Source organism: Cotesia typhae, unplaced genomic scaffold (genome assembly GCF_013202065.1).
Source record: "Cotesia typhae breed Kobodo isofemale line unplaced genomic scaffold, CoteBio_Ctyphae contig_123, whole genome shotgun sequence".
Classification (NCBI taxonomy): Eukaryota; Metazoa; Arthropoda; class Insecta; order Hymenoptera; family Braconidae; genus Cotesia; species Cotesia typhae.
In genome coordinates, this window is record NW_027423715.1 from 2,215,049 (window position 1) to 2,758,687 (window position 543,639).

General features: G+C 28.7%; 44 protein-coding genes and 2 long non-coding RNA genes across 96 annotated transcripts; 22 read left to right on the forward strand and 24 right to left on the reverse strand.

Annotated features, from left to right (window-relative positions):
• Positions 1-1,889: 1,889 nt before the first annotated feature.
• Pnut (septin 7-like protein pnut) lies at positions 1,890-16,579 on the reverse strand. 6 transcript variants are annotated; one of them, XM_074255757.1, is made up of 11 exons: positions 14,659-14,795; positions 14,089-14,516; positions 12,715-13,196; positions 10,721-11,165; positions 10,199-10,406; positions 9,740-9,992; positions 9,461-9,650; positions 9,141-9,306; positions 7,667-7,802; positions 7,423-7,586; positions 5,740-6,032 (listed from the first exon to the last, which is right to left on the reverse strand). In XM_074255757.1, the coding sequence occupies exons 3-11, from the start codon at positions 13,102-13,104 to the stop codon at positions 5,873-5,875; spliced, it is 2,112 nt and encodes a 703-aa protein (XP_074111858.1). In that variant the 5' UTR covers positions 13,105-13,196; positions 14,089-14,516; positions 14,659-14,795; the 3' UTR covers positions 5,740-5,872. The 6 variants fall into 6 exon arrangements, with proteins under 6 accessions (XP_074111874.1, XP_074111858.1, XP_074111866.1 ...); XM_074255773.1 differs by lacking the exons at positions 5,740-6,032; positions 14,659-14,795 and adding an exon at positions 1,890-4,001 and having other exon boundaries at positions 14,089-14,238; XM_074255765.1 differs by lacking the exon at positions 14,659-14,795 and having other exon boundaries at positions 14,042-14,175.
• A 1,221-nt stretch (positions 16,580-17,800) lies between these two features.
• On the forward strand, positions 17,801-22,193 carry Hira (histone cell cycle regulator-like protein). The gene is made up of 9 exons (XM_074255743.1): positions 17,801-18,052; positions 18,128-18,190; positions 18,275-18,385; positions 18,667-19,262; positions 19,346-19,627; positions 19,887-20,152; positions 20,230-21,005; positions 21,180-21,464; positions 21,527-22,193. Exons 1-9 carry the CDS (start codon positions 18,016-18,018, stop codon positions 21,733-21,735), a joined length of 2,625 nt encoding a protein of 874 aa, XP_074111844.1. The 5' UTR covers positions 17,801-18,015; the 3' UTR covers positions 21,736-22,193.
• A 428-nt stretch (positions 22,194-22,621) lies between these two features.
• Msp300 (Muscle-specific protein 300 kDa) lies at positions 22,622-102,405 on the reverse strand. 18 transcript variants are annotated; one of them, XM_074255600.1, is made up of 38 exons: positions 102,052-102,405; positions 101,723-101,966; positions 88,690-88,751; positions 88,010-88,105; positions 87,544-87,627; positions 87,371-87,463; positions 86,847-87,025; positions 83,720-86,494; positions 83,540-83,648; positions 83,445-83,459; positions 75,524-83,352; positions 75,241-75,436; positions 75,024-75,098; positions 74,555-74,707; positions 67,999-74,478; positions 67,726-67,821; positions 64,117-67,434; positions 63,232-63,383; positions 59,275-60,085; positions 58,571-58,729; positions 58,120-58,482; positions 57,921-58,031; positions 47,435-55,768; positions 46,610-46,720; positions 46,235-46,537; positions 46,032-46,166; positions 39,298-44,504; positions 38,201-39,197; positions 36,609-37,565; positions 33,467-33,769; positions 30,747-31,004; positions 26,716-29,439; positions 25,287-25,471; positions 25,047-25,085; positions 24,326-24,832; positions 23,997-24,240; positions 23,586-23,641; positions 22,622-23,105 (listed from the first exon to the last, which is right to left on the reverse strand). In XM_074255600.1, the coding sequence occupies exons 1-38, from the start codon at positions 102,388-102,390 to the stop codon at positions 22,886-22,888; spliced, it is 44,319 nt and encodes a 14,772-aa protein (XP_074111701.1). In that variant the 5' UTR covers positions 102,391-102,405; the 3' UTR covers positions 22,622-22,885. The 18 variants fall into 18 exon arrangements, with proteins under 18 accessions (XP_074111701.1, XP_074111719.1, XP_074111783.1 ...); XM_074255618.1 differs by lacking the exons at positions 101,723-101,966; positions 102,052-102,405 and adding an exon at positions 95,677-96,331 and having other exon boundaries at positions 39,298-43,058; positions 43,128-44,504; XM_074255682.1 differs by lacking the exons at positions 101,723-101,966; positions 102,052-102,405 and adding an exon at positions 95,677-96,331 and having other exon boundaries at positions 47,924-55,768.
• Positions 86,769-114,025, forward strand: LOC141535714 (acetylcholine receptor subunit alpha-like 1). Of its 2 annotated transcripts, none has more exons than XM_074255817.1 (8): positions 86,769-86,822; positions 110,718-110,857; positions 110,931-110,975; positions 111,879-111,988; positions 112,090-112,481; positions 112,557-112,709; positions 113,264-113,433; positions 113,550-114,024. In XM_074255817.1, exons 2-8 carry the CDS (start codon positions 110,834-110,836, stop codon positions 113,793-113,795), a joined length of 1,140 nt encoding a protein of 379 aa, XP_074111918.1. In that variant the 5' UTR covers positions 86,769-86,822; positions 110,718-110,833; the 3' UTR covers positions 113,796-114,024. The 2 variants fall into 2 exon arrangements, with proteins under 2 accessions (XP_074111918.1, XP_074111909.1); XM_074255808.1 differs by lacking the exon at positions 86,769-86,822 and adding an exon at positions 109,099-110,240 and having other exon boundaries at positions 113,550-114,025.
• LOC141536040 (uncharacterized) lies at positions 105,785-109,213 on the reverse strand. Its single transcript, XM_074256261.1, has 8 exons — positions 109,189-109,213; positions 108,839-109,107; positions 108,584-108,764; positions 108,404-108,510; positions 107,190-107,330; positions 106,732-106,812; positions 106,095-106,325; positions 105,785-105,937 (listed from the first exon to the last, which is right to left on the reverse strand). Exons 1-8 carry the CDS (start codon positions 109,211-109,213, stop codon positions 105,827-105,829), a joined length of 1,146 nt encoding a protein of 381 aa, XP_074112362.1. The 3' UTR covers positions 105,785-105,826.
• Positions 114,026-114,259: 234 nt separating the features above from the next.
• Positions 114,260-117,233, reverse strand: LOC141534078 (galectin-6). The gene is made up of 7 exons (XM_074253221.1): positions 116,977-117,233; positions 116,527-116,612; positions 116,074-116,284; positions 115,553-115,747; positions 115,408-115,493; positions 115,131-115,325; positions 114,260-114,810 (listed from the first exon to the last, which is right to left on the reverse strand). Exons 1-7 carry the CDS (start codon positions 117,037-117,039, stop codon positions 114,648-114,650), a joined length of 999 nt encoding a protein of 332 aa, XP_074109322.1. The 5' UTR covers positions 117,040-117,233; the 3' UTR covers positions 114,260-114,647.
• On the forward strand, positions 115,348-116,643 carry LOC141534086 (uncharacterized). The gene is made up of 3 exons (XR_012480370.1): positions 115,348-115,486; positions 115,555-115,708; positions 116,503-116,643. It is a non-coding gene; the product is annotated as an uncharacterized LOC141534086 (long non-coding RNA).
• Positions 117,234-117,995: 762 nt separating the features above from the next.
• Glyp (glycogen phosphorylase) lies at positions 117,996-124,342 on the reverse strand. The gene is made up of 4 exons (XM_074254247.1): positions 123,988-124,342; positions 122,239-122,340; positions 119,932-121,635; positions 117,996-119,441 (listed from the first exon to the last, which is right to left on the reverse strand). Exons 1-4 carry the CDS (start codon positions 124,228-124,230, stop codon positions 118,956-118,958), a joined length of 2,535 nt encoding a protein of 844 aa, XP_074110348.1. The 5' UTR covers positions 124,231-124,342; the 3' UTR covers positions 117,996-118,955.
• A 1,195-nt stretch (positions 124,343-125,537) lies between these two features.
• Rtnl1 (reticulon) lies at positions 125,538-145,494 on the reverse strand. 5 transcript variants are annotated; one of them, XM_074255216.1, is made up of 7 exons: positions 145,274-145,494; positions 143,746-145,195; positions 134,492-134,527; positions 128,781-128,988; positions 127,923-128,131; positions 127,740-127,845; positions 125,538-127,115 (listed from the first exon to the last, which is right to left on the reverse strand). In XM_074255216.1, the coding sequence occupies exons 2-7, from the start codon at positions 145,100-145,102 to the stop codon at positions 127,061-127,063; spliced, it is 1,971 nt and encodes a 656-aa protein (XP_074111317.1). In that variant the 5' UTR covers positions 145,103-145,195; positions 145,274-145,494; the 3' UTR covers positions 125,538-127,060. The 5 variants fall into 5 exon arrangements, with proteins under 5 accessions (XP_074111317.1, XP_074111333.1, XP_074111326.1 ...); XM_074255232.1 differs by lacking the exons at positions 143,746-145,195; positions 145,274-145,494 and adding exons at positions 136,231-136,373; positions 136,449-136,916; XM_074255225.1 differs by lacking the exons at positions 143,746-145,195; positions 145,274-145,494 and adding an exon at positions 136,231-136,915.
• Positions 145,495-146,751: 1,257 nt separating this feature from the next.
• Lace (serine palmitoyltransferase long chain base subunit) lies at positions 146,752-151,094 on the forward strand. 2 transcript variants are annotated; one of them, XM_074255281.1, is made up of 8 exons: positions 146,752-146,860; positions 147,059-147,222; positions 148,216-148,395; positions 148,523-148,677; positions 148,815-148,960; positions 149,036-149,254; positions 149,362-149,687; positions 149,793-151,094. In XM_074255281.1, exons 2-8 carry the CDS (start codon positions 147,115-147,117, stop codon positions 150,291-150,293), a joined length of 1,635 nt encoding a protein of 544 aa, XP_074111382.1. In that variant the 5' UTR covers positions 146,752-146,860; positions 147,059-147,114; the 3' UTR covers positions 150,294-151,094. The 2 variants fall into 2 exon arrangements, with proteins under 2 accessions (XP_074111382.1, XP_074111372.1); XM_074255271.1 differs by having other exon boundaries at positions 146,797-147,222.
• Positions 150,964-153,158, reverse strand: LOC141535402 (gem-associated protein 6). Its single transcript, XM_074255320.1, has 2 exons — positions 152,923-153,158; positions 150,964-152,469 (listed from the first exon to the last, which is right to left on the reverse strand). Exons 1-2 carry the CDS (start codon positions 153,075-153,077, stop codon positions 152,124-152,126), a joined length of 501 nt encoding a protein of 166 aa, XP_074111421.1. The 5' UTR covers positions 153,078-153,158; the 3' UTR covers positions 150,964-152,123.
• Positions 153,159-153,277: 119 nt separating this feature from the next.
• On the forward strand, positions 153,278-156,483 carry Grip75 (gamma-tubulin complex component 4). The gene is made up of 7 exons (XM_074255262.1): positions 153,278-153,652; positions 153,717-153,858; positions 153,922-154,121; positions 154,509-154,902; positions 154,979-155,446; positions 155,694-155,871; positions 155,956-156,483. Exons 1-7 carry the CDS (start codon positions 153,584-153,586, stop codon positions 156,425-156,427), a joined length of 1,923 nt encoding a protein of 640 aa, XP_074111363.1. The 5' UTR covers positions 153,278-153,583; the 3' UTR covers positions 156,428-156,483.
• Positions 156,462-158,547, reverse strand: LOC141535394 (osteoclast-stimulating factor 1-like). Its single transcript, XM_074255310.1, has 5 exons — positions 158,318-158,547; positions 157,828-157,874; positions 157,610-157,727; positions 156,869-157,080; positions 156,462-156,747 (listed from the first exon to the last, which is right to left on the reverse strand). Exons 1-5 carry the CDS (start codon positions 158,373-158,375, stop codon positions 156,517-156,519), a joined length of 666 nt encoding a protein of 221 aa, XP_074111411.1. The 5' UTR covers positions 158,376-158,547; the 3' UTR covers positions 156,462-156,516.
• A 133-nt stretch (positions 158,548-158,680) lies between these two features.
• On the reverse strand, positions 158,681-160,595 carry Use1 (Vesicle transport protein Use1). Of its 2 annotated transcripts, none has more exons than XM_074255293.1 (6): positions 160,291-160,431; positions 159,829-159,965; positions 159,720-159,769; positions 159,397-159,635; positions 158,936-159,262; positions 158,681-158,853 (listed from the first exon to the last, which is right to left on the reverse strand). In XM_074255293.1, the coding sequence occupies exons 1-6, from the start codon at positions 160,313-160,315 to the stop codon at positions 158,813-158,815; spliced, it is 819 nt and encodes a 272-aa protein (XP_074111394.1). In that variant the 5' UTR covers positions 160,316-160,431; the 3' UTR covers positions 158,681-158,812. The 2 variants fall into 2 exon arrangements, with proteins under 2 accessions (XP_074111394.1, XP_074111401.1); XM_074255300.1 differs by lacking the exon at positions 160,291-160,431 and adding an exon at positions 160,433-160,595 and having other exon boundaries at positions 158,682-158,853.
• A 630-nt stretch (positions 160,596-161,225) lies between these two features.
• Positions 161,226-169,319, forward strand: Emb (exportin-1 emb). Of its 2 annotated transcripts, none has more exons than XM_074255197.1 (8): positions 161,226-161,520; positions 162,439-162,665; positions 162,747-162,941; positions 163,908-165,659; positions 166,076-166,222; positions 166,350-166,851; positions 167,020-167,270; positions 167,359-169,319. In XM_074255197.1, the coding sequence occupies exons 2-8, from the start codon at positions 162,468-162,470 to the stop codon at positions 167,503-167,505; spliced, it is 3,192 nt and encodes a 1,063-aa protein (XP_074111298.1). In that variant the 5' UTR covers positions 161,226-161,520; positions 162,439-162,467; the 3' UTR covers positions 167,506-169,319. The 2 variants fall into 2 exon arrangements, with proteins under 2 accessions (XP_074111298.1, XP_074111305.1); XM_074255204.1 differs by lacking the exon at positions 161,226-161,520 and adding an exon at positions 162,072-162,268.
• A 1,545-nt stretch (positions 169,320-170,864) lies between these two features.
• On the forward strand, positions 170,865-173,411 carry LOC141536418 (NSFL1 cofactor p47). Its single transcript, XM_074256926.1, has 4 exons — positions 170,865-171,157; positions 171,701-172,169; positions 172,542-172,827; positions 172,904-173,411. The coding sequence occupies exons 1-4, from the start codon at positions 171,062-171,064 to the stop codon at positions 173,238-173,240; spliced, it is 1,188 nt and encodes a 395-aa protein (XP_074113027.1). The 5' UTR covers positions 170,865-171,061; the 3' UTR covers positions 173,241-173,411.
• Positions 173,361-176,149, reverse strand: LOC141536411 (uncharacterized). The gene is made up of 3 exons (XM_074256914.1): positions 175,958-176,149; positions 175,619-175,800; positions 173,361-175,354 (listed from the first exon to the last, which is right to left on the reverse strand). The coding sequence occupies exon 3, from the start codon at positions 175,300-175,302 to the stop codon at positions 173,917-173,919; it is 1,386 nt and encodes a 461-aa protein (XP_074113015.1). The 5' UTR covers positions 175,303-175,354; positions 175,619-175,800; positions 175,958-176,149; the 3' UTR covers positions 173,361-173,916.
• Positions 176,150-176,492: 343 nt separating this feature from the next.
• On the forward strand, positions 176,493-196,849 carry Rbcn-3a (rabconnectin-3 alpha). 6 transcript variants are annotated; one of them, XR_012480723.1, is made up of 22 exons: positions 176,493-177,104; positions 178,200-178,397; positions 178,542-178,695; positions 178,805-178,879; positions 179,498-179,710; positions 179,803-179,938; positions 180,224-180,421; positions 180,506-180,687; positions 180,824-180,942; positions 181,028-181,121; positions 181,585-181,777; positions 181,858-189,202; positions 189,401-189,574; positions 189,663-189,761; positions 191,130-191,216; positions 192,615-192,675; positions 192,767-192,975; positions 193,451-193,595; positions 193,662-193,879; positions 193,960-194,043; positions 194,148-194,316; positions 196,637-196,849. XR_012480723.1 is itself a non-coding variant. In XM_074256863.1 (22 exons), the coding sequence occupies exons 1-21, from the start codon at positions 177,018-177,020 to the stop codon at positions 194,262-194,264; spliced, it is 10,188 nt and encodes a 3,395-aa protein (XP_074112964.1). In that variant the 5' UTR covers positions 176,493-177,017; the 3' UTR covers positions 194,265-194,303; positions 196,637-196,849. The 6 variants fall into 6 exon arrangements, 5 of the variants coding, with proteins under 5 accessions (XP_074112964.1, XP_074112954.1, XP_074112971.1 ...); XM_074256863.1 differs by having other exon boundaries at positions 194,148-194,303; XM_074256853.1 differs by lacking the exon at positions 196,637-196,849 and having other exon boundaries at positions 194,148-196,597.
• Positions 196,850-197,693: 844 nt separating this feature from the next.
• On the reverse strand, positions 197,694-200,791 carry Asnrs (asparagine--tRNA ligase). The gene is made up of 9 exons (XM_074255367.1): positions 200,683-200,791; positions 200,502-200,544; positions 199,606-200,016; positions 199,363-199,520; positions 199,140-199,283; positions 198,870-199,018; positions 198,414-198,792; positions 198,078-198,341; positions 197,694-197,960 (listed from the first exon to the last, which is right to left on the reverse strand). The coding sequence occupies exons 2-9, from the start codon at positions 200,533-200,535 to the stop codon at positions 197,829-197,831; spliced, it is 1,671 nt and encodes a 556-aa protein (XP_074111468.1). The 5' UTR covers positions 200,536-200,544; positions 200,683-200,791; the 3' UTR covers positions 197,694-197,828.
• A 5,214-nt stretch (positions 200,792-206,005) lies between these two features.
• Positions 206,006-269,959, reverse strand: LOC141536408 (pikachurin). Its single transcript, XM_074256899.1, has 15 exons — positions 269,793-269,959; positions 266,603-266,909; positions 253,130-253,246; positions 243,265-243,506; positions 242,791-243,019; positions 231,294-231,495; positions 228,605-228,749; positions 220,066-220,252; positions 217,816-217,955; positions 215,104-215,327; positions 213,286-213,535; positions 212,357-212,664; positions 211,099-211,344; positions 209,672-209,775; positions 206,006-208,421 (listed from the first exon to the last, which is right to left on the reverse strand). The coding sequence occupies exons 2-15, from the start codon at positions 266,709-266,711 to the stop codon at positions 208,273-208,275; spliced, it is 2,652 nt and encodes an 883-aa protein (XP_074113000.1). The 5' UTR covers positions 266,712-266,909; positions 269,793-269,959; the 3' UTR covers positions 206,006-208,272.
• A 1,180-nt stretch (positions 269,960-271,139) lies between these two features.
• Positions 271,140-283,465, reverse strand: LOC141536779 (putative ferric-chelate reductase 1 homolog). Its single transcript, XM_074257512.1, has 12 exons — positions 283,148-283,465; positions 282,906-283,042; positions 279,085-279,395; positions 278,670-278,761; positions 278,398-278,557; positions 276,923-277,123; positions 275,952-276,201; positions 275,567-275,793; positions 274,670-274,910; positions 274,234-274,346; positions 273,746-273,859; positions 271,140-273,198 (listed from the first exon to the last, which is right to left on the reverse strand). The coding sequence occupies exons 2-12, from the start codon at positions 282,913-282,915 to the stop codon at positions 273,037-273,039; spliced, it is 1,881 nt and encodes a 626-aa protein (XP_074113613.1). The 5' UTR covers positions 282,916-283,042; positions 283,148-283,465; the 3' UTR covers positions 271,140-273,036.
• Positions 283,436-290,385, forward strand: LOC141536792 (ADP-ribosylarginine hydrolase CG2909). Of its 4 annotated transcripts, none has more exons than XM_074257558.1 (6): positions 283,436-283,533; positions 287,347-287,616; positions 288,215-288,720; positions 288,908-289,191; positions 289,336-289,497; positions 289,950-290,385. In XM_074257558.1, exons 2-6 carry the CDS (start codon positions 287,386-287,388, stop codon positions 290,243-290,245), a joined length of 1,479 nt encoding a protein of 492 aa, XP_074113659.1. In that variant the 5' UTR covers positions 283,436-283,533; positions 287,347-287,385; the 3' UTR covers positions 290,246-290,385. The 4 variants fall into 4 exon arrangements, with proteins under 4 accessions (XP_074113659.1, XP_074113652.1, XP_074113644.1 ...); XM_074257551.1 differs by lacking the exon at positions 283,436-283,533 and adding an exon at positions 283,578-283,706; XM_074257543.1 differs by lacking the exon at positions 283,436-283,533 and adding an exon at positions 285,938-286,504.
• LOC141536824 (uncharacterized) lies at positions 290,252-294,517 on the forward strand (the record flags this gene model as incomplete). The annotated part of the gene is made up of 3 exons (XM_074257579.1): positions 290,252-291,672; positions 293,724-293,900; positions 294,050-294,517. Coding segments are annotated over 2 exons (1,455 nt in total), but the record flags the coding sequence as incomplete, so codon positions are not given.
• A 4,507-nt stretch (positions 294,518-299,024) lies between these two features.
• LOC141536786 (uncharacterized) lies at positions 299,025-302,599 on the reverse strand. The gene is made up of 5 exons (XM_074257524.1): positions 302,405-302,599; positions 301,703-301,920; positions 301,349-301,530; positions 300,576-300,732; positions 299,025-300,421 (listed from the first exon to the last, which is right to left on the reverse strand). Exons 1-5 carry the CDS (start codon positions 302,436-302,438, stop codon positions 299,168-299,170), a joined length of 1,845 nt encoding a protein of 614 aa, XP_074113625.1. The 5' UTR covers positions 302,439-302,599; the 3' UTR covers positions 299,025-299,167.
• Positions 302,600-302,735: 136 nt separating this feature from the next.
• Positions 302,736-305,988, reverse strand: LOC141536816 (spliceosome-associated protein CWC27 homolog). The gene is made up of 7 exons (XM_074257568.1): positions 305,849-305,988; positions 305,547-305,756; positions 305,235-305,435; positions 304,984-305,120; positions 304,637-304,888; positions 304,372-304,533; positions 302,736-304,288 (listed from the first exon to the last, which is right to left on the reverse strand). Exons 1-7 carry the CDS (start codon positions 305,888-305,890, stop codon positions 303,778-303,780), a joined length of 1,515 nt encoding a protein of 504 aa, XP_074113669.1. The 5' UTR covers positions 305,891-305,988; the 3' UTR covers positions 302,736-303,777.
• Positions 305,989-306,405: 417 nt separating this feature from the next.
• LOC141535728 (uncharacterized) lies at positions 306,406-307,660 on the forward strand. The gene is made up of 2 exons (XM_074255829.1): positions 306,406-307,485; positions 307,563-307,660. The coding sequence occupies exons 1-2, from the start codon at positions 306,406-306,408 to the stop codon at positions 307,605-307,607; spliced, it is 1,125 nt and encodes a 374-aa protein (XP_074111930.1). The 3' UTR covers positions 307,608-307,660.
• LOC141535738 (dynein axonemal heavy chain 7) lies at positions 307,600-318,150 on the forward strand. Its single transcript, XM_074255839.1, has 2 exons — positions 307,600-308,710; positions 310,775-318,150. The coding sequence occupies exons 1-2, from the start codon at positions 307,669-307,671 to the stop codon at positions 318,031-318,033; spliced, it is 8,301 nt and encodes a 2,766-aa protein (XP_074111940.1). The 5' UTR covers positions 307,600-307,668; the 3' UTR covers positions 318,034-318,150.
• Positions 318,151-318,465: 315 nt separating this feature from the next.
• On the forward strand, positions 318,466-320,603 carry LOC141534733 (transcription termination factor, mitochondrial-like). The gene is made up of 5 exons (XM_074254276.1): positions 318,466-318,657; positions 318,750-319,367; positions 319,672-319,768; positions 319,841-319,994; positions 320,070-320,603. The coding sequence occupies exons 2-5, from the start codon at positions 318,768-318,770 to the stop codon at positions 320,431-320,433; spliced, it is 1,215 nt and encodes a 404-aa protein (XP_074110377.1). The 5' UTR covers positions 318,466-318,657; positions 318,750-318,767; the 3' UTR covers positions 320,434-320,603.
• A 222-nt stretch (positions 320,604-320,825) lies between these two features.
• Positions 320,826-326,446, forward strand: LOC141534721 (protein zer-1 homolog). Of its 2 annotated transcripts, none has more exons than XM_074254268.1 (10): positions 320,826-321,312; positions 321,450-322,313; positions 322,731-323,019; positions 323,129-323,420; positions 323,502-323,707; positions 323,845-324,016; positions 324,135-324,458; positions 324,645-324,791; positions 324,865-325,117; positions 325,232-326,446. In XM_074254268.1, exons 2-10 carry the CDS (start codon positions 321,848-321,850, stop codon positions 325,423-325,425), a joined length of 2,343 nt encoding a protein of 780 aa, XP_074110369.1. In that variant the 5' UTR covers positions 320,826-321,312; positions 321,450-321,847; the 3' UTR covers positions 325,426-326,446. The 2 variants fall into 2 exon arrangements, with proteins under 2 accessions (XP_074110369.1, XP_074110359.1); XM_074254258.1 differs by having other exon boundaries at positions 320,830-321,312; positions 324,642-324,791.
• An 832-nt stretch (positions 326,447-327,278) lies between these two features.
• On the forward strand, positions 327,279-335,187 carry LOC141534668 (uncharacterized). 2 transcript variants are annotated; one of them, XM_074254158.1, is made up of 12 exons: positions 327,279-327,450; positions 327,846-327,919; positions 328,041-328,243; positions 329,386-329,456; positions 329,741-329,812; positions 331,009-331,481; positions 332,135-332,291; positions 332,399-332,554; positions 332,736-333,227; positions 333,302-333,437; positions 333,549-333,780; positions 334,050-335,187. In XM_074254158.1, the coding sequence occupies exons 2-12, from the start codon at positions 327,894-327,896 to the stop codon at positions 334,582-334,584; spliced, it is 2,553 nt and encodes an 850-aa protein (XP_074110259.1). In that variant the 5' UTR covers positions 327,279-327,450; positions 327,846-327,893; the 3' UTR covers positions 334,585-335,187. The 2 variants fall into 2 exon arrangements, with proteins under 2 accessions (XP_074110259.1, XP_074110269.1); XM_074254168.1 differs by lacking the exon at positions 327,846-327,919.
• Positions 335,188-335,527: 340 nt separating this feature from the next.
• Positions 335,528-341,015, forward strand: Tbc1d23 (TBC1 domain family member 23). The gene is made up of 5 exons (XM_074254415.1): positions 335,528-335,755; positions 336,659-336,879; positions 337,106-337,547; positions 337,836-338,891; positions 339,459-341,015. Exons 1-5 carry the CDS (start codon positions 335,727-335,729, stop codon positions 339,730-339,732), a joined length of 2,022 nt encoding a protein of 673 aa, XP_074110516.1. The 5' UTR covers positions 335,528-335,726; the 3' UTR covers positions 339,733-341,015.
• Senju (UDP-galactose transporter senju) lies at positions 340,800-344,634 on the forward strand. The gene is made up of 6 exons (XM_074254427.1): positions 340,800-340,934; positions 341,747-341,873; positions 342,109-342,223; positions 342,437-342,623; positions 342,984-343,139; positions 343,224-344,634. The coding sequence occupies exons 2-6, from the start codon at positions 341,789-341,791 to the stop codon at positions 343,698-343,700; spliced, it is 1,020 nt and encodes a 339-aa protein (XP_074110528.1). The 5' UTR covers positions 340,800-340,934; positions 341,747-341,788; the 3' UTR covers positions 343,701-344,634.
• A 1,938-nt stretch (positions 344,635-346,572) lies between these two features.
• LOC141533916 (uncharacterized) lies at positions 346,573-380,257 on the forward strand. Of its 2 annotated transcripts, XM_074253026.1 has the most exons (25): positions 346,573-346,669; positions 346,935-347,572; positions 347,638-347,721; positions 348,423-348,710; positions 348,780-350,654; positions 359,303-359,467; positions 359,599-359,784; positions 361,198-361,374; positions 361,632-361,797; positions 361,873-361,990; positions 362,077-362,194; positions 362,509-362,566; positions 363,683-364,178; positions 364,288-364,369; positions 366,916-367,025; positions 370,156-370,265; positions 371,796-371,974; positions 373,194-373,448; positions 373,515-374,165; positions 376,163-376,285; positions 377,104-377,288; positions 377,484-377,679; positions 377,761-377,909; positions 378,015-378,173; positions 378,788-380,257. In XM_074253026.1, exons 2-25 carry the CDS (start codon positions 347,465-347,467, stop codon positions 378,906-378,908), a joined length of 6,159 nt encoding a protein of 2,052 aa, XP_074109127.1. In that variant the 5' UTR covers positions 346,573-346,669; positions 346,935-347,464; the 3' UTR covers positions 378,909-380,257. The 2 variants fall into 2 exon arrangements, with proteins under 2 accessions (XP_074109127.1, XP_074109118.1); XM_074253017.1 differs by lacking the exon at positions 346,573-346,669 and having other exon boundaries at positions 346,928-347,572; positions 361,632-361,990.
• LOC141535965 (carbohydrate sulfotransferase 11) lies at positions 351,809-356,940 on the reverse strand. Its single transcript, XM_074256156.1, is given in 6 exon segments — positions 351,809-352,060; positions 352,124-352,323; positions 353,349-353,508; positions 353,704-353,875; positions 356,483-356,637; positions 356,700-356,940. Coding segments are annotated over 6 exon segments (1,089 nt in total). The 5' UTR covers positions 356,850-356,940.
• LOC141533927 (icarapin-like) lies at positions 379,964-404,214 on the reverse strand. Its single transcript, XM_074253040.1, has 4 exons — positions 403,974-404,214; positions 390,839-391,045; positions 380,977-381,107; positions 379,964-380,424 (listed from the first exon to the last, which is right to left on the reverse strand). Exons 1-4 carry the CDS (start codon positions 404,029-404,031, stop codon positions 380,137-380,139), a joined length of 684 nt encoding a protein of 227 aa, XP_074109141.1. The 5' UTR covers positions 404,032-404,214; the 3' UTR covers positions 379,964-380,136.
• A 9,945-nt stretch (positions 404,215-414,159) lies between these two features.
• Iav (transient receptor potential cation channel subfamily V iav) lies at positions 414,160-437,220 on the forward strand. The gene is made up of 13 exons (XM_074253205.1): positions 414,160-414,981; positions 415,425-415,650; positions 418,510-418,625; positions 418,738-418,974; positions 422,398-422,549; positions 429,215-429,431; positions 431,715-431,876; positions 432,463-432,660; positions 433,048-433,157; positions 433,229-433,524; positions 434,006-434,317; positions 435,591-435,987; positions 436,802-437,220. The coding sequence occupies exons 1-13, from the start codon at positions 414,160-414,162 to the stop codon at positions 436,968-436,970; spliced, it is 3,414 nt and encodes a 1,137-aa protein (XP_074109306.1). The 3' UTR covers positions 436,971-437,220.
• Positions 437,221-452,877: 15,657 nt separating this feature from the next.
• Positions 452,878-456,181, forward strand: LOC141536047 (uncharacterized). The gene is made up of 7 exons (XM_074256274.1): positions 452,878-452,931; positions 453,296-453,418; positions 454,044-454,106; positions 454,322-454,384; positions 454,557-454,598; positions 455,208-455,282; positions 456,125-456,181. Exons 1-7 carry the CDS (start codon positions 452,878-452,880, stop codon positions 456,179-456,181), a joined length of 477 nt encoding a protein of 158 aa, XP_074112375.1.
• Positions 456,182-480,989: 24,808 nt separating this feature from the next.
• Positions 480,990-482,882, reverse strand: LOC141536076 (uncharacterized). The gene has a single exon (XM_074256322.1). The coding sequence runs from the start codon at positions 482,880-482,882 to the stop codon at positions 480,990-480,992; it is 1,893 nt and encodes a 630-aa protein (XP_074112423.1).
• A 4,868-nt stretch (positions 482,883-487,750) lies between these two features.
• Positions 487,751-490,833, reverse strand: LOC141536072 (uncharacterized). Of its 2 annotated transcripts, XR_012480683.1 has the most exons (3): positions 489,238-490,833; positions 488,383-488,506; positions 487,751-487,840 (listed from the first exon to the last, which is right to left on the reverse strand). It is a non-coding gene; the product is annotated as an uncharacterized LOC141536072 (long non-coding RNA). The 2 variants fall into 2 exon arrangements; XR_012480682.1 differs by lacking the exon at positions 487,751-487,840 and having other exon boundaries at positions 488,333-488,506.
• Positions 490,834-497,607: 6,774 nt separating this feature from the next.
• On the reverse strand, positions 497,608-501,868 carry Me31b (ATP-dependent RNA helicase me31b). The gene is made up of 7 exons (XM_074256296.1): positions 501,212-501,868; positions 500,234-500,407; positions 499,962-500,168; positions 499,655-499,826; positions 499,410-499,560; positions 498,927-499,293; positions 497,608-498,616 (listed from the first exon to the last, which is right to left on the reverse strand). The coding sequence occupies exons 2-7, from the start codon at positions 500,372-500,374 to the stop codon at positions 498,320-498,322; spliced, it is 1,335 nt and encodes a 444-aa protein (XP_074112397.1). The 5' UTR covers positions 500,375-500,407; positions 501,212-501,868; the 3' UTR covers positions 497,608-498,319.
• Positions 501,869-502,846: 978 nt separating this feature from the next.
• Positions 502,847-505,428, forward strand: LOC141536053 (cytochrome P450 4V2-like). The gene is made up of 6 exons (XM_074256285.1): positions 502,847-503,178; positions 503,470-503,560; positions 503,881-504,066; positions 504,138-504,207; positions 504,278-504,644; positions 504,741-505,428. Exons 1-6 carry the CDS (start codon positions 502,900-502,902, stop codon positions 505,281-505,283), a joined length of 1,536 nt encoding a protein of 511 aa, XP_074112386.1. The 5' UTR covers positions 502,847-502,899; the 3' UTR covers positions 505,284-505,428.
• LOC141536065 (uncharacterized) lies at positions 505,296-507,355 on the reverse strand. Its single transcript, XM_074256307.1, has 4 exons — positions 507,045-507,355; positions 506,419-506,822; positions 505,970-506,124; positions 505,296-505,585 (listed from the first exon to the last, which is right to left on the reverse strand). The coding sequence occupies exons 1-4, from the start codon at positions 507,100-507,102 to the stop codon at positions 505,429-505,431; spliced, it is 774 nt and encodes a 257-aa protein (XP_074112408.1). The 5' UTR covers positions 507,103-507,355; the 3' UTR covers positions 505,296-505,428.
• A 539-nt stretch (positions 507,356-507,894) lies between these two features.
• On the reverse strand, positions 507,895-510,865 carry LOC141533972 (glutathione synthetase). The gene is made up of 8 exons (XM_074253109.1): positions 510,498-510,865; positions 509,984-510,167; positions 509,782-509,857; positions 509,491-509,661; positions 509,175-509,413; positions 508,862-509,120; positions 508,405-508,679; positions 507,895-508,333 (listed from the first exon to the last, which is right to left on the reverse strand). Exons 1-8 carry the CDS (start codon positions 510,589-510,591, stop codon positions 508,207-508,209), a joined length of 1,425 nt encoding a protein of 474 aa, XP_074109210.1. The 5' UTR covers positions 510,592-510,865; the 3' UTR covers positions 507,895-508,206.
• Positions 510,866-511,590: 725 nt separating this feature from the next.
• Psi (P-element somatic inhibitor) lies at positions 511,591-522,146 on the forward strand. 9 transcript variants are annotated; one of them, XM_074252434.1, is made up of 14 exons: positions 511,608-511,662; positions 511,735-511,988; positions 512,329-512,580; positions 512,887-512,962; positions 513,114-513,308; positions 513,867-513,996; positions 515,011-515,331; positions 515,441-515,828; positions 515,907-516,111; positions 516,200-516,357; positions 516,445-516,583; positions 516,660-517,024; positions 517,099-517,380; positions 518,003-518,978. In XM_074252434.1, exons 3-13 carry the CDS (start codon positions 512,497-512,499, stop codon positions 517,357-517,359), a joined length of 2,322 nt encoding a protein of 773 aa, XP_074108535.1. In that variant the 5' UTR covers positions 511,608-511,662; positions 511,735-511,988; positions 512,329-512,496; the 3' UTR covers positions 517,360-517,380; positions 518,003-518,978. The 9 variants fall into 9 exon arrangements, with proteins under 9 accessions (XP_074108563.1, XP_074108535.1, XP_074108550.1 ...); XM_074252446.1 differs by lacking the exon at positions 511,608-511,662 and adding an exon at positions 511,716-511,734 and having other exon boundaries at positions 511,817-511,988; XM_074252462.1 differs by lacking the exon at positions 511,735-511,988 and having other exon boundaries at positions 511,591-511,662.
• LOC141533546 (GMP reductase 1) lies at positions 521,142-528,789 on the reverse strand. Its single transcript, XM_074252478.1, has 7 exons — positions 528,636-528,789; positions 528,204-528,559; positions 527,760-527,879; positions 526,391-526,648; positions 525,998-526,186; positions 525,636-525,838; positions 521,142-522,697 (listed from the first exon to the last, which is right to left on the reverse strand). The coding sequence occupies exons 2-7, from the start codon at positions 528,288-528,290 to the stop codon at positions 522,502-522,504; spliced, it is 1,053 nt and encodes a 350-aa protein (XP_074108579.1). The 5' UTR covers positions 528,291-528,559; positions 528,636-528,789; the 3' UTR covers positions 521,142-522,501.
• A 1,704-nt stretch (positions 528,790-530,493) lies between these two features.
• Positions 530,494-533,687, reverse strand: LOC141533899 (putative RNA-binding protein EEED8.10). The gene is made up of 5 exons (XM_074252996.1): positions 533,317-533,687; positions 532,828-532,928; positions 532,533-532,660; positions 532,189-532,457; positions 530,494-531,965 (listed from the first exon to the last, which is right to left on the reverse strand). The coding sequence occupies exons 1-5, from the start codon at positions 533,369-533,371 to the stop codon at positions 530,752-530,754; spliced, it is 1,767 nt and encodes a 588-aa protein (XP_074109097.1). The 5' UTR covers positions 533,372-533,687; the 3' UTR covers positions 530,494-530,751.
• Positions 533,688-543,639: the final 9,952 nt, after the last annotated feature.

Below are 543,639 nucleotides of genomic sequence, written 5' to 3' on the forward strand. Positions count from 1 at the left end.
AAAAAATTGTATTTGTAGTTTTTTAAAATTTCTAAATGTCAATTTTTTTTTATAAATTTTTTTTTGATATAATTTATTTATTAAAGAAAATTTTATAAATTGTCAAGTGACAGCTAACTTTAATGTCATTAAAGTCAGCCGATGTTCTAAATTTTTTGAGTTTTTTTTAATAATTAAATTAAAACAAAAAAATATTTTTAAAAAATTGTACTTGTATTTTTTGAAGTTTTTTACAATTGAAAATTTTTTTTTATTTTTTTGTTATAATTTTTCCAATAAAAAAAATTTTTTTTTTATTTTTAAATGTCGGCTAACTTAATTTCTATAAAATCTTCCTAAAATTAAAAATTTCTTTAAAAAAAATCATATAAAAAAATTAACTTGGAAATTTTTAAAAGTTTTTCCTAAATAATCTTTTTATAAACTCATTAAATTTCTACTTATACAAAAAAATCATCTGTCATCTGATTTTACATTAATAAAAAATGAAAATTAAGTTAACCGACATCTGAAAATTTGAAGAATTTTTTTTTACTGAAAAAGTTATTACAAAAAAATAAAAAATAAAAAAAAATTTTATTTGTAAAGTTCTAATTTATTAAATTAAAAATAAAGAAAAAATTAAAAACGTCGGCTAACTTTAATATTATAAGACTTTCACATTAAAACTCTAAATTATAATTATTTAATTTTATTTTACGTTAAAAAAAATCTCAGCTTTTTTTTTAATAATTTAATTTATAATTAAAATGAAAGAAGTTGTAATTTTATCTTTAATTATAGACTAGAAATAAAACTTTATCTTTAACGACTTAATTTCCAAAAAATTTAGTATTTCACCATATTATTTATCTAATCTCTGTCGTTAAATCGCTCAGAGCTATTTTTGTTTAATCTCTGACGTCGAATCATAGATAAATTTTAACAAGAATACATTATTGATTAGCGTACGTGTTTATCAATTTAAATAAATTTTAATAAGATAAATTCAAATTTGATTTTATAATTTAAAAAGCATGATCTATTTCCCGCGAAAATATTTAAAATAAATCAGCTACAATTTTATATAAAATAAAACTCGCGATTGCTGCAATAGGAAACCAGTAATAGTTGTTTAATAATACAGATTACGCACAAAAAAAAAAAAATTGCACCGGTAAAAATTCGCATAGCTTGCGACAAAGTTACAATTACATGCAGAAAAAATTTGCAAAACAAATGCAATATTATACATACATACATATAAAATTAAATATAAACGATTATCATAAATACATAACATATAGGTTTAATTCCGTGAAATACTTAGGTATTTAGGCCATTACTTTCAATAAACAAATTTTAAATTAATATTAAATTCTCAAAAAAATAATAATAATAATAATAATAAATAAATAATTACAGTAATTATTTGAATGAATTTTATTATTTATCTAACTGATTACATACATCATATTCTTAAAATACTACAAATAATTATTTCACTTACAAATGGGTAGCCTTTAATATTAATATTAAAATTAAAATTAAAATTAATTACTGACACAGCAAAATATATAATTTATACTCATAATCTTTCACTCGATAAATATCATGCGTTATAATTTATAATTAAAAGTACTTATTAAATTACAATTACATCGATTACAATTATTTAAGTAATTTATAATTCTTAATACTTTTTATGATTAATAATTAATAATAAATATATTTAATTTACATCGATAATTAAGTTGTGATTATGATTATATTTATACACAAACTACTTTGTATAAAATACTTAAAATAATTATTTTTATCGTAAGAAACTTGGTATTAAAAAATTCAAACATTCAAAGCAGGAATGTCTATTATAGCCCGTCAGTGATGATTATTATTGTTATTATTAGTTTTCTTTTTTTTTTTTTTTTTTTTTTATTATTAATATAATAAACTTTCTGTTGAAAGATAATTTCTTCTCCAAAATTAGACGAATTGATAGCGTGTTAAAATAATTTTATGGCTCTAGCCTACTGACCTACTTCTGGATTTTGTGATGGCAAATACGTATTTTTCTTTTGACTCGATAATTATTACATCAAATATTTATATTTACATTACGTATATTATAAAAAAATTTATTTATTAATTTTAAGTGATTTATAAAAACGTATTTTTACTTTAAATGCATAGAGAAATGATGAAAAATTTTTTTAATTAAGTAACAAAAATTATCTCAAATTTCAAAGTCCAAAATATTTTGATCAAAGTTAATTTCAAATTTGAAAAAAATTTTTTTCTTCATTTTTATGTATTTAAAGTAAAAATACGTTGTTTCCCAAAAAAAATTTGTTTTTGTTTGCTCTTATGGCCCCCACGGGGAAAGAACAAGACGACACTGGATATCATCCCAGATTATACTCAGTGATATCTGTGGGGAAAAAAAAAATTTTAGATAACAGCTAGAAAAATCCAGATTATACTGAGTGATATCTGGATTATACTCATTATAATTTAGATTATACTCATTATAATCTGGATTATACTGGCTACTATCTAAAAAATTTTTTTCCTCAGTATAATTAGAAAACACTGTATCAAAAATGTATTTTTTATAAATCACTTTAAATTAATAAATAAATAAATAAATATTATAAAAAATGAAATTCTTTATACAGCATTTCACCTAATTATAATAGTAATTATAATTAATAATTATTTTTATTTAATAAATCTTATGTTATATGGCTTCATACGATGCTCGTACACATCACAGACCTATTGATATCGATTTAAAAAAAAATCGGTGGTAAATAATAATAATTACAATAATGTGATTGAAAATTTATCGAAATTTTAAATTATAAATAAAATAATATAAATTTTTACAATTGGCACATGATTGAGTAATTTTTTTTTAAATTATTATTAAAAAAATAATAAAAAAAAAAAAAATTCGGTCATACGTTATTTGGCACGATATCAAATTTGATTTATTTTGTGCGGTAACAATTTTTTAAAATCAAATTTATCGGCAGTATTTTACAATTATTTGATTTGAAAATTATTTTTTTTTTTTTTTTTAGGACGCTAATGCTTGAGCATGTTGTACTAAAGGCTTAATAATTTTAAACAATTGTTTTAATTTTTACATAACGTATGAATGCTATTATTACACTTATCAATTAGTAGTAAAAAATAATATAAAATAAATAGCTAAGTTAAATAAAAAAAAATTCTAGATTAATTACAAAATTGTTACATTAATATGTGTACTTTTTTTTTCATTAATTTTTAGTAGTATTTTATAATTATTTTTATTTCAATTTATATATATATATATAAATTAATTATCTATAAAATAGTTTATTGAAAAATAAATATATTGTGCGGAAAAAAAAATATTGTGATTAAATGCGGAAGCATTTTACTGGACAATCCTATTTTATTTGGATGGCTGATTCAATAATTAAATTAATTATTAGCTACAATACACTAATTTATAATTAACTCACACAATCTAACTATAAATAGATTACGAACAAAAAAAAAAATAATAATAGATACAAAAAAAAAATCGTACAAAATTTAGCTTTTAAAATAAAGCTATTACTTTTCTTTGTTTATAAAAAATTTATCCAAGTTATCAATTTTTTTGTTTTTTTTTTTAAATACAATTAATGTCTTCGGGTTGCAGTCAGCTAGTCAAATCGACAGCTGTGGTGAAAAAAAAAATTTTAGATAGTAATTAAAAAAATCCAGATTATACTGCGTGATATCTGTTGTCAGTCTGACTAGTCGACTGCAAACCATGTCTTCTTCGTCAATAATATATTTAATAATCAATAATAAATTTCTTTTAATTTTTACTGGCTATAGAGACCGATTTGTGATTGCTGCTAGTGACTTTATGCGAAAGTCTGTTCAATTTTTTTCAATATAAATGTGTATTATTTTTTTTGGTGATTTTTGTTTAGAAGAGTCCCTTTTTCTTGTTCTTTTTGTCCTTGCCATCGACAGTCCTGAAAGGATAAATTTATTTATTTAAAATTTTAACTTATTTATTATCAATAATTATAATTATAATAATAGTAAATTAATTATTGGGTAGAACTTAAGAAATTTTTTAGATTTTTCAGTCAATTTTTTTTTTACTTTTATATTTTTTCGTAATGTTGTTAGCTTGTATTTTTTATGAAAATTATTTTAGGAGATATTTGATTTTTTTTAGAACTTTTTTTAACAAATAAATTATGGCAAAAAAATTTTTTTTTAAAAATTGACATCTAGAAATTTAAAAAAAATCAAAAATGCAATTTTTTATAATTAATTTAATTGTTAAGTAAAATTTAAAATTAATCTGGTGACAGCTAACTATGAAAATTAAGTTAGCTGACATTTCAAAATTTTTAGAAATTTTTTTTTCAATAAAATTTCAATTAATAAATTAAAAAAAAAAAATTTTCATGTAAAAAACTTGAAAAATTACAAGTGCAATTTTTTTAAAATTATTTTTAGCTGTAATTTAATTAATAAAAAAAAGTAAAAAATTTTTGAACGTCTGCTAATTTAAATATAATCAGCAAACTTTAATGTAATGTATTTTTCTCCAGACATATTATGAAAAATTATAGAAATAAATATATAAAAAAAAAAAAATTATTGTATTAGACTGGATAGCCAATTAACTGAAAAATCTAAAAAAGTATTATAAATTAATCTTTATAAAAAATAAATCTAAACAATAAGTCATTAATAAAATAAAATATTAAAAATATAACTGAAGAATATTAAATCTGATTCACAAACTAGAATAATCATAATAATAATAGATATATAAGCTTGTAAATATTCCACCAATTTTGACAGATTTTACAAACGGCTGATTGACAATTACCATGCTAAACTAAAAATCACAACTTAAACGCGCAATTTATGCCACTACATGCCATTAAGCTATAAAAGCATTCATCTGAATTATTATGCAAGGTAATAGACCTTATGTAACATAATTATTCCATCCTCTCTTCTTTCCTTTCTTCGGATAAACACCGCACTTAAATTTCATTTAAACAAAGTAATTCAACTTAAATCTAAATATTTAAAAATAACACAGCAATTTAACAAGATAAAATTCAATTAAATATAAACATAAAATAAGTTAGTAGATTTTATATTAAAGCATTAATTATTTATTTGCGTATTATTTAATTTAATTAACAATTAAGTATGAGTATTTTTGTTATTAATACTTCTGATCAGCTTTTTATTTTTATTTAATATTATTAATGATAAATAAGTAATAAAATGTTGATCAGAGTTTACAATAAAGACTAATTAATGTGATTAAATGTATGAAAATTTTTACATGTCATTTTTACGGTACAATTTTTGAATTTTTGTATCAACAATATTATTTCATTAAACAAGTACTCTATGAGCTGATATGATTTATTTCTATACATTTAGTGGTAAAAAATGTGCAAAAAATATTATTATTTACTATTATTTGAACAACAGGTTAATCTAGTTAATATCAATGGTTAATACGATTAATTTTTAGCTTTTAAAATAATAAATTAAATTATCCAAGATTATTATTATTATTTAATACTAAAAATAAAAAAAGTCATGGCAAAAAATTAAATATAATTTTGGATAATTTAATTATTAATTATTAATTATGTGTATGTATATGAATATAATTATAAAATTAATTGTAAGTTAATAGTATATAAATATTTGGATTGATGTTGATCGATAGTAGTTTTAATATATTGATTAATTAATTAATAATAATGAATTGGTTTTTTTTTTTGTTTGGCTTAAATTAAGCAAATTAAGCTCTATGATATTTAGATGTTGTAAGTAAGTAAATTATTATAAGTAGTATTTAAGGATGTTCGGGGTGCTGTATTACAAGCTGATGTAACTGTGTAGGGTTGTCTTGAGATTTGAAACTGGTATGCCGACGAAGAAGACTCCCCAATCCTCGAGAACTTCTGAGTGTACCAACTCCACTGGCAGATCCCTCGGACGATACTGAACCCGTCCTAAATAATAATTGACACCGCGGTTTCGTATACACAGCAACACATACGTGACATACATACATTACTTTTTAAGAAAGAGGTTTAGGCGAAAGCGCTGAGTTACAAAAGCCAGTGGTTTTTTTTTTTTTTTAATAAAAAGGGATAAAGTAAATGATTTTAATGACCTTGTTTCAATTTTTGGTTTGTTAAAATAGCTAAATAATATTTTTATTAAAAAATTTTATTTGGTAAAATTAAAAAAAATTTGTATCAACTTTAATTTGTACAAAAATAAAATACTAATATAATTATTCTGATAAATAATTTCTTGGTAATTATTTACAAGTGGGTTTTACCGTATTTTTGGCAATATCTAGATGAAAAATTAATATTTTTTAATTTTTTTTTATTCTGTTTGTTTTTACGGTAAATTTATGATAAAAAAATATCGTGAAAAAAAAAAAAAAAAATAAATAAATAAATAAAAATTTCGATAGTTTTTTTACCTTCAAAAGTTGGAAAAAATTTTGGCTTTCATGTTTTTAAATAAAATTTATATTTTATCTTTTTTTGATATATTTTCTTTTAAAGTAAAAAAAAAAATTTTAAAAAAAAAAAAAAATTGAATTTTATAATTTTATAAAAAATTTATAAATTTGTTAAAATTATGGTCATTAATTTTTTTTTTAATTATTCATTTTTTATGTATTTAAAAAAAAATATACCAATAAAATCAAATAAAAATTTGGTTCCAAAAATGAAAATTAAAATGATTGGCCCCACTTGTAAATACTTACCGAAATATATGCAATATAAATTAATTAGAATTTTTTTTTTTCGATAAAATAAAAGATCAGAGTAAAAATTCTCGAAATTTAATTTAAAAATAAGCTTTGACTTTTTCTAGCATAAATTTTTATTGGCTATTAAATATTAAAAATACTAAAAATTTTGAAACAGAGAATAACTACTAGAGTTTATTCACCGGAGACGAATCAAGACTATTAAGAGTGAGTTTAAGTTAAATAAGTAAATAGTAAAATTGTTCGACTAAACTCAAAGAACAATTGAGTTCTTAATGTCGATACTGCAATATTTATTAAAGTAAAACGCTATCCAGCGCTTTAAAAGGTCAGAAACTACGTCATTTACCTTATATAAATTTATGAAAAGAGTTTTTAAAGAAAGTAGAACAATTTATTAAATGTAAAAAAACAAGTGCATGCTTAAAATTTTTATTTCAAGAAAAAAACACTCAGTGATGTCAAAAAGTAATGGAAAAAATTTTCTGAAGAAAACTTTAATTTTTAATTAATTTATTAAAAACAAGAACTACCTTCTAGAAGAAAATTGAAAGAAGATACTAAAAGTATATTAATTACTTAAAATAAAAAATAAAATATAAACTTACTCTTTAGAGTTATTATCCAAACTACGTCTGCGTAGTTCTTCAATGCTTTGCCCAGTTTGTTGTTCCCAAACCTGTCTCTCAGCTTCGAAGGCGCGTCTTTTATCTTCTAGCTCACGTAATTGTTGTTCAAGGGATCGTCTCATTTGTTCATGTCTTCTTTGTAACTAAAAAAGAGAATAAATAATCAATTTTTGTAACAAAAAAAAAAAAAAAAAATAAATAAATAAATAATTTAAAAACTTACATCAGCTTCAGAGTCTCTCAGCTTCTGTTTTTTCTCCTTAACTTTCATCTCGAATACTTGCTCCATCTCCATTTCCATTTTCTTCATTTTAGCGTCATGCTCTCGCTTCTCTTCCTCTAACTGCGCCAGAGGGTTCCTGACATAAAATTATTCATATTAATAAAAATAATAAAAATTTATGTCGCAGTTTAGACTTAAAAGACGCCTTGCTACGCAGTTTTAAAATAGCAACACTAAAAAAAATTAATTAATTAAATAATAATGGAAAATTTTAATTAACAAACACTAAAAAAAAATAAAAAGCTATGAAAGATAATGAAATGGATTCGAAATGACCTCTTATATTTATTATATACACAACTATATACGTAATATATAATAAACTAATAAGAGAATTATTTTTATTTTCAATAAAATTATCGGAAATTATTTACAAGTGAGGTTAAAATTATTTTTGGTCAAAAAATAGATGAACTGATGGATTGTCATAATTTTTTTTTAACTTCTTTGTTTTTAAGCCGGATTTATGGTGGTGACATCGAAAATTAAAAAAAATTAATATTTTAATTAAAAAATCATTTTTGAAAACTGGAAAAAATTTTTGCTCTCATTTTTTTTAAATAAAATTTTTATTTTATTTTTTTTTATATTTTTTTATAAGTACATAAAAAAATAAATAATTAAAAAAAAAAAAAAAATGAAAATTACAATTTTATAAGAAATTTATAATTTTTTTTTTAAATTTGTGATAATTAATTATTTTTTTAAATTATTAATTTTTTTTTCTATTTAAAAAAAAAAAATCAAATAGAAATTTCATTCAAAAAAATGTCATTGACCCCACTTGTAAATATTTACCAAATTATCAATTAATAAGAGGTGGGTAAGAAAATTGATAAGTCTTGTGCACACAAAACCGCAATAAACAAATCACAGCTCCGGCAAAAAACTTACCACACTGTCATGAAACTGTTCATCACTCCAGGAGGGCACAAACTAGCCAAGAAATTAATACTAATTAACACTATTATTTTATATTTCAATTCTTTTTTAAATAAATAAGCTTCAGATCAAAAAAATTGATCGTAAGCTCCTTAAACTTATAAAAAAATTTTCCTAAAAAATTATTTACAAATCCTATCCTCCTTTTTACACCCCATCTATCTACAATTTGTAATAAAATTTATTTATATTTCCTAATAATAAATTACTTGTTACTTGTTCAGTTTGCATGCACAAGCTTGTCATTAATTCCCATCTATATTATGTAAATTAATTAATATGTAATTAAATAAAAGTCCTACTAGTGACATGAGTCGACTGATTAAATTAATTAATGATTTATGTCAATAAATAATAGGAATTTTTTTTTTTTTTTTTTTTTTTTTTTTAAATATCACTTGTAAGTAAATAGTAAACAGCCGATAATCTTATTAAATTAATAACCATGCAAGTAATAAAAAATAAAACATACTTGTTAGAAATTCTCGTCGGTTTGCCGTCAACCCCGACACCAGCCAATGTACGGCAACGGAAATTTTCGTAATGAACGTTATTTGTTACATCCTTCAAGTCTTGCAAATGCGTTCTGATGACCATGTTACGGAGGGCGATAAAGTCACAGTGCTCTAGATTCTCAACTGCACAATAATAATAATAATAATAATAATAATAATAATAATAATAATAATAATAATAATAATAAAATTAATAAATAATTAATTAAAAATAAAAAGATGAAAAACAAACAACTACTTGTTCAAATAAATAATTAATTAGATAATTGAATTATACCTTCAGCAACACCCCATGGATATTTACGGCCACGAACTTTTTTACCATCAACTTCAATGACCGTATTTGCACCAACAACGGCAAATGGCACTCTGTCCCTCAAAATCTTGTGGAATTTATTTTCCTCTTCTTCTTCAAGCTCAGGGAACTCATAAATTTTAATTTTATGCTGCGCTATTTCATTTAATATCTGAGACAAAAATAATTTCAATAAATTAACAAAATAAATACAATAAAAATAACTTTTAATGATGTCAATTGGTGAAACATTTGACCTACTTGTTTCTTAAATTGTGCACACTCTTCAGGAGTCATTGTATCAGCCTTAGCGATGATAGGAATGATGTTAACTTTGTCATGAAGCCGTTGCATAAATTCAACATCCAACGGTTTCAATCCATGACCCGACGGCGCGACGAAGTAAAGACAACAGTGTACACGGCTGTCGGGTATTTGTTTTCTGACAACACGTGATTCTGCGTTTAAAAATTCTTCGTACTTTGATTCGATATACTCGATTACTGGCACCCAACTAAAATTCAATTACAATAAATCAATTTAATCCAATCAATATTTACTGTATAATTTTTTAAAATATTTTAAATTCTTATCTTTATATTAGCAAATTAAAGATTTAATGCAATATTTTTTAATGAAGATAAATTTTAAATACAAAAGAAGTTATTAATCATATACTTTAACATTTAAAAAAATGATAAAAATAATAATAATAATTACCAATTACTGTTATCAACAGCGTCACCAAATCCCGGAGTATCAACAACAGTAAGTGTTAAATTAACACCATTTTCATTTAACAAGACTTTACTTGTCTCCACAGCGACGGTTTTTTTTACCCGTAGACTAGGACCTGGATGTTCAGCACTATAAACATCCGTAAGAAAAAGTGAGTTTATGAGGGTTGATTTACCCAATCCAGACTCGCCTGAAATATAAAAATATACATGACATCTTCAAGACACTCTTTCTTCTTCTCCATCTTCATCCCAATCTTTAATACTTTGTCTTAAAATAAATTACTCTTAAATTAAAAATACCCGAGCATCTAAACGGGTATACATAGTAGTACTACTACTGTTATTATTATTTATTATCTATATTATTAAGAGAATAAGCAAAATTTTGTTCATCCATATTTCATAAGTCGCGGCAGTCACATGGTGACTGCAAGGTTGCTAAGTGATTATTTATAATAAAAAAAAAAAAAAAAAAAAAAAAAAAAAAAAAGATAAAACATACCGACAACCATCAGAGTAAATTCAAAGCCCTTTTTGACAGCTTTACGGTATACTTGATTAGGCAGATTAGCGAAGCCAACATAACCATCTGGTTCACGTGGCTTTGATGGCAAAGCTGCTGGACGCAGATGAATCTGCAGAGCAGATTCTTTATTACTGTCACGTTTGTTGCTGTCTTCATGGTCGACGCTGATATTAGAGGGCAGCCGCGGTTTAACCGATGCGACCGGTGGCACTGTTGAGGATGGCACTGGCGTTGTTGTCATTGTCGTTGTCGCGGTTATTATTGTTGCTGCTCCGGTTGTTGTAGATGTTGGTATTATTGTTGCTCCGGCTGGTGTGGTTGACATTGCATTCGGTGGCTGTGGAGGCGGAACAGACGGGACAGTAGGAGACGTCGTCAATCCACTCTCGCCTTTAAAAAACAGCTCACGCTTTGTTTGCATCTGTAAATGAAAAATATCTCTTTTTATTATACATGCAAATACATAAACGATCGTCTTTTATGTTTGTTTCACTGTCTCTATCATGCACTTTTTTAAAAACTAAATGCTCCAGATTATTATGGTTTTATGACAATGACAACAATGACTATGATTTTATTAAAACAGTAGTTCTTTTGATGATTTATCTATATATTCTAATTAATTTAATTATTAATATAAATAAATTTTAATAAAAAATTATTATTTCAATTTAGTTCAAGTAAATTTGGTAATTATTTAAAAATGAGATTAAACCATTTTAATTTTCATTTTTTTGAACGAAATTTCTATTTGATTTTATTAATATATTTTTTTTTTTAAATAGTAGCATTAATTTTTTTTAATTTTTATAACAAATTAATTAAATTAAAAAAATTCTTCTACTAATTTTTAAAAAAATTTTTTTCACGATTGACTTGCTATAAAATTATAAAAAAATTTTTAATATGAATTTTTCACTTGTAAATAATTACCGTAAATTCATAATAATTAATTAATTAAGTTTTGTAATTTTATAAATATTTGAATTGAAATAATAATAATATTTTCAATTAAAATCACTTGGCAACCGATCGATACTCCATTTACCCTCTATAAAAGGTAATATATAATACATATACTGCATTACAGACAAAAAATTTAAAAATAAAAATTAAAGAATTAACAAAACATGTGAACATTTATCATCAAAAGAAATACCAAAAAAAAAGTCATGCTTGCTCTGCAAATAAACATTCGCTGAATTTTATAAAGTAAACATATAAACAAAATTTTAACGAAGGAATGTTATTGATTTAAATTAATAAAAAAAAAAAAAAAAAACAATAATAATAAAAATGTAAATCGAGGTAAAATAAAAATAAAAAAATATGACAATTAAAATGGTTAAAAATATGCAATTAAACCGCAACTCCAACATATATGTGCGCTACACGATCTTCAAGGTCCTCAAGTGCAATTTAAGAAGCACTGACAAACGAAACGAGACACTAAAGTGTCACAAAACCACAGCAAGTGCGTTTCATATGTATCTTGTAGTTATACTCTCGACAATAAAAAAGTAATAAATTTATAAAATAAAAATAACGAAATGTAGCATACATCTGAGATCAATAAACCGCATCTTTACCACAAAACCATGTTAGTAAATTAAATAGAAAAAAATGAAATAAATTAAAATAATAATTCCGATTAAAATAAAAAGTAAAATAAAAAAAAAAAAAACAACAACAAATATAGCCATGTGTTCTTCGACAGCGGTGCTCAATTGTTAAAAAAAATACCAGTCGGTATTGAATGACCACTTGCTCTCATTACAACATTGATTGAAGTGCGTCATCAAGTATCACACATTAAACAACAGAGTAGTACTCAGTACTAAGTACTTAGAGTTTACTTGGGAGTATCAGAGTCTATTGTATCATCATTATTACATCATTATGATGGCTATTAAATATCTTACGACGATTAGAGCAGATCAGGTGATAACAACACTCGGTTATAATCTTACCGAATTCGCAATATCCCCGTTGGGTTTCTCTCCGTCGAGGATCCGTTGTCTTACAGCAAGCCGATCTAAGCTGGCAAGCCTATAGCTGCTGCCAGTTTCGCGATCCCGTGTAAGCCGATCAGCAGCAACATTGCCATTAGTACCGGCGTTAAAACTTGATGTGTATTTCGGTAGCGTTGGCGGTGGAGCTTGTCGAGATTTTTCACGATTCAATGTCGAGTTACTGCTGTACAAAAATGAGGTGTTGTTGGTTGTTATTGACGAAGATAGTGTCCTGGGTTGTATCATTGATGCTTGTGACGCTGATACACTTGATAAACTGCTTCCAATAGCTGTTTTAACACTGCCATTTGCGTGGGGTGTGCTGCCGTTATGATTTTCCGTAGACATTGTTTTATTATTTTTTATTAACTTAATACTTTGTTTTAGTTTATTGAGTTGCTCAAACTCTGATCAGTTTCTTCTACTCCCACAGTGTTAAGCTAGACACAAATATTTTTATAATTTCAATTAGTTGCCAATCTTTATCCTTAATCCTTAATTAATTATTTTAGTTTTAAGATTTATACTCTATAAAACTCGATCAGATTAACCTCTTGAGTATTAATAGAACTTTTTTTGCAATAATAAAATGTCTTTGGCTTTTTAAATAATCGTAGACTGAAATAAGTTGTAATAATAATTAAAAAAAAACTCAGGCTCTAAAAAAATAAATCAAGACATAAAAGGATAAAAGACGCTCTTCACCATAAACGTGTAGTCACATAAAAATAATTCCACCGGCTTTAAAAAATTATTTCAACAAAATCGGCTTGAAATTATTTATAAAAAAAAAAACTACCGATGATTTAGTAAATTATCAATTAAATTGATAGAAAATAATTAATAATTGATTTGATAAAAAATTATAAAATTAACTAGCGCGTCGATGGGCTTAATATTTAAGATGTTGATACGATTAGTTTAAAACAAGTAAAAAAATAAATATTTAAAAAAACTCGGACTCTAAAAAAATAAACCAAGACATAAAAGGATAAAAGACGCTCTTCACCATAAACGTGTAGTCACATAAAAATAATTCCACCGGCTTTAAAAAATTATTTCAACAAAACCGGCTTGAAATAATTTATAAAAAAAAAAAAACTACCGATGATTTAATATAAATGATCAATGAAAGTGATAGGAAGTAATTAATAGTTAACTTGATAATAAATTATAAAATAAATAATAAAATGAGCTAGCGCGTCGATGGACTTAATACTTAAGATGTTGATACGATTAGTTTACGATGATAGATATGAGATATGTAATATAAAAAATACAATACACGTAATATATAGGTAATAATAACACATATGATTAACATTCACTGACTGACTAGACGACGACACGGCGAACGGCGACTACGGATGCCGAGGACGCTTAGTGCTGGGTTTTCTTGATATGTTGATGGTTTGCTTGCACAACTCACAATGCTCACAACTCACAATGCTTTCTTGAATCTTCAATGCTGGATTTATGTGTATTAGTACTGTGCTGGGTATGACTCGCCGTTGGCTTGCAGGCTTATAGCACACATTTGTGTCTTTAATATATAATACGTGCGTATAGTTTACTTCTCTTTGGTGTATATGATGGAAACTTGTGTAGGTATGGAGTTGGGTGTCGTGAGTCGTGAATAAGTGACCACGCCTGGCGCAGATGTATCACTGGAGTGTATATATATGTATATATTTAATATATAAGCTGCACTGTGATATATAGTGTGTATAATATGATGTAGGTGCGTGTGTGGTAGGTGCCTGTAAAAAAAAAGAGGATGAGTAGGGAGGTAAGTACAGTACTGAGTTTAGTTGTATGTATACTATAAAGTAGTATAGTGAGTAGTGAGGTTCAGATGAGGTTTGAGGAGGTAGAAAAAAAATAGAGAAGGGAGAAACTTGCTTGTCGAAGCTGATACCCGGTAACGACCTCTTGTCTTCTTGTATTTCTTGACTTTACTTGTTATTCTGAGATGTTTTGTTTAAAATTTAAGACACTGTGGTGTATTATTGTTGTTGTTTTTTTTTTTTTTTTTTTAATATTTTAATTTACTACTGCTGTATTTCTACCACCATTTTTAATTTCAGGTTCAGTTCTTCCTCACTCGCAGCACTTTTATTTGATAATTGTTGGATTTTTAGCTTTTAGCTGGATATATCGAGGCGACGACTAAGCATTAGCAATGACCGTGCTACTGGTTCTGGGTTTTGCCTCACAGCGACGCCACTTTCTGACCGATGACTCACTTTTTAAATCCCCTAATTTTCGGTCGATTGCGGATTTTTAAAATCCACTTACTATGTTCGTTTTCGGCCGAGGAATTCTATTAGGGAATTTTGTTTTCTGGAATAATTGATTATTCCAAGTGTTGAAGACGCACGTTTGAGCTTAAAAATTTAAGACGTTGAAAAATAATTTTTTTTTTTATTTAAAAATATTTTTTTTTTTTTTTAACTAAAGTTAGCCGATGTTTTTAATTTTTTATTTATTGAATTAGAATTAAAAAATTGGACTTATAGTTTTTCAATTACACTGAAGTTGACGGATATAAAAAATTTTTTTTAAATATTTACAGCAATTAAATTATTATTAAAAAAATTTAATTAAAAAGTTTTTTTTTTTGCAAATAAAATTAATCAAATTAACTGAAATTGACTATTTGGATTTTTATTTGAATAATAATTGAATTGTTATAAAAAAAATTCCACATGAAAAAATAAAAATAAAATTACAATTGCAAATTTTTAGAAATATTTTTTTATCATAATTAAAAAAATTTAATTGTCAGATGTCTGCTTATTTCAGTACAATATTTTTATTGCACAATTGTGATTTAATTAAGATAAAAAGTTATTTATAAATTGTGACTTATTTTTAGTCATTTTTTTTTGTAAATTATTAAAATATTTATTTTGCTCCGAAAAATTATTTCTAAAAAATTTGATTTTTTATTTTAAAAATTTTCTAAATATAAAAGAAAGTATTATATATTTTACTTGTTTAAAAAATTCATAATAAGTCACCAAAAGATGTGTTTCTATTGAAATACGATAAGATAAAGATAAAATTATTTTAAATTGTTTACTATAATTTAGACGTCATGAATTTAAAACAGTGATAAAATAAGTCAAAATTATATGATAATTAAATTAACTGACATTTAAAAATTTTTATAATTTATTTTGTTAAAAAAAATATTTAAAAAATTTTCACATGCAGAAAATTTTTAAAATTATCCGTGGAATTTTTTAAAAATAGTTTTTCAGTTCTAATTTTTATTTAATAAAAAAAATTAAAAATTTTGGAGTGTCAGCTAACTTAATTTTCAAAAAATTACAACTAAAATAATTTTACATTGATAAACCCTGTCTTAATTTTTTTTTACTACAAAAATTACGTTTCAAAAGACCCGATGTTTTACTCAAGCATTATAATTGTAAGATTTCTTGGAATTTCAATTGAATAGAGTGCGTACGCGCGTGAATGATATTATCTCAAGAAAATAAAAAAAAAAAAAAAAATCAATTGAGAGTTCTTGAAATAAATGAAAATACTGTTTATTGCTTATAATTGTATACAGTACCTTATTAGATGAATCGTTCGATTGTGTATGGTCATAACGAGCCAATATTGACGGATTTAAACGCTTGCGAACCATCGGACTGGCCATTTCTTTTTTATCGATATAAATTATCCGCAATCAGAATTGATTATCTTTTAATTATTCTTTAAATAAAATAAACTTTCACTAAAATTCAAACAACTGGCTTAAATAAATTAACAATTAAGCAAAATAGAAAAATCCTTGAAGAAAACTATTCAATGAAGGTAATGGCACATTGTTTGAATGGGAACTGGAAGAAATATGACTAGTGAATTGTATACGGAATGTATGATACACTTATAAAGATATGTAGTCTTACATTTAAAATATATATTTTTTTATCTGAAACTTACCGCTAACGTAGATTAGTTAGTGACCGTGGCGCAATAGTTGACGTGGCGAATTTATTATTATTTAAAGTTTATTGCTTGTGAATATTTTATTTATATATATATATATATATATATATATATATATATATATATATATATATATATATATATATATATATATATATTATATACATATAAATACTTATTGTTATTTCGTATGTATCCAACAAGTTATATGCGGTGTCAATGGCGTCCCGGAAAACCGTTTTGATAACCATTTATAGATAAAAATATGCGCATAACTTAATATAACGTACGCCAGGAGTTTATATCTAAAAAAGAGAAAACTTTTATTATTATAATACGACACTAAGTCAATAACATTATAATTTATCAATCAATAGCTTACTGATCATACATATCAAACAATATTTCTTATCTATTACACCCATTTTAATAAAATTACTTACAAGAAATAATAAATTTATTTTGTGAAGATTATTTTAATTTTTTATCAAGCTAATTTACTGTAACCCATTTAATTTATTAATATGTATAATTGTTGGCAATTAAAAGTAATTATCTTCATAGAGTAGTCTTATAAATTTACTTACCTGTCAGTCAATACTTGGTAAATTATAAGTTTTATACTCACAATTATTTTACACTTAAAATTACAGGAAGAAATTTTTTTGGAGTGTTTTTTATTATTTTTTTTTTTTTTTAGTATGTTTAAAACTTGAATAAATATTTTTTTTTAAATAAAATTCTTAAAGCTTAAATTAAATTGAAATTAAATTAATGGTTAGGATCAAAAAAATAATACTGAGGTATAATAGTAAACTTAGCCGACATTTTATTTATTAATTGTCTTTCAAAAAAATGCTTTAAAAAAAATAATTCTTTCAATTATTATTTTATAAAAAAATTTAAGCTTCCGTAAATTATTTTTAATCGATTTTTAAAATATTTATTAACGTACTTAATTTTAAGTTAAATTAATCAATGAAATAATTAGTGTATTTTTTATCATTTGCGCGGAAAAATTAATTTAAAATTTGGTTTATAGAGCGCGCTGTAATCTACTGCCAGAACTGATTAATTTTTCTTCCTTATCTTTACTCCGAAATTTATAACACCACAACCCGGCATAAATCTTCAATTTATACATAAAAAATTTCTTTATTGGTTATGATTGCATTACCGTATGTTTATAATGTGCGAATAATTAAATAAAAATTAATAAATAAATGATGATTGGTGTGAAGTAGTGAATTTAATGAATTTTCAATTATTGCGGGCTTTTCACTTGTAAAATAAACAATGAAGCTGCTGAAACCCAACTGGGTGTCTCATGATGGTATTTGATTTTTTATTTATTTACTGTCTAGCACTTACTAATTACTGAATAATTACTTTAAATTATTATCCACAGATTCTCCGATATTTTCCGTGGATATTCATCCTGATGGCAAGAGATTTGCTACTGGAGGCCAAGGTATTTTTTTTTTCTTTCTAATGAGCTTTCTAATAAATCATACAGTAAATATTACATTAATGACATAATATTTAATTTAATTAGGAGGAGATTCTGGCAGAGTTATCATCTGGAATATGGAGCCAGTTATCAGCGAAGCCGCGGAACTAGATCAAAATGTTCCTAAGATGCTTTGTCAGCTTGACAATCATTTGGGTAATTATTTTTTTTGCTTTTTTATTTTATATTTTATTAACTTCAAAATAAAAAAGAGTGACATTAAGATATATTTGATAATTTTTTTAATAAATTAATTATGACAAAAAATATAACACTGAAGTTGACATAGATTAAAAATTTTTTTTTAATTTTATAACAATTAAATTATTATTAAAAAAATTATTAATTGAAATTTTTAGAAAAATTTTTTTATTTATTTATTTATTTATTTGTTTCAAATAAAATAAACACCGATCATTTTTATCATTGACTTTCAGCTTGTGTAAACTGTGTGCGATGGAGCGCTGGAGGTCTTCTTGCCTCCGGAGGCGACGACAAGGTAATAATAATTTGGCGCTATCACGGGAGTGGAGGAAGCGCGTCATTTGGAGGTAAATCCAGTGTCGAGAGCTGGCGATGCGCTTCGACGCTCAGATGCCACGAAGGAGACGTGCTAGACCTGGCCTGGGCACCCCACAGTCCTTGGCTAGCATCTGCGTCCGTTGACAACAGCATCATCATCTGGGACGCCTCCAACTTCCCAAATATCATCGCGATTCTCAAAGGTCACACGGGTCTCGTCAAAGGAGTCACTTGGGACCCCGTTGGCAAGTATTTAGCTTCCCAGTCAGATGATAAATCTCTGAAGGTTTGGAGAACCACGGATTGGAGCGAGGCGACTTCGATATCAGATCCTTTTGTTGAATGTGGTGGTACGACTCACGTTTTGAGATTATCTTGGAGCCCAGATGGTCAGCACTTGGTATCAGCTCATGCCATGAATGGCGGAGGACCTACGGCTCAGATAATTGAGCGTAATGATTGGACATATGACAAAGATTTTGTTGGTCACCGTAAAGCTGTTACTTGTGTAGTATGTTTTAATTATTTTATTTAATTATTAAAACCTAAATATTTTAATAAATTAATAAAAATGTATTGTTAAATTATTTACAGAGATTTAATAGCAATATATTCCAAAAAAAACAAGGTGGATCTTCAAAAGCGCGTGAATATTGTTGTCTAGCAATTGGTTCCCGTGATCGTGCTCTTTCGGTGTGGCTTACATCATTAAAAAGACCTCTGATGGTCATCAACGAATTGTTCACCCACTCTGTGCTAGATGCAAGCTGGTCGCCATGTGGCTTAAGATTAGCTGCTTGCTCTTGGGACGGTACCGTAGCGTTTATGGAATTCACTCAGCAAGAATTAGGTCGGCCGCTAAGTCCTGAAGAACAGGTTCGTGATTTTTTTTTTTTTTAATTTTTCGTTACGCGTATTAAAAATCCTGACATAAATTTAAGTTAACTAAAGAATATATTGTTTTTTAAAATTTGATTTAATTTTTGAATAATTTTTTTATCCCCTCGAAATTTTCATTATTAAAAAACAAAACTAGTTAAATATTTAGTATGAAATCGAGATTTAAAATTAATTAAAAAACTGTAAGGGAAAATAGATTAATACTTTACTAATTACTCTTGAAATTTTATCATAGAACAATCTTCACGAGCGTTTGTATGGCAAGTCGTTGGTTCACGGAGGGTTCACAGTAATGGAAGCACCAGTTTTGTTGAATATGAAACCACCAGCATCAGCAACTCAACCACAACCCGCTCAACCAGTTTTAAACGGTTTCTCTTCTACAGTTTCATCGTCGCCTTCTCCTATGAAAGCTCCGATTAATAAGCAAATAGAAATGAGAACTTCCGATGGACGGAGACGAATCACGCCAATGTTCATTCCTCCCCCACCAGATACAGTGTAAAATAATTTTTATCAACATACTTCGATGATTATTTAGAATTTGTTAATTAATTAATTAAAAAAAATTATTTCAGGAATTCTAGTGAAAGTAGCGACACTATAGCAGCGATAAAAAATACTCCGGCTTTTTCAAGCACATCTCAGACTAAAAGTTCTATCGTAATTGAAAAACGTGACGACGTCGTTGCGCCTAACGTCTCTACGACGACAAACATGGTGACGCCGTCAACATCGGCACCAGGACTTACGTTAAAGCGTCGCGACCCAACAACCGCTCGACCTAATCACCATCATCACCATCATCATCATCATCATCATGGTCGAAAGCCGCGTTTGGTAAACGATAAACAAGGCAGTATTGTGTTTCCGGCGTTGAAACCCGTCAGTTCTCTGTCACACCAAGCCGCTCACTATGCCGTGACAGTAACAAACAATCAAAATTTAGCTCACTTACAAGTCTTCCGAGGCACCGACTCAGAACCGACGTGGAACCTTCACTTAGGCTACAGTGCTGTCGCTTTGGCTGCTTCTGCGGCTGTCATCGCCGTTGGATTGGAAGACGGAAGTATTCATACGTTTGATCCTACGAAAGGATCACGACCTGCACCGCCTTTGGCTCCTCCAGCTCCTCTTGCTAAACTCCATGCGGTTGGCAATGCAGTCATGGTGATATCTTGCTGCGGTGCTGTTCGTGTTTGGGAAATCGGCAGCACGTCTAAACTTATTGTTTCTACTTCTGCTAGTCATTTAGCAGCTTTTGGAGGGTCTTTACTTTCTTGTACGCTGTACAATGGAATGCCGCATTTAGGATTTACTAATGCTCGAGCATATATTTACAATAAAGATATGGGTAAATTTTTTTTTTGTAAAAATTTATTAAGAAATCTAGATTATTATTAAATATTTTTAAGTTGGGACTTATAGTTTATTTTCTTCATCAAAAAAAATTTTTTTTGATGAAGAAAATATGTATCATAAATTATTATTATTTTATTTTTGCAATTAATTAATTATTGTTTTTTAGGAACATGGTTACTAGTTGGAGACAGTCATGATCCAGTTTGGCGTTGGTCAGCCCAAAGTGCATCGACTTTAGTTGGTAGCAGAACACCACGTGGTCCATTGTCTTCATTGCAAGAAGCATTGAATCGAACCGCTGGCGGTATAATGCCTAGTCCAAGACCACCACACAATGGCTCGAGTGTTGTTTCATATCTAGAACAACAGTTACTAGCTTCAAAAGCTTTGGGCAGTCAGCAGGAATATATCCATTGGTTCATGGCTTTAATTTCATTTCTTTTAACTCAAGGTAAATTTATATTTTATTTATGAATTGTGAATGTAATAATTGATGAAAAATTTCATCTTAAGATGGGCTAGAAAGAAGATTACGAATAATGCTCGATGATCTGATGGGACCAAGTCACAGCACTGCAGCCAAAAGTACGTGGGATCCAATGATTCTTGGTATTAGAAAGCACAAGCTGTTGGCAGATGCTCTTGGAGTTATCGGCGGACACTTACGGTGGCAGAGATTATATCTAGAGTATTCTGAACAATTAGCTTCGCTCAAAAGCTAAATTTAACATCAATTTTATAAAATTAACCAATCAACTAATTAACTTATTAAAAACTAATACTAAAACTATAAGTGAAAAAATCTAAAGTCTACAGTGATATTTCTAAGTAAGTTTACACAAAAGCAATTTATATTTTTATCATTATTCTAAGGAGGTAAAAATAACAGAAAAAGTAAACAAAAAATTTATATAGACTAATTGTCATTGTGCTGTATGGAAAAATTTTTTGATATTGATAATAATAAGTTAAATAATTTATTTTCCAAGGAATTAAAAAATTTTTTTTTTAATCAAATCTTTTTCATCTGATCCAACAAAATTCAGAGTTTAATTAATAAATTTCCAGAATTAAAAATGATATTTTTAGGTAAAAAATTAATATTTAAAAATTTTTTTTCGGCTAGTTTTTACAGCGAATTTATGATAAAAAATATCGCGAAAGGAAAAAATAAAAATTTTGATAGCTTTTTTGCCTTAAAAAGAATTAAAATTAAAATGGTTGACCCCACTTGTAAATAATTACCCTATTTTTAATAACTATAAAAAAAATTCATTCTAGGAGTCTTAAATAAAAATAAAAATTATTTTTAATAAGCTTTGTTTATTTGTTTATATATAAAAATATATAATAAAGCTTGTGCATTTTATTAAATTTATTAATAGCGAATTTTCAAATTAAATTAGCTGACAAGCTATTATAATTACCTTCAATAAATCTTTCGCTTGGTGTACCAGTAGATTATCAGACATAAATAATTGGTTAATTATTTATGAATAAATCTTTCGAAGCACCATTTGATTAATATATATTAAATACATGAAATAGAATTTTTAAGTAAAGTTTTGATTGTTTACTTTTAATAAATCATTGATAATTTAAATGAAATATTGACAACGACAAATATATATTTAAACAATAAATTAAATACATATTTTTGAGTTGGGTCTCCTTGATAATAAGGAGCTTTATAATTAAATTTAATAATAATAATAATGTAGATAATTAAATCTATGTATGTACAAAATATTGATCCGGCACTTTGATTAAATCTTGATTATCTTTTTAGATTTATAGGAATTGTTTAAGGCGTTGATGAGTCTATTATTCGTTACAGTTTTAAGTAATTATAATTTTTAGTTAATTAATTAATTACAAAGGTGGAGGACCATTGGGATATTCGACAACTGGAGTAAATGTCCTGGCAATATTGTTTGAGAGCATACAGCTGTAGTCGTCCTCAGCTGTAGGCACCAGAGAAGCAACACCGAGTAATAATAACATCAATGCTTGAATTGGTAAGGAAGCTCTTAATACACGACCTAAGAAACGGTATCCACGTACTAATACCGTTCGATCTCTTTCGTCACCACTGCAACAGATGTGTAAATAATAAATAATTAATTATCAATACATTAAAAATTAATTTAGTTTAAAAAATAAGGTAATTATTTACAAGTGGGGTCAAACATTTAAAGTTTCATTTTTTAACTTGGAAAATATTTAATTTTTTTCTTCAAAAATTTTACTGTATATTCTTAAAATATTTTTTTTAGGCTGTCACACTAGTTGTACCCCTTAATAATTTTTTTTTTTTTTTTTGAAAAATACATAAAAAAATGAACAATTAAAAAAAACAAGTTTTTAAATTTATAAAACAGGCAGAATAAAAAAATGTTAATTTTTCACCTAGATATAGCTAAAAATAGGTTTGACCCAACTTGTAAATAATTACCAAAAATAAATTTAAATAGCTACTGCAAGTATTTATAATTTAAAAAATACAACTATCATAATTTGTTGTTTTACTTTGTACATAAAGCATAAAAACGTGGATAAAAAAAAAACATACTCATTACTGGATGATTGGCCGTGTAGACTGGTTGTCGAGGAAGCTCCGTCGAGCAGCTATAATTGAGCAAAAAAAAAAAACACAAAACGTAAAGTACAAGTGCAAGTGTTGGTGAGTCTTACATAAAAAAATGATAAATTACAATTACAATATAATATAAAATACAATCTAAAAATATTATCTGTATTATTATTTAATTAAGCTTTAATAAATTCAGACAATATTTTAGTACGATCGTGTAACGACAACGGTGCTCCTACTATGCAGGTATAATTTACGATTTAATTACTATTCAATAATAGTCCTCAAACACGTACGCGTTTGACTATAAATTAGTCTACTCGGTAAAAAATTTTAAATAAATTTTTTTAAGCGTTTAATTTAATTATTTTAATAATTAGAATTCCTTACATCGTTAGAGAGTGAGGCTAGCGACGATGAAGTGGCAGCAAGTCCGACTTCTTTGGGATCTAATCCGAGAGCTGCACCGAGTTTCAGCGCATATATGCCGGTTAATCGTCGTAATGATTGCAACCGAAGCTTTAGTTCGTGCAAACGACCGCGGATTTCCATACTTTCGTCCAATAAATGGTGCGCTGACTCTTCGAGTGATACTACTCGAGGTTCGCAGCGTTCTAAATCACTTCTTAATTCCCTGTAATTAAATAATTTTTACAAAATTTAAATCATTAATTAAAAATTAATAAATCAATTAATTAATGATTGATAAAAAAAATTACCTGAATTTATTGTACTTGGATTTAATAACATCAACATTGTCAGCCAGATCGATGGGCTCGTTAGCTTGGATGGAATTTTCCGTTCTCTCTAGCCAGCTGAGCAGCTCTTCGACAATCCGGTGGAACTGTTGGTTGCCCATCAGAGCGGACTGCAAAGCAGACTGCCAAGTTCGCGCGGTAGAACAGACGCGTTCCCACCTTGAGTTAGCGGTCGCGAGACGATCGCGAAGTTCTTGAGCACGCTCGACATCTTCCGTGTGGTCTGCGAGATGCGAGCCGACTATATTCAGGCTGATCACGATGCTTTTGTGACTGTCCAGGTCCAAGAGGAACTCACGGTGGTCTTGAATAATGTCCTCCAGGTCTTCGATGTTGCTCGGCGGGGAACTTTGCTCGCTTTGAATCCCTTCCGCGTACTCCAACCACTTCTCGAGTCGCCAGAGGTCTATGTCCAGCTGCGCCCAGTTTCGTCGCGAACACAGTGGACATGTTAGTCTACCCTGGTCGCTGTTGAATTAATTTATTATTTATTAGCACAAATGTCAATTAATGTTTTTGATTTATCAATTTAATTATGCAGTTATAAATTTTTTTTTTTATAGGAAAACATTAATTAAGAACTTAGTAATTATTTAATTTTTAATTAATAATTATTAAAGGAATTTTTTGAAAAAAAGAAAAAAGAATGAGTTGGAAAATTGTTAGATAGAGTTAGACTCACTGTTCACATGGAAGAGAGTAAGCGTTGACTAGAGGCGACCTGTCAATAAAGATTACCACAACAATTTATTAGTCAGGTTTGGTTCTTCATGCACTTCAATCAATAAAATGTCAATTTTAATATAAGTTGCAATATAAATTTTAAGGTATCACTGATTGTAAAGACGTTAATAATTAATGAAAAATTCAGTTGACATGAAGATAAATTAGTAAGTCACACAGTAGGAGTAAACAAACTGACCTTATTTCGCGAATTTGTTGCTCACGAGCTCGTGCTCGCACTAATGTACTTTCGTAGCGCATACTTAGATCGTTAACTTCCACGGTTTTGGCTACTTCGTCGTTCAATTTTCCATCTGCTGTCAATAATCCGTGAAGATGTTTCGCCAGTTCAATTGCTGACTGACAACTTCCCATTAATTTTGCCTGGAAAGTAGGTTTATAATTATTTCTTGTTATAGTTATAGTTACGTGAGTATTAAAAATATTTTTTTATTACTAATTTAATTAATAAAAAAAAAAAAATAAAAAATTTTTGCTATCGGCTAATTTTAGTTTAATAAAACCTCAATTTTTTATGATATTAAACATTTGAATAGCGCGCCGCGCGCGCACCTCAATTTTGACTAATAAGAAATCAGTTCCCACTTTTTTGCGAGTTTCGATTATTGACTAACTTCACACTCTCATGTATTTTTATTGGAGGGATGACAGCTCACATTAATTTGAATATTATCCAAAAATATTTGTAAAAAAAGAATTATTTACGATTAAATCAGATTATATTTAACTAGCAATAAAATTTATAATTAATTAATTGTCAAATAACAGCTATAAAAAAATTCAAATTTCTCGTGAAAAAGTGAGACGCCATTTTTTTTTTTTTTTTAAATTGTAGAGTGGGGGAAAACGACCGTTAAAAAACAAAACCGACTCTCAATTCAAATTGGTTTTTCATCTTGTATCTGTGTTTGTTCCAGACGTCGTTCTATTGACTCAAAAGTACTTTGAAGGTAATCGTACCGGTGTTTTACAATTTTTGACATTATTAAACAAAGACAATCGTGATAGTTGGGGAATTTTTGCATAGTTTTAATTTAATATAAGAAATTCTCAGTTTTTTTTAAGTGCAAAGTTGAGTGTAAGATAATACTAAAGTTAGCCAACATTTAAAATTTTTTTTTTTGAACTATTAAATTAGAATTAAAAAATTTTTTTTAAGAAATTGTACATATAGTTTTTCAATTTTTTACAGTTGAAATTTTTTTTTAATAATTTCTTCAATAAAAAAAAATTATAAAAATTTTTAAAGTCGGCTAACTTAATTTTTATGAGTGTAAGTGCTGATACTGTGAAAGTGCCTGAAGATGATGAATTAAAATTCAACTCAATGTTTTCAAAATAATTCGAGTAAGTCATTGTTTATTTTTGATAAGTATTTTATTGTCATCAATCATTTATTTTACTTGAAATGGAATAAATTAAAGATTGATATAAATTTATTAAGATTTAAGGTTAAGAAGAATATTTATATTTTTTATTTTGAAAAAAAAAATTTTTTTCAAGGCCAAAAATTCTACGATAATTATTTTAATTCGAAAAATCGCTGATTAAAAAAAAAAAAAAAAAAAACTGATTTAAAAAAAGGGGTAGTTTTTCAAAAAACTCACAATATTCTTAGCCGTGGAAGCAAGTCCAGGTCCAGGAGTCGGTTCAGGAGTGATCGCATCCTCTAGCTCTTCAAGGGCATTACGACACTCGCTCAAAGCGGATTGAAGCTCAATCAAATAAGCATCACACGAAGTCATCTTCGTGAGCCTGGGTAGTGTGTCAACTTGAACGGCACTATCCTGTTCAAACTTCAAAGTTTCCACTTGAACGGCCTCATCGACCTCCATTTTATCACTGCTTTCCTCAAACTGTGTCTTCAAAGTAGTCACTCGACTCTTAATATCTTGCCATAGCAGCTGGTACTCATCAACAAGCTCTTGAATAGCCGGCACATCATTAGGCGCGCAATCTTGCATCACAATTAGCGCAAGTTCATCAGCTCTCTGCAAAGTCCTGCTTTGAACAGCTAATTCCTTTTCAATTTCCATAATTTGCTGGAGCCTCCTCCTCACGGAGACCTTCTGCTCCAAGTGCTGAACTTGTGTCAGTTTAACGTCAACCTGAGTCAGCCCTACAACCGCGGAACCATGAGCAGTTATAAACTCGCGGTAGGCTTTCTGTTCGCGTCTGAGAGCCGAAATGATTGAATTGGCTCGCGGTTTGAGCGCTTGCCATCGATCTAAAAGTAACCTGACATCCACCGTAAGCGCCTTGAAGTTCTCAGGTTCCAGTCCGCTTTTAGCAAGCCTGCTGTAACTCTGCTCGATAATAACCAGCGCGGGTTTATGCGCGTCAATGTCTTTTAAAACCCGCCGAGTCTTGTTGAGTATCTGTTCGCCTTCTTTGCTCGTTTTATCCAACCCCTCTTCAAGCCCCAGCAATTCTTTCTCAACATCCGCAATCCACTGCTCTTGCTCCTGCTTAACCTTATCCAGCTCTTGTACCAGCTTCCAGGCAATAATTATCTTCCTTTTCCGCTCCGCAGATCTGACACAAGTAGACTTCCACCTTTTCTCCAAACCCTTCATGCCTGACTTAATCGGCTCGGTGTTAAAAGAAGCCTTCCAAGCATCACAATCGTTCAACAAAATTTCACAAAGATTAAGTACCTCCCCAATCTTCCCGCTCTCGTCTTCGATGGTCTTCTGAAGGATCTCATGGTCTTCCAGCTTCTTATCAATCGTCTTTTGGGTCTTGCTTTCAATGACAAAAGCCTCCGTGAGCTGCAATTCAACCTTTCCAAGCCACCCGCGAATTTCTGCGATGCTCTTTTCTAACAAATTCATCGTCTGCATCAAATCCAGGAGTTTGGTAGTCCTGGCCTTTCCAGCATTGAGCAACCTGGCCCAGCGCTCGTTTATATCATCCAATGACCTCTGAATCAGCTCTCCGTCTTCTTTATCAGCAATATCAACCAGCTCCAGGCCGGTAGTTTGCAGCCAGTCGAGCTCACGCTGCTTTAAGGCCATTTCTGCGTGGAGCTCGCCTTCCAGCCGCTTTAGAGCTTCTTCAGGCTCTTCTAGCGAAGAATCGCAACTATTGATCCTCGTCTCTGCATCAGTGACCCAGACAAAGAACCTCGTTAATCTCTTGTCCCACTTTCCTCTCAAACTAAGCCGCTCCCCGAGTTTGTAGACCAGCAAGGCGAGCTGGTGCTCCAAATCACCGTGCTGCTGCCACAGAAGAGAATTATGTTGGTTGAGGCTCTTCATGTCCGAGGGAGAAAGACACTCGCGAAGCTGCTCTGTCGTTACTCCCAGGGCTTCTAAATGACTTGGGGCCTCGTTCAGTTTAGCTCTTAGTTGCTGCAGCGAATCTAATTGCTGCTTCACGTGCTGTAAGTTACTCGAGGAGTTGTGAAACGCGGCGCTTATGGTCTGGCTTATATCCTGGAATCTTTTGGTGATGATAGCTATCTGCTCGACATGTTGTTCATTCAACTTTCGTATCCTGAGCACGAAATCACGCCAAGTTTCTAAGCTAGCGCGTAAATTAGTTATTCTTTGTGTATTAGCAGCGTGCTCCATGCGAATTGAAACTGCGAGCGCTTCTTCGCAGTCATTTAACAAGGAGTCTTGCTGAACTGATAAAGAATTTATCTGAGCTTCTCCAGTAGGTACTTTTTCTAATAAAGATTCTATTTTAGTGATTATTTTATCCAGTCTTCTAACGTGAATGAATCTCAATTGCAGCCGGCTCTTCTCTCGGTCGATTTCTTTCAACCAGGACAGTAATTTACTCTGGTCCAGTTTATACTTGTCCCAGGCGGCGAGTCGGTCGCGAACAGACGCGTGTCTGTCCATGATTTTAGACAAAGTTTCATTGTGAAGGTTCGTCAGGATGTTGAACTGTTCGGCGACTGATAAGTCGCGGCCTTTTTCAGCACGGATTGATAGAATCAGGTGCTGTTGGTCGGTCAACAGGTTCTTGTGGACTTCGCACAGGTTCCTGTGCTCTGATAGTCCGTTGTAGTCGCCCGGCATGTCATTGGATAGGAAGTCTTGCACGTGTGATAAGTACTCTTGCCAGAGACGGAGTGCTGCCGCGACATCCTCGGATCTGACTAGTCTCGCGGATAGTCTGTGGTATTGTTGGAAAGTCTCGCGGAACACTCGCTGCCAGAGCTGCAGGACGTCGACCACGGAAGTTTCTGTGGTAGTTACGTCCAGAGCTCGGTCTTTTATTGACTGCAATTGCGGCTCGGTGCGAGTTAATGCTAGCAAGTGGTTCCGGAGAAGGTTCAGCTGTTCTTTGGATTCACCTTGACCCACTGTGATGAGGCTCTGTAATTCAAATGTGTTAATTATTAGTTGTTTGTTGTTGTTGTAATAATTGGAGAAAAAAATTATCGAGTACTGGGAATATACAAGAATATTTTTTTAGTCATCTTGAAGTTGATAAAAAAAATTTGACTATTTTTATTGAAAATTTTTGAATAAATAAATGAAGTGATTTTGAATTTTGATTCGAAAAAAATTTTACAAGCAAAGTTTGATAAATTCTAGCGTAAAAAAAATAATAAATTATTAACTTCACTACGTTTAATTAAATAAAATTAATTACTTTAATGTTACTAAAATTTAATGACACAGCAATTTTTAGAATTTATCAAAAAATACTTTTTAAAAAGATCAAAAAACTTTATTGATAAAAATTTTTTTTTTAATTAATAAAAATTTATTTGTCATATCAAACTGATAAAAAATGTTTTATCAATTTTTAAAATCTCTAAAATATTCATTTTGTTATTTTTAAACAGAATTATTTTTTATTTTTAATGATAATATAAGTAAAATCCTTCTCGAAAGGAATTTCATTCCAAAAGAAATAAACAAATTAAAAATCATTCACTCCAAAAATTTTTTACAGTGTACATAAAATTAAAAATCATAATTTATCACTTAAAATTTTTATGAGTACTATTGCATTATTCGATCGTTACGAAAGCAAAGCAAGCCAAGTTGTATTGTGAATTAAGGGAAACAAAGTTTAACAATGTAAAGTACGAAAATCCTTTAGGATGGGAAGGCGTTTAATCACTGGGTTTTGCTCTTATGGATTAGTTGGAGAACTCATTCAGTTTTCTTAGAGTTTTCTCACATCAGAGGTTCGAAGGTATCGTGACCAGAGGAAATAGCCACGTGTTTGAAGTGTATAAGTCCTTCGACCTTGACACAACAAATTGTTTCGGAACTACAATTAAAATATATGCCCTCGTGTGCGAGGATGATTGAGTTGTGCCAAGCACCCACTGCGCGTAAAGTGCTAACCCTGAAGAGTGGTATAAGTAATACCTTGCTCAGGTATTTATTTACTTTACTCATTTTTAAAAATAATAAATTCTATATATTCCAATGGATTTGCCCTTGGGGATTTGTTTAATTATTAAATAACCTTGGGTATCAATTTAAAAGGATCATCTGTTTATAATTATTTTTTTAATTTTATACAAGCTCAAAAGCGTGAAAATTTAATTAGAAATTAAAAATAAAATCAACCATTTTTTAACTTGTTAAAAATTTCTTTTCAAAGGATCATTTTTTGATCAATAAAAAAAAAAAACAATAATTTTAAATATTTAGATAAATACCTGCTGAACAGAATCCAAGAAATTTTTAGTTTGACATAAATCTCCACGTGTCAGCTCCTGATTAAGCGCGCGAGCATCCGCGGTATCCGCGAGGGTTGACAGTGTCTCGCGTACATCCTCAAGCCGGCGTCCTAGTGCCTCAACTTCACAGTGCAGAGGTCCATTGCTGTCTAGGCCTACGTCTGATGCAATTTGCGCGACCAGCCCGCGTAATTCCGCCAGCCGTTCTTTGTGTTCCGCTAAAGTTTCTTCGCAGACCTGAAATACGAGTAAAATAACATTAAAACAAAATGAATTAAACAATACAAAGTCCTGTTAAAATTTAAATATACTCTTTTAATTCAAACAACAAATAATTGAGAAAAAAAAAAAATCTAAATACTTTTCGCATCTTTATCCAGAAATTTTAAAACGCCGGGTAGCATTCCATATCATTACACAGCTATATATTTATAGATCGGCATTTTCTGGTGGAGTCTACATGTTGAATGTATAATTCATCGTGAAATGTGTACTGTCTCCCTAATTCCTTTCTAATTCTATGTCGTACGGAAATAATACCGTTTTATTTAACGCAACACACTTGTATGACATTAACCGGCTACTTATAAGACTTCAATAACAATAATAGTAATAAAAAAAATACAAAACAAAGTAAAAACCTATTACATTATTGATTTTCTAGATTGAAAACAGATTTTACAATTATTTTAATTTAAAATAATAATCCGTAAAATTGATTATTGATTTTTATCATTAGCGCAAAAAATTTTCCGCGAAAACCGTAACACGTGACCTACATAATTATCTATCGCATAAAAAATTACTTTGTCACTCACTACATAACACGTATATGCAGGTATTGTCTAAAAAGAAATAAAATAAATATACCTTAAGTTCTTCCGGTGTACACATTATCAATTAGTTCAAACATAATTAATATAACATACACCACACATATTTTTCCCGGAAAAACTTCTATTACTATTTCTATTTTCTTTTCGGAGAAAAATTTAAAAAATTTCCCACAGTACATTTATATACAGTGTAAACTTATGTAAATATACAAATATATAAATATGAATATAAAAAAAAAATATACTAAGCTAAGTCTCTAACTGAGACGTAAAAGTATCTAGTTTTGTTTCGCTCGGTGTAATTTCGCACATGTGCCCGTTAAATGAAAATACCGTGTACTTGTACAAATACGTATACGTATACACATACATATATACATAAAAGTATACATGTGCTTACAAATATATTCAATGAATAGTCTCATCAATCATCCATTTAATTAAATTGAATTAAACTATTACTATTTCAACTTTTAGTTCTATTAGAAACACAATCTGTCACTTGAAAATTCTCAAGAAAATTTTATTTTAAATTAATTATTATTTATACACTTTATTATTATTAATAATAATAATTATTATTGTTAATTATTAAATTACTAGCGATTTTTATCAAAAAATTTTTAAACGTTCAAAAATACAAAAATTATTTAAAAAATAAGAGCAATAGCCGCGTTCGGCGTACGGTCATGGACCAGACTGGCTGCGGGATCGATGCGCGACTCGCGCCACCAGAAAAAAAGAGACAAAAGATGGGATGAACATGCTAAATGAGTAAGACCGATGATGTATTGAAGATAGCAGAGAGGGAGGGAGTATGAAGCTGACGTCTGCCGCACCCCATGCCCTGTTGCTTTTCGAGGGTTGCTCTCTGCTTTACTACTATACATCAGCTACCTTTCATTTTAATAGAAACATATTATATATTGTATATGTATATGTATATTAGGTAAAATCTATAACTAGGGATCGTCGATACATACAGACGGGCAATCCCTTAACATTCGTGCTAGGATGACACATCACACATCGCGCCCAATCTTTCTGAAATTAAAAGGGAACTCGAGATAAGAGACGGGGGTGCGGAGAAAAAGACTTTTGAATTAACCAGATGGTTTATCTTTTTTTTTCCACGCTATCCGGCTGACCTTTGCTGTGTTTTCTGTTCCCTCCATATCCACTTTATCATTATAATTATTACATTTAAAAATATCTTCTGGGCTTATTTGTTTGTCCGATTATTTCGGTGTCAAGAAGGCGGGTTGGTTTCAATTATTTTTTTAAACAAAATCGGGGTCATGGCTGAATTTTATTTTATAGGATTGTGATGCTTTGTTTACTAATTGTTTTAGATGCTTCAGAGGTTGTGTGGAGTATAAATTTATAGACTATTGTTTATTATTCGAAGAATGTTTAATTTACGCATTTAACTTTAGTAGAAGCTTGAAGACTTTGGATTTGATTTTACTTGAATTTTATTTTAATTCATCAGGTGAAATTTAGATTTTTTCTTTTTCATTTAAAAATTTCTTCTAAATAATAATCTTGATTTTTTTTTATTGCAAAATTTATTTCTTCACTAGAAACTAAAAAAAAAAAAAAATTATTGTCTAAACTCTTAATTTATTAATTTAAAAAAATTAAAAAATATATATATTTCTATTTATCAATTAAAAATAAATTTTAAAAATTAAAAAAAATTATTCTAAGCCTAAAAATCTTTTAAATAGTTAATTTTGTCTTTTAAAATGTTTCTATCAAAAACTTGTCAAATTTTCATTCTTTATTTAATTATAATTAATTTTAATTAAGGTGCAATTTTTAAATTGTATTTTAAAAGAATAAAGAAGAAAAAATACTGACCTTGACTTGTTTCAAAGCTTCTTCGGGAGGCAGATTAGTAATGCTTCCCATTTGAGTGTCAACCCAAGCTTTAACAGCAGCACTTGAGTCCCTGTACTGCTCCCACAATCTCACAGCGTGCTGGTACTTTGTACAAAGCTCACCCAGCTCGGATCTGGTGTCTTCCCAAGCTTGGACAGCTTCATTTATCGCGGCGTTAACGCGCTCGCTTACTTCTGAAGTGCAGACTTCCAGTAGAGGCTCCGCTGCGGCGCGCAATTCTTCTACCCAGGATTCGCGAGCTCCTAAGTCGCCATTCAAACCCTGGAAAATTCAAAAGGTCAATTAGAATTCGTATAAAATTTAAAATTTAAAATTAATAATCGAAAGTAATTTTTTTAATGCAATTAATAATGATAATTTATTAATTATTAGATAAATAATTTATATCGACGATAAATATTTTTTATCCATGACACACATTCGTGGTCGTGAATGTATAAATATTTAATAAAATTTTCTTGAGATATAGAACGCTTCAAGTAAAAACGAGTGTGTAAATGGGTGAATTTATTTTCTGATCTTACGTCATTGAAAAGATCACCGCATATAATATAAAACATAAACCTAACTTTACATTTATATTTATATCTTTACTATGTTTCCGTATTTCAATAGCACGCGTCATTGATATTTTATATTTATACGTCGACACGCAATTATAATTATTATGCGTGTTATGCTCGCGCGAATGAATTATTATAATTGCTATCGGCCATTGCGAAATTAAGCTAATCGGTTCAGGTAAAAAACGTTGGTTGTTTATTTTCTGTATGGATGAGCGGGTGATATTTAAAGTTTTAGTTTTAATAGAATTCATTAATCTGATTTTTATTTTTTTTTTATTGAAGTAATTTTTTTTTAAATCTTGGGTAATTTTATAACAATTGCTTTGGTGGACACACTTTGGCATGCAGGTCACGAACGTAGACGCTCTGCATCCGGTATCCATAAATAGTTCATTACACTCGGCGATCTGGGTGATAATATTTATCGGCGATTAATAATTATAAATTTATCCTCAAAGTGATACAATTTTTTTTTATTTGAGTAAATACTCCGTTTAAAAAAATGAAATTTAATTTTATAATTATTAGAAAAATTTTTTTTTAATTTTTTAAGAAAAAATTGTCGAATTAAATAATAATATTTATAATCCACTTATAAAATTAAATTAAAATTTTTTTTTTTTTAATAATTAAAGAAATTTTTCATTTAAAATTCAAGCCACTAAAAAAAATTTTAGTTTAATTTTTTACAAAGTAAAAAAAATAAAAAATGATAAATATTAAAGATAAAAAAAAAATTATTGAACTTAAAAGATAATATTGAAGACTTTATTCGTTAAAAATTTTTAAGAATAAAAAAAATAGAAACAAGTAAATTAAATATCAATATTGATTAAAAAAATTGCATGAACAAATTTTTAATTAAAAATTTTCAAAGAAAATAAAAATAAAAAAAATGAAGTATAAAATTACTTTCAAGTTTTTAAAGAAATTGCAAAAAAAAATTTATATAGAAAACTCTAGATAAAACTTGAGAAAAAATATATAAAGCACGGATTTTACGGAAGTAATGTTTCCGGTAAGCGAGCATAACTCACGAAGGAATTTTCGTACCGCCTAATGACAGCCACCAAGAAACAGCTACTAGAGAATAGAAAGAGAATCCAACTCTTTAAGTACAAAATATATTTAAACATATAGAGATACACATACTTTTTAAATGAATCCTAAGCACCCGGAAGCTTGAGTAAGCTAAATTCCACGTAGAACAATTTGCACCTGCATGTCTGCAATATTTTATTTGAATCCACTGATATATAACTATGACTAGACTCAACTTAATTCCTGTATTCTCGGTATTTTCTGTTCACTTATTACTTATAATTATTATTATATATTATTTATCAGCTATTATCCGCAGTTTAATGTCTACTGTCTCGCTAATAATCCTCACCACAATGTCAATACAAAAATAAATTAAATAAAATATCAATAACAATGACACGTGGAAAAAAAGGTGGGACCAAAAAACGAGCACTATCACTTCCAACGGTTCGATGACTACTCACAGAACAAGACTAGACACAAGACATAAAACACAAGACTCTATCAAATCAACCAGTCTAAGCCTAGACTACAAATAAACTATCACACAGTCGCTCTTAAAACCTTTTTACAATTAGATTTTCTTTTTTATTTAAATTAAACACAAAACACCAAATAATATTTTAATTATATAAATTTTTCCACTCGCTGCTAATAAATAATCAATTTCTGGACGGGAGATTACTTGAATAATTAGCACGGACTTTACCGGTCACTCGATAATCTCAAAAAAATTGATAACGAGGATATCTTCCCAAATATTTAAGTGTTATCAGTAAACTTCTAAATAAAATACTTTTAATTCGAATTTAACTTTAAATTAAGATTAAAAAATATAAAAAAAAAATTTGTAAACTGACCCGTAACGCGCTGAGTGCAAAACTGATAGCAGACGAACAGAATTCAAGTAAATTCAACCGAACAGCAGTGATAAGAGTACTACGCAGGCGCAACTTTCTTGCATTGCATTATTCAGACTCAAAATTATTATCTTTTGAGTAAATAATTGAATATGTATGTTTGCGTAATTAACTTAACTAAAGAGTGGATTTGTTTTTGTTAATAAAACGTAACCATGCATTGTTTTGTTTGTGTTATTTGAGAAGAGATTATATTTAGATGGTTTCTTTATTAAAAATATTTTATTTTGTTTTTATAGAAGGCTTTTTTATTTTTATAGAATTTTTTTTATTAATATTTATTATTTTAGTAACTGAAAAATTTTTAGTACCTTTTTTTGATATTGTAGCATTTTTTAGTACATTAATTAAGCAACTTTTTTTTTTTCAAAGTACCTTACATGCCTAAAATAAATTTTTCATTAATTTAGAACGTAAAATTTTTTCTATATGACAAAATTGAAAAAATTTAAGAGAATTCTAAAGTGAAAAAATTAAAATTTTGTATTAAAAATAATTATTATTCTTCCGAATATTATTAAAATAAAAAGTTTATTTTTATAAACTTAATTAGCAATTTAAAACACTTACTTCAAGGTGTTCAGTAGCTTTGAGAAGTCTATCGTAGTCGACGGAGCCCTGAATAGCGAGAACCTTCATCATATGATCAGCTTCTTGAACAGATTGCTGAACCATTTCCAGTTGCCGCTCGAACCGTCTCCAGAGGCTCAACCTGCTCTTCAAAAGAGCCAAGAGTTTCGCGCATCGCGACTCGAGGTCAGTGTTGATATCCTGAAGGGTGGAGATGTCTCTCTCGATGCTGACAGGCGAAACAGAGACGCGCATTCCTCCGGGTACTGTATGTAACAGTTGCCTGAGACCCATCAGATGTTTCCATAAAACCGCGAGTTCGTCAGCGACCTGAGAGCATCTTTTGACTCCTCCCTCAACGACGTCGCTTCCGTGTTTTTCACAGGCTTCACACTGATCTAAAACCATCGACTGTCTAGTATGAGCTTTCCTAACTCGCGCTAGACCTCGTTGGAGAGCTTGCAGTCGTTCTTGGACCAATTGTGCGGCGTCGAGTTCCTCGCGGATTTGGCTCTCAATGCGACCTGCGAAGGACAATAGAACGCTGACCTGCTCGCTTTCAGCGGCAGGAAGCATCCCCAGTTTCACCAGCTCGTCCTGGATGATACAAACTCGCTCGAAAAGAACTGAGAGCCGTCCCACGTACAGCTCGAGTTCGTCTTCTGTTTTTAGAACTCCGTGGAAACCCTCGACTGTGGTGCGAAGTTCGTTCAATTCGCGTTCAAGCAGCCGCAGTTTTTCGTTTATTGGCGTGTCTTCAGAGGATATTGTGTCCGCGACTGCTCTCTGGATGGTTTTTATCTTGCCGGACACTCTGTGCCATCGGTCTTGGAACTCTCCGTGGAATTGGCGCTGTATCATCTCGTCTGATAAGGGAATCACGTGCAAGCCTTGTTCGAAACATTTTACCGCTTCGTTTCTCAAGTTGTTGTGGATTTCGTACTGCGCTTTTATTTCCTGTGGAAATTAAATTTTTTTTTTATTAATTATGATGTTTAATTGTTTTATCAGTCGCTAAATAATTTTTAATAAATTAAAGAGTCGTTTTTTTTTTATTAACAATAATGTAAAAAAATCGTGAATTTTTGTTGATAATAATTTACAATTAAAATAGTTCCGAAAAAGGAAAAAAATTGTTACACGGAAAAAAATAATTCTTGGCTCTAAAATAAATTTTTTTGACTGAAAAAAAATTTTTTTTTCATCCTCCAAAACAACTTCAGTCTTCCTTAAAATTTTTTTGATTGAAATAATTTTCATAAAATTTATCTTTTCTATAAAAAAAGTAATTTAAAATTTATATCAACAAATTACTATTATGATTTTAAAAAATGATTATAATAATATATAGATATAAACTGACATTATTAATTGTTAAACTTATTTAAAATTAACTCCAAAGGTCACTTAGGACTTTGATAAAAAGTTTCCAAGTACTCGTGTTTAAAAAAAGATTAAGACTTCTATTCGTAATTGGCGCTTTGCCAAGTAAAAACTCTAATAGAATTTGATCTTCAAGCCTGACTCTACATTAATTATAAAAACTTATTTTGAATAAATTAAAGACAAGCAACCGAGATTGAATAACTAACCCAGAATTGACGCATATGGCCGTCCCAATTATCCTTCAGAGCATCTAGTTCTCGCTCCGTGGTCGCCATCCAGTTTTCCAGCCGATTAGTGAGTACTTCATGGGCGCTCCAGCTGTCGCGGAAGGTCAGTAGACTCCTCAGCGAGGAGTCTACGTCTTCTTGGAGCTTGGCAATCACATCCAGAGACTCTCTGTACCTTTCATCAAGGTCCTCCACCTCCAGGAGTTCCTGGAGAATATTTACAGAGTCAAACAGCTGGCGCAGCCTTGCCTGGTGTATTGCGATGTCTGAAGACAGCGATTGGTACAAAGAAATGTACTGGTCGTAATCTGAAGAAGTAACTGTCTGCAAGTCAGGAACTCGCTGATGCACGATTTGGAGCCACCCTCGCTCTTCCTTGAACCCTTGCTCCAGGACTATCCACTTGGAAGCAGCCAAAGACATCTGCTGCGCCCTAGAGGCTGCTCGGTCCAGCAAAGAACCAGCTCGGCTGTGCAGATTCTCATGGAACTCCGCGTGCTTGGTCCGCGTTTCAATGTCCAAATTGTTTTCCAACGACTCTAGAATCGCTCGGCAGTGGTTCAAATTAACAAAGAACTTTCTGTGCTTCTGCATTTCGTCCTGCAGATGCTCGAGACTCATCACTGATATTGGACTAGCGAGCAAATCTTCAGCGACATCTGTTATTTGGGCAAAGTCCTGCAATGTCTGCTCATATTCTTCTGCTACAGACATCAACTGGAGCAAGCGTTCCCGTTCCACGTTTATATTGTGCTCAATTGTCAGTGTTAATTCGTGAGCTTGGTAGGTTTCATCTGGTACCGACCTTCCGGGGTAACTCTTCAGCAAATCTCTTACAGAAGCAATCAGTTTGTTTGTACAGTACATATGAGAACGATTTGTGTTCTCCAATTTGTCCAGTTCTTCCAATTTTTTAGCTGTTGATTCCGTGCTTTCGATTATTATGTTCAATTCATTAAATTGTTCTAGGACCAATCTGAAATAAATGAATATATAAAATTTTTAGTTATTATTTTTAAAATCTAATCACTATTAAATTTGATACTTGATAAAAAAAAACCCAAACAAAATTTTACCTGTAAATATTATCCACGCCATTCAAAAATTCATCCCACTTTGAAAGCTCAGCAGTGACGTATCTCTCCTCATCTCTAGTAGCGTTTTCAATAGCCTTGACTTGATTGATCAACGAATCCATGCACTCATTGACCTTATCGCGTTCATCAGCAGGATAAGCATTCTCCATGAGCTTCCAAGTTCTCCTCAGCTCTTCAATACTATCTTCAACATGATTAATCTCGTCCTTCAGCTCAACATACATCCTGGTGTCTTCATGGGATGGTCCATTGGTCGCTTCTCTGCTCACAAAAACTCGGTATTCAATAGTTTCGAGCCAGGTGGAAATTATTTCTACAATCGTCACCAAAGTTTCCTCGACAATAATCACATTGCGTTCTTCAATCGCGTGCTTTAACTGCGATAAATTCTTCTGAATACCAAGAACACGTTCTTCGGCATTTACCGGTCGAGAAAAGTCTTCAAGACTCGCAATGTGCAAGATATTTGTCAGGTAAGAAGTCTCGTTGACATTTTGCAGATTTTTCAACCGATCGACTACGACTTTCGCTGTCTGTGTTTGCTGTAAAACTTGTGGTCGCTGATCTTGTTTTTCAGCTGCGATAAATTGCTCGGATGTTGATTTATTCGTCAAAGGGCTCGATCTGAATCCAGATTCAGCGACTTCAGCGTAAGTTTTGACTTCTTTCTTCGCCAAAACTGATTCCATTGGAGAAAGTACCTCTTCATCAGTGTCCATCGGCTCTGGAACTTCGATCTTCATACTCGGACGGTCTCTACGTCGTGCAATATTCTTCTGGACCTGCATAGAAACTGCAAATTCACCTCCTTTAGAACTAGTACCCACAATAGTCTCCTTAACTTTGAAAGACTCCCGTGGTTCAGATTCGAAAGTAGCCTTCAGTTTAACTTCCTGGCCATCAGAATCCCTTTTTTGTTGATGTTTCATTTTTCTGAGATCCAAATCCGTGGTAATTCTGCCCACACTAACATTATTTTGCTCGTCAACAATCTCCCGTTCCTTGGAACCCTTTCGTGTAACATCAGAGTAGGTTAGTTTCATTACCATTTCTTTGGAGCCTGATTGGCTAACGACTGATTCGAATCGGTGATTGTCTTTTTCGATGCGAGTAATTTCATCAATCGGCTTAACGGCTTTCTTTTTACTCTTTTTCTTAGAGTGTTTGCGAGCTTTATCGATCGCCAGGTCGGCGACCTCACTCAAGTCTTCTGAAATGGTATCGTGAGTAACATCAGTTGATTCGCTTTCTTGAGCTGATTCGGTAATAGTATTGTCTGACAAATCGATAGTCGCCTGCACGTGAATTTCAAACGATGAGGTATCTGTCAATTCTTTTTCGGGAGTTTCAACTCTTCTCACTGGCATTTCTTCAACTTTCTTTGTCACCAACGAATCTACCTCAGGAATTTTCTGAACGATTCTTTCCTGGACAACCTCAGCCGTTTTCTCCACTTCTCGAAGCTCTTTGATTGGCGAAGACGCTGTTTCTTTAGTGAAAACCCGAGTTTCAGGCATGGTAGCAGTTTTTAATGCAGCTTCCTTATCTCCAGTTTGTTCAGAAGACTCCAAAGTCTGAAGACTTACTTCCGCAGCATCAGGGATACTCTGCACTCCTTCTTCGACAGTCGGAATCAATTCCTGGGTCTGAATCTGTACAAACGAATCCTGAGTTTGAATTTTCTCTGGAGTTGTCTGGGATTCTTCTTCCACAGTATCTCTTTTTTCCAAAATAGCTTCTTCTATCAATTTCTGTTTATTTACTACCTCACATTTTTCACTCGCATGCTCCGGCTCCGGGCTTGTTTGCACAACTGACTCAACAGTAGGCTCGACAGTAGTTTGAACTTCGATTTCTTCAACCTTTGGACTTTCTCGCGGGGTAGTTTGCGTTTCCATAGCAGCGACTGTTACTTCTTCGATCAAGTTCGCCTGCACTTCAAAGTCATCTTTCGTATCATTTGCATTCTCCAAATCCGGACTGCTAGTCTGGACATCAATCTCTACAGTCTTAACAGCTTTAACTTCCAAGTCTCCTAACTCCGACGAAGTTTGAACTCCCGTTTCTTCCAAAATAGAATCTTGGAATTGAACCGGCGAAGTTTGTTGTTCATTATCTTGAGTCTCCTTTACCCTCGGAGTTTCTCTCTCCGCTTCATCTATTGGTTCTTGAACTTCAGTCTGTGTGTCAATTTCCGTCATTGCTACGGCTTTAATAGGCGACGTGTGAGCCTCTGTAGTCTCCGTTTGAACCGTCTGCACATCAATTTCTTCAGTTTTAACTGTTTCTGCCTTTTCACCCACAACTACTAATCCTGCAGGTTCTTCCTGTTCAACAGGACTCGTCTGCACGGCTTCTTCTTCTTTGGCCACTTCCTTAGTTTCGGTTTGCACATCCAATAGTTCTTTCTCCAGTAAACCAATTTCAGTTTGAATCTTTGTATCCAAAACTTCTGTTGGTGACGTCTGAATTTCTGTTGTAATCGTTTGCACTCGTTCAACTACACCCACACTATCATCCATCGGGGGTTGTTGTTGTTTTGCCTCGGGAGAAGTTAGCAGCGGGGTATCTCTGAGCGACTGAAGCTCTGCCGGGCTGGCGGATACATCGCGTGTTTCATAAACCGTTTGAGTATCGATTTCTATGAACTTTTTCTCCCCAAGCTCTTTAACTGGTTCACTAGTTTCAATTTCTCTATTATCTTTCTCTTTCGTTTTACCTTCATCATCTTCATCATTCTCATCACCATTGAATCTTTGCTTTCTCTTCATTTTCTTTTTCTTCTTACCCAAATCCTTCTCCAGAATCAAAGAAGCCTCATCGACAGTAGTCACATCTTCAGGCTCATATCCCATCGAAATTTCTCTCGGGCTCGAAAGCGTCAAAGAAGTCTCGGTAATCTCCAGAACATCTGGCTGCGGTTGCTCGCTCACCTGCTTCGGAGACTCAGAAAACGGAAGATTAAGATCCACTGATTCCGCGATAGTCGTAGCGACAGAACTTCCAGACTCTTCGCTAGGTTTTTCACCAGTATTTTCATCTTTGCGTCTCTTTTTCTTCCTGCTCTTGCGACTGGAACTCGTCTCAGCGTCACTTTTTTCTGGTTCCTTGTACGCCGGCACTTGATCGGGTTCAAAAGATTCTAAAGCGCTGGTCTGAATAATTTTATCCGGAACGACTTCAACGATTTCCACCTGAGTTGGCAATCTGATGTCTACATTCTCTTCCGTAATTCTACAAACATCATCCGGTCGTTCAGCGGTTGTTTTCACAGCAACAAAAGCTCCAGCTTCATCAGTTCCTTCTAGACTCTTGTTGATCATCAGAGAAATTTCCACCTTGTCAATAATAGCCTTAGAATCTCTGGAAGCTCCATCAAGGTTACCCAAATGTATGTGCGAATCAAATGGTTGGGATGGTGATTGTGCCGGCGACGCATGATCGACAGATGATAGCGATGATTCTTGCGACTCTAACACAACAATATTCTGTTTACCAGGTGGTTCTTTGTAGCCAACTACAGTGCTGCTATCGTCTGCGTGCTGTACTACTTCTACCGTGCCTGTATCTAATTTCATATCAAAGCTTTCAGTCATTACTGCTGGTACCTCAACAGGCATACACTTACAGGTATTCTCCGCAACTTCTTCACCAGCTTTCGCATCTGTTATCGGTAACTCAGCTTCCTTTTCTCTAGCCTCACTGGAATCAACTCCCGCACCAGGAATTTCTGAAGCTGACTGTAAAAGTTCAGATTTTTCAACGTCTATAAATTTTTGACTTATGTTTATCGACGTCGTGTCATTTACCTTAATTTCTTCCACTTCTACATCTTTCTTCATCTCTTTTTCGATTTCTTCAGACCTCTCTTCAATTTTCTTCAATTGATCATCATCTTTATCAACAATTTCTTCAATAATCGGCTTATCTTCAACTTCACTGCCATCTGGCGTTAATTCTCGAGCAGTAGGCCCAAAGAACGGTCCCTGAAGGCTGCTATCAACTTCAGTAGCCTTCGAAACCTGTCTGACAGAATCATCCTTAACAAATGTCTTCTGCTCCTCCTGCTTTACAACATTGATACTTATATGCGGAATATCTTGCTCATCAATTTCAACTTCATCCGGTTCTTCGACAACTTCTTCGGACATTGTTTCTTTCCCATCAATAATAGTAACCTTGCGAATAGTCCTTCTGGTCTTTCTGATGACCCTCCTAGTAACCTGCTGGACCATCGCGTGAACCGTCGAAGTTTTCGTTTGATAAGCGCCTTCTTCAATAGTGACATTACCTCCCAGTTCTGGTCCTATGTCTTCTAACTCGCCACGAATTACTCTGTGACTATACTGAGGGGTAGTTTCAAACTGTTCCACACTCACAACCTCTCCCGGGGCGCCACCAGTCGTTATTTTCCCTCCGTAAGTCTCCTTGGCGGCCATTTCGACGCTTCCATCAGGTCGCGTTCTAGTTACAGTAACTTGCTGACTTCTCATCGTCGCTTCCGAGAAAGCTTGGACTCCTTGAGGCATCTGGTCTTCAGATACGCTGACCTGATCCATGGAGGTTATCTGCTGGCTCCTCACCAAAGTTCGTCGCAATTTTCTGACAATTATTCTCTTCGTTCCGTCAGCGTCCACGACTACTTCAGTAGTGACGTCGTCCGGCTCGGTGAGAACTGTTTCGAAAGTCTGAGGCGCTGCATGCTGGATACTCAGTTCCGAGGTGACGCTCTGCTGGGCTTTTGCGTCTTGGTACTTCATATCAACCACTATGTCATCAGCAGAACGCTCTGCTAAGAAAAATTTAGAGCTGGATGAGGCGGGAATGTTTTTGGTTGCGATTTCGATTACTTCGTGGGTATCGTCCGCGGTTTTGTAAATTTTTATCGACTCTTGTGTCGACTTAACCCCTTCGTCTATTGATACCTGGATGGGTATCGACTGCATTTCCAGTGGTTCAGTTTGAACATCGAACTCTGCTATTTGTGAGGTCGATGTTTGCCTTGTTAGTTGGATTGGTTTGTTTTGATGGTCTATTATTAAACTCTGTCCAGTTTGGAGGGATACGTCTGCCCAGGACATTGTGCCCTCATCCCCTGAGTGGATAGAGGGCGCTTGGTCTAAGGTTATATCGTCGTGATCCGCTAGTTCTTCGGAAGCTTGAGCGGACTCGTCTTCCTCGATTTCCTACAAAAAAATTCAAATTTTTTTGATGTCGTTCGTTAATACTTTGTCCGTTGATGATAGTGAAGATGATATTGATAGTTGAGATATTACTATTTAGGTATTATAATTATTCGTACAAAAATTTATATTTTTTCGCGTATCAAATGTTCAAAGAAATTATTGATAATTAATGCAATTTTTTTTAACTTTAATTAAATTATATTGCATTAAAATTGAAATAAATTTTTTTGTCGATTTAAGTCGCAGAATATTCTTTAAACATGAGTTACAATACAGAAAAAAAAATAATACGATATCAAGATGAGAGATGACAGATGATGAATGATAAAATATAGTAAATAATTAAATATTTAATGAATATTTATTGTACAAATAAGACAGTAAATAAAAATTGGGGAGCGATGATAAAAATTTTAATACGAAAAAATACAGTAATTATTAACTGATATTAACAAACATTCTGTATGTAATTACATGCAACGTATTACAACCATCACCTTATAATTAAAAGGGGTAAATAATAACAATTGTACTTTATTTATTAAAGTGCCCAACAGTTAAACAAACAGTATTAATATTGTACAAACAAGATAAGAACGATTGACAGCTATTCTACCAACAAAAATAAAAACAATTAACTGATAGAAAAATTCAGTAATAATTAATAATGTACAGTAATTATTATTATTATTATTAGCAAAATTATAAAGAGAGCCAACGTGAAAGCATAGTCCCGCATCCATGCGCGAGTTCCCAATTTTTAACTTTTATCAACACAGTTTTTTTTTTTTTTTATTGAAATAAAATTTTTATTAGACCATTATAATTGAATTTTTTGACTAAAGAATCACTTTTTATACATTTTGAAGATATTTTAAGTTTTTAAAATTTTTAATTTATTTTTTTTTAATTTAAAAATTGAATAAAAAAAAATTTTGTTTTATTTGAAAATAAAATTTAATTTTGTGTTGAGAAAAATTAAATAAAATTACAACTAACTCACTCGTATGTGGCTTTTTAAACTAAAAAGCCTAGTGAGACTAAATGTAAAGTATTAAGACTAAATAACCGGTGGTAAAATTACCAGAATGTAGTATTCGATGTTAAAATAACCGGTGATAAAGATTAAAATTGATAAACATTAATAATATTATTTTATGTTGTACAAACGTGAGTAATATCTCAAAAAAAAAAAAAACAATAATTATTGGATATTTTACCACTGGTTATTTTTCCACAGATTGAATAGTAAAGTGACCTAAAAATAGATAGCAATTACAGCAGAGAAAGTGCGTGAAGAATATGTGAATCAGCGTAAAAGATAGTCTAAAAGCCCAATTGCTCTAGCGCGGTACCCCAAATTAATAAATAAATAAACAATAAACAATAAACAATAATTAATCATCAATAATTCTTGATTAAGTGACGACTTAGTGACTAAGCGTGTCCCGTCACCGCAGCACGATGATTGTAATTGGTGAACAGCCCAAAAGCCCCAGTACTCCCAGACTTGTGAGTCTCGTATACCTGCTGCTTTTGCTTCAAACGGGTGTAAGTCTCCAGCAGGGCTGCCCTCAATGAACGAGCAAGTTCGCTCACTTCTGGCAGTGTTTCCAGCTCGTTCATTCTTTGGTTCCGGGCTTCCAATTCGCTCACAAGCGTCTGAAAAAATTTTATCATGAAAATTCTTGAAAATGAACATTAAATTACAAAATATGAGCAATAAAAACCTGGTAGGAAAGAACAGACTGCTGTTGGCTGATCATCAAGACCAAGTTCCTCAACCAGGAGTCAGTTTCTTCCAAGAAAGTTTTATAAAGTGCGACTTGTTGTTCCCGTTGATGTTTAATCTCTCTAGCTTTGCCCAAAGCAGCGATCCCTTGCTCCACCTGGTCAATAAGCCCGGCTATCCGCTCGCGAAGTCTCGTAACAGGCGCTATCAATTTTTCGCCTTCAACTGCTTCAACTTTGTCCAATTCTTTTTGGATTTCATTGCTTCTTTGGTCGTGCTTGCGCAACTCACCAAGAATCACCTAAATTTGAAGTAGAGAGACATTAGCATTAAGTAAATGGAGAATTGTAAATTAATTAAGTTGAAAACTTACTGCTAGTGCTGATAGCATGTTCTCTAAACTATCACGCGGTAAACTGCTGAGTGACTCTTCAAGCCGGCTGACAATAACTTCCAAGTTCTCCACAGAACTTTCTAAGCTCTCCTGCAAGCCCACAAATCGATTTAGTATTGGAATACAGCTGTAACTAGGGTTCTATGTGTTTAGACATTATATGTTTAATTAAATCACTCGCGTGCACACTGCGGCGTTAGGGCTCCGTTTAATGTTCAGACGACGGATTTTAATGGAGGATTATCTTATATTGTATTAGCTTTTTATGTTTTTATATAATATAATACATAACACATCAAACGGATTAGATAAACCTGTGAAAAAATTAAGGATTAGCTTTTAAAGTCACGACATATCAGCGTCCAGTGTGTCTTTTGCGTCTTCCGGGTCGATTTTTAATTAAAGTTTTTATAAGTTAATAAATAATGACATATGGACGCGAATAAGTCGAGATGATAACACAATTATTGATGATTAGATTAATAAATTATATATACTCTTTATGAATGGCTGTTAGGTATTCATGCGTTGATTTAGAAAGCAAAAACACTTAGCTGATGAGTAAATTTAATGGAAATTTTAATTTACTAATTTAATACAAATTTATGGTATATCTAAATATCTAATCATTAAATTTTTTGGATCAGATATTCAAACATAAAGTATAAGTAAAAATAAAAATAAAAAAAGTATATCATGAAATGATAAATGGAAAATGATGATGAATGCATGAAATTTTGGAATAAGTAAATAAACTATGAATGCAACAAGACTAAGCAACACTGGCTGGATTGTGTCGCGCACCTTGTACCCGTGAACTGGATCATTATCGACGGCAATAGTTGTGACAGGTAATTCCTGATCATTAGTACTGCTTAGCTGTTTAGTTGAACCGCTTATTTCTGTACCTAAATGCTGTATGGATGGATGGGCTTGCGAGGATGATAAGTGATAGTTTGAACAAGTTGAAATTGAAAAAGAAGAAGAAGAAAGAGGTAAAGAAATGGTTTGATAGAGAGAGGAAGATAAATTAGGAACAACCGAAAATTTTTGAGAGTGAGGATTATGGTCCCGTGGGTCCACTCGCGATGGGTCTTGCCCGAGAGACAAGTATGTACTGTAATCATTCCAACTACCAATTCCGCCGGGCAAATCCGCGACAAGACGCTCCGTTTTAGGAGTCGATGAACCGCTGTGTGCATCAAACGACGGGTCTTTAGGCCCTTTACGACGTTTGTCATTGTTTTTATCATCGTCATCGCGGGGATCGTAAGAATGTTTAATAGTCGAGACCTTTTGTTTGAGCTTAGAAGACTTCTCTGCGAAGAAATCGCGCTCTGCATCGTGGTAAGCTCGTTTGTCGAGCCAGATATTGTCGCAGCTGATGAACTTCAAGACCTCGTATGGAGATGGACGATCTTGTTTAGAAAAAATTTCTGGTGGAGAAGATTCCTCTTCTGTTGCGTGGCTAATCACTACAATATCGTCGTCCTCGTCGATGTAAAACTGCACTTTCGAGGATGGTGTTTCGCAAATTTCTATAGAACAATGTTCCAAAGAAGCGCTGAATGCAGAGTTACGGGACATGAGGTTTGATGTACCTTTGCTTTTAGGCAGTGGAGAACGAGATTGTGGAGGAGGTTCTGTTGGTGGCGCTGATGGTGAATCCATTGGTGGAACTACAACCATGTCACGGAGCAAGGAACTTTCGTGAGTAAACTCGGCTGTTTCTGATTCGCTGGTGATTACGCAGAAGCCAGAGTCTTTGCTGTCTTCTGAAGTTAAGGATTGGTTTTGTGCTGGTGGATCAGACTCTTTAATAGCTGGTTCAGAAGGTAATTCAGGTGAGATTTCTACTGTTTTAGGAATTTCAGGTTCGTCAGACTTCTTTGGAACTTCTACAGGAGTCTTTTCATCTTTTTTGTTCTTTTTCTTATCCTTAGATTTTTCTTTAGGCATTGGACACGATGTTACTTCAGGTTCTTTTTTCTTGTCATCAACTTTTACATCAGTAGTCACAGTTTCTTTTAGTTTTTGTTCGACAGGTTTTTTAGGTGATTCTGGTTTTTTGTTTTCAGATTTTTGAACCTTTTCACCTATCTTTTTTGATGGTTCTGATTTATCTTTCAATTTTTCAACTTGTTCTTCTACTTTCTCAGATTGTTCTAGTTTGTCTAAAGATTTTTTAACCTCCTCGTCTGCTTTTTTCGGTTGTTCTGGTTTATCTTTCAATTTTTCAACATGCTCTTCTACTTTCTTAAGTTGTTCGAGTTTTTCTGCAGACTTTTGAACCTGTTTTTCTGGTTGTTTTTGCTGTTCAGGCTTACCTGTAGATTTTTCAGGTTGTGCAGCAGGTTTTTTAGGTTCTTTCTTTCCGGATTTTTTCGCTTGTACTGCAGGTTTTTTCTCTTCAGGTTTCTGAATTTCTTTAGTTGCTTTCTCTTCAGGTATTTTAGGTTGATCTTTAGGCTCTACTTTTTCCTCAGGTGTAACAACTGGCATCGTAGGTTCTTCAGATTTTTGAGTTCCCGCAGTTTCAGGTTTTACTTCCGGTTTTTTATCTTCTGGCTTTTTAACTTCAGTCATTTTTTTCGCTTGTTCTTTAGATTTCTTCGACTTGTCACCTTTTTTATTTTGAGGCTCAGATTTTTTATCCTCAACTTTCAAAGGCTGTGTCTCAGATTTTGTACTTTCTACTTTCGCAGTTAGTACATCAGGTTTCTCATCAGCTTTATTAGTTTCAACTGTAGCAGGCTGTCCTTCAGGTTTCTCATCAACCTTTTCAACTTTCTCACTTGGGACCTTTCCACCCTCAGCTTTCACTTCTTTATCTTTCTGTTTTTTCTTCTGCTTCGATTTACCTTTCGGAACTTGTTGACTTTCAACAACTTTAATTTCTTCTTTAGTTTCACTTAATTTCTCAACCTTTACATTATCAACCAAAGATTCTTCCTGAGTTCCATCAACAGCTTTTTGATCCACATCAGCGGATCTTACCTCAGGAGCATTTTCACGCCTATTACTTCTCGACCTGGACCTTGATCTAGACCGTCTCGAGCGTAGTTCTTTTCTGTTCACATACTCCATAAACCCTTGCTCATCCACTTGAACCAAATTCTCAATGGGTTCCATGACAACTTCCTCAACAACTATTTGAACCGAAGGTTTTGGATGATCCATCTTTTCTACACTCTTTACAGCTGGCAGTACATTTTCAGGAACTTCAACTTTCTTTGCAGCAATCGCAGCCCAAGAACCTTCCGCTTCATCAGATTCTCCGGTTTTATCCTGCGATTTTTTGGTTTCCAAGACTTCAGACTTAACAACCTCAGGCTTTATCGCTTCAGGTTTGATTATACCTTCAGGCTTTTTAATTTCTTCCACTGTCTGCGGGGATGACGTAGCAGATTTTCCCAATACTTCAGCGAAATATTTTCCCAATGCTTGCAAATTTTCTTTTTCCAAAGCATTATCTTTTCTATCAGATAGTTTTTCACTTTCTTTCTGTTTTTCGACATTGTTTTTCTTCTTTTGCTTCTTAGATTTCTTACTAGAATCTCTGGATGTCGTTGTTGATGACTGAGTTTCCAAATTGTCACCGGATGTAGTTGGTTTTTCTACAATTTGGCTAATTTCCTTCAATTCTTTCGCTTTTTCCGAAACTTTCTCAACAGATTCCACATTTTCATCATCAAAATCGTCATCAATGACCATCGGTTCATCCAAAATATCCATCCAGGAATCATCAGCCACCAAATGAATCTTCGGTTCTTCTTTGACTTCGCTAGCCATGACATTACTTGTTTCTGAATTTTTTTTAGAATCCTTTATAACTTTATTTTTTCCTTCATCTTTCTTATCAGATTTCTGTTTCACCTCAATCACTTTTTCCTTAATGTTTTGAGTTTCCTTGGCTTTTGTTAAGTCGAAATCTCGTAATTTGTTTTCAGCTTCAATTTCCTTAGCGAGGAAAGATTCTTGGACAATTTTTTCCTGAGTGCTTGATATCGGCTTCGATGAGCTCAGTGTCTGGGGTTCAATAACTTTGACGACTTTGAAATTTTGATATAAATTCTTCTCAGCGTCGCGGTAAGTTTCATAATCCGCCCAATAAGGATGCTTGAAATCTTCTGCAACGCATTTTAATTTATCATCACTAGTTTCTATTTTTTGATCACGTACTTCATCTACTTTCATTTCACGTTCCTTTAAATGTTTGGTTGCGTCATATTGATCCGTTTCGTAAGACGAGGTACTTTCCGTCTTAGATCGAGTATTTTTTCTGTCCTGTACACTTCCAAATAGCGGAGCATCATCCTCTTTGAAGCCCATGTTGCTCAAAAGGATTTCGCTTATTGATTTTTCCGTACTCTTAGTGTTAACCTCAGTTGTCAAGATGACTTCATCTTTAGGTACTCTAATAGGATCTTTTGCAACGACGTATGTAGTAGTGAGATTCGCTTCAACACTATCTGGACACAGAGTGATAATCTCCTCTCTCTTCTTTTCTGTGCTAATTGGCAACACAGTCCCCAATATCTCGACAGACTTTTCTGCTCCAATCGTTGACGAAAGTACTTCAGAAATTGTAACAGTTATCACAGTTTTTTCAGTAATCAAAGCCTTGTCTTTTAGACTTTCAGAACTTTGAAGCACTGATTTATCTATCTGTGAGATGGAACTTGCTGTCTTTAACACAGTTTGCTCTTCGGATTTAACTCCAGTGTCGCATTTCACTTCCTTCTTAGCTTCCGTGTGGCCGTTAGAGTGTTTAGTTTCGCCTACGCGTATCCTAGATTCTTTTAATGGCTCAATATTTGTTTTACGATCACTTTTTATTTCTTTAGTCTCTACTACATAAGTCGGAGCTATTTTTTCTACGATAACTTGCTCTTGCGGTTGATTTTTAGGCTTGTTTTTTAGTTTTGTTTCTTTCGGCTTCGTGACTTTCGGAGATTCAAGAGGTTGCTTAGCAGGAGAGTCTTTTATTTTTGGCTTGGTATCTTTAAGTGATTCGGGTATTTGTTGAATAGAAGAATCCTCTTTGATGTCTTTAGTTGGCTCAGATTTTGGAGCAGAAGGAATCGGTTCTATTTTATCAGGTTGCTTGTCTTTGACATCTTTAATTGATTCTGGCGATTGTTTAACAGTATCATCTTTAATTTCTTTAGTCGGTTCAGGTTTGATATCAATAGTTTTTGCTATTATCTTCTCAGTTTGTTTTTGCTTGACATCCTTCAATTTTTCTACTTGCTTTGGTTCATTAGTTGATTTATTTTCGTCGGAAACTTTTGATTTAACTTCATCCATTTGTTCTACTTTCTCTTCTTTAGATGCTTGAATTTCCACAGAAGCTTTAGATTTATCGACAGTATCAACAATTTCCTTTGCCTTCTTTTTCTGCTTAGATTTTTTAAACGATTCAACTTGAATTTTTCCGTCAAAAACTTTTGATTCAGTTTCCATTTTTTGAACTTGAATTTTCTGACTGATATCTTTAAGTTCCAATTCTTTGACGACTACTTCTACTTTTTGCTCCGATTCTTTTGTTTCTAGCTGAGACTTTTCAGTCAGTAATTTAGTGTCTTTGATTTCTGGCTTTATTTCTGTCGGTGACTTTGTTGATTTGTCCTCCAGAGCTTTTGAGTCTGCTTTATCAATTTTACCTTCGCTATTTTTTGGCTTATCTTGTTTCTTCTCTGCAGCCGATGACTTGGATGGTTTTTCTTCAACTTTTGATTCTACTTTATCAATTTTAGTTTGTGATTTATTTTTTACTTCCGTAATTGTCTTATTTGGGATTTTAACCAATTTTTCAGTTTTAATTTCTACTTTTTCATCTTTAACCTTATCCTGTTTCATTTCTGCAGGAAGTGGTTTGTCCGTAGCTTCTGTTGATTTTTGTTTATCATCCTTAGGTTTGTTCTTATCATCCTTAATTTTTTCTTTTCTAGTAGTAACTTCAACTACTACTACTGCTTCATTTTTAGACTCAATAGATTCTGACTTTTCAATTTTCTTTTCTCCTTTATCTTGTTTAGTTTTCGACTTGTCATTTTTTACTTTTTCTTCTTGTATTATTGCTACAGCTACATGCTTATCTGAAGACTCAGTAGACTTCGTTTTCTCAAGCTTAACTTCCGCTTTCTCTGATTTTGTATCTACAGATGCTGGTTTATCTGACGACTCCATAGATTTTTGTTTTTCAACTTTAACTTGAGGTTTTTGATCTTTTGTAATTTCTACAGGCAATGATTTCACATCAGTATCTTTGGAATTGATTTTATCAATTTTAGGTTGCGACTTATCACCTTTTTTCTTCTTCTGCTTAGTCTCAACCACCGAATGAACCGTCGTTTTTTCCAAAACCTTCATTTCTCCTTCATCTTTTTTCTGAACATCTATCTTCACCGCTTCTTCTTGCTTTATTACATCAGACTCTTTTTTAGAACCAATTTCTGGTTTTCCAACCTTGACTTCCCCTTTAACACTCGTCTCTTTTTTAGTTTCTTCTGCCGACTTTTTGTCAGAATCTTTAGAATCTTTTTCGACTTTAGGTTGCGACTTTGGTTTTTCAATCTGTTCTTTCTCTTTTTCTGATTTTGTTTCTACAGCTACTGGCTTATCTGAAGACTCAATAAACTTCGTTTTCTCAAACTTAACTTCCGTTTTCTCTGATTTTGTCTCTACAGATGCTGGTTTATCTGACGACTCTGTAGACTTTTGTTTCTCAGCTTTATTTTGAGGTTTTTGATTCTTTGTCACTTCTACAGGCAATGATTTCACATCGGAATCCTTTACATCAACTTTATCGACCTTAGATTGCGACTTATCACCCTTTTTCTTCTTTTGTTTCGTCGAATGCCCCGAATTATTTGCCTTTTCATCAGTAATTTTATTTATTTCATCTTTCTTAACTTCTTCAATCGGTGACTTATCATCCTTCGATTTGTGCTTTAACTGGTGAACCAATTTATCTCCAGAATCCTTCTCTTCTTCTATAACCTTCTCTTTTATTTCTTCAACCGATTTGATTATCACTTCTTCTTTAACTTTCTCGCTTTCAACCTGCTTATCCTTTTTCTTTTTCTGTTTTTTACTTTTACCCTCCTTCTTTTCTAAAACTTTATCATCTTTCTCTTCAACTTTTACTTCACCTAAATTAAATTCTACTTTTTCTTCGTCCTGTTTAACTTTTTCATCGGCTAAAACCTTTTCCTTATTTTTTTTGCCTTTAACCTTTTTCTCTTCAACTTTTCCATTAATAATTTCTTTGACAATTTTTTCATGTTCAACACCATTTTTCTCTACTTTTTCTTCTTCCTTATCCTTCTTCTCAATCTCTTTAGGCTTTGGTTCTTTCTCCTTCACTTTATCTTTAACTTTCTGCTTATCTAGATTCGCAATTTCTTTAAGAGCTTTATCAATTTCATCCTCCCTAGACTTATCTTTCTTCTTCTTATTCTTTCGTTTCTTGTCTTTTTCATCCTTCTGTACTTTATCATCTTCCTTTGTCAGTTTATCATCATCTACCTGCACTTTGTCTTCTTTAATCGACACTTTGTCATCAATTTTCTCCTTTTTACTCTCAACCACCTGACAAACTTCACCAATTTTCTCTTGCGCCTTTCCAACTTGATCCCCCTTTTTCACTTTCTTATTACCCTCCTTCACCTTTTCAACCTTCTTCTCCTCCACTCCCTTCTTCTTTGATTTTTTAATCGTCCCCCAGTTCCTATCATCTCTCCCCTTCTTATCCTCGCCATCATCTGGCTCACTCTCAATTTTCCTCAAAAATTTAGCTGGCTTAGCAATTTCATGAACCAGCGTCTCTTCAGCCAATTTCACCGGCGAAGGAGTCCGTTCGGGCAAACCTTGAGACAAAATCTTAGCATAAGAAATACCAGAGCCTCTAGCTTCAGTAACCTGTTCCATCTCCCTGTCTTCAACCTTCCCCTCATCTCTAACTTCCACACTCTCATTTCGATCAATTGTCTCATCAACAGTTGGCAAGCTCACTGCACTATCAACGACACTCACATGATCTTGCACTTGGCTCTGGCAAACTTGACCCTCGCCAAAAATTTCCGAATTATAATAAATCATTTCACTTTGTGGGCACTGAATGCGAGTCTGTGAATAAATATCAGGGCTGCCAGCGGTCATGTAATTCTGCTGAGTGACATAATGTTCGGCGTACCCGATATGAGGATCGTAAGGATTCAAAGCCACTTCCATTTGTTGCTGTCCCGCCGGATAAACGTAGGATCCAACTGGATAACCTAGTCCAGGGTTGAAGAAGCTAACTCCGATTCCAATATCAACGACATCAGGCATCGCAGCATTGTACTCGTAAATTTCCGTTTGCATTTGATTCGACGGAATCGAATACTGATTCAAAGTGTTACTCTGCGACCATCGCTCCTGCAAATTTTGATCTTGATTCACATGATCAACAGATTTTTCAACCCTGATGTCTTCCATTGATTTTCCAGCAGAACCAACGCTTACTCTTCTTTCTTTCGTCAGGGTAGTCATTCCATACTCATGTTCCGAGTCTGTAGTATAAGAACCAGGTCCTTGAGCTTTTCTGAGGATATCTGCGTAGGAAGTAGACCCAGGAATCCAAATAGGACTTGGTGATCTTCTCCTTGTGTCTTTCGGAGCAAGATTTGCCGAAATGTATTCCCTGGTTTGAACATGTTCTTGCACAACTTCCTTGTTAGCCACCTTGATCTCGGGAACTTTCTGGTTGCGATTGTTCCTGGTAGGAGATCGTCCTCGACGTTTCTTCTTGCTGTCTCTCTCCACCTTTTCTTCTTCTGGCTCGCTAATCTGAGGTAGACTTACTTGAGGTATTTGAGGTATTTGAGGTATTTGAGGTACTTGAGGACGAATCACCTGTGGCCGATGAATTTGGTGAGTTTGGACACCCACAAACTCCTGCTGTGCGCGATAGGGACTAGAATCTCTTGAACTAGGACTCATTCGTCTTGCTGCAATGTCTGCATAAGAAGCAAGTCCTGTTACTCGAGGAGTAAGCTCACTTGGAAACGAGTAGTACGGGTCGATTTTGTGAATCTCGTCCACCAACAGCCTCGTTCGTTGACGCCAAGACTCCATTTGTGTCTGCAAGGCCTGCGCGACAGCGCAACAGCCAAAGAACATTTTATTTTATTACGGTTCTCTTTCGAATATTTCATTGGATTGTTATTTATTATTTATTATTAATTATTAAGGGGTGGAATGATGATGATTATAGTAATTATTTTTTTATTTTTATCAATAAAACTAGCTAATTATTTTATTTTTAAGGCACTTTATTTTTTCGCTGACCAAAGGTCCATACAATGTAATATAAGAAAAATTCGTTGGAAAATTTTATTATTTATAGTAATGATAATAATTAAATTTTTTTTTTTTTTTATAATTCGCGACTTTGAGATGGAGAAAAAAATTTTTTTTCCGGATTATAAATCCTGAAAAATCACGAGTTTATAGAATATTACAAAAATTATCAAAACTTTGGTAGTTTTCGATAATTTTGACAGTTTTAATTTATAAAAATCGTCAAAATTTATTTATTTATTATTATTATTAATATCTAAACTATCAGGGATCTAAAAGCTCTATATCCGGCGTTCCACGTTGTATCAGCAGCTTAGAGCGCTCGCTACGCGCCTGGATTTTACTTTGGAGAGATTTTATTTTTTCACGGTGTATCTACGGTTTTTTTTTACGATGAGTAGAGAGATTGAGAAGTTGAGAAATAGATGAAGAAATAGAAAGAAAGAAAGAGAAGATAATAGAGTAGGAAGGGCGTAGGGAAGCGATAAAAAAATAAACAAAAAATATTCATAATAAATGACATGACGAATGAGTGATTTTGTTCGAAACACAAATAAACAAAATAATATGTAGTAATTTTAAATTAAAAAAAAAAAAAAATATTGTTTATATGTTAAATTGTGACGGGAAAATTTACTTTGTAAATTACACCCGTCAAATGTACAGAGGTGACTTGATTAAGACGCTTGTATTGTTATTTTATTAAATATTAAAATTATTAATTAATAATTATTCATAACATGAAACAGTCGTTTTCCTACCGGAAGACGAGGACGATGATCGTGATATTATTTAACTTTATATTTTACAATATTAATTCAATATTATTTAAATAATGAAATAAAAATAAGGAATATCCGTTTTATAGAACAATTATTTTAGTGTAAGTCAAGTAAAATGAAAACAAACACAAACAAGCAAAATCAAGTAATCTCTGTGTGATAACATAAATAAACACAGACATTATAAATAATTTTATTAAAATAAAATTATTTTTATTTATTAAGATACCAACCAATACCTCGTAAGCGATGACCACCGATAACCATGTATGTTAATAATTATAATTAATAATTAATGGTTGTTATTAACAAGCTGTTTCAAAAAATTTTTAGCTTCAAATAAATTAATAAATTAAATATTAATTAATTGGTGTGAAAGGATCCAAATTTTGGGTCAAATATTAAAGACAAAAAATTATAAAAACTTTAAACAAAAATTTTTAATTCACAACTAAAAATAATTAATCCGTATCTCCAATTTTTTTGCCCAAAATTTTTTTCCAAAAAAAGCTTCAAAATATTGAATTAAAATCACTGAAAGTTGCACACTAAAATTTTTTTAACATTAAATTAGTACAAGCGTGTTATTAAAACAATGATTGGCAGTGTAATTGGTTGGTGATTGTGTGACAATTGGTGATTTGTCTAGGTGCGTGATTAGCTGGTGACAAAGCGTACTGTGAAACTTTACTATGAGATTGGATTAATAATAAACTAAATAAAATAAAAATTAGTAAAATAGATCCATGGAAACACTTTGTCAAAAAAATCCACTCTCAAATTCTCACTCACTCTACCCATGTCACCAAAATGTTTCCAAAACGGGTACAAATGCATTCGTTATTTTCATTATTAGTTTGGTAGTCACTTCTAACTACATGACATATTTATTTAAAATTTTATTATTATTATTATTATTATTATTATTATTATTATTATTAATATTAAATGAATAAAAACTCTCAATACTGGTCAGTACGTGCCTTAAATATTACACAAAAAAATAATTACTCGGTGGTGGTTTTGAATTGGTATCAATGCGACGCTGCAGTAGCATATTGTCGGTGCGTTTTACGTAATAATTAATTATCAATAAATAAAATCCACGTGTATACAATATACATGTAAAATGTGTAAGTAAAATATAAATAAAAACCTACCTGTTGCTCTTGCATAGCTCTTTCACGATCGTTCGGTAAATAAGTCGGGCTTAAAGCCGAGCGCAATTGCTGTTCTACTTGAATTATTTGATGTCTTAATTGTTGTATTTCCTACAAGATAATTAAATAAAATTAAACCTGTTAGATAGTTACATTATTTATGATTTATTTAAAGCGCGTAAATAAGTGAGTATCGAACCTGTTGATATTGATCTATTTGGGTGAGACAGGCCTCCAGAGACGCCGTTTGCTCTTTTACAGTGTCGTTTAAGACGTTAAGTTCATTAATCATTTCATCGGCGGTTTCCGCGATTTTGTTGTCGCCGCCGATTCCAGTCCTAAAGTGTACCTGAAGTTTTTCCACGGAGAACGATATCTTTGTTTTCTGTATCGCGATATCGCTCACCATTTTCTCCCTAATCGCGTGCTGATCTCGGAGGGGTTTCTTTTTGTTTTGCGCAGACTCTAAACTCTGTTTCGCTTTTTCTAAGAATGTTTTCACGTCTTTGAACTTTTTCTCACACTGTTCCCATTCTTCGCTCGCTTCTTGTAGTAATGCATTCTGAAATTTTTTTTTTTTTTTTTTAATAAAAATCATTCCTCATCCTAACTTATGATAGTAATATATAATTCAAGTGTAAAAAACCCACCCTTTCTAATAATTGACCTTCAACTTCAACCTTGGCCTCTTCGGCCTGTGCAAGTTTTTCCGGCAGGTCACCTACGCTTGTGAATTGACCAATAACTTCCAGTTCTTTGCCCATGTCACTTAAATTCTTGTTTACTTGCTTACAACTTTTAACAGCCGTCTGCAAATAATTTATTTCAATCGCTAGTTTTTTTTTCTTCATATTTTAATTTTTATACCGAAAAAAAATTTTATAAATGGATTTGTTGTGAGATTGATAATTATAATTATAGAAATTATGTCATGTAATCAGTGTAATTAAGTACTATGGATGATTTGATAGAAGTTATAATTACATTTTAATTGATTGATTGTAAATGAGTTAAAAAAAATTGTTACAAGATAATTTTTTTAATAATACTAAAAAAAAAAAAACAAACTAATTATTTAGTTAATTTTTTTGACATTTTTTAAAAAATAGATGTCTACAAATTTTGAAAAATTAAATGTAGAATTTTCAGGTATACTTTTCTTTTTAAAAAAAAATTTTTTTTACGATCCAATTTTTTTTATCGCGATTTTTTTCTTTACAAAAAAAATTCAGACGTCTGCACTGAAAAAAATTTTTTTCTCGTGAGTTACGTTGATTTTTTATTAGTGTATCAATATTGTACGAAAAATCCATTTTCAAAATTTTTTCTCCTCAACAATTAACACAAAACATACCGAGTAATCGTGTAACCTTTGCCGAGTCTGAACAAGCGTGCTAAGTTTAAGAGGTTCTTTCAAGAAAAGTCTCTTTTCCTCAGTCCAGGCTTTAACAGACTCGTAAAGAACAAGGAACCTCTGCCAAGCGTCGAGGGAGTCGCCAACCTGTTGCTTCTTTTCCTCGAGCCAAGACTTGACTTGGGCCAGCTGCTCGGTCAAGTTGGCGATGGTTTTGCCAATCAATTCTTTTTCGTTTTCATCGCGGGTATTTTCGATAATCGTGCGTCCGTTTTTGGTCATTCGCTCGCATTTGTCAATGATCGGAGTGAGCTCCGTCTGAATAAGTCGTAAAAATTCCCGTAATTTGAGCGGCTCGACGGACCTGTCCTGGACCTTGAGTTCGGCTTGACGAATCCAGGCCTGGAGCTCGTCGACGTCTGCCAGATAGTCGGTGCGGATTGTCCTGGCACGCTTCTGCTCTCGTTGCTTCTCTTCCATGGCTTGTACTGCGCCCTCGGCACTCAGCTCCAGAGAAGCCAATTTCTGTGCGAGGTCACTGGGTACCAGCTGCTGGCTCGCCTGGTACCGCGCCTTAGTGTTACCAGATAGTTTTTTTATCTCCTCGATTAATCCCAGCAGCTCCTCTCGCTGCTTTATTAGCGAATCTTCAATTGACTGCTGGTCGATGCCAAATACGTACAAAATTTTAATCTCCTCGTTGATTTTCTCGAGTTTGTCTTGCAGCCGTTTTATTTCTTGCTCGTCTGCTTTCAGCAAATCAAGGTCTTCACGCGCTTTTTTTGATTTTGTGTCAAGTGAACTCACGAGCCTGCAATTTTATTTTATTTTTTTCTTGATAGTTTCTATTTTTAAATAGTTTTATTTTTATTAAAAATGAAAATTAAAAAATCATAATTTTATAAACTTGTACGGAAAATTTTAATTTTAAATAAAAAAAAAATTTTTTACGTCAATAATTAAATTACAAACATAATTTTGGATTTTTTGTTTAATTTTTGACAAAAATAAAAATTTTAAATTAATTTTCAGTTAAAAATTATTTTTTTGGTAGTTTCTATTTTTAGATTTTATTTTTATAAAAAATTTGTCCTAAATTTTTGACTTTTTTATAAAAAAAAATTTTTAGGTCAAAAATTGAATTTTTGAAGTTTTTTTAAAAAAAAAAAAGTTAAAATAAATAAAAAAAAATTTTTTTTCTCAACTTGGTCCAGTATGAAATATTTATCAACATTAAACTAAAATAAATTTTTCTAATTTTCTTCCTAAAAAAAAACTCACAAACTTTCTTTCACAATAATTTTTTCTATTTATAACTCCCAGTTACTTAATAAAAAGTTAAGCCCCAAAAAACTTAAAGCATCGCGCGAAAAGAAATCCATGTGGAGTATCGTGACATCATCGCGGAATCTATTTACAGAGAAACATCACACGATAATAAAAAAAAAAAAAAAAAAAAACCTCGAATAAAATCCACGTGTTCAGAATCAATAATCTCATTCTAAATCATCAATAGCTCATATGACATGAGTCATCTTCTTAAAAAAACATCAGCCCGGTAACAACAAAAACAAAAACAAATTAATAAAATAGATAACTACAAACTCGAACGAGGACTCGAATGTTACAGCCGCGATTTATCTGGCACACGTCCTCATATACATGTTTACCAGTCGGATTTTAAGATTCTATAATTACTCGTGACTCCCTTTTATTTTTTCAACAAAAACAATGATATTGCACCGCGTTAAATACCCATGAAGTCCTGCGCAGTAAAAACGCGGGAAAGTTACGCGCTTATCTCGACTCGAAAAATTCCAACAAACTAACAATAATATAATTACAATCACAAAATAATAATTATAATACCGATTAGCTCACGCTCGAAAATAAATTAACTTCACTAAAATAATTAACCGCGTTAATTAAAAATAATTACAAGCTCTTAAAAATTTAATTTCTTAATACCTATTTTATCAGCTTGGAAGATAAAACTTTGAATCACTTGAGTTATTGAAAATATTTCAGATATAATAATAAATAATAAATAAATATTCAATTAATTTAGAATTAGACCTACTGTACTATTTATTTATCTGATAAATAAATAAACGTACAATACAATAATTAAAAAAAAAATTTAAGAACGGCGCGGTCTAAGAAGCAACAGCGATTACGGTCGAAAACGTTTTGAGGTAGCAGCGCCTCAACTCGCAGTTATAGTTTTTTCGACGGTCTATGACGACGCATGTCCACTAAATTACACAAACACCTATTTTAAATTCACAGTTGTATTTATGTTTTATGTACGTACATATATGTAGAGTATTTACAATTAGACTAGACCGTGTGCGTATGAGTTTGTTAGATAAATAGAATTTATAATACAACTAGCAAGACTCAAAACGCCGCGACGCCGGTACGAAAATGCAGCACCGCGACTAATAATAATTCAGGGGCTGCTGAAGAATCTACAGCAAAGCTAATTCAAACTCTATCTGAATATATTATACGAATACGAAGTAAAGCTCCGTGTTCTTCTCTAGCTGATGCTTCTTAAGGTCGCGGAAACGTGCTAACGACTTTTAGTCAATCAACTCAAACTTTTTTACATTTTAAATAACAATTGCTGTTTCTAGTGTCAAGATATTTATCAAGACATTATTTATTTTAGTCATAAGTTATTGGATGAGAATTTTTGTTACTATTTTGCTTTCATGACAAAAACTCATTTTTGTCTAAAAAAAATTTACTGATAGAAGAATTTTTTTAAATTATTTAAACTACTTGAAATTTTTTCAAACCACAAATATTCCAAAGGTCTTTTAAGATATAAGCTCACCCCGGTATTACACTCATCGAAATCTTTGATTTGAGTACCCACATGCATTTTTAATATATTTTTCATATATATAAATATACAATATATATAAATATATGAAAAATCAATGTGGGTACTCAAATGAAAGCTCTTGATGAATGTAACATCGGGATGAGTTTATATCTTTAAAAACTTCAATATTTAACAAAAGTACAGTGATTTTTTTTTTTAATTAATAAATTTTTTTTTCAAAAATTTTTGACAAAATTTTACCTTTAATACACAATTAACTTTTAGAATTTGAAAAATTAATTTTCTTTTTTAATTTCAGTAAAAAATTAAATCACTATTTTATTAAAAAAATTTTTAACAAAAATTAATTATTAATTAATTAACCTTATTAAATTTGAATAAAGTCGTCTATCAGTGGTTTTGTTCTAATCACTTTAAATTTTTGCTTCACATCATTTGTATAAAAAATAATACTGTATTTATTGTAAATGCAACGAGACACGTTCATTATGGTAGCTCAGTAATTACCGAAGTCATCAACGAGAGAAATAAGTAACCGGTGAATGCCACGGCCACTAGTCTCTTATTAAATAAAAAAAAGGCCTTCTGATAATACAATCACGTCATTACCAGGTTCGGTGATGACGATTTCTACCTGGATTTTTTATTTAATTAATTATGCAGTGAGTTATTGCATAAATATATTAAAACTTATTATCACTTGACAGCACTTAAATACTTGGACAGTTTAGTTTAGTGCTGTCATGCTTTATAATTAACTGTTGTTTAATTATTTGCTCAACTATGAGACTATTTATAAATGATAGACTATTACTTAACAATAACGAAATTTCTTAAAAATAAATCAAGCAAAAGCTCAAAAATTCAAAAAAAAACAACAAACATGCGCGTGCTCTGCTTGTGGGTATAATTTAACGCCCGTGTAATATCTTTATCTTATTGAAAACTAGTTATAAACTTGGACTATACTGTAGTAACACGTAATCTTATCGCCAAAGCTGAAAAACTAAAAGCTATGTAATTGTAATTCTGACTGTAATTGTAAATGTAATTATAAATCTCGATTACGCGACCCACTAGCAGTAATAGTTTTATTGACTCACCTTTCCGCAGTGGTGTGGAGCTTATCAAGCCGGTCTTCAAGACCACGTGCCGAGGCTTCTGTGAATGCTGACAGATATTCAATCACTGGTCCTGCAAGTTCTCTAACTTCCTTGGTCACGGGGATCAATTTTTCCGCCTCCGTAACCAGCTCCTAAGGTAAGAATAAAACAGTTGTTTTCATTTTTATTTTTAAATTTGATCATCCGCATCATACGCGTGATTAAATTCGACTAAGGGATGTAACAGGCTATTGATAGTGATAGAAAACACCTGGCTGTGGTGCCTGGTCGTACAAGCCGGTTCACTAACCGTTCATTAGAACGCGGATTTTAATTTTTGCATATTCAATCTTTGAGTATTTTTATTAATTGAAATTAAAGATTTTAATTTAAAAATTCTATTATCTTTTTGAATATTTTTTTCATGTTTAATCATTTGTATTTGTTTTTCTTTTCATTAGAATAATTAGATAAATTTACATTTTATTTTAAAAATTTTACTACTTTTTTTACAAATTTTTTTTTATTCATAAAAAAAAAATTAATATATTAGAATCTCGATTGACTTAAAAATTACTATAATAACAAAAAATTTTTGTATTATTTTTTCTTCGAAGTTTAAAACCTTAGTTAGATAAACTTCGTTAACTCAAAATTAAAACTTCCATAACTTCAATCTTCGGTAATTAAAAGAACTCAATACATCAAACTTTCAAACATTTTCCTTGAACTTTAGCTCATCAAAGTTTAACTATAATTCAAAATTAATTATATTGTATAAAAGTCCGTCAATCTTACTACAAATTAAAATTGCAAAATTTAAAAAACAATCGATCGAAAGTTAAAGTCTTACGTTCAATATAAAAAGATCAATCATCAACTTACACTGAGTGATTTGATGGTATCCTTGATGTGATGTTTGGACCTGACAATGCAGTCAACAAGTTTGCTCCTCTCCTCAATGGCATTGAGCTTGGTTTCTGTGTGATTGAGCCTGGCCTCAAGATCTTCCCAATGCTTAGAAAGCGCTTCCAAAGCTCCCCTTCGACCTTCTAACCCGGCAACAAGCTCCTTCCACTGCGCACTAGTTTCCTCCAAATGAGCTTTAATACTCTGCTTATTGTTGGCATCTGCGGAGCTCAAAATCTCCTGGCCTCTTTCATTGAGAAGATCCAGTTCAAACTGCTGATTTTGAATATCATTTAACGCGTGAGTCAGCTTCTGGATATTGAACTGCAAGCCCGCGAGGGTGGTAACAGGCTCGTCAGTAAACCGCGAACGAGCAATTACCGCTTTAACTCTCTCTAAAGTCTGTGTGTAGTCACGCCACGTATCTGCGCCTTGTTCCAATCTCGCGCGATAAGACTTAGCGGTATTTAAAGTGTTCTTCAGTAGCTGCAAATGTTGCTGTTGTTCAAGACTAAGTTCCTCCTGTTCTGCGCTATTTAACGACGGCCAAACTTTGTCAGCCGCTTGCTGGATCTGCTGAGACACTAATTCGCGAATAGATGCTTCAGAACTGAAGTAGATTTTGTGTTCTTCCAAATCGCTGAGGATATTCTCAAAATCAAGCCCGTCCTTGTCGCTCTGCAGCCGGATCTCAGCTTCACGAACCCATTTGTGGAATTTATCAGCTAACTGCCCGTAGTTCAGCCTCATTTGCAAGTTGGAGTCCAAATAAGCCTCCCTGTCCTCCATTTCTCTCGGCAAAGACGCCAACAAAGACACCGCTTCACTCAGCATCTCTTTCAGCGATCCAGGCATGCCTTCTTCGTGCTTGACTGACTCCTTCAATTGCCTAATTCTATCCAGATACTCATTAACCGAGCCACAAAGCAATCTATGCTTCTGAATCTCACTTTCTACACTCTCAACAGCGCGATCTAGAAGCGGCCTGGACTTAACTTCCTTCTCTTTGTTCTCCAACCAATCAAGAATCTCCGCCAGCTCTTCTGCCAATCGCTTATGTTCAGCAGCGGCCAGTTCATGCTGTTCTCGCTGCATTTCTACGGCTCGTCTTAGTCCCTGAAGCTGCTGCTTCAACGACTGAAGTTGTTCCGTAACATTATTCTTGTCCGCTGAAGATCCATCCGCTGCGATTTGCTGGCCTTTGTCATTAGCACTTGCCAAAGTAGCCTCACACTCTTGAATTTTCAAGATAACATCATCGTATCGCTTTATCTTCTCCTCCGGAGTCTGGTCTAGCTTCTCAATATCCCTAACAATCTCATTATACTTCGCAATAAACGACATTATCTCCGTAATCAATGCGATGAACTGCTGTCGAAGCAAAAGCAACTGTCTTAACCTTGCAATTTGCGCCTCTAGCGCTCTAATCAAGTCATCTTGCTGACCAATCACTCCATGGAGATCCCCAATATTCGCCGATTGCAGATCAGAAAGCTTAGCCTTGTTCGCCTTCAAATCTCCAAGGATTTTTTCATAAGCCGCTAACATTCCTTCGACGTCTTCGACCTTCGAACCAATTGGTTTGTTCAAGTTATTAAGCTCCTTCTGGATATCAGACATGAATTGAACTGCTTCGGCAACCCTCGCAGCAGCTTCTTCAGCCTCAGCGATGCTTTTGTGAAGTGCAGAAGCCCGTTCATTAATCACTCCAGCGACTCTATTGTGAGCATCCTTCATACTCTTCAATTGATCGCTCAATTCCAGCTTATCTGCGTCGCTCACTGTTGGTAAAATAGATTTCCCTTGTTGCATTATCTTCTCAACATCCTCTCCAAACGCTTTGGCTTCTTGCTTCAGCCTATCATACTTCGCAAGCTGCTCTCTCAGCACATCTACGCTTGAAGTTCTCACATCCGACGAAGTAGCGGTCTCCGCCTCCTTGATCCACCTTTGACACCTATCTATTTCACTTTCAAAGGCTTTACGACCTTGCAACAAGTCCGCCAATGAAGCCTGTTTTTCAGCGGCTTCTTTCTTTAATGCATCGTAGTCCTCGTTCAAATTATCCAACAAAGCTTGGAGCTTTCCACGATCATCTTCGTTGCAATCACGCATCAAAGTGTTAGCCTGCTTCAACACGTCTTTCAGAGTGCTTTCGTTGAAGGAATTAATGTCACCCTCAATCTCGTTATGATGAACAATGTCCTCCTCTACTTTCGTGGATCTTAAAGGCAAATAACCGCTTAGTTTCTTGAGGTCGTTGTGCTTTGACTTTATCCAGAGACGCGCTCGTTCAAAATCTGTCTCCAGTTTGTGTCTGGCATCTGCTGCAGCGGAGGCTCCGGAGATTTCTTCCCTCAAAATGGAGCAAAGTTCAACCTGTTCTGTCCTTAAAGCTCGTGCATTTGATTCTAATTCTTGCTGCTCACTGGCTTCCAGCTCGTTCTGCATGTTTCCAACTCGTTTTTCCAGAGTATCAACGATAACTTGTTTGTTTTCAGCTTCCTTGAGCATCGCTTTCAAAGCTAAAACTCGATCATCAGCGGGCTTACACTCAAAACCGAGAGGTTCTGTGGTTCTAGCTTGCTGTTTTTTTAGACTGATCCACTCGCGGTTGTCTTCAATCTCCTTGCGAGTGGCTTCAATGCATTGAGCCGTCATATCCAGCACCTGGCTCTTTCTCACCAATTTCTTGTTGACATCAGCGTATCTACGGTCCACAGACTTTATCTGCTCTTCAATTTGCTGGGAATCTAAGTTGCTAACACTGTCCATCACTTGATCGCCTAGTTTTTTAACTTCATCAAGCCTGCCGGGTCCTTGAGTCTCAAAGTCTGAGATGATGGTCTTGACTGCTGAAATCTTCTGTCCTATGGTCAACCCGTTGCCCTTTTCAATGACGTCAACTTTCTTGGACAACCCGTCGAACCAACTTTGAATATCCTGAACCTGAGCGCGGTACTTTTGGATCAGCTCTTGAGTCGCTTGTTTGTCAGCGATAGCTTCTGTCAATTCGTTCTCAAGCTTATCAAGGCCTTCCTCGATGTTATCCTCTGGACGAAGCGACAATTCCATCATGGCTCGAGATCTTCTTTCTCCGATGCTTCCTAAGAGTTCGTTCATCGCTTGGAGTTCAGCCTGCGCTGCTTCCGCGCGTAATTTTGCTGGTCGTGATTTCCACTCGGCACACAGAGCGCGCTGCTGGTTGATCCAGGATTTCAAGTCGTTTTTCTGGTGCATTTGTTCCTCTAGTTCGCCAACGGATTTTGTGACGTTCGCCAAGTGTGCTTGCATCTGGTTTGAAAATGAATTTTTTATAAATAAATTAAAGTAGATTGATTTCTCTTGATATTACACCGATAAAAATTTCAAATTCTAACTTTGAAAGTAATTTTTCACAACAAAAATTTTTGTTTGATAAAAAATTTTTTATCTTTATCTCAAAAAATAAGTACAAATCTTAAACTAAATTTTTTACAGTGTATTTGTAATGAAAACATTAAAAATATGAATACATATTAAAATTAAAAAACGATAGAAGCATTTAGTTAACAAAAAAATAAAAAAAAAAACAATAATGCAAACCTTCTCGCACATTTGATTAAGTTTCATTAAGAAGCCTTTTTCTTCAATGACACGAAACAATGCTTTCAGCCTGTCTCCAGTGTCTCGATTATCTTTCTACATAATTCAGCGAAAAAACAAATAATAGTAGTAAAAATAAACAAATAATATAATTGAACATGCATAAGCCTAAAGCGATTTATTAAAAAAACAATTTTTACTTTTAACTTGAAACATTCTTATTAAAAAATTAATTAACAACACAATTTAAATAAGTATTAAAGAAACTCTTACCTTATCAATCAAATCTTCCAATTTGGTTCTTACTTCGACTTCCCTAGAAGGAATCTGAATAGCCGGTGCATCTAAAGGACTTCCAGGCCTAGAAACACAGGTCGCCGCAGCTTCACAAGCTTCAACAGCAACGGCCAATCTCGTTTTTTCCGCCTGCAATTTATTGTGCAACAACCTAGCGCTTTCAAGACTTTTTTCCGCCGACTCCAAAGTGTCTAACGGAGCCTCTAATTCTCTGACAATTTCCGGTTCATATGTGTCCAAATTCTTCATGATGCTTTCTAGAGTTCTCTCATACTCCGCGAACTTAGCTAAGGACTCATCCAACCTATTTTTGATCTGAATTGCAGTATTAAGCAGCGAATTGTAACTTTCCTGGACGTTTTGCAGTTGAGTTTCAATCGTGGTCTTAATATTAGGATTGGCTGATAAGTATCGATCAATTTGATGCTGTCCTTTGTCCTTAAGATCGTCTAAGTCATGCTGGTAATTGCGAATGTCTTCCAATAAAGCGTCATGAGCTTTGATTTGTTCAAGTGTCTGCTCCTTACTGGTAATGTATCTTGAATTGTGCGCCATCAATTGGAATGAAACTTGAAGTAACCATTTTTCCGTTTCCTGCAAAGCTGTGTGATACATCGTGTATTCATCCATCTCGTTTTCTACAAGCCGCTTCTGCTCATCCACCAAAAGACCCAGGGCCTTCCAGCGACTCAGAAGATCGTTAGCTTGATCCTGAGTCTTGTTGTTTTTCGCCCACGTGGACAATTCAGTAGACTCCTCCAACAGTTGGTCCAATTCTGCCTTCTTCGCTTTTACTTCATCTTGAATGTGTCTGTATCTTTCAGACAACGTTTTCATCTCACCAATTTCGCCTTTGGTATCCGGCAAAGTCTCCAAAATCTTTTCAGTATCGCTCAACCACTTCTTCAGCCTTTCGTAAACCTCTGCGTGGTCTTCCCACCGGGTCAAAGTAGCCTTAACTTGGGCCTGTACTGTGTTCAAGTCCATGTTCAGCTGCTCCCAATTATACGTTAACGTAGCCATGTCAGTTCTCAACTGCTCTTGCTGTTCCGGCAATGCGGTATTAATCGCCTTTGCAAACGCATTCTTCAAAGTCGAAAGCAGATGCTGGCCTTCAGTGATCCGCGTAGCAACTAGCCTGGTTGTTTCCAACTTATCTCTCGCCCAAGTCACGTCTCCAACACCAACACAATCTTGGATTGACCCGTGAGCAGTTTGGAGCCACTCCTCCATCTCTTTTCGCGCTTTCAAAAACTCCGTGTGGTCGGATAAGTTCTTCTCGACCTTCGAAACCAAACCTTGGGCTTCAGTGAGCAGTGTAGTATACGCAGATTGAAGCCCAACCGTTTTATCTCTCGCCCAACTGCAAGCACTCAACTCTAGAAGCGTTTCACACTTGTCATTCAACTCTTCTAGTATCGGTTTCTGACGGATTGCCTCATCAACCAATGCCTTGCAGCGTTCTAAATCCTGTGGGGTCTTGTTTTCCTTGGCTTGTTCATCAGTTACCTTCTTCTGGAACAAGTCCAGCCAGTTTTTCATGCTCTCCATCGCGCTGGTGAACTGGGACCACATGGTGATACAATTAGCAAGCGTTTTTTGGGACTCTTGACACTGAGTCTGCAGGGATTTCCAGTCTAGTTGCAGCTGTTTCACTTCCTGGCGAATAGCGTCTTGTCCTTCTGGCCCTGTAGAAGAGATAACCGCTTCACTGATGTCCATAACTTTGGAAATGAGAGCTTCACCTTTCGGCATTGAATCAACAATTTCGCTGATCTTCTTCTCGCGCTCTACAATTTTAGGTCTTTCACCCTGCGTCATGCTGTACTGTTGTACTTCAACTTTAGTTCTTCTAACCCAATCTGCAGCTTCATTCTGGGCTTGTTGGAACCTTTCATGCTCCCTAACTTGATCCTCTAGATTGTTGATCTTTTCAGCTACTAGTCGTCTCAACTCATCGTATTTCGCGATCGTACCTTCATAAGGTTCTCGCGGAATTGTAGAATCTTCATTCAACCGCGACTTCAACCGATCAATAGTGTCACTATGACCTTGAATATCTCTTTGTGCCGTCCGGTACTTCTCCAAAAGTATCCTTTTCTCGCTTAAGTCATTTCTGTAAGTCTCATCTGGCCTGATCTTCACATCAATTTCCTCGATCCAGTCCGTGATCATGCGGTATAACTTGCCCAACTCCTCAAGCGAGCTAGCTCTTGTTGACAGTTTTTGTCTCGCATCTTCGACATCAACCATCAGCTTGTCAAACTCTGCTTTAAGATTCGCCGTATCTTCTTGAATTTTCGCAGCGCCGTTCTGTTCAGTGTTCATGATAACACGTTCTTTCAATTCTAACGCGTACCTTAACTTATTCTGGCCCTGCTCTAGTGTCTGTCTTATCGCTTTACACATGCTTAACTTATTATTGACCTCTGTCAAAGTCGCAGACACATCTTTACACTCTCCCAACTTGTCCTTAGTCCTGTCAATCCAGTCTTGACACTCTTGATACAGAGTATTGTGCTGCTGATGTTCCTGATAATGCAATTCTAACCTCCTCATTATTTCCTTCGCTAAAGACAGCAAAGCATTATACTTGGTAGTCAATTGCGTGACTTGATTTGAAATCCTGGTGTCTGCACACGTTTCCAACAGCATTTGCGCTTTCATATTAAGTCGATCTAGTTCCTTCTGCCAGTCGAAGAGAGTTTGCAGATGTACTTGGAATCTTTCTAGGACATTCTTCTTCTCCTCCAAACTGTCCTGAAGCTTGTTGAACGTTTGAACTAGCTGTTCAGTCTGATTTAGCCACTCTGTCGCCTCAGAATACTGGTCTTCATATTCTGTCCACTTAACAATGCCTACTTCCAACAAACTCTTCGTATTATTCAAAGAATCCACATAATTATCATACTCCTCTTGCAACATAGCGACGTCTTCTTCAATGATCTCCTTATCTTCAGCATCTGCGATCTGACAAGCAGCATTACCTCGCTCTAGAGCCTTCTCCAACTTCTGCTGACCCTCCGGTAGCTCACTTTGCAGCACCTTCAGTTGCGTTATCTTGCTAGCCAACGATTCTTTATCACCGGTAGGCTCTGAACACTTGCCTAATCGTTCCTTAGCAACTCTAATCCACTGAACAAATTCAGAACCACTGTCAATAAAAGCTTGATGCTGCTCAACAGTCTCCTTTTGCTTCGCATAAAGTTCTTGCGCCTGCTTGCTTAACGTTTCATACTTTATAGAAATTTCAGTAGCAGGAGTTGCTTGCTGCAAATCTTCCGCTTTAGTCGTCACCGATTGAATCATCGGTTCAAAAGCAACAATGTCCTGCATAATACTATTAGTTTGTCTCAAATTAGCCTTACGCTCACCAATCGCCAGTGAATTCAATCCCGCAAGTCCTTTTTTGGCCTTGGAGACCTTCTGCTCACATACTTGCTGTAACTTGGTTTCACGGTCATTGATCCACTGCTGCAGTTGCGAGTACGAGGAGCTGTAATCCGCCCATTGGAGCAAACTAGTTTCCAAGTGAACCTTGGTAGTCGAAATCTTCTTAACCAACCTTTCCCAGTCATTCTGAATCTCCTTCAACTGATTATTGATCTCTTCTCTTCCGTCAGATCGGGTGTTTCTAGCAACCTTCTCTCCGCAATTGACTGTCAAATGGACAAGATTCTGGCCTTCTTCCAACTTCTTAAGCAGATCCTGAATCTTGTCCAATCGCTCCTGTAATTCTTCCCGACTACTCGAGGAAGCAGCTTCTGTTCCTTGACGGATTATCTGCTTAGCATTGTCGATCCAGGCCTTAGTCTTACCTAAGTTCGCTTCGTATTCTTGGTGTTGCGACAAATTAGTTTCTACCTTGTTCAACACATCTTTTGCCAAATTCACCTGGACTTGATACCGCGAATTAAGGTGACGTAGTTGGTTGTTTATGTACGTATCTAGATGCGAAGAAAGCAAAACTGAAGCTGATTTGTTGAACTTATCAATCTGTTCCTGGCCTTTCTCCAAATTGTCAAGAATATCTCTCACTTCTTTAACTTGCTTTTCCTTCTCCACAACGTTTGGCAATAACGCGTTCTTCTGTGCCTTTATTAAGATATCAAACTGCTGTAACCAGTCACTCAGCCTCTCATACTCATCCTTGTAATCCCTCCACTGACTGACTGTGCTCTCCAATATTTCTTTTTGCACTTGTACTTCTTTAAACAAAGTATCAAAGCTCTCTTTCAACGCACGAATTTCATTGCGGATCACTTCTCCACCCTGAGGACTAGTACTCGCACAAACAACCTCTCCAGTATGCTGCAAATGTTCCACCAACAGTTCTCCCTGCGCTTTTTTGTTCAGCAAGCTCTCCAAAGGCGCAACAGCATTCTCAACAGCCAGTTTGTCGTTCAGCGTTCGTTGTTTCATCGAAGGAATTTTTTCCCTCGCGCGACTTAACCATGCAATCAAGTCATCATGCGCTTCCTTATACCTCTTGTGGTCCTTATACTGGTCCTCTCTTTCTACCAACAAAGACTTGATCTTCTCGAACAGTTCATCAAACTTGTTCAAAGTATCCTGCGCTTGTGAAGCCGCCAATCCTTGCTGACCACTCGCAACCATCTCTGCAAACTTCGACTTCAAATTATCAACTTCAATGTTCTCACAGCGAACTCGTTCCTCCAAAGCTTTGATCCTTTCCAACTGGTTTCTCTTCTCAGTCATTGTCGATTGGAACGGCTGGATTTCTGCCAGTGAATTCTTCATCAGTTCCACTGTCTTATTGATCGTCTGAATCTGTTCCAACAATCCTGCCCATTTGTTGATAGAATCATCAAGATTGGTCTTAGTCTCCAACATTTGCGAAGTCAAAGCACTCCATTGTTCCTGAAGACGAACTACCGCTTGATTGATCGCTTGATGACCTGCCGGGGCCGTGTTTGCCAGGACAGTTTGGGCCAGTTCAACAATTCCTTGAATTTTTGAAAACCCATCTTCTTTATACAGCAGCAAATCCTGAACCGTCGCCATCTTGCTTTCTAAATCCTTCTGCGACAAAGCACTCAAATCCGAAGAATAAGCGAGCTTTTCACGAATTCCTTCCAGCCAATTGACACAAACTCCAAGATTATTATCGAAATCTTGATGATTCGCTACATACTGATGCCATCGGTTGTTCAAATCCTTAACTTTGCTGGAGATCTGCTGGTACTTGATACCCAACTCCGGAATATTGGACGTCCTAGATGTCATATTCTTGTGTAATTGTTGCGCTCGTTCAGTCACTGCATCGATTTCCAATTCCTTGGCCCGAACTTCACCCTGGAGTACTCTCAAATGTTCCAGCTGTTCTTTCTTCTCCTGCAAAGTAGATTTCAAATCAACCGCGTGCAATTTCGTGTCAGTATCTCTAATCCAATCTAAGCATTTCTCTTTCAAGGCTTCGAATTCGTGCCACTGTTGCAATTTATTTTCAATTACTTCGATCGTCGATTTAATCGTCGATACCAGACCCTCCCACTCTTGCTGTGAGGAGTCAATCTGCGATCTTATGTTAACCTGTCCGGATTCTAAAGTCCCGGGAATAACTTTCTCACCTAGAACTCTTATCTGTTGAATTCGTGGTTGATCTTCGGGTAGCGTGTGAAGAAGATTTTTTAAACGATCGATGTTGGTGTGAAGTGACACACGCTCCAGATCGGTATCACCCCAAAGACTAACCGCGTTGTGAGTCGCGTCCAACCATTCGTGAGTCTCTAACACAGCTTTGCTGTACTGTTGGTGATCGCTAACAATCGCTTCGTACTTCTCAACAAATCCTTGGACGCGTTTCAAAATAGCTGAGTACCGTTTTGTTAAGTCAGTAAGAATCTTGTCAGTCTTATCAGTTTTATCGGGTAAGTTGTCAGATTTGTCTCTTAGAGCCAGAAGATCTTCTTGGTGGCTCTGGATGTCATGCAAAGAATCTCTGTACAGTTGAAGTTGAATTCGTTTTTCATCCAAAGTCGTCTTTAATTCCAATTCTGACTTTATCCGCTTCTCCATCTGCGACAGCCACTTCTCGAAACTTCCACTGGAGTCATCAAATCCTAACCAACGTGATATTTTTACCTGGATGTCGCGTTCTGTGGAAGAAACTCCGTCGACTAGAGACTCGAGAGCTTGTTGGAGGTCTAGAAGCTGTTGGCGGATTATTTCTCTGCCTTCTGAACCAGTTGTTGGGTACAAACGCTCTCCAGCCTCGACTGTATTGTTGACTAAAAGTGTTCCTGCGGTAATTCGCGATAGCAATTCACGCAAACTGTCTCCGTTGGTCATTAACTCTTGCTTTGTAGCGTTGGTGTTGTCTCTTGAAGCTTGGTATTGCGATTGTGAAGCTGTTAACCAGTCCGTACATTGCTTGTAGCGTTCTAAGTATGCACCATGGTCTTGGGTTGCTTGCTCGCATTTTTTAACCAGTTCCTAAGGAAAATAAATAATTTATTCAACTTCTTTTGCACCACAATAATATAGCATAATTAATTGAATAATTAATTACTTTAGCAGTTGCTTGAATGGACTGGAACCGTGATGTCACTTGTTGAACATTGGCAGAAAATCGTGATTCCCCGCTGGTCTCAATCAATTCTGAAGAATCATCGCTCATTTTATCAAACTCCGCTTCGTGGCTTCTTAGATTGATAATCAGCGACTGCAAAATAATAAATTTGCTATAAATTAAAGTTGAGTTTGATGGTTAAGCATTAAAATAAATGATGAATTGCACTCCGCTATGCTATTTAAATCAGCGTTAAGATAAAAGCTGCAGAAGATACTGTTTTATTAATAATAGTAATATAATAAATGTATACTGAAAAGAAAGATATTTTATCAATCAGTACAAAATAAGCAGAAGTATAGGCATTTTTCAGATAAATTCAATCACGCTCTCGATCCAGATCTTGTATTGAGAAAACACGTGATCCAAAAGCTGGTATCGATATTGATTCTTACGATCAAACTCTTACTTGTTCAAGGTGATCACCCAGTGAGACCAGTTCTGCCACATCTCTATTCCGTGAATCCGATATTTTAAGTAGTTCCTATGAAATTTCATACATATATCTTTACTCACAAGCAGTTAAATTGTTTCACCCGAGTTAATTACAGTTATGATCAATGATCTATCATTTTTGACACATATTTTTTTATTTTCTGTTTGAGTTATCAATTTTTTATAATTACCTGATACTTTTCCAGCTGCTCTTGCTTCTCTTCTATAGTGTTTTTCAGAGTGTAATTCTTCAAAATTGTTTCTGCTTCTGACAGCCAGGCCAAAAGACGTTCTAGAGCATTTTCGTATTCGCTCCACTGTTGGATTCTTTCTTCGAGAGTTCGAATTACGTCACTGACTGCAGTTGCAAATTTTTTGCTTTCAAACCTGAATCAGGAAAAAATTACAATTTACAAAATTAAAGCTGACAAAAAAAAATGTATACGAGAATAATGATGTAACTGCTAAAATTACCTCAGATTAGCAAGGTCACGTTCAGTAGCTTCTTGAGCTCTCGGAGGCAAATTACAATTATTTTGTTTGACATGTTCCTCAAGAACATTGAGTTTCAATTCTCCCTCAGTTTGTTCGTCTTGAATCTCAATAACTTTAGCCAGCCTAGCCTGCAAAGCAGCCTTGTTTCCCGTGTAATCATTGTAATTAGCCAATTTGTCCCACTGCTGCTTCTGGTAATCTTGGTAAGCCTTCTGAAGATCATACAACTGTTGGAAGATCTCTGATAATCTCTCTAACCCAGCTATTCCTTTTTGCGAGGCATCAACCAAAGCTTCATATCGCTTGGAAACAGCCAACACAGCATCTTTGACATCAGTAGGTGCTTGGGTCAACGCATTAGCCTTTTCTGAAATCGCTTCAACAATTCTTTTGTGGGCCAAAATTTCCTGATGCAAAGTCTTGCTTTTGAGTAACCTAGAACGAACTTCTTGGTGTGTTGAAGAAGAAGCAGAATCCTGCTTCATCGCGCGTTCCATGTTGTCCAACCAAGCTGAAATATGCTGCAAGGTTTCCTGGTAACTCGACCATTGAAGTGACTGAGCGTCCTGCTTCTTCTGCTGTTCCAGAATTCCTTCAGTCAAGTTATCCCATCGTTCCCTCGCGTGTCTCAATTCATGACGAATAGTTTCACGCCCTTGGGCCGAAGTTGCAGGAAGAATCCGCTCTCCAGCAGCAGTCAGAGCTGTTAATCTACTTGTAGCCTGGTCTCGTTCAGCCAGCAGCATCTTCAACCTCGAACCCTTTGCTTCAAAGTCTCCACCAAGTTCGTCTTTTTTCAATGCTGCCAAGTTTTGTTCCAATGGAGTCAGCCAGACATCAACAGCCTTCAATTTTTCTTCAAACTCTTTGTGTTCGTCAACGATAGCACGACAACGATCAACCACCTCCTTGCTCAATACAACCAAAGATTGGTACCGATTGCTGATCTGAGAAATAGCAGGCTTGATTCTTTCCACTCCACTGGCATTCAAAAGTCCATGAGATTTATCAACAAACTCATCAATTTCTTTTTCCTTCTTCAGAATGATGTCACGTTTGTTCTTGAATAACTGCAATCGTTCTTCCTTGTCCTTCAACGTAGCTTGGAGCTGTTGATCACGGAAGGCAGCTTCTACAGTACGGAACCACTTAGTATGCTTGTCCAATTGGTCTTCAAAGTCCTGCCATTTTTGAAGAGCTGCATTCTGCTTAGCTTCTACGGTTTCAATTTCGGTCAAATGTTGATTCAACGCTGATTCCAAAGCATCTGCTTCCTTTTTAATAGCCTCCTGTCCCTTTTCAGCAGTACTTTTAATCACTACTTCTAACAATTCTTTAAGTTTATTCAAATGTTCTAATCCTTGAGCTTGGCCGTTCTTAAGAACAGCTAGTGTAGCCATTCTTCTTGAAATATCAGCACGTTCTCCAGTTACATCATTGCAATCCAGCAGTTTTTCTCGTTCAATATTGAGCCAATCGTCGAAGTATTTGCACTGCAAGTTGAACTTATTGTGAACATCAGCGCACTCTTCTAGATTCTCTAGTAGATCCTGAGATTTAGCGACAATATTCTGGAAGAGATGCTTTATTGATTGTAAGTACACGTTGAGCGAAGTGTCTTTAGTCTGGTCTACCAACTTCTGAGCTTTGTCGCAGACAGACTCCACCAAAGTTTGATGTGACATGATTTCTTGGTGCATTATTCGATGGTTCTGCAACTGCGCTCGTTTTTCTTCCAGTGTCGACTTTAGTTCAGTGTGTTGATGCATGTCCTTCTCAACGTTTCTCAACCAAGCGGTCAATTGTTCTTGAGAGAGTGAAAATTCAGCGAATTGCATGAGACACTGGTCTAGTTTCTGCGTAGCTAACTGCAGATCTTCAGTAAAACCGTCCCAAAGACTTCTCAAATTCCTCAATTGCTGTCTTACCATTTCACGGCCCTCTGGAGAAGTATGGACGTAAAGTTTCTCGCCCAAGTCGATAACTGACTCAAATCTAGGATTCTCTTTTGTTCTAGTATCTGCTAAGTCACGAATACTCTTCTGTCGAGTCTGTAGCAGTGCCAAATCCCCAACAATTTCTTTGTGTTTGTTCAATTCCTCTTGAACTCCTTTAATCCAGTTCAAAAACTGATTGTATCTCTCATTGAAAGCGCTATGCTCTCTAACAAATTGCTCGTATCGAGCTACTGCCTCGCGAGCTTGGTTTTTAATTGCTTGATACTTAGTGGCTTGCCGAGAAATTCTCGATGCCAATTCTGATTCAGCGTGACTTTGACCTTGCTCTACTGCAGCGTTGAATTCCGGCGCCTTTGCAGCGATTTCCTCTTCCAAACCCTTTAATTTCTGCAAATACGCTTGCTTAGCTTCCTCAGTACTTTTGAGAGTCTGATCTTTGACTCTGGATTCCATTGCCTTTGTCCAGGCTTCCAGATCTTCGACAACGCGCTCGAATTCGGTCCATTGATTAAAAAGCCTGTTAAGTTTGCTTTTCAAGCCTTCGCACTGCGCCAAGAAATCAGCCCAAATTTTTTTCTGTGTCTCAAAGCCCTTCATCAAAGCCGGGTGTCCTGCAATCGACGTTTGTTCCAAAATGATGTTCAATTGTTGATTACAGTCTTCCAAAATTCGGTCTCCGTCGACTTTTTGGTGAAGCACATTTTCGATCTGCGCGATTTTAGACTTTGCGGAATCTCGTTCGATGGCCAAATCTTCTAACAATGGAGCAGCTTCATTGATAATTGCATTCAACCAATCACGAGTTCTATCTAAAGTTTGAACATAAGCTTCATGATTTGCTACGTACTTCTCCGCAATTCCAATTCTATCTTCAACGTCACTAGATAACTTGTCATAGCCTTCAATAATTGAAGCCAACATTTCGCTAGCTTCATCATCAGAAACGCCGCTTAAACGATCTTGAAGCTGCTGCAAAATATTTCTGTGAGCACTTACGTCTTGCGCAATGGTCTTGTAAGAATGTAGCGCTAATTTCTTCTCTTGCAAGGTAGGCAGTAAGTCTAACTTATCTCCTAACTTAGCTTGGGCATCAACCAACCACTGTTTAACCTGGGTGTATTTATCTTCAAAAGAAGAACGGTGCATCATATCATTCTCTATCTTCTTGTAGATAATATTAGACCGATCTACCAAGCCGTCAACTCGGTTTCGAAGATTTCTTAGCTCAGCACGAATAGCTTCTCTCTGATCAGGAGTAGTTCGCGGGAACAAAGCTTCTCCAGCTTCTGCAGTTTTGTTCAAAATGGCTTGACCTTTCTCCCGACTCTCACCAAAGGCACTCAACTCTTTCAAACGCGACTGGTAGAACGCCATTGCTTTGGGACCACTGATTTCATCGAAGCTTTTTAACTTCTTTTCGGCTTCATCGATCCAGTTTTCAAGTTCTCTCACTAGAGCGCGGTAATGGTCTCTTCCGTCTTTGAGCTCTACCAGCCGGTCATGATGCTGGGCCAAGAATTTTTGTATCGCATCATAACGAGACGTCAAATGACTAACGTACTGCGCAGCTCGCGATTCAGGACTCACCTGCAAAATATCTTCGCCTAATTTCGCCAAAGATTTGATTTCTTTGTCGTAATCGTTCACCGTTTTCTGATAATTTTTAACTTCAACTATTTTGTCTTCAACGTTGTCCAATTCAACTAGCATTGAACCTTCTCCTCGGATTTTAGCTTCTGTTTCCTTCAACCAAGACATTATAGCTTCCGAAATAGACTCGTAGCGTTGCCAAAGCGCGATATTCTGCTGCAAAACATTCTTGATCTTTCCATGGCTCTTTTTTAGCGCTACCAAATCTTCCGCTACTTTGTCACGTTCAGCCTTCAACGCAGTTGTCGTTTCTTTGCTCTCTACAGTCTCCAAAAGTGCGAGTGACTTATCCGTATCACTTTTCCTTGTCTCACAATCTTTGATTCCCGTTTCAACATCAATAAGTGAAGCCATTTTCACTTCTAAATTGTAACGATCACTGCTCTGTTCAGGTTCACACCACTGTACCTTCTCCTTCAGCGTCGCTACCATTCTTTGCAAAGCCGTGAACTTCTCGTGGTACAATTTAGTCAAGAAAGCTACCAAAGTAGCAGTAACCTTATCAGCGTGATTTGACACTCCATCGCGACGTAACTGCAGTGATTGCAATTCTTTCGGCAAACTTGATCGCTCAATCGCCGGATAAACTTTAGAAGCCTCAGTGATTTTTTCTCCAATCGAAACCAAATTGTTGTTGCAAGCTTCCAATTCCTTTTGTAGTTCCTGGCATTTCTTGATTCTGCTCAATATTTTAGTATTTTCTCCCGTCAAATCATCGCATTTGATAACATCCTCCCTGATCTTTGAAATTTGGTCGCCTGATTTTTTAAGATTAACTCTGATAGCTTTTTCTTTCTCGTTCAAACCTGATGTAAGCGCCTCTAACTTCTCGGCAGACTCTTTTACAAGCTTGAATTGATCATCCAGGAGCTTATTGAGCGACTGCAAAGTGGGCACTTTAGCATTGTGGTTAATTTTTATCAGCTGTTCCGTTTTAGTCGCGATGCTCTGACGAATGAGTTGATACGACGGAAGTTCTTCGTGATATCGCGCTAATCTAGCCTGACCGTTTTCAGCGTCGGTCAATCTCTCACAAGCTGAAGTAAGAGCTTCATTAGTATCGCTCAACCAACGGGTCAAATCATACTTAGACTCTTCAATCTGCTTCCAAATGATGACTTGAGTCTCATAGGACTGCGTTTTTTCCACAATAGTCGCATAAATATCCTGATACTGGTTCCTGATTCCGGTTAAATCATTTTCGATTACTTCTACCTTGAAATTGGGCATCAGAGAAGCTTCTTTGATCAATTGTTGTGCTTTTTGATCCATTTTTTCCAAGAACTGTTTTCCTTTTTTCAAAACCTCAGAAGCTCTTTTGTGTTTCTCGAGTGCTAAATTCGCTTGGGTAACATCATTAGGCACTTCTTTCGTTGACTGTCTCAAAGTTTGCGAGTCTTCCATAAATTTCACCAATTTTTCACGTGCTTCTTGATAACAACGCCAATCAGCATCCATCTCAGCATATTTTTTCCTCTGTTCCTTTAATAACTCATTGACTTTCTCCCAATTTGCATCTACCGAAGACACAACAACTTGAACATTAGTAGTAGCTTTCGCGTCTTCTTTCATCAAACTATCTCCTTCTCGATGTAGCAGCAATTTATCAGGCTCCCTTCTCTGGTGTTCTTCAATCAAATCATCTATTTGTTCTACCGCGGGAGCCAATTTGTCGCAGGTATCCATCGAAACAGTTATTTGTTGCAATGTAGTCTGCGTACTGACAATTTCTTCTGTTAACTTCTGTTGAATCTTCCGGAAGTTGTCCCATCGTGCTCCTAAATTCTCAAGTCTATCTCGCTTAGTAGAAATCTCCGTTTTCAAAGTTACTGCTTTAGACTCAAGCTCATGAACAAGCCCCGAAGCAGTGAGCGGCTTTTCCTGTTTGTCTCTCATATGAATGCCCATCAGACTATCAACAACCGGAATTTGGCTTTTCCAAGCTTCGATTTTCGAATAAACTGTCTGCAATTCATTAGACAATTTCTCCAGTTCCGCGATATTAGGTTTCCTCGCCTCCAATTCGTACTTTGTGTGTCCTAACTGAGCATTAGTTTCATTGTACCAGTTCAATAATTCTCCCCATCGTTCCAAACCTTTCTTCCGTTGCTGCAAATCGTCTTCCAGTGCCTTGTACTTTTGGGCTAGAGCCGTATAAACTTCATTGAGAGCTCTAGCTTCTTCAGGCGATCCTTGAGCAGCAAGTTGTTTGACTTCTTCATAGATTGCCGAAAAGTTCGGCTGCTTCTCCAAATGTTCTTGAAGCAAACCGTGAACCGCCTGAAGATTGGTATCAACATCTCCAACATTAACTTCACTGATTTCAGCAATGCTAGTCCGTAATCTCGCCATCCAATTTTCAAAGTCCGCAATCTTCATCTGGAATTCTTGTCTTGCTAAAAGAGCGTCTGATACCAAGTTGATGTGATGTCTTACCGTATCAGCTAATCGACCAACGCGAGTTTTCATTTCTGCGACTCGTCCCTTCAACTGTGTAGCTCCTTCAATCGACAAACCATGGCTAATGTGATCAGACACTTGCGTCAACGATATCAACTGCGCTTGTCGATCAGAGATGACTTTATTGAGCTCTTTTAGATGGTTCAAATCCTGCTCCAGCTTGCTAGCTTCAGGAGTCTGGTAATTTGGCTCAGCTTTACAAGTTCGTTCGCTTTGATCCAACCAGCGATTGAACTCCTCAGCTTCACTTTCGAAGGACTTCCACGAGGACACCAGCTTGTCTAATTTGGTGACCGTCTGAATAGACACATCATGAACTGCGTTCCACCTGGTATAAACTGCATCAACTTCATCAGGAGCAGCAGTTCTTCCTGAAATTTGCTGGCTCACATGCGAAAGCTCCTGAACTCTAGGCAAATTTTCTTCACATTGCTTCTCAAATCCTCGCGCTGATTGTAGCATTTCAATTGCTTGCTTCAGAGTTGTAGGTTTGGTACCAATAGTAGCTACTTGAGACTCAGCTTGCTCAACCCAGGGCTTGACTTTCTGAATGCCTACTTCATATTTCTTCCAAGTCGCCAAGTTTTCTGTCGCTGCTTGACGCTGTCCTGCTATATCCTTGTTCAAACCATCAATCGCATTCTTCAAATCACTGATTTGTCCTTTCAATGCTTTAGCTTCATTGGCTTTGTCATCTTTAACCAACTGCTTTGATTCCTTTTCTAAAACCTCCATTACCATGATCTTCTCTGCGATTTGCTTTTGCAGGGATTCCGTTTTCTTCAACCGATCTTCCGGTGATGTAGATAAATCCTGGATGTTGACAATCGCTTGCGGGGCAGTTTGCTGGGCCCAATTTCTCAATTCAGCGACTTCTGATTGAAATTTCGACCATCTGTTGCTGTGATCAGTCAAGTACATCACCCGTTTCTCCACCGTCTCAATTGTTTTCACCAAAGTTTCCTCAATCTTAATCACTTCTTCGCGAATCACCAGTCGCTTTTCATTAGGCATCATTTCCCTCAAGCCATCAGCAGTCTCCTTTAACTTTGTCATCATTTCTTCGGAGGATTTCTTCAAATTATAACTCAATTCCTGTTTTGCGCGCAAATCTGATGATACTTGATTAGCGTCGTAGTAAATTGTAGTCTTAACTTTCTGCATTTCTTCATTAGCGCTACTAACCAATTGAACTATTTCTTTCTTCTGCTCTTGGTAACTCTCCCATAATTTCTGGAACGTCTTCAAAGACTTCAAAGTTTCGATACTCTGGCCATAAGTGTCGTTCCAATTGCTCTCAAGCTGCTGAATTTCCGAGGAAACAAATGGAGGTGCATGTTGGTCCTTCAGCAAATCTTTTCCACGCTGCAGCATGCTTACAATATTGGCTCTCTGCTGTTCCAAGTGATTTAGACGCGTTTCTTGATGTACAACCGCTTCTTTGAGGTTTTCTGGAACCTGACTAACAGACTCAACGTTGTTTTGCTCTTTAACTTTCCTCAAAAGTGTACAAACTTCACGAACTTCTTTCCTGTAGGTGTAACTCTTTGTGTAAATATCAGTTTTGGTCATCGTAATTTCAATAGTCGGTATCAAATTTTTGTAACGCGTGATTAACATTTCTAATTGGTATTGCTCAGTTACTGCCTCGCGATCTGACCGGTTGCTGGTAAGACTGTCCAATGTTTGCACTAACCATTTCATTGCCTCTCTTTTGCCGTCAGCTTCATGGCACACTTTCTGCATTCCAAAAAAATAAATTATTGCTTTAGTAATTAACATAAAACATAAAAAAATTATTAAGTATCACTTTGTTAAATATACTAATTTACCGTAAGAACTTTCATCTGTCCAAGAATGCATGACACAAATGAGAGAAAATAACTATTTGACAAATTTAAGAAGAATTGGAACAATAATTGCTTACCTGAAAGAGAGACTTTTCTTTTTCAAACTCTTCAAGGCTGTTGACTTCCTTCAAGATTGTCCTGAGAGTGCTGTCAACTTGATCCATCCATCGAACCATTTCATCATACCTAGTCGTAAAAAATTAATTGAATTTACAATTTTTCCAACATAAATCAAACTTAGATTCTAAAGGACATACCTTTTTCTATATTCAGCCCATTGTTCAGGCACCTGTCTAAGTTGTTCCCTGATGATCTCAACCCTCTGAGCAGAATCTTCCCAAAGTTGTTCACAATGAGCGACGGCCTCCTGAAAACTAGAATCACTGGGCTTCATCTGGGAGTACGCATGGCTGATCTTCTTCAAAGTCTGCAAGCACCTTTCCACATTAACAACAACCCCTTGATTAACAAAGAACTCCTTGTTCCTTTGAATTATGCTCTCGACATCTTCATTTTTTATCAACGCCTGCTGTTCGCTGTTAACCTCAGCTTCAATCTCCTTAAGATACTGCATAAACGCCGCTTCATCCAACCTGAACTCCAGCCTCATCAAATGCAAAGGCGCAAACGTCATCACATCCTTCCACCTCTGTTGCAGTGCATCAACCGTCTCCGCAATATTCCCTTGCTGTTCCTTCGGCAAGGTATTCCTCAAATCCTGGCCCGCGTTGATCAAATCCTGGATCAGCCTCTCATTAACTTTGCTAAAGAAGCTCTTATGATTTTCTACCGATTGCCGATTATCAATCCTCTTATCACTGATCAAATTCTCCGCAGAAGTCAGCCACTCAATCATCTGTCTCTCGCACTCTTTGAACTTGGTCCAGCATCTTACAGCTTCTTGCAATCTCTGCTCGCACATCTGTGCCGCCTGAACAACCCTATTGAATCTCTCATTCAGCATTCTCAACTCAGTTCCTCCCTCAGCTGTTTCAGGGTTCGCATGTGCGTCTACTGACTTGACAATGCTAGAAAAGACCTTGTTCTTAGATTCTAGCATCGATTTGTAGTACAGAGTCCTGGAAAAGAATGCCTTGTGTCGCTCCAATTGACTCAGAACCGCGTCTCTACCTCCTGAAAAGTTAAAACTCCTCAAGACTGCTTCAGCCTCGTCCAACCAGCCACTGATCTCTCTCTGGCCCGCCTCCAATGACTCTTGCTGGACCAGCAATTGATGGTACAAATGCAACTGCATCGGAATTAACGCCCTAACTTTCACCAAAGCCTCCTTTTCTTTTTTCAAAGTGTTCATCATCTTATCAACTTCATCCCTCGGCAAATCCTGAATCAAAGTCTGGAACTTTTTGCTGATACTCTTGAACAGCTCTTCAATTCCCTCAAACTCCGAATTCAGAACTTGCAGTTGCTCTCCATAAGCCTTGATCTTCTCCGTAGATGTCAATTGTGAGGTCGATAAGACACTTTCAGCATTTCTCAACCATTTCTGGAGCGTTTCAACTCCAGTCCTGTAATCCTTCCGATTCCTGAGCAGATCTCCCGCGTGCATATACTGCTTAGCTTCTGCAAAAGTTCTCTCCCATCTGTTGGTCAATTCTGTGTATCTATCGCGGAGATGTAAAGCGACTGCGTCAGTAGTCGTAGCAATCAGAAAACTGACTGTATCAGACAACTGCTGATGTTTGTCCTTCCACACGCTGATATTCTGGAAGAACTCCATTTTTTCTTCATCAGGAAAGGTGATTGCCACTTCAGCCTGAGTTAACCAATCAGAAAAGTCGTCAGCAATGGTGTTCCAGCGACGCCAATAGGCCATAACTTCTTCAAGCATGCTTTGAACACACCGGAGATCCATCGATACGTTTTTCCACTTATCATTTGTCTCTCTTATGAATTTGTCGATGTTGAAGCTTTCTTCACGCTCGATTCCGCCTTCGCGCTTGTACTCTTCAGCCACTTGTTGCATATCCAGATAAGCTTTCTGGAATTCCTGGAAGATTCTGTTCCTAGACACAAAGTTCCGATACTGTTCAAGCATTGAACTGACCTCTTCCTCGCTCCCGTATTTACCGCCCCAGGTCTTGAGCTTTGTCTCTACAAGAAAGATAAAAGCAATCAGACAGCATTTGTGCTCCAGGAACTTGAGTTTTATCCGGCGCTTTGCAGCTCGGTCGCCCAAGGAATCGAATCGCATTGTCATATTGTCCAACTGTGGTTGCGGAATTTGTTTAGCAAGGGAAGAAACTTTCACACGGTTGAACTTTTCAAGCTGCTCGGGTAAATCTAAGAAAAACTTCTTGTGGTCTTCTAATTTATTTGAAATTATCCCCGCAGTCTGCTCGTTCATTTCTTCTGGGATGTCTTCGTCGGAACTAAGAAGCGCTTCTGCGAGAGCCAACCAACGTCCAGCCTCACCGATTTCTCTAGGAAGAGAAGAGTCCAACAACCAAAGCCACTTCATCAGCAAATACTCCATCTTGTTCCACAGGTCCTGGATCTGTTTCCAGGACTCGCGAGTTATGGTGATCATATTTGATGTATCAACCAGGTTCTGCAGTTTTCGGTAGGTGAAGGATTTTTCATCTGCATCAGACCGGGCTGATAAATAGTCGGAGTAGTTTGAAGAAAAAGTATGAGTACGGTCCATCTGTTCTAACCCGCGAGTTTGAGTCACTAACCACGCGAGCAGCGAGTCGTATTCTTGTTGAATCGCGGAGAAAGAATCGTGCACTGCTGATTTTGGCTCGGGATACTTGTGCAGAAATTGGGCCACGTAGGTCATTATGGACTTCTCATCAGGTTGTGGAACGTCGACGTCTTCAGGATCGAGCAATCTAGCGATTCCTAACTCTACTTCTGCTACTTCGAAAGCTGTTTCTAAACGAGCGCGATTTGAGGCTTCTCTCATCGCGGCTATGTTAACAAGGTTGCGTTTTATTGCATCTATTACCGCCAAAAAGGCGTTGCCGTCTCTCCAACTTTCGCCGAAGTCGCGGACTTGAATTTCTGACTCTCTGAAAATTTTTGATGTTTTTTAGGAAAATTTTAGTTTAAGTTATTTAATTTTTGAACAGTTTTAAGTGTTTATTTTTTTTTTTTCTAAAGTCTTAAAAACATGAAAAAAATTATTTTTTATTTAGTTTCATTAAAATAAATGATCAAAAAAATTTTTAAATAAGTTTCTGTTCAATTTAAGTGATAATTAATTTTTTTTTCAGTTGATTTATAATTATTACCAAATGAAAAATTTTTTAATAAATTTTATCTCTATTTAATTTCAGAATAATCTTATTATTTGGATGGAAAAAGAAGAACCCAAAACTGTCCAAAAATTCGATTAAGGTAAGACTAAAATATTAAAATTACTTTGGCAAAGCGTTTGTAACCCATTGTAGCAGTGTTTTCCTGGCTCCCTGTTTCCATTTTTCGCTGCTGAGCCGTTTCCTTTCACTAGCCGCGGAGCTTTGAGTGCCCAAGCTCTCAAGACTACTCTGACTTCCCCAGGTTTGCCCGAGGTACTCCAAAGCTCTCGTGTTCTCTTCAATCTATTAAAGATTCGAGGGCTTTTAATAACATAAAATAAAGCCTCGACTATTCTATTCCTCTTTGAACTTGAGAACTTGTGTTCAATTAAAGTTTATGTGTAATTAGAAAACAACCAAGCGTGCGATTACTAAAGACGTAACTCACCTTTCTGCGATCCTTAGATCGTAGCTTTGTTAAATACAATTTTATTATTAAATTTAATGAAAATATCTAGCGCTATTAGTGCTAAGATATTTGTGCGCTACTGGAAAGCAGCTACCAGCTACTTTATTACTTTTCCAGTGCGATTTTACACAATAACAGTAAATATTTAGATTTATAATTTTGTCTGATAGTATTTTTACCTGGAAGTACAAAATTATTGTCCAGATGAGGCCTAGGACGACTGGAGGACGACCGTCGACTAAATCTGATGAGTTAATGTTCACTAATTTTATCTGTGGATTTTTTATTTTATAATTAGACACGGGAAATTTTTATGAACAATTTACGAAAAGATAAAAAAAATTAATCTTACTTTTTTGCTTTGTAAAAATTGTAAGGCCGTATTGGCGTTACTTAAAAAATGTGGTCTCTTTAAATTTCTACCTCTTTCTACCGGCTAAAGAAAAAAAAAAAAAAATAGAAATTAGTGGGGTAGCACAAAAAAATCAACTATTTTAATTTTTTTTAATTTTATATCAAAATATTTTACTTTGATATTTTTTAAATGTTTTTAAATTTTTTAAGTTAACATTTTAAAAGATAAAAATAAATAAAAGCCAGAAAAATAATTATTACGATATTATTTTTAAATGGCTTTTAAAAAAAAAATTTTAACTAAATTTTCTACCTAAAAAAATAAAAATTTATTTAGCTGATTTTTTAAGAAGGTTTTTGAAAAATATTTTAATAGAAAATTCATAAAATTAAACGAGTTGGTTTTTTTGCAAAATTTTAGTAATTAATCAATCAATAAATAATTTAAAATCAAGAAAAATTACCAATTTTTCTCCAGATAAAACTTCTAATAAGGCAAGTAAACGTGTGCCGTCTTTCAAGTCTTCAATCAAATCGTCGACGCGAAGCGGTGGTACACGCTGCAAAGTCCAAATATAAATAATTAATAATTTATTGATCAAGTACGCAGCATAGTTTACGAGTCGTTTGGCATTGGAGAGATTAGAAGGAAATAAATCTTGTATTATTAATTGCTCAGGAGGATAAAATAAAATCCTGGTAAGAATTATTATCCCCGAACAAAGATTAGCATACCGAAGAAGAAAAATATAAGTACAAGAAGAAGAGTTTCTGGTTTTAGTTTGAGAGAGAAGGAGACTATTTAGAGGCACGCTACTTTCATGGCATGCATGTCACGATGAGTAGGATATAGTTTTGAAGGATCCGGAAGTAAGGGAATCGAGAGCCAGGCACGGTTATGCTCGTAGTAGTTTACAAGTTTCAGCTTAATGTTTAACTGATTTTCCACCATGGGCAAAAGAGTTAAACCATGTCGTGAACCGGCTCCGGTTCCGATATTAATACTTGAACGATGCACATGCATTCTAGTGTTATATTATAAGCTTGCTGTAAAACTTTCGATCAAATCGGGTCTTGCGGAATTAAAAAAAAAATATATATTAAAAGCGACTAATTGTTAAAGGTAACTTTGGACATTGATTACCTTTGACAGGTAGGAATTGATCCAATTAACAAATGTCTTCTTTTGGACACGTTCTTGTTCATCTGAAAATTAATTGCATTATTTTATTAAACTGTTTTAAAATTTTTTTTCAATAATTTCTTTCATCTCAAATTGTAAATTCATTTTTTTTTAATTTCACCCGTATTAAAAAATTTTTCAACGTCTCTTTTATTGACTAAGACGTTTAATTAATTTGAAAATTTGTTCATCAATTAAAAAACAATTGCATAGTAAGAAAAAATTTTCAAACAATTTTTAATTAGTTTAAAATAAAAATAGATTCACTAAAAAAATTATTATATTTAAAAAAAATGGACAAGATGTTTTTTAACATATTTTTGTGATAACTTTACACTGAAAAGAAATCAAATAAAATTTATTTAAATAAAAAAAAAAATTTATAATAAATTTTTTCCCAATGAACTATTACAAATATCAATCAATAAAATATTTACAATTTATTTCCCACATTTAAAAAAAAAAAAATAAAATGTTTTTTTTTTATCAATCAATTTATTTTTATTTTAAACTCATTATAAATCATTCATGATCTTTACTTTAGTTTAAAATGAAATATAATTTATAATTATTCATCAGTAAAAATTCAATTAAAAAAAAAAGAATGAATGAAATTAAAAAAAAAAATTAAATGGGCGTCGACCGCATGTTTTTGCCTTAAAGATTTTAAATTGTCGCGAAGAAATGAAAAGCAGGTGCAAAGGCTCCTATTGGAGTGTACAGTAGAATAACGATCGCGTGCGTCAATCAGCTGCGTATCTAGAAGTTGGGTTCATCCTGTCTGTTTGGTTTAGTTTTATTTTTTTTTGGGCAGAGGGAATCATCATTTTTACCAAAGTTGGGTAAAGGGCTGAGCAGAATGCCCTGGCAGTGCCATTCCACCACTGGCAGCCGAAATGCCCACATACATTTCTGTCTATCTGTATACCTAGACGATAGTCTATATAGCACAAGACTTTCATTTTATGATATATGTCTAAAAATCTTGTACTGCTGTATCACGACATGATATTGCATAAGCTAATTTCGACGTTTTCACGGATAGGAGCCTGATCGGGTTCGTGACTTCGCGGGCTTCCGTGACCCTGTCCATGCATCCACTGAACAAGATAAACTAGACAATTGCAAAAGTTATTTTGTTCCCAACGGAATCCATCGATGATTTAATAATGGCTTAATATTCAATATTTAATACTCGATAGTCAATACGTTATGGACCATAGACTATCATTAATCGTCTTTATAATATTGTATTAAGACCCCATTTCACGCTCCAATCAACACCTTAATTGAACATTGACCGACCAACTTACTCATTATTTAAATGTCATGCAAATTGCTTGTCAAAATATTACATTACACATTATTTATTTATTTATTTACTGAAAAAAGCTAATCAATTTTTTCGCGACGTTATTTTTTAGAAAGATTTAAATCTTTATGCTACCAATGAATCACTTTTGATGGAATTAGGTAACTCACAAACATTTTTTATTCATTTTCAGTAAATATGTACTCAGCCGTTTTCATACTGATAAAAAATTAACTTGATTAAGACGGAAATTTTTTTAATCAAAAAAAATAATTCGAATTTTTTTTTTTTTAATCAAACTAAATAATTATTGAATCAAATAATTTTTTACTAGGTTGGATAAATTTTACTTGAGTCAATAAATATTTAACTTGATTGAAAACAAAAAAAAATAATTTTTTTAGTTAAAAAATTTTTTCTCTTGAGTAAAATTTACTTTTTTTTTTTTTTCAGTGCGAAATTAAATGACTCAAATACAGTGTTTGTTTTTTTAGAAGTGTTAATGTACTCAGTCAATATCACCTTGATAAAAAAATTAACTTTAATAAAAAAAGAACATTCTTGAATTAAAAAAATTTTTTTAAAGATATTTTTAATTTTAAATCAAGCTCAAAAATTTTTAAATGAAGGAAAATTTATTCAAATCAAAAAAAAATTTTCATATTTTTTTTCACCCTCTAGGGGCTGTATAATTTTTATTGAAAAAAAAAAAAAAAAAAAAAAAAAAAAAAAACATTATCACCCTAATAAAGGTATCTGGCTTTAAAAAAAAAACTGAAATAATAAAACCACAGTGTCAACTTGAATGTGAACTGGCCTGAAAACTTAAACCCTTACCAGAGGGACAGTCGCGTGCAGTAGGATACTTTTTACTTCACCAATGGCAACAACAACAACAACAAGAACAACAACACAATGATTACCGCAATTATTTTTTAACAAGAAAACTAAACATCTGTTCCCTAATTAATACAACCGCAAAACGAAACAATATTAATTTACATTTTATTTTTAGTCATTTTTATATTTATAACTTATTACTTCATCTTCACAACAATTATAATAAATAATGATAATAAATAATGATAATGAGTAAGTACTGTTACGATAAGATGAATACTGCCGACTTATATAGACTGTGTTCTAAGATGAGGTCATGAGTTGCGATTGACGGCAAAATTACTGAATTAACCGGGACGGGAATCTCGAAATAATATTTTTTATCCATAATTGCATAATTTATTTTTCATTTTTTATTATTTCATTCTCGATAAAAAATATTTATAAATAGGTTAAATAAAAATATTCTATATCAAGTTATACGTCTTTATATTGTAGATTGTATAATTACAATTATTGTCACCTCGAAACCGCGAAAGCTACTACTGTTATGTAGACATATATCTACATATCCGTGACCAATCTCGAATAACCTTATCTCATCAGGATCGTGATCGAATATTATATTATTTTTTACTACAAACTACATATACTACATACAAGAATTATTTTACTTTATTTCTAATCTGCAACACACATTATTGTATGACATATCAAGAATATTGATTACGACTTGATCTTGTTACAAAAAGTAATATAACGTGTACAGTAAATTGAATTCAATCAAGAATCAAGATTTGACCCTGACATTATTTTTTTATTTTTCTCCTTTATTTAATTGCGGAATAAACGTAAAATAAAAATATTATGCGGTTCCTTATGGTTGCCAAAGGAGTACAAGCTAAGTACGTATGTGTGATTGTGGGTTTAAACTTACAATTTATTGTGTACGGAGTAATGAATATTACGTTTTATGATGCGAAGTCATAAAACTGGGGAATTAAGTGCGAGTACACATGAAACGCAACCCCTCGATGTTTCGCTCCCTTATATTCACGTATATATCTATAAATATATACGCTTGAGGGTTTGCTACTAAATAATCCATTGATTGTCACTTATAATAATATTTGTCGGATAAATTAATATTAGTTATTATTTTTATTGATTTTTATTGACGTTTTTTCGAAGAAGATTTTTAATCACTTGAAAATAATTTAAAAAATAAATGAAAAAAAATTTTTTTTTTTTAATTTGAAAAAAGTGAAAGGCATTTTAACAAATATCTTGTGAACTATTGATATTTTTAAAGATATAAGCTCATCCTGACATTACACTCATCAAGACCTTTCATTTGAGTACCCACATCGATTTTTCATATATTTATATATATTATATATATTTATATATGAAAAATATATCAAAATACATGTGGGTACTCAAACGAAAGCTCTTGATGAGAGTAACTTCGGGATGAGCTTATATCTTTAAAAACGTCAATATTTAAAAAAGTACAGTGCAATTTAACAAAAGTAATTATTTATTTGTAATTCACAAGTTTCGGCAGTTTGAAATTTAAATTCTGGGTAAAGGATGGGAAATATGATAAAATTGATAAAGATTTTTTTTGTAGAGAATTAAATTTTCTATAAAAAAAGTTTCTTATCATTTTTTGATATCTTCGATATTTCAACCGTAATTGTATTATTAAACATTAACAAACTTTTTTTATAAAGTTCATGAAAAGTTTTTAAAAATCAAACGTAGATTATAAGAGTAATTAAAGAAAAAATAGATATTATCTTCCTCGACATTCAAAAATAACCATTACAAGTTAAATTTATAGACCTAGTGAGAGTACAAGGCCTTGACATTAACCCTAAGTTACACAATTTCATTCAAATGATAAAATGAAATTTAAATAACCGTAGAAAACTTTGATTACTATTAAAAGAATTATTTTTTTTTTTTTGAGTAAAAATTCAGCGGCAATTGCATTTGAGGCAATTGGAAAGTATCCGAATTTTCGATAATTGGTACATAATTGGCTGAGCGCTCTAAAGTACAACAAGCATTGCATGTGCTTAGAACAAGCGAGTGCATAAATGGATAAAACCACGTGGAGACGGAGTCGGATTGACTGGACTACATGCAAAGCTCTAATCATTTAACTAGACAATACATTAATACACATAACAACATACGGCTTACTGCGTACGAAGAGTAATGATTATTGTATGGTCTACAGTCGGCAGTAATTAAATTAACTGTCTGCGCAACAATTTCAAGTTAAATATTAAAATATTTAAGAATTATATTTTTGGATTTTTAATAAAACTATTGAAATTTTTTTGTTAAAGTTGACTTATATAAAAAAAAAAATTTTTTTTAAATGTCATAAGACTTAATTCAGAAGAAATGTTCAAAATTTATTTTTATTAATTTAATTTATTTGACAAGGCTACAAAAGTGTCACGAAAAATTTACTTAAATAAAAAAAATAATTTTGTAGAACTTTATCGAGTTGATTTGAGTAAAAAAAATTTTCAAATTAAGAAATTATACTAATTCTAAAATTTTTCTCTTTTCATCAATAAAAATATACTTTTTAGAAAAAAAAAAAATAATAATCTCTATTAAAAATCAAATTTTGTCCAGGCGGTGTAGGAAAAAAATAAGAAAATGACAAATTATTGTTGTCCGTCTCACAACCGGTGAATTTACAAATTTTGCAAGGCATTCGATTGTTTTAGAATTGCTAATTATTATTGATGATGACACCTTTCATTTCCATTACTTAACGCCATTATCATTCGCACCGTGTAAAGCGTATGTATAATTCATCTATTTATAAACTTCCTGATTGTGTTACTTATTACACTTATTAGTATTACCATTGCTTCTGGTTTGATTTGGCAGAGAGATATTTGAGAAAAATACTTTCTGTAATTTTTTGATGTATTGGTTGATGTATGATTGATCTTTAGTTAACCCGGTGGATGACTAATATGTTGTATGAAAGATATGTAACACACACGGGACTTGAACTTTTGACTTTTTAATAAAAAATCACGAGTTTGTTATTTAGATAAAAAATTTTTGTATGATAGGCAGTGTGGGTGTTGAGTTTAAATTAATTTACTTTTAAAGAAATCATTCTGAAAAATGTTCCCGTATTTTTTTTATCGATCGCTAATCCAGGAGATTAAATACTAGTCAGGATCACTTTTAGCTTTTATGACAAAATTTTTGTCGTTTAAAAAATAAATGTTTGGGCTCTTATTGAAGTTATTGTAAAATAGAAACATGTTTTTTTTATGTGAATTGAAAAGATTTAAGATTATTTCATTTTAAGTGTCAGAAAAAAAATATATGTTGATTATATTTTTTTTAGGAATAATAATCCCGCATTGTGAGTATTTTTTATTGTGGGAAAGTGATAAAATCTTAAAAGGTTTTAATTATGATTTATAACTCGAAAAATTTATGAAATTTTAAGCTTAAATTTATTTATAATAATACCAAGTTAATTTTAAAAACAATTCAATTTTTTAGAATTTTTTTAAATGATAAAAAGTATTCAAGAAACATAATTCTCTTTAAATTGAAAAAAATATTCAAAAGAACGGAACCAAAAAATAATAATAATACTAAAACTAACAGCATATGGTATGGGATTACATTGATAACTTCCCCCGATAAATTGAGACGTAATATCTTGACTTTTATTTTTTACGGAAAATTCTGACCTATAAAAATTTTTATTATTAACTTTCAGCTTGAAATATAAATGTAATAGACAATTTTCTTAAAATTTACGACTCTGGAAATTAGGGACGGTCACGAAATGTCCCTTTTAAATATGTATGTAATACTTTACTTGAAAAAAATATCGTCGCCTATTCACACTTTATATTACGCTCTTAAAACAAATTTTTACCTTACGCTATAAAAGTTTTACATTTATTTTTTAAAGTTCACTTATTTTATACTTATAATTTATTTAGATTGGGTTTTTATTTACAGAAGAAAATTGTCGATAAAAATATAATTTATATCAGATAATAACAGTATGTTCGAAAACAAACAATTATATCTTTAAATCAATAATAAAAATGTGAGACTTATTGTGTAAAAATCTATAGAAAAATTCACTTTTCAAAGATAATTACTCAATAGCAATTATTGAAAAAAGTGATTTATTTTCATTAAATTTTCTTTACATTAGTTATATAATTACAAGTTTTTTTTTCAAGATAAATTAACTAGTTTTTCAATATTTTCCAAATTTGTTTTTTAAGAAAAAAATTCGATTTTAATAAATGAGTAATCGTCATAAAAAATAACTCTTATAAATTATTTCTTTTAATTCAATGAAATACCGTAAAAAAAATTACTTTAGGGTTAATGGTCGATATATTTATTAAATTTATCATCTTAAATGACAAGCTTGTCTCTCTTAATTAAGATATCTTAATAAATGGTCACTTTGATATGAGAATTGTTAGAATTAAAAATTCAGGTTGCAAATAAAAAAAAATAGAAGATATGTAAAAAAAATTTGTAGGTGGAAGAAAAATTATTTTTAAAAAAATAATAAAATTTGCAACGATGCAAAAAAATCAATTTATAAAAATTTAACACTCGCTATTATTATTTTTTTAAATAGGACAGTGTTCTTAGTATTTATTAGATTAAAAGTGTCAAAAAATAATCATCAAACATCCGTTTGATTCTGACTCATTCTACCACGATATAATTAGCATTATTAGCTTCTAAAAAATCAGTGCTCAAACCTTTAATTTCCGCAATGTGAGCATCAAATTCGCTCCGACTTCTCACATACTCTCTTTTCGACGTGACATGTTGGAAGCTCTGGTTCCTGTACTCCGCGTACCACTCACTAGGAGCCTTGTCATCATCCTGAGGGCTTTCTCTCCCCAAATTTTCCTCGGAGGGAAACTTGGTAAAGGATCCCACAGAACTGGACTTGCTTCCTTGATACCCATGGCTCTGGTACGCGGAATCGAGCGCCTGTTCCTCGCTGGGAGTCCTGCTGGCCTCCGACAGCCCCGATCTCGAGGAAACAACTTCTTTCACACTTCTCCTCACAGTTATCTTTTCAAATTTAACAACTTTCGCGCCATTCAACTCCCCTTCTTCTACCAGCCGTTCGAAAGATTCTTCAAAGGAGCTGTCGCTCGTCTTTGATGAGGATCTCCTTTGGACCGGAGAATCGGACCTTTCCACAAGGTCCTCCGAGCTAGCGCTGCGGCCCTGGCTCCAAATGTTTTCGAAAAAGTTAACTCGGTCTCTCAGCCGGCCTCCACGTGGTGTCCGCGGGCTACCTGTCGGTTTCAGGGTTTCACCCTTGGGCGGGGTCTGCCCCGACATTTTTTTATTCTTTTGTGTATTATCCTCTCCTTTTTTTCACAGGTAAAAAAAATGTCCCTTTCTTACATCATTTCTAAATATTTACTGATAAAATAAACGGAGAGATTTTTTTTAGATTTTAAAATATTTTTACTCTAAAATAAAATTTTTTTATTTTAAATATTTTTAATATTAATTTTTTTGAACTCCAATTTTGTCAATTTTTAACAAAAAAAAAAAATTTTAATTATCTTATTAAAAATATTTTCGATATTGATTCCTCCAAAAATTTCTAAATTAAAAACTCCAAATTATTTTTAAAATATTAAAAATCTCCAAATTTATTCACATGTAAACTTGAATTATTTTTAAAAAATTATATTTTCACTTTTAAATTTTTAATAACAATAAACAAATAAAAATAATACGCACTAGCCGGTTCAATACCAGCTGCGATGTCGCAGTCAATAGAAGTAATTTAAAAAAAATATATAACAACACTTTCTTATTTTTTTTCAATAATTAAAAACTAATAAAATGTTAACTTATGATTTACAATTAATAGATGTAAATATAAATATAAATATTAATTAATGAGTATGTATCTATAAACATATGGGGCAATTAACACTTAAGGATTATAAATAGACTCTAGACAATAGGTCAACCAACAACTAAAACTATAATAAAGGATTAGGTTGATAAAAAATATGTAAAAATGAGACTTTAAAAACTAAAAATGCCGCGTATGGAATGTACAGCTCTGGCGAGTGCCGGTTCGATACTGAACGTGGACGGGCAAGTCTGCCGGCATATACACAGACAAGGCCAGGAATGAAAACGATTGTAGTGTATTGTACGTACACGATAAACGATAACACAAATCCGAGTTGTGGGAGTGTGTTGAGTCGTTAAATCGGCTCCGTGGAGTCGCAACTACCTCGCGAAAGGACACCTACAAACTCCTCTACGATCAATCTTTTATCTTTACCAGGATCCTGTCTGCCAGGCATATTGTTAGGTTGTTGTTGTTGTTTTTTTTAAGATCGTTTTTTTTTTTTTTTTATAAATTGAATTCAATGCGAGGAATGAAAATAAGATTTAACTGTGTGCTATCTGTGCTAACTGTGTGGTATCTTGAGGTCGTGGCTCAGATTTAATAAGATTGTAGGAAACGCAAATAGTAATAAATATATGAGGATTAAGTTATAATTAATTATATTGTCAAGATAAAATTTTTTTCTAATTGATTCTTGTTAGTTTTATATATTTCTATATATAAGAAAAAAAAATTAATGAATAAATTAGTATTCATTTTAATTATATTTTATTTTTTGATTACATTAATAATTATGATTATGAAAGTTTGATTTTCAAGTTACTTAAGTTGTTATGAAATTTATTTATGGACTTCAGGTTTTATTTAATTGAAAATTATTTTAAAAAAATTGAATAATTCAATTATTGAAATATCTTTTTTAATAATTTAAATTAAAATAATAAATATATTTTTTATTTTGTAAATTAAAATAATTTTCTAAGAATTTTATGATTCGTATTTTTAATTCACTTGATCAATTTTATTATTACTCTTGACTGAATCATTCTTTAATACAATTTATTAGTAATAATGTTTGAAAAAATAAAGATAAAAAGACATAAGTTCTTTATTTTTATCGTAAGCTGATAAAACAATCTGATTTTTAGAATTAAAAAAAATTTCTTGTAGTATTTAAAAAAATATCTTTTACACTTAATTAATTCTTATTCTTCAAATGTTTAATATTCTTTGATTACTCATTCAATTCTTATCTAAAATATTCATCAAATTAAAACGATCGATATATTTTTTCTATCGTTACTTTCTTTGTCTCGATTGTAATCAGAAAATACAAGTTAAAAATTTTTAAATAGTATAACTAAATTAAATTAATAGTTTGAGCAATTTTTTAAGCTAAATTTCATTTAAAAAATATATTATTAAAAATAGTTCAGAAGTATTCGCTAGGTGGCGACTGAAATAAAAATTTCTCGAATGATTGGAGAAAGGTAGGATGAATAAGTCATTCTGAAAACTCTGTAGCATAAAATTTAATTTAAAAAATTTTTTATTATTAAAAATTGCAAAATTCTTCGATAAAAAAATTTCTAATAAAATTTTTCAATTAATAATTATTATTTAAGCAATTTTATATTTATTTTTAACCACTAATTTTAATTGTAAAAAAAGTATAAAATTAATGAAAAAATATTATTTTAAATAAAAAAAAAAAAAATTTAATTTTACTTTCAATTAAAAATATACTGAACTTAAAAATATGTCACTGTTAAATGTTTACGAAACTTCTGTTTATACAAAACCGTCAAAAAAAATTTTAAATTCGCACATCGACCTAGAAAAACATATGAAAAGGCCAAAATGAATAAAACAGATCCCGATCAAAATAAAAGGCGTGGTCAGACGTCTTGCGTAAGAGCCCAATTTAAATGAATTGTTTGCTCCGTATGTACGAATTACACATATGCCTATCGTCCATAGTATAATCGTAGTGTAATCGTAGCCTTAACATTTCATATTCACACATATGTGCGATGTCTGCCCTGAGATCGCGGTTTCCCGCTCATTTTGCGTCATAAAAATACGTCATCGTTTTTTTACTCAACGTTAATCGCGCAAAATCATGTTTAATTTCTAAATTACTAAATATTCTCAATGCCATTTTTTTTTTTTACTAAATTATACACAACGACCCAAACTCGACACAAATATTTATGTTTATATTTATTATATTTTACAAAAAAAAAAAAAAAAAAAAAAAATACTAGATATATTACCGATTTATCGCTTATCGTTAATAAAATTGTTTCGCGATTACAATTTATGATACGTGATCTCGCTTTATATGCACCTTTAATGTATATAGATACACTCGGCAACTTACAATTGAAATATTTAATTACTTTTTTTATCTCAATGAATTTTCTTCATCGTTAACTAATTTTTATTATCTGCAAACTTTCAATTACGCAACAGCAGCAACAATAACAATCATAATAAGTAATGTTAATTTTTTTAGCATTAAAATTTTCCCAATCCCTTAATTTGAGGTTGTTTTAATTGATAATTTTAATTACAACGTTTCGGCAAGAATTTTTATTTTTTTTTTTTTGATGATTTTACTAATTTAACAATCAAAATTAAAATTTTATTTTTTCTGTGTATCCAAATTTTTACAATTTAACATAACGTAAATTTTGACATTTAATCGTAAAGTAAATCTTGTAATTTTTAGTAAAATTATATTGCTTAACTTTAATTGCTAATTTAACTAAAAATCATAAAAAAATATCGAAAATTGTAGCTAAAACGTTATAATTAAATTTTTTACTAAAAATAACGTCAAATTAAGGAATTGGAAATTATTTAGGATAAAAAAAAAATAATAATAATCTTATTAAAAAATTACTTGAACTAAATAAAACAAATCAGTAAAAAAATAACAAAGTTATTTATTAATTTACATTAAAAAGAAATATTTCATTTTCATCTCCGATTTGACCTATTAAAAAAGAACATTTTAGATTTCTACCGCATTAAATTAGCATTAACATAACCGAGGTCAAGCCGTGATCGTCATCGGACATCGTAGCGTTTCTTTATTTTATTATTTTATAATAATTTCAAACAATTATATAAAAAAATAATTCACCGATCAAAGTAATCTGTTTAATAATCAACATCATGGTCCGCAATTTCGAATAAATAATTAACGTAATAATTGACGCAATAAACGGAGATCAAAGCATAAGTATGCAGGAGGATAATAAAAGTAATGCAGTGGAAATAAATATGTGAATGGCTGGAAGCAGGTGCCCGTCATCTCTATTTATAAACAGACGTCTACAGTCTACATAGTATTATATAGTACTAGAGTAGTATGTAGTATGTACATTGGACATATGACACATTAACATTAAATTGCGTTACAGTAGACTCATCACCGCGAATTTTTTTACTCCCGCAATGGATTAACCTACAGATTGCGTAACTTGTGTCTTTTTCCACCCACCTGGCTTTTTCATTAACCGTTTATCGCGAAATTATATAAATATTTTTTAACACTTTAACACATAATAATATATATAATCTACACATCTACATTTCCGCTTTTCATTTCATTCATTTAATATGCGCCAAGATCATTTAACATTATCGTAAAGTGCGAAGTATAATGACCAAACCGCTTGAGTTAGATGTATAATAGTTTCGATTGAGTGTGTTATGTATTATGTATGTTTATAAATGTAATAACAAATATAATATGTAAGTAGAGGCGCTAAAATAACTAGTGACGACTAAAGTACAGTAACGGCTTGACAAGTGGGTCAAGACTGAGATATTGCGTAGGTGAAACGGCTGATCAATGGTTAAATATTCTCCAAACGTGTGAATTTTTTTTTTTTTTTGTATAAAATAGGATAACCTTGATAATAACGGAAAACCCTCAATCTCAATAAATTTAAATGATCAAATATTTAATTTATCAATTACATTTTTAAGTAGTTTTATTTTTATCAATAGCAAAATTCTTGGAGATTGAATGGGAGAACATCTGACATGTATTCGAAGAGATCTGGGTTCAAATCCCGGCTTGGTAAAAGAAAGAATATCATTTTTTCCCCTCCGGGTGTAAAGCGTCAACTTTAGCCCCGCTGCGCTAAACAAAGTTTCCGCTTTACACCTTCGTCAGGGAAAAAAATAGTATACACTCCTCGGGAAGTAAATAAGAAAGCCTCAGATCACATGTTTGTTGACCTCGGCTTCGCCTCGGCCAACAATTACATGTGATCTGAGACATTTCTTACTTTACTTCCCTCGGTGTGTAATATACTATTTTTTTAATACACTTAAAAAAATATTAGAAAGATCTTTCTGTTGACATTTTTAAAGAAATAAGCTCATCCCGATATTACACTCATCAAGAGCTTTCATTTGAATACCCACATCAATTTTTCATATATATATATATATATATATATATATATATATATATATATATATATGTATATATGAAAAATATATGAAAATGCATGTGGGTACTCAAATGAAAGCTTTAGATGAGTGTAACATCAGGATGAGCTTATATTTTTAAAAAAGTCAATATTTAAGAAAGTACAGTGCAATTTAACAAAATTCATTATTTAATAAATCAAAATTTTATTTATTTATATTTCACAAGTTACGACAGTCACATAGTGACTACAAAGTCGCTAGTTAATAATAATTATTAAATATTTTCATTAAAAAAAAATTTCTAAGTTTCATTTTTAATTTTAGAATTTGTAAAAATTAAATTTTCAATTCTTTTTTTTTTACGCGTGATAAAAAATTTTGAATTGAATTTTTATCAATAAAATATTTCGAATATAATTTACAAAATTGAGTAAATAAAAATTAATGGGACAAACCTTGTAGTAAGGCGATAGTAGCTTGATATTCAGCGAGTTTTTCATCAACATAGTCTTGACTTTGGCTGGCAATGATCTCAGCTGTGCTGGGTCCGCTCTCATCATCATCGTGGACTGTCGGTTCCAGGGGAACACCAAAGTATTCGTAGTCTCCGGTGCGATATGGAGCTATTAGATATTCGGGAGGTCCACAGGGAACGGGGGATGTTCGGTAACTTTGATCTCTGACACGTTCCATTGGGCTCTGATGAATAATAATTTTTTTTTTCTTTCACTAAATTAATAATAAATTGAATAGTGAACTTGGAGCATGAGAATTGATACATTACCTGTGGAATATAAGGACGAGGCGCAGCGTTTCCAGTAGAAACGGGCGACGGCCAACGAGGTCTGGGACACTGAATGAACCCTGGAGGCGTAGGAACTCCCACACCCCCAAAGGCGGGAGACATTGACATACCGATGGGCACTGGGCTCATCGGGTGCATCATACCCGGGTAAGTTAGAGGAGAAATCGGATGGTGGATCGGCGTAAAAGGACCGCGAGATCGTACTGGCGATTGTGACATTGGTGTTGGACTGAACGGGGATGCTGGTCGAAATGGACTTGGGTTTGTTGGGTTCCCAGGCCACCCTGGTCCTCCCGGCGCTCGTGGATTTTGCGACATTTTTGCTCCTTTTTGTTTTAATTTTTGATATTTTTTTCAATCTTGTCTCGATTCATCGCTGTAATTAATTATTGATATCAATTATAGTAAAATTAATTTGTAATTTTATTATTTATTTATCTCAATGAATAATGATAAATAATTTATTTTTTTTATTTTTAATTACAAGATTCAATAGTGAGAAATTTTAAAAAAAATTTAAACCTACGTTCTTGTCATTAAAATGCTAATTTTAAAAGATATAAGCAATTTATTATTTTAAAATAAAGAAAAAAAAATTTTTATCGAATTCAATACATCTTAATTTTATCGGAATAGCTTGTAAATAATTTTTTATCATATAAAATTCGTTTTGTGTTATCGATAACTTATAAAATTAGCTAAAGAAAATTTGATAAAAAAAAAATAAACTTGAAAAACATGTTTTAGATAAACAAAATTAAATATTAAACAAAAAGTACTTAATTTTTGAAAGAATTTATTTTTGATGTCTTAATTAATATTTTTTAATTCAATATATACTTTAAAAAATTTTTATTATTGCCAGTTTTAAAATCAGACCGATTTTTTTCTTCAATTTTGTAGTTACAAGTAATTAAATTATAATTTGTCAAATAATAAATTCATAAAAAAAAAAAACTTTCACGCCTCTGGTACTTCCTATTTCTCTCATTAATCTAAGAATCATCAATCAGCGTCAATCAAAATTTTCCAAACAGAAAAAAAAAATTCATTAATTCAGAAAAAATATTAATTAGGAAAAATTTGTTTTAAAAAATAATTTAAGTGAACAGAAAAATATAAAAATTTATTTATCAGTTGTTAAAAATTAAAACCGATGAAAGCTACCTCGATAAATAAAGCATGGACTTGTTACCCAGCTGTCACTATTGGGTGTCTCGCGTCTCACGTTGAGATTATCTAAAAATACAAAGCTTTTAGTATTTAGGAATCAGTTTACTTTGTAACGCACATGTCGGTAGTATTTAAAAATTTTTTTCAACTGGAAATTTTTTACAAAATACTAATAAATAAAGTAAAACTTTTATTTGCCGCTGGTACGCTACATTATACCGTGACAATTGCGTTAAAACGTCTAACAATCTCCTCTAATTTTCAGTCGGACTCGAGTAGGCCGACTATATTTAGGATTATTTCTATTTTAACTCATACTTGCTACATGTGAAGCTATTCTAGAGTTTTTAATTCCGATTCACTCTTGACTAAAATTTCCTTCTTACTTATCGTTCCTAAATTCCTCTCAGAGGATAATTCCATTTATTAACTATCAATTACTTGGAATTCATCAAATAATTTGTTCACCCTCTTGACCAATAAATTCTGATAAGTTTAATGGACCAATTAATTATGAATTGGCTTAAAAAATACCGAATGATATAGAAAATTGAGTCAGTTAATTTAGTGTCGACGGTTGTGGTAATTCCAAAAATAAAACTCGGCGAATCGAACTGAAATAGTCGAAAGTGTGCTGTCTCTTACTCGATCCGTTGATTTTGTTAGAGTGACCGCCTTCGACGAAATTCGCAAATAAATATTCAAAACTTTAAATATCCTATTGGGCAATCGGGCTGAGAGTAATGACCTCATTATCCTTGAAATATTTTTTCTATTGATCCCATTTTTAATCATTATATAATATCATTATTCATTGGATATTATAATAACAATAATAATAAATGTATAAGACATCTGTCAATTTAATTTATTTTAAAAAAATCAAATAAAATTTTTTTGAAAAAATTTTAAAAATCATCTGAAGATTCTTCACAATTTTTAAAAATTTTATAGCTTCAATTTTTTTTTTTATTTATTTTTTTAATTTTATTATTTTTTATTTCATTTTTTAGAATTAAAAAATTATCTGTGACACTAAAAATACTCTTAATTTTATTACAATAATAATAATCAGAGAATTTAAAATGAAAATAAAATTTTATATCATTTGAATAAAATTAATAAATAATTCAAAAAAAAGTTTTTTTTATTTGAAAAATGTCCAATTTTCACTCCAAATTTTTGACGGACCAATAAATTTTTCATTCGGAATATTTCTAGTAAATCAAACGCCAAAAAAAAAATTATTTTGATTATAATTAAATAAAAAGATCAAAAATTTTATTCCTGATTATTATTATTATTGTTATTATTGTTGTTACAACACCGGGTAATTCGTAAATGAAATAACAATCCCAGAAGATCAGGAAAAACAACGAAAGAAAATAAAAACAATTGCGTACTCAATATAAATCCTCACGCAATCGGTCGACGAACTTTGACCCTCTTCTTAAGTAAATAAAATAAAATTCACAAACCCAAAAAACTTCACTTACATGAACAGTCCACAAATTAACAAATAATAAATAATCCCAAAGAATAATTGTAATAATAAATAAATAAGTTAGTAAGAAAAATTTATAAATGCACTAGACACAGAATAAATTTTATCGAAAACTGTAAAATAACGAAAAAGTCACAGAGTCGTCGATCGTTCGTTTAAAAAAAAAAAAAGTAATTAAAAACGGCGGTTCACGGTTCACACGGAGCAGCACGAACAGACTGACGATCCCTGGATCATTGGTCCAGGGTTGGATACCCGCGCGGGCGGTCGTCCCGACGCCGGATTTATATTTAACTTTGGCATCACTCGACATTCGACTTGGACTATGTGTTATACCATCAGTACAACTAGACTTAACTACTATCGCGTATCCTTCCTCATCGTTGTCATTATCAGCCTCCATCAAACGCATTTCCATCGTCACCCCATATTTTCTTCTTCTTCTTCGATCCAACTTCAACCTTCAACTCAATCTTCAAAATAGTTGCTATTTTTAATCTTTTTATTACAATTTGCATTTATTCGACAAATTAATACATCTGTACGGAAAAAATTATTATTTTAAAATTAATGAGGGTGAATTCAGCAGATAGATAATTTTTGAGAATTCTTAGATTCATTTTAACTTTATGGTTGTAAAAAAAAAATTAAAAAATTGTATAGAAAAAATTTGTAAAAATTTCCTTATGCATTTTTTTATATTATTTCTTCTGTAACAAATAAATTGTTTTTAAATTATTAAAAAATTATCAGATGTCTGCTAAATTATTTCTCATTAAAATTGACGATGTTCCGTTGTAAAAGTTTGGATATTTACACAGAAAAAACAAACTTCTTGCATCAAGAAAATTCTAAGGAAGACAAAAATTATTTTGGAGCAAGAAAAAATTTTCTTGGCTCAAGAAAATTTCCTTAATTCAAGAAACTTTGACTTTATTCAAGAAATTTTCAATCTTCCTTAATATTTTCTTGAAAAAAAAAATTTACCCCCCAGTCAAAAATTTTTTTTTTAGTGCAGTAGACAATTTTATTTTATGCAGTATCAAATAATATATTTATTTTATTTTATAACATTAATTAACTAAAATCCGCTATTCGAAGAACTGATTCCATGCCTCCAAAAATTATTGAGCTTCGATTGCTATCAATTGTCATTATTGCTTTGCTGACTTCAAAATTCCCAACAACCTGAAAAAAAATTCATTAATCAAAATTTACTTATAAAAAAAATTAAATCAAGTTTAAATATTAAAAAAAAAAATTATCTTGAATCAAGAAAAAGATTTTAAATGAATTTATAAATTATTGATTAAAGATTGAAAGATGATTTAATTAAAAAATATACCTTTTTATCTTTGATATTAATAACTTCAAGAGCCCCAGTACCAGAACCTCCTGCAAGAACATGCTCCCCATAAGGATCCCCGTCGAAATATTGAACCGCATAGATAAACTCTCCATCTAGGCTAGTCGGCCGATTTTCTGGCACGATCGTCTCTATAAGTTTCGCGGTTGTCAAATCCCAGAGCTGAAGACTTCCTCTTACGACCCAGGACCCGGTGACAATTTTCGTGTCCTATAAATTCATCATTTTTCCTTTCACTTGTTTAAATTGTTTTAAATAAATTGCCTTTTTAATATTTTAATCAAAAATTTGTATTAAAAAAAAAATAGAATGTGAAAGACAATTAAAAGTCGGGTGAAAATTGACCTTGAGAATAGTTGCTTAATAAATTAGAGCGACGATGAGTGAAACGAAAATAATGATGATGATAGTGACTTATTAATAAGCAACAGAAAATACTCGAAAGCTTAATGGATTTAGTGAGTTCACGGTTTAATTTTAAACCCACATTTTACGCGTATTTTTTTATTTGCTGTTTGCTCTATCTTGTGTTTACTCTATACTTGATAAATAGATACGGGGACAGTTAATATAACTTATTTTATTTTTATTAGCGATGATCATCATTGTTACTTACTCTTACGTCGATTGCGTCGCCGCATATGTGCGGTCCTCTCATAACTTTTATTGAACCCGAGTCAACTCTTTTATCCCAAATCTGTATTAACAGTTTTTTCATTTTCGGAAAAAAAATATTATTAATATTAATAAAAAAAAATAAATAACTTGATTCAAGAGAAAAATTATTGAAAAAATTAAAATAAGTAAAAAAATTTTAAACAGAGAAATATCTTAGTTTAAGAATTTTTCTACTCAAATCAAGAAGATGAAATTCTTCAAAATTATTTACTTGATCCAAGTAATTTTTTTTCGAGTCAATTTTATTGGATTTAAGAATTTTTTTCATCAATTTAATTTATAAAACTCTTGAGTCAAGTTAATTTTTTTTAATGTAATATTTTTAATGGAAATTAAAATTTTTAAATGTGGAATTAAAAAAAATAAAATCGATAAACGTAATAAATAATAACTTACACGCAATGTATCATCCCAACCTCCCGTAATAATTAAATTTTCATAAATATGATGGAATTTAGCACAAAATATTCGCATTCGGTGATAATTATCATTTTCATCTGTTAAATCTGCTTCATTTCTTCCGTAAGTGTGAATTAACTGTAAAATTAATTTTTTTTTTATCAAAATATCTTAATTTGATTTTTAAAAATAATTGGAAAATTTTCTTCATTATAAAATTATTATTTTATTGACAAAATTTCATAGAGAATTATTTTATTCAGATTTGGATAAATTTAAAATTTTTTAGTTCAAAAATCTCTCCTAGGTGGCGCCGGAAAAAAAAAAATTCTCGAATAGCGATGTGAAAAATCAGTCAATATATTCACATTTGAAAATTTCGTCAGCCTGCTCCAATTGAACCAGCAAATTTATATTTCTTTTCAGCTTTTATTTTGTTTTCAGAACTTTTCTTTTTTTTTTTTTGTCCTTGCTGAAACTATTTTCATTTAAAATGCCGTTAAGTCGAGCTGAATTGATTCAATTACTAACTGTAATGAGCAGCTTGTGCATAGCAATTGCAATGATATGTTTGATAGAGTATTTTGTAATTGAGCTTGAACTGATTATAACGAAAGAAACAATAGGTCATATTTCTATGGGTAGATTTGGCTAGGTAATTTATTTTTAACATGATGGATGATAATAATTAAAATTAAAATATGTATTTATTTGAAAAATTGAAATTTTTTTGAGAATTTTCTTTTGAGTATTTAGACTTGAAATATTTATTCATTATAATTTTTTTTAATGAGGACGGTCGATCAATATTATAAAAATAAAATGTATTAATTAGTGAAATTTATATTATAATAATATTAACAAAATTAAAAAAAAAAAATTTAAGAAAACACTTGACCCTGTAACTTCCCACTAATTTCATATTTAAGCGCTTAAAATTGCACTTATGACGTTTTTGAGCTCAAAGAATTAGCTGTTCTAAGCTTTTGAGCTCTTCAAGAGCTGAATTTTTAAAATTAACATTTTTTCTTTCTAAAAATAAAATTTTTCCTAATACAAAATCGATAATTTTAATAATCTAAAATTTTTTCCAGGACTTTTTTTCTGTGAAAGATAAAAAAAATATTGACGAATAAATCGAATTTTAATTTTGAATTTAAATGTATTTAAAATTAATATAAAACTAAATAATAATAAAAAAAAAAAAATACTTTAGCAGTCTGAGCGTCGTAAAGTCTCAAAGCAGCATCTTTACCACCAGAAACAATAAATTTACCATCAAGACTCACGTCAACGGTATTTATTTCATTGTTTGGCTCTGAAACGTCATTTCATGAGTATATTTATAAAATCAAACATGTATAAACATATCAATTACAAAAAAAAAAAACCTTTAATGAATCGTGAAAATACATTAGTGTCTGTCATGCACAAAAAAATATTTCCGCAGGCGCTTGAAGCGTAAAAAATATTATCGTAGAGAGGATTGAAGCGGCAACACATCACAGGAAGTGACGTATCCAGTCCACATCTTAGTGTGGTACGGAATTCCCCATTTTCTCCATTTCTTATCTGCGCGGTTTACGATTTAAGATATTACTTTGATAAACATCTCCAAATACAATACCAGAAAAATAAATAAAAACCTGAATTACGCCAGTTCCAAACCCAGTTGCGATTAAGTCTCCCCTGGGAGAGTACTTGACGGAATACAGCCCACCAAAAGTATCCGGGAATTTGACTTCGTGGATCAGTCGCGACTGATTTCGCGTGCTCGCGATACTCAGCCGGGTTTTTTGCAGCCATGAATAACGTTTTTGAGACTCTTCTTCAGATATCCGACGGTCTATCAGAAAAAACGAGTCTCTTCGAGATGAAATCCTCGAAATTGTATCAGCCCTACTCGAATCCGCTGCTTAAAATAATTTTCTATAAATATCAATTTAAATACTTAGCTTCGTAATTTTTATATATGAATTCTGAGTATTTTTATAACCTATAGATTCGGTTGTTTCAGTCATTGTCGATTTGGACAAGCTTGTTCGACTTGTTTGGTCGCTTTTTATTTTAGATCCATTTTTTTTTAATTTCTCCATTTTGGTTATTTTTTTCTCAAATTTTAGATGAATAATTTCTGTTCTTTTTTTTTTTATCAATAAATATTTATTACCAATTTATTAATTAAAATAATGACTTTTTTTTTTTTTTTTTTTTTTTTTTAATAATTAAGATAATTAAAAAAATAATTTCTTTTGTTTTGTTTTTATTTATTTATAGAAAAAAAAAATATCGTTTTTATATAATTTTATAGAAAATCTGTTTTTATTTAGCTGAAACTAGTTTTTTATGCCAAATTTTGCATTTTTAATTACAAAAAAATTTTTTTTAAATTACTGAAAAAGTTTTAAAAAATAAAATTTGGAAGAAAATTCAAAATTTAGAAATAAATCAAAAATTTGAAGAAGAAAATTAATTACACTGTGATTAAAATTTAACATAATTTTCAATCCAAAATTTCTCTTCACTTTTTATACTTTAATTACATCAAAATTATTCTTAAAAATAATAAAAATAGCACGAAGTAAAATTCCAAATTTTATTTATCGATATTACAACTTCTGATTATTATCAGAATAAAATTTAATTTAAATCTTAAAATTACTCTATCGCGTTTTTTGTCTAAAAAAAATATTATTCCATTATAAAATAGTATAATAAAAAGGTGAATAATTAAATAATTAAAAAAAATTAGATTTTTCTCAAATAATAATTGAAATTCCCAAAAAAGCTATTAAAATATCAGCCGACTGTTCACCGTCAACAGCCATCATCATTATCATCATCTTCACATCCGTCAATGACTACAATAGACTAGTATTTGATTCAGTACAGTGACAATTTACCAGTCAGTACACTTGTCTTCAGTTACCAGTAACAGCAACATCAAACTAGTGATGTGTCGTTTTACAAGAAACTTTTACCGTGCTTTTGTCAGTTACTTTCTTCTTATTTACATCAATTACAACATTACGCCAGTTCACTCAGCATGTAAGTCTATTATTTTCCAAAAAAATAATTTTACAAAAATAGACAACAAAATTTTATAAAAAATTTTATTTGGCACAAAAAAAAATTTTTTGAATTTTTTTGAGCAAATGAAATGAAGAAAAAAATTCCCGAACTAAAAAATGAGCAAATAATTTTAATTATGATTTTTAACGATAAAAATTAACGCACTAAGTGAATTATTTGGATGTTAGGTAATATTTTCCTGGACGAAATTTATCTCATGTGTATAGAGTTAACGTTTAGCTTAACGTTTACCGTTTATCCACTTAATCTTTCATTTGTATCATGTTCACCAAGTGTCACGTCAAGTGATACATCTATCTCTATTTTAATTCCATATCTGCCCCAACTAAATAATATTTACCTTCATATTGCGGGCAGTACTGTCTGCTTTTGTTTAAATGTAATTTAATTATCAATTTTAACAATTCCAACGATGCTTTTCATTTCGACAAGATGCTGAACTGTGGAACGCTACGTGGGTCGATAGACTAAAGCGGGATTTGCTTTCTAAGTATGATAAATTTGCTAGACCGGCCCAACATTTCAATGCTACTCGTGTTTTTTTTGGCATGACCATCAATCATATTTCAGTGGTAAGTTTTTTTTTTTAGTTTTATTTATTTATTATTGCTCTTTTTATTAATAAAGCGCTTTTTGATCTTTCAGGAAGAATTTAAGTCTGCTATAAGCGTTCAAGCATGGGTTAGAATGGTAATGCAACAATTTGTTAATAATAAATCAATAAAAAATTTTTTTATTTATTTATATTTAAATTTATCCATTTATTTTGAAGTTTTTTTTAATTAAGAAAATTAAAATAGTTTGGGTCTAAATAAAATATTTAAATAAATTTTTTAAGAATAAAAATTTACGCTTGAATAATAAAACATTTTTTCGTTCGAGACAATTATTGTCTTTATATATAATTTATTAAATCAATTTTTTTTTCTCGAGAATTGATTTTTTTTATGGGTTTTTATGTGTTGAAAATTTGAAAAAATTTATTTCAAAATTCAAGATTTAGTAAATTTTTTCTAAAACTCAAAATATATTTTAAAAATAAGAAATTGTTCAAAAATTAAATTTTTAACAATTGATTATAAAATAAATTAAAATGTTGTCTGATAAAAATTGATAATTTTTATACAATTTCTCAAATATCGCTCCTATTTTTTTTTTCAATACAAAAATCAATTTTTATCGAAAGAAAAAATTTTTATAATTAAAGCCAATGTCATATTTAATTAAAAAATGACTTTTATCCAAATCTCATAAAATTAAAATAAATATTAATTATTTACAAGTAGGGTACCCGATTTTGGGTCATAACAAATTGAAAAATTAACATTAAAAAATTTTTTTTTATTCTGCTTGATTTTACGGGACATTTTTGATAAAAAATGTCTTTAAAGGAAAAAATAAACATTTCGATAAGCTTTTTTTCCTTTAAAAATTGGAAAAAATATCGGCTTTAATTTTTTTGTATAAAATTAAAATTTTATTTTTTTTTATGTTTTTTAAATTTTTTTTTTTTTAAATATTTTTTTCTATCGCCCAAAATAGGACAAAATAAATTTTACCCCACTTGTAAATAATTACCAAATAAATTTAAAGGTTTGGACGGACGATAAATTAAAATGGAATGCTTCAAATTATGGGGGACTGAGTAGACTGCAAGCTGGCAGTCATGAAGTGTGGCAACCAGACATAATTCTCTATAACAGGTAACATTGAATTATACAATTTAAATGAAATAATTAAATTTAAATGACAAAATGACTTAATGAAGATTATTAACATTGATAATTTTATTAAACAATTGCAGCATAGCGATATCATCAATTGAGCACTACGGGGACACGCATTGTCACATATACTCAGACGGAACGGTGATTTGGGTGCCACCGACCCACTTCCTGGCGCTGTGTGACCTCGACCTTCGGCTGTGGCCCTTCGACACCCAGATCTGTCAGCTGAAACTCGGCTCGTGGTCCTACTCGGGAAACCAAATAGACTTGAGACTGAACAACAATTCCCTTGAAGGCACTATCAATTTGGTGGACAACACCGAGTGGCGTCTGGTCGAAGTTACCAGGCTACGGAACGTCACCACTTATGAATGCTGCAAAGATGAACCGTATATTCATCTAGTATTTACGCTGACTATCAAAAGAAATGCTCCGCTTTACAGCTCAGTATTTCTCACCCCCGCAGCTAGTAACTTTTTTTTTTTAATTAATTAATATATTTTATATCTATTAATTTAATTACAAATATTAATTAATTTTTCAGCCATAGTCATCATGTGTCTGGTGAATTTTTGGCTACCAGCACAGAGCAAAGAAAAATTGTTGTTATGTGGAGTTAATGTCATTGTAATATCGTTATTTTTAATTTATTTTGGATACAGAATACCACCGCACTCAACAAATTCACCATTAATTGGTAATTTATTTTTTTTTATTATTTTTATTGATGGTCTAATTTTTAAAAAATTTTTTCTTTCTCAAGGAAGAATAAAGTTCATTTAAAAAAAAAAAAATAATTTTTATTGAAAAAAATTATTTTTAAAAATAATTATAAAAAATTAAAATTTTGCTTTATTAAATAATTAATTTTATTAAATTGCACTGTACTTTCTTAAATATTGACTTTTTTAAAAGTATAAGCTCATCTTGATGTTACACTCATCAAGAGCTTTCATTTGAGTACCCACATACATTTTCATATATTTTTCATATATACATATATATATAATATATATAAATATATGAAAAATTGATGTGGGTATTCAAATGAAAGCTCTTGATGAGTATAATATCGGGATGAGCTTATTTCTTTAAAAATATCAATAGTTCACAAGATATTTATTAAAATATCCTGTACTTTTTTCAAATTAAAAAAAAAATTTTTTTTATTTATTTTTTAAAATGTATATTTACAAAATTGAACTTGATAAAAAATAAAAAAAAAAAACTTATAAATTTTGTTATTTTCAGTAAGCTTCTACAGCGGTTGTCTATATCAAGTGACAATATCTCTAGTTATTTCAGCATTAGTAATAAACTTATCGCGGAGGCCATACTGTCGACCACTCCCACGACATCTAAAAAACATTCTAGTCGGTTGGCCTGGAAGATATTTAGGTCTGAGCGACCTCATCCAAGCGGTTAGTCCATTCATATAATTTATTATCATCGCCATCGCCATCAACAGCTTACCCGTTAAATTTATTATACCATCATCATTATCATTATTACATCCCGCTATTATAATTAATTATAGATCCAGTCTGAGTACTCTGCTGGAGAACAAGAGCTCAGAGAAAGTCAAGGCGTTGATTCTTCCTCCGTCTACGCCTCTAATCTGATATCCACGTGCTCTGAAAACGGCGACCGGGAGAATATTATTTCTTCCCCGGTTAACGTCACTCAGTTGGAATGGATTCTTCTAGCGACGGCCATTGATCGTTCCTCATTTTTGGTCTTCTGTAATATTTTTATCCTCATGGCGATTTCGTGTTTGTCCTGAAAATCACTAATTATTTTTTTATATTTTTTTTATCTCATAGTTTTCTTATATCTTCATCGTTGATTAATTTTTTAGCTATTTTACGGTAAATATTTAAAAAAAAATTGCAAAGGTAAAAAAGCGTATGTTTTTAATTATACGCCCTTTTACTTTTAAGAATTTTAAATTTTTTAATTTAAGAAAAAAAAATTGATATTAATCAATTTATTGTTATTGGTATTAAAATATTAATATATTTTATTACCTTGCAAAAAAAACAAAACAAATATATATATATATATATATATATATATATATATATATATATATATATATATATATATATATATATATATATATATATATATATATTTAATACATAATAGATAAATTGTTACAAAATTAAAGATTATATATATTTGCCTCTTCTATTTAACATCAGTTCTTTTTTTCTACGTCTATTGGTTTAAAAAAAAAAATTCACATATATTTATATTTATAAATTTATAAATATTAGTGAGTGTATAATTTTAATCGAAGTAAAATTAAGAAACAAATGGAAGACGGGCAATTTTTATGCAATGGAAGATTAAAAAAATATACAATAAAAAAAAAAGTACTTCACGCAACGTTGAAGATTAGAAACTTGACAAAGGCTTGACTTGATAATTAAATAAATCCATATAAAAATAGCCCGTTCCTCCACTTGTCTTCTCTTTACTTTTTTTTTGTCTTCTCTTTACTTATTTTTTGATTTGCAATTTAGCTATAGCTCATTTTTCTTCCTTTTATATTTAATGTTATATTATGTAATATTATATTATACTAAAAATTAAATCTCATGATGATGGATCGTCTCAGTGTTGGCTAAGGCTATTCGCAGGCTTCTTCTGGATTTTTGACTGCCAGCTCGTAGAGAACTATGTCGCCAGTTATTAGCAGGGTGTCGACGATCGTGGGATCCACTCGGTGCTTGAATTCTCCGATTATTTTATTGTTCAGCCAGATTACGTAGCCGTCATACTCACAGCGGATTCTAGACAGAAAGAAGAAATATTAAATAGATAGTATCTTTTATAGAATTTTATTTCTAAGTATTAAAAAATTTATTTTATTTTATTTTGGTTATAAAATACTTTAAGATAAAATAATTGTTGATTCATTAAAAATTTGTTAGATAAAATTATTGTAATTAATTCTTTAAAAAATATATATGTAGACTTTTATTGAAAATATTTTTAATTTTAGAATTTTAAAATATTTTTAGTAATTTTTCAATTTTATAAGTTTTAAATAATAATTACAAATGTTTAAATTAAAATATTAATAATAGATAAAATGTAGGTAAATATTTACGTTAGAAGAAATTCTCTACCAGGCGCCCAAGATAAATGTCCTTCGTGTCGTTCCTCGTGACCCCAAGAGCCAGCTTTCCAACAATTCATTACAACGAACGGTGAACGGTTTCCATGGTAAAAACGCGGATTTAAATGTAAAGCAATATCTGGATGCGGATACATCAATGGACTAGACTGGAGATTAACATAAAATCTAAAAGGAAGAAGAAATTTATTATTATTATTATTATTTTTTTTTTATAATAATAATAATAAATGTAAAAAATTAAACTTACGATTGAGGTAGAAGTTTCAGGCGACCTTTTATGAATATTCGCGTCCCGTGGTTAAAGTCTTGGATAAATATTGTCGAAGGTACTTTCTAGAATTTAAATTATTGATAATTGATGTTTGATGATTTACAAATTCAATTGTACTTACAGGTTTAGTAAGAGGTCCTTGGTCCGTCAGTTCAAGCTTAAGTGTTGATTTAATGATCTTCGGGTCAGGATATATGTAAAGTCTTTTCAACCGAATCCGGATATCTTCCACGTCACCGTCGTACTCGAAGTCTGTTATTGATTCTAATGGCAATCGGTATGTAAATGTACAAAAATGTTCGCCATTTATGGATACCTGTCAAAATAATAAATAATTAAAATTAATATGAATATTAATGATACTGAAATTTGATATTTTTTTTAAATTTTATTACAAATTATTTAAAAAAAAATTTTTTAGATTTTTATAATAAATAAATTTCTATCAAAAAATTTTAATAATTAAATTTCAAATCTAGAAAATAAAAAAAATTACAAGTGCAACTTTTTAAAAAAAATTTTTTAATGTCAGCTGATTTCTGGATTATTAATTTAATTAATTTAATTATTATAAAAGTCCAAAAAATTTTAACAAATATGTTTTAATTTAAAGATTATAAATATAAATATATAAAAACTTACATAAAATTCCTTGTAAGAACAAAAAATGACCAAATGAAAATATGAATTCCGCTGTAATAAACCGCTACATGAAGTAAATGGCGAACATGTTTCTTCTTCATTCCAATAGCCTTTTATTTTTGAATTTCTCACGATATACCCTCTGTCTAACCGCGGATTTAAATGAAATGCAATATTTCCAGTTGCGCGACATGTTAAATTAACAGCGAACCTACAAAAAATTTAAATAAATAATAATTTTAAAACTTTATTAAAAAATTCACCGCATTTTAGTTTCATTTATTTTTAAAATTATAATTATACAACACGATCGTCTTTTTAAAATTGCACCTAGAAAAATAGACTTTCATTTGTTAATTATAATATATTTTTATTTTTATTTTTATTAAAACCAAGTTTTGCGACTTTGAAGTTTTGTTTTTGTTCTAGGTTACGTCCAAATAAATAATTTACCGTGTAGCGTAATTGGGAACATATCCAATAGCAATAATCGCAGACGTCGGCTCAAGCTGAATCGGACTCACCGGATTGGATGTGTTCTAAAAAGGATTATAATTAATTAATAAGTTTTATTATTTTTTAAAGAAGAAATAAAATTAATTAGGTTAATAAAATATTAATACACAATATATTGTCGTTAGTGTTGTGATAAAAATCCGCGACATCAGATCATGACGCGCGGGTTATTTGAAAACAATGCGCAGTAAGACATGCGCAGTAGAATAATAAAGTGACGCGCGCAATCTTTACAGTCTGACAAAGAAAACTTTTCTACCACCAGATTTATTTGTTTATTTCATTAATTATTAATTATTCATTAGTTTTAATTACTTTGTTTTTAATTTTATTTTTAAGATTTTAAATGTTCATACTTTTAAATTAGTAACAATAATAATTACTCACTATGGACACTGTTTCTTCGTCAAATAAGATGAAGTTCTCCAAAGCGGTATCTCTGTTCGACATACTGATCCTCGGTCAGTACTCACAGTTATTATTTTTCAACATACACCAAGTTGCACACTTATTTGTTGGCAGAACGTGAGAGTTGTAGGTAATGTTATATTCTAGCTCTACCAGACCGGAGTAACTAATGTATTTATTTCATTTAATATAATATGTATTCTATTGATTCTTATTTTATTTTACAGCTGTGCACTTAGCCAACAAATAATGACAATATTTTATGTCAAGAGTTATTTTATTTCAGATCTTATATGTAGCAAATAATACGTTAAGACTTGATAATAGCAGATAATAAATGATGACTCATCATTGTTATTAACACAATTATTTAATTGTTAATTTAATTGATTTTTTTGAAAAAATATATTGCAAAAATTTTCATGACAGAAAATTATTTTTTTTTAAAATTGCATTTAGAATTTTTTAGAGTGTTTAAAGATGGAATTTTTTAAATAAATTTTTTTTGTTGTAATTTATTAAGTGAAAAATTTTAATTATTATAATTTTTTTATTTTTTTTTTTTTTTTATTGAATAAATTTGCTCCGAAAAATTATTTCTGAAAAATTTCATTTTTTAATTTTCTAAATGTCAATTTTTTTTTTTTTTTTTTTTTTTGCCATAATTTATTTATTAAAAAATTTTTTTAAATTAATTATTATCTGCTAAATTGATTCTCATAAAATTAAAAAAAAATTTTACAACTTCTGATTTTAAAAATTTTATAAAGAATTTTTTTAATTCAATTTTATTCATGTGAAGAAATAAAAATTTTTAGTGGTAATTTCTATTCTATAAATTATATAATAAAATAAAAATGAAAGGTATTGATTTTTTACTTTGACCTTGCAAAAGTAATATTTTAACGTCCTACATAATTTATAACCGGAGAAAATTAATAAAACTAACAATATTTACCCGAGAAAAAAAATTTACATACATAATTAAATACAACAAATTATTGATTTAACATTGCATATATTTTTGTCAGATGTCAATCGAATTACAAAGCTTACACATAAGCGATTAACATGAATATATATAATATTTCATTTCACAAAACATATATATTTCTCAAGTTTCAAATAACTGATTAAATCACTATTTTTCCACCAAAAATAGATAAACAATTATTTGAACTTTACATATTCATTGCTATAATTAATTATTATTGATAATGATAACTGTGAAGATAAATTTCATTTATATAAAACATTTCCAAAGAACACGTATATAAATACTTATATAATATATAAACTTTGGTATATATGTCAAAAGTATCGCAATATGTTAGTGTATATGTATATAATAATTAACAAGTCTTTTATTTTTAAAAGTTCCATTAAAAATATTGTTTTCGTTGTAGGCTGTATAGTGAATATGGCATTTAATAATAAAATTAGCCGACATTTTTGATTTTTTGATTTTGCCTAAAAAGGCGATTTTTAAATTTAAAAAAAAAAAAAAAAAAAAAAAAAAAAAAAAAAAAACTACTGTATGAATTATTTTGAAATTTTAAGGGTATATTCATACATATTTTGAGAATACACAGTAAAATTTTTGAAGAAAAATATTATATATTTTTGTAATGAATTTTCTAACAAAAAAAAAAATTCTAAAAATTTTTAAATGCCGGCTAACTTAATTTTCATATTTAATATTTATCAATATTTAATAGGACAAACGTATTTTCCAATCGTAATATTGAGAGTCTCGTTATCTTGTTTGTCTCAGTAATTTCAATAATTAAATAAAATTTTCTTAATCAATTAATGTCATGTCATTTTTGTGCGATTTAAATCTTTCATTTTCATAAATAGTTTTCAACAATTACAAACTAACAAATAACATTAAATATATGATAAGTATTTCATTAATTAATTAAATAAAATTAATTATTTTTTTTTTTTTTACAGACTTATATGTCTCGTGGCTCATGTGGATCTGGCAGTGGTTTCCACGAGGGTTCAACACCCCAAATTTCCCGAGCGTACTCGTCGATAGTGCGGTCTGACGAGAATTTCCCTGAAGAAGCGATATTGTTGATGGACATCTCGGCCCACTTGACGGGGTCCTTGTAAGCCTGGTTGACTTGTTCCTGGGCCTTGATATAGGCTTCGTAGTCAGCTAGCAGGTAGAACCTGTCCCACTTCATCAGGACGTCGGTTATTTGCTTGAACTCATCTGGGTTGTTGGGACTGAAGAATCCGTTGGATATTTGGTCGATACACTGTTTCGCTTCGGGTAATTTGTTGTAGTACTCCCATGCGTTGTAGCCGCGTTTTTTCAATTCCTCAACCTCATCGACAGTCATTCCGAAAATGAAGATATTTTCGTTGCCCATTTCTTCAGCCATTTCTACGTTAGCGCCGTCTAGGGTTCCTATTGTTAATGCGCCGTTTAACTGAAATTTTTTTTATTAATTAGTATTTTTTTTATTTTTCTTTAAGTTTAAAAGTAATTGTTTAATTATTTAAAAAAATCTTTTTTTATATTAAAATTCAAGTATAGAAATTTAATATCAATAATTAAAAATTTGCACAATAACAATTATTAAAAAATAAATGAATAAAAATCATTCCACTTGTAGAAAAATTTTTTTTTGGAAAAAATAGGCATTTTTCTGACGAAATTAATTTGTTGAAAATTTTATTTCTTCAGCGGCCTTCAGCTGAGAAAAAAAAATTGTTTAAAATTTTCAACAAATTAATTTCTTATTAAATTGTTCATTTTATTTTCTCTCAGTGGAGTTAGTAATGAATTTATAACTATCTTTTTTAATTTAAATTATTGCTGTCTATATTTTAAATTTAAAAAAATTAAAAAATTGATCTTTAAAAAATTTTTCTAACTATCAAAAAAAATTTTCCTTGTTTATAAAAACTAAAACTCACCATAAATTTCATGTTACCAGTTCCAGAAGCCTCAGTACCAGCGGTAGAAATCTGTTCGCTCAAATCAGCAGCAGGAATAATTTTCTCCGCCAAAGTAACTCTATAATTCTCCAAGAAGATAACCTTCAACTTATCCCCAATAATGGGATCATTATTAACGACCTGCGCAACGCTGCAAATGAGTTTAATAATTTTCTTAGCCAACATATACCCAGGAGCAGCTTTACCACCGATCATGACCGTTCTTGGAACAAACGGCGCCGAGGGATTCTTCTTAATACGATTATACATCGTAATAATATGCAGACAATTAAGCAGCTGTCTCTTATACTCATGGATCCTTTTGACCTGTATATCAAAGACCGAAGCCGGGTTGACTTTAACCCCGTAGTCTTTCTCCAGCATTTCAGCAAGCCTGAGCTTGTTCTCCTGCTTGACCTTCATAACATTCCTCTGGAAATTGGCATCCTTGGCCCATTTCTTAAGCTGAGCCAGTTGGTCCAAGTGTACCGTCCACTCGCTGCCGATTTTCTCCTCAATTAAATCTGAGAGATTAGGATTGCAGAGCAGCAACCACCTTCTGGGAGTGATTCCGTTGGTCTTGTTCTGGAACTTCTCGGGGTGCATTTCGTAGAAATCGCGGAAGAGGTCGCTCTTCAATATGTCTGAGTGGATTCTGGCGACGCCGTTGATGGCATGGCTGCCAATAATTGAAAGATGCGCCATGTTAATTCTTTTCTCTCCGTCTTCTTCAACTAAGGACATTCTCCTGAGTCTGTCCAGGTCGCCGGGGTACTTGGCGCCCACTTCTTGCAAGTGAAGGAAGTTAATGTGGTAAATAATCTGCAGATGTCGCGGCAGGATGCTCTCAAGCAAAGAAACCGGCCACCTTTCCAACGCTTCTGGCAGAACAGTGTGATTTGTGTACGCGCAAGTCCGCTTGGTGATGTCCCAAGCCTTGTCCCAGGGAAGACGCTCAACATCAACGAGAATCCTCATCAACTCTGGAATTGCTAAGGAAGGATGAGTGTCGTTCAGTTGAATAGCTACTTTGTCAGGGAAATGCTCAAAATCGGTCCGGTGATGATCGCGAGATCCAAATTTACTCGACTTGTACCTTCGAACTATATCCTGGAGGGTTGCTGCGACCATGAAGTACTCCTGCTTCAATCTCAGCTCTTTTCCTTCGAAGAAATTATCATTGGGGTACAGCACTCGGGTGATATTCTCCGCCAAGTTCCGGTCAAAGACTGCCTGGATGTAGTCTCCGTCGTTGAAGAACTTCAGGTCGAACTCGATTGGCGATTTAGCTGACCACAGTCGCAGGGTGTTCACCACGTTGTTCTTGTATCCCGGAATCGGGTTGTCGTACGGCATCGCGAATACTACCTGGGTGTTGACCCATTTGCTACCCTCCGGGGTGTCGATCACGTGGCCGTAGAAATTTACTGGCAACATAAACTCCGGGCGAGCTTTCTCCCAAGGATTTCCGTACCGCAACCAGTCGTCAGGTTCTTCTACTTGCTCGCCGTTTCGAATTTTTTGCGCGAATATTCCGTACTCGTACCGGAGACCGTAACCGTAAGCTGCTAGACCTAAAGTTGCCATGCTGTCCAGGAAACATGCTGCCAAACGACCCAGACCGCCGTTTCCTAGACCCGCGTCTTCTTCCAATTCTTCTAGCTCTTCTATGTCCAGACCCATCTGGAAATTTTTTAGAATTAAAAAATTGTTTTTAAATATATAAGTTCATCCCGATGTTACACTCATCAAGAGCTTTCATTTGAGTACCCACATGCATTTTTATATATTTTTCATATATTCATATATATAATATATATATAATATATAAATATATGAAAAATTGATGTGGGTACTCAAATGAAAGGTCTCAATGAGTGTAATTTCGGAGTGAGCTTATATTTTTAAAAATGTCAATATTTCTCAAGATATTCATTAAAATACCCTGTACTCTCTTAATAATATAAATTATTTTTAATTTACTTAATCAACAAACGGTCAAATATCTGTTGATTTCAGTGACAAAAAAATAATTTAAAGTCAGATATCAGACAATTTATCAATTAAAGATAAATAAATAAATAAATAAATACAGAAGAAATACCAATAAATTATCATAACTTTTAATGTTATTACGCAAAAGAACAATCTTAAAATCAATTGTGTAAATATTGAAAGTAAGTCAATCATATTAATTCAAACTTTCACTTTCAGAAAATTCTTCTCGAATTTCCCACAGCATATATTTATAAAGAATAAATTTTAAATTCTAGCATTGATAGTTACTTGATACATTGCTTCATCACAAGCTCCTTGGATCCCTAAATTAATCATCGTGTTTTGCAGAGTTCGGCCCATGTAATACTCCAGCGATAAGTAATAAACCCGCTGAAAAAAATGAATTTATAAAAATATTGTGATTATAATTATTTAATTATTAATTATTAATAATTTTTAATTTACTACTGAAGAAGACTAAACAAATTTTAATTAAGAGATAACTCTTTTTAGGTAACAAACATGTTTACATTCTTCTTAATCTCATCTTTCGTAATTCTATATTTATACTCAACAGCAATAACAATAATAATAATGTAACTAGATGAACGAGATGTCATAACATTAACGAATTCATCATGCCGTGGAAGAAATAAACCCGATCTCGTTTACGTTACGTTGGAAATTTTTCCGTTGGCCAAAATAAATTAAATGGGAAAAATTCCAATAGCTCTTGACATTGGTTGGCATAGAACGCATGCTCAGATGCCAATTTTATACCAAATCATTATTTTTCTTGCTCAACTTTTTTTATTATTTTATTTTTTTATTTTTGTAACTTTTGGCTATCTAAAAAATATTTACCTTTCAACATTCAGTACAAAAAATTATTTGTAGTAAATTACATCATATTTCTTATGAAGAAGAAATAGAAAAAAATCTTTAAAAAAAAAAAATAACTATTTTTATACTAAAATTTTTTGTCTTAATTTTTTTCAAGCCAAAAAAAAATTACTAAAAATTTTCTACTGATAAAAATTGAATTTTTTTTTTTTTTAATTTATGTAATAATAATTTTTAAGATTTAAAATTTATTGAAGAAATTTTGGTAAATTTTTTTCTAACTTAAATAAATTTTAATTTAAGATTTTTAGTAATTATTTAATTAAAAACTTTACAATTTAATTATTTAATTTTTTTTAATAATTAAATTAAAGCAGAAAACTATTTTTAAAAAATTTCACTTCAAGTTTTTGAAGTTTTTTACAAGTGACATTTTTTAAAAACTTTTTTTGGAATAATTTTTTCATTAAAAAAAAATTCTAAAAATTTTTAAATGTCTCTTAACTTAATTTTCATATACTTAAGTAAGCTGACAGCTGTCAATATTTTAAATTTTTATAATAAATTAATTCCAAAAAAAAAAAAAATGTTTAAAAAAATTTCCACTCATAGTTTTTTTTTTTAATTTTCACATGTGGAATTTTTTAATTAAATTATTTTATGACATTAAAGTTAGCTGTCACTTGACAAAATTTTTTTATTTTTTATTTTTTTTTTGGAGCAAATAATTTTGCTCCAAAAAATTGCATTTGTAGTTTTTTAAAATTTCTAAATGTCAATTTTTTTTTACAAAAATTCTTGAAATTATAAACGATCTGCTAAGTTAATTTTCATAGTTTTTTTTTTTTTTATAAAAATTGAATTATTATAAAATTTTAAAAAAATTTCTAATGTCAGTTAATTTAATAATTTTCCACCAAAAGAAGAAATAATAATAAAACAAATAAAATAAGAGCTTAAATTGAAATTGTAATATTTAAATGTCTGAGGCGCTAAACGACGTTGTTGATTATCTCTATTAAATTGGGAACAAGGTCGTATTATTGATGTCTTTAAATAACAATTCATTTTTGATTTAATCAAATGAAATAAAAAAAAAAATGATCTAAGTAAATAAAAAAATCAGTGTTAGTTTATTTTATTAATCAGCTGATTGAAAAATAAATTATGTAATTTAATGTAAATTAAAAATACCTTTGGATCTTTTTCATAATAATATTGCTGTGTACGAATCCACCTAGAGACAAGATTGTCCTTAACGCTGTGCGCGAGAGCAAAAAAATAATCCCTTGAGGTCGCAACATTTCGGTCTTTAACCAGAGTGTAGTGAAGATGTCTATTAAATGTTTTTTTAAAATTTCCGACGTTTTCAACGTCTACGATGCCTCTCACCGAGATCTGCTTCCTCTTTTCACGGTCCACGTCGTGCACAGACATCTTTAGTTGTCTCTTGTGAGTTGTGTTTACCTGAGAGTTAAGTGTAGTGCCGGAATCCGTGAACTCGCGAGCACGGATTAAACAAAACTGTTACTGAGTTACTGAGAGTAAGTGTGATCTCGAAAATTCAAGACCCGAGTTTCAATGATTATAGGATGGTCACCTTGTCGCCTGGCTCAAGGTCACGCATGCGTAATGTGAGGGTATCTCGGAAGTATTCGTGGATCTTGACGCTGTAAAGTTTCACACCCAAAGACTGAAGATTAAGCTCTGAATTTTGTACTCGGAGGGAAGACTATTCTTTTGATGGAAGAACTGTAAGTACTTTTACGGAGATTACCGAAATATCATTTGGGAAAAATTAATATTTTTTGATATTAAAATCAGCTGACATTTTATGAAAATTAATTTAGCAAATATTTGACAAATTTAAGAAATTTTTTGACAAATAAATTATTTAAAAAATTGACATGTAAAAATTTTAATAAATTAATTTAATTAATTTTTATTAAATGTCAGCTGATGGAAAATAAATATTTTTTAATACTAAAATCAGCTGACATTTTATGAAAATTAATTTAGCAAATATTTGACAATTTTAAGAAATTTTTTGACAAATAAATTATTTAAAAAATTGACATGTAAAAATTTTAATAAATTAATTTTCATCAAAAAATTATTTAAAAAATTGACAAGTAAAAATTTTAATAAATTAATTTTTTATTAAAAGTCAGCTGATTAAAAATAAATATTTTTTGACACTGAAATCAGCTGACATTTTATCAAAATTAATTTAACATACTTGATAAATTTTCTAACAAATAAATTATTAAAAAAATTGACATGTAAAAATTTTAATAAATTAAAAAATGCAATTTTTTTAAAATCCTTTTTTGAACAAATTTGTTTGTTGAAAAAAAAAGGAAAAAATTGTATATTGACAGCTAAATTTACTATCATTGACATTTGAAAATTTTTTTATTTTTATACAAAGTAATTTAAAAAAACAAAATTACTTCTGAAAATTAGTTGACTTTTTTTTCTTTAAATAAATCAGCCATAAAAAAAATTTATAATTTATTTGTTAAAAAAAAATAAAAAAAAAATTGTTAAATTTATCGCGGTAAAAATTATCGCTGTTATTGAGAAAGTAAAAGAAGTGATAAACTATTGGATTATTAACACCTCATTCGATAAATACTTAAAATAAATTTTTGATAAAATAAAATTTCAAATAATTAAAATTAAAAAACCATAAAATTAATGGCATATTCAGTAAAAAATAAGAATAAATAAATCATTTAGTGTCTTATTATAATTTTATTTTATTTTATAAATAAATCGTGCGAATGCAGACGTAATAATGAAAACGTCAAGAAAGCGGTACGCAATTATTACAATTTCAGTCGAACAAAAAAAACACTGTCTTCATATTAAAAACATAGTGATCCAAGTAATTTTAATATATAGAGTATTTTGTGGTGTATGTATTTATTTTATACATAATATTTATATATTTATATAAAGTTACCAATAATAAAGTTTAGATTTCAATGATTTTCCAATAAAATGGTTTGTTCGTTATTAAAAGTTACTTGCTTTAAATGTCTTAGACTATTTCTCTGTTAAAGGTGATCTTTAATATTTATATAATATTCAATGTATTAATTAAGTATACATAATACATAATAATAATAATAATAAAAATAATTACAATAAGTGATATTTTTATTCGCAATCCCCAACAGATTAAAGATTTAATCAGATAGAATATATTAATCTTTAAATTGTTAATTTTTTTTTAATTTTAAAATTCATATTAATTAAATCGATCGCCAACAAAAAACACAAAGGATCGCTGTACGCTTATCTCTTAAAATCTAACGATAAAAAATGAACAATTTTTATATCAAAGCGCATAAAACCAATTGATCAAAGATTTATTTAAATAGCATTGTTGCTATTTATATTCTTTAATAATTGGTAAAATTTAAATTTTATTAATTCATTTTAATTAAATGTTCTAAAGCTTTGTATAATATATCTTTTATAAACTTTCTTTTCATCGTAAGATGATTATTTATTATTTATTTATTTATTTATTTATTTTTTTTTTTTTTTTTTATTTAAATTTATTAAAAGTTTACCACAGTGTATGCACATTCACAACAACAATAATTAGCAGTTACCTCTGCTGATTTATTATTTAAAAATAATAATAATAATAAGATAAATAATTACATGCGTATGATGTGGACAATGCAGCTAGCTGAATGAGCTAATATGTACTCATGATTTAATTGTTTTATTAATAAATTCTCATTCATCAATGTAGAGTAATTAAATCAAATATCGACGAGAGAAAAGAGAAAAAAGGAAGGAAACAAAACAGAAAAAAAATAATTACTTGCATTTTTTTTTTAAATCCTTGGAAAAAAAAAAAAAAAAAAAAAAATTATTAAAATATTAGATTATCATTGCACTCTTAACATCAATAGTCGATGTTACTGCCGCAACAATAACGAACAATCAACCAATCATTTAATTGTTATTATTAACTATAATTACTCGGTTTTTTTTTTTTTTTTAATTTTTTTATTTTTACTTTTTATTTATGAGAGCTTTACGCTATTTATATTAATATATATAAATATATGAGTTGTTATAAAGTATGTAATGACGGATCGTGTCATTTTGATCGCTCTCCGACACTTTGGTGTCTCATGCACGTCTAAATTTTATTTCTGCTGAGTTTAAAACTCCACGTGAATTTTTAGTGATGTATTTTATGATCTTGATCTTCTATTTTTCTTGGGATAAACTAGAATATTTACTCCTCCTTCGTAGGTTCTGCCTTTTTGCCCAGAGGAATAGCTGCCTTTATTCTATTTCATCATAAAAAAAATTTTATTGTTATTCATTATTCATATTTAATTTTTTTTTAATTCAAATTTTCTGTTAAAAATTTTTATTTTTTATTTAAAATTATTTTTGTCAAATTTTGTATCAAAATATTTTTACAAAAAATTTATTTTATTTTTATTCTTGTAAATTGCTTTATTAAATAATTAATTTTTTTAAATTGCACTGTACTTTCTTAAATATTGACATTTATTAAGATATAAACTCATCCCGGTGTTACACTCATCAAGAGCTTTCATTTAAGTACCCACATGCATTTTTATATATTTTTCATATATAAATATATAAAATATATGAAAAATTGATGTGGGTACTCAAATGAAAGGTCTCAATAAGTGTAATCTCGGAGTGAGCTTATATTTGTAAAAATGTCAATATTTCTCAAGATATTTTTTATAAATTCAAAAGATTCAATTTTTTACAATTGAACCAAATAATTTTAATTTAATTCATTATAAAATTAAAATTTTGACTTTTTTTAAATTATATAAATTTTTTAAAAATTAATTATTTGTACATCAAAGAAAATGTAATTAAAAAAATTTTAACAGTAAATTATTAATTAGTAAAAAATTATTAAAACTCACTTGGCAGTCAATTCGTTAATTTTTCCTTGTACTAAAGCGAGGTTCTGGTCGATTTGAGCTTTGTTCGTTTCATATACTTTCGGAAGCGTGAAAAGTGCAATCACTCCTAAAAATTATTATCAATCATTAGTAAATTTATCAATTATTTATTTACTTATGTAATGGCTTAAAAAAAAATTTTACCAATGATGATGAGTGTCATTCCATTGAACCACGAGCCGACGTATGTCAAACACCACAAACCGACACTGAATTTAAGTGAATCAATAAAGTCTTCGATAAGGAACAATCTACGGAGCTCAGAAACAGCTGCGTTGGCGTGTGCTACAGCGATGTCAGCAACTTCATGGACTTTTTCTGCTGGGAGTGTAAGATCAACTTCAAGAATGTCTCTGGAAAATTAGAAAATTATTTTTATTAAATTTATCAATTAATTATTGGAATAAAATAAAAAATATATGTATAATAATTGTTAAAAATATATAAATAAACTATGATTCATATTTTTGTGCTCAGAATTGTTGACAGTTTTAAAAAAAAAATTTATTTTTAAATTATTTTTATTTCAAAATATTTTTTGTGATTTTTTCACAAAGAAGATATATTTTTAGATAAATAAATTAATATAATGCAGTTGGTAAATTACATTAAAGTTAGCAGTCACTTAACTATTTTTTAATTTTTTTTTTTAAATTGCAATTTTTATTTTTAAAAATTTCTTCGTTTTAAATTTTTTTTCTACTTTTTTTTTTTTTTTTTAATTGCATTTTTATTTTTAAAAATTTCTATATGTCAATTTTTTTTTATACTTTTTTCTATAATTTATTTGTTAAAAAAAATTCTTAAAATTATCAAATATCTTCTAAATTAATTTTTATAGTTAGTAAAATTTATATTTTTTGAGTATAATTGTAAAATTTTTGACTAAAATTTTTTATAAAAAAAAAATAACATCAAAAAATTTTATTTTATATAAAATAAAAAATAGATGCCTATATATTTTAACACAATAAATTTTAAAACAAAAAATGAAAAACTTACTTGAATGGATGTCCATCAGAAGTTTTCTGTACAGCTTGTACAATAGTTTTGTAAATCCGGAATCCCATAGTACCCACTAGTGTCAAAAGTGCTGTATATGAAAAAACGCTGATCAAACTAAAGTAGGTCAGTGACAGGAGTATGCTCATCACTACGCCGAAAACAATTCCTGTTTTTTCTGGCTGGCGCCAATAAATCAATGCCGCCACTGTAAACAAAATAACATTTTATATTAGTCAAATGATCTCTTTAATTTTATTATTAAATTTTTTTTTCATCCATTCATTCATTTATCCACTAATTAATAATTATTTATGCATTACTCTTTAATTACTTAACGAGTAACACAATAACAATAATAATAAAAAAAAAAATAGAATGGAAATACTGTGCTTCCACCCGTGTCTTTTTTACTCCCTATTTTATTTAACGAACACGCAACTTAAATACTACGTCGTATTCTCAACTAAAATCTTTTCTATATAAGTATTGATTTACAATTTTTTTTTATAAATTTAATGGAAAAATTTTTTCTCAAAATTTTGTATTAAATATTGAATATATAAAAAATTATTTTTTTGAGTGCGCTCCAAAATAAAAAATACAAAATTTTCGTGTAAAAAATTTTACAATTAAAAAATTGACTCAAAAAATTTTTAAATAATTAATTTTTTATAAATAAAAATTTTCTTTTAACAAATTAAAAATATTGCAAAAAATTAAGCACTAAAATACAAAAGAGCTAGCGGAAAAAAAATGTTTTATCTAAATAAGGTAAAGGTGAAAGAGCCGAAGAGACGAAGTCAATGGTAAAAATCAGGGTCATACACTTGAAGTGCATTTGAAAGGCCTTCACCAGGACAATTGTGTATTGTGTAACCTTGAATATAATATTTGCTTAAAATAAAAATAATAGTAAGTACATTACAGAAATTAATAAATAATTAACAATTATTAAAATAACTAAAAATAATCTTATCTTAAATTTGTCCATAAATTTAAATATTTGGCCAAAAAATTACAATTATTATTTGCACATATGTTTCTTGCGTAAATACAGACAATTAAAAAAAAATTAATTAATTATATTTACAATAATTAACATTTTGACAATACTGTACTTTTCAGGGCCGTTAATTGTCAGTTTGAAAGAAGAAATGAAATAAAAGTTGAGAAGATATAAAATATACCACGTGGAGCCACCATATGTTGGATTAATCCGTGCTCCGAAATATGTATCCGCAATTAATAAAATATTTGATTATCAGATTTGAGAGTTTAGCTCGTGATAAGTATTGTACTGGATGGTAATAAAAAATTCCGAGGTAAAAATTACTCACCGGAATTGAGTTCAGGAAGTTCTTCCTCAGTTCTTCGCGATCTTTCTTTTCTCACCATTTTTAATCTATTGTAATTATGTTTAAACTTTTGAATTAGCAAGTATTAAAATTGAAATAATCCTCCCGGTTTTAGCGAACGCGAAATATAACTACACAACGCCGAATAGAACGCGCAACTGAACTTACAACGGAGCTTATCAAGAATGAGAATGTATCTTGTGTGTTTAAATGTATGTGGTTGTCGAAGTAAGCTAAGCCGTCTATGTAGTTGATTTTATGTCGATGTCTGTGTTAAGAGTGAAAGAGACAGCAGTTTTAATAAAAAAAGAAAGAAATACGTCGAGGGTAGAATAAGAGAAGGGATAATATAAAAAAATATGGTTGACGAGTAGAGTGGGCTTGAAAAAACCTAACAAGTTTAAGTATTTTTTAAATATTATGCTACTGAAACCTGTTGACTGACAAAATATTTTTTTTTTATTTAAATTGTTAAAATTTTTTACATTTAAAATTTTTTAAAAATATAATTTATAAAAGTCCAATAATTTTTTATTATGTTGGCAAAATTATAAAATTTTTTCCCATATGTGAAATTTAAAACGACTCGCTAAAGCCGTAAAGATGGCGCCCCATTTTTTATTTAAATATTTTCTTGTAAAATTTTTTTCTTCCTAGAAGAAATAATTCTTTTTAATTAATCATTTTATTTTTTTACAAATTTAAATTATTAATATAAATTAAATTGAGATTTATTTGTGAAAAAAAAAAAAAAAAAAAAAAAAAATAAAAAAGTTGGCATTACTTGTGTCACGTGACGCCAACATTATTCTATGTATGATACGTGTATCATACAAATAATGTAATAACAGTAAATTTAAACCGGCGCAATTACACCCAAAGATTTTAGAGACAGATTGTTATTTTTTAATTATCTTATCTTTTTATTGTAGTTTTTATTAAATATTATTTATCATCTATTAATATATGAAGTATGTTGTATTTTATATCCTGTAGGCTGTATATTAATGATGCTATTTTTTAGTACTTATTTATAAAGTGTTATTTATATTTCTTGTTTGATTTGTACATTAAATGGATCTGAAAGGCATGCGTAAAGCACCGTCAGTTATTGATTCACTTTACAAGTAAAAGTCTATTATATTTAAATAGTACTAACTTTATTATTATAAATAATGTCACGTGCTTTAATATTTAATTTTTTTTTTTTAATTTTTTTAAATTGAAGTGATAAAATTATTTAGATTTTTTATTTTTAAAATATCAAGTTTGTAGATTAAAAATTTTTTATTGAACTTTGTTTAATTATTTAAATCTTAATTTAATTTGTTAAATTGTTTTATTTTAATTATTAGATTTATTTAATTATATCATTTTAAATAATCAAAAAAAGGTTCATTAAGTTGTAGAAAAATTTTTTTTCTAAAAGTTTAAGTAAAAATTGAAAAGAAAAATTTTTAAATTTCAAAATGAGTGCCATTTTTTTTTTTTAATTTTGTAAGCAATAAATTTTTTTAAATAATTATTATTTAAGTATAATTTAATAAAAAATTTTTTTGCCAAAAATAATTAAAAAAAAAAAAAGATTTTGGTATAATCTAGTTGTAATGCAACATTTTATATTTTTTAAATAAAAATAATTAGACTAGTTGACCAAAGAAATTATTTTGAAGTTTTATCTTGAAAAATATTTCTTTAAAAAATTAAATAAATTATTTTAAAACCGTAGAAAAAATTATAAAATGTTCTATGTTTATAAAATTTTAAATTTATTTCTTAATTCTTTAATAAAAGTCTTTTAAAAACTGAAAAATAGAGTATAAAATAAATCATAAATTTTTTTCAGTAAAAAATAAAAATTCTTTTGAAAATATTTTAAAATTTAAAAACAATTAAAAAAAAAATTCATAAATTTTGTTAAAAATTTTTCAATTTATAAAATTTATAAATTACAAGCCTAAAATTCACTAATTAAAAATTATTTAAATTTTTTTAAGAATGAAAAAAATAAATAAAAAATTTTTCAATTAATAATAATAAAAAAATTTCAAATTTTTTTACTATCAATTGATTTAAATATAAATTTACAGTGACGCTACTCCCTCTCCAACAACAATACAAAAGATGTTAAACTCTCACACTAAAAAAACTAAAAACTAAAATCTTTCTATTTCAAGTTCATCCAAGATTCTTACGTAACAAAAAACATAAAAATTTCCGGTTTTTATGGAGCGAAAAAAAAAACCTAAAAACTTAAGAAACAAATCAAATATCAAAGCACGAATTATTAAATATTATTAACACAATAAATCAAAAAACTAAAAAGTAAAAGATTATTTTTATTTCAGAGACAGAGTAGTTTGAATTGACCCAGTTAGAATCACGCCAGAACAAATTTTCGTTAGACGTAAATTTTCCACGTTTGGATGGAGATCAAGACCGAAGTATGTATGACTATATATCACCAGCTTCTCAACAAGAAGAATAGCCCGTGATGTCTATTGTCGTTACTCATTATTACAACATTTAAACAATCAACAATCATCGACCCTGTATTGTTGCAAGCTACTTACACTCTTCTTTATTGAACTTGATGTTCTTTAACTCGATTAACTGCTCCAATATATTATTCATTTTTAATTTTTTCCAGAACACTCTTCCTTTTAAATCACAGCAAAAAAAAAAAACACTGGCAATTTTTTATCCAACAAAATAAAAACTCAGTGAACAAAGACTAAAATGTTTAATCACAAATTAAACTGCACCCCGAATGAACAAATTGTAAGCAGAACTTTAGCTAAAATAATAATTAAAATTTTAGCTTTTAATTAATCAAAATTTTAGTACACACAAATGGAATTTAAATATTTAAAAAAATTTTCAGGCGTTTTCGGCAGAGATGCTCACAGACCGAAGGAACGTGTGGTTCTAAAGAGGATCCGAGCAAATGAAAATGTTGGCAGCTTACCAGGCAAAAATCTGGCCGAGCCGTTTATATTTAGTTAACCCACAGCTAGATTATATCTTCTATCTCAACCTCTACCTCTACACTTCTGCTGCTACCTACAATACAACTGAACCCAATACTTATACCAATAAGAAGGCTAGATAAATTGTCTCGGTTGGTATTGGTTGCAAGAGTATGAATATAATGTGACTATGCAAGTCTGCTCGCTCAATTTTAAGGATAGAAATTCAAAAACTGGCCTGTTACTGCACAATATTATAAAGACCTGGAAAATAGGATGCGTTTCCGGATCCAAAGCTGGTCAGTGGATTTTCAACTAAACTCCTCACCCTGGACTGTCCACGTGTCACGGTCCTCACGCTGCAGAAAGATCAGATTCTGACAGCTTAAAAAATGACGCATGCTAGAATGTGAGTTCAGAATTTTTTTAACGCTATAATTTCAATGCTAACGAACAGCGGGGGCTTGGAAATTTACGGCAGGTAAAAAAACCTGGACAGGTAAGAAGAAAATAAATTTTTTGAATAAAATGAGAATGTTGCTTGCTTCAGGCTGTAGGGCTTGTCTTGCAAGGACTAAGTTTAGAACCGTTTTTTTTTTTTTTTTTTTTTTTTTTTAAGTCTAATCAACTGCACGAGAAAGTTGAGATAACAAAAGGGAGAGCCATTCTGCAGCTAGACTAATTTTTTTAAGTGATGCAATTTTTTTTTTTTAGAAATACACGAAAAAAAAAAAAAAAAAAAAAAAAGGAAAAATTATGTTATATAATTTAACGTGGCGCTTTTTATAAAAAATTAGAAAAATTAGAGTTTCAGATTGTAATTATTACAGATTTTGTAAGATTTACAATGTAAAATGTTAATATTACATTGAAAGCTCTGAAAATTAACATTTAAATTTTAAATTTATAAAAATGTTATTTTAAACTCCAATTTTTCTATTTTTTTATATAAAGCGACGGTTGTTAATATTTATAATGTAATTTTTATATTTTTATTTTTTGCGTGTAATTTTAAGTAGATAAAAAATTTTTTAAAACAATTTTTTAAATAAGTTGAGAATAATTTTATTTTTAAAAAAAATTTTTATAGATTCTCGTAGAATTATTATAAAAATTAATTTTAAATAATTATTCAGAGAAAGCCAAACTTGTAAAGTTATTTTTCTGTCAACATATCCAAAATTTTCAGTCATAAATCTTGACAAGATTTAATGAGTATTTAAATTGAGCTTTAAAGTTGCTTACAATAGCTTTTAATTTTCTATTCATACTGTACTTTTTCTACTAGACTAAAATGAACTGAGCTAATTAAAAATATTTACAGAAAAGAAGGTGAGCATTAGTAACAATTAGAATTAACAGAGTATTTACAAAATGAAATTACCTTTAGGGTGCAGTCTTTCCGGATTAAACCATGCATCTGAAAATACAAAAAGATGTTAATAATAAATCAATCACAAGTAACATTAGAAAAGATAAAAAAAAATTATATACTTAATAAAAAAGTCGTAAAACTGGTTTCAATAAAATATGGTTAAATATTAAATTACTTTCCGATAGAGAAAGTAAACAGGAGATTACATAGAAATCATTGTATTTTTATATTACATTGAGTGGTAAATTTTCCTCAGGTAGTCTGTCCTAATTACCTCGTTACTGACAATGAGTAAAGTTTAAACTTCATAATGGTAATTTAATGAAAGGAATATAATTATAAAGACTTACAAATCTCTGATTAATGACAGACAGCAAAACAATACTTTTTTCTTACACAAAAAAACAAAATTTATGAGCCAATAAAATTTTAAGGAAGACAATAGTTATTTAGGAGTAAGAAAAAATTTCCCTGGCTCGGGAAACTTTTTCAAAAAATTTTTTATCTTTAATATTTTCTTGAGCAAAAAAAAATTACCCAAGTCAAAAAATTTTTTTTTCTGTGTAAATAAAAAAAATTTTGGAAAATCCAAAAGTAATTTTTTTTTTCTATAATAAAATTGATTAAAATAAAATACAAAAAATTACAAGAGAATTTTTTATAGGAGTTTTTTTTTTTTGGATAATTCCCGCCAAATTTTGAAATTTTAGCGGAAATGCCCGAACAAAGCTCGTAAAAAAATTCTTTGAAAATCAAATAAATTCTTTAAGCTCAAAATATGTCAGGAAATACCCAAACACAACTCCTATTAAAATCGGAACCCAAAATTTCAATTTTGAGAGGTCCATAATCGAAATTACATTTATTATTATTATTATCATTATAAATATTTAATACAAAATAAATAAACGAAAATAATTGAAAGAATTGAGGTTTCTAGTACCAATAGCAAAATTTATTATTTACTCATATCGATCTTCTAATGCACGAGTAAGTGTGCACCGTACAATCGAACAACTCTCGCGCAGAAAACCGGAGGTTATAGAACTTGAGTTATAACTCAGAAACCCTATATACTTGTCACTACTTTTTATTTTTATCAATTGTGATATCGTGAGATCATCATTGAAATTATAATTCAGAGCTTTTATTTTAAACATCACATATCAGATCCTTGAAGCAATAATTACGTACAATTACGCAATGATTAGATACAATGTTAATTATTGACATGAAAAGATTATACTCAGACTTTGTATTCTTTGAGATATATATATATTTATATATAGTCAAGTGTTGGCTAAAGTCGTCATAGTATATATTATATTGAACAAATAATATTCATTATTCTGAAATAGTTTACTTGCGAACACATTTTGTATGACCTACCGCACTAATTTTATGCAATATTATTATTTTTATTACTGTATTATAATTACTTTCTTTGTAACATTTATTTGCATATAATTATTTAACTCGCAATTTTAGATATTACGTACAATTTACAAATATGGATGTGACATTGAAATTATTAAGTCATGATGATCATAATAATCATTTAAAATAAAAAAACTTGTAAGTAATTCTAGAAAAATTTTAAATCTATAAATAATTTAACTAATTTTATAAAAATAAAAAAAAATATTTTTCTTTCAATAATTTTCGTTGATATAAAAATGTATAAAAACACAAAAATCGATAAACTATAAATAAAAAATATTATTATATATTATAAATAAAATTCTTACGAGGATTTAAAACGTTCCAAGCACAAGGACATTCACCAGAATTACTATCTTTTTTATAAGAATCATCATCCTTTTTAAGTACAGGACACGCCATTGAGTCGGAATCCATTATTAGTAATCAACAATACAAAACAACAATAAACCTTAAATTTGAATTGAAATTAAAATAATTGAATAATAAAATTCGTAGCACTGACAATTGAATTTAATGCGCGCACCTTGCACTGACAAAAATAATTAATAATGTACGCAGTTTAGGAGCGGCAAAAAAAAAAAATATACGCAGTGAGCACTTTTAAGAGATGATAGATATTTTTCACAGCACTTAAAACGGAGCTCGAAAGTTTGAGGCACCTCTGATGAGTTGAGTGAAAATGACAATACTGTCAATAGACTGGTGTAATTACTAAGGACTGGGTACGTAGTTTGCGTACTGAGTGTGTAGTACGGAGTACTAGTAGGTGGAGCTCGGACCTAAGTACGATAACACCAAGTATTAACAAATCTCCCTACTCTTATCTTAGGTATTGTGTGCTCATATAAATATATAAGTGTGTTATGGGTGCTCATAGATATGTAGGTAATTTATTGCATGTATAATAAATTTTTATATATTTAAATAGACTGACTCAAACAAGAGTGGCGACCGGGAACGTAAGTGAGCACTGAACTGACGGATGAGCACAGGCTGTGTATTGTCGAGTTGTCACAGTCGTGTGCGCGGTTTATCATATATATGTGTGTACGTATTGGAGTATAGTGTCATAGACTGAAAACTATGTGCACGTAATGTTGCATTACAAGTACTGAGGCTCTCTGTTTCTTGTCTCTGTGTCTGTGAGCTCTGTGGTGGGCTCTTATCGATCCGCCACCGTCAGCGGAATAGTCCGCGCATGGCCGGCCTCGGTTACTATCGGACCCGATCGCGAGTACTCGTTGCGACAAATAAAGTAGAGATAAATTGTATTTTTCAAATTGTCATCTTCATTTTTTTAATGGAATTTTTGTCACAGAGATTAATAAATTTTGGAAACTATAAAAAAAATTTTTTTTTTTTTTTTGGAGTTAATTTTAAATAAATAAAATTATGTTTTTGTAAAACAAGTTAAATATTAAAATTAAAAAACATCTGATTGTTTTTAATTTTTATACAAAGACAAAATTTTATGAAAAAAAAAAAATTTTAATTGCGCGTTTAGTATTTTTAAATTTTTCCACGTGGAAATTTTTTTTTTACAATAATTTCTGTATTGTAATGTTTAAAAAATTTTTTTTAATAAATAAAAAAGCAATTTTTTAAATATTTTTTTGAATTAAAAACAAAAAATTTTCAGTCTGCTGATTTTTGTACACTAAATTGAATTTTTTTTAAATATTTAATATAATTCCCATGATTTAAAATTTACTAGATTCATGTTTAAATATTCAGCGCGGATAAAAAATTCTTTTGATAAATATAATATTATTTAATTTATTTAAATTGTTATCTTTGCAATTTAAAATAAATTTTATTATGATGTCCCAGTTTAAATCATTTTTTATTTTTTAATTAAAAAATTCAACTTTTTTTTTTTAACACTCCCAATTTATAAATCGAATTAAAAATAATTTTTCAAACTAATAAACTTTATAAAAATTACTATCAATTTTTTAATTTTTAATTTTTATTTTAAGATAAAAAAAAACTTTTATTTTAAATAAAGTAAAGTTTCAATAAAATGACTAATGAAATAAAAATTAAAATTTTCATTTAATTAAAAATGACATTGACCTTTGTTGGCCTTTAACAAATGTCACTTTAAAACAAAATAACTTTTATTTCAACCGAACAGATATTGGAAAAAAAAAAAAAAAAAAAAATCATAAATAATATTTATAATTTAAAAAAGAAATATATATTTACTTAAATGTAATAAATAAAAAATTCTGACATAAAATACGTTCCAAATGATTTGAAAGACTTGTTAAGGCAACGGCAACATACAACCTGGCCATGATAAAAGTACTGAATTTATCTTACGTAATATTTCAGAACAATGACGACCTATACGATGCCTACAAAACAGGGAAAAAAGCACGTTATACTTTATACTTATAATAACAAATTGACCGATAGGAATAAAGGCTCTGACATATAATATAAATACGTAACTCGTCTGCAAGCCGTCATGAAATATAAAAGAGCATGTTGCGCTTTGCAGACTTTCTGGCGCCCACGCAAGCGTATTTACACTCACCCTCCGTGCTGCAAATTCATGTAGGACGTTAAACCATATTTAATACGCGATAATTAGTATCGATGCACTCAGATATAGATCCATCGAATGACTCTTGTACCTCCCCTTTGTCCTTTAGACTCTTGATCAGTTTTTACCAGTCTATTTTTATTTTATTTCAATCCCAAGTTATTGAGATGCGGCTCTTAATTACCACCGATCAGCAATTATTTATTGATAATAATAATAACAATGATAATTGATGATAAGTGTCCTGTATAGACTTTGAGTTATTGAATTTCATTGATAAATTAATAATGATCATTAACAATAATTATTTGGACTGACAATCACTGGCTTCAAGCCCATCGACGGAATTAAGTTATTAAAATGACAAGGGCTTTGCTAAGAACTATTTTTATTTAAAATTTCAGCTTTTAATTTTTATCAAACGTTTATTATTTTATTTAAATGTAAAATAATAATTTTTGTTCTTAAAATTTTTTTTTTATATTAAATTTAATATTATTAAATAAAAGCTAATTTTATTTATTGATTTAATTTTATTTTTAGGTAATTATTCACAAGTTGGGTCAACCCCATTTTTGGCCATAGAATAAATAATTGAGGCAATAAAAATTTACTTAAATCAAGAATAATTTCTTGCCTTAAGAATTTATTCTCTTGAATCAAAAAAATAATATTCTTAGTTCAAAATTTTGGCTCTTGAGTCAAATAAATTTTTTTATCAGTGTAGAAAAAAAATTAACATTTAAAACATTTTTTTTTATTCTTACATATTTTTTTTTTTTTAAAATACATAAAGAAAAAAAATTTTTCCCACAACCAAAAATTATTGCACATAATTAGCTTATTATTTTAATTAATTTCATATTAAAAATAAATTAATAACCACTTTTTCAACCCTCAGTAATTTTTTAAAGTTACGTGCACATTTCTACCCTACCGATGGTCAATAATAATCACAAATAAAATTTACCGTTTCGTATAAAGATAAAGAAGTTTTCTTCTGAGAAAATTCCCGGGAAAAACAATAAAATTTTTACTGGGTTCAAAAATTAAATAAATAAAAGATTAGATATCTTAGTAGACTATACCAATAAATAAATATCAATTCATTATCATGATTGTGAATAATGATATAATACAAGAAGTTGATAAGAAATATTTTTAAAAATCTATAACGCAATTTTAAAAGAACTAATCGATTGAGTTTTTAGATAATGAGCCAAACAATTATTATTATTATTATTCGAATTGTTATTATTATTGGCTATTAGACATACTAATAGCAAAGTGACTAATTCTTTAGTCAAAGAAGCATTAAATATTTAACGACATGATTTTAGATTATAATCCAGTGAAGTCATTCTATTCTGAGTAATATTAATCATTACACAATCTATTTTTATTTTTATTTATATACAATATTTATATTGTTATTTTTATAAAAAGAAAAAAAAACTAAACTTGGTGAAGCGAAACCGAATAATAAATTTTTTTTTCCAGAATCTTTGGATTGAAAACTTTTTAATATTGTTGTTGTTAATTTTAATTGGTAAATAAATGCTTGGCCAGTTTTAATCTTTTAATAAATCTAGAGAAAGCTCATTGAGATTCGATGAGCATTAAATACTGGACATTATTTTTATTCATTGGCTGTGACCTCATTCGAGAGCAAAGGTATTACTCTCCGCAAAACACGTAATGCTTATATCATGAATATGGATATTAAATTGCAAAGAGGATGAAATCGACCGCAGGTTTGACTTTTATTAAAAAATATATATCTTTTTTATCCTGATCAGTTTTTAAATTAAATAATACATTTTTAAATTAAATAAATTTATTTTAAAAATTTTTTTAAGAGTTTTTGTGGATTAAAATATTTTTTTCTAACTGTAAAAAATTATTTTAAAAATAAATAATAAAAAAATATATGATAAAATTTTAATTAACTAAACAGAACTGTTTAAAATCAAAATAAAAGATTTCTAATTTTTCATTCCATAAAAATATAATTAGTTGACAAAGTTCACCAGAGATATGCTAATTAGTAAGTGTTACTTTAGAGTAATTAATGCGTGTCGTTAACTAGTTTGATAACGAACAAAAAACTGATGATGATAAAAAAAATAAATTAAATATGTATTTTTGTAAAGTTAATGCGCGTTCAAATATAAATTATAAAAATAAATATTTTCTAAAATTGTTTAATGCTTGGAATTTAAAAAAACAGAACAAACTGTTAAATCAATACAGCAAACAATTACAGAAACTTGCGAGACTATTTTTCCAATTTGCGCAATCATCTCTTAAAATCAATTATTTTTTTTTACACAAGAATTATGATTAAAAAGTAATTTTTTTTTTTATAGTCTCGTCTTTTATAACAGAAGTAATTTTCCTATAAATTTTTCGAGGGTAGCCTCAAATGACTTTCCTTCCAGACACGTAAAAAAGTATCAGGGACAGGGTGAGAGTGAAGTAAAGCCCGAAGTCGGTGATGCGGGGTGTATTTAAGGGTGTCTCGCTGCCGATCGATATAATACAACCGCTTACTTGAAACAACACACATACACCCGACATATGATGACTTAAGCCCCACGTTAGTAACAAACACTCTTAACTGATATACTAATACTATGATTCACATATTAAGCTATTATACTCCTATATGTATATATAGACATTTTCCCTGCACATGTGTTAATGTGCGTCATCCAATTTATTATCGTGCACTCTACTCCTAACCCCCATACCCACACCCCTAGACCCCATGCTCATTTCTCATGTCACTTGTAGGTAGTATGCATTACATATTTTTAAAATATAATCGCCTGAAATTTCTATTTTTTATTTTACTCCATTATTATTAGAATTAGAATTATTTAAAAAAAAAAAATTAGTAACAAAATTTTAATTTAAATAATAATAATTTCAACTTTTTAAAAATTTTAAATTTTTTCATCATTATAATTATTGTTATTATTATCGTTTTTAAAAATATAAGCTCATCCCGATGTTAGACTCATCAAGAGCTTTCATTTGAGTACCCACATGCATTTTTGATATATTTTTCATATATACATATATATAATATATATAAATATATGAAAAATTGATGTGGGTACTCAAATGAAAGGTCTCGATGAGTGTAACATCGGGATGAGCTTATATCTTTAAAAATGTCAATATTTCTCAAGATACAAGGTAATTTCTTAATTATGTATCTAGAGATAGAAAATTTTCGAGTGCAGCCTAAATATTTATCATAATAAATTAACTATCGGTAAGAATAATATGAAATATTGAAAAGGCACAAATTCAAGTCAAGGCCTTTGAATTAAACTAAATTTCACTAAAAAAAAAAAAAAAAAAAAACGATTTTATCATATAATTATCCTGGAAAAAAATTTTTCTTATTTTTTTAATAATATAGATTTTTTTTTTTTTTTTTTTTTTTTTTTTTTTTTTCATTAAGAAAGTAATATCTAAGCCATTACCTAATTAGCTTAAAAAACGCGACATTGAACATTAAATATAAAATACAAGATAATGTATACAAAAAAAAATATTTTCGCCACTATTATACACGCAATTATCTTAAATGTTTGTGTCGCAACCCTGTTATTAAATTAACAAAAGAATGAATTTTAATTACAGAAAAATAAACCTACTGTGACTTAAACTTATTATTGTTATAAAAAATAAACTAGGCCTTTCCGTTTTCGTATTTAGTGTTACAAAACGGTGTAGCGAGTTTTTTAAAACAAAAAACACTTAAATAAAACGCTAAGATAAAATGTAACTGTTGACTCGGTTGGATGGTGATTCAAACGCTAAATAAAACTCCAGATTATTTATATATTGTTCTAGAGAGTTTGAATGATGATTAATTTAATAAACAAAATGGATGAAATACTTAAAAGAATAAATAATAGACTTATGATAATAATAATAAAAATAAATTAAATTATTTAGTTAAAAATACAAAATAAATTATTTTTACTATTTAAAATAAATTACTTTTCATCAAAAATTTTGTAATTTAAATAATTTTTTCGCAGACTAATTGCATAGGAATAGTAAAAAATTTTTTTCCTTAAAAGAAATCCAAGTACTCGTAACTCTTTTGTGTATCTAAGCGGAAGTGAACGGGCCAGGTAACTACGAGTACAGCCTACTAACATAAATCTTATTAGACTGTTCTTTTAACGCTACTTTTTCGTTCGTTATACCGCATATGTTAATTAATATGATAATTAATAATGACAATATAATCTATATTTAAATAAAAGTACTATTTACAAATGTACAAGTGCAAATGAACTGGCAAGCACAAGCATCAGGTAAATTTACAATTTTGTCGACTCTAGACTAAATATTTATCAATAATAAATAATAAATATAATTTGGAGTTTAGTTATTAGTTACACATGTGAGTATTAATTTGTAAAATCCACATTACTTTAGTATGAGTCATATAATCTGTCGCTAGTTTAATAGTTGGAATATTAATAGATATTCCACCTACACGTTGCCGTCCGGATGACACTGACACTGTAGCAAGGCTTTTAGTGTGTAAAGTTAATATATAATAAATAATATTATACAGATATTATTACACATGGTAAAAGGTGTACATTTTATACCCAGTATGACAGTGAATACCGTAAAGTAAAGGTCTTCCGGAGAACTTCCGCTTTAATATGCAAAAGGGTATCGACATCAGCGAAACAGTAGTCGAGCGAGACTGATGACTCACCAAATTACGGCTTAAGTTACTTTTTAGTACAGGTGGATTTATTAAATAAATTAATAAATGTAAAATTTTTAATTCATCATTAAACAGTAATTTCTATACTTATGTACCTCTAAAAAAATCTTAAAATTTAGAATCCCGGAAAAAATAGACAAAATAAAAGGTTCACTTGAGCCAAGAAAATATTTTTCTTCCTAATGATTTTTTTCAGCGAAAAAAAAAATTTTTTTTTGACAAAAAATTTAGTTTTTAATAGAAGTAAATTTTTTTGTTTAGAGAAAATTTATCTCTTGCTCCAAAAAATTAAATATCTCGAAAAATTTCAAATAAATAATTAAAAAAAAAAATTTCACCTGTAAAAAACTTGAAAAACTATAAGTGAAATTTTTTAGAAATATCTTTTTAGTTGTAATTTAATTAATAAAAAAAATCAAAAATTTTCAGTCTATTTTTTCCGATCACCTAAAATTTAAGGTCAAGTTTAAACTACCGTAATTAAAATAAAAAACTCACCAAGTCCCATGTCGGAGAAAATTTTTCTCGGCGCGATTTCGTCATGCTCGACAAGATATTTCTTAGCTGGCAAACTGCTCGTAAATTTACGTTCCTGAGTGATAGTTTCTGCAGAAGAAACGCTCGGCTTAACAGGAACCTTGGCTGGAGAAGGTTCGGGCTCGGATTCAAATTCAGAGTCTCCAGTCTCGTTGCCAGCCTGTGTATTGAGCTGGTGACTTTCCACAGACATGTAATCACGGGTCATTTCAAATTTATCATCCGGGTCCTCCTTGAGCAGCGGAGGTAGCGGTTTAGTTGGCGCGTTATCAATAGAATAATCATCGTGTAGATCAATCACAGGATTGTTTGAATTTTTTAGCACTTCTTTTTCCTTGACACTGTTTTCATTGAACTGATACTGAGGCAGCGGTTCGTCGCTGAGGAAGTCCATCACCGGGGGTTTCTCCGGCTGGGGAAGAACGGAGGACTTAATGTCGCCAATAATATCATCATCATCTTGGTGATGGAAGACGTCTTTTTTTCCATAATTCTGATCTTTGTCCGGATAATCCTTGTCTTTGGTGGATTTGTTGTTGATCAAGCTGTCGTTATTGAACGAAGAGGAGGACAGAGAGTCGGGAGGACTCAAGTCTGAGCCAATGTGTTGTTTATGTTTGTCAGAGAGGTCGTCAGCCTCGCCAAGGTCATGGTTGTCATTGTGCTTGGTTTTTTTCTCAATCACCAGATCCGGAGAAATACTCGCTGCGGGTGAAAAACTTCCACCCATCAGAGGCGAGTCACAGTTCAGTAAATCCTTGACGCTGTCTTGATTATCCTCCAGATCTTTATCTGGATTATTATTTTGATAACTATCGAACTCCTTGCGCCCGAACTCCGGTGACATTTCCGGAGTGTCTTGATAAAATCCACTTCCACTTCTTTCAGTCTCCATGAACGCCATTGTCGCAGTTTTAGTGTCAATTTTAGGTATTTGACTAGGCTGTTGTTGCTGATTGTGTTGCTGTTGCTGCTGCTGCTGCTGCTGCTGCTGCAGTATCTCGAAAGGATCCAACGGCTGCGCACTAGGTGACAGACCGCTAAACTTTTCCAAATCCGCTGAAGGTGGCGGAGTCGCTGGAACCGGCTGCAAAATTTTATCCTCTACCTCAGTCACTGTAGTATCCAGAAGATTTCTCTCCGACAGTTTTGTCGCGACTTCCATTAAATCTTTTGGAGCATGTGAATCCAGTAAATTTATTCCACTGTCCTTGCTGTCATCCGGCGACGCAAGATGCTCCAAATGCTCAAAGTCGTCCATAGAATCCGTCTCGCGTTTTATTTTCTCCATTCCCTGGACTTCTTTGTCCATTTCCATTTTTTTTTTTTTTTTTTTTTTTTTTTTTTAATAAATACTTCTAAATAATTGATGTAAAAAATTAACACTAGATTTTTCACTCACTTTTTAAATCTGCAATGCGGAAAAATAATAATATTAATATTAATGATAAAAATAATAATTATTATTGATAAATAAAATATTTAGTACTTTTAAAAATATCACTTTTTGAATTTCCGGCTTTTGAAGATCCAAAGCCGGTTGTTACTTGCTCCGTACTGTTTCTTGTAAAAGCTGTATCTAGTTTATGTAGTATCTAGATTACTCCGACGTTCTCAGCTGTCAAAACTCACCAGTGCACATGCGGAATAGCTTTATCCTCTAATTCTAGCAGTAGCAGTTGCTGGACGTATATCCCACCATCACAGAGGCAACCACCAACAACCAACACCTTTTTCAAATAAATTTCTTCATAAATGACTCACAGTTTATACTCGACTGACGTCTCCCTCTGGTTGCCGCGCGCAAAACTTGTCTTCATTAAATTTATTAATGTTCTTTATGAACGTCAATTTCTAAGAAACAGCGAGGTTGTCTTCTGACACTTGTCTGAAATAAATGATCGATTTATTTATTTATTACTTGATAAATTTATCGCTACTTGTTGATAGTATGAACTAGTGTGAGTAAAATGAATTAATAAATTGTTAAAAAATATTTTTTTATGACAAGAACAGGCCCGTTTACAAATAGCGACGACACTGCGACCGTTTGAGGTTTGGAAGTTGTTGTTATTTTGAAAAATGGCAGTCTAACGATTCTGCCGGTATTTGTTTATTTGATATCTATGACACTGAAGTTAGCAGACGTCTGAAAATTTTTTATTCATTAAATTACAACTAAAAAAATATTTATAAAAAATTGCACTTACAGTTTTTCACGTTTTTTACAGGTGAATTTTTTTTTTAATTGTTTAATTGAAATTTTTTCCATTAAAAAAATTTTAAATGTCGGCTAACTTCATTTTCATTTAATTTTTTAATGTCTTGAAGTTATAGTTGTGTTTATATTTATATTATAAAGTAAATATCATGAGTTGAAAAAAAAAAAATTTTAACAGTATTTTATGATCGAAGAATTTTTTTCCGCTCCGTTTTGTATAATACTAAAGTTGGCCGAAGTTTTTAATTTTTTAAATTTCATTTTTATTGAATTAGAACAAATTTTATTATTTAATTTTTTTTAATAATTAATTTAAAACAAAAAAAAATACCACTTACAGTTTTTGGAGTTTTTTTACAAGTGAAATTTTTTAAAAAATGTTTTTGTAATAATTTTTTGAATAAAAAAAAGTTATAAAAATTTTTTAATGTCGGTTAATTTAATTTTTATAAATTCGACATGTAAAAAAATGTTTTTAAAAATATTTTTATCATAATTCATTTAAAAAATTGTCTGCTGATCAGTATCATAATTAATTACTAAGAAACAGCGAGATTATGTATTATGACACTGCCGCAACATACGATTATATTAATATCAGTATTGATAAATTAGCTTGATGATATATATTACGAATTATGAAACATGACTAGTCCAGTTAACAGGCCCAATAGAAAATAGAGCCGACACTGCAATCACATCAGATTGAAAACTATTTGATTGGCTGAAAAACCTCCGTATGACGACGCTATCCGGTCTTTTTATTCTACACCAAATGAACGTGCTCTGTATTGCACACTAGCTTTTTATTTTACAGTACAGCTAGTACTGATGGTCGGTTTGTACATAGTTTAGGTGCGCTTAAATTTTTACACCAAAAACTAAATGCTCTATTTTATTTTAATTAAAAAAATTGGATAATTATTAAGTGACCAAGATTTGTAAATAAATAAATAAAAAATAAATTTTGATTCAAGTTTCAACTTCGCGCACGCGTTTTTCGACCTAACAACTATTTTGGTGCTAATTACTTAAATTTTAATATTTATTTAGTGCCTTCAGTGTCCAAGCTGACTGTTGGGATAAATTAAAACTCAATTTACTCAACAATGACCACAAGAATGAGGTTCAACATTACTAACGGTGTTATTAAAAACGGAATTCTAAATGAAAATATAAATTCTGAAGAATACAAACCTCAGAATGGATTTATCAAGGTATGTATATTTTATTTGGTCGATAATTACCTATAAGAAAAACTTTTTATTTGCTTTCAATTATTTATAACTTAAAACTAATATCGAGCCGGAGGTATTTTCTAATTCCAGGAATCGTTATCTTCAATGGTGTTAATGATTGACCTTGATAACTCTTAGTGTACTGTAAATTAATTGATTTATCATCTTCACAGCGCACAGGACTAATTTAAATATTTATATGTCATTATTTGGCTTTTGAAATAATTCAAATTGTTTAATTAAATATTTAAGCTCGGCTTTTGTATTGACACTTTTGGATTAATGATATCAGAGCCCTCTATAATTAATGCAAATTAAATTCATTCAATTTTTTTAATGACATTAAATTTAGCTGCCATAATTGTTTTAATTTTTTTTTAACAAATAAATTATAGCAAAAAAAATTATTTAAAAAATGAACTTGTAAAAATTTGTAGAAAATTTACCGCGAATTTTAAATTGATTTTTATTGAGACACACACACACAGTCATCAAGGCCAGGGTTTATGAGATGTTTTATATTTATATTGTATATTTTATATTTTATAACTATTTAAGTCTATCCTTGAGTATTATTACTTAAAATTATTGTAATTTTATTATTTTTTTTTTTTTTCTAATCTTAATGGTTGGACGATAAAAGTTATGAAGAATTTTATCAACTTATTTTTAATCTTAGAAAATGATAATAAAAAAACATCCGACAAATATTTTGTTCATAAAAAAAGTGACACTGAAGTTGACAGACATTAGCAATTTTTTTAGAATTTCTCAGCATAAAAATTATTATAAAAAAATTCTACATGTGAAAATTAAAAAAAATTCATGATGAAAATTTTTAGAAACCTTTTTTCATTGTAATTAATTTTTTATAAGTATTAAAAAAATTTACAGTTGTCAGCTAACTTCAGTGTCACTAAAAAAATTTAAATAATTATCAAAAAATTCTAAACAAATTTTATTTTTTTAAAGATGCAGAATGGAGTAAACAAAAAGCCGGAAAAAAGGGATTCCGTGAAAAAAGAATCCTTTGAACATGAAACATTATTTACAGCGGCATTAACACACTTTGGATTTTACATACTCATGTTTCTGGGATTTATCAACCAGCTATTATTCGCTCCTAAGGTAGCACGTGAACAAAACAGAAAGGTATTGTTTTATTTACAATAATGAATATGAATAAGTTATTTTCAGCCAGTTTACAATCAGTGCCAAAGTATTGTGTAAAAAAACACTTGAAAGATTGAATAAAATAGGTAGTATTTATTGTTTCCAGGGATACGCTCCACTGTATGAAAGCTTCGAGACTTTTTATTTACGCTACGTGTATCGACGAGTACGTGATTGTTGGAATCGACCTATTTGCTCAGTGCCTGGAGCTCTGGTCACTCTTAAAGATCGAATTACCCGTGACTATTGCTGGACATTTGAGTAGGTACATTTTATTTATTTACTTCAATATTTTTTTTTTTTTATATTGAACTAACCATTTATGAATAAAAAAAAATAATTATTAGATCAATTAATTAATTTAATGAATTTCAATATTTTTATATTTTTAAAAATAGATTTACAGGCACAGAGACGGAATGTATAAACTTGGGGTCTTATAACTACCTTGGATTTGCTGAATCGACTGGAAATTGCGCTGAACAAAGTATTGAAACACTAAAGAAAGTCAATTGTGCTAATGGTAGCACACGTCTTGAGCTAGGTAATTAATTATTTATAAATAGTTAAATTTTTATTAAATCTACTAAAAATTTAAATAAATTTTTTTTTATCACAGGTACTATGCCAATTCACAATGAATTAGAGCAATTGACAGCGCGTTTTCTCAAAGTAGAAGATGCAATGGTATTCGGCATGGGTTTTGCGACAAACGCCTTGAATATTCCATCGCTGATTAGTCCAGGTTGTTTAATTTTGAGCGACGAAAAAAATCACGCGTCACTGATTCTAGGATTAAGATTATCTGGCGCAGTGACTAGAGTATTTCATCACAATGGTATTATCAAATTATATTATACTTTTATTAGATGGAATTTATAGTGCAATAAGTCTGAGCTATATTCGTAGCTTGAGTATTAGCTTGATAAAATAAATGCGTTGCAGATGTTAAAGACTTGGAGCGACGACTGAGAGAAGCAGTGGCGTACGGGCAGCCAAAAAGTGGTGAGCCGTGGAAAAAAATATTCATTGTTGTTGAAGGAATTTATTCGATGGAAGGATCGATTGTTCACTTGCCAGAAATAATAGCTATGAAGAAAAAATATAAAGCATACCTGTATCTTGACGAAGCGCACAGCATTGGTGCTACGGGAAAATCTGGCCGGGGTATTTGTGATTATTATGGAATTGACTCCAAGGAGGTTGATATACATATGGGGACGTTCACCAAAAGTTTTGGATCTGCTGGTGGATATATTGCCGGATCAAAGGTAAATTATTTAGTGCTATATAAATAATAAAATTATTTATTATTCCGTTGTTTTAAAAAAAATTTAATTTGTCAGAGTTTAATTATTTTTAATTAAATTTTTTAGGCATTAATAAATCACTTGAGATTACACAGTCACGCTCATGCTTATGCTGCGTCAATGTCACCACCGATAGCTCAACAAATAATAACTTCAATGCGAACAATAATGGGGGAAGATGGTTCAAATGATGGTAAAATGCGCATCAGACAGTTAGCAAGAAACACGCGTTACTTCAGACGTAGGCTCAATCAGATCGGTGTAATTATTTTTGGTCATGAAGATTCACCAGTGATACCAATGCTTGTGTACCTGTACTCTAAAATAGGCGTCGTCGTGCGTGATTTAACGACACGCAATATCGCGACTGTCGGGGTGGGCTTTCCAGCAACACCGCTTATGGCCGGAAGAATTAGATTTTGTTTGTCGGCGGCCCATACCAAAGAACAACTTGATTATGTATTGAAAAATGTCGAAGAGATGGCGGATCTTATTGGACTTAGGTACTCCAGAAAGCCCAGAGATCCTAATCCGATAAATTATTACACCGACAGTGAGTCTGAATAATTATATTTATTTATAATTAATAGGACGATTAGTAATTATGAAATCGTGATAAAGCAACATGCACAATTTTAACATATTCACGACTGAGAGGTTGAATTACATTATCAAATTAATTACTAATATAGGTAATTACTTACAAGTGGGGTCAATTTTATTTTGCACCATTAACATTTTCAAATTTTTTTTTCTGCTTGTTGTGAAAAAAAAAAAAAAAAAAAAAAAAATAAAGATTTCGATAGCTTTTTTGCCTTCAAAAGTTGGAAAAAATTTTGGCTATCATGTTTTTTGGTAAAATTGATAATTATTTTTTTTTTTGGATATATTTAAAAAAAAAAATATGTCAATAAAATCAAATAAAAATTTCATTCAAAAAAATGAAAATTAAAATAGTTGACCCAACTTGTCAATATTTATTCTAATATATCAGGGATGACAAGCCTTATTAATAAACGATTTAATAATATTATTGATTGATAATAAATATTATTGCCTAAATAATTATTTTGCTCATTTAAAACCAACGAAAGCATTAACTAAATAAATTAGTAAGTAATAAGCTATTAAATTTTACCTATTAACTTTTTTATAAATTAAAATTGTAAATTTATAAATATTTATAATTATAAAAGGATTGTTTTTATAATTGTCAGATGATAAATTTTGACGCTAATTTGCCATTGCTACAACTGCCAGATTTATTGTTAATCATTAACGTGTATTATAATTAATACACTAATTTATAGACGCTGATATACAATACAATAGCGAAATAAACTAAACAGGCATTAAAATATCGTATAAGTATTTCATAACAATTTTTATCAAACCTATCTCTGCAGTATTGTTTACCATAAATAAATAAATAAATATAAATGTTATTGTTAATAATAGTTGTAACAAATTCAGCAAATTACTTGGCGCTTTATTTTTTTTTTTTTTTTTTTAAGTAAAAATTTTGTAATTTTTGTATAGTTGATATTGAAAAACTTTATTTCAATGTCAGGATCGGAATAATTTTTTTAAAATTTAGAATGTTGTTTATTTCTATTTACTTTGAGTATTTATCAATAATTTATAAGAAAAAAAATTATAGCTTCGTTTCAAAGGGTTTCACAATTCTTGATCCTCAAAATAAATATCCCGGGACAAAATATCTTAAATAATTAAATTTTTTAATAAAACATTTACAAGCTTGTTACCATGTTGTGTCCTTTTATCATGAATTTTGTGGGATATTTTTTTTTTTTTTTGATATTTTGTCGGAGGATCAAGACGCCTGATACTGTTTTAAAGCTCTTGAAATATTTGTCACAATATAAATAAAAAAATAAAAAGCTTTAGTACAAATTGTTGTTAAATTAATTGTCAAATATTTATAGAAGCTTGTTTAATTTTTTAAAATATTTTATCGTGTACATTTATGAGGATTACAATTGAATAAATATATATATATATATATATATAAAATTAAAATTAATTTTACGCACAATAAATAAATTTTCGCTAAATTATTTTTATGATTTAACAAATTATCAATAAGTTAACTAAAAATGATCACAATTAATTATTATAATAAATATATATATATATAAATAATATTTAGTCATTTAAAATATTCACATTGTAAACTAGATTGTCGACATTCCTAACACTGTTTATTTTTGTAAAATTTGGCTTAAGAATAAAAATATATGAACGTATAAAATATAATATTTGTGTCATAATTTACGATCAATTATACGGATAAAAAATTCACGGTAAATCCTGAATTAATAATTAATTTAACTAACTGTTCATTCTATTAATTTAATAAAATTATCGATCACTAAATTAGCTTTGAGAATCTGGGAAAATTATTCCTAGTAGTCGGCTCATAACGATTGGGTTTGTGCAAACGCAATTTTCTCGCTCATAGGGAGGTTCTATAGAAAACACTCCTTGGATTTCCAGAACCCCGTTGTTGTCAACAGGATTGAAGAGATTTATTGCTAGTCTTTCTTTTATTTTTTCTCGCCGTTCATTTAGTTCAGCTTCTGTTAATTTTTTTTCATTTGCTGGGAATAAATCCGGGAGATCTATTCCTGGGTTGGTTGAAATCTCAATATTGCGTATTGAGTGGCCTATTATTATTTTACCATTGAATTTTCCTTCTTCAGCTGGTTCCAACAGGATTACACTAAAAAAAATTAAATCGTCAGTTTTTTTATACTAAAAAATTATTAAAATTAATTGAATAATAAAGTTAGCCGATATTGTTAATTTTTTGAGTTTTTTTTTATGAAAATTAATTAAGTAGATAATAATTGATTTAAAAAATTTTTTTTAACAAATAAATTATGGCAAAAAAAATTGACATTTAGAAATTTAAAAAAATAAAAAATGCAATTTTTTAAAAATAATTGTTCAGAACAAATTTATTTGTTAAAAAAAAAACTAAAAAATAATCATGTGACTGCTAATTTTAATGTGATTTTTTCTTAATTATTAAATTAGAGCTAAATAATATTTAAAAAAAATTGCACTTATGATTATTAAAGTTTTTTAAAAAGAGTTTTTTTTTTTTTTAATTTTTTTGCAATAATCTAATTTTTAATATTGAACAAAAAAAATTTTTTTATCTAATTCTAACCTTTCAGATACCGGGTCCACGGTGTAAACAATTCCTTGATGAACACTTGAGTCGTCAGCAGTGATTGTCACATGTTTGTTAATATAACTTTTAAAAAGTAGCGGGTTATTTTTATAAACAATATGTGTGTACTCAGTTTCATTAAAATTAGACATTGTTATAAATAACTGACGTATTATTTATTATTAATTATTAAATAGGAATAGGCAACGCAATTTAAATTACTTTTAAATGTAGCCGCAAGGTGGCGCGGTAGTTCTAAAAAAAATTCAAATTAAAAAATGGAACCTCATTTCTCATTGATAATTTTTTTTTATAATACTGAAGTTAGCAGTCAGCTGTCAATTTAAAAAAATTTTTTAACCAATTAATTACAACAAAAAAATGCTTCTGAAAATTTTCACTTGTAATTTTTATTCAATTGACATTTAGAAACTGCACCCAGAATATGTACATATAGGTTATATTGTAATTGAAGCGTTTGGAAATTGCTTGTGTTTATATTATGATCTGTCAAAAAATGAATTAAAGTGTATGTAAATATAATGTGAGTGAGTGATGATAATAATTGGATAAATATGAAAATATATATTGGAGTGAAAAAATAATTACTTTAAAAAAAAAAAAATTGTTGACAAATTATAAAAAAAAAAATTGAATAATGTTACATGAATTGTTACTGGCATTGTGGGGTTACCCTACAAGTTTAGGGGAAATTTTTAAAAATGACGTAAGTAAATAAATTAAGCGCTTGTTTAATAATAATTACCTGATAATTGATATTACTGTTACAGGCAATATTGCTGGATAAATATTTTCATCCTTCTGAGAGAGGGCTGATAAAACAAATATTAAAAATTGCTGATGATTTTAATAACATAAAAAAATTTATCAAAATTTATTCTACGGCCCATGCTGATTTGGAAAATGCTAATGGTATTTTATTTTTAATAATAAGTGATGAGTGATGACAACGGTCTAAGAAATTTACGTTTTCAGAACAAGATCCATTGAACAGAGGATTGTATTTGCAAGCACTGTGCAATGGTATGGACCAAGCATTGGAGCCATTCAGAACAGAAATTGTTGAACTGGAAAAGTGTATTGTGAAAAATGCTCACACTCCTGCCACTGTTATTTTATCTCGAGTCGAAAATTATAAATTTTTATTCAATATTCTCAATAATATAATTCGTAAGGTATTTTAATGATTATTATAACTTAAAAGTTTTTAAGAATATTTTACACTTTATACTTAGTGTAAATTAATTTATAAATATTTATTAGGCTAAAGTTAGCAGACACTTGATAATTTTTTGATTTTTCTTGAAAAATAATTTTCTTTAATAAATAAATTATGGCAAAAAAAAAAATTATTAAAAAAATGGACTTGTAGAAATTTAATAAAATAAAAAATACAATTTTTTAGAACAAATTTTTTTATGAAATTAAATTAAAAAATTGTTAAGTGACAGCTAAATTTAATAATTTGTTTGTTAAAAAAAATTCTAAAAATTATCAGATGTCTCTAAATTTCAGTATCATAAATATCTAGCCATTATTTGTGTTTAAAATTTTTTACTTAGATAAAAACACAAAGAATCCACGGATGTTCATTACTGCAGTGTATTTACGAATTAATGAACACAGAAATAATTGAAGTTAAAGTAGCGCTGCAAAAAATGATGCAGTCACTTCATATGATTTTTTACAAGCAATTAACAAGTTGGCTTCTGTACGGGCGCTTGGAGGATACTTACAAGGAATTCTTCATCCAAAAAAAAGAAACCGCCCAAGAAAGTTTGTTATTTGCGGACAATAAAAACTGCTCGGATGAAATAAAAAATCACAATGACATGTGGAATTATGATATTGATGCCAATATGCTGCCTTCGTACATAACTTTTACATTAGCTGCTAAAATACTGTCAATTGGCCAAACAATTATTATTTTTGGTAACGATCCACGGGGTGGAAAAGGTAGTTGATAATTCCATATTCTTATTAATATTTACAGTTATTAAAATAAAAACTTTTGAATTAACTTGTCTTGTAGATTTTTTTGTGACAGATAAACCGGCGTCAACAGTTTGGGGTGAAAAGGAGCACGAATACTTTAAAAAACTTCGAAGCCTTCAAATGAAACCCGTGTTCAATGTAATTGAGTTTGAAAACACAATTGACGAGTTGAAGAAATGCGTTACGAAACTTTTGTGGCACATTGTAGTCGAAGATGCTCAACTGCTTCAACAATTGAAATACATCAAGGATTTCTATCTCATTGGACGAGGCGATTTGTTTTTAGATTTTATAAAATTAACGTCGCATATTCTCAGCAAACCGCCTACAAATCACACTTCCAGAGATTTGAACGTAGCGTTTCGCATGGCTGTCAGAAAAATAATGCTAAATGATGAAGGAGCGATCGACGATTTTAATTTTTCAGTTCCGGTTCCTGACCTTTCGACTGAAGATTCTTGTAGCTCTGATTCTAGGAGTCATGAAAAAACCCAAGATCCTATAGGTATTTTAATTTATTTAAGGGGAATAAGAAAATTTTAGCTTAATGATTTTTTTATATTTATAATCACACTATACAGTTTGGGTACTTTTTAAATAAATTTTAAAAATAATAGTGCTATCACAGGATCAATTAAAAATAATTTAATGGACAAATTTAATCGAATAAATTTATAGAACCAAAAACTATTAAAAACTCATCCAAAAATTTTACAAAAAAATTAACTACTAAAAATATTTTTATTTAACAGAAAAACAAGGATGGGGAATGATTGTTCTTCATTATCGTGTTTCATGGCCACTGCAATTATTATTTAGTCCAAAAGCATTGAATGATTACAACACAATCTTCCGATTTCTTCTGAGAGTCAAAAAAACTCAAATAAACCTTTGGAATTTATGGACTGAGCACACGTGTTCCAAAAATATGTGAGTAATTAAATAAAATAATTTTTTTCTTGACCTAAAAATTCTCAAAAAATTGAAAACAAAATTTTTTGTTTCAATAACTAGCGACATTGGAGTATTACAATTGAGAAACAATTTAATATTCATTCTCGACAACCTTCAATACTATTTGCAAGTTGACGTACTGGAAAGCCAGCACGCAGTTATGGAGAATCGTATGAAGAGTACTGAAAACTTTGAAGATGTACAAACAGCCCACTCAGTTTTCTTAGCCAACGTACTCTCCCAAACATTTCTGGCTAGCAGTAACGAGAAGCATAAGAACCCGGTAAATAATTTAATACGCTTGTTATTGCGTCTTTGCGACGACTTTATCCTCCAAGCTTCTATTTGGGAAGTTAACAAGCTCTTGAGCACGGAAAAAGAAGAATTGAAGGCACTTACAGACACGCTGAGTACGATTATGGATTTACTGATAAAAACTCTCAATAAAGTTCGCGCTCAACCGAGTGGAGTACATCTAGCGCAATTATTACTCCGCCTTGATTTCAATAGATGGTTCAGTATGCAAATGTAAATTAAATGAAGTTAAATTAATTTTTTTCTAAAAATTTTATGTTTAATTTTGATTTTTATTGAGCAATCTTAATTTAATAATATACTTTATTAATCACTATCATCATTATAATCATCTGCTCCGTATCCGTAGTCTCTATCGTGATCTTGTTTGCTCATTTGTATTGCATTTTTTATAGACGTTTTATTAGCCAGGTCTTCAGCTAGCAATTTATCGTTATTTCTCAAGGTAGCGTCGGCACCATGGTTCAATAATAAATCAACAACTTCTTCATGGCCACGACTTGCAGCGATGTGTAATGGTGAATCTCCAATTTTATTCTGTAAATTTTAATTAAAAATTACCACCTGAGAAATTAGTTGAGATTTCTTGGCTGCTATTCTCTTATGGTGTCTTATAGTAAAGTCTTCATGGAATATAGCAAGAGCTATAATAAATTACCTGAGCATTTATAGCTGGATTAGGTTGACTTAATAGCTCTTTAATACATTCAATATGTCCTGCTCTGGCTGCCCAGTATAAAGGAGTGTTACCAGCAGAATCTAAACCCGTTCCTGATACTCCTTGTCTTAAACATTCTTGGAGAAACGATAAATTACCTCTTCTTGCAGCTTCATGAAGAGGTAACTCAACTTCTTCAGTCTGTTCTTCAACTTTACAATTAAAAAAATGCTTTTAAAATTTTCTCTAGCAAGTTTTTTTTATACTTAAATGAAGAATTTTTTTATTAAATTTTTTTGACACTGAACAGACAGTATAAATTTTTTTTATTTTATAGCAATTAAATTATTATGAAAAAAATTTAATTAAACATTTATTTCACATGTGAAAATTAAAAAAAATATTAGTAAATAAATTATAGCAAAAAAAATTATTAAAAAAATAGAATTGTAGAAATTTAATAAAAAAAAAATCCAATTTCTTAAAAATAATTTTTCTGTTAAAGAAAATGAAAAAATTGTCAAGTGACAGCTAAATTAAATGTTATTTTATTTTTATCAAAATTTAATATTTTTTTTAATTGTAATTGACTTTTTATAAAAATTAAAAAAATTGACAGCTGTCAGCTAACTTCAGTATCATAAATATTTTTCATAAAAATTGTAAAATTAAAAAAAAAAAATTTTTAATGTCAGTCAACTTGTGTCTTAATTAAAAAAAAAGATATAAATGATTCATTACCATAATTAGAGGGAATTAATCCATCTTTGTCACCACATTTAGCTTTCCACCAGTTAGCATCAGTATCTCGATCATACACATAGAGTATTTCACCCTCTTCGAAAGATAATTCATCAGCCTAGAGAAAAAAAAAAGAAAAGTAATTAATTGGTGTCATATATTGACAATAATGATTTAAACAATCAAAAGTATGTATAAAATAAAGCAATACTTCTTACATGCTGAGCTGTGTAGTTATACAAAGCCCTCACTACCTTCACTTTCCCTTAAAATATTATTTTTTATTAAAAAACAATTCGTTAAAAAACTGACACTGAAGTTAGCAGACGTCTGAAAATTTTTTATTAATTAAATTACAACTGAACAGATATATATAAAAAATTGCACTGGTAGTTTTTCAAGTTTTTTACAGATGAAATTTTTTTTTTTTAATTTAGTTGAAATTTTTTGTATGAAAAATTTCTAAAAATTTTGAAATGTCGGCTAACTTAATTTTCAGAAAAAAATGAGCATGTTATTATTAACAAGTAAATAAACAAATATGTAAAAAATAATTTATTGAGTAATAGAGGTTAAAAAAACAAATTCAAAATCGTGCAAACACAAATAAATTTATATTTTATTACTCAATTATTATTAGAATAATTAATAAGTAAATAATCAAATCAAATTAATTATTAATATTTATTTATTGAATGGAGGATTTACCAGGCCTCCAAATTGGTTTTGGTGGTTGTTTGACAGTTGATTTTGTTTCCGACGCCATTTTTTTTTTGTGAGTAATAATTATATATAATAATGAATAAACAATTGCGAGTCAGAATTTTCTTTTTTATGAAAATTAATTTAGCTGACATTTGATAATTTTTTTAACAAGTAAATTATAGTAAAAAATAATTAGAAAAAAAAATGGACTTGTAGAAATTTTAATAAATTATAAATGCAATTTTTTTGTAATAATTTTTTCAATCAAAAAAATTATAAAAATTTTTAAATGTCGGCTAACTTAATTTTCATCAACTAAAATAATAATATTTAATTATTATAAATAAAATTAGTTAATTCCATTAACTCAACATAAATTTTTTTTTCTATGGTATATTGGCGATTACAAAGTACATACATAAAATAAAATTATAAAAAATAAAATCAATTTAAAAATTCAATGGTAGTAGCTTGTAGTTCATAATAATGTAATAGAGTTTACATTTTCTTCTTAGCGATTTTCATGAATAAAACCATATCTGTAAATAATTTTATTTATCAATAATGAATAGTAAGTATTAAAATTATAAATATAAAAAAATTTACAATAATTTAACTTACTAAAAAAAACTGCGACAACAAAAGCAATCATTACCCAAACTAGGCATCTCCATTTAGATTTAGTGTGTTCTTCAAGTTTTAATGATTCTTTATTCAATTTAACGGCGTTTATTTCTGTCAACTTATCTGACCTTTCTAAAGAAGCTAGATCTTTTTTTATAATTGCATTTGCTGTTAATGCGTGTTCTTTAAGATTGTTTGTAATTAATATCATATTTTCAGCTATTTTTTCTTGCATATTACGGTTGTATTTTATCAAAGCATCCAAATCTTCATCTTGAGTTGGTGAAGAATTCGTCAAACGATGTCTTACACTGCTATCACCATCTAGACAATTTAATATTTAAATTGTTAAGAAATTACAGTGCAATTTAACAAATGTCTATTGAACTATTGACATTTTTAAAGATATAAGCTCATCCCGATTTTATTTTTAATATAATTAAAAAAAAAATGAATACCTAATTCAGTATTAAACAACTCAGATCGCAGCTCTTTATTGTATTTAGCTGAAGTTTTCTGGTGTATCTGCGTGACAATACTGGGGCCAGTTGAATCTACAAGAACCGAAATAGCTCTAGGTAGCATTTGTGCCGCTACAACTCTTTCTATCGAATTAGTAAGCTTTGCTGCATCAATAACTCCTTTTAGAAAATCAATTCTCTTGGTGTACTCCATCATTTTATCCCTACTAGGTTTACTGTAATCAAAAATTACATCTTAGCGGAAGAAGATTAAGATTACATTTTAAAATAAAAAATTGATTGATCAAAAAAGTACATACTCTGGCAATGTTTGCAATTTTTTAATCGCATCATCCAACGCATTTATATACTGCAATAATAATTCAAGATTAATATTGAAGCATGATATTAGTTAGACCTGTCATTTACCTTTTCTAATCTCCAATCTTGATGGCTATCTTCCTTCGCTAATAATTCACATCGTCCCAGTAATCTCTTTACATTTATTTCTGATCGTGACATTCGGATTACATTTTGTTGCGTCATGTTGTTACAATCTGATTTTCCTATAAGTAAATAATTCATTTATCAATACAAATTACTTCAGTGTCAATAAAAAACAAAGAATTTTTTTACAAAATATTTAAGCGATTTTTTTTTTTGTAAAAAAAATCAAGAAACATTAAAGCTTTATACTAAGCAATCAAACCAATTATTTTTAATTTTATTTTTAATTTACAATATAATTTTTACAATATGTCATTTTTTTTCAATACAAATTTGTTTTTAAAAATTTCAAACTCTTTTTTGATTTTACACTGTCATATCAAATAATAATATTAAAAAAAATTAATTATCAAATAAAAAATATTTTTTTTATAAATTTCTTACCAACAAATTTTTCTTTTTCAACCATTAATATAATATTAAAACTAACAATAAAAATAATGAAACTACAAAATGGAGGTATTATACGTGACGCATCATGACGTAAATAAAACAACAAACCCAATGTAAAAATTCTTGAACTTACTGTAAAAAAAGTAATTGACTTTTTCTTTTAAGAAAATAAAAATTTCAGTTAAAAAATAACTTTTTACTTTGAAATTAAAATTTGCAAAAGAAAAAACTTAAAATTATACCACACTGAAGTTAGCAGACGTCTGAAAATTTTTTTTTTATTAATTAAATTATAATTAAAAAGATATTTTTAAAAAATTGCACTTATAGTTTTTCAAGTTTTTTACAGGTATAATTTTTTTTATTAATTATTCAATTGAAATAATTTTTTCAATAAACGTAATAATAATAAAGTTAGCCGACATTTAAAATTTTTTTTTAATAATTAAATTAGAACAAAAAAATTGTAAGTGTAATTTTAAAAATTTTCTGCATGTAAAATTTTTTGATTTTATTTTTTTTAAAATAATTTTCCAATAAAAAAAAAATTCTAAAAATTTTTAGACGCCTGCTAACTTCATTTTCATAAAAACGTAGTGTAACAACAAACCGCAGTGGCGCGGCAGTCGCTGGTAGTTTGTCGTCGTTGCGAATTTAAACAAAAGGTGGGGACGTTCAACAAAAGCAGCAGCAACTGGAGACTAATAAAATAAAAGAGTGAAGAGTAGAGCCAAGAGAGCAGTTATAGAATGTATGAGTAAGAAAGATAAAATAATACATGCCTATAGTCCGAGCAGTCATAGACGACGTAAGTATACATAAAACACATAACACATATGTATATTAAATATATGTACAGTATGATGATTTGGTTCGTAGGTGATGTGTGTGGCTGAACTCAACGCAAGCACTTACGTGAGTGTGATCGAGTGTATGTGAGCAGAACAGATTCGAGAAATGACGAGCGAAGTTGGTCGCGCGCGGGAATATCGTCGGTTGTATGTTTGACCCTTTTTTGTGCTTGTGATTTATCCAGGAGATTATATTGTGACTGCTGCTGGTGGTGCGAGGAAACGTGTGTGTTGTTTTTTTTTTTTACCGCCAACAATATAATTACTATACATTGTATGAACAAGTTATTTTTTTTATATATCAATATAATATTAATTAACATAATACGTTCATAGTATAGATATATAAAATAACATTATTAAATTTACGGTAAGGTATAACCTTTTTTTTTGTCACACACACCATTATATATTATCGTATACTTTTGTTCATATATTTATATATTTATTGGCATGTCTCGAAAAATCCTTTTTCTCGGACATCTATATATTAACTCCATGCCCATGTTAATATTTATTTATTTATTTATTTATTTATTTATTAATGCGGTTATAAAATTAATGAGTGTGTGTGTGTGTGTATGTGTGTGTGCGTGTGTGTGTGTATGTGTAAAAAAAATATATATAATTTATTTATTTTATTTATTTAGAGTGATGATATCGTCGGCATTTTTTTTTTCTTCGTCAGATATGTGTACCCGAGGAGTCTCTTTACTACTACGGCAACGGGCAACTACGGGTACGGGTTTTAGAGAATACGGCGCAACGACGCAATCGAAATTTTGTATAGTACATACCTACATTGAATGAACACGAAGAAGCTTCGGACTTTTAAAAATGCGCGATATTTTATCTAACGTTTATTGTACGTTACTTTTATAAAAATAATATTGTTTATTATTATTTACACTATAATAATTCTGCCGATTATTTTCAGTCAGTTATAATTTTATTCCGCTGAGTTTTATTTAAAAGTTTATTAAAAAATACATAACCTTTATTATTTGGTGATTGTCAGATGTAGGTTAGGTGTATTTTACAACAAAATTTATTTCGTAGACATTTAACCATATTTTTAAAAAAATATTTTATTAATATTTGTTACTTTTTAATCAACGGTATTTATTTTTATTTTTTATTTTAAAAACTTTATTTTGTGGAATTGGAAATGAATGATGCCCGGATGAATGAACTGAACGCGTGTTTAGAATTATTTATAGTTCAATGGATGATTGATTGTTTTAATGAATCATTATTTATTAAATAAATAATGTGTTTGTGTTTTCAGATTGTGTGTAAAAGAAAAACGAGTGAAAAATGGCAACGTTAGCTGAACAAGCATCGAAATTGCTGGACTTTGGCCAGAAGCTGGACATAACGCTTCTCGATAGTATTGTCGCGTGTATGTATGGTGGAATCGGTGAACAACAGAAAGTCGCACAGGAAGTCCTTAACACCCTTAAGGAACATCCTGACGCTTGGACTAGGGTTGATACTATTTTAGAGTATTCTCAGGTTTGTATTGGTTATTTTTACGGATTTAAATTAACATTTTTTTCGCTTTAATTTTATAATTTGGTGAATTTTTACTTTCAGAATCAGGAAACAAAATTTTATGCTTTACAAATTTTGGAGCAAGTTATTAAAACAAGATGGAAAGTACTGCCGAGAAATCAGTGCGAGGGTATAAAGAAGTATATTGTAGGATTGATTATTAAGACCAGTAGTGATCCGGAAATAATGGAGAAATCCAAAGTTTACCTTCGTAAACTTAATATAATTCTTGTACAAGTAAGTTCTTTTAATAATTTATCTTTAATTGTTTTATTTTGATAATTATTTACAAGTTGGGTCAACCCACGCTGGGCCATGTTAATTTTTTAATTTTTTTTATTTATTTAATTTGAATGCCAAGACAATGGCCGAATGGCAAAAATACAAAAATATAATAATTTAAAGTACTGAAATTTTCACCGTTTTTAGTTATTTTATCAAAGTTAAAAGTTCCATTGAATCATTTTCAGGCCATGTGTAATACAACCTACTTGTGTATGTTAAAATAAATTTCATTCAATGTCGGACGAAAGTTATTAAGACAAGATGATAATTCATTCTATGAAATCTACTTTACATTTCGGGCGTTTTTTTTTTTTTTTTTTTTTTTTTATCAATCAGATAATTTTTTATTTTTTTTTTTTTTTATTTAATTTTTATTCCAAGACAAATAGCCGAGTAAAAAAATATATATAAGGTTATACTAAAATACACGTGTAGCAAAATTAAATTAAATATGAAAAATAGCTAAAAGACCCCATTAGTGCTATCTTTAACCCCTATTAGTGGTACTTTTTCGGCTTACAAAAAAATTTTCTACCTGGAAAAAAAAATTAAGAAAATGGTAATTTGTTACCTAGTTATAGCCAAAAATAGGGTTGACCCTACTTAGGAATAATAACCTTTATTTTTTTCATCAAGCTCGATTTTTTTTTTTAAATAAATATATATATATATATTTTTTTTTTCAATTTTTAATTATCTAAAAATTAAAACTATTTTTGTAATTTTTTTCAACTATTATAATTATTAAAAATAAGGTCAAAGTACCGCTTTTGGACATCTTAGGATCATTTTTGGCCAATACCCTCTAAAACGCTAAACTTGGATTAATAATTAAAAATTTTTTTTTTTAATTAATTAATTAAAAATGAATGAATTATAAAACATAAAATTAAATCTAATAAATTATTAAAATTATAGATTTTAAAACGTGAGTGGCCAAAGAATTGGGAGTCTTTTATCGGTGACATCGTAGGTGCAAGTAAAACAAACGAAAGCTTGTGTCAAAACAACATGGTAATTCTTCAACTGCTATCAGAAGAAGTATTTGACTTTTCAAGCGGACAAATGACGCAAACAAAAGCAAAGCACCTTAAAGATACAATGTGCAGTGAATTTTCTCAAGTATTTCACCTCTGTCAATTTGTAATGGACAACTCGCCGAATGTACCACTGGTCGCGGCAACCCTTGAGACACTGCTTAGGTTTTTGAATTGGATACCTCTGGGCTATATATTCGAAACAAAGCTAATTACAACTCTGATATTCAAGTTTCTCAATGTCCCGATATTCCGTAACGTCACGCTTAAATGTTTGATTGAGATAGCCGCTGTAACGGTAGCTAATTACGACAACATGTTTATATTACTGTTCACAAATACAATGCAGCAGTTGGAGGAAATGCTATATCCAACGACAAACATCCGTGACGCTTACGCTTACGGTCAGGACGATGAGCAAAATTTTATCCAAAATTTGGCGATATTTCTCTGCACATTTTTGAAAGAGCACGGTGCATTGGTTGAGAAAAAAGAATTGAATGAGACGTTATTGAAAGCGCTTCACTATCTTGTGTTAATATCAGAAGTTGAAGAAGTAGAAATATTCAAAATTTGTTTAGAGTACTGGAACAATCTCGCTGCGGATCTTTACCGTGAAAATCCGTTTATGTCATCACCACCAATGATTAGTCCTAAGAATAATATAACAGTACCACCTCGACGTGCATTTTATTGCCCAGTATTGACTAAGGTGCGTTATATTATGATAAGCCGCATGGCTAAGCCAGAAGAAGTGTTGGTTATTGAGAATGAAAACGGAGAGGTTGTTCGTGAATTTATGAAGGACACTGATTCTATTAATTTATACAAAAATATGCGTGAGACTCTTGTTTATCTAACGCATTTAGATTACGCAGACACGGAAAAAGTAATGACTGAAAAATTGCAAAATCAAGTAAACGGAAGCGAGTGGTCATGGAAAAATTTAAACACGCTTTGTTGGGCCATAGGTAGTATTTCCGGAGCGATGCACGAGGAAGATGAAAAACGCTTCCTGGTTACAGTAATTAAGGAATTACTCGGTCTCTGTGAGCAGAAAAAGGGCAAAGATAACAAAGCCATTATTGCGAGTAATATTATGTACGTAGTGGGTCAGTATCCCCGGTTTTTGCGTGCTCATTGGAAGTTTTTGAAGACTGTTGTCAATAAATTGTTTGAATTCATGCACGAGACACACGATGGAGTCCAGGACATGGCTTGTGATACGTTTATTAAAATTGCACTTAAATGTCGCAGGCACTTTGTGACAACTCAAGTCGGCGAAACTTTGCCATTTATTGAGGAGATACTGTCAACAATAAGCGGCATTATTTGTGATTTACAGACTCAGCAGGTTCATACTTTCTATGAGGCTGTTGGGTATATGATTAGTGCTCAGGTTGACGATATTGGACAGAAAGAACGGATTGAACGTTACATGCTGCTGCCAAATCGAGTGTGGGATGATATTATTAGTCAGGCATCTAAGAATGTCGATATCTTGAAGGATCCTGAAGCTGTTAAGCAGCTTGGGAGTATTCTCAAGACCAATGTTAGAGCGTGTAAAGCTTTAGGACACCCCTATGTTATACAGTTAGGAAGAATATACTTAGACATGTTAAATGTATACAAGGTAATTTTTTTTTATTTTAATTTATGTACTTGGAAAAAAAAAAAAAAAAAATTTGTTGGATTAAAAATAATTTTGAAGGACTTGATCTTCTTGATTTGAGGAGGAAAATTCAGTAAATATTTACAAGTGGGGTCAAATAATTAAATTTTCAATTTTTTCAACGAAATTTTTGTTTGATTTTATTAATATATATATTTTTTTTAAATACATAAAAATGAACAATTGAAAAAAAAAAAAAAAAAAAGTTGATTATCTCAATTTTAAAGAATTTATAAATTTTTAGAAAATTGTGATATTCAAAATTTTTTTTTTTTAATTATTCTTGAATTAAAAAATTTTTCAAAATTATTTTTTTGATTCAAATTAATTTTTTTTTTTTTTTTTTTTTTTTTTTAAATTATGAATTTAATTTACAGGTAATGAGTGAAAATATAAGTGCTGCGATAGCTTTAAATGGTGAAGGTGTAACAAATCAACCCCTGATAAAAAGTATGAGAGTTGTTAAAAGGGAAACATTGAAATTGATCTCCGATTGGATTAGCAGATCGAATGATCATCAAATGGTAAATAAAAATTTATATTCAAACAAAATTCATCTGATATGCATTTCCAGGCTTATCCCTATGAATTATTTATTTGAATAAATAATATTTTTTTTTTTTTTTTTTTTTTTTTTTTTGCTGTTGATAGGTTCTCGAAAATTTCATTCCACCTTTGCTGGACGCTGTGCTGTTAGATTATCAGAAGACAAATGTACCGTGTGCGAGAGAGTCTGAAGTACTGAGTGCTATGGCGACGATTGTTAACAAATTAGAGGGACACATTACCAGCGAAGTGCCGAAAATATTCGACGCTGTGTTTGAGTGCACACTTGAAATGATAAACAAAGACTTTGAAGAGTTTCCCGAACACAGAACAAACTTTTTCCTTCTACTTCAGGCTGTTAATATCCATTGTTTCCCGGCTTTCTTATCCATACCCCCGGCACAATTTAAACTTGTACTTGATTCAATAATATGGGCATTCAAACACACGATGAGAAATGTCGCTGACACGGGTTTGGCTATTCTTTATCAACTGTTGCAGAATATTGAACAACATGAACAAGCTGCTCAGAGTTTCTATCAAACATACTTTACTGAAATTCTTCAGCATATATTCAGTGTTGTTACTGATACTTCACATTCAGCTGGTAATTTTTTTTTTTTTTTTTTTTTTTTTTTAAATCAATCTATTAAAAATTTATTGAAAAAAAAATTTTTTTTTTACGATACGAACTATTACTGTAATATTATTAGAGTGATAAAAATTAAATTATCTATATTCTACAAATTGTCTTATGATAATATATTTGTTACAGGTTTAACAATGCATGCAACTATTTTGGCGTATATGTTTACATTAGTTGAATTGGGAAGAATTCTTGTACCACTCGGCGGAATACCTGACAACAGAGTATATGTACAAGAATTTGTAGCCAGCTTATTAAAAGCAGCTTTCCCACATTTAACAGATAATCAGATTAAAATAACTGTGCAAGGATTATTTAATTTGGATCAAGACATCCCAGCATTCAAGGAGCATCTTAGAGACTTCCTTGTACAAATTAGAGTAAATATTTTTTTTTATTTTTTTTTTTTTTAATTATTTATTAAATAATATTTTTATCTGATTAATTAAATAAATATTTATTTTATAGGAATACACCGGTGAAGATGATTCTGATCTTTATTTGGAAGAACGTGAGTCAGCCTTACGAACCGCTCAGGAAGAAAAAAGGCGGCAACAAATGGCTGTACCGGGTATTATTAATCCTCATGAAATGCCAGAGGAGATGCAGGACTGAATTTTTACATCCCCATACCTCATTTAATTCCTCCTGCACATCTAAACGAAAGACACTTTGTCATAGATAAAAAACAAAACCAACAACATCAGTACATAATTACGATCAGTTCCTTTTCTTTTTTTCACTTACCGTCATCAATGTAACATTAAATATCATTTATAACTAAACTAAATATAAAAGGTTTTACAAACTTATGGTTGCGAAACTAATACTCGTGGTAAATTTAACATACGAGTAATGACATCCTTGTTGAAGGAGGTGAGCCCGAAACAACGTGATTGTTATTAAAAATATATATTTAATAATGAAAAAATTTTTTGTTTGTCGATATGAGTGCCTGATTTTTTTCAATAATTCCACGTAATTTAGATCCGTTTTCATAATTAAATAGTGTTCGAGTAGTTTAAAATTGATTGATAAAAAAATATAAGAAAAAAAATAAATAAATAAATATCAGAGATGATATAAAAGCACCAGGCAGCATTAAGGTCTACTGCCGCTCGAAATTAAACAAGTTTAATATAAAAAAATGCTAATGAATATTTAAAAATAAGTTGTGGTGTCTGGATTTAAAAATATGCGTATTTTTAATATCAGGTTATTAATTAATTAATTAATAATGTCTGTGATGCGTTTATATTCCCTTAATTCATTTAAAAAATTATTGTTAATAATAATAAGAATAATTTTGTTGAGTTGCAGTTTTTTTAACAGTTAATCAAGGCGCTGTATTACTTTTTTGTAAATTTTTGAGGTCGGTGTACAAAATGAAATAATTTTTTTTTTTTTGACTTGCTGAAATCAAATATCGCAGTTATTTTTTCGAAATTCTGGCCTATAAATTTTTTGTAATTATTTGTTTAAACAATTGTGAAAAAAAAATAATTTATTATAAAAAATTGATGCCCTGGGATTTCGAAAAAATAACTGCGATATTTTTCAGCGAGTCAAAAAAAATAAAAATAATTTTATTTTGTACACCGACGTCAAAAATTTACAAAAAGGTAATACAGCGTCTAGACTAAGTACATTTCTTCAGCATTTTTGTAATTTTTTGAATGATTCATGCCTGGGTAATTAAAAAATAATTTAAAAAAAAATTGCGGTAGCTTCTGCAAATTGTCAATAATTTTTTATGCATAAAATATTAAAATTACGGATTTAATTTATTATTTATTTAATAATGTATTTTTTTTTTTTTTTTTTTGTTTCCATTTGCATTTAACTGTTCCCAATTCCTGTTTGTATGTATTTATTAGTTTGTCAGTATCAGTCAATAATGCCGGGATTAAATATCATTTAAATGAAATTATTATAAATTTTTCAACTTAATTATTGAATATTTATTAAGTGTAAGAATTTAAAAAATGCGAATTAAAATTAAAGTATGACCTGTGTGTGTGTGTGTGTATATGTAAGTGAGTGTGTGGGTGTATTAGAAATAAACTAACTATTCACAGAGATTCGAGCTTGCCTCCATGTATTTTAGTCTTCTAAAAATTCTATTGACACGGTTTTTAAATCGAAATAAGGTGTGTACAAGAAATTATTACTGTAACAATTATAATTATTATTATTATTGATAAATGATAACTTTTTGTTGCTTGTCAGAAGCATTTATTTGTGTAGACGTTTCATATGATATTTTTTATTTGTTTCTTCAACAAAAAAAAAAAAAAAATATTAAAAAAAAAAATTTTACACGAGCCAATTAATTAGACTTGATCTTAAAAAAAATTGTACGGGCCAATTATCCTTTATTATTTGTACGGTGATTAATTGATATTAAACGAAGCAAACAAAACAATTCATTTAAATGTAGTTATTATTATTATTTTTTTTATTGTATAATAATTTTACTGTAGTTGGTAATTTTGGGATTCAATGGGGCCATCGCTGTTGCTTGTGTACGTCTCCAAATTAATTAATTAATTAATTACCTAAAAAAAAATTTTTTTTTTTTTTTTGTAAATTCAGTCGCATGATTTTATTCTTATTAATATTTTTGTTTCTTTTTCTTTTTCATTATAAATTACCGTACGATTAATCTCATTAATGATTTTGTATTCGCTTTGTAAACATTCAATTGAAATTTTATCTAGTTTGAAACGATTTATGTAAATAGGAACATTAATGAACATGAAAAAATGGTATTTAGCGTATTATTTGAATGAAGATGCGTGTGATTGAAATTTATTTCGTTTATACATGAACAATTTCATTAATAATAAATAAAATAAAATTAAATAAATAAAAGTAATTGTCTAAATTAATCAATTATCCCTTTTTATGTTTACATTATTTTTATTTATTTTATTTATTCTTTTTTTTTGTTTTTTTCTTCATTCTTTCACTTAGCTTCTGATTGCTCAACGTTATTTTATGTCAATCAAATTTTATTAAGAGATTACAAGGATTTTCTCCAGGAAAAAATTGTACAATTTTTTTTTTTATAAAAAAATAGATATTTGATAATTTTAATAATATTTTTAACAAATAAATTATAACAAAAAAAAAGTAATAAAAAAAATTGACATTTAAAAATTTTTAAAAATTAAAAATGCAATTTTTTAAAAATAATTCTTCAGAACTAATTATGAAAATTAATTTAGCAGACATTTAATAATTTTTATGAAAATAAATAGTTGCAAAAAAAAAAAAATTGTAGGAAATTTAAAAAAATTAAAAATGCAATTTTTTGAAACAAATTTGGTTGTTAAAAAAATTAAAAAATAGTCAAGAGACTTTTAACTTTAAAGTCATAACTTAATACTAAAGTTAGCCGACATTTTTAATTTTTTTTCATTCATTAAATTATAACAAAAAAATATTTTTAAAAAATTGCATGTGTAATATTTAAAACAATAGAAAAAATTTTTGAAAATTTCCATATGCATTTTTTTTAACAAAAATTAGGTTAGCCGACATCTTAACTTTTTTAGAATTTTTTTTATTTGTAAAACTATTATAAAAAAATTAAAATAAAAAATTCCATATGTAGAAAATTAAAAAAAATATACCTGCAATTTTTTAAAAATATTTGTTTATTTCTAATTCAATTGATAAAAAAGAAATAAAAATTTTTTGCTGTCTGCTAATTTTAGTTTCATATTTTTTATACTTTTTATTCCATTTTTTTATACAATTTATAATTTAAATAAATTGTTAAAAAATTATTACCGCTAGATGGCATGATTTCTTTTTCGAATGATCGGTTACCAGCTGCTGAATTTTATCTACGAAATTAAATTAACCGATAATCTTCTCGAAGCTTATATTAGATGCTTGTAAAGTAAGACGACAAATGACAACACTATAAAATACAACGAAAATCAGGTTAGAAATTATTACAATTAAAAATTCATATAAAAAAACAGCTGACGAAATTTGTGTTGCAGTTTCTTAAAAAGTAAATATCAAAAAGGTGATTGGCTTACATTTAAATATAATTATAGAAATAATAATTTTCTATTGATTTATTTGTATTGACAATATTATAAACTAAATTACAACAGTAAATAATTAATAAATAAATAATAAAATAAAATACACCATGGAGGAAGATCTTATATCACAATTCATGGATGTGACAAGTGTTGACCGTGAAAGAGCTGAATTTTATTTAGCCTCTTCAGCTTGGCAGTTAGAGGTGAGACAGCACTTATGAAATACCAACATCAATTATTCATTATCATTATTATTATTATTATTATTATTTGTTTTAAATTATTTACTCGCTAATATAAGTTGTTTTTTTATTTTACACACGGTATTTCATGTTTTTTATTAGTCTCATTTCTAACTTGATGTACTAAATACAAATACTGAGTACAGGTTAAAAATTGACAATTTAAAAATTTTTTTTAACAAATAAATTTCTTTTAAAAAATTATTTTTAAAAAATTGCATTTGTAGTTTTTTAAAATTTCTAAATGTCAATTTTTTTTGCCATAATTTATTTGTTAAAAAATTTCTTAAAATTATCAACTATCTGCTGAGTTAATTTTCATTTAAATTGACAGACATTAAAAATTTTTTTAGAATTTTAAAGCAATTAAATTATTAAAAAAAAAAAATCATTAAAAAATTTCACATGTAAAAATTAATAAAAATTACAAGTGAAAATTTTTAGCATTTTTTTATTGCAATTGATTTATTTAAAAAATTTCATTTGAATAATTGTTAACTCCAGGTTGCCTTAACGAATTTCTACGAGTGCGGAGATCAAGGTCCAGCAGAGCAGGAGGTTTTTGGAGGAGAACCCTCAGATCAGGTCGAAGAACTGATAGACCAGTCTCGAGATTTGACAGCAGCTAGACTCGCTCAGTTGAAGACAGAAGAAACCCAGTCAGGCGCTATGGAACCAATGAAGCCCAAAGTAATTAAACCTAAACAGAATTCTAAAATACGAACACTGGCGTCTCTTCAGAACAGAGACAGCAGTTCTGATGAAGAGGGTCAGGCGTTCTACGCTGGAGGGTCTGCACACAGTGGTCAGCAAATTCTAGGGCCTAACAAGAAGAAGGAGGATATTGTCAGCGATATGTTCAAGTCGTGTCAGGATCAATCGATTCCGGCTGATGAGAGACCTCAGCAGCAAAGACCCAGTACTTTTAGTGGGACTGGGTACAAATTAGGACAAACTAGTAGTGATACTGAAGGTATTTTTGGGTTTGATTAATTTTTATTTTATTTATTTTAAAGGATTATTATTTTTTTTCCCAGAAACTATGTTAAAAATTTTGGTATAAAAATTTCATTCAACTCTACACGTACACAAAAAATATCTAAGTTTAATTTTTTTAATATTTAATTATTATTATTATTATTATTATTATTATTATTTTTTTTAGCATTACTTATTATTTTATGTTGCTCTAGGATCAAAATTTAATAAATAAGATAAACAAAAAAATAAATATGTACTTCCGAAAAATGTAAAAAAAAAAAAAAATAATTTTTTTCAAAAGTTACATACAAGAAAATAATCCTTCAAGATTGAAGATTGTAAAAAATTAATATTTTCTTTACAGTTATTCCTGGTGCTTCTTCTCAACGGTCACCAGACGCTGGAGTAATTACGCTTAAGCTTTGGCGCGAAGGATTCACAATAAATGACGGAGAGTTACGTTCCTACAGCGATCCTCAGAATCGTGAGTTTATGGAAACTATAAAGCGCGGAGAAGTCCCAATGGAGCTGCGTCAGGAAGTTCTAGGTAACGAAGTGCGTCTTGATCTTGAAGATCATCATCATGAGGAGTATGTGCCCCAGAAGCCAAAAGTTAAAGCATTTGCGGGACGTGGACACATGCTGGGAAGGTAATTAATTTTTTTTCAAGTCAATTACATAAATTAAAATACTGATGACAATTTTTAATTATAAATTGCATTTCAGCCCATCACCAGCGACTGTGGGTATGACAATTCCAACAGATACATCCGACCAATCGGCCAATGAATCTCTTGCCCGTTCGCAATTAAACGTAGACTCAAACAACCCTGTTACGACAATACAGATAAGATTAGCCGATGGTCAAAATGTCCGCGAGCAGTTTAATCTGACTCACACTGTCGGTGACATCAGACGTTTCATCACAACGATGCGACCTCAGTACGCAGCTCAGAACTTCACTCTATCCACCGCTTACCCCACTAAAGAACTGACTGAAGACGACAAGACTATCGAAGAAGCTGGTCTCAAAAATTCAGCAATAATGCAGCGTCTGAAGTAGACAATTTATCCACTTTATATACTTGCTTACTTATTAATTTTTTTTTTCAATTATCTTTTCATGTTTTGCTTAAAAAAAAAAAAAAAAAAAAAAAAAGCAATTTGATTAAATCAAAGTCTGTAATTTCAACAATAGTTTAATAATAATTCAAGCATACAAAAAATCTTATAATTTATTTTTATTAATTTAAATATCCTATTATATCATACCGCGTATTGTGCTTACGACTTGTACTAAAAATTTTTTTTGTGCATTATCACGAAGCTGGAGTTTCATTTAATTAATAAGTAACTATCTAACTTGTCAATTGGTTGGTAATTATTTACAAGTGAGGTCAACCCATGTTTTTTTTTTTTTTTTGATCAAATTAATTAAATTTTTTTTAATTTTCACTTTCATTTTTTTAAACGAAATTTTTTTTTTTAATTTTGATATTTTTTTTTTAAATACATAAAAAAATTAATAATTAAAATACTTTTGCTATTACCACGATATAAATCCGTCGTAAAAATAAGCAAAATAAAAAAGTAAATTTTTTACCTAGAAATGACCAAAAAAAAATTTGACCCCACTAGTAAATAATTACCAATATTAATTTTTCACCTAATTATGGTCCAAAATGGGGTCGACTTCTCTTGAAAATAATTACCAATTGGTAATCAATAAATTAGGTAATTCAATTATGGCTGAACAATCTACCAGTAATATAATACTGAAAAATTTGTGTACTCGGCATAGACTCAGCAAATCTCAATACACCATTAACAATTTGTCTCCGGTCATTAGTATTGCACTTTTTATACCGATTAATAATCATCAGTTCATCCATTTCTTGTTGAGTAATATCATTACTAGAAATATGGTCGCGCTTATAAATAAATAACGGTTCATCTTTATCAACATTTCTTAATCTGCGAGTGGTCCTCAATATCACAGGAGTCGGAGAATTAACAGAATCGCTGTCGGCATAATCAGTGCAAAAGACGACAGCATTGAGCCTGAATTTATCGTCAATTTTTCCATTGACTTTATTTAAATCCGACAGTACGTGCTCAACAGAAGTGTGGTACTTAAGATTAACATACTCGTCCCAAGCGAGAGTAACGGCGAAAGAAGCGCGTGAGAACGTGCGATAGAGGCAGTCAGCTTCAATCAAGTTCCTGATGACTCGCCTGGGGATTTGTGCGTAAGGAAAGTTCCAAGGAACCGCCGAGTAGGTGAAGTTCCACTGGACATTTGAGAACAAGGACATCTTCTTGACGGCCTCGTTGAAGACAAACGGGATCCCGTAGTCGTAGACGATGAAATTGTCCCACCCGACGTAGTCATGGAAGGCCAGGAAGCTTATCATATCAATATGCTTCAGCGGTTTTGACTCAGGAGGAGCCACGCAGATTATCGTGCCTGTTTTGTTGCTGTTTAAATTATTATAAAGCGTTTGAACTTGAATTATTGGAACGCTGTCGTAGTTTTTGAGCTTCTCGTCAACTATCTGCATCCCCACGACATCTTTGTCGTGCAATTTATCGTATTTACACGTGAACAAGTACCCACTGTACTCCTGATCGTCGTCGTTGTTAATTAAGTCGTCATTATTTAAATCCTGGCGGTTTTCATCAATCTTATGAATTAAAAATTTACCTTCAATAGACTCCAGCTGGTCGTCGAACAAAACTCGACAGTAGTAATTGTTGCTAGAGCTTTTGCCAAACCCAATGGCCTTTATTTCTCCCTCGTCGTAGCTGTAGGCGGAATAAATGTACAAGTCCTCGGAAACGCGCTGCCAGGAGGTAGTAGCGGCTTGGTGGTAAGTATTTGTCACCTGGATATTGTTGGTGCAGTTCAGGGCGTTTTTCTGTGGCGTACCAAAGTAGTTAAACACCTGCAGGACGAAGCGCAGCTTGTTGTACTCGTGCCTGTAGAATAGCAGAGCTACCAAACTCACTGCTGCCGTCAGGGCTAGAGCTGCCTGGTAATACTTGCGCATTTTTTGGCTTTTAATACTCGTTGAAGGGTTGTATGATTGATGTTTCTGGTTGTAAGGGACAGTACGCACTTTCATACTCTTAAGTTTTGATTTAGCTGCGCGGGTAAGTTCTTTGGCTTAACCTGAACTAAAAAATTTCAATAGATTAATTTAAGTTTCATAATTAAAAGTAAAAAATTTTTATGGTACTCAAATCAGCTGATAGCTGATAATTTTTATATAAATCAATTATCATAAAAAAATATTTTTTTAAATTTGTACTTTTGTTTTTTTTGCACATGTGGACTTTTTTTACTGAATTTTTTCAGAATAATTTAATATTGATAAAATTCTGAAAACTTTACAGTCAGCTGATTTTAATATCATGAAATTTTTGGATATTTTTACTTACTTTAAATCATTTTAGTGGATTTTCTGGGCTTTCACCAACTACTGGACGTTGACGTTCACTTGATTAAGTTCATTACGTATATATACATATAAATATATACATTCTACGCTATTAGTATTTTTCTGCGCTATCGGAGTAGGGATTAGAGACTGCGTAAGACGATTGACGGGCCACCATCGAATCTAAAAAACATGTGTAGAGTATAGAAACATTCGGAGCAGGCTTTTTTAAGCTAAAAAATTTTTCAATGGACTATTAAATTTAAATTGTATTTTGTTTAATTTCAAAATTCATTGAATTGGAAAAATAAAATTTCTGAAAATTTTGTACATGGCTTACCTTCAACTTTTAAGTTTAATTAAGACATATCAAATAAATTTGCTCCAAAAAATTATTTTTACAAAATTGCATTTGTAGTTTTTTAAAATTTCTAAATCTGCTAAGTTAATTTTCATAACTTTTTTTCATCACTACAATAATACAATAAAAATACAATGACACTGAAGTTGACAGATATTAAAATTTTTTTTATAATTTTACAGCAATTAAATTATTTTAAAAAGTTCCACATGTGAAAATTCTTAAAAATTACAAGTGAAAATTTTTAGAAGTATTTTTTTATTGTAATTAATTTAATAAAAAAATTTTTTAAATTAACAGCTGACGGCTAACTTCAGTATTATAAAATACACGAGAGTCTGAAGTTAGTCAATAGTCGAAACTCGCAAAAAAATGGCACCTGATTCCTTATTGGTTAAAATTTAGGCGAGCGCATAGCGCGATATTCAAATTTTTGGTGATACTGAAATTAGATAATACTGAAGTTGGATATTAAAAATTTTTATAGCAATTAAATTATTAAAAAAAAATTAATTAAAATTACAAGTAAAAATTTTTAGAAGCATTTTTTATTGTAATTAATTTTTTAACTTAATTGGGATATTTATGAAGGGGATCTGGGTAATGGCGCCATCTGTGAAATCGGAATCTCGGTAAAAGAGGCCGTCCCGGCTACTTGATCATAATTTATATAATTCCTCCCACTTTACTGCGCAGTAACATGTGTGAGTATCACAGACAAATTGACAGTAATCACTCACACACTCTCGATACTTGCTAAAAGTGTGGCAACACTGATAAACTCAAAGGTCCATTTAAAGATGGCCGCCGTCTCAGTGGTGGATCATCATCGTGTCACGTCAATGATTTCAACTAGTCCAAGTCCTTGAGGGTGTTGAGTTTGTGTAGTGTGTATTAACCAGATATCACCATCGCAAGCTTGCTTTAACCCATCGAATCATCTGACACACACGATACACCAATCACTCAGCCATATCTTAAACAATAAGTAACAACGACAAATATGAACTAAATAAAAACTAGGTATACAATAATAAATATGAATCGCCATCAGATATTGAGTGGAGCCTGCAATGCAGGCGACCGCTGTTATGCTGTCGGTTCTGTCGAGGGAATATCTTTTACTGTAAGTTTGTTGTTTAAATTATTTATTACTATTTTAATACTCTATTATTAATAGTCTTATTTTAATAATTACAGCTGATATCAAAACATTACTTTTTAAATCAACACCATCTAGATAATCATTATCATTATTATTTATTGAATCAATTGTCAAAGGCTCTATTTTATTTATTATTATTGTTATTATTTCAAATCATAGATTTAATCAGCTGGGATAAGTGCAATTGAATTTAAAGTCAGCTGATTAAATGACACTTTTAGTTAATACTAACACAACACACCTGACAAAACTATTTCTATATATATCTACTTGCTACGCTTACTGTTACACTTTAATGTGTCAATAAAATCATTTTATTTTTCACTCATATCATTAATTTTTATTATTACTATCAATTTTATGACACTGAAGTTAGCAGAAGTCTAAAAATTTTTCATTTTGTTTTTTTTTTTAATTAAATTACAACTAAAAAAATATTTTTAAAAAATTGCACTTGTAATTTTTCAAGTTTTTACCAAGTAAATTTTTTTTTTTTAATTGTTTAATTGAAATTTCTTCAATAAAAAATTTAGAAATGTCAGCTAACTTCATTTTCATTAAATTTTACTTGGATATCTTGATAGTAATAAAATAAATAATTTTTTTAATAAAAAAAAACTCCCATTTATTTTTATATAAACCAATAATTTATTTTAATTTATTCAAATTAATTATTTAATTATCCTGTGATAATAATTATTGATAAAAAAGGTGATATTTAAGTAGATTATAATGAAAAATTAAATTATCAGTAATTACTTGTTTTCAACAACGGGCAATTTTATTATTTTATTTCATTTTATCTAGTTGTAAATAAAAGAAGTTTAATATTCCAGATAACGCCTTAAATTCACAACACTGTTCACATATATCATATTTCATTACATAACACAGTTAATCATACTTAATGTAGACTGTATTTTACCATCAACGTTGATTTTAACTGTCAAAATATTTTTTTATTTGTTAATTTTTATATCCGTGATTTTTTTTTCATGACTCCGCTCTTTTTAATAATTCTAATATTTATAATTTACTTTGTAATTTTTGTTACAGGCATATGCAGCCGGGTGCAATATTGTAATTCTTGCTAGTAATTTTGAAAGAGTTCAAATAATACCAGGAGCTGTTCATAATTATATTAGAATAAGTTGTCTCGATTGTAGCACAGACACTGGAAAAATAGCAGCTGCTTATGAGAACCAAATTTGTATTTTTGAACCAACTCCACTTATTCACAGTTCTTGTTCTCACGTTAGTATTTATTAATTAATACATAAAAAAATTTATTCATAATTAAATTCGTATTAATATTAATCGTGACCCAAATGTCAAAAGGGCGCATATTAATTTATACCTAATTAAATGTATTAATATTTATTAATTAAATAATTATAGGAATTGGAGTACAGATGGGTTCAAACTGGAACATTATTAACAGATTCCACCATCACATCTTTATCATGGAATTTAGAAGGCACTCGTTTATTAACCGGCGGCGAGCTTTTACAACTATGGCATCAAAATATTCAGCCGTTTCAGGAAGAGCAAAGTAAATTATTTATTTATTAAATTTTTATTAATAGAACTCGTAAAAAATATTTTTCAAAAACTTAAATTTTATTTAATTGATGTTGTATTTATTTAAATAATTACTGCAGCAAAACCAAAAGCACAAACAGAAGAACCCTCGAAAGGAGTTGAACAAAATGTTACAGGAAATTCATCTCAAGATCGTGAGTTCATTCTTTATTGAGAATGGACGTTATGAATTTTATGCATGACTATTTAATTATTATTTTATATTCTTTTAATAATTTATTTTTATTTTATTTAATGATACTGAAGTTGATAGACATGAGAAATTTTTTTTTTAATTTTACAACCATTAAATTTTTATAAAAAAAATTTAATAAAAAAATTCCACATGTGAAAATTAAAAAAAATTATTATTAAGAATTTTTTTTATTGTAATTGATTTGTTATAAAAATTTAGCAGTTGTCAGCTCACTTCAGTATCATTTCATTTATTTAACCAATCACTTATTTATTTACATTCAAAGAAATTTTTAAGACGCTTTGTTGAAACACCAGATCAAAGGACACAAGCTCATTTTTATTTTAATGCTTACATTAAAAGTCATACGAGTATAATTATGATTTTTTTATTAGCTTCTAGCAATTTTTTTTTTTTTCCCAAAGAAAAGATGAATGTCATGGCCTTTAATAACATGGATAATTTTTTTTTTTAAATATTAATTAATTTATTATAAGTGTGCACAATTACAAAGAATGTTACATTAAACGAGAACTATATTTTATCTTCTTAATAATAATAATTAATTTTTATTTAGCGGATGGAGTGACATTTTCTATTGGCGGAGAAGCAGAGAGTCCTGGCCCAGGTGACTCAGCGGCAGCTAATGATCCAGGAACATGGAACTGCGTCTGGAAATGCCGAACAGCAACTCCAGTTCATCTGATGAGCTTCAGCCCTGATGGTACTTTGTTTGCTACAACTGGGCGCAATGATAAGTTAGTTAAAATATGGTTTGAAAATAAACAACGTAAGTATTATTTAATGATAGTGTTGGATTTTGTAATCATGATGATAAAAAATATTGAGACTAATAACTAATAAAATATTAATTTTTTTTAGTTTTCCCTATGAGAAGTATGGATCAATTGAGTTACTGTCAGTCGTTGTTACATGATAGCTATAGCTTCGTTTACATAGCACATCCACGCGCGGTGACACACTTATCGTGGCGGAAGACTAGTAAATATATGCCAAAGTAAGCAATTGTTATCGTAACAAGATTATCTATATTACCAAACTGTATTTGCACCTACTTCCACTTTACATCAAACAAACTATTTTATACACAATACAATTTGACAATAATAATAATAATAATAATTTTATTTCAAAACTTATTATTATTATTATTATTATTATTATTATTTATTGTTATTACTTATATTTTTATTTTTATTATTACTATTAGTTTTAATTTTTTGTTTAATAATAATAATAATAATAATAATAATTTAATCATATGATCTGTTGCAATAAAAAGAGGCTCTGTTTCCAACATGCTCGTGACATCATGTCGCGATAACATATGTCGAGTTTGGGCCGAAACAATACCGCCAGAGATCGAGGGTCTAGCTAATATGAGTCAATTTGAAGGCTCTGATAGACATGGGCATCATGGTAAACATCGTCATCACAGTATGCACAAACATCGATTTATGCAGCGTCTTAAACACATGAAGTAATTTTGATATTTATCATTATGTATGCCTTAAAAAATTTTTTTTCAGAATTTAAGATTAATATTGATGATTGTAATTTTTAGAACATGCTTTCACATAAGACGTCATGCTAAACAGCAGCAGCATCAAGCCGGTCATTCGGCTCCGACACTACCCACGTTACCTTCAACTTACTCCGTTCATGATTTCCACAATAATTATCAAGGCTTCGGTCACTATCCTGGAATGCACTTTCATTTGGCAGCTAGTATCAATGCTGAAACTGGTACGTTGGATGTTAAAATATTCACTGAGCTTGAATAAATATATTCCAATATTAATCGATAGCTCGTATTTTTTACTAGTAAGACCAAGTGAGCAGTGATCAATACGTAGTAGTAAATATTTTTATTTTATTGCAGACATACCTCTGGTACCGAGTTTAATTACCGGAGATCCAGACAGAGAACCTAATTTTATATTGCACTGGTTAAATAATAAAGAAATGTATTTTACTATGCAAGCTGAGGGAATTCTCCAGGTAATAAAACGATGATTTTAATTATTAAGTGCTTTACCTTAGGGCAAATTGGATTTGAAATTAATTATTTATTTTTAATACTCAGGAACTCACGCGGAAGGTAGTAGAGAAAGAAGAAGGCCTACGAAATCATGAAACAGATCATACTGAGCATGATTCTGAGGATGAACATACACCAAGTGAGTTTTAGATAAGGATTTATATTAATATCTCAACAATAATATAGCTTTTGAAATTTTTATTATTTATTTTGCGTGCTTTTTAAATTAATTATTTTTTTAATAGAATATTTATAAATTTATAAATTTTTTTGAAAATTGTGATATTCAACTTTTTTTTTAATTGTTTGTTTTTTTATTTACTTTTCAAAAAAAAAAAAAATATATATATATATATTAAAAATATTAAAAGAATATAAAACAGAAATTTTATCCAAAAATATGAGAGCCAAAATTTTTTCCAACTTTTGATGCGCCGTAAAAACAAGCAAAATAAAAAAAAAATTTGAAAATGTTAATTTTTCACCCAGATATGTCCCAAACGAATTTTTTTTTTCTAATTATATTTATCAGCTAATTATTTAATCATAAGAGCAAGTACTTGCATGCTGCATGTCGTTAGCTAGAGTATTATTTATCACAGGCAGCATTTTATCATGTTACGGTTTGGCGCATTCTTTAGAGAAAGCTCCGAAGCACCAGTCAAATGTCAAGTCAGGAGTTGGTGGTCGAACAACTAGTCAAGACGAGCACAGTAGCGATGAGCATCATACCGCACACACTGGATCCTCGCATCACAGTTTACCGTACAGTGGCCACTCTCATCAAAGTCTTAGGTAAAAATAAACTCCATTAATTTATTCAGTACTTATCATTAAAGTGATATATAAAATTAAAATACTAAAAATAATTTCAGCAATACTACCTCGATAAATTCGATAGCAACAGACGCCACATCAACAATGAATCACACGCCAGACTCACTGGATACTAAAATAGAAACATTACTCCGCGACTGGCACCACAATCCTGATCTTTTATTCTCGATCCACCCAATTGACGGTAGCTTTTTGATCTGGCACATCGAGTGGCTGGACGAGTATCATCCAGGATCATTTAGACAAGCTCAAATATCTTTTTCTACACGTATACCCAACGCGTTTCCCCTCGGAGATGCTTCTACTATGAGCCACAACGTGTCTATGTATTCGCACAACACCGGCGGACCGCTGTTGAGTATCCGGGAGGTCGTTAAGTCAGTGTCCAAACCTCTGGAACATCAAGAAATTGCCACACCTCTTCCTAGTCTTATTGAACAGGACGAAGAGCAGTCGACGTTAACTTCCAAAGCTGGACAAGAATTGCTGCAAAATGTCCAAACATTTGTGACTTCTAAAGAGAATAATACAACTACTGCGGAAGAAAATGCTGCAGAAGCTAAACAAAATCAAGATGCAGTTAATGATTTATTGAAACATCCCAGTCCTATGGTGTCAATGGTTTCGAAACACTCCAATGGAACTTTGAACCTTTGGCAATTGACTTTTGGTGATAAAACTAAATTTTCTCAAGTATTAAGCATCGGACACGCTTGTCGTGCCTCGGGTCATCGATTTCGGGTCAATGATATCACTTGTCATCCAGTTTTGCCTCTGTTAGTAACCACATCACACCACAATATTCCCGAATTTAATCCTCCAAACCCCGAAAATGAAAACACAGAGACTCCAGAAACCCGTAATCATCAATCCCACACCAATGAATTGCTATCAGCTACTGGTTTTTGCAGCGAATTAATTCTCTGGCGCGTGGATCCAGTAGGCCCACTGTCTAAAAGCGGCGGAGTATCTGAACTAGCGCGTATTAATTCCTTGGAAATCTCAGCGTTCAGCAACGTCGCGTGGATCCCTACATTGCTACCCAGCACGACTCTAGGAAATCTTTCCAACTCTGCGAGCGCTTGCTTTGTCGCGAGTGATGGTCAATGCCTAAGAGTCTACCAGGCTGTAATCGACGCGCGGACGCTGCTAGCCGAGGTGTCAATAAGCGAGAGAAAAAGCCGCATGATGGACTCGATGGCAAGTCTGTCAACAGACATCTCTTCAGACGACGGAGTCAGAAATTCTATTCATGACAGAATAAAGATAGTTTCTCAGCAATCAACTGCAAGGCCAGGTTGCATTATCCAGCTGGACGCGATTTCAGATGCGACACATGACTGGCAAAATACGCAATTCCTTCACGTGTTTCAGGAGCAGCTCATCACTGGAGAGCGCAATGATGAGAAGCAACCGGGAGTGGACCCCTCTGCCAATGATCTAGGTCTGATGGAGTCTACGCTTGACGCAATGGTCGATCTCCAGCAATCTGCGATTTTTGAGGAGCCTTTTTACATCGTGGTTCTCGAGAGAACCACCAAAGGAACTACCGTTCACATGTGGAGGATTGTCATTGCTTCCCAGCCTGAAACCAACGGACTCACCGGGTCAATGATGTACGTCCCGGACTCGCATCTGGTTCAAGATGAAGACGAAGAAGGAACTCCAGGAAGACACTCTGAAGGCAGAAGGTCGCGGAGACAAAGCCAGACCACCGGTGGTAGAAGCAGAAGATCCAGCCAAGCCGACTATGATTCATCTTACGCTCATCATCACCATCATCACAATAGCCACGTTTTAATAACGACAACCAAAGTTTGCACCCAAGATTTACCACTTCCCGACGGCGTTGAAGTCGTCCACGCTTCTCCTGCTGCTGGACACCTCAGCAGCTCTTCAATTTATCCCGCTTGCTTCGCTCCTTACATTATTGTCACCGCGTGCAATGACAGTACCGTGCGCTTTTGGAAGTGTAAAGTTTCTAAAAGCGAAGATGATCAGTTGTCATACGAGTGGCGAGAATGGGAGATGTTTAGAAAAGATCAAGAGTCTGTGATTGACATCTCGGGAACGCCTTTGAATGTCAGTGCTGCTTACAGCGGTCGCATTGCCTGTGCTTACAAGTACGGAAAATCATTCACAAGACCTACCAAAGCTGATCCTGATTCGCGGTATGTTAATTTGTGTGTCGCTATTTACGAGTGTGAAAGTACTGGAGGCAGTGAGTGGATTCTCGAGGATACTATTCACCTGAAAAATATCCACTTGCCCCGAATGCAAGTCGATCAATATTTAGATTTGAGTTACTTGTACGACAGTAGATTTTTGCAAAAGAAACAGCGGCTTACTCAAGTTCTCCAGACGCTCAGTCACGAAGACATACGGTCACCCAGAAATGGTGACAGTGAAGCTAAAACTACTGCTGGATTGTTGGCAGTTCCGTCGTTTAGCACTCTTCAATCTTTAAGAAAATCTATTATTGAAAATGGCAACACTTGTCCTTTGACTCAAAAACATTTGGTGCAACTTGACTGGGTGTCAAAAGAAGACGGGTCGCATATTTTAACAGTAGGTGTCGGCTCTAAAATAATGCTTTTTACTCCAGTATGCTCTGACCTAGCACAAGCTAATATGAAAGCTATGAAGGAGTCCAAAAGTAACAATCGTCCGATTTTACGCAAAACTTCCTCGCTAGCACAACCTCAATTTGTTGACGAGATTCGTTGGATGAAGCTGAGAAAAATAAAGTTGACTACTGCTGACGGATTGCCGCCACTGCCCATGCAAATTTCCTGGGTAAGAGACGGGATCTTGGTCGTGGGAATGGACTCTGAAATGCACGTGTACTCACAGTGGAAACCTAATCCAAAGAGCGAGTGTCTGCACTCGACTCTTCAGCACCAGGAGTCTGATGAGTTCCAGGCCTCGAGAAATTTACGCGATGAAGACTTGAGGACTCTAGCACAAGAAACGTCGCAGAGAAGATTGGCCAATGTGTCGTCGATTCCACATTTGTCACGGGTCAGTAGTATTAATTTAACTATGCTGGACATTAAACGCAGACGTGGATTGCAAAGTGAGACTGTGACAATCGATTACATGCCGGATTACGGATTATTTGAAGCCTCGCGCATAGCTTGTCCCGTCTTGCCCCAGTATCACCCGAAGCAATTGATGGAACTGCTACACTGTGGTAAAATCCGGTGGGTAAAAGCAATCCTTGCACATCTAGTCAAATGCATCGCTACAACTTGCGGCGCTAAGCAAGACGATGAGAATCATTCAAAGCAGCGCAGTGGTTGGACGCGAACTCGGACCATGTCTGTTAATTACACAGGAACCAGTTCTCCGATGGAACAACGAGGATCTACCACACAAATTCCTGAAGAATTTTTCCTCGACTATGCAGAGATAGTTTTCATCACTCCGCTGCCACTCTGGCGGCTTTTAAAAGCAGACAAAGATTCCTGCGCTACGCAGACCCAGGATGACGATAAGCAGGATTACAATGAGCTATTCGACGGGCATGTCGACGAGGAAGAATCCTTGGACGCGATGCTAGAGGAGAGTTACGACAGTTCAAGGCAGATGGACCGCAGATCTTCTATCCCTGATAAACAGAGTGGTGCTCACTTTGGACCGCGTGAAGGCCGCCAGCTGTCGCAAATGTTGACGCACTCGCATCTCCCGGGACTGTCTAGCTTGGATCAGATGCATTTACTCGCTCTCGCTGACACTGTGTCTACCTGCGACGTTGATTTTGCGGAACGCTTCGCTATTGATGCGGCAAAGACTGCGATAGCGAAAGAAAATCTTACCGGGACTCCAGACGGCGAGAGTGTTTCTACAAATTCTCTGGATGATTGTGGTCTGAGGTTCCTTTTAGCTATGAAGCACTACAATTATCTAATTCGTTGCCTTCCTCTGTCCCAGCGAGCACAATTCCAGAAGCAAGGAGTCTCCACGAATAATTTAGTCTGGGCGTTTCACTCAGAAACGGAAGAAGAAATGCTAGGCTTGATTCCTTCGTACGCCAAAGGCCAGCCTAAGTGGTCGGTTTTGAAAGAACTGGGTGTCGGCTGGTGGATCCGCAGCAATGCAGTTCTTAAAACTTGCATGGAAAAAATTGCCAAGTCCGCGTTTCAGCAGAATCAAGACCCACTGGACGCGGCGATTTACTACCTAGCAATGAAGAAGAAGAACTTGGTCTGGGGTTTGTTCAGGAACAAACGAGACGACCGTATGACTAATTTCTTTTCTAATGATTTTAAAGAAGATCGTTGGCGAAAAGCTGCCTTGAAAAATGCCTACGCATTGCTAGGCAAGCAGAGGTTTGACCACGCAGCCGCGTTCTTTTTACTAGCAGGTTCTCTGCGCGACGCTGTTGAAGTCTGTCTAACTAAACTCAACGACATACAGCTGGCAATGGTAGTGTCGAGGCTTTACGAAGACGATATAGCTTCTCCGAACTTCAAACGGCTGCTGTATGAAGAAATTTTAGGGTGTGAAGAAAATAAAACAGTCACCGATTTAAATCGCGTGCATCCGGATCCATTTTTAAGGAGCATGGCTCTGTGGATGCTGAAAGACTACTCGGGGTCATTGAACACGCTTTTGTTGACTAATGTTGGGACGCAGCACGCACAGTACAACGACGAGTCTGAAAAACCTGAAGGCGCGACTGCTAATCCAAATGTCTTTAATTTTTATGTTTATCTTAGGACACATCCATTGTTGATCAGGCAGTACATTGCTTCTACTGCGCAAGATAAGAAGAAAGTAACCTCCGTGGTGTTGTCTGGATTCAGCTACGGGATGGAATCTAAAGGTCAACCGGATAAGCAACTCACTTTGGAAGACAGTATTACTCCCCTGGAAAGACAATTGTATTTTACGACAGCTCACGCTCATTTTAAGGCCGGCTGTCCTGCGCTGGCGCTCGAGGTTTTGTCTAAATTGCCCAACAAAGTGATGGAACCCAACGGTGAAGACACTCCCAGTCTTTTGAACAGTCCAAGTAAGTCTCGGGCGAATGACTCGTTGATAGACACTGGGATGATGAGCTGGGACGCGCTCAAGAAAGTTGAAAATTCAGCGGACTCAAGCTCTGCGATGGACTGGGGCAGCTCGGCCCTGGACTGGTCTCAGCCGGTTGTCAAAGAGCCAGAGGAGCTTGAACTCAAGTGGGATGACGATGAACCCGGTGAAGAGGAGAGTTCGCCTTTGAGCATGGATAAGAAGAATGCTGAGAAGAAAAATGAGAAGAAGACTGAGGAGAAAAGAACTGAGTCTCCAAAACCAGTCGGGCAGCTGGACATAATGGCGCAGCAATTAAAATTCGTGGCTTGTTTAAAAATTCTAATGGAGGAACTATCAACTCTTGCTACGGGATTTGAAGTTGATGGAGGACAATTGCGTTATCAATTGTATATTTGGTTAGAAAGGGAGGTCGACGCACTGAAACAGCTTTGTAATTACAGTGTAAATACTGATGGAGATGTTTCAAATATTACTGAGTATGACAATGAAGACATTGGACCCTACAAACCTGGTGAACATATGACGTTACATGAAATTTTACTGTCCGAAAAATTAGACTTTGAAGCTAAAGTTCAAAGAGCAGCTAGGAGAAAAAAATGGTTGAAAGCTAATGAAACTTTATTGCGAACCATGCTGTCTTACTGTTCTCTTCACGGTGCCTCGGGTGGTGGATTAGCATCCGTAAGGATGGAATTAGTTTTGCTGCTCCAGGAATTGCAGCAAGAAAAAACCCAGCAACAATTATTGAGTCCTTTGCCTTTCCCAACGACTTTGCCGCTTTTGAGTGCAAGCGTCGCCTGTAATAAGACTGTAGTAGCAGATCCAGTGAGACACCTTCAAGCTCTTGCTTACGACATGCTGCAAACATTGATTGAACTGCGGAATCCTCCGACTTTGAGCAACAACGGTAGTTGCTACGAAATTTTCACACTTCGTGATTTGACTGTCGCGTTGAGTTCATGTATTTATCAATCGCTGTGTGACTCGGATACGACTAAAAATCAGCAGCCAGAAATATTCCCAGCTATCGCTGAGATTGAGTCATTCTCTGGTGGTCATCTGGTGGCGTCAAATAAAGTCACGCGTCGCTATTCACTGGATGAAACTGTGACAATAACGACTCCTCCGTCAAAGTGGCCAGGGGTGACGAATCTCCGCGCGCTTTTGGCCAGAGAAAAAGACGAAGACACGCCGAAATTAAATATTCTTCTCTGTGAAGCTTTCGTGTCAACTTACATGAGTTTATTTGTCTACGCTCTTGCAAGCTGTGACAGTCACTTGCTCTTTCGTCTTGTAGGACATCATTTTGATAATAACACGTGGTCGTGCTTGTTTGGTGGAGGTGTCAAGAAATTGGTACGTATTGCCAGTACAAATCGCAATGACAGTGCGTCGAGTGTCGTCGAACGCACTGATAGTATCTCCGGAGAGATTCAAGCTGCTGCTGGTGGTGTTTGGAGCACAATGACGTCCTTGACCAAGCAGAGGGTTAAATTAAACATGAAATTACTTGGACAATTCACGGGGCAAACTCCCAATATCAAAGAAGACAAACCGACGTATCGCGAGCAGTTTGTCTCTCCGCAGATGAGTATGGTGTCGTATTTTTTAATGAAACCAAGAATTGAAAGCGAGTATGTTGATGAAATAGACTACGATTCTTCGGACTCAGCAGTTTCGGATCTGGGTTCGTCGGATGAAGAGGAGGATGTCTTTGATACTAACGCTAAACCAAAAAGTAAACCAAAGGACAATACTGAGCATCTTAACTCAAACGGGTACAGCTGGTGTGTCATGAGGCTGGCCATTGTTAAGATACTTGAGCAGCAGCTTCAGAACTTTTTAAATGTCGCTGGTATTGAGTTGCAAGAACTCCCGGTAAGCAGTCCGCTGATTCACGCCATTCTGGGCGTTGTTGCGCAGTGGGAAGATTCGTTGAGAGATGAATTGGAGGTCAAAGGCTCACCGCCGAGTAATTATATTCTTGGATGTACGCCAGATCCTAATCCTTCACCCGGTAAACCGGCGATTCATAAATATCGAGCTCTGCTGGAAAAAGAAAATACTCCTTTTAATACTAGGCTTGCTAATGCTGCGCCTGTTAATCGCTTGTGGCGGTACTTGGTGAGACAGGAGTCTGTTCAGGACATTTTTATTCGAGCGGTGTTTGGGAAACATCGCTCTTTGTCCGCGATGATGGATAATTCACAGTCGGCTGTTGATAGTGCTACAAGAAGTGGCAGCGAAGATAAAGGAAGTGATAGTGGTACGACAAGTCTTCCTGAGCCTGTTAGGATTATTCACAAGGAACAAGATAGTATCAGTGCCTTTTGCCTCAATCAGGTAATTTTTTTTTTTTTTATTGTTTAATTAATAATTATTAACAATCTCCATTTATTTATTCATTTATTTATTTATTTATTTATTTATTTAAACAAACTCAACAGCTTAAGACATTTCTTAAAAATACTATAAAAAAAATTATTCGACAAAAAAAAAAATAATTGCAATTTAAAATTAATACATTTAAATTTTTTCTAGGTAAATCCTGGATTAATGGCTCTAGCTACGCCACGAGAAGTCCAAGAAATGGATATATCCTTATTACTAGAACTTCCGTCGTGGCTTGAAGATGAATGTGAATTCGATATTATTAATTTAAATAGATCTGTCGAACCAGAGCCTATTCAGCCGACTAGTTTCTTAGTCATCCAGGTAATTTATTTTTACATTTTTTTTACATGAATATTTTATAAAAAATAATATACTTTTTAATTAAAATAAAAAAATTTTATCCAAATAGACGGCTGCTGATAGACCATTATTAGCACAAAATCCATTACCAAATACTCCACAACCGCAATCAGGAATCGCTAGTCAGAGTGGACGTGGAGCAAGTGTGGTGAGTGTTTATTTGTACATATTTAACCACTAATTAATTAATAAACCTCACGATTTAACACAACTTACACTTTAACAAAATATTTTACTAACAAAAAAAAATAATAACTAATGATTTAATAACGATTTAATATATTGAATGTAATTTTTCTCTATTCAATTCATAATCCCGTAGGAGAGTGTACACACAAAGTGATATTCTTTGTAAATCATAGCTGGCTTTACAATAATTTCTGTTTTTTCAACCTAAACACCATTCTAACGATTCAGCACAAATATATTATTGATAACGATTGAATTTATTTGTCAACATCATTAATTTGCACTACACGATTATGTAAACATTTTTTATTTATCTAAAAGTATTTATTACAGTTTTTTTTTTTTTTTGTAATTAAATAAATTTTTAGTTTAATGATTTTTTTATAAAAGTGATTCTTCAGTGTGAGTCAAAATACAAAAAATCTGAGATAATTTAATTTTTTTTGTAATTAAAAAAAATATTGTAGAATCATTTTTTAACACTTATATCGTAATTATAAATTAATTTTTTGTTTATAAATTATTATTAATAATTTTTTATAAACAATTTATTTTAAATAATTACGCTATTATGAATAAATTATTTTACATAAAAAAAAAGCATGTCAAAAATAACTACGACCAAAATTTATAAATGCAAAAAAATAAATTTTTACAGTCTAATATTATTGTCTTAAAAAATTTTGGCTTTAGTTATTTTAATCTAGACATCATGGAACAATATCATTGTGTACTGCTAAATTCGGATGTGAAATTTAAAGTTTAAATAATTATAAAAATTAATTTAGCAGATACTTAATAATTTTTTTAACAAATAATTATGGCAAAAAAAATTTTTTTTACAAAAAAAAAAAAAATACAATTTTTTTTAAATAATTTTTCCAAACAAATTTGTTTGGAAAAAAAAAAATAAAAAAATTATTTAGTGACTGCTAACTTTAATGTCATTAAATAATTTATGACAAAATAATTCACATAAGTGCATGACTAAAAAAAAAAAAAATATTCGAGAGAAAAAAAAAGAAACTATTTTACAATTAGCATTGTGCCTCACCCCTTGGGTGCACTATACATTGAATATCACGAGGGTATAATTATAAAATAACAATTATCCAAATTATTACCGAAATTTTGAACAAAAAAAAATTTTTTTTTAATCGGGCTTCAAAATTCAGAGGATAGTTTTTATTTATTGGGAAATAGTTTATTATGGGGTTGTATTAAACTCGCACAAGTGGTGACGGAGACAATGTTGCTTGTTCAATGCTTGCCTAACATCTAATTTGGTCTGCGTCACATTGACCTGATGGCTCACGCGCTCGATCAGATGAAGGGGATGCCCGCTTTTCCTGGCTCCCACGACCTGCGCTTCTGTCAGTTTGTCGCTGATAGGAGTAAACACTTAATGAAGCCGGTGAGATTAACATCTTAACAAGACCCTAGCCATTCCTAGTGCTGTATATACATATCTATATAAATATACTCATATATATTTATCCATAAATATGTATATTGTTCATATTCATCAGATATTTGTCCGTTTATAATGTTTATTATATTCATACTCAAAGGATTTTTTTATTTATTTATATTTTTTATTTTTTACACACTTGTTCTATTTATTGTAAATTATTATTAATATAGATTTTTAAAAATATAAGCTCATCCCGATGTTACACTCGTCGAGACCTTTGATTTGAGTACCCACATCAATTTTTCATATATTTTATATATTTATATATATATATATATATATATATATATATATATATATATATATATATATATATATATATCTATATATCTATATATATATATATATATATATGTATATATGAAAAATATATAAAAATGCATGTGGGTACTCAAATGAAAGCTCTTGACGAGTGCAACATCGAGATGAGCTTATAGTTAAGCTATTTTATAAAATTCGTTATTTAATAAAGCAAAATTTATTTATTTTTCATTTACAAGTAACATATTGCTAGTTAATTATTAAATAAATTAAAAAATCCTTTGAGTAAAATAATTGTTAATACGAAGCTTTCTCTCGATTGCAGGCATGGTTTATTAGTAAAAAATTTTTAAGCGACATAGCCGCTAGACTCTTTTTTTTTTTTTATTATTAAAACCATTCAATTAACTAGCTTTAATCATTATCATTATTCATCAATCATCACTCGAATGTAAAAAATTAAAACGCAATTTGTCCGATCATGTTTTAAATTAATAAACATTCATACACATTCGCATAACTCATTGCTAATTTTTTATCTATTAATACTTTAATTAAGTTACAAATACTTTCACACAACTATTTTATTAAAATAATTTAAAATTCACATATAATAATTATTCGTTTTTTTTTTAAGTAATTTTCTTTACATTACACAACTGTTGAGCATGAAATGGATTAGTGTCAATTATTAAATAAAACCATTCAAGCAATTTTTTTTTCATAATTAGAAATTGAAACAACTAAATTTTTTGGTTTTGTTAGTTGTAAATAAATAATTATTTTATAAATAATTATTTATACTGATTGAGCTTGTGATGGTTTGGAAATTTTAAATTATTTAAATAATTTCGCATGTAATTATCGGTATTCACTATGCCATTATTTGAAAATATATTATTTTTATTATCACGGATTTATTTCGTTGATGATTTTATATTTAAAATTTTATTAATATAATATATGTTAGCGTATAATTAATTATTCAAATTGATTTGTTTTGATTTATTTATTTATTTATTTATAAGTATTATTTTTTAAACTTTATTTATTTCTCCATAAATTCTGTTTTGATAGATACTGAAGCACAAAACTGATGGAATAAGAAGATTATCTGCACATCCATTATTACCTCTGTGTAAGTTAATTTTTTTTATTAATTATTTTCAAGTTACATTATTTAAAAAAAAAAAAAAAAATTAGATTTTTAATTTATTATTTATGTTTAGACTTAACTGGATCTCAAGATGGATCAGTATCTTTGTGGGAATGGGGCCATCAAACAGCAGTATCAACTCCAAGACCAGCTGGAACATTTGCTAAAGTAACACGTGTACATTTTTCGCAACACGGTAATAAATTTGGAGTTGCTGATTCTGATGGTCATCTTAGTTTATTCCAAGTTGCGTGTCGTGAAGGAACAGCGCGACCTTTCTTTGTAAGTTTTTTTACAAATATTAAAAATAATAATATAGGTTTTATTTGTATCATTTTTTATGAAAATTTGCATATTTAGGTAGAAAAATAACATTAAAAAAAATTTTTTTACGGCGCATTTATGAAAAAAAATGTCGTGGAAGGAAAAAATAAAAATTTCAATAAATTTTTTGCTTTTAAAAGTTGAAAAAAATATTAGCCTTCATTTTTTTGGATGAAATTTCTATTTAATTTTTTTTTCATGTTTTTGACAAATTTTTTTTTTAATACATAAAAAACGAACAATTAAAAAAAAATTGATCTTAATTTTTTTGAAATTGATTTTTTTTTATTAAATTAAATTTTTTTCACTGTCTATATATATATTTTCTAAAGCCTTTACTAACTTTATAACAAATATTAAAAATAATAAAACCAATCCGACATTTTTAAAATTTAATTTACTAAAAACACATAAATTTTTTTATTTTTTACAGAATTACCAATGTCACAGTAAAGTAACTGCTGATTTTGTATTCCTGGGAGCTTGCAGTCTCGTCGCTACAGCAGGACACGGTTCCGAAGGTCGCAACGTAGCTCTCTGGGATACATTACTCCCGCAAAATAAATCACTCGTCCAAGGTAAAGCACTTGAAACAAAATCTGGTTGATAATTAATTATTTATGTATACTTATTTTATTTGAAAGGGTTTACCTGTCACGATCAGGGTGCAAGTTCAGTCATTCTTGCTCCACAGCATCAATTGTTGATAAGCGGGGGCAAAAAAGGTGATATTAATATTTTTGACGTAAGGCAAAGACAACAGAGACATCGATTCCAAGCTCACGAATCAGCCATTAAGTGCCTGGCACTTGACCCTCATGAAGAATTTTTTGTCAGTGGTGCCGGTGATGGAGATATCAAAGTAAATTATAATTAATAAGATTAATTATTTTTTAAATAGTTATTTATTAATTAATTTTTTTTTTTTTTTTTTTTAAATAGGTATGGGCGCTAACCGTCCATTCATTATTATATTCGTTCCCCGGTGAGCATCCTCGATCGAGCTTCTTTAAAAATATCGGCCAGGTAATTAATATTATCTTATAAATTTTTTATTTATTAAATTAAATTAAATATTTATTTTATTTAATTTAAAAAAAAATATTTATCAAAAAAAAAATTTTTTTTAGGGTGTTACTCAGCTACACGTAGACTCTGCTGGTCGTTTATTCTCGTGTGGTGCAGATGGTTCAATGAAAGTTCGTCAGTTGCCTGAGAGAGATTGCATAGTGCATACGTATTACTAGGACACTAAGTTTATTATTTAATCATAAACTACTAGTTGCGTAAGTAAATAAAGTGAGTAAAAGGCGAACCAAAATATAAAATAACCACCAACAAATATTTTGAACGTGATGGTTAAAGTCAATGAAAAAAAAAATAATAATACATTAAATAACATAAATAATAGGACTATTATAAATTATAAATATATTTTTGACAATCAAATTTCATTTACCTTTTCATATATATATATATTTTTAAAAACCAATTATTTGTCTTACATAGAATTTCTTCCAATTGATTAAATCACTGCCAAAGTAACAGAAATATTTTATTTGTTAATCCAAGATTTTTTTTTCTCTGACTTCAACCAATTACGCTCGACGCTACTGCTTAGTAGATAAATAATTGCAGGTTAATTATTAAACGTATATAAATAAAAAATTAAAAAAAAAAAAATTCAATAAATAAAATCTATTAAAGTAATCCATTGATTATAGCATGTAATTGCAATTAAATCGTTTTACACAATTTTATTCTCTTTAAATGCATTTGATATGCGATCATATATTTAATAATAAATAAAATATTATTTTTAAAGGCATTTACATCACGGCCTATTTAAATTAAATGAATCGTAATCTTAACATTCTATTCTTCCTTTATCTATTTAATAATTATTTATATTTACTTCATAAAAAAAAAAAATTGAATATATTTATTTATAATCTTTCACCTAAAAAAAAAATTCTAATATTCTGTATTTTTAATCGTGCATTTTCAGTAGCATGTCTACACTGCAAATAATGAACAATAATTAAAAAAAAAATTATATATATATATATATATACTATAAATATATGATATTTTTGTTGTTAAAAAATGTGTGGAGTATTGCTGCTTTCAATCAGAAAAAAAATATCATACAAAAAATCCTTTACTCTATTCTATTATCTATTTACTCTACTGTTAAACGCGTGAAATAATTGTAATAACACTGATAATAATTATTAACACTGTTATTTATACGATAAAGATAATCAATTGATAATAATAATAATTGTAAATTAATTATTAGACGCTGATTTGCATGATAGACGATCAATTTATTACCAGCCGACAATTTCAAGTAACTAAGTCATCACATAATTAATAAATAATTATTTAAATTAAACCATGAAAGTAATTAACCATAAACAATAATAATAATAATAATAATAATAATAATAATATTTATTTATTTAATAGAAAATAGTTAGTCAAATATATAATGGTTACTTGAAATTGGAAGAAGACTATGTAATTAAGTACTAGAATCTGTTGGACGCAGTATTTTTTGTTAGCTTTGATAGTTACTTGCTTTTATGTCAAAAAAAATTATTAATTATCAGTTTATTAATTATTAATTATTAATTAATTAATTATTAATTAACAGCGCTTGATTAAGGGGGTATTTTGGTCTAGAAGCATGAAATTTGAAGTAATTTTTTAAGTGCTATAAAAAAAGAAATCAATTTTTTTTACTATGTATTTTTTTATACGTTATTTATTAATATTATAAAAATTCAGATAAAAATAAAAAAATAAAAAAAAATTGAAAATTGAAAAATCAAATATAATCCAGATTATACTCAGTGTAATCTCCGATTTGACCAAGTAATTTTTCTGATTATATTGGTAAAAAAAAAATTTCAGATAGTAGCTAGTATAATCCAGATTACAATGAGTATAATCTGGGATGATATCCAGTGTCATCTTGTTCTTTTCGTGTAGAATCTTGGATTATAAAATTTTTTCAAAAATTGTACTATTCAATTTTTCTTTTTTAATTTATAATTTTTTTTTGAAAATTTTTAAAATTTGGGGAAATTGTGATAATTAATTTTTTTTTCAATTCTTCATTTTTTTAATGTATTTTTCAAAAAAAAAAATTTTATTAATAACGTTAAATAGAAATTTTGTTCAAAAAAATAAAAATAAAAATGGTGACCTACTTGAAAATATTTACCAAATATTTTTCAACCCCAAATTATCGGAAAAATTGTGCTTAAATGCTCCTTAAATATTTTGGATTGCATTTTTCAAAAATACATAAAAAAAAATGAATAATAAAAATATTCATTTCTTTTTTTCTGCTGCACTTAAAAAATTACCTGAAATTTCATGCTTCTGGACCAAATTACTCCCTTAACTGTTTAATTAATTAATTAAAATAAATTATTACAATATTTTGTATTTTTCTTTTAAGCCGCAGGTAGGCAATTATTTTACTAGAATCATTACGACGCATATCATTGATTTATTTGCTGTAGACACTTAAAAAAAAAAAAAAAAAATATTAAATTAAATTAATGAATCAGTAGTAAATTAATTGCCGTGTAATCTTGTAATGCAGATTGTTCAAGATTGTTGGAGATCGAGTGGTCTATAATGAGGCTTAAGCGTCAACAAATAAATATATAAAGAAGCTATTTAATTAAATAACAAAATAATAAATGAAACTGATTGATAATAATTGCACTTGGTCTTGACTAAATGCTATACCTATTATTCAGGTAAATTGTTAAAAAAAATGTTATGAAATTATATATATTAAATAACGATTAAACAATATATATATATATATATATATATATATATATATATATATATATATATATATATATATATATATATATATATATATATATATATATATTGTGTAGAAAATGAAGAAAATTAAAAAAAAAAAAAAAATAGTTAATAATAACAAACATAATAACGAAATGAGATCATAATATATTGTTACTAGATAAGGTAAATTAAGATAATAAAGCAATTAAACACAAATGTATGAACTTTAAATGTAAAAGTCAAATTACAGTATTGTACACTTTATTGTTATTGTTTCTATTGTAATAATTGTAATTATTATTATTCGAAAAAAAAAAATTAATTTCAGTTTAAATGTTTAGTTTTATTTGATGAAGATTGGTTGCTTTTCAACTGCTTATCAATTTACACGTTAATATAAATAATAATAATAATTATATTTAAATGGTGCATCAAAGCCTGCACGATGTGTTGTATACATGACTATTAACTGTATGTAAATTATATATATGTATTAAAAAATTAAACAGTAGTAATTACTTTATAATTTTTATATTGCGATAGCGACTGCTGAGATTTATGAATTATGAAGAAGAAAATTTTGGTTTAGTAATTTTTTTTTATATTTATAATTGCAGTGATAGTTTGGGTACTTTTTAAAAAAATTTTGAAAATAATAGCGCTATCACAGGTACAATTATAAATAATTTCATGGACAAATTTATAAAATCAAAAAACTATTAAAAACTCCTCCAAAAATTTTACATGAAAAATTGACTCCTAAAAAATATTAAAAAAATTTTTTTTAGTCTTTTAATTATATAAATTAATTTTTGATATAAAATTTATTACTACAAAAATATCTATTACTGAGTGCAGAAGCTTTTTATTAGTAATATTATATCAATACAAATAATTAAAATTGAATGTGTGTAATCTGAAAAAATTATGGAATCAAAGCTTCTAGTTTTCCATAAAAACTTGGAACTGAATTCTCAAGGTTTGCAACGTTCCAAGAAACGTGGGTACAGACAAGTTTCACGAATGTGATATCTGTTCAATAACCAGCATAAAAATCTCTCGAGACCAAGTCCGTATCCACCGTGAGGAGATGTTCCATACTTTCTCTATAAAATAATTTTTTAATTAATAAATTGTTTTTGTCAGTGATTAACAAATTTAATTTACTAAAAAATCGAACGCGCTTTGTGCGCCAGCTTCTTAATAAAGTATTCTTAATTTACCTGGTCAGTGTACCAGTAGTAAGCAGTTGGGTCGATTCCCTCGCGCTTGTATCCTTCCAATAACTCATCAAAATCCCAGATACGCATCGACCCTCCAACAATTTCACCGACATTAGGCAGCAAAACGTCAACAGATTCTGTCAAACGCTGATCTTCAGCACACTTGGACATGTAGAATGATTTAATATTTGCTGGGAAGCGACAGAGCATTATCGGTTCATTGATTTTATCAGTCATTTTTCTTTCTGGCATTTCTGGAATATCCTGATTAAATTTTCATAAAAATAATTAATTTTTTAACTCATTTATGCTTCATAAAAATAATTTTAAAATTACCTCTCCAAATTCGTAAAAGGAACCATCCTCTTTAGTGATGTTGTTCTCACGTAAGTACTCAATAGCTTGAGAATAGTTCATTCTTTTAAAAGGTTTTTGAGGCTTTTGGAAACCAGGGTTCAATTCGTGAACAATATGCCCAAGAGGGGATTTTAAAACCCGATCAACAACATCACAGATCAGATCTTCCAAGCGGTCCAATAAATCGTCGAATGTTATGAAGGGACATTCAGCTTCGACGTGAGTGTACTCAGCTAAATGACGACGGGTTCGCGATTGTTCAGCTCGGTAAGATTGAGCGATACAGTAGACGTCACCCATCGATGGAATACAAGTCTCCAAGTACAATTGAGAACTCTGAGTTAAAAATGCTTCTTCTCTGTTTTAATAATTAATTATTATTAATTTTTATTATAAAATTTATTAAATTCTATAATTAAATTAATTGAAACATACCCAAAGTAGTTGAGCTTGAATAAAGTCGATCCACCCTCAACCTGAGTTTGTACAAGAGTGGGTGGTGTTACTTCACTATAACCCCGATCTGAATAATGATCTCTGAATGCTTTAAGCAATACCGACCTCATTTTTAGTACTTGTGAAGTCTGAAATATTTTAATTATTGTCAGAAAAATAATATATATTAGCAACCTTGCAGTCATTTCTTAATTATTGACATTTTTAAAAATATAAGCTCATTCTGATAAATAAAAAAATTTATATTACGTTTTCACCACGGATCATAATATGTCTGTTGTCCAATTGAACATCTGGGTGAGCTTCTTCATTTAGAATAGAGTCAGCTCCACCCGGTGGGGAGTGACCAATTACTTTCCAAAAATCAACAGCCAATTCATGTCCTCCAGGTGCCTGTTAAATAAAAATATTCATTAATCATTATTATGCATTTATAATTTTAGCATAAAATAAATTAAGAAATATTAATTACAGTTTTGCCTTCAGGAAGTTTTTTCAAGGTTCCAATCAATTCAACAGAGGCCTCAGTGTTGAGTAGTAAGGCATCATAAGTTTGACACAATTTATCATTGAGTACACACTGCAAAAAACCAGTACCGTCACGCAGTGTAATGAACATAAGAGATTTACCTGTGCAAATAAAAATCCAATTAAGCAAACAAATTTATTAAAAATAAATTAAGAAAAGATAAGCAGAAGGCAGTTAAAAAAATACCTTGACGTCTCAGGCGATGTACCCAACCGAAAAGTTTAATGCGCTTATCCCGATGTTCAACAGCGTCTTTAATTTTAATTCCAACAGCAGCAGGCAATGATTTGTCTTCGGCAATTACTATAGATTTGGCTTCATCTAGATTTTTCGTACGCTTCTCGTCATCTTCGGTCAATTTTTTCTGCTTGTCCTCGTTCTTATACTGTTCTCTTACCCAGATCTTCTGGATCTTCTTGAGCTGGGACTTGGCAGCTGGCTCGTACTTTTGGCTCTCGTCTTTTGAGTCTTGGTAGATCGTTGGGAAGGGTTCCTTGCCGGCATGTCTCATCGCCTGGAGAATTGTCTTGAAGGGTTTGGCTTCACTCCCGTCACCGGTTTCATCAGATCCATTTTTTTCCGATGTATAAATGCTGCCTAAATTTCGTAAATTTATTTAATAATTATGACATTGTAGTTAGAAGTCACTTGACTATTTTTTAATTTTATTTAGCAAGAAAAATTGTTCTAAAAAATTATTTTTAAGAAATAGCACTTTTTAATTTCTAAATGTCAATTTTTTTTTTATAAAAATTAATTTAGCCCATATTTGTTAATTTTTTAGAAAATTGACATGTAGATATTTTAAAATATTAAAAATGCAATTTTTTTTTAATGACACTGAAGTTGACAGATATTAAAAATTTTTTTAGAATTTTGTAGCAATTTAATTATTATAAAAAAAATATTATTAAAAAGTTTTACATATGAAAATTAATAAAAATTGCAAGAGAAAATTTTTGACATAATTCATTTGTTACAAAAATGATTAAATATCTGCAAATTTAATTTTCATTAAATAATTATTTTACAGTATTTAATAAATAGTTAATTATCGATGAATACAATAAATAGTAAATTACTTATGGACAACTGTGCAAGGTCTTGTTCCGGCATTTTTGTATTCTAAAAAAGAAAAAAAAAAACCATATGTTAATTAAAATTTAATACATTATTATTTTAAATTAATTTGTGTGTCATTTTTAATAATAAATAGACAAATAAATAGGTTAATTTAATAGTCTAGTGAATGATGCAACTTACTTTTGTCTTAGAATATTTTTTAGAAGACAAATTTTAAGTATTAAATCTGATCAGTGCTTTAGAGTTAAAAAAACACCTATAGCTACCACACGACAGCTTACGACTTGGTTAAAATTCTTTTCGAGTAAGCGAAAATCACCGAAAACTTATTTATTCGAAAAGACAAAAACCGAGTCGCCACCTACAGGAAAATTTTAGTAACTATTTTTAATTACTAGATTTGAAATTCGCGCGCAAGCGCGCGGCTAGATGGCAGCATAGAGTGAAACAAAGTGACGGTTACAACTTAAGTGTAACGGTCAAAAAAAAGTTTTTAGCAAATTTAACAAATAAAAAAATGTTTTTTGAGTGTATTTTGTGCGCGTTGTGTAATGTGATGTGTTTGTTTTTAATATTTTAGAAATCCTGTGTTAGAGACAGTGTTTTTAGTATAATAATGATCATAAATTAAGATCTAAATGAAGTTAGCCGACATTTAAAAATTTTTGGAATTTTTTTTACTAAAACAAATGACTGCAAAAAAATAAAAAAAAATTTTCAATTGTAAAAAACTTGAAGAAAAATGCGTGAAATTTTTTAAAAATATTTTTTAGTTCTGAATTAATAATTAAAAAGAATAATTATTAATAATTAAAAATAATAAATAATAATAAATAAAATCAAAAAATTAAAAATGTCGGCTAACTTTAGTATTATTAATGATGACGTGATTCGAGAATTTTTGAGTTTCGGTAAAAATACTTTCGAACTAACAAAAGTGACATTTCTTTGTGAAAATTAATTCCGTGGATATTTATTTAATTTTTGTAACAAATAAATTATGACAAAAAAAATTTTTTTTAAAAATTGACATTTAGAAATATTAAAAAATTAATTCAATTTTTTTACAATAATTTTTGGGAAAAAATTTGTTTGTTAGAAAATATAGAAAAGTGATAAAATGAGTGCTAACTTGAATGTCATCAGTTCTTCTTCCGAGTGGCAGAAATTCTTCAAATACATCCTGAACAAGTAAGTGACTGTTAACTTGAATGTAATTTTATGAAAATTAAGTTAGCTGACATCTAAAAATTTTTAGAATTTTTTTTTATTAAAAAAATGATTTAAAAAAAATTTTTATTTGTACAAAACTTTAAAAACCATAAGTGCAATTTTTAAAATATACTTTTTTTTTTGTTCTAATTTAATAAATTAAGCTAAATTCAAAAAATTAAAAATGTCGGCTAACTTTATTATTATTGTCATTTTTTACATGTGGAATTTTTTTCATAATAATTAATTGCTATAATATTCTAAAAAAATTTATAATGTCTGTCAACCTCAGTGTTGTCTAATTTTAATATGATACTAAAATTAAGCTGATACTGTCAGCTGTGAATTTTAAAAATTTTTATAAAAAATAAATTAAAATTCAACAACTTTTTTTTCTCAATTAAATGACAAGAAGTCGAAAAAAATTTTTTTTAACACAAGTTGCCGTAAAAAAAATTATTATTTCTTCAGTTGAAAAATAAAATTTTCAACTAATTTATTTCTCGTAACAATATCCATTTTTTTAAAACATTTTTTCACTTCCCAAGCGGGACAAAAATTTTTTTTGTAATATTTTGTTGAATTTAAGTCGACAATAATTAATTTTCGACTTTCTGTTAATAAAAATTTACCAAAAACTCAACAATTCTTTATGTGACGCTTGGGTTAGTGTATTGTACTATTAATTTATTATCAAATGAAAAAAATTTATTTAAAAGGTGTGAATAAGTAAAAGTAAGATTTTTTAATTTATAAAATCTTGTCTTTATTGATGGATTTTGACAACATAGGCAGAAACACACACCCCCATATGTTTACATACGAGACATTATTAATTATTTTGTTTACCGCGTACACAAATACGCCCATATCTTAGTAATAATTAATAATCCTTTTGATAAATAATTAACGTCTACAAGTTCGATGACTGCAGATTCACGCATTTATAATTAAATCCATAGAACCAGGTTCCGGTGGTCGTGCATACAATAAGTGGATAACTAAAACCAGTACGAATAATTAAAAATAATTTTCCCCATATGTCATACAAATAATCAGTCAATTATTTAATAAAAATTAATAATAAAAAATTTGATATGCTTTACTAGTTTTAGAAAATGACCGCATTTAATGATTTTTCCGTCAATTAAAATTTTCCACACGCTATTCATCGTTATTAATCATTAACATACTCATACACCCATTAAAACATAAATGTATATACATATTTATATAGGGGAATGTATTTTAGGACGGGTGATTAGTTATATAGACAGGATAGACTCTTTCTAATAGACTTTGCAGACGGACATAATAGAAATAGTTTGTTTATTATTTATTATAATTATATTTATATTTATAGCATTATGTTCAATATAATATTTATATATATTTATATATATATTTGTTTTTTTTTTTTTCTATCATGTTTCAATTTATTTTCTCTTATATATTCAATTTATTTATTTATTTATTTATTTATATATTTATATATTTATATCTCATTTATTGTTTTTTATCAATAGACTATTTTCAAATAAATTTTTAATTCTGGACAATGAGAATTTGCTATTAATTTATTTAGCTTTTTTTTACGATTATGATCTTGTCTTAAATACATTCCATTCAGCCTTGTTAGACGCTGCTCTTTGAAAATTAATTATTAATATTATTATTATGTTTAAGTTAGTAAATCAGTAAAAATATCAAATAAAGCGTAGAGTCTACTATTATTAGTAGATCTGAAATAACAATAATATTTTTTTTATCGGTAATAAAATAGCCGAAGGAAAATTTTATTTTGCTATACCGAGTTTTAAGAATTCAAATTTATTTTTTTTATAATTTCTTCTGACAGATTTTTTGTCGCACAATATTGGAGCTCATTTTAAAACAGAGTAACTGAAAAATTTTGTATCTGTTTCTTTATTTTTTATCTTTTATTGCAATTTAACCCTTTTTTATTTTTATTTCTGTTATTTTTTCCTTTTTCAAATTAAACATTTATTTAATTTAAACAATTGATTTTTTTTTAAGAAAAAAAAAATGGTATTTTGAAACAAAGTAACTGAAAAATTTTCTACCTGATTTTTTTTTCTCAATTTCTTATTTTTAATTATACAGAAAAAAATTTTACGAGTTTTTTTTTTAATATTTTCTTTAAAGATTGAAAATTTAATTAATTTAAACAATAAATTTTTTTTTTTTTTTTTAAGAAAAAAAGTGGAATTTTAAAACAAAGTAACTGAAAAATTTTTTTCTTAATTTCTTATTTTTTATTACAATTTTACGCGATTTTTTTAATTAAATCTTTTCTTCAAAAATTGAAAATTTAATTAGTTAAAAAAAAAAATATTTCTTTTTTTAATTAAAAAAAAATACATATATGTATATTTTATTCCTTTTGAGAAAAAATATAAAAAATGTATAAGCCACATAAATTTTTTTTTCACCGAAAATGAATATAAAAATTTTTTGTGCTTGCATTCATACATAAAAAAACTTCAGTTTTTTTTTATGCATGAACACATAAAAATTTTTTTCTTCAAGTTTTCAATGAAAAAAATCTGCACAAAATAATTTTTTTTTTTTTTAATAAAAAAAAAATATTTATTCTCCAGTAATTTAACATCGGCTACTTTACCTCCGATTAATATCCCACATTAACAAAATAACGATAAATAATTCAAAGAGCGCGTGATTATTAATAATACATCTGCCAATCGGTAAATAGTGCAAAAACATGTCTTCCTTTTCAATTACATATAATATATAATATATTCATACTTCATACTTATAACTTATACTTTACTGTAATTATAATACCCTAATTATTATACATCAATAAGAGTTAATCACGCAAGCCGTTAAATAGCAAGAAATAATCTAATCCCTTTAGTATTTTTTCGGGGATAATTTATCTAGGGAGCATGTACAGAGGATTTAAAAGTTAAAAGCGACAATTAGTTAATAAAGATCGTACATCAGCGACATACAAACCATTAACTAACGCATTTGTTCAGTTTACAATTATTTAGATTAATTTACGCTTTTTGTCATTCATTTCTTAACATATAAATAATTATTAATTCTAATTACAGATGAAGTAATGATAATTAACAGTGTTATTAAGATAAGTATTGCTTTCTTCGCCTTTTTTTTTAATTCCGTCGCTAAAACGTCCGGCTGAAATAAATTAGCTTTTAATAATAATAAGAACAAGTTTAAATTATTCTAATATATTTTTACTTTAATAAATGATATATGTATATATATTTTTAATTTTCAATATATATTTATATGTATATAGTTCTGAGAAAAATAACAGCTTGTACAAAATTGACTATAACCGATTGCTTCTACGTTGACGAAATGTGTTGTGTTATTTGTGTATTGGTGTTTATTATTTATATATATCATATAATTTATTATTTTATATTATGTTATATTGGTATTATATTTTATATATATATATATATATATATATATATATATATATATATATATATATATATATATATATATATATTTATATAGTTGAAGCATGTAAAATAACATTTATTTATAGCTTCATTAAATAGACAATATAATCTACTTATGATATATATATATATATATATATATATATATATATATATATTAATTTAATATCCTTCGATTTTTGTCTTGAGTCTCTCATTTTTTTCTAGATATGACAATATTGGTTTTAAACCTTTGATATACCCAATTTATTGCAAAATTATTATTTTTATTCATTTTTATAAAATTATTTTTATTAGCCACCCGACTTCCAGTCTATTAGACTAATTATTTTATTAAATTTTTGTTAAAAAATATTTTACTTCTAAAATTTAACAAATTTTTGTTTTGATTTAAAAGAATTTAGACATAAAAGTGTTAAATATTCAACAAAAAATTTTTTTAATAAAATTTTTGATAAAAAATAATTTATATTATTAAGAGAATAAAAAAAATTTTGCAAAGGTCTTGATTTGAATTTACGTTAGACATTTTTAAAGATATAAACTCATCCCGATGTTACACTCATCGAGACCTTTCATTTGAGTACCCACATCAATTTTTCATATATTTATATATATTATATATATATGTATATATGAAAAATATATCAAAAATGCATGTGGGTACTCAAATGAAAGCTCTTGATGAGTATGACATCGGGATGAGCTTATATTTTTAAAAATGTCAATATTTAAGAAATTAAAATTTTATTTATTTATATTTCACAATTCACGGTATTCACATAGTGACTGTAAGCTTGTTAGTTTACAATAAAAAAATTTCAACACATTTTTTGTAAACTAATTTTCATAACACATAAACTTAGATAAATTTTTTTTAAGAAAAATAAAAAAAAATGTAATTAAAAACATATCCATTAACATACCTGTCTCTAGAATTTAATCTAAATTTTTCTCGCGTAATTTTAATTAAAGCCCACCGACAAATAATTTTATTTTAAAATGAAACCTCCATCAATTAACAAAATTAAATTTAAAATATAATTACTCAACTCGGGTAAAACATTACTGTTGTATCCACACAAAAACATAAAATAATAACTTCTGATGCAGTGTATAAAAAGACTGGACCTCGGGTATCTCACTTTACATCGATATCAGATTTAATTAACAGAATGCATTTATATAAACGTTGAATTAATTATCTTGAAATAAATAAATAAAATTATCAATTAAAAAGCAGCCGCGTTTAATTAAAACTTATACTACTTTTCAGTAGTAATGTGTGTCTGCATTAAGTGGTATAGATTTAAATGTGATGTAATACAATATAAATAGGTATATAACAGCAAGTATAAGACAGTATATTAAATAACCATATCACCCTGTAGTTACGACCACTTAACGATCTTGAAACTTCTAAAAAGAGGTCACCTGGTAAATTTTTTATCAAGCTGAAATGTAATATACACGTACATCCATGAATGCAAATGTATATGCACATTTGTACATACATACATACATACATACATACATACATACATACATACATACATACATACATACATACATACATACATACATACATACATACATACATACATACATACATACATACATACATATATATTTATATAATATATCTTCATTAATGTTTCTGTAAATGTATCTTTATATGGACGTATACACTGTGCATTTCACATCGAAGCTCAGTGAGCTATTTTAAAAAATGTGAAAAAGTTATATACGTTTAAATATATTTTAGATATTTTATTTATCATTATTATTATTTTATTATAAAAGTAAATGACGAGCTGATGTGTCTCGTATAAAAATTACCGGCTTGAATTTTTTTGCTTGTTAATTATAGTTTTAGTTTTGTTAACTTTTTACTTTTACTTTTTAATCACTCGTGAAATATATGCTAAGCGTGTGTTCTAGTTAATCGTTATTATTCACAATAATTTAGTGCAGTCGTGCATAAGTATACATCTATTTTTCAAATGAATTTAATATATTTTTTATTTTATTATTTCCAGACACTGTTTTATTTTTTAGTTAAAAATTGACACAAAGGGGTTTTTTTTTTTTATCATTTTATCCTTTCATTTAGGCCCAATTAGCCGCAATAATCATTTTACTTATATCTAGACTAGACTATTCAATATTATTAGACTCGCTTTATATTTAAAGGCAGTTCAGACATTTATTTGATTAATCAATTATTAATTATTTATTTATTCAAACAATTACTATTTAAAATGATAAATCTATCACAGTAATCATGAATTTTAAATTTTTACACCAAAAAAATTTTGTTTAGCTATTAATGTTGATAAATAATTGTTAATAATTGCAGAGTGGTCGCAAGATTAAATTTTTTAAGCAAACATAATGATAAAAAAGGTATTAATTGTTTCTGAATTTTTTTTTATAGATAGTCAGCGCATGCACGAAAGCTGTTCCACTCCGGAACAACTCTTGCGCATGCGCGTAGACTGTTCCACTGTCATCAAACGTTAAAATTACTCTCTTGTTTAATAAAATTCAGATAAATTTGATGTAAATAAAATATGACAGTCCTAAAAATTTTCCCTTGCAACCACCTTGGAATTGTTAAAAAAAAAAAAAATAACCCGTCTAGACTGCCTGTAACTTTACATGGTAGTAATGAAGTAGGTGCTTAAAAAGCTTTACAATAATTTAATTTATAATTAATATGTACAATTGTAAGATATTTGTCGCCTTAATTACTGATATACATCCTTACAGTTACTTAAATATAATTAGTTAAATTTACTTTTGTTTATTTGTATTAAATAAAAATAATAATTATAACTAATAACTAAAAACTTAAGAAAGTACATGAGTTTACCATTACGCGGTGAGGTAAAGTTGTGATTAAAAAAAAGGAGGAACAGATAAATTAGTGGACGAGACGGAGACGGAGAGTCCTGACGGTGTATGGAGTGGCCTGAGGGACTTGTACACGATAAGTTCCAAGTCCATGAATTTTCCTGTCGCGGTTTCACGCTCCGTAAGCTCGGACTTGGACATCCGGAGTCCTGCGGTAGGCTCAGGGGATGCACGAGTGCGTGTTGGTGGCCTGTTCAGGGGATGAGAGCACCACCGAGAAATCCGAGTCTAACACTAGATCACTGATACATCCTACGATCCCTCTTGTATATCGGCCGTCGGTTGTTCTCACTACGTCGGGCGCTCCACCTTTACACAAAATTTTTATTAGAAACAAATAAAAACTTATTCAAAAAATTAAAGACACTTGCAATTTTATTTTAATTAAGAAAAAAATTTAAATAAATTAAATTTTGCTTTATTAAATAATGACTCTTGTTAAATTGCACTGTACTTTCTTAAATATTGACATTTTTAAAGATATAAGCTCATCCCGATGTTACACTCATCAAGAGCTTTCATTTGAGTACCCACATGCATTTTCATATATTTTTTATATATACATATATATAGATATATGAAAAATTGATGTGGGTACTCAAATGAAAGGTCTCGATATTTTATTTTTTTAATTAGAATAAAATTGCAAGTGTCAAACAACTGGGTCTTTTACGTCATTGTAATAAAAATTTAGATAAAATTTTCCTCAAAAATTAAAAAAATACAAGTATATCTTTGACATTTTTTATCTCGACATTAATTGCTGGGTAAAAACTAGTGCGACTCGTTTTTTTGATATTCGGGCAAGTAGCCAAGGAAAAAAAATTTATGAACGAGTAGCTCGTATATAGACATCCTATAGATATATGTATTACACATATATGAACCCGTAAATTTATCGGAAGTGCTTGAAAATGTCGTCCGAGTGTCTCTGATTTACAGTTTGCTATGACATTCGATTAGTTACAACTTTGCCGACTGCATTTAAAACGGATGTTATACAAAAAATTTTGCTCTAAATTTTTTATATCAATTGATAGATAGTTCCTTTCATTTCCGATCCGACTTTTAATATAATGTTTCTAAAATTGAAATAAAAAATCTAAAATCGGAGATTTTAATATTCCAATAATTTATTTTTAATTTTTTTTATCGCTGTAAGTAGTCGTTTTTTAATTAAATAATTAATTCTTAACTTTTGTATTTATTTTAAAGATTTTTACAATTTTATCGACAATTTTTTTTTATTAATCCATGAATTTATATTTTAAAAAACTCCAAGAATATGAAATTTAATTTATATCCTCGAATTTATAAATTTGACGTATAAATTTCATTTATATTTAAAATAATGTTATTTATACTTTGCGCTTATAAGTTTCAATATATATCCTCGGGCTAATTTAAACATAAAACATCTGTACATTATTTATAGAATTTCTACATATTTTACATTTATAAAAAAGCTTTTATTGCACATTTTCATGTTAAAAGTTTCTTTATTTTTTTACTTTAAAAAAAATTTGTAATTATAAAAAAAATGATATTTATTTAATTACCTATGTAGAGACCGGTATCAGTATTTAATTCTCTCAATTGTCCTGGCGATGATGCCGATACACCTGTTCCACTATCTACGACCAATGACGCCCATTGTTCATTTCTATAATAAATAATTTCATTAAATTTATTAATAAAAAAAACCCACAGAGTCTCTTTAATTTAAATTACAATCTGGTTGATCGGAAAAGTAATTTTTAATAAATTATTTTTCTTTCCAATTTAATAAAAAAAAAAAAAAAAAATAAATAAATAAATAAATAAATAATTACGCTTTGTGTATTTTACTTTATTTTAATAAATGTATTTTGTTTTTCAATCTCTTTTAATCTCGTAAACGAGAACAAGTTTCGCGTTACGTTTTTTTCGTCGTGTTTATCGTGAAAAAAGCGGATGTAAACGTAGACATAAAAAACATCATAAAATATTAACATTCGGACTATCGATTGGTGTGTTTTCAAGTGAAACTGTTTTTATAATTTAAGTAAATTTTTTATAGCTCACTACGACATAGCTCACTTTAAATCGAATTATTTATATTTATGGTATAATATTATTATACGTGTATAGATATCTGATTTATTTTTTTTCACGCTTAAAATTCTAAAACAATGGCAAGAAATTTATTATTTATGCTTTGTTTTTTTTTTTTTTTCTAGTGATGAAAAAAATATACGAGTGAATTTATAATGTGTATTTTATATTTATTGATATGTTCGTGTATGTGTATTTAATTATTTATTGCAGAAATAATTTAAAGCGAAAACGAGTTGAGCAATTAGCTAATAGAAAAAAAACATATTGAAATTTACCGAAGCGTTATCGTTAAATTTAATTACGGTAATTATTAATAAATGGTTCTCTTTTTTAAAATTAATATTATTTTATCCAATCTTAAAGTTTAATAATATTAAAATTTTGTTTGATCTTAAAAAAAATTTATTTTTAGGTTCTAATTTTTTAATATAAAAAATTTTAATTTATTTTTTACAGTAAAAAAATTAAAAATTTATTTTATAAATTTATTCTATCAGACTTTACTGTAAGCATGTAATCTTTTACGAAAATGTTATTCATGTATTTATTTAATGTGAAAACTTTGGCAAGTGACTGATTTTATTGGATTTAAATAAAAAAAACTTACAAACTCTCTTGTAAGAAAATAGAAAAATCCATTTTAACGTCATTCTTATTTATTCATTTTTTTTTTAATATAAAAATTTATTCTTTTATAAACTTGTTTCATTGAGTATTTAATAAATCACTTGTCTTCCAAAATACCAATAAAATAATAATAATAGAAGCAGATAATCAAAAAAAGCAAAGAAGAAGTTAAATAAAGAATAGAAGCAATTATGTTCAGCTCCTAAAGCTGGGACTTAGTCGGAGATCTTGGATATTTGTAGTTTTTAGGATAAGCATTCACCTTACGGCCCTAATGCGGTGCCACAGATCGTCATCCAATCTAGTGAGATTGTATCTAAGTACAGCCTCTCCAGAGCCAAGATTATACGCCAATGTAAGGTAACCCTGGTTCAAGCCAAGCGCAAGAAAGTCCTCGTTTTCGTCACGCTGTTCTTGAGGATCTGATTGCCTTCCACTCCAAAGTAGCAACCCATTACTGCTACTTGTTCTGAATCTCATGTTTATGTCCACTCGGTAACTTATTATCCTGGACAAAGTTTTATTTTTATTGTAATTATAATTATAATTGTTTACTTGTTTGTTGGAATTAAAAATTTGTCATTTAAGCCGCTTAAATAAATTCTTTTCCTGATTTTAATAAAAATTAATTTGTTTTTTTTTTTTTTTTTTTTAATAATGCCTAGCAACCTTGCAGTCACTATGTGACTGCCGTGACTTGTGAAATATAAATAAATAAAATTTTGTTTTATTAAATAATGACTTTTGTTAAATTGCGCTGTACTTTCTTCAATATTGACGATTTTAAAAATATAAGCTCATCTTGATGTTACACTCATCAAGAGCTTTCATTTGAGTACCCACATGCGTTTTGATATATTTTTCATATATACATATATATAAAATATATAAATATATGAAAAATTGATGTGGGTACTCAAATGAAAGGTCTCGATGAGGGTAATGTCCGGATGGGCTTATATCTTTAAAAATGTCAATAGTTTACGAGATACAGAGTCATTTCTTAATTATGTATAAATACTGGCTACAAAATTTTGCTTAATTTCTTAATAATCTAGATAATTTAAAGGTTAAAAAAATTTTTTTACTGTTTTCTAATCAATAAAATAATAAATTTATTAATTTTGAACTTGAAAAAAAAGTTTTTAAATTTGATATAAAAATAGTTAAAAGTTTCTACACAAAATTTTTCAATAAAATTATCATGCATTATAAATAAAATGATCAAAAACTTGATATTTAAAGTGAAACGCGAACTTTCAGCAGATTTATTAATAAAAGATTAATCCGTGAAATAATTATAAAAAGACTCAAATATTTAACCGGCTTTGTCGAGATGTGAAGTTTGAAGTTATTATTTAATCACTAGCTTATAATTAATTAATTTATCTAGTCAGCAAATTAATTAGAGTAGAATAAATAAAAAATTAGCTTTCACTTTTTTTCTGTTTTAAAGAAGAAGAGGGAAAGAAAAAAAGGATTAGAGTAATTTGATAGATACTTAATATAAGATTAACTACCTCTTCATGGTATCAGCATCGCTGTAATGAAGGTAGCTGTCGGTTCCAGTGAAGCTAGGTACGCTTCTTTCGAATTTAGTGAGCAACATGGAAACACTGGTGCTGGGTAGGGATGGGAGTGAGGGCTCGGGGGGTGATGAAATAAATTCTTCTGGCGCTGGGCATGGATGTGGCGTACCCGGATGACATCTGCACGTGAACCTCTCTCTCAGAGGCCGGCACTCGGCATCACCACACGGACGGGCTTCACAAGCGTGACCGCAATTACCCACGTTCACTCCCCCGAGTGCCTCTGCGAGGATACCGACCTTTGGAGCAAGAATTTTTTTTTAATATTGTCAGTCATAAATCGTGATTTTGTTGGAAAATTTTTTGAGTTACAGAAAAATCTGGTAGATTTACAGTTTTAGGAATGTTAAGACATTGCTGTCAAATTTACAATTTTAGTAATTTAATTTTTACTTTTTTGAGAAAATATTTCAAGTTGTAAATTTTGAATTTACATTAGGAAAAATAGAAATTTAATAAGGAAATAAAGTGTAAATTTACATAAAAAGAAAATGTAAATTTTTTAAGTAGAAAAATTTTAATTTCACTTAAAAAAATGTAAATTTAACACGTGGAAAAAATATTAAATTTACATGGCAAAAAAATGTAAATTTAGTATGTTGAAAAATGTAAATTTTACACGAGAAAAAAATAATAAATTTACATGAAAAAATGTAAATTTTACATTGGAAAATGCATTATATAAAATTAGTAATGGCTAAGAAATTATTATATAATTTTAATAATATTTATAGATGATTTTCTATAAATTTACCGATAATTATATAAGATTTTTTCTTGCCAGTATGTTATTTATAAAGATCAATTTCTGAAAATTTATTTAACTATGTAAAATTTTTTCTTTACAAAACAAGAAATACCTCGCGATGATTCAGGACAACAGTCTGAATGCATCCAACAAAACTGGCTGCCGTTTTCATTTTAGGTGTGAACATTTCAGGAGACGGTGCTCCACCCAGGTAGAGATTTAATGGCAGCGAGAGTTGAGTGAAAGCCCCAGGGGCCAAGATCTCTTGCGCTGGTTCATTCTCAACCTCTAGAGATGCTAGTCTTCCTGTTCTTGAGACACGAATCTCCAGCCACTCACCGAGTTGTACCGGTGATTCACTTCTGCAAATGCCAATTGTTTTTTTACGCCCTTATTTTTGTCCCTTTTTAATATTTTTATTACTACTAAGTACATTAACATCAACATTACTATCAAGTACCCTCTTATTTCCGCTTTTGTATTCACCTGTTTCGCCATTCACTCATTCATTTTATTGCTTTTTAATTTTATTTTGTTGGGATTATTATACGAGTTGGAACAAATGGATAGAAAGTGGAGGAATTGGCCCATAGCCACGGAATTTAATGCGCGATGCCAATCGTTGTATTGCCAAACGGAATTTCATATACACAAATGACGGATACAACTGTATTGATTTTAAATTGATCATTATATGTGTAATTGCTCTTTGTCCGAGCAGTGAGATTTAATAAAATTATTCCAGGCTATTCAAGTGCTTTTATTGATTCATTTTGTCACCTACTACTTTTTTTTTGTTTTTTAATATATTCATTTCATTGTAGTTTTGTTTTATCAAGTTGTTCGATTTCGATTGACACTCATTGTTCAAGTGTCCCTTTATTTATTTATATTTCAATTCACTCGTTGAATTTTTCAAAAAATATAAAGAGGATTTTTTTTTTTTTTTTTTTTTTTTTTTTTTTTTTTTTTTTAATAAAATTGAATATTTATCAAGTCTCTGTTGATTTTAGTATCATTTATTATATTTTCAGTTACCGAAAAAAAAAAAAATATAAATTATCACAAGATACAAGGTAATTTCTTAATTATGAGATAGAGAAATTTCAAATTTATCATCATAAATTGATTTCAAGTCAAGACCTTTGCAATGAAACTAAATTTCACTAAAAATACCGATTTTATCATTAATTTTTGCTATTAAGTATTTTCTTTTTAATTTTTATTTTTTAAAAATTTTATTAAAAATTTATAATCAATTAATACTAAAAGAAAAAAAAAATAATAAAAATACAATCGAAGTATGTATATTCAATATGAGCAAGAATGTAGATCAAAATGCTTGTCATGAATAAATTCGGAATGAATAGACGTAGAGCGGGTGTACATAATAGCAGAGAGATATTTCTCGTATTCGTACATACGAAATACGAATGCAACAGATATATACGGCGAATCTGATGGAGGTTTCGGGTAAACCAGATGAGGTATTTCCAATAGCAATAGCACGAGTTCCCTACTCGGAGTATCAATTATTATGCTCAATATACCAGTAGATTATGTTTGATTGGACGGCTAGACGTCGATTCTACTACTAGTAAACTTTCATCTCTTCCGTACCTCGTTCCTCCGCAGGAAGGACTTTGCAGCCGACTGACTACTATCAGCTAAAGACTTATGAGATTACCATCGATTGGCTCGATCAATTGTCCGCAGTGTTATCAATTCATTTTTAAATTTGGAGTATGAATTATTCACGGTTTGTTAGATCGATTCACTCGGTATCATCAGTCCCGATAGACGACAAACTATTGCGGCGTTTTACTACTCTATTGGCTGAAAACTCGAGAAGCGCCAGCGAAAATACCAGATGAGTGTTCGGTTTTTCTTTTTTCTTTATATTAAATTTGTTTTATCTCTTATTGAGTACCTCAACGTCGCTGGACCAGTTCCCAGGTCAAAAGTGAACTGCACGTGACCAGATGAAAGGTAGAGAGCGATGAAATCCCCCGTGGCGTCGCTATGATGCCCATTGTACAGAATTACTCCGTCTTGTGTCATGGGTTTCAGTGTTACTGACAATTCCAGCCATGACAGCGAGCTATCTCCCAGACCCGGGTAACGCAGGTACGATGAACCGTTGAATGAAGGTACCTGGTAATTAATTTTTTATTAATTCCGTCGATTTTTCAATCAGAGATTATGCAATAATTTAATTAAAAATTAAAGAGTGATAGGTCGGTGAAAAATTTTTACACGAAATTTTTTACTTCGTGATTTTTATCAACACTTGAATAAATACGATAATAATTTTTTTTTACATAAATAAGTTTGGTAAATTTTTACAAACGAGGTCAATGATTTTTTTTTTTTTTTTTTCATTTTTTTGAATTAAATTTCTATTTGATTTTAATGATATATATATTTTTTTTAAGTGCATAAAAAACGAACAATTAAAAAAAAAAATTTACTATCACAATTTTTTCAAAAATTTATAAATTTTTTAGAAAATTGTGATATTCAAAATATTTTTTTAATTGTTCCTTTGAAAAACTTAAGCCAAAATTTTTTCCAACTTTCAAAGATGATTTTTGAAAAAAAATTGTTATTTTATTTCATTTATAAACTGAAAAAAATTTATTTAAAAAAAATGAGCAATGTAATAAGAAATTAATTTGTTTTATAAAACTTAGATTTTTTATTGTATTATTTTATTATTTATTGATTAATTTTATTTATCAATCATATGAATATTCGGTTAATGAAGAATACCTAGTAAATAATATAATTAGTAATTATCAAGTTGATAAAATAGTGACGTTCAATTCGACGTTCGAATGATTGATTAATTTCATCTAATTGCATATAAAACATCCACATTATCCGAAAAAGCTAAAATTATTAATTATTAAATGTTCAATTATCATTGTGCAGCTGATATTACTCTCTGAAATGATATATATGACTAATAAATATTGAATTATCTCGCTCAAACAATAAATGTTACAACTTAATTAATTATTTAATTATTACAACGATTTTATTGTTTAAAATATTACTCATCTATTGATTATTATTTGTTGTGCTCCTTTTGAGCCACCGGAGAATTTTTTCTGATAAGTTCATTTAATTAGGAACTAATTAAAAATCGATCAATTAAAATAGATAAGAGTTGAAATTTTTATAATTTATACTAAACTAATTTTGAAGCTTCATGAAGTGGAATTGATTTAATTACTTACTTTAAATTATTCAGAGAATTTATTGCTAAGAAAATAATAGTATTGACAGTCTTGAAAGCTCGTATTTAAATTCAAAAACTATTGTAATTATTTGCAACTTTTAGTTTGTACACAATAAAAAAAAAAAAAAATTAAATTTTATCAAGATGAAAAATTCTTAAATCAAGTAAAATTTATTTAAACCAATAAAAATTTCTTAGTTAAGAATTTTTTTACTTAAATCAAAAGAAAATTAAGTCTTTAAAATTATTTATTTGATTTATGTTAATTTTTTTTTGTGTATTAACTCTCAATAAATAAATAAATAATTTTATAAATTCGCATTTATTAGCAAGTATCAATATTTATTGGAATTATTTTAATTTAAATGTATAATTAATGGTTATGGCTGGAAAATAATGAAACAAAAGGTAAATTGAACACGGTTACTACGGCCAGCCGATCGTTACTTTCCGACTGCACGGAACTATGACCCGAAAATCCATAACCTTTTTAAGTCCTCGCACCTTTTTATTATAACTCGCTAGTTTTTTCATCCGTAATTTTATTAAAAAAATTCAAACTGAATTTAATTTTCATATTTTTTCTTAAAAAAATATATATATATATATATATATATATATATATATATATATATATATATATATATATATATATTCTTCATGATAAAGTTTTACAGAACTGTCAAAAAACCATAATTTATTTTGAGACTTTTCAGCCATTGTCTTAATTTTAATTATTAACTAATAATAATTATCATCTAAGGACATAATACACAATTTTTGTATTTTTGAAAGTAACTTCTTTTTATTTTCCACTAAAAGAAAATTTTTTACAAACTAACGCGCGGATGAAAAGCAAAATTTTTAATTAACTCTAAAACTAGTCTTTTTAATATTTCAATTAACTTGTAGAGAAATTTGAAATTAAATAAAATAATTAATTAATACGACACGTTTATACAGTGCAGAAACTTTACGACAGCTTCATATATATTTCACATTAAATATATAAAGTAAACGTAAGTTTATATACATACTTTTGTATATATTGCTCGGCAAATATTTGGCTGCATTACACAAACGTACGTAATACTCTAATTGACAATTAACGTAATTAAAAATCAGTAATTATTCATCCTTCTTCAAGTGACAAGTCCGAGTAATGAAAAATGATCTTAGAATATTTAAAAAAAAAATTCTCTTATAATTGGGTTTGAATATTAAGCGCTCTGTCTGGACGTTTTTAATCGGCTTTTAACTGAAACTAATTACGCTATCGATTTCTCGGGTAATAATAGTAATTGTCGATTCACTAGTAAAGAGTTTGATATTTATGTCCAACGACATAATGATAAAATGATGAGTACACATGTGTCTGGGCGTAATGGTTATAATTACCTGTAAATCGACACGGGTTTCGCAGAGATCACCAGTGTAACCAAGAGGACAGAGACAAACTGCGGTGTCTCCACCAGTGGTGAGACATTTACCCCCGTGGGAACACGGCACCTTACTACACCTGTCAGCTGTGCATTCCTCTGTAACAATGACAAATCACGTATGCATATCTCTATTGACAGTTATCACTTAATAATCATTATTAAATCACATTATTTGGTAATATTATCATTGTTGTGTTTTATGAGTTATATTTTATTTTTACATCAACAATTATTTTATTAATTTTCAAAATATTGTATCGATGCAACGAAAGTCTCACCAAAGTTACGATTTTAAATTTCCGGAGCTAAATAGTCGATCATTTTTTTATCTGCAGATAAACTGTAAGACATGCTTTATCGTAACGATCAATAATTCATTATTTATTTATTTATTGCCATTATTTAAATTCAAAAGCCCAAAGGACCAATAACATGGTTACTCTATTTATACAAGGTTATAGATTCTATAGAAACCAAAGTTTTTATACTTCAATACTGTAAATTAACAAAGTTACTTAATATTTAGAAAGAAGAAATTAATTAAGGCTATGTGTGATGAGTTACATTTAAATTTAAATTTCTTTTTCATAAATTAAACATTTTATTGAGAGTTTAAATAAAAAAAATTTTTTAATTTTTAAATTTAAAATTTTTAAGTTTTTAAAATCTTAAAAATTCATATTTCTTCACTTTCTTACTTGAATAACTTTTGAATGGGATAACTTATTGAATCTCTGTAAATTGCATCTAAAAGTTCTTTAAATAAGCTTTAATTTAAGTACCATATCATATGTGTAGTCTCAGAATTATGTCCTATTCTGCTATGCCAATTATTAAATTTGCTGTTTTTTTTTTTTTTTTTTTTTTTTTTTTTTTTTTTTTTTTTAGTAATTTTTTTATTCATTATGAAATCTACCTGCATTTCGTTTGCCGATTGATCTATTTTTTTTTTTAATTAGATAATTTAATTTTGATGAGTTTGAAAAAATTGAATTTTTTTTTTTTTTTAATTTTTATTGAAATTAATAAACTTTTGATGATTTTTTTAATTAAATTAATTTTTGTAGTATTTTATTAAAATAAAAAATTAAGATAAATCAATTAAATTTATTTTTTAAATAAAATAAAAAAATCATTAAATGTCTGTTAATTTTAGTCAAAATTAAAAAAGAAAAATTAATTTTTTTCTTAACGAAAAAAAATTAAAAAAATCAAGTAAAATATATATTTTTTTAATCTGCAATGTAACTTAAAGCTCATCAAAATTTGAACCTTCCAATAAAACAAAACAAAAAAACCTTTGTAATTATTGATCGTTAGCATAAGGCAGATAAAAAAAATTAATCGAGTGTTGGCAGCTACGGAAACTTAAAACCGTGGTTTTGGTGGGGCTTTCGTTGGATCGATATGAACTCAAGCTCTATGACCTCGGCATGGTGGTTGGCTCCTGCCCTCTAAGTTTCTTTTTCTGATATTACATTATATTCTTGTTGTTGCTGTTATTACTGTGTTGTCGTCACTGTATTCACCGAATTAATGGGCTTTGCGAAGGATAATGTGCTTACTTCTGTTCTTTTGAATTTAGCTTCCATAAATAAGTACGAAAACCGAATATAATATCAACAACAGAAATAGAAACAGTAATTATAATAGCAGACTTCTTGAAATTCACTTTTATGCGGCGTATATTCACCAGAAACTGGGTTACGTTTTATTTTTATTTATACCAAAATTAAATTAAGTGATTAAAATAATAATATCGATCGCCCGTCAATCCACAAAAGCTTTAATAGAGAATGACTGTCAATTAAAGTTTTACAAATTTAACAAGATATTTTTGTAATTATGTCGAATATATTTTTTAATTTAATTAAATCATCGGAAATAAATTTTTCCGAATAAAATTTTTCCACTTTTTATTGTTTAAAATTCTAAAAAAAATTTTTAATTATTTAATTATTTAAAAAATTTGAAAAATAAAGCTGGAAAAAAATAGTTGGAACAGAAACTTTAGACTTGAGACTGAATAAATTTTAATTTTACGGTTCAAGTTGTGAAGCGTAAATTTTACCATAAGTAATTAAAAGATTTAATAATATTTTATTTAATTAAACGGCGTATTTATTAACAACTACACAACAATTTGGGGAAAGTAAATTTAAAATGGTTTTGAATTATTATTTAAGCTTTCATAATATATACGAACCAACATCAAAGCCATTAGCAGCGTCTCCTTGAGGCGCCAGCGGAAAACGATAACGGTGTTCATTGGCCTCTAGATGCCTTATGCATCCTTTGAATCCTGTTCTGACCGGAAGTCGGTCCAGACCGGTCGTGTTACCGGGGCCACCAACAAACAACGGCTCTTGGAATGTTATCCTCGAGAATAAGCCCTGCAAAGGAATTTTATTGACACTTTTTTTTTTTTTTTTTTTTTTTTTTTACAAGATTGAATTATTTTTATACAATACAATATTTTAAAGTTTGTGAAAAAAAATTGTTTTTGCGAGGAAAAAGTGTGCTAATTATTTAATTAAACAATTTAATTTTACGAGTATATTTTGCGCTGAATATATTTGTACGCAGACAAAAAAATTAATTTGATTCAAGAAAAAAAAATTCTTGAGCTTAGAAAATTATTCTTCAGCCGAGAATTTTTTTTCTTCATTCAAGAAAATTATTTACTTTAAAATCAAAGACGAAAAATTTTTTTTAAATAAAAAAAAATATAATAATTATTTTGAAAAAGGCGGGAGTGCGCTTAAAAAATTTATTGCTTTGAATTCTGACTCTTGATTCACAGAATTTGCACCTTTGATAGATAACATGCCTATTATTATGGTAAAAGATGCCATTAAAGAGGCATAAAGACGTATAAAAAAATTTTTTTTATGGTATTATATGTCGGTTCCGAAAAAAATAATTTTTTACACGCTTTTATAGTATTTTTATCGCAATTTAATTTAAACTATAACTTTCAATCAATAAAATAAAATTCTTTAATTAATTTAAATCATTTGTACACAGAAAAAAAATATATTTGAACCAAGTAAATAATTTTGAAGAATTTTGTTTTTAATTTTTTAAACTAAGAAATTTTTCTTGTTTAAAATAAATTTTATTTGATTCAAGAAACTCTTCAAAATAATTTTCTCTGTTCAAGAATTTTTCTCTCGATTGAAAATAATTTTTTTCTGTGTAGAAAATTAGCCCTTGATCCCCGTTAAAAGCACTTGAAGGGTGTACCATAAAATCAGATGTATTTCCATAAATAAACTGTCGGGGTTTAATTTATACAGTAGCTAGCGTTGTTCTTGGCATTCAAGACAAGAGTTGTCATGTAAAATGCAACCACACTGGTTGCTGACAGAAATTTACATGGTGAGTAGATTATTTGTGCTATGGCAGCAGCTAGCAGTTGAGATATGCCAGCAGTTGAGACTGTGGCTAGGGTTGCTACCAGCAACCCGGACCTATTCTGGATAATACATGGCCGGTACTTATAAATGTTCACCAGATATCCATTTAGCCATACATACATACATACATACATACACATGTTGATATCCTGACAATGTGTTGTTCCTAGCATATATACACACATACCTATACTATATACATATGAATACAAACACAGACCAGCCGTCTGAAGGTATACTTGGGGTATGTACATTTGCAGCAGGTGAATTTGTGGAGCTCAGTAATAGGAGTCACGTAAATACAATCACTGGTAAATATATATCTTTGAATTAGTGCGTGTGCTTTTGACTTTGCATATATGTGCATGCTGTTTGAGATGGGCAAGGGGAAGGAGTCCGTACATATGTAGTCCAATGTTACATATTGTGCGATGTCTCGATCGCGTGCCTTCCGTGTTCATTAAATTGATGCACTTTAATTTATTAAACATTTATTATGGATAATCCTCAATATTGGTGTATGCTTTCCCTAATTGTCATTCTGATCATGATTACTGTATCTATTATTGTAGATGATGGATGAGGATATTTATCTTTATTATTGAGGAATAGATATTCTTGAGTAAATGTTATTTTTTTTTTTTTTTTTTTTTTTTTAAGAGCCGGTCCTAATACAACAATTTTATTCTCTAAAAATTAAAAAAAGCAATTTATTTTCAATCCATTAAAATTAGCAGACACTTGATAATTTTTTTATTTTTCTTGAAAAATAAACTAGATTTAAAAAATTATTTTTAAAGAATTGCATGTATAATTTTTAAGAGCTTCTAAAAATATAATTTTTTTTATCATATTTTATTTGTTAGAAAATTTCTAAAATTTATCAGAAGTCTTTTAATTTCATTATTATAACTTTAAAGATATATTTAAAATTTTCTAACCATTTAAAGATTAAATTTTAATCGAAAATTTTTTTATAAAGCTGCCGCTTTTTTTTTAAGAAGATATTTTAATAATTCTTTAAACTATTCATTAAATAATATTTTTATATCAATGGATGTTTTTTTAGATTTTTCAACTTCAATAATTTAAACTCATATTTATTGGAAAAAAAAAATTAAGTAAAAAATATATGAATGTCCATTTTTGCAGTCTTAAATTAATAAGCCTCTTAAAAAAAAAAAAAAAAAAAAAAAAAAAAAAAAAAAAATCGCTTTTCGGTGCCCATAATCCCTTAATTTTTTATTAATCGCTTGTAGTTAATAATTAATATGCATATTCTCTTTGTGTGTTGATCTGTAAAGGATAGTATTACTTTGTTGGTCAGTGGTATTGATAATTCAAAGTACCTCAAAGGCACTACTTTGCAAAATTTTAAACCCACAGCTTTTATCAAATTATAAACGGCTGTAAATGTTTGAAGGATTTTAGGATTAATGATAAATGATTTATAAATATTATTTTAAGAAGGGGATTTTTTTTTTGTAAGCTAGTGTTTATGTTACAATTTTATCTACTGTAAAATATTCACAATAGTCTAAAATTTTTCGCTTATTAAAAACGATATAATTACATAAAACTAACAACATTACAAAAAATAAAAAAAAATCCACAGTGATAAAATTCTAATGCATACAAATTAAAACTTAAGCTATTATAAAATTACATAACTAAATTTAACCCATAACTGAATTCAAAAGTAGTTAACTAATTTAGCAGCCATGAATAAAAATTACGACAAAGGTTGTAAATTTCCAAATCGAATTGCATAGTATTAATAATTATCAACCGCTGAAAATTCTGACTGAAAAATGAAAACATGAAGATGCCTTTAAATATAACCGAGTTATCTTGGCGGTTTCCAAAGAAAGTGTCAGGTAATTAAAGTTATCTGACAATGAGGTAAAGATAAAGATTATTTTTCTGGTCGTTGTTAGTGACAATCCGATTTAGCAGACATAGACGGGTAATAGAATGGATAGATAGCGATAGCTTCTGAGGAAAAGAGGATGTGGATCACCTGAGACCTGAGAACTAAAACTGGGACCTAGGACGCTTTTTGGAGCTGCTTCAAGCTTCGGGCTCAGTAAAGAAGTGATGGAGTAAGACAATTTACGAGATGGCTGAGAAAAGGATAGTTGAACGCTTCACTGACATTCTCATTCGAGCAGATATAAATCTCCGATTCTAGTTTTACTGTCTCCACTCTTGGAGATGTCGCTAAGTCGATTTTAAAGTTATATATAAATTGCCTTTTCTTTAGTCATTGTTTTTATCCCCGAAGACTCGTCGATAAATTTTGATTCTTGATTTAATTGAACAAAAACATTATACCTTGAAAGAAAATAATTATTTCTTATTTTTTATAGAAATTTTAGCGGGAAATTAAACAAAAATTTATTTAGTCGCTGATTAAACTTGAAATCAATGTCATGTAAGCTCTTAAAAAGAGTAAAAATAATTTTTTTTTATTTTACTACTTAATTTATAAAAGTTAACTCTCTAGTATCGAGAAAATTTAACGACCACGCGCCACCTGTTGGAAATTTATAGTACTAACTTTGATCGAAAAATTATATATGTGCATATCGAGTTATATTAAATATTTACAAATTTAAAATTAAAACGAAACTTGATTAATTTGATACAAGAGAAAAATTCTTCAATCAAGAAAATTATTTTGACTAAATTAATCGATTTGATTTTAAAGTTTTAATTTACTATGCAAGCGCAACAAAGTAGTTTTTCTTAACAAGTGCAAGTGAAGAAAAACATGGGAATGATTCTTAATTATGTTTTGCAGTATTGATGCCTCGAAATGAACAAAGTAATGATATAGCGTAGGTTTGTTAATAAGATTCAATTCATTGGATTTTCATAGAAAGTTCTTTGAAAGGAAAGGGAAGTAATGGAAAATTTGAATGCCCATGGCTCATAACCAGATTTTATTATAGATATACACAATATATCTTGAGTTCTTGACGTATACTTTTGAGAATAATGTTGGATGGTGGAAAGGATCTCAATCGCGTTACAGGAAACGGCTGTCTTTTGTTGAATTTCTGTCCTCTTTCTCTCTTTCTCCTATTCTATTCTCTTATTCAATGGATGTCCCAACACCCGTAGGAGTAAGAGCCAGACGAACAGCACCCGATGCTTCCCATTTTGTGTTGGCTGGTTGGACTTCACTGTGGGTAAACTAGTTTTGTAAAGACAATGATATTTGCTGATGCCAACACTCCTTCTCCTTCTTTGTCTGTTCATTGATTTCGTAACAACTACCAAGATTTGTACTGAGACTTTTTCTCATTGCGCTGATTATTTTATGCTAATGATTTTTAGAGATGTATTCAGCTCGAATACCGAAATGATGAAAGTAAATCTAGGATTCATGCTTAATTTATTCCAAATCTTATATATTATGTCGGGTACGTTCAAGAAATTTTAAGCTTTTGAATTTTCTTGTGAATTAAATTTTTACATTTTCTACATCATAAAATATTGAGCGTATGTGGGAAATAGATGTATATGAAAATTACAGAAATAGTCATGGAAAAATATGTCATATTTACAAAAAAAGCTGTTTAATTTACACATTTTTCCATGTAAATTTAACACTTTTTCATTATTCTAAATTTACATTTTTTTTTGTGTAAATTAAAAAAATTTTTTATGCGAAAATTAAAAATTTTTTTGGAATACAAAATTGACATTTTTTGCACACTAAATTTACATATTTTTTTTGTGTAAATTAACACATATTTTTCGATGTAAGTTTACATTTTTTTATAAGTTCTAAATAACAAAATTGTTCCATGTAAATTTAACATTTTTTTCTTATCCAAAATTTGCATTTTTAGAGTAAAATTAAAAAATTTTTTTACCTGTCAATTTTACATTTTTTTACGATGTAAACTTTATATTTTTGCTAAAATGAAATTAAAAATTATAAATTTATTATTTTAATTTTAAATAATCCAAAAAAAAATTTTTTTCCCTCTTAATATTTTTTTTCCACCATAATTTATGTTAAATACTTACATTAAAATATTTTCGAGCCAAAAATAATATCCTGACCCCGATTGTACTCATTCATCTCATCAGCGAAACTTTTAACACGACACCTAAAGTAATGTTTTCGGATCTTTTGGTTCATGTACACTATCTCGGAAGCTAATAAATTTACAGAACTTTTTAAAAACTTAATTTAAGAAAAGTAGAGTACACGTTGCCTGTTACTCATCCCAAAAAGCTCTAAGCAAAATGGCTCCCAGTGATCGAAATGGCCGTCAATCAAACATTATTTTCATTAATCAAGTAAACTAAAATAAAATGTGTTGATGCAATATTAAAATTCAACTCTCCCCGTTGAATCAAATCTCTAGTTTCTATAAAAAGATAACCTTCAGAGAATTAATTGATTGATGTAAATATAAAAAGATAGGTGGTTAAAAACAAACACCTTGAAGGAAAAATTTTTCGAGTAAAAAATAATTATAAAAGTAAGCCTTGGTGTTTGCTACAGTTCTCGTATGGATCGCCGACCATAAAAGATTGGATTACTTTGTAGGGTGTGGCTCACACAGGTGCGGTACACTCAGCTCCGCTCATGCAGCTCGTACTAATACACTTTGCCCTTTATATATATATATATATATATATATATATATATATATATATATATATATATATATATATATATATATATATATATATATAACGGCTGTCCGGTGTGGTCATTTATCTTTGGGTGGATATGTCAAAGTGTGAGTGATGTATTAAGCCATAGCCGGATGGATTATTTATTAGTCAGTAATCAACCTCTTCCATGTCTCTCTATCATTGAATTCAAACTTTTTATTTTTATTTATCATTTAAATTAACTTTGTACTTCACACTTTGTCCGAAGTTTTCAATCAATATTGATAAAAAAATAATCTACATAGTAGAAAATTTTGTTAAAAAATCGAGTAAATTTAATTTATTATTTTAAATTGATACAAGTACTTGCGGAAAGTTAAAATTAATTAAAGCCATCTAGTGATTACTTATGGCACTAATTAATAAAATATCAATAATAATAATAATTATAAATTTTTTTTTAATTTTTAGTTGCATCAAATTTCCGCTAGGTGTCGCATAAGCGCTCCACCAACTCGTACTTAGAAAGCTAAAGTTAAAGTATTTAATACCGAAGTGAAATAAATATAAAAATAATTAATTTTTATACACAATCAATTATTGATTGTCTTAAAAATATTTTTTAGGTGAATTTTTGTTTTGAATTAAGACAAAAAAAAAATTCTAATTCAATCTTCATAATTCTAGGGTGTAAATTTCATAACTTTAAAGTCACATTAATAGTGATATGTGGTTGAAAATGAACGTACATGTACTTAAAATAGGATTAAAAGAATATCCAGCGAGAACAAGACATAACACCCCTGTCAGAAAATAAATTATATCCACATATATCTATATAAATGATAGTAAAGGGCAGAATCTGTTGGATTTATATTAAAACGCGGTTCTTAAGATCTAATAGAGTGAATATATACATATATACAGACGGTTGAGCTTGACGGTGAGATAATGGCCTTAAAAGTTGACAAGAGCGGTGGCAAATGGGTCCTGATGCAAACCTACTTAAGCTGAGTACCATTAAGCACCCGGTGTCCCTATCACCGACAGGCCGTGCAGTAATTAGCACGGACCCAACCACTTTTTAAATTTTATTTTTCAAGCAGCTATTCACCGCTCGGCATTTTATTATCCCATCGGTCAGGACACTTACACTTGTACTTAGACTCATAAGGATAAGGGCACATTCAACAATTCCTTTTTTCCTCAACATTTAATCTTCACCCGGTCTGGCCTGACTATCAAGCTCTCATTTTTTTTTTTTTTTTTTTTTTTTTTTACTGAATTTATACAGCTAGAAACTTAAAACTTTACCACCTTTTAAATTAAATTCAACTTATGAATTTTAATCTTGCGTCTACGAAATTATGATGGTGATGGTATACCTCTTCATCACTTTGCTTAATTATCGCCAATTATTATTTCCTTAACGATGTCACTAAGTTTTATTCGAACCCCCCTTTTTTTTATTTTATTTTTTTTTAATAACATTTTATCCCATTTTTGTGTTAAATCACTTTTTAGATTGAAATTATTACAATTTTTATTTTATTCCCGATTATTTTTATTTTGTGAACTGTAAAAATTATTGTTTTAAGAACCATAAAGTTCTTGGAAAAGCAGTTCGTTAGTTTTTCAAACATTAATCTTAAAAGTTTTTTCTTTCCAACTTTTAAAAAGTCATCGTTAAATTTTAAATTTCGAGTCTTGATTGCTAAACTATTGCGAGCTAATACTAGGACGTAGTTTTACAGAGAAGCAATTCGATCGTTAACACTGAAGACTGTTTATCATTTTCAGATAACAAAATTGCTGAGAATTAACTCACATTATTTTTTTTAATCGAAAATTTAGTCAAATAAAAAAAAAAATTAAATTTTCTATATTCCTGCTTTAAAAATAATTTTTTTTTTTTTGATTTTTTTTTTACCCTAAAAATTTCAAAATAATTCATACAGGAGTTTTTTAAATTTTAATTTCCAAAAATTGCCTTTTTTTTAGATTGTGCCCCTTAAAAGTTGGAAAAAAAATTGGCTTTTATATTTTTGGATGAAATTTTTATTTTAATTGTTTTTAATAATTTTGATTTATTTTTTTTTTTTTAATACATAAAAAACGAACAATTTAATGGGATTGTAAGTAATTACCAAAAAATTTCTTAGTTTTTTATGTGTGCCACAAAAAAAAAAAAATAATATTACTATTCGTTGAATAAAACCAAAAATGTCACTGTACAAGCGACCGCAAAATATTACTGCGGCCATTTCCCGACAAAACTAGTAGCAAGGATCCAGTAAAGCATGAACGTTTAACGGAATAAAATGAAACAACATAAAATAAGTTATCAGATATTTGGAATGGTGTAATGCGGTGAGATGCAATTAGCAGATAGAACCACATGGTATACCAACATAATTAGTATGACCAACAACAACTGAGCATAACCGGGCAAGTGGATTCAACTGTCACAGATTTGAATGGTTTGGACACACTCTAGATTGCTCGGGTCTCAGATCTTATTGTTATTATTATTATTACTCGAAAATAACAATAATATTAATGACATTTGGTTGTCAATTTTGCCCCGCATAATGTTTGTCTTTGATTACCGGAGCTCATGATTTCGTTTGCTCGGTACAATTATTCTCATTGCGAATATACAAGTTTACGTGCATAATTGTGTACCTTGGATCTTCCTTGGACACGTTTGCCCCCATTCAGCTGAATCCAAGCGTCCCAACGGTGCCTGTACACATTCAGGGTGTTCCATTCATTCAACTTTACTGTTTCGGCGCTCCTTACAATTCCGACCCCGCTTCCGCAATCAAATCTGCAGGAAAACAAGATATTTATGTGAGTTAGTAATTAAATAAAATTGGCAAACTTTTCAAAAAAATATTAAATTTAAATTATATTTTATTTTTAATTAATTCAGAAGGTTAAATTTATATTTTTAAGAACATGTAATACGATCTGGACCAGTGACAACAAATGCCAATTGAATATATCGATCCGTTTATTTAAAACACATGCAAAATCCACTGAAGGAGGTTATCAGGCTAACTGGAAATACTCTAAACACTGCTTAAAAAAATTAAAGTAGATAATTTATTTTTGGCAATTTATTTTCTTAAAAAATAAATAAATATTGGAGTAATAAAAAATATTTTTTAATTTATAAATTAAATAGAGTATTTTTATCAGTGCAAAGGTGTTGAACTAATACTTAGATATCACGAAAAGTCGTGGCCTCTAAGTTAACGCTAGAAAGAACTGAAATATAAGCTTTAGCCTCAAGCGAAGGCCTTTTTCATCTTGCCAGAAGCTGGATGGTAAAAAAAAAAAAATAATTATTATTATCTCAGGGTCAAGCGACTTTTTAACGTCAACTTTCTTCTTTCATCTTTTGTTTGTGTTTATTTCAATTAGCTTTATTAATATCTTCGCAAAAAAAAAGCAATACTTCTGTTCTTAATAATTCGAGAATTTTAATAAGATTTGTTGATTAAATTTGTAACACTACTTTGTGATGAATTCACAAGAACATTTTATTGAAAATGAATAAGTTGGTTTTAAACTACCGGTACTAGTTTTTATCCCCGATATTATTCACCTTTTACTTTAATTTCTGTTTGAGATCATGAATTTTAATGATCAAAGACTCTATCCAGCGCATTGATTAGTTATATGAAAAATGGATTCCTATTGTTATGAATAATTTATAGTCTCATAAATAATACCGTTGATTAGTCTTAATAAAACATTTAGGGGAAAGAACACCCGGGAAATAATGCAAATATGAGGATTTAAATACTTGAGTTGCTTTTTTAACGAGGGCGTTAGGATAAAATCATTCTGCTCGGCTACAAGTGTCGTATGAATAGAAATATAAATTGTGACACTGATATGTAAGATATAAAAATAATAAAATTTATTTTTGTCGTAGAAAAATATTTCGTCTGACTACTTTTACTTGTAACTTGCAAATTTAATTATACTTTCACTTTTCACGTGCAAAATCTTGTCTATTTATTTTATGTCGGTGTAAAAAATGTCCGTGAATTTAAAAGTTTGTATGACTCTAAAGAGGGATTGTGCTGGTTTGTATTCATGCAAAAGGATTGAAAGCAAAGGTGTCTTTTAATATACTTAAAAAAAATAAAAAAAAAAAAATTAGGTCATGATTAAAATAATTAAACAAAATTTTTTCTACAAATATTCTTTGACATGATTTAGAAGCGTTGAATTTTTTTTTCTATAAAAAGATTGATTGATCCGATCACTTCGAACACGTATGTGTTCCACCGTACGTTCAGATTATAAATGAAGTAAAAAAAAGTCGCGAAAGTTTAAGTTTACTTTTATTGTTTTGAAAGATCTTTTTTTTTTTTTTTTTTTTTTTTTTTTTTTCAGAAAAAAATTTACACAATTGATTAAAGTGGTTAAAAAAATTTAAGATAGATCGAAAGAAAGTGATGAATTTTTATTATTGTTGTAACAGAATAAAAAGTTAAAACTAAATATAAGAGTTTTAATTTTCGCAAATGTAAGTGCCATTATCCTGATGGCATTCTAGTAGTTTCGTATTTCCGAAACGAACTTGTTACAAACTCAAATTGGTTTTCCCGTCGAGATCAACTGAGTATTTCTCATGAGATCGTGAACAACTATATCTACAGCTATATAACCGTGTATATAGCACTGACATTTATATATTTGTACATATATTGAATTCACAACATACATTTGGGTGTTGTGAAATACAAAGCTTGTGTTACATTTAATAATAATACCCTAATGAAATCCATTTTATCTTTATTATGTTATCTTCTCTATTTATTCAAACAACAACAATGATACTATTAAAAATAATAATAGTAATAAAAGATTTTTGTATTTTTAATTGCATCAAATTTCCGCTAGGTGTCGCATAAGCGCTATACTATCTCGTACTTAGAAAGCTAAAACTCAAGTATTTAAAACAAATGTGTTTTAAATACTTGAGTTTTATTTTTTTTTTTTGATATATTTTTTTTAAAGTATATAAAAAATGAACAATTTAAAAAAAAATTTGAACATCACAATATTTAAAAAATTTATAATTTTTTTTTTTAATTTGTAAAATTTTTTAAAATTGTGATAATTAATTTTTTTTTTTAATTATTCATTTTTTTCCAAAAAAAAAGAAAAAATATATCAACAAAATCAAATAGAGAGTTCGTTTAAAAAATGAAAATTAAAAATGGTTGACCCCACCTGTAAATATTTATCAAAATTAATTATAGAAAAAAAAATTTACACTTATAATTTTTTTTTATTTTTGAAATTTTTCAAGAAAATTTTTTTACAATTATTTAATAATAATAATAATTACCTAAACTCAATAAAACCATGATGAAGTATAAGAGCCATAAAATCGCCCTGAAGATCATCACGTTCGCCAGTAAGTATGAGAATGCCATCCCAAGCTTCTGGCCTGAATTCTAGGTCTAGCTGAATGTGTTTATAAGCAGCCTTTAAAGCTGGAAATGCCAGCCATCCGTGCCCCGTAAATCTTGGTGACTTAACTTCTGCCTCTGAAACAATTTGAATAAAAAAAACAATCATTAATTCATCTATCTATCATTTAACAATAAATCGATTAAAAATTCCAAGGATTTAAAATTTAAAACGAAATTCATCTAAAAGTAAAACTTTTAAAAAGTTACGAGTAAAATAATCGGAGGGTGCGATAATCCCGCACGAACGTCGTATCAATCACTCGACTCTCTGGCTCGGGGTATAGAAAACGAAGAGCAAGATGAGGGAAAGTACACATCAGAGACTCAGAACCCGGACTATAAATCAATGAAAAAAAAAAAAAAAAAAAAATAATAAAACAAATATATAAAGTTACTTTTAGTTTTAACTATCGATTTTCTGCTGCCTCACTGCTAATACTACAACGAATATTTTTGTTGATCTTATTTTGGTCACAAGAATTTTCCCAGACAATCTGTTGTAGCAGACTAGCAGATTGTTAAATCAGTAGCGGAGTAGGAGAGCAAACTAGTCTGATACTCAGCTACTCCTGCTGACTTGCCATAAAATCCTCCGGGTTTCCGGATTCCAAAAAGTGTTTGAGATGCCTTTAATGTTATCCGACAAGTTTCAAAGATGCTTACGCCAAGTCAATGGCTTTGAGTATAATACAATTCCGAATATACACAACTTTTCTTAAGAAATTTAATACACAGCGTCCAACTTAATATAATTTACTCACAAGAAAAAATATTTTATTACTTGCTGTACAATTATTATCGATAATAATGACGAATCGTGTGATATTAGGATAGTAGAAAATTTTTTCATAAATTATGGAATCAGTCCCGTTTATTATACATTGAAAAAAAAAAAATTAACTTGAATCAAGAGAAAAATTTTTGAACTAAGTAAAATTTACTTAAACTAAAAAAAATTTCTTAGTTTAAGAATTTTCCTACTCAAATAAAAAAAATGAAATTCTTTAAAATTATTCACTTGATTCGAGTAAATTTTTTTTTCTGTGTATCAATTTTATCTCTAATATTTTAGGAAGAGTTCCAACTCTGAAAAAAAAAAATTAAAAATAAATTTTATTACACTGTAATAATATAATTCGTATTATTCTTATTAACAATACTTTTATCAGGTAATTTACATGCCTAATTACACCTTTCCCGCATGTGCAGGTACCACAGGTCCGTACCAACTCGGTAACAAGTTTCTTGTAATTATAAGCGTTGATTAATGTAACCGTGATAAAGCACAATTAAAAGTTACCATGAAAGTTTGTAACGTGAGGACAAATAATCAGAGCCACCCGGCATACGGCGGCCTCATCACTGGCAGTACTCACTGCCGGTAGATAGTAGATAGTTTTCCTCGGTTGGACTTAAGCCAACCTTTTTTGGTTCCACTCTATTCTTTTTTATAAGACCCGAGTTCAGAGTCAAGTCCACCCCTCGCCCTACTGGATCTGCATTTATAGTTACGTACTTAGCTTGCGAAGACGGTGCTTAACTCCAGACCTTCTTCTTCTTCTTCTTCTTCTTCGACTTATACTTCTATTCCGCTTAACTACCTACTGTTTCTTCCTCGTCCAAAACCTCAAACTCGCCTTCTTTACATACCCGTCATCTCAGCTCTTCAATTCCCTTTTCTTAGGCCTCTTTTTTAGCCACCATTCTGTACATCCAACCATTTTATGGTAATCATTGTCTTATCACTTATCATAAAGCAGTGATAAATTTTCTTAGTATTTTTTAGATATTATCTGATCACTCTCGAACATGAGTATTGCAATTTGTCAATTTATTTACTTTGTATAATTAATAAATGACCCTGTATCTTGTGAACTATTGACATTTTTAAAAATATAAATTCACCCCGACATTACACTCATCGAAACCTTTCATTTGAGTACCCACTAGGGTGGGTCAAAAAAATCGAATAATTTATTTTTGATTTTATACTCTGAAAAATAGGTTCGTAGACACCTAAAAAGAATTCTCTCCAAGTATAAGCTCTTAATTATAACGGGAAGGTCCTCCGCTTTGCGGGTTTCTATTTTTTTCGAATAATCAGATAAAAAAATTTATATCTCGCTTCCAACTGCTTGGAAAAATATTCCGTGGCATAGATTTTGTGAGAAATTGAATGCTTTACAAAAAAGGTCTCTTATGACTTTTTCAAAAACTCAACCGATTAAAAGATATTCATAGTTGAAGTTTGGCTATTTTAAGGAAAATATTCGTTTTTATTATGAATTTTATAAGTCGATGAAAAAAATTATTTCGGATTGCGGAACTCATGATTTTGTAGGAAATTTACTGCTCTACAAAAATGGTCTCTTATGATTTTTGATTAAGTGAAGCCGTTACGAGATATTCATCGTCAAACATTAACGAATATCAATATTTCCAGTTTTTGATCAATAATTCGATAAATTTTAATTTAAACTATGAGTTTCAGGAAAATTTACATAAATTTGAGTTTCGATCGATAAAGAAATGTTATAATAAGTTAGATAAAGAATTATTGGAATTATCATTGATTTTCCTTGGAGAAATGCCTCAAGAAAAGATTTCTTTCAAACGTCCTGGTGCTGTTCATCATGCTAGATGGATGGCTAAGGCCATTTATAGTTTGAAAATGTATCTATTCAGAGATGAATTCAAACTCTCTCAGAAAGAATTGCATGGTCTTCGTCATTTCTGTATTTTTATAGTCACATTGTATTTAAAAGCTTGGTTTTCATCAACTTCTGCAACAACTGCTGCTTATCATGACTTGCAGTTTATGAAAAATTTATTGGAGTACAAACATATCAATGCTTTGATTTCTTCAGCTACGTGTGAAAAAATGATTTCGCACTTATGGTATTTGAGCGATGAACTTGCCATTTTATCACTGTTTGACGATGGCGTTCCATTAGAAGTAAAAAAGTATTGTTGAAGCTGTTAATACTCGTGAAGGTACAGATTCTAAAGCTAAAAGATTTGTAATTGCTAAAAAGATTTGAATTCATTGGCGCAGAGAACTCTGAGTGACTTTGTGTCTAAAAAGTCATTAAATCTTTTCAAAATCTTCGATCTACCGTATGACTTTCTTGATGTCGATGTTGAATTATGGCCTACTAATGAGAGTTATCTCGAAAATAAAGAATACTTTCAACAACTAAAAGTTGTCAATGATTCAGCAGAGCGAGCTGTTGCATTAGTCAGTGAATATAATCAATGCTTGACAAAAAATGAAGAACAATTCCAGTACTTATTGCAAGTTGTCAAAGAACATCAAAAAACATTCCCAAATTGTAATAAAAGAAATTATTTATAGTAATAGCGTACTGTTATGTTAAAAATATAGACAATTATATTGCAATTGATAATTCAATAAAAAATTTATCTATAAAAAAGTTAAATACTGGTTGTTTCTCACTTGATTCAATACTTTTCATATTAAATTTGACAAAGAAATATGTCATTCACTTCAAATTAAACTAATCATTGGCTATATGTCGAAAAAAATGCTCTAATTTCTTCTTGTTTTAATGCAATCAAACAAGCTCAAGACTGAAAACAATATTAAAAAAATTGTTTATAACATTTCTTTATCGATCGAAACTCAAATTTATGTAAATTTTCCTGAAACTCATAGTTTAAATTAAAATTTATCGAATTATTGATCAAAAACTGGAAATATTGATATTCGTTAATGTTTGACGATGAATATCTCGTAACGGCTTCACTTAATCAAAAATCATAAGAGACCATTTTTGTAGAGCAGTAAATTTCCTACAAAATCATGAGTTCCGCAATCCGAAATAATTTTTTTCATCGACTTATAAAATTCATAATAAAAACGAATATTTTCCTTAAAATAGCCAAACTTCAACTATGAATATCTTTTAATCGGTTGAGTTTTTGAAAAAGTCATAAGAGACCTTTTTGTAAAGCATTCAATTTCTCACAAAATCTATGCCACGGAATATTTTTCCAAGCAGTTGGAAGCGAGATATAAATTTTTTTATCTGATTATTCGAAAAAAATAGAAACCCGCAAAGCGGAGGACCTTCCCGTTATAATTAAGAGCTTATACTTGGAGAGAATTCTTTTTAGGTGTCTACGAACCTATTTTTCAGAGTATAAAGTCAAAAATAAATTATTCGATTTTTTTGACCCACCCTAGTACCCACATCAATTTTTCATATATTTTATATATTTATATATATTATATATATGAATATATATGAAAAATATATCAAAATGCATGTGGGTATTTAAATGAAAGCTCTTGATGAGTGTAACATCAGGATGAACTTATATTTTTAAAAATATCAATAGTTAAGAAAGTACAGTGCAATTTAAAATAAGTCAGTATTTTTAAAAAACCCGATTTTATAAAAAAAAATTGTAGTTGTGTAAATTTACAAAATTTTGATACAATGATAAAATTTCATTGTAATTTTAATAAAATTTTTATATTCTTAAATTTAATCAATAAAATAAAATTTTTAAACCTTCTTTTGGATACATTAAAATTGAAAACTTAAAATTTTTAGTATTTTATTAATGAAATTTTTTTTACAGAACTTTTACGAATTATCAAAAAAACTAATTAATAATAATATCAAAATTTACAATAATATTCTATATAATTTCCTAAAAACAAGCGCATAAATTTACCATCTACCATCTCGGTCCTCAACTTAAATATTTGCCGGTTGTCGAGAGCAGCCAAGTAGAGCCGAGTTTTCCAACCACCCACTCCAAGAATAATTTAATTGCTCAACAAATTACCCCAAAATAAAATTTCGAAGGCAAAAGAATGAAGAATCCTTGAATTCTTGATATGAATACACCCATGAAGTGGATGAATTTAAAAAAATGGTTTAAAAATTCCCAGTAGCAAAAAAATAATACTTAATTACTGTTGATGAATAATATAAATTAATTGACGTAAATTACGTTAAACGTTTTGATGAATTATTCAGGGAAATATATCTGAGAGTTTGTTAAGAGGGGAGAGCGGGGAAGGAGAAAGTCAAAAGGTTTTCAGTACTTAACAAACTGACGCTCGAGGAAGACCAGGTTCGGTATAGTATCGCTACTCGAAACATCCCTTTGATTGACTTCTCACAAAGCTCTTTCTTGCACTCGCATTAAACTATCGATCGTCATGCAGCCCGCGAGCTTTTATGCAAATTACCTAAAGCCAGAGGGATCACTACCAGGTCTCTGAGTCTCTACTTTAGCATGACAAACCGGTCGGTTATATACGTCAACTTCCAGCTACCAGCTACTAGGTTCCTCGTTCCAGTTCCCCGTTCCAACCCGCGACGGAACTATACCGCTAGTTCTCAGAACGTGTCGTTCGATAACTCGTATGCTAATAGCTGCTATTGCGACTATCTAGTGACCGAACGTAAAAAAGGTTTTTATCATTATGTACTGCTCCTATCCGGGTTTTACTGCCTAACTGCTCGTGCTCTTTATTAAAAATTTTTTACTCCTGCTTTTTATTTATTTTATTTATTATGTTCGTGTCGTTTTTTACTGTAAAAAATCCACTTCGGAGAAATTTTTAAATTACCAACTCAATGGATTTGGCTTTACAACTCTATAATTATAATTAAGAGAAATATTTTTATCTTTGATCAAAGAAAAAAAATTTTTAAATCAAGTTAAATCAATAATTTTTTTAATAAATCAAGTTATTTTTTTATCAATTTAAAAATAAGATTTTATTTATTATAGATCAATTAAATAGTTAATTAAATTAAAAATTAATGAGAGACAAGCTTTTCAAAAGCGTGAAAAAAATTGTTTTTATTTTAAAACTTTATTTAAAAAAAAATTAACTCTCTTATTACGAGAAATTTTAGCGATCATGCGCCACCTGTCGGAAAATTTTGAAACTACCTCAAATAAAAAATTGTACGTGGAAATATATGACCATATTAGACACATATGAGTACATCAAATTTTTATAGAGCACATAAAAATTTTTTACGATTAGTTTATTTTTATACAAAATAATAACTAAATTTTTTTACATAAAACATTTGACACTTCAAACAATCTTTTGATAGTTTCAATAAAACAATCTTCTCTAAAAGTATATAAAGTACATTACAATGTACCATTGACTATTATATCCCCCGAAATAAAAAAAGTGAAACTTTTTATCTCCCGAATTAAATATGCCAGAAAATACGGTCTTCCTTTGACGATAAAAATATATATTTTGATATATATTTTTATAGAATTTAATCCGGCGAGATATGACCAAGTCGAGCAGAGTAGCAGTGGACCTTTTGTATCTCCTCTCTTCTTTGGCTGTTTCACTAGTTGTGTGTCACACAATAGAATTTTCCGCCTGGTCCAACAGAAGCTTCACAAAAGAGTATCGATTTGCCTACTCTACGCTACTGATCGTGTAGTCGAGTCACCTAGTCACATGCCGAACAGGGTAAGGCTAGTACTCATAGCTGATGGCTACACTATAGTCCTTCTCATTCTCGTCAATGTGCCACAGGTGCACGCGAATTACTGTCAGCGACCTCAATGCAATATACCGTTCAATCTTCCCTCGTCAAGATTAAAAAAAAAATTCTAAATAAACTTTGATGGAGAATAAACATTCCAAAGTTTCGTTCAGTATAAAAAAAAATTGTCTACATATTTTTTTTATTCAATATAAAAAAAAAATTTTTTTTTATTTGGTTTGAAGAAGACTTTTGACTGATCAGCAGTAATTATAACTGGCGGAGAAACTTAGAATATGCATGAAGAAATATGGAGACACGGATGGACTTTACTTGTTTAACTTTATTTATTTTCTTTTTATTTTTTTTTTTTTTTTTTTTTTTTTTTTAGCCTAAAGACACATAAAACACGCAGCGGAGCGTAAGGAAAGGGCGAGGAATAATTATTGGGCGTCGGGGGTTGTTGCCAAGAAACGAGCTTGCTATTCCCCAAAGACATTGCTCGTAAAGCGTTGTACACACCCAAACGATAATTGCTTCGTCAATACTTTTGCAGCCGACTTCCCGGTACTATATTTTCAGTCACGCGATTCCAAAGCTTTTCCTACACTCTATTGTTCTTATACGACTCTAATATACATACACTAGTATTCTCTAGCAATGCACTACACCACAGACCCAAGATTCAATGTTACTCCTGATCAGAATTAATAATAAACCCCAATCTTCGTTACCAATAAATTTGGTCTGCCCGCTGGAGAATTGCAAAAACATTTTCTGTTCTTGCTGGGTTTTATTTAATGGACACACAGAAGAGAAGTTCGGAGATTTTAATGGTTCAATAAAATTTATGTAGGAAATTATTTAGAATTGTTTTGAAATTATTTGCCAATTTTTAAGAATTTAATTTAATTTTTTTTATTCTTATAAAATCAAAAATTAATTCGCCAATTAATTAAACTAACAATTAATTTCAGATAAACTTTTTAAAACAGTCAAAAAAAAGATTTTCATTCCTATACTTAAATTTCCAAATTTAACTCTCTTCTAGGGAGAAAATTTAGCGATATTACGCCATCTGTCGGAAAATTTTGCAACTAACTCGGCTAAAAAAATTATACGTGGAAATATATGACCATAATAGACCTGATATGGCCATACATTGATACATAACAAGCCAAATACGGTCTAAAATGAAAAATTTCCATGTAAAGCCATTTATGGATACATAAAATTTTTTTATAAGGTCATATCGGTAATCTTTTAAATGAGTAACTAATTTAATGATAAATCACTCTATTTTCGTCGAATTCTTTCTCTCAGAAGCACAACTTAAATTTGTAAGCATGCATTATTTTATACCAAGTTTATTTAGTGATTTCAAACAAAGCACTGGTAGGGAAAGTGAAATGAAATAGTATATCGATTAATAAAATACCTAACGATTATCTGGATTATTAATTTATACTAAAATTCTAGTGTCCGTCGGGATTGAACCTGAGGACATGAATAATTAATTTTAATCGATTTGTCTTCAAATGTCCCATTGAAACTCCGATCTAATTATATTTAATAACCAGCCATTCAAGCTTTTTTTGCTACAAATTTATTATTTATAAATTAATTTATGGGTTATATTAATAAATATTCAATAACATTTCTACTTATTTTAAGCCAATGCTTCTGAAAATTTTAAAATATAATTTAAAAAATTAAAATATGTTCCGAAGACTTATAAAGTTTGCTAGCAACATAATTTATACATAGAAAAACAAATTTATTTCAATCAAGTAAATTTATTTTCTTTCGAATTTTTTTTGCTAATTTTTAAACAAGCAAATTTTTTAGTAGGATCTTTTTTAATCATTCTAATTTATTTTTTTTTTATGAAACAATAAATTTTATTGAAGAATTAAACTAAGAATAAAATAATTCTTCATAAATTAAATGTAATATCTAGAAAAACTTTACAAGGATTAATGGTTCCATTAGGGACATGAAAATAAGTAACATTTAACGAGAGTAAGACAATTAAAGTTTTACAACCTTGTTTTGAATTACGTTATAACAATTATCCGAGTTAATACCCGAAGAAAGGCTCAGGTATAGAGGTACAAAGGAGCGAGGAGCAAAGAAGATCGACCCTTTTGAAACTATTGCGAAATATGACACTCTAGAACCCTTCGTCAGGAAAGTAGTGCATAGCAGCGAGGATATCACTTTACTGGGATTGAACACGGACCCTTGTGTTGGCTGCCTCAGTGTTCATGATATAAGAAAGGCAAATTGTTATTTGTTACAGGTCATACGGAATAAAAAATGGAAGAAAAGATGCTTCACTTATTTTACGGCTTACGTGACTCGCGGCAGAGTACAAAAATATTGGATAAAATGAACGAGTACATCGTGTATGTAAGTACAATAATTTATTTTTTTTTTTTATATATTATTCTTGACAAGATAATGAATCAAATACAGTAAGCATTGAAAATTACACCTCATTCGTGTGAAATTATATAAATTATAACAATTAATATCGTCAGTAATTATCCGAGTGAATGCTCGAAGGCAACAAATTAATTAAAATAAATATTAATAAGTCCAATAATAATTTAAATACCCCGATAATAATAATTATTATTAAATGAAAATCGGTAAAAAAAAAACTAACGATTTTGCAGTGTTCGATTGGGAAAAACTAAAAATAAAATAAACGCTGGTAGAGAATTTATAGAAGCCAAATAAATCCGATTGGGTATTAAAAAAGTGGAATAAAACGAAGTACCGAGCAGGAAGAGAGTAGAAGTAGAGTAAAAAAATTCAAAGAAAGGAATAGATAACGAGGATCTTTTCATTTTCCCACTAGAAAATCTATAAGGACTATAAATGAGAGGATCAAATCGATTTGAGAGACACTACAAGGAAACATTAAAAATAAAAAATATAAAAAAAGAGATGTCAAATTATTGGAAAACGATTCACGTTACTGATACGCCAGTCCTTTCGTTTCTGTCCACTCTTCTCATCATTTGCTTGTCGGATTTACCCGTTAAGTCCATTTCATTTTTTTTTTTTTTTTTTTTTGTCTAATCATTATTGTGTCTAGTGATTTAATTTGTATTCCGAGGATCTAACGGAAAATTTTGTTCGGTTAAATTTAAGTTTTAATTTTAGGAATTCCAAGTTTGTCTTGTCGTTTTTTTTTTTTTTCGAGTTTCGTTAGATATTTTTCTCAGTTAGTTTCATAACGACATAAGTTTGCCTCGGGGCACGCACGTGCCTAACGAGCAAACAACTTTCTCGTTCGAAGTGTGAAGTTTCACATGGTCAAGTGATAAAAGCTCACACGAACTTTCGGGATTAGGAGATACGCATTGTTCAAATAAATTAAAACCATAAACATCTCGACAGTTTAATTAATTAATTATAATTATGTTTTCTTTTCTTGCTTGTTATTGTTTGTCGAGCTTTTATAACAAATAGATTCGATAAAAAAATATAATTAATTATTATTTTTGTAAACTGTTGATTAAATTATTTTATTTCATCAAAATATATTTTTGCGGCATAAGTTTACGAAGCAATCCATCCGTGAAGTAAACCCTCTTAAGCCATAAAATATCTTTATAGAACTACTATACACACAACTAAACAGTAGACGTAGTATTCTCGGTTGAAGTCTACTACTCGAGCTCTCTCATAACATTACATCACCAGTGGGAAAATACCGCAGGGTCACCTATAAACACGACCGGAGAGCCAGCTCTTTTGGAAGACTTATAACTCCATACTAGTCGAGGGTTCCGTGGAAATATAATAAAAGCGAAAAAAAAAAATAAAATAAGGAAAATAGTAGAGTTAGAACGGAAAAATCGACTTTTTCACTCTACATTCGCACACACTACACGCCCTTTACGAGTATTACGTGTCACTGTAATGTTAAACAACACACGTGTCTCATCTATCCTGCATAATACGTCCTTGGAATATCAACATCTCACGATTATGGACATTTGTATTGGCAGCTAGAACTAGAGCTAGACAAAAAAATTTTCTCTTCTCAAAAAAAAAAAAAAAAAAAATAATAATAATAATAATAATAATTCAACATATAATTCGGAGATCTCTGATTTTACTCATTAAAGAGTATTTATTATTATTATTTTAAGCCAACTTATCCGATTCGATTTGATGGTAGACTATTCAATTTTTTATTTATTAATTATTCTCACCACATTTTTTCAGTATGAGCACTCATACCATTCTCGGGTGAATATAAAATAATTAAAAATTTTATTTTTAATTTTAAGACATATTTTTATTATAATTGTGTAAAGATGTAATTATTTACTCAGTGAAATTTTTTTCCGCTGGATCTTTTGGTTTCACTGAGTAAACAATTACATTTTTACACAATTTTCATAAAAATTTGTCTTAAAATCAAAAATAAAATTTTTAATTATTATGAAAAAAATTTTGTGGTGAAAATAATTAATAAATAAAAATTAAATAGTCTACCCTCAAATCGAATCGGATAAGTTGGCTTAAAATAATAAATGCTCTTTAAAAAAACATAATAATAATAAAAAAAATTTTTTTTTAATTTAGTTGCGTCGAATTTTCGCTAGGTGTCGCATAAGCGCTATAATAACTCGCATTTAAAAAGTTCAGGCTCAAAAAAATTCAAGTCCAAAGTGAAATAAAAATAAAAATATCAATTTTTATCGTAATTTTTTTAATATCTAGACGTTTTTTCACAATCATTTAATAACAATAATATTTTTCTTATAGAAAAATATTGAATATTTTGGCAATAAAAATAAACTAAAAGGCAAAATTGACTAAAAATGAAATATCAACAAACCATTTTGACATCGATCGCCGGTTCTGCCGAGTGGACACTGACAACGTTGTTTGTAAGAACTCCGCCTTGGTCTTGTGTCGTCAATACGAGTAACATCTCCGTTTTCCTCGTCGCTGCGAAATTGCTCGATGTAACAATTTCCCGCAGCTCCGCAGTCCAGCGAACAAGCAGGCTCCGTTGTCATGACGCTTTCCGTTGTTACCGGAAGTTTCTGCTCTAAGTTTGGGCTCTGAAACGTAACGATGTTCTAGATTAAAAGAAAATTTTTTGTCTTTTTTTTTTTCCCCCCGTCCAGAAATATTTTATTTTCTTCCTTTATAACTTTTATATTGCACTGAATTTTCACCTAATTTCCTTTGACGTTTCATTTTAGCGGGAATTAGATGGAAAAACTGAACGGCATTTAATTTACTTCTATTTCTCAAAAGTTATTGGAAAAAATAATAAGAAATATAAACAAAGGAAATTAATTACCTCTGACGTCGGAAAACTGATGGGATCGTTCGGAATTTCATTAGACAAATCCTGGGGGCTTTTTATGTCTGTAAGATTTAATTTTTCTCGCAGTGAGTCCAGCCGTATTGTAAATAATGACCCAGGCATGTAGTAAATGTTTTCTTTACCGTCGATTGTTATTTCTGATTCCTCATCGCTGTCATTGTTGTCGTCGAATGAGTCCGCTAAATCAGCTGTCGAGGGTGATGTTGAATTTAGTTCTAGAATAAATAAAACAATATATTAATTAATTAAAAAATTATCAATTTCAATCAAAATAATTTTTTTTACAATTTAATTATAACTGACCATAAATAAAAAAAAAAAAAATAATTTTCATTAAAAATCCGACAAAACTTGTATTCAAATTTTCCCCATAAAAGCTCCTAAATAAATTCGAGCGCCGACCCCTAGCCTCGTCTATTTCCTCTTTATTCAAATAATTTAATCAAGTCCCACCATCAGGATCGACCCCTCAATCCATTTTAATCCGGGTTTTTATTTATTTCAATTCAAAATCTATTTATTCAAATGACCAGGCGATATTTTTTCTGCTTTATTATTGTATCCCTTTATTATTTATTTATTTACTTACATCAATTTCCCCTCCAAATAGAGAAAGAGAGAGAGAGAGAGAGAGAGAGAGAGAGAGAGAGATTTAATCAGTGAGATTGATCATTTGGTTCTGTGGTGAGTTTTTTCCTAACCGATAAAGTCGCTTAATTTGAAATCGATCTTGTGTACTGCATCAGAGGAAAATAATTTTAAGAAACAGAAGGACCGTGGTCAGTGGAGTGTTTGGATAGACGTAGAGTGTTTTCGAATCTCTTAACTCAGCACTCAGTACTCTTAGCGACTACAAGTTTATCCGATAAAACGTAAACGATAGAACAGTACCGATGCATTTCACTCTGGAACGACACAACCGCGTATTGCAACAATGGAACAATAGAACTACCGTAGACGGTATCTTTTATCACCGTACCCTTGCTCTCACCTTCTCCTAGGCTAGGGTAGTATCGCGAAACCACTTTTGTGTTGTGAATGAAAAATAGACAAGTGCACTTTCCTTACAAATACTGTAAAAACTCTTAGACTATATACTACTCGAGGATAGGGGGCCGGAAAAAATGGAAGTAACAACAATCAGACGACTCGACGCTTTTGTTTCTGGAAAAAACAGAAGATTGAATTTTCCCATTAATTAAATAAAAAATACATATATATATATATATATATATATATATATATATATATATATATATATATATATGGATATTTTTCTCCGAGTTAAAAGATGAGCAAAATTAACTTAACTTTTCTTATTTCAAACGTTCCGTCGCTCTCGAATTATTTTCTTATTCTTTCTTTCCAGCAAGAGAACAGTAAGAGACACTACTTTGTCGCGAGTAGAAGTAAAGGCAAAATGGGCAATTTGCCGGAAAATCGTTCGCTGAGAGAATCTTTCGCCACTCGGAATTTAATGAGCCTGTCTCCGGATTTAGTTCTGCTAACTTAGGGGACGTAAAACCTCTCATTCTCTTTTTCTTTACATCAATGACTAACAGACGATAATTTAAATGCGTTTATTCAAGGATTTACCTATTTTTTAAATTTTTAAGTTATTGTTATAATTATTATTAATTTTGAACTTAATTAAAAATTTTTTGCAAGAAAAAAAAATCTTATTAATACAAAAATTATTTATTAAGTTCAAAATGTTTAAAGATTTTTTTTGAAATTTTTGCATTTAAAATTTGTATATTTTACAAACAAACCCTATGCTGACCGACGTTTAAGCGATCGTTTAATTAAATATCAATTTTACTTTTCTCAAAATTGTTTTAAAAAGCTGCGAGTCATTAATTGAAAATATAACAAGTATTTTTTATCAAAAATAACATAAACGAGCGGTATTTATTTTTGTATAAGAAAATAATAATAATTAAACATTATTTCTTAGTAATTAAAAAATATTTTTTAAATACGAAAAAATGATGCTTAAGAAATTCCTTAAAAAAAAAAATTATTGCAAATAATTTCCAATAATTAAATATAATAATATATTTTAAAATCTAAAAAAATTTTTTACTTTATTAAAAAAATAAATTACAATCAAGATAATAATTAAATTAATTTTGAAATCAAAAAAATTATTTGATCTACTGATACGACGTTTAATACTAAAAATAATTGATAGTTAATTAATAAAAGAGTGACAACAGATGAAATTAAACATATTATAAAACAGGGCACTTTATATTCCAGAGGTGTGCAACGCAATCACATGTACACACTTGTGATCACGTTGTGTTGACGATTGTTAATTGGACTTGTCGATGAATTGAGTAATTAAAACACTAAATTGAATATACAAATATATGTCTATATATAATTTATACTTCAACAAAATCTATAACAACAGAATATTTATAATTTATAATCTGTGATCTAACAGAAACTTCAATTTCATTATATTTGCTATGAATTATCCACATCAATAAAGTCTAACTACTGGTACTTAGTGTATACTTATACATTCTAACTTGAGCACACAGAAATATCTCGGTAAATTATATAGAAACAATATTTGAAAGTATCAAACTATCAGTACATTTGTCAAGTACTCGATTGTCTGAAAACTTTTGGTAGCTATCAAGTCTCCAAATTTCTAAAGTCATCCAAGTTTCAAATTTATGTATCAACCGATTTCCCTTACATCATATACATATATGAATATATATGCTCCCTTTAGTTATACATATATTTTATATACATACAAGAGATATCATCATTGTCTCTCAGTGATACAGAAGTTTATATCGGAAACTTTAGTTTTACTCTCTTAAACTTTATAAGTCTTACTTTTTCATCCCTAAATTTTATTTCTTATTTCCGGTATGCCCGTCATTAATTTTTAGATCTTTAACTTATTTATTTAAATCGCTGAATGGATTTTTAAAGTTGGTTAATTCAAATTTGCTGATGGAAAAATTTACCTTAAAAAATAAACATTTTTATCCACGCAAAAAGTTTAATACTTTCGAAAAATTAATTTACTTATTTTTCATTAAATAAGAAAGTCTCAGATCACATGTTTATTGCCTCGGCTTCGCCTCAGACAACAATTACTTCTGATCTGAGTTATTTCTTCACAGAAAAAAACAAATTTCTTGCTCCAAAAAAAATTTTAAGGAAGACAAAAATTATTTCAGAGCAAGAAGAAATTTTCTTGGCTTAAGAAACTTTGACTTAATCAGAAAATTTTTTTTCATTTAATTTTTCTGCACAAAAAATAATTTTTAGCAAAATTATTAAAAAAAATGTCTTTTAAGTTAATTTAAAAATAAATACAATTAAAAAAAAAATTACAAATGAATAAAAAACCTTTTTAATCTTAAAAAAATTTTTTTTCATTTAATTTTTCTGCATAAAAAAATTGTTTTTAGCAAAAATATTAAAAAAAATTTTTTTTTAATTAATTTAAAAATAAATTACCGAAAAATACAATTAAAAAAAAAATTATAAATAAATGATAAAGTTTTTTAATGTTAAAAAAAATTTTTTTCAAACGAAATAATTCCTTTTTCTGTGCAAAAAAATTATTTAAAAAAATTTTAAAATTCTCTTGAATTAATCTGATAAATTTTTGAATCAAATAAAATTGAGACAAAAAAAATGTAATTAATTTTCAAAATAAATTAGCTAAGTTAATATTGGATTAGAAAGCCGACAATAACGAATTAAACAGGAGAAATGAATAGTATCTTCCCGATGAGCAATGAGTTTCCGTTAAGCGGAAATTAGAGAGAGCAATTCATGGGATATTTGCGCACGCATATGTGTGGTTATATAGAGTAAAGTGCGATGTGAAGATGACTATATAGATAGATCAAAACGAAGAGAATGATGGTACAGAGACCGAGAGATTGGATGTTACGGTTGCGCAAGAACGCACACGTAACTGCAGAAGGTGACTCGAGAGGGTGTACGCGGGGTTCAATTCGCGTCACTCTTGGCAAATCGATGGCACCCAGTAACCACAACTGAACGATACTACCTCTGAATAAATCAGTATCTATATATTTTGACTATCGTACATAATCCCTTCTTTACAATCCCTCGTCACAAATAGATAATTAATATTTCTAAAAAACGAGTAAGGGACCGAAAAAACCAACTCACTCACTTAAATGTAATTTACAATCTGCAGCTATTGTTTAATTCTCTATTGTTATAACTTTAATTACGACGTGAGAAAAGTTGGAAAAATTACAACCTGCCTGAAAGAGAAGCGTGATATAATAAATTCGGTAAAAAACAAGGATTTAATGAACAAAATTTATAGTTACTTTTTTATAAGGATTTATTATTTTTAATACTTTTTCTTGTCTGACAAACTGAAAATTTACTTTTTATAATTTTTAAATAAACCTAAAAAAGCTACCTTGCAGTCACTATGTGAATTATAAATAAATAAAATTTTGCTTTATTAAATAATGACTTTTGTTAAATTGCACTGTATTTTTTTAACTATTGACGATTTTAAAAATATAAGCTCATCCCAATGTTTCACTCATCAAGAGCTTTCATTTGAGTACCCACTTGCATTTTTGACATATTTTTCATATATACATATATATAATATACATAAATATGTGAAAAATTGATGTGGGTACTTAAATGAAAGGTCTTGATGAGTGTAACATCGGGATGAGCTTATATCTTTAAAAATTTCAATACTTCACGAGATACAAGGTCATTTCTTAATTTATTATTTTGCGAAAGAAACCGATGTCATTAAATATTTTTTTATCTCCCAGTTTTATTCCAAGTTTACTGTTAAAATTCAGCTGGGAATAAGTAAATAATGATAACAGTAAATAGTTTCATCTGAGATAAGGTAGAATAATTTTAAACTAAAAATAATTAAAAACCCAGATAAAAGTTGACCTGAAAAGATATTCAAACGGAGAAAAAAATCGATTTAGCGAAAGCAAAAGATAAGAAGACTCGAAAAAAAAGATATTATCAAAAAATTAGCGAATGTAAGTGAATGCTTATTGCATTGGAGACGACAAAAATAGATAAGAGTAATTCAACACACTTGAAAAAAATATATATGATATTTCCATTAAAATTTTTAGTCAAAGTCTCCAGTTCGAGTAAATCTAGTGAGAAGCAAAAATCCAATTACAGCGCGAAATAAGAGAAGCTACAAAGAGTAGGGCAATTTTTAAGCACCAGAGCATCCCGATCGAGATTCTATGACTTTTAAATCAAAATGACTCGGAATTTGTGATAAATACTTTCACTGATTTATGTTATCGAATAAATTATACAGAGAGTATTTTTATTAAAATTTATGTCTCAATATTTTTGCTTGTCACTTGCGAGTATATATTTACTAAAATAATTATTATCGACTGAATATTATGTCATAAATTTTATAACTAATCAATTGAATATAAAATTTTAAATGATATGATGCGTATGTTTATTATTAGCAACAAAAATAGAGTAATTTTGTGTTGAAACAATGGGAGTAATTAATTTAATGATATCGAGTAGGGTGTGAAATCTATTATACGATAGAAAATTTATGGAGGAATATTATGATTTTTTATTGTCATTGATATACTCTGGAATAATTAATTTAGAACCTGATTTAATTAAAGCTGGTAGATTACAAGCATTACAATATACTGGATTGTTACGGCTGTGTAATATAAGGATTTATGAGATTTGTTAATTGATATTATATTTAGATAATTATTCATCACTAAATACGTTAAAATTAATATTTAATTACTTTCTGGATCAAGAGAGTATGGAAAAATTTTTATCGAGCATATCTGGCTTGTTAAATGGGTTTTTTTTATTATTTAATCTTGATTCAATTGATTCCTTTTTATTTATTATAATTTTTTTAATTATTTTTTTAACTTGTAAATAATTACCGAAAGTACATTTTGAAGCTTTAAATATTAAATTAAAAAATTAATATAATTAAAAATAATGACGAACATTATAACTGACAATGAACAAATAAAAGATCGCCTCACTGTAAAAATTGAAAAATTCACCGAGCAGAAAAAAATTTCGCAGTTAAAAATAAAAAAAAAAAAAAAGTCTCGAAAGAATATTTATCGCTATTCCATCACTTAAAAATTCATAAGGGAATAAATGAGTGAAAAGCTAGAATATGAATACAAATTATCGGTAGACCGTCAAAGTGACAAGTGTTTTTATCCGTAGAGAAATAACTCTGGATAAAATATTTGGGTGACTTGTACCTTATGCAATTAAAAAGTTTATTTCTGATTGGAGTGAGAAAAGCGTAAACATGAGCGTATAAGAGTGGAGGAGGGAGCTTATAAACGAACGGTATTTAATTAGAGAAACCGCTGAAATGTGTTGGCGAAATGTTGTGTAACTATATGCATCACTATCAATGTAAACAGAATATGTAGTACATATTAGGTAACAAATGTAAGGGAATAAGCTGGATTGGAGTTAATCTAGTTGACACTAAGGCGCGTATACTTCCCTTTTGCTAATTAATTAACTTTGTTTGCACTCGTTGACGACAATGGGTAATAACTCATGATTATTAGCGGTAATAGAGTGACATTTTTCCAAGAAATTACAATGAAAAGCTCGTTAGGACGGAGGGAGATCGTTACATTTATATTAGCTTCCTTATCTGGAGGAACGATCTTATTTTAATGGTATACTGCTCCAGAGAGATCTTTTTATGCCTTATTTTAATAGCTAATATGTAACAAAACTTCGAGATTTTATTTATCATCAATTAAATATCGCCGTACTAAAAAAAAAAAAATATTTTTTTGAATCAAGAAAATAATTTTGAGGAAAAAAAATTTTTCATCTAATTTTTTTTTTATTTATGACGTTATATTCTGTCTACTGATGACATTTTTAACGATATAAGCTCGTCTTAGAGTTACACTTATCGAGACCTTTCGTTTGAATACCCACATGATTTTTTTTATATATTTTATATATTTCATAAATATGAGAAATATCATACATATATATATATATATATAAAATATATGAAAAAAATCATGTGCGTACTCAAATGATAGGTCTCGACAAGTGTAACTCCAGGGTGAGCTTAGATCGTTCAAAATATCATTATTGGACAAAATACAACGTAATTTCTTAATTATTGACATTTTTTAATTGACAAAAAAATTTTTTTTTAAATTAAGGCAATTACATTAAAAAAAAAAAAAAAATACTTAATTCGAGAACTACTATCTAATTTAAATTACTTGTCCTTATCCTTATCACTATCACTTAAGACGTTTTTTCCAATTCAACTATCGCGCTGTAAATCTTCGAAATCGTTTCTTAAAGACTGGATTCGCAGTTAGATCATTATTTCCAACAGATTTTTAATGGACGTCTATAAATTAAAAGGTTAGAATCTAAATTCGTCGATTTTGCAAATATTTTATTATACTCTGATCTAAATTATTCTATAATAGAAGTATGTAAGAATTTATAAATAATTTTGCTATAAATATATTCTAGAAATTGAGCAGAGTATCTGTAACAGAAAGCTTTGTATTAAAGCTATTAAGAGTTAAGCGGTATTGAGTATTGACGTACCCTCAAAACTCTTTGTTCAAGGATTTGTATTCATATATAGCGCGTCACTTATTATTCATACTGCAAATGTCAGAATTAAGTTCCAGAAGAAAAATCCAGGAAATAGATCATTTGTACTTCCTTATCATTGAAATTCAATTTCCTGTATTGTTGGATGGAAATTTTATAAGAAAGTATCAGTAATTTTTTTATTTTCTACTGCAATTTATTTTCAATTGTTTGCTACTTTTATTATGTTTATTCAATAGAGTTGAAAGTATTACAAAAATTTTTTTTCAGAGGATTTTAGTCATTATGAATTAAAAAAAAAAAAAAATGTTTATCACAATTTTCTATGAAATTTATAAATTTTTTAGAAAATTTCTAAAATCTGTAAAAATTGTGATACTCAAATTTTTTTTTTTAATTGTTCATTTTTTATGTAATTTAAAAAAAATATATATCAAAATTAAAAAAAAAATTTTTTTCAAAAAAATGAACTTGCAAATTATTACCAATTTTTTTATTTTTTTGTTAAAAAAAAAAATTTCTAAATTAAAATTTTTTTGCCGCGAAAATTGAAAATTTTCTGAGATTTTTGATCAGTAATCAGCAATTAGCGATAAGTAAATGACAAATGACAGATCTACAACGAGAGTTATCAGGATCACAGAACACTAGACGAGCGTGCATAGGGATCTCAGTTTCGAGATGGCTATTACGATTTTACGATATCATTTGTCACTTGATAGATATAATACATATGCATGCATATATGTATAAGCACGAAGATTCATGACAATTGATAAAGGACCATCTGTCGTGACTGAAAACTCTCATGCCCTATTACGTTAAAATTGTCGTCCATTGCCATTGGCACCCATACGTTTGTCCACCCACGCATCCACACATAATAATAATAATAATAATAATAATAATAATAATAATAATAATAATAATAATAATATATATATATATATATATATATATATATATATATATATATATATATATATATATATATATATATATATATATAAGAGAGCGTATTATTGAACTAGGAAAAATATATTTCGTTTTATACAGTTGATACTTGAGTTATAAATTTTTTTATTTTGTCTGCTCTCGGAACTTGAACTATCTGGGATATCAGGGTGTGTATAAGTGCACGTGTACGTGTCTGTGTGTGATAAGCGACTATCTCGACACCTAAAGAATAACGAAAAATCCAATATGTTGTGTAGATAGAGAAACCCCCAGTAGAGCCCAGATCGAATGTGTCTAAAAAGTGTTTCTCATATTTTTCCTCTTGACACTCCACCCGAACTCTAAAAGATTGTAAAAATAGAAAGTGCTCCGATAGACCTTACGGCGCAATTTAATACCACTCGATTACTTTAATTTTTCTCAGTAGCCATTAATTTATTTCTATTTACCCGTTATACGGACGTTTGATCAAATTTGCGGATACTTGTGCTAATGTAATGAGATAAACTCGATAGGAGAGGAGTTTCGAGCGCGGCTTCGTGTGTAATTTAATGGACTTGTCTGTAAAGTTTTCTGGGAGGGCAGAGCTTGCTAACAGTCATATTCGACTCTCAAATTGACGCACAGGGACTCACTGGACTGCGAATGTTGTTGGATAATTGGATAAATATACTTGGCTCTCGAGTTACTGCTCAAGAGCCGAAGGTCCAAAAGTTATTTATTTGTAAACTATTTTAGATTATTTTGCTCTGATTTTAATTAATAAATTTGTTTTATATAAATAATTTTTTTATCATAAAATTTTAATTTTCATTTTACTGAAGAAATTTAGAATTTATTTTTTGAGTCTTGAAATTTTTTTTTTTTTATGAAAATTTAAATGAGAATTAAAAAAAAATTTTTTTTTAAGAATTGAAATAAATTTCTTTTATTTTAAACTTTTAATATTTCATAAATTTTTTTTCAATAAAAAAACCATACGAGTTATTTTTTGAAACCATAATTGAATAATTAATTTATTTTCAATAAACCTTGCTTTCAATTCAATAAAGTTAAAAAAGTAAATATTTCCTGAGAAATTTCATTAACTGGGAAATAGTTCAAAATTTCTCACTTGCAATAAAAAAAAAAGTAAGAATAAAAATTGAGCGATATTAACTGTATATTCTGTCAAAAGTTTTAACTTATTTTTATATAAAATAAAAGTAAACTAAATAAAATAAAGTCAATAACTTACTAGCGCAACTGTATCCATTTTTGTGAAGGATAAATCCATCTCTGCAATCACACTCATACATTCCATCGTGAAGTTCGTAGCACAGCTGCTCGCAGGGTGAATTGTGACCGCATCTTCCTGCAATAAATCATCCACAATTGTTTTTTAAACATTTTTATACATTATATATTTCTCTCGTTAATTTATCATGCTTCATATCCTTAATTAATCGCAAAGCGCGCGACTAATTGAATAAATAAAGAATTCTATTATTTGCTAGCAGTGTTTAATTAATTTAACGTTGCTAAAAAAATTAACCATCTATTTAGATTGTAATGTGTTAATTGTGTGTGTTTAATAATGAAAAAAAGCACGCTCAGACGATAAATTTTTAGTAACATTCAACATTTTTAATTCGCGCAATACAATTTCACATTGTGGTCATGTCGGTCGTGCTATCTGTCAAGTTGGTTTTATATATATGTTCATATTCATTTATATACATGTATACATATTATTCCATAGTCGTGATACTCAAGCGGAAAAGATTTCCAGTGATTTGAATTTTACTATTTCCAGCGAGACATTTAGAAATAAATCGACTCGGAAAAAAAATCCTCGATCAACAAAATATTTTTTTTTACCTTCTACAATTTACAATATATACAATACAATACGTCAAACAAACTATTCAATCCTATAAAAATAATAATCGTTTTTTTTAGCTCGCTAAAAATTTTATTATTATTATTATTAATCGCAAAAAAATATAAATAATTATTTGCAAGTGGGGTTCACCATTTTAATTTTTATTTTTTTGAATGAAATTTTTTTTTGAAAATTTTGAAATATTTTTTTTTAAAACTACATAAAAAAATAAACAATTAAAAAAAAATAAATTGATTACCACAATTTGGACAAATTTTACAAGTTTACTTTTCAAAAAAAATATATGAAAAACATCGATGATTTTTCAAAAAAATTAATTCCATAAAATTTCCGCTAGGTGTCGCATAAGCGCTACGCTAACTCGTATTTAGAAAGCTAAGACTCAACTATATAGCACCGTTTTATAAAAAATTAATTAATTATTTAACAATAATAACAATTATTATTATTTTATAACAATGATTCCTTTCAATTCGCGATGTTTCATATTTAATTTAATTTTTTTATTTTTCATAAAAAGAATAAAAAGGAATTCTTTTCGTTTGATGAACATAAGACTTCAATATCAATCGATTCGCTCTGATTACTCTTCGACAACTTTTTATTTTCCCTTTCATCGCCCCATTCCCATCCCTATTGCCATTAATACACTGTACATTTTTTACTGACTCTTGGTAAAAAAAAAAAAAAAAAAAAAAAAAAAAAAAAAAAACTATCCGAAATTAATTTTAAACGAAATAGGTCAGTGACAAAAAAAATCTCATTAGCCAGCAAGAAAAAGAAAAACTAATTTTTTCTATTTCCCAATTACAGTTATTCGTAACATTATGATAGTTACTGTTATTATTAATTATTTTCTACATTTGTCAGGGAGAAATTATTAGACTTGAGGAAGTTGAGAGTCGCTGAGGAAGAAACAGGGTGGGTTTCTATAGCAACCCTCTGACTGGGACAAGTCCCGCAGAAATATAAGAACCTCAAATACGACTTCTCTTTACATATATATCTATCTACCTATGTATATACGAAGGATAAAACAAGGATCTCAGCAAGGGAAAGCACCTAAATCGCTCCAGTCGACTGTCCATTGAGTCGAAGCGAGTCCTCTCCAGCGCAGCTGCTTTGAGAGTGCCTGGAACGTGTATTTGTTTTGAAAGCCTCCAATGTTAATCCGTGAATCACAGAGTCGACTAGCGCTTAGGATTTCCTCGGGATTTACATCCTTATATATTATTACTCTACTTTTTAAATATAACCTGTCACTTTTTATCTCATATTTTTGCTTCTGAGAAATCAAAATGACGATGAATAAAAATAACTCTTATTTTTCTTTCAACTTACTTCTAGTCAAAATTTTTCATTAATCTTTATGAGTACAAATGTGTACTACTTTTAGACTTGTTCGTACAAATGTATTAAATTTTTTAGTTTTAGGAAATTAAGGACTTTCCGAGAAAAAGCCGTTTTCTTGAAATTTTTTTTTCAAATTTTGAAAAAAAAAGTTGGAATAAAATTTTGAAAAAAAAAGTGTGTAGTTCTGAATTATCTATCGTATCGGGGTTTATTTAAGCATGACATTGAAAAAAATGTGATGACTATTTAAAGATGTATGTCATAGTTATTTAAATTACATAAAAATAAACGAAAAATTGTAACAGGAAATTGGAAATTCAATTATAGAATTTTCTCATCTATTTAACCTAAATTAGTAAGATATTTATATTAAAATACCCAATATCCTGATGGTTTTCCATAATTATAATCAAATAATTAAAACTTGAAATTTAATTTATCAATTAAACTTTCATAATTTCATAAAATTTTTTAACTTAAAATTTAATTGTAATTTACATGATTATTCTTTATAAAATAATATTATTGCTGCGTTAAAATATTTTATTTAATTTTGTTCTTAAAAGTTACTTTATTTATTTTAAATAATGACTTAAAATTCACGTTTGACTCTAAATAAATCTTTCAGATTGAAACCGTGAGATAAAAAAAAATTAAAAAAATTCAGCGACATGTTTTTAAAATAAAAGAGAAACGTTAATGAGTGGTATACGCGTCTAGAATTGCTGAATAGTACACCGTGCCTTTGATGTAATATTCGCACAGGTCTGGCCGGAGGATATGTAATATAAGACATTATGTGTAATCGCGCCCCCTTTTCGCGCTTTATCTTCCTCGATTGAATGTTATCTGGGACATGATCATGAGTTTCATCAATGAATCGTACGGATGACTATTCAACTCTTCTCTCATAAAGTCACACATAATTCTGGGTTCCAGCGTCAATCAATACGGCCATCTACATCAAAGTTTCATATTATTATGTACTGGAAGGTATATAATAAATGTATATACTCAATATGGGCACTGATAATCCAACTTGCTCTCCACTTTTAACAATAATTATTCAAATAATGTACACATCAATTTACCAAATATATTTTGATCACTGATTTATCATCAGTTGAAAAATTTGTAGATTTTAATTAATTTATTATTATTATTATCTATATTATTAAGAGAATAAGAATAATTTTGTCTACAGGGGTAGTCATATGATAAAATCGGTTTTTTATTAGTCTCATTTTATTATGATAAGTATTTAGGCTGCATTCAAAAATTTTCTATCCCTAGATACATAATTATGACCTTTTATCTTGTGAGCTATTGACATTTTTAAAAATATAAATTCACCCCGACATTACATTCATCGAAACCTTTCATTTGAGTACCCACATCAATTTTTCATATATTTTATATATTTATATATATTATATATATAAATATATATGAAAAATATATCAAAAATGCATGTAGGTACTCAAATGAAAGCTCTTGATGAGTGTAACATCGGGATGAGCTTATAACTTTAAAAATGTCAATATTTAAAAAATTACAGTGCAATTTAACAAAAGTAATTATTTAATAAATTTTATTTATTGATAATTCAGAAGTCACGGCAGTCACTTCGTAACTGTAAGATTGCCAGTTATTATTATTATTTTATTTGTATGAAATCAAAAATTAATTTGAAAAAAAAAATTTTCTCATACAAAAATAATTATTAAAATCCATTGTGGTATTAATTTTAAAACAGTAAAAAACGTTGGGAAAAAAAAATGAAAAAATAGAGGATTTAAAATTCAATTAATTTATAAATTATTCATTATTTTATTTCTATAGCAGTATTTTTTTTAACGTGCTGTTCACTTTAATGTAAATATAATTATTTTTGGTTTTTTGTTCCGAGGCCCCAGGTAAACACTAAGTATGGAAAGTAAACATAGCTGTACCATCAGTGGCGTATAATGCGCGGCAGTGGTCAAAGTACTTCCAAGTATGCACCCGCTGCAGCTGCGAGACCTCGCCAGTTAAAAAAGCTCTTGATAACACTTGTTGAGTTAAAACTTAAGACTTAAAGCAAAACTTTTTTATTAGTAAATATTAACGTTTAATCGCCGAGTAAATTTTATTGTTTGCGCTCTTTTGTTTGCCTCGCGAATTGTTGCACCTACGAGAACCAGCAGGGAGAAGGGGGTAAACGATTTTATAAACAATTAATCGGCTATGTCACCAAAATGCTAGAAGCTTTTTGTTGTTCTGCAATTTTATCGCTCGGTTAAATGTTTTAGATATAGGAAAAAATTTCGTATTCGGGCGTCTGAAAAGTTCTGGTTTACGAGCATTAAAGTTCTACGCGTCGTTTAAAGCCAATGAAACAAAACAATAAAAAGCTCGAATTGTAAAAATTGAAAGTTTTTACAGTCGATTATTTATCGGTTTACAATGCTCAATTAATTTTTTACTTCTATAAAATTTATTTTATTTTTATCTTTGATTTTTTATAATCAAATATCTCGCAAAAAAATTTTTTTAAATAAAAATTTATTTTTTAATGAATTAGTGTTTGCATTAAAAAATTTTTTTTATTAACGAAATTTGAACCAAAAAATTATTTTTAAAAAATTGCACTTATACAATTTTTCAAATTTTTTGAGTTCAAAATTTTTATTTTTTGTAACAATTTAAAAAAAAATTTTCATAGCTTTTAATTTAATTTTGATAAATCTTTCAATATATTTAAATTGAGAAAAAAATAATTAATGAATTATTATTAAGACAATTTTTATTTTGTTAAATCATTAAAAATTTTTTTTTTTTGTCATTTCGTGTTCTCAATTTCAGTCTCGTGGACAATCGATATAATAGCCTACCGCACTCGTCGCGCAATATACTATATTGGTTCCTAAGGCGCCAGCCGTAGGGTACAGGCCAGGTTGTACGTGAGAAACTTTACCACAAATCTCAATCGATATTCGAGGCCAGTGGGTGATAAAAGGGCAGGATTTTCAACTCAATAAAATTTACTACACAGTATTAGTAGTAGTAGTAGTTGTACAGTGCCGACTTTTGTAAATACAAACTTATACATTTTGTATAATATAATACATTAAATTTTAAATAAGACGGATAGTTATAAAGCCCGAAGATATAAATAAAAAGAAGGTTCCGATGAATGAAGCCCTGACCCTGACTTTCTGAGCTTTCTAAGCTTTTTCGATGTCATTTGTCAAGATTGCGAATAAAAGCTCTTTATTATACATCTGAAGCTTTATATATATTTCAGATCATGAATTATAAATGATAATATATTTATGCTCATTAATTTTTTTGATGTACATGTAAAAATTGTCTCTGATAAAAACGATTATTATGGAGGATTTTTTTATCACGGAAAGTACTTACATAAAAAGCTCATACATTTTTATTAAAAATTCAAATTAAGAAAATATTTAGATAGTCATTTATGACGGGCTTACAATTATTATTAAAATTTTTTTAAGCTGGATTGAAACATTTTATCAAAAAATACTTGTATTTTGTTGAAAATTTTTTGAGAAATAAGTCACTTATTTAAAAAAAAAAATTTTTTTTTGGAACTCAAGAAGGTAAATAATTTATTTAAGGCCAGAAATTCAAATTAGAAGTATTAAAAAATAAACAATAAATAGTAATATGAGATAAACAGAACAATAATTAATTAAATGTCAATTATTATATTTCATTAAACAATAATTGATTAAACTAAAAATAAATGATAGAAATTTCGTTTAAAAGTGTGAAAAAAAATTATTTCATTTTTAAAATGAATATTAAAAAATTGAACTTTCTTGTAGCGAGACGATTTAGCGGCCATGCGCCACCTATCGGCATTTTTTAATACTAACTTTTATCAAAAAAAATTTTAAGTGTGTTTATAGGACTTTTTCAGACTGAATTTGGTAATTTTAAGTGTGATAGGACGAATTTTTAGATAAAGAATTATTAAAAATTATTTTTGAGATTATTTTGATGCAAAATAAAGTTTAAATTTTAAATAATATTAAATTATTAAATTTTTTTTTAAGGAAAATAAATATTTTTAATGCTTAAAATATAACTTGCTATTTAATGAATTAAAAAAAAATTTTATTATTCATTACAATGACAATATATGTAGAGAAAATTATTAATATGTATGATTTGAGTAATAATAAGTAGAGAAAAAAATTTCCAACGATTTAAATGAGAAAAAAAACTTCAAAAGTTAAATAGAGAATCAGAAATTTCGTTTTTTAAGACTTCAATGTTAGAAGCATTTATTATATTTGCTCGTAGTCCCTCCCTGAGATGAATAGCAGTGACAACAAAAGAGGAATTATGCAGTAAATAATTGTAAGAAGCATGTTTGGATCAATGAATAAAAATTTAATGGTAAGACGAAATATGGTTAGACAGAAAAACGAGATGTCGTAAAATCAGTAAGTATCTGCGACAAAATGAAATACCAATTGGGAGACAAATAAAATGTTTTATTGACCGAGAAGAGAGCGAGGCAATTTTATCCCTCACCAGAACGAAAACTTTTACAATTTCGGTAAGGTTTCATTTTTTTCCAATTTCTCTTTTGCGAAAATAATTCGATAAAAAATATTTTACCGCGTAATTTAAAATTTCACATAAATAAACTTTAAATTTAATTAAAATTTTAATTTAATCAATAATTACGAATATCACTTGTCAGAATAAATTTGTTAATCTTGTCTTCAGAATTTTACTCGTAATTCTATCTCTATAAATGTCTCTTAAAAATACTCGTACTTAAATATGCACTGAATTAAAATATTCAAGAGAATAAAAGACCTGGAGTCTTTTATTTTATTTTTATAAAAATTATTATTATTATTATTATTATTATTATTATTATTATTAAGAAAATAATATAATTATACCATCTCGATGTCGAAAAATTTCCATGTTTATTTATCAGAGTAAACAAAGAGTAATAAATCTAAAAACTAATTACATCAGTCAGTCAAGCTTTACATTTTACACCGAATTTTATTGAGTATTCAAATTTGACAGAATTGAGTGACTTAGAAGAAAATGTTCGACTTAAACGAAGCAACTGTTCATTTGTAAATGTCTACTTGATTAAACATTTTCGTTGAAGGAAACCTTAATTGACTGATTCATATTTCAAATATTAAATCAACTGAATAATTTATTCAATTTAAATTAAATTAAATTGCATTATATTAATTAACAGAAATTTGAAAATATCGATTAATAATTTACAGGAAATTTCGTTCAACGCATATTTATCGAGATAATTATTTTTTTTAAAGACCAAATTTACTTGTAATAAGTGATAAGTACAAATTAAAAGTTGTTGAAGAGAAATAAATGAGGGTAGTTGTAGAATCGTTTAAAAAAAAGGTACGTGAGATTTGATAAATCTAGATTACAAGTCTCTGAATGCAGTTCGATTCGTATTCCGGCATTTCCTTTGGTGGAAAACGCCTAAGGGAAATCTGGAGAGTGGAAAGCGCTCGGCAGGGGATTGGAAAGGTGAAATTATATTAAAAACGCTTGAGTAAGAGAATCGGTTCATCATATACAATGCTTCAAGATTAATATTTATTTTGTGACGTTTTATTTATCTAACATAACGGGTCATACAATCTTTCATCGAATGATAGTTTATTTAAATTACCATCTTTTATTTATTCTTTGATGAAAATATTTTTAGATCAATATTCGATGAATAAAATTACCCGTTAAAAAAATTTTCAATATCGCCACTTCAAAAAAGTTTGTGTCCATATTTAATCACATTTTTTTAAACATTTAATAATAATTATAATGATAAAAAAATTTTTTAATTTTTAGTTACATAAAAATTCCGATAGGTGTCGCATTAGCGCCAAACTAACTCGCACTTAGAAAGTTAAGGCTCAAGTATTTAATACCAAAGTAAAATAAAAATAAAAATGTAAATTTTTTCATTTTTATTAAAAAATATAATAATAATTTTATTAAATAAAATAAAAAAGGTTCTAAAAATTATGTAAGCTTCTGACTTATACAAAAATTATATTTAATAAATTAAATCTCGATAAGATTGAAGGTTCGATATTAAAGTTGATAAATTGGTTTTAATATTTGTAACAATACAAGATACAATATCAGACCACATAACTATGTACAAGTATTCAATACAAATGTATATACATAATTTCTTGAAATATGAACATGTATATTTATAAAATATAGGACGAATATTATTATTTCTATTTGAAGGAGTTACCAAGTTTGTGCGAATGAAAGCAAGATGTATATCTTATGAAACGAGAAAATAGGTAAGCATCTTTTTTCAGTGACAATCTGTTTTATCTTGTCGTCTTTTATAATGCATGAGCAATGGCAAAAGCTAGCAATAAAATAGAATAAACTCGTTATATACGACTTTTCTCGACGAAAATGCATTTAATATTTTTTTTACAATCTTCTATCTGTCTTGGCTTCATATTCATTTCCGAGGATACTTCACACAAATCTATATATTTTCTTAAAAGAAGAAGATATATAAAATAGGACGTTCTAAAAATAATCTTTGTTTTTTTTTTTCTATATTTTACTTGTCCTTTCGTCACTATATTTTATAGAAATTTATGTTACTTATTTTTCTCTCTCTGCGTATTAAAGTCTATTAAATTTATTTAAAAAATTCAAATTCTTAATTCTTAATTATCTATCGAGAGATTTAAAAAAATTTTTAGAAAAAAAAATTTTAAATAATTAAAAATTTCCCAGCATAAAAATTTTTCTGCTCAATTCAGGACGAATATATGTTTAAAAATAATTTTTTGGTTTTTTTTTTTAATCAAATTAATTTTTTTATCAATAAAAAAAAATCTGATGTAATCAATTCAGTAAAGAAAATTCGTAAATTATCGATTGCTCATCGGCAACGTGCTGTACATACGTATATTATGTGTACACGAAACTTTCCGTAGAAAATCAGCAACAAACTTCAATGCAGCGGAGCTTTTTATGCATAATATATGAAGTATACATATATATGGAATTCATTTGTAAATATATGACTACCCAGTGCAGTGTAGTGCTGTACTCACAGTAATCGATTCCGTTGAAGAGAAATAAATATAATGGATATACAAAATGAATTTGCCAGATTACCCATGTCTCTACAAATTTAGTATGAGCGTTATTGAACTTTACATCAAAACGTAATGAAATATTGATCTAAACATCCTCCAGCAAGCAAAGTCAATTAATTATAATGTATAATTAAACTATTAATTCGATCAGAGAAATCGTGTTTACTCATTTTATTTTTATTAATAATTGTAAAACATAAAAATTTTAATTTATTTTTATAGTTACTTTTACTTTTTTTTTTTTTTTCATTATGAGCTTTTTTATATAAGATACATTTTTTTCATTTTTTACCGAGTTCAACTCTCGAGTAAAAAAATAACAAATGCAGAGTGGAGTAGATCAAAAGAAAAAGTGTTTAATGTTTACGAAGAGATAAAAGAATGAAACAAAAATTAAATCGTAAAAAGTATAAAAAATTCATTGATCTTTTTTTGCTGTTCTCTTCGTTTTTTGTTGATAAACATATTCTTATATTTTATATATATATTAAAGTAAAGTAATTAATTTTTTTTACTTTAGAACTATGTCTTTTTTTAGATGGAGTAAAGAATTAACAATACAATAATATAATGAGAATAAATCGATTCATATATTTTTAAAATCAATAATTTTTTTATATATTCATATATATTATATATATTGTTGATATTTTTCAAAATATAAGCTCATCCCGATGTTATACTCATCGAGACCTTTTATTTAAGTACCCACATCAATTTTTCATATATTTTATATATTTATAAATATTATATATATGTATATATGAAAAATACATAAAAAATGTATGTGGGTACTCAAATGAAAGCTTTTGATGAGTGTAACATCGGGATGAGCTTATATCTTTAAAAACGTCAATAGTTAAGCGAGTACCGTACAATTTAACAAGTATCTTGTGAAGTATTGATATTTATAAAAATATAAGCTCATCCCGATGTTACACTTTTCGAGATCTCTTATTTGAGTACCCACATCAATTTTTCATATATTTTATATATTTATATATATTAAGATATGAAAAATATCTAAAAAATGCATGTGGGTATTTAAATGAAAGCTCTTGACGAAATTTATCCAAAGAAATTTAATTTTAATAAAAAAAATTTTCGATGTTAATTTTTTTATCAAACTTATGTTTTTTCAGTAAATTTTTCAATAAAAATAATTTTTAAATTCAAGTAAATAATTTTTAAATTTCTACATCAATAAATTTTCTGAAATACTGATTTATTAAAAAACAGAAGTTATATAAAACACGTATCATTTCTTGCATAAGCGACTTTTTGAGTGAGCGAGAAACCTGAATAATAATAACAGCACTGCGATAAAATAAAATAAAATAAAAAATAAAAGGCAGAAGGGAAGGAAAAAATTCGATATTGGATTGGATCAGTGAAATCCGTGACATGAAAATTCTTGGGGTTCTACGTGTAAATGGCAAATGTAATAATAATAATAATAATAATAATAGGAAGAGAAGTACGGGTGAAATATTCACAAAAGAAGTAGTAGTATAAGTATATTTTAAAATTTAAATTATTTCTCTACAGTTGCGAAAGTTTATGTGCATTTATACGCGTCTAGTTTTAACATTTACTAACGTGATGAAAAACATTATTATTTTACGAACGCCATTACATTTTTAAATTTTAGTACTTTGCTTGTATAAATATTTTATCTTTTAATTTAAATAATTATTTTTCCTCCAAATATTTTTTTTATTTTTTTTTTTTTACATAAGTCTTAGATAATTTTAAATTATTAAATATTTTTAAAATAATTTATTTGTAAAATTCAGATAAAAATTTTATTTATCAATTAATTTAACAAATCAATTAATATTTTTATTTAAAATTAATTTTTTACAAAAAAATACTGTAATTTTTTTGTGTATTAAATATTTAAAAATTTACTCTAATTTTTTTTTAAGTTTTGTGATTAAATTCAAGCAAAAAAAAAAATTTTTTTTCCACAAAAAAAGTAACTATAAAAATACATGACATTAAAAGTTATAAATTTTTTAACTAGAGTCTCTTTAAAGGTTTTCGTTCTTAAAAATAATTAATTTAGACGATTTATTATTTTGTCGAGAACTTTTTTCACTTCATCGAGTTCCATAAACAAATTTAACTCCACACTTTATTATATTAAAAAAAAACTAATTAGAGAAATTAATTTTCTCATCCACAAAGCTCATGAAGAACGTCATTTAAATTAACATAAGCCTCCTCGAATTTATCCAGCAAAAAAACTCTTCAATAAATGTTTTTTTTCTTGCAAATAAATTAAATAAAATTTCCGATTTTATTCTAAATAAATAAAGCTTAACTTTTCCTTTTTGTTTTTTTTTATATCCACCCTCACTATTCATAAAATCTCCGGCAAAATATATCCTGTTATATAAAAACTAGATTTTTTTAATTCCAAAAAAATGTACATGCGCGTTGTATTACACAATTTATTTAATTGGCGTAAAATCCAATGAAACATATTCAATGAAAAGCCGTATTCTTTACAAAAAGAAATAAGACCTGTCTGTATATATTATTTACTTTATAAATCCGTAAGTCGGTGCTACGTAAATAAAATGACTAAGAAAAATATTTATAAAAATACAGAGCTCTTGAGTAAATAGTTTCGAGTGCACATAACGCATACCGGAATAACTTAACGTCTCTAGCATTCACCACCGTCCACTTCCTAGCATACCCATTTCTGTAATTTCACGTTATTTTACTAACACTCGACTCTCCACCCAACGCGGATATTCTTTTGTGCTAAATAAATGACCTTTTTATAATGGAGAAATAATAAAAATAATAAATAAAATATTTAAAACCGAGCGACAAAAGGTCAAACCCATGACCTATTATATTTACGCAAAAGTTAAAAAAAAAAACCTTTCAACATTATTTTTTAAAAATAATAAAATTATATTCTGTGCCGAGTAAAAAGTAAAAAATTAATTGACTCGTCGAATGGGGATAATTATATCGTATAAAAGCTGGGTCATTAGATTGGGAGTTGTTGTTTCTGAAAAAGTTTATTGAACGTTAAGCCACTGGCTATTATTTTATTTTTATTATTGTTATTTTTAGTAAATGTAAAAAAATACTTTTTAGAATTAATTAAGAGGTAAATCACAAATCAAAATTTTTTTTGTCTTTTTTTAGAACTCTTTATTCAATAATTGATTGAAAAACAATATTTTTATTGATGTAAATTATTACAGATGTAAAATTTTAAGAAAATTATTAAATTAAAAAAAAAAATTTTTTTTCGAACCGAGAAATTAAATTTGAAGAAATTTTTTGTTTTAAATCAAGTAGAAAATTTTTTTGGGTTAATTCAAGATGATTAAAATATTTAAAATTGGTATTTTTAAAAAATTTAATTTTTTTATTATTTAAATTAACAAAATTTTGCTTTAATAAATAATTACTTTTGTTAAATTGTACTGTACTTCCTTAACTATTGGCATTTTTTAAGATTTAAGCTCATCCCGATGTTACACTCATCAAGAGCTTTCATTTGAGTACCCACATCAATTTTTCATATATTTTTCATATATACATATATATAAAATATATAAATAAATATACGAAAAATTGATGTGGGCACTCAAATGAAAGGTCTTGATGAGATCTATCCTGGACACAAAAATTTTTTTATTTTCTTAATAATATAGATTTTAATTTATGAATAATAAAAAAAAAATTGATAATTTTCAGCTAATAAATAAATAATTATTTAAAAATAACAATTAGCATATCTTAAGGCGGCGATCAGATAAAATGATCACCAAAAAATAGAATAGGCTTGTAAAGATCGCTATTAACATTTAGCTGGGCCATTAGTGAGTTGGTAAAAGCAAGGACAAAGTGAACCTGACAACTTGGTGTGGCATTTGCCATTAACATTACTACTGAGTGAATGTACGCATCCCTCGGCAAATGTACGGATACCGACATCAACAACCGAAAAGGGGAAGAGGTAGAGGGCCATTGGCCCAACACCCTACACCCTGCACCCTCTGCTAGTACATAGCGTACCAGCAACTGGGGTCTGGTGATCCCTACAGCATATTGAGGACGTTATTACCGCTCTTACACAGATAACAATGCCCTTATTGTAGCAGCGGTAATAAATCTTTATCCTTCGTCGGTCATTCTGCTTGTTGATTTGTAGGAAGGACATTAAATGTTTTTTTATTATGTTTATCGTCTGGTATAATATTAATGCTACCTCTTTTTACGGTGTCATTAAGGATAATATAAAAATTGTGTAATTACAAAATTTTAAAGGGTATACCTTGAAATGCGGCTTCAAATGTAGTCCGTTCGTCAATTGGATTCTGTGAGATAGCCACAGCGGCCAATCCAAGTATTACAATAAAGTAATAGCACTGTTTTACAGCCATCGTTCAACATACACTATCCACTCTCACTGCTCAAACCCTCGGTACAGACACTTGATTGATATACTCGTTATTCACTCCAACATCTGGCCCGATTGCTTCACTCACTTTTTTTATGTCCACTTTTAAAAACTCATTTACTAGATAACTACTAAATTACATTTACTGCGAGTTTTAGTTAATTAATACAGCAAATTTTAACTGGAAAGACATAATTAACTTGTTATTAAATTAATTTAATTTTTATCATGCGAATAATTTAGTTTATTAAAATTTTTACCCAAAAAATTTTAATAAATATCTAACATAATTAAAAAAAAAAAAAAAAAAAAAAATAGTACACAATTTTAAGAAACGTAAAAATTTACATAAAATTTTTAAGATTTTCACGTGATAAAAATATAAATTGTCATTTACGATTAATGATATAGAAATATAAAAAAAAAATTATTTATATACGAACGTTCGAAATCAAACACTTTTCGATGTGAGTAAAAAATAGCTTTGGAACGAATAAATATAAATATGTCATATCGTAGGCGTAATAAATTACAGGGACACTATTTATTTAAAATTGTATGCCTATAAGCTATATTTATTTACATGTATATATATATATATATATATATATATATATGTGAGTAAAGCAATTGATTGCGATGTTATTAAAAATTTTTATTATTATTTTCAAAAAAATTCAAACCAACAATAACAATAATAAATAAAATTTTGCTTTATTAAATAATGATTTTTGTTAAATTGCTCGGTACTTTTTTAACTATTGACGTTTTTAAAGATATAAGCTCATCACGATGTTAAACTGATTAAGAGCTTTCATTTGAGTACCCACATGCATTTTGATATATTTTTCATATATACATATATATAATATTTATAAATATATAAAATATATGAAAAATTGATGTGGGTACTTAAATAAAAGGTCTCGATAAGTGTAATGTCGGGATGAGCTTATATTTTCAAAAATGTCAATATTTCAGAAGATAAAAAAATATGCCACAAAATTTTTCTTAATATCTTAATAATAATAATTTTTTTTTTTTTTCAAGCGAATTTAAACTAATAATAATAAAAATTATAAAAACTTTATTATTATTGAAAAAAAATTTTTTCTAAATAATTGACAAATAATGAAAAGACAATTAACAATTAATTTCAATTGTTCTACTTTGAATCGAGAGAGTAGAGCAAGCATACGTCTGACGCGGACGTATTATAAGAGAAGTGAATATGTTTCCCTGCGATTAAACGTTTTGTGTGCCTCAACTCTGGATGTGCATATATGTATACTCAATTGAACAGTATGCAAAATATACTCAATCCTATATACACCCTACATGCACATACATATCATGATCTATACATATACTACATACATCAGTCTCTATAATATATATGCTCTTACTCTACTCGGGATTTAACAAAAACATTTTCCAATTCAGGTACACAGGATACTGAAGTTGTTCAGTATCCATTTGTCAGGCATTCAATGAAATAAAATCCACGGCGGATTTAACAATCGAGCAGTGAGCAGTCCAAAAAAAAAAAAAAAAACTAACTTCCCTATACATTACTAGCAGAACATTTCTTATAAAGCATCTAACCCCGTATAAGCACGAATTTACTAAACTCCTATACGCTCTTTAAATTATTTCCATTTACCGAGTCGAGCTTGCGTGACCTCTCTTTATATCGTATTATCTACCAGCCTTTTACCCAATCATCCAACAGATTTTATTCGCCTAGTGCAATATTATTTATGCGCGAAATCTCACGCGAAAAAATCACCCGCTAAAATTTTATTATTATTATTATTTTTTTTTTTTAATTTCTTTTTATTATTTAAAAAAATTTTTTTTTCATTATTTTTTTTTTATTTTTATTTTTATTGTCTTAAAAAAAAAGTACAATTCAATTTCCTCTAAACAGTCAGCTATTGATTGCCGAAATTTAGCGTAAATAAACTTTGCATTTTTTTAAAGCGCGAACAACTCTATTTTAAATGTTTTCATTTAATTACAAGTCGCGACTCGAGAAATCTAATTTAAATAAACTAATTCCCTAAGCCCTCGTGTAAATACACTCCAGTATTTTTTTTCCTATCTTTCATTTTTGGTTTATTTTAAATCTTGGTACACCCTGTCCGCTCCAATACTTGATATTCAAACCCTTCAATTAACGAATGATCATACTAAGGGAATAACAATGCATCGCACTGTCAGCCCACCCTTAATTCCACTCACTACTATTTATCAAAGCTCGTGTTCATTAACAACGCTCCCTGTTGTTTTAATATTCTCCATTAATTACACTGACATTTTAAATATCATAAAGCTTCTTCATAACTTTTTAATATCCAATAAATCAAGTAGAGTTAAAGGTTAAATATTGTGCCAATATTTTATAATAAATTTTCGTTTGTATAAAAGCTCAGAATTTTATAAAAAAATTTGACATTTTTCATTGATGGCTGATTTGAAAATTTAATAATTCGTGCATTGAAAAGAAAGTTAAAAAAGGAAATCTTGAAAATTTTTTTTCACTGCTGAAAAATTTTTATACTTAATTTAAAATAAAAAAATTGTTATATTAGTTCAACATTTTTTCAATATTGAATAAACTCTTTTATCAATGTAGTATTTTGTTAATATTATTTGAGTATAATACGGAAAGTGTTTTTTTTTCAGTATTGAAAAAATGTTAACAAAACAAAAAATCCGAATAAGATTTAAAATACCGGAGTAGAATTTTTATTTTGATTACATTAAAAGTCAATTTTTTTCGCCATAAAAAATTGACTAACTTCGTTTAATTCACGCTCTGATATTTTTATTCCTCTTTGAAAAATAATTAAAAAAAGAAAATTAAATTTTTGTTTAAAGTGCGAATGATAAAAAATTTTTTTTTACTAATTAAAGAAAAAAAAAATTAGTAGATCAAAAAAAATCTCAAAAAGTGTCCACGACTTTCTGTATCATTAAATTAATGGTGTTTACATAAAAACAATAATAATAATAATAAATAGTATAAAAATGAAAAAGAATAAAAAAATAGTACACGAACACAGAACACTAACAAAGTTACGTCGTCGCTTGTTTAACACTGAAGGGGGCTGATAAAATCAGTATCACGAGAGGCTTTTTAATCATACTACACTTATTTATCTGTACGTAGGTTACTCGAGGACACTTGGACTTACGGTTGTGTGAGAACGCGTATTGCGAGCTGCGAGTTGCGAGTATAGGTAAAAAACCGCGACAGATAAGGACCGCGAGAAAATGCGTGGAAGCCGGCCGGTGTCGCCAATCGAACTGAGGGGATGATCGAATGTGGCGCCGCCAACTCTCTGATTTCACGAGCTACCCCCGTCGCTACACACAGTGGATGGATGTAGTAGTAGTGTGTAGAGCTTACCCGACGGGCTAGTGCTGTGGTAGTAGTACAGCTCAGCGTACGCGTCGCATAACAAACGCCTTTGCGTCTCTTCGATCGGCAGCCATCTTTTTTTATGCGCACATTCACCAAACCGACGACAAAATATCTCTCAATGGTCAGACGGGACATAAGAGTTTATTCTGCTGAGAAGTTGCTTTTTTAACCCTCAGTTCCTTGACCTTTAATTTTTTTTAGTAATAATAATAAGTTTTGTAATAGAATTATTATTATTACCAGCAACCTTGCAGTTACCATGCCTTGTGAATTATTAATAAATAAAATCTTGCTTTATTAAATAATTACTTTTGTTAAATTGTACTATATTTTCTTAACTATTGACATTTTCAAAGAAATAAGCTCATCCCAACGTAACACTCATCAAGAGCTTTCATTTAAGTACCCACTTGCATTTTTGATATATTTTTCATATATACATATATATATATATATATATATATATATATATAAATATATGAAAAATTAATGTGGGTACTCAAATGAAAGGTCTCCATGAGTGTAACATCAGGATGAGCTTATATCTTTATAAATCTCAACAATTCACAAGATACAAGGTAATTTCTTAATTAATTATCTTGAAGTAGAGCATTTTTTAAAGGTACAAATTCAAGTTTAGACCTTTGCAATAATAGTAATTTTTACTACAAAAACCGATTTTATCATATAACTATCCTGGATACAAAATTTTTCTTATTCTCTTAATAATATAAATTATTATTATTGGTTTGAATTTTTTTTAAAACAACAATAATAATAAAATTTATAAAACTAACCATATTAGAACATTTCTGGTTTTTTAAAAACTAACATGTCCTTATGTGACTTAATAATCCCATATATAATTTTTTTAATCATAGATAGTATTTAAAATATCCAACAGATGGCGTATAATCGCTGAATTCTCTCCATACAAGAGAGTTTAGTCTCAGAATCTAAATAAAATATAAAAATAATAAATTTTACTTGTTAATTTTTTTTTTATTAACAGTTACAATATACATTAATATCAAAACACTTATAAATGCGATTTTTTACAAAATTTTCTAATTATACAAATTATTTTCCATTACAAAAAAAGAAAAAATACATTATTAATCTTACAAGTTTAATAATAACGACTTATAATTAATATTATTATGCTTGAACGCATCTGTTTACTCGTTTAATTAAATATTTTTTTGCCAATTAAATTAAACCAAGCAAACGCTATTACTTACTAACATTAATAACAATAATTTACACATAAAATTTTTCCACAAAAAATTTCCTTAATTTAATTACAATTCAGGGTATGTCTCGAGTAAAAAATTAAATTATCTTTAATACTGTAAAAATTTAACAAATCTTAGAAAAAATAAATTTTTTTTTTTAATATTTAAAATTTATTCCAACAAATATTTTTTTAAGCTTCTCAAAATAATTATCATTGTTTCCAATAATACAAATTTACTAATGAAACATAATGCGCATTAACAGATAACACAATAATAATAATAATAATAAAAATAACATGCATGAATATAGCACAATAAATAAAATAGTATACAAGAGAAGAAAACGGCGATAACAAGAGAGTTATTAGCGACAATTCTTTGTTGATTTTCGGTTTAGTTATACCAATAAATATTGTAATATTGCTGAATGTATACATAACATTCCAGGCACAATGGTGTTGTACTCGCGTAGTCAAGTGACTAGAAGGGTAATTTCGATTAGCAGTTGCATAGTTTGGAGCAGGGAGTCTAGCATAGTCTGGCTAAACTATAGTTATAGTGATAGTAATAGTAATAGCAAGAGTAACAGTACCAGGACAGTGTGCGGTGATAGTGTAGTCTCCATACTAACAGTAGACAAAGACAAGTGGAGGGTGGTGGATCGAGGGTCTGTGTTCTACCAAGAGACGGAAGGGACGTTATTCTTGGGCGTTCGCCAGCCAAAGCTCCGATAATCACATGTTTCACGCTAGTTGCGAATGCAACTCGATAGGGTACCTCCTGTTATCCCAGAGCCAGAGCTCCCTAATTTACAGCCTTCAAAATTATCCAAATGGTATTAATAATCATAATACACTAAGAGAATATATTTCTGTTGAGAAAAGTTACATGAATTTTAATTTTTGCAAATTTTAGACATTTTTTTTTAATAAAAAAAAAAAATCAAAAATTATTTTAATAAAAATTTCAACTTTTTTTTTTTTATCAAATACACAAAAATTTATGATAAAAAATGTCGGGAAAAAAAAAATAAAGATTTTGATAGTTTTTTTGCCTTTCAAAGTTGAAAAAAATTTTGGCTCTCTTGTTTTTGGAAAAAATTTCTATTTTTTCTTTTTTATGTTTTTGATATATATATATATATATATATATATATATATATATATATATATATATATATATTTTTTTAAAGTACATAAAAAAACGAACAATTGAAAAAAAAGTTGCACATCACAATTTTCTAAAAAATTCATAAATTTGTAAAAATTGTAATAACTATTTTTTTTATGGATTTTTCAAAAAAAAAATTTATCAATAAAATCAAATAGAAATTCCGTTCAAAAAACATTAAAATGGTAGACCCGACTTTTAATAATTACCAAAATTGTTTTTTTTACGAAATATTTGTTGACTTTCTTTCAAATTATTTTTTTTCTGTGAGAAAAAAAAAAGTTGAAAATTTTCAAAAATTAAAATTTTTGTAACAATTTTTCTCTTTTTTCTCAAAAGTCGTTTTTTAGTGTATTAATTTATAAAATTGTATTTTGTTATATAATTGATTTAATATTGAATATATGAGAATTTTTAATTAAATTTGCATTGTATATAAAAAATAATTTTTATTTGAAATCTTGTGATGTTTATTGTGTGGGTTGGGAGCTTGATGCGTTGGATATTAAGCGGGCGAATTTGTCCCATGATTCTCTAATCGGTGCCATTACTGTGATTACTATCAATGCTGCTGCAAATGCTGCTATTATTACAAAGTAAACACCGAATACTAATTTTCTTAATCCACTCAGCTGCAATAAATAATTATTGTTGTTATTATTTCTGGTAATAGTCATTTATTTGTTTATTCAGTAAGGGATGAATAATAATTAGATCGAAAGAGGTAAATTGGTTATTTAAAGATTTAAAAGCTTAATTTGTGGATGGACTTTAAAAAAAAAAAAAAAATCAAAAATAAATGAGAAAAATTTTTTTAAAATTCAAAATTGAATTAATTATTAATTAAAAGTATTTTCGAAATTAAATTGCATATAATTAACAGTTTTAATTAATCAATTGTAATATTGCGATCTTCAATGTGCAAATAATTTTATTAAATTACATAATTTCATTATTTTTATTTTTTAATTAATTAATATAGAAATTAATGAGTGCAATATAAAATTTTTTATTAATTGATAATAAAACGAGAGAAATATAGAATTTTTTTAACTAAAATAATTTTTTTCAATAACAATAATAATAATAATAATTTTGAGATTTTTAAAAATTTTTCTTTTTAAAAAAAAATTTACGCGCGAGTTTTAAAAAAAAAAAAATAAATATTAAAAAACTTACAGGAGCATCTCTCTTAAGATCAGGGTGACCTATAGAGCCTCTAACGTGCATGTCCTTCATCGGGAAAGCATTAATACTTTGATTATCTTGTCTGTCTGAGGCGCAGCCAGCAAACTAAAGAATAAAGAACAAATTTATCGATCGTCCTAAAAAAAGCCGCGGTTAATTATTTACATGACATAATGACATGATACCTAGTCTGCTTATTGATCAAAACTACTACTTTTATAATTACAAAATTGGCTTAATTATTTATAATTTATTTAATTGTAAAATTCAAAGAGTATCAAGTGTCGTATCTGGTATTTGGTATTTATTAACTGGAATGAAAATAATTTATTGTGTAAAGGCACGCAGCAATAAGTGACATTCAATCTCTCTGGACGCCATTTTCACGCGTGCCTTAAAAACGCTGGATGACTGTCACCGCGTTATTTAGCAGAGCAGCGAACGGTTAATTGTAAGTGTAATTTTAAAATAATTCTTACCGAGAGAACTATGTGCGTAAGGACGTGGAAAACGACGTATGCCGTCAGGATCCAGTCCACCCATTCTGGCAACTTGGCTTTGTTTAATCTTACCGCGAAGAATAGTGCAATTACTGTTAAAAAATTTTTAAAATTAATTAAGTAATTAGTTAATCGAAGGATACATTTTTTTTTTTAGTTCAAATTGATATTTTGGCTAAAGGATATGATAAGAGATACAAAAAAAATTGTAAGGATATTTTTTAAAAAAAATTATTGAGATAAATTTTTGATATTTAACTCAAAATTTAAATTTTAAAGTTTTGAAAATAAAAAAAAAATATCGCTTGTAATTTTGCCACTTAGGTGTTTAATTCTTCACACCAGACCAATTATTTCCGACGTGTGTACAAACGTGGTCTTAATATTTCATTATAAATAATCAATATATATTTACTAGCACAAATGTGAGCGGCATTTCCGATAAACCAATGGCTCCAGTTAAAAAGCGGTCGTCTAGGTGTGCCTGGATGCGGCCTCAAAGCGGCCATAAATGGTTGGACGAAAGCTAATATCGTGGTAGCAAGCCCTAAAGACGCGTGAATTGTCTCGGAACTCCAGGTGCCTAGCTCCACAAATATTATTACACAGCCGGCTATTGTCATTGCCCAGGTTAATACCATGAAGAATCTGTGCCACTGCAAAGATCAATTAAATTACTCGCTATTTAATTGAATTTTTTAAGACGTTTTAGTCTAACAAAATTTATACAGGCTATTTTTTTTTTTTTTTTTTTTTTTTTTTTTTATTCGATAAGTTAACCTTTCATTCGGTGTACACAATTAAATGAATGTTTTAATTGATATAATTCTGGGTATTTAAAGTTTTTCAGGGGAACGAGAAAATCAATAATGAAATAACAAAGTTTTATTCAAATGAATGGTCTTTTTTATCGTTTTGATTGTAATTTAAATTGAAATGAAAATTTATTATTTTTTATTTTCAATTTTATAATTATTTATTTAAAGAATTTTTTTACTAATTATAATTTTATAAAATAAAAAATTAAAATTTTTGGATTAATAGTCAAAAATTCAATTAAAATATTTAAATAAAAACCAAAGAAATTATTTTTAAAGTAATTAAAAATTAAATTATTCATTTTAAAAAATATTTTTCACTAGAAAAATTAATTTTCAATTAAAATTAATAAATAAAAAATTAAGAAAAATTTTTTTTAGCCCAAAAAAATTAAAACATCTATTTATTAAAACTTATAATTTTTTTCTAATCAAAATACTGGTAAAAAAAAAAAAAAAAATTTTGTGATAAATATCGAAGATATTTTACTCACAACAAACCATTGATCCTTGCCACACATGGAGGACCTAAGCCATGTCTGTTTGTAATAACGGGCCATAAGCATCCCAATAGAAGCGGTTCCGATCCAGGATGCGATCATTAAAGCGCCGTGTATGCGTATAAGTAAATCACTGGACGCAACTATTTCACGTATATCGGCTAATTTTGTTGGCTTGTCCGAGGCGCGATACACGAGATCGTGATACCCTACACCATTAGCTAGAATGGAATCAAAGAACACGTGATGATTATTGATGACTGATTAGCTCATGAGCTTACTTCAGAATAATTAATTTGAGTTGAATTGTCTACTTGTATACACAATACAATACAAGCAGTCAACATAACAATAATAGGACTAGTTTGATTGTATTTACGTGTAAGTTGACTTCCTGATGCCAGGAGGAGACAGTAAGCTCCGTTCACCAAATCAAATTCACGTCCTTCCACTAAAGTTGTTTTCTCTCTCGTGAACTTGCAGTAAAGCGCCCCATTTACGATTGATCTATTTACAGGAGATAATCCTGACAGTGCTGCAATTCGAGAATTTGACTTTCCTTTGTTCCATGACATGTGGATCTCTACTCGTCCATTGTTATCGACGCATTCGACTACGCTGTCTTCTCCCTTTAATTTTTATTTTTTTTTAATTTATTTTAGTCAGATTTTTGTTGAAAAAATTATTCTTTTTATTATAGAAATAATTTTGTGATTAAATTTGAAGCTTTTAAATTTTAATTTTCAAATTTTATCTGTTAATTTTAATTAAAAGTTCCAAAAAATACATTTTTTAAGTTAAAAAAGCGCGCTTTTAGTAAAAAAGACTCAAAAGTATGAAAAAAAAATATTAATATTTAATTTATATCATTTTTACAATAAAATATCAAATCAAAAGCTTATTTATTGAATCAAAAATATAAAAATAGAGTAATTTTAAAGAAAATGAAGAACTATGCTTGAAAATGGCGTTTTTATAGTTAAAAAAGCGCGCTTTTTATGAACAAAGATTTGAAAGTATAGAAAACATAATTAAATGTCAAATTTTTAATATTAAAATTTTTTTTAAACTAAAATATTGAATAAAAAATAAAAAAAATGAAGAACTATACTTGAAAATGGCGTTTCTTAGGTTAAAAAGTGTGCTTTTAAAAAAAAAGAAAGTTTAAAAAACATATTTAATATTCAAGTATTAAATATTTATACCATTTTTCTTCTTGTACAGTCAGTAAGAAGCTTAATTATTGGAAAAAAAAATTTTTTTCAACTGTGTTGGTTCCAAAAATGAACAAAATAAATTCAGAATTGTCAGAATTTATACAATGCACATAAATAATATAAATAATATTACCATCTTATTGTCTTCAGACAAACCAACAGCAACAAATTTAGAATCCAAGCCGAATAATTCAAAAGAGTATGTCTCTCCTTTGACTTCAACAGTAACCGCGGCATTGCATGTTCCTGTAGCAATACACTCGTCGGTACTACCGAAGCAATTTTTCGTTGTTCCACATCCCTCGTATATTGGATGTCGTTTTGTTGACTCAGTCTGTGAAAGCACAAAAAAAAATAAAAAAATAGTAATAATAGTAATAGTAACAACATTAACTGAGCACGACAGAATAGAAAAAGTGAACAGCCGAATAAAAAAGTATTGACTATTAATTTTAATGTCAATGTTGAAGTTTATAAATGATGTAAGTCAATTTACTACGATGTTATTCTTATTACCACTAGCATTACTGGTTATTGTTAAAACTTTTTTATTTCCCGGATAACAAGAGAAGCACGAAACATTAAAGTAAATAAGCTAAGAAATCAGATGGTTTAAATTTTCTCACGCGATTATTCACTTGAATGGGCGCGATTGTCAGTTTATGGCTTAAGGAGGAGGCCTTGGCAAACTGACATTGAGTGGATTTATATTTATACTTATTTTTATTTTTATCTATCATTTTAAACTTATATTTTGTTAAAGAAAGCTGCGCTTTGGTTCAATAACGAAATTATTCCTCTCAAAGTTCGCGTTATTCAATAACTTACAATGTAAAATAAAATACAATAGGCTTTAGCTGTTTTTGGCGTGACATTATAAGTCCTTTTATTCTTTATTCAATAAGTTTTTTTTTATTATTATTTAAATGATATCTAATTTATTTATTTTATGGGAATAGATAATTATGAGATGAAAATTGACATTTTTGAACAAATAAACTCATCCCGAGGTTACACTCATCAAGAGCTTTCATTTGAGTACCCACATGCATTTTTATATATTTTTCATATATAAATATATATAATATATGAAAAATTGATGTGGGTACTCAAATGAAAGTTCTTGATAAGTGTAACATCAGGATGAGCTTTTATATTTTTTAAAATTAATTAATTAATTTTTTTTAATTATTTTTATTTTTTAATTAAATTTTTAACTTGAATTTAAAGTCAATTTTATTAAAAAAAAATTAATCAAATTACTATGCATTAAAAAAATTAATTTTTGATCAGAAAAAAATCAATAACAACAATAAAATATTCTAAAAAAAAAAAAAAAAAAAAAAATGGGAATTTTTGACAAAATTATAATTTTTTCCAAAGATTAAACACCGCTAATTATCCGACATATACGTACGACCTATATCTTGAACATTAGTCACGACATAATATAATAAAGTCCTCTTTCTTCACCTTCCGACAGCAGTTATTATGTTATTACAATATTATTCAGAAATAATTTATGAGATCGTGGCAAGACAAACAGATGTCAGCTTATGATTTACGCTTATGATAAACAAAGCAACAAAACGGGTAAATTATACCAACCGATTGCTGGGTATCAAGCTCATAATACGGTGGTGTGCTTGTTCTTTCGGTTGTCGGCGGAGGAGCCGTTGTCATCACTTGGATGGTATCGCGCAAAACTGTTATTGCTGGTGATTCTACTCCCACCCAGTATGTTGCGTAATCTTGGAGGAAAGTTGAACTGCGATGAAGAATAAATTATTTATATTATAAATGTAAATATATAAAGATACTTTGGATATTTTATTATCATAATTTGATAAATTTTATTTTTAAAATGAAAAATTTCATACTTGAAGATTACAGTTCCTTCGTAGCTTTCTGGTGGGGTCCAAAATACCTCCAGATTTCTTTTTTCTACTTTATTTTTGTGAGTAAGTGTATTCTGAAAATAATTTTATTCATCATAATAATAATAAACTGTAAAAAATCGGGATATTAATTGTTTTTTTTTTTAATTTTACTTTGGAAAATTTAATTAAATTTTTATAAAAATTAAAAAATAATAAATTTAATTAAATAAAATTAATTAATTTCATGTCTTTAAAATTAATTTTTATACGAAAATTTCTATAATTTTAAAAAAAAAAAATTCACCTCGAATTTTTTTTTCCAAAAATTTACGTAAAAATTTTTTATTTTAATTAAATCTACTTAGAAGCTTTAAATGATGTAATTTATCAATAATATAAATTAAAAATAGCTTACATTCATGCCGGGGGTACATTCAATGGCCTGAATGTCTTTGGGTAAATCAACAAACTCCCCGACAAATTCGCCGGTCTCAACATCCCGGGCGTTGATAATGAATCCTTGAAATGCTAAGCCTTGGGGACTTCCAAGGGTCAACCGTATCCTGCCCTGGCCCGCAACAGCTCGTATTTCATATGGAGGATATGATTCTTGGGCATTTATTCCTGGGTGAACTGGAGCTATGTCGTAGCATGATTTCCCCGGCGCTCCGTTTGGCAAGCCGAGGATTTTTGTGGCCGTACACACCAAGATTAGTTTCAATAGCACTGAAAAATTTTTAAATAAATATTTCATAACAATAAATGAATATAATAATAAAACTCGAGCGTATTAATTTAGTAAAATATTTACACAAGAAAATTACTCAATATTTTAATCATTATTTCATTCATTTCACAAGAATGTAAATATGTACCCACTGCTAACAAAAATACTGTTATCAAATTTAATATCTCAATAAAATATATCAATCATTTATTGTATCAATATTACAAGGACCGTATATATGTAATTTTAAACATTTAAATATCAAATATATCGTAACAAATTTCAAATTCAAATAATTACGCGATGAAATATTAAATATTTTTTTGATTAACATTTTAGTATAAATTATAAGTGCGAGCCTTGAAAAGTGACACAATTCTCTTGAACAATTTCTATCTCTGTCATACGTTCCACGAATACTACTCATATAAGTACAATGCAAGTTAAAAAGTATGACCTTGTTAGAGTTACTTTTGACCTGGATTATGATCGAAATTTAAGACAATACAACATAATGAAATAACTTTTGATGTAATTTTGTGAGCTCAACGGCAACGCAGGATGATAATTTAGTGCAAATTTAATGTAAAAATAAGTTATTTAATTTGTGAATGAAATATTATAGCAGCTAAAGTACGTAAGTTAATTGTTGACGCTCAAGTTTAGGAATGTGCGAGTTAGGAAATCAGGCAGCGACGTCGTACGGTGCCAGTGAAAGCAGCACCAGGCTTCTTGTATTTTAGTTTATTTCGCATTTTCTTTCTTACACACTATGCAAGTTTACTTCTTGTATCTTCTTGCAACTTACTATTCATGCAATGTGTCGTTGGTGTATTTTATTGTAATAAAGTTAGAGGAATAAAATAGTTTGAAATTTTGAGAAAATAAATTTCACATTTTTTAACCTTTTATTATTATTATTATTATTATTATTATTATCAAACACAAATTTAAAATTTACAATAATAATATTAAATAATAACAATAAAAAAATTTTTAATTTTTAGTTGCATCAGATTTCCGCTAGGTGTCGCATAAGCGCTACAACAACTCGTACTTAGAAAGTTAAAGCTCAAATATTTAGAACCAAAGTGAAATAAAAATATTGCATTATTATAATTATAATTATTATTATTATATTTAAAAAAATTAAATAAAAAATGAAATTTAACAACGATTAAAAAAACTAATTTAAATCTAAAAAAAAAAAAAAAATAAAAATTACAAAGTAAATAATGAATAATTTATTCAATAAGAAGGGACTCATCAGACAGTACAATATACTTATATACTTATTATTATAAAATGTAGTAACTATTACACAGTACTGACAAATTTAGCAGAATATCGAGAGAGCAAGTTTAACTTTATTTTCCAAACGATTTATTTCAGATGAGAAAACGTGATTTTTCACGGTAGAGTGACAAGACGCTGATCATTCTAAACTATATTTTCATATTGAACATAGATCTTTAAGTTATTGAATTTGAATTTCCTTCTATTCGCATATATTATTCGCAAATATGTATATGTATATGTATATATTTTTGGTATTTATACTCTCGTCTAGCTCCGGGCATAATTATTCTAACTTTATTATTTAATGTATTCATAACATGGAAAATTTCATTACTCTATCACGGTTGAATCTAAGTGTATTATTATGTACAAAAAATATAATAATAATAATAATAATAATAATAATAATAATAATAATAATAATAACAAAAATTTTAATAATAATAATTTCACTTTTCGATATAAATTATTAATTATTTTTCTATTCATTTATTTGTTGTATACTTTAATAATAAATTAAAAATATTTTACTTTTATTTTTTTTCTACTCGTCAATAATTAATTTTTTCATAAATAATATACTTCAAATATTCTTCTCTGTAATTAAGAATAGAGATGCTTTATATCTTTGCAAAAAATCAGGTCATCAGTACAGATCAAATAATTTACTAAAGAAAAAAAAAAAAAGAAAGAAAATAATTATCCTCATGACTGTTGAAATGAAAAAAATTAACCACTTGACATTTCAACCAACTTATTCACATTGTTAGCAAAAAAAACGAGTACAAGGTTTTTTCGTCAACCATATATACACATATATATGTATATATTTATTATATACTCATATAGACAAACATCTGCGACCACACATATATCTATCCATACTTAAATATAATACCACGATTACTCCCGAGCATAATAAAAATCTTAAATCTCCCAGCGTATCAAACGCTTCTAATATAATTATAATTGTAATTATTATCATAATCACACATGAAAATTCCCCGTAAAATTACAAATTACATACATTAATATATTACACATGTTAATATACAATCACAGCAGATAGACAACTGTGCACTCATGTCATGATTTAATGAGAAATTCTGTCACTAAACCGGAGATGACTAATTCTTTTAAAATTTAAATTTCCTCAACTCATTACCTGCAAATTCAAAAATATATATTTGAATATAAATATCGTTTACTAAATTATCACGTAACTTTATTAATTACGCAATTAAAAAGTTATCAAACGGCTTTACGTAATAAATTCAGCAAATTAACTTTGGAATTTATAATTAATATTTTGTTGATAAAATCTTAAAATATTTGAAGATTTAATTAATAATTTTTTTTTTAATTTGTACACAAAAAAAAATTAATTTGAATCAAGAAAATAATTTTTAAGAACTTTATTGTTTTAATTTGAGTAAAAAAAATTCTTAAATTACTACGAAACTGTTCAAAAATATCTCTCTTGACTCAAAATAATTTTTTTTTTAAGTGTAAAATAAAAATTAATCATTTTTTTTCGGGATGAAATGCAAATTTCTTCTTTCAATTAACTTGATGGATATTTCAGATTTTTTTTTTTATAGCTTATCGAAATTAAAGATTAGATAATTATCAAGTATTTATCTTTTGTATTATCTACTTAACCAAGTCTTAAGATATTTAAAAACTGATCATAAAAAATAATCATATTGATTAATAAATCGAATTATTGATAATTTAATTAAATTTTTACAAGAAAAAATTTTTTATTGTTAAAATAAATGAAAAAATCGCAATCAAAGTAAAACTCTAATTAAAAATAATTTAACAGAATTTATTAGGCTTTTTAAAAAATTTAAAACTTCACGAAAAAAATAATAAAAATTGAGCGAATTAAAAATCACAAATCTCATATAAAATTCTGTTTAATTACAAATACAAACATATAAACTATATATATTGACTAGACGCTGAATACTACATGCCACGAGGATATACGCGCATGCACGCGAAACAGTACATTGAACTTTTTTCCCAGTTGTCAGATCCTCACTTGTGTAATCATCGCAATCAACATTAATTATCAATCTCCCTTTTTATTTAAAAAAAAAAAAAAAAAAAAATTATTGATCAAAAACTAAAACAATATTTCGTGCGGGCATGAAATGAATTTTTGATCTAAAAATTAGAATGAAAATTAATATAAAACTTACAGGAATTCATTTTGAATGAATTTATTTTGAAAAATTTCAATCCACCAAATAAACAGAGGCTTTATTTGACCAGTCGCTCAACTTATCGGGTTCTGACAGTGAACTGCGGTAATCATTAGTCACTTGCACACAATTTACTTAAAAAAAAAAAAAACTCAAGTACAAATATAAATACTTTAACGATAAAATATAATAGCAACAGTCAGCATTATATTTTATCTTGACGTAAGTGTGTTAATTACCGTCATTTTGTTCGCAATCATTAGAATAATTGTTTTCACTGATACCAATTCAAAATAATTTTGAATATTTAACTTTAATCCGCCGATAAAACAGCTATCACGTTGAAGTCTCCGATAAGACGCGATTTTCTTGAGTTAAAAATTTCTTCTTCGATCCAATGTATATATAACACAATGACTCGCGAGAAAAAATTGTGAAAAAATGATGATTTTTAGAAGTCGCGATGGTAAAAGCGCGGAAACCCGACACGTGCACCTGAATTAAACATTCTTTATTAAATAATAATCGGAATAGTGGCAAACATCAGGAACCACACCTTGACGAAGACTGAAAACTGAAACGGTACACAGGTATTGAAAGGAGTCTCGCCGTGAGACCACCTCAGGTACGTGTTCACTAGTCCTGAACCCCGCTTTACCTGCTAGTTACCGGAAGACTTCAGGCCTACTGACTCAACTCCTACTCAAAGTCTCTGTTTGTGTTTTTATTTTACTGCACACTGTATATAATAATACTCAATGCTGCATAAGCTTCCTCATATCTTACAACATTGTACAGGTTTTAATTCATTATTATTATTATTTTTTTTTTTTATATTTACTTTTTCTAAAGAATGCACAGAAAGAACAAGATGATACTAGATATAATCCCAGATTATACTCAGTGATATCTGTAGTGAAAAAAATTTTCAGATAGTAGCTAGTATAATCCAGATTATACTGGGTGATATCTGGATTATACTCATTGTAATCTGGATTATACTAGCTACTATCTGGATTATACTCATTGTAATCTAGATTATACTAGTTACTATCTGAAAATTTTAACCAGTATAATCTGGGATGATATCTAGTGTCATCTTATTTTTTCCGTGTAATTTTATAATACTTAATATTTTTAGTTTTTATTGGCTATCCAGTCTAATACAACAATTTTTTCTCTATTTTTTTTAATTAGAGAATTTTAATTTAAAAATTAGAGAAAAAATTATTTTATTAGACTGGACAGCCAACAAAAAATAAAAAATATAAATTATTACTATTATTATTATGTTGAATCGAAGAAATATGATTGACTTGGTATGCCAAAGAACCTTCCGTCTAAGACTATACTAAGATTCCCTTCACTTTTATTATTAATATCAAGCGATTTTGCTTCATTGTTAATGATTATGACTAATCCTCAAGTTATTTTATTTGCCAACTATGAATGAGCGAACAGTGATTAATAACCAGTTTGCATTTGAGATTAATTATATTTGATGTATTCTATTAATTTATAGTTTATTGACTATTTTATTTATTCATGAATTTCTATGCAAATTTCTGAGGAATTATTTAAATCAGTGTAATGTAATAAATTAAGATGTCTTACACTTTTACTTTTGATTAAATAAAACACAAGGGCAATTATTTTAATGATATGCGTTTTTATATTTTCTAACAACTTTCTCGACGCCAAAAGCCGGTTTTTTGCGACCAGATTTTCGTTTGAAAAGTCGATTATTCTTGATATTACTTTTTCCCTTTTCCGAGTCGAAGTTTTAAAATTAAAATATTTTATTTTTTATTCTACAAAATAAAATATTAAAAAATTGTAATTATTTGTAACTGATAAAAAATAAAATAAATTTTCAGGCAAAACAAACTTATTTTAAAAAGTAAACTTCGCTATGTGCAAAATAAAAGTGTCGCTGTATTTCAGCGTAATGAAGATGTGTTTGCACTTGTGTGGATACATTGTGTACTTAGCTCGGCACCGGCACATAACAGCGAACCTGATTCTGTTATATTGCGAGTACCGTTAATCATAGTTCGAGGTTCGAGGCATGAGGCATGTACAAAGTAATGTGTCCCTTGAATATTAAATGGGAACGAAATGAAATGAAATGCTTATAGCTGGCTAGGTGGTGGCCCCGCTTTTACGTTACTGGTTATTTTAGAGAGGTACTTTTTATCCACGTCTTGTGGGTATATCGGTATCGGGATAGTACAGGATAGGATCAAGACTGAAGATCGGGTGCATACCATTCTCTCGGTCAAACACGACCTACCTACTTAACTTTGATTTTCTCATTCTCATGTTCGAAAGAATATTTTTACGCTAAGAAAACATTTGACTTTTAGTTTAAGGAGTGTACTTGTTCATGATTACATTTTACTAATGTTATTTATTATTACACTTCCTTACTAGAAAAAAATCTCAAAAATTTTGCGATTTAAAATTTTCATTTATTATTAAATTGAAAAAAATTAAAGTCGAATTTTTATATTAATGAAAAAATTATTAAAAAAATTTTTTTTAGCCTTTTTGAACCTTAAATAGCGTTTAAATGTTAATTAATATAATTTCAATTTTTACTCTGCAATTTAAAATTTTTTTTTACTCCAATTAAAACGAATAAAGCTCTTTAAAATAATTTTTTTGGTTCAACAATTTTTTTTCAGGGTAAAAATTAATTTAAAAATTCCAAACAAATTAACTGTAATTTAATTAGCCATTAAATATTTACATATTGTCAAAATATTTTCTTGTTTTTTAATTTTCTATATTTTTGGAAAAATTAAAAACTTAAAAATTAAAAAGTAATTGACAAATATGATGCAGAAAATTTTTAAAAACTAATAATTTATTAAACATAAAATATTTTCCTAACTCTAGATACAAAAAATTTAGTAAAAATCTTATTGCAAATTTTAAAAAAATTTTTTTAAATATTATTCGTTTGAAAAATTCAAAAAATTATTTTTTTTTTTATTATTTATTAAAAATCCTTATCTTTTATTTAAAGAAAAATTTTGCTTACGTTTTTGCTGTGATAATAATAATAAGAATAATAGAGGAAGAAATATTTATACCCGATACTGATGACTCATAATTACTGAGTGCAAAAAGTGTTAGATACGCAGTTTATATATTAACACTTTGTTGGACTAATTCACAGAATAAATAGGTGTAAATATAATTTGATTTGCGCGTTTCTCTTTCAAGCAAAAAGTTACTATTTTTTTTTTTTTCAATTCACAATTACTGTTTATTTTTTCCAAGTGTGTTTTTTCAATTTTATATCTTAATTAAAAAAAATTTATGTGTGAAAGTTTTTAAAAATCTGGGATACAAAATTAAAAAAAGTGGAACTTAATATATTTCTACGACACATAAAATTAATAAATTACAATTAAAAAAAAAATAAAAATTTACAAAATAATTAAAATAAAAAAATTTGAAGATAAATTGAAAGTTTTCAACAGAAGAAAAGTCGACATCACTTAACGATCGACTCTTGATATTTTTCCAAGCTTACTGTCAACTTTACTATCTGCAGGTCCTCGATCAACCGTCGGCAAATGATTCTAGTAAAAACCTCTAAATTTTAAAAGAAAAATTCGGGTTTTTTTTTTTTTTTTTTTTTTTTTTTTTTTTATTAAAAATCTGTCGCAAAATTAAATTGTAATTTATTTAAAATAGAAATTAATGCACAACATTGAAGGTCGATAACTTGCATATTAATAATAGTCAAAACTTTCTTCTGCGCACACGCAAACCCTGAAGGTCCGCGATAACTAGTCATATTAACCGCGGGGTTCGAAAGCTCACTAGTCAGTCATCAATTTTCTCAATTATTTTTTGTGATTAATTTTAAAAATCGGTCTATAAAAAAAATAAAAATAAAATTAATAAAGTTTGTTATTATTTAAATAAAAATTCATCATTATTGCAATTGATAATTAAGATGTCGATATTTGCTTGTTGCTTTCGCCGGGTGAGTTTATAATTATTAATTTACAATAAAATAAAGTGTGATGTAATGTAAAAATAATCAGTTAAAATAAAAATTTTAATTAAATAATTGATTTTTATTTTATTTATTTTTTTTTTTTTTTTCGGGTAAATAATTGACAGTTTTTGCTATTAAATTAAAATATGAATAATTAGCAATTACAAATGATAAAATATAGATGAAAAAGTAATAAATAAATAGTACGTTAGGCTTTCGTGTGTGAGCGGTTGCATTTTCCGGTCTTTAGGCAATTTCATGCTCAACTATCAAAGGCCCGAACGTCCTTGGTGTAATTAAACAGTTATTAATAGATTATAGAATCCTTCTTCGTATATTATAGTATCTATTATCCACGCTTTTCTATTTTTAAGTTCAATGACAAAAAGCACTTTTATTTTTCAATAAACTGCATTTCAGAAACACTTGAGAATTGACGACCCAAAGATTCCCGTCATCATGGAGCCGCCTGAAATATCCTGGGAAAACACCCTTGGCTCGCCAGACGGGGTTCCTTTTGACGATGACACCAAGCAGCTGGTTAAAGACTGCATGCATGTCTCCACACCACCCCCTGTTACGCTGACGACCCTCATAAAGAGGAGTGAAATTTTTCCGATTCAGTTTCCCATTAAAACAGTCAGATGTTCGTTCTTGAAAGAAAGAGGCATCAAACCTGATATTCTTGAGGTGATTATCAATTTTTTTGCTGTATCCTCTTATACATAAATATTTGTATATATTAGTTAAAAAATTACAACAGTTATTCCTTAATTATCCAACTTTTTCGTAAATATAAGTCCATTCTGATGTTGTACTCATCGAGACCTTTTATTTGAGTACCCACATGAATTTTTCTATATATTTTATATATATTTATGATATTTGTGGAATATATAAAATATATAAAATATATGAAAAGTGCATGTGGGTACTCAAATGAAAGGTCTTGATGAGTGTTACATAGGAATGAGCTTATATCGTTGAAAACATCATCGCAAACCTCTTTGGGGGAAGAATTTCTTAAAATCCGTTCTTAGTTGCCCTCTACATATGGCAAAATTGATATTCTTACCAAATGAAATTTTTTATTATTTTTATTACCTCAAAAAACAAAAAGTTGAAAAATTACAGTTAAAATTTTAATTTATAAAGTATAATTTTTTAAAAAATTAAATACAAAAATTTTGAAGATAAAAAAAATTGATAATTCATAAAAATCCCTTTTCTCTAAAAAAAAAAAAAATTAATTCGAAGATTTTTATAAAATAAGCACAATTATTTCCAGTTCAACTCAAATTCAGCGTACCCAATAATCCACGAAGCAATGCTTCCCTTGATAGCAGGATGGCTGAAGTTCAAACGTGAGCAAGGGAGCACAATCGAAAAAGGCTTGTACAAAAACATGGGCCTGATACAATTTATCCAGCGGCTGCTGGACAAGCGCGCGGTCGCGTTTTACGGTTCAGACGACCGATGGAAGCTGATTGACAAGAAGTCCGGAGAAGGAGGGTGGGAGTTCGTCGGCACTGACCAGGAAAAGGAGCCACTGGTCCTCTCGAAATGTCTGTCCTATGACGAGATCAAGCTCTCCGCGATGATGGTGGTCTCGTCTCACACCGAGTTCATAAATGACGGGGCTCGCGAAAACCGGGGGGTAATTTGCAACGACTCTGACGCTTTTCAGCCCAGGGGAGTCATTATGGGGGTCATTGGCTCCAGGTTTGAACGCTCCAGGTTCATGGAGTCACAGGATATTGTCATTTCTCCTTTACAAAATAATATGGATAATGGGTAAAAAATTTTTTTTGAAATTTATTTATAAATAATTAATTTTTAAATCCAATCGATTAAAATTTAATTAATTCAAAAAAAATTTAATAATTAAATTAATTAATTAAAATTTAATAAGTTTAAATTTCTTAAATTATTATTTTTTTTAAATAAAAATAGAATTATTATTTTTTTTTAATAAAAATAGCTATGGTCCTTCTGTGGATGGAGTACCAGAAATAAGAGAGTTACGCACCCTCTGGTCACGATTCTATGGCCAAGACTACCATCCACTCTACGAACAAGCAATTAGACGAACCAAATCCAAAGAAAACAAACGCTATATTTCTTTGACCAACCAAACTATATTTGATGTCGAGAATTATATGAAAAGAACGCTCTTGTCTGTCGAAATAATTCTTTTGGAAGCTAATACAAGAGCTGAGAAACAAAATACTACTGCATTTCTTCATGTTGTAGGTTTTGGACTCGGTAATTAAATTTATAATTAATTATTTTATTATTTTAATCCGATAATAAGTGAGATTAATTTCACTAAATGTTAATACATTGATAAAAAAATTTATTTCTCTTCAATTAAGCTAATTTTTTTATCGATTAATTTATTCATTTAAGGTGTATGGAAAATAATGCACGATCAAGAGATGTATTTCCTGAAAACCTTCGAAATAGCCCTAAAAAAAATGAACAGAAAATTGAAGTATGTTTCTGACATTATGTTCGCTTACTTTTGCCAGCAAAAATGCGGTGATGCTGGTAACGGCGACTATTTAGGAGGTAATTAAAATAAATCATAAAAATAAATATTTTAATCCTTCCTACGGTGATGGAAAAAATTAATTAATTAAAAAAAAACCAGCCCAAACTTTAGAATAAAAAAAAGGTTTTTATCAAAAAAATTTTTAATTCTCTTCTTTATTAAATAATATTTTTCTTCTACTTAATTCAAAATAATTAATCTCTCCAAAATCATTTTTTAATTTAATAAAAAAAATTTTTTTTCACCCCCGCCAAACCTTTTAAACTTCTAAAATTTTGCACACAATATTAATAAAAATTTACTATCGAGATATTTAATTTTTTGGAGCAAAATACGTATTTCTTAAATCAAGAGAATTAATTTTTGTTGGAATTTTTTTAAGCGAAAAAAAATTTTTTTTTTTCGCTTAAAAAAATAATTAGGAAGAAAAATATTTTCTTGACTCAAGTGAATTTTTTTTTCTATGCAGACATCAAGATCCACTTTGCATTAAGAGAACCTCACAGCAAGCTAGTGCGTTCCACGGACGCAGACAAACTTCTGGTGGTAACCTACGCGTGGGACGGAAACGCGTTCCCGGGTAACGAGTTCTGGAACGGGTACTTAGCAGCGAGCGGAGACCCAGCGGCGGCTTGCAGCAGCCAAATCTCGGAGCTGCACAACCCGATGATAAACTCGCGAATCTGCGGAACGAGCCTGCACGTGGCGTCAGCAGAGCACGGGCTCCTCCACATATCCGACTACGCGAAACTTCATCTCGCTTAGGACAGGATCAGCCCACTGGGCGCTGGTCAGCGAAGACCATCTCGTTCCCCGAGGAGCCAGCGAAGCCGCAGCGCGGACGTCGACCGCCTAAGAAAGTACGCGGAGCGGATTGAGGAGCGCAGGAACACCGAAGGAGGCGATTCCAGCCGACTGAACCCGTCGCGCTGGCTTCCGAGATCGCGTTCGGGGTCTCGGAGTCCCTCCGCCGAGCGGAAGCCTTCTCTGAGTCCCGTCAGCGACAAGCTGGATCTTCCCGCCCAAATTTCTAAGACCCTCCAGATTTCTCCGAGCTTGGAGCGCCGCCGCGTGTCCAGCTTCGAGGAACAGTCGCGGGCGGTAAAGCCGGCGTGCAGGAGCATGAGCTCCGACGTCGAGTCCAGGGACCGGAGGCTCGACCGAAGAAACACCGAGGTAAGTCACGAGAAAATTCTGTCCTTCCGGTGGGTTCCCATCCCGAAAATCAGCGACCCCTCGGAGCCTCCGAAAATCGCTAATAGATTCGCGAGAAACGCCGCCAGCAAGTGGATGACCTTCGCGAAGTACCAGCTGCCCTCCAGTCTGCCAAGGCAGAGCTTGTCCGTCGAGAGGAAAGCTTCCGTTCAGCTCCAGGAGACTCCAAAGTGGCCCGTTAGGAAGTTTCACTCGGAAAACTCCAAAAGCGAGATCGAAATTGACAATGACATTATCAACGAATCGTATCTCGCGAAGAAAAACGACCCCGTTGACAAAATTGCGAGGATTAGTCAGAAGATCCGCGAGTTGTACGACTTCAAGACGGAAAATGAATGGCCAAAGAGGGCGTCTAATGCCTCGAATCAGTACACCTGGATCAGCAACAGCAGCGAGGATGAAAAGCACGATGGGGCTAAAGGCAAACAACTCAGGAGGAGAAACAGCCAGGATTTGGAGTTCAATGACCGAGCCAACAGCGCTAGGCCCAAAATCAGGAGGCAGAACTGCGAAAATGAAGAAAATGATGATAATTTTGCGGAGAAAAAAGGCGGGAAAAAATTTAATGAAGAAAGAATTAGGCTTAGTGAAGATTTGACTACTAACACTCACAAAGCCATTGTTCCGGAGAGAAGGACCTTCTCCGATGACCACGAGACCAGGAACAGGCACAGTTGGCATGAAAAAGCCGATTGTGCGAGGAATAATAATAATTTTGCAGCCAAGAGAGACTCTGATGTCAGTGGAAGCTATGCCAAGGTCATCTCCAAGCGCACCAGCGATGCTAGTTACGTTAGCATCGGGAAATGTCCCAGTGTCGAGAATAAACCCTCGGAGAAAATCATCCAAGTGCCGCCGAGACGCGCTTTAAGTCAGGGGGAAGAACGTCCGGCGACTCCTTTACCTACCAACGATCAAGTCAACGATGATTTGCCGTCCAAGTCGATGATGCTGAGGGCCAAGAGAAAGAGTACTAGGTATAAAGTTTACTTGACGTAATTTTAAGGGTTTTTGGTTACCCTTTAAGGATATTAAGGTGGACAGGGGGTTGATTTTTTGGTCTGGACACTTTAAAATTGTAATTTGTTAGTATTAAGGTAATTTCTATTTTTAAGAGACTTGCGATGAATGTTTTAAAAATTTTAGATTCAAAATATAATTTTTTTATAAAAATTTAATTTTTAATTTTTAAAATTATAATTTTTACTGAATTTGGAAGAATTATATTTTGAAATTGTAATTTTTGGTTTTTTGCGAGGCACTTAGTTATTAAAAATTCAATTAAAATTTTTTTTTAATGCAATTTAGTGTCATTGCAAAGGTCTTGACTTGAATTTGTGCCTTTTCAAGGTTTCCCATCAGTTTCACCGATACTCAAAAAAAAAAAAGAAAAAAAGATTTTTTTTTAATTAAATTTTTTATTTCTTTAATCACATTAATTTTTTTACAGTGGATAAAAATAAAATATTTAATTGAATTTAATAATTTTGCTTGTACAAAAATTAAAAAATCCTCCGGAGGTGTAAATTAGTCCTTCAAGGGTTAATTATTTAAGTTTTAAATAATTAAATAAAATTACATGTATATGATATATGTACACTTAGCAAAGCTGCAGTATCGATTAATATTAAATTGCACAGTTAAAAAGATGCAATATAGATAACAAATTATTAATTACATAATAATAAATATACATATATGATATATAATATAAATAATTAATAAAACAACTTTATTCGGAATTTTTGCAATCTTTGTAGACCTTCGACCTCTTATTCCTCAAGATTTTTATACTAGCTTCTTCCTCGTCTCGCTCAACCTTCAAGCGTTTGCTGGGACTTCTCAAGCTGGAAACTAGAGAGGCAGACGAGGAGCCGCCGTTGGAGATTATGTTGGAGACGATGAGGATGTTGTGAGATTTTTGAAAGACTCTGGAGCGGTTTTGGCTCTGGGAAATTTGATTTTTCAGAGTCTGATGATTTGGCGTGATCAGAGGCGCGATCATCAGCAAATCATTGCCATTTTTATCGCAATGCTGCCCGGGCGCGTGATCTATAAATCGGGATTTTTCTTCCTTCTGTATCTGACTTTTTAGCTGATAGTTCAAGTGCGGCTCGCACTTTATTTTCACGTGGTTCTGTAGAGTTGCATTGCGCTCTTGGGCTTTTTGCCATTCCAAGACGTTTGTTAGGAGTCTGATGTATCTAAAGATTCATAAGTTAATAAGCAAATTACTCAAATTTATTAGAAGTGAAAAATAAATTTTCATTGAAAAAATCTGATTTTTTTTTTCAAAAAATTAAAAAAAAATTTTTTTATCTGTCAATTAATTTAAAAAAAAAAAAATTCACCTTATCGCCATCCTAAGAATTTCATTTTTCGACAATTTTTTTTCCGGCGGATGAGTCGGCACTAATTTACGCAATTCGGCAAAAGCACCGCTGACATTTTGTTGTCGCCAACGTTCCCGACTGTTGGTGAATAATTTTCTAACTCCTCCTGTTCCTATTTGCCCCGACGGCGAATTGAGGTGACGGCTACTGCATGAGCCATCTATCTAAAGAAAATTATATTTTTAATTACATAATTTTACTCCCAAAATTTTTTTTTTGTTCAAAAAAATAATTAGGAAGAAAAATATTTTCTTGGATCAAGTGAACCTTTTTTTTTCAGTGTACAAATTTAATTTTACTCGATAAATTTATTTTTAATGATTATTATAAACCAATGAAATTTTTTTTACATCCTCTAAAAAATTTTCAGGCCAAAAATTTGATTGGCTAATTATTTTTATTTAAAAAAAAATTCAAAAAATATTTTTAAATTTATTAAAAATGACTTTTTGTTTTTTTGTCTTTATAAATTTAATTCTTCATCATTTTTAATATTTTTTCTCGTAAAAACAAATTTTAAAAACTATCAATTGCTATTTTTAAAATTTTAACAGAAATATTTCGCCAATTATTAAAAAAAAAATAAATAAATAAATAAATAAACATACAGCTAAAGATTCCTTTCTCTTTTTAAGTGCGTCCTCCTCGTCATCAGTGTCAAGCGAGTAAAATTCATCCGACAACATAGCTTCTTCCTCAGTGTCCCTAGTTCCCGGTGAATCTCCCGAGTCGTCAACGATCTCGCCGTCTCCTGAGATGAGAGAGGTTGTCGGTGATCTGTCCTCAGCGTCTGTCGCTCCATTATTCGTAACGTAAGTCAGCATTGGCTGGTAAATTATAATAATACAAAATGATTTCATTATTATAATTATAAACACAAATCCAAATATAGAACATCACTCATTTTAATATTTATAAAATGTGATAAATTTTTTAATTTTAATTTTTATTTACATCGAAGGATTCTTCCGATAATCACTCAACAAATTAGTGTAGCCTACATTGCGCTAAAGAGGAAGTTGATATCACACCCCGACTAAATTGTCCCTGACATTCGTCAGATAGTCAACCAACATCCAGCACTTTGTTCACAGCTATAAATACACTTTAATGTGATAAGCCAATTTTTGTATTTATTTTATTTTATCAGTTGATTATTTTTTTTTTTTTTTATCAAATAATAATTGGAGCCAAAATTTTAAAATGAATTATTTAAATATTAGATCTCACGGTGAAAATATTGATCCGATAGAAAAAATTTTAGAAAATTTAATTTTCTATGAAAAAAAATTTTTTTTAGAAATTTTTAAAAAATTTAGAGAAAAATTTTTGTGTCAAATATTTAATATTTTTTTCTATAAATTTAACACTTATTCTGTTAAATCAACACAAAAAAGTGTTAAATATTTAACATAAAAATTTTTAACACAAAATTTTTTATGCAAAATTTTTTACTCTATATAAAAATTTACCGAAATTTTTACCGTAATTCCACATTTAAAATTCATACTCATAATTTAAATTTTCATTTTAAAATTACGGCTTTTTTATCGGTCTTAAAAAAAAATTATAAGGGACATTTTTTGTAGAAAATTAAATTTTTAACAATTTACATTTAAAAATTTTTTTATGCGACCAATATTTTCGCTTTAATATTAAAAAATTGTCACGATTAATTATAAATTGTTATTTTAAAATTTAGGGAAAAATTCTGGCTATAATAATAATAATAATAATAGTAATAATAATAAATAATTAATTAATTTTTATTATTATTGTAATAACTAAAAAAAAATTACACTTACCATTTTTTTAAATAATTAGAGAATGAATTTTTTTTTCCACAAAATAGAAGAAATAATTTAAAATTCAAACGACGTGCTGGTGACGAATGTCGTGATTTAACTAATCGAAAAGCACTGGTATGCTGGAGAGTTAAAATATTATTTAGCAAAGGCGGAGCAGACGTGGGTGGAGCTACTAGGACTCCCATGCGACGCAGCATCCCTGGGCCATGTATATCTGTATCAATTTTTGTCTCACCCCGGTGTTATATTTGGCGGTGCTCTCCCGGGCGATCAAAAGCGTATTAGTATTTATAAAAAATATATTAATTATTATTTTTATTATTATTATTATTATTATTATTATTATTATTATTATTATTATTATTATTATTATTATTATTATGGTAAGTTAGAAGGGTATGATGATAAAGATAATAATGCGCAAAAAGTTAAGCAGTGGATTTATTTCCAGTGCATCAATAGAAAGTGACGAGATTGTTTTTATTAAAGAGTAGATGATCTCGTTTTACCACCCCACGATTGTCAAGTGGCCAACTAGTCACGTGTGGCTTTTTAGGTATTGTGACAAGTTTCTATCGGCAATCAGGGTTTTATTAGGGAGTGTCATCAGTGATCATTCGACCGTAATTACCACCCAAAGCTTCGTGAGAAATTGTCTTGTGTTTTTATTAGAAAATTTTTATAAATAAAATTTTTTGGATTTAAAAAAAAATTATTCTTATATTTAAAATTTTGAATTGAGGAAAAATTTTTTTTTTAACTTCAAATAAAATATTCCAAAAAATTAATATGATAAAATTATTATACAGAATTTTTTTAATAAAAAATGTCAATTAACATTTTTGAATTTAATAAAAATAAAATATTAAAAAAAAATAAAGTTAAAAATTAAAATTTTCAAATAAAGTTACTAAAATTTTTTTTTTTTCAAGTGATTAATTTTAATTTATGACAAACAGCTGTTGGGTTAGCCGTAAATATTTTAAGGATATTATTGCTGTAAGACAATACCGTTGAAATGGACTTTGAAAAGAATTTTAAACACCTGCTTAGTCTTAAGTAATTTGTACGTTGTAAAGATATCTTTGAATTACAAATATACAAGATACTTAAACTTCAATTACTGTTCACCTTTCGAATAGTTAATTTTTTTCAAGCACTACATGTCCTGCAAATTTAGAAAATTTTACTCACTTAACAGTACAAAAATTATTATTTAAATAATAAAAAAAATTTATTAATCTGATAGAAATTTTTTGAATTTTAATAATTTATTTTATTAACAATTTTAGATTGTTTTTCATCAATAAAATAACAAGTAAAAAAATTGCACGTATAATTTTTTCAATAAAAAAAATTTTTAGTTGACGGCTAATTTAATTTTAATTATTTTATTTAACTTTAAATCTTAAAAAAAAAAACATATGTTAGATAAAAAACGTCAATCACTTAAAAATATTTCTCTCATCAAAATGATAACTTATACGGAAATAATAAATATTTAACATGACTAATAAGTCACAAAAAAGACTTTTTTATTCGGCACCCTTTTGCCTTTAGCCTTTTGCAGGGTGATTGGCGCGTGCCATCACCACTGGGGTCTCGAACAGTGCACCGCACATAACAATATCAATCTGTAGCTACTGATATTAAAAAGAGCGCAGTATATCCGTAATCTGTAATCGATATTTATCCGTAAGATTTAATATCTAAATAAAATAAAATAACTGGAATACGTGCGCGGAAATAACCAAGAATATGATTTTTTTACCATCGGTTTTCTGCAAGGGCCTTTATTAGTCGCTCTTGGGGAGCTTGAGGGCTGTGGTTTCCCACACACGTGACCACGAATAAGATATTTGACTTATATTATAATTATGTTTAAACTCGGTGGTAGTATTAACCAAAGTGTGGGAAAATTATCCAATTTTTTCCTTGGAAAAATCAAGAAAATTTTAATTTACTTAATTTTGTTTAATTACACTGTACTTTCTTAAATATTGACGTTTTTAAAAATATAAGCTCATCCCGATGTTACACTCATCAAGAGCTTTCATTTGAATACCCACATGCATTTTTTATATATTTTTCATATATACATATATATAAATATATAAAATATATGAAAAATTGATGTGGGTACTCAAATGAAAGGTCTCGATGAGTATAATGTTATATATATATATATATATATATATATATATATATATATATATATATATATATATATTAATTTTTTTTTTTCAAAAATTTTGAATGAATAATTCAATTATTTTGATTGAAAATTTTATTTTTAATTTTAAAATTGAGATTAAAAATTTTTTAATTAATTTCTAATGAAATAAAATTATGATTAAAAAATTTTTCAAAATTACAAACTAACAAAAAAACTTTATTTTGGTCAATTATTTTTTTTTTAATAAATTTTTAGCAATGTTTAAAATTTAATTTCCTCTCTTAAATAATTTTCATAAAAATAATAAAAATTTATAAAATAAAAACATTTAATTAACTCAAAAAAATCATGAAGGGTGTGTCAATAAAAGAGGCGTAACAAAACCAGTTTGCGCAATGTCCCGTGAACGTCAACGCAATTCAACATTTATCCCTGTGCACGTATATATACATATTTGGGTGAGAAGTGAGGGTGAAATCAATTTTCCTTATCGCAACACACCAGCCGCACCATATTAATCCCATCACAAGTGTTTGTTTATCGGCAATCGCTCTATTTTTAACAGTTTAAAATTTTTATTTAATTTTAAAATATCAAACTTGCGCAATTAATCAAAAACTTATTTTTAATTTTTATTAATAATATTTAACACTTAAATATACTTTATTTAAAGATAAAAATTTATTGAAAATTTAATTACAAGAACTAAAAAATTTATTTATTTATTATAACAAGTGTTATTTCCAGTAATTGTTAAAGCTCAACTGAGGAGTGTTTCTCATTGATAAGGGATGCTCCGCCCTTGAATCTTCACCAGAGAAGCAAGAGCAGCTTCATATTAACTCTGCAGGACCAATACATACATTCACAAAAACTTTATTGTGTTAGTAAAAATAATACCAACAAAAAGCTTACACAACTTTGCGGGTAAAATGTGTTTGTATCGACCCCTTGTACACATATATTTATAAGTTTGTTCCTTGATTTGGGGGTAAGCGTTACCAGCGCGAATATTATGGATTAAACGAAACCGATTCACCTCACGGGTATTAATTTAACACAAAAGTGTTATCTTAAATATTTAAAAACGAAAATAACTTCTTAATATAATAAAAGTCGCTTAGATTAACGAATAAAGAATTAAGAGTTAAGGAATCACAAGTTTACTCGACTTTTGTCTCAGTGATAGCCGTGACGTTTAATAAAACTCTAGTTTTTTTACTTTTATTCCTTATTCTTATTCTTTTATAAAAGTTTTCAACAATTAACTTTTTTAACACAGCTTACACAGTCTTGCAGGTACATTATTATTCTTATTATAATTATTTACAGTCGCTTTTTATCACGCGCGTTTGAGGTATCAATAACAATTAAAATACTGATTTATAGTCTTTAGTTTAGACTCCCCTCATATTTTTTTGCAATACAAAAATTTTTAATTAATTTAATTTTATTACAAATAATTCAATTAAGAGAATCAAGGATTTTTTTATAAATTATATTTTTGCTCCAAGATATTTAATTAAATTCTATAAAAAATTTTTAATTCTTCCTAGCAAATAAAATTGATTAATAATTATATTAAAAAATTTTTTTTTAAATCAATATAAAAATATTTATCTTAATAAATTAATGCAGCTCCGTAAAAATGGCTTTCGAACCTAACAATTAAAAAGCTGCCATATTTGCTAGTTATAATTTAATTTAAAAAGACAGAAAGGTAAATTTTTCCTTTTTTTATTAATTTTTTATGTGAATTTCTTCTGCAACAAGCCAATTTATAAATAAATCCTTAATTTTTTTAATTAACCCAACTATATACATCATAAACGAAAAACATAATGACATTCTAATTAGCAAATTGTCTAACTCAATTTTAGAGAATCTTCAATTTCTCCAAAAAATTTATTATCACTTTAAAAAACAATTTAATATTTATTAGAGGCATAATATTTTGTTTTTTATCATTTAAATAATTTATAATTGAACTATTGCTACATAAAAATGTTTAAAAACCACCCTCTAAAAAATAAGAAGCAATACTAATTGTTAATTAGACCGTCGATAGCCCTCTTCTGTTAATGAGCACTAAAAATCAATGAAATGCAAATAACAGAATAAGTAATGGGACAGTAATAATACAAAGAAGATAAACGGCGGTTCTCGGCTCACATTGAGACACTACAACATATTCTTCGTTCCACTGCGAGTCATTGTTCGTGACCGGCAGTTCCAAAACAGTTCGCTCCCAACTGAAGAAATTGAACGGCAATGAGCACTCCTTCGTGGAATTTTTGCACTCAAAAATCGGCTGGGAAGTATTGTAGACCGTCTTCAGCAAGTCGAACTGTATGCGAATGTAATTAGGCTGTATTTCGTTCTCAGAACTGAAGACAAAGAAGTAATAGCCGTCAATCGGCACCCGATAAGTAACAGCATTGGGCATAGATGCCGCTGAGTGTTGGTTCTCGTACTTCGGCGAGCACAGATGGTGCGGCGTCAACGGTAAATTCAAAATCAGTCCCTTGCAATCGAGAAGCCGCTCCTCGGAGCTACTAAAAGAGCTCCAGAACTCCGAATTACTGCGATCGTTTAGCGTAGATTCATTAACGGAACCGCGATCTTCGGCGATTCCGTCGGGGTTAAGGTCTTCTTCTTCTACCGCAGCGTCCTCGTCGTCTTCCACGGTGGTTCCCAAAGCTTCTTGCAGAGGACTCGAGAGGAACAGTTGGCGCTTCAGTCGCTTCTTTTCCGCGGGAAGAATTGTAGAATTTTGAATTACATTGTGCAGCACTTTCGTCCAATCGTGAGTTTCATTCTTTGCCTTGTCTAAAGTCGTTATTAATTTGTTTATTACTCTTCTTCCGCGAGTTCCTAGAGAGTTTATCTTCTGAAGAATATCTTTAAACACTTCCGCAGAAGTTTGCTCCAAATTTTCGTCCGCTTTCACTTGATTTATTTCTTCTTTTTCAGTAAAATCATTTTTTTTAGATTCCGGAGTAGTTTTTTCATTTTCAATTATTGTCTGCTCGGTTTTTTGCTCCAGAGCCTTTAATTGCTCGGAAATCCACGAGTAATTGTCAAAAGTAGTCGGCGGCCGGTCAATATTTACACTGTCTTTAAAAACACCCTCGTAATGATGATGAGGATTAGACTTTTGCATGTTTTTCGTCTCCAGAGTTTTCGCAAAAAGATTTTTCAAAATTTCCCGCATTGCTGGAGCGTCCAGCTCGTGACTATTGTACTGATTAGCAAGATTTGTTCTGCTGAACCCGGTATTCTTCTGATGATGGAATCGAACACCCGGCTGGACTCGCTTCATATTTTTTGGAAGATTACTTGGATTGTCCTGATACAAGTTGCGCGAAAAAAAATTTATGACAATAAATTATTATGCTAAAAATTAACGACACTGTTAAGTTGAAATTAATTAATTAAACTAGAGAATAAATATAGTTATAAAGTAATTTACAATGTAGATTAAAGATTAGAGCTAGTCTCACCTTTTTCAACTGCGATAAGCCGGTACCATTTAAGATTCCTCGTTCCTCGGCTATCTCTAGTAATTCTTCTAACTCCTCACTACTATCGTCACCGATAAATGCACACTCGTGTAAATGTTTATGGCCACGGATTATTGTTAATGACGCTCCGGGCCATCTGACGAAATTATCATAGATCAAGAATTTTTATAGTTTAATAGTGATTATAATTATTATTTTATTGCTGAGGAAATTTTTTTTTACAGTTATACTTAAAAATTAAAATTATGAACGAATTAACTAATATAAAAAATTATGTACATTGAAAATTTTAAATGTAATTAAACTTAATAACAGTTTTTGTGAGAAAAATTTATTTTTTTAATTTAAAACTCTGGTACAAATAAAATTAACGATGAAAAATAATTTTAATAATAGAAAAATAATCACCATTTTTTATTCAAATAATAACAATAATAAATTTTTTTTTAATTTTTAATTATTATTATTGGTCTGATTATTTTTCAAAACCATAATAATAATAATAATATGATCTTTTTATTTTTATTTCCCTTCGGTCTTAAATACTTAAGCCTTAACTTTCTAAGTACGAGTTAGTATAGCGCTTATGCGACACCTAGCGGAAATTCCATGCAATTAAAAATAAAAAAATCTTTCATTATTATTATTTTTGGTTTGAATTTTTTTAAAAATAAAAATAATAATAATAATAATAATAATAATAATAATAATAAGAAGAAGAAGAAGAAGAAAAAAAATATATCTAAAAATACCTTACACAAGTAGAAACAGTAACACTGCTCCCACGTAAAAGATAAAATCCCCAGTATTCTTTCATATCATCTTCCAACACCAAGTGTCTCGTCATAGAAACTGGAATCGCGTCAACTTTAATCTTGGGTTCACCATTAATCAAATATGCATTAAACGTTGCATTAACTTTAACCACTTGTCTCTATTTAAAATAAAATAGATAATAAAGGATACTTATCGCATAATTAACACTTTCCGATAAGTGTCTTAAATTAATTTAAAAACAACTGATAACAATAAAGATACTTTACGATATGATAATAATAAAAAATAAAAAAAATAAAAAAAAACACAATAACAAAATTTCCGCATACCTGACACCAAGTAGTCGAAACACGTGCATCGATCAGCCGTTGATCCGAAGCCGCCAACGGGTACAATTGTTCCGAATAGACGCGATAGCGCAGATAAACCGGGCCCGCGACCAAAGCCGCGGGTAAAATAATGCCCAGAATACACAAACGCGCAAGTTTCAAGGGACCGCGACACTCTGTTTTCTTCGGGTCCCAATCACGCGGTCTCGTCTCTTCATCTGGATTAAAAAATTCATTAAATTATTAATAAGTCAGTTTATAATTATAAATATTTATTATTTATTTATTTATTCATTTTTTCTTGATAATATCTGATAAAAGATTCAAGCTTAAACGTCTGCGATTAAACAAGATTGCAAATAGTGGAAAATTACCTACCATTTAAATTCCTATGAATAATTTATAAATTTTTATTTAATTTACATTTTTCAATTAAATTAAATTGTAAAAAAGAAGAAATAAAAAAAATTTTTTTTATTTCTTCTTTTTTATATAATTAAGTAAAATTAATTAAAAATATTTTTTTGAATGTCAAGTATTATCTTATCAAATTGTATTCAATTTATAATAATAATTATTATTATTTTATTAATAATAACAATAATAATAATAATAATAATAAATTTGATAATTAAAAAATTAATAGTTTAAAATAACTTTTTAATTTTAAATCACTTGCAATAATTAAAAAAAATTATTTACCGTAAATATCCAATTTAAGTGGAATTGTTGACATTATTTTTATCACTTACACTTAAACAATTAACACCACAATGATTAAAATAAAAATAATATTAAATTAAAATGCGCAACAAACTTTTAACAAAGAAGCTTATAAATATAAATAATAATAATAATAATTATATAACAAACTGCGTTATTAATTTTAATTGAGTTTTTGGCTGCAGGCCGAGAAGCAACAAGTAAGACTTAATACAATAAAATAAAGTGTCATTAGAATAAAAATGAGCGATATGAATCGATATGACTCAACAATATGATAAAGTAATAAATTATTTAAGAAAAATAAATGTCAGTAGAGAAATTTATTTTTTTTTTTTTTTTAACAATTTTAAGTTGCTTTGAATTTAAAATAAATACAAATGTAATCCGCAACATTCGCTGTCAACGTACTGATACTGACTGGGATTTAATACGCTACTATCTTTAATTTAATTTGTTTGATGTCTCTTTATATATATCGGCACCTTATCAATTTACTATGTGTATCATAGGATCTTAAGACTCTGGCTATTATTGTTATTATTAGTACTGTACATTTTATTTGTTAAATAATTTATCTCAATTATAACTTTATTGTATTATTTAACTCGCTTTGAATCTGGAGTACTACACCACCGAATTGAATTATTAGTTTTAATTTCGAGTTACAATGACCGGATAATTTTATTTTTTCTTCCGGGGTTCTACGAAATTTTATTTATAATTTTAGTTTCTTTTTTTATTCTCAAATTAAAATTTTTATATTTAAATATATATATATATTTTTTTTTGGATTAATCATAATTATTTTTCAAACTGAAAAAAAAAAATTTTTTTCTGAACATCTAAAATTTTTTTTCATCATTCATGCGTGTACGTTATTATAGTTTTTTTTTTTTTTTATACTTTTGCCATTTGACTATACTGCCTTGGAGTTGAAATTAAATAATAAAAAAATTTATACAAATAAAATCAAATATAAATTTGTTAAAAAAAATTAAAATGGTTGAGACCCCACTTGTAAATATTTACCAATTTTTTTTTTAATTTATAAAAATTATAAACTAAATTTTTTTACAGTTTTCTTTTAAATCAAAGCTAATTAAAAGTAAAAAAAATGATTATATAAAAATTTACAATTACAGTGCAACCTGGTGATTTATTTCTTCTTTCATAAAACAAAAAATTCATTTCTGTTTAAAAAAAATTTTTTTTTAAATATAATCACTCAAAAAAAAAAGTTTACTTAAATAAAAAAAATCATTCAGTTAAAATTTAATTAACTGGAAATATGTACAAATATACAAGCGAAGAATGTACCTAAAAATATAATTATTTCCCTCAAATAATAATTATATTCTATAATGATGCCGGCTACCCTGCCCTTTTTTCTTCTCTGAAGTTTCTCCTCTCCTTCGTTTATTCAACGGATTTCGAGGGTCGTAAATTTCAAACCAGTCATCATTTTTAGTATTAGCATCTTTGGCAAGTGTCGGATTATTATCTTCACAGACTAACGAACGCTGCATCCAGGATTCATCATCATCATCTTCATCATCCTCATCTTTAACATCTTTATTTTTCGTAGTACCACCATCGGAAGTTGATTCCTTGAAGTCTTGTAACTTACTCTTGAATTTATTCAACATCTGCATAGTAAAACTGTCCCTTGATTCTCCTTTCAGCGGAATTTTCTCCACGGCTTCTCTGTATTTAGGAATTTCCACAAACTCTTCAATAAGTTTGCCTTTTTTAGCCTTCTTTTGTTCCTCAGCCAGCTTCTGTTGTTCCTTAATCTCCTTATCTTTCTTTTCACGCTGCACATCGCGTTTCAACCCTCTTATTTCTTTTTTAATAGCTTCTCTATTTAATGTAAGGACAACTCTAATTAATATTTAACTTTCACCTAATTATTATAAAATAAAATAAACAAAAAAAATACATACGCTTGTTTTTTTCGCTCATCATCGCGCTCTTTTCCTATGTAATATTCTTCTTCACTAGAGTCTTCTTTAGCTTCTTCATAATTAACCTCTTTTTTACTCTTAACCTTTTTTTTCTCTTCTCCTTTTGTCTTCAACTTGTCCATAACTCTTTTTTTCACTTCTCTAAAATTAAAAATAAAAATGATAATAATAATAATAATAATAATAATAATCAATTAAAAAAGTCTAAATAAATTAAAAATAGATTTTTTATTAAAATACTAACTCAGCTTTTTCTTTAGCTTTACTGCGCTCTTCTTCATTCAACTCATCTCCACTTTCCCAGTCACTGCTGCGGTCTTCTTTCCTTTTTTTACTCGGTGGTCCCACTGGTTCCACCGTAACAGCGGAGCTCAATTTAGGGTCATCTAGATTGTCGTGAGCGGATTTACTTTTCCCACTGAATTGTTTATTTAAAACAGTAAACTCCTCGTCATCTTCTTCAGCTTCTTCTCCAAATGATAATAACTTAAAATTCCTTACGAAAAAAAAAAAAAAAAAAAAAAAAAACAATCTTATTAATTATAAATTTGAATGAATAAAATTAAAAAAAAAAAAATTATTAACACTTACTTGACACCAGAAGTTTTAGGTTTAATTTCTTTGACTTTTTCTTCTTTTTTCTTCAAATCTCGCGGCTGAATATCTTTGAACGGATTTAATAATACCTCGGTTTTTATTATTTTTTGGGGGTACAATGGTCTGTCGTCCTGTAAAATTAAATAAATAAAAATATAAAAATTAATATTAAATTTTTTTAATAAAAAAATTTTTAAGGTGTCAGCTAATTTATTTTTGATTTAATAATAAATAAATATGCCTACATTATCAACTTCAGCATCCTCCAATTTCAAAATATTATAAATTGTTTCTCCCGCAATTTTTCCAAATATTGTATGCTTATTTTGTAACTCTGGTGTTGCTGCCAGTGTGATAAAAAACTGAGAACCATTGTCATCTTTGCCGGCGTTGGCCATTGCGACCAAACCACGCCGACAAAACCGCAATCTTGTATGGAATTCATCCTAGAAAATTAAATTAACAGTTAAATTATAGTAAAAAAAAATTGACAATGTTTTTTTTTTTTTTTTTTTTTTTTTTTAAATTAATTTTTCATAAATATAAAACAAAAATACCTTAAATGGATGACCATAAATACTTTCTCCACCCTCTCCTGTACCAGTTGGATCACCTCCTTGGACAATAAAACCCTTTACAAGTCGATGAAATATTGTGTTGTCATAGTAACCTTCCATGCACAATTGGATAAAATTTCTACAAGCTTTAGGGGCTTCTTTAGTCCATAGTTCAATGTCAACATCTCCAACGCTTGCTTTTAATAATACCTGAAATAAAAGAATAAAATATGAACATTGAGTTTTATGTGAAAATTAATGATTATTGACCAAATAAAATTATTGCAGAAATCAATACTCACTTTGCCAGTAGAAGGAGGCTCTTGGATGTAAATATTACTCATTTTTTATAATAATATTTTATAGCTAAAAAATTTAACACAAAAAATACAAAAGTTTAATTGTTTAGACGTTTTTTAGGTTAGTTAGATTATTTATTTAATTGTCGGTAATTGTTAAAGTAGAGCTAGAGTGTGTATTGACCGGGCAGAAAGTAGATGGCGCGCTCAGTAAATTCATGAGAATCAATTTAGCAGATAATAATTATTTTAACAACACTGAAGAAGTTGACAGACATTAAAAATTTTTTAGAATTTTGGAGCAATTAAATTATTAAAAAAAAAAATTAATTAAAAAATTCCACGTGTGAAATTTAATAAAAATTGTAAGTGAAAAATTTTTAAAGCATTTTTTTATTGTAATTGATTTGTTAAAAAAAATTTTTTAACGTTCAAAAATGTTTTATTTTTTTAATCAATTAAATTACAAGTAAAAAAATTGTAGGTATAAATTTTTAAAATGTTTGACGTATAAAATTTTTTTCATAAGAAAATAATTACTAACTTTGTTTTTCAGCGTAATGGCCGCCAAAAGTAACGAGTTCTCCAGTTTCACATCAAGTAAACCGAGAAATCTTCACCTGACACCTGTACCTTCACTGAGTCTTATTGAAGAAACTAATATCGCTAAAAAATACATCCTCAAGCGAAGGCAAAAGAAAAAAGTCGAGAAAAAAAATGTCAAGTACCAGCAGGAAGCTGTTTTCAAACCAAAATTGCCCACTTCTTTTTACATCTCAAAACTCCGAGACTGGGCTGAAGAAATTCCCATCAGCGGACTATCAAGTAGCTGGGAATTAAATATTCTAGCTTTGATTTCAATCAGGTACCGCAAACGTTACTCTCAAAAATTAAAATTACTTTTGAAGGAGATCAAGGAAATGTATTTCAAAGACATGCAAACATTTGCAATAGAATCAATCGTAAAAAACCCAACAAGCGCTTCAGAAGTCAACGACTATCAAAACGCTGATGAACGAAGGCGAGTACTGTTCAGAAAAAATCGTGAATCTCTTATAAAAATTTATTTTCTGTCTCACAATTTAATGAAACATGTTATTTCAACAGCTCGGTCGACATTGTTGCCGATAATTGTTAATTTAGCGGAGTATCGCAGCCTCGGATTACTACAAGTCACTGATTTTAGCGATTTAGTGACAAAGAGCATCAAAAATGGAACGTCAAAAATAAGACACGAGTATTACAATGAAATAATGAGATCGGTCTCCAATCAAAAGACATTAAAGAGCATTTCAGTTAAAAAAGTTCCTCAATTTATGAGATGCATTACTAATCTGTTTGTTCAACAAGTTTTGTATACCATGATGCAAACTATCGAACATATAATCAAAACAATTAAAGACACTCGTCGTTGTCCTCAAATAAATTTTGAGCTCATCTGCAAAGACGGACGTTTGCTAATAGATCCTTCGATTGAAAAAATCCGACGTATTTATCATCAAATTATAACTGACATAGAAAATATCGCACGAAATTTGCTTCCGTTTAAATGCAGAGTTAATTTTGATCCCGAGCAAGATGTTATTGATGTCAAAGTTCCCAAATGGTTCATCAAAAAGTCTCATGAAGAACTAGACGCTGTAATTATTGAAATTTTCAAACCACTAAATGAATTCTTTGACCGAGTTAATAATGAGTTCAGTTTTATCTGTTCTAGAAAAACAAAAGCGAGGATTATAGAATTGGTGTCTCAAGACAATGATTTTGAGTTTTATTGCGACAAAGTTAAAGTATTCAATGAGTACTTGCTGAAATCCAATGCGATGAACTCGTATATTCACTATGAAACCGGACGGCTTAGCCAGCTGAAAGCCAAAGAAACTTTGAAGGAAATAATAATGGAGATTAATGGAATTTTGGTCAACAAATTGGTGTCCTACCATTGGGAATTTAACTCTTTAATCTGCAGAGAGTTTGAAATCCTTAAAAGGAACGCCTTGGATGTGCCTAACAATACAAAAGCGTTGTTTGAATTGACCGAAAATATGGGAATTGCGGCTAAAGTTACTGTAGAAAAATTGGAAGAAAAAATCTGCGAGTCTGTTAAAATGCTGAGTGCTCTTTTGCAGATTACCAATTTGAGCGAAGAGCACATCGAGCTGAACAAGACAACTATAAATTGGTTGTCGCTGATAGAAGCTATTTTTAACCAAAGTAACACTCTTTGCGAAGCGATGAAGAGCGAGTTGGAAGATGAGCTGCAAAAGAAGATAAATAGCCTGAATTTTCAAGTCGACAATATTCTTCCGGATTTTGTTATTCTGGATGACATGGACGACGCGAAAAGAGTTCATGAGTACATTGAGTACTTGGATGTCTTGGTGAGGAAGATAAAAAATATTGATGAAAAAAATTTGGCGATAAACAATGAAGAAAAGTTATTCAAGTTTCCAGAAACGGCCTTTCCAAAAGTCGATGAAGTCAAGGATATCATCCTGCCGTTTTACTCGTTGATCCAGATGATCAACCAGTGGAGGCGACACAACTCTGTGTGGATGGATGGACCTCTCGAGTATGTAAATGCAGAAGAGGTCAGCAAGATAACATTTTACTACTTTGAACAATTCACGGAATTAAACAAGTCAATGAAAACGAAAATCAAACAGGACATGACTTCCAATAAGCCTTTCAGATTTTCGGGAGTAATTGACGATCCTGATCCGATGCAGCAACCAGCGCCGCTTAAGTTGTGTTTCCAAGCACTGGATCATGTGAAAGATTTTAAACAGTACGTGCCTTTGGTTAATTGCATGTGCAATCCTGCCCTAGCTCGAAGACACTGGACAGAAATGTCTTCTATTTACGGCGAAGACTTTACTCCGAATGCCGGAACTACTTTGAGGAAGATTATAGCCCTGGATTTGATGAAGGACATTGATAAGTATGAGGTAATTAGTATCAGTGCAAATAAAGAGCTGTCTTTGCAGAAACAGTTGGAAAAAATGTCCAGCGAGTGGGATTGCATCAGTTTTGTAATTGAGAGTGACGGAAAGAATAGATTGATTTTTGTCAACTATCAGGAGATCCAGATCCTACTCGAGGACCACTTGGTTACGATCCAGGAGATGAAGGGATCTTATTTTGTGAAACCAATTATGGAAGCTGTGGTGAATTTTTACCACGCGTTGACTCAAGTCCGAGCTATTATAGAAAAATGGAATGAACTTCAGGAAGAATGTTTCTTCCTTTCGCCGGTTTTTGTTAATAAGCAGGATAGCGAACTTTTGAAAGCTGATTTGTTTGCTGAAGTTTGCGAGACACTTGACACGATAAAATGCAATATTTTGAGAGATCCTTCTTTTAGAAATATTGGAAAGTCTACGGAATACTATGAAGCGTTGACAGAAGCGGAAGATAAAATTGAAATTGTTAATAAAGCAATTTGTACTTATTTGAACAATGAGAGGTTGATTTTTCCGAGATTTTTCTTTCTGTCTAACAATGAAATTACGGAGATACTCTTCAATAAGAACGGCGTTGAAAGAATAAAATTACTGCTGCAGAAATGTTTCCAGGGAGTGAAAGACGTCCGATTGAACAGAAGCAAGGATATTACATCGATTTTTAGCGATCACGGAGAAGAACTAGCTTTAAAGGATAAAATTTCGTATGTTAAAAATTCTAAACACTGGTTGCAGTCTATCGAATCACAAACAACTAATTCAGTACGTGAAGAAATAGTAAAAAATTTATTTCCGATTGATATGATGGCTCTAACTAAATTCACGTCGCCTTTAATAATTACTGAATGTCTCGCGGAATTATTCTGGACTTCCAGAGTTCAGGATTGCTTTGGCGACTTTTCTTCTTCAAAATTAAAAAAAGTTTTTGAAGAACAGAAAGATGTGATAATAAATTCCATCGCTAGTTTGAAGACTCTAGCGCAAAGGAAGCAAAGATTCATTCTGATGTCATTAATCACAGTCTTCTGTCATCAAAAGGAAGTTATCCAGCAATTGATTGACACAAAAACGGTTCGAGAAAGCGATTTCTATTGGATTGTACAAATGAGATTCTACTGGTTAGAAAACATCCAAGTAAAAATGGTGAATGCTTCAAAACAATACGGATACGAATTTTCCAGCTCTGAATGTCCGATTGTCAACACTGCGCTTACTGACAGATGCTACCGCACCATTTTCGAGGCAGATCATCACCACTTTTTTGGAGCACTGGTTGGTCCAGCAGCTACTGGAAAAATCCAGACAATAAAGAAATTAGCTCGTGCTCTGGGGACCCAATTTTACTTGATAAACTGCACAAGAGAGCTTACTTATTCAAGCTTTTCAAAAGTATTCAAAGGAATGCTTGCATGTGGAGCATGGGTGTGTTTTAAAGACATTAATATCACAGATTCGTCTATTTTATCTCCTGTAATGCAGCAGATGCATTCAATATCTCAACTCATATCTTCTGGAGCAGAAATAGTTTCTTTTGAAGGAACTTCATTGTCTTTGCGAGCAGGATTTTTGACAGTCACAATGAATCACGGACAATGTTTATCGTCACAAAATTTGCCGGACAATTTCAAAGTTATCTTCAGAACTGTGACCTTCAATCGATTGGATATCGATAAAATATGTGAAATAAATTTATTCGCAGCAGGATTCGACGATGCGAAGAGTCTGGTTACCAAAATACAGAGAATTTTAACTCTCTGCATGGATCAATTGTCTCCTGGAAGATGCTACGACTTTAGACACAGATTAATTAACGCGATTGTAAAAACAGCAATTGGTTTGAAATTTGAATTTCTTGAAGAAAAAGAAGATTTTTTGATACTCAGATCGCTGATAGACGTCGTTTTACCGATGCTGATAGAAGAAGATATCCCAATTTTCCAAGGATTTCTTCAAGACATATTTCCAGACGGATTACCGCCTCCAAACTACGGGCCTTTGCTCGAAGCTCTTAATCAAGTCGCTTCAGAAGAAAGCCTCCAAGTTTACGAAGTGTTTCAGCTCAAAGTAATCCAGCTTCTTGAAATGATGTACATGAGACACGCTTTTATAATTGTTGGTGAGTCTCTCGGTGGCAAAACCACAATTCTTCATTCTTTGGCAAAGTCTCTGTCGGTTCTGAAAAGCCAAAACCACAAAATTGGAGCTGATGTGATTATCAATTCAATAAACCAGAATTCTATGACTCTAGAGAGCCTTTTTGGGGCTTTTGATCCCGAAACTATGAAGTGGAACGATGGAATCAGTACATCGCTTCTCCGAGATTACGCAAAAGACGAAGAATTGATGAGAAAATGGCTCATATTCGACGGACCAGTCAATTCCGCGTGGATGGAGCATTTGAACACTCTTCTAGACGAGAACAAAAAGCTTCTGCTTCCTTCCGGAGAAACAATCCAACTAACTAGAGCTACTTCTGTGATTTTCGAAACTGACACCCTGGAAGAAGCTTCTCCGGGGATTTTATCGCGCTGTGGAATAATTTACGTGGAGCCTCAGTCAGTTGGCTGGAAGCCGTACGCAAATTCCTGGCTCTTGCATCAAAACTTCTCCAGCAATCACAGCTCTTTTTTGACAAGCTTGTTCAACTGGTCGCTGGATGCCTTTCTAGACTTTGCGTACCAATCTTGCAAGCTGATTATCAACGTCAGTAGAAGCCACATTGTGATATCGACGTTGAAATTAATAGGCATGTACCTCAAAGACGCCCTAGATTCTTCAGAAGACAAAGAAAAAGACCACTTTGGAATTTGGTCTCAAGTTGCTTTGATCCTCGCCTTAGTTTGGACCATCGGAAGCTGCCTGTCTGCAGACTCTCAAGCGACTTTCAACGAATTCTGCGTGTCTATGTGGACTAACGAATTGCATCCTCGTCCGGATCAAATAAAGCAATTCGAAATCTCGTTGCCCTCCGAAGGGATGATTCAGGACAACACTTATATATTCAAGGGCACTGGGCTCTGGAAAACTTGGACGGATATTTTAAAAGGCGAAAATAGCAACATTGAAACCTGTGGCTTTGGATTCACAGTTGTTCCAACGGTTGATATTGTCAAACATATCAGTATGTTTGTCAATCACATCAAACATCGGATTCCTTTCATTGTAAATGGAAGCCAGTCGATCGGAAAAACATCCTGCATCAAGATATTGCTGAAGAACAAGCTACCCAACAAAGAATATCTAACAAATGCCTTCAATTTTCCGTTGACAATAACAGCCCAATCTGCTCAAAAAATATTTCTTCTGAAGATGAACAAAATCAAGGAAGGACAATACGCACCGCCGGGAAATAAACTTTGCATTAATTTTGTCGACGATTTAGATGTAGTCGTCGGAGAAAATTACTTGGGACATTCATTGCTGGATTTGATAAGGCAGTACATTGATTATGGGTATTGGTACAGCTTGCAAAAGCCTGAAAAAGTGTTTGTCAGTAAAATAATGTTTCTTGGTGCTCTAACTCTTAGAACTGAACGTCAAAAATTGTGCTCAAGATTTTTAAAGCACTTCAATCTGTACACAATGCGTTCTCCAAACAAAGACAATATTTTTCGGATATTCACAAACACCTTGCTGTACAATTTAAAAAACAATCAGTTTTCTTCAGACGTTATTGGAAGCGTCAATAGTATGATTAATGCTACTATATACGTGTATAATAATTTAATAGAACGGAAATTTACTCCAAAGGATCCAGTGTGTCAATTCAATCTGCGAGATATCGCAAAAGTAGTCAGCGGATGCAGTCTAATTCACAAAGAGTCTGCGGAGACAAAGATAACTTTGATCAGATTGTGGGTTCACGAGTCTCTTCGGATTTTCGGGGATCGTATTACTGGTGAAGAAGACAGCGACTGGCTCTTTATCAAGATCAAAGAAGCAGTCAAAGCTAACTTCAAAGACACTTTTGAGTCAGTTTTTGACCACTTGCCCAAACAAAACGACAAACTGACTCGGAAGAGCTTCAAGAGTCTGATATTCGCCAATTTTATGGACGCGGACAAGGAGCCTTTGAACAGGCGCTACGAAGAAATCACGTCAAAAGACGCATTGAAGAACAAGATAGTATTCTATCTGAATGAATTCAATCAAAAGTTTGATAAAAAATTGGATCTTTTAATTCTTTCAGATGTCTTGGAGCATTTAGTGAGAGTTTGTCGAGTTCTGGCTACCCCTGGAGGACACTTATTGATGCTTTGCACCGGAGGTTCCGGGAGGAAATCTCTAACTCAATTGGCAGCTTTTATGGAGAAGCATAGCTTCAGCGAGCTAACTGTTAATCCTTATTACAGCTTAGAAAAATGGCGCGACGATCTAAAGAAAGTTTTAAAAAATTGTGGAGGTTGTGGAAGAGATTCTACATACTTTATAGTCGGCAGATTTGTCCAGAACAAGTATCTAGAAGACATCAGCAGCCTGATGACCACTGGAGAGATTCCAGGCTTGATTTCCGCGGAAGAAAGGCAGAGTATCATTGAAATCGCTCGGTTACCTGCCCAAAAAGGCGACCGGAATCTCGAAATAGCGACTACGGAGGTAATGGACTATTTTTTCAATCAATGTCGCGAAAAATTGCACTTTATTTTGTATTACAGCACGACTGATAAAAATTTACGCCAGCAATTGAAATCTTTTCCTAACTTGTTGAACTGCTGCTTTGTGGATTGTTTCATGCCCTGGCCGCAGGATGCATTTGTCCAATTGGGACACGCGTTTATTGAAGACTTGAAAATCGACGGCAGTGTCAAGGAAAAAATAATTACTGCGAGCAAGTACTTGTACGATGAATCAAAAAAGATTAGCATCAAGTACCGCGATGAATTGGGAAGGATGACTCATGTAAGTCCATCGGGATTCATCCATATGATGAAGCTCTATGCTAAGCTGATGGCCGAAAAACAACGAGAACTGAAGGAGTCAAAGGAGCGATATTTGGGAGGCTTGAAGAAGCTCCAATTGGCGGCTCAGGAAGTCACTCAAATGAAAGCCAATCTGACTGTTCTCAGGCCACAATTAGAATGGTCAGCGCGTCAGACCGAAGAAACGATGCTGGAAATAGAAACTGAAAATAACAGTGTCGAGAATGCAACCATTCAAGTTAAGAGGGACGAAGAAATAGCCAATAAAGCTGCCAAAATTGCTGCTTCGTTGAAATCCGAGTGTGAAGCTGATTTAGCGGTGGCTATTCCGATTCTAGAAGACGCAATTGCCGCTTTGAATACTTTGAAACCGACGGATATAACTTTGGTCAAGGCTATGAAGAATCCTCCGGATACTGTGAAACTCGTGATGGCTGCTGTTTGTGTAATGCTAGGAGTCCCGGCTGAACGAGTGATTGATCCTGTAACTGGAAGAAAATCTATGGACTTTTGGGGACCCAGCAAGCGAGTTCTAGGTGACATGAATTTCCTACAAAACTTGAAGGACTACGACAAAGACAACATACCTCCCTCCTTGATGCAGGTCGTAAAGAAGACTTACATGATTGACAAAAGCTTCATGCCTCATATTGTCGCGAAAGCTTCTAGCGCTGCTGAGGGTCTTTGCAAGTGGGTGCGCGCGATGGTGTCTTACGATGAAGTTGCAAAAGTAGTAGCGCCTAAAAAAGAGAAGCTTGCAACTGCCGAGAAGGAATGCAACGAAGCGTCGGAATTTTTGAAGAAAAAACGGAAAACTTTGGCAGCTTTGAATGACAAATTGACGGCGTTGAATGAAAGTCTTCAAGACACTTTGGCGAAGAAGTTGGAGTTGGAAAAAGAGGTTGAAATTTGCGAACAGAAACTTGAGAAGGCTGAGGCTTTAATTCAAAGTTTGGGAGGTGAGAAAAGCAAGTGGATGGCCACTGCTGATCGTCTCAAGATGGCTTTTGATAATTTGCCAGGTGACTTGCTTTTGTCGTGTGGAATCATTGCTTATCTTGCTCCTTATCATCCTGCTTATCGAGATGATGCTGTTCGTAGATGGAAAAGTTACATTGAGAGCTTGAAAATTTTTTGTTCCCCAGAATTTGATTTTATTGCAGTCGCAGAGTCCGAAATTACCGTCAACACTTGGAATTTTTACAGGCTGCCGAAAAACCGCTTTTCGATCGAAAACGCAGTTGTATCTAAAAATTCTTTACGGTCTTGTTTGTTCATCGATCCGCAGAACCAAGCCAATTCCTGGATCAGAAAAATGGAGCAGAAAAACAATCTCAAAGTTCTAAAATTAGTTAACACTGAATTTTTGGTCGAAGTTCAGAAAAGCATCCAATTAGGCCAGCCAGTACTTTTGGAAAACATCGAAGAAGATTTTATCGATTACCTCGAGTGCATTTTGTCGGAGAAAATTTACAAAATTGACGAGCAACTGCACCAAGAAATCAACAACGAAAGCATCGAATACAATCCTAATTTCCGACTGTACTTAACAACCAGGCTTCACAATCCCAACTTTGATCCCTATGTCTTTCGTAAAACCACTGTAATAAATTTTTTACTGCCCGATGACACCCTTCAGGACCGTCTTTTGGACATAGTAATTTCCCGAGAACGGCCCGAGCTTCAGGAAAAGTTCAATCTTTTATTGATCCAAAGTGCTTCTAACAAAAAAGTCCTCAAGGAAGAAGAAGAAAACATTCTAAGAACTCTTTCAACTTCTAGCGTGAACATCATCGAAGACGAAGCGGCGATAAAAATTTTAGACGCCTCCAAAAATTTGTCTGTTCAAATTCGCGAGAATGAAGAAACTGTTTTGACTGCTAAAAATGAAATAGATATTTTTAGGACGAATTATTATAAATTTACTTACTATTGCGCGACTTTGTACAATACGCTGTCAATTCTTCCGAATCTAAACTGCATGTATCGATTTTCTCTCAATTGGTTCACACAGTTGTTTATTAAGTCAATAGCCAGTTCAAACAGAAGCGTTGTTCTTGAAAAACGAATCGAGTATTTAAAAGCTTCTTTCACAAAAACTCTTCATTTCAGTGTTGTAAGCGCGCTTTTTCAAAAACATAAATTAATTTACTCTTTTTTACTTTCTTTAAAGATTCTGGAAGATAACCAGCAAGTATCTAAAGAAGAACTGCAGTTTTTTATGACCGGAATTGTGAAGCCTGATTTGGATCAGGAAAATAAATTTTCTTGGCTGCCGAAAAATGCGTGGGAAGAAATAGTAAAACTATCAACCACTTTTGAACTCTTTAAACTTCTTCCAATAGATATTCAAGAAAATCAGTCATCTTGGAAGACTTTTTATGACTCAAGAAATCCTGAAAATAATTTCTTGCCTTTTCCTTGGGAAAATAAGTGTTCGCAGTTCCAAAAATTGATTATTTTAAAAATTCTACGGCCAAACAAAACTGTGATCAAAATATCGCAGTTTATTTCTGAAGTAGGAAAAGGACTTTTAGTAACACAACCCTCGATAAATTTATTCGAGTCATACTCACAGTCGAATTATTTAATTCCGCTGATATTTATCCTGCCAACTTACTTGGAACCGTCGAATCTGATCAAAGAATTCGGGACTAAGCACGGATTCTCTTCAAAATTAACCACAGTGTCTTTAGGCGCGGATCCGGGCCTAAATCAGATAGAGGAACAGATAACAAAAGCTCAGAAGAACGGAGGGTGGATTTTTTTGCAGAACTGCCACTTAGCGCTCGACTGGATGCCGAAGTTTGAGAAAATACGAGGTAATTTAGACACCAGTAACACTGATTTAGAGTTCAGATTGTGGATGTCAAGCAATTCGACTCAAAAATTTCCAATAGAAATTCTTCAAGACGCTGTAAAGATTATTTACGATGCTCCGGTGAATTTGAAGCAAGCTCTTGCTGATTCTTACAATTCTGATCCGTTGAACACGGATTTCTTCAATGGTTGTCCTGGAAAGGACAAAGCATTTGCTAAGTTGATCTACTCGCTTTCGTTCTTTCACGCTGTGCTTAGAGAACGTAATTTATTCGGCTTGCAAGGCTGGAACGTCAATTATGACTTTAATCATTACGACCTTGCGATTTCGATTAGACAGCTGCAAGCTTTTTTGAACAACAATCATTGTGTGCCCTTTGAAGCGCTCAAGTATGTGATTTGTAAATGTAACTACGGAGGTAAAATTGTCGATCCTGTTGACAAACGATACCTCGTCACGATATTCGATGAATTTTGCAATGATAATGTCGTAAATTTGAGCAATTACTCATTTTTTGAGGAATACATTGTTCCAAATCGCTGCGAGTATTCTGATTTTGTTAAACACATTGATAAGTTGTGTTATTACACGCCTTCAGAGGTTTTTGGAGTGGATGTTAATGCAGAAATAAAGAGAAATTCTTTGATTGTCTGCGAGTTTTTTGATTCTATTTTACAATTAAGTGAACGGATTGACGATGAACAAGCAGAGGAAGATGTCATTGAAAGGATTAGAGAAGAAATTCCAGAAGAAATAAATTTTAAAGCAAAGAAGAAATGCGAAGATCCCTTAAATGCGATTTTTAAAGAAGAAATTATGATTTTTAATAAAATAATTGAACGCATTAAAATTTCGTTGTTAAAAAATAATTGTTGGAAGGACTTGAGCAATAATAGGGTTCCTTGCACGTGGATTTATTTTAATAATCCTGAAAATTGTAAAAAGTCATTGCCACGATTTTTAAAAAATCTCAAAAAAAGGCGGGAATTTTTTAAAAAATTTACAGAAGGAAATTTTAATGTAACTTGGCTTGGCGCTTTTTATTATCCAAGAAGATATATTTCTGCGGTGCAGTTAATGTTTGCGAGGAAATTGAAAGTTTCTTTTGACCGAATAGATTTTAATGTGGAAATTTTATCGGAAATTTTTTCAACTTCTAATGAAAGTTTGTACCTGAGGGACTTGTATTTATCAGGAGGTCGCTGGGATTTTAATAACGAGAAATTGGCTGACAGTTATCCGAAACAATTATTAGATTGTATAAAAATTATGAAGTTGAAACCGAGGATTAAAAATGAAGAAATAATAAATTTGGATACTTTTACCGAGTACGACTGTCCGATTTATAAATCCACTGTCGAACGCAGTTTGCTCGGCTGTGATGATAACTTAGCAAACTATATAATGAATATAAAACTGCGGAGTGATTTAATTAGTAATTACTGGGTTAAAAATGGAACAGCAATTTTTTGTTTGACAGAATAAATCCTTTTTTTACCGGAAAAAAGTTTGCGCAAATTTATTTTTTAATTGAATTATATGTCAATTAATTACTTCTTAAATTCTCTCCTGGAATCTGATATTGCTTGATTAATTTTTTAAAAATTCAAAAACATCAATTTTTTTTTTTTTGCTTAAAAAATTGATTTATTTATTATAAAAAAAAAAAAAATATTTTATGAAAATTAATTTTGCAGATATTTAACTATTTTTTTAACAAATAAATTTGTTCCAAAAAATTATTTTTAAAAAATTGCATTTGTAGTTTTTTAAAATTTTTAAATATCAATATTTTTTGCCATAATTTATTTGTTACAAAAAATCTTAAAATTATCAACTATCGGCTAAGTCAAGTTTCATATAAATTTAAATTATCGCTAACTTCGTCAGATGTCCCTGATATTTCTACCTTCTATATTTAAAACGTGACATCAAAGCTTACAGACCATTTTTTAATTTTAACAAATAAATTTGTTCCAAAAAATAATTTTAAAAAAATTGAATTTTTAACTTTTTAAAATTTGTTAATTTTTCTGTTATAATTAATTTGTTAAAAAAATTATTAAATACCGTCTAAATAAATTGTCATGTTTTAAATCTGCAAAACAAGTATGTACAAATTATTATTTTTATAAATATATTAAAAGCACTAATTACTCTTATTTTATTTACTAACAGATTTTATTTTTTTTTTTTGACAGGTGTAAAAAAAAAAAATAATGACCCAAAGTGTCGCTTGGTCACTGGTGAGTACTTTGATAAAAAATAACCTCAAAACCGGCACTTGTAGATTTATAAATCTCTACAATACAACAAATGTCAGATGTTCACGTGAGCCGGATTTAATTAAAAAAATCAATTTAAAATTACCTGGAAAAATATCAGCTGGTACCAGGAAGACAAATTTTGAAAATGAGGAAAAAAAGCCTGAAATTAGTGTATCCCATGCTAGAGCAGCATTGGCGTTGGTGAAAACTCTTGACGTCACGAGAGACAATGCTCTGAGTGTTGTCAGTAAACACGAACCTTTTGAAAAATTATCCACGGTGACAATTGTCAGGAATTACTGTGTTCTTCGTGATGCTGATGTTGACAAGTCCACGTTGAGAGTGCATATGTACGCGTTAGCAAATACTACCAGAAATTTGAGGACTAAAATAAATTATATCAATGACATGAAGCTGGAAATAAATGCGGCTATTCCATTATTGCAATTGCCGATGGATAAATTAAAAAAAATGAAAATTGATACTGAACGTGACAGAGCTGTCGTTCCGAATTTTAATAACAGGGTTGAATATTTGGCTAGTAATTTTAAAGTATGTTTATTTTTATTTATTATCTACGACTTTTAGTATCATTATTTTTTTTTTTTTTTTTTTTTTTTTTTTTAGTATTTCTTTATTTTTTATTTTATTTAATAAATTAACTAGCAACCTTGCAGTCACTTAATAATATAGATTTTAGCAAAAAAAAAAAAATTACATTTTTAGAAATTTTAAAAATTACAAATGCAATTTTTTTAAACTTAGTTTTTTTTTTTTTTTTTTTTTTTTAAATAAAAAACTTGTCAAGTGTCTGCTAATTTTAGTGTATAATTATTATGTTTTTTTTTTTTTGCAGTGTAGTTTAGATGAAATGTGTTCAATTTTAATAAAGAATCAATTTATGCTGCCAATCAGGATGGAGAGACTTAAAAAAATCACTGAACTTTTAATTGGTAATTATTAATTTTATTAAAAAAAAAAATTTTTTTTTGTTTTTAATTATCTAATGATTTAATTTTTTACAGCTGAAGGAATGCCTGGAGAAAATATAAAGAATGATTTACATATTTATAAATTTAGTTTAGAAAAAATAAAAGAACGAATAGATAGAGCCAAAGAGGTCGGAATTGAATCTTTGAAACCTTGGATCATACGTTGTCCACCTGAATCATTTGATAAGTACGTCGTTGATATTTTATATTATTGATCATTTTAAAGATTATTAATTTTTTTTTTATTTTTATTCTTTCATAGTATTGAAGAAAAAAAAATTAACAAAATGAATTTACTAAGTCCACACGGAAAATTGGAAAATTATATAAGTTCATTCTTCAATTGTGATCAAGATCTAGTTGAGGGTCTTATCAAGCGTGATCCTAGTTTATTAAAAACTAATGTTAAAAATTTAAGTAAAGTATTGAGTTTTTTACATAGCAAAGGATATTTATTTGAAGAAATATTTCGCCAGCCACGTGTACTTCATCGGAGTGAAAAAACGCTCAGAGATAGATACGATAAATGGTTTGAGTGTTATGCTGTTCATCCGCCAATAAAGGTACTTGTTTCACCGACGCACACCGCGCAAATTTGTTTAAAAGAAACAAATAAAATTACATAAATAATTTAATTTTTATAAATTATATATTGTAATTTGTTGATTTTTATTTTTAATTAGGTTTATTATCTCAAGGATAAATTGTAAAGTTTATATTTATGTAAAATAAAATAACATAGTTATTATCCAAAAAAAATTATTCAATAAAATCATCAAAAATAATGAAATTTAAATTTAAATAAAATTTTTTATTTTTTTGTAATCATTTTTTCAGTAAAAAAAAATCATTAAGGTAAATATATTTTAAAATTAAAATATTAATTGATTAACAATTTTAAAATAATTTTTGAATATTAGCGCGTTAGTAAAATTGAACGCATGCGCACAAGTCCAAGAAAGTTACTTGTGATTTCCAGAAAAATCTGTTGACGCACAAAAAACTATAAAATTTTCTTTTAAATAATAAATAAATAATCTTACAAACGATAAAAAAAATAAATCACACGATATTGATTTTCTCAAAGACACTCAAATTATCAGAAAACAGTCAGTATATAAACTCAAGTAATAAGTGTTATTCCATCTGTGAGTCATTAAATGACGTCACATATTCTAACGTTAACTTGATCCATAAAAAACAACCATCTACAAAACTAAATCGTTAATTACACGTAAAATAAAATTAATTAAAAATAATCATCCAGATAAACGTGGTGTTAATTTATAAAAAAAAATAAATAATCGGATAAAAAAATTTTCTTAAAATCAAGCAACTACGAAAGTCAACATAGTGATTTAATAAGTGTAATTTATCGCAATAAAAATTGCGTATGTTGTTTCACAAGCATTTAGTGATGTATACTCAGGAATTTGTGAATAGAAAACAGTTTCATCCATAAAAAATATTTTATTTGACAAGAATAACACAAAAAAGTCCATTTAGTACGTCATAATAATTAAATAAATATATGTACTGATATACATATATATATATATATATATATATATATATATATATATATATATATATATATATATATATATATATATATATATGGATTAATTATAAAAATAAATAGGTAATTGTAAGAATTGAAAAATGGACTGGTGGTTCATTGACAAAATGGATCTGAGACATTGACAGAAGACTCGAGTATATTATATTATGCTGATAATTATTTAAAAAGAATAATTAATTAAAATAAAGCTGTTAAATATTCGATTATGTTATCACAAGTGTAATCCATTTTAGTATGGGTTTTTTAAAAGTATAATAATGATGCTAGAACCTTCACAGCTGATGCGTTTGACACATTTGACAGTTGTGTAAAGTTGTGTTAATTGAAAAACATTTTAAAATTAATATTTTATTTTCAATCAGTGGATTAAGTGGATAAAGTGTAAATGCCCATTTAAATAAATAATAATAAGGTTATTTATTTATAATAATAATAGTTAAAAAAAATAATTAATTAATATGGCGCATTTTGAGAGTATTTTTAATTCTAAACAATATGTAGGACCAGAAAGTTTAGCTGAATTATGTTTCAAAACAATTTGTAATAATTTAGATATTATTTCTACTGTTGATAAACGTGGTTATCGTACATTGATATGTGGACTTGTACTACCAAGTGAAATTTGTGATAAAATCATTGAATTTGCTCAAAAATGTGACAGCACAGCGCGTATTGATGATGGATTTGTCAATATATTTGCTGATACTACCGCAACAAGATTAAAAAATGTCAAAATAAATCACAGCAATATCTTGGATACATCTGTTGCGGTTCTTGCTAATCATCAATTATTGCATTTGTCATTCAATGATTGTTGTGATCTTACTAAATCGTCTATTGAATTTATAAATAATAATTCAAAACATTTACAGAGTTTATCATTTCGTTCTTGTCCGCAAATCTACCCAACTGATCTTACAGGTGGTGAGTAATTTTTTTTTTTTTTTTTTTTTTTTAAATTAATTATTTAAAAGAAACAAATCAGGATATAGTAGATCAAATAAATATGAGATTAAAGTTAGCAGTTATTAGAGAATTTTTAAATTTTATTTAACAAAAAAAAATTAGTTACAAAAATCATTTTTAAAAAATTGGATTTTTAACTTAAAAAAATTTTTTTTTGCTATAATTTATTTGTTAAAAAAAATTTTCATAAAATAAATTTATGGACTTTTTTTTATTTATTCCAATTTACAATTTACATAATTATTTTTTCATCTGATATTCTGACAGGAGACAAAATATATCTGATTTTGTCTCCTATATCCTGATTTGGTTTTTTGAAATTTTGTAATTCTTAGACCTAATACAAATAAATGTTAATTATTTATTGTGTTGCAGTTATAGATCCATCGCCAATAAATTATTGCAAGCGCGGATACCTATTTAATGCACCGAATTTGAAGCATCTGGCATTGGAACACGTTCAAATAGCTCCTGAGCATTATGTTATATTATTATCTGGTTTATCTAATTTGACTCATTTAGATTTATCAAATGCCGTCAACATTGGTAACTTTGAATTTGTATCATCAACTCCAAATTTAGTATCATTGTGTCTTTATAATGTCAAAGTAAATGAGAATCCGAATGCTTTTGTTGCCAATGTTATACAATTAAAAAAATTAAGGTAGTAAAAATAATTTATTATTTTATGAAAATTAAGTTAGCCGACATTTAAAAATTTTTTTTAATTTTTTTATTGAAAAAATTATTACAAAATATTTTATTTATTTTAGGCATCTCGATATATCACACGCAAACCACAAAAATGCATTCTTTCACAAACCTAATCAAGTTTTATCAGACTTAGTTGAAGGTTTACCTAATTTAACGTCACTGGATATTGGCGGTACAAATTTAGCAGGACGTGGAGTAGCCGAACGTCCATTGATATCCAATTCTACAAAAGTCTACGCAATGTGTGATATTCAAGGTCTAGCTTGTCGTGTGAACAATCCATTACAATTTTTAGGTCTTTATGGTACTCATGGGGAAGCGTGTAGAAGATATGACATCCCTGCTAAAATCGTTAGTCTGCTAATTGTTAAAAAAAAAAAATAATTAATTAAAAAAATTACTGAGCATATTTATTTGAAAATTAAATTACAGATTGCTGGAAATGCTAACGATGAACAAATACTCATAGCAGCTCGTGTATGCATGGACAACAAACAGGATTTATTGCAAAAAGTTTTAAATGATTTGTATCATGTATTTAGATATGAAAGTTGCGAACGTATGGATCAGGCTCTTTATATCGTTCTTGAAGCTATGGAGAAACATCTTAATGAACGTCATATACAAATATCGGGAAGGTACAATACATAAAAAAAAATATATAAAATTAAATAATATTAATTAAAGAAAAACGAGAAAAAAAAATATTTATTGAAATTTTTTTATTAAATTGTATTAAAAATATTTGAAAATTATTTAATTATTCTTTTTACAGCGCAACATTATTTTATATCGTAAAAACAAAAGAAAAGAGTGTAATTGTCTCAAAAATGAAGAGAAGAATAATAGGTGCACTTCTTGCTGGTATGAATGCTCACAAAGATGAAGAGACAATGATGCGCAACGGCTGTTTGGCCCTTTGCCAGTTTCGTATACCACAAGATGTTGTAAGTTATGAGCCAAAAAATTTTGCTATGACGATTATTATTATTCAATAATTCTTCTTATCTCATTTAACAAACTATAGACATTTAAAATCGCTAAAATAAATGAAAAATTTTTTAGATGTGGAATTACGAAACACTTGTTAAAGTTTTATTACATTCTACAAGACACGCGGAGTCAGAAGGTTTTGTACAACGAATTGGAATTTATTTATTAAACTCACTGGCATGCCAGGTGGAGGGAAAGAAAAAACGTTTATTAGGAAACTTAGGATGCGTTGAGACAATGCTTGAATTGGTTCGATACAGAGTTGAGTGTGAATTACATGATGACGTTCTCGAGGTCGCTTGGTCTACTATGTGGAATATGACTGACGAGACGCCGATTAATTGCCAGAGATTTTTGGATGAGCAGGGAATGAGACTTTTTTTGAAATGTGTTGAGGTTTGTATTTTAAATATTTACATTAAACTTTGTGTAAATATTTTATTACTTTAAGTGCAATTTTTTTTTTTTATTTAATTAATTTAATGTACAAAATAAAGTTAATTCAATTTTTTTTTTTTAATCGTATAGTTACAAAATGTTTAGGGAAATATTTTGTATAACGCTTTGTATTTGTTATAGAAGTATCCATCTAAAGAAGAGTTACTACGAAACATGATGGGTTTATTAGGCAATGTTGCTGAAGTTGATTACCTTCGCCCCCATTTAATGCAACAGCAATACGTATCAGTCTTTTCTAATTTATTAGAGTACGATCGTGATGGAATCGAGGTAATTAAAATAATTTAATTTATATTTTATTTTTCTTAACAAAAAAAAAAATAATTAATTATTATAAATTTAGGTTTCATATAATGCAACCGGAATTCTAGCTCACATGGCGTCTGATGGTGTAGAGGCATGGACAATAGATCAACCCACAAGAAATGAAGTTCTCGAGCGGATGGTTGAAGCTATTGAACGTTGGAATTTATCGTCTCAGCGCAATATTAATTATAGATCATTTTTACCGTTGCTACGTTTATTAGATGTTTATCACACACCACAGTGCCAACATTGGGCAGTATGGGCTCTTGCTAATTTAACTCAAGTTTATCGTAAGTATCAAATTATTATTTAACTAGTAACTTTTGTTAAATTGCACGGTACTTTCTTTTTTTTTTACAGATAATTTATTTTTTTTATATACTGATTTTAATTTTTTATTCTAGCTACCAAGTATTGTTCTTTGGTGGAATCAGAAGGAGGAATAGATAAACTTAAAAAATTATTAGACGACGACAGACCTTATAATCGTATCAAGGATCTTGCTTTGTCAGTAATTATCAATTGCGGGCCCAATAAAATCCATGGAGACCAACAAGAAACCCTTCAATCATCATCCGAGTACAGTCTCGATGATTAATGATGTGTTTAAAAAAAAAAAAAAAAAAAAAAAAAAAGACTTGAGAAAAAAATTCCATTAAAAAAAAAAAAAAACTAAAATTTTAAGTTATTTTTTTCTTAAATCAAATAGTTATTATTTTTGGTAAAATATTAGGTTGGAAATTTTTTTCTTCATTATTTTATAATCAAAATAATTATCGCTCATCAACTGTTGGATGGTGTACTACCTACTGATATTTATTTAATATCTATGCCGTTAATATAAATTCATTATTGACACAAAAGTAAGATTAATCATACAAATAATTATTAAAATTATGATTTACCAGTTTTTGTTAATTATTTTAAATTTATTGTTTTTTTATTTTTTTTTTTTTTTTTACTGTAAATAGTATAATTTAATGAACAGGATTGGATACTTGCTATTGGTAAAATAGCTTTGGTATAATTAAAAAAAAAATAAAAGAAAAATTCTTCAGCGCAATTGTCAAAAAATATAACAATATTCTTGTACGTAATTTACTTCTGCAGATAAATTATAATTATTATTTTATTGTTACATGGGCGTTCAATGCTTTGAATAATTATGTTACAAATATAATTATTTTAACTATTATTATTATTATTATTATTATTATTATTATTATTATTATTATTATTATTATTATTATTATTATTATTATTATTATTATTACTATGATTATTGAATAATATTCGTAAAAAAATAAATCATATGTTGTTATTGCAATTCTTAAAATTATTTAGTAATTCGTGTAGATAATTGTCGGATAAAAATACAATAATCAGATGCGAAATTGTGTGTGAGGAATAAAATAAATGATGATTAAAAATAAACTATAAATTCAATATTAATTGTACATAGAATTAATAAATGAGTATTAAATAATTGTCGTTTAGGTTTGTATCTTTTTGTATATCAATTATATTTTTATTTCGTATATTTCGCATCCTACACTGCTTTCATTGTAACATCATTATTATTAAAAAGGAAAATAATAATAATAAATATATTAAAAATATTCTATGAAATATTTATTGATAATTGCGATAAAATTCTAAATTCAATAATTAGGAAAAAAAATATGACAATGAAGTTGGCAGAGATTATTTTAAAATTTTATAATAATGCAATTATTATAATTAATTAAAAAAATTTTTTAATAAATAAATTATTGCAAAAAAAAATTGACATTTAGAAAATTAAAAAAGTAAAAAATGCAATTTTTCAGAATTAATTTTTCGGAACAAATTTATTTAAAAAAAAAATATAAAAATTATAATAGTGACAGCTAACTTTAATGTCATAAAATTACAAGTGTCAAATTTTTAAAAATATCCTTTTTATAAAAAAAAAAAAAAAAAAAAAAATGTCAGCTGATTTCAGTATCATTTTTTAAAAATAATACTAAAGTTAGCCGATGTTTTTAATTTTTTAATTTTTTGTTAGTAATTAAAATAAAACAAAAAAATATTTTTAAAAAATTGCACTTACAGTTTTTTACAAGTGAAAATTTTTTTTGTAATAATTTTTTCAAAAAAAAAAAAAAAAACTAAAAATTTTTAAATGTCGGCTAATTTAATTTTCATTTTTAAAAAAATTTTTTTTAGGCATATAATACTCACATAAATATTTTCAAAAAACTGAACGTGTCTGCAAATATACGAACCGGAAGTAGCGGTTCGCATTCGTCGTTTCTATATTTAAATCTAAAATGCAGCAGGTGGCGTTGCAGTTGGCCTTGCTGGTCAGAGACAGTGTGGCCAGATCGTGCGATTTTTTTACCCCCATTTTGTAACGCTTTCAATATAGCCAGATGAGAGTGTCCTACAAAGTGGGGGTAAGAGAAGAGCACTATCTGGCCACACTGGGTCAGAGACGCTACAATTCCGACATTTTCTTTCGGTCATTGCCGAATAATAATTTTTGTACTTGCCATTTGGAGTTAAAAAAATTCCACCGTAACAAAACAAAGTGATTAAAAATATCTATTTTATTCTACTTGAAGTAAAACATTGTCGTAAGGTAATAATTTTTCATAATAATTAATTTTAATTGTTTGTATCATCACATTGCGCTTCATAACGCTTTGCAAAAACTAAGCGTACGTTCGATTGATTTTTGTAACAATAATAATTAATAACTTTCTTCGTTTTTTTTTTTTTTTTTTAATAGTGTTTCTATATTTTTGTAACAATATAAAAAATAATAAAATTAATTTTTTAATTATTTATAAATATTGATTTTGTATCTGACGGTCCAAAATTAAATTTTATTTTTCAAGTAAATAAACAAATTGAAATAATAATTTAATATTATGAAAATAGTTTGTTATTTGCAAAAACAATCACCATAATTGTTCGCTTAAGCTATTTTCAGAATCATTAATTCTTAAAAGTAAAAATAATTGTTTTTCTTAGACACTTAAATCATCAACCAAGTCAATACCTGTATCACTGACTGTAACTATGAGTCATGCATACAACAAATACAGGTTTGTTGTAATAATTTATAAACAAACAAAAAAATATTTAAAAAAAATTTATGTTTGATTTATAAAAAAAAATTTTGACAGCTGGTGTAAGTAAATATTAATTTAATTATTCTTTTTTTAGTATGAGTTCCAGGGGAAGAGGATTCAGTTCTCGAGGAGGCGGTGGTGGTAGTAGTTCTTACCGAGGACGTGGTGGAAGTAATTGGGAGACCAGCAGCAACGGTAGCAATATGCGCCGAGGAGGCTATGATTCATCACGTGGTGGCAGATTTAATAAATACTCTTCTCATAGTTATGATTCGCGCAGTAATAAATATAACTCCAGTAAGTTTTTAGTAGATTTCATAGAAATCTAACTATTGCATTGGTTCTCATGACGGAACTTTTGAAAAATTTTGCTATATTCCGACTTAACTCGACGAGCTGAGTCAGAAAATACATATGGTTCAAAAGTTTATATATAAATATATATATATATATATATATATACACGATATAACGCAGCTTGTCACGACGATAGCGTCACCAATTTACAACGGATCTTTACCAAACTCAACATACTTATTCTATAGATAGATACTGAAGTTAAGTTCGAAGATGAGCAGCTTAATCGGTCAAGTAATTTAGAAATGCCAAGATTTCAAAATTTTCAAAATCATAAAATTCATATTTCTTCACTTTCTAACTCGAATAACTTCTGAATGGAATAACTTATTGAATCTCTGTAAACTGCATTTGAAAGTGCTTTAAATAAGCTTTAATTTGAGTACCAAATCATATGCGTAGTCTTAAAATTAAGTCCTATTCCGCTATACCAAATATGAAATTTGCTGTTGCACTCGTTTTAGTAGATTTCATAGAAAATTAACAATTTCCAAATATCGAAAAGTTATTGTTTTTACCTAGTTTTGTAAAAATCTAGTTTCGATGAGATTGAATTTTATATAATAACTGTATAAACTTTGATTACAATGATTACAATATACATCATACTTTAATCTAATTGTATTTTTGATTAATAAGTGATAAAATGAAATCTACTTCCATTTTGGCTGCCAAATGGCTTTTTTTTTTTTTTTTTTTCTTCTCGTTATATTTAATTATATTATAAAAAATAAATTAATAAACATCTGAAAATTTTTATATTTTTTTTATTGAAAAAATTGTTACAAAAAAAATTAAAAAATAAAATTTTATTCGTAAAAAATTGTACATGACAATTTAAAAAATTTTTTTTATTAATGAAATTATTACAAAAAAGTTGTAAAAAAGAAAATTGTAAAAAATTAGGAAAATTATGCGTGCAATTTTTTAAAAATATTTTTTTATTGCTAATTCAATTAATAAAAAAAATTACACGAAGTTTTTCAATTTTGTTACAAATAAAATTTATTATTAATTTTTTTGATAAATTAATTTTCATTATTATATTTAAGTTTAAAATTTTTTTATTTAATTTTTTATAGGTGGATCTTCTGATCAGTATTCCAGTAGAGGAGGCAGAAGTGATCACTCAAATAATTACAAACGCCCACAGGTATGTTAAAATTTAAACTGTATGATTTATTAGTGAAACAAATTTATGATATAATTAAGAAGTAGGTAAATCAATAATATGTAAAGTATAGTTGTTGATATAACTATGAATGAGCTGAAGTTTAAACTTACCGCAAACAATTGAATTTTCTCAAGTTTGTTAGCTAGGACATTGATAAAGTCTTCTGTAATTTTTTTTTTTTTTTTTTGTTACACTATTATTAATTTATATTTATTAAAATAAAAATATTTATTGTTAATAAATATGTTAAATAATTTTTACAGCAAGAGTCATATTCAAATCGGGATGATCACAGATCAAGTGACCGTAAACGAGTGAGGAATGATTCTTATCAGGTATGTACTATAACTATTAAAAATAATAAATAATGAAATTAATAATAAAATAGTGAAGAAGAAAAAATAGATCGAAATGCTCTTGTCTTTAGTAATTGTTTTTTTTTTTCTATAATATAAAATATTTTAATTGATTCTATAATACAAAATATTTTAATTGATTTAAATTGGTCACTAATGCAAACCCATTCACCTCAAAACAGTAAGTCGTAGTAATTTAAAAAAAAAAAACTTAATAAATTTATTTAACGCGAGGCGAATGGGAGTATACATACATTAATTTAAAAATTAAAATATAATAAATAAATTCATCAATAATCAACGTATCGAGAATTCATAACTTAGTATAGTTTACAACTCAGGGACTCAATATTTTTCGTACTTTCCTTTCAAGCTATGCGCCGACGGCCGCTTGAACGCACGTACTTTTAGCTGTGGAACAGCTAACAAACTGATACAAATAATATGATGAATATAATAAATCTAAAAAGTAAAATGACTGTTTAGTCAGATATGAATCAGCTGATTTCGTTGGATGAAACGATGCCAAAACAGTTGAGTTGGATTTAATGAAAATTTGATTGTTTTCATCTAGGAAGAGACTATGTTAGTACGCGTGACACAATATGTTTTAAATAGTGCATAATTATAAGCACTAAACATCTTTCTATATCGTTTATGCCTCTACCAATTTCTAGTCTTCTACAAATTAAAAAAAAAAAAATAAATAAATAAAAAAAAAAAAAAACACCACTGAATCTTCAGTTTTCATTTTCTTTCGGATTTAATCCGTCTCTTTAATAAATAAATTAGTTTATAATGTAAAGGGAGTCCTGCATGAGTTAAAACTATAAGATAAGTGTTAAAAATATAAATAAAAATAAATAATTAAGGTTTACACTGCGTTAAGCAAAAAAAACCTTAATTTTATTGAAAAATAAAAAAAATAAAATAAAATAAAAAAATCCAACGAAGGTATTGATTAAAGGTAGAGACTGAAACCGGGTTGCTGGAGCGTAAGAGATCATTGAAAATGGATTAAAAAAAATATTTGATAAATAGAGAAAGAAAAGAGCATCATCGAGAGATGGTGGATGAGAAAAATTGAGAGAAAATTTTCTAAAATAAATAAATAAAAAAAAATAAAAAAAAAAAAACGAGGGTAGATGGCAGAAAATTGAATTTAAATTTGGCAGGGTGAAAGCAGCAGCTCGCAGAGGTACAATCCATCTTACGGGAGTTCATCAAGCTCAACGGCTTATAACGAGAATAAGAGATCATCATCAGCAGCTGCTTATGAGGGTAAGAGGCAGAGTGAACGTGGATCCTCTTATCATCATTCAGACGAACGTCATTCTTCGTCATCCAGAAATTATGCAGCACCACCGCCTCCACGTATTAGCGACATGGCACCACCATCTCAGCATTACAACAGTTCTAATCGTGGCGGTGGACGTTTGTCACGTCAAAGTAGTAACTACCGCGGATGTGGTATCTCAACACGTTCAAGAGGTGGTACTTTTCGAGCTGGGAGCTCACGTTCAGAGTTACTCTTGAGTCGTAAATGTGCTCTCACTTCAGCTCTTGAATACCATCGTAAGCTCCTGAGTTCGCGATCACGCGAGTACATTCAACGGGTACGATTGGCCTCATCTAAAATACGCAGGAGGTAATTTATAATTAGCAAATCATTTAATAAAATATCTATGAGTTTATTGTACCGGCAAGACACTTGCTTATGCATTTTAATTGCTAAGCAAGTGGATCAATTATAGAGGGGAAAAAAATTTTTTATAAAATCTATTTATATAGAATTATAAAATTATCAAAGTGACAAATGATAATGATGATGATTATTTAAAAAAAAAAAAAAATTGATGATATGCATCACGAAGAAAATTAATTATTTAATTTAATATATATGTATATATACATGGAATATTTTCCATTTATTTATTTAATAGATAATTCTCCCTAATTAAATATGTAAAAAAATTGTTGTGTATTGCATTGATATGTGTCACAACAGTAATTGAAAAAGAAATAATAGCGTTAGAAGCTGAAGGTATTGTTACATTGAAAAGAATGATTTCTCAATGCTTCGTATATATTAATATAGTATATATATATATATATATATATATATATATATATATATATATATATATATATGTATGTGTATCTATTTAAGCGCAATTATTGAATCGATTGGGAGGAGTGAGTAAAAAAATTTTTAAATAAGAAATAGTAACAATAAACTATTGTACGATGATATCGGATGTAATTTATTTCAATGCGAAATTGGTCTGCCGTTCTTCGCAGTGGTACTAGGATATCCGGAAGTAAAAAGGAGTCAGGAACCAGGTACAGTTTAAAGGATAAGGATAGAGTCGACAAGGCTCTTAATGACGCTTATTCCGATGAGGACGATGATGATGAAGACAAAGATGCTGAAGAAAGTTGGGGTGCCGATGAAAAGGTAAAAAAATATTTTTTTTTATTTATTAATTATTTCATGATACTGAAAGCGGACAATTTCTGCTAAATTTAGTTTCATATTATTTATTATTTTTTTTATTTAATAAGGAGCCTCATGCAGACGATGAACAAGACAATAATGAAGAAGAGAATAAATCAAAAGATGAGAAGCGTAAGAAAGAAAAATCTGAACGTAAAAATGATGAGCATGAAGAATTAAAAGATGATGAAATTAAAAGAGAAGAGGATCATGATAAACTTGAGGTAAGCTTCGTATTTTTTTTTTTTTTTTTTTTTTTTTTTAATCCAAAATAATTTTGGAGTAAAGTAGCTTGATGAAAAATTCTTTGCATATAATTTTATTTTTTGATAAAATTTATTTTTGAATTAATTTAATTTTTTTGAATTAATTTTAATTTTTAAATAACTTTATTTTTAAATTTAGAATGAAGAAGAAACTGAAGGTGATGAACAAAAAGACGTAAAAATAAAAGAAGAAAGTAAAGAACCTGGCGACACACCAAACAGTCCACGCGAAGGTGGTAGGCGATTTATCAAACTAAATTGTCCACACTGTTCTCATCGCAGCATTACATTCAAAGACTACTCACTGCATTTGTATTCCGGAAGACACAATACAGCCATGAGACGAATTGCAGCTCGTCATAAGGCCAGCTTAGCTTGCATGCGAGTATTACAACGTCAGGAACAGCGCCGACATGAAGCTCAAGAAGCATCACGCGGAACTCTTCCGTCGCGGACGATGTTTTGTCAAATTTGCAAGCTTAATTACCGGTCACTGAAGGCCGCACATCACGCGTCTGAGTCACATCGTCAGATTAAGAGGTTCCTTACACCCTTCTGTAGAGTTTGTAGAATGCAATTCCGGTCGCCGATGCTCTTCGAAACTCATACTTGTTCACTTGACCACATCAAGGTAATTAACATTTTTTTTATTAAAGTATTTTTTTATAAATATTATTAAAGATTAAATTTATTTATTACTTGCAGCGCAAGAGTGTTGTCGATGAGAAAAAAAGCGCAAGCAACGTAGAGGCCGATAGAGATTCCAGCGTGATGGAAGACGATGACAAAGATCATAATCTTGATAACTTTATGACACTTGACTCTGTTGGAGATGTTGATGGTTAATATTTTCATTTAATTTTTTTTTTACTACTGTTTTTATTTGTAAAGTAATAAAAATTTTTCAGCAATTAATTTAAGCATTTAAATTATTTTTTATTGTAATTAACAGCTGAAGAAGACGAAGAGGCAATGGATAAAAAGAAAAAAGGAAAAATTGAGACCGAAAGTCCGGCGGAGCCTGAAAAAAAACCTAAGCAGAAACAAACTATTAAAGTAGGAGTTGAATATATTAAAACTGTTCAAGTTCAATTTTGCGATCTTTGTAAAGTATATCTTACACGTAATGAAAATTCTGAAAGAGCTTTGGCTTTTCATTGTTCAACTAGAAGTCATCTTAAACGGTATATACCACAAAAATAATATTTGTCATTTATTTAAGTTAATATAATTAATTTTATTTGCTAAATTATATTTTCTGCGTTAAAATTTACTAAAATTTTTTAGAAGATTTTGTATCAGAAATTAATATACACTTGTAGAAAATTTAGTAATTATTTACAAGTGGTTACTTAAAATTTAGCTTGACAAAAAAAATTTATTGTTTTTTCTTATTATAAAATTTTAAAAATAAGAAAAATTAATTTTTTTTTTAATTATAATAAAATTGTAGTTATGTTCGTGACAACGACGACAAATTGCTACGTCGTCAAGCAGAAAGAATTCATCTTCAGACCTCAATCACCACCACAACAAATAATGTGACAAATTCAACGAACCCTTCGGAAAATGCAAAAGCTTCGCCGACTAATGCACAGCCATTAACCACCAGCATTAGCAATGTGTCTGGAAATTCAGAAACTTCCGTCGAAAGTAGTGCCGGTAATTGTCAAGAGGGCGAACAACATCAAAACTCATCAGAGGCTGATGGTCCCATGAGCCCGTCAAAACAGGACAAAGCTCAAGAGGACGACGATGATTATCAAAATGACGGTGATAAACTTTGGGATGATGTTGACAAAGATTTAGGAGATATTTTACGGGAAGTCGAACCCGGTAAATCGAGTGACGATGAAGACGCTCGTTATGACAGGTTTAAAAATACTGACAAAAAAGCTAAACATAATAAAGAGAAAAATTCTGAAGAAGCTGAAGATAATAATAAAAAAAATGAAATTAAAGTTAAAGTCGAAACTGCTAAGGATTAATTTTGTATGATTTTTTATTTTATATTTTTTTTACACAAATTTTCATTTTATTATTTTTTAAACTAATCAATTCAAATTAACGGAAGATAATTTGAAAATTATGCGGGTTGTTAATATCGGAAAGCATGAATTTTACAAATAATAAGCTTAATCAACAGTGTTTTGCTGCGGTATATAGATATTTCATTCGTCTCTTAAATATAGTAATTGTAAAATGCAATAATTGCTTAAATAAAACTGTTTAAATAATATTCAAATAAATTTTAGAAAATTTGTATTTTTCTTGTCAACATTCTTATTAAAATTATTTTTCAATAGCTCGAAAAAAAAACTTTGTGTACAAAATATTTACGTTTAATCATTTTTTTATAGTAGCTGTGTGTCATTTAATAATTAACAATATAAAAAATAATAGTATTAATGTAATTACGTATTTACTCTATATTATGGTATCTATTTAAAAAAAAAAAAAAAAAAAAATTGCGTATAATAAAAATATTACAATTCATTTTTTTTTTTATTGTTGTAATTATTCATTATTGTAACAAATGGAAAAATAAATTGATGTTTATAATTAATAAAATATAATTCAACATTATACAATTGTTTTTTTTTTTTTCCAATTTTTCAAAAATATTTTTTCATTATAATTTAATAAATAAAAAAAAAATTAAAAATTTCGGCTAATTTTAATATTTTTTAAATTTCGCGCGCTCAATTTATTTAAAAAAAAAATTAATTAATTAAATAGTTTCACATGTTAAAATTAATAAAAATTTTTAGAATCATTTTTTTACTGTAATTGATTTGTTATTAAAATTTTTAAAATTGACAGCTGACGGCTAACTTCAGTGTTATATCGATTATCGTTTCAACTTGTATTGAACTTCAAGTTGCAGAATTCTGACAAACTTCAGTTCAGTCCTGTCTGAGTTGTCATTGACTATCGTGCTCTTCATATGTGACACATTATATACATAATGCAAAAAACTAATAACAATCGACAAAGATCTCTGCTTGGTTTTAAAAACATACGGATTTTAGTTTAACAAAAAAAAAATCTAAAACATTTACTTGTGAATAAATTTTATCTTTGTTGAAGCTGAATATTTAATAATCCATCCGAGTTATTTTTCTCCAAAATGGCTCTAAATGAAGACGAAAACACCTGGTAATTATTATTAATTAACCAATATTACAGTAAATAGTCAGTAATGTCATAAAAATTTATTTCCTGTCTAATTATTTGATATATAAATATTAATTTAATAATAATAACAATTTTTATTACGATTTCTGAAAAAAAAAAAAAAAAAAAACTTTTCATAAAAAATTTTTTAAATAAAAAATTTATATACAATAATAATAAAATTTTATTATTTTTTATGAAAATTATTTTACCAAATATTTGATAATTTTTTTAATAAATAAATTATAAAAAAAATTGACATGTAAAAATAAAAAATGCAATTTTTAAAAAATAATTTGTTTGTTAAATAAAATAAAAAAATTAATAAATGACAGCTAAATTTAATTTCATATATTTTTTACTTGATAAATTTTGCTTGAAAAAATTTTTTCGTTCAATTATTACATCATAATAATTAATAATTAATTAAATAAACTGTTATTATTATAAAAGTTGAAATTTATTATCAATTATGTTTAGGTATTCGCACACATGAATGAAAAAAAAAAAAAAAAAAAAAAATATCAATGTATATTAATATTAAACAGATGTTTTTTTGATAGTATAAATAAATATTAAAAGCATTATATCTTAATCTATAATCTCGATATTTATTTAGAGTATCAAATATTTTACCATCTTGTCTAATGAATTTCACAATATTAATTTCACTACAGATCATCTAGTATTTATTTTTTTGTTTAATAATAACAATTATTTCCCTAAAATTCAATTATAAATATCCAGGTGAATTTTAATCTAAAAAAATAATAATTTAGTGACTCAGACCTATGAGTCAAGCAAACAAATATTTTTAAAATGATAAATGATAAGATACTTTATCAGAACGCTAATTAAGACTTTTTTTTATCATATTTAAATCAGGGCATTGGAATTAGAAGCAGCACTTTTGGACGCGGAGTCACTCTCAGCATCAGATATTTATGCTATGACAAAAGGCCAGCCGATTCCTGCTAATTTGAGGCCAGATGTTTGGCAAGCATGCCTAGATGTCACGAACAGAGGGAACCAGTTGATACATTTTAATGAAATATTTGATCTTCCTGAGCAAAATCTTATCAGAAAAGATTGCCAGCAGCTTGTTGGTAAATTTATTTTTTATTTAATAATAATTAAATTAAAGTTAGAACACTTAGAACTATTTTTTAATTATTTTTAACAAACAAATTTGTTCCAAAAAATGGAATTTTTTTTATTAAATTCGTTTCATTGCTAAAAAATTATAAAAAAATTTAATTTCAATGTTCTTTAATTTTAATTTGTAGATTACAATATTTTTAAATATTAATTAATTAATTTAATGCTTTGCAGACAAGTTGGGCAATGATGACTGCGACAAAGTGTCTGTGCTATCTGACTTGGAGTCGATAGTAACATTCTACTGTAAAAGCCGCGGGAAAAAATACGAGACCGGTAATGGGTGGTTGGAATTACTGGGACCACTGATATCTTTAAAGTTACCTCGTTCTGCTACGTACAATTTATTTGAGGCCATCAGAGACGTCTATGTCCCGCGGGGTGACACACACAGCTCTATACTTCGGCTTCTATTGCTGTATCATGATCCAGAGTTGTGCTCTTTCCTCGACACCAAGCGCGTTTCTCCTGATCAATATACCAAAGGATGGATTAACACACTTTTTGCCGGTGTATGTACGTTGCCTGTTATTCACACAATATGGGATCTTTATTTTATGCAGGAGGATCCTTTTTTTATGTTGTTTTCATCACTAGTTATGGTTGTTAATGCAAGGTAATTTTTTTTACATTTTTATATTTTATAAATATAATTAGAGCCGAGATTTTTGCGTTAACTTCAAAATAACAAGTAATAATTATTGGTGTCAAATTTTTATATATTTATCGTATAAAAATTTTTTAGAGAAAAAATTATTAGAGATATTTCTGGTAAGAAATATAATTTTCAACAATTTAAAAAAAAAAATTTTTTTTACAAAATATTTTCCGGAAAAATCTCGGGCTTAAATACATTACATTTAAATTTTAATTATAATTAATAAAATAAATTTTTTTTTTTCAGAGAAAAAATTTTAAGTATGAAAGACAACGACAGACAAAATATAATAGATACATTATCAGCAATGCCACGAGCAATAGAAGTCGAAGACGTTCCTGACTTTTGTTCACTAGCGCAGTATTACAAGCTGACAACACCAACTTCATTTAAGCAAGAATTGTATCCAATAATGTTTGGCGAGGGTGGTGATGAAAAATTTATATCACATGCTTTGTGTTTGCCAGTAACAGCTGAAGAATTAGTAGAAAATACCATTGAAGCACCGCAATGTTCAAGTATTCCTTCCGAGTCGGTTCGATTTTTCCTAGTGGATTGTCGTCCAGTAGAGCAGTACAATGCCGGTCATTTGCCTACTGCATTTCATCTGGATTGTAACTTGATGCTGCAAGAGCCTGCGGCATTTGCGATCGCTGTTGACGGATTGTTGCGAGCCCAACGACAAGCGTTAGCCATCGGTTCGAATGCCGGTGGTGAACATTTGTGCTTCGTCGGTAGCGGCAGACAAGAGGAAGATCGCTACACTCACATGGTAGTCGCGTCTTTTTTACAAAAACACACTCAGTATGTCAGTATGGTGAAAAATGGCTACCAAGCAATTCACGAGTACTTTGGTGATGAAGTTATCACTAATTTAGTCGACCACAATTTTCAGCGATGCTTAATTTGTAACTCCAATTCCTCGGAGGGTAACTCGAAAAATACCAGTCCAACTAAAAATAAAAGCAATTCTGATTTGTTTGGCAAAATAGGAATGGCTATGAAACTCAAGAGTCAAGAGGTCAAGGGTAAATTGTTTGACTACATCGTTAATCCGTCGACTAGTGTCAATAGTAGTAATAAGGATGATAGTAAAAAAGAAGATGAGCCTTCCAAACGGTCTAAACCGACTATGCCTGTTTTTAGTATCGATGATGTTCATGATCCAGATATGGTTATTAGCAATCCAGAAAATGAACAACCAGTTGAAGTTGTTTCTATTAGTCAGTGGTTGAAAAATCCACAATTGTTACATTCCTTCAAGTGTCAAGAAGTTAAAGTTAATGGATATGTTTATGAAAGGTAATTTTATTTATTTTTTAAAATAATAATTTATAATGTTAAGAGAATAAGCAAAATTTATTTAAAAAATAAGAAAAATTTTATCTTGATTTGAGTAAAAAAATTCTTAATTTAAGAATTTTTTTGGTCTAAAAAATTTTATTTGATTAAAAAATTTTTCTGGATTTAAGACAATAATAAAACTCTTTAAAATTATTTTCTTAGCTCTAGAATTATTCTTTTGATTCAAGTTAATTTTTTTCAGTGTATAATTAAAAGAGTAAGCAAAATTTTGTGACAAGCATATTATTATTTTTAAAGGAATTTTTGTAGTTAAATTTAGTATCATTTACATATTTTTTAGTAGTCAATTTTTTGGAGGAGTTTTTAATAGTTTCTTGGTTCTATAATTTTATTCGGTGACATTTGTCCATTAAATTATTTGTAATTAATCCTGTGATAGTACTTATAAATATATTTATAAATATATTTGTGATTATAAATATAAAAAAAAACATTAAGATAAAATTTTTTTATTCATAATTCTAGAATTATTTTATTAATACAATAAATTATTTGTATTTTCAGCCATTTATTAGTCACTGATAGCCATCTTATAGTCCTAAGAGAGATCCAAGAACGCAGAGATGCAGCGCATATCATTGTTAAACGTCCACTGTCAAATATCGTTCGAATAACATCGCGTAAACATCATCCAGATTTAATAACATTTAAATACGGTACCACACAGAGTGATATGCTAGTTATTTCGGATATGGACAGACTTCTTATTCCCAACGGAGGTGAAGCTGTTAAATTAATTTCCCAACAAATTCTAAAGGAATTAAAGAGTTCCAAATAACGTGAGTGATTAAATGTATACATGTACGATTAACACATGTATATGTTCAATGTTCACCTCAATTCACCTCAATCGAATGCTAGATATTAACAAGTAAAAAGTAAATATTAAATATAAATTATTTTATTTCAATGGAAAATTTATTGCTATTAAATAATTAAATTGAAGAATTATTTATTTCATTTAGTACTTACTTTGAATAATGATCAGTTAAAGTAATTTATACGTCCATTATTTATGACAAAGTGCCATTATTGTGTATGCGCATTCCTTTTTACATAATTATTTATTTAAATAAATAAATAAATAAATAATTATATCAAAGAAAAAAATAACTTGTCTTCAAGACAAGTTAGTAAAAAGATTATGTTTGTCATTATTGTTTAAATATTTTAAAAGTTAGTTATTATTTTATTTTACTGTTATTGGCTATTTAATAGCTTCTGCCTAATTGATAAGCAATGTGAATACGTATTTATATTAATTAAAAAAAAAATAATTATTGATACTGTACAATTTATTATATCTTTACAATTTGCAAAATTGCAAGTTTAAAAAAAATCAAACTTTTTATCAACAAAAACAAATTTTTAATTATTCAATAAATAAAATTTAAAACGTTATGACTGGATAAATTTATACACTATATAAAACTTAAAAATTTTAATTATTTATAAAGTCTTATCGAGTAGAACAGTTATGATAAAATAATTTTTTATAAAATGTAAAATATTGAAATTTTTAATAAAGATATAAAAATTATTTATTACCGATCTTTTACATAATTACGATCGGTTTTTAATCAGTACTATTAAATAAATTTATTAAAATATTTAACTGATTTAAAATAATGTACATAGTATTTATAGTTGTAAAAATAAATATTAATATTAAATACTTGTTTAATTATTTATTTATGAGAAGCTGCGATTGGTTAATAATTAAAAAGTCCGCCCAATCAGAAGCGAATATTGCCCTAAATACAGTAGTGGGGGTAGTAACTAGATCACTCTTTCAGTAGCTTTCATGGAGTGCGCACGTATGGCTAGCAAAAATTATTTTATTGACAGAATATTAATTCTTAATTTATACATAGAAAATTTTTAATTAATTTTTAAGTAAATAAAATATAAAAAAGTGTTTATATAATTTTTTAATTTATAAAAATAACTGCAATTTATTTATCTTATCAGATTAAAATGGTAAGTCATCAAAATGTACTCGCTTACGAGAAACTGATAAATTGTAATAATAAATATGGAGTTTTATTTATTGAAAATAAATTTTGATAATTTATATCAGCTGTCAGAATTAAAAAAAAAAAAAATTATTTTTTGATGTAATAAAAAAATTAATTTTTGCACTCAGCGTTATAAAAATAAAAACTTACTTACTTGATACTGTTTTTAATAATTGAGAATATTAAATTGAAGTTACAGTGAAAATAAAAACAAATTAATTATAATAAAAAAATTTCACTTGTAATTTTTATTAATTTTTACAAATTAAAATTAAGTTAGCTGACATCTAAAAATTTGTAGAATTTTTTTTATAAATAAAATAATTACAAAAAATTTTAAAAACTGCACGTGCAATTTTTTAAAAATATTTTTTTATTGTTAATTTAATTAATAAAAAAAAAAAAAAAATAAAAATTTATCGCTGTCAGCTGATTTTAGTTTAACTAATTTTTGTAACAAATAAATTAAAAAAAAAAATTACAAATGCAATTTTTTAAAATAAATTAGTTACATTAAAATTACCACTTGAAAAATTTTTTAATTTTTTTAACAGTCAATTAAAGTAAAGATAAATAAAAAAAAACGGAAAGTGAATTTTTAAAAGAACGAGACTTGCGTAGTGAGTTTATATTTCATTCCACTGGTAGATAACACAACAATAAAACTATGTCTGAGATTAATCGTCGTGATTGTTTTTTTTTTTTTTTTAATTAACATTTAACGTCAATGTGTTTTGAACTATTGAATATGAATGTTGATATTAATTTAAACAGCTCAAAATTCTACAGCAATAAATATCACAATTTACACAAAAAATGTCTATTAATTGGGGAGAATTATTTCCTGGAAGATGGAGCGGAATTATATTTGTCTCTTACATGGCACTATTTATTAACCAAGGTAAATTATTTTTGTAAATTATAAACAATCAAACAATGAGCTATTTATCTATTTTATTTTTTTCTGTCAAGTTTAAAAAAATAAATTCTATGATTAAATTATTGGAGTCTCAAAAAGAGAGGTTATATTTTTGTTTGGGTTACCTTGCAGTTAAATGTAAATTCTTAATGCTGCAGTTTCAATGTCAACAATAATTATTTAATTATCTCCTTTTATTTTTTTTTTTTTTTTACAGGAATTATTGTCACGTGGTCACAAAATGGAGGCGATTACAAATACAATTTTGTAACTGTTGTACTGTTAACTGAAATTGTTAAATTAATAGTATCTATTGTTTTTTATTGTCGTGAGTAAGTTTAAAATTTTATTATTATTTATACTCAATAATAATAATTATTTTTTTTAATGAAAATAAAGTCAGCTGACATTTCAAAATTTTAGAAATTTTTTAAGTGTAGAATTTTATTTTTTTATTAAAAAAATTTTTTTAATTGTCAGATGTCTGCTAAATTTTTTTTTTAATGCCTTAAATGTTTTTTTTTTTTTTTTTTTTTTTTTTTCAGCAATAACGCATCTTTATTTTTCAACGAATTGATAAAATATCGGAAGATATTTCTTCTATATATGGTGCCATCATTATTGTATTGTTTTTATAACAATTTATCTTTTGTAAATTTGGCAGCATTCGACCCAACGACTTATTATTTATTGCTGCAATTTCGGGTCGTTATAACTGGAATTATTTTTCAGGTAATTTTATTTAATAATTTTACCGAGCTATTAGTAAATTACTTATCTATAAAGCTATTTCTAATAAATATAAAGTAAAATAACCGTGAGCTAATTACAAAAAAAATTTTTGAAACTTGAAATGAAAAATGATTTTGAGTTGTTTCCGGGCAGTGAAAAAAAAATTTAGTATTTTTTGTAGATATAAGTTGAAATGATAATGTAATAAAACATTCATTCATGTCGAAAGATAATATAAAAGCATTATATATGATAATATAAACAAGACTGATTCCATTAATAATTTATATATTGAAATTTTTATTTTAATAATTTTAATAATATTTATTTTTATTATTATTAATTAATTAATTATTTTAGGTTGTATTTAAAAGACAACTATCATCAAAGCAATGGTTATCATTAGTGATTTTAACATTAGGATGTATGATAAAGCATCTTGACTTCAATGTAACTAGCAATAACTTGTTATCAAATTTCCCATTAAATATAAATTTATTTTATATTTTTATACAGGTAAGTTAACTATTTCTATGTAAAAAAAAAATATAAATATAATTATTAAATTTATAAAAAAATTTTTTCTATTTTTTATTTCAGACAATTTGTTCCTGTTTAGCAGGAGTGTACAATGAGTATTTATTAAAAGGCCAAGGGGCGGACATAGACATTTTTTTACAAAATATATTTATGTACATCGACAGTAGTTTTTGTAATGTATTTTTACTATTAGTAAAAGGTAACTTGCCGAAAGTATTTGATGACATAGGCCCCAGTATATTATTTCAACCAAAGGTTCTTCTGATAATAATCAACAACGCTGCAATAGGAATAATAACTTCGTTTTTTCTAAAAAATTTAAATTCTATTCTTAAAACTTTTGCCAGTGCTTTAGAACTTGTGTTCACAGCAATATTATGCTGGATGATATTTGGCATTCCTATTTATATTAACACAGTACTTGCGATAGCTATGGTAAGCTATGCAGTCATTTTATACTCGCAAAATCCAGTACAAAATGTCACATCAAAAACTGTTAAAGAAGACAAAGAAGAACTCGAGGAATTAATTGTTTAATTTATTTTTTCGTTTAATTATTTTTAATTATTAACGAAAGTATTAATTATAAAAGAACGGATTTTTGCAATAGTGTTTTTTAGTCAATTATTATTTTAATTTTTTTAGTAACCGGGGGTGCATAAATACTCGATAATTTTTTTATAATTAAAAATTTGGTAATTCTATTTATTTTTCTGTGTAAAAAAAATTTTTTTTTTGCATTTCTGCACATTTTATGAAAAAAATACTTACAAATATTTACCATAACTTTTAATTTTAGTTTTTAAATTTTCTTATCAAGGATTTCTTGAATTTCTTGTCATTCCATACTCTGATCTGCCAGATCATTTTTTTTTTTTTTTGAGATTCTTCTTTCTTCCCGGACAATAAATTATTAAAATAAATATTTTTGTATTTAAATTACTTAAAAAAAATTACAATAAAATATATCGATTCAAATTATTATTTACATCAGAGATTTTTTAAATTAATTTTACTCTAAAAGTCAACCGTAGTTTAATGATACTTAACTCAAAAATAAAATATAAATTTAATTTTTTTTACTCATTAAAATTAAAACACTATTGCAAAAATTCCGTTGAAATAAGATCTGTCTAAATCAAAAAATAAATAGCCAGTAGATAAAATAAATAAAGTAGCTTAAAATGTAGCTATCAATATTGCAAAAAAAAAAAAAAAAAAAAAAAAAAAAAAAAAAAGTCATTCGGCTACACTCGAAAGGGAAGGTAGATTTCATAGAATTAATTATTATCTTGTCTCAATAATTTTCGTTTGAAATTTATTTTAACATACATAATATAAAAAAAAAATTTTTTTTATTAAATTAAGTTTTTTTTTTTTTTTTTAAATTAATTTTATTTTAATTTACAAGCATGTATAGATAACACACCTTCCATGTTTGTAAATAAATATATATACTTACATATATAAATTTTTTAACTAATTTTATTTTTTAGCTTCACTTTACTAGTTAAGATATATTACAAAAAATTCCGAATAAATTCCGATATGAGGAGCAATGCAAAAAAATTGATTTTTATGAAATCTATTTAAAAATCTCAATATTTATAAATGTACATATATATACATACGCAATGATAATGTATTAGTCATAAATAATTTATTTGTGCTATTACAATAAAATCAGAGTTTGATACCCTATCAGTCTGGTTTAAATTTATGTTAATAAAATATAAAAAAGAAGTATATAATTACATTGAAAATTATTAATTGATGTTATCAGTTTTATTTGTCGTGTGGTAGACTCAGTATATGGGGTGGAAGTATGGGGTATTAATGTTTGCGTGAGAACACTGGCTTCAGCCGGAAGTAAAAAGTTCTCCTGTTATATTATTGTGTCCAAATAGCAGTAGGTCTTTTAGACCACTGTGGCAATTTGACCCACATATTTCAACAGCCACCTAATCTATTTATCCCCTTTTATCCTTTTTCTTTAACCATTACTATTTATTACATAATAAATTATAAATTCTAATTGGTTTAAATTTTAATAAAAAATTTTAAACAATTATAATTAAGATCTTAAAAAAAAAAAATAATAATAATAATAAATTTATAGAAGAAATATTTGTACTGCTAATATTGCATTAATATATTAGTAGATTAAGCAAATAATTTTAAATATCTTGCTAAGTCTATTATCGCATTACATGGGTAGAACACGAAGACATGACAGCTGAAAGACATTCGACACTCGTGAATAATAAAGGACCCAATTGTATGTTACTAACAACGGAGTTAGTACTCGTAATATTAAAATTAAGTACCAGCTCGAAGTTATTTTGAGGACACACGATCGACATGGCCTTTAACAAATCCTCAAGATCAACAGCTCTAGTCTTGCATCGCGCTTCAGGCTAAGGACATGACACCATTATTTATCTATTATTCTTAATTAATTATTAATATTTGTTATTGCTCCCAATTCTCTAGTTAAAGACTATTTTTTACTAATAAATTACTGTTTTATTTTCAATTATAATTATTTCTTCTTTTATAATTATTGATTCTTTTTTTATAAATTTATTTCTTCTTTTACAATAATTTCTTTTTTTCTAGAACCATTTCTTCTATTACAATTATTTATTTTTTTTTAGAATCATTTCTTCTTTTACAATTACTTCTTTTTTTTTTTAAAGAATTTTGTCTTACAAATTTATTTTTTTTTTTAATTTTTTTAAATTATTTCTTTTTTAATTATTTCTTCTATTAAAATTATTTCTTTTTTTTTTTAGAATCATTTCTTCTTTAACAATTGTTTATTTTTTTTTTTTAGAACCATTTCTTCTCTAAAAATAATTTCTTCTTCAGTAATCAAGCTCTTAATCACCCAAATAATCTACAAAATTCCCCCAGAACTTTGATAGCCTCATATTCTTCTTTTATCTCTAATATCCCAAAACAATCGCTCTAAAAAAATGTTAGTTGTTGTGATCATGAGTGTTACCTGAAAATAAAAATAAATAATTAGTCTGTGGGGTCAATGGATAATGGTGTAATATCGTGTATGTAAACTACGTTAAATTGCTGCCAAATAGCCATCAGAAGCTGAAGAAATAGAGTGGGGAATGGTCGATATTCATGCGCAGACTTGTATTTAGCTTCTTATACATATATATTGTTACCTAAGTTCTATGTTACAATCTATACAATACATGCCGTGTTTAATGTGTACTTTGTGCATATATAACCCTGTAGATAGGTGTAAGTAATAGCCTAAGTATGTATATGAGTAAGTACAAGTATACCGTCACGAGGTAAGGTTATACTAGAAAGAGTGAAAGCAGAGAAAGAGGGATTTCCCTGATCCCTTCCACACGCCACCGCACGCAGTCACATGCCAGCTGTGCTCGAGTTTGCTTCTGCTACTCGTTAAAAAAAAAACACCGGCATTTTTAAATTTTTGATTTTTCTTCAAGTAGATTTTTTTTTATGCTAATTACTCAGTACTTACTTTTTTGCCTATTATCATTATAAATCATTTAATAAGTTATCATTTTTATTTTAATTAAACTTTTTTATTTCTTCAAATTTAACGCTGACATTTTGTCGGGCTTTTAAAGGTGTTAATCATTTTTAAATAGTTGTTAATTGCTTTTTTAATTTAAAAACTATTTTAATAAAAATTATTTAATAAAATAAAAATTTTTAAATTTATTTCTTCGCCATTTAAAATTTAATTTTTTTTAATTATTTCAATTTTTATTACAGAAGAAATAAAAAAAAATTTAATAAATATTTATTTAACAAAACTTGAATGTTAAAAAGTGTTTCAAAAGTTAAAAAGTAAATAATAAAATAGTTAAACGTGTAAACAAATGTTAAAAGTGAATTGAAAAGTAAAAATTGAAGTATAAAATATAAAAAAGCACCTTGAACCGAACAAAACACAGGTCTCTACACTCCAGATAAATACTTGTTAGATATACCGGTAACTATCGACGCGGAATTTATTAATACGAGTTTTTACAAGTAGTTAGAAGAAAAAAATATAGTTTTAAAACCTTAAGCCGGTAAAAGTTTGCGTATATGCATTATCGCTCGATAAAAGTACCCAGTAATTTGTTCTTGTCGATACTAATGCTTGGATCACATGATTAATGTATTCTTCTTTGTTTACTTTGCTTATAATTTGCGAAAAAAAAAAAAAATTAAAAAGTGCTGCTGATTTCTTCTTTAAGTGATTGAAGATTGAAGAGCGAAAATGTGACGATAATTTAAATAAGGATGAGTGATAAGGTATGTCCGAGTGTGAGGAGTATAAGATTGTGTCGATGACGGGATCATCAAGAACGGGGCCTCCACAGCCCCAACAAGAAGAACCGGTGGCTCCTGATCACTCACCGGAGGTTTGTTTCTTCTTTTTACCGCCAAATCTTTCTTCTAAAATTTTTATGTGTTTTCTTCTTTTTAGAAACTATTTATCAGACGAAAAATGACACCTGTTCAACACCAAATCGAACCATTGATCCAATTAACGCCTCTCTGGGAGCACGTGGTATGTTTATTTCAATACAAAAAGGGAAGAAAAATTTTTTACAGAGGAAAAAAAATTTGTAAAAATTAAATTTTTATCAAAAAATTTCAAGTGTAGAAATTTTAATATAAAAAATTGATTTTTAAAATTATAATTACAATTTTTTAGACTTAATTTATTTTTCAATAAAAAATTATTAATTGTCTCCTAATTTTTCTATAATTTTTTATTTTATTATTAAATTTTAATTTTAAGAAAATTATTGTCACCATTTTTTTTTCAAAACTTTTGATTTCTTCCCTGGTTAAAAAAAAAAAAAATTCAATATTAACAATATTAATTTTTTACAAAAGAAAAAATAATAAAAATTATTTTTTTTTAATAATTAATATTTATTATTTTGAACTGACAGTAATTTTTTTCAATTTTTTAATTAATTAGAATTTAATAAAAATTTATATGATAGTTATTCTTATTGCAGATAATTAAATATATTTAAAAATAATTTAGGGTGTCAATATTTAGACTTTTTTTTTAATCAGTTCTCCTTATCTATAAATAATAAAGAAATGTATAAATATGTGTAGCTAAAGCCAACAGTAAACCTAAATTATAATTAGTACACTAAAATACCTTGCTCTTGTTAAAGCAGCAATAAATCACAAATCTCAGCATATAATGATATAATGATATACCTATACTGACAATCAAATCAATAATAGGTACGGACGCAGCAATTTCCTCCGGACGTGGACACATGTTTAGTATTCCATGAGATATCATCAAGACTCCGAGATCCTGAATGGGAGGTCCGTCAACATGCACTTAGAGTCCTGGTCGACGTAATACCGACACTCGATGAAGAGCGTGTCGACGAAATTATGGAACCAGTTGTCGGGGAGCTTATTAATAATCTAGGCCATCTTGCCCCGGCGGTACGCAAAGGCGCTCTGGATACGCTGCGAGTATATTTGCTGTACAGTTCCACTCGAGACGCGATTGTAAAGAACGTAAGTTTAAAAAAAAAAGCCAAAAAAAAAAAGGAAGCAATAGTTTAAAGAGCGTAATTTAATTTTCAGATAATTGACCGAGGGATAAACAGGAACAATTTGGACACTGAGTCTCACATAACTCTCGGAGTAATCCTGAGCGCTCCCAGTTTGGTGTTTCCTTCATCGCGGAACATAAAGCCGTCCCGACAGAGTCTGAAGACAGTTATAAACGCGTTGGCGAGCCGTCTGGGGGACATAAAGTACCAGGAAGTAGCGCTGAAGTCTTTAGTTAAAATCCGGGACGCGATTGGTGATGAATTTGTGTCTTACCTGGAGGACTGTCTAGGAGCAAAGGAGGACTTTGACAACCTGAGCCAGGTTTACAATGTTCATTCCCTGCCGAAGCGGTCGAAAAAAGTCCGGAAAAAACGGCTCAAGCGTGACAAACCCGTGCAGAAAACTTCCGGGGAGAAAGAAGAAAAGGAGGAGGAAAATAGAGAAGAAATAATTCCGCCTTCGCGGGTTATTCTTGAAACTGAGATTAAATTTAACAAGGAGACAGCTATAACCATGACGATTCTCGAGGAAAAAGACCAGGACTCCGATGACAGCTTAGACAGCCCGCTGAAGCTAGAGGACGCCTCGAAGATAAAGGAAGAGTCCAAGGAAATGTGGATAGAGCGGCGCAAAACTCCCCGGCGTGTTCATTTTGGCGGGGAAATAGTTAAACTGAGAACTCCTGACAGCGATGACCCCCAATTGGGTCCAGTTAACTCCAGAATACCTCTGCCAATTTCTCCAGTCACCAAAATGCCGACCTATAGACCCTCAAGGTCGGTCTCGCATCCTTGTAGTCCCAGCTCTCGGTGCCAAGTTCCTAGAAGAGTCAGAAGTTTTTCCGCCAGTCCCAAAAGAAATTATATTCATGACGGAAGTTTGAACCCGGGGAAGAGTATTTTGAGCAAAACTTCAAAATTGTCCGCTGATAATTTGTACTTTTATGAGCTAGATGATGTCGACAGTGTTTTTGGATTTAAGGAGAACGATCGCAGCTGGTCGTTTGAAATTTTTGACGCGATTGATGATGAAAAATGCATGGAGGAAATTAAAGGGTCGGATTTTAAGGAGAAGCGAAAGAAGAAAAAGAACAAGGCTGGAAAAAGAAAGGCCGATGATTTTAATAACTTCAGGGGGTCGGAAGAAAAAACTAATGAAATTAATTTTATCGAGTATCCGGAGGCTAGAGTTGGCTCGGGTAATTTCGACAAATCCTCTGAGTTGAAAAGTAAAAATTATTTAAATGGTAATAGATCAAATATTAATAGCGGGAGCAAAGAAATTAGTAATAGGGATTTATCATATAAAGAAGAGGTTAATGAGGGAATAAATAAAAATATAAGAGAAAAATTAAATGATAAATTGCGGTCGCAAAGCAATTTTGAAAGTTTTCCACGTAAAGAACGTAACTACATACTTATGGAACTCTCGAGTCCTATTAAAGACAGCAGAAGTCGTCAAGTTTCTCCGGTTTTGTCTTCATTCGCTGCCGGGTCAGAGATTGCACAATCAAATGAAAATACCCAAGAGTCGGAAAGTTTATCTGATCGTGTATCTATTGGTGAGTTAAATGCTTCTGTTGTATTATCCACTAATGAGACGTTTAAGGAAGAAAGTTTAAACACAGAAAATAGCGAAACTCCAGAGGGTCGGGAGGGTAAAAAAGTTGAGGCTAAGCTAGTGCCCGCGACAGCTAAGGAGGATAAGAAAGAGAAGAAAGAAATTAATGAAAACAATAAAGAATCTAAAAAGTTTTCCGATAGTAAGACAGTTGGTAAGAATTTTGATTCGGGCAATGAAAGTCGGACTTGCAGCAGCAGCGAAGGGGAGAACAAAACCCAAGAGCCGAGTTGGGAAGAACTTGGGCTTGTTGATCAAGAAGTGCTTAATGATCTTCATAATAAGGTAAGTTTTTGTAAAAATCTATTGCAGTCGTTCTCGTGCCGCAATTTTTGAAAAATTTACCAATTTTATGTTCACTGTGACGGTGATTTTCGGGAATTTTTTTGACAGGGAAAATAAAGGAATTTGGGGATCGGATTTTTTTTTTTATTTTATTAAGGGTACATTAAAGATTATTACCCTAAATTTTTATTAAAAAATATTTAATTATTACAGTCGCCATTTTTTAAAAAATAAAAATTTTCAAAATTTTTTATAATGCTCTACAAAATTATTAATAACTTTGTAATAATTAAATATTTTTTAATAAAAATTTAGAGTAACAATCTTTAATGTATCCTTAATAAAATAAAAAAAATCCAATTCCCAAATTCCTTAATTTTCCCTGTCAAAAAAATTCCCGAAAATTACCTTGATTCAAAAATATTTTTTTTTCTGTGTAAAAATTGATGTTTTTACCACTTCAACTTGGTATAATTACTGAACTAGACAAGATATAAAAATTCGGTAAATTGCATCGTAAAGTTCTTTTATCAAGCTTTAATTTTCACTACTTAGAAGTGGTAAAAGCCTCAATATTAGTCATTTTAAAATTTGTTCAAAAAAATAGTTTTACTATTTCAGCCATTTTAGAATTATTGAATTTTTTTTTAATTAATAAATTATTATTAATATTATTTTATAAAAAATAAATTTTTTTTATTTGAAAAATCTACTTCCATGGTTTTATTTTTTATTTTTTATTTTTTCGGCAATTATTATTGTCCTCTCGCTTGATCGCTAATTTATGAACGGATTATGAGATCTGGAGATAAATAATTGATAATAGCAATTAATAATCTTAAAGGAAGATTGTTTAAGCATGCAATGATGACGATGGTAGCACGAATAGTTGAATCAAAGTTCCGTTCAAAATCCCTTTGATATAAAGCCCGTGGTCTAAAAGTGGGTCGATCGATTCATGCGCCTGAAAGTTTATGAACGGTTCTGCGACGTTATTTAAACTCCATTTATTTAAATCCCCTTTTGTGAATTAATATGATTTTTAAATAAATAAATAAATCTCGATAAAAAAATTTTTTTTACTTATTTATTTATTTATTGAAAAATATATAATACATACTTTTAGATGTTTTACTATCGCAAGAACGCTCAGACTAGTAGTCGATATATTGGAAAAAGTCTGAAGCGTATGAATAATAAATCTCAGCGGAGTAATCAAACATTTCAAAGTCAAGTTTGTATTTATTGTAAAGTTCGGATATTTGTTGTTGTGTCAACTGACGGAAATAAATTTTCGATGGGTTTAATTTATCTTGGGATCCTTTATGACGATGAATCGGACGGATTTTACTTTCTAGATTCAATTTTTTAATTATTAATGACTGGTCTGCGTCTAAAGTCTCTACCTTTTTAATAAAAACAGATAAATTTTATTTTATTTTATGTTATTCAATTAAATGGTCACTTACTTTCAAGATAAAGGTGTAGTTCAGCGAACAGGGAGTGCAGTACATCTAGTAAGGGATCCAATGGTCGTCCGAATAGTTTTCTAGATCGGTATCTATTAAATAATTTACGAATTCTTTCCACGTTGGTTCAATGCCCGCAGGTTTTGGCTCGTTATCGTTTGAAATAAATTGATCCTTTGGTGGCGGGGTGAAAGTTTTGTCTTTCGAAATAAAATAATTATGTTTAGTCAGTTTTATTTATCGGTACACAGAAAAAAATTTTATTGAATCAAGAACTTTGAATTGAAAATTGAACTAAGAATTTTTTTTGGTCTAAGTAAATTTAATTAAAGATTTTTTCGTCTTGATTTGAACAATAAAATTCTTTGGAATTATTTTCTTGATTCAAGTTAATTTTTTTTTAGTGTATAATTAATCTTAAACGTGACACAAACCAAGACTTTTTTAAGACGCTAAAAAAAAAAAATTCTGAGAGCAGATTTTTGAAATTTAGTTCTTAAATTTGTTATGAGAATTAATTTTTAACCAATTTTGCGAGTTTTAAATCACAACATTTTTGAGTACGCTTTTTTTTTAAATTGAATTTGAAATTTTTGAAAATTTATTATCCGGTAATTTTAAGAATTTTTTAAGACGCTCTGTTTTAATGTTCAGGGGCTCTGTCGCTGTTAGCTCATCTTAAAATAGTCTCGAGAAATTTTTTAAGACTATTTTAAAATTTTTTTGAGATTATTTTATGATTTTTTTAAAACTATTTAAAAATTTTTTTAAGATTTTTTTAAGACGATTTTTAAATTATTTTAAGACTTTCTATAATAATTTTCAAAAATCTACTCAGAATTTTTTTTTTTGGCGTTTTAAAAAAATCTTAAAATCTTAAAATTTTTAAGATCGTAAACAAACGACAATTTTAAAACGATTTTTTTTTTACCCGGAAAATTTAGTATTAGTGCCTTTTGGTTTTAAATATTTTTTAGGTCAATTTTTTATATCAAGATTTTGGAGGAGTTTTTAATCATTTTTTGTTCACATTTGTCCATTAAATTATTTTTAATTGGTCCTGTGACTGCACTATTATTTTTAAAATTTATTTCAAAATTCTTCAAACTATTAGTGTGATTATAAAAAAATTATTAAATTTTTTTCATTGATAATTCGCAAATATCTGCAATCGCTACGCGACTGCAAGTTGCTAGTAAATTACTAATTCTATAAAATAAAGTACCTCGATATTTGTCGACAATAGTACGCCCATATTTGCGATAAAAATAAAGAGTACCGTGGTCCCTTCGGGCTACAGAGTTCTCAAGTTTATCACGATAAGTGTTCAACAATCTTTCAAATGGATGTCTCACTATAAGAACTTTTGTCGTGGCCAGCATCGCCTGCAGTTATAACCGCATATTTTATTTATATTGTATTTATGTTTATATTTGTTTTATGTGTGCTAAAAAAGGTGTATTGCGTTAAACAAATCGAGTGTACGGAAATGTACGAATGTAAATATAAATATCAATAGAAAAAAAGGTGATGTAAAATAAAGTATAAAAAAGTTTGAAGAAATAAAAAAATTTAATAACTTTTTCAGTCTCTGGAAAATCTAGATCTGGCATTACTTTGCGGGCAATTGAAGACATTTGTTCTTTTCCATTAATCAATACTAATTCAGATATATTCATTAGCAGACACATATTGTGGAGCCACGTCGTACTCCCGGCTTTGTATATCGAACAGTACGATATTTTATTTACTCTAGATAACAAAAAATGTCGATATTTAATTAAAATTTTTAAAAGCCCATTATTGATTTCTCTTTTTAATAGTTCAGGATTGAAAGGCTTTTTAACAATGCCTCGAGAACTATTTTAAAAGTTTTTTACCACTCGGATAATTAAAGAACAATCTGACGGTCATTTTATACTGAATTATTTATTACTGAAGTTTGTACTACAACTTTACACTGTGTGTAAACAAATAAGTAGAAAGATTATTTTATAATTCAAGATTTTTTTTAATAAAGTTTGCTGCAGGACAATTATATCACGGCATTTTTTATACTTAAGACGATAAAAAAATTATCTTGATCCAAGAAATGAATTTTTGAACTAAAAATATTTTTTAGAATTTTTTAGAAAAATTTTTCTGCTTGATTTTAAACTTGTAAATTATTTTTTTGGTTCAAAATTTTTTTATAAAATTAAAGTCTGATAAATTTATCTTAAAAATTCACCTATTATTTTTCAGCTTTAAAAATAATTTTTTTATTTATTTATTTTGTGACTTAAAAATTGTAAAAAATTTTTTTTTTAATTAATTTTTGGTCCTTTATTTAAAAAAAAATTAAAAATTTAATTTTTTTTTAATATTTTAAATCAATTTAATTTTTTTACAAGCATAAAATAAATTTTAATTTTAAAGATATTAAAACTTACATCGTAAAAAAATATTCTAATAATTTTTTATACTCTTGAAAAAAATAATTTAAACAAAAATATAAAATCACCCGAACAAACCGATCAATCAATCGTTTCCACTTGGACTAAAATTATTCTAAAGAAATTAATGCACGGACATTACACAGATAGATTTATTTTCCATTTTATTATTTGTCTCCACTTTAGTTTTGCATAGAAAAAACTTCAATATTTGTGAATCTGCATAAAGAAATATTTGAAAATAAAAAATATATTTTTTTTTTTCCAATACTACAAGATGATTTTTACATCGCAAGTATGTTTTACTGAAAACTTTTTCTCACTGGAGTCCCAGTAGAGTTTTAAAAAAAAATTCTTATCCTTGAAAGTTACTTAAAGTGTTTTTTATTCAACAGTAGCATTGTTGTTTCAACAATTGACAGCTATTAACCAATTGACTCTATTTCGAAATTAATAATCGGTACAAATCCCAAATACTGGGAACAATAGTACGCTTCGTGCTTAGTAAAATCAATGGATTAGTGATTAGTGAGGTTCACTTGAGGTACTATGCCTCAGATTACTTCCCTAATAGTGCAAGCGAACCGAAACGCCGTTGCCCATTATAGCCTACCAGTAATCGCCATTGGGGAATTTGTATTCCCCTCATCAATTATATCAATGGTTGTTTTGCACAATGTTGCAGTGGATAAAAAATTAAATTGATTCAAGAGAAAAATTCATCAAGAAAATTATTTTTAATCAAAAAATAAATTATTGAAATAAATAAAATTTATTTAAGAGAAAAAAAAATTTTTTTGGTCAAGAATTCTTTACTATATACTGAAAAAAAATTTCTTTTTGAAAAAAAATGGACATTGTGACAAGAAAAAAATTTTAAACAATTTTTTTTTCTTAAAAAAATAAAAATTTTGGTAAATATTTACAAGCGGGGTCAAAAATTTGTTTTTTTTTAACGAAATTTCTATTTGATTTTATTCATATATTTTTTTTTTTTTTGACAAATTCATAAAAAAAAAAAAAATAAACAATTAAAAAAAAAATTGACTATCACAATTTTAATAAATTTTACAAATTTTCAAAAAAATTTATAAATTTTTTAGAAAACTAAAAAATGGAACGCGTTTCTGTAAAAATGTTTATTCTTATTCTATATTGAAGAAAAAGGAAAAAAGATTGAATTATAGAAGAGGGTCGCGTAAAGTGGTAGCTTATAAAATTCCCTGTGAACATTTTATTTATAAAAACTTCTCGGTGTAGCTAATATTAAAATAATAAACCGTAAATTCAAAATTTTTCATCTCTATATTTTTTTTTTTTTTTTTTTTTTTCATTTCAGCAAAAATATATATTTTTGTTATTTTCCCGATTGGTAATTCATACATTTTTTTGGGCTCGACTTTTTTAAAATAAGTCAAAAAAAAAAAAAAAAAAATACTTAAAAGTACAAACGAGTGGAATGACCTACATCCAATTATTTAGAGCGAAAGTAACTTTTGAAACAGTTTCATTAAATTTATTAACTGAGCACTGTTAAATAAATTCGTTAGACAATAAATTTATTTGTTTTTATTTCTTCATCGACTTTTAGCGGCATTCGGGGTCATTTACATGCTTATAAACTTTATATAGTTTAATTTTTTTATATTATTTAAATTTGCAGCAAAAAAAAAATCTACGTGTAATTTATCTTCAGAAAGAAATTCTGAACTTTGTTTTATTGCTCTTTTGTTTACTGTGCTATAAAATTTCTGCAGTAAAACTTTTCGTTTTGAATTTTTTAACACCTTAAATATCCAAAAAAGCAATTTTATTTCTTTATGATTTTTTTTATTAATAATTTTATTTTTTAGGTAAAAATTTTTTTTTTTAAATTACGCGCCAAAAATTTTAATAAATTTTTTATAAATAATTAATTACTTACTGATCAATAAAAAATACGGAGTACTGTAAAGTAGGCGGGTATTTAAATATTTTATTAATTTGATAATCATCCTGTTTATAATTTCCCAAATTATAAATTTTGCAAACATTAATCACTCTAAAAATTCTTCTCCTATTTTCTTCCTCAAAAATCATCTGAAAATTGTAAAATTTTTTTATTTAAAATTTTAATTAATAATATTTAATAAAATAATTACCATTTTTTGATGACTTGATTTTTTGACAGCTGAATATCCTTCACTTCTCTTTAGGTACTCACCAACCGGTAAATTTTTAATCAAAGTAAATATTAAAATAAAAATTAACATAAAAATAATAGAACAAACATAACGGAATTTTTTAATCATAATTTGAATAACTTAAAGCATAAACAAACGTTTTAATTAAACGAATTTAATTAATAACAGTACAATATTATTTTAAGAAATGAAAACTAAATTCTCGGCTGAACAACTCCCTGCAAGCGACTGACAATGAGAAGTTCACCTTGAAAGAGCAATGATCTCCGCATACTAATCAACAAAACGCTTCATTTTAATATATTCTATATACAAAGAATAATTATTCAAATAATACTTTTTGAAAGTTATTTCATTTTTTAATTGTTTTGACAAATTTAAAAAATAATTAATTTATATTTAATTAAAATTAAGTAAAAGTCTAAAAAATATTTAGAAATTAATTACATTAAAGGTAGCAGTCACTTCGCTATTTTTTAATTTTTTTTTTTTTGACAAACAAATTTGTTCCAAAAAATTATTTTTAAAAAATTGAATTTTTAATTTTGTAAAATTTTTACATGTCAATTTTTTTTTTGTAAATATCAAATAATTTTTTTGATAAAAAATTTCTTAAAATTAACAAATATTTTCATTAGAAATGACAGAAATTTAAAAATTTTAAAAAATCCAAAAAATTTTCACTTTAGCTGTTTTTCTGCGCAATAACTATTGACCGCAATACCCTATTACATTCCTGTAAATTGCATCTGAAAGCTCGATAAACAAGCTTTAATTTGCTTGCTTATTTTTTTTCTAAATTAAATAATTCAGGAATGACAACAATTCAAAAATTTTTAAAAATCTAAAAAATTATCAGATTATTATAAATAATTATTTTATTAATAATTAGGAAATTATTTTAGTCATAATCAAACATATACACAGATAAAAATTGCAGTTTCTATTGATTATTTCAGATGTACACTATTTATAAATTTTTAATAAAAAAAAAAAAAAAAAAAAAAAAATTAATTTAATAAAAAAAAAAAAAAGTTAATTTGATAAAATTAATTTATAAATGTATTTTTTTTGTATTTCGGCTGCCGAATGGCTTTTTCTAATTTTTATATCAAATCGTGGATCTCTGAATTGAAAAATAAAAATTAAAAAACTAAAATTTAAAACATTTATAAACGTAAACGTAAATGTAGATGTCGAGACATAAGTACGCCCTATGCAAATTTATTTTTTCTTTCTTCACCTGCAACTGACCCCATTTCTGTCTTCTGTCGCGTGAAGATAAAATCAGGTAGGCGTATAAGATCAATACTAACGATTAAAAAAACTAACTCAAAATTTGTCTCAAGCTTAAATAAAAAAAAAAAAAAAAAAAAAAAAAAAAAAAAAATAAATGCAAATCTCAAAAATGAATTATATGAACATAAAATATTAGCAATTTAAATTTAATTTTTTTAAATGAAATAATTATAATAACAATAACAGTAATTATATTAATAATGAGGCACGTGTTGCGTGTTACTAAGAACTGTTATTCCTTATATACCTAGTGCAATATGCAAATTCGTAGTAGTTACATTATCGCAATAATTCAGCCCAACCGAGCGAGAGAGTCAGAGGTTAGTCATAGAGAGTGTTATCAGATCAGAGATTGTATTCCCCTGAGAAAACTCAAATATACAACGCTAGACCCCTGCCAAAACGTGGATATTTTTTTTAATTCTACGTGTTTTCATTTCCATTCAAAATAAACGTGTTTAATGTAATTTAATTTATATTAATTATCTTATTGAAAATTGTTAATTATCACTGCCTCAATGCTCGTGATAATAATTGGGTTTAATTATTTATAAACTAGTTAAATTTGCAGTAATTGGCGCGTTCATTTTTGAATCGTGAGGTTACACATGAGATTGCTTTTTTTTTTTTGAAAAATAAGATTTAAGAGCGAAGGTTAAGCTTTGTTCACTCTTGGAAATCTAGAAATCGATTTTTATAATGCATTTATAATTTATGAAGCGAAGTATTTTAAAAAATCCTCATTAAAAAATTTGAAAAAAATTTTTTGTAAATTTATTTATTAATATTATGTAAGATTTTAGTTTTTAAATAAAAATTGTATTAAATTTTACTATTATCGGCTTCATTAAACGTTTACTTTTGAAAAAGTTCTAAAAAAAGGCGATAAAGACTAATTATACTTAAAAATGAAGTTTTTGAAGTAAAAAAGGCGGGAATTTAAAAATCAAATATTTTTAAGAAGGAATTTGATATTTAAAATTGTAAATAATTATATAAATTATAGAATAAAAAATACCCATCGAAAATAAATGAATTATAACAAAGGAATACTATTTCACGAAAAATATATTGCAGGATAGACTTCTTTATTGTCTGAGGAATAATCCTCGGGTTAATTTAAAACTCAAACTAATTTATAGTTTTATAAATGTAAATTAAACCCCGAGAAGCACTAAGCTGAGTACCAAGGTACTAAGTACTGAGTAAAATTGAAGCAATTGGAGGTAAAAAAAAATAATAAATTTATTCAACTGCTCCAGGAGGACTGGAGAGCCCGAGTTCGCGGGTTTGAGAGAGTCGCTTCAGCTTTGAGGAGCCCCTCGGCATTGATTGCGATTGAACCTCGACTAGGGTCACTATTGCACGCGGTCCTGGGGTGCGAGAGGAGTTGTCGAGTGGCTGCTGCTGGAATGGCTGTTGCCAGAGTGAGTAAACACTTTTTTGAATTATTTTTATTGAGTTCCAGCGGAGGACATGATGAGAGAGTTAACTAGACTAAACTAGAGCAGACTTGAGTAATCATGGTGATTTATTATTAAATGGGAATGTATTTAAGGTCGTGGTTTTCGGCGTAAGTGAAGAAGCTCTTAAACGATGGTTGCCGCAAGTAGCTTGGGGTTTAACGCGCCAAGGGGGCCCTAATGCTGCTCAAATTGCGAGAATTGCCATGAGAAAGCTTAGTCCAGCGCTCTTCCTCGAACAATTACTCCAGCCCCATTGTATTGACGCGAGGAATGCTAAGGTGAGTTTACGCTCTCTACCTTCTTTTCCTCTTCAGTTAATAATGCAACACTAATGCTCTCCAGTTTGTACTTGCGTTTAAATGAATTATTTACCTAAGAAACTTTCAAAAATTTAAGGATTTTATTTCTTCTTTTTTTTTGCGGGCTTAAGTAATAGTTATTTATTTTTATGGCTGGTTAAAAAAGTTTTTGGCGTTGAATTTTTATTAAGTTAATATTCATAAAATTATTTTTATTTCCTAAAATACTTTTATGCACTTAATTTATGTAATAATTATTTGTTTAATAATTTTTTAAATAAAATTAGTTTCAATAAATATTTTTTTATAGATTTATAAGTTCTTAATAAATTAAATTAAATATTAAATTTACATACTGAATTTAATTTTGTAAACTGGATCAAAATTAACCAATTTAAAAAAAAAATTATAAAATTCAAATTATATTTTTATTTATCTCTTTCTAGGGTACAGAATAATTATTTCATATAAAATTAGCCATAAAAATTAATTAATAATAAAATTACTTCTATTTCTTCTTTTTTATTAGAAAAAAAAATTTTTTATTAATTCTTTTGATAAAAATATATAATAGGGTGATGTTTTTTTGATGTTTTAAGAGCCCTCTTCAAAGGACAGCTCAAAAAAAATTTTTTAAGAGGTCGCTCCGAATTTTTTTGAATTTTAAAAATCGAATTTTTTTTTTTTTAATTTTTTTTCTCGTTACGGTATAATTTTATAGACCAAAAAAAAAAATAAGTTTCAGTTCAAAATTAAAATTTTTGTCGCTCATAATATTTTTTTATTTATTAGTGCATTAATTTAAATTTTTTCGAGCGACCTTTTAAAATGCCATACATTTTTTTTTTAATTTAAATATTTAAAAGAAACGACCTCTTAAAAATTTTTTTTTGAGCTGTCCTTTGGAGAGCCACCCTTTCTGCGCCACCCTAATATACAAGTAGTTTTATTTTTTTTTCCTGATAATTAAAAAAAAACAATTTATTTAATCATAACTTTATATCGCTCCAGTTGAATTTAACTTCTTAAGATTGTAACTTCGTAATTAAAAAATTTTTTTTTTTTTTGTAAGCTTCACTAAAAGTTAAGAGTACATATTTTAAAAGTTTAAAAATAATTTTATAAAAAAGCGTAATTTCCAGTCGGAAAATGATCAAAGCATCGGATATAATTAAATAGAAATAAAACAAATATTTGTTCTTTATTTTTTTCGGTATAGATTGAAACAACGGATAATAATTAATAAATAAATAAAAATAATTAATCAACCTTTTAATAAACTAACAAAATAATTAATTAAAGAAAAAAAAATTCCTGCAAATCGGACATTTGTTTATAATAAATAATAAAGCAGCATAATAATATTTATATTTAATTGAGTAATATTTTCAGACAAGAGAAAATGCTCTTCAGTTACTCATCTTCTCGTTGGATCAGTTTCCAAGTACTGAGTTCAAAGTCGAGAACGTTGCTAACAAAGTGGCTTTGATGGTCGGAGATAGAAGAAGACGAGTTCGGCAAGCGGCTTTAGATACTCTCGCAGTGCTTGCACAAATTTACGAGCCTGAGGTAACGTCAAAAGACTTTATTGTCCGTGTTATATATATATATATATATATATATATATATATATATATATATATATATATATATATATATATATATATATATATACACTAGTACCTACGTCTTTCCGGGCTCTCCGATCTTGAACTCGAACTCAACTGGACTTAGACTCGAGTAGACTTTACTTGGTCGAGCTCCCAACTCCCTCGTCAGTTCTTTTATACAACCTTTTTTTATTGCAAAAATAAATTTTTTCCAAGGAGGTTCTTCAAGCCGGCCAGAGAGCAGCTAAACAACTGAAAGAAAGCTCTGATATGGTTGCTGCTATTCGTGCCAGACTTGCGAGAAAATCACTTCCGACGGTTACTCCAGACGGTCTTGTTGTCTACGGTCTACAAATTTCTCCGACTGTCCAAATTGCCACTGGTTTTATTCTTTTATATTTATTTTACTTACTCCGTCAATTACACCTCTATTTTAACTCTTCTCTTCCACCTCCAGGCCCAGACGTCGACTGGATCGTCGCTGGAAGCGGCTCAGTTTCTCCGGGAACTGGAAGGGTCCGCGGACAAATCATTAATATGTACCCTCGAGCCAATTTCGATAAGATTTCCGAAAAGTAATTCTTTTATTTAATTATTTCATTTTTTTTTTCTCCCCAATTAATTGATTAATAAATATAATAAATATGTTTATTTTATTAAGAAATGATACGGAAGAAAATTATCCAAGTCATGACGGAAACTTAGTGGCTCGTGGTATTGGATTACATCCAAAAAGTGGGAAACCTGTGGCATGGCAATTAGTATCGGCCGCGAGCAAAGTAAGCAATTGAAACTTTTCTTTACTTAATTATTAGTTTTGTTTTTTTTTTTTTTTTTGTTTATACTTTTTGCTGTGACTCGGTTAGAACTTCATGCCACTCAGTTAACCAACTTAGAAAATTATTAAATTATCTATTTATTATGTCGTAATTTTTTTTCTATGAATTGATAATCGTTGTTTCTTGATTTAATTATTTTGAATAATGTTTGAATTATGATAAATAATTACTCGTGGTTTTACGACTTTTATGAGGTTGTTTGTTTATTTTTTTTAATTAATTTTTAGGATTTAATTAATTTATTGATTTTTTAGGATGAAAATAAAGTTGTAAATGGAAATCATATGGATAAAAATTCATTTAAAAATGATGGTAAGTTTTTGATTAAAAAATAAAAATATTTTACTTAAAAGGTATTAATTTTTAATTAAATTAACCCTCATATTTTTAATGTTATATTAAAGAAAATTTTATTAAATTTTTATTAAAAAAATTATTTTATGGATAAATTTTTGAAGAAAAACTTTAACATGTAAAATATCAATTTATAAAATTTTGCTTTATTAAATCGTAAATTTTGTTAAATTGCACTGTACTATCTTAAATATTGACGTTTTTAAAGATATAAGCTCATCCCAATGTTACACTCATCAAGAGCTTTCATTTGAGTACCCACATGTATTTTTATATATTTTTCATATATATACATATATATATTTTCATATATATACATATATATACATACATACATATATATATATATATATATATATATATATATATATATATATATATATATATATATATATATATATATATATATATATATATATATATGATATATATAAATATATGAAAAATTGATGTGGGTACTCAAATGAAAGGTCTTGATTAGTGTAATGTCGGGATGAGCTTATATCTTTAAAAATGTCAATAGTTCACAAGATACAAGGTCTTAATTATATATCTCGAGGTAGAGCATCTTCGAATGCAGCCTAAATAATTATCATAATAAATTAACTATTGATAAGAATGATATGATACCTTGAAAAGGCACAAATTCAAATCAAGACATTTTTAATGACATTAAATTTCACTGAAAAAACCGATTTTATCACGTGACAAAATTTGATCCTGGATTTTATCCTGGAGACAAATTTTTTTTAATAATATTGATTAATTTATCGTACATTAACGAGATTACTAGAAAATAAAAATTTTAATTAATTGTAAAATCTTTGTTGAGTTAATAAAGTTACTTTATAGGAAAATCCCTTTAATTTTTATACCCGCCAGGGTTAAGGGTTAATTTAATCCCTTAAATATCATTAAAAGTTTAACCAGGTTCGATAAATTAAAATAAAATTGTTATTTATTTTTAAACTTAACGATATTAAAATTTTTATTTCCAAAAAAATCTATAAATAATTATTTTAAAAAGTTCCAAATTTAATTTTTTATAATAATTAGTTAATAAATAAATTTCAGGAATCAATGGCAACATTAAAAAAGGTCTAGAAGATTCACCGAGTCCTTTTATATCATCCCTGGACAGTATCGACGATTCTTATGGAACTGAAGCGGTAAACATATCACTTATAAAAGATGAAAAGGACGTAATAATGAAGCTAAGAAAGACGGAAGAAAATTTCCATCGACGAATGGACGAAATTTATTCGGAGCGACCGTATCAAGACATAATAAAACTTGAGTCACGAATTCCCGTCGCCCAATTTCGTGATCGTGATATAGTTGTGCGACATAGTACAGCTTACTCACGTAGACGTCGTACAGTTAAAACGGATGAGTACGAAACTTCATCTTCAGCCCCGCAAAGTTCTTATGGTCAGCGTGACGACGAGATTAACCGGAGATATCGGAGTGATAGAATTAAACGAGAGTCGAGAGGAGGCTCTGATGACCGGGGGGAGTTTATTTCATCCAACCGAGCTTCACCTCAAGTGTCTCCGAGCCGCGATACCACGTAACTTTATTACTCTTTTACTCCAACATTTATTCTACCATTAAATATTATCTTAATGCCTGCTTTTATTTTATTGTTTCATTCAATTTTTCTTTTTTTACTGTCACAGATCTATTCCCGTTAATCGCCGACGTCATACTGCATTTCAGAGTACGAGTTTTCACCCGGAAAAATATGTGTTTTCTTCTACTGTGAGTATTTCTCACGTTTTTTTTAATTTTTGAATGAAATTTAATTCTAATTTTTTAGAAAATTATATTATTAAGAGGATAAAAAAAAAATTTGGTCTCCGGAATAATCACATGATAAAATAAGTTTTTTTAGTAAAATTTAGTGTCATTGCAAAGGTCTTGATTTGAATTTGTGCCTTTTCAAGGTTTCATATCATTCTCACCGATAGTCAATTTATTATAATAATTATTTAGGCTGCATTCGAAAATGTCTCTAGATAATTAAGAAATTACCTTATATCTTGTGAACTATTGACATTTTTAAAGATATAAGCTCATCCCGATGTTACACTCATCAAGACCTTTCATTTGAGTACCCACATCAATTTTTCATATATTTATATATATCATATATATATATATATATATATATATATATATATATATATATATATATATATATATATATATATATATATATATATATATATATATATATTTATATATATATGAAAAATATATAAAAATGCAAGTGGGTACTTAAATGAAAGCTCTTGATGAGCGTAACATCGGGATGAGCTTATTTCTTCAAAAATGTCAATAGTTAAAAAAGTACAGTGCAATTGAACAAGTCATTATTTAATAAAGCAAAATTTTATTTATTTATAATTCACAAATCACGACAGTCATAAAAAAAATCTTCATGGAAAATTTATTAAAATGCATTTTATTCAGAAATTTTTAATAAATATTTAAAAATGAAGCACAGAATAATTAATTAAAATTTTTTTATAAAAATTTAAAATTTTTCAATGAATTTTAATTAAATAATTTTTTGTCACCTTAAAAAAAACTCTGCAAAAATTATACACTCAAATAATGAAATCTTGGCTATTCTTGTGAGTAAAAATTTCAATAAAAGTTTCTCTTCAAATAAATGAGATTTTTAGTTTAAAAAAGCTAAAGTTTATTTAGACGCAGTAAAGTCATCCAGTAACTTTGATAATAACAGTAACTGATATCTTAAAATCTCGACTCGGTATCAGATTTTCAGAGTGTCAAGATCACTGAGAAACATCTCGGGTTTAATCTCATAAGATTCAACTGGAATTTTATCGGTTTCTGTACGATTCAATCCAAGTTTTTAATTAGTTACGAGTTTGATCTTTCCACGTGAAAGACAGAGCTGTAAATTCGATAATAGTTACCTTTAACAGTACAACTTTCATTCCATTATTCTTCTTTATATTTCCATTAATTATTAACTTCTACAACCAATATTAAGTAAATTGCGTTTTTTATTTTTAAAATTTACCAGAGAAAATTTTAATACGATATTACTTATGACTTAGTAATTTTAAACTTTAGTTAAAAAAAAAATCGCTTGATTTTTAAAGTTTCTAGTTTGCTCAGTAAATTTATTTAATATTTTTTTCTTCTCAAGAAAAAGTTTGAGTTTTAGTAAATTATTAAATGTTAAATAATCAAGACCACAGCTGGATAGGTATGCTGAAAAAGGCTTTAAGCTAATTAACTTAATTATTAATATAAAAGCTTCTATTGATAAAACTTTACCCGTAAATTATTAAATCAATTTTATAAATAAAAATTTTTTGATTTCTTTTTATACTATCTAAAAGTCTTAAGAATGTTAATTTTATCGGAAATTCCAATTATTTTTTCTTGTAATATTTATCCATCACTTTTACAGCAATTTGTGAAATTTTTGTAAGCATCTTTTGCCGCACGATTCTTATCAATTCATTAGTTTAGAATAAAAAATCCCGATTAAATTTTTAATTATCAAAATAACGCTGAATAACTTTTTAATGATTTTATTTTGGAAAAAATATATTTTTGATTGTTTAAAAAAAATAAAATCATAATTTTATCTCTTGTAGTGTCAATAATTATTGATTGGGGCTTTTTTACCTTACTAATTTTTTCCGTAAATAATTTTCCCATACAAACTACAAATTTATGTAAAATTCAAAGTAACTTTAGTCCTAAAACATTTTGAAAAGTACTCGAGATTTAGCAAAGTAGGCAACTTTAAATCTCTGGACTTATTTACCATGTTTTAACCCTCAATTTTCATAGTATCTGCAACGCATATTTCCAATCATTCTCTATACTCGCTTTTATCTTTTTTATATCCTCCCTCCCACAGAACTTCAGCCCTTGGATCATAAAAATTTTACGAGTTATTCTCTAGCTTATATAACATTTTGCTAGCTATTATTTTAAATTCGAACAAAAAATTTTCTATAAAAAAAAAAAAAAATTCTTCAACCTGTAAAAAAATTTTAGTAATAATTAAAAATTTTTTTCATTCAATTAAAAAATTTTAAGCGCATTGAAAAAGAAAATAAATTTATTTATATTAAACCGATAAATTTACAAATCTAAAAACTACAATAAAAATCCTTTTAAAATATCTATCAGCAGATATAACAATAAAATGATTAAACTATCTCGTAATAAAAAAATGACTAAGTAAATTGAATGGTTATCCGAGGGTATAGCTCAAAAATAAAAATGACTAATAAAAAATTTATTTTATCCAGATCGAATCGAGATGTAAATCAGTGCCAGCGTCATACCAAAGCCCATTCACGGGAGTCCAAACAATTGATTCTTATTCGAGAATTTCCAGCTCGCCAATGGTAATAAAAATGTAAGAAGATTGAAAAAAAAAAAAAAAAAAAAATCTACAATAATTTAAATATTACCATTAATAATAAAATTTATTCAGACCATTTAGCTTTTATTACAATCACAGCTATAAAAAATAATAAAAATAAACTCTTGCTATATTGAAGCTCAGTTTACTCCGTAATAATGGTTATTGTACAATCGCGTGTTTGATATGAATCCGATAGATAAAAATATATGTGAACTAGCCCCTAAAATCAAGGGAGAGTACAGTGACTGCTGTTAGAGGGTCGACAAATATTTCAGTACCTTGGCCCAATTAATGCCAACTAGAGGTTAAATTCCGTAACTTATAAATGTAATTATTTAAAAATTAATACTCGGAATCTTGTTTTTGCTATAGCTCGATTATGCCGCCAAGGACTTTTATCACAAGCTCGTTTGCTCTAGAGCTTTTTAACTCGATATTTGTAATTTATATATTTTTAATGCACCCAACATTTTTGAGTAAGGTGTTCAGTAACCATTTATCGAATATACATTACCTTTATATCAAAGATACTTGGTTACAGAGTGCGCCCTGAAATGGACACATACATGTAGACATGCGGGACCCATTAGGTTGAATCGGCACCTCTTATCGTACGTTCCTCTTCGCTGAATAATTTACTCTGCTGTAAGGCCTACCCGGTTACCAGGCTCACGGGCTTACTTCCTATCCATGTGTTCTTTTTTTTTCTACTCGATATCGTCGTTCAGGAACTACCGTTTTTTTTTGTTTACCTTTTTTTATTTATATTCAGTCCGCCGGGAATATCGATCGACTTAAATATTCAATTGACTTTAAATATTTGCTTTACTTTTATTTATTCTATTTATATTTATCAAGTATTTATTACTTTAAGGCCCTACCTTTAATTTAGTATTTTAATTTTTCTTATTATTTTATTTTATTAATTTTTCTTATTAGCGCTTTAATCAGGTCAAATTCTTCTGTAATTAATTTAAATCAGGACGTTGTAGACCAAAATTATTTATTTAATTTATTTTAACATGCGTCCTTAATTTACATATATATTCCTTAATTTACAAAAATTACAAATGACTTTTTTTAATACACAAAAAAAATTTTTTATCTATATATTTAGAGTCCGTAATAAATAAAATTAACCATATCCAATTAAATATATTAAAAACCTCGTCAATAATGTGTTTAAAAATTCGTCTATTATTTTCTAGTTAATATTGAAAAGTAAAAAATTTTTTTATTTTAATTTAAATTAATTAAATTAACATCTTGATTTTAATTAATTAATAAACATCCTAATTTTATTAATTAAATTTTTTTGAGAGTATAGATTAGATTTTGAGTTGAAAGTTTGGATTTATTATGTAAAAAAATTTTAATAAATTATTTTTTATAAAATAAAATTGATAAAATTTTATATCAAAATAAATATTTAAATTTATAATTTTTCAATACTAAATTTGTCTGTCTAACACCTCCAGTTAATTTCTAACTTAAATTTGTCTTATAAAAAATTAAAAACTCCCAAGTGTTAAAATACTAAAAAAATCATCGCATATAAAAGCATTCAATTTAATGATTTAAAATAAAAATACACTTTTCACAGCCATAAAAAATTTTTAGAGTAACATTAAATATTTTTCTCTATCAAGCCATTCGTTAATTTTATCCCCTATAAACCCAAAACTTACACGATGAAAATATAAATTTTTTATGACCCATATTTTTTTATCAATTCCCTGAAAAGTAGATTAATAAATAAAATTTATAAAAGCTCAATTACAAAATTTTAACGTCTAAAAAAAACAATTTTAATATTTAAATAAATTAATAGATTTTCACCTTCGGTATTAATTCATTAGATCAAACAAAATATTAAATATTTACCCCGGGAGATGAATGAAATTTATCAAATTAAATATTTAATTGAAAACAATTTAAAAAATAAATATTTGATTAAGAGTAAAAGATTAATTTATTTAAAAAAACAGAAGCGAGCGAATTATAAATAAAATAAATTTTATTTTTGGTAATTTTTAATAAAAGCTGGCAAAGAATATTCCTGAGGGTGACTAAGAAATTCCTTGAAGAGGTGGTCGGTTAAACTGGACATATAGAGCTTAAGCGTCGGTGTGTGAGAGTTTTTCTGTACTTTACCGGCACTTGAGTGCGCACAGGTGTAACAAAGAGCAAAGAAAAAGAGGGAGAGTGTTCGAGCAAGTAGAAAGGTGAAGGAGAGACGTGGGGTGAACCCTCGCCGGTGGTCAGCGTCGCGACGCTTACCACCGGCCAGTCGTGCGTGTTTTACTGTCCGGTATATATCTAACTAAATAATTTTTTTTTACTCTAAATAGACGTATATATTTTCCCAGTAATAATATTAATTGTAAAGGACATTCTCCGTTTTACATCAATACATTTTTTTTAAAATAATTCCCAAGAGACTGACTCCTCAAATAATTTTTAAAATATTTTTAAAGAACGCTAAAATATTTGAAAAAAAAAAAAAAAAAAAAAAATAAATAAATAAATAAAATTGCAATTATCGTTTTATAAATAAATTAAATGAAAGAAAATTAAACCGTTGATATTTTTCATGAAGAATGACAATGACCGTAATAAATTTAGTGGCGATGACGGGTGACAATACGTACCACCGATCGATAGGCATTGGAGTGTGGAAATAAATAAATATAAACAAAAAATAAAAATAATAAAATCGTATTACGCGTTGGGGGATAAAGTTAAAATTGGAATGATGATATTCAAATATTGTGTTTGGCCGAGTGTATCCAAGGACGAGGATACCAAACATTCGCCTGTTATAAAAACATGTAACGATGTGGAAATTATTAAAAAATCACTTTTCCATTGTTGTCCGTGCGCATTTCGGCGTAGGCAGCCTATTGATATTGAAACTAACGCTGATTTATTATCAATTAATACCGAGCTTCCGGTTCTTGTTCCTACGCCTGTTATTTCGCTAACGCCTAATCAATGCAATGAATTGTATGTTTTTAAGCTTTTTTTTAATGCCAATTAAATTTAACGATCTTTATAATAATAATAAAAATAGTTGTTATTACAATTGTCGTTTTATTTATTTTTTTTTTTTTTTTTTCAGAGACAAAGCTAATGCCGGCGAGGAGTTTAATCAAAAAAATATTTGTAACTCAACGCAAATTGATACGCAACGGATAAATAATCTGAATGACCTTTCTTCTCATTATTTAGGTAATTTTTTTTTTTTTAATTTTAATTATTAGCACGGGTGTGATTATATTGGGAAAGGAATATTGAAGTTATTATTGAAAATATGTTTTATTTGATTAAATTTACGCTTTTCATTTTAATAACATCAGGAATATTATTTTTATTAATTAAATATTTAATTTGTTATTTGTTTGGGTTTTAATTTAATTATGACAATGATTTAATTTTTAATTAGAGGAATTATTTACGATGAAAAAATTTTTAATGATTTTATTTTGGAAAATAATTATTTTCATAATTTTACGATGTAAAAAATTCGTTTTTGAAAAATATTTCTGGCAAAAAAAAAATAAACTTTTTAGTAGTAGTAAAACATTTTTAATGGATGAATGGGTAATATTAATATGTCTGGAAAGTTATTGGAGAATTATGAAGTTAAAAAAAATTTTTTTTTAAATATTATTAAAGAAAAATAAGTTGAAATTAACGGAAAAAAAAATTAAAAAATTCCAGAAAAAAATTGAAATAAATAACTTTGCTATTTTTTTGAAAATTTTCAATTTTTTTATCGGAAAGTTAAAAAAAAAAAATAAAATTCAAGATTATAAGGTAAAAGCCCCAATTATTGACAGGGGTCTAGAAACATTACTTGAGACATTGTCACAAAAAAAATTCAACGATATTGATTTTTGATTGCTTAAAAAAAATAAAATCATAATTTTGTCTTTTATAGTTTCAATAATTATTGATTTTATCTTAAAATTAGCCTTGTTTTCTTTTTTTTTTATGATGTTAAGTTATTAGCATGCTTATTATCGAGTATTTTTCTACAAAATACACTTCAATATTCAAAGAACCGACTAATAAAAATAATTAGAAAAACTAAATAAATAAATAAATGAGTCCTCGCAATAACGATCGGTAAATAGTGTATAATAGAATGGGAACGCGAGGTTCTTAACCCCTGGTTCCTGTGTTAGCCGGACAATATTGCTGTATGCACATGTAAATAGCCGAGAGACGATCGCGGGTTTACGTGTTGGTGTGAATCGATAATTCGCTGGTCAAGTCTAACGACCGTGTCGACGAACTCGGATTTAAATTTAAATTCAAATTTAATCCGTAACTTTAAATATTTAACGATTAAAAAGCTAAAAAATAAAAAAGTAAAAGGGAAAAAGGGAAAAAATAGACTGAGTTTGTATCTTTATATTTATCTCTAAATAAAGAATAAACGTTGACATGACGTAGGAGTACGTCGAGATCGGAAAGATAAAGTAAGTGAAGATTTCTAAAAAGTTAAGCGTTCTGGTGGATATTGTTATCGAATTCCCGGGTCGAGACAGCCCTCGGTTGTGGAAACGCAATAAACCGAGTTATGCGAGTAGCGAGCGAGGGACCGAGTACGCGAGGGGCTGCAGAGTGGAAATGGGGTTGAGAAAGTGAGGGAGGTTCGCGACAAAGCCCGAGTAAAGGAGATTGATTCGATTTCTCCGTTCGCTTCTGTTGTAATTTGATTTCTCACATAATTCAATTCCTTGTGACACTAAGGTCGCGATCGAGAATCGTATGAGGTCTCAAGTGACTCGTCCAATGATAGAGACAACGAGCCGCTTCAAGATCATAAGGTCAATGAGGATAATTCTCTTCGGAGTGCTTCCATTATTCCCAAGTCCTTTGACATTATTACACAAGAATCTAATCCGTCGAGAAGAAATTCTATCGACCAGGTACTTTTTTTTTATTTTATTCACACTGATCAAGTTTTCACCAATTAATATTATCCCTTTTTTTTTTACATTTTTAATAAACTATTGAATGCATTGTAAATTTCTTCAACATTGTCTTTAAAGTCTTTAAAAATAAAATATTTAAATTATGTAATTCAGTTAAATCTATTCAAAAAACACAAAATAATTGATTCCTAAAAAATTTCCGTGTAAAAAAAAATGACACTGAAATTGGCAGTTACAAATGACGCATTAATTTTTTTATTTTATTCAATCCTGGAAATATTAATTGGAGCATGTAATTATAAATTATTTACATGACTATATATTATACATCGTACAAGCTGAAAAATAACTAATAAATATGATAAAATTTGTTATATTTATACATATAACTGTAGTGTAATAAAAAATAAAGTTAAAATATGAGCTCGGTTACTGAAAACTCAGTGGGTAGTCCCAGTAAGTAACTAAAAATGTTATTTATGTTTACAAGTAAACATATGCTGTTGCAATAGTTGTTTGATTTATAATCTATGTTGTTGTTTATGACTACAATAATTTATTATTTGTCAAATATTTTAAGGTCAACAATTTTTTAATAAAAATAAAATTTAAAGAATATTCGTATTTGTAAAATGAAATCAATTATAACTCTTATTATAATTATAATAATCATTCATTCTATAAATGAACGCAAATCGGCTTTATCCAAATGATTAAACAAACTAATTAAATTTAGCGCAGCAATAATTTTTTTTACCTCAAAATAAACTTTGAAAAAAAAAAAAAATCAAATTTTTACTTTTTAGCTGAAGAAATAAAATTTTTCCACTGCAATTTTTTTCTTAAAAAAAAATGTATTTAATTTAAAAAAAAAAAAAAAAAAAAAAAAACAATTTTAATTAGACAAATTATGAATTTTTATTGAAAACTTAATTTTTTTTAAATCAATAAATTTTTTTTCACCAAAAAAATTAAAGAAAAATTTGATAAATAAATTTTTTCTACAGTAATTTTTTTCTTAAAAAAAAATATGTATTTAATTTATAAAAAAAAACAATTTTAGTTAGACAAATTATGAATTTTTATTAAATATTTAATTTTTTTAAATCAAATAAATTTTTTTTCACCAAAAAAGTTTAATAAATAAATTTTTTTTCTCAATTTACGCATAAAAAAAAAACAAAACAATAATAATAATTTTTATGATCGTAAGATACCAGTAACAATACTGTCAAGTGCGACGAATTCAACAGACTTGGATAAAGAAACGAGTTCTGATGACATAGCCTCCGGGCGCGAGCTAGACAGTGATGATCCTTTGACTCGTAATCCAGCTTCAGGCTCTTCAGTTCTGTCTAATGAGAGCAGCTCAGTTGATGAAGCGATAAGGGATGTTATAAGTCCTAACCGCAGAAGCGGAATCCAAGCTATTGCCTTTGACGAACACGATAGTCCGGATGTATCTCTGGTAATAATTTTATTTTATTAAAATAAAATTTTTCCTAACAGTAATAATTATTTATTTGATTAAAAGGCTTACGATCGAGATTACTCGACCGAGCTGCAGATTGATATCGAGTCGAGAGTGTGTTCTTCCATAAATTCTCCCAATAAATTCTTCCACTCGCCTGCGCATCTTGTTGAAGGTGAAAAATCATTTTCGATAGCTGGAGATTTGGATGTAAATGAAGATGAAGACGAAGAAGATGATGAGCAAATTGAAGATGATGTCGAGGAAAATGAGAGTGAAGATGCAAATCGTAATTTCGAGGAAGAGGAAGAGGAAGATGAGGATAAAGACGTATCGGAAGATAAAATTGATGAGATGTCTGGATCTATCGGTACTTCCAATACGACAAGCTTCAGCATTACTGGAATAACCACAACGTCTTCTTTAACCGCATCTACGTCAACATCTTCTTCAAACCCGGAGACTGTGAAGAATTTAGTTTCGATAGTCGTCGCGTCTCGACCTCATTCTCGAGCAGCGGCTGAGTATCATGAAACCACCACCACCGCCGCCGTCACCTTCCAGCCTCTCGACATCCGGCAATTCCGTGAGGAAACCTTTGCTTCCGGAGCCACCGAAGCCTCAGCTATCCATGACCCGAATGATGATACTCTTGCAATAAAATCAGATGACCGTGATGATGACATTTCTGTTACTAGCGAAATTTTTTCTGTGGTAAATAAGTTATTTTTTTTTTAATAATTCATTTGTAATTTATCGTTTTCTTATCTATATTATTAACAGAATAAGAAAAATTTTGGGTCCAGGATAGTCGGTTTTTTTAGTGAAATTTAGTGTCATTGTAAAGGTCTTGACTTGATTTATTATTTAGGCTGCATTTGAAAATTATCTCTAGATATATAATTAAGAAATGACCTTGTATTTCGTGAACTATTGACATTTTTAAAGATATAAGCTCATCCCGACATTACACTCATCAAGAGCTTTCATTTGAATACCCACATAAATTTTTCATATATTTTATATATTTATATATATTATATATATATGTATATATGAAAAATATATAAAAATACATGTGGGTATTCAAATGAAAGCTCTCGATGAGTGTAGCATCGAAATGAGCTTATATCTTTAAAAACGTCAATATTTAGAAAAGTACACTGCAATTTAACAAAAGTCACTATTTAATGAAGCAAAATTTTAATTATTTATAATTTACAAGTTACATAGTGACTGCAAGGTTGCTAATTAATTATTATCTGATGAGAAATCCTTAAGAACTTTAACAGATTAAGAATTATAGTCGTTAAAATATCACTTAACAATTATTCAGTCTCATTTTGCCGACATCAAAGCTCGGGGAGCTCTTACTTTAAACTTGAATAACTTTATAAAAATAAGAAAAAAGTTTAAAAATAAAAAAGAAAGAAACATGTATAAAGAAACTGTTCTAAAGCTCGGAGAGCTGAGCTTTCAAATGCCATGTCAGAAATTGAGCGAACATTTTTTTAGCGATAGAAAAAGAAATAGATTCTAGGAAATTTTTTACGGGCTCTTTGTCGATCTTGGAATGTTTTTTTACTCTACTTATGTAACTTTTCGTGCTCTTATATTTTAAGTATTTTTAAGAACCTTTTTTGTTTGTCGTAAGAATATGAACAAACTTAAATAAGTACTTTTTAAAAAGTATTAAATTATTTTTCAGATTATAAAAAAATAGTTTTTATAATTTTTTTATTTTTTTTTTTTTATAAAAAATATTTCTGATCAATAAAACCACTTTGGGAATTTTTTTAAATCCCTAATAAAGATTTTTTGATTCTATCATTGAATTTTATGAAAATTTGATTTTAAATAGAAAAATTTTTACGAGTTTTATCAAAAGTAAGTTTATTAAAGACAATTTATTATTTTTTTTTTTCCAATAAAAAATTTTGCTTGCCGTGAATAATAAAACAAAGTAAAAAATGTTGAGTTTTATGAGCCGAGGTATAAATTTAGAAAAATAAAGTTTCATAGTAAACTATTTTATTTTACAAAGGTGTTTTAATATCAGTGTTCAAATGTCGGCTTTTACATTTCATTTGACTCATGAGCAGCTCGGGGATCTCTTTAAATATCATATAACCAGTGATAAACTTTATAAGTTTGCCGCCTGAAGGGTGCGCAACATTCTTTATTTTTATCTCAAATATAAGTGCTCTATTATTGAACAATATAGTGGAAAGGTATTAAATTTCTTTTTTTACAGTCAAAGTATGTCAGTTTAAAAAGTCTGTTATTTAGTTTGTAGAAGTAAAAGAGAAGAAATTGATAAAAATTAAAAAAAACTTTCGGATTATTTTATTTTACTTCAATTTTTTATTTATTTTACTTCAATTTAGCCTGTTAAAATTTAATTTATTGTTTTGGCATCATTGAAAAATTAACAATCCCACCTTTTGCAGTAATGGGGAAATAATGAATACATAAAAAATCGATTGAGAGCGTAATTTAATAGCATTCAGGGCTTACAGTTCAATTTGTAAAATTAAATCTGTACTCTTTAATTAAAATTGAAAGATATTTTTTCTCTTTGTAATAAAACATAATCTTTATTAACATGGATTCATAAAATAGAGAGTGTAAGAGAAAAAGAAATATTTTCAATAAAAATCTTTGATGCAATTGATTGATTAAAGGTAAAATTTTTCTATTCACTGGTTTAGATTAAACATCCATCGGATGAAAATCCTGACACAGAAATTCATGTTGTAACAATAGAAAAAATTCATCAAACGTTAACTAGCTCCAGGGAAAATGGAACAGTAACAGAAATCGCCCGGATCCATGTATGTTAAAGTTATAAAAAATAATAACTTTTGATTTTATTTGTATCGTTAATTTATTATTGTTGGTTTGATTTTTTTTTTAAATAATAATAATAATAATAATAATAATAATAATCATTAAGAGAATGAACATTGACATTTTTAAAGATATAAGCTCATCCCGACATTACACTCATCGAGACCTTTCATTTGAATACCCACATAAATTTTTCATATATTTTATATATTTATATATATGTATATATGAAAAATATATAAAAAATGCATGTGGGTACTTAAATGAAAGCTTTTGGTGAGTGTAACTTTGAAATGAGCTTATATTTTTAAAAAAGTCAATAGTTCATAAAATATTTGTTAAATTGCACTGTAATTTTTTAAATATTGACGTTTTTAAAGACATAAGCTCATTTTGATGTTACACTCATCAAGAGCTTTCATTTGAGTACCCACATGCATTTTTATATATTTTTCATATATATACATATATATAATATATATAAATATATGAAAAATTAATGTGGGTACTCAAATGAAAGCACTTGATGAGAATAACATCGGGATTAGCTTATATCCTTAAAAACATCAATATTTAAAAAATTTTATTATTAAAAATAATAATTATTCAAATTAAAAATTTTTCCAATCGACATAATAATTTTTATTTGCAATATTTTGGAGTTTCTTTTTTAATTCTACTTAAAAAAAAAAATTAAAAGATATATCTGTGCTTCCATTAAACGAAAAAAAAAATAAAAATAATAATTATTGTTACTATCATGTCATACCGATATGAAATGAAAAAGCATTGACTTTTACAGATGGACAATAATGAAATAGAAACAACGACAAAGAGATTGCAATCAAAAGTACCGCGTAGCAGAACAAAAATGAAAACAGGATTTAATAAAGTTTCTCCAGCGCTACCGATTAATACTGAAAAAAGTTTTAACAAATCAAAGCCAATTATTCCACAATGCTTTGCCCAGCTTGAAAGCAATGACTGGTAATTTATTTTATCACCCTCTCTCTTTTCTCTTAAGCTCCTTGCTTTCATTTATTTACTCAGTTATTTTATTCGAACCAGCCGCTTTTCCTGTCTGTTTGTCTCGTTTTAAATTAACGAGTTTCTGACAAAAAAAAAAAAAATAAAAAAAAAAAAAGCTCAACTTAAAACTTTAACTCTTCTATTATTTCACAGGGAAGTCGCGATAAAAGGACTGAAAGGGTTGTCGATTATAGCAAGACAGCAGAGCGAAGTATTGGACAAGTGTCCCCAAAGTCTGGTCGGTCGATTGCTAGCTCGTCATATCAAAAATTTGAGATCCCAGGTCGCTCGAACTGCTTGCATGGCCGCTGGTGACGTTTTTGAATCTCGATCGCGGTGTCTTGATCATGTAAATTCGCTTAATATTTATCATTTAATTTTTTTTTTTTTTTTCCCCGATTGATAATAAAAAAATAAATTAATTACTCAGGATCTTGATGAAATTGCTGGACCATTACTGCACAGAACAGCAGACACCAACAGATTTTTACGATCTGATAGCAACGCGGCTCTTGATCGTATGATAGAACACCTTCCGCCTCATCGTACGATATCTGTTATTATTTATCGCGGTGCTAGGTAACTATTTCAATACTAATTAACTTATAAACTTGTTTTATTTAATTAGCGAATTTATTAATTAAATAAGTTACTAATTAATGGTGTTAATATAAATTTATTTAGTCATCAAAATGCTATCGTGAGAGCATCCACGAGTAGACTTTTAGCTTCTGTCGTCGAACGTATGGGACCAGACGCGGCTATGATACTTCCAAGAGATGTCAGAGAAAAGTTGCTAAGTAGCGGTGCTAAACTTTTAATGGATGCTAACTTAGATGCGAGGTAAGTTTATTAATTAATAATTATAATAATCATTTTGTTGTTATTATTTTTATAGATACTGTAAGTTAAAATATTTATTTTTTTTACAAATTTCATGGAAAAAAATTTATAGTGGTGTAAAATTTACATTTTTAAACAGTTTTATATTGAATAAAAAATTAAAGTAATTTTTTATTTCCAAATTTCTAAAAAAAATAAATTTAAAAAAAAAAATCAAAAATTTTTCTCTTCTCAATTTATGAAAAATGACTTTTAACTGTATTTTTTTTTTAGTATTTTTAATTAAAATTTCTTTTATAAAATTTTTAGGGCGACCCATTTTGCCCCGTTTCCTCTTTTCTAATGTAAATTTTGTATTTTTCTTACATGAATTTAAAAATCACTCATTGAGACCTTTCATTTGAGTACCCACTTAACTGCAGACTGCTAGTTCATAATAAATTTTTAACAATTAAAATTTTTTATGAAATAAAAATTAAATTTCTAAAAATATAAATTCAATGTTTTGCCAAAAGTAACACTAAATTTATACTGTAATTGTGATAAAATTTTATTTTCAATAATTTTAGCAGAAAAAAAAATTTTTTGCTAATTATTTGCATTTAAAATTAAAGGAACCACGCCAAGATGATGTTCAAACAGCTTTCAAGATGCGAAGGATTTAGAAAAGCCTTAAAAGACTCCGTTCCAGACACAACGCTTCGTCATATTGATAAAACACTACGATCACTTTAATGTCAATTTTAATAAAGAATATTTAATAAATTGTTATATAAATTTGTTTTTATTTTACGAGTTTAAAAACGCAAACGGTTATTTAATTTTCAAGTTGATTGCTTTAGTATGAATAGAGAATAGACGTATATGTGTTGTTAATTTACATGAATTAAATAGAAATGCTTGAAGTTCATTCTATTCACGGGCATTTTATTCATGACGACAATTATTTGTATATAATTATGGATGATGTTCATGAATACGGACAGTTTTGTTTAAATTACACGTGATATTTATAACTAGTCTCTAACTTGATGAAAAGGAATTTTTAATAAAGTTTATAAACATTAATTATAAAATTAAAAAATAATACTTTTATAGTATGTAACTTTTTATATAATTAAATTTTCAATTAAATATGTTACTAAAATTTAAAATAATTATTTCAGTATTTTTTGTTGCGAAGCTATGTTTAAGATGTTAATATTTTGGTATTAGTGTATAAATTTATCAGAATGTAAGTTATAGCTTGTGTGGAGTTTTTTTTTTTAGTAAAAACTAGGTATGAATATAAATGAGATAATAATATTTGTTGAGTTTACTCGTAAAGTTTTGCATGAAATAAAGTTAAGTAAAAAGGAAACAGTAATAATGAATGATAAGGATGGGATGAAAATATTTTACGTGATTAAAAGGCCGGGTTAAATTCTCAGAGTAAATATTTTATTTTTTTTTAATTTTTTATCATAGATTTAAATATTTTATTTTTTAAGAAATTGATTTTTTTTTTAATTTATTAAAAATATTTTTTTTTTAATTATTTTAATTTTTTTGAAAAAATTAAAATAAAAAAAAATTATTACAGCAATTTTTAATAAGTTTAATATTTTAATAATTTATTAAAACCCAAAAAACTAAAAAAAATAATCGATTTAAATTAAAAAATCCAAAATGCGTATTTTACAAAATGGCGTCCAGCAAATTCAAATTACTTACACTAAAATTAATTTTTTATTATTTTAAACTATAATTAATTTATCAAAAAATTATTAAACAGTTCGGAAGAAGAAAAATAAATAGAATACATGTATTTATTATTAAATCTTCAACGTAACAATTAATGATTAATAATAATAATAATAATAATAATAATAATAATCTTACTGATAAAAGTGTAACTTATTAATACTATTACATAGGAATATAAAATATGGATAAAAAAATATACAGTAAACAATGAGGAAAGTTAAGCCTTGAGGTCGTCTACAGGCGAATCGGGAATGTCGTTTTTCCAATCCTCGACGGCTTCGACGCTTCTGTTCGTTGTTTCATCTTTGGAGGTGGGGTTTGGTTCCTCATCAACTTCAGTCTCAACAACTTCGACACTTTCTGGACTGGTGTCGCTACCCGTCTCCACAGAAGTTTCGTTTTCGGGCCTTACGTGGATTACTTTGAATCTGACGAAGGTGTTTGAGTTGTTTGTTCCGTCCGAGAAAGTAGTTTCGTTAATCGTTACTTTGTGTCCGTTAATCACCTGAAAAAAAAATTATTTATGATAGTATATATAGCCTTTTCAAGGCGTGCAATTAATTACAAGAGCGCGAATTTATATGCATTGAAAATTGCCCTAAAAAAAATGTTTCTTGTGTCTACCAATTAAAAAAAAGCTCAACGTGATAAAATTAAATATCTCGTAAAAAAAAGAGAATTTTCGGAGATTCGTTTGACGTTTCAGAGGTTCTTTTATGTTTCATATATATTTATATAAATTTTTTTAATAGTTTTATTTTATTTAAAATCCTTTTTTAAAAATGTTTTCACTCTGCACGATTCCCATTTGTACTTGCTCACCTAGCGGCATGAACATGACGCAAAGAGAGTGGATTGTATCATGAATGATTGGCGTGTTCCAAGAGAACGCTCTTTATTATTAAAGGCAACGAGTTTTTAACGCAAAACAAAGTGAGATACGATGTTGAAAGATAAAAAATATAAAATAACGAATTTAACTGCAAAAAAGTATATAATAAATGGACAGAAAGAATATAAATTGAAAGGAGAATATACATATATAGTTTGTATTTACTTTAGTTTCGGATTTCGAGCTGGTTTTGTTGATCGCGTCCTTTGGGATTCCTCCTAATGGTTTTAAATCATCAAGGCTTGGAAATCCAGCGAACACTTTATTCATTTCTTCTTTCATTTGCTTCACCATATCTGAAACAAGCAAATTCGTAGAGTCAATTTTTAAATTATTTTTCTATACTCATTAAATTTATTACTGATTCATTTTTAATAATTTTAAATTAGTATCACACGTTGTTAGTGTTGATATTTATCGTTCATGATATCCAGGTCGAATTTAATTTTTCGCTGGGAAAAATTTCGGGTGAACTGTTAATTAAAGCTGACAATAAAAAATAATAACTATCGGAAAGTAATTATTATTCCTGTTGATCGATTAAATTAATAAAAGTAAAATGGGGAAAAATTATTCTAGCGTATGAACCGTTAATTTTAGCCATTAATGTTTCATTTTTTTTTCATAAATTTTTTTTTATTCAAATGAAAATTATTGACCTTAAAAAAAAAAAAAATAAACATTTTTCGGCATAAAAAAAAATTTTTTTTTGAATTTATATTTTTTTTTCTGCACACGAAAAGAACAGGATGACACTGGATAGCATCTCAGATTATACTCAGTGATATCTGTGGTGAAAAAAATTTTCAGATAGTAGCTAATATAATCCAGATTATACTCATTGTAATCTGGATTATACTAGCTACTATCTGAAATTTTTTTTTACCCAGCTAAAGATTTTATAAATTAAAAAAATTAAATATTTATATTGTTGTATACAATAATAAATTTTTTTTTTCTTTAAAAAAAAAAAGGTCCAATTTATTAAAGCTGTAACAATTTTTTCCTTCTGTGGCAATAAAATACATGACATCTTCTCTCAACTCAATTTATCGCACAATTCATTTTTTTTTCAGGTCTGTCCTGTTATATAGTTTTATTTGATTTTATTTTTAGCAATGAAACCATGCTGTTAATGGAGAAATAAAATTGAGAAGAACCGAAGAAGAAAGAAAAGAAGAAAGGAAGAAATAAAAAAAGATTTAAAAAAAAAAAAAAATAGGAAGGGCAATTACGCGAGTCGTCGGTAGCTGAATTTTCATGGCTCGCTGAACCTTTTATATTATGGCATCGTGTGCTCGGTAATAGTGAGAAGTAAAGTCGATTATTCCTGAAATTTCATCGATTTTGAATAAACCGTGAATATCATTAATGTATAAGAATCAAGTGTCATTCGATATTATATTAAAATTTAATATTAAAATCCTTTTCACCGGGTCGTGCCCACCAAAGGCGAGAACGAGGACGAAGAAAATCAATATAAAAATAGAATAAAATAAAAAAAAAAAATAAACGATCCATACTTGTTTTTTTTTATTTTATTCTTTCGTAATATATTTACCTCGGGATTCTTCAGTTAGTGTTAGATAAAAATAAAATTTGTTAAAAAATTCTCGAAACGGATATTCTCAATGTCTACACATATATATGTCTCGCAAGTGAAAAATAAGAAATCATATATGCGCATCTGTAACTTGGGATGAATAAATTTATGGTGAGAAGTGTAGAGTGTCTAGAGGCCATTTTTATTATTCGTACCGACTCCAGATGACCTCCGTCCTACAATCCATCCTCGATTTATTTCTTTTCATCCATTTTTAAAACTAAATATATTAACTTTTAACCTTTTTTTTTTTTTTTTTTTTTTTTTTTTTTTTTCAAGCCGTTACTCTATATTTAACATTTTACTTTTTATGGTAATATTAAATTATTTAATACTTCTCGGATATTAAAACATTCCGATCTCATAAATTGGTAATTCTCAATTATATTACATCCATTGAAGAACTAGCCCGCAGTGACCTCTGTCGTGAAGCGATAGCATGGAAAAAATAGACCCATTAATGCATCTCTTTAAATTTCAGATAAATTTATCACATTTTTTATGCATAACAGGTTCAATTAAAAGGGGATGCTTTAGTGATGTGTCTCGTTAATTTTTTATATTGTGAGATATGCCAGATGAATATCAAGATTCATTGGCTTTAATAAATTCTTCTTTTTATTGAACCGATATATGAGGTTATGAAATAAAATATCAAATTTTGGGCGGATGGATAAATTATTTTAACACATTATCGCAGATTGGTAGTCATTAATAATTTATTATTATCAATTATTTGTTCGAATTGATTTAAATTCTTGTCAATAAATATTTATGTTATTCTAATAAATTTTTGGACAAAATTTTAATTTTTTTAGTCTAAAAATTATTATAGTAGATTTTTGATCATTTTAAAAATTTTTGGAAGAAATAAATTATGGCAAAAAAAAAAATAGAAAGAAAAATTGACAAGTAGAAATTAAAAAAAAAGGAAAAATGCAATTTTTCAACCAATTTCAAGTCTGAATTTTAATTATTTTTTTTAGACTAGAATGATATTTTATTTTATGTTATTTTTAATTAAAAAAAAATTTTATTAAATTTTTTTAAGTATCGTTAAATAATTAAAAAAAAATAAATGATGTATGTGATATTTATTCCCTTGCTAGAAATAAATTATGTAACTATTTAAAGCAAAAAGTAATAAAAAAGAATAATTTTTTTTTTTTTAAACAAATTTGTCAAAAAATGTGTCATTAAAAATTGAAATAATAATTTTTTTTTACAATAAAAAATTATTTAAGTTAAAATGTTTAGTGGGTCGGAACAAGCTGATTTTATAGCGTTGCGAATTAGCGGACGGAAACTAATCAGTGTCTTCCCTGGGGAAGGAAGTTGCATGTTTGTACCCAGTGTATGAGATTCCGACTTCATTTAGCCCCAGCAGGATCGCATTTGTTTATTGTAAATCTCAAAATAACCGATAGAGGTGACAGTTTAATTTATAGATGCGCCATAGGTCTTAAATTGTCTGGTTGCGACAACCTCCGGACATTAAAACTCGAGTACGAAGCTTCAATGCGGGCGATATGAAAACTTTAGCAGGTTGCGGGAGAAAACAAGCTCTCAGACTTCGTGTCATCAATCTAATTTCATCGGATACGCTCTTGCTTTATTCCTTGCCACACAATACTCCGTTTTACTCCACAAAAAGTTATGTTTGCATTATAACTTTACGGTATTTGTCCTAAAACACCAGGATTGGATTGTTTAATTTGAGTTTATCCTTAATTAGAAATGTTTACAATATATAAGAACTTAATATTCAAACGTTCAGCGTATCGATTTTTTCAAGAGCTTCGATATACGGCGACAGGAGTATAATACTGATACTAACACTAAACTATGCTTGAAAATGGCGTTTAAAAAGTTAAAAGAGCGGGTTTTTTTTTTAGTCATTTAAGAACATGCAAAATATTTAATATTTAATTCTTTTAATAATTATAACGTTTGTAAAACATTTTTACTGTCTTTAATTAACCAAAAAATAATTTTTTTTGTTGAAGTAAATTTTGCAAACTTTAAAAAATTTTCGTCCTAAAAAAAACGCTCGAAAAAAAATTTTTTTTTAATAGTTTTAAAAAAAAATGTTTAAATTATAGAAAAAAAAATTAATAATAATTTTATTGCTTTAAATTGAGAATTAAAAAATATCGTAAGCTTTGTATAATTTTATAAAATTGGCTTTTCTTCTGTAGACTTTTAATTATTTGTAATAATTTTATTGAACATAATTATATTATTATATTGTGTCATTATATCATTAAGCGGCCCTGTATTTGGCCTATGGGCTGTTGGGTCGATTAAAAAAAAATAAATAAATAAATAAAAACTGTATTTCTTAAGAGTTTAAATGTTATAATTAATAAAAATTTTGCAATTTAACGAGATAATTATCTAGAAGATAAATAATTTAATGTAATAGCTCAAGAAATTTATTCAGCAAGATTTACGAAATTTATTTATTTTTTTTACGTCTATTGATGGAAGGATAAACCTTTATGTATGTCTGAGAATTGATAATAATATTCAATAATAATAATAATAATAACACTGATAATGATAACAATTCATGACTGACCAGAGCACGTGCATGAAAACGCACCGATAAATTTTGCATATTTTATCCAACGCTTACAATACATTTGTCAGTGTAACTACCACATATATTTGACGTATATATGTGACGTATATACGGATATAGGCGTGTATTACTGCACACTCCCTGGTGTTCCATTCCCCGTCCATTCTTTCTATCATTTTATTTCCTCGTCCCTCAATTATTATTACGACAGAAAATCGCAACAAAAGTACACATATGAAATCGTTAAAATTATCTGTTGAAATAATTCGAGCGTTCATGTATATAAAATAATATTTCTCGATGTTGCTTTAAATTATCAACGGATTCAACGTTCTGACTGTCTTTGCTCCCAATATTATTTCAAATAAAAAATAAATTTATACTTGATTAACTTATTTAACTATTAAATATTAAATTCATCCGATATTAATTAATGGATACTATCAACCGTAAAAAAATATTTTTATAATTAACACTCCTTTTTTTTTCATTTGCTTATTTTTTATGTGTCAATTATCAGTTTTATTGATGTGTAAATTAAGGATATTTTTTTACTTTTCATTTTGCTGGCTACGATTTGAGTTAATTAGCGTACGGAACTGTTAAAAAAATATTTTTTTACAAAAAATATTATTTAAGACATCTTTAGTGTCTTAAAATGTCAAAATTTTATTTTCAAAAATTAAAAATTTTATATTTTTTTTTAAAATAAATCATAATATCATTGCTAAAAATTTTTTACAGTAATTCTTGCTCTCTATTATTTTAAAATGTCAAAATTTTTTAAAAATTAAATTTTCAAAAATTTCAAATTTTACATTTTCTTAAAATTTATTTAATATATCATTGTTAAAAATTTTTTATAGTAGTTCTTGCTCTTTATTCTCTTAAAATGTCAAAATTTTTTAAAAATAAAATTTTCAAAAATTTCAAATTTTAAATTTTCTCCCAAAAAATTTGAAAAAAAAATACCAAAACAAAATTATGTATATCTCGTTGAATTTTAGTGATTATCATCGATACCGAGGATGTGGTTTGAGTAAATGTATGATTGTATCTGACGCGTAGTAAAATTGACGAGCCGTACATCGATCAAATCCACTGAGAATTGTATTATACCTTTCTATACATGGATAAATAACACCCTCACCTCCCGCAGCCAGACAACACACATAGACACCTCGATCCTGTATACACACGGAACATAATAAACATTAACGTTGACTCATTTCACCTAGCCAAGCATTTTAAAATGCGAGTTTCCGCATGCTGACGTCATTTCTGTTATTTTAATTTATCACTTTTTATAGTAATTTTTTTTTCTATACATTTATTTATGTACTAGTCTTTCTCACATTTGCTTGGATCAAATCTCTTATACTGCATGAAAATAAAATTAAATAACCATCATAACTCGCAAAAACGTTGTATTTTCTTTATATATTTATATATTTATTTTATTTTATTTAACGCCATATTTAATTTTATTCGTTTTTTAATTCTGGAGTAAAATGCACGCGATACATTTTGTAATTGCCGTTACTTTTTCTCCTCCATTTATTTTCTTGCTCGATCACCACTCAATATTGTTATTATTGCAGTAGTATAACTATATAATCGTTGGTATTTGTAAAAAAAAAATTTATCACGTTTTTTTCATTTTATTTTTATCTGATATTACTTACCACAAGAATTATGACGTGAAAGTTTGTTAATATTTATCCTTGACACTAATTCTATAATTTTGTTTGTTTTAGTTTAATTTTTAAATTTGTAGAAGTTAATTATTGTTTGAAGATCCTTATCTACATATATTACATCAAGTGTGTCGTAATTATTTCAGAATAATACACGGAAACAATTAAAACTTCAGATATATTTAAAAAAAAAAAAATGAAGTATTTTTATTTTTTCAATAAAAGCAGAGACTTTTTTAACTTTGTTAAAAATTTTATTTTCGCATTAAAATTACCGGAATATTTTAAAAATTTAATTACACTGCTACAAGAATTCTCAATTCATCCTGGTGAGCATCGACAAACAATTTATTATTTAAAGGATTAAATTTACAGAAGACATATTTATTTATCGATTTATTTAATTTTATTTTAAGTCAATTTTTGACAGCCAAGTGCATTACTTGAAGGTACCATCGAGATATATATATTGGGAATGACATTTTAACGTTCGAAATTTTAATTTTAATATTCAGAATTATTTATAATTGATAAAAAAGTTCCCTGTAATATTTAATAAAAATTTAATCAGATAACAATTCTGAAAATAATAAGGTCAATTTTAAATAAATTTTCTGTTCTATTTCCCAGTTTTTAGTTAAATTATACCAATCTCAAAAATTTACATCATCAGTTACGAAATTATTAAAAATTCAATGACCCAGAATGTCAATCATTGAAAAATGTCATGCCTTGGAAATATTACTTTGTCCTGAAAAATTTATCTTGTAGCAAAGCAATATTTTTATCAGATATTTATGAGAATTATAACATATTACCTCTATGTGCAATAATCTCATCAAAAGCATTAATATATTATATGAAAGAGCTTCTAAAATTGTTAATGAGCTTACAGATATTCTATGATTGAGGGATTAAATAGGTACGGATTTCGATGATAATTTGCTAATAAGTAAGCTTACAGTTGTGCACTTTCCTGAGAGCCACATTAAATAACCTATAAATAGTAAAATAATTCTGTAATTAATAACTCAATTTCTGTGAATGTGATCAGAATATTGAAATCAAAGGTTATATTAAAGTCTCGAAGAAAAAAGTTTCCACAATGGATAATAGTCGATCCTTAATATCAAATGCGACCTACTTAAAAAATTATTTTTATTTTAGAATAATACCTCAACATTGAACTCTCTTTTAACGAGACAGTTTAGCAACCATGCGCCACCTATCGGAGATTTTTAATACTAATTTTGGTCGAAAAATTATATTTGCGGGAGATTTGAAAATTTTTTCACAGATAATAATTTAAATTCACGAAACTTTGTTAAAAAAATTAAAAAAATCTACAAATTATAAATACAAAACGTATTTAGAAAATTACAAGTTTATAACACTGACAATTAATTAACAAATATTCTCACAACTATGAATTATTAATCAGTGAATAAAAAATCAAGTTCTAAAACTCCCACAACGCGAAACTTAGCAAATCTAAAACTCCTTAAAAAAGTAGCGTTAAAATTTAATTATAATCGTCAAGGATTTAGCCTTTTTCCTCAACAAAATTCCATAACATCGCATGTGAACTTATATAATACATAAATATATAAACTTTTCATCAGATAGCGTTTTCACAGTGAACTTCTTTGGAAGTTGCGACATAAGACTCTCTGCTGCGAACGTTAGATTTACGAAACCTACTTTGCATTTCGCAACCCCTGGATTATAATCCGCGTCCCCAACAATTATACTCTATTACTTTAGTAAAAACATTAAATCCTTTATTATTTAATTAAATAAATAAATAGATTGCATTCTATTTCTATTTCAGATTACCATTTATTATAAAGGTAATTAACTTAATTATTGTACAGTAACTATTGAGTCGTGAATATAAATCCTGACGTATCTACGAGACAAATACAACCAAGCTTATCGATCATTCGTGTGTGTACCAACTGTACACATACATATGGATGTATATGAAATCCACATATTCATCAGCTATGCAACGAACCATACACATATGCATAAAATATACATACATACAATTATATATATATATATATATATATATATATATATATATATATATATATATATATATATATATATATATATATATATTTACATCGTACGTCACAAAATGGACGTATGATGCCGGTAGATAGAAGTTGGTATTCACGCTCAAAACCAAATATACATCCCCGTATATATATGACGGATGAGAAGTGGAACATATCATGATTTTTGCGTGTTTGAGAGTTACTTTTGTATGCATATATTGTGTGGAAAATGCGGAGGGTGAATAGACCATCAATATACATATACATCTATATATATATGGAGCAGATAGAGGATGAGGATGAGGCTCATGGGTTATAGTGTAATACAGAAATACTTCAACGTCGAAAGAGGATATACAGACATTAAATGTTTGTGCTACCCTCTCGAACACATGTAACGATAAATATATAGGCATACGTATAACATATATGCGTATCAGTACAATAGACGGTGAGCCATGTTCACTAGCCACTTCCGGGGCGTTTGAACACACGTTTCGGATATACTAGAGAGATTGGAACTACGCCAATACTCACAGGACTCTTGAATTAATATATAAATTATATTTATTTATTTATATTGCACGACTTATGATGCGAAGCATTAGAGAGTACTTTTCGGTAACTGTACAGAAAAAAAAAAAAATTATGAATCAAGAGAAAAATTCTTTAACCAAGAAAATAAATTTCAGTGCCTTTAATCAAGAAAAAAAATTCTTGAATCAAGGAAGATTTATTTTAATCAAGAAGAATTATTGCCTTGTTAATTCACGGAATCAAAATATTTTGCATACTATTTTTAAGATTATTTAATGAAGGTTTATTCTATACTTTTCAAAAATTTATTAAGTCTAGTAGAAAAGAAAAAAAAATTGTTTGAAAAATTTTTCTCATGTATGAAACCCTAAAAACACTGTAACTTGCCAAAAAATCCTTTGATTGAGTCAATGGTTTTTTTTTTAATTCTTTGAAAGAATTTTAGGTCACCGAATGCGAATAGCTATACGGAGATGAAAGACTAGATATTATTCCTATGTAGAATGGTGACAATTACTATGTTACATGGTAACGTAAATTTTTGTGAGGATTCTGTGTAAATTTGCCGAGAAAAATCTTAGAAATTGTGATAAAAATATGAAAAATCACTCATTTGATGCGGAATTAAATTTTGAAAATAATGTTTTTTCACATTTGTTATTTTACTATAATTTTATAATTAAATAAGCATTATGAGTCGTGCACTTTTCGATTTAAAAATTTTTTTTTTACTTATGCAATAATAATAATAATAATAACAAATGGTGGATTTAAATTAGGATCAATACGTAATTAAAATTTATTTAGAAGTGATGCAATATATTAATATCAAGTTGATAATGATGATAATATCAAGCGTAGAATTTGATCGGTTGGTTAATATTATTTGATTAGTATAGACTAGTTTAAATAATTAAACTATTCTGTGCATACGGTATGATACCGATAATATTATTCGTATTATATTAGAAATGGTAAATGATAATATTGATCCATAGATTCACAGAATAATATCCTGGAGTTAGTCCACACTATATGAATATTACTTTCAAGCGTATGATTGCGAGGATGTGGTGTATATAGACTTTGGAAATATGTTTACCATTATTTGTGACAATATTATTACGCTCCGGGCCGCTCATACGGGATTCTAATTGTTATTGTATTCACTGGAGGAAAAGTACTGTATAATTAATAATAACCCAACTGACTTGTTTTGTCATTGTTAGTTGGTGCAATCAGATATTGCATTTATTTTTATAAATCCGATCAGTTTCATCAGATAATTATTTTATCGTGGTTTTAGTTAATGGTATTTTGCGGTGAAATTAACTTTATTTTTTTTTTCTAAACAATCGTTTTTATGACTAAAATTAATTAAAAGTCTGATCGCGACAAGATGGACGGTTCAAGTCGATAAAATGGCTTTTTATAAAGTAGCGGGAAATTTAAAATGTTAAAAAAAAATGTATTTTTTTTTTTGGAGTTGTTTAAATAAAAATATTATTTACAGAAGAATATAAAAATAAATGCGCCTTACCTTGGAAGCTAGAGAAAAATGGACTAAATAAATCATCAGTTTGAATCGGACGGAAATTGAATTTTATTGGTGTAAACCTGAATCCACCGTCATCTTCAAAATTAGGAAGTTCTCCGAAATTTTTACGATCTTCTTCTGGAAGTATCAATTCAATTTGCGACTTTTGCTTGTTTGACTCGCTCGAATCTTCTGAATCACGTGACGCTCCTGCAATCAGATAAAAAATATATATTGAATTTTTATTCTTTCCATAGACAAAAATTAATAAAAATAAAATAAAAAAATCTACTTAGTTAATAAGTTTTTAATTTAATTTATTTAACAAAGTTCTGTTGATTAAATTGATAAAGTTGAAATATATAAATTTAATAGAACGTAAAATAAATGAAAATAAAAGTAAATTTTTTATTTTTTTTTTCTATGAGGTCATTCCACATGACAAAATAAGTTGAAAAGACGATAATATAGAGAAGTGGAAAATGAAGTTTAAGCAGCAGCATACCAGAGCTAGTGGCGGTGGGTTATGCTGCAACTGCTTTTGATCCTCTGGCCAAGCGCATCGGGAAATTAGTCAGACAAATGACTCGGAACAACGATCTCTAGATTATTCGGGGATGCGGAAGAAATTTTTTTAAATTTTATTTTTTGCTATTAATCTTTCTTTCTCTCTGCTCCTGCTACTACTGCTCATTCTCTTTTCTCTCCCATACTATTTAAGCTAAAGCCCGCCTTTTTTACTTTTGCATTCACATTATTTTCTCTCATTCTCGTTATCTCGGGAATATCTACAATGGCTACTATACATACTTTTATATATACTATGTACTGTGTGTTAGGATCCTGGCACTCTCACGAGAGTACTGTCCCTCTTACTCTCTAAAAGTCCCCAAACTTGTCTCGAGGGACTGCTTCTGAATTCTCAAGTCCTTGGGAAATATTCACGATCTCGAGAAAACTTAACTTTTTACCTCTGTTCTCTTGTAAAAACTGTAAAAGTGACGAAGAAAAAACAACAAACTAAATTTTTTACCCAAAAAAAAATTTACTTTTTTATTTAGACATTCATTATTATTTCTTCTTCATTATATATTGTATTATGTCGCTAAAATTTTTATTTTTTAATAAAAAATAATTACCAAGTACTTTTTCAATCCTTTGTTAATTATTTCATTTATTTCTTTTAATATTGCACTCAATTGGAAGCTCAGAAAATTACAAATAATATTAATTTCACTATTTTTGCTTCGGCAACCTTACGAAAAACGAATTTAATTAAAATTGTGTAAATTAGAGAAGTGCTAATTTTTTTTTACCACTCGTAAGGATCATTTATTTTAATTATTTAATTTATTTCCTTTTTAAAATTATTTATTTATCAGAAATTATTAATAAAATTACAAAAAAATTTTGTCTGATATTGAAAAAATAATTTTATTAAATTATAAAAATTATTTTGCATGAAAAAATAAATTTGCGACAATTTAAAATTTGAATTTTTTCTCAAAAAATTTTTGATTAAATTAGAAATAATTAGAAAAAAAATTTTAAGACTCAATCTGTTGTAAAAAAAATAAGTTTATTGAATTTTGTTAATTATTTTGATTAAAAAAAAATAATTTAGATTATTTGAGCAGAAATTTAATTATTAAAAATCAGAAATTAAAATTTTCTAAGTTTAGTATTTTGATGCAAACTATATTAGAAATAAAAGAGAGCTTTTTACTGTCGCGGTTTGATATTTTAGGAACAATTTAAAATTTTTATTGCTTTTATAAATTATTTAAATTTAATTTAAAAATAATCCAACTCTAGAAAATAAATACAGCCTTTAATTTCTATAAAAAGTATCTCTACTTTTAAATATCAATTACTGGTAATAAAATAAATTCTCCAAATTATAATAGATTGTTGAATAAATGATAAAATAAATTATTCTTGGAAAAATTAATATTACTTAAATAAAAAGAATTTAATAATTAAAATTAAAACTTTTTGACAAAAAACTTCTCCGACTGGATGTTCTCAATAATTATTTATAGTTACCAGCTTATAAATTAATAACTCCCGACATTAAGTGCTAAAATGTCAGCCAATATTCTGTCAACGTTTACTTAATCATTAAAGTGCTATAGAATAAAATTTAGCTGATAAAACTCGAAAGAAACTCGGTCAGGGCGAATAACCAGCCAAATTAAATAAAAGCTGTCGGTAAAACAATAATGACCTTTAAAATATTGTCTAATAAATTAACAAGATGTAATAAATATAAAAATAAGTAAGTTAGAAGTAGGTGTGGAGCCCCGAGATTTCAGTAACGGCGCTCCTGGCGATTATCCAATTTGCCAGGTTCCTCGTCAATTCTCATTGGTGCATGCACGTAGAAAGGCAATTGAAATCAATTTGTCCCTATCACAAACGGCTATTATAAGAGATAAAGACCGAGCGGCCGCCGAGTAAATGATTGCCGAGCAATCATTTATAAAAAAAAGAAAAAAAAAAAACATGAAACAACCCGGTTTAACTTTCCGATAAAAAATACTCTTGCGGTTTTTAAACTATTTAAGCCACAAAATTAAAAAAAAAAAAAAAATAATTTATTGAGTTATGTCTCAACTTTTAATAATTAATATATTAATTTTTTTCAACACTATTGTATGATGTTAAATAATAACAACTATAAAATTTAATACTGGCTTTTTTTCTTGGTTAATTATAGCTCTAGCTGATTGGCGGTTAGGAATAGTGGCTAACCCTTCCTGACTGTCCTAGGTAATTTGAGTAATTAGGTCGTAGCATCAGTGTCAGTTCGCAAGTATATGTATTATATAGATAACTGTTGTTGTATTATGCATGCCTATAAACCCAGGTGTTGAGGATACTAACGTTCTTGTCTCTCTCTCTCTCTCTCTCTCTCTCTCTCTCTCTCTCTCTCTCTCTCTCTCTCTCTCTCTCTCTCTCTCTCTCTCTCTCTCTCTCTCTCTCTCTCTCTCTCTCTCTCTCTCTCTCTCTCTCTCTCTATATATATATATATATATATATATATATATATATATATATATATATATATATATATATATATATATATATATATATATATATATATATATATATATATATATATATATATATATTTGTGTATCTATATAGATATATAGATAATTAAGCATACCTCGTTATAATTGGATGAACATCAACAAGTGGATATTGACTATTGAACATTGTAAATAATATACAATATACAAATGAATAGGTAATTTATTAAGGCAACAATTTTAATTTTTAACATATTTTTTTACATGTTGTAACATCGGAAGCGAGTTAAATAATTTATACTTTCGAATTCTTGACGATAGAAATTATTATTTTTTCAGAAATTGTATTTTTTTTTTTTTTTTTTTTTGTAAGATTTAATTAACTAATTTAAATTTTAAAATTGAAGAAATTCTACACAGTAAAAAATTTTGCGTCAATACACGGAAAGAATAAGATGACACTGGATATCATCCTAGATTATACTGGGTGATATCTGAATTATACTCATTGTAATCTGGATTATACTCATTGTAATCTGGATTATACTAGCTACTATCTAAAAAAAATTTTCACTCAGTATAATCTAGGATGATATGCAGTGTCATCTTGTTCTTTCCGTGTGCGTCAAAAAATTATGTGTTAAAAATTTTTGTGTTAAATATTTAACACTTTTTTGTTTTAATTTAACACAATAAATGTTAAATTTACACATAAAAGTATTAAATATTTAACACAAAAATTTTTAACACAAAATTTTTTGACGCAAAATTTTTTACTGTAAGCTTTATGAAGTATGCACTTTTAAACTTCTAGTAAGTAGCACTAGCTTGTAAAACTATTTTTTATAAGTTTATTAAAAAAAGAAGAATATATACCAAAGACATATTTATTACTGTTAATTAAAAATTATATTTTTTCGTGATATAATGCGATTAACTTTTGAAGAGTTTATTATAAATTATAAATACAAAAATAAACTAATTTAATACTTTAGAACATTATAAAAGACAAAGTCTAAAATTAATCGCCTTTGATATACTTGTAGGAGATAATAATTTCATAAATGTGTCGATTGAGAGGAATATTTAGTTTCAGGAGTAATTGACACTAAAAGTTTACGAGATACATCATGTAATTTTAATAGACATTGTTGATCAAATTCTTAGAACACTTTTTAATGATGTGTAATATTAATAAATTTTAATAGTTTTTTTTAATAAGTTGTTAATTAAAAATACTGCTTGTTGATATTGAAATGATTAAATTTACTCAATTTCCCGTGTATTTAAATGTAGTACATTTCATAATTATGTTTGAGTTGAATATTTGCGTTAAAAGTTATTTAACTTTATTGAGAGAGCAATTAATTGAAACTTGTATTTCATTTTGATTTTTAAAATTACGGAAAAATAATTTTTACTTCACAATAAAATTAAACAATGTGTATTATGCTTTAAAAAAAAATAATTACAAGTAAAACATCGATAAATGAGCTGTCAAACGAACTACTAAACGTTAAGAAGCAACAAGATATTCTAAAGAAGGCTTCACATCGGAGTATTAATAAATAATAATAATAATAATAATAATAATAATAATAATTGAAAAAATAAATAAAAAAACGTTCAAGTCCATTAGTCTATCAACATGTAAAAATTTCCATCAATTACCGGTCTGAATATTACGAACCTTTGAAAACTAATGAATAAAAGGGATGCGCATATCGATCGGTATACTATTTTTACTATCAATCATAAAATAATAATAAAAATTTTTTAATAAACTGATAAATTAACTCTATACATTATTATTATTTTCCATAAATTTTATCTCACCAATTTGATTCCTAAATTCAAGGATTTTTTAATTTCATACCGTTGTAATTATTATTATTATTTTTAATTGTTAACGCGATAAAATGAGCTTTATGAATTTTTGGGCGATATTCCCGGTACTGTAACAGTAATAACGTCGATTCAGCGTCTGCAATATACCGCACTCCACCGGATGTTCTTGCATTATTAATTTCTCGACGATTTGCACGAGATCGTATATGTTGCTCTGCACATATGCACATAATATTGCTTCTGCCACGTTTGCACGATTCTTTACAACACTATTCGCGGATGTACTGTTGGCTTTACAATCGAAAAATAAATATTACTAAAAATAGGTGAAGAACACAATGAGGAAAAAAAAAAAAAAATAAAGCGGCAATCTACCGAGCAATAATTCGTAAAAAAAAAAAAAAAAAAAAAACCCTTTTTATTTTATTTTTTATTAAAATCTGTAAGTAAAAAAATGTCAAAACGTTATAACTGTTACGTTTGACATCTGAGTTGCTTAAACTTATTTATATTAAATATATATAGACATTTTGTATGTAGAAACATATATAGATATATAGGCAAATGGACAAGGTAAGTATTCAATGTCAAAGACGCGTAATAACTTGCAAGTACTTGATGCCGAGCACTTTACTGTTAGGAGGCAGAAACCCTCTCTCGTGCTCTACTCATATCGTTCTCACTACACAACCAACGACTTATTGCGTTTGGCTTGGGCCTTCAGTGAATATTCACATAAATATGTTACCAAAGCGCACCTACCGGTATATATATATATGCGTAAAGGAGTTGTTATATATGAGGGCGCGTAGATACAGATATATAGCCAGCCAAAGTCTACTAGCCAAATTAGTTTCTAAATATTTCTTTTCTTCCACTTGAACTATGCTCTAATTAACATGAAATTGCAATTTTACGTCGCTCTTTATTTTTACCTATTTTCTGTTTTTTTTTTTTTGTTTTTTTTTTATTAACTTAGTTTTATTCTAGCAATATTTGAGTTTTAATGACTCGAGTTAATGACCCTACTGAGTTATTACTTTGTCTAATGTATGATAAACTGGGCCAAAAAAAAATTTTTTTTTTAACTGTACACTGGAAAAAAAAAAAAAAAAATTGAACTAAGAAAATCATTTTTAAGAATTTTTTGTGTTTAATTTAATTTTTATCTCATCTCGGATCAAAATAATTTTTTTTAAATATATTGAAATTTTTTTTGTTCTTTAAATATAAATTAACAAATAAATTTAAAAAATTAAATTATTTTTTATTAAAGAGAATAGCCACTGTAAAATTAAAAAAAAAATTTTTTTTGAATTTTATATGAAAATTCTGAATATTTTCCGAGTTATAGTCATTTTTTTTTAATTACTGGGATCTGTAATTTGCATAAATATGAACTTTTTTTTTTGTAACAACTTTTTTGATAAATAAAAAAAAATATTAATTAAAAATAATTATATTTTTTATAAAAATAAAATCGAAAAAAAATATTTTGATAAAAATAATTTTTAAAAAAATCCAAATCAATTCAAGATATTTTTTTCCCTTGACATCCAATCGTATTAACTCGTTGAATATTAAGTACACATTATAAGTAGCAATAAAATTACCGTGCATCGCGACTTATGCGCTGCACAGAAATCGGAGTAATTTGAGAGGGAATAACATTTGCTTACGACGTAAATTCAATTCAATCGTTTTAAACAAACTTAATAGCCTATATTACGATGCTTTCAATGTCGCATCATTATAATACAAATGGTTATCTATTGTCACAATTGCAGCACATATGTGGATGCATTTACGTGCCAAAACAAATGTATTAGTAGCATTAATATTTAATACAGTTAATAGACGTATCAAACGGATTAATTATTAGTAATTTCTATTTTAAAATCTGTCGACAGCGTTGTTAATTCAAGTTATTTCCCAATTTATGCTGACAACATCATTCCATTTGGATTTCGATATAATTTTACAATACACTAATGTATATGCATTAATAAGAACCTTTAATTATTTAAATATTTTATTTTAAGCCGGTTAATGGATCTACCAACTGGCGTATGTATGTCGCAATGTTATTGTTAAATAATTTGTATGCAACACTGTATTTTTGTCACTTGCGATATTTTAGTAAATAATTGTTTGTCTGATGAGATGCAAGTTATTTTTATACGTCGATACGTTACATAAAATTTAATAAGGACAAAATAAAAATGTATAAACATTTTTATCAATTATTTTATAATTTTTTTTTTTATTTTTATTTTTATAATTTTTTAAAAAATTTTTATTTTATATTTTTTTTTTTAATTTTTATTTTATAATTTTTTTAAACATTTTTATTTTTATAAAAGAATTTTATTTTTAATAGACTTAAGACAATTATTTAAAATGATTAAAAAAAAAGGTGGTATATTAATTTGTGAGAGTTAATTACATTCGTCATGTTTGCTGAACAATGTGGGTTGTTATTCAGGTTTTATTTAATTTTATCTTACATTGACGGTTCAGTGAAAAATTGCGTGGGTACTGTATAAATAAAATTTTATCATTGATAGTGATTATTTACTCGCGAATTCTATACGTCGTCTATACGGGAGAGAAATTGTATAAAAAAAATATTAATTTTCAAGAATATATGTTTTAACTCAAGAATTTGTTAAATTGTTTGAAATAATTTTTACTTAATTTAAATAAAGCTATTCTCTTGTTTGTCTATTATCCAAAGATAAATATCGAAGCTCTTCTCTCCATAAATTAATAATTAATAATAATAAAATATTTGATAGTGGAAAAAAAATTTCTTATTTTATGAATTTCTCTATTTAAATCAAGAAGATGAAGTTCTTCAAAATTATTTACTTTATTCAAGTCAAATATAGTTCGCAATATCTAACTAAAGTTCAATTTATAACTATTTTAATACCAGGTCATAGCTGATGCTTTATAATTTACATCCTATGAAGGGTTTTCATAAAATTAAATATTAACCATCTCAGCTTGACTTAATATTTACATGACACAATAAATTTAGCTTAAATAATTCACGGAGAGTATGAATCAATTACCTTTACTTGTGAATTTCGAAGAGTCAAAAATGAGTAATAATAAAGATAAATCATGAAGCTAAAATATATAAATTACGATAAGTATAAAATTAACACGCCAGACCAACAGTATTTTTTTCATCGCTCCCGATACTCTGCGGTAACAAGCTAAGAGAAAGGGATGAACGTTTCAGTGAAGTAAAAAGAAAATAACCAAGGGTAGGTTTATGGCTTCTCGAGCGACCGTAATTGGATTGTCTTCCAACCGACCACTTGCTTCCGCATAATTCTTGAGCCCACAACGGCGACAAGGAGCTTCCACCGTAATTCTTAAAATACGTATACTTATTCTGTCGTACTCGCTGTTTCTTCTCGACTTCCAGTCAACCATCATACCAAGCTGCACCGTATCAAACTGTACATTGCAGCACACACTGTACTTAATAATACATATTTTTATTGTTTCCCTCTCGACTCGTCTCATTCACTTCCTCCCCATACTGCTATTCTTCCTCATTCTCTTTAACCAACACTCATCTACTCTCGCCCCTTTCCCCTATTCACTTGTACCCTCGGAGCTACTCCATTTCCGCTTTTTCCTCTTTAAACTCAGCTTCCATCTTCTGTTCCATTCTTTGGTATCTCGCGCCTGGCATAATTGTGTCTCAGCGACTGAGCTTCGAATTAGAAATAATAAAAATAATTTTCATTTCAAAATATCTTCATTTTTTTTTTTTTTTCGTTTTCATCCAACAGGTGACAAAAAAATTAACCAGAAATTTTTTTCATTCCAAAAAATACCTTGATGATAATTCAACTTTTTTTTTTTTTAATTTCTGGGTAATAATATGCTATATTTTAAAAGCGGGTGAATCGCGAACCCTGAAGCGAACTGTTACGAACCCTTAACTGTTACGAAAAGTTAAGAATTAACTTTACAACTTTTAACGCTTTAAACACCCTTTTTTGGCGTTTGAATGAGTTATAGGGAAAAAGTTTGTATTTATTTATAAAAAAGGTTTGCAATTAATCATATTTATTATCGTAATTGCTATGGATCGTGACTTTATTTGTCAAGGTCTTATTTTTGTCTAAAACAGAGAAGTTATTAATTTTATTTCAATAACCAATAAATTGCCTTATTAATGCTAATATAACTAAATAAAAATTTTTTTTCGCTCTAGAATTATTAAAAATTTATTACAAACGTGAAAAAAAAAATTCTTAAAGCGTAATGAGCATGTATAAAACGAATATCAAACTGGCTATAAAAATTAAAAATTAAAAAAAAACATCAAGTCCAAAAATATGAATCAAATTATATTTTTTCGCTCTTAGATTTTTTTTTTACCCTCAAAAAATTCACTGATAACAATTTCAGCAATTAAATCTATAAATTTCTACCAAATAATCCGATCAAGATATTAAAACAATTTTTTTTTCTAAGAAATAATTTTTTTATTTCTAAGAAATCTTCTACGCAGTACAGATTTTTCCATAATTTAACCAGAAAACCATCAGACAATTTCCTCTATTTATATTTACATGGCAATAAAAATTAGTTATAGCCTTTTAATGTCCAGCCCAGGAATAATTAATAGATAAGAATCGTTGGTGACAAAAATGTGTGACATTTGAATATTTATGCCGCGGTAATCGGGTTTAAGGTGTATTTAAAATTTAATTTATTAACTTCGACCGGCATTAAAAATTAAATAGTACTTAGCATAACCCCTCTGTAAAAAATCTAAAATCAATAGTGCGATAAATCCTAGTAGAGGTATTATGTAAGGGAAAGGAAAAATGGTGGTTGTGAAACTGGTTTTATTCACCAGGCGATTGAGAACAGCCTTAACCTCTACTCAGATTTAACGTTTACGTGGGATTTATGTGTATATATATATATATATATATATATATATATATATATATATATATATATATATATATATATATATATATATATATATATATATATTATGTATATATATATTTAATTGCGTTTCCCGTTTGTTCCTCGATGCCACGAGCTTTTCCATTCGAACAGCCGAGAAGAAAAGACGTGCGGATGTTACCATCTAAGCTGCTTTGTCCCACACAAAGCCTTTTATGATCCGCACGAGAAAAGGTTCTATTGTATCGCATTATACGTGTCTTGCTTACTCTCACTCATGCTTACACACTATACAGTCTAGTATTATTATTCTATAGCATACTTTACTATACTATAGAACACTGCACTATACTATTCTGTATTACAGCAATAATCGTCTCAGATGGCTGTACCAGAGCTTCACTGTACTGTCCGATAGAGCACTACAAAAATGGACTTCACGTATGGACAGAATAGCCTAAATAGAAGCAAAAAGTAGAAGCTAATTGAAATTGCAACGTTCACTCAAATCTCTCGAGACCGAAAGGATCCAGAAATATATATTTTTTTTTTAATTTAACATTTTTAATGGATATTCTGAGAATGAGAGACACTATCGGAAATAGAATTTATTGACATTGCCGGTCTGATCACTGCATAAGGCGTTTTAGTGACAGTTTGACGGGGTAAAATGTCAATTTCCTTTCAAAGATTAAGACGTCTTCAGACTTCAACTTTTCCAGATTTTTATACGAATTAAACTTTTTTTTTTTTTTTCATAAATTTAGCGCAATCTTATATTGATAATTCTCTGAAAGAAGACGTCTTAAATCTGTACAAAATTGTCCGACCAAATTATTTTTGATTTTATTAGAAAAAAAATTACCAAAGGCTTTAAAACTTCTTCCTAATCAATTTTTTTACATATTTTTTCAATTAATTCTAAATAAAGTATACCTAGAGAGTAGTCTTGAAAAGTTTAAGTCGACCCGAGACCCAAGTTAAAATAATATACTTATTATATCGAACAGAACCTAAAGAGCTTATGTCGAACTTAAGTAAACTCGATGAACTTGTATCGAAACTATAATGACTTTATTGTACATTTTATATTATTTTTAGCGATGTGGATAGAGAAAAAAAATTGAGAGATTTTTAATACCCAATATTGTTAATCAGTGTTTGAAGTTTGTACGTTTTGAAAGTATCAAAAATTTATTAGATTGTCTAATGTGTCCATATTGGACTGTGAATTATTCAATCAGGACTTTCATGTTTTTTGCAGCGGCTTCCTGTGGGTTGAACATTGTTGCATGAGAGAAAATCACATAGTACGAATGCATACGGGTTAATATGTGCCCTGATAAAGTAATAGGTATGGCTTAGAATTAGTATATTCTATGAAAGAGCTTCTAAAATTGTTAATGAGCTTACAGATATTCTATGATTGAGGGATTAAATAGGTACGGACTTTGATGATAATTTGCTAATAAGTAAGCTTACAGTTGGGCACTTTCCTGAGAGCCACATTAAATAGCCTATAAATAGTAAAATAATTCTGTAATTAATAACTCAATTTCTGTGAATGTGATCAGAATATTGAAATCAAAGGTTATATTAAAGTCTCGAAGAAAAAAGTTTCCACAATGGATAATAGTCGATTCTTAATATCAAATGCGACCTACCTAAAAAATTATTTTTATTTTAGAATAATACCTCAACATTGAACTCTCTTTTAACGAGACAATTTAGCAACCATGCGCCACCTATCGGAGATTTTTAATACTAACTTTGGTCGAAAAATTATATTTGCGGGAGATTTGAAAATTTTTTCACAGATAATAATTTAAATTCACGAAACTTTGTTAAAAAAATTAAAAAAATCTACAAATTATAAATACAAAACGTATTTAGAAAATTACAAGTTTATAACACTGACAAATATTTTTTTTAACAAAAAAATGTATCAACCAAGTAAATTTCAAGATCTTTTGCATAAATTCTCAAAACTAAAAACTTAAAATTTATTTACAAGTTTAAAATTTATTTAGCCAGACGTAGGTTTATTGATTGGCCCGTTAGGCAATTATTTGAACGAAGCAAAGTCGGAAACAATTAGTCACGAGCTCGTTAGTTACATAATTGAATCTCCTCAACTTGTGTACACTTTTCTTCTCTTTTTGACGCGTTTACTAATCCGCATTGTCCCGGTAAAGCTCTCCTCATCCTCATCTGTTATGTATCTACAGTTCTGTGCTGTACAATACAATACAATTCAATACAATATACATACATGTAAATACGAATTCGTTAGACATATATATATATATATATATATATATATATATATGTTGAACCAATTGGATTCTGATTTAATTGTTTCCGGTATTCAAATTCCTGATGCTATTTATATTTCCATCACAAACCAGTCCACTGTTATTTACATCAACCGCAGACGTTAATTATCTCGAGAATTAATATTTATAAAAATATGAACCTGAGATATTAATTGCTTTTTTTGTAATATTGTTTTATTAATTTTTTTTTTTTTATATGAAGCACAAAGTTAATGATATATTAGTCTTTTATAATAAAAATGAATATCTTTAATGGATATTACCTCAAAAAAGTGGAAAATTTATTCATTTTCTGACCTTATATTGTATAAATAAAGCTATACAGAGGAAATGGTTAAAAGTGAATCAGATCGACATATTTATAAGCGAAAAAAAATTTATATTTTAAAAAAAATTTTTTTTTTTAAAGAAAAAATTATTACTCAGTTGCAAAACTTGAATCAAGAGTAAAATTCTTGAACCAAGAAAATAATTTTAAAGAAGCTCACAGTCTTGAATCAAGATAAAAAATTTTCAAATCAAATAAAATGTACTTTAATCAAGGAAAATTTCTTAATTTAAGAATTTTTGAACTCAAATCAAAAAGATGAAATTCTTCAAAATTATTTACTGATTCAAATAAATTTTTTTTCTGTGTATAAAAAATTTTTTATACTTTTAGTGAATTTTCATTACAACTTTAATTATTAATTAACCAAAATTTCAAAAATTATTGCGAAAAAATTTTAATTAAAATTTCTAATGAAAATTTAAGGCTTCAATGTAATTAAAAATTTTTTAAAAATTTCATTGTCTAAAATAAAGACAAAAAATTATTTAATGAAATAAAAATTTCTTACATTAAAAATTTTTCTACTCAAATAAATATGATAAAATTTTTTTTCTGTGTATCAATTAATAGAAAAAAAAAAAAAATAATTGTTTAAAAACGCTTGAAAGCGATAAAAAAAAAGCACTTTAAGCACTTACTTGGAAAACAGTGCGCACTCGCTAGCAAAAGACCAAAAATCACAATGGTGCTTTTCATTTTTCCAAAAAAAGCAAAACAAGTCTCCAAAACTTATTTTTAATTAAACAATTATTAATTGTTGCAAATAAAAAGAAAAAAAATTTATAACTCCGTCCGCGAAAAGTTCTTAGGAACTCAAAAAAAAAAAAAAATGATCGATCAAGGTCACTCACTTAAGACTCGTGTGAAACACAGTTACGTTCTGTAGACAACATTTCACTGGAGCCGGTATATGTAGCTGGAGACACGACCAATCACATGCCAGCCACATCATACGTCACTCGTATTTACCTTCACACAGTCAAACGGAGATCTGGTATAAAAATAATGAGTCACATGGATTGCACACTTGCTCAGTTGTTTTGAATGCTGTGTGTACTTACTGCAGGCACTTACATGTGTAATGTACCAACACCAATGCTCAAAAAGTGCGTCTAACTCTTCCTACTTACACTCGTATTGTTCTTCACTACTATCGCGTACATAGAGTACTTACTGCTTTTGCTAGCATGTATTTTAAGTTTACAACTCCTGTCAGACGTTTAATAATTCCCCTCTACATTTTATCCACATCCACTACATCATTTGCTTCTTCGTGTGCTTATACATTGCGTCGAAGTAGTGTTGGTCAATGTTTGGGTGTATACGTATTTTATACTTGCAGCTCGTATTTTATATGACAGTGTGTTTGTAATGTAGCATAAAATAATATGAGTAGCTTCTCCACTCTCTTCTCTTCGACTCGAGAACAATCTCATGTTATTTTTACGCCGAAGCTTCTAGCAGCTAATATAATATAAATTATCATACAATATTTACATACATCAAAATATACAACCCATTGCATTGTGCTGAAATTTAAATCACCGATCTTGAAGAGCCGTACATTGAGAGAAAAAAATTTATTTTAAAAATACAAGAAATAAATTTGATTAAAAATTTATACAAATTTATTTATTATTGTATTTTTTTTAAATAAAATTTTTTTCTCAATACAAAATATGAAAATAAATTTTTTATAAAAAGAAGAAAGAATTTTCAAGAAACGGAAGCGTAGCTGATAAAAAATTAAAGATGTTACAGAATTAAGTTACGGTAAAATTGATAGAACTGTCACTTTGTTGGTTAACGGTAAATTTTTTAAACTTGGTGACTAATTTCTAGAATTATTCACTAAATGTCTCAGTAAATTCATAGGGCATATATGGATTCGAACAATGCTCGATTTTATTATGATTAATTGTGTCTGTAATTCTATTTTCCGTGAAATATTGTCAGTAGAGAGGGATTAATGACGTCTGATATTGTTGAATATTGAAAACTAGATTAATAATTAGCGAGGTAGAATTTTACGAGGATTAAAAGGTTAAAATTATGATATAAATATAATGAAAAAATGTTGGAACTTTTAAAATGCTTTCTGGCAAATGCTAAATTTTTTATGAAAATTTTAATTAAAAGTTTCATCGGATTTTTAATCCTTTTATAAAATAAAATAATTCAAATTTAAACAGAGAATTTTTTATTGAAACTCGTCTTATTTTAAAAAATTATAAATTTTTTATTGATAAAATTAAAATTATACATAAATACAATTTTAAAAATTAAGATTAATTTTTTTACAGTAAAAAATTTTGTGTTAAATATTTAACACTTTTATGTATAAATTTAACATTAATTGTGTTAAATTACCACGAAAAAGTGTCAAATAATTAACATAAAAATTTTCAACACAAAATTTACACGCAAAATTTTTTACTGAGTAAAAATTTCAATTAGGAAAAATTTTCTTAATTAAAAATCCCGAAAAAAAAATTTTTTTTTTATACGAAATCAATATGTTACCGCATGTCTTAATCCAGAGATAAAAATTCTCGGGTGATGAAAAGGTTATCTTGTTTAAAAATAGCAAAGCGCTTCATTTAATCCGTAAAATTTCCTCTAAAAAAAAAAAAAAAATTGTCGAAATAAAATCTGCTCATAAAAAAACAAATCAAGTAAAATGAAATAACTTACTTCATACTTTAAATCACTGGTGTATTGCGAATAAAACTAAACTCAAACCTAACAACTCAGCACATTTACAAAATTAATGAAATCGTTTAAAAACTAAAATTAATAAATTCGCTGGTACGATATATATTAAAGCAACATCGCATAAATTTAAATTATGAAGTTAATTTGACGGAATTTATTAATTAATTATATCGTAACTGAAACAATTAATCACCCGCATTAGCTAAAAGTGTATGCAGCGAGCAATCTAAAAAATTCACTCGAAAAAACAGTGGCTTATCGTAAAACCTAGAACCACGTTCCACTTTTCCATTTTATTTATTATTTTTACTAATTATAGTTATATTATAATAACAATGCTGGAGTTAATACAGCCGAGCTGAATAACAGTGCCTGAAAGATACGTATAATAAATGGCATAACTAATGAAGGTTAAAAGTAAAAAAAGGTAAATGAAATGAAAAATTGAGCCCCTAGATTTTTCTTAGCGATAAATCGCCAGTTTTTTTACTTATCTTAGGCCTTGACACGCGTAACCAAGGTCATTAACACGTCCTACATTACTTAGACATTATATTAGCATGTATTGTGTACGAATAAGTGGGCTATGTTTGGCTTCAGCGTACGATAATTTATATACCTATATCATGTCATAAAACACGTGAGTTTGTGTTGTGTGTGTGTGTGTGTGTGTGTGTGTGTGTGTGTGTGTGTGTGTGTGTGTGTGTGTGTGTATGTGTGTGTGTGTGTGTGTGTGTGTGTGTGTGTGTGTGTGTGTGTGTGTGTGTGTGTGTGTGTGTGTGTGTGTGTGTGTGTGTGTGTGTGTGTGTGTGTGTGTGTGTGTGTGTGTGTGTGTGTGTGTGTGTGTGTGTGTGTGTGTGTGTGTGTGTGTGTGTGTGTGTGTGTGTGTGTGTGTGTGTGTGTGTGTGTGTGTGTGTGTGTGTGAAAGGTAGACCACAAAAACATCGCTTCACTTTACCGCTTGTGTACATTGAATTCAATTGTAACTCTGGTTGTACGAAAATGTTTTTGTTTTTTGTTATTCACTCAACTCCAGTATACATGCCCGAATGGTTTTACTTTATTCCATTCTATTCTATTTTATGCCATTCAATTCGAATCTTTACTTTGATTTTTGATCTCAAAATACACCAGACAGCAGCGGATAGATGCTACTACACTGCTTTTGGAGATTCTTCTTGACATTACAAGGCCGAGTATTATATCTTGTATACAAAAGCATTTATATCGGAGCAACTGAAAAGGATTCAATTTAAAATAAAATTTAAGTTGAGTGTTTTGCAAAGTACTAGAAAATACAACTTTACACAACATCGTAAATTTTATACAAAATATTTTGAGTGCTTCTGACGAAATATTACGATGCTTGCATCGTAAAATTTATTAAATGTGCAAGTTAGTACAGAGTTTAATTTTTTTCGAAGTACAATTTAAACTACATGGTTTTAATTAAATAAAAGTTTGACGGAATAAAGGTATCGGTATCGCATGATAATTGTTAGGGATTATTGTTTTAGTAATTAGCATTCAATTAGTCATGACGGTAGAGAAAAGTTAGTCTTATAGACTTATGTAGTAACTCAAATACTGTTTATAAAGTTTCATCTACTCTCAGCATTGTGTGTATTTCGAATACAAACAATTATAATATTCACACATTTAAGGAAAATGAAATATTTGGATTTAACTTATAGTATTATTCTCTGTCAATACTCTTAAGGAGTTGTTGTAAAAAATCACTTGTCTTACAATATTCTTTAATTTTTTTATATGCGTACTTTTGAGTGTTCTCTTTATAAATAAATTTTTTTAATAGTCCTTGCGGTGCTAATTTTCGAAATATTAGCAATTAAAAATCTGACTTAAACTATTTGGCGTATTCTAAAAATTCTATTTTTTTTTCTAAGTCCTAAAAAAATTTTTAGTTTGAAGATAAATTTTTTTTTGCATTCAAAAATAAATTGATGACCGAAAAAAAATTTTTTTTCTTATGCGGGACTTACCTCGGATGCCATAAGGGCGTATAAAAAAAATTTTTTTTGGGAACCGACCTATTTTTAAATGAAACTTGCAGAAATGCAAAAAAAAATTTTTCTTCAAATTAAAAATTTTTTTTGGACTTAGAAAAAATATAGAATTTTTATTATACGCCCTTATAGCATCCGAGGTGGTTCCCGGGAGTCGTATAGACGTATAAAATTTTTTCGGATCATTTTTTTGTCTATTTAAATTTATTTTATTGCACGAAAAAAAATAAATTAAAAAAATTCTAAAGGTATTAATTAAAGAAATAGTAAAACTTAAAATTGTAAAATTTTCTATCAATTTCTCACAATTACCTCATAAAGATTAAATAAAACAAACATAGAAATATTTTTATTCGAGCAGCGTCCTGTTTGCCTGTTTTCCTCCAGCTCGGACAAATATACGTACAGAACATAACTGTAGTATGGATTACGTGCCTCGAGCATCTTGACCGCGCATATTACATGCATCGTTACTGTTTTACCTTCGCTTACAACTCTGCATTACATTACATAGAATTATATTACATTACATTACCGAGTGTTACTGCAGAGAAAAGTGCATAAGTTAAATAAAAATTCTCGAAAGAGAGAATTAAAAAGTAGCAGTAATGAATAGGTTCAAGTATTATACCCAGTTGTTATTTCCCGGCACTCTGTACTCTGTTATTTTCTCCTATCCATCGGGGTAACGCTAAAAATCTAACTATAAGTATAAATATAAATATTAATTTAAATGCTTGGGATCTTTCTCATTTATTTGCTATTATTATTTATTATTTATTCGGTCTTGATAATTTATTGCTTAACTGAAGATAAAAATTAAAATATGTTGTCATATATTACATATTTTACGTAAATAATTTATTTATAAAAATAATAATAATAATAATAATAATAATAATACTAAGAGAAAAAAAAAAGGTCAATGGTATACCGCCTTTGTGACATGACACTGATATCATCGTCCGACAAATCGTCTTCTAATAATATACATTTACATTTTTATGTACGCGAGAGCTAGTACACAGCCAGTCTATGATTTCATGTTCGTTAAATGTATGTACAATAAATATTAGTATGTATAAGTGTATATGTAAGTATATCCTCGTTTGTGTGTGAATATAAATGTATTTGAATAAATAAAACGAGAGATTATAATTTATTTTTCATACATCCGTGCTTAGCGAGCACAAAAGCAAACGTATATCAGCGATGGCTAAATTATTCTCATATAAACAATTTACCTTCATTATTTATGAGGAAACGTGTACTTAACAATAAATTTTTTTTAGTATCGATTAAAAGTGCATAAACTTCCGCGAAGTCAATTGATTCGTGGATATTATTTTAGCTTAAGGTTGTTTCATTCAATAATTGTTTTTTTATTTATTGTATTAGAAAAACTATTTTTTTTTTTTTATAAAGAAGAAATTATTGTAAATTAAATTATTAATCATTTTATAAAATTTTATTATTCATGAAAATAATGTAATACATTTATAATATGCTCATTGGTAGCGTTCAAAAGACTATATTTAGAAAAGATCACAATTACCTTCTATAAGTTAGTTTCTATAAGTTTTGAGATATTTAAAGCAAGGGCATTTCTATTACGTTCGAAAATACTATGGACAATTATATATTTTCTGAAAATAATAAGTTTTGTTCTGGATTTAAGACTTGTCAAAAAAATGAATTTTTTTTTTTTTAAGAAATGACAAAATTTACCAATTAAAGTTCAAATTCCCATCCTAATCTGCTGTCAAATATTTATTTCTTTGATTCTTGGAATTTGATTCTTGGTAAAATATTTTATAAAGTCAATAAAATTTATTTTAGTTTTTTTTTTAATAAATTATACAGAAAATTTTTTACTGTACAGTTTATAATATTTTTTCATTAAAAATTGAATCAAAAAATTATTTATTTATTTATTTATTAAATTTAAATGCCAAGGCATAAAGCCAAATAGCAAGAAGTAAAATTCATAGAATTCATTAATTTAAAAAAATTATTACTGTCCAAAATATTTAAATATCTTTTAGAATTTTTATTTTTAGTTTTAATCATCAAAAAAAATTTTTTTACGAGTTTATTTTTGTATCTGTGACTATTATTGTCTTTTATTATTGATGTTAAAGAAAAATATCGATCAAATCAGCGTTAAATATTTCAAGAGGTTAATTATTTAGATTCAGAAGACACGATCGACAAATAAATCCTCTGGCGATACAGAACAGTAAATTTAAATAAACAATAGGACTAAAGCAAACAATGAATATTAACAAAAGTGACCTCATTTGTATTGAATAGTGTAAAATCTCCGACAATAACCGTTCTAAGTGATTAAATCTTAAAGTTAGGAGTATAAATAGACAGTCTAATTGAGAATACACCTAAAATATAGTGCAATTAAACAACGTGTAGGAAATAATTTAAATGCTAGATTTACTGACAAATAATTCTTGACTGTTTTGCTCACAGAAGAATCGATTATCGTGCGCCACCTCGGGGCTTGGGGGTAGGGGATGGAGCACAGCATTAATCAGCGATAACGTCTCACGCCAAGTCACAATAGTGCGCAGCAGAAATAGTTCCAGAAACACGGGAAATGACTCACACGTCTCGCTACTATATTTCTATACAGTTTCCCATTTTCTTCTTTTCTATTCTATTCTCTTCGCTTCTATTCCATTCTATTCCACTCTACTGTGCTCTGTTATATCCAACTTCACTTTCTATTCTATTCTCTTTGCCCGCATGTCCTTAAAACCGCAGACTACACCGTCATATATACTATCCACTATTCTCCTATCATATATTTGTGTTCTTGATAAATATGTACCGATCCACATACATTTATGTATATTCATAAATATTAACTACTGATATTTACTTTCGACCATTCGATTTGTTTCAGAGAAGAATTTCATTCGGTGAATTTTGTAATAAATAATCGATTTGTAATTAGTAATGATCAATGGGAAAAAATTAACATTTCAAACAGTAAAATCGTGACTTTAATAATCACTTCAAAATATTTATCATTTAAATGCTACAATTTATTCTTTATACGAAAGAATTTATCATTCAAATTTTGGAAAATTTTCAAACTTTGTAAATAAAAAATACATTTGTTAAAAAATTATTTCTTTTTCAAATGAAAAAAATTACTATCAAAAATTTGAATTTCTTCAATTTAAAATTAAAATTGTTTATAATTTTCAATAAATATTGGAAAATTTTTAAAAATCTTATTATTCCGGAAAAATTCAGAATTTAAGCAGAAAAAACTTTTACTAGTGGCATGAAAATTCGCTAAATAATTAAATACTGAAAAGAATAATTTATTTTGAAAATAATGAGCAACTTTGTAAATAAAAAATAAAATTGTTTTTTAAACGAAAAAAATTACTATCAAAAATTTAAATTTCTTTAATTGAAAAATAAAATTATTTAAAATTTTCAATAAATTAATTTTTTAATAAAATTTTTAAATTTTCTTTTTTAAAAAAATTAATAAATCGAGTTATTGTAAAAATTGCATTAAAAATTTATGTGAAATATATAAAAAAACAAAACCCCAATAAATTGAAAACGTCATGGCTTAATATAAAAATTTTAAACATTCATAATGTACACTAGGGATTTAGTTTAATACCCGGTAAATTAGATATTGACAGTACCTCTTATATTTTTCTTTTATAAAACCTCCATAGGATTTTATTTACTCAAAGATATAAATAAAAAAAATAATAAACTAAACAAAGGAATGTTATTATCTTCTTCAGTTCGTCTTAAGTATTATATTGAAAAATTCCTTCGGGAATTGAATAAGTCCTTGAAACTTAAAAATTCAGGTCTTCAAACTTCAAAGGGATATAAATGAAGTCGGATTATCCGATGTAATGAAACAAATATTTTTAAGTAAAGAAACTATAGGTATTTATTCAAGGATTTTTAGTGCATATTTTAAAAACGTAATTTCAACAATAATTATCTTTAAGAATGACAGCAAAAATTTTAAATCAATCATTTTGTGTTTTATTGTAAGTTTTTATTTTTTAGAAGAATATAAAAATTTTTTCCGGGTCAATTTATCGCCGTGTTTTAAAATATTCTTGTCTAGTATTGTAATAAATGTGAGTAACTATAATCTTATCATGTTATTGTCGTGGAAGAATGTATAATGTTGAAAAAAAAAAAAAAAAAACTAATATGCATGACATGACAACGGAGGTTTATTTTTCTCCAAGGCGATGATTCACTTAGAAGTTTCTAGAAATATTATTTTATTACATGCGTTTATTATTTTATCAATTATTATATCAACGTCGATTGGCATAAAGAAGATAAATTTATACAGTCATACATTTATTTATTTACTACTAAAGAGCTTACGCCAATCACGAGAGCAGCGATGAAAAATAAAAAATGACAATGAATTTATTAATAAAAAAATTATAAATTTAATAATTTAAATTTTGAGTTTAAAAAAAATTTTATTTTCCACAAAAAAATTTTTTTTAATATTTAAAACTTTAATCTCAATTCAGGATTCGATTACTCATAAATAATACTGGAGAATAAAAATAAAACAATTGTCCATGTAATATTTTACCGGAAATACGAAACAAAGAGCTTTTTTCTCCATGATTATTGTTTATTGATTTATTTAATTATTGGCGTGTTCGTTTTTCCCCGAGATTTTAATAGAATTATTTAAACAAAGGTATTGTTTCGTTAAAAAATGTAAATCCGTAAAACCAATTTGAATTTTTATTAATTCATAATCCGTACGGCTATCGATTTTCGGGAGTTCGATTTAATATGACTTTTCTTTTTTCTTTTTAATTATCATTACTTGGAAAGAAAATTCAAGCCAGTTATATTAAAATCAACTATTAAAATTTTTTTTTTTCTATTTCATTTTAGTTTATTTTCCCGCTTGATAACTAGCTCATCGGGTTTAATTAAAAATTTACGAGATCTGCAGAACAAATAATTTTGAATGCAGTAAAAAATTTCGGGTCCGCTTGGGTAGGGTCAGGTCAATACGAGTTGTCTACCAAATTATTCAAATTATTCAATTCTGAGATAATTTTTTTTACATATTTAAAAGTTATTAAATTATCAAAAAAAAAAATTTTTTTTTAGGAATTTTGGCTCCCAACTTTTTCAAAAATATTTTGAATTAAAATTTATATTTTTTTTTATGTTCTTATACCAAAAAGAACAAAATAGCCTTTCAAATAATTTTTTAATTAAATTTTTAAGCTCTTATATTGTCTAAACTGTATAAGTATTTTTAAATTATTTAAAAAATTTATTTTTTTAAGCTTTCAGGATAAAAAAAATTTTTTAACCAATTTTAAAATTTATTTTTATTGTTATACTTTAATTTTGTTTTGTAAATTAATTCCAAAAATTTAAAAATAGAAAACAAACTCTAATTTTGTTTAAAAAATCATTCCAAAAATTTTTAAATAGAAACAAACTCTAATTTTAAATTTAAAAAAAAATCGAGTCTTACAACAAAACAAAACGTTCAATAAAAGCGTTTATTAAAGAGAATGAGTTTCTCATAACATGGGCATCACCTAGTGACCCTCTGGTATCACTCGGAACCAGGTACAGTTTATAGATTCGCTGGTTGCTATAGCACAGAAAAGCTTTTAGTAAGATGCATGCGGCCTTACCCGTCTCGAGGGCACTAGACACCAGTTCTAATGCATCCTTCGCTCAGTAAACCCTCAGTTTTACACACCAAAATACAACGAGCCAGCCTCGGCCTCGCCCCGTCTCAAGAGAATTTACTTATCTATCAACTTCCGACCAACAAATGGCATTAACTGACCTGCTTTTTCCGTCCTCGTGTCCAAGTGATACTAGAACTGAACCGCATATCGAATTCTCTTTCGAAGTAACCCTTAAACTTAATTTTGTGCTAAAATTTTCACTCCGATCGGGGTCATTTAAAGTCGCGGACAATTCCCTCGTTGATGGTCATTGAAGCCTGAGTGCTGAATCAGAGCCTGAACGTGATCTCTCAAAAGTGCGGTTCACGACTAATTATGTCTGAATGGGTAACGTGTGTGCCTGTCGCAGCAAGGACAGCCAGATCAACGCGGGGTCAATTTTGGACCGGGTCATCAGCCAGGCCAGTGACGAGGACCAGTGTTTGCTCTACCGACTCGCGAATTATAAGAAAGGCGGGGAACTGATCGAGGCGTTCAACCGCGGCGGACAATCCGAGGTCGAGCAAGTTATCCGCGGGCAGTTCGGGATCCTGATGTACAACAACGGCAAGGGCCAGACGATAAACCGGGCGGAGTATCTCAGGTGGAAGTTCCGCGACCTGGAGCAGGTTGTGCTGCCGATCGAGGCCTCTCTGTCGAGGTTCGACCCCTTGGCCAGGTGGACCGACCACGAGGCCTGCTGGCAAATGCAGTACCGCGGCTCTCTTGGAGAGACTCTCCTCCACGTCCTGATAATCTGCGACACTAAATCTCACACCAGAATCGCCCGGGTCTTGATTAAGTGCTTCCCCCGCCTGGCCATCGACGCCGTCGAAGGCGAGGAGTACTTGGGCGCCAGTGCCCTGCACTTGGCCATCGCGTACAACAACAACGAACTCGTTCAGGATCTGATCGAGGCCAAGGCGAATGTTTCTCAGCGCGCTATCGGGAGCTTTTTTCTACCCAGGGACCAGCAGCAGCAAAGAGTCTCCCGCAACACCGACTACGAGGGGTTGGCTTATTTGGGCGAGTACCCCCTCGCTTGGGCTGCCTGTTGCGCTAATGAGAGTGTTTATAATCTTCTTCTGGATTCTGGCGCTAATCCTGATGATCAAGATTCTTTTGGGAATATGATTTTGCACATGGTCGTCGTTTGTGATAAACTTGTGAGTTGTTAATTTTTTTTTTTTTTTTTTTTTGATGTAAAAAATAGAGTGTAATTGTCACGGAAAAAAGTAAATTAAAATATATTTTGAAATTTCTTCTTCGATCGATCCAATCGTAAAAATTTTTTATGGGGCTTAAAAAATTGCGTCGAATGCCTTCAACCACGTGGAAATCATTCACTCAAAAAATTATGGTTTGAAAATTTGGAAAATAGTGTTTTATCAAACTTCTATCAGATTTTTGAGCTAGGAGAACTCAAAAACGTCATAAGTGCAATTTTAAGCGCATGGGTATTGAATTAGCGGAAAGTTGCAAGGATGGCCTTTAGCTTAAATCGTTTTCCTAATTTTTTTCTATGCAAATAATAAATTGTAGTATTACAGTTTACTTTTTTCCGTATATATGATTATGATAATGATTATGATTTTGGTGATCTCGATAGGATATGTTCGGTTATGCTTTACGTCATCCGAAGTTTCCAGCGAGTAATGGAATTGCTAACACAGCGGGATTTACACCTCTGACACTGGCCTGTCAACTGGGAAGAGCTGAAGTATTTCGTGAAATGCTCGAGCTTTCGGCACGTGAATTTTGGCGTTATAGTAATATTACGTGCTCGGCGTATCCACTAAATGCGCTGGACACGTTGTTACCTGATGGCAGAACCAGTATGTTATTTTTTTTTTGTTATTATTATTAAACTTTTTTTTAATGAGTAATTTTAATTGTATGAAAATAAAGTAAAATAGAATATCATATAAGTAATGCATATAAATTTAAATACGCTTTGCTTTTTAATTAGCATTTTAATGAGAATAATCTTTATTTATCTTACAAAAATATTTTTAGTACAAAATAAACCTTGGATGCAATTTAAAAAATAATGCTTTTAAAAATATCATTTAAGAGATAAACTTTAATTTTGTGCAGAATCATATTATATGGAAAGTTTCAATGAAGAGGGTATTGAATGTTACTATTTATATACTTTTCGTAATATATTTATTAATTAAAAGTTACCGGAGCATTCAAATATCAAATTTCATTTTAATTGTGAGGTAAAATATAAATTAAGTTTTATAAATTCTTTATAATATTATTTTTTCAATTGTTGAAGTGAATGATTTAAATATGTTCTTAAATTATAATCGGATAGATGGGTAACGAATGTTTAATTTGTAAATTCAATTAAATTTTATTACATTTGTCTCAATACTCTCGAGAACTATTAAAGATTCTTATAATTATTTATGAATATAGAATTTAAAATTTGCTATAAAATACGAGAAAATTTAGTATTTTATAAAAATAATTTATTTACAATTATTTGATTATCAATTTGAAGACTGAAAGTAAAAAAAAATTTTAACATTATTTTAAACTTCTTAAAGGCTGCCTCCTAATTTTTTTCTTAAAAAAAATTAGAAAATCAGTTGGTCCTGAAGACCATCCCTGCAACTTCCCGCTAACTTCATTCCTAAGCACTTAAAATATTAGTTATTTCGTTTTTGAACTTTTCGAGCTCAAAAATATAATTTTTGTGTTATTTTGAGCTTAAATAGATAGCTGTTTTATGCTTTGGAGCTCAAAAGTCTGATAGAAGTTTCCTAGAACATTATTTTTTGAATTTTTAAGCCACTAAAATTTTAATAAAAATTCTGAAAAAAATTTTTGTTTCAATTTTTTTCGACAACGATATCTCTTGAACGTCAGAGAAGCATTAGAGAAGCTTCCTAGGACCTCAAAACATTGAGATCTGATAAAAACTCGATTTTCAAAAAACGGAGTAAAACCAATAACTTTCCCGATTTTTGAAAATTTTCTATTTTCTTAGCAGAGAAGTTAAAAAATTTTTAAAAATTAAATTAAATATAAAATTATATTCCTGATACTTGAGCAAAAAATACTTATAGTTTGTCTGAAATGTTTCACTTACCATCGTTCTATATAAATATATATATGTATATCAAAATCATAGGGTTAACAACGTTACGTGCTCGGCGTATCCACTTAGTGCCCCGAACACATTGTTACCTGATGGCGGTACAAGTACGTAACTGTTATTACTAGCATTATTATTGTATAACAATTATAATTACAATAACCACAATAACAATTTATAATTAATCCATAAAGTATTTTACCGGACCCGCCTGTAAGTTCACAACTAAAATAAATTATAAATTAAAATAATAATAATAATAATAATATTGAGTTATGTGGATGGTTGTTTGCTATTAAATTATTTTATAATGAGTGGCGGGCAGATGAGATTTTAAAATCAATTACCTTTGAGGATTAGGTGGAGGTAGCTGCGAGTTACTTAAGCTTCTGTTCTAACGATGCCTCTAATCAGTGAGTTGATTAAAGCTTAAGGTTGTTAAATTTCATCTCTCTCAAGCCCAGCGATTTAATAGAGTATACACACGCGGGCACTCTGGGCAGCCTATCTCTCTCGGGAGCTAAGTCTCTGGCTGTTTGTTGTTAATGGTTAAAGCTTCTTGTGTTCTCTTTTATTCTATACTCTACTGTACCATACACGGTACCGTACACACGTGGGGCCTGGATCGGTGATCGAGAAAAGCCAATTACCTGACTGATACACCAAAGTGAAAGAGTCAAGATCCGGATCTAAATCGGATTAAAGAGATTTACTTATATTATTTATATTTTTTTACTCAATGGCTTCCTTTTTTTATCGTCGGTAAAAGTCAATCACTACCGCCATTTTCTGTCATTCTCACTGTCAGTCTAGACTGAGGACTGGGGTAATCAATCAAAGAGTTATTTTTCAGTATTGTAGAGGCTATAAAGTTATAAGATATAAAGAAAAAAAATTTTTTTCAAATATTCTGCTCTATAAATTCTAAAAATTTATTTTTTAATTAATAAAATAAAATTTTGTAAACTAAAACATTAATTCAAAAATATTTTTATCATTTTTATTGTAAATTTACTGTGAAATAATATTAAGTTGTAAAAAAATCCTTTTTAATTTTACTATTTCAATTTTTTTAGTGCGTTGACTGTAAAAATATTCTTTTGAACAATTAAAAAAATTTTTAATTAAAAAATTTTTTTACAAATTAATTTTTTTATCACTGTACTCCAAATTATGAGTACTAAATCATATATTTAATAAAAATATATTCCATACAGTAAAAAAAAATGTTACTTGAATCAAGTCCATAAATTTGAAGAACTTCAAGTTCGTGATTTGAATAAAAAAAAATTTTTCACAGTTTAAGAAAATTTTATTCGACAATATTTCAATCATAATTAAAAATTAAAGATAACTTGATGGACAAAATTTTGAATATTCCTTCGTTAAAATCAATTTATAAAATCTCTCATCAGAGAATTAATAAAGAACATGCTTAAATTATCCTTTCCCGAAAACTTACAAGGGAATTAATTAATATGTAGCACACTAAAATATTCCCCGGCATCCTAAAATATAAATGCACATAAATTTATTCATAATATTCACAAGAAAGTAATGGAGGTGAAATAATTAAATCCTACAGATTGGAACTCAGCGCTGTTTATTATTTTGAACGGTACAAAAGCAGAGCACCTGGACATGCTGGACGGCGGAATAATTCAGCGACTGCTCGAGGAAAAGTGGAAGACATTTGCTCGCGTATGTCAATCACAATTACGATTAATTAATAAAAATTAGCGGTTTTTTCAATTTAAGCGAACGAATTAATGAATAAATGGCTGGTTGATGGTAATAGCGTTACATTAAACAGTTACAGTTCCTGAAACGTCTAATTATTCTTGTATTTCATCTAACGTCTCTATCCTTGGCCGTTTATCTGCGTCCGGCAGAGATCGATGCTGACTTGATGGGATGGCCAGAAGAGTGGACGGAAATAGGTCGGACTATTGCCGAATGCATCACCGTCGTGGGTGTCTTGGGTTACATTTTATTCCAACTTGGTGGCGAGGTCATAAACATTGGCCTTATATCTTTTCTTAAACAATTGGTAAGAAATTTTTTATTATTATTTTCATATTTTCTTCATTTTTGGGCTTAATCGCAAGCTCACAACTATCAATCGGCTTTATATTTCATTTTCAGTAGCAAAGTCAATATTTAATCGTACAATATTTATGAGCTTGCAATAAATTATTAAAAGGGTCTTATATATAACTCTTCAGGCCATCTAAAAAACTTTCAGCCTTTTTAGAGCTCAAAATTTGACAATTTATTAATTTTTCCATCAAATAAAAAATCTAAAAATTTTTTGATAAAGAATTTTGTTAAAATTTTAAAATTGAAAAATAATTTTAATTTTGTCAATTGCTCCAAAAATGGCTGTGTTGATTTTCTAGGTTCAGAAATTCACAGCAGGTTCTCTTAAAAAATAAATTAAAATAATTTATAGATTTATAACAGTAAAAAACTTTAAGCTTGCCGTATTTTATTTTTAATATTGTTTATTTTATTTTTAAATACGAACAGTCTTTGAAAACAGTAAATAGTGAATGACTCGAACTATTATTAAAATTAAATTAAATGACAGGTTAATTTAAAAAAAAATTTTAATAATTTATAAATTTATAACACTAATAAAATTTTTAACTTGCTCCTAAAATATCAAACCGCGTAACAGTACAAGCTCTTTTTTATTTTTATTATAGTTCACATTAAAAATGTTTCATTTCTGGTTTTTAATAATTAATTTCGGCTTAAATAATTTATAGAGTTCAGTGCAACTTTTTTTTTTACATTCTATTAATGTTCGGGAAATTATTTATTAATTTTTTAAATTCAATCAATCGAAAAAATTCCCTGAAAATTTTATTTTAAGATTCTATTTTTAAATGATCCCCTCAATAATCTAAATTTTTTTTTTTTTTAGTCAAAATAATTAACAAAATCCAATAAACTTATTTTTTTTTACAGTAGATTGTGTCTTAAAAATTTTCTATAATTAATTCTAATTTAATAGATAATTCCTTGAGAAAAAATTTCCAAAAGATTTTCTCTGAAAATTCCACTTTTTGTGGAAACGACCCAAATTTAGTTTTTTTAGTAAAATTAATTAACGAGACTCAGTAATACAAATTACTTCTTCAACTTAGTATTAAATTGAGTGTTATTGTTATTATTATTAGTCTAATGAATTTTATTAATTTAATGTGTCGAATTCCGGTTAATTATATTCGCATAAAACAAGAGCGCGTTGTAAAATTTAAAAAACGTTTGAATGGGTGTGCTGACAAAGTTCTTACAAGCTTTCTTTCCGATATCTTGAATACTTGTCTTGCGAATTCATTCTTACGTGTCACGAAAACAAACTGCGCTCAATCAATCCAACCAGCCGAGCGAATCGCGACGAACGACGTAAGATCAATTGCTCTGAGTCAGTGAGAAGTCAAGAGGTTCCATGAAATGTTTCAAATAAAAATAGTAGACGAGGATTAACGACCCCAGTAGTAACATTGGTTAGACCTTTTTTATCCTCAGCAAGACTAGTTGTTATGTCGATTCCACGATTTATCGCGTTACATCATTAATATTATTGCCCTTTCTAATTTCTCTCTTTTTAATTTACTACCATTCTTATATACTAACTCATCAATACTTTCCATCTAATTCCCGCTCACATTATCATTGTTTTTATTCAATGGATGTCGCTGTATTTCCAGTTAAAATTTTCCTAAAAATAAAAGCTAAAAAATTTTGTTTTGATTTTTATAATAAATTTTTTTTCACACAAAATTTTTTACTGAGTGTATCTTGTGAATTATTGACATTTTTAAAGATATAAGCTCATCCCGACATTACACTCATCAAGACCTTTCATTTGAGTACCCACATGAATTTTTCATATATTTATATATATTATATATATGTATATATGAAAAATATATAAAAATACATGTGGGTACTCAAATGAAAGCTCTTTATGAGTATAACATCAAAATGAGCTTATATCTTTATAAATGTCAATAGTTAACTGCAGACTGCTAGTTTACAATAAATTTTTAACAATTAAAATTTTTACTTTGACAGTTTTTATAAAATAAAAATTAAATTTCTAAAAATATAAATTCAATGTCTTGCCAGAAGTAAAACTCAATTTATACTGTAATTGTGACAAAATTAGATTTTCAATAATTTTATCAGGAAAAAAAATAAATTTGTTTATTTTCTGAAATTTTCTACAAAAAAATTTTTTTCCAAATTTTTATTTTAAAAATACTTTTACATAAAAATTAAATTAAAGTGCCCAATTATTCTCCTGACATATAACGTTAAGTGCATATAATAATATATAATTAATTTTTCTAGATTATTAAATAAATTTACTAGTAAAATTATCCCCCGAGTATTTAATATTTATAATTTCATTATCACCTAGATTAATCTCCATAAATAATTTATACTAAATATCGATTTCCAATAATATTAAGCCTAGTTTCACTTATGTATTTCATCTGATAATTATCTTTAAAAAACATTAATGTGCCAGATAACAAGATTACCAAAATATACATTCGATTTATTGCATTATTAATGGTAACTCCGATGTAGTTCAAAAATATCTGAGCCCACTTTCTTGACAATTATTGAGAATCAATTTTGTTGTCTCGAATTCCTCTCGGTAGTAAAAAGTAATTTAAGCTTTTAATTTGTCATTAAAATGATTACTAATTATAAACTAATAATAATGGATGAGAAATTTTCTCTTAGATTTAAAAAGGCGCAGAAAATAATTAAAGCTTCGATACAAAACGTTGACAAAAGGCTGCAAATAAAGCTTGATCAAAGCAATACTGATGGAAATAAAAATCAGTCGTAAAGAGAAAGTACACAATGGATTGATGCAAATTGAAATCCTAAAAAAAATGTTGGCTTTTAGATTTTTGTAAAACAATTAAAAAAAAAAAATTTATAGTTTATTTTATTTGAAAATAATGAAATTCCTTAATTTAAATCTAAAATTATTGAATAAAAAATTTTTTTCTTTAAATAAAAATTTTGAATCGAATTTTTAAAGGCAACAATCAAAATTTGGAAAAAAATTTTTTTTCTTGAATCAAATAATTTTTTTTTTTTTTTTATGACAAAATTAAGTTTTCAGATTATTATTTAAAGCTTGATAATAAAATAAAAGAGTGGCAAATTGATTAATAATTTTTATAAATATTGAAACTGATATACAAACAATGAAAAAAAAATTTTATTTATTTTTAATTCACTGTAAAGTATAAAAGAGAATATCGGGATCAAGTAACGTACCTTCAACTGATGCAACTAAATTTAACCAAGACAGGAGTAAATTATAAATACTTAATTTGACTGCCAGAAAATAAACTGTTTTATTGGGATTATGTCAATATAAGGAAATATAAAATTGGATGTACTTTTATTATCAACAATGTATTTTTGTTCACAGAGTCATGAACCAGCAAAATTTATATTCCTTTTAAGCAACATAATGATCCTTGCTTGCATCCCTTGCCGTCTGGCTGCGGATCGTCATCTAGAAGATGCTATTTTGGTGGTCGCTGTTCCGGGCTCGTGGTTCTTGCTGATGTTCTTCGCTGGGTATGTCGCTAGGCGATTATAAACACATCGATAGTTACGTTCTTATTTGTCGTGTTCCAATTTAGATACTACAACCCTTTTTTTATTTATTTTTTTAATAAAATTATAAATGTACGTGATCTAATTAAATTATCTATTAAAGTGGAATTTTATTCAAGGGTCCAATTAAATATTTATGAACAGTGAATAAATAATGTTCAGTAAACGATTTGTTAATTAATAATAAATATTCATTCACTCATTAAATTTAAAAAAATTATTAATTACTAATTAATAAGGTTTATTAAATACTAAAAAAATTTTTTTTTAGTAAATATATAGCTTAATATGGTCATAAATGCTCATATGTAATTTTTTGATAAACGATAGTGTGAAAAATCTCCAACAGGTGGCGCATAGTCGCTAAATTTTCTCCTTAGAAGAGAGTTAAGTTTGAGATACTAAATAATAAAATAAAAATTTATTTTTATTTATATTTCGATAGGTTATACTTCTAAAAATAACATATTTAAATTTCAAATTGATATCTCAAATAGTTTTTGAGTTACAGCCACTTAAAGAGTGTTTTTCTCAAAACAGTAGTTTTCGAATTTGAGAGAGTGATTACTCGAAGATAAATGATCCAATTACTACCAAATTTTTTTCTGCATATTCTATATATAGTTCTTCATACAATGACCTTCTAGTTTTTTGATCTGATCAAAAATCGAATTTTGGCAGGCCAAAAACGACCAAAATTCTGGGTAAAATTCAACTTTTTTTTTTTTAAACGCTGTCATTGTGTCAAATTTTAATATTTTTTTTTTTCGACCGAGGTTCATCGTACAGACAATATCTTTTAGTTTAACGAGAATTTTTTTTTTTTTGGTTTTACCCACGGAGAAAGCCGGAATCACTCGAGCAGTGGAGGACCTTTTTTTTTTTAGCGCCGTCGGAGATCACGTGTAACTCGGAAAATATTTAATTTTTTTCTCCAAAAATTTTACTGTGTATTCTCAAAATATGTATAAATATACCCTCAAAATTGTAAAATAATTGATACAGTAGTTTTTTTTTATTTTAATTCTCAAAAATCGCTTTTTTTTAGGCTGTCACACTGGTTGTGCTTCTTAATCAATTTGTTTTTAATACGACACGTAAAATTAATTTTCAGTCCTCACACTAAGCCCGATGTGATCGGATCGTTTTAAATTTAGCAGCGGGGATAAATAATAAAATAAACAGAGAATGTTTAATCGCGTCATCGTTTTGTCGCGGTAAAGAGCACAAAATCATTGTGACATTAATCATTTCTCTGGGAATGTGGCCGGATGTAATTCGAGAGGGTTCTCACTACACACTATACCGATCGACGCCACATAGCTCGTTGGCCGGGCGAGTGAATTATTAATCGATGATGCTTTATCATGCTAGTGATAGTTGAGTTGCGTCGAGTTGAGTTGAGTTGAGTCTAGTTGAAAGAGAATGGAATGGAAGAGAGTGCATCCAGTATTATATTACGCGAATGGGGTGAATGAGTACAAAATTGAGAGTGCTGAGCACAGAGCCAGAGGTAAGTCCTTTATCTCCACAAGAGTACTCTGCTAGTCTGGTCGATGACAACAACCAACCTGATACTCAATACTCAATATTATATACACCCAATACTCTCTGATTTTCGTTTGATATTTCGTATGTTATGTTATCAAGGGATGTACTTTTCGAAATATTATCTGATAAGTGTCCAGACGTGGGGTCGATTATGCGAGGTTTTAAAATCCGGGGATTATTTGCGCAGTAGTCGGCCATTTATCAGATTTAAGTGGTTAAAGTGGTCAGAAAAAATTTTACTTTCATTTTCAATCTTTAAACTTTTTACAACAATATTAATTATTGTCAGCGTAAAATTTTCATTTAATTTTATAATAGCTTTAAAAACAACTTCAATTACTTTGTATGAAAACTATTACACTATTTAATTTCAGTTTTTGTAATTTAGTTAATTATTAATAATTCTGAGCTGGAAAGTTTAATAATTGGTTATTTTACAGTGATTAATTCATTGCTAATTATAGTTATTTTTTTCGTCAAACTTTATAAATTTATTATTTTTACCAAAAATTTGTCAATCAAATATAAATTAATATTACCCTGAAGGGTACAAAAATTTAACTAACTTTCAAGTTTTTAAATAATATTTATAGATATAATTGAATTGTTTAAATTTGTTCAGTATCATGACGAATTGAAGATAACTTAAATTATAATTGTAGTTGTTTGCCACTTATCAGATCAGTGTGTCTCAAGTTGCCAAAAAATTTCAAATTTAACGTTTTGATCTGTAGAATTTTAAAAATACTTGAAATATAATTTTTCGATTGCCGAAAGCCGGACGGCGGAGCGGAAAGAAACATCTCTAGTTCATATCACAGTGTATTAACTTTGTGTTTTTTCACCACAAAGCTCAGTAAATAGCAGTTTAACGATGACTGAATTGATGAGGACGATCTTGCTGTGTGTTGTCTATTTATGGGCGAGCGTACTGAGGTATGAGGCGGAGCTGACCCTACTGCAGCCACACTGACGAGTCTTACAGTGTTCCTCGGAACGAAGCCACAGGAATCCATAAAATACGCATCATTTTACACTTTAATACATCTACGGACAATTCAGGCTTTTAATCGATTAATCGAGTGGTAATTGTACGTATTATTTATCACTGAGTCCATCTTGGAACGTCTTTGGGTTGATGAAATTCGGAAATGGGCAAAAAATCGGCTAAGAAAATGTGAACAGTCGGCTTAAATTTCTGCTTTACTATATTACTAAATCAAAAGCCTTTACATGCCAAAAAACACCTGACATCTTTAGTATCAGATAAATTAACACTCCAATTCAATCTCAGTGAATTAAGCCATGATTATAACGCTTATGTGCATATTTTATTTATGTATAACATGATGACACCTTAGATGATTGTGACATTGTAAGCGTAGAGAGATAGCAATAAGGGTAGATTTGGGTTGAGTTTAGAGTTGGATGTCGCGTACATGGATCATGGATGCCAAATCAACCGCTGTGACACACACTCACTCTGTGATCGGCATATCAATAGATCAGCCCATGGCCCACAGCCCCCTCACATATATTACCCACACACACATCTATATACATTATACATTATACATTATATATCAAACAAAACTTTATAGGTGCCTTGCCTAGCTCATGCTTCAGCAACCAACTTTCTCGGATGATAAAAAAATTTTTAAAGTCCTCTAATTCAATTTGAAACTTTCCTCATACTGAGTAGCGCATGTATACCGTCTATAAGGCCAAAAATATCCCATATAGAGTAATAATAAAACATTTTGCAAATTCTTTCCGTAATGCTCCAGCTTTTATTTTTATTTTCATCACTTTACTTTTATTTCCGGTCGCTGATGTAAATATATATCTGGTGTAATTTTGCGGAAAGTATAATGAGAGAAATATCGGAAAATATGCCAATAATTAGACATGACGCGAATGCTGGGATTTTATATTTTACCGTTAACGACTGAAATTCCTTTGAAAGCTCTAAATATTATTAGAGGAGAGCTAGTTTCGAATTTTTTCGATATTTTATGCTTATTATTACCTTAAGTAACGTCATTATAATTACGTGATGCTGATGAGCTTTTAACAATAGATAATTTAGATATTTCGCGAAAATAACCACTGCCAATTGCTGGGCTTTTACGGAATTTAGTTATTTTTTTTTCTTTTATCAATTAAAAAAAAAAAAAAAATTTAAAAAAAAAGGAGGGAGTATTTAAAGTGTTATGTATCATCATTATCATATTTTAGTAAACGCTTTACATTTTTAAAAGCTTTAGACTAAAGATGAAATTGCCTCGTCACGATTCAGCAGTTTCATAATAATTTTTTTTTTTCACGCGATGAAAAAAATATAATATGTTAATTTTGAGTATGAAAACATTTTTTTCACTGCAATTTTTATCAAAAAAATTGAACATTTGGTCACATTAAAGAACCAAGTATTAAATTTTTCGAGTGTCCAATTACACCCCACTTTATTTTATTTCAGCTACTTAAAATGCCCGTTTGTTGCTTTGAAAGTCTCCCTTCTGGAGCGAGGCTATTCAAGTATTAAATTATCGAACATATGTACTCTTAGGGTTGCACTGACCTCTACTCTCAACTTTCGATCAATTAAATCAGCAACGAGTTCTAAAAAATTTTTAAAGAAGCCTTGTTGTTAATCGATTTTCTGTACACAGAAAAAAAAATTTCTTGGCTGGAAAAAAAATCTCTTGGCTCAAGAAAATATCATAAATATTTGATACAATAAATTTTTATATTTGATCGATATTTTTATCAATAAAAAAATTAATAAAAATTTATTTCTATCGAATTATTAAATTTTTGGAGCAAGAATTAAATTTTTTGGAGCAAGAAGCTGAATTTTTTCAAAACAAGAAGATTTTTTTGACTTAAATACATTTTTTTGGATCAAGATACGTATTTCTTAAAGCAAAAAAATTAATTTTGTTGGAATAAGTAAAATTTCTTGTCAAAAAAATTTTTTTTTCTCTCAAAAAAATAATTAAAAAAAAAAAAAATTTTTTTTTGGCTCAAATGAACCTTTGTTTCTGTGTATCTACATAGATTAAAATAAATCCTGAATAATTGCTTGGTAGTTTATTAATAAATAGGAGTTAATTAATTCAGTATAAAACTTTTCAGATAAATATTAAACTCGAGTTTATTTTCGGTCTAACTAATGCTTGTAAATTATCAGTAAGTTTGAGAAACTAAAATTGCAAAGCAGTTATAATTCTATACCGAGGATCCCTTTTTACCACCTACGTCATGAAGTTTCTTAGAGCTTCTATACATAGTATAATTTTGCACTCCTTCGCTTCCGCCGTATTCCACTATACCATCTTCTTGCGTATCTATACTTGAGACAACCCTTTGTTACTTGACATCGCCCCACTCTCAGTCGTAAGTGCATTAGCCCCGATGACAGTTTACTATCAAACATTGTTACGTCGTATTATTTGTTAACCACTTGTTTTTAACTCTCCCACACTTACTCACACCTTCACTCACCGGTACTCCGACCCTCCAAATAGATAACGATTATTTATTGAGTGTGTACAACCAGTCGAATATCTACCCTGATAATCGAGTGTTTAGCTTATCGTTCAGCTTTTAAAGGCATGGCTATTTATTTTCACTATTTATCATTATTATTTTTAGATTTTTCCTCAATCAAGTCTAAATTATTCAATAAATATATCGATTTATTTATGAACATTTTTTTATACAGTTATAACTACAAAAAAAAATTATTTTCCAATTTATTAAAAAAAAAAAGCCGATTTTATTAATTTTGAATGTTTTTTTTGGTTTTTAAATTTTTACTCCAAAATTTTTTAATTAAATTTAATTCATAATTTTCCAAAAAACGAGCATATTTTCCTGGGATGGATAAAAATTCAGCCACCAGATGGCGCGTCAGCTAACATCCGTACTACTGATTAATTTCGAAACTTAACTCTCTTGTAGGGAGAAGATTCAGCTGTCATGCACCCTCTGTCGGCAATTTTTACTACTAACTTTAGTTTGAGCCATACGCTGAGAGAAAAAATTTCTTAAAAAAAAAAATAATAATTTTAAATAGGCAACTTGCGAATTTTCTTAAAAACTTTTTTTTAACAAGAAAAAAATTTTTTTTTCAGCTAAATAAAATTTTTTAAAAATTCTAAACAAATTAATTTTTTATTACATTTCTAATTTCTTTCAAAATTAAGGCCAAAAAAATTTTTAATGAACATTTATTGATTTTTTAATGCTGGAAATTATTTAAAAAATTTTAAACAAATTAATTTTTTATTACATTAGTAATTTCTTTCAAAATTAAGGCCAGAAAAGTTTTTAATGTAATAAAATGCAAGCAAGTAATAATTATAACTATCAGAAGATAATTAAAAAAAAAAAACCAAAAAAGTGTAAATGCAATAAAACAATAGCCAATGGATATCAATTAAATTACTGGAGATAAAATCTTACTGCATAGAGAGTAGCCGCAAGTTATTAATCAATTCGGTGAGCATTTGGACGGTTAACATAAATCGCAACGGCACTGTTTGCCCGGATATATACTCTTGATCTCGTCGGATCCGCATAAATGTATATGGATATGCATACACTGGAGGATAGACGTATCTCGAAGCAGGAGAGAAACAGCAACAGTACATTCGTAGTCAGAAGTACAGCGAGTAGAGAATGTGCAGTAGATTCAGTGTAGAGCGTGGCAGTGTTGGCTGGGCTGCATAGCAGAATGTATAATATTTCGATGGCCCCATACCCATACCCATACCCAGTCGAGTTTGGATCGTTATGCGATATACCTCCAGCAGCCGAGATTAGGAAACGGTGTGTATGCCGTTGTGATTGTCCATTGATCCGCGACAAACAGAGTAGTATAGAGTAGAGAGTAGAGAGTGCAGGTTACGACTACAGAGCAGAGACCAGAGAGCAGGGAGCAGGGAAAGAGAGGGGGTAAACTCGATAACGATTGCACATTGCGATAATGATAATAACGAGGACAGGTCGTTACGATCATCATTAATGACTCTAAGGGGCTAATCTACGAACCTTTATCTATTTTACAGGGCCGTACGGCTAACTGGACCGTTCGTCACGATGGTCTACAGCATGATAACAGGCGACATGCTGACCTTTGGAATAATATACATGGTTGTCCTATTTGGATTTTCCCAATCATTTCATTTTCTATATAAAGGATTTCCGAGGGTCAGTTCCTCGCTTTTTCAATCTTATCACTCCACTTGGATGGCCTTGTTTCAAATTACCCTCGGTGATTACAGTGTAAGATTATATTTACTTTATTTTTGTACGCCTCATAGCGCGAAGCGCGTCAGGCTACGCTTTACACCCGATTCGTCAACCATATTTCACTTATAAAATAATATAAGTACATGCACACAAAAAAAAATAAAAAATTACTTAATTGTAATTTTTTTTTTAATTAATTACACAATTTTTTTTTTTATTAAAAAATGCAATTTCGGATTTTTACTTTTTTCATTAATTTAATTAATATTTTTTTTTGTTGTAAATTTTTCAATAAGAAAATTGTGAAAATTTTTGAATGTCTGCTAACTTTATTTTCATTATTTATAATTATAAAAAATTTATAATATTATCAAAATTACTAGATTTTTTTAAATATATATTTTTAGAATTTAGATTAAATTTATTATTAATAAATAATTTTTAAAAAAATTTGGCTTTAAGTATTGTTTAAATAAAAATAAAACAATATGAATTTTACAATAAATTAATTTCTAAAAAAATTATTTTTATCAGAAAAATACATATTTATACAGAAAAAATTAAACTGTAATAAATAATCGTCGATTTATAATAAATAATGATCAATACTAAATTTTTAAGAGACATTTTTTCAGAAATTTCTTCCTCTTTAAAGATTTTTTTTCCGATTTTTGATATCACCAATAGTTATTAAGTTATTTACCAAAAACTGAAATTTTTTATTTTGTTAATAAAAAATTGAAATTTTTACAAAAAAAAAAAATAAAAAAACAATAATATTATTTTTTAAATTTAATTCCGCATCGAATAAGAGATTGTTAATATTTTTATTACAATTTCTAAGATTTTTATCAGCAAATTTACGCAGGATAGTACAAATAAATATTTTATCAAAAATTTTGTTCGGTTTGTTGAAAAAGAGCATCTCTGTAAGCCATTTAGCTCTCGGTTGTCCATTATTAATAACGATGATTTGTTTTAAATTAAAATTTTAGCGTAATAATTTGCACAGCACACACTAAAGTTCAATGAGTAGAGTAAATGCAAAAGGTATACACGACGGTTATTAGCAAATATTTAAATGAACTTGAGTAATAACACAAATAATCGGGAAAATGAATTAGTCATTACCCGTTACTGACCCGACATATCGCTATGAATAAGCTTTATTATTTTAATGTTTATTTATAGACTAGATACACAACACAAATTTATGCAAGCAATCATTCTCGTTATAATATTCGCTTCCTTGATTCTCAACAAAAATCTTCGCTTAAACACAGAATTATTAAATACTCGGGAATTATAAAAAATTAAGCACAAGAATTAAAGTATTTATCGTTAAAAAAAAAAAATAAAAAACAAATGTAAAATATTTTTTTATAGAAATGATAAGCTGTTTATTTAATTCTTTAATAGCATTAGATTTATTTACATGCAAAAGCTTTATGTACTCGTAGAATTAAGCTAAAATATTTTTCTGATAAAAAGCTTTTAAAAATAATTTTTTTAAAAATGTATTTATTGTAAAATTCAGATTTTTTTTATTTTTATTTAAATAATACTTGAGGCAAATTTTTTTTTTTTTTTTTTAATTATGTACAATTAATAATAAATTAAATTAATATTTAAAAAAAAATTTTGGAATTTTTATAATATTGACCAAAAAAATAAAAAATAAATTTATTTTATAAACTAGTGATTTTTCTTTATTCTTTAAAATTCAATATAAAAATTTAAAACATAAACTCTACGAGTTTGTTATTACACGAAGGCGTTATAAATAAAGTTTAGTTATAATTTTTTTGCTCGTTAATTCAATAAAAAATATATTCATCATGCAGAAGATGTAGTACGGCGAAACTGACGGCAACATCTAAACTTCCTAGCGCGAAATGAAAGAAAAATTTTATTAGTCCACGTGAGCTTTTGGTATTACGATCGGGCCAGTCACGGGTCGACGACTAGACGCAAACCGATGAAATATCGCCCGTCCGCTGAAAATATTGCTCGGTTCCGCGATCCGCTTAAACCCGATCCGACACTCGGGGTAACTCGACGCCTCAAGAATAAGGACTCGATGGATTACATTTGCCAACATATATATATGTTTATACTGCGATGACAGGTTGACGAATTTCAGAGGAATAATAATAAAAATAATTTAGCAAAAAAAAAAAAATTATTTTTTAACAATAAATCGCCTTAAAAAATTTTTTTTTCAATTAACTAGGGAATGTATGAAAGTAAAAATGTGGTTAAAAAATTTTTTATACGCCCTTTGGCATTAGTAACGCTTAATGTTTATATTTTCAGTACTCGGATTTGAGCGATACAACCTACCCAAATTTAAGCAAAACAGTGTTCGCTATTTTTATGGTCCTTGTACCGATTTTATTGCTCAACATGTTGATTGCTATGATGGGTAATACATACGCTCATGTTATTGAACAAAGTGAAAAGGAATGGATGAAACAGGTAATTTTTAATTCTATTTCAATTTATACTGATGTACAGCGTCACTCTGCTACTGAGTTAATTGATTAAACTTTCAACCATTAAACGTCATGCCATTTTTTTTTTTTTATATTTTTACTCTTAAAAATAAAATTAAAAAAAAAAAAATATTTAATGGAAAATATTTTAGACTAATCGTTCAGCACTTACGAAATAATTTTTAGCCATAATTCAATGACGATGACAAAATAAATCTTAATTAAAGTCAATTAAGCTATTTAATACTTCAATTATTAACTCGATTGTAATTTTTTTCACTTCATAATTTTATTTTTAAATATTAATTTATTAAAACACTGTAATGTACTTCTCTGGTTGTAATAAAGGATTTAATGTTACAAATGGCTATTTTCAATTAAGAAAAAAAAATCAATGAATTAAATTAACCAAAGTTTAACTTTAACTTTACTTAAAAAAATGTCTAAGTTATAAATTAAGCTGAAATTAATCTATGTCATCAGAAGAGAGACACTCAAATATTACATTGACTCGACAGTCGATATTTATATTAAACCGCTGAACAAGTGACGTTAAATGAATTTTTTAGTGGGCGAAAATAGTGGTATCACTAGAGCGCGCAGTGTCGCAAAAAGACGCTCACAACTATTTGCAAGAATACAGCATAAAATTAGGTCCCGGAGATGACCCAAATAATCCAGCCTCCGAGCAGCGAGGTGTCATGGTGATTAAAAGTAAATCTAAAACCCGTGCCAGACAGAGAAAAGGCGCACTGGCTAATTGGAAGGTCAGTACTTGCTTATATATTAAATCTCTTTACAATTTCTGTTAAACTCTCATTTAAAAATAATTATTTTTCCGCACTTTAGATAAATTTTAAAAAAATTATAAAATAGTAAATTTTAGAAATTTTCTTGTAAAATTTCCAAAATAAATAATATTAATTAATTTAATCATTTGTAATAAAAATAACTATCATATAAATTTTTATTAAATTCTAATTAATTAAAGAATTGAAAAAATTATTATTTTTTAAAATTTTTCTTTGAAAATTTTAGAAGCTTTTAAAAAAAATTTTTTTAACAAAATTTTAAGAGAAATTAATTTAGACTAAAAGTGCAAAATAATAAAAAAAATTTTTGTAAAAATTTACCAACCAAATCTCGAAAAAAAGCGAGTAGGAAAAGTGACAATAAACGCCCTCCGGAAGCGAGGAATGACCGGAGAAGAATTGAGGTGCATAATGTGGGGCCGGGCTTCGATTTCTACCCCAGTCCGAGCCAGGTAAACCTAAGCGACAACACTCGACATATCCTCCCGGTAGTTACCAATCTGGAGCTTTTATTTGTATTCAGTCCGCACTTGAACGAGGGAGAAATCTCGGGGTTGCCAGGAGCATCGGTGATGGGAGGAGCATCGGTAGCTCCGCAGCCGCTCGTACCGGCAGCGACGTTACCACCGGGTTTCGGGGATGCTCTCACAGCAGCTCTGGACGTGATGGCCTTTGCCCAAGACATTGACCCGAGTGGCGTATCCGAAGGAATAACAAGCACAGAAGGATACTTAATATTGGACGGGCATCAGTCAAAAGGTCTGCCAATGACAATCACTGAATCCTCGATATCTCCTGCAACAACTGTTATTGAGATGGGTATGAATAAAACTCCATATGCGATAGACTGTCCTACGAGCTGAGCTGTAGTGTGTATCCGTCGGAGATTAGTACTGGACATAAAAGATCTGGAAAGCAATTGAGGATAAGACCCTTTTTGTATTTATTTATCAAAATGTATTGTGTGCATCTTTTTGCGTAGCCTCGGGCTCGACATCGGGGCCACGGAAATTGAGTTTTCATTTATGAATGTCCAGTAGCAAGTAACATGTAGCATGTAGCATATACCACGTAGTGGTAGCATCTATCGTATATCGTATATCGTACATCGTATATTGTAGATTTACTCTTTCTGGATTTCTCTCTTTGGATACCGAACAGTCCACTGGCGTATGAGTACGATATACACCCACACGGTAGTTTTGTGCTTTTACTTGACCATCTGGAAATGCTCTAGCTCTAGCTCCAGTTTTCCTATTTCTGTGCCTTTTGACCTCACGATACGACGAACCTTTCACAGGAAATCCCATTAGTGGAGTTGCCCGGGTAGATCAGAATCGACTCAATGGGTCACCACCCGAGGACAGCGCCAAGAGCGATCCGGATCCTTTGCTGAATCTGGTGATTGCCTCGGAGAGCCCCGAGTCCCAGCACGAGGCTCTGCTCAGGATGGCCGAGGAAGCCAGAATTTCCAGCGAAGTCAGAGTTAAGCTAGATGCCTCCGTTCTGGAGTCCTTCGGCCTGGGACTCGCTCCGGCAGAGCTCTTGGCTCAGGCGCCTGTTACTGAGAAGGACAAGCTCTTTGACGAGTCCAGCGACGACATTTGTGGCAGTAAGTCCTTTTTTGAGCTTCTTTAACTCAATTACCAACATTTAACCAAATTCAGACCGCTAGCTACGAATTTTATGATTTTTTTTATTATAATTAAATTTCAATGGGTTTATACTAAATATAACTCCGGTTTTATTACCGTTAAATTTACTGTTTGATGTTTAATTCATCAGGATATACGATTTTAGAACTTTTAATCGATTAGAATGGTTTTTAAATAGAATTTATTATTAAAATTCAGGGTAACTCATCAGAAATAAATTCACCAACTTTCGAAGTTGAAAATTCAATTTATTTTTGTAAATTAATTAAATATTACACACCTCAAACGAGATATTGGTGATTTATTCTTGGTTAACAATGTTAAAGTTGATTTAATTATTTTTTTTATTCATTAGAATGTCAGAAATATAATTTTAATAATACTTTGTTGAGGGAAATGAATCGAGAATTAACAAAAAAAAAAAAAGAATAAAAAAAACTTTCCAAATCAAAGAATTTTTATGACTTAACAAATAAACTCGTGAGAATAATGTTGAAAATGTATTGCCTTCAGCTGACGAAAAGTTTATAGGTATTGAATTCCTAAATTGGTCCGAAATTTATCGTATACAAAGGAATATTCAACGAACTTTTCATTCAATTTTTTGTTTAAGTAATACGAAAACTTTAGCAGTGAGTGATTTTATCGGAATTGATAATAAAAATTGAATTTGTGAAGCTATAACTAACAAAAAAAAAAAAAAAATTCTATGACATACTGCTGTCGACTTGACAAAGGGCTTTTGTCAAGAGAATATGAGCCCTATAAAGCTGAACGATTGGTAGATTCTAAAATTTTTAGGTCGAAAAAAAATAATAATAGAAAAAAATATGTTTTTATTCTTTAATTAATGCTTACGTTGTTTTCGGGTTCGTTATATCGATTAAATAACCACGTAATTTTTTTTATATTTTTTACTCACTGAATTATGAATAAAAAAAAATTTTGACTTTGATTTTTTGATTTTTTATAAAATCATTAAGCCATAAAAAAAATTTTTTTTTTTAAATTTATATAAATACATATGAAAAATAAAAAAAAACCATTAAAAATAATTTAATGGACAAATGTGACGGAATAAATTTATAGAACCAAAAAACTATTAAAAACTCCTCCAAAATCTTGATATAAAAAATAGATTATAAAAATTAGTAGATAAAATTATTAAATTTAAAAAATGAAAATTGACAAAACTTTTTTAAAGATATTTATTTTATTTTAACTCCGAAGGCAATCTATTGGGTACGGATTCACGACTGAGGAGAATAAAATCAGCGAGCATGAGATACAAGAAAGAAACAAACTCAGTGGATGAGAATAAACAGAACGGCGTTGGTGTCAGGTTGCTTGATTATTATTCTTCATCAGAAGAAAATCCCCCGAGTAGTGTTATACTTACAAACGGTTGTGTAAACGAATCTACTTCAAAGGTGAAAAAGACAACGGTGTCATCTGCGTCGTCATCGTCGGATATGAACCGAGAAAATAAACCCGAGCGAGTGAAATTAGACGTTAAAGACGGTCGTTGGGAAAATGAGAAGCTTGAGACGGCTACCAGGGAGGAAAAGAATCACCCGCAAAACGTCAATAAAAATCACAAACGTCGTGCTAAAACTGCTAAAAACAGGTAACTACTGCACTAAAATCTCTCTTCTAAACAACTTTACTAAACATAACATCAACTAAAGTCATATCATACAAACCGACGAGCACGATAACGCGACTATTTTATTTTCGTCTCTTTTTTCTCAACTCGTTCTCGTTCATGTTCTCGTTTTCGTTCTACTCGTTCTACTCGTTCTACTCGTTCGCTCGTTCTCGTTCTTGGCTGGCGGACTTGCTCTGCGCTACTGCACGGGTTGGTCTTAAGAATATTGCACGCGATCTTGTTCACCACTTGAAGCAAGAAATATTTTAAAATATTTCAAGAGAAAATTATTTTTAAAAATAATGTTGGTGAGAAAAAAAGGATAAATGAGTTGTCGAGTATAATAATAACCATAATAATAATAAATAAAAAAATTTAAGTAAAATAAAAACATTGTTTCGGGTCGAGAATACTACTAGCTTGTGGCCTCGTATTTTTACAACCAACTAAAAATAAAAAATAAAGAAAACAATGTCAAGTTAAAAAAGAGAAAATGAGAAACGGAAAATCCAACAGCCATACAACCAGCAACTGCTAACCGTCATAAACAAAATTTTCTTTCACTACCCAACCAACCAACCAACTACCAGCGAACCCAACCAAATACACCCTAACTCTCGTTTGTCTGAATTTACCGAATAATTTTATGCCTCATATTGTTTTGCTCAAAGATTACACTCTGTAAAATAACAACTACAATATTCTTCTTTTTTTTTGTCACTAATTTTTTACTGAAAAAGTTAAATTTCTATTTTTATTTTTATTATTTCACATAAATTTTTTTTTCCGACAGAGTATCGCCGAAAGAAGTTAATACCAGGGGAAGCAACGATAGTCAGCAAAAAGAAACTACTTCAACTCCGGCCTCACCTACGGATCCCCTTGAGCCGTGGAGCACTCGCGGAATCAGCGACATGAACACAATATTGGCTTGGAGAGAAAATGGAATGGATAGTCCCTAATTGATTATATGAATGACTAAATCTTCGAGGTTTAGAATTTTATTTAATGTGACTGTTGTTTGTCTTCAGCTGTGGAAGTACGCTTTGTTAAAAAAAAAAAACAATTTTTTGGCTGTAAATTATCTGTTTGATTTTTATTTAATCTTTAATATTAAAAATTGTATTTAATTGAAAACTAAATAAATTAGAAATTTAAATTAATATATTAAAATTTTTTTGGATGTTTGCGTAAAGTAAAATAAAAGACAAGTTCAAAGAGCCAAAATTAGTGTATTAAATTTTTTTTTGCAACTATTTAATTTTATAGTGTAAATTAATAATATATTTTAATTAATTATTTAAAAAATTTTAATCTAAAAATAATCTAATTTTATTTAGTGTTAGATTTTAATTTCATTAATTTTCCGATTTTTTAAACAAATAAATAAGTTGTAAAAAATAAAATTTTTTCAAAAATTTATTAAAAAAAAAAAACTATAAAAATTATTAAATGTCTCTTAATTTTATTATTAAGCTCTAAAAAGCAGAAAAAATTAGTAAAAAAAAAAAATATAAAGAATGAATAATATTCCAAAATAAATATATCTAAAATAGTAAATTGAAAAAAATGTATTCGGTAACTTTATTAAAATAAATTGCCGAAGATTTTTCTCAGCGATATCGCATCAAATAGCCTCAGGCTCATATTCCAACCTGTTTCAGAATTTTCAATACAAGTTTTAAGTACTAAAAATAACCAATGAAAAATGAATATATTATTTTTAACAGCCGATTCTATTTTTTTCTCGCGTCGCATTTACGGCTAATTGCAATTTTAATTTTTTCTTCTAAAAAAATGAGAATTTCGAAAAAAACGGCTTTTAAAAAAATTTTGGGGTGAAATAAAATAGTCGGAATAATTAAATTAATTAATAAATTATCTGTATCAGTATTAACAAAAAATTCTTAATTTATTAAAAAGTATTACTGTAAAATTAATGAAATAAAATTACAAATTTAATAAATATATGTCAGCGCGAAAGAAAAAATTTAATCTTGAGAATATAATCGTTAACTTTTCAATGAATTTCTCCTACGGATCATCTATTGATACATTTAATTTTATATAAAGATAAAATATATATATTTCTTATGAAAGAAATTTTACAGCAGCGCAACCGGGGATTTTCTTCATCCCATAAATCCCCTGCTGCGTCACGTGAAATTGAAGGGAAAAAAAAGTCCCGATCTAAACATAAGCGTCGAGACGTTGAAGAAGATGAAAATATATATATATATATATATATATATATATATATATATATATATATATATATATATATATATATATACATATATAATACAGCAAAAAAAGTTTAAAAATAATAAATAAATAAAGAAAGAAAGGGATGAATAAAGAAGATGATGAAGAAGAGTGTGATAGAAATCGATTTTCAATTATGCAGCAAAGCTCTATCCTTAATGGCAGAGCCGGAGGTGAACTTATGGAAAGTGCAAACTTAAAAATGTATTTTCCATCCATGATTGCCATTTACGAAACTAAAACTTTGTACTCGTCCATCCAAATGAGTATAACTTTGATGTCTAATTTTTTTTTTTTTTTAATGTATATATAAAGTCCAGGCATTTTATTTATTTATCTTTTTTATATTTTATTTAACTCACAACTTTTTTCATTTACGCGAGACTTTCATCGCCGTGAAAAAAAAAAAAAATAATAAATAAGTGCTTACCTCGGGGGAAATTATATTGGAATAGAGCTGTGTAATTTGTTTAAATTCGAAGCTTTTAAAGTTATGTATCTCATTAATAAAGATTAATTACTTTTAGTTCACTTTGCTTGGAAAATTTTACAGCCAGAGCGCTGTTGTGCTCTGCGAGGCAATATTGAGATGTTATTAAAGTGACTAAGTTTAGAGACGACAAAATTATCTATAGAATTTTATCATAGTTGACTTATTGTATTTTACAGTCGTTATACTGATTTAAAACTAAAGAATTAAATACTGTACTGATTTGATTTAGATTAAAATTTTTTTCAGTATCAAAAATTAAGCAGGGTCATTATAGAAAAAAGCTTTTTGTTTATTTTAATAAATATTTTTACGCAGGATTTAAATTTATCTCGTTTTTTATGCAATTTTATCAATAATAGTCCACAGGATGACTGAAAGTCTGCATAAATAAACTCAATAAGCATACATGCACGTTCGTACCCTAGAAAATTTGAGGTTTACATTTTCCCGAGATTATATTAAAATAATTATGATTATTGGATGTAAGTTAACAGCTCCAATTATTGACAGGGGTCTAAATGCTGACACCCTAAATTTTTTTTAAATATATTTAATCATCTGTAATAAGAATAATTATTATATAAATTTTTATTAATTAAAAAATTGAAAAAAAATTACTGTCAGTTAAAAATATTAAATATTATTCAATTGATAGTAAATAATATTACTAAGAAGAAATATATGGATATTATATAATAGTTTGATATAAGAAACAGAAGATAGACAAGTTTAACCTATTCAAAACATCGAAATGATACAGCGAGGCATCAAGCAGTTTATGATGGAGAATCCGGTCCTTGGACGGGGTCGGATGCGGATAAGATATATAAGTTTCAGGATGAGTTAGATATGACCCAGATCGACAGTCTCGTGTAACTGAGTTTTCTCGAGTTTAAAACTCTATGGATTATGCACCAGAGAACGTTCGCAACTTATAAAATATCGTTCCTGTGTAGCTTTTCAAAAATAAATATTTAAATATGCGTTAACTACTTTTATTAATTATTGTCAAAGTAAAATTTCAATTTAATTATATGATAGCTTTAAAAACAACTTCAATTACTTTGTATGAAAACTATTACACTATTTAATTTCAGTTTTTGTAATTTAGTTAATTATTAATAATTCTGAGCTGGAAAGTTTAATAATTGGTTATTTTACAGTGATTAATTCATTGCTAATTATAGTTATTTTTTTCGTCAAACTTTATAAATTTATTATTTTTACCAAAAATTTGTCAATCAAATATAAATTAATATTACCCTAAAGGGTACAAAAATTTAACTAACTTTCAAGTTTTTAAATAATATTTATAGATATAATTGAATTGTTTAAATTTGTTCAGTATCATGACGAATTGAAGATAACTTAAATTATAATTGTAGTTGTTTGCCACTTATCAGATCAGTGTGTCTCAAGTTGCCAAAAAATTTCAAATTTAACGTTTTGATCTGTAGAATTTTAAAAATACTTGAAATATAATTTTTCGATTGCCGAAAGCCGGACGGCGGAGCGGAAAGAAACATCTCTAGTTCATATCACAGTGTATTAACTTTGTGTTTTTTCACCACAAAGCTCAGTAAATAGCAGTTTAACGATGACTGAATTGATGAGGACGATCTTGCTGTGTGTTGTCTATTTATGGGCGAGCGTACTGAGGTATGAGGCGGAGCTGACCCTACTGCAGCCACACTGACGAGTCTTACAGTGTTCCTCGGAACGAAGCCACAGGAATCCATAAAATACGCATCATTTTACACTTTAATACATCTACGGACAATTCAGGCTTTTAATCGATTAATCGAGTGGTAATTGTACGTATTATTTATCACTGAGTCCATCTTGGAACGTCTTTGGGTTGATGAAATTCGGAAATGGGCAAAAAATCGGCTAAGAAAATGTGAACAGTCGGCTTAAATTTCTGCTTTACTATATTACTAAATCAAAAGTTTTATATTTCAAATGTTAAAAAATATTTTAATGATATTTATTATACAATTAGTTTTGAAAAAAAAAAAAAATTGTTTTTATGTATACTTAATGACATTTAAATAAAATACAATACTTATTTAACAAGTAGCAATCCATTTATCAAATTGACTTTTACTTTATATATTTTTTATCTTGAAGTTCATCTGCAGCAAATTTCCGACAACTTCTGGACGTTAAACACATGACATGAGCGACTTGACAAGGCTTTACTATTTACTGTTAGTAGCTAACGCGAGTTATCTCGCGTTAACTAAATCCGACAATCAAGTGGAAAATTATTGTCATCTCTGCACCCGTCATACCATGTGCCGTTATCCCGTAAATATGTTAACAATAATATCATTATACTAATTACTCACATCCATATCACTAAATTAACTATCTTAACCTAAAATTATATAAATAAAAAATTATTAATTAATTTTTCCAGTTCGATGACGTCAGTTCAAATTGTAAAAATATCGAGCACGGGGACCTCGACCCCGAGGAAAGAATATCGATAGTAAATCAGCATAATTTGCGCCGAAATTTCATTGCAAGTGGGAAAGAGATTCGCGGAAATCCCGGACCACAGCCACCAGCCAAAAATATGATGGAACTAGTGCGGTTGATTGCAAATACAATTATTTATATTATATTATATATTATTTGTATATTTTTTATTTTATTAACATCGCGTAATTATTAACTGACGTGAATTCGACGATTGAATTACAGACTAACCCAAAAGATAACCATCCAATGACATTTTTAACAGAAATGTCGTTATTGATCAAGTTAATTAATGTCAGTTAATAATTTAACGGGTGAAACGTAGCAATTTACGTCTTTATCATTGTCGTTCAAGTAAATTAGTCGGTGACAGACCTGTGCATTACTCTGATAATTCAATGGATATCGTGCTTAATTCACTCTCAAATTATTCGTTTAAATTTTATTAGATCGTTGAAGGTATAATTAAACTTTTCTCGGTACATTTTTTTTTTTATATTTACAAGATTGAAGAATTAAATTAAACTCAAGATTGCATATTATTTATTTTAAGAAATACTTATTGAAGGAAAAAATTAGTTACTAATGAAATTTAATATTCAATGCATCACAAAGTATTTTTTTTTATTTATCAATAAAATGTAGGTTTTGTCCGGGGGTATTTTTAAAATATAGAACAGAAATTATTTTTTATTCGAGTAAAAATTTATAAAAAAAACAAAATTTTTTCGAGTCTGTTCGGGAAATAATTTTATTATGTAACGAGAGTTATTTGCATCGTTTTTTGATACTCTGAACCATTTTTCCGGGTATAAATATCAGTTTTAGACACAAGTTACTAAAATAAAACTATCCAAGAAAATAATTGATTGAAAAAATAATCAGACTTTGCTGTCTTTAATAATTTATCAAAAAAACACAGACTATTAAATATAACATGATAAAAAATAATTTTTTGATGATTAAACAACAAAATATTACAACCAGTTACACTAATTTAAAAAAATAGTTAGTCTGTTTGTGGGCAGTAGAATTTTTTTTTCTTAATATTTAGGTAACATTAGCGCAAACATACTTCTAAAGTGTAATCAAAGTACATATTTAAGTCTACATCACTTGTTCAGGTTTTTCTCAACAATTACGATGAAAAATACCCAAAACTGATCACTGGATTTAAATTTATATTTTTTCCCGTCTTAATCTATTAAAATGATTCTTCGTTGCTTTTTATAAGTTTTTAAAGTATTAAAACGCCTATTTGTACATTTAATACCGTGAAAATTTTTTTGAATTTGTATTAATACGGCAAAAAAAAAATCCAGATCGTATTTCAAAATCAACGATTCAATTATTGACTTTAAAAACACACAACATGAGTAAACACAAACATAGAGTATATATTTATCAATTATCGCAATAATTATCATATATATTAAATATATATTCAGCGAGAGCAATGATAATTATTAAGAGATAATATTATAAATTTATTCAAGCATTTATGACGGATTAATTAGCATTTAAATAGTGAAAATCTATACCTACATATCCCCATTTGAATAAATATTAACGATAACGAAACACAATTAGTATTTTGAGCATACGAGATAATTAAAAATAAGTGCGGCACTCAATCACTGGGTTATTGGGTGATATTTTCCAGCGATATTTCTCAGTGTATTATCCTGTGTACTTTATCGGGCGATATCATTTATAATTTATAATTAAATGTTTGAATAAAAATTATAGAGCTGGGACGATGAGCTGGCGGTGCTTGCAAGAAGGTGGGCGCTCCAGTGTGTGCTGAGCAAAGATGAGTGCAGGGATGTAAGTGAGTACCCGTATCATATCATATCTTATATTCTCGTTGCATTTTATTTCTAAATCCCAATTCTATTCTTTTATATCGATATACCTAGTACGTAGAATGTAGTTTTGTCTTCATCCACTTTTCTCTCCTCCAGAGTACCTACTACCTACCAGAGCCCCGGCTATACGCGACGAGAGTAAATTTGTTTTCAATGGAAATTGCCATTTTATACTCCGTGGTACTAGAGAATATCGAATATCGATTGTATTGTCGTTTCCTCACTGTTCATTTCAATCAGACACTGAACATTCCCATCAACACTATCTGCTTATTCTCCAAATATTAATATACACTCCCTATATCAGACTTCTTTTAAATTATTCTGCAATAGTCAATTTTTTAGTTTCTTCCCAATTTTTTTTTTTTCTTCAACGACCTTTTAGTTCTTTTCCTGCGCACATTTAAATATAAATAAAAAGGTACTCAGAGTATTCTTGTACGATTCCGCAAGGAAATCCAACCAGTTTTTCTTACTCGTATTTACATTCTATGTTAAGTCTCCTCATTATGATAAAAAACGAGCTATGTTAACATCAGACCTAACGAAAGTAATGTTGTATCATTAAATATTAAATAATGGATGTATATTTTTTTTCAGCGCGTTTTCAAGTATGGCAGAACATCAATATTTTGAAAATCGATGCTCTGGAAATTGATACTAATAGCCTCAACCGCATTAAACTTCATATCAAATCATGGTCTGATGACGTACAGAATTTTGACTCTGCCGAAGTTGGGTAATGCTTATTTTTCTCTATTATTATTATTATTATAATTATTAAAATACAAAAATTTTACGAATAAAAACGTTTTAAGATTATTTATTAATTTTCCGGGAGACTGATGAAAAAATTAATTTTATTTTCAATTTAAAAATTATTTTTAATTTTACTTTATTGAATAAATTGTTTTTTCCTGGTGTACAGGGCATCAATCCTTCCAGAGACTTTAAATAGAAAATTAAAAACAATTAATAATCCTACTGTGAAAATATACAAAAAAAATTTATTTTTTCGAATTTCTAAACGAGAATACCTCCTTAAGAAAAAAATAACGTAAATTTTTAATCAATGTAATTAATTATGTAATAAATAATCAATATAATTACTAATTATGTAACTTTATATTTTTTAAAGGATAAAAATTATTTTTAAAAATTAAAAAAAAATTTTTTTTCATCAGTAATAGACAGTAAAAAATTATTAAATTAATAAATTTAACAATTTCATTTAAATGATACTTGATTAAAATTCGGACTAAGCTTTAACATTTTTTGTGAACATCTTTTATAAAAAATGTAAGTTTCTCAAAATCAAAAAAAAAAAAAAATCTCACCGATTTCATGCATAATTTACAAGACATATATACCATCGGTAAATACAGAAAAAAAAAAAAAAATCTGTCTCTTGTTCAAACTGAGACCAGTGCACCCAGAGGATTTCACATGATTACATCGAGGTTATTTTGCTTGTAGTCTCTTTGAAGGCTCCGTTTCCGTTTTTATACGTATAACTAGATACAATGCTAAACATGAGCTCGTTATTATTGTGCGATTTGCAAAGTACATACATAAATATATGGAGATATAGATATTTACACAAAGAAAATATCGTAATGAAAGAAAACATAAAGACAGTATTTATTTATTCACTTTTTTGCTTGTTAAAAAAAAATTCAAAAAAATTTTTGGCTTTCATAAAAAGCTAAATTTTATTTTTAAAAATTATTTTTTAATTTTATTATTGGTAAAATTTTTTTTTATTTTAAAATAATTCTTAGAACTAAAAGTATAAATAATAAAGCGCGTATTTAGTATTTAAAATAAGTAAATCGAGCAATCATGCAAATGAAATGTTGATAGATAAAAAAAACTAGTTGAGCTTTGAAGAAATGATAAGTAGTTTAATATTTAATGAAGCGACGCTTGAAAATGATAAAACTTTTACACTCGATCTTATTTCAGTTTTCTTTAGATAACTTTTTTTTAAGCCAAGTCTCTCAAACAGTAACTGCTAATAGTTAGATATAATTATTTAAGTGACTTTTGTATATATTTAAACCGTCTACTTATACAACTTTTAATATTTATAATAACTTTCTTCACAAAGTTTTGAATTTAAAATTAATGTTTATTACTCATCTGAGGTAAATTTAACGATTTTAAAGATTAAAAAACATTCTATAAGTATTTAAATATTATTTTTTCAATCAATTTGCTCCTACGTTAACTGATATTTATAATTTGATATTATCGTAATAAATGAAGTATTATCTTCAATTGATGATACATATCGCTGTAAAATATTTTGAGTTGCTTATGGAAAATGAATGAACTTCATAAAACGCTTTGAATTTATTGCTACCGCTATCGTATTAATTCTTGTTTTATTTCGAATAATGTTATTACCATTTTTTTGTTTTTGCGGTTTTTTACATTTAAAATAAACCTACATGACGAAGGATACAATATAATGTTTAACAATATTCGTTCAACGGAAAAACAATTATTTGTTTTTTTAACAATGGGATTCATTTTTCAATAGAAAAATTTTTATACGGTATTCGGGCATTTGTTCTATTAAAATATAAATATTTCTAGATAATTGTTAAAGTATTTATCTGACAGCTTATTAATGTTAATAATTTTGATGCGCTGGGCATCGGAAATTATTTTTACTGAAAGATTATTTTTTTAAACAAAATCCTGATTTTGTAAATTTTATTTTTTTACCTCACTAAATAATTATTTATTGATATATTTACAATAAATGTCTAAGAAATATTTTTTTAATAAATAAAAATTTTTTTTAGGATTTTAAAATTATTTAAATAAAAAAAAAAAATATTTTTAAGAGAGGATGTCGATTTAAAAAATTTTTTATTGAATAATTATAATAAACATGATTTTTAATTAATATAATTAAATTTTTTATCCAATTATAATTTCATTATTATTAAAAATAAAAAAAAAATTTTTTTTTCAAATTTTCTAAGAATTTTTTTTTATTAAAAAAAAAAAAAAAAAAAATACACAGATAGAAAATTTAATTTGACTCAAGAGAAAAAATTATTGAGCTAAGATAGAATTTTTTGTCCCAATAAATTTATTATTTTCCTTGTAGTAGTAAAAAAAATTTTTTTTAATTAATATAATTTTATAATAGTATAATTTAAGTACAAAAATAAAACCTTGCTAATAAAAATCCGAAATTTGAGTCTATATACACTAAAAATTATTATCCGAGGTTGAATTAATTCTCCAGGATTTATTTACTTGATAATATTTTTTTTTGTAAATTAATAAGCCGTAAAAGCGAGAATATTATTTTTTAAACGAGTTAATTTGAAGGATCTAACGAGAGTTAATTTTGCAGGCTTGTAGACTTTGCAGAAGACAACCGGAGTCCGTACATCGGAATAGCAGCGGGGAACATAACCCTGGTGGGTTGCGGTCGGGCGATATATAGCGAGGGCTTGCGGGAAAGAGGACCAAGTACGATGACTTCAACAAGGTCCTCCTTGTCCTCCTCTGGATCCTCGGCGACGGCATCAGCGAATCCACAAGCAGGAATACTGAAGCTCAAGCCCGTTCGTCCTCGTGGAAACAAGAGCATCAGTAGCCTTGTTGGTGACTTTAACAGTGTACGAGGTCACCGGCTTGAGGTACTTGTCTGCAATTACGGAGGTATCGATCGCACAACACCCCGGAATCTCTACGAGGATGGAATGCCTGGGTACTGTCCCGAGGGTCTCACTAACAGTCCTCGCTACAAGTATTTGTGCCGTGAGTTGTTGTTATACAATGCTTTCTGTTAATCAGCTTGCTTATAGTTTTAATTTCCACACTCATACCCCAGTACCTTATCAAAATCGGGTGAATTTACTTTGAGCGTAAGCTGCTTACTCTTCAATTGGAAGATATTTCCTTAAATTAAGTTCCTGATGAGACGGCATTGAATTGTGGCAAGAGAAATATGTCCAGATATTTAATATACATACATAGATCTATTCTCCGGACAATAGATAGATATATAATACGTAATATATATTAATTATGGAGAATTTAAATCAACAGAACATAATAATAATGATAATGATGATTAAAAAAAGAAGGGTCGAGTGGGAAGAAAAAAATTTTTCGAGTAGAAAACTCTTGAGACGTACGTACGTGTATATGCAGTAGTTAAAACTTTACTACGATCCGACGTGGGTAAACACAGTGAAACTTTACCGCGTAATTCGACGCTCGCAATTAAAACGACTCGTCGTTTTAACCTATGTCGATAACCACTTCGATGTTTTTTTTTTATATATATTTTTTAATGTATAATAATAATTTTTTTTTATCAATAATATAGAGGGTATGAAAACTGCTTTTTTTTTGTTGAGGTATTTTTAAAGTATAAAGTGAAAAAATTATTTTTTTATTCGAGTAAAAATTTATAAAAAAAACAAAATTTTTTCGAGTCTGTTCGGGAAATAATTTTATTATGTAACGAGAGCTATTTGCACCGTTTTTTGATACTCTGAACTATTTTTCTGGGTATAAATATCAGTTTTAGACACAAGTTACTAAAATAAAACTATCCAAGAAAATAATTGATTGAAAAAATAATCAGACTTTGCTGTCTTTAATAATTTATCAAAAAAACACAGACTATTAAATATAACATGGTAAAAAATAATTTTTTGATGATTAAACAACAAAATATTACAACCAGTTACACTAATTTAAAAAAATAGTTAGTCTATTTGTGGGCAGTAGAATTTTTCTTAATATTTAGGTAACATTAGCGCAAACATACTTCTAAAGTGTAATCAAAGTACATATTTAAGTCTACATCACTTGTTCAGGTTTTTCTCAACAATTACGATAAAAAATACCCAAAACTGATCACTGGATTTAAATTTATATTTTTTCCCGTCTTAATCTATTAAAATGATTCTTCGTTGCTTTTTATAAGTTTTTAAAGTATTAAAACGCCTGTTTGTACATTTAATACCGTGAAAATTTTTTTGAATTTGTATTAATACGGCAAAAAAAAAATCCAGATCGTATTTCAAAATCAACGATTCAATTATTGACTTTAAAAACACACAACATGAGTAAACACAAACATAGAGTATATATTTATCAATTATCGCAATAATTATCACATAGGTATTAAATATATATTCAGCGAGAGCAATGATAATTATTAAGAGATAATATTATAAATTTACTCAAGCAATTATTCCGAATTAATTAGCACTTGAATAGAGAAACTCTTTTTTTTTATTTTTCATGCATCTAAATAAAGTAGCGCTGGATCTACCCTCTTAAATTCTCAAATAAGCCCGACAACACTTTGACGTCAAAGAAGCGCTCTTTAATTTTTGACAATAATGATCATTAATAGAACATTATATTTATCTGTCTCTTAGGTAAAAAGAAGAAAGAAGAGGAACAATGGAGCATTGTCGGCAATACACGAAGTTCGAGTTATATTGTTCGACAGTCAGCCTCAAAGCTATTTCTATTTATCTTCTACCAATATCTTATGAATGGTCTATTGTCTAGTGGATTTACAGCACAGCAATAAAAATTTAGCGATCCTCAAGGGAATGTGATTATGAACTTCACTATTATCTTCATGCACTCGAGTCATCCGGACTTAGATATCCACATCTACATCAACATCTTCGTCAATCTTTATAAGACTTGCTCTGTACTTTTTTCCTTGTTTTCGTCACCTGTGTTCTCAAACCTGGAAGTGGCGCCCGATTAACTAAAAAGATATCCGACAAACAATGTAACAATTGACAATAGTGTGCACCCGTTGTCTCTTTTACACTCTCTCAATTTGCTCCCTGCGGGTAACTTTAAAAAATAAAAATAATAATTAAGGAAAAAGGAGCACAGAGATGAGTTGAGCTGAACAAAACAGAACAAACAAAAAACACAAAGTTTGCGATGACAATTAGCAACTCACTTTTGTATCCCCCTTTTCTCTCAAAGAAAAGAATAGATATAAAAAAAAGTAAACTCTACTTGAGAAGAAACAACTCGGCACTCTACTTTTTTTATCTGGGGGTTATAATTGGCTCAACAATTGTACCTAATTTTAGAATTTGTTTATTATTTTTACAATAAATTTCATTTCATCACTCTTCTTCTTTTTTTTTTTTTTTTTTTTTTTGGTTCATTAAGTTTGTCGGAATAAATACATTTTATTCAAGTTTTTTGTTAAAAATACTTATTTTCTCAACTTTATTTCAACGAATTTAATGGAGTACTCTCTTAATTAATTTTAATTAATAAATAAGATTCATTTTTACAGACATTTAATGAAAAATTGGCGCTCAAGCGGAAAAACTGATTTTTTATACAAGTATTAAAAACTAAATAATTTTTTATCGTTATTGTATAAAATTAAGTAATGGAATTTTAAATATTAAGTATAATTTTTCGACTTTATCGATTCAATTGTATTTTAAAATTATTCCAGCGCCACGTCAACTTAACTAAAGACATTTCAACTGCTTTAATTTAATAAATTAATCAATTTAAAAAAAATATATATTTTATATTTTTATTGATAATTTTTTTTTAGTCCACTATTTTATTAAAAATAATAAAATAATTATTTATTAAAAATAATAGAATAATTTTCTTATTAATCTAAAAAACTCATTATTAATAAAATTTAAAGTCAAATCAATTAAAAAATTTCTTCATAAAAAATTTTATTGTAATTTTTCAGTCTTTTAATTGAATAATGAGCGTAAAAGTACAATAACTTAAAAAAAACCAAATTTTAAAACTTTATTTTCCTCAAAATCCTCTGATATAATTAACACAGCGTATTCTCTCACCCATTCCGCCCATTCAATTTAAATTCCCAGCAAACTTAACCGAGCAATAAAAATATTTTAGCTCTAATTAAAAAAAAAGCCGTGTGAACAGTTGAGGTTAAAAACCGCAGAGTCAATCATTTTGTTTGATGGATAAACCTAATATATGTTTGTGGGCATAGCGAGAGCTTTCGGTTGCGGTGAAGCGACCAGTTGACGTTCAAAACCAGCGTTTATCGCGTGTAGAAAAATAAAAAATTACAAATTCAGGTACACTAAATCAGAACACCGGTATAGGCAACACATGTCACATGTTATACATTTTTTGTGTTTTTTTTTTTTTTACTCTGTCTCTATTCCGTGTCAGAGCGGAAGAAAGAGAGCTGGTAAAAATGGAAGAACAAAGCGGAATATAAAGAGAAATCTCCGGTGGTTTTGCCCGAGCTTCACAGAGACTGGACAAATAAATGATAAAAAAATGATAACCGCGAACCGCGTCAGAAAACTCCCCAGACAGCCCAGTTATAATTGTTTTATTTCGACTCCCTTTTTTCCTTTCTTTCGTTTATTTATTTATTTATTTATTCATTCATTCATTCGTCCTTCCATTTTTTAATTTATTTACCTCATTTTGTTTTAATAAACTTAAACTTTCTCGATTGCATGCGTGCCAGTCCCCTAAAAATTGTCATTTTTTATCCACACCGAGATACACATAAAATAATAATGGCAACAAAAGGGAAAATAAAATAAAAGTAAACAAAATAATACTACAAAAAACCAGAGGTACACATTTAATTAAAAACCAGAGGTACACCGCAGTTGCTTCTACTGGTGCTTCTTTTCCTTCCTCTTCTTCTTATTTTTTTTTCTTCTCTGTGTCTTTTTTGTTTTTCTCGACAGAAGTGAAGAAAAGAAAATAATGTTTGAAAAATAAAAAAAAAAAAAAAAAAAAACGGAGCGAAATAAAAAGTTATTGTGGTTTGAAATGAAAAGTTTGGAATAACAATTATTTTATTGAAGTTGCGGGTGTAAAATTGAAATTACAATAAAAAAATTTATTTTTGTACAATTGCTTACAGCTTTTACTCTGTTTTTTTTTTTTTTTTTTTTTTTTTTATTAATACAACATTTAATATAAGAAAGGTGATTGATCGAGGGAATTTGTTGGATAAATTTAAATATTCGCCGTCGAGAGTAAAACAACCAGGCGGCTTTTTATTTTAAAAGATGGAGGATGTGATACCTCGCTGTTGGAAAATATTTTTTTTAGTTTGATATATTTATCCTTGACATTATTTTTTGTTAGCTTTTATTCTAGAATAGCCTCTCAAGAAGCTTTCACCGAAGGGATAGACCCAGACCGGAAACAGTATACTCTCACCGAATGGACAAACAGAAGTTAAGAGCCCACTTTTTTGAGGTAAATTTTACCCTGAAGAATGCCAATCGATTTTTTATAAAATTACTTGAAGACTCCGGCTGATTTTGCTCTCGTTTGCACTTTTACCACTTGCTCTCTTTCGTCTTGAGAAATTTCGGTTGTCAATTTTTTAATCCTCGTAATTTATAAATAAATTATTGTTTTAAATCCTTGATAACAAAAAAATCGTTTTTATTTTTGATAATAATTTAATAAATTTATTTTATTCTTCGAAATAATTTTCATATTTTTCGAGAAGGTGAATTTGTCATGTCTATATCAATTACTTTTCGTGGTTATAAGTTATAAATAATAAAAACAAATAATCCAATTTATATATTTGCCTAATTGTCTCTCAAATTAATTTTTTATTTCAAAACCGTAAAAAGTAGAACAAACTCGGGAAAACAATGCCTTGAATACTGATTGAATTATATAAAAATATCCATAGAATTGAAAATCAACGGAGTTAATCCCGAGTATTGACGACAAAATCGATTTATTTAATAACTTTCACTTTACTACAATAAAATTAAAATCTTGGTAAATAAATAAGCTGAAATATCTTAATTATCGTACATTCATCTCTGAGATATTAAATAATAGCGAAGCTAGAATTGTTACTGTATTTATTAATTTTAATTTTATACACAGAAAAAAAAATAATTTTTAAGAACTTTATCTTCTTGATTTGAGTTAAATAATTCTTGACCTACAAAATTATTCTTGATTTGAGGAAATTCTATTTTATTAAATAATGAATTTTATTAAATTGCACTGTATACTTTCTTAAATATTGACGTTGTTAAAAATCTAAGCTCATCCCGATGTTACACTCATCAAGAGCTTTCATTTGAGTACCCACATGCAATTTTATATATTTTTCATATTTACATATATATAAAATATATAAATATATGAAAAATTGATGTGGGTACTCAAATGAAAGGTCTTGATGAGTGTAACATCAGGATGAGCTTAAATCTGTAAAAATGTCAACAGTTCACGAGATACAAGGTCATTTCCTAATTAATATCAAGCTGACGTATTTTAATTATTGGGTCAATGTGATTATAAGAAAAAAATTTTAAATTATCCGAGGACATGTCGAATTATTGATACCATCGATCGCACATGTCGCCTGTCAAATATTTTTATTTCAACGTTACTCTGTCATCTCTCTATTTTTTATTTTGTTTTTATCAGTATTGCTATTATTATTATTATTTATATTAGCCGTAGTAGTAGTAGTAGTAGTAGTAGTAGTAGTAGTAGTACGACTATTATTATTATTATTACTGCTACCGTTGTTGTTATTTATATATTTTTTCATACACCTCGGCCAATCTAAATTGCTGTCACACAATAGATAAATCAACTCGGATTGTAAATTATAAAGTGTTGTGTACAAATCAAAAATATAAAAACGCCAATAAAGTACGAGAGAATAAATTAATAATAACAGTAATAAAAATATACAAGTAAATAAAACACATTTAAATGGATAACATGAAAATATTTTGGTATTATCGCTCTTCCAGCTATAGTTGGCTAGTAAGTGTTCATTATTAATAATTTTTTTTTTTTTCATTTAAATAAGCAATAATAAATTTTATTTGAAAAATTTTAATATTTTGTGGTAAGGTTAAGTAACAATTTTCTGACATTTGACAAAAGTAACCTCTGGGTATTGATTAGTTGACAAGATAGCAATGTCAGTTCTTATTATTGACATTTTTAAAGATATAAGCTCATCCCGATGTTATACTCATCAAGAGCTTCCATTTGAGTACCCACATGCATTTTTATATATTTTTCATATATACATATATATAATATATATAAATATATGAACAATTGATGTGGGTACTCAAATACACTGACCACAAAATTTTTCTTATTCTCATAATAATTTCAGGTTTGGAAATTCATGGTTTTAGATAACGAATTGCGATCACTGTTTTGCATTGGCTATGATTGCGGCTTCATAACAGTTATAACCACCATATTAACAGTTGTCATATTTGTTTACGCTCTAATGGTAATTATTAATTAATTTATTAAAAATAATAAATTTTTTTTTCAAACATTTAATATCAATAGCTCTATATGGTCGATAGATATCGATACTATTGCTTTGATTTAAAAATATTTTTCTGTCATAAATGTAAAAATTTTGAGTATAAAAACAATATCCCTTCGGAAAAACTAAACCCGCAATAATATATCATTTTTCCAATGGTTCAAATTTAATAATTCACAAAAAAAAAAAAATAATCCTCTTCATATACAACTGATATTATTTTATATTTTTAAATGAAATCAATATAAAATTTTAACTATGATATTTTATTATTTCAATAGTGTGAATTCAAATTCAAAATACGTCAATTTTAATTGGATCGAAATATTAAGAGCTGATAAAACTAATTTTATTCAATGAATTTAACATTTAGACAGTTATCTTTTGTTAAAACGTCATGCGACTGTCATTCTTAAATAAGACGTCGCGTAATATATTCATTTTTAATAAAACCAAGACACTAATTGAACAATTAAAGTGACTGCTCCAATAATACCGAAATTAGCGGACATAATAACGATTATTGATATCAAAGTTAAAATAACGTCAATTATTTTTAATTATTTAAAATTTATATTCACAGAGCATTAAAGTCGCAAAGTCAAACAAGACATTGTGTCAAGCATTGCAGAATGAGGCGAGCGAGGTAAATCACCTTTTTCCGTTTTAGCCTTCTCTTTATAAATTTTTATTTTTCTCAAGTTCCTCCTCAGTCTACGCTTTTATTTTCTTATTCTTAGTTTTTTAATACTTTTTTCTCTCTTTCATCTGCATGAATATATTTTATATATATTTACATATATATATATATATATATATATATATATATATATATATTTATATACCATTGAATTGTCATAGAAACTACCTCGGAAGCGGAGTATTTTGAGTGTGAGACCGGGATACAATTGTATTCACAAACACGTAAGTCCGTCTGAGAGTTTTCACCTGATTGTCTTGTTTCACTAGTGGAGTGAAATACACTCTCTGGAGGGAACAATGATCATGGTGATGAAAAAAATGACAGCTCTGGAAATCATAAGAGCTTTGGAAGTCTATTTTTTTTTTTTATTTTTTAAATAATCTTTAATTTTAGCTGCAACAGACGGATGTTTTTCAAGACAAAGCCAAGCGGACGGTAAGACTAATTTTTTATTTAAAATTTGAGACTTTAAAAATTCCAAAAAACTTTCAAATTTAAAATTTGAAAGTTTTTTGGAAAACTTTGGAGAAAATTCTCCGGGAAAAAAATATATTTGTGTTAAAAAAATTAAAATCATTTTAAACTTAAAAAAAATTTCTTTAAAAAAAAAATGAAAATATTTTTGACAAGAAAATTATTTATTAAAAATTTTATATAATTTAATTTTTTAGTTTAAAAAATAAGAATTTTTTCTCAGTAATTTTCTTGTTGAAAAAAAAATTTATGCTTGGGAAAAAATAATTTTGAATAATTAAGATTTAAAATTTTAAATAAATTAATTTATTGTCATAAAAATTTTTATTTATGTTTAAAAGAAATTTTTTTTAAGTTTAAAAAATTTTTAATCTTATAAAAAAATTTCCGTCAAAATATTTTTCCTTAAAATAATTTAAAACTGACTTTTATCATTTAAAAAAAAAAAAATACATGACGAAATTTAAAATCCCTCTGAATTTTTTTTTCCGGAATGCTTATAAAAAAATCTGGAGGTTGTAAAAAAAAATTAGCATACTTAATGTACCTTTCTATTTATCACGAATTCAGCTGCACAAGGAGCACCTTGAAATAGAGCTGATGAAGAGTCGAATATCGTGCATGAATAAGCTTCTTGAACTCGACGTAAGTTTTATATATTATTTTAATTTATAATATTTTAGGACTCCCACTGCTCAAGTAATGGTAACTGCTTTTTTCAGGTTCATTATTAGGGAAAATTTATTCCTCTCCCTCGGATTAAAAACAAAAATAGAATAATAAATGTTTAGTTGAAGTTAAGTGAGGACAAAAAAGCTTAAACCTCGTAGACGGAGCAAGAGGAGTGAGAGGATGCGACGGTTAAAAGAGGGAAAAGTTGAATAAATAAATATATAAATAAACGAAGAGATGCGATAATTTATACCCAGACAGAAAACAGCATTTATACTTCGGAGGTCCGCTAACGAGCGCTAATAACCCGGTTGCTTTACTTGGACCCACATATATATCTATATATGCTGCGGAAAAGTTAGAGAAAACGAGCAGGGCACTTTGAAACATCGGCTCATTAGCAAGCTATTCTTTTCGGGTATTCCCTAATTTTTATTTCGTTTTTTTTTTCATTTAATTCTTCTCTTTAATGTCCTTTTTTTTTTTTTTTTCTTACCACACAGTAAGCGGTGGATATTCACACGGTTTTTAAAATGTTAACGAATTTTCACAGTACATATGTATAGAGAAGCTATCACCCGGCGGTTTAAATTAACGTTGACTATCATTCGAATTAGCCGGATCGGCAGCGGAGGAAGCGAAAGAAGAAAAAAAAAAAAAAAAAAAAAAAAAAAAGGTAAAAGGTAAAATAAAAAGAGATAAGAAATGATGATAGTGATAAAATAAAGAGAACAGGGTGACCGAGCCAATTGTTCTCAAGACGCGGATACGGGATAATGTATGTATATGTATATAACTCGCAATATTTCCAACAGTGGGTTTACAGCGTAACAGCAGAAGCAAGTCTCGGCGTACCGGGGCTCGGGGTTTAAATTTACCATTTCTGAATAATTCAACAAGACCACGGTGGCAGTTAACGTCAAGAGTCGGTTATAATACTACGACACTAATGTCTCAAGTCTTCATTATCTCAACAAACATCAGTTTACTATTATTATATATTTTGGTAATGATTGTTTTAATGCCTCATCTTGTCCCACTAACTGCTATCGTATAAACTTTATCCATAAAAATTTATACATCATAACCTCAGAAATGATAAAAAAAAATTTGTGTCATTTTTGGTATTAATTTTTAAATAAAATTTTGTTTTACTTGGCTTACTTAAATATGGTTATTGTCTCTTTTAATTATCATCTGTCTGGCTGAATATAGATTTAATACCTATGTGATAATTATTGCGATAATTGATAAATATATACTCTATGTTTGTGTTTACTCATGTTGTGTGTTTTTAAAGTCAATAATTGAATCGTTGATTTTGAAATACGATCTGGATTTTTTTTTTGCGTATTAATACAAATTCAAAAAAAATTTTCACGGTATTAAATGTACAAACAGGCGTTTTAATACTTTAAAAACTTATAAAAAGCAACGAAGAATCATTTTAATAGATTAAGACGGGAAAAAATATAAATTTAAATCCAGTGATCAGTTTTGGGTATTTTTTATCGTAATTGTTGAGAAAAACCTGAACAAGTGATGTAGACTTAAATATGTACTTTGATTACACTTTAGAAGTATGTTTGCGCTAATGTTACCTAAATATTAAGAAAAAAAAATTCTACTGCCCACAAACAGACTAACTATTTTTTTAAATTAGTGTAACTGGTTGTAATATTTTGTTGTTTAATCATCAAAAAATTATTTTTTACCATGTTATATTTAATAGTCTGTGTTTTTTTGATAAATTATTAAAGACAGCAAAGTCTGATTATTTTTTCAATCAATTATTTTCTTGGATAGTTTTATTTTAGTAACTTGTGTCTAAAACTGATATTTATACCCAGAAAAATAGTTCAGAGTATCAAAAAACGGTGCAAATAGCTCTCGTTACATAATAAAATTATTTCCCGAACAGACTCGAAAAAATTTTGTTTTTTTTATAAATTTTTACTCGAATAAATAATAATTTCTGTTCTATATTTTAAAAATACCCCCACGAAAAACCGGTATATATACCCTCCATGTAACAGATATAAAAAAATAATAAAAATAAATTTTCATATGAGAACCCCGAAATTCTCCATATGAAAAAAGTTTACCCTTGAATTTTTCACCCTGGCAGTTCTTCCTTGAGCAGCAATAATAACAATTAATAGCTCCCTTATAAAAGATAAATACGGCCCTGTCAGTGGAACCTGCGCACGAGGGATAGATGGCGCTGGGCTGGAATCTGGTTCGATTTGACGGCTCCCCTCACGTGTCCCACCCTCGCTTGGCACCCTCTTTTCTTCAGAATCCATATATATATATATATATATATATATATATATATATATATATATATATATATATATATATATATACATACAGAACATTGTACTGTAGGTATCTAGCCAACAAGTAAGGGTAGCGGCTCGGCATGCTACCATAAGCCCTGCTCACCCTTCAACCCTCACACCACCTTGGCGAAGTTTGTGAGAAACTGGCTCGTATTCGCACGAGGGGTCTTTGCTCCCGTTTAATATTTCACGAGAGTCCACAGGCCACTTTGAGCATCGACATGCGCACGCTATACAGGGGATGGTATAGGATAGAGGTATCGAAAAAGAGCACGAGTGGAGTGTGTCTATGTCGTCATCGTTCTCGTAGTCGTTGTCAGAAGATAACACACGGAATAGTCGGTAACACACCACCTACGAGCTGAGTATTCTCATTTTCTCTATTGACCCCCTTCCCTTCCCTTCGGCCCATCTGTCCCTTATATCTAACCGGGCACTTGACAATTTTCGACGTTCTCGATCGATCCGCAAGAATTTTTCTCACCTTATATGTATTTTTATTTATTTATTTCATTTTATTTTATTTACTTTTTTTATCACAGGGTGTTTTATTTGCTCTTAGCTCGCCCGCTCTTTTGCCATTCTGCTGTCGACAGGTCCGAGAACGCCTTTTGAGAAATGTACGCTCCACTCTATACTACTGTACACCCCCAACCCACGGCTTTATACACTTTTCACACATATTTATGCATGTGTGCGCTGGGTAATAATACTCGGCAAACACCATAAGAATATTTTTTACCCTACTATCAATTGCTAAAGCCCCAGTTATTTTTTTTTATTATTTTTTTTTGCAATATTTTCGGTTTATTTATTTACCCTTTTTACTATCTTCGTCTTTTAAAATTAATGGAACACACGTACACGCCACCAGTTCTTGTGTATGAACAAGAACCCCTTTCCTATCACCCATCACTTACCGTACATTTTATAATCTATTTTTAGAAACAGAAATACGGGTGGTTATATATAGACAGCATATTTGCAATATTATCTTGACCCCCACGTACTTTCAAGACATGTCAAAGCTGTCATGTTAGATTTTTCAAAAATTTTTAAATTTTATTACTACAGATATAACAGGATTGAAAGAAAAAAAATTTTTCAACTCTTCAGTGTATTTAAAAATATCAATTGATAATTTAAAAAAATATATTAGGTTATTTTGCAGTAAATCTATATTATTAAGAAACCTTGTAGCTTGTGAACTATTGACATCTTTAATGATATAAGCTCATCCTAGTTTTACACTCATCGAGACCATTTATTTGAGTACCCACATCAATTTTTCATATATTTATATATATTATATATTTGTATATATGAAAAATATATAAAAATGATTATGGGTACTTAAATAAAAGCTCTTGATGAGTGTAATATCAGGATGAGTTTATATCTTTAAAAATGTCAATAATTAAAAAAATACAGTGCAATTTAATAAAAGTCATTCATTATTTAATAAAGGAAAAATTTATAATTTTAAAACTTTGTTTTTAATTTAAAACAAAAAAAATATTTTTACAGTTTTTAGAGTAAAAATATTTTTAGAACAATTTAAAACAAAAATTCCCGAATCAAATAAAAATGTTTCAGTGCATTAATTTTTTTAAAATTAAAATGATTTTAAATTGTTTTTTTGGTTAAAAAATTAACTCACAAATCTAAAAATAAAATAGAGACACAAATCCAAGTACCTACTACATCAATGATATATAATAGAATCTATAATATATATAATCTATATAATAGAATCTAAGTACATATCCATAGTGACACAATAGTTATAGGAGAAGACGCTGTTACATATATGATATGGTTCTCGGACACTTTAGCTGTGATGAAGGGACGCACAGCAACTTTACACCGCTATTCTTCAGATTTACGTGCTCTTTCGGACACTGTAACCGTGTGTTAAAAAGGTTACACGTGTGGGCGACGTATTTTTATTGATCTCTAAAAATAATGGACTTTCAAAAAGCGGATAAAAATGATTTTAACATTTTTTACGCCCCCATTTGTTAACTTTTTTCCCTGAAAAATTAAAACCCCAAGTTTGGAGACCGTTCTTTTTGTTCTCTTAGCAGCCCCCGATCTGCACCGTGGAATTATTATTTTTTTTTCCATGCATTTCAAGAGCTTCCAAAGTCAGCTAAAAACTTTTCTAAAAGATATTTTTACGATTTCACGACAAATTCTTTAAGACCCTTTTTTATTTAAAGTTTACTACTTATAATTCTTAAACTCCGTTATAGTTGGAGTTATTTTTTATATTGTTTTTATCTTTGGCTTCTCCTGGTATTTATTCAATAATTTTAACAATTTAACTCGGCCGCAGCGCGTCATACATCGGTGAATTTATTAATTTCAAACAAAAAATTCCTTCCTCACTTTTACTTCTCTCACAAAAGAGAAGTATTATTTACGAAGAATAAAGCTCGGTATACAAAGCATGTATGTAGGTCTATCTATATGAAGATTATAAATATATACATATACGTTTGAGTTATTTACCCGAGCTTTCTCGTCTATGAGATCGTACTTTAGTAAATGGCAAATCCTGATTCCGCTGTTTTTTATGTATTTTTTATTCATTTTATTTCATTTCATTTCTTTTATTTATTTTGTTTGTCTCTTCCAAGCATGCCACATCAAAGAAGGAATAGAAGACCAAGTAGAACACACGGATAAGGGTAGAATAAATAAATCTCAAATCCAGGAAAGTTTATTGGACCTCGAGTGAACATACTTGACTGTCGATTATTTTTCCTCCCTCGCTAAAGAATACACACGCATATATGTATAGAGTCCTTTCTTCACTTCTTTTATAGCGTTAATACTCTTTTGATAGAAATAAGAAAAAATAGGGCTTACCATTTAATGAATAAAGTGATATTTAAAAAAATAATGCCGGTATTTTTTATATAATAATAATCATAATAATAAAAGAAAAGAAACGGGAAAAAATAAAAGAGAATAAATGAGTCGCTCGAGGAAAAATAACTCGTGAGTTCCCGGATTTTGTTTCAGGCGATTAACTAGTACGTTAGAGAATCTCATTTTTAATCTGACAGTCTATTTTGCCTTCAGCTACAATATATATGTTAATGTTAATGTATTTTTATACATACGTATATATTACAGTGAGCCAAAAAAAAAATCTAATATTTTTTTTTTCAAAGTTATCGAAAGCATGAGTCTGTTAAAATTTGAGCTTGCGACTGATTATGATTTTTTGTTGGCTGGTAGTGAAAATATATTTTTTTTTACGTCAAAATTTTTTAACTCGTCTTGAAATGGCTTTACTGTTGGGTTCATTGTTTTGATAAATAAATAAATAAATAAATAAATGAAAAAAACATTTTTGTAGATTAAATTATTGAAAAATTTTCTTTTATTTTTATGAAAATCATTAAAAATGAATTTTTTTTTTTATAAATTTTGAAGAAACAACTCTTAATTTATTAACTTCCGTCAAAGCGTTTGAAAATTAAAAATTTCCAAGTAAAATGCCTTAATCTCCAAGGATCTAATTAAAAATTTTTCCAATTAAGTCGTCTTTAAAATGATAAAACCTAAAAGACTTATCTCGTTAACGAACCAAAAAGTAGATCCACTGAAGCAGACTCATTTATTTAAATTTCTTAAGGAGTATTAAAATACATAAATAGTCAGTAGTATTCAGTAGCAGTCGGTTATTTTTAGTATATTTAGGACAATCAAAGTCCAACAAAACAGAGATATAAAGTTACTGAGGATGACTTGATTTTCTCGAGGGTACATTAGACTGAAACACGCACATTTTAGCTTATCGCTTAACTGTATGATCAATCTAAGTGTTTACAGAGCTTAAGTTACCTCGTTTAACCTGCTGTTGAGGGTTTTAAGGTAGCTTTTGATGGTATACATCAGGGTTATAGGGCGGTGCATCTCTAGTATACACAAAAGCTTTAGGAACTTTGAGTTTCTGGCTCTACTCTAGAAGAGACATTTTATCCGCTTGTATTCCATTCTCTTATACCTTTTAAATTTCCTTTTTATCACCCTTTAGACGTAGAACCTGACTACAGAATCGACATTGCAGGTATCTGGCTACAGACTTCAGACTACTGCTACAAATCACTTTTTAATTTACTCCAGTTGAGAGAGTTTGACTAATTATGACTTTTCTTTATGCTTCTATTCTTTAAGGGTTTATTTTTGTTTTAGTTTTTTCGACAGTAAAATATTTTATGTTTATTTTAAATATTTTTTAGATTAAAAATAATATTAATAACAATAAAATGTTGGGACGAAAGAAGGGAAAAATCTCTATGAAAAAGGTTTCGTTGAGCTTCGTTAACGAGGGAATATACATTGCTCTACTTTTCCTCTCGTCTCTACTCTACGTGTTTACCATCAACTACTCTCAAAGTCTCTGACAGTGGGTAACATGGAAAAAATAAAAATAAAATAAAACATAAAAAAAAAAAGTAGACGAAAAAAAGATAAAAAGGATCAAGACAGCGCGAAAGGGAGTGCTGGCTGGTAGTAGGCGACAAGAACAAGAAAACCGAGAAGAGAAGGCGAAAGGGAGGATGGAGAATCGCGGAGATAAAAAAAAAAAAAAAAAAGTAAAATCACGAGACGACGTAGACTTTACGAGACAAGATTACTGAAATACGATCAGATTAATGTCCCGTTAAGGAACTAATTGACAATGGGGATTATAAAAGAAACAATCGAATTAACGTTTAAAAGTGAGAATTTTTGAGAACACGGGTTATAGATAACGGAGAATTGAATTTAAAATAAGCCGATTTAAGATCTACGGGTCAAAATTAAATAATACAAGATTACTGATTCAATGATACAATAACAATCCACAGAAATATTTTTTTTAATTTATTAGTTATTAACTTCGCGAGATATTTCTGCGGAAAATTGTCTGCGACAAAATGATTATTAAAAAAAATTTATAAAAGAGGTTTGATGATTGGAGTTATTCATAGTTGCTCTGAAATAACTTGACACAGCTATTAAATTTGCGAGGAATATCGCTAAAAAATGAAAGATCCGATGGCAAGTAATTGCAAGAGGAAGATTTTTATACTGAGCTTTCGCAGAAAAAATATCAGACGTTAAAAAAAAGTTATTATAAATTTTTGCTGACGTCTGATATAGTCTCGAACTGTAATTCCACATCGATTAACTTTATTACTTTTGAAATATGTAATTAGTCGTAATAAATTGTAAGTTGTTAAATTATCTTGCATAAATTTTAAACGTTATTTATATTATTTTTTTATTGACAAAAAATAATTTAATACCAGCTATAATTTTTATTTAAAAAAAGCATTGCTTTTATTACCTACTAAAAATATTACTAACTCCTACCGCCATTTATTCTTAATGATAATAAAAAGTTTTGTAATTAAGATCATTACTTTTTTTTCTCTTACTAATTCGTTCGTCATTCGAAAAATAATTATTGATCTAATAAGTTTAAAGATTAAAATTGAATGCTTTTATCCCGTAGACTAATAAACTCGATAAATAAATAAAATATCAAAGTCGAGGAATTATTTACAGAACGCTCGATATTTAAAAACTCCCGAATTCTCACGAGTAAAATTCTCGCCTGCTACTTTAATATTATGGAGTGATAAACAGGTTGCATGACCCGGATCTTTTACAAAGAAGGTCCTTTTAAATAGGGTGCTAATGAATGAATTCATTTTTCAAATACTACAGCTTTTAATATTTCACCCTACCGGAATTTTAATAACTGTGTTAATTATAAAAGGTTTACAAAAGCTAAAAGGTCCCTCACACGATTTTATTTTTAATCGAATAATTTCATTGAGTTATTTTTGAGCTTATAAAGCTCAACGACTATCTCTAATCGTTTACTTTACAAGTTTCAATTATTAGGATTAGGATTACATTCTCTCAACTCTCAGTTATTAGTCATAACGCAGAAAAATATGAAAAAATTGTTTTTCTGTAATTTATAGTAACCTTAATGCAAATTTTTCATTTTGATTGTAAATAGTAAAAAAATTGATGAAGCGAAGAAAAAAACGAGAATGTTTATGTTAGCTAGCCTCTTTTCTGGGCAATTCTATTCACAATGGCATCAAGATAATATTCTATGGAAGAACTGTAATTTCTGGATGTAGTTGTATAAATATGTGTTTAGGTTAAGGTAAATATCTCGTTATAGTGAGAAAAAATCTCCGGAAAACCACAGATTTTTCCGTTTATTTTTTTTTTTTTTTAATGATATTTTTAAAATCACACGATATTAATTCGATCTATGAGATTAATTAAACACTATGTCAGAAATTTTAGCTTGGCAAATTAATCCGAGAGTGCTTTAATTTTAAAGTATTTTAATGTAAATTTGAGCTGGATAATTTCACCAGATCGTCTAGATTGTAATTATCTTTCTTAATTAAATACAAATTATTACAGGAGTGCTGTAAATTATAAGTAAAGGTTCTTAAATTTACATTTTATATTTAATGTTTTTAAATTTAATTCATAAAACAGTAAACTTTATTAATTAATTAATTAATAAAAATGAACATTCTGTTCTTTCAACTTCTGAATACAATTTCGATTAAAATAATTATAATAAATTGAAGGTCTTAGTATTAATAATTTTATTGAACTTTTTCGAGTTATTTATTATGATTGAATCGACCTCAGTTTATCTATTACGTAAAACATTCTCTTCCTCATTGAAATATTCCGTGAATGTCGACACACATCGTGATTAATAATTGATTTTGAAATTGATGTTGACAAGCCTCACTTAACAAACAGCGCTGAGTTAATATTTCATACAGGGTTTCAAAAATATTATTATGGAAAACGAATACGTTTTACGCCAAAAATAACTTATAGACATTTACTTTATTTTTAGAGAATTCAATCGGTTGTCAGAATAATCGTTTAAATAAATGTTTTCTTTAAAATATTAGCATATTAACTATTATCTAAATAATTTATAAGTTACATGGAAAAAAAAATATTGTGGGTCGTAAAAATTTGGATAAAATTAAATTATTTTAATACACTGATAAAAAAATTAACAGTATAAGAAAAAAAATTTTTAACCACGCTGATAGAATAATTTGTTTATATTCAATAATGTCAAAAAAAAATAATAAAAAAATTGCGTAACTTTAGTTTAATTAAAAGTAGCAAAAAATAAAAAAAATTTTTTTTGGAAATTCAAAAATTCATATTTTTGACAAAAAAAAAATAAAAACACCCTTCTAAAAATTTCAGGATCTTTTAAGATTAGTCCAAGACATTTAACAAAAAAAATTGAGCCAAAATTTTAAATTCGAACTTAATTTTTAACGATTTTAAAAAATTCAAAATTCGATAAATTTGTCATTTTTCAAAATTTTTTTTCAAAATATTTTTTTCTCGAGAACTTTAAGTGTTCCCTTTCAAACAAACAAAAAATCATTCCTGTATCTATAATATCGTTCAAGATATTACAAAAACAAAATTGAAAAACTGAAAAAAAAAATTTGAAAAAAAATTTTTTATTTTTTTCCCTTTGGCAGAAATTTTTTATCTTCAAATAAATTCAATTATTAATAATTAACAAATCCTCCTATCACTGCAAAAATATAATTTTTAAGAATTTGAACATTTTAAATTAAATCAAAAAATTTTATGATTAAAAAATTTTTTTATTTAATTAAAAATAAAATTGTAAGTTTAATAATTTTTTTTTTAGAGCAATTAAATTTTTGTTATCAATCTAAATTATTTTACTATGCTCGTAAATATTATTCATTAATTTTTGATAAGAATAACAGATTAAATACAAGTCTCAATAAAAATTTCTCAACATTAATCATGTTGTAATTTTTCATCCATATTTATGAGTTCTATTTTTTACATTATTAACCTGTCAAACGCACTGACTGATAGAAGACTTGCGCCTATGAATATTACAGTGTATCCGAAGTCATAAAATGCTGAAAAAGTTTCACTTAACAGTTTTTAACAACGAAACTAGCTTGCGCAAATTTTGAATATTAAACCGACGTGAGTAACAGTAATTAATTTACATAGATTAAAATTACAGTGATTTGTTAAACTTCTCTTGCGTTCAATATTCAGCAATTATAAATAAAAATAAAAAAAATTGTTATTTAATTTTTGAGAAGAAAAATTTAATTTGAAGGACAAGAATGAAATTTATGTCGGAAAATTTTTTACTGAAAAAAAAAATAAATTTGAGCAATTGAGCTTTTTCTTTTGAATCTTATGCAATGGTCTTATTTATATTTTTATTTATAATATTTTCGATAAATTGAATTATAATAAATAATAAAAAATTCTTTTGTTGTCATACCAGAGCATGACTTTATTTTTATTTCAAGAGTTTATATAACAAATGCATGCGGTAATGCAACAAGAAAATCGATCAAGCCCAATTAAATAGCAACAATAATTTTTCGTTAAATTCCATTAAAAAGTAAAACATTAATTCTCGGCTGAATAAAGTGAGACGGAAAATTTTTAATTTAAATATTACGGATCAATAACGATGATTAATTGTAATTTATTGTAAATAATAGTATTCACGGTTATAATGAGAGCTTTTTAATTAATTGAGAGACATTCAAGTTCGATAATATTGGATTGGTGGATGATATTACTTTACAAGGTATTGAATTCGAAACAGGTTACAAAAATCCATTCAAATTATTATTTCAACCATTTAATACTCCAATCATCATTTTCAATTGATGAAATTCATAACGAATATACCTTATTTTAAATTTGTACCGTAAATGATTGTATTTTTAATTTTAAATTAATAAATTTCGTGAAAATACAAAAGCTTGGGAACATTTGTTACAATTAATATTAATTTTATTGTTATCATTTATAAAAGTATAAAAAATAAAAGCGCGAATTTATAAAATTAAATATTCAAAAATTAATACATTAATTGAGAAAGAAATTGATTATTTGTGACAATTTTTAAAAATATTGCTCTGATTAAATTTAGTTAAACTTCTAAAAAATATCGGAAAATATTTGTCATATAAAACGAAATGTACATTTAATCAAATATTTTCTCTGAAAGTTTATCTATTAGAATTTGTTTGATCAACATAAATTATTCACTTACCGTAAAATTAAAATTTACTCAACAGCGCTAAATAGTGACTATTTTTATCACCTAAAAGTTAGAATTAACGTGATAAGTTATTTATACCGCCGTAATTAATTATCCGGAGTAATTAATTAAGCAGTTAGTTTGTATTCAATTTCCGCGAGCGTGTAAGATAAATATTGAATCGGTGGTACTTAAATAAATCATGATGTACATCGTGAGACAGCTCATAAGTCAAACAAAATTTATTGCTCTGCTAAAAAAAATATTCACGTAGATAATTTCTGTATTGTTTTTTTTATTATTATCATTTTTGGTCATCAATTATTCCTCGGCGCTCTAGATAGAAGACACGACTAAAGTACATCGAATAGAGTAATTCGAAATTGACAATTTATATTCGTATTCATTACCACCTGTCGATACGTCTGTCCTTATTATAACATTCAATTAACCGAATTTCTATTCCATTTCTGGATTTATATGAATCAGACTTTCCCTCTGTTTCAAGTGTTAATCAATCCTTTGCATTGATGTAAATATTTTACATGCATCAAAGTTCGAGACGGCTATCAATGCGACTAAAATTGATTGGTTCTAAAATATTAATCCCAAAAAACCGAAGAAAGTTTAAAGATTAAAATTGGATGCTTTTATCCCGTAGACTAATAAACTCGATAAATAAATAAAATATCAAAGTCGAGGAATTATTTACAGAACGCTCGATATTTAAAAACTCCCGAATTCTCACGAGTAAAATTCTCGCCTGCTACTTTAATATTACGGAGTGATAAACAGGTTGCATGACCCGGATCTTTTACAAAGAAGGTCCTTTTAAATAGGGTGCTAATGAAAGAATTCATTTTTCAAATACTACAGCTTTTAATATTTCACCCTACCGAAATTTTAATAACTGTGTTAATTATAAAAGGTTTACAAAAGCTAAAAGGTCCCTCACACGATTTTATTTTTAATCGAATAATTTCATTGAGTTATTTTTGAGCTTATAAAGCTCAACGACTATCTCTAATCGTTTACTTTACAAGTTTCAATTATTAGGATTAGGATTACATTCTCTCAACTCTCAGTTATGAGTCATAACGCAGAAAAATATAAAAAAATTATTTTTCTGTAATTTATAGTAACCTTAATGCAAATTTTTCATTTTGATTATAAGTAGTAAAAAAATTGATGAAGCGAAGAAAAAAAACTCGAATGTTTATGTTAGTTAGCCTCTTTTCTGGGTAATTCTATTCACAATAAATTATATTTAAAGCTCAAAATTTATTTTAAAAGTTCTTTTAATTTTTTATTTAAAAATACAAATTAAGTAAACATTAAGTTCCTTTTTTTTTCGAATAAAATTCACTCTATACTTCGCTAGTCAATGTAATTAATTTAAGACCTCTTGAATAGTGATAAAATCAATTACTTCTATTATTATAGAACGATGCAACCACGAAGTAGAATAAATATAATTTATTCTCTATTCACGCTCCAGACTCTCATTACTCATTACACTACTCTATCTGAATAGTGACATAAGTCTTCCAATTCCTTTTAAGTTGAATAATAGCGCTGATAATTCTTAACGACGGAGGAATCAAACTTGATTAAGGAGTAATTTTCTCCAGCTCGAGCTGTAAGCTCGCTTCTTGGAAAATTAAGCTCGGATGAACGTGGAAAAGATAATGGCAAATAATCTAAATTAATGAAAAACATTAAATACGGCTATTGACTTTAGATTAAAATTGCTTTTACATTATATTTGCACGCCTCAAAGTGCAAAGGGCTTAAATGCGCTTCACAGATCAAAATAATTTGTACTTTCATTTCGATTTAAAAGGTACAAAGTATTTTGATTTATTTTTATTATTAGAATAAAGTAAATTTTTAAAAAATTAAAAGATTACACTCTTTAGAACATTTTTAATTTTATCTATTAAATGACGAATAATCCAGAAATTATTCGTAAGTCACAAGCAGATTAATTGCATGTACGTTAATGATTTCACTAATTGCTGGATTATTGCTACGATCATGTTTATATGTACACTCTATGATTATTCCTCTCAATGAGATTATAGCAATAAGATATTTTACACTAATGAAAGCAAATTAATTTATAAATTATTGGAATTTTTATTTTTTACAAACTTGATTTTATAAAAAAGTCGCTTTTTTTTAATAAAATATTTTTTAAATCAAAATAGATTAAAATTAAGTCAATCAATGTTTAAAAAAAGCGCCAAAATTTTTCACCGTACAATTTTCAAAATGATTTTTTTAGTGTAAGATCTTCTTAGTAGTAGATCATAGATAACATCCTCCTACAGTCTGTAGTACCAAACCTCAAGGGTCGGAACATTTTTTACTATCTCATCAATTACAACAGTAATAACATTTAATGAACTGTAAAGTTTGATGGATGGATGTAATAGTGTTTTTTTTTTTTTTTCTTTTCAACTAATGTAAAGCAACCCTCACAATTTTAAATTTTACAACTTAAGAAATTATTAAAAAATGCAGAAGGCATTTTTTATTTATTGAATAATTTACCTCCGTTTTATTTTAAGATTATTATTGTAGTTTATTTTTTTTTTTTTTTTAAGTAAAATGTACTTGTATAAGAGGTTTATACTCTCTGGAGCCGTGAAAATCTGAGTCAGTATTTTACTATTAATTATTAGCCTTTAGCAACTGAAGATTAATTTATAAGACAATTTATTTTATTTATAAAATAATAGATTAAAATTATAAAGAAATAAAAATTAGCTATTTAAATTTTTTACTACAATAAATTAATAAAAAAAATTTAATTACCTGAAAATTAATCGATTGCAAATAATTATCTTGCAAAATAATAAATCCTCAAATTAATCCAAAAAATAAATGAATTAAATAAATTAAAAAAAATTTTTTAAATAAAAATTAATGTTTTAAAAATAACAATTAATTGTCCAATAAATTTTTTCTAAAAAATTTAATAAAGCAAATGTAAATTATTGTCTAAAAATAGTAATTAAAAAAAAATTTTATAAATTTTAATACTAAGTACACGCAATAATTTTTTTTCCGCAACGAATATATCTATAAAATTAATCTTATAATAAAAAGGTAATAAAAGTCAGCACATGATTAGTTTTTAATGGATTTTATTACACGATTTGAGTGATACGTTTTTTTACAGTCTTCGCAATTTTTATTTATTTAAATAATCATTTTCATTGTCATTTTATCCAAACTCTCGGCAGTCATACATTAAGTACAATCATCATTCACATTACGCTACAATACGATACATTGAAACCAATATTTGTTATTTTTTTTTTTATTCGAGATAATATTAAATATAAAATACAAAATTATCACTTAATATTAATGTAACTTTCTGTACACCGGAAGTATTAATTATCCAGCAAATAAATTAACAGTAACTTCTTTAAAAATAACCGGATGCATACATATTTATAATTATTTATTATTATATCTGTACATGTAGATATTAATTATATAAATCTATTTTTTATTTTTGGAGAAACGACTAGACGATAAATCGGTTGTGGTTTGATGTCAGTAAAACCACAAATATTTTTTTTTTTTTAAATAGTTTATTTCGAAACCTGTAATATACTTAAACCTAGGAGAATTTTTTAATATTTTTTTATCACTACACCCTCAGTACCGCCTACAAGTAATTTGACTTGCTCGAACACTCGCTTGGTCTCCGTTTCCTAATCGCTTTTGGCAACGTTTCAAGTATATATCGTATCGTACTCGAGGACCCGTCTGTGTGGAACATATAAATACATGTGTGAGTGTGTGCCGACGATTTATTTCACTTTGGAGTAAGGCAACCAATAAATGGCTAAGAAAAATAATAGTCAAGTGAGAATAAGAAGTTGTTTTTTTTTTTTAAATTCTAAATTAAAAAAAAAAAAAAAAGGATTCTATCAGTTAGCGAGCCACGCAAACACTCGTGGTAAAATTTGCTCTACATTTTCATTGGACATGTAACAAAAGAAAAATCAACACCAGTTACAAACCAATTTTGTGTATATCTGTATGTGTATGAGAGAGGGTGGTTAGAGTGAAAGAGTTGAGTATAGACACGCGACAATGTTAACTTGAATCTAGTACAAACAAGTATCCAATAAGTCTCTGTATATTTATGGATTAGACTGTTAAAAAAAAAAAAAAAAAAAAAAAAAAAAAAAAAAAAAAAAATTAGTCTCTTTTGATTTCAATTAATTAGCTAATAATCCATCAATATCATCGTGTGCTTATTTAATTTTTACCAGGGTTATAAAATAATTAATTGATTTTTTGGATTTGTAAATTTTTAATTAAAAATACATTTTTTTTAATTCCTTTGAAAATATATTTTTATACAAGATAAATATTTAATTAAATTGACATCAATTATACTGAAGAAAATTTTGGACGTTTAAATATTGAAATAAATATTTGTAACTAGTTAACTGATAATTAGGTTATTAGTAATTAGTCGAACAACGTTGTTGTAATTAGTAAAATAATGGACGAGTAATTAGTAAGTTAGTTATTAGTAAACTGATACGTCAGAAATGGTTAAGTTGTAAATTAGGACATTAGTAACTAGTAAACTAATTAATTAGTAAATAAATTAGTGAAATTAGTAATTAGTGAAGTAATAATTTAATATACTAGTTGATAGTAAACTAATACATTTTTAATTAGTGAACTAGTGAATTAATTAACTAGTAAATTAGTAATTAGTAAATTAATTACTAAATTTATTAGTTCATGGTAAACTAATACATTTATTATCAGCAAACTAGTGAATTAGTATTTAGTAAACTAGTAAATTATTGAACTAGTAACTAGTGTACTAATAAATGAGTAATCACTGATTACTAATCAGTAATTAGCGAATTTACAAATAAATAATTAAATAAATTGATATATTAGTCCATGATAAACTAATACATTTTTAAGTAGTTAAATAGTAAATTTAAAAAAACTAGTTACTAGTGTCCTAATTAATTAGTAATTAGTAACTAGTAATTTAACACATCAATAATTAAAAAACTAGTAACTAATACATAAATAAACTTTTTACTAGCAAATTAAAATATTAGTCATTAGTAAACTAATTTTTTATCAGTAACTAATAACTAGTGAACAATTAAGTATTACATTTATGGGAAATTAATGTAAAAAAAAATTTATTTTGCATTTTTAAAATTAAAAAATTATAATACAGACACGCGACAATATAAATTTGAATCTAGTACAAGCGAGTGTCTAATAAGTCTCTGTACATATAAATGAACAAATAATTTTATTCGTCTATTTCGTGTATAGTATGTTCGATCGGAATTTCCGTAACGGGAGTCCCACGTGTTTAGCAATACCCTTTCTGGTAATATCTTTTACTATTTACTAATAGCATCCGTTACGTATATGTATAAATTATGTACACATACATGCTGCCTATAGATATCAGTGGAATATCGCGAGAAACATATTCCGGTGGCATTCACGAGGATATATATTATATACACATCTGTAGTGGCATCATTTGACATTGACGAACTCGAACTTGTCTGTCTGGCTGTCTACTCAGTTGTCTATCTGTCTACTAGTCTTCTCGCGAACTCTATTTAATAATCAGTATATCTGTTTTATACCTCTATTATACCTATATCTATATCGCTCGGTGTTTCATTTTTGTCACGTAATTCAATGCTGTGACAAACGGAAATATTATAAAATTCCCAGCTTTTTTGTCACGGTCCATTGTTTGTGTCACTTGATAACTTTCCCGATAACGTAATAGAAGAAGTTGAAATGGGAAAATTTTGAATTTCATTCGCTTCGACTTTTGAGAGACAGGTTATAAAATTTGATTTTTTTTTTTTTTTTTTTTTTTTTTTTTTTTTTTAAATAAAATTGATTTTTATTTGATATGTTTGAGGGAAGTTTCAATTATGTCTGTGTTCAAAATTCGAATTTCATTAGTTCGTTATTTGATACTGTTCATTTACAGGAGTAGTCTAGAGGAAAAGAAGAAAAACGCTCAAGTGTTTTATAAGACCAATTGAAATTTCACCGGTGCAGTTTTATTGTAGACAAGATAGATGTTTCGTGTAGAAAAAAAATTCTTTTAAATTGAGAAAGTAATATTTTTAATAATTAAATGCTTTTAAATTTTTACGTAAGCTTAGGGAGTTTTGTTATCTTTTATTCCCGCTATTTTTAGATTAATTAATTTTTCAAAAGCCGATAGAACATCAAAACTTAAATTGGAGGTAGAAAAAAATTTTTTTAATGTAAAATAATTAAGAAAGAATTTTTGTTTATAGAAAAACTTCTGAAAAAAATATTTGAGTTGATTATTTTTCTAAAAAAAGTTCATTTAGATTAAAATTTATTCGCGATGATTTTTTTTTAGAAATTTTTTAAAATTTAAACTTTTTAATTAAAAAAAAAAAAATTTAAGTTCCTGGAACAAAACTTTGATAAAATAAGATAAAATGTAAATTTAAAAAGATGAAATCAAACAAATTTTAATTGAAATCGAGATTAATAAATGGAAATAAATTCTATACGGTCTGAATTAAATTAAAAAAAAAAAAAAAACAAAACTATATTTTATTACAATTGAAACAGATAATTTTGTTTACATGATAAATTGAAAGGGTGATAAAATCCCAGTAGATTGTTTGATGTGGTGAAAAATCAAATAGTGGTTATATTAAAAGTAATAAAACGACTAAAACTCGGATGTTTGTAAATCTTTCACCTTGAGAATAAAATAAACTGCGGCAATATATTTTAATAAAAGTTATATTGGCGAAATAAAAATAAATAATAAAATATTGTGATAGCTGATACAGTAAATAATTTAGACAGGTTTAACAAAGAATAACGTCTTTATCATTTGTGTTACAAATTTACGTGTCAACAGCACGCATCACTCCCACCAGTCTGGTGAGAAGGGTGAAATATTCCCTTCCATATTTTTTATTCACACCCTTCACATGCACTTGGTGAAAATACACCGAGTAAAGGGTAGTGCAGTGCTGTGTACCGTGATGTACTGTAGAGTATAGTAGAGTGAAAGGGTAGTAAGGGTAAGGGTAAGTAAATGTATTGTCGGTGTGTCATGGAAATAAATGAACGCACGCGTCGACTAGCGAACCCTCTCTCATACTCACTGACTTCTATTGCTACTGGCTTCCATTCCACCTCACTGTGGTTTTAACTTTCAATGAGTTTGAACGAGTGCTTTTGCTGCTGTCGCTGTTTACATCCCTATACTTCCACTTAACGACTTTTATATAAATAATTGGTTTATTTTTAATTTTCCAATACTCCGTTAGTTACTCCATAAGTTACCAAAAAGTATATTTTAAATAGTCCGGAAAAATTAGTCGTATGTGATCATATATGAGTTTTGTCCATGTGAACATATAAGATCAATAATTTATTTAATATTTTGAAATTTTTAATAATCATACGGTCATATATGTTCAGATACGTTCAAAAATTTATATACAACCATATATGACCGTATGTGATAATATATGATCATATATGACACCTGGTATTTTTTTTACTATGACCATATACCTTCATATATGACCAAAAATTTCTGTATAACCATATATGACCATATCTGATAATATATGATGACATTTGACCATATATGACAACGACTGATTTTTTTCTTGATAAAGAACCTTCTTGCGTTTGTAACGATCATATAAAAAACACATGAACAATGTTTAATATTTTTAATTTAATTAGAATTGATAATAAAAATTTTACAATCACTGAACTTTTTTTTTTTTTCACTAGAAAAATACTAATTTTCTTTAATGTAATTCATGATTTTTGTAGAATAGTAATTTTTTAAGAATAAAAAAAAAAAAAAATTTTTATTTCAATAGATTATTTTCTGAAAAAGCAACAAACTTCAAACTCGAACCCAGAGTTATTAAAATAATTTTTTGCATCCTATTCATTCCGAACCCCTTCATTAGTATTCAAATACTTTCAATACATAAGACCGCATATGGCGCAGGGGTTCAAACCCATGCCTGTCACGTTAAAACTTTCCAAATGAAAGTTCGAATTAAATAAGCAAAGATAGAAAAAAGTCTGGTCCTATAACAATTATCTGCAAAAAATTATTTTACACATTGGCAGTAAAAAAAAAAAAAAAAAAAAAAAATCAAGCAATTACTACTAAAAACTCTTCTGCGCATATGAGGATTAACAAACGTAAGAACGTCCGAATTAAAAATAAGTAAGCTAGCCAGCATAAAGCTCATTAAGTTCTCTAGCTTGTAAAACGTGTTTCATATACCGGCTGACAAGCATTCGCGGTCGATGAGAACTTAAAATTTTTCTTTCCGACTGGAACCTCTCGCCCCCGCCGCTCCTACCCTCGATCCCTCGGTTCACTGAGCTGACTTGTACTTATATTAGTACTTTGTAGTGTATATTATACATATGAGCTGGGAATATTTAGGCCAACGTGAAATCGATTGCATAAAAGTACAGGGGCTTTACTCAGTAGACCAATCACGAAAATAATTCGAGGACTCGGCGCCTCGGCTTATGCTTTATACCCGTACACTATCGTCTACCGGTGAATAAGTATTAAAAGCTTCGTTTGTGTATACGGTATTATGTAGATACAGATATAGATATAGATATAGATGGAGATATAGATACAGAGATAGTTTAATGATGTATATATATATATATATATATATATATATATATATATATATATATATATATATATATATATATATAAATGATGCGATATAGCATGACCTTATAACAAAGAGTTATTTAACCGCCCTACTGTACATTAGGCCATTCAATTTTCTCTTTATAACCATTTGTACATTTATCTCGGAAATAAATTACACGTGCGATAAATTGTTGTGAATAACTTTTGTTTAGTGATTGCTTTGGTTGAGCTATCATATGCAGCTCAATATTTTAGTTAATTTATTAACATAAACTACGAGGTTTTATTTTACTTGTTATTGTTCAAAATAATGATAATAATAATAATAATAATAATAATAATAATAATAATAATAATAAAATTAATATGAGAATAAGCAAAATTTTGTACAAAAAAAGTTTCGTGTAATTTTTTGAAAAATTTAACCCTTTAATTTAGTTACTTAAGGACAAAGTCAACTTTATATAAAATTTAAAAAATATTTATTTTTTTTTGGTGAATTTTTCAAAATAATTTTTATTATTATCATTATTACAAAGGATCAGTATTAAAACATAACAAATAAATGAGTGTTTAAATGGCTATCCATTAATTATCATAAAAAAGTAATAGTATAATACCGTTTAACGACATCCACCTACAAATTGCTAGTATAATTATTTAACACTAACCGTGTCTGAGAGCAATAGAATCGTTTATGTCACGAACATGCAGCTCAAGAATTCACGATACCTTTATATTCTATTTAAACAATCTTTACTTTTTATTTCTCAGCAAGCGCTGATGCTGATGGTATTATAATTTAACCTTTTAATTAAAACCTTTTTTTATTTTATACAGCTTTATTTCTCTAGGCCGATTTTTTATTGTTCTAAGCGCAGTTTTTTTTATTGAAATTAATTTAGCAGCATTTTTATAATTTAAAAAATTTTTTAATAAATAAATAAAGCCAAAAAAAAAAATTTTAATAAAAAAATTTTAATAAATTAAAAATGCAATTTTTTAAAAATAATTTTTAGAAAAAAATTTATTTGTTAAATAAAATAAAAAAAAAAATTTTTATATTTTTTTTTTAATTTTTTATTAAAATTTTAACATAAAAATTTTTTTTTTTTAAATTGAAAATAAAAGAAATTTTTTTTCTAAGTTATAATTATTAATTTTTAGCGAAGAAGTCACACAGTCTCTGATTTAGGAGTAAATTTATGTAGGACAGGAAACAAATTTCAAGTAAAGTAGAAAGAGTCACTGTTTTGCTTTCCAAAATTTGTAGGCCATTTAATTTTCTATGAAATTTTTCCGCCCAAAAGTAAAATAATAAATCCAATTTATTAATTAAAAAAAAAAAAAAATAATTTTCTTAGCGATAATAATATTAAAAATAAAGCGATGAAAAAGTATTCAATAAAAGTTTGTAGCAGTGGTATAACTTTAATATCTTTTACGCCTGCGCAATGAGTCGAATTATAACATTAAAATTTATTTCTTCTTTTCAAATAAATTAAAATTGAATGTCAATTTTCAAAAATTTCATTACTTTTTTTTTTTGTTTTTTTTCAGAGATGAAAATAATATTTTATGGCAAAAAAAACTGTATATTTCTGTCGCACTAAGCTGTATATAGCAAATAATGATATGTAGTATATTAAATAACGTATAAAGTTCATTTGATACACAATTTGCTTCGGTAAGTGGTATTAACAGTATCAATTTATTTTGAACACGCACTGATACTGAATCACTGTTTATTGTAGAAATTTATCCGGGATTTTTTTTTTTATTTTTTACGATAATTTTACACAAAAATTTTCTCACGTGACTAAAATTTTTATGGAGTTAAATAAAAATAATTTTTTTTTTAATTTTTTGTCCAGGAGATAATTAATAAATGATTTTGTATCTTGATAACGATTGACATTTTTAAAGATTTAAGCTCATCCCGACATTACACTCATTAAGAGCTTTCATTTGAGTACCCACATCAATTTTTCATATATTTATATATATTATATATATGTATATATGAAAAATATATAAAAAATGCATGTGGGTACTCAAATGAAAGCTCTTGACGAGTGTAACATCGAGGTGAGCTTATATTTTTAAAACCGTCAATATTTAAGAAAGTACAGTGCAATTTAACAAAATTTATTATTTACTAAAGTAAAATTGCTAGTATTAATTATTGTATCAATAAAATTGCTTAAAAAAATTTTTTTTTGATTTTTGGGGCTTCCCTAATTTCCATATAGACTCACACGCTCACTCAGATGTATTTATATATATATATATATATATATATATATATATATATATATATATATATATATATTTACATATAAATGGTTATCGTGACAGGGCGACGTAACTTATTCCACGTTGGCCTATTCTCACCACCATGAGACGGTAAAATATCCCAAGTTAGTGAGACATAAAATATATGTGATAAGTGATAAATTTAAGTTACATCTCTGTCTCTTACTCGAGCTATTTTTCGGTCTTGCCATTCTATATCCCAGACGATAAAATAAAAAATCTCGAGCGTTCTATCTTGTTCCAGCGGTACTGAGGAAAATTAATATATATTTCTCCCAAAGCTTTTCCGTCTCACCCCTCGGCTCCGCACCCGATCCTCCGGCGACCCTTGCGATTCTAGCGGCATGATAGACAGATTGACAAAACCGTAACCGTTATACCTTATACCGTACACCCGAACGTCACTAAGCACCGAATCGATCAACCCGCGCTTCAACCATATTCCAAACTGACACTTTTTATTCCTCTTTTCACTTTCTTAATGTCTTAATTTTTCATTCTTACCACTATTACACCTTTTTCTCGGCTCGCTCTCTTAAACTTCTTATTTATTTCTTTCAAACAAGATATGTTATAAGGTGATAAATTTTTCCATCGTAATAACAAATGTATCACATTAACCCTTTATGTCACGTTGCTGTATTTGTGACTGACTATTTATCATTTAAAGCTTTTTACATAAAACTTTTTCACATTACTTATTCATTGACTATTCATAAGTTCAATTAAATTCACTCAACATTTTTAATTTATTATACAAATAGTCAGCGAGAGTTGAAACTTTTATTCAATACTATTGTCAATTAAAATTGTACTTGGTATTATTTATTAAAAATATCCATATTAAATATATATCCTTAAGCAAAAAATTTATTGAACAATTATTTCAAGTGATTTTTAATTACTCTAAGTTTTTTTTTTTTTTATTCATTTATTTTATAAAATATTTTATATTTATAATATTTTTAAATTAATAGGATGAGCGGCTTTAATTCTAACAAATTATTTTTTTTCTCTACTTTTTTTATTTTATATATTAGTATTAATTTCGATATTTTTATTAATTAACTCTGAATTAATCTTATATTATTAATAAACAATTAGACTTTCTTTTTAAAATTCTTTACAGTCATTAATTTTTATTACATTATTCATTATTCCGTTTAACATCAATATGTTTCCACGTAGTCTAGAAATACAGCAAACATGTTCTACTGACATTAAATTTTTCATTTCCAACATTAATAATATACGGGTATAAAATGGGTCACTTGAGATTATAATTTAACCTAGTTGGTTAAATTTTATTTTTTGATTTTTTTTAAAACTCAAAAATTTGACAAAAAAAAAATACAATAAAAATTAGATAAATTTTTTTTTTATTTTAATAAATACAATTACAATTTTTTTATACTCCAATTAATTAATTTTTAATTCATAAAAATTTAGAAAAAATATTTTTTTATTTTTTAAAAATTCTAAAAAATAAATTCACAGATTAAAAAAATATTCAATAATTTTTTTTTTATTAAAAAAAATTTTTTTAATTAAAAAAAATTTTTTTTTTCCTTAAAAATTAATTTTTTAAATTTAAAACTAAAATACAGGTAAAAAATATAATTTCCGTGTCCCATTTTACCCTCCTAACAATTAAAAAATTTTGATACTAAAAATAACAGACAGATAATTTAAGGGACCTAATAATAGAGACATGCGCATAAAATTATTGAACAATTTTAAACATTTAACTTGTCAACTTTAAATTTTTATGATATAAATATTGAATATAAAATTTAAACCAAAAATCGTCGGACGTCTGCTATTTTTAGAATCATGACATAAAGGATTGTGACACCTCCCCGATTATAAAACTCAGCAGCCCCAAGATTTAAATCTCTCAAAAAATTTCCGATCCTTTAAATAAATCTAAAATTAGGTCACTTAATTTACCGAAAATCCTGACAAGTAACCTAATTAAAATACTTATGAAACTCGTTAATTTACAATCAACCTTCTTCCTAAATTTAAAAAATACCATTATATAAATTCGTAAATTTTGATACGTCTTTTAATTATTGCAATAAATTATACGTTTCTCCAATGATACGTTTAACAAATTAGACAATTATTCGGCAGTTTAATCAGCATACCTGATAAACATCAGTGTTCAATGTGCACTTTGTCCATTAAGTACGATATGTTTGATTATAAAATTTATTGATACGATAGTTTGATATTTTTGTTAAACTCAATTCTAAATTAACGTTAAATAATTCACAATATAAAAAACCACTTTATATTTTATCTGAGCATTACAATAAACTGCTTAATAATAATAATAATAATAATAAAAAAAAAAAAAACTAAAATCCACTCACTCAATTACCATTACTATCTATAATAATCTTTTTTAAGTACGCGATCAAATTTCCATTCATTCCCGCTATCCTAATTATTGAATTGACTAAAAAAATTCACGTATATATAACTTTTTTTTTTTTTTAATATTTATATTATATATATATATATATATATATATATATATATATATATATATATATATATATATATATATATATATATATATATATATATAATCTTCTTTATATTTATTTATATTTATATTTATATATATTTATACTCAACCATTTAATTATTACTTCGATTTTCCATCGAATAATTCCATCATTGCTATCTATACATTTTTTAAATAGATGTACAGTCTTTGACAGATAATTTATGATTTTTTTCTTGTACTCACAAATAAAAAAAAATTTTTTATCCCTTTTTTTTTTTACCTTTAAATTATTAATGAATTTTTTTTTATAAGTTCACATTTAGTTTTTTCCAACAAATTTTTTTTCTTAATCTATTGGACACTTATAATTTATTATTATTAATTTTTTATAATAATTATTCCTACTATTATTATTATTTTTATTATTATCATTATTTAAATTACTTTAATTATAAATAACAATAAATTTCTAAGTGTTCACTACCACGACCAAAATCACGAGCACAAAAAAAAAATTTTAGTCATTGAGACAACTAGCCCCACAATCATCCTGATGCCTCCTCATGAGCTCAAGATACCTGTGCCGTGGATCGCAGTAATGAAGTAGCGGTACCTAGACATCAGTGCCAGTGCCCTCCTGGTATCCCTCGTCCGGAGAGCTCCTGGTGGATCCGAGGACCCGCTTAAGAGCGGAAACAGGTGGCAAAACGGGAACGCCTTTCTGCCATACCCTCAACTGTTTAGCGCCAGGTGGGAACTGCTGGTGGTGCAACTGCTGTTGATGCTCGACAGACATGATGGACACGCTCGACTGAACTTCCTTGGCATATGTCGAGTTTCCGGCGACGCCAGGCACAGTGTCGTCACCGGTGTCCCACAAACTCGAGTACAAAAGTCTCGTATTGTCGATCAGGCCAGTGGAGTAATTCCCGAGCTCCTCAATAGACGTTCTGGTGTCCCTAATGAGATCAGGGTTCTCGACGGGAACCAAAGAGGCGGTCGAAGAGAAGCAGGCGCCGTGGATCACCGGGTGCTCGTCGACAATATACTCCCTGGAGGAGTCCAGCGGCACTCTCTGAACATAGCTCAAGCTCAACGAGCCGGGCTTCGTCGAATCATTAAAAGTGGTTTCATTCTCCTGCTCAACTTTTCTGCTGAGCGTTCCGCTGACCGCGTTGTCGTTGCTGCCCTCCGAGGGCAGAACCTCCATAGCCGCGGCGTTGCTCTTCACCTCCTTGACGGGCATCCGCCTGAGTCTGATGAACAGCACCATGATGATCAGAAGTATCAGCAAAATAAGGACAACCAGTGCAGCGGAAATCCCCGCGATCTGCCCGCTGCCAAGCGTCGACATTCCGGCGGTCCTCGAGGAAACGTGGAGCGTGAAATTGGCCTCGACGCTTCCGGCTCTGTTTTCCGCGACACAATAAAAATCACTGGAGTCTATCTCCTGGGCGTTTGTCAGAATCAAAGTGCTGCGCTTGCTGTACTGGCCCTCCTCGTAAATGTAGACCTTCTGGTAGCTACTGAACGAGCTGTGGTTGCCCAGGAGCTTTCCGCTCCAGTACCACTTTATTTTAGCCGGCGGAACCGCGGATACGCGGCAGACAATGCTCGCGTTTTCCCCAATCGTGGCCTCCGCGTACCTGGCGGTGAACATCATCACCGGGCGGCAGGCAAAGTCATCGAGAGTCAGCTCGACAAAGGGCTTATTCACAAGCTGCTCCGGGCCGTGGCAGACCGGAGAGATCAGAGTCGGTAGGTTGTGCTTGACCAGCCACTGCTTCATCTCCCTGAGGTGGCAGTTGCAGATCCAGGGGTTGTCGTGGAGCTCGATGCTCGTGAGCTTGTTCAGCGGGTCGAAGGTCCCCGGGTTGAGGGTGGCCAGCCGGTTCCCGTTGAGCTTCAGCGACTCCAGGGACTCCAGGCCCCGCAGCCCGTTCGACTCGATCTCGGAGATTTGAGCGTTGGAGAGGTCGAGTTTTATCAGGCTGGAGGTCGTGCCGAACACGTTAGACTGGATCCGGACTAAGGGGTTTCCTGCCAACGACAGGTCTCTGAGGAAGGGCGCCTTGGTCAAGCTCTCGCTGGGGATCGAGGTCAGTCTGTTGTTGCTCAGATCGAGCTCTATCAAGTTCGTCAGCCCGTTAAGCGCCTCCTTGTCTATCCGCTCCATTCTGCAATTTCGCAAATAGACCCTCTGCAGGTTCGTCAGTTGGACCCGGACGAAGATGTTGCTGGCCAGCAGCCTTATGTCGTTGTCGCTCGCGTCCAGCACCTGGGTCTCCGGGTCTATCTCCTCCGGGATGCTCGTAAGCATTCGCTTCACACACTCCACGGTTCTTTTGCCACCCTTCCACTTGCACGTACACTCGTCCGCACACTTGTCACCGATTACACAGCAAACTCGCCCCAAGATTACAACCAGCAGCAAAAATACTCCGACCGATGGCACCGGACTGTACTCTCGTCTCGGATTCCCACATCCCCAAAATCTGACTTCCATTTTTTAAGTTTTGCCTCTATCACCGTCCTTGCAATTTTACGGAGAAATTCATTTGATCAACTGACGCTCGTTTTAATCCTCAAGGACATTTTTTTTTTCTCACTATTTAAACGTCACTTTTTTAGATCATAAATAGTCCTGTGTCATTTCACATTAATTGAATAAATTAAAATACACTAAAATTGATATGATAATTTTAGGGAAATTATTTACAGGAGTTTTCACTGTTTAGCGAACAGGGTGGAGATAATTCTGCCCTTGTTTCATTTATCACTTAATTTTCCGCACAAACTCGGGCCGATTGCAAAAAATACCGCGTTCATACTAGCGAATAAACTCGCGGAGATTTTTTTATTAATAAAAATAATTTTTTTTATTTAAATAAACACTTAAATTTTAATTTAATAAAATAAAAATAAGAGACGGCAGGATTAAACGTTAACGCCTCGGTGGTACGTGAAAACTGCGGGAGACCGTGTAAAGCGCCACTGGTTTCCACCGCCACCGTCACCGCGCACAACTACCCCCGCCCCAATATTTTATTTTACTTTTTTTTTTGTGTTTTTCGCGCGCGCGCGCGCAAAATAATTGCCGGTTGTTTAAATTTAAGATTAAGAACAATGTGAATTTTTTCTCCAATAGCTCACGGGGTAATTTGGTCCAGACTTGTGAATTTTTTTTTTGTTTAAAAATAAATTTTTAAAATCGAGACGCTAAATAGCAGAAACTAGCGATTTATATTTATATTTGTAACTATAAATATATGTATAGAATTTTTCCCCCACTGGGGTTATGAGATACGATGAGCGTCGTCCCCTAAACTCTGGCAACCCTCGAGTCGAGAAACTACTCTATAGTGCGCTCACTCTTACCCATTTTGTGTAATGGGAAAACCAACTGGCTGCCGGTCGTGGGTCGTTCGCCGTTGGCACAGCTGCGCGGGTTATGCGCGCGCAATTTCATCCCCTTCTTGAATTACCCCTGAAGATACTACATGTGTAGTGAGGGGCGAATGTGTGGGGTGTGTACGTGTGGAGGGTGAATGCAAGTAATGCTGGATGTGAATTTAGATAGATGTAAGTACACGGAATGGTGTGTTTCTTAAAAATCTACAAATGGTTACCGCGGATCGCTAGAATGCCAAATTTAAATGCGCTCTGTTTTTCTTTTTAGGGGCGGAGGGAACCAGGAAAGAAGTAGATGTCGATGCGACGGTGTGTGCCGCGGTAAAAACAGGTTGTTGACCTCATGTAAATCGCCCAGACAAATGGATGGAGATAATTTAGTGTGTCCCCCAGGAAATAGAGTCTTCCGGTAACGAGCTATTGTCAATTGGGAATTAAATCGCGGTTTGATTCATTGAGCGCCATTTTGTATTGTTTTAAGGAGCTGTTTTAGCTGGGGTTATTATCATTTTTCATATTTTTAGATTTAATATACAGAAAAATTAATTTTATTCATTTTTCTTACCTTCAATTGAGTTTAAAAAATTATTGAAGAAATATTTACACAAAAAAATTATTTTTCAAGTTTAACAATTTTTCATTTTTCTTTTCTTAGTCCGAATAAATTTTTTTCCAGGTAAAAAATGCAAAAATTATTACAAAAACACGCAGAAGAATTTTTTTATACAAGAAAAACAATTTTAAAGTTTTATTGTGTTCCGTTAAATTGAAAAAAACTTTTTTTAACCTTAAGAACGCCAATTTCACGTACAGTTTCAACGACTGTCGCCATTTCTCGTAACTTTTTAAGAATACATTCTTATTATCTATATTATTAAGAGAATAAGCAAAATTTTGTGGCCAGTGTATTAACATTTTTAAAGATATAATATTATATATTATATATATATTACATATATGTATATATGAAAAATATATAAAAATGCATGTGGATACTCAAATGAAAGCTCTTGATGAGTATAACATCAGGATGAGCTTATATTTTTAAAAACTTCAATGGTTAAAATATTACAGTGCAATTTTATAAAAGTCATTATTTAATAAAACTAATTTCTAAAGACAAAATCATTTTTAAAAAAATTTTTTTTTTCCGTCAGATGTTCGGTACTTGCATTAGCACTTAATAAAAGCCTCATCCAGACATACGGAGCTCATATCAATAAAACCTCGGGATAGTGGGAGGTGTAACAGCAGAAGCCTCGGCTGGATGAGTGCATCTATGAGGAAGGGGCGGAATGAGTGAGAAATAAATAGAGGTAGGGTAATATAAGAAAAAATGTTGATAGCAGAAGTAGACTGACGGGTAAACGGTTCTGTCTCTGCACAAATTCACACAGAAGGGCCTTTTAGACCTAATTGGCTGTCTGAATCGATATCACTCTCGTCGGGGACTGCCGAGCGAGAGGAATATTGATGTCGGTATGCTCGGGAAGGGTGCTGGGGTGAGATAGAGAGTCGTGAGAGCAGACGGATGCCCGCCGCCGAGTCGGGACAAAAGGGAGAGACATAGATGTAGAGAATAGATGTATGATAGATATATATATGTGGGCGTATAGATTGAAATGGGTGGATAGTGTAGGTTAGTAGAGATTTGAAAAGAATAAAATGAACTGACGTGAATGGGTGGTGGATGATGCTGATGCGAGGATCGGGTGTACTATACCCTTTACCCACTGCACTACCTTCTCTCTTCTCTCTATTCCTCTATCGTATTCCATTTGTACGTCATACTCATAACAGAATGAGCACTCGGGATGAAATTGTAAACGCATCTTGCGGCGGTACTCTATTGTATTGAATGACATCAATCGATTACAATACATTTGCGGAAATTAAAATCCCACTGGTATTTCATTTCGTCACTACGCCCATTATTTTATAATCTCTTTCTGTCTGTATAAAGGGTGGAAGTGAAGAAAAAGAAAAAGAAGAACAGACAAAAGAGATTTTATTTTAAGTGTTATATAATATTATGATATGATATTTTATTCTTTGGTAAGTGAGACACTGGGGTGAGATATGAATGAGAGCCCATTGGTTTGTGATACCGCAAACACTTTCTTCTTCCCCTGTTATTTTAGTGGCCCTTACTCTTACTCTCACTTCTATAATGTACTTGGGCGAGGAAAAAAATTTTTTTTGGGAAAATTTTTACTATTGTTCACGCTGAAAAAAAAATTAATTTTAATCAAGTAAAATTTTACTAATTTATTTGTTTAAAAAATTTTATACTGATACAAAAATTAGTCTTTTGGTTCTGTAAAATTTTTTTATGGGAAAAACCAGACTTTGAGGTATTACTTGGGGTCTGTGTACTTTTTTTTATTACTTTATGATTTTTACATTTTTTTAATAACAATTTTCGATGCAAAATTAAATAATTAATTATAATTTTTAAATTAAAAATTGTCATCGCAGAATTTAATATTTTATTACAATTTATTTATAGAAAATTGTTAATGCAAAACTAAATGTTGTTATAATTTATTTTTTTTTTTATTTCAAGTAAAAAACTTAAAATTAAATTATAATTTATCCAAAAAATTGTTTATTAAACTGTAAAAAAAATTCTATAAAAGAGAAATTTTATAAATTCAGTTTGTAAAAAATTTTAAAGTTTAAAAATTTTTTAAAAATGCAAAATTTACAATTTTACATCGTAAAAATATGTAAAAAAGTAGTAAATACACAAATTTTCACGATTATTAAAAAAAATTACTAAATTAAAAATATTAAAAGTCTTTTTTACATTATAAAATGACAATTGTAATTTTTTTTTTCAGTAAACTATATTAATTTTAATTGTTATATTTAAAAAACTCGGAATTAAATATAAAGCGTGTGTATAGATGTATAATACTGAGCTTTGTCTTAGCCTTGTCCACAGATGAGAGCGAGGATAGGATCAAGCGGATTATATAGCTCACTCAGTTCGGTGCTGCTGCCTAGGAAAGATAACTATAATGGTTATCCTTGAATCGATTAAGGGCGCATTGTTGAAAAGCGTTTTATTAAGGAGCTTTTATACTCTTAACTTTGTAATTGCTTTAGTCTGAATGTATGGGTTGTACGTCATGCATTATGCAGATTTTTTTGATAAGTATCCTATTTTACCATTGTGTCGGACTTTTATTTATTTAAAAATCAAAATATATTTAAAATAGTTCGATTGATTTTTTTTTAGTCTAAAATTTAAGATAAAAAATTAAATATTTAATATTTTTCTAATTAAAAAAATTATTTATTTATTTATTTATTAATTTATTGATTTTTTTATTTATTACATAAAAAAATTTTTAAAATAAAAAAAAATAAATTTTTAAAATTATTTTCTGACTTAAAATAATTATAATTCTAATTTAAAAAAGACAAAAGTAATTAAAAATTTTTATATACAAAAGAACAAAATTATTAAAAAATAATCTGCAGTTGTATTTAATTAGCTTTGTAACTAAAAATTTAATTAAACTATAATTATTACTTTAATTAATATTGTTACGGAAAAATATTCCTACAATTTGGTACTTTATTTCTTTCAATAAAATAATTTACAAAGCTAAAATTAATTATTTAATTGAAAAAAAAAATTATTATAAAAATAAAATTGAAAAGAAAAGTTATATTAATTTGCATTGTGAATTTTAATTTATTATCCGTAAAAATAATTATTTTAATCCAATAATAAATAATAAATTCAAATTTACAATTATTAAAAATTTTAATAAATTTTTGTCAATGTAAAAAAAAAAATTGGACTTACATTTTAAAATAAATTATTAAAAATTCTATTTACTAAAATTACATCCTGAATTTAAGGAAAAAAAATTTATGGAACGTTTATTCTTACAGAATTACATTTTTTTAATTTAAAAAAAAAAAAAAAAAAAAAAAGAGATAAAATAATCCCAATGAAAAATGACAAAATAAGTTTACTTTGATTTTAAAATAATCGGCTTGAAGAGTTGGAAAAAATGTTGATTCAAAGTTAACAAGCTGAAATATTTAAGCTTTAATTAAAATAACATTCAGCTTAAGAATTTACTTGTTTAAAAATAATATTAAAATATAAACTATTGATTAATTTAATGGTTTTAATGAACGAAAATCGTTTGTGATATATATTTTTTATTCCCACTCTAAATCTATTTAATTTTCACAACACCTGGGAATATTAAACTACAAATTCTTTATGAGAGATATTAAAATACCAAACAGTTTTATTGTGGCGTTGAAATGAAATAAAATATTAAATTTTTATCATCAGTTTCTTCAATTCGTTACTATACGTGCGCTCGTATAATAAAAAAATTAAACATTAAATATTTAATCGGCTACATAAAATCATTCGGTTTAAATATTTAATATTTTATAAAATTTCTCTCATGTTGTTCTGATTGAATTATATGAATGAAATAAATTATGAATTTCTATAATAATTAATGGATTTTAACTGTTTTCGATTGATTTTATTGGAGTTTACTCTAATTGAAAAAAAAAAAAAAAAAAAAAAAAAGAAAAAAAAAAGAAATAATTACCAATTATTTTTAATGAGAAAAAAAAATTCTAGTGCTTCTTTCCATTTTTTTATGATCTCACCGATAGTCAATTTATGATGATAAGTAGTTAGGCTGCATTCGAAAATACTTTATCTTTCAATACCTAATTGAGAAATCATCTTGTATTTCGTGAAATATTGACATTTTTTAAGACATAAGCTCACTTTAATGTTACACTCACCAAGAGCTTTCATTTGAGTACCCACACGCATTTTTGATATATTTTTCATATATACATATATATAATATATATAAATATATAAAATATATGAAAAATTGATGTAGGTACTCAAATGAAAGCTCTTGATGAGTGTAACATCAAAATGAGCTTATATCTTTAAAAACGTCAAGAATGTAAAGTGCAATTTAATAAATATCTTTTAAAATATTGACATTTTTTAAGATATAAGCTCAGTCCGAAGTTACACTCATCGAGACCTTTCATTTGAGTACCCACATTAATTTTTCATATATTTATATATATTATATATATGTATATATGAAAAATATATCAAAAATGCATGTGGGTACTCAAATGAAAGCTCTTGATGAGTGTAACATCAAGATGAGCTTATATTTTTAAAAATGTCAATATTTAAAAAAATACAGTAATATTTAACAGAAGCCATAATTTTTTTATTAAAAATTTTAAATGTAAAAATTAATATTAAATTACAATTTATTTATTTTTAATGCAAAAAAAAATAAGAATCAATGAATATATATATATATATATATATATATATATATATATATATATATATATATATATATATATATATATATATTTTTTTTTTTTTTAAAGAAAACAAATTACTAAAAAAATCAATTTACCCGAAAATAAAAGAATAGCAAATCCGGTGGCATAAAAGATTAATGGTAATAGAGTAGCCAGGTATCTGGCGTACGCAATTTGTCATTCAGGATTGATAGACTGGTAAACATTTGATTGGATAACTTTGATGCCGGTGATTATAGTTCACTAACGACCAGCGCATGAACTCATAATAACTGTTCAAATGTGGATCCTGAGATGGTCGTAGCAGCCCGTAGATCAAGATAGAGACGGAGATGTTGATCAAATGTAATTAATTAGCTTCCTATATAGATTGTGTTCCTCTGGGAGATTGATACCTTCCCTTATGCCAGACGTACGAATCGGGCCAGTGCAAACGCTGTTTATCTTTGTATATTACATTCCTACTACTACAACCACTACAACTACTCCTGTTGTAGTTAGGAGCTGCGGCTGAACCCACCACTCTGCAACACTAGTTGATGTTGATGTTGCTCTGCCAGACGTTAGAGAAACTAGAAACTCTGCGTTAGCTAACGCAACAACGCTTCATGTTGAGTTTAAACTTCCCTGAGATATACCGGCTTAATTTCACCAGCTGGTGGTCCTGTTCCTGCTATTACTAGTTAGTTGCGATATCCGTCCACGCTAAGATATTTAAACGTTTAATTTATTCTTTCTGACTCCCTTCAAGATCTTATCATTAAATTATCATTTGTCCGACTGATATATATCTGCTCTAATTATCCTCCAGAGGATGTACTTCCTCTGTAAACTAATTCCCAATCTCTTTGGGTGTAATATCAGAATTAAATTATATTCACAAAAATTTAAATATTTAAGGAATAACTGTTGTAATTTTTTAACAAATTATAATTTCAAAAATTTAAGCTCATCCCGATGTTACACTCGTCAAGACCTTTCATTTGAGTACCCACATGCATTTATTTATATATTTTTCATATATACATATATATAGTATATATAAATATATAAAATATGTGAAAAAATTCATGTGGGTACTCAAATGAAAGATCTCGACGAGTACAACATCAAAATGAACTTATATTTATAAAAATAATAATTATGAAATAACTGTTGTAATTTTTTATAATACATATATATGTATCTTGATTAATTAGTCCAGATAAATCTGGGCTTCTAAAACCCTTCATTGTTGTCCAGGCCTTAATGTTCCATTGACACAGAACACAATCCAGTCTCAATAGATAAATTGACTAATCAACATCCGAAGATGGTAATTTCTGATAGTATCCTAGCCAGTTTTGTAGCCGCCGGGCTACTCAGTAAGGCTTAGATCTACTTTGTCGCAGATTACTGCTGCCTAACTATTAATATCAGCGATACATCGTTCCAGTTTGTATCTCTGAGGATCTATACACTGAGAAAAAAAATTCTTTTATTAAAAAAATTTTCTTTATACAAGAATTTATGTTTTTAAAAATTTTTAAGAATATATATCGCGTTACTGATGCCAAAAGGACATATAATAAAAAAAAATTTTTTTTTTTCTAAGTTCCAAAAAAAAATTAGAATTTTTATTATATACCCTTATGGCGTAAAAAAATTTTTTTTTTGCATTTCTGCACATTTCAAAAAAAAAAATAGGTAGGTTTCCAAAAAAAAAATTTTTTTTATACGCCCAAAAATTGTTAATTGACTAAAAGTATTTTTTTTTTTTTTTTTTTCAGTGTACTGAAGCAACAAACGAAATTCAATTTTTACAAAAAAAAAAAAAAAAAATAATTTTTCATTCAAAAGTTATCCAAAAACACAAAGTTTGAAAATTAAAGTACATATTTTTATCCTGCATCAGTACATTTTAACAATATAAGTAATGATTAATGACTTGTGCGGAAGCAAAGTAGTCTCTTAAATCACAGACAGAGTTGATACATTAAGATGGCCAGACGGAGTAACTTTATTAATGCATATCATGATCTTGACATTTAAAAAGTTAAAAATTTTGAGAGTTAAGCTTCTATTGTAGGTATAATAATAACCCAGACTATCATCCAATAGTGATAATAGAAGAGAAATGGGTTCTTTATCCAGCTAAAACTAATTTTTAATTGTCAACTACTCTGCGCATCTGAGACTAGACTCTGAAACTAGACAAGACATCGTATTAGTAAACTTTGTACAATTTCAGTATGTGCGATTCAATTAAACCTGAATGACGCTGAATAAATAATAGTGATTAATGACCTATTAAAACAATTTTAATTGGTAGGTTCGCTGCTTGTCTTGCTTGTACATAAAATTGATATTTATTAATATTTCACGCGAGGATATTTAATTAAAATTCGTTTGTATAATTAAATTAGTTGAAACTTTTAATTATAAATAATTAAACTTTTCTGATTCATTGGATCAAATGGTAATTTATTTTATTAAATCAATTTTGTTTCTGGGTTTTCGAATTATTTAAATAAAATTATTTTGTTTTGACAGTTTTTAAATGACAAGTGAGCTCGTATATAAAAAAAATTTTTTTTTCAACTTGAGTTCACTTTTACAATTATTAATACAATTATTTTTGTCACAAAAAATTAAATAGATCAAAGATTTAACATATTGTAAATAAAAATAAAAAATTACAATTATTTTGATAATTTAGGTTTCAATTTTATAAATTAAATAAAGAAAAAATTATTTTTGGTTTTTCTTTCGTAAGATTTTTTTTTTTTTTCAAAAGTTTTTTAGCTCCAGTAGCGGAATTTTAATCAGCTTCTAGCTTTTTTATATTTTTTCAGCTCTTTTTAAATTTATTCGATGCAATTTAGCGTGACGGAAAATCGATTAAACTTCAAACGCCAATAGAGCATTTTAAAGAAGTATTTAATTGTTTTTTTTTTTATTATTCTTCTATTTTAGTTATTTATTTATTTATTTATTTATTTATTTATTTATTCCGTTGTGATGGATCAAAAATAACAAATAGCTAGTGGTAATTTTTTTTTTTTTTTTTTTGAACAGTTAATTAGATATCAAATTTTTTTTTCAGTGTAACAAAATTACACGTGATCAGGGATCGTGAAACAAAAAAAAATATGGAAAAAAAATGACAATAAATTTATCATAATTCTCGCGACTATCACAAATCACGATTATATTCCAAGTGTCACATTATATACCAGTGTATTTTTATTATCTCAACGCGACACCTCATTACAAAATAAAAAATTGCAAATATATCTCGACGAAAGAAAGAAAATAAAATAATGTTAAAGAAAATGTATAAATTGACTCGACAAAACAGAAAAAAAAAAATCGTTGAGAAAATTTTTCATTCCCCCACATATTTTTATCTCTCTACCTCTCACTTACAATCACAAACTTTTTTTAACTGTCTGGTATTTACGACGGACTTGCAATTTTTTATCACCGGTTCCCCTGCAATTTTTTGTTAAATACATTTTATCATTTTACTTTTTTTTTTTATTTAATTTAATTTATTTTAAAAAACAATCACGACTCTCGTGCTATCTTAGTACGTGTCTGGCATTCCACAAAAATCACAAAAAAAAAAAAAAAAAAAAACTATTGTGACAGATAATTTTAAATTTATAAACAAAATAAGTATTTAACATTTTAATTTTCTTAAATTATTACTACGGTAGCACGGGGATCGATTCCGGGATGTTGACGACGCCCCAATGTCGCTCTTTATTTTTTTCCATCTTATACATTTCCGCCCTCTTTCATTTATTTTTTTTTTTTTTTTTTTTTTTTTTTTTTAGATTTTTTCCCATCTCTTAACCCTCTTCCATTTCATCTCGACTCACAAATCTCCACAAAAATGTTAACAGAGCGCAATTGACGCACACTTGGTAACATTTTCGTAAGAGATTTTCCCCCCCTTTTTTTTTTATTTTTTATTTTTTTTTTTTCATTTTCTATTTTTTTATCATTATTTTTATACTCCGTACACTAAGACCCATACGTTATTTTATTTATTATTATTACTAGGGTCGTCATTCTTAATTCAATGCAATTTTAAACTTTTTTCAAATTTCCGTGATGTTTTAAAGCCTTTGCTCCAACGTAAACCCGCCTCGTGAGTAAACGTTTTTAATACAAAAAAAAAATTTATAAAAAAATTCCCTGTTTTATTATACCAGCCAAGAGAGATTATTTATTAAAAGTTTTCATGTTTTCGCCTGCGTTTGCCGATCAAAAAATACCGACAGCTTCTTTTTTCTTTTTTTTTTTTTAGAAAAAAAAAAAAAAAAATTCAGCTTCCCCCAAATAAAACCAGACAGTCTACACGAAAAAAACAAGATGACACTGGATATCATCCCAGATTATACTCAGTGATATCTGGATTATACTCATTGTAATCTGGATTATACTGGCTACTATCTAAAAAAATTTTTTCACTCAGTATAATTTGGGATGATTCCAGTGTCATCTTGTTTTTTCCGTGTAGTTGTTTGAGCTTCTAAAATCCATACTCTGTATTACCAATCAATTATAAACTAAAAATGAAAGTTAAGAGCCGGCAAACGCAGGAGCATGCGCGAAAATTATCAAGTTAAATCTCAATGATATTAATTGAGTAATATTCTCTCTCTTGTGCTCCAGTGAACGAATATTCTCTTCGCTCATTTAACTCACTACTTTTCAATGCGCTTGTAATCTTTCCCAAGTTTTCATCTCTTCTTCTCTTCTCATTGCTTTTACGACCTTACTACGCCTTTTGTCGTACACTTACGAACCTGCATATAATTCCCCTTACTTTTATTACGTCAAGTGCACTCGAGAGAACACAAATGCGGACAAAAAGTCTTTGGGAATTTTATCGTTCACTATTTTATCCCGACATTTATTCTTGTTACAATTATAAAACTTTTATATCCGCTCTGCTGATCATATTTGTTCTCTCCCTCTCTCCACCTCCTTACTCACAATATACTTTATAATTACAAATTCTCATTTTTCGTACAGTAGATACTATCAAAAATTAAATCACTGCTTGACAATGCACTGATTTAATTTTTAACATTTTTTTTACTCTTATCAACTATTCCGATCTTGACAATTTTTTTTTTCCCACACTCCAATTATCGCAGATTTTAATTAATGGTATTACAATTACTTTTCTGTTTAAATGTTTTACAAACCAACTTAATACGTTATTTTTAATAATTAATAAAAAGACAGACCAACATTCACGCGCTTCAATCATTCACAATATACAATGAAAAATTTAGTCATCAATCGAAATTTTGGCAGTAACACATTTTTAATTCAGATTACTCAACTCAAAAAAATTTAATAACATTAAAAAAAAAAAAAATGTACTCAATTTTTTCACTACTCGATACTAACTTTACTTAACACTAAGTTTACTCCAATAAAATAATTTAATAAATTAAAAAAAAATTTTTTACCATCTATAAATATATAAATTATATATAATTGACATTGAATAAAAATTTGTAAGACAATAGAATTTTATTTTTTAAGAATAAAATTATTGACTAAATTTTTTTTTTAATTTATTTAAAGATAACATATTATTAAACAAAAAAATTTGAGTCGAGATATCATTGAATACAGTTAGTACTGAGTAAACTTGCGTTGAATAAAGTCAGTATCGAACAGCGAATGAATTTCGTAAAGTTGTCTTTTTTTTTTTTAAGTTATTCGATTATTTCTATTGAGTACAGTATGTCGCAGAGTTGAGTAATCTGGAGTAAAGATGTGTTACTGCCGAAATTTTTATCATAGTACATGTCAATATTCATGAAATTCAATTAAATTATTATTCACGGTGTGGTTTTGCTAATAGCCTTGGCAAAAAATTTTTTTTTATTTAATCGGCGGTTGAAATTTTTTTTTTAACGTACTTGACTACCCACTATTGCAAAGTCGCATTCGATCTGTTAAAACTTTAATATTTTTTAACACAGCTTAAAAGTTTTATTTTTGATATACTTTTTTCGGCTCTTGTTATTTATTTTTAAACTTTAGATTTTTTTTTTATTTCAGTATTTATCAATAGCGAGGTGCATTAGTGGATAGAGCTTTAAATTCTCTTTGTCTTTATATACAATGCCAACTAAAGTTAAATCACACTTTAGAGGTAAATACTTTAGCTTTGAAAATATAAGTCGATAAAAAACAATTGATGACTTTTTGTAGTTGTTGTTGTTGTTGTTATTGTTTTAAATAATTATTTAATCTTAATCTCTGGTGTCGTAGCAACGAAATACAATGTACAATATTTCCCGTTGAATTGTTATTTTTTTTTTTGTTTTTTTATTATTTTTTATCTTTTATATTTTTTTACACACTGCGCTCAATTTTGAGATCATACTTTCATACGTTGAAAAAACATTTTGTAATTATAATTCATTAAAAACATTTTTTTTTGCTTTTAATTATTTATAAATATTTAACTTTACAATTTAGTTTATTTATTTATCCTTTCATTTAAAAGCAATACGATCTCGTGGCTGACTTGATTGCAATGCTGATACGAGGCACGCTTAACTCGTATCATCATTGATTGTCGATTGCTACTAATTGACCTGTGGGCGTGAGACAAGGTCTTCGGATTATTTATTCACAATAATAATTATAATTGTTATTAATTTTGATTAAAAAATTTAATTGGCAATTATAAATTATAAATTTCATTTAAAAAAAAAAAAAAAAAAAAAAATATTTTCGTTGCAAGATTAAACCGTTCTCATAATTATTGTGAACTTTTATAATTTTAATTTTTTTTTTTTTTTAAGTTCATTTGTGTATTATGTCACGACTGAAAACCCGCGTTTGCTTCCTTCTACCGTGAAGCTAATTCGTTTTTATTTTGTTGGCCCTCTATATTATTACATATACAAATAAATGGCTCAAGTCTGTCTTCACACACGTCACCAGACTTTATACACATTTTTTATCATAATTATTGTTATTATTATACGTTTTATTTATTAACCGTTATTATTATTACTATTATACAATGAAACGGATTATCCGTCTACGTTTTTAATAAACTTTTTACGTTACAAAAAAAGTTAAGCAAAAAAATAATAATGTATAATGTGATCTATGGACACGCGAGATCGTTGTGTAAAAAAAAAAAAAAAAAATCTTATTTGAATTTAATTTTTTTACTTTGTACCATACCAATGTTTTCGATACAATGATTTTTTTTTTTTTTTTTTATTTATTTATTTTTGGCAGAACCTCCGTTGAGATAAATATATCGTACATATATATTTAATACAGATAAAAATATTTTTAAGTAATAAATTTAATACCGATACCGTAATCACGTTTGTTTAATTTTATTTTTATTTTTATGTCGCGATTATTCATAATTAGATTTTGTTTTACGATCCCTGTGTCTCACGTAACCCATTAGCCAAATGATTATAAAAATAATTGTATAAAACTAGTCAATTTATACAATCTCTGATTCTCAATCACAGTATTATAAATTAAAAAAAAAAATTCATCGCTCTTAGCAAAAAAAAAAAAAAATATTTCTCTAAAATTAAAAAAAAAAATTTCCAATCATTTAAAATTTTTTCGAAAACTATTAATAATTTTTAAAAAAAAAAAAAAAAAAAAAAAAAAAATTTGTGATTAGAATGTCAGAGTTGCTTTCAATGACATTACAAAATCAAGCCACAATCAAACTATACAATTTTTTTTTATTGTTTGCACACGTTTTTGTAAGTTAGATTTTAAAAGTAAAGAAAAAGAAACATTAGTAATTTATTATGTATATATATAAATATATTTTATTGTTTAAAGCTTCAGTGAGCTCGAAAAAATAAAATTTTAAAAGATAAATTAAATGAAGATTGTAATATTAATTAATTAATATTTATGTATATAAATATCAAGCCTTTTTCTAGTTTTATTTTTCTTATTCGGCTTCTGCATTTTTTTTTTTAAATATTTCAAGATTCAAGTTGTTTTCTTTTTTATTTTCAGTAACAAAAAAAAGAGTAGAAGGAATATTGAAAGTATGAGGCCTTTCGTATCAAAAAATTTTTTACTAATAAAATGATATATCTCATGTTGTATTTACATTTACGATAAAATGCAATGATAGACTAAATTCACGTGTGTATGTACGTTTATTTCTGTGTATGTATTGATTCTTTATGTATATATATATATATATATATATATATATATATATATATATATATATATATATATATATATATATATATATATATATATATATATATATATATATATATATATATATATATATATATATATATATATATATATATATATATATATATATATATATATATATATATATATATATATATATATATATATATATATATTTATTTATTATATATATTAATGTTAATGAATATTTTCAATTATTAATTACAAATTAATAATCGAAATTATTGTATTTCTTTTTTTCTACGCTTTGTGCACTTGATAATGGCTTGACTCTGAGCTAATTATAATTAATTATTTACACTTATAAGTAATATCTATTTACAAAGAAAAAAATGACTCGCAACTGCACACTGACGTTCACTTCATTCACCAAGTTTCATTAAAAATTTCATTTTTTTAATTTTTTACTTAATTAATTGAATTAGATATAAACCGAGCAGAATAAAATAATAAATTTTATTTTCTTTCTCTTTTAGCGATGCTCGGCAATAATAAACTTTATGTACAAGTAACACATTTACTTTTAAACTTTTATCATACTTTATTACGATGAATTTATTATTTTTCACGTTCATTATTCCAAAGTTTTTTTCTGTGAATCTAAGTTTATCCTCGAAAGAGCACTTGCTGTTCCCTTTTAATAGACAATCTTTTTTTTTTCTCACTGTTCCTTTCGCACCTCAAAACTTAAGTAACCATTTTTTAGATTATTAATGTAATTTTTAAATAATTCACTATCTTTATTACTCAATACGCTCATATCGATGTGCTCGAAGTTGATAATGGATATGCCACGTGTAGTACGAGTCACGAACCACTTTTTTTCCTCAAATCTTGTTTTTGTTGTTGCAGTTATTATTTATTATTATCATTATTATTGTATTTTAATAGCTGTTGATTAACTATCATTTATTTTAATTGATGAAACTACTTCGACACGTTACCTTCGTCCAAACTAGTATTATCCTCAGGTCGAGCTACGTATAAACTAGGATCTATCACCTTAGGAATTGGCTTTATTTCTGTACCAAGTTCTTGCTCAATACGATGAAGATTAAAACGATCTTCGTAAGTTATTAGATTGATGGCAATACCTAAGTGACCGAATCGACCAGATCTACCGATACGATGTAAATACGTCTCGGCCATTTTTGGAAAATCAAAGTTTATCACGACGTTGACTGCTTGCACGTCGATACCGCGAGTGAATAAATCACTACTCACCTGTAATAAAATAAGATTTATTTATTTTATTAATTATTAATTATTATTATTATTATTGAGCAGAAATATAAATGTAAGACCTTCATGCGTAAGACTTAATGGTAGATTTTTTAAATAAATTAATAATTTTAATTAGTGATCTTGACTAAAAAATTGAAAACTTGTTGATTATTTAAAAAAAATTTTGAGGTTTAAAAATTAAATTTTTAACAGATAACTTTATAGCAATTTAATAAATATCTTGTATTGTTCGCATGAACGTCCTTAAGATTAAATAGTTTGTAAAAAAAATTATTTTAATTTAACATACCAAGTTTCTGCAGAGACCAGCGCGGAAATCATGGAAAACACGATTTCTGTGTGCTTGAGCCATTTTAGCGTGTATGTAGTAGCAACAGTATCCCAAATCTGTTATCTTTTTAGCCAAAAGCTCAACACGTTGCGTCGAGTTACAAAATATAATGCTCTGATTTATTTGCAACTTTGAAAATAGTGTGTTGAGACAATGGACTTTCTGTCGTTCTTGTACAAATGCATAGTACTGCGTAACACCTTTTAGCGTCAACTCCTCCATTAAATTTATCTCGTATGGATCTCTCAAGTGTTTTTCCATGAATTGCTTAACGGTCAATGGGAACGTAGCCGAGTACAGCAATATTTGTCGTTCCGATGGCAATCTATTTTATTAAAATTTTTGATAATTAATATTTGTTAATTAAATTTATAGTAATTATATTTTTTCATTATTTGAACTTGAAAAAAAAAAAAAAGATAATTTTATAATTATATATACCTTGAAATAACGTGATCCAACATTCCTTTAAAATCTTGTGAGAGAAGTTTGTCAGCCTCATCTAGTACTAAAATCCTGCAGTGATCCATGTTCGCGACATTTTTGTCCATCAAGTCAAGAATTCTTCCTGGTGTTGCGATAATTACGTGAACTGTATATATAAAAAAAAAAAAAAAAATTATTTCAGGTAAATAAATTAATAAATTGAATACTTTTGAAGAATTAATATAATTAAATGATTATACCTTTTTGATAAATCCTCATAATATCGTCACGTAAATTTGTTCCACCAGTAGTTACCATAACTTTAACATCCATGTGTTTAGCAAGTTCAATACAGATTTGAGATGTCTGCAATGCCAACTCTCGAGTAGGCACTATCACTAAAGCTTGAATAATGTCTTTTCGTGGGTCAACCTACAAAACAATCAAGTCAAAAAAAAAAAAAAAAAGTTAGAAATACAAAAATAAAGAAAAAAAAATCAAGTATTTAGGCTGTATCAAAATAATTTTTTTCAACTTTCATTAATGAAACTAATTAATATTAATTACCTGTTCCAATACAGGAATAGAGTAAGCTCCGGTCTTTCCTGTACCATTCTTAGCACGTGCTAAAATGTCCTTACCGGACAATGCAATTGGAATACTAGCTTCTTGAATAGGAGATGGCTTTTCCCATCCTTTCTCGAATATTCCCATCAATAATTCACGTTTCAAACAAAATTCCTCAAATTCGTTACCTCGTGTGTTTGTAACATCCTATTAACAAAAATAAAAATCGTCATTAATTATCAACTCCAAAATAAATAAAATAAATAACTTACACTCGTTTTAATCCGCTTGTCTCGCGGTGGAATTCTAAGTTTGGATTTCCAACCAACATCATCCATTTTCTCGAGGTCTGATTTGGAGCCCAAACTTGAGTTTAGCATGTGATTAGAATTAATATGCGTTTCGGTCATCATTTCGATAACGCACTTTTACTGTATTTTCTTTTACTACAACAAAATTAAATAAAACAAAATTAATTATTAACAAATTTAACTGTGCAACCTTCTAGCATTAAATTGTTAATTTTTTTTATACAAATAACACTCTAGAGTTTTCGTTAGATTATATATGAGTATGCTGAATGTGGAAAAAAAAAAAAAAAAAAAAAAAAAAAAATGAGATCATCTTTTTTCGTGTTATTATTATACTAATCCGCAAACAATTGTCGGATTATCTCAACCATTTGGAATTTTTTCTCTAAATATTTTCGAATATTATAATACTAAAGTTAGCCGACTAATAATTAAATTTAAAAAAAAAAAAAAAAATAGTTTATAAAAATTGCACTTAGTTTTTAAAAACTTTTTTTTATCATTTTTTCAATAAAAAAAAATTCTAAAAATTTTTAAATGTCGGCTAACTTAATTTTTAATTAAATATTTATTACAAGCTTATTTTTTTTTTTTTTTTAATAATAAAATATTTCAAAAATAATTAAATAAAAAAATTGTTCAACTTGAATGAAAAAATTAATGAAATTAAGCAGTAGTTATTTTTTTTTAATAAAAAAATAAAAAATAAATTACAATAAATATTAAAAAAAAAAAAAAAATATTAAAACACTGAACCGGTAAAACAAAAAAAATGGAAGCGACAATATACCTCAACCTAAATTCTTTGTACTTTGCTCAGAGACTAAAAAAGTTATTAATAAATCGTTAGTGTAATAAAAAAATTAAACGATTTACAAAATAAATAAATTAATAAATTAATGAACAATAATAACAATAGCATTAGATAAAATAATATACCGTGAAAAGGATGGCCAGGGATTGTATATTGCAACGAAGCGTATCACTTGAATGGTGAACACAAAATGCCAAAATGGCCGTCAGACCCAATGTCAAGTTTCGATCTTCGTAGCCGTATGCGCTACGAGAGAGAACACATAAGCTAGCTAACTAAATATATTATGTATTATATATATTACTGGTATACGCTCCAACAATAACTCGTATGTCTTTCTCTCTCTGTTGCTCTGTAAAGCGGAACTCTGAAAATCGCAATTCAGAATTGTCTGTCTCTCTCACCAAAATGTTCTTGAGCGTCTCTACGCGACATATATATATTTACACTTGTGTTATTTTACAAAATAATATACAATATTTATATTATTACTGTAGCTAGTTCAAAACTTTCTTTATGTTGATAGATTTAAGATGAATTTTTATTTATTTTTCACCAAGTTTATTAATCAATTGATTAATTTATTGTTGTTTGTTAATTTAATTTTTTTTTTGTTATTTAAATTATAGAAACTATGATTTTCCCTCGATGCATTTATTTATTTCACGTTAATATTTTATCGGCAACTAACGCACTGCGCTAAATGCAAACGATTATTAACTTTGTGGATAATACACTCGGTTTCTTTTATTAAAGAATAAAAACACTATTATAACAGTAACCGTTTCTTTTTTTTATCTCTTTATTGTGGCTTATAGCGGTGAAAATGGCGTATGTACTCCGTAAATTCGCGCGCATGCGCCGTTTGTCAAACTTAAACTTTAAGGCGGATTTTTAATAATAGTATTTTTTATAATACTGAAGTTAGCAGTCAGCTGTTAATTTAAAAATTTTTTTAATAAATCAATTAGAATTAAAAAATGCTTCTAAAAATTTTCATTAGTAATTTTTATTAATTTTTACATGTAAAACTTTTTAATTTAATTTTTTTTAATAATTTAATTGCTATAAATATTTAAAAAAAATTTTATATCTGTTAATTTTAGTGTCATTATTTTTTTAGATACTGAAGTTAGCTGACAGCTGTTTTCTTTTTTTTTCATTTTTGTAATAAATTAATAATAATAAAAAAAATGACACTGAAGTTGACAGACAAAAAATGTTCTTAAAATTTGAGATGACATTAAAGTTAGCTGTCATTTGACAATTTTTTAATTTTTTTTAACAAATAAATTTGCTCCAAAAAATTATTTTTAAAAATTGCATTTGTAATTTATTAAAATTTCTAGATGTCAATTTTTTTATAAGTTTTTTTTAATATTATATTATAATGAAGATAATAATTTTAAAATATGAATGCGAAAATAAAATATTAATCAAGAAGAAATAGAAGTAATTAAATTAATTTAAGAACAAAAAAATTTTCAGGTAATTGTTGAGTAATAAAAAAAATAATAGTAATCTAGAGCGAGTTAAAAAACAATTTTAAATGAAGATAAGTTTATTATCTATGCAGATTGAACTTTAATAATTACCAATACATTAACGTTCGTGATGATTTCTTGCATTTTATACACTCGATAATTTAATCTGTAGATTATTAATCTGTTTTTTAAAAAAAATATTCAAATTCCTTCTTGACGTTGGTTACAAAAATAGAAAAAGTGCTAAAATTTTTCACTGCATAATTATTTATTCACGAAAAAATCCAAAATTAATTAGAGTTTGATTGTAAAATAAATTGAGTAATACAATGGATTTATCGACGATATTGATAACCGTATTGATGACTGGTTTCATCAAATTGATAATATATCATTACAGAAGATTGGATTTATACAGAGGCGGTAGTAAAATACCAGGGCTTGAGCCGGTGTTACCGATTATTGGAAATGCTCATCTTCTTTTTGGAGAAACTAAAAATGTTTTTAGAAAAATTATTTTATTGTTGGAAAAATTTAAAGTATCGCCGGTGCGTGCTTGGCTTGGTCACAAATTGTGTATTATTTTATTCGATCCTGAACAGATGAAGGTAATTTTGCAACAATTTTTTTTATCTTCTTTTATTAATGAATTTTTTTTTTTTCTATTTTTTTTTTGCCATAATTTATTTGTTATAAAGTTTTTAAAATTATTAAATAAATGCTCCATTAATTTTCAGTAAGTGAAACGAAAAAAGTAATTAATGATACTGCAATTTATATCGTATGATGTAATTTTATCTAGAAAAAAAAAGTAATCTGCAACATGGAGCATGAAGATAATTTATTTTAATTAGTGTTTGAAGAACCGTTTAATACTATTACTTGCTATTATATTTCAGATAGTTCTTAACAGCCCGAAAACCATCGAAAGGGATGAGTTATTGAGGTTCTTTTTGCCTTGGCTTGGCACGGGATTAATTGCAGCACCCGGTAAGCGTGAGCTGTGGGTGTGCAAAAGTAGACAGCAAATATTACAATATATAATCGTTGTACATCTTATTAAATTATTGCAACTTCTCTAACACACTGAGCTTTAACATTTATACAAGTTTATAAACAGTATAATGAATTTCCTTCATGCAATAATGAATAATTATGATGAATAAATTTGTGTTACTGAAATTAACAGACATCTGATAATTTACAGACTTACAGGCTCATTTTAAATAATTAAAAAAAAGTTTCTATTTTTTAAATATTTTTTTTATTTAATTTTTTTCATAAGTTTTATAATTTAATTAATATTACAGCACAAAAATGGAAAGTACATCGCAAGTTAATAATGCCGACATTTAATCCGAGAGTACTAGAAAAATTTACTGTCACAATAAATAAGCAATGTGAAATATTGGTAAACATTATGGAGCCTGAAATCGATAAAGAGGAGTTTGATATATTTAATTATATATCACTTTGTACAATTGATATTGTTTGTGGTAATTATTTACTTAAAGATAATTTTCAAATTAAATATTGATTTAATAATAAAAAAAAAATTTTTTTGTAGAAACGATAATGGGAGTTCCTTCGAATGAACAAATAAAAAAAAATTCAGCTTATCCAGCAGCTTTTGAAAAGTAAGTTTTATTAAAATTTTATACAATAAAATTTTATGAATGATAAAATCATTAAATTATTTTTGTCTAGAATAATGAAAATACTTTATCAGAGGATGATAGAAGTATGGTTGCATCCAAACGTTATTTTCAATGCAACAAAATTAGCAAAAGACCAGAGAGAGTGCATTAAATATTTGCACAAACAAACAAATGATATTATAGAGAAGAAACTAGAACAGTATTCCGAAAAGATGAATGGAAATAGTATTACACAAATCGAATTTCAAAGAAAAGCTTTTCTAGATTTTTTTACAGAGTTGTTGCTCGAAGGAACTAAATTAACAACCGAGGAATTCCGCGAAGAAGTTGAAAATATTATGTTTGCTGGCTATGATACAACTACCACAGTTAATTCGTTTGTTATTCTCATGCTCGCTAACTTTCCAAAAATACAAGTAAAGCTTTTTTTTTCATTAAAATGTTTAATTAATAATTTTTTTTTTTTTTTTTTTTTTTTTTTCGTAATTTCGATTATAAAAATTTTTTTGTAGGAAAAATGTTATGAAGAGCTTGTAGAAATTTTTGGTGACAAAATAAATGGAGGCAGACAAATAGAAAATGAAGACTTAGACCGTATGAAATATTTAGGAAGAGTAATTAAAGAAACAATGCGGCTATTTCCAATTGCGCCGCTTTTAATCCGCCAAGTAAACGGTGATTTGGATATTGGAGGAGGATATACACTACCAAAAGGCAGTACTGTGTTTTTAGCAATATGGAAACTTCATCGCTCTGCAGATATTTGGGATGATCCGCTTTGCTTTAATCCTGATCGATTTTTGCCCGAGCAGGTTGCTAAACGGCATCCGTATGCTTATATTCCTTTTAGTGCTGGTCCTCGTAATTGTATCGGATTGAAGTATGCAATGATGAGCATGAAAATTCTCTTAGCTACGATTTTACGAAATTATATATTCATGAAAGACAAGCATGTTAATATTGAAGATATTGAAATTAAAGCTGAAGTTTTTTTGAAAACTATCGATCCTATAACTATCAAAATTAAACGCAGGAAAAATACTTTCGAGTCTTAAAATATTATTTAAATCTTTATTGACATAAATAGAGACAACACTTTAAAAAATATATTTATTAGAACAAACAATTTACAATTTATTAATAATTCTTAAAAAATAATTCTCACGATGAATTAAATATCAATAATTTTATTGTTTTAAATTAATCTCCGCGTTTTTGTGATAAACGATATTTCCGACAAGCTTCGGGACAATGACGATCTAAATAACGTCGCTGAGAAAATGCTTTCAAGCAAATTTGACACTTCCACTGCCATTCATGGTGATTTCTTGTTCTTTGATGCGCTCGCAAATTTGATCTGTTTAATAAATTAATTCAATTAGATTAAAGTATCAATCTTCGAAATTAATTACTTAAATTCTATTTTATTAGATTTAAATACGAATAAAATAATCTACTGCGAAATAAAATTTTGTAAAAATAAAATAAATAAATTATTCAAATTAGAATTGTCTCAGAATAGAAACAATCATATTATGACTAACATTCTACTGCTGGAATAGTAATTAGATTAATCCAATAAACTTAATTATGTGCTTCACTGTTGTTTCATAAAAAAAAAGTAAACGTCTATAATTGTATTTTAGGATAGTATAAATTGAATGCCAGTTAATTTTATTTGCAGAGAATAATTTTAAACTGTAAATTATAAAATTAATTTAACTATTATTAATAAACACACCTGTCAGCAAATGATTTTTGACAAACAGGACACTGGAATGGTCTTTCACCAGTATGTAGTCTCAAGTGTCCTTTTAATACCCAGGGACGATCAAAACTTTTGTTGCAGTAAGGACAATAATGTAAAACCTTATTTTTTTTACTATTTTTTCTATTCTGAAAATAAAAAATTAAAAGTGTCAATTATAAATAATTATAAAGCTAGCCGACATTTTTAATTTTTTTTAATAATTAAATTAAAACAAAAAATTTATTTTTTAAAAATTGCAATTACAGTTTTTTAAATTTTCTACATGTGAAATTTTTTCTTTTAATTTTTTTTAAAATAATTTTTCCATAAAATAAATTATTAAAATTTTTAAATGTCAGTTAACTTAATTTTAATTCTAATTGAATAATTAAAAGAAACACAAAAAATTAAAAACTTTAACTTAACCAAAAAATACTTACCTCATCACTCTGAATTTCTTTTCCAGAAATATCTAATTGATTAACATTATTAAATATATTATCACTAATATCACTCTTGACATACTGGCTCTCCGATTTTTCCTCCGTATAATCATCAACAATTTTATTTTGATACAAACTATAATTATAATTACTTTCCAGGTTAAACTCATTTATTCTGCGAGTTGAATAATCATAATTATTATTATCATCAAATTCAACGAGATTTAATCTTAATCCCAGAGGCACTTGATCACTCAGTAAATTATTTTTATTAAAATAATATCTTGTCATAATTGGCAAAGACGAATAATTAATATTATTACTTCCTTTAGCTTCTTTCACGTTTGACTTCTTCTTGGAGACTCCTGACACCGAAGCACTACTGTATCTAGCTAATTTATCTGTAAGTAATATAACAAATAAAAATAAACTGACATTAAATTAAAAATGTTTTATCAAACAAATTTGTTTTTAAAAAAATTACATTTAAAATTTCTAAATGTCAATTTTTGTTTGCAAAAATTTATTTGTTAAAAAATTATTAAATATCTGCTAAATTAATTTTTATAAAATAAAAATTTATTCACTTTAAAATCTGTCAATAAAATCACTGTAGATCTCACCTCCATAACGATTTTCTTTGTGGAATCTTACTATCGATTTCATCAGACAGCGTGGCATATTATTGTTATTTATTAATAGTAAAAAAAAAAAAAAATTAATATTTATTATTATAAATAATAAATTGATTTTTTTTACAATTACATTAATGTAAGTGGATAATAACGAGTTACTGACTGTGCCGAGTTAAATCACTTAGCACTCAGTAGACAGTCTGTCAGTTGTCATTTGTTTTTTTTTTATTTTTTAAATTTTACTCATAAAAATTTTTATAAGACTTTAATTAATTAAAAAATTGAAAATAAAATTACTGTCAGTTCAAAATATTAAATATTAATTGTTAAATTAATTTCCATACAATAAATGTTATTAAAAAAAAATATTATAAAGTGTGTAAAATTGATTAAAATTTTTTAAACAAGTATTTTTAAATATTTTTTTTTTTAGAAATTTTTTAAATAATTAATATTTTTATTTAAATTATTAAAATAATTTATTTGTTATGAATTTAAAGAAGAAATTTATTGAAGAATAAAATTTGAATTTTATAAAAATAACATTATTTTTGTGATAAGTATTTGTAAAAATAAAATATACATTTATAATTCTTTTAATTTAATAATTAAAAAAAATAATAATAATATTTATTTTATTTCTATATGAAGAATATTAAATGTAATTTTTTTTTTTTATATAAAAATTATTGATTAGTTTAAATTAATAATTTAATTCCTAGAGCAAAAAAAAATTTTTATAATTAAAAATGACTATTAATAATTAATTTAAACATTTAAGTAAATTAATTACTACAAAATATATTTAATATAAAGAAATAAATATCAATAGTGCAAATGATATGTTCTGATTATAATATCCATTGGAATAAATATTTATTGAGGAGAGAGTATCAGTTTTATTAATGCAAATCATAAAATATATTAATAAACTAAATAATGAAATTTAATCCATAATCCCATGTAATTATAAATGCAATTCATCGTAATCAATGTTTGACAGTCGATAATGTTATTCTTGGTGAAAAATATGAAATATTTTATAGCGAATGAATTTTTTGGACATAAAAAAATTTTTGCAACAATGTATAATATTTCTTCGGTAAATCATTATCATTATAAACTGTATAAAAATAAAAATGTAAATTCATTATTCAACAAGATAAGGACTGTCAAGTCCACCAGCACCGGCAATTATTCCGCCTTCATCTTCTCCGAATGGCTTAGTGCGTAACACATGTCCTACTTTTTTATTTATTTTAATATTATTTTGATCCCTTAAAAAACAAAATTAAATAGTTAATAATAAATTTGATTAAAGTAAAAAACAATGATAAAAATACACTACCCAATAATTATTCCGTAAATTCCCAGCTCTGAAATAAGTTCTTGCAAACAATTTTTTTCTTCGTTGGGACCTAGAAGATAATTTTTCTCTCGTGGAGCATCAATATACTCCATAAGAATATACCCAGTACGAATTTTAGAATTTTTCATCGACTCTAAAGATGTTCTGACATTTAATCCGTAAATATTGTTACCACCACCTTCGCGTTGCGGTTTCATCACAAATTTTTCTGGATTTGATATCGCTAATTCCACAGTTTGATCACCATTTTTGTTCTTAAATATATAGAAATGTTAACTATAAATTTTTTTTATTATTGAAAAATCACTAATTAAGGTCTCGACTTTTCCAATGATACTAAATTTCATTTAAAAAATTAATTTTATCATTTGAATAAAAAAAAAAAAAAAATTTTCCTTCTTCTAGTAATTATTTAGATAATAAATAATACACTTACAAAATCTAAAGAATATAAACCAGCGAATACTTGACGTACAAGTGTAATTTCGTTTTCATTCAGAAAACGTTTTAATGCATCAGGTTGCGCCAAAGCTTGTTGGACTTTTTTGGTGCCTGCCAAGTGATATTGTATCGACGGACATTTAATTGCCCGAGAACGTTCCATGAGTAAACGAACTTTCCAAACTTCTTCTGATGTATATGCCGATGATTCATAACCGGTACGATAATACACGACAGAAACTAAATGATTTTCTCTACAAAAAAAATTTTTTAAGAAATAAATATTAATAAAAAAATTTTAAACTTACACAAATAATTCTTTGTTCGGTCTAAGCTGTGCCTGTTTAATTAATTCGTTAAATGTACGCCTGATAACTTTTATTTCCGGATTAATATCATGAATCGCATGTTCAATTACTCGTTGATCGCAAATGTTATATGTTATTTCTTCAACGACGAATAATATCACAGATTCTTTATTATTGTAAATTTTCCATGCTTCGGTCAATCCACTGGCAAAGCCTACTGTTGAATTATTTTCTGGTATCTTTAAAAATGATTAATATTAATATATTTTCTGAATTTTAAAAATATAATTTTATTTTATAGCTTACTAATACTCACATTTTTAATTTTATTCGCTTGACCTAGTTGTGATAGTACATATTTATGTAATTTAGAAACAACTGGTGCTAATCCTGCAAAACTTGATGAAATTGTATTACATTCAATTTGTTTAATATTCAAATCACTGTTTAATAAATAATCCGATCTAAATAATCCCAAACTGTATTCCTGTTGAATTATATAATTTATTACAGATTATTTCAATTTATGACATGAAAATTAAAAAAAAAACTTGACAGCTAACTTCAGTATTATTTTAATTGTTAAATTAATTATTAAATAATTTACCTGTGCATATCCTTCTTTAAAGACAATTTTGTATACATTAAATAATTCCATGGTGAATTCATCAGCCTTAATGGTACTGCAATTAAATAATTACATTGAAGTTAGTAATCACTTGACTATTTTTTATTTTTTTTTTTTTTTTACAAACAAATTTCTTTATATAAAAATAGATTTTTAATTTTTTTTAATTTCTTCAAATTACCTTTGTAAAGTTTCTGTAAGGAACTCATCATCATAAGCTACTTTATGCATCAACTTATTAATAGTAACTTGTATACTTTTAGCCTTATCAAATTCGCATTTCGGAAAGCTAGTTGGTATCAATGTGAATTTTGATATCTTCACACAATTACGATCGAAACACTTGTTTGAATGCATTGAAATGCCTGAAAAAAAAAAAAATTACCATTTAATTTGTATAAAATTTTATAAAAGTATAAATTTAGGTTTTAGGTTTTCAATCATTAAATCGTTAAATTAGAACTAAAAAATATTTTTAAAAAATTGTACATATAGTTTTTAAAATTTTTTACATGTAGAATTTAAAAAAAATTTTTTTTTATAATTTAATTAATTAAAAAAATTCTAAAAAAGTTTAGATGTCGGCTTATTTAATTTTCATAATTTTTTTTATTTTTTTTTTTATCAAAAAATTTTTAATTATTTAAAAAAAAATTGCATTTTTTAATTTTTTAATTATTTAAAATTATTCTTACCATTTATCAAAGCGAAATCTTTAGCAACATCAACTATTTCTTCTAATTTCTTCTCTTCTAACGGCACATCAACACACAATTTCATAGACTTCATTTTTAAAAAATTAATTAAATAATTAAAGAATATTTATATTATTAAAATATATCAGCTGGTACCGCCGTATTCAAAATAATTAATTAACAAGTTCTATTAAATTAACTAAAAATTATCAGGAGCAATATTTATCTTTAACAAGACACGTAACTACAAAAGTATAAAAACTATCAGATAATAAGCAAACACATACTTCTATACAAATAACCCGATAATTAAATATTTATCGTATCATCATAATCATATAGTGAAAAAAAAATCAACAATCACCCGCCGTTAGGTTATATTTTCATAACAGATAATACTGAAGTTAGCCGTCAGCTGATAATACTGAAGCTGTCAATTTTAAAAATTTTTTTAACAAATTAATTACAATAAAAAAATTTTCACTTTTAATTTTTATTAAATTTCACATGTGGAATTTTTTAATTAAATTTCTTTTGTAATAATTTAATTGTTATAGAATAAAAAAAAATTTTTTAATGTCTGTTAACTTTAGTGTGATTCAAAACAAAGATAAAAAAAAAATCTCAATAATAAAATTTTATTTAAAAGCAGCGACAGTTTGTATCACTTCTCGGCTGTGATTGGTCAGAAAATCCATAACACTGAAGTTAACAGATGTTCAAAATTTTTTTAGAATTTTATAACAATTTAATTATCACGTGCAAATTTTTTTTTATTTTTTTTTTTGTAATATTTTCAATAAAAAAAAATTCTAAAAATTATTAATTTCATCGGAAAATCCACCAATCAGAACAGGATTTTTATAACACTGAAGTTAGCCGTCAGCTGTTAATTTAAAAAATTTTTTAAATAAATTAATTACAATAAAAAAATGCTTCTAAAAATTTTCACGTATAATTTTTATTAATTTTCACATGTGAAACTTTTTAATTTAATTTTTTTTGTAATAATTTAATTGCTACAAAATTTTCAATATCTGTCAACTTCAGTGTCATCATAATTCTCCATTCAGGTCAAAGATTCGCCTAAACCCTACTAGGTGGCGTGACTAAGTAGCCAGAAGCTTGGAAAATTGCTTGGAAACTGGAGACAAGTTCAAGTGCTGTGAGTTTGATCTTAAAAGTATTAAAAGAACTAATAAACTTGTGAATATTATTATTTTTCACTTATTTATAGGTAGTTAATTAACTAAACATCAAAAATCTATTTATTAAAATAACTCCAACGCGGCATTAAAAATATTACGGCTTGCTAACAGGGCGCGTACTGTAGTAGTTACATCAAACCAAACAATCCGAGTGTGTGAAAAAATATTACAGCTGCAATTAGCAATCACCAATTGCAACTAACTCGGCCTACCCTGGATCGTCAACCTCATTGTTATCAACGCTCAGTTTTGCCCTGGTTCTGCGGTAGCATCAGTGGCATCGGTATCGTATCTAGTTCCTGGTGATTACAGTATATTACAGTGACGCTTGCGCGCCATTACTAATTATCTTATTTCTCTTAAACCATACATTCTTTGCTATATATCCTACAGTATATTTAATAATATCCCTTTTCTCGTGACAATACTAAAGTTAGCCGACGTTTTTAATTTTTTCATTTATTCAATTATAAAAAAAAAATATTTTTAAAAAATTGCATGAGTAATTTTTAAAATTTTCTACATGTGAAATTTTTTAAAAATAATTTTTCAATAAATAAATTATTAAAATTTTTAAATGTCGGCTGACTTAATTTTCATTTTCTTGTGTGCTTTTTCCCCAGGCAAAATCAGTGATCAGGTCTTACGGAGGATTCTCAAAAAAATTCAAGACAAGTTTTTAAAATAAATTTACCCGTGGGTGAAAAAAATTTAAGACAATAAATAAATACTGTATTTATCAAAAGGAGCATAAATAATTAACCGGTACGTGGAAAATTTGATGGTTAACAATGAGTGACTACTCAGCGGTAGCTCCGCCTCAGAATTTCAGCCAGAGTTCGGCGTTTGCCGCGGCATTACAACGTGCTAAACAGGTATATGATTTATACGTTTATATATAGTCTATTATTATAAGCTTATATTTAATGCATACTTGGGTATAAATATATATGCCAAATATGTTTTAAGTTTAAATTTATTCACTGAAGAATGACGACCTTTTGCTGGTTGCAAACTTTACGTTTTTATTTTATTAAATTTTTATACTCGGGAATATAGATTCGTAAATATTGAATGCTCACTGGACCTGAATAAATGAATGATAGTATTGATTATAGGAGGCTTTTGTTTATGATTATTTTATTTAATTAATTTACTTTTTTTTTATTTTTTTATTTTAGATTGCTGCTAAAATCAATCCTGGAGGTAGTCAGAACAGTGATAGTGGAATCAAAAGGCCTCTTGAAGACAGCTCAGGTAATTAAAATTTTTTGAGTGATTATTTAATTCAATTAGAATTGATAGAAAATAAAAATTTATTTAGCAGATGTTTTATAATTTTTTTTAACATATAAATTAAATTGTTGGTATAAAATATTTACGAAATAAAATAATTATTCTTTTGCAGGTTTCAATGACGAATTTTCAGAACCAGAGGCAAAAAAATTGGCGCCGGATCCATTAATTGGAATGAGAGGAGGACCCATGGGTGGAATGAGTGACAATGGCGGGAACCGAGGAGGCCCAGTATCGTCACCAACACCAGGCTTGGGAGGTATATGCACTGAAGATATCAGAGTTCCGGACAAAATGGTCGGATTAAGTAAGTTTAGGAATTTTATTGATTAAAAGAAAAATTCCTAATCTTTATTAAAAAACTGATCTACGCGTAATTCTTAATTTTACATAATAATTGCTTTTATTAACAGATTTAGACAAATATTTTGATTGAAGCAAACTTATTAATTATTCCCAGTATAACATTTACTGTCTTTATTAATACATATATATTTTATTTATTTTATTTATTAAAGTAATCACAGTTCAATCAAAATAACTGTACTTAATCCGAGTGAAAGATTTATTATTATTAACATTATTATCTCGGACTGATATTTAAATTAAAAAATGAATAATTGTATATTTATCACTAATTAGAATCACAGTTTATTATATTTTTTTGTATGTTTTATTTTGTTTGTGTTTTTACATACTAACAAGTGATTCTAATTCTCAATATAATATTTTAAATTGGGAAAAAAAAAAAAAAAAAAAAAAAAACACTAATTTCATGAGAATAATAATGTGACATAAATTTTAATTTAAAATAATTTTTTTTATTTTCAGATAAATAATTTAATAATTGTATGTATTTTTTTAGTAATTGGACGAGGTGGTGAACAGATAACGAGGTTGCAAAGTGAAACAGGGTGTAAAATACAAATGGCACCCGAAAGTGGCGGTCTGCCTGAACGTCTTTGTACCCTAACGGGTCCAAGAGAAGCTGTCAAGTAACTTGTTTTCCCTTTTTTTTTTTTTTTTTTTTTTTTTTTTTTTTATTTTCTTGTTTTATTAATGCCGTATTTATTTATTCTTATATATTATTTCATTTTATTATTATTATTTTGTATGCAATGCAATCCCATATGAAATCCCCAAAAACATTCACGACATTGTATTTTCTTATCTGCTTTAGATATATTTATGAAAACGTATATATATATAGATTTAAAAAAAATTAACCATTTATAATTATATAATTACCAAGCAAACTATCCTCCTCGATATTATTTTAAACAAATGTCTACCATGTTTATATTTATATATATTTGTAATATATATATTTATATAATTTAAAACTTGATTGATATCGCACATGCATTTATAGAAATATCAAAATCGTTGACATTTTTTCAGAATTATTGTAGATCCTGGAGCAACCATGGACACTACGTATTTTTTCATTTATCATTTTTATTCCTCATATATATTATTGATCAATTGTAATCATAAGCACATATATATTTTATTTACTGCCCATATTTTTTATTGAAAAAAAAAAAAAATATTTTATTAATTTTTTTTTATTTTTTTTTTTTATTTATTAAAATTAATTAATGTTTAATAGTTTTTATTTTTACCACTAGGGATTTTAAGACAGTGAGAAAATTGTAGGGAGGATAGAATTGTGCATGGGTTTTCTCAAACAAAATCACGACGTCTATTTATTTGTATTTTATTTAAAAAAAAAAAAAAAAAAAAAAAAAGTAATTGCAAAATTATATCAACCACTATTACTACTAGCCTCATTGTTACTATATTTATATGAAAAAATTTATGTAAACTTTTATTTTTGGTATTGATATTTCGAAACATTACAGCCATATGATTGTGCTTTGCAAACAAATATTGTATTATGTGTATTGTATATTGCTTAGTAATAATTAGTTTATTCAAATTAATTTTATCAATTTATTTTGTTGATTTATATGTTTTATTAAGAAAATTTTTTTTTTGTGTTGCAGTCGTGCCAAGGATTTGGTACTGTCGATAGTTAATCAACGGTGTCGCTCCGAAGGAGGCATGGGTGAGATGAATATGCCTAACCCGAATGCAGGAGGTGGAAACGGTGGGGGTGGTGGCAATAACGGAGGTGGAGGAGGTGGTGGACCTATGATAAGTAACAACAGTCACCCGGGAAATTTAGAAATTATGATTCCTGGTCCTAAAGTTGGATTAATTATCGGAAAAGGTGGCGAGACCATTAAACAGCTTCAGGAAAAATCTGGGGCTAAGATGGTTGTCATTCAAGATGGACCTTCTCAAGAACAAGAAAAACCTCTAAGGTTAATATTTATTTTAAAAAATTTTTTTTCCTTTCATAAATATTTATTATTATTATTATTATTATTATTATTAAATAAATAATTAATTTTTTTTTTTTAATTATTATAGAATAACTGGAGATCCACAAAAAGTTGAGTACGCTAAACAATTAGTGTATGAATTAATAGCAGAAAAAGAAATTCAAATGTACAACCGTGGACCGAGAAATAACGACCGTAATAGTTTTTCAAACGACAATGGTTTTAATAACCATGGCCCTTCGTCATCGAATAACGGTGATAATTGCGAAGTATTAGTCCCAAGAGCGGCTGTTGGTGTTGTAATTGGAAAAGGTGGTGATATGATTAAAAAAATTCAGTCCGAAACTGGAGCGCGCGTACAATTCCAGCAGGGAAGAGAGGAAGGTCCAGGTGACCGAAAATGTTTATTGTCTGGAAAACCACAGGCAGTCGAGCAAGCACGTCAACGAATCCAAGAGCTTATTGATAGTGTAACGGTCTGTAATTTAAAAAAAATTTTTTTTTTTAATATTGGAGTCATTGTAAAATAATACTGATGTTAATTTAAATTGCAGAGACGAGATGATAGACCGCCTCAAGGGAGGGGCGGCCCGCGTGGCAACGGGTTCGGCGGAGGTAACAATAATAATGGCGGAGGCGGCGGTCGTCCTAATGAATACGGAGGCTGGGATCGCCGTCAAGGAGGTGGTAACATGCAAGATAAGATAGAAGCTACGTACAATGTACCTTCAACAAAATGCGGAATAATTATTGGCAAAGGTTTTTTTTTTTTTTTTTTTTTTTTTTTTTTAATTTTTTTATTATAATTTATATTGTTTTAGTAATTATTTAATTTATTTGATTCAAGGCGGTGAGACAATTAAACAAATTAATCAGCAAACTGGAGCACACTGTGAACTTGATCGCAGAAATCCAGGAACTGAGACTGAAAAGATTTTCATCATTCGCGGTACTCCGGAGCAAGTTGAACACGCTAAAAGGATATTTAATGAAAAATTAGGCGTGGTATGTAAATTAAAATTATCTATATTGTTAAGAGAATAAGCAATATTTGTGTATTTTTTTATTTTTAATACGAATAATTTTTTTTAGCAAAATGACCCAATGCACGATTTCCAAGGAGGAAATGCAGCATACGCCGGTGCTCAAGGTGCAATAGGCTACAATCCTACATGGAATGCAAGTGCAGGTTATCAGACATGGCCTGCTCAAGCTCAACCAGCTGATCCTGGTATATATAATTTTTTTTTTTTTTTATATTAATTTAAATAATTGTTTGATTAAATAAAATAAAATTTATTTTTTAGCTGCTGCAGCACAACCAGTGCAAATAAACCCTCAAACCGGACAACCAGACTACAGCGCCCAATGGGCAGAATACTACCGTTCTTTGGGTATGCATCGCGAAGCTGAGTTAATTGAACAACAAGCCAAGCAAGGTAAAGGCGATCCATCTCAGCAACAAGCAGCAGTTGCCGCTGTTGCAACTCCTGGTGCTGTAGCTGCTCAGACGGCTCAACAGCAACCGCAAGCGAACCAACAAGCTCAGCAGCAAAGTGCTGCCCAGAATGGTGGCCAGGCAGACTACAGTGCTCAGTGGGCCGAGTACTATCGCAGTATTGGTAAAATGAAGGAAGCTGAGGCTATAGAGGCGCAAATGAAAGCTGGAAAGGTAATAATTTAATTTACTATGATACTGAAATCAGTAGATATTTTTATTTAATTATAATTTATAATTTTCCACAGGGCAATCAAATCCCTCAAGCTCAAATGCAACAGCAAACAATGCAAGCTCAAACCGGAGCTGCAGCCGCTCCACCAACGCCAGCAAACGCTTTTCCACAAGCATACGGAGCCTATCCGGGGATGAATCCTGGCTCAACACCCGGTAATTACTATGCCGCAGGTGCCGGAGCTCCACAGCAGCCGAATCCAGGCCAACAGAATCCGGGATTCCCAGCTGGCTATCAGAATTACTCTTACTCCCAGCCCAATGCTGACAATTAAGAGTCTCTACATTATTATAAAGTAAGTGAATATTTATTTTTTTTTTTAATAACAGCTTTTTAAAATTGCATATAATTAATTGAAAAAAAAATTTTTCTTTTAAAATTATCAAATATGATTTAAAAATTAATTTTTATAATTTATTGTCAATAATTTTATTTATTTAAAATATTAAATATTAAAAAAAAAATGAACTATGCAATTTTTTAAAGCTCAATAAAATTTTAAATTGTAATTAACAATTTTAAACAATCAATCGATTGCTTATCAATGGTGTAACAATATTAATCCGATATTATATATAATTATTCTATTATTATACACATGTATGTATTATTTAAATATATATATATATATATATATATATATATATATATATATATATATATATATATATATATATTTTTTTTTTTTTTAAATATCTGGCGTTGTTATTAAAATTTTCAGGACAAATATTTATAAAATGAAACAAAATAATTTAATATGATATGATATTGAATGCATAATTATGTTTTACACCTTTGACAATTTAAAATATTTAACAAAGAAAAAATGATAATTATCAACTGATAATTTATTGGAATTTGTTAATTATAAAAAACATATTTTATTTTTTCTACAGTAATCATTTCATTTCCCACAGTTTTCAGATAGCTTTCCATTGGGACGCGGTAACCTGCTGTTGTCTTCACATTATATAAAAAAAAATTAATTCATTAAAATAGACTACAAAATATTGAATTGATATAAACTATATCATAATAATAATTATAATAATATTGATAAATAACAATGAATAATTATGGTAATTGACGATCCGAATATTAGCGAAAAGAAGATCATTTAAATTCATAAAAAATATGAAGATATAGTAAAGAACAGTAATACAAGTCCTCCGTCAATTTCTTCTTTCTTTTATTAAAATAATTAATTATTAATAAAAAAAAAAATATATAATCAACGTAGGCTATTATATTTTTAATTGCTAAATCTTATAAATAAAAAATTAATGTGTAAACAAATATAGTCCTTCAGTGTTCTTTTAAAAAAAAAAAAAAAAAAAAAAAAAAAAAAAAAAAAAAATTGTCTCAGATATTTCTTATCATGAAAATTTTTACTGTACTGTAATATAAAAAAAATAATTTTGAGGATAACAATTACAATAGTAGAAGGTATGTATTGGTAGGTGAGCAGCAGAGTTTTAGGATATTGTACTACGAATGCTTATAAAATAAAAAAAAAATTATGGAAATTAATAATTGGGTAAAATTAAGTTTATAAGAAAAATATGTATTGTTAGGTCTCGTGTCTGATGCAGCAGCCTCGTGTGCTTTAAGGGGCACACCTAGTGTGAAGGTTTTACTTTTAAAAATAAAATAGTAAAATTTTAAATCGATGTCTTAAATAATTTTCGAGTTATAGAAAAAATTAATACAAAACTAGGCGTGTCCCTTAATAATAATAATTATTATTATTAATTACAATGATATCATTGTCTTTCTAATTATTTTGGCTTTTTCATATTGTCATTAATGGTATCAATTATTAATTAATTGATAATCTTGTATTAATCAACCAATATCACTAGTTGAGAAAATTTTGTGTACACTTTTACTGATAATTAATACCCATTTTGCCTTTTTATATTTTATATATTATATAATTATTAGTCATTTAATTTTTGTTAATCTTTATTTTAATTAATGTAATTTAGGTTGACATTGTACTCCATTAGTTTCATTTTTAGATGCGGAAAGCAGCTGTCTAGAGCCTAGAGCCTGTCCGACAATCGAATGTTATAAATTTTTTTATATTATACATTTTTACCGATTTATATAAACATAGGCTTGACATTTTTGCTTAGCAATTGCAATGCATTTATTATTTATCATTATATATTGTTTTATCTTCGTTTATTAATTACTCACTGTCAAATGATACTTGTATAAATGTCAATGCGTTCTTCAGGAAATAGGAGAGGTGTAAATAGAAGACGTTTATCGTAATACCAGTAATCGATGGACGTCCTGTTTGTCAACACATTTATCATACGATATTTCCGTATCATTGATTTTTTATGTCTTATTATATTTATATTGATTTTTATTTTACACGTTAGGCTTACGAGGTTTGTTGTTTTTTTATCTTTATTGATAGTGAAGAATTTTTTTTGTAAATTGGTAAAAAAATCAGTTATTAACACTTGCAATTTTATTTTAATTAAGAAAAACAAAATAATTCTAATAAATTAATAAATATTATTTTTGAATTATTAATTTTTAAAAAATGTAATTTTTTTAATTAAAATAAAATTGCCAGTGTCGATAACTGGGTCTTTTATCTTATTATATTTTAGTAATTTTTTGGAAGAGTTGAAAAAAAAATTTTTTTTTTTAATTTTATTCATTATTTTTTTTTTTTTTTTTGGTAATTATTTACAAATAGTCTACTTTATTTTTGGCCATAACTAGGTCAAAAATTAACATTTTCAAATTTTTTCTTGATTCTGCTTTGTAATAATTTTTTTTTTTTTTTTTCAAAAAAAAAAAATATGTCAACAAAATCAAATAAAAATTTGGTTAAAAAAAAAAGAAAATAAAAATGATTGGCCCCACTTGTAAATATTTACTTTTTTTTTCTTTCAAAAAATGGAAAAAAAAAAAAATTTATATAAATTTCTTCAAAAAATTTTTTTGAAGAAATATACAAGCTTAAATGACAAACCTCGTTGAAAAAAAATATTGTAATAAATCATAAAGTGTATTAATGATAAATATTCAAAAGTGCTTACAAAAGAAAAAAAAAAGAAAAAGTTAACAATTAACTAAAAATAATTTCAATGAAGAATCGGATAAATAAAATTGGAGGTCAACAATTCACCAACAAACTCACCAGAAGTAGTAACAAAAACACTAAAGATAATTAATTATAAATGGTAATTAATTTAATAAATATAAATAACTAAAAGGTATATATAATCAAACTAATTAAAGTTATATATTATATTATGACCATTACTTCTTTGAACACAAGTTGCTATTCTTCCTTTTGATGTTTAAAATAAGGTTTTACGCTAATAATTAGTCTTCTGATTGTTATTTTTTAAATTATCGACCAAATAATTATACCGTAATATATTATTTAGTGAATGAATTTATTTTCATTAGATAAAAACCACATTAATGTCTCAGCCACATTTTTTTTTTTATAAATAATAGCACTCTATTTATTTTTTAGACTTGACGCACCATCTTATTTTATTAAAATTGTAGTCAATTTTGCTATTTATGATATATTTTTTCCTATTAATTAATTAATTAATATATATATATATATTAACTGTTAATTATGTTTCATAAAAATAATTTACCAAACTAATTTATCATATTAATTATTCATAAATTTATTGAATCTATCGTTTCAGGATTTAAATCAGCGTCTTCACGGCAGCGGTCAAAAGAAGAAATAAATTTATAAATTTTTTTTTTTTATCTTAATCAAATTGTGAATGTATCTTTAATTAATTAAGACCTTGTATTATACAATTAGTAAGTTTGTGTGTTCGAATTTTTAAAAAATGGTGAACAAAAAAATTAAATTTATTATTTATCCCGTCTTTTAACTTTTTCTACTTGTCACAAAAAAAAAATAATTAAAAAAAAAAATTACAGTGCATTTTTACGGTGATGATTGGTTGTTTATAAATGTTATTATAAATACTCAAAATAATAATAATAATTAAAACTTAGAATTACTGAAATGTTTATAAAAAAATTTATTAATTTTTTTTTAAACAATTTTTTATTGATTTATAATTTTATCATTTTACAATATAATAAATAAAAATTGATAATTAATATAACACATATTTCTTTGGGTACGATTGCATGGATTATTTATCACGCTAGACACCAAACTATTTAATTATAAATATAAAATACTTTTTTTTTTTTTTTTTTTTTTTTTTAATTCTTTTGCATTAATTTGTTAATCGATTGTAATTTAATTAATATTTTATTTTAACAATTTAATTAAAAGTTAACAATTTATTAATGATAAAAATTGTTGAAATTTTTTCGATAAAAATTTCAAGACAATATTTTTTGATTTAATTAATTTAATAAATTAATACGACTTTTTAGTTTAGACGCTGTATATTTAATAATATTAATAATTTTTCTAATAAAAAATTACTGCATTAAAATAATGAAAAAAAAAAAAAAAAATGGACAATTAAAAATTTCAATAAATTAAAAATGCAATTTTTTAAAAATAATTTTTCGGAACAAATTTTTATCTTTAATAATTTATTTTATTTAAAAATTATTTTTAAAAAAATTACTAAAATATAATACAGCGTCTAGACTATTTTGTAAATTAAAATTTCAAGTTGAGCAAAAAAAAAAATTTTTTTTCAAGCGATTTAATTTAACATCTGCTTTAAAAGCGAATTTAATAATTTTTTTAAAAAATAATTATTTAATTAAAACTCTAATTGGATTATTTTTCCTACTTTTATCGTAAAAAATTCAATTGCTAGTGACAATTATTAAATTTTTTACACTTTTAATTACGCGCCTTATAATTAATCTCAATACTGTTCAGTAAAAAGAAATTAAATAGTTAAATGTGCGTTAAATTGACATTAATGTGCAATTAATCGATTTTATCAAATAATATTTTATTGCTCGATAGTTTTTTTTTTTTTTTTTTTTTTTTTTTAAAACCCTTTAATGATTAAATTAATGATACGAAAAAAAATTAAATAATAATAATAAGTATTACAACTATCATAGATTTTGACAGTATAATAAAAATTGATGTAATTGATAATAGATGTGTAATTTAATACTGTCGCATTGCGGCTGAAAAATAGAGCCGCGACATTCAGAACCTAAGCAATTATTAAACATCAATAAACGTGAATGGTGAATAAAAAACCGATTAATAAACAAAGCTTCGTTGCACAATTATAAAGTTTACAGTAGATTTTAAAAAGACAATTAGAACAATTCCTCAAGCTATTGATCAAGAATAATTGTTTAAATAATCAGCGGATTTACCTAGCGGACGCGTAATAACTTAAGTACATTATTATTATCATTATTACTTTAATAATAATTATAATAATATAAACAGTTATTAAAATTCTGGGGGTGGACCGTACATATTATTGAGTTGTTGCGTGCATCGTATAAATGTTGCACGCCGTGACAATTCACGTATTTTAGAAGCACCGACGTATGTACATGCTGATCTCAGTCCACCGAGGATGTCTAGTACGGTTGTTTCTACAGCTCCTCGATAAGGCACCTCGACAGTCTTACCTTCCGATGATCTGCAATAATTAAGAGAATAAAATAATAAAAAAACTCTTTTATAGCACTGCGTGTCCTAAATTCGTATTTAGGACACGCTCAACTGTTGACTTAAATAAACAATTATGAAACGAGCTGAGAAGAATTTTTTAGGCTACGGGCTCATATTTACGATCAATCCATACATTTCTGCTCTAAAAATTTGACTTTCACCGCAGAAAAAAACGAAAAAATGTATCTAAAAACATTCAAAGCTCCGAAAAAATAGAAAATAATAAATAATTAATAATTAAAATTACATCTTTTTGTCGGTTATGATTCAGTCTGAAGTATGCTGAAACCTCAATTGATGATTCGCAAATGTTTTTTATTATCGATTTCGCTCAGTTGTAAACATTATTCTGGTGTGAAATATTTGCTAAACGTTATTTAATTTAACAAGAATCCTATTCCGTAATAAATATGGACAGTGATTACAGTGATTTAGACGATGATTATAATGATTTTGTTCCTGACGAGATAAAAGAAAAGGCGAAGAATATAGCTTTGCAATCAATGCCAACAAAATCTAAACGAATGTATGTAGCAGCTTATAATGCTTTTAAAGCATGGCGTAAAGAAAATGTTAAATCAAATTCTTTTGCTGAAGATGTGATTTTAGTCTATTTTGATAATCTTTCTCAAAAATATGCCCCTCCCAGTTTATGGGCTTTTCATTCGATGTTGAAAACTACTATCAAAGCATTTGATGACGTTGATATTGGTAATTACAAAAAGTAACGTTTTTTTGAAGAAACAAATGAGTAAATATGTTGCTAAAAATCTGAAGTATTTACAAAAGAAAATATCCAAAAATTTTTAAATGAAGCCCCTGATAATAAATATCTTGCTACAAAGGTAATTAAATATTTATTGATTTTTTGAGTATGAAAATGTCTATATAGTCTAAATATTTGTTTATTTTATTCTTACTGTTGCAGGTTTGTTTAATATTTGGAATTTCTGGTGCTTTAAGAAGAAGTGAATTCATGAACATGAAACTGGAAGATGTCAAAAAATTGATGAGAACACTTTATTTATTAAAGTTCCGATTACAAAAATAATCAGCCAAGATCATTTACCATTGATGGTAAATATTATGACTACGCAAAAGAATACATGGATGCTAGGCCCAAAACCTGTAAAACAGATCGATTTTTTTGAATTACCAAAATGGTCGATGTACTTGTCAGCCCATAGGAATTAACAAGTTTGGTTCAATGCCTAGAACCATTGCTGAATTTTTAAAATTAGAGAATGCCAATAAATACACTGGACATAGTTTCCGTCGAACATCTGCCACATTATTAGCTGATGCTGGAGGTGATATGACAGTGATGAAGAGACATGGTGGTTGGAAGTCATCAACAGTAGTTGAAGGTTATATTGCCGATTCCGTTAACAACAAAAAACGTACTCATTCTATGATCACCGATGGAATTGTTTTGGATAAAAAAACAAATACTGTTGAATCCACTCCTCGATCTACTAAACCATCTCCTGTAGTTACAAACAGTACCGTTTTAAATAAATCAACCAGTTTAGACGTTTCGACGAAAAAAATTTGACAAAAATTACAAATGTTTTATCAGTATTAAATGAAAAATTAATTGAAACAGCAGTCTCAATGTCCAAACCCGAAAATAGTGTTTTATCAAACTTTGGCCAACCGTGTTCACCAGCATCAAATGTAGTTGAAGTTGATACATCACACCATCAAAAAAAATTTAAATCTATTTCGCAAGAAAATACTGTTGCGAAAAAGAAAAATTCAACTTCTCAATTCAACGATTGTGGAACTCCTGATTTATTTATCAGTTCTACAGTATTTTATGATCAAGATTTAGGTTTATGCGTGAAAAAATTTTAAGAGTCTCAATATAAGGTATTCCAAAACTGCCATTTCACCATTGAAGTTCAATCCGAAGAAAAATAAATATTCGTTGATTTTACATTTTATGATTTTAATAATAAATAGAAATAAGTGGAAATAAACATTTTAAAAATCGTTAAAAAAATAATAAAAAAAACTAATAATTAAATGAAAAAATTATTAAGTATATTTTTATTTTTTTTGTTAATCATTTCAAATTTTTTTTTTTAATTGACAAGTGGGAATTTTATAAAATAAAAAATGCAATTTCTTATGAATAAATTTTTGGAGCAAATTTTTTGGTTAAAGAAAATTAAAAAATTATAAAGTGACAGCTAAATTTATTGTTATTTAATTTTATATATTGAGTGTTTTAATGTGTGGATTAATTTTTTTTTAATTACTATTAATCACTTTGGATTTAAAATTTGATATATATTTATTTCTTTTTTTTTAACTTTTTATTCGTTTTTTAGGACTGGGGGCTCCGCCCCCCAACCCCCCGCCGGGGCTTCGCCCCTGGACCCCACCGGGGCTCTGCCCCTGGACCCCGATTTTGGGTCTACATATATCGCTACATTTGTAATAATGATAGTGCGTGCCACTCGTGTAACGTTGTCGATTACCACAATATACTATCATACTATTTTTAAGCAATTATTTACTTTAACATTCTAGATTTTATTTATGCACGATATACTATTTTTGTTTTTGCTTAATTAATTTTTATATTTAAATTTAAATAATACTGAAGACGAATTTAGGACACTGGTGCTACAAAATAGTGTAAGATACTCGTAGCTTAAATGAGCGATCATTCACGGCGTGTTAGCGCACTCGCTTCGCTCGTGCGCCAACTTCACGCCGTGTCATAATCGCTCATTTAAGCAACTCGTATCTTAATGTACTATTTTGTTTAAATTTAAATTAAATTTTTTTTTTTAAATTTAAATTTAAATTTAATTAATTAAAAAAATTTTATTACATAAACACACCCGGCAAAATTTTCCTTCTTTTAATTATGTAGATAATAAATATAAAATTACCTGTATTCAGCTATACCACCGGCATGTTTATCCATAGCAGTATTGGAAGACATCCCATAGAAAAGTTTTACTTTTCTACCATTTCGTTCAGTAACACTACCACCGCATTCATCATGACCCGCAAACATACCTCCAGCCATAACAAAATCAGCACCAGCTCCAAATGCTTTAGCTAAGTCACCTGGACATGTACAACCACCGTCCTTTAAAATAAAGATAAATAAATCGCTTCAATTATAACTTTAATAATTTTAAATTACTTATTTTAATAATAAAAAATAAAAAAAAAAAATTATAAATTATTTTAATAAAAAAAAATTATAACTTATTTTAATAATAAAAAATATAAAAAAAATTCTTACAGAAATAATATGGCCCTTAAGCCCATGAGCAGCATCAGCACATTCAATAACAGCAGACAATTGCGGATATCCAACTCCCGTTTTCATCCTAGTGGTACAAACGGAGCCAGGACCAATTCCAACTTTAATTATGTCGGCGCCAGAGAGTATTAATTCTTCAACCATTTCTCCAGTTACGACATTTCCTGCCTAATAAAAAATACATAAATTTATACAAAAACCTAATGATAAGAAACGGCTCGTGACTCATCACCGAGACGTTATTAATTTTATTCTTTTTAAGTTATTTGATCGATAACAATTTGATGCACAGAGTACTAGCTGGCACTGGTATTATACACAGCTCAAGCCAGTTAAATTTGTTTATTTATTTGAAATATCAATTGCACTTACGATAATCGTATGACTCGGAAACTCAGCCCGGACTTTTCTTACATACTCGACAAAGTGTTGGGAGTATCCATTAGCCACGTCCAGGCAGATAAATTCAATATCAAGCACAGCTCCAATAACATTTTTTAATCGATCAAAGTCATTGTCGCTGGTACCTGAGCTCACAGCCATATGCTTCAAGCAATCTTGATTTTTTGATGCAAATTCTTTCCATTCTTCAGCAGTATAATATTTGTGCATTGCTGTGAAAATTCCATGCTGGAAAAAAAATATTTATTAAGTCTTCTTTTTTTTTTTTTAATAAACAAAAAGGTAAAAAAAAGCCCCAATTATTGACAGGAGTCTAAATATTGACACCCTAAATTATTTTCAAGTATATTTAATTATCTGTAATAAGAATAACTATCATAAAAATTTTTATTAAATTCTGATTAATTAAAAAATTGAAAAAACTTGCTGTCAGTTCAAAATATTAAATATTAATTATTAAAAAAAAATAAAATTAGCACCATATTGATATTTGATTGCTTAAAAAAAATTAAATCATAACTTTGTCTCTTACAGTGTCAATAATTCAGGCTTTTACCTTAGTTGTAAAAAAAATTATTAAAAAAAAAAAATTTTTTTTTTAATAATTTTTGATAATAAATTAATGATGATAATTTTTAATTAATTCTAAAATTTTTTAGTCTTAAGGCTTATTTTATCTTATCATTGAATCATTAAAAAATACTTATAATAATGATTCTTTAAGCCATGACACTAATAATTTAAATTTTTCAATAAATAAAAAAATAAAAAAACATTTTCAATAGACCACTAAATCTAATAAAAATTATGTCATCAATAGTCTATAATTAATATTAAGTTAGCCGACATTTAAAAATTAAAAAAATTTTTTTTTTATTGAAAAAATTAATACAAAAAATATGATATTTAAGTTAGCTGTCATTTGACAGATTTTTAATTTTATTTAACAAAAAAATTTGTTTGGAAAATTTATTTTAAAAAAATTGCATTTTTAATTTATTAAAATTTCTAAATACCCATTTTTTTAATGCAGCAATTTATTTATTAGAAAAATTATTAAATATCGTCTAAATTAATTTATGATACTGAAGTTAACCAACTTTTTTAATTTTTTGATTTTTTTTTTTTTTTTTTTTTTTTTTAATAATTAAATTAGAACAAAAAAATATTTTTTAAAAATTGCAGTTATCATTTTTAAAGTTTTTAACAAATGACAATTTTTTTTTTTTTTTTTTTTTTTTGCAGTCAATTTTTCAATAAAAAAATTTTTTTTAATTTTCATAATTTTCATCTAACTTAAATGTAATTTTAATTATAATAAAAAAAAAAATCCAAGTACCTTAGCCAAAGCTTTAGCCATTTCAAATGTACCAACAGTATCCATATTCGAGGCCATCACAGGTATACCCTTGTATGTACGTTTCGAATTACGAAACGTCATTTCACGAAAGAGGTCCACCTAAAAAAGCACATCCATCATACACTTTTACAATTTTTTTTTTTTTTTTTTTTTTTTTTTATCTAACATGTTTCATAATTCCTCCATTCAATCTTTACTAAAAAAAGTCTGACACAATAATTACCGCTGGATATTTATAAAATAGTTCTAAATATATATAAATATATAAATATATAAATATAAGTGTGAAGAAAATATTTTATTTACGAAAGCCAGAATTAATATCGATTTGAATTATTTTGACAGCACTGTCGTAAATATAAACATTTAATAAAACTCGAGTGGAATAAAAATCAATAAAATAAAAAGAATAATAAATGTTACCTCTGATCTACTCCTCAAAGTGCTCCTCTTGGGTCTTAACAACACATCTTTGAAGTCTAGCTTGATGTCATTGATGATATTCGGCATTGTGTTATTATTAAGATGAATGCGAATAAGATACGGCAACTGCGAATGCTTTCAGCGGACTAAGTTGACAAGAGTTGGTTATTGCTGTCAAGACCGTCAGCTCAAGTACCGTCAAGAATGTACAAGGTCTAGGTTGCCTTGAGAAGAACGAAAACTCACCAAGACCGATACCAAAGACTTCTCGGTTCACTCCGACCTCCGACTCTCTACCTCTTCCTCAGCTCTGGCTCTCTTTGCTACGTTACTCCGTTGCTCCGCTGTTTACGAACCTAGTATATATATACACTTAATTTCTTATCGTGTGCGATGATTATTATGTGTGTGATTGCCAGTTGTTATACTTACGTGAGTTACGAGTGCGGGAAGTCGGTCGGACAGATTGTCGTGACATGACAGCAGGAAATATAGAAGTGCTGGTAGATATTTGTACTTTTTGTTGGTAAGATCGCTAAGACAACAATTATATAGACTAAAATCTATAAAAATCAAGTTTTAAAAATTTTAAGAATTTTTTTTTTTATTAAAAGAATTATTACAAAAAAATTTTATCACACTGAAGTTAGCCGTCAGCTGTTAATTTTTAAAAATTTTAATAACAAATCAATTACAATAAAAAAATGCTTCTAAAAATTTTCACTTGTAATTTTTATTAATTTTCTCATGTGAAACTTTTTAATTAATTTTTTATTTAATAATTGCATTATTACAAAATTTTAAAATAATTTTTAATGTCTGCCAACTTCAGTGTCATAAAAATTTTCAGTTGTAAAAAATGTGAAAAACTGTAAGTGCAATTTTTTAAAAATATTTTTTAGTTCTAATTTAATAAATTTAAAATAATCAAAAAATTATTTTAAAAAAATTAAATTTCTAACCTTTGAAATTTTTTAAATTAAAAATTTTTTTTGCTACAATTTATTTGTGAAAAAAATTTTTTTTTAATTATCAAACATCTGTTAAAATGATACTGAAGTCAGCTGTCAATTTTCTTAATTTTTATAATAAATCAACAACAATAATAAAAATTTCCTCTAATTGTTTTTTTTTTTTTTTTTTTTTTTTTTTTTAATTATCACATGTGAAATATTTCTAAAATTTTTTTCACAATAATTTTATTGCTATTAAATTATAAAAAATTTTTTTTACTGTTTTCATTAATTAAATTAGAACATTACTGAAGCCAGCTGACAACTGTCAATTTTTTTTTTTTTTTACATATTTTCATAACTAATCATTTTTTTATAAAATTAGAATTTTGTTAAATTTAAAAAAAGAGTACTGATAAATTTTAGGAAGATTTAAATTAACAAACAACTTTTGAATTAAAATTTTATTCATCAGATATTTGAATAAAACTACATAAAATAATTTAATTGACTTATAATTAAAATAAAAAAAAAAAAAAATTCTTACAAAGACTAAGCAAAAAATAATTACAAGTAAAAAAGCTTAAACACCATACATATAATTATTCAGAGCACATATATAAATACTGTGTTAGGCCAAATAATTATTCGTAAAATGATTAGTTAATTATTCCTGAGTAATGGCAGTTAATAATTAAGTAATAAGTATCACAAGCGTTATCAATTTTACTTGAATGTCACAAGCGCGAAAAATTCAATATTCTCATTAAATACATTTACATACACGCTAATTACTATTGTAATTTAATATTCTACTACATATTATTTTTTCTAGACAATTATTAAAAGACCTTATAAAAGTTTTATCATAAAGAAATTAATATTTACTTGTAAGTTTTTAATTTTGTGCTGGATTCTGTATAAGTTGATATTTTATCACAGTACGAGTAAACAGAAATTTGTTTTTAATATTAAAAATTACTATTATCATTTATTTTTTTTTTTTTTTTTTTTTTTTTTTTTTCATTTTAGCAGATATTAAAAATTTATTAAAATTTTTTTTTCTAAAAAACATTCACTTAAAAACATTACAGAAATATTTTAACTTAATTGTACAATTACAATAAATTAATTAGACCACAATAAAAAATAATTAATTACGCTTCATCAGAATTTTTTTCAACTTACGATCTAATTTTTTTATTTATTTTTTGATATTCAATATGAATCGTATTTTAAATTATTTAAATAAATTAATTTCAAATTTACTAACACAATTTTTCGACACACAAGTATGTTATAAATATCAGATTATATTGCTTCCTTAAATTGTTAAAAAAAAAAAAAAAAAAAAAAAAAAAAAAATTCGAATTTTCTAAGAATAAATAGAATCCCGGAAAAAATAGACTGGAAAAAATTTTAAAGTTGTGAAAAATTTTTTCCAGTCTATTTTTTCTGATTACCGAATAAATAGTACAAAATTTAAGTAAACCACACAGTAAAAAAAATACAAATACATGGCCAAAAATAGGTTCGACCTCACTTATAAATAATTACCAATAATTCGAAATAAATAAGTGATAAAAAAATTAATTTTACAATAAATACTCATATTTACTCGCAGTATTTTCCAAAACTGATAAATCGAGATTAACTATTTGCAATAACGGAGAAATTTCTTTAATATCTGAAGAATGAGCATTAGTCCCCCCAATAGTCATTTTAAGAATACTATTACTCTTACGTTTTCTCGTAACAGTAACAGCAACTTGAAGCGACTCGCTAGTGATTGAAGTCGCGGACAAATCAAGAGAAATTAAATTTGAAGCAGTGTTAATTAAATGAATAATACCTGAGTCGGTAATACCCTTGCAGCCCCAGCTGCTGAAGACTTTGAGGCTCTGAAGATTCGTGATGGCTTCATCAGTCATTTGGGAAACAAAATTAACTATCAAAGTTTCTAATTTATTGAGAGTTGTCAGCGGATTAATACCTCGATCAGTCACCGCCTGACAGCTGGTTAAATCCAAGAAGGTGAGTTGTTTGCAATTCTGCGACAAGTTAATCAAAAAATCATCGTTGACTGCGACGTTTTCTTTCAGACACAGTCTTTGTAGATTGACTAAATTTGTTAAATTGTTCAGCGAGTTTGCGGAGATCAGCGGGTGCGTGCCCATGAATTTTAGGTCCGTTATCGTTGTCTTGTTACCCACAGCCTCCAGTGTCGAGTCAGTGAGACACACGCACATATTGAGCGTCAGCGATTTCAAATTTGTGAGATGATTAATCGCAACGTCAAAGTGACTGGATAAGAGGGCTGTGCAGCGGGTCAGATGCAAGTCTTCAAGAACCTCCTGAGGTAGTGAAGTGAAGGATTTCCCGATTATATACTCATCACCTTCGACTGACAGATACTTTAATTTTTTGTTCACTCCGAAAAAGAGCGACAAGTCGCGCTCGCTGGGCCCTCGCAGTGTCTTCATCATAAATTTGGTGATATTCTGGCAGTGGGTCATCAAAGAATTTATTCCAGACTGCGACAGTGGGATGCTGGTTATATTTAGCGACTGCAAATTCGGACAGAGCTTCCCGACTATTGTCAGAGTGCTCGAACTCAATAAATGTGAGACTTGTGACAAGTCAAGGTGGGTAAGAAATTTTCCGCAGCGGATTAACACCTTGCGGAGCGTGCTTGTGTCCACCACTTGCACTCGGATTTTTGGTGACAGTCCCCATGAATTTTTTGACAAGTTTAAGGATTTTACTGCGTGCCAAGACTCGTGGCTCAATGTTTGCCAACGTTTGCACACTAAAAAAAATTTTTAATTATTCAAAATGTTGAAAATATATTTTTTTTTCATTTTTGTTAATTTTTTTTGTAAATAAAATTTGAAAAATTATTTTATTTTAAGTAAAAAATAATTTTTAATTACTCAAAATATTAAAAAAAATTTTTTAACAATTGTTAAAAATTTTTTTGGAAGTAAATTTAAAAAATTTATTTTATTTTAAGTAAAAAAAAAAAAAATTACCTCTTTCGACACGTATTCGATCAGCAATAGGCAAGTATAAAAATATTTCTCTTAAACAATCATCATTTAATTTACTCAACACCGAATCCGAGTTATCTGGCTCAGGCGTGGGAGCTTCAACAACAGTCTCAGGATCACTTTTATTATGTTTATTAGGAAACTTTTTCTGCTTCTCAACACTGTCTGGTTGGTGCCAAGAATCGGCAGCAGTCACCCGCAGGATTCGAGAGTGTAATTTTAATTCCATTCTATGAGCTGCCTGCCGGGCTCTTAAATAAAAAAATTATTCATTTTTATTCATGCAATTTTTAATCATTAATTTTTTTTTGTTAATTATAACTTACCGCACTGTACTTTCAACATCGGCATAAGTTATAAAGCCAAAGTGACTTCTACCATCAACTCTTTTCACATAACAAGCTTCTATTTTTCCGTAGGCACTAAATAGTTTTTCTAAATCTTTATTCGATGTCTAAAATAAAAAAATATATAATTCATATCCAATAAAATAAAAATTATTTATTTACAAAATTTTTAATGTTATTATTTTTTAAAAAATTATTCTCTTTTAATTATAAATAATTTTTAAATAAAAATTAAAGTAGAATTTTTTTTTATTAATAAATTTAATTAACTTACGCGTTCAGCCAAGTTACCGATAAATAATTTTCTTATTGGTACATTGTCCTCAGTCTTATCAGCAAAAAAAGGTTCAGCTTCATTGCTATTGAACGGTACTTCTGTAAAATTAAAAAAAAAAAACAATAAACGTAAATCAATTTTTAATGACAAAAATTAATTAAAATTGTATTTTCTACAAGTGGAATTTTTTCTTTTAATTTTTTTGTGATAAATTGAAACAAAAAAATATTTTTGAAAAATTGCACGTGTAATTTTTTTAATTTTTTGCATGTGAAATTTTTTTTAAAATAATTTTTCAATAAAATAAATTATTGAAATTTTTAAATTTCAGCTAACTTAATTTTTATTCATTTTTCAATAAAAAAAAAATTCTAAAAATTTTTAGATGTTGGCTAATTTAAAAAAAAAAATTAAAAAATAGTCGACTGCCAACTTAAATGCCATCTAATTTTATTTTTAATATTAGTAAGTAATAAATATAAATACCTCGTGATAATTCTTTAAATGTACTCCATATTCGCCGTAAAATATCATTTTCCATTGCAAGAATTTATTTCTCCAAATAAATAAGCAAAAATGAAATATTATCAATAATTTTGATTTAATAACTTTTGGAGGTGTTTGTTAGAATTAATTAATTATAAGTCACTGATATATATGTAAGACACCTGGGTGTTTCTTTGTTTTACTGTGAATATTACACTAGCACATGGAAATAAAAAAAAGTGTGCACTTAACAACTGATGTGACCAATACAGGCCTGGTCTAGCTGAGAATTAAATCTCAACACAAAAATCCTTTGTAATTTTAGAGTACTGAGTTTACTCAGCAGCAAATACTTTTACTACGCTAGCTCTACTAGCGCCACTTGAGATCGCCATCTTACCTTTCATTCATAAAAAGAATTAGGTCACTTTTACTTTCGTTTTTACTCTGAAGGTTACAGCGGGAGTTTTCCTTCTCGCGCGGTGCTGCCACCTGTACTAATAGTTCAAAGTTTTGAAAAGGGCGGGAAAATTTTTTAAATTCAAAATTTGTATTTTAGAAATTTTTTTTTCTTAAAAAAATTGAAAATAAAATTTCATTTATAAAAAACTTTGAAATAAAATAAAAAAAAAAAAAAAATGTTTTTTTAGTCTAATTTAATAAATGAATAAGAAAATTTTGCTTTAATGATTTTTTTATATTTATAATCACACTGTAGATAGTTTGGGTACTTTTAAAATAAATTAAAAAAATAATAGTGCTGTCACAGGATCATTTAAAAATAATTTAATGGACAAATGCGACGGAATAAATTTATAGAACCAAAAAACTATTAAAAACTCCTTCAAATAATATAGACATAGATAATATTTAATTTTTTATTTACAGATAACAATTTTTGATATTTTGATAATACTATTTTTTAATAATAAAGTTCTAAATTCTCCAATTCCTCAACTATATTCTTATAAAAATTTTAGTAAAGAAAATAAATAAAAATGTGGTAATTTTATTTGTTCCTTCCAGGTCGCTTACAATTTATCGCAGCCAAATAATACCGAATTCTATTTACGTATGATGCGCACGTTGTCGTATTCCAAGTTACAGCAAATTTGAACAAGATAAGGTTTATAAAATCCTTACTATTGATTTTTCACGTGAAACTTGCGATGGTTACAAAATTTTTAAAAATGCAAACTTTAGTTCGACGGATAATTTTATTTTTAGTACTTTGATTACTTTTTAAACTTATTAAACTTACTTATTTTTTTATAGTAGTCACTAAAAACTCGATGGTAATTTATTATTTTTAAAGAAAAAGTCCAGTTTATCCAGCAATTGAAGGAAGAATAATTAAATTTAATGAATTGATAAATTACTTGCAAAATTGTAATTTTAATCTTAATAATTATTATTTGAAATGATAAAAAAAAAAAAAATAGTGATTCATGATACACATTTGTATGAGAATAAATGAACTGTATTGATGAAAATAAAATGATAAAAAATAAAAATAAAGTAATAATTGAGGAAATGTGGGCAAGTGAACGATAGCAAGGTAGTCAACTAGAGTACAACATCAAATAAAAGACTTACACTTATTCATTGAAAATTATTGGGGTGAGATTGCCGGATGGTTCATCTCAAAAGAAGACCCCGAATGATACCAATTATGTCATCATCGGCACCGCGACCCCCAGTACCACTCGTCTGTTCGCTTCAGCTCGTTGACGACGCATTTTGTCATCGCCGTCAATTCCGCCCGCATGTAGTGAAGGCTTCTTCACTACCCTCGTTTTACTCTGTGACATAACATCCCGCAATGATTTATTTCTTCACAACGCCCCTGTTCCTGTTTAGCTCTTTTATTTATTTATTATACACTCTGTTGCTAAATACTTGTGGGATTTATTTTGAAATAGTTATTAAAATTACTGTTATTACTGAATTATGATAATAATAATCTAAATCAAAAGAAAATTTTCAGTAAAAATAATTATAAAGAAAAATTTATTAAATTTCTATAACAAATTAAATTATTAAAAAATTATTATTTATTTGTTTTAATATTTAAATTTTCTTTAGTTTAGAAATTCAAGAAAAAAAAATTACAATGAAAATAATTATAAAAAAAAATTACTTCTGCTATATTTTTATCCTTGTATGCGTAAAGTATAAATAAATGTTGGAATAAAATATCTAAAGACATAAAGAGATCATGTGAGGGCATGGAGTATGAAGAAAAAATAAAATATATAGACCAAATCACAGTTGGGGAAGATGGATAATCAAATAACCTGCACGCACCGTATAAATTATCAATCAGCATGCGATTGTGCAGTCCCAAAGGTTCCCGCCTCCTCGAGAGGGTTGCTACGTTGACATAGGGACATGTAGAAGAGACATATGGGGATGTTCCAGTGCTCCTGAGCATTGATAACGCCGGCTGACCTCGCGGAGTTCATCCTCCTTTTTATCTTTACGCGTAGGCCAGTGTGCTACTTGGTGTACTTTTCATTTGACATAATATAATAAAACATTGATAATATCTTCTTTATATCTCAGAGCTGGATTATTTACGTGACACGTGCTAAGCCATTGGTCTTTGACTTCACTAAACTAAACCAAATAATTCGTATGACTACTGATAGAATATTGCACGTGTTTAAAGCACATGCGTAACAATATTTTCCTTTTTATTTATTTATTCAATTAAGTACTTAAATTATTTTCAAGTAGTAAAAAATAATTTTTTTTTTTTGATAATAAAATTTTAAATAATTTAATTTTGTTTTAATTTTTGATTTTAAATTATTTTTAATTAATTTTTTTTTCTTAGTGTAATTAAAAAAAAAAAAAAAAAAAAAAGAAATTTATAAAAAATAATAGGATTTAAATATCTCAATAAATAAAAATACGTATGTATGATATTTTTGGCACGTTTCTAAAATCATTGAAGCGAATGCACACATTAAAAGATGCAGCCACGCGCCTAAATAAAAGATTGTGCGCTTACTTTTAATGCGGGTTTCCGACATAGCCGCAGGCAGTGTACAATTGTTCATCGAGCCGATATCTATCCGCAATTTAGACTTCTTGTATTTATACGGATTATATATTTGTAAATTTTCTCACGTTTGCAGACCAATGATTTTACATTTGTTTTTCACAAGAATAATTTTAATATTTCTCCAACAATAACGATAATAAAAATAAGGAAAATAAAAGTCATTTAGTCGTCGGTAATTTTATTTGAATTTTTTTATAAGAAATAATTAATATAGATTACTAAAAAAAAAATTCGTAAATAGCCTTAAGCGATTATTTAATAAGTTAGTTATTATAAATAAAAGAGCTACCGCACAGTAAAATCATCCGAGGCATATTTATTGTGATTTCGCCGTTGAGTATCTCGGTTATATGAGATATTAAATCATAACTTGCCGAGTGAATCCTTTTTGGTAGTTCTACAGTCTCTTATATTTTCATATATTTATGAACCACTCGACATATATAAGACTAATAATATAATACATAAAATTTTATAAGACTACTCTGAATTCTTGATACTACTTATATTTTTTTTTTTTTTTTTTTTACTTTAAGGATACATATATCTCGATTACAAGTTGCAGTAAATAAATTTTTAAATTCTTTTCAAATGGTCTGAGCGATTTTTTAAAATAATTTTATTTGTAAAAAAATTTTTATTTAATAATTAAAGATATACTAAACTTTATTAACAAAACTAATTTTTTCAGATAAATACAAGATTTTTTTTTTTATTCTCTCAATTATACAGATTATTTGTTTCAAAAGGATAATTTACAGGGTTTGTATAAGAATAACATTTGAACTAGTAATGAGATCCGTCAGAACTAGATAGAGAAAGCCGAGGGGGTTTTAGGGGTCCAAGATTATTGAATTACTTCGGAAACAGCCAAATGTAAAAGACCAACCGCCAGAGTCAAAGTTACTTGCAACTACGTGAAAATTAATCTGTTTTCTTGTTGGTGCAAATTGTACGTGCTAAGACTCTGAGACACCGATGTAAGGGTTTTGTATATGCGAGTTAAGCTCAGATAATGATAATGACAACCTGAGAAACGGACATAAGGCGTTTGTTAGTTTCCTACCCTAGGGATTGATTTAGATACAAATGGTAAACTCAAATCAAACCTTACTACCATTCATTTCCCCTCATTTTCATTGTATCACTCTATTCTCTATACACAAAAAATAAATTTCTTGCACCAAGAAAATTTCAAGGAAAACAAAATTTTTTTTGGAGCAAGAAAAAATTATTTTGTCTCAAGAAACTTTGACTTGATTCAAGAAATTTTCAATCTTCCTTGATATTTTCTTGAGCCAAAAAAATTTACACTCCAGTCAAGAATTTTTTTTTTTTTTTTATGAAAATTAATTTATTTAAAATTGTAAAAAAATATTTTTAGTGTCTAAAAAAAATTCTAAAATATCAAAATAAAAAAATTTTAAATTAAATGTCAACTTTTATAAATCGATCAACTTTTATATACATAAATATATATAGAATTTGAACGAGTCCAGTTGGTGGAATAATTTTTAGCTTGGATCTCACAAATCATTAATATGAAGATTCTTACAGAGGTTGGCGAAATCACACGAGGGTGGGCATTAGTCGCGGGGGACTCCCGTGGGTGCTGGACAAAATGAATAACTGCAAGGAAAAAAATATAAGAAAGAGATGGAGTAACTGAGGAATATATGTTATTTTTAATACATACAATAAAAATAATCCTTATGGTAGGAATAAGCGTGTCGTAGAAAGTGTTTAAAAGAGTGCCGGCGACATAAGTCATTTTTGGTTTAGTCCTTGGCTAAAATAATAAAAAATATTAAAAAATATTATATATAAAAGTTTGTCTCGCTTGTGAATAAAGGAGAGTAATATCTTATATTATGTGAGAGGAGCTTGCTTATAGAGACAAAAATAAAAAAAAATAGTCGAATATTTCTGGTGTGTCCCCCGAAAATCGAGAAACCTACGCAATACCAGCACAAGTATAGAGGAGACAGGTTCGGTATATTTTATCCACTGACTCTTGGAATAATATCTGGTATATAGTATCATTTATACCTCGGTAGTCACTTTTATACACCGCACACCAGTATTTATGTGTCGCCGCCTCGCCTAAGCATTTGATATATGAACTATCAAAAGTAAAAATCGGCCCAACTACTTCACACAATACTCTACGATACTTTTATTTTGATTCCTTCGTACTTTTTGTGGTAACATCGTTAATCGCTCCTCTCAGATGCTCTCGTGCATGTCAACTATCTTTGATAAATTTCTCCTGCATTTAATTTTTTTTTTTTCACATCAATGCATCATACCGAGTCCGTATTTAAACTGCAATTTTGAAAACTAGTTTCATTAATCTATATAATAAATAAAATAAGGAGAATTTTGCCTCGTGTATTTGTCGGAAAAAATGAGTTTTTTAAATAAAATTTTTCAATTAATATATCTTTATCGTAAATTGGGTTTGATATTTTAAATAATTAGAGAGAGTAAGGAAAATTTTTTGACGAGTATATTATTATTTTTAAAGGAATTTTTATAGTTTAATTTGGTGCTTTTTTAATGAAAATAAATTTAGCCGACATTTAAAAATTTTTAGAATTTTTTTTTATTGAAAAATTATTACAAAAAAAAATTAAAAAAAAATTTACACTTGAGCTAATATTTATATTAAAAATTAAATATAAACCTCCTATAAGTAAATTTGTACAATCAATTGGTAATCATGTATATCACGTATCACACATATATACAATATATATATATATATATATATATATATATATATATATATATATATATATATATATAAACTCGTTAGGAAAACACGAAACACAATTCATTTGTCGGTATATATTCCCATCTTGTCTTTATTAAATTTATGTAATAACGATAATGATAATTAAATTATCCAGTGTGATTTATTTGTGTGGAATTATCGTGCAACGCATATATATGATAGACTTTTGTTTGTAGAATAGTAAAGCGCCAAGTTACAAGTATTTTATCATGACTAAAATCTAGCCGGGAAATAAATTTAATTTGTCTTTTAGGTACTCTGTTTCATTTTCCTCACATTGATGATAATTTTAAGGGTGAGAAGCGTTCTTCAAGCTCGACTGCTTGATTCAGTTAGCACTTACCTCCGTGATTGCCGTTTGTAAGTCCTTTGCTATTTTCTTCTTCTTACCATTTTATCAATTTTTGTGCGCTTAAGATTTTTCTAAATAAAAAATTTAATTTATTACTTATTAATCTTTATTATAATTATAATTAAAAAAAAATATACTCTTCATTTAAAATAAATAAATTTCTGAAGTAATTAAAAAAAAGTACATAAAATATCAAGTACAAAGGGTCATTTTTTTAATCTTGGATAATTTTCCCAGTCAACAAAAAAATTATGTACATATCTTCACAACATTTAGCAATCAACTATGCAAACGATCTCTATAACGTGACAGAAGCGGCTACTATCAGCTTTTTTGCTCATAAATGTTTTCACGTGAAATATATCTCGAGACAAAATGTATGTTTGCTTGTATATAATAACAGAGTGCGCTTTGCTGCTCACAAAGTAACTAATTTTTTTTTTTTTTTTTTTTTTTCCAGTGCTCCTTGATTATAATTACTAGGTTGTAAAAAACTCTGTGTGTAATACGGACATGATTGTAGAACGAATAAACAGATATTAAGATGTAATAAAGATTTATATAGTTAATAGCAGGATATAATCAAAGGATTTATAGATGAAATTGTTGTTCGGAGAAATATAAAAAGTATTTTATTTTAATAAAAAATTTAACTTTCATTCAAGGAAAAAATATTAAAAATTGGTGTAATAATAATAATCTATATTATTAAAATTTTATTTATTTTTAAAATAAAAATTAAAAATTTTAAATAACGGATCTTTGAGAGTTTAAAAGTTCTTCAACTCATTGGCCAGTCAAATACGATCAGACACCGATCGTAATATAAAATATATTAATATACGTAAGTATTTAATATAGAAAGTGTTAAATGATGCAGTCAAAGAATCAAGTAGCCAATATGATGGATAGATGAAAGTATAAATCACCAGGTAAGATGCATTCCGATCGACGATCCATTTATAAAACGTATATATAGTACAAGATAATATTAACTTCCCAACATAACAAGTGTTTGAAATTTTTCTATAGTCTTCTTATTATTATTCTTCATCATTTCTTGTTCAATCATAATATCTCATTTTTATTATTTTATTTTATTCTAGTCCGTTGGTGATTGATACGCCCACATTGTAATATTTTGGTGATCAATAACGTATATCCGAATGCGTTAGCACCCAAGACACGGCTATTATTCACCGTCACCAGTGAATAAATAATTTACATCGTCATACTAGCACCATTACATGATCCTCAAGTTATTCACATGTGTAAAAGTATTTATATTTGTATATTACATCAATAATATATTTTTCATTCACACTTTTTTTATAAATTTTTAATAAATCAAAAGAAAAAAAATTAAAAAATAAAATTATTTGTTGACAGGGCTAAAAAATAATTCAAATAATTATTTTTAGAATAAAATTAGGACGAAGATAGCGGCATAAAAAAATCTATAAAACCGATCATAAAATAGTCTCAGAGGTGGCCTTGTCCTGATTTTAGATTTACATGCATTAAAAGATTATTACAATATTAATAAGACATTTTAATAGGTATTCATTTAACTAAATCTTATGTGATTGATATTTATTTTCATTCTGTTCTAAGGATACCAGTTTAAATTATTGTTAAAGCCTTTCAATAAATCATATTATTTAATATATGTTTATTTATGAATTTTAGCAATATATATTTTAATATTTTTATTAACTTATTTAGTTGTCGAAATTTTACGAAGCTATTAAAAATAAAATAATTATTTTGTGCACAAGTAAAGCCGATATAGTGAGCTGCTTCAAGGACTTAAATTTATAATATGCCGCGGGAGAGAGAATTAAAGAGATTTATATAGTAAATGTGGAGAAAATTTAGTTTATCATTTTTAAATTTAAATACAGCAATTAAAATATGGTAAATAGCTACTTAATATCACGCGTATGACATGGGTTAGTTGCTGTATATTTTATGTTTAACATGAGATCACCGCCTACTGATGATCGTTGTTGATTCGATATTTAATTTATAGTCGTCTGTCGACGCGACGTTCTTCATCTATAAATTTTTATATGTGTGTTTTATGAATGAGAAAGGAATATTTTTAAATTAAGTAACTTAAAATCGATTTTTTTTTTTTTTTTAATGGTAAGCATTTTTATTTTTGCTGTTAAAAAATTTTATTTCACAAATTTTGCATCAGATATATTAATTACTCATAGGAAAAAATTTTTTTGATTTATTTTAGAGATTATTTTGTCTAAAAAAAAATTTTTTTTTTTGTCCAAAAAAATGCATAAAATTATAATAGATATACTTACAAATATTTTTTATGTAACCATCAATACAATAAATGTAATTGATACAATCTCGATAAAAACGAGCGTAAACTGACAATAGAAATCGACGATAATAATTAACAATAAATAAACCTCAATCTCTATGAATAAATTTTGCGGTAGCACAAATGATAAGATATATCTGATGATATCTAAGATAAAAAAAAAAAAAATTAATGTCCGAATTAAGTAAATACGACCCCAGTAATTTTTGGTGGTTACTCAGGCGTAATAATTTTCGGTCATGATCTCGGTGTACAGTTGGATGGTAATGTCGCTTGCGAGGACAAAAGAAGTAGGAAGTAAAGAGGGTGCAAGTCCTGGTTCTGAGTCGTGAAAAAGGCTGCCACAATACTACACTAGATTTACTGTCGCTTCATTTTATTCACCCTATATAGACACATATACTTATACTATTGCATAAAAGGATCGATCAGGACCCCCATCGAATAAGAACAAGACCAGCGGGATACTAATTGTGGTGGCGATCCTACGTGAGATCTTCTAGCGGGTTAATATTCGCCTCATCGGATCTTTCATTTCAATTGTTAAAATTTAAATAAATATCACAAATTTTTTGCGACGCATTATTTTTTTTCCCTCAATTTATGTATTAAAAAAAATTTTTAAATGCTTTTTTTTTGAAAATTTTATCTTCTAAAAAATAATTATCAATTTTACTCTTTGGGCTAGAATTTTAATTTTAAAAAATAATTTTATCCATCGGAATAAAATTATTGTCAATTATTTTAAAACCAAAAATTTTTTTTCTATAAAAAAAAATTTGTATCTTGAAATAAAAATTTTTTACAACAAAATCCAAGGATCCACGCATGTAATCACCAATATAAACCTTGAAAAAAATGTGCTACGATTTATCAAACTGTTAGGTGGTAGATATCTACTTTCAACAAGCACGTGACAAATCTTCATCAATTTATCTAAAGTTCCGTTGCGTAGGACTAAAAAATTACAAAAAATTCTCAACAATATATCAGAGCCGAGGAATTTTAAATAAACACGGTAACATATTAATTTAAGAAAGTAGAAACAAATTTGTTAGTGTTTAGGAAGGTGTTAGAATACATGTAAAGGCTATCTAGAAATAAATTTGTCGATAAACGTGAAGATAAAATGGATGCTTTTAAATAAAAACCAGGTGGTCAGTGAAACTTTCAAGTCGCGCGCGCTCCTCACAACGAGGGGTAACCTAACGTCTTAAAAATAGCCCCCCAACTGAGAATAATTCTGTTATTTTATTTTTATTTTATTCACGCACGCCCTCCTATGGTTTTACCTCTTCATCTTACGCACTATCCAACAGAATGCGTTATCAGTTTCTTTTTTTTTATTTAATATTTAATATTATATGACAAACGATTTTATATAATAATTATACATCGATACTTGATTACACGTAATATTTTTTTTTTATATACCGTAAAAAAAAAATTTATTTTTTAAAAATTTGACCATTGACTATTATTAAATTTTTCAAATATTGACGTTTTTAAATAAATAAGCTCATCTCGACGTTACACTCATCAAGACCTTTCATTTGAGTACCCACACGCATTTTTTATATATTTTTCATATATACATATATATATATATATATATATATATATATATATATATATATATATATATATATATATATATATATATATATATATATATATATATAAAATATATAAATATATGAAAAATTGATGTGGGTACTTGAATGAAAGGTCTTGATGAGTGTAATGTCGGGATGAGCTTA

Excerpts from the sequence above, each read along its gene's own strand:
- Use1 (XM_074255293.1), bottom strand. The coding sequence starts at position 160,315 with ATGGTTGAAAAAGAAAAATTTGTTG. Across the intron at positions 159,263-159,396 it reads GTTGTTTAATACTGAATTAG|ATGGTGATAGCAGTGTAAGA; the intron begins GTATTCATTTTT and ends TAAATTGTCTAG. Across the intron at positions 158,854-158,935 it reads TGTTGTCGCAGTTTTTTTTA|ATATGGTTTTATTCATGAAA; the intron begins GTAAGTTAAATT and ends AATTATTTACAG.
- LOC141536053 (XM_074256285.1), top strand. The coding sequence starts at position 502,900 with ATGGATTTATCGACGATATTGATAACCGTATTGATGACTGGTTTCATC. Across the intron at positions 503,179-503,469 it reads TCGATCCTGAACAGATGAAG|ATAGTTCTTAACAGCCCGAA; the intron begins GTAATTTTGCAA and ends ATTATATTTCAG. Across the intron at positions 504,208-504,277 it reads TATCCAGCAGCTTTTGAAAA|AATAATGAAAATACTTTATC; the intron begins GTAAGTTTTATT and ends ATTTTTGTCTAG.
- Senju (XM_074254427.1), top strand. The coding sequence starts at position 341,789 with ATGTCTATTAATTGGGGAGAATTATTTCCTGGAAGATGGAGCGGAATT. Across the intron at positions 341,874-342,108 it reads GGCACTATTTATTAACCAAG|GAATTATTGTCACGTGGTCA; the intron begins GTAAATTATTTT and ends TTTTTTTTACAG. Across the intron at positions 342,624-342,983 it reads TAACTGGAATTATTTTTCAG|GTTGTATTTAAAAGACAACT; the intron begins GTAATTTTATTT and ends TAATTATTTTAG.
- Iav (XM_074253205.1), top strand. The coding sequence starts at position 414,160 with ATGGGTAACGTGTGTGCCTGTCGCAGCAAGGACAGCCAGATCAACGCG. Across the intron at positions 414,982-415,424 it reads TCGTCGTTTGTGATAAACTT|GATATGTTCGGTTATGCTTT; the intron begins GTGAGTTGTTAA and ends TGATCTCGATAG. Across the intron at positions 422,550-429,214 it reads TTGCTGATGTTCTTCGCTGG|GGCCGTACGGCTAACTGGAC; the intron begins GTATGTCGCTAG and ends TCTATTTTACAG.
- LOC141535738 (XM_074255839.1), top strand. The coding sequence starts at position 307,669 with ATGAACTCGTATATTCACTATGAAACCGGACGGCTTAGCCAGCTGAAA. Across the intron at positions 308,711-310,774 it reads AGAAATGTCTTCTATTTACG|ACGGATTACCGCCTCCAAAC; the intron begins GCGAAGACTTTA and ends ACATATTTCCAG.
- LOC141536040 (XM_074256261.1), bottom strand. The coding sequence starts at position 109,213 with ATGACTGAAACAACCGAATCTATAG. Across the intron at positions 107,331-108,403 it reads ACGACGCTCAGACTGCTAAA|TTAATTCACACTTACGGAAG; the intron begins GTATTTTTTTTT and ends TTAATTTTACAG. Across the intron at positions 105,938-106,094 it reads TTAATATCAAAGATAAAAAG|GTTGTTGGGAATTTTGAAGT; the intron begins GTATATTTTTTA and ends ATTTTTTTTCAG.
- LOC141533927 (XM_074253040.1), bottom strand. The coding sequence starts at position 404,031 with ATGAAAAGCACCATTGTGATTTTTGGTCTTTTGCTAGCGAGTGCGCAC. Across the intron at positions 391,046-403,973 it reads GAGTGCGCACTGTTTTCCAA|GAGCGTCACGTGATTCAGAA; the intron begins GTAAGTGCTTAA and ends ATCTGATTGCAG. Across the intron at positions 380,425-380,976 it reads GCTCGAAATCCGAAACTAAA|GTGATTAACGGACACAAAGT; the intron begins GTAAATACAAAC and ends TTTTTTTTTCAG.
- LOC141535394 (XM_074255310.1), bottom strand. The coding sequence starts at position 158,375 with ATGGCGTCGGAAACAAAATCAACTGTCAAACAACCACCAAAACCAATT. Across the intron at positions 157,875-158,317 it reads AAAACCAATTTGGAGGCCTG|GGAAAGTGAAGGTAGTGAGG; the intron begins GTAAATCCTCCA and ends TAATATTTTAAG. Across the intron at positions 157,728-157,827 it reads ATAACTACACAGCTCAGCAT|GCTGATGAATTATCTTTCGA; the intron begins GTAAGAAGTATT and ends TTTTTTCTCTAG.
- LOC141536816 (XM_074257568.1), bottom strand. The coding sequence starts at position 305,890 with ATGAGTAATATTTACATCCAAGAGCCTCCTTCTACTGGCAAA. Across the intron at positions 305,436-305,546 it reads TTTATGGTCATCCATTTAAG|GATGAATTCCATACAAGATT; the intron begins GTATTTTTGTTT and ends TTAATTTTCTAG. Across the intron at positions 304,889-304,983 it reads CCTAAAACTTCTGGTGTCAA|GAATTTTAAGTTATTATCAT; the intron begins GTAAGTGTTAAT and ends TTTTTTCGTAAG.
- LOC141536786 (XM_074257524.1), bottom strand. The coding sequence starts at position 302,438 with ATGTCAACAATTCCACTTAAATTGGATATTTACG. Across the intron at positions 301,921-302,404 it reads ACTTAAATTGGATATTTACG|ATGAAGAGACGAGACCGCGT; the intron begins GTAAATAATTTT and ends TTTTTAATCCAG. Across the intron at positions 300,422-300,575 it reads GCTTATCGCAGTTGAAAAAG|GACAATCCAAGTAATCTTCC; the intron begins GTGAGACTAGCT and ends AACTTGTATCAG.
- LOC141536792 (XM_074257533.1), top strand. The coding sequence starts at position 286,882 with ATGTCGATATTTGCTTGTTGCTTTCGCCGG. Across the intron at positions 286,912-287,346 it reads TTGCTTGTTGCTTTCGCCGG|AAACACTTGAGAATTGACGA; the intron begins GTGAGTTTATAA and ends ACTGCATTTCAG. Across the intron at positions 287,617-288,214 it reads TCAAACCTGATATTCTTGAG|TTCAACTCAAATTCAGCGTA; the intron begins GTGATTATCAAT and ends AATTATTTCCAG.
- LOC141536047 (XM_074256274.1), top strand. The coding sequence starts at position 452,878 with ATGGATAACATGAAAATATTTTGGTATTATCGCTCTTCCAGCTATAGT. Across the intron at positions 453,419-454,043 it reads TATTTGTTTACGCTCTAATG|AGCATTAAAGTCGCAAAGTC; the intron begins GTAATTATTAAT and ends TTATATTCACAG. Across the intron at positions 455,283-456,124 it reads ATAAGCTTCTTGAACTCGAC|TGGGTTTACAGCGTAACAGC; the intron begins GTAAGTTTTATA and ends TATTTCCAACAG.
- Msp300 (XM_074255580.1), bottom strand. The coding sequence starts at position 96,274 with ATGTCGGGGCAGACCCCGCCCAAGGGTGAAACCCTGAAACCGACAGGT. Across the intron at positions 87,628-88,009 it reads TTTTATCTGGAGAAAAATTG|CCGGTAGAAAGAGGTAGAAA; the intron begins GTAATTTTTCTT and ends TTTTTTCTTTAG. Across the intron at positions 55,769-57,920 it reads GAGCTATGCAAGAGCAACAG|GCCTTGCAGACACAAATGGA; the intron begins GTAGGTTTTTAT and ends GCTGTCGCGCAG.
- LOC141535402 (XM_074255320.1), bottom strand. The coding sequence starts at position 153,077 with ATGTCTAATTTTAATGAAACTGAGTACACACATATTGTTTATAAAAAT. Across the intron at positions 152,470-152,922 it reads GTGGACCCGGTATCTGAAAG|TGTAATCCTGTTGGAACCAG; the intron begins GTTAGAATTAGA and ends AATTTTTTTTAG.
- LOC141535728 (XM_074255829.1), top strand. The coding sequence starts at position 306,406 with ATGGCCGCCAAAAGTAACGAGTTCTCCAGTTTCACATCAAGTAAACCG. Across the intron at positions 307,486-307,562 it reads CTCATGAAGAACTAGACGCT|AAAAACAAAAGCGAGGATTA; the intron begins GTAATTATTGAA and ends TATCTGTTCTAG.
- LOC141536411 (XM_074256914.1), bottom strand. The coding sequence starts at position 175,302 with ATGAAAGTGCGTACTGTCCCTTACAACCAGAAACATCAATCATACAAC.
- LOC141536065 (XM_074256307.1), bottom strand. The coding sequence starts at position 507,102 with ATGCCACGCTGTCTGATGAAATCGATAGTAAGATTCCACAAAGAAAAT. Across the intron at positions 506,823-507,044 it reads CAAAGAAAATCGTTATGGAG|ATAAATTAGCTAGATACAGT; the intron begins GTGAGATCTACA and ends TATTACTTACAG. Across the intron at positions 505,586-505,969 it reads CAAAAATCATTTGCTGACAG|ATCAAATTTGCGAGCGCATC; the intron begins GTGTGTTTATTA and ends TTTATTAAACAG.
- Tbc1d23 (XM_074254415.1), top strand. The coding sequence starts at position 335,727 with ATGGCTCTAAATGAAGACGAAAACACCTG. Across the intron at positions 335,756-336,658 it reads AATGAAGACGAAAACACCTG|GGCATTGGAATTAGAAGCAG; the intron begins GTAATTATTATT and ends TATTTAAATCAG. Across the intron at positions 338,892-339,458 it reads AATGGATATGTTTATGAAAG|CCATTTATTAGTCACTGATA; the intron begins GTAATTTTATTT and ends TTGTATTTTCAG.
- LOC141536779 (XM_074257512.1), bottom strand. Across the intron at positions 275,794-275,951 it reads ATCAGGAAGTCAACTTACAC|CTAATGGTGTAGGGTATCAC; the intron begins GTAAATACAATC and ends ATTCCATTCTAG. Across the intron at positions 274,347-274,669 it reads TGCCGCTCACATTTGTGCTA|TAATTGCACTATTCTTCGCG; the intron begins GTAAATATATAT and ends ATTTTTTAACAG.
- LOC141534733 (XM_074254276.1), top strand. The coding sequence starts at position 318,768 with ATGACCCAAAGTGTCGCTTGGTCACTGGTGAGTACTTTGATAAAAAAT. Across the intron at positions 319,368-319,671 it reads ATTTGGCTAGTAATTTTAAA|TGTAGTTTAGATGAAATGTG; the intron begins GTATGTTTATTT and ends TTTTTTTTGCAG. Across the intron at positions 319,769-319,840 it reads AATCACTGAACTTTTAATTG|CTGAAGGAATGCCTGGAGAA; the intron begins GTAATTATTAAT and ends AATTTTTTACAG.
- LOC141533972 (XM_074253109.1), bottom strand. The coding sequence starts at position 510,591 with ATGAAGTCTATGAAATTGTGTGTTGATGTGCCGTTAGAAGAGAAGAAA. Across the intron at positions 509,858-509,983 it reads CTTACAGAAACTTTACAAAG|TACCATTAAGGCTGATGAAT; the intron begins GTAATTTGAAGA and ends ATTTAATTGCAG. Across the intron at positions 509,121-509,174 it reads CCGAACAAAGAATTATTTGT|AGAAAATCATTTAGTTTCTG; the intron begins GTAAGTTTAAAA and ends TTTTTTTTGTAG.
- LOC141534721 (XM_074254258.1), top strand. The coding sequence starts at position 321,848 with ATGGCGCATTTTGAGAGTATTTTTAATTCTAAACAATATGTAGGACCA. Across the intron at positions 322,314-322,730 it reads CCCAACTGATCTTACAGGTG|TTATAGATCCATCGCCAATA; the intron begins GTGAGTAATTTT and ends ATTGTGTTGCAG. Across the intron at positions 324,459-324,641 it reads TTTTTTTGAAATGTGTTGAG|AAGTATCCATCTAAAGAAGA; the intron begins GTTTGTATTTTA and ends TATTTGTTATAG.
- Rbcn-3a (XM_074256863.1), top strand. The coding sequence starts at position 177,018 with ATGAATCGCCATCAGATATTGAGTGGAGCCTGCAATGCAGGCGACCGC. Across the intron at positions 177,105-178,199 it reads TCGAGGGAATATCTTTTACT|GCATATGCAGCCGGGTGCAA; the intron begins GTAAGTTTGTTG and ends TTTTTGTTACAG. Across the intron at positions 189,203-189,400 it reads GTGCCTTTTGCCTCAATCAG|GTAAATCCTGGATTAATGGC; the intron begins GTAATTTTTTTT and ends AATTTTTTCTAG.
- Asnrs (XM_074255367.1), bottom strand. The coding sequence starts at position 200,535 with ATGCCGGAACAAGACCTTGCACAGTTGTCCATAA. Across the intron at positions 200,017-200,501 it reads CCTTGCACAGTTGTCCATAA|GCAGCATTTATACATCGGAA; the intron begins GTAATTTACTAT and ends TACGAAATTTAG. Across the intron at positions 199,019-199,139 it reads TTATGATCCGTGGTGAAAAC|ACTTCACAAGTACTAAAAAT; the intron begins GTAATATAAATT and ends AAAATATTTCAG.
- LOC141533899 (XM_074252996.1), bottom strand. The coding sequence starts at position 533,371 with ATGGAAAATGATATTTTACGGCGAATATGGAGTACATTTAAAGAATTA. Across the intron at positions 532,661-532,827 it reads TCGGTAACTTGGCTGAACGC|ACATCGAATAAAGATTTAGA; the intron begins GTAAGTTAATTA and ends TTTTTATTTTAG. Across the intron at positions 531,966-532,188 it reads TCGAATACGTGTCGAAAGAG|TGTGCAAACGTTGGCAAACA; the intron begins GTAATTTTTTTT and ends AATTTTTTTTAG.
- LOC141533916 (XM_074253017.1), top strand. The coding sequence starts at position 347,465 with ATGTCCGAGTGTGAGGAGTATAAGATTGTGTCGATGACGGGATCATCA. Across the intron at positions 362,195-362,508 it reads TAGTATCGGCCGCGAGCAAA|GATGAAAATAAAGTTGTAAA; the intron begins GTAAGCAATTGA and ends TTGATTTTTTAG. Across the intron at positions 377,680-377,760 it reads GATCGCGGTGTCTTGATCAT|GATCTTGATGAAATTGCTGG; the intron begins GTAAATTCGCTT and ends TTAATTACTCAG.
- LOC141534078 (XM_074253221.1), bottom strand. The coding sequence starts at position 117,039 with ATGTCGAACAGAGATACCGCTTTGGAGAACTTCATCTTATTTGACGAA. Across the intron at positions 116,613-116,976 it reads ACGAAGAAACAGTGTCCATA|AACACATCCAATCCGGTGAG; the intron begins GTGAGTAATTAT and ends AATCCTTTTTAG. Across the intron at positions 116,285-116,526 it reads GTTCCCAATTACGCTACACG|GTTCGCTGTTAATTTAACAT; the intron begins GTAAATTATTTA and ends AATTTTTTGTAG.
- LOC141536418 (XM_074256926.1), top strand. The coding sequence starts at position 171,062 with ATGGAGGAAGATCTTATATCACAATTCATGGATGTGACAAGTGTTGAC. Across the intron at positions 171,158-171,700 it reads CTTCAGCTTGGCAGTTAGAG|GTTGCCTTAACGAATTTCTA; the intron begins GTGAGACAGCAC and ends TGTTAACTCCAG. Across the intron at positions 172,170-172,541 it reads AACTAGTAGTGATACTGAAG|TTATTCCTGGTGCTTCTTCT; the intron begins GTATTTTTGGGT and ends TTTTCTTTACAG.
- Grip75 (XM_074255262.1), top strand. The coding sequence starts at position 153,584 with ATGTTACATGAATTGTTACTGGCATTGTGGGGTTACCCTACAAGTTTA. Across the intron at positions 153,653-153,716 it reads GGGAAATTTTTAAAAATGAC|GCAATATTGCTGGATAAATA; the intron begins GTAAGTAAATAA and ends TTACTGTTACAG. Across the intron at positions 155,447-155,693 it reads AAAAACCCAAGATCCTATAG|AAAAACAAGGATGGGGAATG; the intron begins GTATTTTAATTT and ends TTTATTTAACAG.
- Psi (XM_074252462.1), top strand. The coding sequence starts at position 512,497 with ATGAGTGACTACTCAGCGGTAGCTCCGCCTCAGAATTTCAGCCAGAGT. Across the intron at positions 516,358-516,444 it reads TTAATGAAAAATTAGGCGTG|CAAAATGACCCAATGCACGA; the intron begins GTATGTAAATTA and ends AATTTTTTTTAG. Across the intron at positions 516,584-516,659 it reads AGCTCAACCAGCTGATCCTG|CTGCTGCAGCACAACCAGTG; the intron begins GTATATATAATT and ends TTTATTTTTTAG.
- Lace (XM_074255281.1), top strand. The coding sequence starts at position 147,115 with ATGACCACAAGAATGAGGTTCAACATTACTAACGGTGTTATTAAAAAC. Across the intron at positions 148,396-148,522 it reads CACGTGAACAAAACAGAAAG|GGATACGCTCCACTGTATGA; the intron begins GTATTGTTTTAT and ends TATTGTTTCCAG. Across the intron at positions 149,255-149,361 it reads TAGAGTATTTCATCACAATG|ATGTTAAAGACTTGGAGCGA; the intron begins GTATTATCAAAT and ends AATGCGTTGCAG.
- Hira (XM_074255743.1), top strand. The coding sequence starts at position 18,016 with ATGAAGCTGCTGAAACCCAACTGGGTGTCTCATGATG. Across the intron at positions 18,191-18,274 it reads ATTTGCTACTGGAGGCCAAG|GAGGAGATTCTGGCAGAGTT; the intron begins GTATTTTTTTTT and ends TAATTTAATTAG. Across the intron at positions 21,006-21,179 it reads TATTTACAATAAAGATATGG|GAACATGGTTACTAGTTGGA; the intron begins GTAAATTTTTTT and ends ATTGTTTTTTAG.
- Glyp (XM_074254247.1), bottom strand. The coding sequence starts at position 124,230 with ATGTCTGTGCACGACGTGGACCGTGAAAAGAGGAAGCAGATCTCGGTG. Across the intron at positions 122,341-123,987 it reads ATTATGAAAAAGATCCAAAG|CGGGTTTATTACTTATCGCT; the intron begins GTATTTTTAATT and ends CATTTTTTTCAG. Across the intron at positions 119,442-119,931 it reads CTGGTAACATGAAATTTATG|TTAAACGGCGCATTAACAAT; the intron begins GTGAGTTTTAGT and ends AAAAAATTTCAG.
- Me31b (XM_074256296.1), bottom strand. The coding sequence starts at position 500,374 with ATGATGACCGAAACGCATATTAATTCTAATCACATGCTAAACTCAAGT. Across the intron at positions 499,294-499,409 it reads TTGGATCACGTTATTTCAAG|ATTGCCATCGGAACGACAAA; the intron begins GTATATATAATT and ends TTAATAAAATAG. Across the intron at positions 498,617-498,926 it reads CTGGTCTCTGCAGAAACTTG|GTGAGTAGTGATTTATTCAC; the intron begins GTATGTTAAATT and ends ATTTTATTACAG.
- LOC141536408 (XM_074256899.1), bottom strand. The coding sequence starts at position 266,711 with ATGGCTGTAAAACAGTGCTATTACTTTATTGTAATACTTGGATTGGCC. Across the intron at positions 253,247-266,602 it reads ATTTGAAGCCGCATTTCAAG|GAAGATGCGGTCACAATTCA; the intron begins GTATACCCTTTA and ends GATTTATTGCAG. Across the intron at positions 212,665-213,285 it reads TTGTCCTGAATCATCGCGAG|GTCGGTATCCTCGCAGAGGC; the intron begins GTATTTCTTGTT and ends CTTGCTCCAAAG.
- LOC141533546 (XM_074252478.1), bottom strand. The coding sequence starts at position 528,290 with ATGCCGAATATCATCAATGACATCAAGCTAGACTTCAAAGATGTGTTG. Across the intron at positions 527,880-528,203 it reads CTTTGAGGAGTAGATCAGAG|GTGGACCTCTTTCGTGAAAT; the intron begins GTAACATTTATT and ends GTGCTTTTTTAG. Across the intron at positions 525,839-525,997 it reads TTAAGGGCCATATTATTTCT|GACGGTGGTTGTACATGTCC; the intron begins GTAAGAATTTTT and ends TTTATTTTAAAG.
- LOC141536076 (XM_074256322.1), bottom strand. The coding sequence starts at position 482,882 with ATGGAAGTCAGATTTTGGGGATGTGGGAATCCGAGACGAGAGTACAGT.
- Rtnl1 (XM_074255216.1), bottom strand. The coding sequence starts at position 145,102 with ATGGAAATGGACAAAGAAGTCCAGGGAATGGAGAAAATAAAACGCGAG. Across the intron at positions 128,989-134,491 it reads GGAAAGACTGCACCCTAAAG|TGGCGGCATTGATTTATTGG; the intron begins GTAATTTCATTT and ends TTTTGTTTACAG. Across the intron at positions 127,116-127,739 it reads ATTAACGAATTGACTGCCAA|AATAAAGGCAGCTATTCCTC; the intron begins GTGAGTTTTAAT and ends ATGATGAAATAG.
- LOC141535714 (XM_074255808.1), top strand. The coding sequence starts at position 110,147 with ATGTGTCGTTTTACAAGAAACTTTTACCGTGCTTTTGTCAGTTACTTT. Across the intron at positions 110,241-110,717 it reads TACGCCAGTTCACTCAGCAT|ATGCTGAACTGTGGAACGCT; the intron begins GTAAGTCTATTA and ends CATTTCGACAAG. Across the intron at positions 112,482-112,556 it reads ATTTCTCACCCCCGCAGCTA|CCATAGTCATCATGTGTCTG; the intron begins GTAACTTTTTTT and ends TTAATTTTTCAG.
- LOC141534668 (XM_074254158.1), top strand. The coding sequence starts at position 327,894 with ATGAGTCATGCATACAACAAATACAG. Across the intron at positions 329,457-329,740 it reads ATAATTACAAACGCCCACAG|CAAGAGTCATATTCAAATCG; the intron begins GTATGTTAAAAT and ends TAATTTTTACAG. Across the intron at positions 332,292-332,398 it reads GTTGGGGTGCCGATGAAAAG|GAGCCTCATGCAGACGATGA; the intron begins GTAAAAAAATAT and ends TTATTTAATAAG.
- Pnut (XM_074255757.1), bottom strand. The coding sequence starts at position 13,104 with ATGTCTACGGAAAATCATAACGGCAGCACACCCCACGCAAATGGCAGT. Across the intron at positions 11,166-12,714 it reads ACGGGGATATTGCGAATTCG|ATGCAAACAAAGCGTGAGCT; the intron begins GTAAGATTATAA and ends TTTCATTTACAG. Across the intron at positions 9,993-10,198 it reads GCTGTTGATAACAGTAATTG|TTGGGTGCCAGTAATCGAGT; the intron begins GTAATTATTATT and ends ATTGAATTTTAG.
- Emb (XM_074255197.1), top strand. The coding sequence starts at position 162,468 with ATGGCAACGTTAGCTGAACAAGCATCGAAATTGCTGGACTTTGGCCAG. Across the intron at positions 162,666-162,746 it reads CTATTTTAGAGTATTCTCAG|AATCAGGAAACAAAATTTTA; the intron begins GTTTGTATTGGT and ends TTTTACTTTCAG. Across the intron at positions 167,271-167,358 it reads ACTTCCTTGTACAAATTAGA|GAATACACCGGTGAAGATGA; the intron begins GTAAATATTTTT and ends TTTATTTTATAG.